At 49.0% G+C, this 425,000-nt stretch overlaps 29 protein-coding genes, 3 long non-coding RNA genes and 1 other non-coding gene across 103 annotated transcripts in view; 19 read left to right on the forward strand and 14 right to left on the reverse strand.

The window, feature by feature from the left end:
* Window positions 1-29,224, forward strand: part of nhsa (Nance-Horan syndrome a (congenital cataracts and dental anomalies)) — a 30,173-nt gene extending 949 nt beyond the window's left edge. The window contains exons 2-9 of one of the 3 annotated variants that reach the window (XM_078108731.1): window positions 17,592-17,747; window positions 18,080-18,189; window positions 18,843-18,905; window positions 19,979-20,171; window positions 21,584-21,715; window positions 22,027-24,531; window positions 24,609-24,720; window positions 24,800-29,224. In XM_078108731.1, coding sequence (XP_077964857.1) covers window positions 17,592-17,747; window positions 18,080-18,189; window positions 18,843-18,905; window positions 19,979-20,171; window positions 21,584-21,715; window positions 22,027-24,531; window positions 24,609-24,720; window positions 24,800-25,460 — 3,932 coding nt within the window. In that variant the 3' untranslated portion in view covers window positions 25,461-29,224. Of the gene's footprint in view, window positions 1-17,591; window positions 17,748-18,079; window positions 18,190-18,842; window positions 18,906-18,949; window positions 19,605-19,978; window positions 20,172-21,583; window positions 21,716-22,026; window positions 24,532-24,608; window positions 24,721-24,799 lie in introns of those variants that run through there. The other 2 variants (XM_078108732.1, XM_040184627.2) reach the window with 2 other exon arrangements.
* A 2,422-nt stretch (window positions 29,225-31,646) lies between these two features.
* rai2 (retinoic acid induced 2) lies at window positions 31,647-40,393 on the forward strand. Its single transcript, XM_040184371.2, has 2 exons — window positions 31,647-31,948; window positions 38,120-40,393. The coding sequence occupies exon 2, from the start codon at window positions 38,194-38,196 to the stop codon at window positions 39,634-39,636; it is 1,443 nt and encodes a 480-aa protein (XP_040040305.2). The 5' UTR covers window positions 31,647-31,948; window positions 38,120-38,193; the 3' UTR covers window positions 39,637-40,393.
* A 195-nt stretch (window positions 40,394-40,588) lies between these two features.
* Window positions 40,589-48,929, reverse strand: LOC120823907 (sex comb on midleg-like protein 2). 2 transcript variants are annotated; one of them, XM_078108737.1, is made up of 15 exons: window positions 48,734-48,929; window positions 47,020-47,136; window positions 46,731-46,805; window positions 46,181-46,251; window positions 45,862-46,096; window positions 45,332-45,420; window positions 45,015-45,258; window positions 44,294-44,565; window positions 44,117-44,210; window positions 43,823-44,026; window positions 43,570-43,731; window positions 43,361-43,489; window positions 42,976-43,200; window positions 42,727-42,872; window positions 40,589-42,584 (listed from the first exon to the last, which is right to left on the reverse strand). In XM_078108737.1, the coding sequence occupies exons 2-15, from the start codon at window positions 47,039-47,041 to the stop codon at window positions 42,459-42,461; spliced, it is 2,094 nt and encodes a 697-aa protein (XP_077964863.1). In that variant the 5' UTR covers window positions 47,042-47,136; window positions 48,734-48,929; the 3' UTR covers window positions 40,589-42,458. The 2 variants fall into 2 exon arrangements, with proteins under 2 accessions (XP_077964863.1, XP_040040306.2); XM_040184372.2 differs by having other exon boundaries at window positions 42,727-42,875.
* A 7,467-nt stretch (window positions 48,930-56,396) lies between these two features.
* On the forward strand, window positions 56,397-85,490 carry LOC120823838 (cyclin-dependent kinase-like 5). 2 transcript variants are annotated; one of them, XM_078108748.1, is made up of 18 exons: window positions 56,397-56,642; window positions 59,523-59,729; window positions 61,557-61,591; window positions 69,670-69,715; window positions 69,805-69,941; window positions 70,115-70,235; window positions 71,013-71,072; window positions 72,697-72,787; window positions 73,533-73,722; window positions 75,434-75,514; window positions 76,101-76,267; window positions 76,881-77,898; window positions 78,239-78,340; window positions 78,725-78,830; window positions 79,173-79,281; window positions 79,890-79,995; window positions 81,780-81,935; window positions 82,029-85,490. In XM_078108748.1, the coding sequence occupies exons 2-18, from the start codon at window positions 59,666-59,668 to the stop codon at window positions 82,389-82,391; spliced, it is 2,952 nt and encodes a 983-aa protein (XP_077964874.1). In that variant the 5' UTR covers window positions 56,397-56,642; window positions 59,523-59,665; the 3' UTR covers window positions 82,392-85,490. The 2 variants fall into 2 exon arrangements, with proteins under 2 accessions (XP_077964874.1, XP_077964875.1); XM_078108749.1 differs by lacking the exon at window positions 78,239-78,340.
* Window positions 85,491-85,604: 114 nt separating this feature from the next.
* Window positions 85,605-89,747, reverse strand: LOC120823837 (retinoschisin). Its single transcript, XM_040184249.2, has 6 exons — window positions 89,599-89,747; window positions 89,210-89,235; window positions 88,922-89,111; window positions 87,099-87,240; window positions 86,802-86,997; window positions 85,605-86,720 (listed from the first exon to the last, which is right to left on the reverse strand). The coding sequence occupies exons 1-6, from the start codon at window positions 89,651-89,653 to the stop codon at window positions 86,568-86,570; spliced, it is 762 nt and encodes a 253-aa protein (XP_040040183.2). The 5' UTR covers window positions 89,654-89,747; the 3' UTR covers window positions 85,605-86,567.
* A 1,566-nt stretch (window positions 89,748-91,313) lies between these two features.
* On the forward strand, window positions 91,314-103,946 carry LOC120823678 (AP-1 complex subunit sigma-2). 4 transcript variants are annotated; one of them, XM_040183867.2, is made up of 7 exons: window positions 91,314-91,428; window positions 92,293-92,471; window positions 94,069-94,177; window positions 94,254-94,391; window positions 95,666-95,696; window positions 98,981-99,042; window positions 99,821-101,607. In XM_040183867.2, exons 2-6 carry the CDS (start codon window positions 92,293-92,295, stop codon window positions 99,031-99,033), a joined length of 510 nt encoding a protein of 169 aa, XP_040039801.1. In that variant the 5' UTR covers window positions 91,314-91,428; the 3' UTR covers window positions 99,034-99,042; window positions 99,821-101,607. The 4 variants fall into 4 exon arrangements, 3 of the variants coding, with proteins under 3 accessions (XP_040039801.1, XP_040039799.1, XP_040039800.1); XR_005712869.2 differs by lacking the exon at window positions 95,666-95,696 and having other exon boundaries at window positions 91,328-91,428; XM_040183865.2 differs by lacking the exons at window positions 95,666-95,696; window positions 98,981-99,042; window positions 99,821-101,607 and adding an exon at window positions 103,597-103,946 and having other exon boundaries at window positions 91,328-91,428.
* A 770-nt stretch (window positions 103,947-104,716) lies between these two features.
* On the reverse strand, window positions 104,717-107,597 carry LOC120823676 (synapse-associated protein 1). 3 transcript variants are annotated; one of them, XM_040183860.2, is made up of 9 exons: window positions 107,304-107,597; window positions 106,788-106,906; window positions 106,635-106,701; window positions 106,404-106,477; window positions 106,192-106,331; window positions 105,985-106,121; window positions 105,585-105,631; window positions 105,411-105,501; window positions 104,717-105,331 (listed from the first exon to the last, which is right to left on the reverse strand). In XM_040183860.2, the coding sequence occupies exons 1-9, from the start codon at window positions 107,452-107,454 to the stop codon at window positions 105,204-105,206; spliced, it is 954 nt and encodes a 317-aa protein (XP_040039794.2). In that variant the 5' UTR covers window positions 107,455-107,597; the 3' UTR covers window positions 104,717-105,203. The 3 variants fall into 3 exon arrangements, with proteins under 3 accessions (XP_040039794.2, XP_040039793.2, XP_077964876.1); XM_040183859.2 differs by having other exon boundaries at window positions 105,585-105,643; XM_078108750.1 differs by lacking the exons at window positions 105,411-105,501; window positions 105,585-105,631.
* A 41-nt stretch (window positions 107,598-107,638) lies between these two features.
* shroom2a (shroom family member 2a) lies at window positions 107,639-130,921 on the forward strand. Of its 11 annotated transcripts, none has more exons than XM_078108738.1 (13): window positions 107,645-108,223; window positions 109,964-110,197; window positions 115,423-115,571; window positions 120,779-120,880; window positions 121,234-121,251; window positions 121,477-121,599; window positions 122,073-124,446; window positions 124,941-125,026; window positions 127,277-127,678; window positions 128,074-128,598; window positions 128,683-128,857; window positions 129,315-129,587; window positions 129,893-130,921. In XM_078108738.1, exons 2-13 carry the CDS (start codon window positions 109,991-109,993, stop codon window positions 130,163-130,165), a joined length of 4,707 nt encoding a protein of 1,568 aa, XP_077964864.1. In that variant the 5' UTR covers window positions 107,645-108,223; window positions 109,964-109,990; the 3' UTR covers window positions 130,166-130,921. The 11 variants fall into 11 exon arrangements, with proteins under 11 accessions (XP_040039802.2, XP_077964864.1, XP_077964866.1 ...); XM_078108739.1 differs by having other exon boundaries at window positions 107,658-108,223; window positions 109,984-110,197; XM_078108740.1 differs by lacking the exon at window positions 121,234-121,251.
* Window positions 130,922-131,507: 586 nt separating this feature from the next.
* Window positions 131,508-132,384, forward strand: cldn34a (claudin 34a). Its single transcript, XM_040183861.2, has one exon. It carries the CDS (start codon window positions 131,508-131,510, stop codon window positions 132,198-132,200), a length of 693 nt encoding a protein of 230 aa, XP_040039795.2. The 3' UTR covers window positions 132,201-132,384.
* A 7,593-nt stretch (window positions 132,385-139,977) lies between these two features.
* LOC120823385 (claudin-24-like) lies at window positions 139,978-141,173 on the reverse strand. The gene has a single exon (XM_078108751.1). It carries the CDS (start codon window positions 141,021-141,023, stop codon window positions 140,373-140,375), a length of 651 nt encoding a protein of 216 aa, XP_077964877.1. The 5' UTR covers window positions 141,024-141,173; the 3' UTR covers window positions 139,978-140,372.
* A 2,139-nt stretch (window positions 141,174-143,312) lies between these two features.
* Window positions 143,313-161,982, forward strand: wwc3 (WWC family member 3). The gene is made up of 23 exons (XM_078108756.1): window positions 143,313-144,246; window positions 150,171-150,280; window positions 151,083-151,283; window positions 151,456-151,532; window positions 152,692-152,771; window positions 154,973-155,102; window positions 155,322-155,462; window positions 155,924-155,991; window positions 156,525-156,773; window positions 156,872-156,961; window positions 157,041-157,582; window positions 157,665-157,785; window positions 158,409-158,489; window positions 158,573-158,659; window positions 158,919-159,114; window positions 159,198-159,365; window positions 159,488-159,603; window positions 159,696-159,843; window positions 159,923-160,090; window positions 160,167-160,259; window positions 160,353-160,568; window positions 160,661-160,788; window positions 161,326-161,982. Exons 1-23 carry the CDS (start codon window positions 144,101-144,103, stop codon window positions 161,390-161,392), a joined length of 3,423 nt encoding a protein of 1,140 aa, XP_077964882.1. The 5' UTR covers window positions 143,313-144,100; the 3' UTR covers window positions 161,393-161,982.
* Window positions 161,983-162,216: 234 nt separating this feature from the next.
* On the reverse strand, window positions 162,217-167,170 carry LOC120824106 (E3 ubiquitin ligase TRAF3IP2). 2 transcript variants are annotated; one of them, XM_078108761.1, is made up of 10 exons: window positions 166,971-167,170; window positions 166,356-166,454; window positions 165,278-165,915; window positions 164,590-164,620; window positions 164,452-164,516; window positions 164,265-164,362; window positions 164,111-164,179; window positions 163,919-164,035; window positions 163,743-163,817; window positions 162,217-163,634 (listed from the first exon to the last, which is right to left on the reverse strand). In XM_078108761.1, the coding sequence occupies exons 2-10, from the start codon at window positions 166,394-166,396 to the stop codon at window positions 163,488-163,490; spliced, it is 1,281 nt and encodes a 426-aa protein (XP_077964887.1). In that variant the 5' UTR covers window positions 166,397-166,454; window positions 166,971-167,170; the 3' UTR covers window positions 162,217-163,487. The 2 variants fall into 2 exon arrangements, with proteins under 2 accessions (XP_077964887.1, XP_077964888.1); XM_078108762.1 differs by having other exon boundaries at window positions 166,187-166,454; window positions 166,971-167,158.
* Window positions 167,171-167,457: 287 nt separating this feature from the next.
* chd1l (chromodomain helicase DNA binding protein 1-like) lies at window positions 167,458-176,127 on the reverse strand. 4 transcript variants are annotated; one of them, XM_078108760.1, is made up of 25 exons: window positions 176,017-176,127; window positions 175,612-175,724; window positions 175,231-175,337; window positions 174,691-174,802; window positions 174,559-174,590; window positions 174,019-174,100; window positions 173,759-173,921; window positions 173,278-173,433; window positions 172,968-173,060; window positions 172,794-172,890; window positions 172,567-172,640; window positions 172,154-172,264; window positions 171,854-171,968; window positions 171,299-171,452; window positions 171,009-171,195; window positions 170,608-170,756; window positions 170,169-170,332; window positions 169,876-170,081; window positions 169,467-169,565; window positions 169,285-169,355; window positions 168,978-169,092; window positions 168,530-168,638; window positions 168,063-168,261; window positions 167,859-167,945; window positions 167,458-167,770 (listed from the first exon to the last, which is right to left on the reverse strand). In XM_078108760.1, the coding sequence occupies exons 2-25, from the start codon at window positions 175,633-175,635 to the stop codon at window positions 167,648-167,650; spliced, it is 2,829 nt and encodes a 942-aa protein (XP_077964886.1). In that variant the 5' UTR covers window positions 175,636-175,724; window positions 176,017-176,127; the 3' UTR covers window positions 167,458-167,647. The 4 variants fall into 4 exon arrangements, with proteins under 4 accessions (XP_077964886.1, XP_077964884.1, XP_077964885.1 ...); XM_078108758.1 differs by having other exon boundaries at window positions 175,921-176,127; XM_078108759.1 differs by having other exon boundaries at window positions 170,608-170,828; window positions 176,017-176,126.
* A 147-nt stretch (window positions 176,128-176,274) lies between these two features.
* cc2d2a (coiled-coil and C2 domain containing 2A) lies at window positions 176,275-188,270 on the forward strand. 4 transcript variants are annotated; one of them, XM_078108752.1, is made up of 39 exons: window positions 176,444-176,602; window positions 176,769-176,850; window positions 177,034-177,087; window positions 177,281-177,361; window positions 177,444-177,591; window positions 177,812-177,900; window positions 178,011-178,112; window positions 178,182-178,262; window positions 178,345-178,545; window positions 178,624-178,783; window positions 178,889-179,025; window positions 179,110-179,241; window positions 179,764-179,973; window positions 180,057-180,163; window positions 180,278-180,418; window positions 180,558-180,714; window positions 181,103-181,386; window positions 181,477-181,654; window positions 181,926-182,079; window positions 182,187-182,334; window positions 182,754-182,892; window positions 182,966-183,169; window positions 183,253-183,345; window positions 183,460-183,551; window positions 184,079-184,246; window positions 184,345-184,399; window positions 184,483-184,592; window positions 184,730-184,826; window positions 184,910-185,008; window positions 185,085-185,261; window positions 186,209-186,223; window positions 186,320-186,523; window positions 186,617-186,706; window positions 186,792-186,905; window positions 187,037-187,171; window positions 187,264-187,386; window positions 187,457-187,515; window positions 187,590-187,767; window positions 187,892-188,270. In XM_078108752.1, exons 1-39 carry the CDS (start codon window positions 176,589-176,591, stop codon window positions 188,075-188,077), a joined length of 4,998 nt encoding a protein of 1,665 aa, XP_077964878.1. In that variant the 5' UTR covers window positions 176,444-176,588; the 3' UTR covers window positions 188,078-188,270. The 4 variants fall into 4 exon arrangements, with proteins under 4 accessions (XP_077964880.1, XP_077964881.1, XP_077964878.1 ...); XM_078108754.1 differs by lacking the exon at window positions 177,034-177,087 and having other exon boundaries at window positions 176,275-176,602; XM_078108753.1 differs by lacking the exon at window positions 186,209-186,223.
* Window positions 188,271-188,616: 346 nt separating this feature from the next.
* Window positions 188,617-195,310, forward strand: fbxl5 (F-box and leucine-rich repeat protein 5). Its single transcript, XM_040184706.2, has 11 exons — window positions 188,617-188,792; window positions 189,671-189,886; window positions 190,528-190,623; window positions 190,769-190,964; window positions 191,055-191,240; window positions 191,337-191,462; window positions 191,938-192,092; window positions 192,186-192,268; window positions 192,351-193,082; window positions 193,482-193,630; window positions 194,439-195,310. Exons 1-11 carry the CDS (start codon window positions 188,709-188,711, stop codon window positions 194,513-194,515), a joined length of 2,100 nt encoding a protein of 699 aa, XP_040040640.2. The 5' UTR covers window positions 188,617-188,708; the 3' UTR covers window positions 194,516-195,310.
* Window positions 195,311-195,993: 683 nt separating this feature from the next.
* nek1 (NIMA-related kinase 1) lies at window positions 195,994-209,583 on the forward strand. Of its 5 annotated transcripts, none has more exons than XM_078108763.1 (36): window positions 195,994-196,118; window positions 196,762-196,910; window positions 197,007-197,103; window positions 197,215-197,312; window positions 197,493-197,576; window positions 197,655-197,722; window positions 197,809-197,895; window positions 198,614-198,668; window positions 199,087-199,287; window positions 199,368-199,440; window positions 199,531-199,667; window positions 199,742-199,807; window positions 199,988-200,044; window positions 200,200-200,247; window positions 200,343-200,423; window positions 200,503-200,663; window positions 200,781-200,885; window positions 200,977-201,079; window positions 201,956-202,042; window positions 202,423-202,506; window positions 202,602-202,679; window positions 203,126-203,221; window positions 203,311-203,493; window positions 203,691-203,744; window positions 203,869-204,079; window positions 204,350-204,478; window positions 204,566-204,736; window positions 205,055-205,222; window positions 205,462-205,567; window positions 205,672-205,742; window positions 205,829-206,046; window positions 206,602-206,765; window positions 206,930-207,342; window positions 207,773-207,906; window positions 207,998-208,130; window positions 208,976-209,583. In XM_078108763.1, the coding sequence occupies exons 2-36, from the start codon at window positions 196,794-196,796 to the stop codon at window positions 208,987-208,989; spliced, it is 4,152 nt and encodes a 1,383-aa protein (XP_077964889.1). In that variant the 5' UTR covers window positions 195,994-196,118; window positions 196,762-196,793; the 3' UTR covers window positions 208,990-209,583. The 5 variants fall into 5 exon arrangements, with proteins under 5 accessions (XP_077964889.1, XP_077964890.1, XP_077964892.1 ...); XM_078108764.1 differs by having other exon boundaries at window positions 204,353-204,478; XM_078108766.1 differs by lacking the exon at window positions 201,956-202,042.
* Window positions 209,584-213,202: 3,619 nt separating this feature from the next.
* Window positions 213,203-213,862, reverse strand: LOC144411501 (uncharacterized). The gene is made up of 2 exons (XR_013468687.1): window positions 213,624-213,862; window positions 213,203-213,498 (listed from the first exon to the last, which is right to left on the reverse strand). It is a non-coding gene; the product is annotated as an uncharacterized LOC144411501 (long non-coding RNA).
* Window positions 213,393-246,132, forward strand: sh3rf1 (SH3 domain containing ring finger 1). Of its 4 annotated transcripts, none has more exons than XM_078108802.1 (12): window positions 213,393-213,658; window positions 215,779-216,288; window positions 235,768-236,043; window positions 236,335-236,430; window positions 236,806-237,111; window positions 238,948-239,058; window positions 240,245-240,372; window positions 241,876-242,064; window positions 242,219-242,487; window positions 242,761-243,050; window positions 243,176-243,513; window positions 243,671-246,132. In XM_078108802.1, exons 2-12 carry the CDS (start codon window positions 215,908-215,910, stop codon window positions 243,837-243,839), a joined length of 2,553 nt encoding a protein of 850 aa, XP_077964928.1. In that variant the 5' UTR covers window positions 213,393-213,658; window positions 215,779-215,907; the 3' UTR covers window positions 243,840-246,132. The 4 variants fall into 4 exon arrangements, with proteins under 4 accessions (XP_077964928.1, XP_077964929.1, XP_040040518.2 ...); XM_078108803.1 differs by having other exon boundaries at window positions 242,764-243,050; XM_040184584.2 differs by having other exon boundaries at window positions 241,876-242,046.
* Window positions 246,133-247,690: 1,558 nt separating this feature from the next.
* Window positions 247,691-250,006, forward strand: cbr4 (carbonyl reductase 4). Its single transcript, XM_040184313.2, has 6 exons — window positions 247,691-247,991; window positions 248,559-248,722; window positions 248,814-248,934; window positions 249,046-249,182; window positions 249,417-249,551; window positions 249,652-250,006. The coding sequence occupies exons 2-6, from the start codon at window positions 248,578-248,580 to the stop codon at window positions 249,828-249,830; spliced, it is 717 nt and encodes a 238-aa protein (XP_040040247.2). The 5' UTR covers window positions 247,691-247,991; window positions 248,559-248,577; the 3' UTR covers window positions 249,831-250,006.
* A 541-nt stretch (window positions 250,007-250,547) lies between these two features.
* On the reverse strand, window positions 250,548-289,990 carry palld (palladin, cytoskeletal associated protein). 11 transcript variants are annotated; one of them, XM_078108793.1, is made up of 22 exons: window positions 289,693-289,990; window positions 287,757-288,665; window positions 273,639-273,814; window positions 273,483-273,549; window positions 272,239-272,422; window positions 270,482-270,623; window positions 270,255-270,278; window positions 269,711-269,830; window positions 268,712-269,126; window positions 267,656-267,691; window positions 257,419-258,075; window positions 256,812-256,959; window positions 256,482-256,580; window positions 256,061-256,093; window positions 255,053-255,274; window positions 254,367-254,516; window positions 254,188-254,276; window positions 253,854-253,986; window positions 252,546-252,753; window positions 252,281-252,446; window positions 252,051-252,184; window positions 250,548-251,950 (listed from the first exon to the last, which is right to left on the reverse strand). In XM_078108793.1, exons 1-22 carry the CDS (start codon window positions 289,869-289,871, stop codon window positions 251,790-251,792), a joined length of 4,452 nt encoding a protein of 1,483 aa, XP_077964919.1. In that variant the 5' UTR covers window positions 289,872-289,990; the 3' UTR covers window positions 250,548-251,789. The 11 variants fall into 11 exon arrangements, with proteins under 11 accessions (XP_077964919.1, XP_077964917.1, XP_077964918.1 ...); XM_078108791.1 differs by having other exon boundaries at window positions 256,482-256,583; XM_078108792.1 differs by having other exon boundaries at window positions 268,712-269,129.
* A 1,481-nt stretch (window positions 289,991-291,471) lies between these two features.
* On the forward strand, window positions 291,472-299,460 carry anapc4 (anaphase promoting complex subunit 4). Of its 2 annotated transcripts, none has more exons than XM_040184365.2 (28): window positions 291,472-291,877; window positions 292,321-292,436; window positions 292,512-292,617; window positions 292,915-293,047; window positions 293,140-293,214; window positions 293,292-293,318; window positions 293,397-293,441; window positions 293,523-293,607; window positions 293,917-294,024; window positions 294,112-294,282; window positions 294,604-294,668; window positions 294,777-294,819; window positions 294,952-295,028; window positions 295,114-295,214; window positions 295,291-295,342; window positions 296,508-296,563; window positions 296,674-296,720; window positions 296,795-296,851; window positions 296,924-296,980; window positions 297,060-297,153; window positions 297,388-297,485; window positions 297,678-297,739; window positions 297,817-297,855; window positions 297,942-298,043; window positions 298,116-298,196; window positions 298,291-298,458; window positions 298,716-298,839; window positions 299,145-299,460. In XM_040184365.2, exons 2-28 carry the CDS (start codon window positions 292,329-292,331, stop codon window positions 299,373-299,375), a joined length of 2,412 nt encoding a protein of 803 aa, XP_040040299.2. In that variant the 5' UTR covers window positions 291,472-291,877; window positions 292,321-292,328; the 3' UTR covers window positions 299,376-299,460. The 2 variants fall into 2 exon arrangements, with proteins under 2 accessions (XP_040040299.2, XP_077964932.1); XM_078108806.1 differs by having other exon boundaries at window positions 291,603-291,877; window positions 292,512-292,624.
* A 732-nt stretch (window positions 299,461-300,192) lies between these two features.
* On the forward strand, window positions 300,193-312,033 carry slain2 (SLAIN motif family, member 2). 6 transcript variants are annotated; one of them, XM_078108807.1, is made up of 10 exons: window positions 300,193-300,695; window positions 302,930-303,072; window positions 306,931-307,128; window positions 307,217-307,390; window positions 307,583-307,936; window positions 308,020-308,175; window positions 309,025-309,114; window positions 309,901-309,939; window positions 310,498-310,705; window positions 310,818-312,033. In XM_078108807.1, exons 1-10 carry the CDS (start codon window positions 300,193-300,195, stop codon window positions 310,879-310,881), a joined length of 1,929 nt encoding a protein of 642 aa, XP_077964933.1. In that variant the 3' UTR covers window positions 310,882-312,033. The 6 variants fall into 6 exon arrangements, with proteins under 6 accessions (XP_077964933.1, XP_077964934.1, XP_077964935.1 ...); XM_078108808.1 differs by having other exon boundaries at window positions 309,028-309,114; XM_078108809.1 differs by lacking the exon at window positions 309,901-309,939.
* An 865-nt stretch (window positions 312,034-312,898) lies between these two features.
* slc10a4 (solute carrier family 10 member 4) lies at window positions 312,899-316,857 on the forward strand. The gene is made up of 3 exons (XM_040185232.2): window positions 312,899-313,553; window positions 313,742-313,952; window positions 315,422-316,857. The coding sequence occupies exons 1-3, from the start codon at window positions 313,036-313,038 to the stop codon at window positions 315,944-315,946; spliced, it is 1,254 nt and encodes a 417-aa protein (XP_040041166.2). The 5' UTR covers window positions 312,899-313,035; the 3' UTR covers window positions 315,947-316,857.
* On the reverse strand, window positions 314,232-317,684 carry LOC144411502 (uncharacterized). The gene is made up of 2 exons (XR_013468688.1): window positions 317,551-317,684; window positions 314,232-315,984 (listed from the first exon to the last, which is right to left on the reverse strand). It is a non-coding gene; the product is annotated as an uncharacterized LOC144411502 (long non-coding RNA).
* On the forward strand, window positions 317,272-319,347 carry zar1 (zygote arrest 1). Its single transcript, XM_040185233.2, has 4 exons — window positions 317,272-318,037; window positions 318,567-318,659; window positions 318,771-318,845; window positions 318,912-319,347. The coding sequence occupies exons 1-4, from the start codon at window positions 317,348-317,350 to the stop codon at window positions 319,053-319,055; spliced, it is 1,002 nt and encodes a 333-aa protein (XP_040041167.2). The 5' UTR covers window positions 317,272-317,347; the 3' UTR covers window positions 319,056-319,347.
* Window positions 319,348-320,030: 683 nt separating this feature from the next.
* On the reverse strand, window positions 320,031-367,497 carry fryl (furry homolog, like). Of its 19 annotated transcripts, XM_078108783.1 has the most exons (64): window positions 367,252-367,453; window positions 363,308-363,367; window positions 358,032-358,097; window positions 352,341-352,546; window positions 352,200-352,253; window positions 351,366-351,505; window positions 351,187-351,283; window positions 350,807-350,886; window positions 350,060-350,140; window positions 349,794-349,962; window positions 349,097-349,189; window positions 348,928-349,026; window positions 347,463-347,564; window positions 345,687-345,731; window positions 344,173-344,276; window positions 343,947-344,055; window positions 343,526-343,612; window positions 343,278-343,449; window positions 343,058-343,190; window positions 342,877-342,984; window positions 342,560-342,797; window positions 342,201-342,377; window positions 342,018-342,104; window positions 341,664-341,932; window positions 341,365-341,572; window positions 341,065-341,189; window positions 340,822-340,879; window positions 340,649-340,740; window positions 340,397-340,569; window positions 340,155-340,315; window positions 339,966-340,076; window positions 339,429-339,583; window positions 339,214-339,313; window positions 338,967-339,135; window positions 338,478-338,761; window positions 338,256-338,396; window positions 338,012-338,180; window positions 337,840-337,927; window positions 337,492-337,604; window positions 337,244-337,394; window positions 337,062-337,165; window positions 336,666-336,848; window positions 336,284-336,485; window positions 335,518-335,639; window positions 335,249-335,436; window positions 334,697-334,791; window positions 334,026-334,621; window positions 333,516-333,784; window positions 333,281-333,421; window positions 332,571-332,771; window positions 332,333-332,494; window positions 331,129-331,239; window positions 330,865-331,041; window positions 329,705-329,905; window positions 328,631-328,801; window positions 326,811-327,157; window positions 325,520-325,727; window positions 325,288-325,437; window positions 325,086-325,184; window positions 324,492-324,560; window positions 323,037-323,054; window positions 322,216-322,326; window positions 321,649-321,842; window positions 320,031-321,548 (listed from the first exon to the last, which is right to left on the reverse strand). In XM_078108783.1, exons 4-64 carry the CDS (start codon window positions 352,458-352,460, stop codon window positions 321,314-321,316), a joined length of 9,216 nt encoding a protein of 3,071 aa, XP_077964909.1. In that variant the 5' UTR covers window positions 352,461-352,546; window positions 358,032-358,097; window positions 363,308-363,367; window positions 367,252-367,453; the 3' UTR covers window positions 320,031-321,313. The 19 variants fall into 19 exon arrangements, with proteins under 19 accessions (XP_077964909.1, XP_077964908.1, XP_077964913.1 ...); XM_078108782.1 differs by lacking the exon at window positions 358,032-358,097 and having other exon boundaries at window positions 367,252-367,497; XM_078108787.1 differs by lacking the exon at window positions 345,687-345,731.
* Window positions 367,498-369,583: 2,086 nt separating this feature from the next.
* Window positions 369,584-374,413, forward strand: dcun1d4 (DCN1, defective in cullin neddylation 1, domain containing 4 (S. cerevisiae)). 4 transcript variants are annotated; one of them, XM_040183402.2, is made up of 11 exons: window positions 369,584-369,701; window positions 370,883-370,953; window positions 371,069-371,108; window positions 371,204-371,291; window positions 371,376-371,464; window positions 371,552-371,622; window positions 371,868-371,959; window positions 372,078-372,186; window positions 372,299-372,403; window positions 372,684-372,801; window positions 372,887-374,413. In XM_040183402.2, exons 1-11 carry the CDS (start codon window positions 369,659-369,661, stop codon window positions 372,940-372,942), a joined length of 882 nt encoding a protein of 293 aa, XP_040039336.1. In that variant the 5' UTR covers window positions 369,584-369,658; the 3' UTR covers window positions 372,943-374,413. The 4 variants fall into 4 exon arrangements, with proteins under 4 accessions (XP_040039336.1, XP_040039337.2, XP_077964940.1 ...); XM_040183403.2 differs by having other exon boundaries at window positions 369,667-369,701; window positions 372,699-372,801; XM_078108814.1 differs by lacking the exon at window positions 369,584-369,701 and adding an exon at window positions 369,708-369,920.
* A 4,366-nt stretch (window positions 374,414-378,779) lies between these two features.
* Window positions 378,780-383,670, reverse strand: LOC120823848 (uncharacterized). Its single transcript, XR_013468686.1, has 5 exons — window positions 383,568-383,670; window positions 383,099-383,494; window positions 381,598-381,767; window positions 381,066-381,399; window positions 378,780-380,657 (listed from the first exon to the last, which is right to left on the reverse strand). It is a non-coding gene; the product is annotated as an uncharacterized LOC120823848 (transcript).
* Window positions 383,671-383,908: 238 nt separating this feature from the next.
* On the reverse strand, window positions 383,909-388,238 carry sgcb (sarcoglycan, beta (dystrophin-associated glycoprotein)). The gene is made up of 7 exons (XM_040184271.2): window positions 388,098-388,238; window positions 387,453-387,577; window positions 386,374-386,583; window positions 385,846-386,031; window positions 385,561-385,752; window positions 385,291-385,422; window positions 383,909-385,210 (listed from the first exon to the last, which is right to left on the reverse strand). Exons 2-7 carry the CDS (start codon window positions 387,465-387,467, stop codon window positions 385,010-385,012), a joined length of 936 nt encoding a protein of 311 aa, XP_040040205.2. The 5' UTR covers window positions 387,468-387,577; window positions 388,098-388,238; the 3' UTR covers window positions 383,909-385,009.
* Window positions 387,983-393,610, forward strand: spata18 (spermatogenesis associated 18). Its single transcript, XM_078108813.1, is given in 12 exon segments — window positions 387,983-388,377; window positions 389,554-389,659; window positions 390,769-390,884; window positions 390,990-391,096; window positions 391,299-391,394; window positions 391,552-391,687; window positions 391,690-391,968; window positions 392,171-392,329; window positions 392,401-392,576; window positions 392,667-392,790; window positions 393,256-393,324; window positions 393,476-393,610. Coding segments are annotated over 12 exon segments (1,776 nt in total). The 5' UTR covers window positions 387,983-388,041; the 3' UTR covers window positions 393,548-393,610.
* An 8,013-nt stretch (window positions 393,611-401,623) lies between these two features.
* usp46 (ubiquitin specific peptidase 46) lies at window positions 401,624-409,390 on the reverse strand. The gene is made up of 9 exons (XM_040184704.2): window positions 409,072-409,390; window positions 407,274-407,354; window positions 406,982-407,195; window positions 406,094-406,305; window positions 405,387-405,463; window positions 405,217-405,300; window positions 404,944-405,141; window positions 404,467-404,545; window positions 401,624-404,382 (listed from the first exon to the last, which is right to left on the reverse strand). The coding sequence occupies exons 1-9, from the start codon at window positions 409,105-409,107 to the stop codon at window positions 404,281-404,283; spliced, it is 1,083 nt and encodes a 360-aa protein (XP_040040638.1). The 5' UTR covers window positions 409,108-409,390; the 3' UTR covers window positions 401,624-404,280.
* A 10,858-nt stretch (window positions 409,391-420,248) lies between these two features.
* Window positions 420,249-422,349, forward strand: rasl11b (RAS-like, family 11, member B). The gene is made up of 4 exons (XM_040185269.2): window positions 420,249-420,431; window positions 420,518-420,574; window positions 420,687-420,763; window positions 421,386-422,349. Exons 1-4 carry the CDS (start codon window positions 420,323-420,325, stop codon window positions 421,881-421,883), a joined length of 741 nt encoding a protein of 246 aa, XP_040041203.2. The 5' UTR covers window positions 420,249-420,322; the 3' UTR covers window positions 421,884-422,349.
* A 1,603-nt stretch (window positions 422,350-423,952) lies between these two features.
* Window positions 423,953-425,000, reverse strand: part of LOC144411505 (uncharacterized) — a 4,082-nt gene continuing 3,034 nt past the window's right edge. Inside the window, exon 2 of the long non-coding RNA XR_013468690.1 lies at window positions 423,953-424,546. This is a non-coding gene — a long non-coding RNA (uncharacterized LOC144411505). The remainder of the gene's footprint in view (window positions 424,547-425,000) is intronic.

Below are 425,000 nucleotides of genomic sequence, written 5' to 3' on the forward strand. Positions count from 1 at the left end.
TAGAGTTATTTCATGAAGAGAGAAGGGCTGCAGCGTAGGAGGAAAATACGCCATTAAGTTGATAAATGTCACATTAACGAGATTGCAATAAATTAACAAATGCTTTCGACATTTAAGACTAGTTTTCCAAATGCTGCAAGCTCTGTATTACACACTCTGTATTTACATGCTGCATGCTCTGCATTTACATGCTCTGCATTTACATGCTCTAAATTTACACGTTGCATGCGCTGTATTTACATGCTGCATGCTCTGCATTTACATGCTCTGTATTTACATGCTGCATGCTCTGTATTTACATGCTGCATGCTCTGTATTTACATGCTGCATGCTCTGTATTTACATGCTGTGTATTTACATGCTGTGTATTTACATGCTGCATGCTCAGTTTTAATGTTGCATGCTCTGTTTGTACATATTGTGTTGTTGGCTACCAGATGATAAACTCACCCCACCTCCCTTGACACCCCCCCCCTCCCCCCCACACATAATTTTGCCTGGAAAAGCCTAATTACTCTTAATTGTTCTTTTCATATGGATGTGTGTCAGGGCAGCCTTAAACAACAGAGCCCCCCCCCCTTATCTAAATGACAATTGGTGTAAATGGAGCATTTCGGGGGGGGGAAATTTCATTTAGTGATTCTTCTTCTCTGCTGCAGATTCATCCGCTATATTGTATTATCCATTGATATCAGATATTGATCCGATTGGTTCGGCGTCACCATTTCCGTCTGTTTAAGGCTGGTGTGTCCCCCCCCCCCACACACACACACGCACACACACACACACACACACACACACACACACACACACACACACACGCAGGCCTGGTACGTGTCCCTGGGTTTGGACAGCTCTCTCTCTGACACCCCGTCAGCGTCTTGTGTTTGACGACCATCAGAGCTCAGTGTGTCCTGTGGGTTTACAACTTCTGGGGGTGTAGTAGTTAGGCAAATGGTACGGCCGAGGGTGGGGGGTAGTGGGGGGGTAGTAGAGTGTGTGTGTTATCGGGCACACAGACTTATTCGTGACATTAATGTCAGTGTGCAACTGCCGTGGACAAATAACAATTTTTATACTTTTTGTTTTTTAAATTGCACCCTTTTTTTCAGGGGGGGGTAATTGTGGAATGGATCTTTTGTGGTGCCGTCCTCTGCCGTGTGTGTGGTGAGGGGGGGGGTCTCCTTTCTAAGAGCACATGGCTCCCACCAAACGGAGGGAAAGTCTCTGCTACTATGAGCAGCCCAACACAATTCTGTGACATCACAGATGACAATCGCCATCAGATAAAACGGGGTCGCCGCCCCGCCCCCCCCCCATCAATGGAGCCACTAAGTGGGCTGCAGCCGAGGTCAGTCGATGGCAGGAGAGAAAAATGTGCCATCGACATTTAATAGATCCATTCCGATACGGAGCGTCACAGTGGAAGCAGCGAGTTCTCTGTAAAACATTGAAGGTTCTCTGGTTCTGATTCTTCACGCCTCCTTTTAAAGCCGTAAACACTGCGAGCAGAACCACCCGCTGTGGTGACGGAGGTGACGGAGCTCGGTGACTACGTGACCTTTGAATGACCTCTTAGTATGAAGCGTATGAAGCTCTCTTTCCCACGAGAGGTCATTGAGCCGGGGGGGCAGATGTGGGAGGAGACTCTTGCAGCCAGCGGCCCCCACCACCCCGTCCCCGAAGGACAGACGAAGCCTCGGCTGCTCTTCTCTCTTTCATTATCGGAACTCAAGAGTATTTCTGCAGGTCCAGACAACCTGCCGTGGATACAGTACCCGGCTAATTATAGGGCGCATTTCAAAGGCCCTGCCCCCCCCCCCCCCCCTCCTAGACAGACAGTGAGACGGCCCAGACCGCCAATCAGGGCTCAACGGTGAGGATTGCCCCGGCTTGGGGGAGGGAGGGGGGGCAAATAACATGCCATGTCTGAGGACAGTTCAAGAGTCAGCGAATAAACTCAAGTTAGAAACCAATGAAAAGTTTCTATTGGCTGAAGGAAGACGAGCCGATGATGTCATCGTGAAGTTTGCAGGCGACGCCGCTCCAGTGAAGCACTCGTCTTGGACCCCCCCCCTTCCCCAAACACATGCTCCCTCAAATTGTGCTGCGTGGCTGGTGTGATTGGGGGGGGGGGGGGGTGTTTAAAGGGTGGGCGTGTGTTTGTTTATCAAAGGAGTCGTGTTGTTAAATTTAAGGTGTTTCATTGCTTCTGCTCGGGGGAAATGTGCGAGTGATTACGGTTCTACATTCCTGCGGCGGGACCCTCCACGTTAGGGCGCAGGGGGGGGGTAGAGGGGATAAGGGGTGGGGGGGGGGGCGTCTTTACACCTAACGTCCCTCCGCAGCACTTCTGTGTGTTTTCTTAAGTTGGGGGGCTGCAGGAAGATTTTTCCTGTTTTCGCACCGTCGGGTTCCTGCAGGAGGAAGTTAAGCTCTGTTTGTTGATGGTGAGAGTGGATTGTTTTTAGGGGGGGGGGGCACGATAAGTTATCTGCTTCGCCCCGAGTCATTACTCTTCATGGGGCGGAGAGGATTCAAGCCTGAAGAGCGAGGGGGGGGGCTCATTCCCCCCCCCCCGGGCCTCAAGAACAAACCATGAACCGCCTCCATCTTGCTCCCCATTAGAGTCGGGTTTGAGGTTTGTGGCGCCGCGGGTCAGCGCGCCGTTAAAACACGATTAAACCGCCAAAGTCAACGGCGTGGGCAGATAACCGGGGTCACTTTATACCCTTTACTTCCTCCTCCGGTGGGGGGGGGGGCGAAATCACTAAGCTGCTGAACAGTACAGTCGAGCGATTTGTTGTTGCTCCATAAATCCATGCGACCTCTGACCTCCGTCTGAGGGCTCTGATTTTATTAACCTGTGGAGTGAATTACAGAAAGGAGGAAGAGTTTAAAAGCTGAAGGTTTGTTGTGACCATATTTGGACTTCGAAGAGACAACGAGATGCCAGATATGTCTCCAGTAGAGACCTGTCAATCGCAGTAAGCCCCGCCCTAAAGCGTCCCCTGCTTTATGGTCTGTTTGACTCTAAATGGACCATCAGTCATTTGGTCTGATTCTGATTCTGGTCACTACAGAGAAGTAGAGTCATTTCCTCATAGACGTCTATGGGAGCAGAGGAGTCGCCCCCTGCTGGTCACTACAGAGAAGTAGAGTCATTTCCTCATAGACGTCTATGGGAGCAGAGGAGTCGCCCCCTGCTGGTCACTACAGAGAAGTAGAGTCATTTCCTCATAGACGTCTATGGGAGCAGAGGAGTCGCCCCCTGCTGGTCACTACAGAGAAGTAGAGTCATTTCCTCATAGACGTCTATGGGAGCAGAGGAGTCGCCCCCTGCTGGTCACTACAGAGAAGTAGAGTCATTTCCTCATAGACGTCTATAGGAGCAGAGGAGTCGCCCCCTGCTGGTCACTACAGAGAAGTAGAGTCATTTCCTCATAGACGTCTATGGGAGCAGAGGAGTCGCCCCCTGCTGGTCACTACAGAGAAGTAGAGTCATTTCCTGATAGACGTCTATGGGAGCAGAGGAGTCGCCCCCTGCTGGTCACCGCAGAGAATAAAATCCCTCAGTGCCTCTTCTGTAAAATAGTGTTCTTGACCCTGCTTGTAATTTCAGAATAAAGGTCTTTGTCACTTCTCTCTCCATCCAGCTGTTATTGACTGTAACATCTGCTCCTCCATGAAGCTCTTATTCTCAACACTGCAGCAGAGACTCCCCACTGATTAAATAAATGCAAAGTCTAGTGAAACCAACTTAACCGAAGCGTCCCGTCTACAACCTCCTCGCCGCATTCCGTCTCCGTGGCGACCTGAGCAAACATCAGAGGGCCGCTAAGCTTCTTTTTTTCTTTCCTTTTTTTTGGCCCCGCTGCTGCTGGCCAGAAGCCTTCGAGGGCCAACTCGTCTCTAAATGATATGATCTCCCACTCTGTGCTCCTCCGCACCCCCCCACTGACGGGCCTCCACCCTCACAAAGACCGACTTAAATATTACGCAATGCGGTTCTAAGGAGACTGTTCAGATGCATCTCGGGATCAGGAAGATAAAGAAAAATTTTCTTGCTGTTGGAAAGTCGTTGGAGGGCGTTAACAGGAAGTGAGCGCGTCTTTTATTGTGTAAATCCCCCCCCAGTTGTATGGAAAGATGAACCCGACTCGTTGTCCCTAACAGGAAGGAAGCGGGAATTTGCCCTCTTTGCCACGCAGGTGTTTAGACTGGGATCCGTCTGGAATGTGACCCCCCCCCCCCCCCCCCACCTCAAGCCAGTGGATCCCGCTGAAAGAGCCTTTTTCCATCAATCATCCGAGCGTCACGTCCAAGCAATGTAACAAAGAGGAGAACACCTGTGGGGGGGGATGTTCTCATCCCAGCAAACCGGAACGCTTAGAAGCAGGAAAGGTTGTGGGAAATATGCGCATTAGCTTTCCTAGGATAGAAGAACGGGGCAGTTTAAAGTCTTGAGTCACGTTAGCTTAGCATAGGCCTCCTTTTAAAGAGGACATTTACAGAGAAACCGTGTGATGTGGTCTGATGACGTCCGAGCCGTCGCCTCTCCTCAACCGAGCACGCGTCAGGTTCACCCTCGTCCTCCGGGACGCTTCCTCGCCACCGCATCCGTCTTTTATTCCTGCCAGTGATTTCTGTGCCGGCCGCTGCCTCAGGCGCTTTGTTGTACTTTGTTCTTCCCTCTCGCTCTCGTCTTTGTGTCCCACTTTCCCGCTTTGAGATTCAGCCAGTCAGCTGACCTGCTTCACTGAGCAGTTCTCACCATTACACTTGAATTCTGTCTATACAGCGTGAATGAATGAATTCAGTCTATACAGTGTGAATTAATGAATTCAGTCTATACAGTGTGAATGAATGAATTCAGTCTATACAGTGTGAATGAATGAATGAATGCATAGTCTATACAGTGTGAATGAATGCATAGTCTATACAGTGTGAATGAATGCATAGTCTATACAGTGTGAATGAATGCAGTCTATACAGTGTGAATCGATGAATGCATAGTCTATACAGTGTGAATGAATGAATGCAGTGTGAATGAATGAATGCATAGTCTATACAGTGTGAATGAATGAATACAGTGTGAATGAATGAATACAGTGTGAATGAATGAATTCATAGTCTATACAGTGTGAATGAATGAATACAGTGTGAATGAATGAATACAGTGTGAATGAATTAATTCATAGTCTATACAGTGTGAATTAATGAATGCATGGTCTATACAGTGTGAATGAATGAATGAATACAGTGTGAATGAATGAATGCATAGTTTATACAGTTTTAATGAATGAATTCAGTCTATACAGTGTGTGTGAATGAATGAATTGAACAGTGACAACAGTGAACAGGAAGTGACCTGATGTAGAGGGGCAAGCGTCTCTGGTAGAGACCTGTCAATCACAGTAAGCATCCTCTAAAGCAAGACTCCTACTGACACGCACCTCTTACCATCAGCCCGACTGGGTGGTTCTGACCCGGGGGGGCTGGGACTTCCCCTGACACCCGAGCCCTGAAAACCTGCACGGAGTGAGTGGCGCCATTGTTCCTTCTCCACAATGGAGGAGCAGAGTTGGTTAAGTTTTCCCGCTCCACCTGTCCCTCTGAAGCAGTGGTGTTAGTTCCACCACAGCGAGCATGTTCACGGGGGGGGGGGGGTCCACTCAATGAGCGCTTCACTCAGTCAAACAGTTCAATGAAGCACAATCTACTCGCACAAATGGAATCTGGATCTACGGATCATTTTCATTTGCTGGATCATTTTAAAACGGGCCTTTAAAGGGACGGTCCGCTGAATTTGAGGGGAGCACCGATACAACGTGAAAACATGTTGTTCCCATCAGATGTTACATAATTAAATATACAAAGCCTGAGAAGCTTAAAGGAGAACAACCCTGTGGAAACATGGGCGACTCCGCCTCCCTCTCTGGGGATGGAGGACTTTAGTTTATGTATTAAAAGAAAAAAAGGTTTAGGGGCTGAAAACAACATTTTTGCGTTAACAATTGATTGAGGATTAAACCAGATGAGTTTTGATTAAACCTCCTCGTGAGGAGCTCAGTGAGAAGGTTGGAGGTCACTTTCTGTTCTTGTGCTTATCGCCGGGGCCTTGAAGCTTCTCCTCCTCGGTCGAGTTGTGAGAAGGAGACGGCGAAACCAGGAGTCATAACACACGAGAAGTGAAAATGACGCACGCCGCGCTACAAGGAGGCCAAAGGTCGCCGCGGAGCTCTCTGGTGACCTCGTGGTTTCTCTTTCGAGCTGACGTTTCGACGGTTTGCGGTTAGTGGGGGGGGGGGGAATATCTCCTGGAAATACATTTTGATTCATTCATGGGAAAAACCGTTGGACAGAACTCTCTGTCCAACGCAGAGCGTCGTCCAAAAGCCCCGCCCCCTTTTCACCGTCTCTTTTGGAAAGCATGTTGCACGAGACAAATATTCCTCTGATTTACTCTCCTAAAGTGACTGTGAGGGGCAATCCGGCTCCTGACCCTCCACCGGGGGGGCGAGTCAGACGATCCCTCTGGAAGAGAAGAGGCGCATTAAAAGCCTTGTGCAAATAAAATGCACCTCCCCGCGTCTCTTTGTGCCGGCCGGCTTCCTGCCAGCTGGCCGGGCTGCTGGGAGGTTTTGTGTGTGTGTGTGTGTGTGTGTGACTCATTGCTTCTTCCATTGAGGAAGCACAAAGCTGCACTGGACCCGACAAGGCCCGTCCTGACCTCCACAGCGAGGTCAAGGTCGAGGATCGTCCGTTCGGCGGCGGGTGTCACTTTGTCCGAAGGGGAAACGCGCTGACGGTCTTTGATTAGAATCCCTTCACCGCGCGTGTCCTTTAAATCTCTTTCCGTTTCTTTTTTTTTAATTATTGCTCCTCTCGTTTGTTTGCTCTGGAACCGCCGGCCTGCGACGGACACGCCTCGTTTATCACCTCGATGGCGTCTTTCCTTCGTCCTCGTCACGAGGGCCTCGCCGTTGTAGTTTGCGGCGTGTTTTTGCTTAACTTTTTTTTTTGGAGCAGGGGTGTTTTATTTTGAAAGGGCTCGGTTAGAGGTGGATCAAAGACTCGCTCAATTCAGAATAACACGCTGAAATCAGAAACACATGCAGGTCGTAGCCGGCGAGGCGGCGTCGAAAGGTGAAAAGAAACAAACAGAAAGCAAATAAAGCGGCGCACCGGGCCGGATCACGCCGGCTTATCTGGAGCAGCAGCTTCTCGGCTGGGATTTGGGGATTCGTTGGGTCCCACGTAGACCCGGAGCGCTCGCCAGGTTATCGGGCCCTCGGCGTGAACCTAGGAACCGGGGGTGGGGAGTGCGCGGGGGGGAGGCGGCGATCTGTGACTCTGCAGATGGTGAAGTGGGCCACGGTTAGGACCCTGTGGCCCACCGAGGACGGGACAATGGAGATTACGTGTCTGATCTCCTGGTTTAAGGACTGCGGGACACAGAGGGGGGGGGGGGGGGGGCTGATCTTTGCATCTTAACCACTGGATTTTTGGATTATAATTGTAATTTATTAACGTGGGGACATTATTTAATAATCATTACTGCCCCTAAAGGTTTGCTTTGGTCATTTTAAAGAAACGCCCTTTGACCTCCTCTTCAGCTGGTTTGTCTCAGACTGCAGAGAAACCAAATGGAACCAAATAAAACCAGTCAAACCCGTCCTCCCGCGTTCAGGCGAGCGGAGTCTCCGTCCTCTTTTTACGGCAGCTGTTTTGTTGTTTTTGTTGTTGAGTCATTGAACGAACCGTTCACAGAGGAGCCTTTCTTCTTCTTCTTCTTTGGTTTCACCAGGTGTGGGAATGTGAGCTTCACGTTCCTCCTTCGTCTCCGATGGGAGAGGAACGCGGGATCGAACCGCCGGAGCCGGAGTGAGAACTAGATCTGAATGAGTTCACGGTGTTCTCCTAATAAACATCCGAATACCCTTCAAAACCCTTAAAATGTCACTAAAACAAAGTGGAATCTTTCCTGGTTTTGTTGGCGGGAGCTTGAAGACTTGAGTTTCTCTTCCCACAGATTTAGTTTCCCACAAGATTTTGTTTTCACGACCTCTGCCGCCAGGACACCTGAGAAATGTGAGACGTTGGGAAGCGATCCAGGATGAAGGTATCCGGCGGTGATTTACCTTCGTCCTCCTCATCCGTGAAACACCGTTGGATTTATGACCTCACAGGGGGGGGGGGGGGGGGGGGGCGATTGGGTTTTTTCTGGACGAGCTCTGATTTACGGTCGGATCAGATTCCTTTGAGATGTTTGGAGATGAACCGAGGCGGCGAAGCCTTTTGATCTTATCAGATTCCACCGCGAGTCCAAAGTCCAGAGTAGATTTCACGCTGTGAGGAGGCTGGTGTGGAACCGTGGAAGCGCCCGGTCAGCGGCAGGGAGACGAGGTTCTTCTCGGTTTGTTTCTGCGTCACTCCAAAAATCAGAACGTCAAAAGACAAAACAATACATGTCTCTGTTTTTATCATAAAATGTAGAATAAATGAGTCTCTGCATGAAGAACAAACCATCTGTAGAACCTCAGAGTCCAGAGAGGAACGAAGGAACGTCATGACTGACATGGAGAAACCACAGGTGAAGGCGAGTAGGTCCAACATGAAACCGTCTCTCTCTTCATGGAGGTTGAAGATGTTTCTTCACGGTGTGAAAGCAGCATGTTTGACAGAGAACTTCCCTTGTTGATTCGCTCCTCCATCTTTATCTTACAGACTAAACGCACGTAACCAGGAGGCTGATGACCAATAACGCACAGGGGTCAGAAGGTTGCATCGTTTTCAGCCTTTCATCCTCTTATCTTTGACTTCTCATTAACCGGCGTCTGATAACACTTTTATTCCACGGCGCAGTTTCTTCCTGCTGCTCTTTAGAATAAATCCTTCTCAATTCTTCAGGTTCACTGTAAAATAATGAACGAGTGAAACGGATCCATATTAGCGGTCCGATGACCTGTGACCCCCTAAGAGGTCGCAACCGTCAGAGGAGGCGGCGGCGTGTGATGATGTCACAGCGGAGGAGTTTCCCCATCAAGCTTCGGGGGGGGATGTTTAATAGTTTTTCCTCGTGTACAAATCTGCAGTGCCGTGAATAAGCGTTCCCCCCCGACCCCCCCCCCCCGGATTACGATGCTTTAATCTGTGCGCCATGACGCTGTGGGATTTATCCTGACCAGCAGTTTACTTCTGGACCTTCACGTCGTCCTCCTTCTTCTTCCTAACCTCCTCAAAGGTGCTTTTTTGTCAAATAAATACAGATTTTATATATATATGCATATTAATCAGATCTGGTCTCCTGTTGTCCCTCATGGAGGGGGGGCCGATAGTGAGAGTGACAAACCCGGGGTGTGTTTGTTTGCCTCACCTCAGACACTTTAATCTGCTCGGCCCTAATCCCTCCCGCTAGGTGACACACTTCCGTGAAGTCGGGTGTCACCGCCCGGCGAGCCGTATCGGGGCAAAGACAAAGCATCTGTCTCCTTAATTAATATTCACTCACAAGCCCCGCCCCCCAAAGACCAACGAGAGTGACATCTGGTGTTTTGTGGGTCGGCGACCCCGAGCCGGAGCTCAGACCCTTTGAAACACTCGTGGTGTTTGTTTTATCTTTGAGAATCACTCACTAGATTTCCAGTGGAGCGCTGGAACTGAACATGGTGAGTTTATTAATCCTCAACATCAACGGCTGAGGGCCACTCCTGTACTCTTCTCCCCTTTCACAATAAAAGCCCCAGACACACGACTGTCCCCCAGACGGAACCTGAATTCACGCCCAGAAACTCTGCTGCGTATTTGCTCCGAGTCAACAACATCCTGAGCGAATGTCTCCTGAGAGCGTCTCCACTCTGTGAGGGGGGGGGGGGGTTGTTTGTCTTCTCCTCGGTGTGTTCGGGGGCCCTTTTTTCTCGATCCCGGGCTGGATTGACGTGGAACGTCCCGTCACGCACACATGAGCGCGGCGTCGCGTTCCCCCTCGGGCAGAGGAGGGCGTGGAGCCGGAACGCGATCCGTCCGTCCACGCGGTTTCCCTTTCGCTCTTTTGCTTTTGATTGGACGTTTGCAGACTTTTGCACTCGGTCGGCCCAAATTACACAGCCGGCCTTCAGAGGACGGAAGAAAGGGAGGCGGGGGTGTAATTGTACCCAAAACTGGCTTCTACTTTACCTTTAGTTTAGTCTGTGCTCTCTCGCTCTCTCGCTCTCTCAGGCCGAGGAGAGAAGGAATCTCCGGTTCAGGATCCAGTGAGATGATCCGGATCGGGGGGGATGGGGGGGCGCTTGTGTCTGTGACGGCCCCCTGAGCGAGGCAGATAGTTTTAGTTGCTTATTTGAGGCGTTATTTGTTTTCTATGCAGGAGGACGGACACACCAGGGACTGAAGATGTTTGTTTAAGTTATTATCTCGTGAAATGGGCCATCGGAGCCGAGGACAATCAAATCGTCTTGCTTGGCCGCTTTCGGTATGGAGGTCATGCCCCCCCTCCCCTTCCTCCCCCCCCCCCCACCCATAAAGACACACGTTACAGAGTAACGCCATTGGCTGAGATGCCACGCACTCCCGGGCCAATAGCGCACGGCTCACTAGAAATATAATCAACCTGTTTCCTAAATGTATGAAGTAATCGGGGGGGGGTTAGAAATCAGCTGGCGGCTTGTTAACCCCCCCCCCCCTGGTGGGATCGGGGGAGGAGGTGAGTGTGGTTCTGGCGTCCGGACCGCCGTCATGTGGGCTTTGCTCTGGGTTACGTAACGTGGGGGGAGTCTGGGCGGTGACCTCATCACCTCGGAGCGAGTCCTCGTCTGAGGTTCTTTCTGGGAATGTGTGTCTGAAACGTGAGCGGGGGGGGGGACGGGGGGGGGGGCGGGACCCCTGGTTGATGAGAGAAAACCACGGAGCGTTTCTTCGGTAACCTCGTGGTGTCGAGGAATTCTCGTAATCCTTCGGCGCTTTGAAGTGGAGGGAAATAAAGTGACTGGCGCTAAGGAGGTTATTTTTAGCGTCCATCTGCAGAAAGGTGCTGAGGGGGTTAAAGCAGTCCGACCTGTCAATCCCATTAAGCCCCGCCCTAAAGCATCCGCTGCTTCATGGTCTGTTTGACTCTAAATGGACCATCATTTACTAAATGAACATCATGCTGTGTGTGAACTATGGAGTAGTCATTTCCTCATAGACGTCTATGGGAGCAGAGGAGTCGCCCCCCGGTGGACAGGAGGGGGGGATGCAGCCGTCTTTAACAGCATCTCGTACAGCGAGGCGTCTCTGGTCGACATGTGGACCGTACGCTCCTGGTTGGACGTGCGTGGCGGCGTTCCCTGAGGGGGGGGGGGGGGGGGGGTGCGGAACAAAGCTCAAGAAGTTGGAGAAAGTAATAAAGAGCCCCACACACACACACCTTTAACTGGCCCCATGGGCCTAGTGTATCCCGATGTTACGGGGCAGTGCTCCTGGGACTCATGAGCCTCGACTCCGGAGTGTTATCTATATAAGGTAAAAGAAAAGGATCACGGAGGGGGGGGCAGAGATTGGCTGATAGAAGAGAAATGAAACCTAAACTGGAGTCCGTTTGATGTGCTCGTCCACTGATCCATGAAGGATCCTCCATGAGGTGGAATAAAGCCCAGCTTCACACACACACACACACACACACACGGGTCATCTCCATGGAGACGTGTTAGTCGCCAACCTGCGGGTCTGAAAAGTGAAGTTAAACCTTCACGTGTTGAAGCTGCATTTTCTCTCCTGACCAGCAGGGGGCGACTCCTCTGCTCCCATAGACGTCTATGAGGAAATGACTGTTGATTTGTTCCAACATTGTTTACTTAGTCTCTAGTGTCACGCCTCAATACAGCATGATGTTCATTTAGTAAATGATGGTACGTATTTATGTTTATACACAATGTATTGTTGATAATAAAGTGTGTGTGTGATCAGTCCTGCTGGTAGTGCAGAAGGTTGGGTTCACACACACACACACACACACACACCTCGCTGTAGGTTTGTTTGTTCAGCTGCAGACGAGGTCGTCCTCGTCCAGTCGAGGGGAAGTTGTGTTCCGTAGTTTCCCAGAAGCCTCAGCGGGGCTCCGAGGGAGTTTCGGCGTTGTTGCTCTTCGGGGGAGGGGGGGCGGGGTCGAGGGGGGGCCGAGGCCTCGCCGAGCAGATTTAAGGGCTTGTGTGTTTTTATTACTCGGGCTGAAGCTCCCACAGGTGCTTTTTTAGGGGAAAAGATCCCAAAACGACTCGTTATTATTACGACTCAACTTGTTCTCTTTTTCTTGTTTTCCTTTTTTTGGGTAGGGGGGTTAGGGGGGGGGGGGGTACTCTGTGACAAATAACAGGAAATATCCACTAGAGTTTCCACTGAGAGAGCGATAACTTATCTTCTCCTGCGCGGCGTGATGCTGCAGACCTTTTAAAAAGAAGCCATCTTTTCTGCTGCTCGCCGGTGGTCCGACGTCTGCAACCAGCCAACTGAGCGCACACGCCCTTTCCTCCGGGGGGGGGGGGCAGTCCTGGACGAAGGTCTTCTATCATAAATAAAGATGTGAGCGTTTACTCCCGTGTCAGCTTTTCAACAGAGAAGATTCTGGGTGGTTCTTTCTCTCTATGGCCTTCATTTCTACTTCAAAATAAAAGTCCATCACTTCTTTGGAGAAGGCGAGCGTGACTGTCGTGCAAAATACCACCGTCATGGCCCAAGGAATCATTGGAAGAAAGAGACTCAAGTTGGATTTCTATGGTCATTTATACAGTATATGGACACTCACAATTTATTATTTATTGCAGAAACAACTTAGAATAAACGGCTCATTGGGGGCTTAGTTTAAAATGAGACGTGTTGAATGAAATGTTTTAGATAATCACAATTTCCAGCTTCGTTTCTGCTTCTTTTTCTGGCGGAAACGTTCGTCACGTATGACGAGTTCAAGGACTGTCAGAAATATTAAGACATATAAGGAAAATGGCTTATTATCCACAAGGCCCGGCAGCATGTCCGCGGCCCCGCTAGGGTCCAGGGACCGCCTCGGCTTCATGGGGGTCTGCAGAGTTCTCCTTTGACACTTGAAGCTTTAAATGTTGCGCTTTGCGTGCGTCTCTGGTTTAAAGTGCACGCGCGTTCATCGATGGCGTGCACGTGGTCTCGTTCGCGGAGTGATTCACCCCACGAAAGATGAATCTCTCTGCCTCCTCACTTTACTTCTTCGTGTCTTATTGTTCTGGTCGTCGTGGAAACGTAATTTCAGTCTTCCTGTTCGGGACACTTCGCTCTCAACTCTTCTTTTTCTTTAAGAAAGCAGCCGTATTCCGGTAAGCTGACTGAGCAGAAGCCGCTCACGTGATCCTCCCGGTCGGTTAACTCCTTCCGTCCCTCCCCCCAAAACCAGGAGCTCCTTCTTTCCAATTCTTTTGGACCCGCCTTCCTGCCGGCGTGCAGGTCAAAGGTCATTTTCATTTGATGGACCAGGTGTACCTGAAGGATCTACGGGAACCCGGAGAGGGACACGCCCCTTCCTGTGTGTGTGTGTCATTAAGGTGACGTGAGACTCTGCAGCCAATCAGCAGGAAGGAGCCCGATCGCCAGAAGCTTTAGAAACTGGCGGCTCTCCATTTTCTCGATGACCCTCAAACACATCATTTGGCACAAAGACTTCCCGTCTGACCCCTGACCCCTGACCCCAACCACATCAAGAAATGATTTTCAAAAGAATAAACCTTCTAGTTTGCCGTGTCTGAATAAGCGGTGAACCGAGGACCTGGACCTTTATTTTGTAGTAAAACAAAAATAAGAGCCTCAGCGTTCAGCGGGTCTGTGCGTTGGAACAAGAAGCCCGTCACTCAGCACCTTGTGCTCGGTCGTCATAGCAATGGAAAGAGTGACATCAGCGGGACTCCCCTCCTCTCCTTCCTCCTTCCTCCCTCCTCCTCCTCACAGACAGTTTGTTGGTTCCAGGTCTTTCTTGTGTGGGCTTGTGTCTCCGGTCAGAAACACGAGCACACGCACACCTGTGCCGATGTCATCTTCCTGCCGCCATGATGTCATCCGCTCGCGTACGAGCCACAGCGTGTCGACGCGAGGAATGAACATAAAACGGACGATAAATAGATGAAATGTGTTGAGGGACAAGTGTCAAAGATGTGTGAATGATATGTACATGCATAACATGTGTATATATACACATATATATACTGTGTGTGTGTGTGAACATCTCAAAATCAATGTATAGATATTTGTTAAATCTATGAAATGATTGATAAATCCTCCTCCTCGTCCTCAGCTGGAGGATTATCTGCTCGTGGTTTTATTCTCTGCCATTAGAGGGATTCCCCTCTTCGTGTTCCGTCGGCCGACAGCAGACGTCCTGTATTCATTTCCGGCCGACAGATGCAGATTATTTCACTAAACTGCTTCTTTCTTTTGAACGTAGTTGCTTCCGGCTGGTTTCAGGTCAGCAGCCTCCGTTTCCTCGTCTGTGTGTGCGTTTTATTTGAGTAGATGTTAAATGGAACTTCTGAGCAGGTTAGTGTCGCGGCTCTTTGATATTCTTTGTTTGAATCCTTCTGGGATTATTAGATTATTATTATTATTATTATTATCATTAGGGATTAATCCCAGAAATGAATGACGATCGCTTCTATGGATCAAAAAACAATTAACTGAACTACACAATAACTGTTCTGTTGATCTAAATAGTCTTTGTAAGTCTCTTTGTTTATGGTTTATTTCAAAGATTTAGAGACTCTTGTCTCTTTGTCTTCGTCCAACGATACGTCTGATAGACAAAGGTTGAGAACCTCACTGTTATAATCTGTTAATAAAGTTGTTATAGTGGTAGATGGGGGGGGTCCTGTTAACATTTCTTGTGGTTTGGATCGCGCTGCCTCCCCGACCATAAACAGATTAGTGCAGTGGCTCCGAGTGCTGGAGGCCATCTGCACCCGCTGCCGGGGGGAGGGGGGAGTTGGGGGGGCAGATGCTCCAGCGGGGCAGTAGGGCTGCAGAGCCTCCTGCTCTCCCACGGCAGCGTTCTACCACCGCCACTCGTCCCCTAGCTGCCTAGCTCACTCACTAGCTCCCTAGCTCACTCACTAGCTGCCTAGCTCACTCACTAGCTGTCTAGCTCACTAAACTAGCTCCCTAGCTCACTAACTAGCTGCCTAGATCACCCACTAGCTGCCTAGATCACTAAACTAGCTCACTAACTAGCTCCCTAGCTCACTCACTAGCTGCCTAGCTCACTAAACTAGCTCCCTAGCTCACTAACTAGCTCCCTAGCTCACTCACTAGCTCCCTAGCTCACTCACTAGCTCCCTAGCTCACTCACTAGCTGCCTATCTCACTAAACTAGCTCCCTAGCTCACTAACTAGCTGCCTAGATCACTAAACTAGCTCCCTAGATCACTAAACTAGCTCCCTAGCTCACTCACTAGCTGCCTAGATCACTAACTAGCTCCCTAGCTCACTAACTAGCTCCCTAGCTCACTAACTAGCTTCCTAGATCACTAAACTAGCTCCCTAGCTCACTCACTAGCTGCCTAGATCACTAAACTAGCTCCCTAGCTCACTAACTAGCTCCCTAGCTCACTCACTAGCTCCCTAGCTCACTCACTAGCTCCCTAGCTCACTCACTAGCTGCCTATCTCACTAAACTAGCTCCCTAGCTCACTAAACTAGCTCCCTAGCTCACTAACTAGCTCCCTAGCTCACTCACTAGCTGCCTAGATCACTAACTAGCTGCCTAGATCACTAACTAGCTTCCTAGATCACTAAACTAGCTCCCTAGATCACTAAACTAGCTCCCTAGATCACTCACTAGCTGCCTAGATCACTAACTAGCTCCCTAGCTCACTAACTAGCTTCCTAGATCACTAAACTAGCTCCCTAGCTCACTCACTAGCTGCCTAGATCACTAAACTAGCTCCCTAGATCACTAAACTAGCTCCCTAGCTCACTAACTAGCTCCCTAGCTCACTCACTAGCTGCCTAGATCACTAACTAGCTCCCTAGCTCACTAACTAGCTCCCTAGCTCACTCACTAGCTGCCTAGATCACTAACTAGCTGCCTAGCTTACTAAACTAGCTGCCTAGAAAAAAAATCCTTGTGTGATTTTTGCATTTTGTTCAAACAGTTTAATTTCTTGAATATTGGTCCTCACTCGCTTTTGTTCCTTCCATCAAGTGCAACCTAACGACGGCTAATTGTAGGTGTGTGACTGTGAGGGAGGGGGGGCGGGGTCGAGGGGGGGCGGGGTCGAGGGGGGGTTGGGCTCCTGTCTGGGACAGAACTCGGTGAAATTACAAGGCAGAGGGCTTTCCTCCTCCTCCGGCCTGCGGGCTGAGGGTGATGGAGGGGGGGGGGGGGGTGATGGGTGGTGTCAGGTAGGACGGTGCTTGGCCTCACTTTTCGGGGACAATTCACAGGGATTCTCAGCGGAGAAATAAATGAGGAGGAAGTTTGATTTTTTTGCATAACATCTTTGTTTTCTTCTCGCCTTCGGCTCGTGTGGTCTTTGGCCTTGTGGGGGGGAGGGGGGCTTTACAGCTGAGCGAGGCTCCCCCGTCACCCCCCTACATTAACGTGTACTAACCATGTTACAACCAACCAGCAGCGCTAACCTTAGCGTAGCTTAGCGCCGATCGACCCAAACCCCAAAACAAGAGTTTTAAAAGCGTTTTGCTTTTTTTCTGGAGAAGAAAATGAAAACATGAATTCAGACTTTTTACAAACTGCCGTCAGCGCGGAGCAACATGTGTGTACATGCATGCATGTGTATATATATACACACACGTGTGTTTGCGCGTGTATATTAGTGATTATTCCCGACATGTAAGTGGTTCTACTGGCGTGTGAAGCCGGGGAAAGTGAGTCGGGCTCCCAGCCGGTGGTCCCCGTTGTCTCTTTGTCTCTTTGGTGAGCTGGTGTTAATAGTTCATCTCTCAGCGGGACGGTGAGCCTACACCCCCCCCCCGCCCCCCCTCGGTGACTCAGCTGATCTCAGGTCAGCTCGTCTCACTGTGTCAAGACGGATCAAATCAATTAGTTTACAAGATATTCAACCTTTTTTTCTTGATTTTACTTTTAATACTTAAGATCTTTCTCTACAGTTATTTAACGGAGACCGTAAAGTAAAGTAGTCAATCAACACGAGCCCACAGACCCCCCCACATCCCCCACACACCCCCTCGTCGTCATTTTACAGCAATTTGCAGGTCTTGTTGACCTTTTGACTTTTCTCACTATGTTGTTTGTGTGTGTGGCAGAGTTTCTTTTGTTGGTGTTGTTGTTTTGGGGGGGGGGGCGTTTAAACAGGATAATTGACTCCTGACACGCAGATTTTATTTCACCTGATTTGTTCTCTAGAAATAAACTTGCAATAAAATGAGATTAAGAAAAACAATAAAATTAGAAGCATCAGCGATAATTTACCAGAACTTCCAAGTTTAATTCTACTCTGCAGCTTCTGAATCTTTTAGAGCTTCTCTGTGACCCGAGGAGACAAAAAGCCTGATTTTGCATATTGAAGTATAACATGCCCCCCCCCCCCCCCCTCCCCCCCCCCCCCCCCCTCCTCCAACAGCGGTGTCCGACCTGGACGTGGAGAGCAAGCTGACGTCCCACTACCGTTCCCCGTGGCTCCAGCAGAGGAACGCCTTCCGGCCCTCCAGCCGTCCACCATGTGTGGTAGACCTCCACAGGCAGGCCGGCCTCAGCCTGTGGGCCCCCCCCCACCGAGGTGAGCCCCCACCTCATCACCAACTTATCCCTCCAGTCAGGTGTTCAGGTTGTCGTCGTGGTGCCGCCCTGACCTCTAGTGGACGTTTGCAGCCGCTGCAGCACACGAGGAGCCACGAGCAGCTGCAGGCGGTTCAGCTCCCGGTTTGAAAAGTTGTTTTGTCGCTGAGATTAACGGGGATTCGTTTCGTTTCGAGTTGCGCTTAAGTGACGGATGGAAGCGCGACTTCGAAATGACTCGTTTTGTGAGTCTGGCGTCTCCCGCCGCTGCCTCGCTGTGACTTTCCGTTTCCGTGGCGATGAGACGTTCGTTCACGCGGTTCTCCCTCGCAGGTCACCAGAGGAGACGATCGGGCAGCAGGGAGCGCAGAGTCACCGTCGCCACGCCGGCGTCCGCCCCCGCCCCCGTCGCCCGGCAACAGAGCTTCACGGATCTGTCCACGGTGCGTTCTAACCGAGTGCTTTCTGGTTATGATCGCGGCAACATTTTAAACATTTTCTCATGTCTTTGTTTTCCAGAACATTTCATAGAATTTGTATTTACTATTTTCTATTATTATTCTTTGCTTCGAGGGTTTCGTATTTGTTTCCTGACCTTTTGGGTCCTTTGTTTGGGTCACATTACAGCAGCAGTTCACACTTAAACACGTGATGTTTTTCATCTGAGCTAAAAGTCTATGAACACTTTACAAGGAGTTTGTCCCACTTAAAAGTCATTTTTGTCCTCAAACATTCTCCCCAATTCTGACGTTTAGTCTGTTTTCCTCCCCGAGTCTTTTTTAATCCTATTCATAGTCGTGATTTGAAGGCGACGCCTGAGTGCAGCTGAGACTTTTATCTAAAAGTTTCCGTTCTTTTGTCTTCTGAGCCGCCGAGAAGCTCGTTAGCTCGGACACGGGTAACCGGGAGACGTGTGACCTCATGACCTCCACCTCCTGCTCCATCACCTCCAGTCGCATTGATCATGTCAAACAGGCCCCCGCACGCCTTCACCCCCCGTGTTGTTGTTGTTATTTGTATGTGTGTTTATGTTAAAAACCTCCATGTTCATTTGTATTTTTGTCCTTTTTTTTGTTGTTTTTGCCCCGTGCTTCAGTTCGAATCCACCCGCTCCTCCTCCCCCACCGAATGCTGCCGCTTTTCTCCCTGGAGCAGAAAGGTAGTGGTCCCCTCCCTCCTCCCCCCCCCCCACCCCCTCCCTCCTACCTCCCCCCTCCAGCACTTTATTCACCTCTCGTCTCTGTTCGTCTCTTTTGAAGTGCATGCTCCTCTCAGGTCGTCGGCTTCCTGCTCCGACCCGTCAGACACGTCACGTGACGTCACGTGGCGACGCCCCCGTGACCCTCCGGGTGTTTAGCATGTAGAATGTGGGGAATGTGTGTGTGTGTGTGTGTGTGTGTGTGTGTGTGAGGGCCACGGTCACAGCAGCCAAGGGCTCTTAATGATGGGGGGGGGGTCGGCTTCCTAGAGCTCAGTCCCGTCATTACCCATGATCCCTCTGGGCCTGCACCCGCCTCTCAGGGAGCCGAGAGGTTTCTGCCTGCGTGCCCTTCATTTATTCATTTTTAACGTTTGATGCCTGCTCGTTTCCTTTCCTTCATGCTTCCTCTGCCCTTGCATCACGTCCGCTGTAAATTCTCTCTCTTTTTCTTTTCTTTTCTTCCTGTTTGGGAGAAGTTTCCACGGAAACCAGTTTCTTTTGTGGCCTTTAGTCTTGTGTCAGGGTCTCATTGGTCTGCTGGGAACGGAGAGCACAAAAGGCTGCGGAGCTGGCTTTAAATGGGGGGGGGGGGTCTGGGAACCTTCAGCCTGAGAATCACTCCCAGTTTCACGTGTTCTTCTCTGTGGGAACCTCAAGGTAAGAAGTTAATAACGGACTAAATTGGTTTATTGTGGATGATGAGTAACCGGGGGTTTGAGTCTGAGTTGGGCCTGATGGGGGGGGGCCAGATTATTCCCCCTCAGATATTTCCAGAGAGTTTGAGCTGCATGTTGGGATTTGAGAGTTGGTTTTCTGTGTGCTGTTTTTTATGCTGTTCCTAAAGTTGGTGCTGGGAACTTTTTTTTTCTTCAGCAGTTGATTTCAACCTTTGTTGATTGGATTTCTTCCTCTGAATCTGCATCTTCTGTCTCTGTAACGCATGAGCTTCTCTCTGGAGCGGAGTTTCATCTCTTTTCACTCGTCCCCCCCCCCGCCTGACGCCTTCTCACAAAAACCTCCATCTGTTGCAGGCCGCGACCTCTGACCCCGACTCCGACGAGGTGGCTCTGGGCCACCGGCCCAAGTTCCCCGTCCCCAACACCCCCTCCACCCTGGACAAGCAGACCAACTGGTCCGGAGCGCTGCCGCTGCCCACCCCCGAGGAGCGGATGAAAACCAGCTCTCAGGGCGTCAGCTCGTGCCTCATCCCCATCAACGTGACGGGTACGTCCAAAGCAACGTTAGCCTCCCTTTTAGCAACGCTAGCCTACCCTTAGCTCTTCTTAAAGGTCACGGGGTCACATTTCTGGGGTCAATACGTTTGCTGTATTTTACTTTTAGTCAGATATCACTCTCACACCCGTCTGTCAAATGTGAGCCAGGAGGCGTTTGGCTTAGCTTAGCACGAAGACTGGAAGCACGGGGGCTAACACTAACCCTTCACTGGTAGAAACACTATTCGGTTCAACAGGAGGTGATAAAATCTGCATTTAAGTAAATATTTTGCAGCTAAATTAAATTGTTTACAGGATATTCAACCTTTGGTTTTTCATTCAGCATTTGATTCATATTAATTTACAGCTTGTATGAAGGAAATAAAGTTGGCATGAATATGAGTTCTGGGTTCCCCTGCAGAATAATGCAGCGCCCTTCTTCCAAAAGTCAAGCTAAGCTAAGTTCCCTCGCTACAAAGAGTCACGTATTCATCTTCTCATCTAACTGTTGGCAGGGCAAAAAATAATGTTTCTTCAGATAAAAAATGATACTAATGAGCTTTAAATGTGCTGGTCAGGGCTGTTTTCAGCATTAATTGCTAAGCTAAGCTAACCGTCATCTTGCCATTGGTTCACATTGATAAGAAAGCTAACAAGCTAACGCTTTGCCAGAAGGCTAACGCGCTTGTTTCCTAAAAGGTCGAGCTGTTGTTTTAACATTTCCTGTTGCTCTAAGAAGGATTAAAATGTGCGTCTGCACGTCAGTTGTTCCCCTCGTGTTTCCCTCTTTCTTATTTATTGACAGAGAATGAAAAAATAGAGAAAAGTGCAGATGAATTTGCAGTAAATGGAGTTCATTCTTACAGCAGAACTATTTAAATGGGTTTGAAAAGTCGTGCAGAATAATCCAAATATCCGGTTGTGTGATCTTTATTTTACAAGTCAACCACATCACAACAAGATGAGATATTTATTCTACAGATGCATAAATCTCCTCCTAATTAAAGCAGCTAATTTGATTTTTTTTGTATTTGCATTTCAACAAGAAGGCAATTCAAAGTGCTTCACATAGGAATCAAAAAGAAGATAAAAACCGTGAGGAATTGATTAAAAACAGACATTGAAACAATGACTAAAGATGTTGCTTTTACCCACAATGCACTGGTCATCAGCTCCTCTTGACTTCTCGCTCCCTCGAATGCCAATTAGTTCCCTCCGGCCGGCTGAAGAGGTGATTCACTCACCGAGTCAAAAGAAGAGTTGTAGGACTCGCATCGTAAGCAAAGTGCAGCCATCGCCATGGCGCCGAAAAGGCCTGACCCGCCGTCACATGGCCGTGAGGGAGGAGGAGGAGGGAGGAGGAGGGGGAGGAGGAAGCAGCTCATCACAGAGATCCCTTTGACGTCTCGTCCCTGTTCGCAGGCGTCGGCTTCGACAGAGACGCCAGTGTGCGCTGCTCGCTGGTCCACTCGCAGTCGGTGCTCCAGAGGAGGAGGAAGCTGCGGAGGAGGAGGACGGTCGCCGGCGTCCCCCGGCAGGTGCAGCGAGATCCGGGTACGTGACAAAGACCTTTCACAAGTTCAACTCGAAGAAAAGTCCTCCACAGGTTCGACTGTTACGCTCGTCGGTCACTGAGTCGCTCTGTTAATAATCTCCTCTAAAGTACGTCGTGGACATGAGACGCGGGGAGGCGCCTCCTCGGCGTTATTTTTGGGGCGTTTCATGCTTTTAATAGCCAAGCGACAGACGAGATGACAGGAAGCGAGGGAGGCGAAGGAATGAGAACAGATGCAAGTTCACGATAGATAAAGTTCTCATCAATGAGAGAAAAGGTCGTGCGGCTCATTTTGCGTTTCGTTCCACAGACTCCGATGACTCGCCCGGCTCCAGAGAGCGCACGGTGATCGTTCACGGTCGGGACGCCGCGGCCCACGGCGAGGAGCTGGACGCCCGCCTCGGCACGCGGGACTCCGGCTGCCAGACCGAAGACTTCCTGATCTCGGCAGCCCCGTCTCGGAGGAGGATCAGGTCCCAGAGGGGCCAGGCCGTCGCCCTCTCCCACTCGGCGGGCGACATCCTGCTGCTGTCGGACGCCGCCGACGCCATGTTCCGCGCCACCGTCGGCGCGCACCTGCGCTCCCGCAGTCTTCCCCGGGACGGCGCCCGGGTGGTGCGGGACGGGCACAGCGAGGAGGAGGAGGAGGAGGAGGAGGAGGAGGACGCGGAGGACTTCCTGCCGGGACCCAGGGAGCTGATCCTGGCGGCCCAGGGAGGCGAGGGCTCTGACCACCGGGCCGCCTCCGACCACCAGCGCCGCCCGAAGTACGAGCCGCTCCCGGGGAGCCCGGAGCGCAGCTGGATGGAGCGGAGCAGGAAGGCCGGCATGGGCAGCTGCGAGATCTCGTCCAGCTCGGACACCTTCAGCAGCCCCGTCCACTCCGGCTCCGCCGCGGGGGTCCGGCTCGACCACAAGGACGACCACCAGTCCTCCAGCGGCAACTGGAGCGGCAGCAGCTCCACCTGCCCCTCGCAGACCTCGGAGACCATCCCCCCGGCGGCCTCGCCGCCGCTGACGGGCTCCTCGCACTGCGACTCCGAGCTCTCGCTGAACGCCGGCGGCCAGGGGCTGGACGACCACGGCGGTTTCCTCCCGGACCCTTACCAGGGGCTGCGGACCCAGCGCGCGGGCTCCTTCTCCTCTGCGGCCATGGACATACTGGAGGAGGCCGGGGATGGCGCCCCCGCGGGGGGCGGCGAGTGGGGCTACGCCGACGCGGGGCGCCCGCGGGACTTCAGCCCCGAGCCGGAGAGCAGCCTGGGCTGCCCCAGCTTCACCAGCATGGCCACCTGCGAGAGCAGCTTCTCCGACAAGCCGCCGTCGGAGAAGGCGGACGCCGTCTCGCACTACTCCGTGGACACGGAGGGCTACTTCACCTCCATGCACTTTGACTGCGGCATCAAGGGGAGCCGGAGCTTCTCCTACGGCTCCGAGTCGGACTACGGCGGCCACGCCAGCTTTGGCAGGCGCTGCCTCTCTTTGAGGAAAGCGAAGGCGAAGCCGCGTCCGCCGAAGAGGAGCTCGTCCCTGAGGAAGCTCTGCGGCGGCGGCGGCGGCGGCGGGCGCGCCCCCGACCGCGCGGAACCCAGGGCGTGTTCCAGGGAGAGGAAGCTGCAGCTCGCGCTGTCCGAGCCGCCGCTCGTCAGAGGGCCTCTGGAGGTCTGGGGCGTCGGGGCCTCGGCCGACCTGCCCGACCTGGGGGTCTTCGGCGCCGCGGACGTGCGGTCGTTCAAGGACGAGGGCGTGGTGCAGTCGGACTACGCCGACCTGTGGCTCCTGAACGACTTGAAATCCAGCGACCCGTACCGGTCTCTGTCCAACTCCAGCACGGCCACGGGCACCACCGTCATCGAGTGCGCCAAGTCGCAGGGGAGCGCCGAGTCCCAGACCTCCCGTCCCACCTCCCCGTCCCCCCCGTCGGCGGAAGGAGACTTGAAGCTGGCGGGCCTCGCCAGCCCGTCCAGCGGATACTCCAGCCAGTCAGAGACCCCGACCTCCTCGTTCCCCTCCGCCTTCTTCCCCGGCCCGCTGTCGCCGGGCGGCGGCAAGAGGAAGCCAAAGGTCCCCGAGAGGAAGTCGTCCCTCTCAACGGTGTCGCCGCGGCCGCCCTCCTGCCGAGGGGACCTGGAGCTGCCCGTAATCCCCCCCTCCCACCTCGACTTGCGTGCCCTCCTCGAGGTCCATGTCAAGCCCCCGGCCTGCAGGGCCCCCGTTCAAGTCCCGCGCCAAAACGAGCACAGAGCCCCGGCGTCGCCCGGCCCCGCCCACCCCATGCTCATCACAGCCACGGCGCTGCACTCGGTCCAGCTCCGACCCGTCGGCAAGGGCCGCGGGGGGCGCCGCGAGGACGACGAGGATGCACTCAGGAGCCCCCCGCGTCTCTGCCGCCCGCCCTCCGAGGGCTCCAGCGAATCCGCGTTCACCTCCAACGAAGATCTCGCGGGCGGAGAGTGTCGCGGCGAGACGGGGGGCGGGGGGCGGGATCGGGAGACGGAGGAGGAGGCGACGTCCGGGCCACGGCTGGAGGAGGAGGAGCAGGAGGAGGCGGCGGTGGACGGATATGAACAAGAGATGGCTGAAACGCCCGAGGCTTCACAGCTGCAAAGGAGTGAAGAAGAAGAAGAAGAAGAAGAAGCAGAAGAAGAAGAAGAAGCAGCAGCTCTCTCTCACAAAGTTCCCGACACTGAGGGCCAATCAGACGCCCCGGAAAGGAGTCCAGCCGGCGATGAAGGCAGCAGAGAGGAGGAGCGTGAGTCGGCCCAAAGCCCCTCTCGGGGCGCCACAGCCGGGGCCGAGGACCACCTCAGTAAAGGTACCTTCACTATCTTCATGTGTGTATTTGTGTTTTGTGGACACACCGTGTGTTCTAATGTGGATTTGTGTGCACAGACTCCACGTCCTGTGGAAGCGCGGCGCCTCCCTCGAGCGACGGGGACGACGCCGTGTTTCTGTCCCCCGCCAAGGCTCGGACCACCGAGGACCTGTTCGCCATGATTCACAGGTAGGCGCCGTGGCTGCCGGCCTCTTCGCTTTCTCCCGGCTTTACAGGGTCTTGATTTTTGGATTCGTCTCGTCTTCAGGTCCAAAAGGAAAGTGTTGGGCAGGAAGGATTCCGCCGAGCTCATCGCCAGGAACCGCCTCGGCGCCGCATCGGGGACCACGCCGCCCGGCAGCTCCGCAAGCTCCCCGGTCCCTCCGGCGTCGCCCTCCTCCTCCTCTTCCTCGCCCTCCTCTCCCGCCGCCGCCCTGACCCTGCCGGGCCTACACAGAGTCTCCGGATCCATCTACAGGAGCGCAAAGAGGTCCAGCACCTCCAACGAGGAGTTCAAGCTGCTGCTGCTGAAGAAGGGCAGCCGCTCCGAGTCGAGCTACCGCATGTCAGCCGCGGAGATCCTCAAAAGTCCCGTCGCTCCCAAACCGGCGGCGGACTCGCCGATGGAGTCGCCGGCACCGACCGGAGACCTCGACTCGCCCCCGCGGCAGCAGCAGAACCAGTCGGGTCCGGATCGTCTCTCCAGCCCTTATCCCGGGGCCAACGCCGAGGGCTTCTCTCCAAAATCCTTCGTCTTGTCTCCCGCCTCCAGGCAGAGCCGCCCCAGAATCCCGCCGCCCGCCAGCAGCAGCCGGTACAGCGCCCGCGGGCGACTCTACCCGGCGCCCATGCAGGCGATCTCCGAGGGCGAGGCGGAGAACTCTGACGGAAGTCCTCACGACGACCACTCGTCACAAAGCTCCACGTAGAGAAAAAGCGACGTCACGAGGTATGAGAACTTGTTAGTTTACAATGAACACAAATGGACCAGAATGAGTTCTAATATATATTTAATAAGTGTTTATAAATAATCATAATTTGACTAATCATGGCTGGTTTTTGTAGATGTTTTCTTTTTTGATTATTCTTTAAAACTATTTTATACACAGTTTGTCTAAAAACTACCCTTGTGATGTGCATTAAGGTGACTTGGATTCATTTGCAGCTGCATTCTGTTGAAAAATCATGATTGATTGATTGATTGATTGATGAGTACGAATGAAACGCAAAATGTGCTTATGTCAGAGTCCTGCACGGGTCAGATTATCAAAACGAATCAGGGAAAGATCCACAGCCTCACGCGGAAAACGCTAATCCTAAATTAATAATTAAACCACTAATAGTTTGGCTAGACGGCGCGTTTGAAGGGATCATTTTGGGCTTTTTCATACATGTGAGGCTCAGATATTATATTTTACAACGTGGCTGTCTGCTTAGCTAGCTAGCTAAGCTAATTCCACCATGATGTAATGCTACAGTTACAGAACATAACAGTTAACTACTGACATTAGTCTACGTTAATGTTAACATTTAACATCTTTCTAACTAGCCGTTTAACTTTCAATTATCCTTTACTTATGCTAATTGAAAATGCTAATACACGTATAATGCATGTGGACTATTCCTGGGAACGTTCTGTTTTGATAATAAAAAAAACGTATAAATTCTCATTAACATTTGTGAATTTGGGTTCACATGTAGCAGAGCTATGTAAATGCTAACAGTGAGCATAAGTACTAGTTATATGAATGATAGTACTAACTATGTGTATGCTAACAATTAGCATTGGTACTAGCTATATGACTGCTAGTACTTAGCATAAGTAATAGTTATCTGAAAGTTAGCAATTAGCATCAGTAACAGCTATGTGTATGCTAACAATTAGCATTGGTACTAGCTAAATGACTGCTACTACTTAGCATAAGTAATAGTTATCTGAACGTTAGCAATTAGCATCAGTAACAGCTATGTGTATGCTAACAATTAGCATTGGTACTAGCTAAATGACTGCTAGTACTTATGCTAAGTAATAGTTATCTGAAAGTAATAATTGTATGAAAACTAGAACTAGCGCTGCGCATCCAGTAGAAGTTGGTTCGTATAAGTTTAGGATCTGGATTCCCAGCTGAAGAATCCAGTTACTTTAAATAGATTAAAAGTATTATTATTATCATTATTCATGATGTTATGCTATTTCAATAGCACATACACCTGCGATTAGACCCTGTCGGGTATCACGCGTTGAGCGCCCCCCCACCGGCCAAAATGTCTCTCCAACATTTCTTGGAAACTTGAGCCCTGCTTCATGGTTTTGAGTTTTCGCACAGAACCAAACCTGGAAATAAAATGAAGAGAAAATCCGACCTGTTGCAGGACTCCGCTTCCATGGTTTAAAAAACACTTTTATTGAGTTAGTTTGCGGCACATTAGCTTCTCCTTCAATCTTACTACAGCACATTAAAGTTCACTCTGCGGTCACATTCAGAGAGCTTTTATCCTGTACAACTAGAAGAAGTGTATTGTATGTGTCAGTGTATGTATTCCGTGAATACCTATGAAATTAGACACGCACAATTCCACAAATCCTTTTCATACTCCCCAAACGACGTGTGGAAAACAACACTGTGACAAACAGCAGTGGAGAAATAAATGTGAAAGCCTCGGTACATTTATTCATAGAGATGCATTTGTATATTCTACTTTTAAAAGCGTTTTGTAAATTAAATCAAAGATAGCACACTATTACAATATTTTAATGAATTCTCATGCAATAAGAGAACTTAAGGCTTAAAGGTGACACAGGAAGCACTAACTCGATAATCTTAGGAGGCGGCCGAATGTTAACAAAGGAGATGAAAAAGTGATCAAAAGGTCTGAGGTGGTGAAACAAGAGCTGCAAAAGAACAAAGAGGTCATGTGTTTGTTTCAATGGTCGTTTCTGGTTTGCTTACTCGGTGTGTTTGTGAATTGTCGAAGGAGGCGAGTGGGAAGTGTTCAGGGGGATCGAATATGCCGTATTTTACTCTCAGGCCGGAAGTGGCGAAGCAGCTCGTGTGTTTGTGTGAGATTTTTTCGGGGGCTTTATGGAGGACGTCGGGAGTTTAATATGGAGCCGGATTATCATCTGTGATGAAACCGGAGCAAGTCCTGGATTTAGAGATGTTTTTATTCCCCATCAAAACACAACATGCGCTGGTTTCTGTGTCCCAACAATCAGATATCAGAGAAGATATTTATTTTTCTAACTAACGCATAAAATCCCTCTCCCTTGTTGGATGAACTCCTTTTAATGCAATGAAATGCTGGTTTTAGTAATAAAGTATTTTATTCAGATAGTTATTTTGTTTATACTTTATGAGAGACACATTTTCAAATCGGACACGTTGCCGTGACGAACAGGAATTGTACGGAAGCTAAAAACGACTACGTCATATTTTTTATTCTTTTTAGATCACAAGTTAATTATATTGTTATCTCAAGAAAACAAACTTTGTACAAATAAAAGATGTTTGATGAGCACAATATCAGCTGACACTAAAAAGTATAATATCAAAATATATATATATATTATTTAAATGGTTAGCAACAGACGGGGTTTTTAAAACACAAAGGTTTTTACAAAGGATACAAATGAAATACATACATGTAAATTAGATTGGACGCTATTTAAAGAAGCATAAACATGTTTATTCAAAATGAATTACCAATTTCTGTAATAGATCTTTGCGTTGCTCGCTTCATATCTTCAAACACGTATTTTGTATTTACCATGTGGTCACTTACAACTATTTCACTTTTCAGATACCATCTTAAAAAGTCGGTCCAACTGTGTCAGCATATCACAGGTTAAAGTCATAAGATTTCACAGGAAGCAACATTTTCTCTGGATGACGAGTTGTTCATCTCGTTTTTTTTCTCCTGATGATAAAAAAAAGTTAACTTGTGATCTCGAAATAACGACGTAAAAGATAAAAAAAAAACTCACTGCACTTCTGCTTCCGTATGAAGCTGCTCATTGACGTTGTTGAGAGTCGACAGTCATCAGCTACACGGGAGGTTCTATTCGCTCTCTATTGGTCCCTCCCATTAGCGGTGACTTCATAAGAGCTGTCGGTACTCAACCACTATGCAGACGATGTTGGACTGTATGTGGCCACGTGGCCGTGAAGGTGCACTGTAAACACGCGCTCCGCTTCGGCCTTCATGCCGCTCCGTACCGACGACGTGGAACAGGCTGCACCAGGCGCCCGGGAGCCTTCATTCCAAACGGTTCTTTTATTGTTTTATTTTTGCACTGATAAAGTGATGTTTGTGAAGATGCATCCGTCTCTTGCTGTACCCGCAGATATTTATAGACCTTTTCTACACACAGTTGTTCTAATAATATCTCCGCACTCGTTTACTACTTTGACCGAAACAACACTCAAGAGGAATGACTTCTGACGGACTTCACATCGGTTCTCTTCCTTTTTGTACAAATTTGTAAATACAATTCTTTTTGGAAATGTCACAAAGGTTCAATTGTTTTCAAAGTTTACATTTCCAACCTTTGTATATTTTTGAGCTGTGGATCACTTGGTCTTGTATTTATTTTTTAGTAAGCATTGTGGAAATCCCAAATTAAATCCTATCGAAGCCGAGCGCTCGCAAATGTGTAAAAGAAGATGAATAAATGTGACTGCCTTGAAAATGACTCTTATTTGAATGGTGTTATTCTTCAGTTTTCATTCTGATTTACATAATACATCTTTATAATAAGCACATGAGGGAAACATGTCATGATTTACTGCAACAGAAGCTATTTGGCTGAAAGTAATTAAATACTTAAAATTGTATATAACATTTTGTGTATATAGAATTGAATGCAATGTTATTGATCAAACTACCCAGAAGTATACAAACTGCGTGTTTTTATTTTATTTTTGACTCTCTTCACATGTAGTGTCTTCAACATGTCGGTCATATGACTAAACTTCTCTTTCAAATGAGTTTGTTCTCACTCTGATCCAGAAGTCTCCTTCAGGAGCTCTTACATCACCAAACTTCACAGCTTCTTTCTTCTCAGGATGCTGAAACTGGTTTGTTCATCATTCAGAGACGAAGTAATACATGATTTATTAATACCAATATGGAGAAAATAGATTGAATTTTGTGATCTACGAGGAAATACAAAGAAATATCATAAACTTTTAATATATGAAAATGAGGCCATACAAGAGGGCCTCATTTGTATAGTTAAACATACATTTTATCCACATTCTGAGTCAGCCGTGGGTTTAAGGGGTTCACTGGAGTGTCCCTCAGATGGAACCACAGGGGGATGCTGGGTAATTTAATGCAAATTGGCTGCAAATTATACTAAGGCCTCTTTGTGTGCCAACTAGAGAAATGGCTCTGATAGGGGAGTGGGATTTTAATTTCTGCTGAAAGGGGGGTACAAGCGTTTAACTTCTCTTAACCCATATAATACCCGCACCTTGCATTTGCAGATTTCCAGATGCACAGATTTCCTTCGGTTTACTTTGGGTATTAGCGCCACAATCTATAAAAACTAGCCTGAGCCACTCAGCCAAGCGGCAACCTCCAGTTTCATGAAAAGGTAAAAGTGTTAAAGCTGCATTCACTCTAGTGACCACCAGGGGGCGACTGCTGTTCCTATGAGAAAATGACTTCTCAAACAAAAATACACATGAAGTTCACTTCCCTTTGGACTGTATCTTTCCTTTTTACTCATGTGACCATAATTTACTAAATGAACATGTGTTGAGGAAGGCTTGAAACTAGAGATTGAGACTATAAACTCGTTTAGATGTTTAGATAGGTAGAGTCATTTTCTCATAGACTCCCATGGGACCAGAGGATTCGCCCCCTGGTGGTCACCACGGAGAATGCAGCTTTATGACACTTGAGCTTTGGCTTCACTTCTCGGCTCAGGAAATTGCCACCTGGTTCAATGCAGAATGCTTTCGTGTATGTATGTGTGTGGAGAAGAATAACGTTCATCCTCAAATTCACATATTCTATTACTTTGAAAAGGGGCGTGGTGGCTTTTCATCAATAAAAATGGGCATGGTGTTGCTTTTTATTATAAAATCAAATCGGAAGTTCATCCCCCAAACCCCACCCCAGCCGTTCTCATGCTGTCTCTAAATGCAAAGAGCATGCAAAGCCCCCGCAGAAGATTCAATTATGTCAGCAGTTGGCCCGGTAATTACAGCCGCGTGCTGTGTCCGATCGTCGCGACGCTCTCGGCCTCGTTTCTACTTCTACTGGCGCATTTTAACAAACAGCGAATCCACACTGTAAACATGCTGTATTGTATTTCCTTATTCACACATAAGACCTGTTGAGATCCAGATGATTTCACACATAAATAAAATATATGAGAGATGCATGACTGATATTCCTGCCTACAGCTTTAACAATGTTCGTTAGAACACATCCAGCTCCAATCTGAGACTGATAGTGGCTGCAGACGGTGTTTGTGGAGGGGTTGTGGGGGGGGGGGGCAAACTAAAGTCCCCACCAGGCCACCAGGGTGCATTGTGAGGCTCATTACGGAGTATTAAGCTGGAAACAATGAGGGGCCCTCGGGGGCCCCGAGGCGGCGCCCCGGGCTGGCCGGGGCCGATAGGGGGACCCAAGGGGATTCTGCTCACCGAGGCCTGTCTCTTCCAGACCCTCATCCAGCTGCCCGACTCCACCCTTCCCTCCGTCACCGGGACCAGGATGGAGAAGAACTAAATGAAAGCTTCTCCAGCATATTACTGTTGTGTTATTATTATATGTGTGTTATTTTACCGACATTGTGTCATTGTTTTACTGTGGGAAACGTATATTTCAAACATATTGTTGGTTGATAACATTTCTGAGCTTGAAATTCTCAAAAGGAATGAAAAACATTTAAGGAAATTCAGAAGAAATCAGCGGGATACAAAAAAACATTAAAAGAAATAATGTTGAAAAAACGATAATAAATAAAGTTATTTGTATCGTCAGAACAAAAGAGCAGAAAAAATCATCCTAAACCGGAAATAATGGAATGACTTGTGTGTGTATTTGTACCTCTTTGTTACCACTGTTTGTGATTATTCGCTGAATATGCCTCAGTGTGCAGAGGAGGGGGAGGAGGGGGGAGAGAGGAGGGGGAGGAGGGGGCGACCCGCGGACGGAGCTGCGCGCGCAGCTTCACCGGAGTCGCTCGCTCGGTCGAGACCGCAACGAGCAGATAAATAAAAAGCCCGATCCGTTCGTTCAAAGTGTTCCGGCTCCCCGCGGCTCGTCGGGGCGGGGGGGGGGAGGCAGCTGCACCGGGGGGCTGCTGACGGTCCGGTCCGCTCGGCGAGTGAGTCAACGTGCACGTTTCTGCCCAAAACCGGGGGTTTGGTGTCAGAATTAAAGCGCAGCGGATGAGACGGTGAGCCGAGGCTTTTCTTCCTCTTCTTCCTCTTCTTCCTCTGATGTCTTCGTTAATCATTTAACGCGGAATCCTCCATTTAGAGGATTTAAAAACGAAGTGAAGCCTTTACACACATTTACTAATGATTCGCGCGGATGGTTCCGTTTTATTATTATTTTTATTTTCATTATTATTATTATTATTATTAATGTGCACCGTTTAACAGGAAGTTCAGAAAAAAACAAAAAGCATGTTTTGATTTAGCACGAGGACGACCCCCCCCCCCTCACGCGCTGCCAGATATTTTGGCGTCTTTAATGGCAGCGTCACGCGCCCCAATGCCCTTCATGTCGCAGCCGTGCGCGTTCACGACGCGCGGGGGGCGGGGGGGTAAGGCGCGGACACGTCGGCTCAGAGTACTTACTACTACTACTACTACTACTACTACTACTGCTGCTTGTATCAGTAGTACTGAATCCGTCTGGGATGTTAAACCACCTCCCGTGAAGCTGGCATGGTGGTGCGTTCAGGGCCCTTTGACACAGCCTGGGCTTATTGCTTTATTGTGACCCATCATCACATGTGCAGGGACAGAGCTGGTGAGAGAAAACACCCCCACCTCCCCCACCCCATGTGGGACTTAGTGATGATCCTACAGTAAGAGCAGGACGACGTCATTGTGTTTATTATTTAATAATGCTCAACACGTGTGTGTTATGCCGTCATATAAATAAATCTGTGTATTTTCAATGTGCTGAAACGTTGTCACCATTCAAACAGGATCCACCGATCGCGAGCCGCATAAAACAGTGACGTGTTGTTCCACAGTGATCACCATGGCAACCGCTCGATCGCTGGATACTCTATTGATCCAGAGGGACACGCAGGCGTCCGTCAGCTGACACGGCATGTAATCGATACTGAGGAGAAAACACGACATCCTCGGCTTGTGCATAAGAAGCGCACGCGGTCGTCGTGACGACACGCGTTGGTTTGAGTTCTGGCGGTTTTGACGTTGAATCTTGTTTGTTTGTTTGTGTTTCTACGTCGTCAGTAACCAGGAAGTGACCATATTTGGAAGGTGGAGGAGTAACTTAGAGACATGGGATACGTCCTTAGTAGAGACCTGTCAATCAGCGCGTGGCCCCGCCCTAAATCTAAATGAACATCATGCTGTGTTGAAGAAGACTTGAAACTAGAGACTGAGACCATAAACTTATGTTTACAATGTTTACTGAGGGAATAAATCAAGTGAGAAATCATTTCCTCATAGACGTCTATGGGAGCAGAGGAGTCGCCCCCTGCTGGTCACTACAGAGAAGTAGAGTCATTTCCTCATAGACGTCTATGGGAGCAGAGGAGTCGCCCCCTGCTGGTCACTACAGAGAAGTAGAGTCATTTCCTCATAGACGTCTATGGGAGCAGAGGAGTCGCCCCCTGCTGGTCACTGCAGAGAAGTAGAGTCATTTCCTCATAAACGTCTATGGGAGCAGAGGAGTCGCCCCCTGCTGGTCACTACAGAGAAGTAGAGTCATTTCCTCATAGACGTCTATGGGAGCAGAGGAGTCGCCCCCTGCTGGTCACTACAGAGAAGTAGAGTCATTTCCTCATAGACGTCTATGGGAGCAGAGGAGTCGCCCCCTGCTGGTCACTACAGAGAAGTAGAGTCATTTCCTCATAGACGTCTATGGGAGCAGAGGAGTCGCCCCCTGCTGGTCACTACGGAGAATGCAGCTTTAACACATGAAGCTTTAGAGCTTCACTCTTGAGAACCGGGTGTTGCCTTCAGAAGTCTGTCCCTATAATATGCGATTTAACGATAAATATGCAAACGAATGCAGAATACGTACGGCTGACGTGTTTAGATCAGTCTGTGTCTCTGTAATGAGATGTAATTATCTATTGAAGCGGCGGGTGTCTGGTTGGGGAGATTGGCGGGGGAGGGGGGGGCGACCTTTAGGTCGTCAGCCGTCCTCTACCCGTCTCTGCTGCTTTGTTCCCTCGTGGTCTGAGCTCCGAATAAACACAGAACGAGGATTCAAAGACAGACGCACTTGTTCTTTGAAGGTATTTGAACTGTTCAAGCAGCCAAAGGTGTCGTTGTTCTCTCCCAGCTGTTCCTGCGGCGTACAAACAGGCGTACCTACATTCCACCAACGAGGGGGGGGGATCATTACAGTAAAGGGGAGGGATTTCATTTGGCTCTTCGCTCAGTTAGCTGTGAATGGTGAACCCTAACCTCCCTCAGACGACGTGGAGCGTTACGTTACACCGGAGACGAGTCGCGCTCTTATCGCTCGTCCTCTCGTCTAATGGAAACGTTCACGCGCCTCAAACGCTGCGTCAGTCTTTACCTAGCGGTCCAATCGCAGTGGAGGAGGGGCGGGACAAATACCGCAGAGACCAACTGTGCGTCCGAAGGCCGCAGAGGACATTATGTAACTAAAAAATAAATAAATGTTATATTAATTTGTTACCCAAAGCAATTTATCCAATAGTTTACACATAGTCGCACCTGGAAACTATCACACATTTTCATTTTAAATTATTATTAATGGAGCTTGTAAAGCACCAAAATGAGGAGGAAATAGTGCCAGTGGACTGGTCTCTGCTGGAGGATCTGGGTCCGTCCACGGTGGACTGGTCTCTTCTGGAGGATCTGGTCTGTCCACGGTGGACTGGTCTCTGCTGGAGGATCTGGGTCCGTCTGCAGTCGACTGGTCTCTGCTGGAGGAGCTGGGTCCGTCCGCGGTGGACTGGTCTCTGCTGAAGGATCTGGGTCCGTCCTCGGTGGACTGGTCTCTGCTGAAGGATCTGGGTCCGTCCTCGGTGGACTGGTCTCTGCTGGAAGATCTGGGTCCGTCCACGGTGGACTGGTCTCTGCTGGAGGATCTGGGTCCGTCCACGGTGGACTGGTCTCTGCTGGAGGATCTGGGTCCGTCCGCGGTGGACTGGTCTCTGCTGGAGGATCTGGGTCCGTCCGCGGTGGACTGGTCTCTGCTGGAGGACCTGGGTCCGTCCACGGTGGACTGGTCTCTGCTGGAGGACCTGGGTCCGTCCACGGTGGACTGGTCTCTGCTGAAGGATCTAGGTCCGTCCGCGGTGGACTGGTCTCTGCTGGAGGATCTGGGTCCGTCCACGGTGGACTGGTCTCTGCTGAAGGATCTAGGTCCGTCCGCGGTGGACTGGTCTCTGCTGGAGGATCTGGGTCCGTCTGCGGTGGACTGGTCTCTGCTGGAGGATCTGGGTCCGTCTGCGGTGGACTGGTCTCTGCTGGAGGATCTGGGTCCGTCCACGGTGGACTGGTCTCTGCTGAAGGATCTAGGTCCGTCCGCGGTGGACTGGTCTCTGCTGGAGGATCTGGGTCCGTCTGCGGTGGACTGGTCTCTGCTGGAGGATCTGGGTCCGTCTGCGGTGGACTGGTCTCTGCTGGAGGATCTGGGTCCGTCCGCGGTGGACTGGTCTCTGCTGGAGGATCTGGGTCCATCCGCGGTGGACTGGTCTCTGCTGGAGGATCTGGGTCCATCCGCGGTGGACTGGTCTCTGCTGGAGGATCTGGGTCCGTCTGCGGTGGACTGGTCTCTGCTGGAGGATCTGGGTCCGTCCGCGGTGGACTGGTCTCTGCTGGAGGATCTGGGTCCATCCGCGGTGGACTGGTCTCTGTCAACCTGGTGGCACCAATGACATCAGTAAGAAGAACTGTGGAAATCTTCTCTCTGATGGTTTACTGATAGAGGTCTATAGCGGATCAGGACTATGCTGAGACTGGTTCACGTAGAGGATCAGGACTAAGCTGAGACTGGTCCTGAACCAGTTAAATGAGTCATGGAATGGAGTGTTTACTGATGACTTCTCTTTGACCTTCCCTCCCCACGCCGAGACAAAGCAGAGAATGTAACTGGGGAAAGAAAAACAAAGATGATGTGGGTCTCTATGTGCTTTGGCTGACTCTCTGTCACATGATTCAAAGTGAGGGGGGGGCATGCTGGGAATCACCTGACCTAAAGGCTCAGAGAGAAGTTCACCAACGCTGCTTTTATTCCATCACAAAAAACAGTTATAGTAAGTTATTTTACCCTGACCGCTGACTTTGTGTCCAATCGGGCCGAACCATCGGAGCCTAGGAGGGGGGGGGAGAAAGACTTCTTTCATACTGTTCGGCGACGCTTAATGTGATGGCCGACCTTGTGACCGCGTTGTCAAGCAGGAAGTGTCTCGTCCCAGACTTCCTGAAAGGCCAGTGAGGCTGTGGCACCAAAACTGGTTTAAAAAATGTCCGGATATGCTAATTTCCTAATCAGCTTCTTGACTCCTTTCCCAACCAATCAGAGTAGATGACATAACACCGTGACCTGCGGGTGCTTCGTTCAGGGAACCAACATAGACGTATATAAAGGCTGGATGTCTCGTCCGTGTTGGCGGCCAACGGAGTCGAACGTCCCCACGTAGGCGGCCATCTTGGTACGGTCAGCTCGCTCACCCGTAACGTTGGTAGTGATACATTTAATTAACCATAACATGCTCAATTTTTAACCAATTTTGAAACTGTTTGGTTTGTTATAAACGTCAGAGATGTAGTTATGACCTTACATACAGAATATGAATAATTACATTATGTTTTAAAAAATAGAATACAGGTACAGGATTTCCCTTTACAAATATATATCAAGAAATGCTGCATGTTGAAATCCCCACCCTGTACAGATATGTATTTATGATACTGCATACTTATAAATAATTATAACAATGGGTTTTCAAACGAAAGGTATATTAAACAGAACATTATTCATAAGTATGCAGTGTCATAATTACATCTCTGACGTTTATAACAAACCAAAACGTTTCAATTGGTTGAAAATGTAGCCAGTTATTATTATTTAAAGTACATGTACAACTAACAACACAATGTTATGGGTGAGCGAGCCCGCCCTCCCAAGATGGCCGCCACGTACGGATGTTCTATACTTCGCCGTAAGACATCTGTCATTTATATACATGTCTATGGAAGCAACACGCTCACCTTTGAGCCCTTAAAGGGCCAGCGCGTTTAATCATGATAGCGTTAGCTTAGGAGTCCTTCCTCGCCGCAGAGGGAGGCGGGGGCTCGTGAGTGTGTAGTGAATTAACTACAAAAGATAAAGTTTGTAAAGTAGTCTTCAAAGACTCCAGACTCCCTTCGCAAACACAGTAATTGGACCTCAGAACAAAGGCCTGCGGCTCCGCTGCTGCATCTGGGTGGGACTTTGGTTCCGATGTAACATTTTCAAACAAACCCATTGATGCAGCAGCTAAATCTCTGTTTTTGTGAATGGAGTCTGGTGTCTTTGTGGAGATCAAAGCCGTTACTATGGAGAAGAACCTCACACACTTCACGTCAGCAATGTCACTTTGAGTAGACAGACAAACTCGGAAGCCTGAAGCGGAAAAGGCACAGAAGCTTCTTGTCCGTGAAATCCATCAGAGCCACGTTACAATGTCCCATCTATGCTCCAGAACCATATGAAACCCGCCTGGGGGGCAGAGCCCTCTGTGGGGCGACCCGACACCACGTGGAGGGGACAAAAAAAAACCAAGTTTCCCACTTTAAATAGAAACTTGGACCGGCACGTGTGCGTCTAACGGCGTGTTTGGCTTCGAGAAGGTACGCCGCACAAAGCCTCTGCTGCTCTGTCCCTCGCCGCTCCCCATCGCCATGAATAATTGACCCCGCTGACATCGGACGCGCGGCGTCTCCCGGCGCCCCCGGGGGGGGACGCTCCGTCGCTGCAGATGGATGGGGGTCGCCAGCAAGAGGCAGGCGGGACGTGTGTTGTGAAGACAATAATTCTAAGTAAAGCAGTGATCGACTATAACGAGGTTACTTCGTTCCTCTCGTCGTCCTCAGGTGATTAAAGACGTTTCTCACCACGTCGCTGCAGGATCGTTCTTCTTCTGCAGAAGCCTTTCATGAGTTCGGTGCCTTATTGATACTTGTATCGGTTCTTTTTGATTACTCAATCAAGCAAATAATCAACTTTTCTTAATTATTCTTGTATGTAAACGAAAAGCCTTTATTGATCAGCGATACCAGAAGTTCTAAAACCTTCAGAAATACAATGTATATGTATGTATGTATTTATATATATATTTATACTGTGTATTTATATATATATTTACGAGCGCTAAACGTTGTGCTTCCTGTGTTTCCAGGGCAGCCTGGGAGAACGATGTTCGCTCGCCAGTAGCACGCGGCGAGCATTCCGACTGACTCCTCAAGCTGAGCGATGGAGGGCGGTGCCGACGCGTCCGTCCCCGCCGAGGTGGGGGGAGGAGAAACCCCACCCGGTAGAGTGGAGGTGGGAGCCGACCCACTCACTCCCGCCGCTTCCTGCGGCGGCAAAGGTCGGCTCAACGGGGAGGCGGAGCCTCCTGCGCCGACGCCGGCGAGTCCCCCTGCCGAGTCTGCGGCGGGCGTGGCGCTCAAAATGGCCGCGGCCGTTTTGCGGCCGCTGTGCCTTGGAGACGGCCCGCTGATGCTGCCCATCCACCTGCAGGTGGCCGGCGCGGCCGCCGCCGGTTCCCAGCTCGGCCCGATGGGGGCGGCGCCGTACCTGATAGCGAGCCAGAGCCCGGTGTCGCTCCCGTTGGTCTTGGACCAGCAGGTCCTCCAGCACATGAGCCCCTCCGTGGTCCCCCAGGCCCCCGGCTGCCCCCAGCTCCAGGGCGGCGTCCTGCGGCCGAACCCGTTCAGCTCGCCCCCGCCGGCCGCGGACCAGAAGTCGGCGGGACAGACGCAGGACGCCAACCTGCTCTCGCTCCTGCAGAATCCGGCTTTCGCCGCCATCCTGGAGGACCTCCTCCCCTCCCAGGCGGGCTCCGCCTACTTCCCGCTCCCTCCCCTCGCGGCCCCCTACGTCTCCCCCCTGGCCCCCTTGGTGCCCCCCGCCACGCTCCTGGTTCCCTACCCCGTCATCATCCCCCTGCCCGTCCCCCTGCCCGTCCCACTGCCCGTCCCCGTCCCGCAGGCCGAGGACTCCAAAGGGAACGTGCCCAAACCCGTTTGCACTGCGAGTAAAAGCACCCAGACGTCGCCGAGCGATTCTCCTCCGCCACCGCGCAGGTGTGTCCCGTCAAACGCCTGTCCCTCGTCCTCTGCGAGCGAGGACGAGGGACAGGCCCTGGACCTGTCTCTCAGAGCGTGCCCGGTCGAACCGAAACAGGAATACCCGAGTCCGCAGCCGGAGGACGTGCTGGACCTGTCGGTGCCGGCCGCCGCGAGGAAGAGGCGCCCGGACGCCGCCGGCCCGTCTTTGTCTCTGGGCGTCCACTGCGAGCAGAGCTTGGACTCCAAACTCCTGGGGGGCCTAGGCTCGCTGGAGTTCAGCCGGCAACACAAGTGGGTGGTGGACAGCGGCGGCACCGGGACCCTGGAGGTAGTCGGCGCCCGGCAAGCGGCCAATGTCATCGTCTCTGTGAAGGACGCCATCCCTGCCGTCTTCTGCGGGAAGATCAAGGGAATCTCGGGGGTCTCCACCAAGAACTTTTCCATCAAGCGGGACAGCGGCCAGGGGGCATCGGCGCCGGCGTCCCCCCACGAGGAACAGCACCACGCCGGCAAGAAGCCCCCCAAGAACCGGGCCGTCAAGCCGAAGAAGGTGGGCTCGCAGGAGATCCACTTCCTCCCCATCAAGAAGCAGAGACTGCCAGCGCCGCTCCCCAGGAAGTGAGGGGGTTCTGAGACACGTCCACGGCAGGACGTCTCTGCGCCCCTAGTTCTGGTTCTCTGGTTCTCTGACCCGGCTGTGGAGGAGGACCTCATCCAAACGTCATAACTGGCCCTCTGAAGACGTTGAGGGACAGTGAAGACGTCTCCTTTACTGGAGACCTCCAGGGAACCTGATGGTGGAGCTGAGTGTCCGTCAACACCGGGGCCCTCCCCTCTCCTCCGATTGGTCCAGCTGCAACGAACGCTCGGCGGCGTCCGGCGTCCATCGGCGGGACGCGCGAGGGGACTCGTGGGAGAAACACCGGGAGCCCCGGCTGCTTTTTAACGACGTCGACTTCGCTCATTAAACGTGAAGACAAAGTGTTTCTAGTCTGTTGGGTGTTTGGTGTCTTTTAGAAGGTGTTTGAGTGCACGTTGTCGTAGTGTAGTTGAGCGTTACAGGGTGATCGGACCGAACACGTCGACCTGCTTCCTTTATTTATACACGTGAGCTTAGATTCCTCACTAATTTATTCGGTGTACAACCGTTATTTATACGATGTGACGTCCGACTGGAGGCACCTGGAGCCATTTTTTACTTTTACATGGAAAAGAAATGTTTTCTTTCTGTAGTTTGTGTGCTTTTTTTATGGATCTGAAGTCCCAGACGACTGTGTGTCTCTTTCTTTGTGTTCTCCAATTGTTTGTGTTTGTGTGGATGGAACTCATTTAAAAATGAGGAGGAAAATAAATAAATGCAATAAAATCCTGCAAAAAAACGATCTGCCCGTCAGGATTTCTTTAGTTTATTTTCATTGATTGTTGATCCATTGGTTATTAGTGTTCCCCTGAGCCCAAGATGAAGTCCTAACAATTAAGAATATTCCATATATATGCAATACGAACATAATGTTGACTTGGAGAAAAAAGATTTGTCCACCTTCAAAATAATTATAAATTAATAACGAAGTATGTCGATGGTGTGAAATTTAATGTGAGGATAAAAATGTACAGACACTCTTAATACACAAAATCATATTTACTTTTGCGGTTATGCTCTCTATTGTTGTGTGTTGAATTTAATAGAAAATAGCCATAAAATCGGTTCCTCTCAGATACAATAAATGTGTGAATAATTCAGTCAGTGAAAACACTTTGTTTCTGGGAGGTTTATAAAAAAGAGGAAATACACAACGTCATTGTTTATGTGGTGCGACATAAAATGGACTCGTGACACTTTGAAGAAGATGCAGGAGATGAATCCACAGCGCTGAGGATCCTCCAGGTCAAAGTCATTTGGCACAAGTCTTAAAAACCCAAAGTGATCCAGGCGGAGGAACCGGAAAATTCTGCTGACTGTCTTTAAAAATGTATTTCTTTTTTTTCTTTCTTTTTTTTTTTTTAAACAAACAGTTTGCTACAAAAGTTTGAACTAACAAAGCCGACGCAGACCTGAGAGCAAGGCAGAGAGTAAAGCTCCTCGCGGGAGGATCCCAACTACGACCTTAATGCGGTTTAAAAAAGACATTTCTTCACATTTCTAACTCGTGTATATGATCTCCTTCTTTAAAATATTAGGTTTCTACAAAATGTACATTCTGTCGCTGATATTCATGGTTAAAACCCATAAAAACTGTACACGTCTGTTGCTAACAGTGATTGTAACGACGAGCCGAGACGCCCCAGAGGGACGTCTCCAACCGTGATGAGGCCATGAGGATGAAGATGAGGATGACCGTGAGGATGAAGATGGCGGCAGGAAACGTGAAGTTGGATCCTGTCGGAATAAAATGTCTCCGGCCGCGGTTACACTCGTCGTGGGGGCGGGGCTTCCTCAAGAGGTAAATCTTTGAGTGACAGGATAAGACGGGAAATCATAGTGTTTGTTTCTTTGTTAGCGTAGCTTCGTTAGCGTAGCGGCAGGGGAATAATTCATGAAATAGTTTAGCAATAAAAAAGCAAATCAATTAGTTGTCATCGTTTAAATTAAAGACTTAAATGTATTTCTCTGACTTCTGCCTCTTGTATGTAAATAGTTCACCACTTTTCACCATTAGAAGAACAAAAAGTTATCGATTAATGAAATTAACCAACGGATGAGTTAAAAAAAAAAGGAAAATAACCGCTGATTTAAGAATTTATGTTATTTACTCAATTGTTGTAGCATTTTTAAAGAGGTTTAATAAACAGACTTTATTGTGAAAAATATCTGAAAATATTTGTCAACTATTTAATTAAAATCTAATTATTTTAATCATTTGTTGATAAAAGAAGGCTGATTAAAGCATCTTGGGGAACATTTGGGGAAGTAACGTGCGACGATATTTTCTGATATTTATAAATATCGAGTATTTAGCTGCTCAGTTGACGATGAAACAATAGTTGTTGTGAAGAGTTTACGGGATTCTGTCCTCGTCCCTGAACTGACGCAGTCTTTTAATGTGAAGAATTAACCGGAAATGAAATGTTTAACCCTCGGAGTCGATCCTACAGGGCGCGTCGTGGCGTCCGATCGGCAGCAGTGAGGAGACGAGTGTAACCGCGCCCCCATCGGTGACATAATAGAAACGGAATGCGCCAATAAAGGAGGGGGGTGAGCGGGTGGGGCGGGGGCTGCTGATGGATCTCGCTTTTCTCAGTAAAACCGACCCGTCGTTGTTCGTCATTCGCCGAGCATGAAAAAAACATTTCAGAAGATGAAACATTCTCCGTCTTTGGGGAATCAGAAGATTTGTGCCGAGCGATGTAAACACTGTGGGGTTTCCCTCCACGCTGGGGGTCCAGGGTTCAATCCCTCGAGGAGACCACATGGAGGGGGACGCCCCCCCCCTCCCCTGGTCGCTCTCACAGTTTGCCGTGTTTCAGGCGCTCTATGTGGTGACACAGCTTGAGGGCGGGGCCCAGCTTCAGACCCATGTACTTCATGATCATGTCGCTCCGCAGCAGCATCAGAGCTTTGCCGTCGATCTCCTGCGGAAACAAACGACATCAAAAGATGACAAACTCGTGGTTCGCTGGAGAGGCAGCGAGGACCGCGGGAACGCTCGCCATCTATCATCGGCCATCACGTGACATGTTCACACCTCCAGGGACGTCGCGCGCTTCAACTCACGTGTTTCCTGAACAGCTCGGCGTGCGGCGCTAACGTCGCGGGGTCGGCGTCCCTCACGAACTGCATCACCTCCTCGATGGACCAGGAGGCGGGGCTTCTGCCGGGCGGCTCGGTGCTGGGCGGCTCGGGGCCCGTGGTGGAGCTGGCTGCTGCCGGGGGAAAGCACAACGCAACGCGCTGAGCGCCGGGCAGGGCAGCGAGGGGGAGGGGGGGGGGGGGGGACAACACGCCTGAAGACTCTCGCCGTACCTTCGACTCGTCGGAGCGGCCTCTTGGCGGCGAGCTCGGCCTTGTCGGCGGAGAGACGGCGAGCAGCCTCGCCGCTGGCGTGGCGGTAGTGGGCGCCCGGCGTGTGGGGGCGGTACTCCGAGGAGCCGCGCACCGCCGGGGGCCGAGGGGTGGCGGGGTTGGAGGCCGAGCACATGTAGCGCTGCTCCTTCGTGAGGCCGTTCTCTTTGTGGGGGAGGGTCTCCGCTGGGGAGACAAACGCTGAGCGTCAGAACACAACCCGGTAACAGGAAGTGACGCCATATGCAACCTGTCAATCAACGTGTAGCCCCGCCCTAAAGCATCATCACCACCACCACACGTTCATGAATAGAATGTTGAGAGGAAGCAGTTTGGCTGATTGTACCTTCTGAGGGATGCGCCTCAGGACGCAGGTGTTTCGGCGACAGGGGGGCGGCGTACGGCGGCGAGACCCCGAGGAGGCTCCGCTTGCCCCCCCGAGCCAGAGACGGAGCGTCCAGCGCCTCCTCTTTCACTGAAACGCACAAAGGAACGAGGGCGGTCAGCTAGGCTCTCGCCGCCCCCCAACATTTCCCCTGTGAGATGAGACGTCACCTGACTTGGTCCCGTCGTAGGCGGCGTGGTGGCTGAACGGCTGGCTGCTGAACAGGTTGTCGCACTGCAGGTGGCGACACATCGTCTCCAGGAAGCGCAGCACGAAGGAGGGGCTGGAGGCCGCCGGCAGCTTGACCACGCGGACGCCGCCGTCGGTTCTCACTGTGTGTGTGTGGAGGGGGGTCACATGTGTTTGAATGAAGCCATTATTCTAAAAAGGTAAGATGCTTCCACGAGGAGAGTAGGATTCTACCTCTGACCACCTCCCCCCCCCCTGCGTGGGTCTGCAGGGCGCCGAGCAGGACCTTGGGCTGGTACGCACAGTCTATGCAGCACTGCACCACCTGCTGCAGCACGGCGTTCACCGGGCCCGGCCCGAAGTGGTCCGGGAGATGCTGCATCTGCTTCCTGTCCAGGTGGGGGCCGCAGTTCCCCTGCTTGTTGACGTACACACACACTGGGAGAAGACAGGAAGCGCACGGCGATGAGACACTGCTCGTTGTCTTGTGTTAATTCACAGCCGATGGCGGGAGGGAGCGGCGTTTACCCGTCGACACAACGCCGCTCGGGCTGCCGGCGCTCTCCGCGGGAACATGCATGCTCGGCAGCGGCCCCGGGTTTTGGAGGATCTTGGACTTCCTCTGAAAAAAACAAAACACATGTTGGTTTGCACTGCGGGGACGAGGCGGTGGGGGACGAGGAGGTGGGGGGGGCGGGGTCTCACCTTGCTCCCGGGCTTCGGCCCCCTCTTCTTGTGCACCCGGGGAACCAGCAGCGGGCTCTCGGGCGCCGTTCCGTTCTGCGCGGCGGCGGCGGCGGCCTCCGCCACGGCTTTGAGCAGAGCGAGCGTCTCGCTCTTGGGCCGCCGACCTCTGACCCCTTTCCTGACGGGCAGAGCGGGCAGGGGGGTGGGGAGCCGGTAGGGGGACTGCATGGAGCGCCTGCTCGGCTTGGAGGGGGACGCCAGGAAGGTCGGCGCCGCTTTTGGAAGAGTCACTGTCGGCGTGGGAGGAGTCGGGGTTAAAAAAAAAAAGACGAGAAGCTCCGGTAGAAAAACTTATTCTACACCTAAAAGTAGTACTGACGGAGATCGTCCGTAAAGGTGTGAAAAGAGTCGCAGCTTTACGGGACAATAGTCAATAAATATGTCATCATGACATCATTCATGTTTATAGTCTCTGATGTCACAATGAGAACAACCAATCAGTGTTCAGATTAACAGGAGGGGAGCTAGCAACATTAGCAGCCCTGCTAACAGCGTTCAGGCTATATATATTATATTATATTATTATATGAAATGTTATTTAGATACGTTCAAACATAATCATGTAAAATATAATGTTGAATAAATGCAGTGGTTTGAAGATGTTTTTCACAATGATGCTAAATAGATTTTTGAGATCTCATTTTAAGAATTTTTTGTTTTGTTTCTTATTTCTTCTCACCGCTGTTGCCCGGCGACTGGAGGCTGTGCTTGGTGAGCGAGCACCAGCCCACGGGGAAGATGTCCCGCGAGTCGTACTTGCACCAGTAGTCGAAGGCGCCGCGCCACCCGTCGAACATGACGAAGACCTCGTCGCCCTTCACCTCCCCGATGGTGGCGGGGCAGATGAGGTACGGGTTCTTCTTGTCCACGGCCTCCAGCTTCATGCCCGACCTGAAGTTGTTCTGCGGGGGCCTCGGAGGCTCCTGAAGATGAAATCAATGCGAATTAATCAACGAACGCGGCGTTTGTGCGTTTTGTTTTTGAAGCGGCACAAACCTTTTTGAAGGCGATCGCCGGAGCCATCTCGGCGCCGTTTAAGGTCCTCAGCAGAAACATCGGCCACGAGGAGGCGTTCATGCGGAACCCTGACGGGGGGAGGAGGGGGGGGGGGGGGGGTCGGAATACAGGAAACATAAGTGAGAGCAACTCATTCAGAGTGTGAAAACCCAGACTTATAAACGGGCCGTGTGACTCCGTGTTTGTGGTCGTTATACTCAAGCCCCGCCCCCCTCCCACCCCCCATGTTCAAACAGACAGCAGGACAGCTAGTAACGTTAGCAGATCTGCTAACGCTCGGATAAACTACAACGTGTTCCGTCCCTGTTCGGACAATTAAATGATGTTATCATGATGTGTTCAATGTCATCTCGTAAAATGCAGAGTTGGTGAGAAACTTGAATAATCACAGTTGTTTGAAGGAGATTAAAGATGATGAATTATGAGCCGTTTAACTTCCTCTTTGTTGCTTATGTTTCATAACTTCAGATCTCTTGACATTATTGGCGATGTGCTGACGGGTGTCTCACCCAGCGGCGGCTGCAGCATGTCGCCGTTCTTCTCACAGCTGCCGATGGGCTGGATGTCCGAGGAGTCCACGAGCCTCCAGAAGTCGTTGCTGTTGTCGCTGCCGTCCAGGCGGAGGCGCAGGCGGACCCCCGTCAGGCCCATCACCGTGGCGATACAGACGGAGGTAGAATTGCGCGGGTCGTGGGCCTCGAGCTTCATTCCCACCTTGAAGTCGTTGGAGGGCGGGACTCGGGCCTGAGGACGGATGTGAGGGACACTGAGCGCCGATCGAACCGCACAATAAATCAATACTTATTAGATAGAAGCGATTAGAAATACCTGACGAAAGCAGCCGGCTGGAGCGGGTGAGGAAGACGTCTCTTTCAGATATTCTTCCCAGCTGAAAGCGTCTAAATAATAATCAGAAAGGCAAAATTTGAAATTACTCCTAAAATTCAAACTACTAAATTATTCTACTATTTTCTTTACTTTTCCCTTTTTATAGAAACCTAATTTTCAGAGGTGCTGAGGTCCGAACAATAAATCGTATCAGAAACTAAAATGACAGAACGAAAAGTCTCAATATGAACTTTTTTATTTTTTGGATTTAACTTGGAAATGAAATAAAATCCATCAAAGACTTGAGCAGAATGTCACAACGTCAGCACCTGTAACCTGAAAGAGGTCAATTGTGGAGAGCCTCATTCTGACCTCTGACCTCGTGGTATGAGGAGTAAACCAAAGCGCTTTAATAGAACACAGTAATATAACGTGTGTAATGACCGCTGCTAACATCACTTTACGCGGCTCGTCTTGTGCTTTCTGAGGAAAAGTAGAAACGACACATGGAGGCAAACACCATCACAAGGTATAAAATAATAAGTTTCACCTTTAGCTGTCGCAGGAGTCGCACCGGTTAGTGGAACCATTCTTCCTGGTTTCTCTTTTTTGCCGTCTTTCTGATCTACAAAGATTTAAAACACATACATATATATATATATGTATTTATACACATTTAATGCATACATGCATAAAAAAAAGTTTGCCTTCATAAATCTTAACAATGAAAGAAAAGTAGAACTTCAAATGCTTTTATTGAACTCCCCCTTCCCAATAATAATGAGCTTTTATGGTCATTAACAGCCTTTTATCGGGCAAAATGGAACGTGGTCGCTTACCTTTTAGCGGCGTTTTTCCCATGGTGACTGACGACCAATGGCGACGCTTCTGCGATGGCGACCGATGGCGGCGCCTCTATGGGGGCTGTTAAGACGCAACCGATGGCTGGTTGTTTTCTAAAAAACAAATATAAAAGGTGAAAATATGAAAAATAAAATGCAGCGCTCTCATACAGGTTAATGCGGCTTGGCCAGAAAAGACCTTTGTTCTGTAAAATAATAATAAGGTCAGGAAGCTTTCAAAGCTCCAACTGTTACATTCTGGTTCTTGTTCTTTTACTTGCACTCATTGTACAAAACTATAACATTATACAGAACCCAATACAGACAATCAGCTCCACAGCATTGACAACATAAAATACACCTCAAAGTGCTTTAAACAAGAAATAAATCAATTACATCAAATATCGGTTCATATTGGAATAAAAATAAGTTGATAACGTTAAAAACAACATTCTCTTTTACACCAACAAATGTGAAGTGGATTGAAAATGCGACACGATATTAATGTTTTAAAGAGAAACGTTGATACCACGTAGTTATACTGTGTTTTCTTCAAACCGGTGTACAGCTGTGGTCATGTCATCATCGACAGACAAACAAACAAACAAACAAACAAACAAAGCACATCTGCTCCTCGTGTATAAACATGCTGACATTTTCAAAATAAAAACTAACTAACTTAATAACTTCTAAGGACTAAATGTGGTTTTCCAGGCCTGGACTTTACCACAGAGACAGGAAGTGAGTCACAGGTTTATTCTGTTCTGGTTCAACAACACTTCATTTAAATCATTGTAGGAAAAGTACAAGGAAATACTGATATGTAACCTGCGATGAAGCGTCCGCTAACTTTAAAGAGAGTTTCATCCAGCAATTATCAATCAATAATTGAGTATTTTAACCTTTGGTTAAAGCACATTCTCAATATACTTTTGTACTGACTGAGTAAAAAGACAAAGGACTTTTCTTTACTTGTATCGCAGTATTTCTACCGTGAAACTGGGTAATAAGTATATAGAAGCAGTCGTGACGTCACATCTCTGGGTAAAAGAAATGAGGAAAAGCAGGAAATGTGTGACCTCAAAAGTCAAATGACCGACCGCAACACTGAAGGGAACCGCGGAGATGTGACGTGACGTGACGTCATTAACGTTACCGTCAAATGAGAGACTGTTATAATGACGCCAACTAACTAATTAACATACCGTCGACACGTAAGGATCGCGTTGTTACCTCGCGTTACACTATCTGACATTGTAACTTAAATAAGATGATGCCTTTTAGCTCACGTTAAACCCGGTTTGTTCACCTCACCAGCATGCAAATGGCAACTGGGCAAAACACCGAGAAAGGCACAAGAACGCTACTGTACTTTGTAATCAAACTGTACTCCGTGTAACAAAAACACAAAAGAACAGGTATTATATAAGTACAAACTGCGCATTTTCTTTCGGATGTGTACCAGCAGCGTTGTAGGGTTCCAGGTGATAGCCTGGGCCCAATGTTGACAACTGGGACTGCTCGGTTCGCTAGCTACCGGGGCCGGCTAATAACTAGGTTTGGCTAACCTTAGCGTTAACCCTCTAACAGCAGTTATCCTCCATATTACCAGGCACAATTACATGTAGTGCGATCCGCGTAGCTTCAGCTCACAAACTCTCCCCAAACTCTTCATCGTTTAGGTTCGAAGAACGAAAAAAAAACAACTTACGCGCTCCGTCTGTTTCTTTTTTGTTTTTGTTTTTTCGAGCGAAGATCCACACACTTCTTTTCTACGCGTCAGCTGCCATCTTTTTCCACCAACGTAGTGTACGCTTACGCGCATTTGGGCCAAAGATGGTATATTTGCATGACGAGCAGTGACGTAAGCGAAACTGCGACATCGCGCTCAGCGTCCGTAGCGGTAGGCCAATCACGTGTCGCGATACTCACGCTTACAGCCAACCGCGAAAAGGTTGATTCGTTTCTAACCAATCAGCGTCCGCTCCACTCGGCCCGTTGTTTACGCTTCCGGAAAATATTAGGAGTTAGTCATCTTCTGTTTTTTATTCTTTGAAATTTCTTTATGATTACTGCTGCTAAAAAGTGATACGACACACGTTAAGAACATTCCTTCTAAAAATGAATACAATTAAATTAGAAACACATTCTACAGTCAATAATAATAGTAAATAAATATGAGTATCAGTGTAGCGCTGGTCTTCAGCAGCCCGTTGAGATATGTATTTGTTATGGTGAGGTGTTTGATCAATAATTGTGCCAATGAAATTATTGACTCCTGCATGTGATGCAGGAGTCAATAATTTCCAAACTGTTTGAAGAAATCTTGCGTTTAAATTAATTTACCAACTCAGACAATGACATTTTTTTGGTGGATTTTTGCCACCCATTAGAATAGTTTTATGACTGTTTATTTATCTTATTGGGAGGATGAATATTGTTTTTCGAATTTCCAAAGGAAGAGTAAGAAAATTGGTTTACAATACAATATTGTTTATAATATATATATATATATATATATATATATATATATATATTGTTTATACATTGTTTACAATAAATATACATATTGTCAACAATGTAATATATAGTTTACTATATATATATATTGTAAACAATGTTGTATTGTAAACCAGTTTTATTACTCTTCCTTATATATATATTGTTTATACATTGTTTATAATAAATATACATATTGTAGACAATGTAATACATAGTTTACTATATATATATATATATATATATATATATATATATATATATATATATATATATATATATTGTAAACAATGTTGTATTGTAAACCAGTTTTATTACTCTTCATTATATATATATACATACACACATTACATGTATGTATTTATATAAATATTTATTATTTTATTGATCTACAAAGATAAAAGGCTGCTATTTTGAAAATGATTGTGAAGGAAAGGATATAATTTAATGATTTAACAAAGTGATTTAAACAGATGTTTATTAAATGTGATCACATATAATAACATATTTCAATTATTAAATACAATCATAGAAAATATATTATGTGAATATTAAATTCTATCAATGAAATTATACTAATTGAAAAAAATTACAAATCTAAATCAAAACAGTCAAAAGGTTTTTTCCCTCTCTTACGTCATCACATTCTTGAAATAGCACAAAGTGACTCAGAATCTCCGCTTCATAAGGTCTGAAAACTTGTGTTTCCCCCGCCTACGAATTTCCTCTAAAGTCTCGACTATTCTAACCAGAACCTCTAATGCCGTCGTCCCAAAAATATTCAATCAGCCTTCAGCGCAGGTGGAAACTCCTGAGGTAGTCATAATAATAATTACTGTAGGCTGCATGTAAAAAAGGAACTGAGGACAGCTTTTGTTTTTCTGATCCATGTAACTGCTGTACGGTTTCACTCAGACTTCCTCCACATACTTTATGACAGGTGGAATGTAACAAAATAGTCCAATTCTAAGTGAAGCTACTTTTACCTTTTTTTCCAATACAAAAGTCCAATACACTTAAAAAGGAAATGTTAAAGCTTTTATGTTCATCCGAGATGGTCTATTGATTAGAATATTTAGGCATTAGGTAATCTGACAATTACAAATACTCAGCATAAACAACTTAGTAATCAGTTTGTGTCCCTTCTGAGTTGTGCACTTTTTAGAGAAGGAGCAGACGCATATTCACATATCAATAATCTATTCCAAACCAATAGATTACCCACAAGAAATATAAAAATGGCAATACTGTTTTTTTTTTAATTAACTCTCCAATCAAATAACAATTATGTCGTTTTTCATATTGTCACTGGTGAACAGCGCAGTGTTACACGAAGCAAAACACGAGCCTGCATGTAATCAATCAAGAGAATTACAGCAAATAAACTTTCGTGCTGATTAGTGTGCATGTCGACTCAGATCCTGTAGGTGGCAGCATGGATTCATGTGATGTGTTACAACGATGGAAAAAGCTGTGTTTTTAATATCACAGCTCATATTTGGTTTGAATGACGTTGACATATTTGATAAAAACACTCAGTTTTTTTTTTATTTCTGCTCTGAAATTATATAATGCTGACTTTTCTATTCACCAAAAACTACTGAATAATCAAAGCCTTCTTGACATTTAAATGAGATACATTAGATAAAAAAACAAAGCCGAACAGAAGAGCGAACAAAGTAACAGAAAACCTTTTATACTGTTTAGTATTATATTTCATCTGAAAGAGAGAGAAAAACGTCAAATGGGATAAAGTGGCCTATGTGGTCCCCTTGAATTGGAGAAAACAAGATGAAGTGCCCCCATGTGGTCCCCTTGAATTGGAGAAAACGAGATGAAGTGGCCCCTGATGTCCCCTATAACTGAAGAAAACGAGATGAAGTGGCCCCTGATGTCCCCTATTACTGAGGAAAACGAGATGAAGTGGCCCCTGATGTCCCCTATAACTGAGGAAAACGAGATGAAGTGGCCCCTGATGTCCCCTTTAACTGAAGAAAACGAGATGAAGTGGCCCCTGATGTCCCCTTTAACTGAAGAAAACGAGATGAAGTGGCCCCTAATGTCCCCTTTAACTGAAGAAAACGAGATGAAGTGGCCCCTGATGTCCCCTATAACTGAAGAAAACGAGATGAAATGGCCCCTGATGTCCCCTATAACTGAGGAAAACGAGATGAAGTGGCCCCTGATGTCCCCTATAACTGAGGAAAACGAGATTAAGTGGCCCCTGATGTCCCCTTTAACTGAAGAAAACGAGATGAAGTGGCCCCTGATGTCCCCTTTAACTGAAGAAAACGAGATGAAGTGGCCCCTGATGTCCCCTTTAACTGAAGAAAACGAGATGAAGTGGCCCCTGATGTCCCCTATAACTGAAGAAAACGAGATGAAGTGGCCCCTGATGTCCCCTATAACTGAGATGAAGTGGCCCTGATGTCCCCTATAACTGAGGAAAACGAGATGAAGTGGCCCCTGATGTCCCCTTTAACTGAAGAAAACGAGATTGAGTGACTCCTGATGTCCCCTTTAACTGAAGGAAACGAGATGAAGTGGCCCCTGATGTCCACTTTAACTGAAGAAAACGAGATGAAGTGGCCCCTGATGTCCCCTTTAACTGAAGAAAACGAGATGGAGTGACTCCTGATGTCCATTTTAACTGAAGAAAACGAGATGAAGTGGCCCCTGATGTCCACTTTAACTGACGAAAACGAGATTGAGTGACTCCTGATGTCCCCTTTAACTGAAGAAAACGAGATGAAGTGGCCCCTGATGTCCCCTTTAACTGACGAAAACGAGATGAAGTGACTCCTGATGTCCACTTTAACTGAAGAAAACGAGATGAAGTGGCCCCTGATGTCCCCTATAACTGAGGAAAACGAGATTAAGTGGCCCCTGATGTCCCCTTTAACTGAAGAAAACGAGACGAAGTGGCCCCTGATGTCCCCTATAACTGAGGAAAACGAGATGAAGTGGCCCCTGATGTCCCCTTTAACTGAAGAAAACGAGATGAAGTGGCCCCTGATGTCCCCTATAACTGAAGAAAACGAGATGAAGTGGCCCCTGATGTCCCCTATAACTGAGATGAAGTGGCCCTGATGTCCCCTATAACTGAGGAAAACGAGATGAAGTGGCCCCTGATGTCCCCTTTAACTGAAGAAAACGAGATTGAGTGACTCCTGATGTCCCCTTTAACTGAAGGAAACGAGATGAAGTGGCCCCTGATGTCCACTTTAACTGAAGAAAACGAGATGAAGTGGCCCCTGATGTCCCCTTTAACTGAAGAAAACGAGATGGAGTGACTCCTGATGTCCATTTTAACTGAAGAAAACGAGATGAAGTGGCCCCTGATGTCCACTTTAACTGACGAAAACGAGATTGAGTGACTCCTGATGTCCCCTTTAACTGAAGAAAACGAGATGAAGTGGCCCCTGATGTCCCCTTTAACTGACGAAAACGAGATGAAGTGACTCCTGATGTCCACTTTAACTGAAGAAAACGAGATGAAGTGGCCCCTGATGTCCCCTATAACTGAGGAAAACGAGATTAAGTGGCCCCTGATGTCCCCTTTAACTGAAGAAAACGAGATGAAGTGGCCCCTGATGTCCCCTATAACTGAGGAAAACGAGATGAAGTGGCCCCTGATGTCCCCTATAACTGAGGAAAACGAGATTGAGTGACTCCTGATGTCCCCTTTAACTGAAGGAAACGAGATGAAGTGGCCCCTGATGTCCCCTTTAACTGAAGAAAACGAGATGGAGTGACTCCTGATGTCCATTTTAACTGAAGAAAACGAGATGAAGTGGCCCCTGATGTCCCCTTTAACTGACGAAAACGAGATGAAGTGACTCCTGATGTCCACTTTAACTGAAGAAAACGAGATGAAGTGGCCCCTGATGTCCCCTTTAACTGGAGAAAACGAGATAAAGTGGCCCCTGATGTTCCCTTTGACTGGAGAAAACCAAATGCAGTGGCCCCTGATGTCCCCTTTAACAGAAGAAAACGAGATGAAGTGGCCCCTGATGTCTCTTTAACTGACGAAAACGAGATGGAGTGACTCCTGATGTCCACTTTAACTGACGAAAACGAGATTGAGTGACTCCTGATGTCCACTTTAACTGACGAAAACGAGATTGAGTGACTCCTGATGTCCCCTTTAACTGAAGAAAACGAGATGAAGTGGCCCCTGATGTCCCCTATAACTGAAGAAAACGAGATGAAGTGGCCCCTGATGTCCCCTATAACTGAAGAAAACGAGATGAAATGGCCCCTGATGTCCCCTATAACTGAGGAAAACGAGATGAAGTGGCCCCAGATGTCCCCTATAACTGAGGAAAACGAGATGAAGTGGCCCCTGATGTCCCCTTTAACTGAAGAAAACGAGATGAAGTGGCCCCTGATGTCCCCTATAACTGAAGAAAACGAGATGAAGTGGCCCCTGATGTCCCCTATAACTGAGATGAAGTGGCCCTGATGTCCCCTATAACTGAGGAAAACGAGATGAAGTGGCCCCTGATGTCCACTTTAACTGAAGAAAACGAGATTGAGTGACTCCTGATGTCCCCTTTAACTGAAGGAAACGAGATGAAGTGGCCCCTGATGTCCACTTTAACTGAAGAAAACGAGATGAAGTGGCCCCTGATGTCCCCTTTAACTGAAGAAAACGAGATGGAGTGACTCCTGATGTCCATTTTAACTGAAGAAAACGAGATGAAGTGGCCCCTGATGTCCACTTTAACTGACGAAAACGAGATTGAGTGACTCCTGATGTCCCCTTTAACTGAAGAAAACGAGATGAAGTGGCCCCTGATGTCCCCTTTAACTGACGAAAACGAGATGAAGTGACTCCTGATGTCCACTTTAACTGAAGAAAACGAGATGAAGTGGCCCCTGATGTCCCCTATAACTGAGTAAAAAGAGATTAAGTGGCCCCTGATGTCCCCTTTAACTGAAGAAAACGAGATGAAGTGGCCCCTGATGTCCCCTATAACTGAGGAAAACGAGATGAAGTGGCCCCTGATGTCCCCTATAACTGAGGAAAACGAGATTGAGTGACTCCTGATGTCCCCTTTAACTGAAGGAAACGAGATGAAGTGGCCCCTGATGTCCACTTTAACTGAAGAAAACGAGATGAAGTGGCCCCTGATGTCCCCTTTAACTGAAGAAAACGAGATGGAGTGACTCCTGATGTCCATTTTAACTGAAGAAAACGAGATGAAGTGGCCCCTGATGTCCACTTTAACTGACGAAAACGAGATTGAGTGACTCCTGATGTCCCCTTTAACTGAAGAAAACGAGATGAAGTGGCCCCTGATGTCCCCTTTAACTGACGAAAACGAGATGAAGTGACTCCTGATGTCCACTTTAACTGAAGAAAACGAGATGAAGTGGCCCCTGATGTCCCCTTTAACTGGAGAAAACGAGATAAAGTGGCCCCTGATGTTCCCTTTGACTGGAGAAAACCAAATGCAGTGGCCCCTGATGTCCCCTTTAACAGAAGAAAACGAGATGAAGTGGCCCCTGATGTCTCTTTAACTGACGAAAACGAGATGGAGTGACTCCTGATGTTCACTTTAACTGACGAAAACGAGATTGAGTGACTCCTGATGTCCCCTTTAACTGAAGAAAACAAGATGAAGTGGCCCCTGATGTCCCCTTTAACTGGAGAAAACGAGATAAAGTGGCCCCTGATGTTCCCTTTGACTGGAGAAAACCAAATGCAGTGGCCCCTGATGTCCCCTTTAACAGAAGAAAACGAGATGAAGTGGCCCCTGATGTCTCTTTAACTGACGAAAACGAGATGGAGTGACTCCTGATGTCCACTTTAACTGACGAAAACGAGATTGAGTGACTCCTGATGTCCACTTTAACTGACGAAAACGAGATTGAGTGACTCCTGATGTCCCCTTTAACTGAAGAAAACGAGATGAAGTGGCCCCCGATGTCCCCTTTAACTGAAGGAAACGAGATGAAGTGGCCCCTGATGTCCACTTTAACTGAAGAAAACGAGATGAAGTGGCCCCTGATGTTCCCTTTGACTGGATAAAACCAAATGCAGTGGCCCCTGATGTCCCCTTTAACAGAAGAAAACGAGATGAAGTTGCCCCTGATGTCCACTTTAACTGACGAAAACGAGATTGAGTGACTCCTGATGTCCCCTTTAACTGTAGAAAACGAGATAAAGTGGCCCCTGATGTTCCCTTTGACTGGAGAAAACGAGATGAAGTGGCCCCTGATGTCCCCTTTAACAGAAGAAAACGAGATGAAGTGGCCCCTGATGTCCCCTTTAACTGACGAAAACGAGATGGAGTGGCCCCTGGGGTCCCCTTTAATTGGAGAAAACAAAATGAAGTGGCCCCTGATGTCCCTTTTAACCATGGGTCTGCTTTGGATAGGCCGTCCTATTTACAACGATGTGTCTCTATGGTTGAATGCACTTATTGTAAGTGGCTTTGGATAAAAGCGTCAGCTAAATGACATGTAATGTAATGTAATGTAGTCTGGGGGCTGTTACCACTACATGCAGCCTTTATAAATTGACTTCTCTCAGCCACAAGGTCAGTGAGCATGCTGCCCCTGAGCCAGGCAAATAATGTATATATATATATATCTATATATATATATCTATATATATATATATATAGATATATATAGATATAGATATAGATATATACATATCTTTTATGTATTTATGAATTGGGTGGCTTCAAAAAGTGTTCTTTTTAATAATAAAATAGTGAAGTATACTCCATAGTTCATGTTATCGTACTCAAGTCGGGTGTGATGTTGTGGATTATGTAATTGAGAAATTAGAACAATAATGTCCCACCTCACACGAGACACCGCAACACTGCCCCCGCCCCACCTCCCCCCTCTTCACCTACCCTCGTTGCTGCCGTTCCGCCCCCCGATTGGTCCACACGAAGGGGCCGTTCCAATGAGCGGGCGTTTGACGCGTTTTCATTGGCCACCGTTGCTGCCGCTCCGAACTGTTGCCTAGCAACCTGCTTGTTCGCAGCTCGTCGACCACACGATCCGGTTACCGGAGCCGCTGCTGCAATGAAAACACCTTCGTCGGTGGGTGGATGTTCGGGCCCGGTTCCATCATTTTCTCCCCGATCTGTGACCGAGTGAGTAGTGTGTCTTATCTTAAAAATAGATGTGCAAGAATTTTAATTGCGAGCTCTCAAGAAAAATGTGAATGTGTTCAGCTCGAGCGCACGAGGAAAAAACGCAGCTGAGGTTTGTTTTGAAGCTAATTTGCGTGGGTTTTGTAAAAAAAAAAAAATATATATATATATATATATATACACGCATATATTTATATATAATTTTTAACAACAACAACAACTGACATTGGCTTGATGAATTTAACCAAAAAGAGGAAGAAAGTGAGTTTATTTGTGTTAAGTTGGGCCGATGTGTGACTTGTGTGAATCTGTGTGCTGCACTCTGCATTGAAGGATGAGCTGAATTCATTCTGTGGGGACACTTGAACGCAACATCACAGCACAGAGCCACAGTGCATGTTTAAAATCATTTAAATGAAGGATGTGAGAAGCAGACGTTTACATTACCACGCATCATTATTATTACTTTAAAATCACAATGTAACACTTTACTATGGATCTAAATGTTTGCTGGCTGTTTTTAATTGTGTGTTTTTAACGTAACAGCAGTGACTTAAGCTTTTGCAACAAATTTCTTGCACCTAAGTGTAATTTGACCAATCATAAAAACCCAATTCAGGCAAAAATAATAGTCAATTTATCCCAAGAGGCGGTTTGAAAAGTCCTGCATTTTGAATTCCACGGACTCAGTCCATTACCACGCATGAGTCATTCTGTTGATAGAGACGAAGTGTATGATCCACACAGCCCGCTGCATTCCTGGTCATATTTGCCTTCGGGGGGCCCTGGAGTGTTTGGTTAAAATCGGCCGCATGCCACTGTGTGTAGGTTGTGAAAAGAGGCTTTTTCTTCCGTTTCTCTGCCGCCGTTGTCTCTTGCGTGATCATCGTCGTCATCCTCATCCTCCTCAAGTTCACCTACAGTTTGCTGTCGGTTTCCGTGGCGTTGATGGCGTTGGGACAAGGAAGATGCGGGAGATGAGGGGAGTAACAGTCCGGTGCTCCTGGACACCAGAGTTTATTTTGGTGCTGAGGTTTTTAAGCCGAGTGATGAGCAGCCGCCGTGCCCACAGTAGGTAGACTGGGAGCAGTGTGGAGATTAGCCAGTCGTCCGAGACGAAATGGAGAAAGTGATATCTGGAGTCTCGTCTGATTTGATAAGAGTGAAGAGCGCGTGGATACCGAAGGAGATGCTTTGATCGCATTAAGAGATCGGGTTGTGCTGATACGCCCTGAACAAGGGACAAAAAGGTGGGAATACAGGGAGGAATCTATTTCCCATTATTTTAACAATGTATAAGGATTTATTTTTGTATAAGCCGTGAAATCAGCTGTGTAATCATATCTTTCACACCTCCAGAGCGAGATTTACTCAATTCTGCCAAGTTAACCCTGATGACATCATTGGTGTTATGTCAAATTAAACTTGATGCTCCAACAAACTCGGTGTTACGTGCTCGGTGGAATGAAGCTCAACAGATGAGCGCAGACGTAATTAAACATTCTTTTAAATTGCATTCTGGGATCCGGTGCTTTTTATGCGTAAACCGTAATCGGTTCTGGTTGATTTTACGTTTCTGTTTGGGTTAAAGCGTGAATAGAACGGACATTGAGCGGTTTTCAATGTGGACATTTTACAAGTACAAAAGAAGCCGGCTACAACTATCACAACTACACACGTATTTTATGTACCCAGTGTAGCAGATTAAAGCGTGGTGGAATTAGCATGCTAGTAAAATCACCCTGACCCTAACAAACTTTCCCCATGAAGCAAGCTAGCTTTGTTATTTGCACCACGCTTTAGCGCTACGCTAGTGCGAGAGAATAGGCCCAACAAAGATGTCCCCCATCTACTGATGGCAATTTTCTTGAAGCATTGTGTTTTACTCACTTACGACGGCTCTCTACGCTTCATAACATCATGTCCATTACTTGAAAAACTCACTTCCACAGTTATTTTTGTTTTTACGGAAGTTAACCTGCTACAAATATCGCTATGTTAACGGTACACATAAAAATGGCCGCTCTGACCATCCTGCTACGTTGGTTTAAATGGAAAGCTCCATGCTAATTGTATTTTTGTACATTTTTTACAGGTTCATCCTTATATTGTTTCCCGGTGGATTTGACTACCGTAAAATAAAATGGCAGTTTCTGTTGGTTGTTGTGGTGACACCATACCAGGAAGAGAGCAGACGCAGCTTTGGAGACAGATGCTTGCTAGCTAGCTAGTCAGCTACTTAGCTAGTTAGCTTGTCCTCACTGAGGTCCACAGACTGGTGAACCAGCCGCTACTCAGTGTTGTGCTCATTTGTAACAGTAAAACATGGTGAAATTAGCACACTAGCTAACTGACCCACTTTCCAAGCTAGCATGTTTATTCCAACACGCTTTACTGCTTGGGCCGCTGTGATAAGAGTCTAAATATTCAATTCTATGACTATACGAACAATACGCTATGCACGTAATAAACTGGGATTTTAATTCACGTTATAATTTGAACAACTTGCTGGTGTGATTTATTTTTGTTGTAATACATAACAATTCAGTATTTTTCAGAAGAAAATATTTGGATCAAATGATATTTTCTTACACATCAAAGGTCAAAAAATTTAGTTTCTTCCACCCAGTGAGGCAGCTTTTTAGTTAAACACAAATATAAGATCCTCTATAAACAGAAGAGCAATTTTGAGTCGCTGGAGAGCCTCTTTAACTGGAGGAGATGGAGCGCTGGAGGGCTGGTTTTGTGCCACTGAAGAACAACTCGACAAAACCAGCTAGAGCTTCAGCTTCGTGTTTATATATGAATCAGTCAGGCTGCACTTTCAAAGCTAAGTGTTTAATATGTGTATTGACACAAGTTGATTTGGTTTCTCCGCAGGTGACCACTGAAGAAGGCATGCGGCGGATACAGCGGCTCACAGACGGCACGCGCCACTCCGGAGCCGACATCCGGCCGCCACGCGCCGCCCTGTAGGCCGGACACGAGCTCCATGCGCCTCACGCCGCCCGCCTTTTGACTTCATGAAGATCCCCGACATCGGTGATGTGATGAATAAATTTGAAGTCCTGGGGATCGTGGGTGAAGGTGAGCGTTCTCAGGGGCGAAACGTAACGGGGGAAAATAAGCGTCCTTCACAACAACACACTTCAGCAATCTTCAACAAACCATCCTTTGATGTTCTTCATTCAATCTGGCCTCAGAACAAAAGCTGTTAAAAGCCAGTTTGGGATTGTTCGACTTGATACGGTAAAGGACACATTTCTTTTTAAAGTGGCTCTGATTGAGTTTATACTGTTTTTGGAGAATTAAGAGGTGGGTTGTGATGTTCTGTGTGTTTGTTGTAGATATCAATGGGAAGGGCTCATATCATAGTTACATTTTCACGGCTCTTCTTATTCCTCAAGCTACTCGGCTGATATAAAATGGCAGATGCCCTGAGGTTGTCCCAGATTTGACTCCCGTATCGTTGTGTGTATGTCTGTGAGTGTGCCGCTAAACCACACTGGGAAACTTTGCGCTGGATGCTGGAGGACCGACTGCCCACAGATGAGTCCGTCAGCACTTTTGGCGCCACATTAAACTGTGAGGCTGTTTAAGTCCGGCTGTGCTCGGGGCCGCGCTCTAATGGCTGCGCGCGCGCTCCACCAGGCCCGGCGCCACCGATTCCTCCTCACCGACCTTGAGCTCGGTCAATTTCGTTCGTCGACGAGAGGGCAGCACTTTAAAATGTTGCGATGCCAATTATTGCCGCCCGGTACCACGTAGGTTGCTGATCCGAGGCCAGGCTGTCAAAACAAAAACGTGTGTGTGTGTGTGTGTGTGTGCACTGTACTCGCCCTGCACTGAATAATTGGTTTTGTTTTTTTAACCTGTATTTCAATCGGAATGGAATTTAAAAGAAAGTCTTGAAGCCTTAAACCTGACTTCCCCTCAGTGTTTGCTCGAGAAGGAACAAGGAGCAGTTCCTCATAATGCTGCTCTGTCCAAGAATTCCTATTGAGGCCTCAGGGTGTGTGTGTGTGTGTGTGTGTGTGTGTGTGTGTGTGTGTGTGTGTGTGTGTCAGGGTCGATAACATCAGAACTACTGTAGCTTGCCAGCTCTTGTGTCCTACTTTCTGAACCACCTGTTGTCTTTTTTGTAGCGGGGGATATATTCACTTAAGGATTGTTAACACGTGAGAAGCCTTTTAAAAAGGGTCGTGATCGTCAGAGTTTCATCTTTCCGATGGTCATTGAACGCCACAGACCATAGGCGACCAACAGACAGAAAACATCAGGAAAAATAAACAAACTATTTTATTACTCTTTTCACCAAAGACGTTTTATTAAACATGCATCGTTTATTTTGTGCATTAAATTCTCATCTCCTTAGCGCATTCACTGGACACTAACAGTCGTGTTACTAAAATATTACTAAAATGATTTAAATTGGTCAGCATATTTAGCCTAACCTAAAACAGCGACAATAAAAAAAAAAGATTTATTATATTATTTGCAGATTGTTCAATTGTTATACTTTTTACAATTTATGTAATTGTCAGTGTTATAAATGCCTAAAAGACATAAAGGAGTTTTATATTGTAGAGAAAATCAAGTAACAGGAAGCAAAAACTCTTCAGAGTTCCGAGGAGTTTAAAACACTGAGTAGCAATAAATTCATTCTACGTGAGATTTATTAGCACTGGTTGGCATTGTTAGCCAACTGTTAGCCTGCCGAGCTGTTTTAGTCCTTTAGACTGGATCACAAATCAACTTTTAAAAACCAAATTTACGATGTCATTTTTATGACTGTTTAACGTGGGTCGCATTTAAAAGGGAAAGTTATAGTTTGAAATACACAAATACCTTTTTTCATGCAAATATTTACTGTATCGAGTCAAATTTTAACGTACTGTTTACTCCTTTTCTAAGGTGCCTATGGTGTTGTTTTGAAGTGCAGACACAAGGTAAGATCTTATCGATGTTCATGCAATCACCTTGTTACTCATTGTCAAGTCCTCACTTGTTTATTTTACCACATTAAAATATTGTCACTCTTTAAAGTATTTGACATTCTGGTGATAGTGACCAAAATGCCACGATGAAATGTATCCTTTTTCAGAAGAACTCCATTGTTTTAATGGTTCATCGTAAAAAGCTCAAAAACGCATCATGTGACCCGTGAAGTTGCACTTGGATTTTCGTTACTTTATCCCCATAAACAAAGGCATCAATCCCACGGAAAGAGTTTCCTGCAGCGGCTGTTGACATTCCCCACAATCATTCATTTCCTTAACTTTGGTGTTTACCTTTTTTTGTTACTGGTTACAAACTTTATTAAGCTTACAACCATCTGGCGCGAGGAGGGGGATGTAGAGACGGCGTATAAAACTAGGATGGAGACCTGTCAATCAGCGTGTAGCCCCGCCCTAAAGCCTCCCCTGCTTTATGGTCTGTTTGACTCTTAATGGACCATCATTTACTAAATGAGCATCATGTTGTATTGAAGACTTTAAACTAGAGACTGAGACCATGAACTCATGTTTACAGTGTTTACTGAGGGAATAAATCAAGAGAGAAGTAGAGTCATTTCCTCATAGACGTCTATGGGAGCAGAGGAGTCGCCCCCTGCTGGTCACTACAGAGAAGTAGAGTCATTTCCTCATAGACGTCTATGGGAGCAGAGGAGTCGCCCCCTGCTGGTCACTACAGAGAAGTAGAGTCATTTCCTCATAGACGTCTATGGGAGCAGAGGAGTCGCCCCCTGCTGGTCACTGCAGAGAAGTAGAGTAATTTCCTCATAGACGTCTATGGGAGCAGAGGAGTCGCCCCCTGCTGGTCACCACAGAGAAGTAGAGTAATTTCCTCATAGACGTCTATGGGAGCAGAGGAGTCGCCCCCTGCTGGTCACTGCAGAGAAGTAGAGTCATTTCCTCATAGACGTCTATGGGAGCAGAGGAGTCGCCCCCTGCTGGTCACTACAGAGAAGTAGAGTCATTTCCTCATAGACGTCTATGGGAGCAGAGGAGTCGCCCCCTGCTGGTCACTACAGAGAAGTAGAGCCATTTCCTCATAGACGTCTATGGGAGCAGAGGAGTCGCCCCCTGCTGGTCACTGCAGAGAAGTAGAGTAATTTCCTCATAGACGTCTATGGGAGCAGAGGAGTCGCCCCCTGCTGGTCACCGCAGAGAAGTAGAGTAATTTCCTCATAGACGTCTATGGGAGCAGAGGAGTCGCCCCCTGCTGGTCACTGCAGAGAAGTAGAGTCATTTCCTCATAGACGTCTATGGGAGCAGAGGAGTCGCCCCCTGCTGGTCACTGCAGAGAAGTAGAGTAATTTCCTCATAGACGTCTATGGGAGCAGAGGAGTCGCCCCCTGCTGGTCACTACAGAGAAGTAGAGTCATTTCCTCATAGACGTCTATGGGAGCAGAGGAGTCGCCCCCTGCTGGTCACTACAGAGAAGTAGAGCCATTTCCTCATAGACGTCTATGGGAGCAGAGGAGTCGCCCCCTGCTGGTCACTGCAGAGAAGTAGAGTAATTTCCTCATAGACGTCTATGGGAGCAGAGGAGTCGCCCCCTGCTGGTCACTGCAGAGAATGCAGCTTTAAGAAACGGTTTGGCTTGTCTCGGTAGAAGCAATGATTGTGACGGCAGCTACGTCCACTTCGTCTACACATTCTGTGGTTTTAATGTATTTCCCCTCTTTTAAATGGTTTAAATGGCAAACAGTGGCAGTGAATTCAGTTTATTGAGGTGTGGGAGTGGGGAATGGAACGTCGACGAGCACTCAGCGCCCTGGGGGGGAGGAGGGGGTCTGAAAGGCGGAATCGCAGCCTGTAATTACCGGGCTTTGTCATTCAGACGGATTGATTGCGGGCCGGGCAGCTGCAAACGCCAAATGTCCCGTTCGTCCTCGGTTGCACAACAGACGGAGGCTGTTGCTTTGTCCTGCGACACATCGTCTTCACCGTGTTTATTTGTGCCAAAATACATCCCCCCGATGTCTAATACTGATGACTCTGGAAGTGTGCGTGGTCGGTATATGAACAGGTAGCTTTAAAGCCATACGGTCCCTGTTGAAGGGAACCATCATTTGCATTAGCATATTTTGAACCACAGGATTTTTGTATCCGTCTTAATAATCCAGTTTTGGCCTCAGCCTCTTGTGGCCAAAATGAATAGTACAACAACAACAACAACAGCCATTCTAGGGCTCTCAAAATTGCTCAAAAGTGCCCTTCGAATCTTCGCTTTAAAAAAACACATATATTGGAATATCTGGTTGCGCATTAGACACGTCAATAACAGAACAAATTAATGCAACGAGACATAACTCATTTTAATAACTAATTTATTTAAGTTTAGACATATTTAACAACATATTACCTCCACAAAAATATGTAAATCAACTAATGGCCAAGACCGCAGATCTCTCTCTCTCTCTCGCACCGTCGCGCTCTCTCGTTTAAATGAACGACAACAATAAATAAATTCTGAGTGCTGATCAATGATGATGAGTTGTGTGAAAGCAATTCAAGGTTGCGATTCTTGTCTCAAATATGTCCGGTTTCATTGAGTGATTGAGACAAATCACATTAACATTAATTGAAGTTTTATAGTTTTTCATTGGCTGGAAACGGCAAATAATCAAACCAGTGCATGAAGCTGTTGTAGCCGATCTGGTCTATTTTATTTATGCAATATACTGTCAGCTAAGCAGATAGTTGCACCGCTGTTTTTTTAAATTAATTTTTTTATATTTGAATATTAATTTTCACATTTGAATAGTTGTGAATATATATTTGAATATAAAATAAACCATTCACACGCTAACGAAGCGGCACGCTTGATCTCAGAGGATTTTGGCATTTAGCGGTTTGAGCGGATGTTCAACGTTAGCATGTAGCGCTAATTTGTCTCTTTAATTAGCTCGTTAGGCTTTCATTATCTCTCTAGTTCACAACAAAAGAACAGCGGCTCCCACGGGAAGTTTGACATTCTGCCGCTCTTCTTTTGGCCTCGTGTGCGTGTGTGTGTGTGTGTGTGTGTGTGTGTGTGTGTGTGTCTGTGCGTGCTTTGCTTGTCGTGTGGAAAAAAGGGAAGGATCAATATGGAACGGCGCCATCCGGAAAGTATCGTATTGTTGGTGTGAATCGACAAAAGCGCCAACTCGCAGATCTCTGCTGCATAATTAGGTGCACAGATATATGCGTGCATATGGTGCGTAATGTTGCCGTATTTCGCGCCCCACGTACTCTGACATGTGAGTTGTGACTTAGCAGTCAGCCGGGGCGAGGAGGAGGAGGTGTAATCGCATCGTGGGCGCAGCGCGGCCGACGCGCTCTAATGAGACGTGTGGGGCGACGAAATGGCCCCCATGTAGAAACAAGAGCGTGGCTGTTGCATTGTGGGTACGCGTTACTCGCTTGGTCACCAACCTACTTGTATGACCACAGTCTTTAGTTCGTTTGCATGGTTTAAAAAAAGGCACAAAGGTAACCGAGCTGAATAGTATGACAATAAATATAACACACGTCGTCTGGTCCAGAGTCAGTTTAATGAGCCAGAACACTTGTGCAAACACATGAACCAGCAGGACACACAAACACACACTCGACTTCCAATCTTACTGCGGTTCCACTATTTTAATTGTCTCTCAAGTATAAATCAGAAATCAGATCAACAGAATTCTTAAAATCAAGAAGCCGTTACTTTGATGTCCGTCCACCGGCCGCCTTTTGTTTCAGGACTGATTTTAATATTTCACATTTGAGCCCTTTGCCCGAATAAACACGTGATCTGCTCTCCCTCACCAACCAGTGCAGATATGCTTAAAGACTGCAGGGGAGCTCCAGGAAACGGGCGACATCAGGCCGACGTCACGGCCATTTTTACTGTTGGACAGAACTGAAACCTTAAGAGTTATTTTTATTTAATTTTAAATGGTTTGTCAACAGTCTGGACTGCAAGGTGCTGCCTTTTGCAAAGGGCTCACAGGGACACGGAGGAGCTTTTCTCTTCTGCCTCATCTTTTATACATTTATTTTATAGAGGGATCGTGTTCTGGTTTTCTGTAATGGGAAAACTGTGTTTCAGGTTCTTTGCCAACAGCTTTATTCTTTACAGAAGACATGTTTGAGTCCTCTCTATTTATAGCTATGATTCTTCACTCTCCATAGAGGGGAAGGACTGTTATTTTTCACTGAAAAACGGCGACGGGAGCAACTATTGAATTACCTCCGATGACCTCGTGACTTTTAGCTTCTTGGACCAAATATCTGCTGCTTTTTGGCTCATTTAAATATCTGCAAACAGCTGAGCGGAGAGCCGCTGTTCCAGATGCATCGTCACGTTCCAGCTGCTTTGAGAGTAACAACACAGCTTCTATTGCCCATAAAGTTTCCCCCCCACACACACACACCGACCGACCTTCCGCTCCGGTTTGACCTCCAGCTCGTCGCGGTTTGTTTGCTCCCGCTGAGGGGAAGGTCTCTGCGTTCTTTGGTTGTTGTTTGAGCAGAGCAAACACAAACAAAACCGATTCTTCAGACACAAACATTGTGTCCGAGCGGCAGAGATCCATCGATCCGACTCCTCCCATGAGACCCGATATCGACCCCACGGCAGCGCTTCATCAATCCGCCTCGCTGTGTGGAGGAGGCTCGGGTCATTTTTCATCTTTGCAGAACAACGTGTAACACCTCATTAGGTAGATTCAATTTATATACACATATATTATTTATTTCCTCCACTCGGGGAGCTGATCACTTTTACCAGAACTCGCTTGTGAAGTCAAACACAAAGGTCAATCAGCTGATCTAAATCCTGGATCAGTCCCTCACATGGCCGTGGGGGTCAAAGCCAAGAGTAAAACCAGATGAACATTCCTGGATAAACCCGAGAACCTCTTTGTTGTATGAACCTGATTAAATAAATAATTGCTGTTGTGTTTAATCTTGGAACCGTAGACGGCTGCGTTTAGAAACTGCAACAAACCAACTGAGTATTTCACAAAAGAAAAATGCTTTTGGTGTGAAAAGCGACATTTTGTTGCAGCAGAAAATATACGTTGAGTGAAAACGTTTTGAATGGCGCTTTCGGCTTCTCATGCACGGGAGAAAAGTGCAAACTGCGCACAAAAGACAACGTGTCCACGCAGAGGAGAGCGACACGCAAACGCAGGTGGACCTCAAGGACTCGAAGGTTTATTTTCAGAGCATTTTGTAGCACTTCGTAGCTCCTTTTTCCGTCATTTCCACAACGACGGGGTGAGGTAACACCCGTCCATGCTGCGATGAGGCCGTGCGTCATCCCGCTCTTCCTCATCCGCATTTAGAGGATATAAATAGCAACCAGAGGAAGATTCACAACCTGCAACACAGAGACAAGTGTTGAACGCACACTGAAGCGTAACCCCGTCCCCTCAAACAGGAAGCGGCACGGCGGCCGGCTCATGAACTTCCCCTCGTGAGGCCGTTTGCATTGAACCTTTCATTATTTAAACTAGTCGTGCAGGATGGAGAGCGTGAAATGTGCCGTAAAGGCTCTCTGGGATCAGAGCCGCTTTCTGCTTTTTCCTCCGCTTTTTGTTTTGTTAAAAGGCAAATTAAATATTAATTTTCACCAAACTTTTGAATTAAAAATTAAACAGGAAGGATTCTGGTTGCGTGACCATAGAAACGTGACGTTGTGATCTGAATGTTTTAATAGGACGGACAATTGATATTTTTATTGTTGCTTGGCTCTACTTCTCTGTAGTGACCAGCAGGGGGCGACTCCTCTGCTCCCATAGACGTCTATGAGGAAATGACTCTACTTCTCTGTAGTGACCAGCAGGGGGCGACTCCTCTGCTCCCATAGACGTCTATGAGGAAATGACTCTACTTCTCTGTAGTGACCAGCAGGGGGCGACTCCTCTGCTCCCATAGACGTCTATGAGGAAATGACTCTACTTCTCTGTAGTGACCAGCAGGGGGCGACTCCTCTGCTCCCATAGACGTCTATGAGGAAATGACTCTACTTCTCTGTAGTGACCAGCAGGGGGCGACTCCTCTGCTCCCATAGACGTCTATGAGGAAATGACTCTACTTCTCTGTAGTGACCAGCAGGGGGCGACTCCTCTGCTCCCATAGATGTCTATGAGGAAATGACTCTACTTCTTTGTAGTGACCAGCAGGGGGCGACTCCTCTGCTCCCATAGACGTCTATGAGGAAATGACTCTACTTCTCTCTTGATTTATTCCCTCAGTAAACGTTGTAAACAGTTTATGGTCTCAGTCTCTAGTGTCTATTTCAATACAGCATGATGTTCATGTTTAGTAAATTTAGTAAATTCATTTAGAGTCAAATGGACCATGGAGCAGGGGACGCTTTAGGACGTTGATTGATCTCCACGTCCTCATCCGTCCAAATTAGGTCACTTCCTGTTCCCTGGTTTGCACACAAACCGCCGGGTCCCTCTGTGGAACGGTCTCCTGCCGTGTGCGTGTCCCTGCTGTGACTCTGAGGTCCCTGGAGACACGGAGACGCGGAGACGCCGGTCGTAGGACGAGCAGTGAATAGTCGGTCGCGTTAACTGAGTCACCAGCGCTCCTGCAGTCCTGTTTGTCGCGTCTCCATCAGAAATGTTCCCTTTTCTTAACATCTTTTATTTTAGCACCGCCTCAGCGTCACGCTGGATGCTGGAGGTTGCATAACCGACGGCGCTTTTTCCAACACACACAATAAGAGTTGATGCCGGTCGGCTTGGATTTGATTACCCCGAAAAGAAGCGGCTGTCAGAAACATCTCGGTTTATTTAGAGGAGGTCTGTCCGCCCCCCTTTGAAGGGAACAGTTATTTTCTGCTCCCAGTGAACAGAAACTGGGACAGCGAGCGCTAAATGGGTCACCTTGAATGGAGCGCTGCGCGGTCCAATCAGGAGCCGGAGACGGATGTGGAGGGGACGTCTCCGTCCCCGTAGACCAAGGCTAATTCTGAAGGCCGAGGGTCACCTGTTGATTTGACCTCTGGGACTCGCGCCGTTTTCTCAAGGTCAATAACGATAATGTCCATGACAACGATAACAAATATATCGTGTGAGAACTGAAAAATGGACTTAAGGTACAAGATTTCATCACAACTAGATGGACAGATTGAATCCCAGTGTAATTCAGCTCAGTTTGCAGCGTTATTCTGGAACTTAATTACCTGAAGTAGACCACGCCGGACGGAGACGCCGAGCCTTCACGTTCCTGTCCGACCCAAATGGGTCGCGTGTGGAGTAAATAATGATCCACGCGGCCCGGTTTTCTCCTCACGGGACTTACAAATAAATCACTCAATGCTCAACGAGGTCGCGAGCAGCTGCTGCAGCACGGACTCACAAAGGTACACAAAGGGACTCACAGACGTACACAAAGGGACTCACAGAGGGACTTGGTGCGCAAACCAGTGCAGCTGTACTGGTTTTTACTCCCTCATAACCAAAGCAGAAATGAGCCGAAGCCACTTGGCGTTTTTCAATGGAAGCCCGTTATTGTGGTGATTCAGGGTTAAAGACCCCCGACGGACGGCCGCACACAGAAGGACCAGGAGAAGTCCCGGGGGCCCGAGGGCCCGAGGGGATCCGTGGCTCTCCATCCTTTTGGACGTTCCTCTCGATCGCGCTGATCCCCGTGTGGCGGCTCAACGCTGCCTCGGGCCTCCTAACTGGAGCGAGACCCTGAGCCGTGGGCCTAAGTAGGACATGTGGAGGAGCGAGGAACGGGGGCCGGTGCCGGGGGGGGCGTGTTCACAAGGGAGGGGGGTCTCAGTGAAACTCGGCGACGATCCGGTTCTTTGTTGGCTCCGGTTCTTTTGAGTCACTGGCGGTTATAAACAAAGTCACAAAAGATTGATTTTTCTTATATAACTTGTCAGAACGTCACTGCACAGTCCTGTCGACACTTCAGCAGCAAATCCTTAATAATCAATTTGTTTACTACTTGTTCCAGCTCCACATCAGACAATAAATTCTGAATAAACAGCATCCATTCCGTTTTGTTTTTTGTTTTTTTTGCAGGACACCAATGAAATCGTGGCTATTAAGAAGTTCAAGGACAGCGAAGGTAAGTGGACCACAAAGAAATGCATCCTCATCATCTCGTCTTCCATCACGACGACCCTGACTCCGCCCTCTGCCTCACGGGCCAATCAGAAAATGAGGAGGTCAAAGAAACGACGCTGCGGGAGCTCAAGATGCTGCGGACGCTCAAGCAAGAGAACATCGTCGAGCTGAAGGAGGCGTTCCGGAGACGAGGCAAACTGTATCTCGTCTTTGAGTATGTGGAGAAGGTGAGCCGCTTCCACCGAATCTGTAAAATACATGAAATCCTGACACTACGGAGCTGTGAGTGGTTTTGAGAACATTTGACAGTTCTCTGGACTTCGAGCTGTGATCTTTCAGAGGCGAAGGACTCCTCCAACGGCTTCAGAGTCTTTACTGTTTGTGTTTGTCTCCATGGCAGAACATGCTGGAGCTGCTGGAGGAGCTACCTAACGGCGTGGCCACCGACAAGGCGCGCAGCTACATCTACCAGCTGATCCGAGCCATCCACTGGTGCCACAAGCACGACATCGTTCACCGAGGTGGGCCCTCGCCGGCGCGCGTCTTTTACTTTGGCGGGACGCGCCAAGAGGACAGCGTAGAGTTTTTTTTTTTTTTTTTTGCGTTTCAGCGAGGCATTGACGAGGCGTTCAGGCTCAGGCACAGAGGGTGGTATTTTTACGGAATTAAATGTTCTCTTTAAAAATCCAAACTAAGAACAATCTTATTTAAATATGTGCTTGTTTAGATACATTTTCATTTGGATGAAGCCACTTTAAAAACTCTTGTTTCTTTTCATTGACGTATTAGAAGTAGAACATCCAGAGAGAAAGGACGCTGTGAGGTTATTTGATGCTCCCGAGGGAGACTTCTGGATCAGACTGAGAACTCGTTTTAAAGTTTATTCACAGAACATTTGCTAAAAAGCGCTTGAATGTTTTCCTTTCCGCTCGTCTGATAAAAGAACATTTCTAAATGTACCAGATAGCGAAGAACGATGCTCTTTGCTGATGCGTTGCAATCATCCTATTGTTCACGAGAGGACGAGCTTTCGGGCGAATCAGTAACAAACCCAGATGGCCCGTGTGAGCCCGTGGGCAGCGCAGCAGAGCAGGCGTCCAAATGGGCCGCTGTACCCCCGGCTACACACACACACACACCCTGAACGGACACACACACACACGCACGCACACACATGCGCGACACCATTACCCACCATCCCGATTATGAGTTACTTTTGTCTGCAATCCTGTGAGAAAACCCCCCGAATATCTTCGATGAGACATAAACGTGTGACCCCACCTGTTCTGTCTTCTTAGACATAAAGCCGGAGAACCTGCTCATCAGCGGCGAAGACGTCCTCAAGCTGTGCGACTTCGGTGAGCGCCTCCGTCGTAAAGCACCCCCCCCCCCCCCCCCCTGTGAGAAAAGGAATGACAAAGCCAATGAGTGTTTGTTTCCCATGCGGCGTTCGTCTGGCTCGATGCTCGGGCGCCTTTATCCGGGGAAGCGTGTGCTGCTGCGTTCGGTCGCGCGCCTTTTCCCCCCCGAACGTGTTGGGAAAACAAGTGGCTGATCGCACGTCGGCTCAATCTGGTGGAGCCACAACATTAACGCGATGGGGGGGAGAGAGGGGGGGTGGGGGGATATGGCGTATGCAATCTGGAGTGAGAGACTGGAGACCTGCTGGGTGCTCTCTGTGTCGGCCAAAGACGTTGAGAGGACAGACATGAAGGCCAAGCAGACGCCGCTTCGGAGGTTTCTATCGCATGTTATTACACTGACACGAGAGAACACTCGATCACACGTAATATGGCAGTGATGCCCCTAGTGGACACCAGGAGAATTACACGTATTAACTCCATAATACAGCAGTGAGCCCCTAGTGGACACCAGGAGAATTACACGTATTAACTCCATAATACAGCAGTGATGCCCCTAGTGGACACCAGGAGAATTACATGTATTAACTCCATAATACAGCAGTGAGCCCCTAGTGGACACCAGGAGAATTACACGTATTAACTCCATAATACAGCAGTGATGCCCCTAGTGGACACCAGGAGAATTACATGTATTAACTCCATAATACAGCAGTGAAGCCCCTAGTGGACACCAGGAGAATTACACGTATTAACTCCATAATACAGCGGTGAAGCCCCTAGTGGACACCAGGAGAATTACACGTATTAACTCCATAATACAGCAGTGATGCCCCTAGTGGACACCAGGAGAATTACATGTATTAACTCCATAATACAGCAGTGAAGCCCCTAGTGGACACCAGGAGAATTACACGTATTAACTCCATAATACAGCAGTGATGCCCCTAGTGGACACCAGGAGAATTACACGTATTAACTCCATAATACAGCAGTGAGCCCCTAGTGGACACCAGGAGAATTACACGTATTAACTCCATAATACAGCGGTGAAGCCCCTAGTGGACACCAGGAGAATTACACGTATTAACTCCATAATACAGCGGCGATGCCCTAGTGGACACCAGGAGAATTACACGTATTAACTCCATAATACAGCAGTGATGCCCCTAGTGGACACCAGGAGAATTACACGTATTAACTCCATAATACAGCAGTGAAGCCCCTAGTGGACACCAGGAGAATTACATGTATTAACTCCATAATACAGCAGTGATGCCCCTACGTTTAATACAGACCCATTATTGAAGCTGCGGATGAACTTACAAGGACTCACACGCTTGCCTCAATCTTTACCATATGCATGAACACAAACATGCCTATTGTGATGTCCAAAGGTTAACCTTCATTGATTTGACTGAATCATTTCGCCAGTGCCATGTAGCACAAGACGGCTCCTCACCTCCCCTGCTTTGGGGAGGCTTTTGTCTGACTCAACAGTTATAACCTATACCTCTGAATCCTAATGAGCGTCCAGAGCGCCGCAGTCATCTCATTATGTGCAGCATATCATAAAGCTCCTCATTATACTACTTTGCCTCCCTCTGTCTCCTCTTGCCAGGCTTCGCACGTAATCTATCCGAGGGGACGGATGCCAATTACACCGAGTACGTTGCCACGAGGTGGTACCGCTCTCCGGAGCTCCTGCTCGGGTACGTCCACAAGTGTTTTGGGCCCCGTCGGCAGTATAATTAGAAGTAAGAAATATATTTTCCTTTACGTATTGGCCTCTCGTCCACACGGAAATGGAGCATGGTTTGACGAGAGACGTTTTGAAGGATTGAGTTGGCGGAATTGTGGTCTTCGGAAGAGTTGTTTTCTCATAGACGTCTATGGGAGCAGAGGAGTCGCCCCCTGTTGGTCATTACAGAGAAGTAGAGTCATTTCCTCATAGACGTCTATGGGAGCAGAGGAGTCGCCCCCTGCTGGTCATTACAGAGAAGTAGAGTTGTTTCCTCATAGACGTCTATGGGAGCAGAGGAGTCGCCCCCTGCTGGTCACTACAGAGAAGTAGAGTCATTTCCTCATAGACGTCTATGGGAGCAGAGGAGTCGCCCCCTGCTGGTCACTGCAGAGAACGCAGCTTTTAAGACTCTTCCTCATTAGCTTCACTGTTCAGACCCAGAGGTCGTCTCTTGGTCGTAAAGAGAAGCAGCTTTAAAAAAGAGGGAGATCCTTCATATCTGTGGAATTAGCATTAGTTGTTATTTTTTAGTTTTTCTTAACACCGCCACTGAGCTTGTTCAGAATCTTCCCCTCAGGACAGAATTCCAATTTAAAACATGGAAGAAAATATCAGTATTTTCGCCTCGGAGCAAACCTCTCATCCGTTTTCGTGGCTATTCTCACGCCGGACCTCCACCGCCAAACCCCCCCCTTTTGCATGTGTGGTCCCAGGGCTCCGTACGGGAAGGCCGTGGACATGTGGTCGGTGGGCTGCATCTTGGGGGAGCTGAGCGACGGGCAGCCTCTGTTCCCGGGAGAGAGCGAGATCGACCAGCTCTTCACCATCCAGAAGGTCCTGGGACCCCTCCCGCCGGAGCAGATGAAGCTCTTCTACAACAACCCTCGCTTCCACGGGCTGCGGGTAACGCCGAGCTGACTCACTCCTCGCCCCCCCTCCGCTCTGCTCCACCTTCCCCTCCACCTCACTGTCGTTGCAACCTCCTTCCGTCTCCCTCGGCTTGCCTCGTTTGTTTTCTGTCTCTGCTCGTTTCCTCCTCTCCTCGCTGAGTCGGCTCTGCCGTGACCGATGGCATCGCAGTGACTCATGCTGTGTCATGCATCCTGTGCGCTCTGTGAGGTGGGGGGGGTGGGGGGGTACCAGCCTTCCTTCCCTTCGCCTCCCGCCCACGCCGCAGAATATATATTAGTTTTCAAACTGCCCTTCTGTGAATAGCTGACAGAGTGAAGACCCACTAATGATAATGCTGCTTTTAATGTCTTGTGGTGTGGAGCTTATATAACTATAACTACTAACTATAAAACAGGCGATGAACCAACAAAACAACCAACAGGAAACAAATTGTTAGTTTTTTTGTCATTCTGATCCAATTTTGTGTGACAGTTACTAAACAACTAATGCGACTAAACCGACAGGTTCATTCCGTCTTAGGCGCTTCCGTATTGGCTGAACTCAGCAGAACTGCACATTGATAGTTTGTATTTGTGCTGTAGGTCGAACACTGGAGTTATTTGTGTCACTTCTGATTAATGCCTTTGCTCTGATATTTGAGCTTCAATCGGTTTGTTTTCACGTTCATCTGGCCGAGGAGGAACGCTTCTCTGACTCACATTTCAGTTCGACTAGTTTGGAGTTTGAAAGGTCGGATGCAAAAGCTGAGGCTTCCCGGTCACAGAGAATTGGCTTCATGGCGAAGGAAGACACGTCTTGTCCTCAGCAGTCGAATGAACATTGTCTGAATTTTCTTTAATGAAGGAGAAGGAATTGGAGCTTCACACATCTTTTATTTTTTAATGTTTTTTAATAGAAACTTATCTTTAAATGCAGTTTCCTTCAACTTCAACTTCATTGCCTTTTACGCAATCAAACTTATTTTTGTGTCCGTACGAGTCGCCCCCTTGTGGCCGGTAGAGAGAACGAGAATGAGACCAAACGTTCCATCAACAGCGTGTGTGACACAAAAAGAAGCAAAGGGAATGTTGATCCTTCAGATCAATGGGATTAGGGATTACGCCGTTCTTTGCCGCACGCGGGTCATGCAGTGTGGGACTAGCGCCGGTCCCGCCTTTGTTCTCCACTCTCGGGCTCCACTCGGTAACTTGGTTACAGCCGGTCGTGACTACAAAACTGCAGCCGTCAGTGAAACGGTGTGAGTCAGTGGTCGGCGGTTCGCGCGGAGGAGCAGCAGCGTCTGCAGGGAAGCACTTAAGAAGAAGACGCCGACGCCGCCGTAACGCCGCTACGGCAGCATCACTGCAACATGCAAAGGAACAGAAGGATTATTAGTAAAGAGGAGAAGCACATCAAGACACTACAGCAACTAAACCCATTCATTTGACCATTCATTCATTCATTCATTTGACCATTCATTCATTCGTTAATACGCCTGGGACAAATGACACAAATGAAACAGGTAGTAAATGTAAACCAGATATTTGGGATTATTGGCGCCTTCTTTTTCTGTTAAAGATTAATAATTAAACCCATTAACTAATGTTAAACTAGCAGTTCATTACTCATTACTACGCCGACCTTCCTCTCAACACAGCAGCGATTATTTAACCATTTAACGACCCGTGAACATTTGATGTTGTTTTTCTAATCCTTCCTTTAGTTCCCTGCGGTGAATCACCCCCAAACGTTGGAGCGGAGGTACCTGGGCATCATCGGCGGAGCGCTGCTGGACCTGCTGAAGGTTCGGGACCCACCGATATTTTGTATTTTAATGCGTCCGCCTCTTATCTGAGACGCTCACCCGCGTCGACATCTGACACCCGCACCGTTACCTCGGCGCCGGTCGCTCCGCGTCGCCTCCTCGTCGCTCTGCGGCATCTTGTCGGCTCGCATGCTGCCGTTATTGCTGTAAACACGAGCTCCGTGTCAAGAATGTGGGCCGCGCGGAGAGAATGACTCACTGCAAACATAATGTCATCTCCGGGCCCGTCCCTCTCGCCTCTAATCAGGCCTCCTCGAGTGGAGCGCCGACATCGATCTGACGCGACGTGTTCTCTGCTTGCTGACAAATAGTTCTTAAAGAAACTTAAGTATTTTGTTTTCAGTGCAGTAATGCAGGCGTCCATTGTTCCTCGGAGACAGGTCATTAAACATGTTTGTCCAACTGAGGGGAAAAAAATGTCACAAACCGCATTTCACATCATCGTTTCTCGCGACTCTTGAGACCCAATTAAGCGTCGCGCGGCGGGCGTGTGACATTTCGGATAATGGCGACGGCGCGTCAGAGCTGCTCGCGAGGACTCACGGCGTTCGTCTCCGTCCGGCAGAGCCTGCTGCTGCTGAACCCCACGGAGCGCTTCCTCACCGAGCAGAGCATCAACCACCACGCCTTCCAGAGCCTGCGGCTGGTGGAGCGGCCCGGCCCGCCCACTCCCACACCTGTGCGCTCCTCCAAGAGGAAACCTCACCATGGAGACAACACCACCCCCAGCAGGTCAGCACGGAGGAGCCGGGCCTCTCCCGCTTCTGCAGAGGCAGAAGTTAATGCGATTTTCTTTTTTTTCTTCTCATGCAAATGTGAACGATTGTTTGCAGTCACCGACCCCCCCCGAGGGTTATTATCTGCTGCAGTAATGACATTTGTGCAGAATGTGTTCGTTAGGGGACTCCGATATTTCACACCTCAAAGTAGATTACACAGGTTGTCACAATGTAATGTCTGGAGCTCAATGTAACTGATATGAGACTTAAAATAAATAGAAGATTAACTAGAAGAGCAGACCTCCACCAAGGCAAACACTCTGACTCACTTTATTTAGGGAAGTGAAACATAAAGGTTGAAGTTCTTCCTTTGCCCGCGCTATTAAACAGACTCGCCGTCTGATTTGTTCTTTCATTGGAAACTCTTGCAGGTACTTTAAAGCAGGCTGTGAAAGAAGGAAAAAACACATTTTCCATCAAGAAAAGCTTTGCAATCTTGTGTATTGCATCTTCAATGTAGTTTACACTTGTAAGAGCAGTGGCCCTAAGATTGATCCCTGTGGAACACCACATGAGAATACTCATATCGCTGAATATTGAGGTCCTTTTTACCTGCTCTTGCGCAGGAGCCACGGAGGAAAGACTTCAGGAGGCCACCGCTCCAGCAGCAGAGAGTGCTCCAGCTTGCCCCGGCACGAAGACCTCCACCCCAACAACGACGGCTTCCTCAAAGGCAACATGCCCACGGCGATCAACCTCAGCCCCACCCTGCACCCCAAGAACTACCAGCCGCAGATCTTCAACCATGCCACCTCGTGCAACGTGGACCTGGCCAGCGGCAACCTGCCTCACCTGCTCAGCCCCGGCGAAGCCAAGAGCAAGGGCGACCCGGGGTCCAAGGCGGCCGACGGCCCGGGAGCCAAGTACCTCAAATCCAACTTCCGTTCACAGCAGAACCGCCATTCTTTCGTGGAGGGGAAGACCAACACGCTCCAGTCGGGGGAGAAACACGGCCGGCGCTACATGGAGTCCCACGGCTCCACGCCGCCCTGCAAGTTCTCATACCTTAACTTGTCCAAGAGCTATGGGACGCTCAGCGACGCCAAGTCGGTGGGGAACCTGAACGACGTGCACCTTTATGCCGACGAGCCCACGTCTCGCTACTTCCCCTCGAGCTGTCTGGACCTCACGGCGCCGAGCAGCCCGGCGGCCCGCCGCGCCGACAGGCTGGCACCCGGCGCCCCCGGCCGAGGCAGCACGCGCTCGGAAAGAGAGAGCAACACGCTGGACTCGTCCTACAGACGCTCCTCCGCTCGCCACAAGTCCTCGGAGGAGGCCAAGTCTCCGGACGCCCTGGACCCGGGGGAGGGCGCTGTGGACCGGAGCCACGCCCACTCCCTCTCCGCCCCTCTGCCTTACGGCCAGGGATACACCAGCCCCTTCTCCTCCCAGCAGCGGCCGCACCGCCACTCCATGTACGTGCGGCGGGACCACCAGAGGACGCACGCGGCGGAGGAGGGGCTGGCGGTGGGGCAGGGCATGCCCACCAGGGCCAGCAGCCTCCAGCTCCTGTCTCCGCAGCTGCAGCACCGCACGCTGCCGCGCCACTCGGGGGGCTCCTTCAGGGACGAAGACAAGAGCAGGGTCAGTCCTCAGAACCCCACCCGAAGGGAAGCCTTCAGCCCACACCATGCTAACCATATCAAAAGCCCACGCCGGGCCGTGTGGGATCACTCGGCCTCCATGTTTATTTGATATTGGTTTTTGCAATGATATTGAAAACATAATTCAGGCAGAATCACAGGTTTGTAGGACCAGCAGGGAGTAACAGACCCTCGTCAGGATGTGCAGCCAATCAATGTACCTGTTTATTTATATACACTGTATAATCACATATGGTGTGTGTATATATATGTAGCGTGTGCGTGCATGCATTTGTGCAGCGGCGAGCTCACGTCATGCTTCACCGTGTCTTCATTAACAGAGCGATCAGGCCGCCGCCGAGGTCGCCCACAGCAGACCCCCCATAAGGGACCCCGCCAGGGACAACGCCGCGTCTTTTCACACGCAGCGGCAGAAAAACGAGGTCCGACATTCTGCCTGCACCACCATTCCCCACCCACATCCAGTCCTTTCCCAGAGAGCGCGGATGTGGGTGGATGCTGCTGTCATGAACTGCTCTCTCTCTCTCTCTCCGTGCATCAGATGCCTCTTCATTTTCTCTGTGTGCTTTGCTTCCCCTTTTTTAATGTGACTACTTAATGACTTGAGTCAAGCTCGTCATCCAAAGAAAGACAAAACAAAACAGCTCACGTCCTCTGCAGATTTATTACAATAACAACTAGTTGTGAATCAGTAAGCCCTCTTTTTTTATCGTCTTTTCTTTAAGGTGAACAAAAACAGCCATCAGCTCAGGTAGGAGGTTTTGGGGCTTCTGATCTGACCGGCTCTTCCTCTGTTGTGACTCAAGGTCGGTATATACCATGAGCAGCAAACGGAAGACGGGGGCTCGTCCAAGGAGAACCGCAACATCTACAGCGAATCCATGCCGAGGAGGGTGGGCAGCTTCTACAGAGGTGGGTTTAGTCACGTCTCTCTTTCACATTCCGCTATCACTGCATGAACCCACTTTAGAGATGTGGTGTGAGGAACTCCTTTGGATCTGTGAGCGTTGGCCCTCGGCTACTTGGGTCCCTAACGCGTCTTTGGTAACCGTTTTCCTAATTTAAAGGGACCCATTGAATTATCTTAGAAGGGGAATCACTTGTGCAGCGGTTGAGTTCATGGTGATTGAAGAGCACGAGGAGAAGACTGAGTCTTTCTAATCACATTATTGAACATCTCCGTGTCCAAAAGGCCAGAAACGTTTGTTTATTTTACACGTGAGGGAAAGTGAATCTGTTGTGTTTGTCGAACAGTCCCGTCCCCCCGGCCCGACAACTCCTTCCACGACGGCAGAGGGCCGAGCCGGAGCTCGGGCGACGGTTTGACCAACCACTCCAAACGGCAGCCGGCATTCGATCCCTGGTAATTACCTCCTAAAATAAAAGATCTGCCCTCCACGGAGGCAGAGACAGAGAGACATGAGAGAGAAAAGACTCTGGTGGTCTATTTTTATGCCTGATATAAAATGTTTTTTTTCTCATTTGTCCATAACTTTCACTTTTTGTTCTTGTAATACTACCTTTGCCCATAAGAGGCAGTAGTGCACCACAAGCCCGTGTTCTAAAATAGGGTTAAAAGCGTTTGTTTACCCCAGCAACAGATTAGAACAGGGGTCTCAAACTCCGGCCCCCCGGCATACCGTCAGCGCTGCCCCCACCGAATCTGAAATGAGTTTGACACCCCTGGATTAGAGCAGCGTCCTCCGGTTCTGCTGACGGGAAAGTGTTGTTAAAGCTGCGTTCTCTCTAGTGACCAGCAGGGGGCGACTTCTCTGGTCCCATAGGAGTCTATGAGAAAATGCTTCTCTCTTGATTTATTCTCTGACAAATTGGTTCCCCGTGCATTGCTCACACTACAACAGCGGCCTCAGCAGAAGTCTCCGGGTGTCACTGGGAGTGGAAACGCGTGGGGGACGTCTTTAGTCCGGACATCACGCTCAGCAGACCTTTTCGTCTCTTGCCTTTTTTCAGGACTGGCCCGGACACGGTGGTGCTGAACCCCTCCGAACCGTCCAAAGAGAAGGAGAAGCAGGGTTTCTTCAGAGCAATGAAGAAGAAAAAGAAAAAATCTCAAATGGTAACTTGTGTGTTTGGAGGGAAAGCTTTCGCCAGGACGCCGTCTCTCACGCACGAGGTGTCAACACGTCGTCTGTGAGGCTGCGTATCTACTATGTTTTATAAATCTTTCACGGGACATCGGGGATGTTCTGAAGTGTGTGAGGTTCTTCTCCACGTGTCGCCACAGCAGACGGAGCAGAGGGTGCTGCTGTGAACGCAGTTTAGACGCGCAAAATGACAAGCGGAGTTGTTTGTTCACTCAAACTGATGTAGACGGTTTTAGGTTCTTAACTACGTCCACGGCAGAACTTTGCTCCACCTACTGCAGGAACACACAGACTCTGTGGAGAAGAACCTCACACACATGCTGCCATTCATCATCATGCCTTCTTGTTGCCGTCATGTTGCTTCTGCATTACAGATGCGAGGCCTCCCATCATCAAGAAATGTCTTTTCCCGCTGTTTAGCCCGAAGAACGGCAGAACGCCGCTCACCTCCTCACGCCGCCCGCCGCCGCCCGCATTAACCACGAACGACCCGCTTTGCTGATTCATTTTAAGCTTTTTCTTTTCAGGGGGTTTTGCCGTCACGGCTTTATGAGAACGGGGGACGAAATGTATCTACTCAAAACGAGTTGTCAACACCAACGAGTGAGACCAGTGTTTACGGGAAGTATCCGTCAATAAACACACATCTATTGGTTTTTAACCTGAACTGTGACATGAATGGATCCAGCTGGTTGTGTGTATTTTTGGGGGGCTTGGTTGTAATTTGGAGCCCCCCCCCTCCCCTCAAAGTGTGCAGCTTCCCCTGATTTCATTGCACAGGAGAGTCCCATTTTCAAAATTGTCAAAAACCTGACTTCAGCAGGAAAACAGGTGCTTGAGGGCCCCATCTTCCCCTCACCCGTTCTATTTATACACGCCGGTCTGTTGGGACGCCGAGAGGGGGGGTTTAACGCTGATGACACAACACAAATAAAATGCAATCTGGAGCGGGAGGAGGCAGGCAGTGAGACGCTGGGCTGGTGGGATAACTGTGTTTGCTGCATGAAGAGCAGATCATCCGTAAACCCTGCAGTCGGTGGGGAAGAGCGGAGTCCCTCGGATCGGCGAACGCTTCCGTTTTTCTTAGTTTTTTAATGACTCCACTGCACCAAACCAGGCTCATCACCAACGATGAATTCAGACTCACGTTGTTGGTAAATCAACACGTGTGAAGGAGGAATGTCCTTAAGTTTCCTTAAGGACATTCTTGCGATGCCGTATTTGGTCAATTGTAGCGAAAAGTCAGATTAAAAATGTCTCTTCAAACTTTGGTCGTTGATGATAACATGTTCTGTTCTAAAATCAAGACCATTTACTTCTGATTGCAAAGTATAATTTGATTTGGTCAAAAACTGCAGGAATAATAAACGACAAGCGTCCTGACAGGCTTTAAAAAAAGAAACAAAAGAACTGTTTTTAAAATGTTTCTTTCTAAAGTTTTGACTTTTTGTTTTTGCAAATTGTTGGATTTTTTCTCTGATGATGAAGTTACAATTTTTATCTAACATAAACCCCCCCGGCCCCAGATCACCACCTTTTGACCAAAAGTACAGTGGCCGAAATACGACGGCGGAACCCTGTCATTGTTGGGTTGTAATAGACGGGTAATACAAAGTGTAGAACAAACATGCTACATTTACAAGAGACAAATAACCTTGTTGTGGTTCTCGAGGTTCAGTAGAAACCTTGAGACGCCTCACAAGGTGACACAAGGTCCAACATAAGTACTTATGTGTAACGTGTGTGTGTGTGGAAGGTTCCCAGTGGAGGGGTGGACGGCGTCCTCCAGAAGTCCTCCAGGTCCTCGGGTCACCAAAGCAGCCGCCACAGGACCCGGGACAAGAGCAGAGACCGGGACCAGGACCGGGACAAGGACTGGCCGCCTGAGAAAATGTCCGACTCGCACATTTCTGTGAGTCGCAGCGGGGACAAAAGACAAACCGCAACCGTGTTTTCTTCCCACGTTTTTGTTCTCTGACGTCGAGCGTCTTTCTTCCCCTTCCAGAGTCAGCCGCTGAGGTCTCTGCGCAAACTCCTGCACCTCTCGTCCTCGTCCTCCAACCAGGCGTCCCAGCCCGACCCGCGCTACCAGCCGCTGCCCAACCCGGCCTCCTCCGGCCAGGGCGGCTTCCCGGAGGGCCGGGGCCACCAGGGGGTCGGCACGCCGCAGCTGAAGAGCCGACAGGCGGCCTACGCGATGCCCGGGCAGCTGGAGGCCGGCTGGCACCCGTCGGCCATGGGCCGCCCCGAGGGGAACCCCTACCCGGAGCAGATGGGCATCAAGGGGGGGCAGAACGGGCACGGCTTCGGACGCCCCTCCAGGTCTCGAGTGCCGAACCTCAACGACCTGAAAGAGACGGCTCTGTGATCCGTCTCCCCGCCTCCCTGTCTGTGGCTCCTACACGTCCACTGCTGACCCCACACGCACACACACACACACACACATACACACACACACACGCACACACACACGCACACAGATATCAAACCTTCCGTTTTAAACACTGCTTGCAAAGGGCCAAAAGCCTTTTTACGTCTTCATTTTTTTAAGCTTCCATGTTTGATAGACTTTATATTATTACCTCTCTAATTCTGGTTTTAATTTGTATTATAAGGTCAAATATATTCAAATAATATATGCATATGTACATATATATATGTATATATACATACATACAGAGATGTGTAGATTTTAAGTGCAAGTATTTTTGTTTCTATTCGTTATAGGAATATAGTACATTTTACTGCTTTGTATTTCCTAAATACATTCTAAATCATTCTAAACAAATAGAGTGTAATCAGTTGTTACCATGGAGACTGGGAATGTCCCCCAGGATTGTCCCTCTTTGTCCAAGCTGTCCTCTGGATGTCCAACCAGCCAGAGGTGTCTTCTTTTTTCTCTTTTTAACGTTAAAGGATTGTTTTTTCTTGTTGTTTGAGGGATATTTAGTTTTTAATTTATTTTTGTAATGCAGCCATTTTAGACCCTTTGTGCCATAAGCGAGACATAAATCCGGACCCGCGTCGCCCCCTGTAGGACGTGATGAAGCGCTGCATCTACTGTTCTAACTGACATGCTTCTACATTTAGGAACTCACTTCTCATGCACAGTTTGTGTCAATCGTGGTTTTCGTATATATTTTAAACAAATATTACACAGAAAAAAACTCTGGTCACTCCAAATAGAAGACGCGTACTAAATGTTCCTTGTACAGAAAATACCACCAATCCTTCTGGTAGTGAGATGACTTCCTGAGATCCTTATCGTGTAAAAGTGTTGCAGAACCCTGATGATGTACTAAGCAGGAGCGACTTCTAGATATGAGCAAACATATATATGCATATGAGGTGCAAACATCTCAAGTTGGTTTTAACGATGTGACCATCAGATGATTTTACAGGTGAAATTACAAGTGGTTCTACTTGTTCAATCACATAAATACATCTTCAAATGCATAATAAACAAATAACTGCAGTAAAACACATTTATACAACATAAGTTGCAGGTTTTTTGGTCCTAACTATTGTTAGAAAGTGAATTGTACAGCAGCTAGAGGGACACGAAGGTAATTCTGGGAGAACAAGTGCAGTGGTTCCCAACCTCATTCGGAATGCATCACATGATGCGTCAAGTAGTACTTCACCGCCCGTCATGTTCCAAATGTGCTTCTTTGATCTTATCCTGAGCTAAATGTTATTAAATGTTGATCATAAACATATAGAAATATATTTCTATAAATTATTATAGACTCTGTCACCTGGATCTTATGTTCCCTTGGTCATGTTCCCTGGGTACCATGTCGCTATGTTTTCATTGCTCTATGTTCCTTGGGTACTATGTTCTTTTGTCCTATGTCCCCTCGCTACTATGTCCACTGGGTCCTATGTTCCCTGGGTACTATGTTCACTGGGTCCTATGTTGTACTATGTTTGTCCTACGTTCCCTCTGTACTATGTTCCCTGGGTACTATGTTGTACTATGTTTGTCCTATGTTCCCTGGGTACTATGTTGTACTATGTTTGTCCTACTTTCCCTCTGTACTATGTTCACTGGGTACTATGTTGTACTATGTTTGTCCTACGTTCCCTGTGTACTATGTTCCCTGGGTACGATGTTCCCTCTGTACTATGTTCACTGGGTCCTATGTTGTACTATGTTTGTCCTACGTTCCCTGGGTACTATGTTGCCTGGGTACTATGTTGTACTATGTTTGTCCTACTTTCCCTCTGTACTATGTTCCCTGGGTACGATGTTCCCTCTGTACTATGTTCACTGGGTCCTATGTTGTACTATGTTTGTCCTACGTTCCCTGTGTACTATGTTCACTGGGTCCTATGTTGTACTATGTTTGTCCTACGTTCCCTGGGTACTATGTTGCCTGGGTACTATGTTGTACTATGTTTGTCCTACTTTCCCTCTGTACTATGTTCCCTGGGTCCTATGTTGTACTATGTTGGTCCTACTTTCCCTCTGTACTATGTTCCCTGGGTACTATGTTCCCTCTGTACTATGTTCACTGGGTCCTATGTTGTACTATGTTGGTCCTACGTTCCCTCTGTACTATGTTCACTGGGTACTATGTTCCCTCTGTACTATGTTCCCTGGGTACTATGTTCCCTCTGTACTATGTTCCGATGGTCCTATGTTTTCATTGTTCTATTTTCATGGGTACTATGTTCCCAATGTCGTGTGTTCCTTGGGATATGTTTCAAGGGTCCTATGTTACTTGGGCCCTATGGTCCCATAATCCCATGTTCCCAATGTCCAATGTTCCCACTGTGTTCCCAGAATCCTACGTTCCTAGTTCCTTGTGTTCACAAAGTCCTATGCTCCCATAGGTCGATGTTTCTGTGCATGTTCACAATCTCCTGTGTTTCCAAAAGGTTTCCTGGACGTTCTCATTGTCCTGCAGCTGCCTAAACTGGAACCGTAACATTTCAAACGGTCTGGTTTCCTTTCCGGCGCGTACCTGACGTTCAGGTTCGCTCTCCAGTCTTTCCGTACCCCTGAACGCCTGGTTGGGAACCACTGCACTCTTCTGTAATCTGAATGCAGCATTCTGAGCCAATCTGGACTCAAACTGTAAATTCCTCCCTGTGAGCGGTGTGTGCGCGGCCGTCGTGTCGTGCGTTGTGCGTCTGTGAGGACCGTGCACACTCTGTACTCCACGCCACGCATTTCTCTCTTTGGATTATCGTTATGCTGAAGGAGCACCGTGTATTATATTAATACTAATGTGTGACTACTTGTGTGGTAATATTTATAACAGAGGATCTGTTGTTAAAATTAAATCAAAGTACTGCGTTTGTGCTTTTATTACAGACACAAATTAGTAGCGTAATCAGTGTTTATCTGCAGAGCATTTACATGAGAGGATAAACCCACAGATGAATGCTTAACTTAATGTTAGAATATTCATGTTTACATATGTAACGGTACATCTCAAATAAAACATTTGATTTGAAACTTTACCTGCAGTTTATTTACTTCCCACGATGTGTGAGTCTTGTTTCCAATCTTATGTTTAACAACAATCACATCATACAGACTTTAGGACCGATAGAAAAGTGCAGAAAGACGTCCAGCTTTCCTTTCAGATTTAATTATGTTGAGGCTCATTAAAAACATGCACGTTATTTAGATGGACGTCATGAGTGTTGGAAAAAGTATTCAGACGTTTCACTGCAGTAAAATTCATAATATCACATAGTGAAAACATTCCAGTATGAGTAAAATACCTGCAAAACCTCACTGAAGTCAAAATATCAATTGATGAGTAAATGTTTCTGGATTAGTATCCCTGCTGCATGAATGTGTATCTTGCATTTTGACTCCTTTTATATCCTGTTTAATCTACACCAATACATAGAAGATTATGGTTTGTAGCGTCGCTGTCTTGGAGACAATGGGCTCCTCCACCGATGTCACCGGTGTCTCTTTGTGGTTGTTGGTGTCTCTTTGTGGTTGTTGGTGTCCCTTTGTGGTTGTTAGGTGTCTCTTTGTGGTTGTTAGTTATCTCTTGTGTAAGTTGTTGTTTTGTATCTTTGTAGATGTTTTCTGTCTGTTTTTAGCCTCTTTTTCTAGTCCTTTCATGTCTTTCTGTTGTGGATTTGAGTCTCTGAGGTAGTTATGCTCCTCATAGTCAGTGTGAGTCTCTGTGTGGTCTCTTTGCAGCGGCTTTGCGTGTCTTTGTAGTCCATGTCTGTATTTATTTTATGTCTCTCTGTGTAGTTTTGGCATTTCTCTCTGTCTCTGTTATTTAAGTCTCTCTCAGGTTCTTTAGCCTGTCTTCATCGTCATTGAAAACCTGAAAGAAACTAAAACTGTCAGAAGAATGTAGTAGTAGTAGTAGTAAAAAGTACAATATTTAGATGAAGTGGAGGGGAAGCACAGTAACAAGGAAAAAGTAAAGTACCTCCAACGTGTATACACATAAGTGCAGTACTAGAGGCACTTTCCACCACTGGTCCTATAACAAAGTAACACGAGGGGCTGCAGGTTTTTTCGGGGTGGAGGACGCACAGCGAGGAGGCCGCGTGGCCTTCAGGGACACTTGCTCATGCACATGAGCAGCTCCAGCCTCATGGCGATGCGGGTGTGCCAGCCCAGCGGCAGCAGGCGGACATACCGGGCCACGATGGGGGGGCGCAGCAGGTTCTGCACCATGGACGAGCGGTCCGAGTTCCCGTAGAAGACCTGGCGAGGTGAGAGTTTGAAAAAGGTATTCAGTGAATCACTTTGTCACCTCCTCCCCGTCGCACTTCGTAGTGCTCTCACCCGGTTGTTTCCTGTCTGGTCTTTGTAGTAGATCCAGTTGAGCGTCTCCACCGCGCGGTACTGGATGCTGTATTTAGTGATCCACTCGTCGGCGTCGCAGCGGCCCTGCGTGAGGATGCCGGACACCACGGCCACCTCCTTCAGGTCGATCTGGATCCACTGATGCAGGTCGTTGAACTTGGAGAGCCACGCGCACCTAACAACAACAACAACAACAACAACCAACACATGTGGCTTTCTTTACTGGCTCACGGCGGCGAGAAGAGTGAAAGCCCGCAGCGGGTCGTTGGGGCTCACCCGAAGCCTTGGTTGTTGAGGCGAGCCTTGGAGGGGGTCCAGGAGGAGTACCAGCCAACGTACTGGTCCTGACTGGTGCAGCTGATCTGGTCCGACTCCACCGATCCGGATTCAAAGCCCAACGCTCTGTGGTAAGGACATTCTGTGGAGGACGTCAACGGTATTCTCAGATGCAGTTTTCTGGACCAGAAAGAACACGTCACCCATAAACAACCATCTGGATATCAGTTACTTTCCCTGGTTTGCCTCCAACTCTCGAAGGAAGCTTTTCCCGAATGCTCCACGGTGTACAAAGAATTCAAAGGAAACAAAGTCAATGGGACTTGCTTTCAAAAACAAAACTACATTGAAACATCTGTTTACAAACCGTCCCACAGTTCTGATCTTGCCTGATGGCGTGATAAGGAGGAGATAAGGTGATAAGGAGGAGGAAGCCGTCTGATCTGTGCTGCTCTGTCCCGTGTATCGGGCCGATAAGTGAAGGGCACTAACTATTTTGGGCTGACTAATCTGATCATCACATTCCTGTACAGGTGATGAGATTATCTCCAACCATTCGCTGGTCCAGGCCTCGTTCTCACAGCTGTGTCTATCCTACGTCTACGGAACAAAGTTGCTCTAACTGGTCATGAAGGAGTCTCATTGGAGTCCTGATTCTCACTATGATCCAAGACCATCGGTGAGAAGATTCTGTATTTGTAGTTTTTCTTAATGCTCATTATCGGTGCCATTGGGTCCAGATGACATCATGCTGGTTCACCAGAACCTCCTTCAGCTCAGAATCCACCGGTTCTTCCAGCATGGACAGACCCAGATCCTCCACAGAGACGGGTCCACCGTGGAATGACCAGATCCTCCACAGAGACTGGTCCACCGTGGTATGACCATATCCTCCACAGAGACTAGTCCACCGTGGAATGACCAGATCCTCCACAGAGACTGGTCCACCGTGGTATGACCAGATCCTCCAATTCCTCCACAGAGACGGGTCCACCGTGGAATGACCAGATCCTCCACAGAGACGGGTCCACCGTGGAATGACCAGATCCTCCACAGAGACGGGTCCACCGTGGAATGACCAGATCCTCCACAGAGACGGGTCGACCGAGGACAGACCCAGATCCTCCACAGAGACGGGTCCACCGTGGAATGACCAGATCCTCCGCAGAGACGGGTCGACCAAGGACAGACCCAGATCCTCCACAGAGACCAGTCCACTGCGGACAGACCAGATCCTCCACCAGAGAACAGTCCACTGCGGACAGACCAGATCCTCCAGCAGAGAACAGTCCACTGTGGACAGACCCAGATCCGGCTTCACCCTAGCCTTGAATCTGCAGTTGGAAGTCCAGAAAGAAGCTCATCTCCCAGCACCACCGTCACTTCCTTTTCCTCCAGGAGCTTCTCCTCTCTAGAGACCCAGGAAGTAGTGCTGGACCCGCTGTAGGGAAGGGAGACCCGGGAGAACCAGAACCAGGACCGAGAGGGGCAGACTCTCAGACTCTACTGCAGTAGAATAAGAAGTTTTCTGAAAGAACCCTGTTGAGTAGAGACACTACCACTTTAATCCACATGGGGCGCCAGACTCAGCACCAGATGTTCATTGTTCTAACTTTAGAGTTGAAGGTTATCGAGGTCTTTGCAGAAGGTGATTCTCGGTCCACTGCAGAGATTTAGAAACTGAGCGTAGATTGAGAGCACACAAGGACAAAGTCAGCCTCCATCGCCGCAGCTGGAGCTCCGAGTGGACGTCCGACCTCCTCGTGTGTGCAACGGACTACGGGTGAAACCAGGTCACGTGACCTATCGGAGGGGGGCCTCACCTGGCATGCAGTGGAGCGGGTGGCCCTGAAGCGGCGCTGGTGGCGTCGGCGTCAGGAAGGTGGTTTGGGCGGTAGGTGGACCGGCGGACTCACAGTCACAGGTGCAAGCCTTGAAGGTTGATGTCAACGTCTCCGTCTCCTGCTGGTCCTCCTCCTGCAGTTCCTCCACCTGCACGCCCTCCTCCTCCTCCTGAAGGACGCACACACACACACACACACACACACACACACACACACACACGGGTTAATCCAGAGTTTCCCTCCGGTGGTTCATCGCGGGACTCTTACCTCTTGGGAGTGAACGGCCATCAGGGCTGTCGATGGAAGCGGAAGCGGAGAAGCAGAAAAGCAGATTTTATTACACAAGAAACTCATGAAGAAATAAACTCAAATCAACGCTCATTAACGAAATGAATTCACGCGTCGTTGGCAGGCTTTTTTAAAGCTACCACCATGTCTAATTATTCCACACATTTTCTGTAAATGTGACAAAGAGAAACTCCAATGAAGCTTTGATACAAAACATGACTTTCAAGAAATTGATTTTGTGGTCAGACGATATTCTGGCTCTCTGGCCACCATGATTACAAAAAAGCCACTGTAGACTTCAAACTGTTTTTGTTTTTTAAGGCAGTATGATTTAATAAAGTCGCTGGTGCGGGGGCAGCGTGACTTACCCTGAGATAGAAGCAGGAGGAAGAGCACAGCAGCACACCGAGCAGTGACCTCCATCTTCCTCCTCAGCAGTGCTGGAATGTGACGAGTGTGTTCGATGCCCGGCGGGGCAGTGGATGGGATTACTGTAATCCACAGGCCGTGATGGCCTTATCTGACGCTGTTTCTCAGCCCTTAGACACCTCCCCAAGGCTCCTCTGTTGTGCTGCACCTGTCCTGAGCCGGAGGACCGTGATCATTTTTTATTCTATTTCTCACCCGTCGACGCGACCGTGAGCATTTAGAGGGGACAGAATTGGAATATGATGTTTCCATGAAGGAATGTTTTTTCTTGAAGATGATTTGTAGGTTAGAGTTTAATGTGAAACAAGAAACACTGGCTCAGGAGAGAGAAGTCCCAACCTCCAATTCTGTGTTGAAGGTGCATTCTCCAGGGTGACCAGCAGGGGGCGACTCCTCTGATCCCATAGACGTCTATCAGAAAATGACTCTTTCATCTTTTTCACTCTTCTCTCTTGATTTATTCCCTCAGTAAACATGTAAACATGTGTTTATGGTCTCAGTCTCTAGTTTCAAGTCTTCTTCAACACAACATGATGTTCATTTAGTCAATTATGGTCCATTAAGAGTCAAACAGACCATATAGACTTTATTTTATTACTTGTGCACTGTTGTCTTGTCTGTCTACTGTCGCGCACTAATCGCCAAGACAAATTCCTTGTATGTTTGACATATTTTGGCTAATAAATGTTTCCTGATTCCTGATTCCTGATAGCAGGGGAGGCTTTAGGGCGGGGCTTAATGGGATTGACAGGTCTGTACTATGGCATTGTCTGTCTGTTTGTCTTTCAACTTTAAGTTATAAGCTTGTCATTGTGTTTTTGTTAGTGAAACATTATTGTGACATTTTGGTTATTCCTCCATTAATTGTCCTTTGCTCCACCCTCAAAAGTCACTTCTGTCTTTTAAAAAAACAAGTGGCAACAAAGGAAGACCAATATTATAATTTTAGACTGTTATAGTTGTGGCAAAGCCCAAATTGTCAACAGAAGAGTTTATCCATTAGCTGCGATGAAATCTATTGATCAGGTAATGAGTGCGTATGCGAGCAATGACACCCCGAATGTCACCTTCAGGACTTAAATGTTGTATGCAGGCTAAATACGTTCTATAGTTTTTTTGTTAAAATGTTTTTATGACCCTGTTATAGTTGCAACAGTCTTAACTAAAACAATGGAACTTGTTGATTCTAATAATTTACAACTGACCCTGTATCCTTTATTTATTTATTTGAATGCTTTTTAATTATTATGAAGTTTTAAATAACATTGCCCCTCCTTACATCAGATATGGTTGTGCAGTAATTTTATAAACTTTATTTAAAAGCTGCAATCAGCAATTTGACTGATGTGTATTAAGTTAAATTAATCTAATCTAAATTAAATTAATCTGTTAAGATTTTAATGTTTTACTGTGTATTTCCCTATTAACACAATATAATTATTATTGTTTATATTGCTTATTTGTGTAAATAATAATTGAAGGAATACATCTAGTTGAAGTCCCCTGTGATTTAAACCGCTGATACACTCTGGTGATGACGTATGGATCTGGTTTGATTGACGTAAATAGCAGCCAATCGCATCCACAATATCGAGTAAAAGCTGTGGAGGAGGCGGGTCTTGTTGGTGACTGCACAAGCCAATGACCGACGGCGTTGTATCTTCATCGGCCAATCACGAGCGTGGTGCCGACCGGCCGCGTCTGCTCCGGGGTGGCGGCGTGGGTCCATTCCTTCGGAGGGGGGCAGCCGGTTGGTGTTGGGATTCAAAGTAAGTCCTGTTCAGTGTGTATTATTACCCCGTTATTGTTTAAAAAAGTACGTTTCCGCTTTGGTATGTCGTATCTGCTATAGCTTGAGATGCTAATGCTAACCGCTGAATAACTGTGCTTCCGTTAGCTTGTGTTGATACGCGCGGCTGTTTAGTTGTTTATAAATTGTTCTTTATTTCTATACTCGTTAAAAAAAAAGATGTCTGAATTCAAACGCGTCGTTAACTGATGTTGATGTGAAACACGTGGAAGCATCTTAACAACTAACTGCTGTTGACATTATTTAATATCCAATAATTAGCCACCCTGGTTTTATTTTTTTCTTACTTTAATTGACTTGATTAAAGGTAACTAACCCTTGATCATTTCTTGAAATGTAGTTTATTTTAATTGCATTGTCCTACATCACAAATCAGGAATTTGCCTGAGAAGGACAAGTTTAGATTTGGAATGAAAAAGGAAGAGCCGTTATTACAATGACTGAGAAAGTAATTGTTTTAAAATATGTATTCAGGAATCAGGAATCAGGATTGCTTGAAGTATTACTTGGGGAAGATGGGCTTCAATTAAGAAAACAATGTTATCAAAAGTATTATTAATCACAAATATTATTCAGCACAATCCTCTATTCACATGTCAAGGTGAACTATTGAATTGTAATATATATATATATATATATATATATATATATATATATATATATATATATATATTTAGGTGGCTGTAGATGGAGTGAGGACTCCAGTCTCTTCGCTATATGGAGGATGTTCAGTTTGAATCGTGACCTATCGACCTCGTCAAAATGATCCCTCTGCTCGCACGTCTTGACCTCGGCGTCTCACCGTCTCGCCGTCTCGTTGCAGATGCAGTTCATGCTTCTGTTCAGTCGGCAGGGGAAGCTGCGGCTTCAGAAGTGGTACGTGCCGCTGTCCGACAAGGAGAAGAAGAAGATCACCAGGGAGTTGGTGCAGACGGTCCTCGCTCGAAAGCCCAAAATGTGCAGCTTTCTGGAGTGGAGAGACCTGAAGGTTGTGTACAAGAGGTGGGTGGATGGGCCTTTGCGTTTGTTCCCAGCCCTCTGTTGCTTACAACAGCATTGACATAAAATATTAAATTGTTTGTAAGATAAATTAAGAAACTTGTGAACGTATGTTGAAAAATCATAAGGTCAACTGTAAAAAACTATTTCCTGTTTTCATCAGCTTGAATACGCAGCACTGCGTCATTAAATACCGTAGATTTAATAAAACTACTTTGAAAGACACAAACTTGATTAGATTAATTTGATCAATTCATTCCGATTGTTTTTAGGGTGACGAGGTCATAAAAGACGAGATATTTCAAGCTTCACTTGAAAATGGAAGCTGTGTTTTCTTCATTAAAACCTAAATGTAGCTCAGAGTGTTAATAAAATAATATCTCTGCTGGCGGAGACGTCAAAGAAAGAGCTGAAATCTCCGTGAGAACACGATTCAATATTGACTGAGAGGTTGTGAGACATGAAGAGAAATATATATATATATATATATATATATATATATATATATATATATATATATATATATAATGAGGAAGAGATGATATTCCCCGCAAACAACGTGGAAGTAGTTATGATCACCGTCAGGGCTGAAACTGTATATATTGTTATTTTCATTGAGTATTCTCTCCCTGATGATTATTGATGATACATTTTGTCTGTGAAATGACGGAAAATAGTGAAACATTTATTTAATTTCTTCTTACAGTTTAAGGCAACGTTCTTAAAAATCTTGTTTCATTTAGAGTTCGGAGCCCAGAAAGTTTTTTTTATCAAATATGAAAAAAGAAAGCAGTCAAATCTTAATATTCTAAACTGTTTTTTGGGGGGCTTGAAAAATAATGAATGGGCTACATTTAAATCTGAGTTTAGGCTCTGGGGTTGTTGACAACTTGCCCCGTGTGACCTCGGACTCCCGCTTTCGTTTCCTTCAAATACCCTCTTGTGATATTTGTTCATATCTGAAACCCCGTCGATGTCTTGGTCCTTTGCGATGTTTCTCCTGTGGATGAACAGTCCGCCAGTTGGTTTGTGTTGGGTTGGTATTCACCGTGTCGTATTTGGTGTACGAGTGTGCCGTCCTGGTCCGTTGTGGCCTCCTTCCACCGCGGCAGGTAGCGAGGGATCAACTGGCCGGCTGCTCTGCGAGCCAATCGAGTTCCTCTGGGATTATCGGGGATAAGGAGCCCGCGGCGGAGCGAGGCTCAACTCAGCTCGTCTGGCTCTGTGAATATACAACAGCAGAGGAGCCGACTCGGCTTATCTCCGCTGACTCCGCTGTTCTCCAGGAGATCACGTGACTCGGATCACATGCTCCGCTGACCACAACATGCCGTTTGTGACTTTTTCTTCATGGAGAACTGGAATTGCACAGGACCCCAAAAGGCCCCGAGCTGCCTGGAGGAGGCGTAAGCTGAACTAGCCCAGTCAGGACCTACCCAGCATGCCCCTGGCTGTCTGATGCCCGGCCGCAGGCAAATAAGATGCCATGCTGGTGGCCAGCAGCGTCTGGGAGGCGCTGGGTCGCCCTCCTCCGATGGGCGCGTCCAGTCGTCTTCCCCAAGGTAATGAACAACAACAAGTTGTCTGTCCCTGTGTCCAGATACGCCAGCCTGTACTTCTGCTGCGCCATCGAGCACCAGGACAACGAGCTCATCACGCTGGAGATCATCCACCGCTACGTGGAGCTGCTGGACAAATACTTCGGCAGCGTGCGTGTTCCCGCGCCGCCATCCTCTCCCGTTGAGCCTGCACTTTAGAAAGTAATCGTAGTTGCTGTTGTTTCAGGTCTGCGAGCTGGACATCATTTTCAACTTTGAAAAGGCATACTTCATCCTGGATGAGTTCCTGCTGGGCGGAGAACCTCAGGAGACGTCCAAGAAGACGGTGCTAAAGGCCATCGAGCAGGCGGACCTGCTGCAGGAGGTGAGAAGTATTGATATTGATCTTGATTGATCACCTTCTAAATCAATAATCCGCCCTCGCTCTGCCCCGTTACCGGCAGCTTTACAGACCGGAGAGATCAAGGGATGTAAAGTGAAATGAAGTGTGCAACATTCAGGCTCTCCTGAAGTCCTTTCAGAGGGTTTAACAATGGTAACCGATGGCAACCGCATGTACAGTTCAATACTTTTTAATCCAGAGGTCTTCAACAGGGGGTCCGCGAAGGTACTACAGGGGGGTCGCGAAAATTTTGGTTGATAAGACAATTTTTTTTAAACAATTTTTTTCCCCACAAATGTAAATGTCTTCAGAATCAGAATTTTATTTATGGTCTTTAAATACACATTAACATGAATCCAACGTATTGAAGCAAACAGATGAATTGATGGAGAAGACGTCATCTGTCAACACACACTCAGCTTCCCTCAGCAGCTCTCAAGATGGACACCGGTTCACTCACAGCTCCTTTCATGCGGATACGACCGCGCAGGCGCCGGCCAATCAGATCGCGTTCATGCTCACGTCCAAAGAGCGTGCAGCTCGAAAATAAAAGATGGCGGACCAAACTCCGTAGAACAGGGGGTCCCTGCTCCACCTCGCCATCAGTTTGGGGGACCTTGGCTTGCAAAACGTTGAAGACCTCTGTTTTAATCCATTCATCAATTCTTCCGCCTGAGCCAGAAACCGCTTTGCAACTTTTTTTTTGGCCATTTCCAGTCGGTTTATTTTTTCATTCTCAGACAACATAACATTGGACGTGAGGAAAAGATGATTGCGTTAGCATAGCATAATGCGTTAGCATAGCATAATGCGTTAGCATTGCAGAGCCCCGATTCATTCAGGAAGCAAGCACTTTCCAGTTGGCTTGTCGCTGCGCGGACCGACCCGGTTATATTTTGACTGTTTGACTGTTGAGTATTTTACAATAAAATCTGCGTATGTTAGAAACGCAAAGTTTGGCTTTGCCTTTGGCGTGAACTCTGCATTAAACATTTCCTGTGACAATAAGAGCCACCTGGTGTTTCTGCAGATAAATGCTTTTATTGTGAAAAGGTGTCAGCAGGACACGTTGGCTTTGAATTGTCAGTCTTCTTACAGAGAAATTAAAGTACATGAATTCAGTTTCCCTTCAAAAGTGACTTCTGCTTCATTTCTTGTGATTTTTGTTTCCATCGGCCGTTTGGTTTCCTGTTTTGATTGCAGCTGACATTTCTTTTCTCTCTGCCTCTGTCTTCTCTTGCTGTTGTGATTTGCAGAATGTAGACTTTCAGATGCGCCTGTTTGCAGGTACAGTTTGTGAAAGCCCTAATAACCCTCGCTGTAGCGTCGAGCATTAGTCGTAGACCCAACAGGAACTGCACATCAGCAACAGCAATACCTCCAGTGTCAGCGATGTGGAAGCTGCTGGTGTGGGTTCTATTCTTCCTGCCTAAAACCCTGATGTCTCTAACTCTCACCTAATCAATAACTCTTCAACCCGTTCTCGCTCCCAACTCGTCAAACATGGCTAACCTGGTCAGCGACCCCGACCTCCGAGTCTCGTCTCCTGGCCCAGAAATGGCCGTGGTACTTAAAGACAAGAAGGTGAAGCAATAATAATGAGCTCTTCTTCATGCTCGTCATCGGTGCCGCAAGGTCAGAAACACCTTTTTCACCCCTCCGTCTCTTCCTGGACCAAACCAGCTGGCAACATAAATGTCTGGTTCAAGATTAGGAAACAGCCAGACGCTGAGCTGACTTCAAAGCAACGGGTGACGTGTCTACTTCCATTTCGCACAAGCGGCTGTGCTGTAAAAGTTGATTCCTGCTTTGGAGGGTTTTTTTGGGGTTCGACTCGTTTGTGGAGCCTCGTGTGGCCCATCGGGGAACTGCGGTTTTCTGGCACCGAAGGTTTTTCCGTTTGCTCCCGACCATAAATGTCCACATGTGACGAGTTGTGGGTGAGAACGTGTCGTCCTCTGCAGCATATCTACAGTGTGAATGTTAATAGAAGTGCAAAGTTAACATCCAGTAGTTGACAGACTAATGTCTTGGCGTTGGAAAACAACCACGTCGTTCTACCTTTGACTGGTATTTATATGATTATGTTCTCGCGGTTCCACACATTCCTCCCAGTGCTCTCAGACGCACTCGACGGCTGAAGGGGAGGAGAGGTCGGGTAGCGGCCCCCGAAAACAAAGCCCCGTTGTCTGCATTCCTGAGACCACACCAGCACTTTATGACAGTAACAAAACGCACACTGCCGTCAGGGTCCATGTGTGCGTATTCAGAGGTCTGTACCGTGTTCTGGGAGAATTAACGAGACATCTGTTATATGTTCAGAGCAGCTATTTGAGCCATTGTTTGACGATAAAAGAAACCCACTGATCTGAAGCCCTCACGTTGTTTGCTGGAATTTGTGCTGGAATTTATTTTTATTACATTACGTGTCACTTCGCTGACGTTTTTATCCAAAGCGACTTACAATAAGTGCATTTCAATCGTAAGGATACAAACTCAAGAAAGAAAGAAAAGAAACAAGAAATTGCAATTTCCTTAAATAAGCTGATTTACAACTTGCTCCAGATTAGAGCCATTAGAAGAACAACTAAGTGCTACAATTTGTTAGTGTTTTACTCAGCGTTTAGTCAACGAGCCCAAAACGTTGCTGTTAATGAGTTCTGAGAAGCAAAATTAGGTCACTGCTGACAAACTGTTATCCTCTGAGCGGTGGAGAAAGACTGTTTACGCCAAAAACTAAACGCACTCTGAATATTGTCATTTGTGAGGAGACTCACTGAGGCACAATGTGGAAATATGAAAATGTGCTGCACTACAAACCGGAATGTATTTCAAATTGTATCCTACTTTTTTTTTATTTTGCGTATATCTAGAGGTGCATTTAGATCAGCTAAGTTTGGCCAAAGGTGTCCACAGGTGAAGTCCCGCCCCTTCTTGTTGGTCACCACACCACCTTTTTTCTGTCGCACAACGCAAGTTTGTTGATTTAAAGAACGATTTTGCAATCAGCCAAGTGCTCAACCCAGTTGCATTTTGCCGTAAAACTGTTAAAGTATAAAACTAGATTAGAAAGGCAACACATAGATGAACAAGGTCCCACTCCTTTTTATTCTCGCCTGATAAAAACAAATCAGATTAAATAACTACATTAAGACCAGACGGCGTGTGTTAAAGCTGCATTCTCTGTAGTGACCAGCAGGGGGCGACTCCTCTGCTCCCATAGACGTCTATGAGAAAATGACTCTACTTCTCTGTAGTGACCAGCAGGGGGCGACTCCTCTGGTCCCATAGACGTCTATGAGAAAATGACTCTACTTCTCTGTAGTGACCAGCAGGGGGCGACTCCTCTGGTCCCATAGACGTCTATGAGGAAATGACTCTACTTCTCTGTAGTGACCAGCAGGGGGCGACTCCTCTGCTCCCATAGACATCTATGAGAAAATGATTCCACTTCTCTCTTGATTTATTCCCTCAGTAAACATTGTAAACATGAGTTTATGGTCTCAATCGCTAGTGTCAAGTCTTCTTCATTACAGCATGGTGAGGAAATTTAGGCATTTAGGAAATAATGGTCCATTTAGAGTCAGAACGAGAAACAACTGAATATTTTATCTCAACTATTCATATCGGCAGAATTAGCACTTTATTAGTTTATATTTGGCTGTTATGAAATGTAGTGCAAGTTTACCCCCCCCCCCCTCCCCGCCCTCCTGTTTGTAAAGGTCTTCTGGGTTCCAACAGGCATGGATGTTTAGAAGTAACACATCTGGTCACATCCTGTTCCTCTAATAGGCGCTAAAATCCTGCACCTAAAACTGATCAGAATCTGTCATTTTCATAGATGCGAATTTAAATTGTGAATATTATTCCGTTATTATAAGTGAAAAAGATATTCTGCCTGTTTGAAGACAAACCCAAAGAGTTTTACTAACTTTGTTGTACTAATAATACTCATTCTGCAGGTTTTTCTACGTCAGGTTTTTTAACCCCGAAATAACCATTTTAATCAATAATCTTCTAATACGAAGAGTTTTCTTCTATTCTCAACAAAGCCTGTGAAAACACTCCTAAATCCTCGTCATATTTCTGAATCCATCACTGCTCTTTACCTGTCTGAGGGGTGAGCACACCAGACTCCATTCACACAAACACTGACCGCCTCCATCGGTTAGTTATTGTTTGACTTCGGTCAATCTGAACTAACTTTAAAACAACACTGAACCGTTTAGTTTCATCAGTTTATTGTCGGCTTCTCTCCTTTTCCCAGGTCTTGTTGAGAAAAATTAAATCAACTAAAACCAAAATAAAAGAGGTGCAGCATTTGGAGGAGCAGCGTCTGGTTTCAGTAATTAATAAATAGGTGGAAAACACACCACGGGGGAGACACGCCATCCTATTATAATAAGCCTTTAATGAAACACTCCTCAGGAGCTGCCAGCAGGCAGAGCCTTTTTGGGGGTTTGCAGCTCGCCGTCTTTTATTGTGGCGGTGCGACGTTGACGTGTGTGAAGGTTCCTAAGAGCCTCTTTGTTCTGTTTGTTTGTGTCCTCATACACGTCTTTGCCTCACAGGTGTGATGGTCCCAAATATGGTCTCTGAGTCCTCTGGTCTTTTCCAGAATTAGGATGCCGAGGTGAATACTGTGTATGTGTGTGTGTGTGTGTGTGTGTGTGTGGATTCAAGCCGTCCCACTAGGTCCAGCAGGTTAAGACCTGGTCGAAGGTCTAGTTAGTCCCCCCTCAGCCAGTTTGTATGGAAAACAGTGTTTCAGTGTCGTTTGTCTCTGTTCTCTATGTTTATGTCCCACCTCGTCGACGCTGTCCTCTCACATGGTTTTCTAGTGCTGCACATCTGAGGAAACTATTTAACTAGTGTTTCCATATCTGTTAGTAACACGTTCTCACCCTCCCACTCATAATGAAATGTATTTGCTTTTGAGGGGAGTTTTTCATTTCCTTTTAAAGGGCCAGAGTCTGGGATTTAAGAGAAGAATTTAACAGGTTGCAGAAATAGAATTAGCTCTGAAACAACTGAACAATTAAAGTGATTAAAACCACCGTTTAAGTAAGACAGACTTCAGCATGCATGCAAGTGGTGTCTATCTATCTATGCTAAGCTAACCAACCATATTTGCTAGACAGGCATGAGAATGGTATCGCGCCGCTAGGTCAAGTTAATTCCTCCACACTGTCCGTTTAAGTAAGACAGACTTCAGCATGCATGCCAGTGGTGTCTATCTATCTATGCTAAGCTAACCAACCATATTTGCTAGACAGGCATGAGAATGGTATCGCGCTGCGGATCTAAAACGTGACACCGGCCTGCTGCGTGTCCCGTGGATGAGGCGCATGTGTGCGTCCGCTGTGACTCCCATGTTTTGCTCACCTGTGTGCGTTTCTCTCCCCATGCAGCCCCGTCATGAGTACTTTAACGTGCCTGTGTACTGATTGGCTGCCGCCGCCGCCGCTACCGTCTCTGCATGCTGAGCTCCACAGGCACCTTTTCCATCCGAGCACTCGCCGCTGTGATCGGTTCACGAGTAAATGTGTGACTACAATTGTCGCAGCAGTAAATTGACAATCGACAGTCATTGCTAAACATTAAGACTGGCCCAGGTAGACCAACGTCTGTCACTGAGGGTTTAAAATCCATTGAACCAGAAATTGTTGTTTAGTATGTTAATTTGATGACATGTAATAATACATATTGTGGCGACATTGTCACATGCAGGTCATTCGTACATTGGCTTTGTCGTAAAATGATTCCGGAACCATCAATCGATGGGAATAAAGTTCTGAATTTCAGGGTGCGCCAATCCGAGACCAAGTGGGACGGTTCACCTTTTCACTATTAGTAAAACAAAACATCACAGCGGTCTGATGACGTTATTCTGCAGGATAAGCGTAACAAGGCCAATTGTTTTTAGGCTGATTGGCAGCTGAAAAGCGGGCCTTTAAAATATGGTTTCAAATTCATTTTTAAATCAAGGTTTACTCACTAGATCTCATATCAAATGTTCCACCACTTGGCCTTCATTGGCGAAGAAAGGTATAACGTTAGCTGAAAACTGTTTGAGGTTTTAAGATGATTTTTTTTCAAAGGTGAAGAATACAATTTTTTTCCTCAACAAAACTATGACAATCTGTTAAATAGCTGATATACTAATTAAAGGAACACATTTAAAACTTGAGAAATCTTATAATTTTAGTTACTTAGATGTTGTGCGTCATTGTATCACCTGTTTGAAGCCACATTGGTAAGCAACATTCTTTAGTAACTGTTTTAAATTTACATTTTAATAAGGAAAAGGATTTTAGTCATCAGAGAAACAAGTTGAGCTAACGCTAGCATCAGACGTCTGGATCTCAAGTTAACTGAGAAACAAGCTGAGCTAACGTTAGCATCTGACGTCTGGACCTCAAGTTAACTGAGAAACAAGTTGAGCTAACGTTAGCATCTGACGTCTGGACCTCAAGTTAACTGAGAAACAAGTTGAGCTAACGTTAGCATCTGACGTCTGGACCTCAAGTTAACTGAGAAACAAGTTGAGCTAACGTTAGCATCAGACGTCTGGACCTCAAGTTAACTGAGGAAAGAGCTGCGCTAACGTTAGCATCAGATGTCTGGAAGTGGCCTGAGAATCAAGCTGAGCTAACGTTAGCATCAGCTCTGTTTTACATTTCATATTTCTGGTGGTTCCCTCATTGCTCTTGTTTCAGTATGTGGTTCTGTAATAGTTCTGTTTGAAGTATTTGGATTGTAGGTTTGGTCCTTGAAGTGAGTTGTTTTTTAATCTGATTAAACTCTCGTTAAGATTAATAGACCACATAGTTTTTGTATTATGTAATTATTATTGAAATCTTTTAGATAATGAATAGTCCCGGATTACTTTCCATTTATAAAATAGCACAATGTTAAGGTAATTTGTATTAGCATTATCATTAGGATTAATCTCACTAACTATGCAGTGATTACGCGAGGGCTCTTCTGGTTTAAATGCTAATAGACATTTTACCACACATGAAATCAATAGCCTGAAAAGTTCTTTATTTTGCATTTATGAACAGTGTCAAAGCTCTTTAAATGTTCTGTAATACCTGTTGATATTGATCTGTGCCCTCAGAAAACCAGACAGTCATGGTCAATTTAAGATATTTGTATGGATAGATTCTTAATAAATGTTCTGATTCTTTATCAATTAAGCCCACTGGTGTCTCTTTAATACAGCTGCTGATTGGTGGGGGGCTTCTTCTCCAAACAAACCTGATGTGTAACTCAGAGAGTGAGGCGAAAATAATCTGGGAATAAACATTATTTGCTCTGACAACATTATTTGCAAACATTATTTGCTCTGAAAACAAACGAAAAGGTTTTTTTTCTTTTCTCTTCTTCTAACAGAAGCGTTTGTTTTTTTGTTATCTGACGCAACTCCTCTCTTTACTTTGTGCTGAACGTCGTTTCAGGACAAAACCAAAGTAAGTTATTCTCTTTCTTGCCTGCCAGCATAGATTATGTCTTGATAACGTTAACGATGGCTGCATTCCATTTAGCTGACCTGGTTCCATGGTTGTGTTATTCTGCATGCTCGCGCTCTCTGACTCAATGACGGATGTAAGCATCATTGTTTTTAACATTTACCTCTGTTTTTGATAGAGATGCTTTCGTGACCGTGAACACATTTTCCATCCATTGTTTTAATTTGTTGTTTGTGCCTACATAAATATATACACGATCTTGATTAACTCAGCTTAAACAACTAATCGAACCATCAAAAGTAATTCATGATGAATTTTGGTGGTGAACTTTGTATTGGGTCCTTATAAAGCAGTGATTCTCAACTCGCGGACCCGTTTTTAATGTGTCGCGGGCCTTTGCCTGGGAAAATAAAAATTAGAATTAACAGCTCGCTGTTTTGTTTTTTCACTAAACTTGTTTTTGTGTTGGCATACGTATTCTATCTCAGGTTCAAACTGCACTATATTTTCATTAAATAAATTTGAGAAGTTGAGAATGTTCCTCGATTTGGGTCGTGGCTTGTCATTATGGGGTGATGGTGGGTCCCGGAGCCAGACCAGTTGAGAATCACTGTTATAAAGAGTAACGCCTCTCATCTATATGCTCATTATATCCATTTCTTTATTAAAGCTGCATTCTCTGTGGTGACCAGCAGGGGGCGACTCCTCTGGTCCCATAGAAGTCTACGAGAAAATGACTCTACTTCTCTCTTGATTTACTATATACTCAGTAAACATTGTAAACGTGAGTTTATGGTCTCAATCTCTAATTTCTAAGTATTCTTCAATACAGCATGATGTTCATTTAGTGACTGATGGTCCATTTAGAGTCAAACAGGCCATAAAGCAGGGGACGCTTTAGGGCGGGGCTTAATGTGAGGTTTCAACACCAGTGTTATCCTGTGTGGGTGTTGTCCGTGATTTCATTTTAAAACCTTATCCATTTCATAATGTGTTTTCATATTATGAAAGTCAATTGTAGCGTTTTGGTTAAAAAAATGTCTAATTCAGCGTCGGGTTATATTTAGCTCCGCCCTCTCAAAAAAAACAAAATCACCAAAGTTAGTGCTTCAATACATCTTCAAACCAAAGAGTGAACTCACAATGACTTCTTATTTACAGTCTACAGTTTTATATTTATGTAGACTGTGTTCATACAAAATTCACAACTTTATACAACTATCTACAGCAGCGATTCCCAAAGTGTGGGCCGCGGTCCCCTGGTGGGTCGCGAAGGTACTGCAGGTGGGCCGCGAGAGGTCATTTACAATAAATAAATAATGTTTTTCAATTTTCAATTTTTAAAAGTTTGAAATGAATATAAAATTATTTATGATGCGGCACAATAGTTATGTGAAACATTAGTTGATGAAGCACAAACAATTTAAACGGACAGATTAAACGGCTGCTCTTGTCCGCCTGTCGTTGTTCAAAGAAGGAACCATTTTTCAAACAAAATCCTGAATAATAATTCAGTGTGAACAATAGAAGATTCAGCAGTATTTTCCCTCACCTGGAGCCCAATGTGCTTGTGGTTGGATGTCTTAAATAATGTGATATAAGATCACGTAATATTTTAGTGATGCTGACTTCCTGTTTGTAACTGGTCTCTGTTGTTGTTGTTGTTGACTCTGCTGTGATCCGTGAGCTGTTCTTCTTCTCTCCCTCCTCAGGACGCCGAGTGTCCTCGCAGCATCTTGGAAGAAATCGGCCTCACGTAAACACCGTCCTCGCCTTCGCCCGCCTGCCTCTCACCTCCTTCAGCCGCTGTGTCTCACACACACACACACACACACACACAGACACACACACACACACACACACATAGCGCTGCCTTTGTTTTTGTAATTTCCTTCGCAGACCCTTAGTGTAGCTGTTTGTTTCCTCCTGAGGTGTTGATTGTTCCCGTGTGGACGGAGTGAACTGCTGCATGTGACCAAAGCCGGATTCTGTTTTTATTTATTGACTGATAGAATATTTATATATATATATATATTATAAAGTGCAGTTTTACACTACGGAACCAAAGAAGTTATGTTTCACCTGCTTTATCAGTGTTGTACGTCCTGAGGGTTTTCTCCGTCCAAAGCCCGTTGAGATCTTTTTTATGGAGGAAACTATAAATCACGGTTTCCCTTTATTAAAACAGCCAGTGTTGATGCTTTGTAACAAACCTGATTACCAAACAGACATCTGACCAGAGTGACGATTTAAAGCCGAGGCGAAGAAGAACATCACACCCCACTCTGTGACTGGCAGATATTTGCTATAAAACACAGAAAGGCTTTGGTTCTAACGGCCATTTGTGACGTATTGTACAGCGTGTAAACTACCTGTTCACACTGTTACTTTGAACCGGCATCTAATGGCAATAGTGTCCTAAACCACAGTGTTAACATTTATATTTTAAGTTTCCTGCCACCTGGTTGTAAAAAAACAAATAGATATTCAGACACATGTTAGACGCCTTTTAGATAATTTTGTACAAATATTATTAAATGTTCATATTTATTAAGCCGTTATTGTCCTGATTATTTATTAATCAGAATTTTAAAACGGTTGAAATCTTCCCATTGTCACTTTAGTAGAACTTCCATGTATTAATATAAAAAAAACAATGATGATTTACTCCAGATGTACCGTCTGTTAATTAGTTTTCCACTGATCACTCACTAACAGTGAAAAGTGACATAAATGCTTCATGTGTTAAAGCTGCATTCTCTCTACGGACCACTAGGAGGCGACTCCTCTGGTCCCATAGAAGCGGATGAGAAAAGACAAACAGACGACACGTTGAATAGTAAAGGTTTAATACAAAAGTAACACTACATGAACATGTCAAGTGACCTTAAATGTTTTACATTCTGTTCACAGCTTTTAAAAAAGTATAAAAAAAAGGCAGTCACATATTATCATTTGAAATAATCAAAAAAGAACCGTTGGCTCAGGTAAAATAAAATATATACATTAATGTTTGCATGAATTCCTCCACAAGTGAAATTAAATGTTTTTTAACATGCAAATGAAAAGTTCAATTCAATTTACAGATGAAACCATTTAAACAGAAAACTCTCTGGTTCCACACTGGGCATACAAACTGGTTCTGCTGCCTGACTCGGTCTGGTGGGACCAGTCGATTGTGGTGGACTATTTTAGAATATTTTATTTATATTATATTTATGTAATACATATATGCTTTACCAATGGGGGTCACTAGAGAGAAAGCAGCTCGCGACATGAGGCTTCGGATGCTGTCGATGGACATTATGTCAGTCGGCCTCTAGCTCTCCTCCATCAGCATCTCCTCAATCTCTCGCTCCCAGTTGTCGTCCCGGTTGTCGTTGTCGGCCAACACGTCGTACTCCCGAAGCTCCTCCTGCAGCTCTCTCTCCCAGTCCGGAGTCTCGTCTGAAAAACCCCCCCACAAAAAACATGACGCGTGACTCAACAAAACAAGACTAACCCCGGATGAATGAAACCAACGCACCCTGCTGCCTCTGGTCCAGAACCAGCTGCTCCATGTCTCGGCGCACGTCGTCCTCGTTTAACTTGCTGCTCGCAAATTCGGATTCTTTGTCCTTTTGTAACACGACAGACGCTCATTTCAGTCAGATTACTCTATTTAGTGTAGTGTTTTATTCTTAGAAAGAAGCCGGCTTACCTCACTTGACTGGCAGACACCGGGGGCAGTTTTCTGTTTGGCTGCATCTGCAGAGATATCTTTTACATTAATGAAGTTTATCAATTGAAGAAATACAGCGTCGGTCATACTTGCTTAATAAAATGAACAGTGCAGACTAATCAACATTATTTTTACAACTGCTGGTGTGATGTCACAGAACGAAAGGTAACAGGCTCAGAAATGTATGAGGTTCTCCTCCACAGCATCAGTGTGCATGTAGAGGAGATGGAGCAAAGGGATGGTCTGCTGTGAACTAAAGCTTTCAGCTTTGTTCTCTACAAACACTCGTGGTCTGAACTACGTCCGCGTCACTGCTCCACCACACTGACCCCGTGCAGAAGAACCTCACTGTCAGACTAAACTGTGCAGTAGATGAAACCTTGCAGTTGAACAGCGGCTCTCTCCTCGCGTCTCCTCTCAGCAGCTTGTCGGGCTGCGAGCGCCGTGACCTGAGCGGACCGTTCAATCAAGGACACGCGGTAGAAGTAGTTCTTCCAGAAGGCTTCTTCTTTCATCCTGGAAACAGGAGGAGGAGTCGCTCACCTCTGCAGTGGCACACGACGTCGGCGTCTTTAAAAACACTCACCGCTTGGGGACCAGCTGGAAGCGCATCTGCCGGAGGAGTTCGTCCTCCTCCAGCATCACCATGGCGACCGGACGCATCCGCTCAAAGTCGAAGTGAAACTGGACGCCAGCAGGAGGATCTCGCAAAAAATGCCTTTTGTCCTGTGGACGAGCGAAGTGAGATTCGTTCTTGGGATTTGTTGTTGGGATTCATTGTTGAGGAGAAACACTCACAGCCGACAGAGCTAAGATCTGTTGTTGGATGGCTGCTTCTTCGTTATAACCAACCCACGGAGGAACAGCGAATCCTGGAGGAACAACCAAAACTAACCGGTACTTACCGGTAAAATAGTATAATATATAGAATACTTGAAAGCAAAAACCCCCAATTCAGTATTAAATATGATATATATATATATATATACTTAATGCATAAATTGAATGAACATACTTTACGGTACTTACCAGACGCTTTAGCTTTTTTCTCCTGAACAAACTTCTCTTGTTCTTTCTGGAATTCCCCCAAAATGGTCTGAGGGAGCAAAATGCCTTGACTATAAAAAGGAAAAAGAAGCGAGTGTGAGGATTAGGACGCGAGGCGCCCCAATGAGGCCTCACCTTGTGGATGATCCCATCGATGCTCCTCTCCTCCACGCTCTTCTTCAAGCTCTGAGCCGTCTCCACGACCGACTCGCTCAGTTTCTTTGAGGCGCTGCTGGCGAAGTCATACACGTATCCTGTAAACAAACAAACATCACAGAAGTCACGCGGATCCCGCTGCTTCCCTAAAGAGAGTAAACATTACTGTTTTTATTGTTACCATCTACACAAACAGAATGAAGCTTTGACAAAGAGTATCGATGAGATGATCTGGTCTAAATCTGGGTTTGTCCTGGACCTGGTCCTATGTGGTCTACGTTTGGGGAATGAAAGATCTACCTCTTTTATTCGGCTGTCATTAGTTGAATTAAGTTAAAACAAATGGAACTGGGTTTTAAAGTGTTTAGTTTGATGACCTCGTCCCAGACTGTGGTGTTTGATCTGGTCCCACGTGGACTAGAATGTGAAGGAAAACAATCTCCGGATAGGGTCGAATAACAATGTAAAAGTTGAGTTTCGCTTCATCGAACGTACCGCCGAAGCCCTTCGCCGTGTGCAGACGAGCATCTTCCTCCCGTTGTTTGTTTACCTCCCCATCCTCGTCTTCCTCAACCTCAACAGTTGTCTCGCTTTCTTGGCCTTTTTTGTTTTCTACTCCGAGCCACGTGGCCCAGCTCTTAAACATACTTTAATTAGTGTCCGCCGAACAACAAAGTGTGTTCGGCTCCTCTAATTGTCATTAATTCGCCTTCCTGCCGCTGTTTTTCCTGACAGTTTGGAAAATTAACAGGAATGACGTAATCTGGTGACGTCGGCGGCGTTCGACCACTTCCGCGTTACGCGCTGAAGTTTGGCCCTGACACGCACCCGTACCCGGCCGGTCGCTATGGAGACGCAAGCGTTCCTCCAACACCGGCCGACGCCAGGACAACAGCAGCTAAAGTTTGAGAGCTAAAGAGTTTGTTCGTGTGGGAAAGTGGCGAACGTACTCTTAAAGCGTGTGAACTCACTCTGTGTGTGTGTGTGTGTGTGTGTGTGTGTGTGTTCTGTTACCTTTGAACTACTCGCCGCGGGACGGTAGGTGGCACGCGCGCGTCGCGTTTCGCTCCAAATTGTTATCCCTGTTGTCCGCGGACGGGAGCTAGCTTAGCTTAGCTTAGCTTAAAGGAAACTCTCCCGAGTGTGTCAGTGTGTCGTCGTCGTCGTCGGGTTTCGTACCGTGAAGTCGGATGTTTGCGGACCTGAACGTGCAGCGTTGAAAACCGGTGGAAACTCCGGACCAACTCCCACCGAACGCGTCCGGACCGCGGGGCTTTTTGAAGGAAGAGCGGTTCCGTCAGGGATAAACCCGGTTTCAGAAGATGAAGTATGTGTAACGTGAGCCGGGGGTCGAGCTGCGGGACACCCGACGGAGCGGTCGTGTTCTCCGGTTTATCCACACGTTGAATCCCCAGGTAAGCTCAGCCGCTTTAAAACAAGTTTGATGGTGTTATTTATCCGCGAAGTACCAAACCAAGTGTATTATGTGACAACATAAGTGTTGGTTTTTGTTTTAATCACGTTCGTCGCGGGCGGCTCGGCTCATTTGTTTGTGTGCGGGAGAAGATGGTTTCCATTGTGCCGTGTTTCTAATTCTCTCTCTCGCATAAGAGCATTAACTGCTCGCGCGGTGACAACAGGTGTCCACGCAGCGCGACGGATCTGCGTGACGCGCACATTTTAAAACACAAGTCCCGTGTCCACGGGGGACATCGCGAAGACACCAGCGCTGTTTGCTCAGCGACACACGGAAAAGACACGCGTCCGTTCCGTGTATTGTCTTTATTTACGAGGTTTACTGTGAAACACTCGCACCTTTTCCTCCCGTTTTTTCCAGGATTAATATCGATTAGGAATTACGTTTAAAACAAGACTGAAAACTTTCATGTTCAGCTTCGCCTTCTGCTAAATTTTACCTACATTGCACTTTTAACCTCTGCCTTTAATTAAACAATTTAAATAAGATTTTAATTTATAATTTTATTTGTATAAACCCTTTGCTATTGTATTCATTGTCTATTTGTCTGTCTGTTCAAATTGGTTTCTACAGACCAAGTATCAAATTTGGAATTGAATTTTTATTATAATCGTGGCAGTAAGGAATCCTGAGAAATGTCACATCTTTAATTTTTACATCAGAAGAAAATTCAGCTGAAATAATGCAGAATTCTTCAAATTAGTCTGAATTTGTTTTCTAAAGGGATTGGTTCTTTCTCTCAAAGAACATTAATCCTTCCTATATATTCTCTGAATACGTTAATTTAAACGTAATTTATCGCAATTGCTTTGCAAAAATTTATTAAGAAAAAACTTTTCTGGTAATGTGTATATAAAACTGAAGTGTGTGTGTGTGTGTTTTATTTCATTATCAACCAGACTCCCAGTGATGCAGAACTCGCTTCTGTCGCTTTGGATAAAAGTAGACATTAGAAAGTGCTTCTGTTAAAAGTGGTTCTCAAACCTTTTCAGATAATGTTTCTGTTTGAAAATATTTTAAGTACCCAACCGCGTATAACGTTAATTGTATAGTTATTAAAAAAATTCAAAGTTCTCTTCTCACTTGTTCCTCTGTATCGTAATATAATGTAATATATATATATATATATATATATATATATATATATATATATATATTAAACATGGGAGATACTTAAAACAAATTATTGTAAAGAATATAAACAATGTTCCTTTTTTAAAATCTCTTCCTAACATTCCTTTCTAGCTTCTCCAGCCACTTGCAAGCGCTCAGTTAGCTTTATTCACATGTAACGACAGCCCGCAGTGTTTTCAGGTCACGCTTTGGTTCCAGAGAGATTAAAAGATCAGCGGCGTGTAGCTGAGCCGTGCGCGTGAGCCCAAAAACCTCCATATCTCCTAAAGAAAAATGGACTGTCGAGGAGCGTGAAGAAGGCGACGTCATCTTCTCGCTTAGTAACCGAGAAGGTCCAGCTGGAACTGCCTGCTGTTGCAGGGAAGGCCTTTAGAGTTCAGTGGGCGTCACAGCGGGAGGTCATCAGCGTACAAGTGGAGCCCATCATTCTCTCACACTATGTGACAGCATTCTTAGTACCACATCGGACCCAAAGATGTAGACTTTTCAGATGTGGTGGCATTCGCTCCACTGGTTTTCTAATTCTTACTTTCATCTTGTTTAGTTTTTAATTTGCTGTTGCAGTTGTGCCATGGATGCGGTGGGATACAAGCATGAGTCGCACTACACCGACGCAGACGGCCTTTGGACAGTGACGCAGAAAGCAGGAGATCTGGAGCAGAGGAGCAGGGATGGCGAGAGCTGGAAGCTGGTGGATGTATGTCTGTCGGGTGGAGCGCCATGGGGATTCACCCTCAGAGGAGGACTGGAGCACCGGGAGCCTCTGCTCATAACCAAGGTAACACCGCAGAAGGCTTCATGGGCCGAAACACACCGGAGGATTGAAGTGTTTGCTGCTTGCGAAATACGTTTTTACTGATTTTACTGGTCAAATTGTTCAAATATAAGAAAGTGATGAATGACCTAAAATGAGTTTTTTTGTCCGTCCTGCTTTTTGAAACATGAGTTCTTCTGTATTGAAGAAGACTTGAAACTTGAGACCATCAACTCATGTTTTCTGAGGGAATAAATCAAGCGAGAAGTGGAGTCATTTTCTCATAGACGTCTATGGGAGCTGAGGAGTCGCCCTCTGTTGGTCATTAGTGGGAATGCAGCTTTGAACAGGAAGAACATATGTCGCTGTAGCTGCTATTCAGCTGCCATGACTTTGTATGTCGGGTCGTATAAGCCACAGGAAGTGAGGAGAGTTCCTAAACACAGTGCAGCCCAATCAGCTCTGAAATCACACCGTAGCCTCACTTCCCTCCTGGCGGTGTAATGATTAACTAGAGAAGACCTTGCGGGTGGATTTAACTCGGTGAAATACCAGCCCCCTGTTAGTCGGGAGCTGTGTCCCTGGTGCTTTTTTTTTTTTTTTTTTTGTGTATCGGCCCAAAAAAGGTCCGAAGTCCAACTCCGACAGACGAAACTCAGGATGTGAGGCACCACATGGGCTCAGAGCGATACCACCTTCTCTCCCCCCGCCACAAGCGCGTCATTCAAATGACAAGAATTCTGACCATTTTAAGGCGTTAAGCTTTAAGCTGAGCGATCACGCTGCCCAGTTGGACTCTGCTTCTTGCGGTTTTGATATTGACAGCATTTCGCTGTTAATGTTTTGTCAGTGAGCGCCACAAAACCGAGGACCAACGAAAGCCGGACCCATCGTCATCTGACGGTGAGATCTGACCTCCTCAGGAGTCTGTGAGAACTCTTTGCTTTGAGCTTTTCACCTGATTGATCACGACCCGTTAAACGTCCTGACTGGAAGCTCCATGTGATAAACCTAACTTAAAACTCGTCTGTAACTGCTTCAGGAGGTCCGTTTGCCGTCACTTAAGCCTCGTGTGTTATTAGATCCCACCTGGACGTCTACTTATTGGAAGTATATCTCTTGGCTGGGTTGGATTTCCCTTTCGGCGGGTAGCTCGTGGTACCAGGAGCGGAGGAGGAATGCAGCAGCTTTGTTTGATTTCCTACATGTAGAGAATTATCTGTGACAGCCTGAAGCCCGTTGGAATGGTATGATGGGATAAATTAAGCGAGGATTAGCGATTCCTGTTTTTTCGGAGTGGCTCTTCGGAGTAACAGCCGCTGATTTACGGAGGAAGTGGGAGTTTCTCTCTGTTGTTTAGCTCAAGTAAACCGGCCATGTCCTCTGCCTGTAGGTCTGTAGTGAGGTCTACAACGTGTCTACGGACCGATCTGCTTTCTACCAGAGCAACACCTGAGGCCTCCGCAGCGTGCCCACATGTGTGTGCGTCAAGCTGCGGACCGAGCACGCCTCTGAGGACGACCTCGTGCACTTTGTTCCTTATCCAGCCTTTTTGTTGTTCAGTAGAACATGTTATCGGCTGTGCTCCATGTGCTGTTTCTTTGTCCTCGGCCCGAACAGAAAGAACTTTGCTTACATGCACAAAATATTCAGCTATTTCTTTTTACCTTTTTTCTCCTGAAAAAGCTCATTGGTGTACGACCCATTCCGTGTTCATTTCAACAACATGAATTCAAATGAAATAGAATGTATTACTAGTGATGTTATTGCCAATATCATCACTTATGTTCTGATTTACATGCAGCCGTTCATACTTTGATTGCTTTTCTTTTTCTTGCGCTCGAGTGTAGAAAGTTTTTTTTGTCCAACACTCAGTTAACCGTCAGTAAACAGTAAAAACCCAAATGGAGACGCATAGTGTTAAAGAATGCTGCTATAATCTGATATCGTCAACATATCACCTCAACACCTCAACATATCGCACGTTTTAATCTGAAAAAGCTTCATTTGTGGGGAAGATCTAATTGAAAATATAACGTTTCCATGAATCAAAACCAATTCTGAATCCTGTCATAGCCTCAGAATAACGGTGCATGTGTGTGTATGCAAAACATCTGGGGACAATAATTATTGGATTTGATATTTTCTGAATCAGAACCCCTCTAATTTTGTATTCTACAATAAGACACTGTTTACTTGTCACTTTCGTCTTCATCCTACTGTTTATCAGACCACAGCCCTTTTTTATTAGTGACCATAAATGTTCAGTCTTCTTCTTATGTTTGTGTCTTTCTGCAGTCAGCATTGAGTCCTCTCTCTCGTTTTTTCAGACATGTGTTTTTTTTGTTTATTAACCCGAGCAGCACGCGGGGGATAAACGTGTTATTTCTGCATAATCGGCTGTTATGAGCATTCTCTCCTATTGCTAAAATGAAGAAGGTTTTTGTATTTAAAAAAAGGGCCCACAGCTTATTGAAAGGTTCAGAAAATGTGTTTATAAAAAAAAGAATCCTGGATTTAATTAAAATTCTTAACATTCCTCTCATAGCTCGGGTAATGTTCAAGGACTTTGTGGACTTAAAGTCCTGAGTCTCAATAAACGATATAATCCTGTTTTACACAACACAGCTGGGCTCGTACCTCGTACATGTCAGCCCGCGCCAGGATCACGGCTTTTATGGAGGGAAATATAGTTTGCTCTCCAATAACCGGCAAAATGTCTGTGTTCCAACACGCTGTGGTAAATCGCCTACGCTTAAACCGGTTTCACCAATTATTGCATCCTTTTGTGTGACAACTCGAGAGCCTGATTTGTTTTCATTTGGGTTTTTTTGGGGGGGGGGGATTAACCTCTGCACCTAAGCTGATGCCGAAAGAGAAGGGTTATGGCAGAAAGAGTCGTAGACACTGTATGCATTTGTATTTGTGGAAGTCACGGTTTTAGTGGGGCGGGGCTTATTTTGATGGACAGGTCTCCAGGTGTAAAACAGCGTGAGGCAGCAAAATCACTGTTTTGGGGAGGTAAACAAACAACGGGAGCAAGTTGAGTTTTAAGAATCAATCCACAAACCAAAAAGTGACGTCACAACGACCACATCTGCCACTGGCATGGAGTCGGCAGGGTTGCGGTGGCGGCCTCACTTTAACGGCCAGGCGGTGTGGGCGTGTCTCTTTGACGGCCAGGCGGTGTGGGCGTGTCTCTTTGACGGCCAGGCGGTGTGGCCGTGTCTCTTTGACGGCCGGGCGGTGTGGCCGTGTCTCTTTGACGGCCGGGCGGTGTGGCCGTGTCTCTTTGACGGCCGGGCGGTGTGGCCGTGTCTCTTTGACGGCCGGGCGGTGTTGGCGTGTCTCTTTGACGGCCGGGCGGTGTGGGCGTGTCTCTTTGACGGCCAGGCGGTGTGGCCGTGTCTCTTTGACGGCCAGGCGGTGTGGCCGTGTCTCTTTGACGGCCAGGCGGTGTGGGGCCGTGTCCGCATCAGAGAACGAATGAACTTGGACAGGACTTGCACAGGAAGTCAGTCCTGAACGTGATGTCCATGTCCAGGACATCAGCAGAAAAAAGCAACACATTCCCCTATCGCCACCACATCCTTCCCCCGGCGTCCCACGCTGCGCCCCCGGGCTGTCCCCGAGGTGTCTCCTGCAGGATGGCTGCAGGGTGGCTGATTAACGGCTGCAGGAAGATGGTAAACAAAGGAGGCGCGGCCCTCATGTTGTGTTAACGCTGACTCTCTGAGGCCCGTTTGTTGTCTTTTATGCTGCTGCTTGGCTGCGGTTGTTTTTATTTACATTCTTAAATACTATTTTCTCGTGGAGCCTTGTTTCCTGTCTGAATAAAAGCCGGGCGGCTGTTTGGCCGACAATTTGTGGAAAACCACTTGAAAACCGAACACGTTAACGTTGTTAAAAGATAAATGTAATGCAGTTTAGTTCATTTCCTCACTTCACTGTTTTGTGGAACACCGTTTTATGAATTCAAATATCTTTAACCAACCACAAATAGATTAAGGTCAGCAGCAGGTTTTCCACGCACCACCTTCTTGATCCTCCGTGTGAGCTCCACCTGCTCCAGTAGAACGCAAAAGGGCTGTTTTGTGTCCATTTCAAAGGCATCAGTCAGTGGTTCGGCGTCTCTCTCCAGAATCCACCACCATATCAGGACCAGCTCAGGAATCCAGCCAGTCGTCGTAAAAAAGCCCCCCTTCCTCCCCCCGGTCCGCGCAGACCTTCACACCGCCGTTACAGCAAAATGAAAAGGCGCTTTTGATCGGAGCTGGCTCTGGTTGCCGAGGACGGAGGCCACATCACACGTAATGCTTCTGTAATGTTCTCGTACCTCTGAGTCACACGGGCCCCTCACGTCATCGCCGCGCGGCCCTTTCCACCGCTGTGTTATCGCAGGTGTCGGCCCTTAAACGAACGCAACGCTGCAGGTCTTTTCCTTCACATCACGCCGTGTCTCTAGGAAGCAACCTTCCTGCGGTTAACTTGTGAATGTTTCTCCTGTCGGCCCTTGGTTTTGATTTATCAACAACCATAAAGACTCACAGCAGCTCCTAATGGTTTGTTAAATTAGCTCATATGACATCTATATTGATAAAGACATGTTGAAATATAAACGCTGTCTTTTCATGTTTCATAACCCAAAGATGCCTCCTTCTTCTTCTGGTCTCCTGTGTGAACACCAGGGGCTTCTGATGTAGAAGCGGTAAACGTAACGACATGAGTTCCCATTAGCAGAATGTGCGTATGGCTTTAAGAGGCTTTAAAAGCATCAGTATGAGGGCTGTTCTTGGCGCACTGAGAAGTAGCACCAAGGTCGGGTTGACTGAGGTCACTAAATCCCTTTCACAACACCGAGGTGGGAGCCTCCTGGACATAAGAAGCCTTCTGGCAGCTTTTTAATAAAACCGCACATCCTCCGCGCGGCTGCAGGCCAACGGGTAGGTCAACGCCGTGTGCGTCGAAGGCACCATCCTCCCACCTGCAAGCAGCTACTGTCACGCCCTCATTCCGACGGGTTGATGTGGAGCTTCCTCTGAATCTCACACCTTTCCCCCAGAAGCTCAATCCTCAGCTTCCTCAGAGCCGCCGCTGCGATTTGTCACCAAGGAACTGAAGCGACCGTGTTTGGACTGAGGAGGACGACGTGGAGATGCTGTGTAGCCCCGCCCTAAAGCATCACCTGCTTTACGCTGCGTGTGTGTGTGTAGAAGCCTCAGTTTTCCATCTGCTGTGTTCCCTCTCAGGTGGAGGAGGGCAGCAAGGCGTCAGCTGTGAGTCTCCAGGCGGGAGACGAGCTCGTCAACATCAACGAGATTCCCCTGAGCGGCTTCAGACAGGAGGCCATCTGCCTGGTGAAAGGCTCCCACAAGACCCTCAGTCTGGTGGTGAAAAGGTAGGTCGCCAATCCCCGTCCTCCGCCCCCGGCCCCCCTCCTTCAGCCCAACAGGTTGCTATAAGTAACGCTCGCCACCAGCCGCGGCTCGGCGCGAGTACCGCTCTTTTCGTAGCCGGACGGTCCTGTTTTGCCGGGTGTCACAGAGAGGTCGTAGTTTGTGACACGGTCTCTCCGGCTCCAGGTGAAAGGCGGAAGCCGGCGTGCAGGTGACGTCGTGGCGTTGCAGGTGTGGGAAGGACGGGGAAACATTTGCAACTCGTTTAACCGCTGAATCATGTGTCATCTGGGGCCCCCGCGGCCTTTTTACGCACGACCTCGCTGCGCGTGAGAAACACTGCTCCCATTGTTGTGTCATATCACAACGTAATCCCTGAACAAACAGCCTGTACAAGGAAGTCCACTCACCATTTAGCCCCGCCCCCCTTTGACCCCCACCAGAAGGAACGTGGCTTCGAGTGCCTCTTATTGTCTTTATTCCCCTTAGGATAGTCTATTATCAGCACCCGGAAAGAAGGTGGTGTTGCTGTCTCCAACCATTAGCTCATTCTTCTGTGGGGGGACTTCCAGGCCTGAGCACACGCCTCCCCAGTCAGCACCTCGCCAGAGTCACGCAGTGCGACATCAACGCCAGAGGGCACCTTTGGTTACTTTTATATTCTCACTGGTTTGACGTTTAACTGCGGTAACGTTTCTGAGCCGTGGCGAATGAACACAAAATGTCTCTGGTCTGATTCCATCTTTGGTGCCGGGAGAGAAACTCTGATCAACTGGAAATAGACCAGTAACACCAATCGGGTCCTTGTATCGGGTTTCATCCCCTGCTGGTGTCTCAGTTTTGGGGTGATCTGCAGTATCAACGTGTATTTAAGGGCAGGAGGCCCGGCTGAAAGATCTGGGCGGCGTCATTTCGGTTCGCTTTGGTAGTGAAATGGAGAAAGAACCTTTCCTTACGAGGACAAGTTCCTATCGTTCTTGTTACCCCCGCGGGACACTTTCTTCCCCTCCGGCTCTCGGCCTGCGCTGAAGAATTCACAAGGCCGCGATAACAAAGTCCAGCGTGGATCGAAGCGGCGCTTTTTATTGTTTCATTCCATCCGTCTGCGCGTTGTGCAGAAAGCACCTGGCCTGCTGCAGAGCCGGAGCACCGCTGTGTTGTTTTTATTCTCTATCTCTGGGATCACGTCGGCTAAACGGGCGAGCATCGGGAAGCTGTCGGAACCTGCCCCCGTCGAGAGGTGCGGCCTCTTTGCACGAGGGAGGGTGGAGGAGGGTGGAGGGGTGTGTGGGGGGGGGGGGGGGGGGGGCTTCAATGTTGGGAGTCGTTATGAGTCACCAATCTCTGACATTACAGTGGAGAATCTAAGCTATTTTTCTTTTTTTTTCTCCCACAAGCTGTTCACATTATTTTGTCTACCTCGCCGGCATTCTGCAGCAGGAGACCCCCTGCGGAGCTCGCCCCCGCACACCGGAGTGAACCATTAAACTCTCCGAGGTGAAGCGCCGGGTTCGTTTGTGGCTTTTGGTTTCCCCCTTCTGGCATCGGGACAGAAGCACCGACACGCTTCAGGGTCCAGCCCCCCGGGCCGGAGGCTCCCCTCCTCCACCTCCCCCCCCGGCTCGACCCCGTGACGCACTGATGAGAACACTGTGTCCATGTTTAAAAATTTACCAAAAAAGGCAAACTGTGTTTACGCGTTTTTAGAGACCGAAAACCTCCAAAATCTGCATTTCAGTAAATATTTCAAAGCTGCTGGGAAAAAGCCCCGGAAGTTTCCTCACGCTGGCCCTTTAAACGTGAAGCGCTGTGAGTTTACCTGTGACTGAAGGTGTTTACGTCAACGTGGCGGCTTTAGGGCGAGTTGTTCCTGCACCTTACCGGCGCGGCGCACGGTGTCAGCATTCAGCCGGGGGGGGGGGGTTACATTTACCGCTCACTGTTTCGCTAAATAAGCCCCCCTGCTATGTTCGGAATGCTGAGCAGGGAATTCTTGTCGTAAGCAGATTTCTTAAAATTGTTCGGGTTTCAGTTGAGGAAATCCTAGTTTACAGATTTGCGTGTTTTTAATCTTATTGCACCCCCCCGGTTTCGTTTTGGTTCGATCCTGAGGGGAGTCGATATCACCAGGTAAACAGGAAGACGTTGTCAATAGAACCTTTAATAAATAGTATAAAAATACACTTGCTTTGAGCATAATGGTTTGTTTTTTCCCCAAACGTGGAATGAGGAAGCGTTCATGTGACGTGTGTGATTTCATCATCAGGGAAGCGGTGGTGCTTTACCTGTTGTGCGACATGAGAAATACTTTGTCATCACATGGCAGCAGTTAGGAATGTTTGTGGTGACATCACATGAACAATGAATGCACTTTGGCGATGTCTGATCAACGTTTGATCACGCCGTTATGACACTTTGTGCAACCATTGGGCCACAGCCTCTGTGGAACGCAAGTCACATCCATCCGTGTTGTCCTTTAACCTCTGAGGACAGAAACGTTAAAGAGTTTATTCAGATTCACCTACAACACGTCGAGCTCAGGGGATCCTTAGAGCCCCCAATCGCCCCAAAAGGTGTTTGACACAGTGACCCCCAGACAAAAGGTGTCCAGGTGCTTCCCGAGTCCGGGTCGGTCTGACAGCTGGAATCCCGGCGAGCTGAGGAATGCGCTGGTCATCGCGCTTCACCCCCCCTCCCTCCCTGCTGTCCACAATAGAGTCCGTCCGTCCGCTCCACAAGTTGCTTTTTCTTCAACTTGAAAAGTGCTGAAAATGAAGAGGGGGGGGGGACCCTGTTTGGGCCCTCGGCGGATGACTGGGGGGGTTAATGCGAGCGAGTGATAGAGAGAAGAAGTGCCGGTTTAACCAGCGGTATTTTGAATGAAATATATTGAGGATCCATCATTTATTGTGCTTTGCCCGTGATGGAAGACGGGCCGTTGTCCCTTTATTGGTGATTCATTTCGCTACAACTAACCAGCCTCCTTGAAGCGAAGCTTTGAAGCCGCCGCGTGTCGCTGACGTCTCGCGTTTGGACCAGCTTACCCGAAAGCATTCAGGGCGACCGGGCGCTCTCCCACCCCCCCCCCCCCCCCAAGAGCAACCCGTTTCCATAGTAACGCTAGAAATGCACCGCCTGCCGCACAAGAGGGGAGACGGGGAAGACAAGAGTCCGGCATTTCGTCCCCTCATTAGCATACTGGCCCCGTCGCGGCCAATGGGACGAAGGCGAGGCGAGCGGATACTCCACGGGGACTGGCTGTGACAATAGCCCCCGACCCCCACCCCCCCCCCTCCTCCTCCTCGCCTCTGCTCTCTTCCACCCCCCGCCCCCCACTGCCTTTTTGGGGGTAAAACCCCCGTAATCCTGAAGGAAATCTGCCCTGCGCTCAAACTAATTCTGCCCAGAGAACTTGGTTCTTCGGTCATGGCCGACCTGTGTGGATCCGTGCCGCTCAGACCTCCTGCGTGTCTCCTTCTTCTCGCTCGTCTGTGTGGAATGTGGCTCCTGAGTCGGGTACAACTTCCAAACTGAGCTGCAGGTTAATATTGTTCTATTTGGACAACACGTTTCTTCTTTGTATGCATTTTGAATTCCTCCACCCAGATGCTCGGTGAGTCACAGAATTAACTTTTTCTCATGTTTTAGTCACTTTTAATGTGTTAATCTGTGGCTAAAGTCACTCCTGCTGCTTTTTATCTCGTAATATGTTGGTGAATGTCTAGGGGGGGGGGGGGGCATGCCGGCATCCCTTCTGCGTTTTGACCCTAATACTGTTATTGTGGTGGTTTTTGTTATGTCTCATCATTCACGTTGAGGTCACACGTCATTTGGGTTAAGCTATGATCAGCAAGACTTTCCAAACCAAATGCGAATTAATCTTTGAGGTACAGGCTTAAAGGTAAAACAAAACCCTCCTGAAGCGTTATTCTTGTCATTAAGTGACTTTGATTAACGGGTTTGTTTTGCAGGCGCATGTTAGCGGGTTATTGTTGAACATGGACCGGTTGATACCGGATACATGTGAAGTGAAATGGGGCTCTAAACCGAATCCCCCGCCCCCATCGCAGCCAACTGATTCACTCTGGAAGCATATCTGTGGCGGCCCAGCTGTAGCCCTGACGATAGGCCTAATAAAGCCAGCCTCATTTGCATACCAATGGCAGGCGAGCTCCTCGTGCCCCACAAACACGGGACGGCGTGGAGACCAGGAAGACCACGGCCCTCTTCCTTTGTCCTCCAAATGGGCCTCAGGGTTTTAATCCACTATTAATTTACGGGAAGCATCCAACTCGATCGAGCTTAAACAAATCTCCGTCTGAAAATTCGCAATTTGCAAAGAACGGCTTACGCTCCGCGTGGTGCCTTCAAGTCTCTGTCAGAAAGGAAGCAACTCTTTGGAGCTCTTGTCATCTAGTCATTGAGGGCCTTTGGGCGAGGTCACTGGGGGGGCGCGACCTCCTGACCTCATGGCTTTGTGGGCCAACAGAGTCCAACGAGAACGTCAGCTAGCAGAGCTTTGTCCAAACTTCTTGACCAGTACAACTCGGAGCAATCAACATGAACCTTCACTACGTCATCACCACATTAAGAGGAGCATTTATTGATTTAAAGAGTAGATGTCAACATGAACCTTCACTACGTCATCACCACATTAAGAGGAGCATTTATTGATTTAAAGAGTAGATGTCAACATGAACCTTCACCACGTCATCACCACATTAAGAGGAGCATTTCTACATTAGAGGAGATCTATAAGAGGAGCAGGGGGGGTCTGGTAGGCAGACGACAGCTTGGGTGGAGGGCTGATGTGGCTGATCTGTTGGTGTAAGAGATTCTCTGCGCCTTTAAGCCCCCTCGGCCCCCCGCTGGGCTTGTGGCCCCTGTGGGACCATATGGTGGAGTCTGAGCTCACCTCAGACCGTTCTCACACTCGAGCTCAAGCTCCATGACGACGGTGCCGTCCCGCGTTAGTTCGACCAGCAGAGGGCGCTATGACCTCACGCATCAGTCGACGTGATGCACGCTACTGTCCTGTGAGGCAGAGAACTTCAATCTCACTCTACTCAACATTTCGGGGGGGCGACAAACCTCAACAAACCTCTGCCAACCAGAAGCAGCGGTTTGAATGTCCGATGGTCTTTGTCCTGTCAGCTGTCTGTGAGCTCTTAGTGTGTGTGTGTGTGTGTTCCTCCCCCTTGCTGCCCAGGAATATGAAAATGGTGGATATTGTAGCTCTGAAAATGCCCTCTGAGAATGACGTGCATGTGGCAAGAAGCTTTCTTACGAAGATCTTGCGAAGTTCCATGAGGTACGGTTCCGTGGCTTCATCGTAATCAGTAGTGCCTCCTTCCCGCCTTTCTCTCTCTCTCTCCGATAATCCCGCTAGTTCCTCCTCTAGTGATAGTCCCATCCTCATCCCTCCCCAGTGCTTCGTCACCTGCCCCCTGGACTGTCCTGTGATTCACCTCCATTAGCTGACCGGCTCATCCCATTTGTGCAGCATGCCACACGCATGTCCTTTCCGCGAGATGCATGCGCATCTTCTTGTGTACTTGTGCTCTTCTGTGTTCTGACCGGAGTAACTGAACTTGTGTTTGATGTCGGGGATGCATGTTTCATACTGATGTTCTCTGTTCATGTTTTCCTGACATGCATATTCAGAAAGAGTCGCTTTAAAGGGTACGTTTCCATATGCATGGAGGTTTTGATCAGTCTCCATCTGTAAATCATGTGAATTATATTTTAAAAAGTGCTTGCTCGGCATACAGTAGGAGCAGTAACGTTGAATAGCTAACCGGCCACAATGCACACATGGGTGCATCAGCAGTAGCTGCAGCTGCACAGTGAGCACACGCTACCTCCGAGGTCCCTGATCTGGTCTGTGATGTTCTTCTCTCTCTGCAGGAGGAGTGAACCCATAAGCAGGCCTCACTCCTGGCACGCCACCAAGTTCAACGAGAGCCAATCGCAGACTGCCAAAGCGCAGTCTCCGCCCACGCAGGTCTGGCAGACCAGATATGACGCAAGGTAACTCGGGGACCTTGAGGTTTTCCTGTTGAGTCTTTGTGTTCGATATCAAGCCGTTTAGATCAAAAAGTGTCTGATTGAAATCATCGGTGGGTTGTTTGTCCTACGGACACTTTGTCTCCTATTCTGCTGAAATTAACGCGTCTCTACTGAAAAACAAACAAAAGGCTTCCAACACAAGAACAGGGTTTTCCATGGAAACGTTTCTTATACAAACAAAGGACTATTTTATTTCTGATGTCTAGAATTAGATACATAGACTTGTTTACTCTATCGTGAACTGGCAAAAAAGCAGATAATTAATTGGATGTGAGACAAATCCACCTGTACGGATTGAGAAACCTTCTCTCTGACGTCTTGTTTATACATCTAAAGGTCTTTGAGAGCCACCGTCGTAGTTCAGAACCAGATTATAAAACCGGGTATTTTTTGCATGTGGTGTTGTGTTTTCACGCCTTCCTTTGACCTCCCAGCTCTTCCTCCACGGATCTGTCTTCTGCCTGGGAGCAAACTGACCTGCGCAGAGCGTCCGACCAGTTCAGCTCACTCGGCAGCATGGACAGTCTAGAGCATGTCTCGCACCCGTACGCCGCCGGCCAGCTGTCGCCCGCCAAGTCCAACAATAGCATGGAGCACCTGGGGGGAGGCAAACGGGACTCGGCCTACAGCTCCTTCTCCACCAGCTCCGGCACGCCGGACTACACCCTGTCCAAGAGCGACGCCGCCTCCACGGAGAACATGCTCTATAAAGTCGGTCAGTGGGACGCGGGGGGAAAGCAAAGCAACGGCAGAAGCGCCCAGAGCGCCGCCGACGAGCGGGTGGCGTACATCCAGGTGCCGGGAGTCGGCGCCGGCCCGCAGGCGGACGACTCGGCCGGCTCGCGCCACTCCACGTCCAGCAGGACCACCGTGGGACCCGTGTGGCACGTCCCCGAGGCCAAAAAGAAGGCTTCCTCGTCTCCCCCGTCGCCTCCTCCTCCTCCCCCCCCTCCTCCTCCGCCCGCGCGCAGCGACAGCTTCGCTGCGACGAAGGTGCACGAGAGGGGGCTGGTCGCGGCTCACCCCGAGGGACCCGAGCCGCACCCCGAAAACCGCCGCGGCCACAACCCACCTCAGAAAAACGAGCCCGAGGCTCCGCGCGCGCCGTCCGACAGGTCGAACCCGCTGGGCTCAAGCAAGCAGCAGTCGCTGTCCAGCAGCGACGTCCGGCAAGGCCCGTCCCCCCACCAGAGACAGCACGGGGACAAGAGCTTACTTTACTCTCAGGCCCGAGCCGTGTCGGTGCCGAAACCGCAGAACGTGGGGGGGTACCACAGCAGCATGCAGGAGCTGCCCACCAACGGCGCCGCACAGCACTTTGGTCAGAACCACAGAAGGAACTTGAGCACCTCGCTCTCCACCGCCGCCGCCGCCGAGCACAACGCCGAAAGCGGCCCACACAGCCGGTACTACTGCGTCACCACGGTCCAGGCCGCGCTGTGCGAGCCCCCGCCCGCAAGAACAGAGGACCGGAACGGCGTCACCGGCTCGGACCTGGCGCCGGCCGTAGGTGAGCGCAACTCTCTCAGCCTGCAGACGGTTCCCAAGGTGACGTATCATCTGCCCCAGCAGCAGCAGCAGCACTCCTCGTTCAGCAAGGACAGCAATGGATACAACAAGCACCAAGTGACCTCTGTGATGGAAGGACCCGGACCCAGATCTGGCTCTGACGGCAGGGGAAGCCCGAGGGGGGCCGGCGCCGAGGCTCAGTTCCCGAGCCACGCCTCCGGCTGGCAGCACGAGCAGCGGAGGCCTCCGCCGCAGCATCACCAGGACGTCCAACATCACGGCCAAGCCGGCAACAAGATCTGCGCCCAGGCGACCCCCATGCTTCACTTCCTGTCCGTGGACGGTGACGACGCCGTCGCGGGCCAAGGCGAGGCAACGAGGGGCCCGACCTCCGAGGAGTCCCTCGACAGTAAGATGGCGAGACGCAGCGACCGCTTTGCCACCACGCTGAGGAACGAGATCCAGATGAGAAGAGCCAAGCTGCAGAAAAGCATTAGCGCAGCCGCCCTTCCTGGCACCGAGGGAGGGGGCGAGAATGATCAGGATGTCTGGAAGTCCCCCGAAAGCGCCCCGCCGGCCTCCTTCACCGGCTCCTACAAGGATCACGTGAAGGAAGCACAAGCCAGGGTGCTGAAGGCGACGTCCTTCAGGAGGAAAGACCTGGAGCCTGTGCTGCTGGAGCACCCGGCGGCTGAGGGCTTACCCAGCTACCCGTCCTCCCGGAAAGACGTGGCCCCTCTGCCGACCCTCTCGGAGTCTGCAATGAGCAGGGCGGGGCCCGCCGGCGGTCAGGTGACTCGCATCGGCAGCCGCAAGCGGTTTACAGCGGAAAAGAAGGTGCGGTCTTTCTCCGAACCGGGCCAGATCCACCAAGTCGGCGTGAGCTCTGCGCCGCACCAACAGCAGCCCTGTAAAGAGGGCGGGACACCAGCTGTCCCCAATCACGCCCCCCATCGGAGCAGTGCGGGGAACCCCACGGAGGCCGAAACCCGAGGTCTCGCCCCCACCAGGGAAACGGAGGACCCGTTGAAAGGCGCCAGGAGCAGAGTGTCCACTGCAGAGGTCCAGGAAGGTCCTCACTCTGCACACAGGCAGGGCGTCCAGGACCAGCAGAGACTGGGCACCTTTGCTGAGTATGAGGCCCGGTGGAGTGCACAGAACCCCCCCCCCGAAACGAGAGCCTCCGGACGGTACCGGTCGGCTGACAACATCCTGGATCCGGGGCCGGAGGAGAGAACCAAAACCACCTGCTTCCACGAGAGATCCCGATCGTCTCCTTCGGCCGACATCTATGGACGGGTGAGTGTGTACTCCCTCACAACAATTTGATAGGGTGGCTTGATTGAAGGCGTCATTGAGTTGCATTATGGGAAATGTAGTACCCAGTATTCCTTCAGGCCACAACGCATAGCCGCAGACAGAAAAGACGATATCTTCGGCCCGGATGGTTCCATATTTATGGACACGATTGCGTTGCATGAATGTTCTCTTTTTAAAGTTTCCCCCAAAAGCAACGAGTTACATATTAACCCTTGAACTTGGATTTTAGTCACTTAAACCTCGAGGCACCTTTCAGAAAAACACGCTCACTCAGTCTGAAAGGAGCCGGAAGAAACGGGCCAAGTCAAATATTAATCTGTGTTTGTTCATAAAGACACACCCTCAGCTTAAAGGAGAGAGAGAGAGAGTAATCAACGCCCGGTTGTTTTATTTTACTGGAAAAAGGTTGAGAACTCGGCTCCCTCGGATTAACTGGCATAACGGACCACGTGTTTGCTCCACTCTCTTTACAGAAGATTCAGGTTCCTGCAAGAAGGTCCGAGACCGAATATTCCCCGGCGGAGGGCACACCTGCCGAACGGCTCGTCGCTGCCACGGGGTGAGTGGACCTCCCGCTGCTACCGGCGTCCGTGGTGCCTCCTTTTACCGTCTCCGGCGTGATGCTGCTGGAGGAACAGTTGAGGTCTTTCATGATCGGCGTTTCGGAGCAGCTGTGACAACACAGTCTCTCTGGCTGCGCCTCGTGACCCCGGGCGGAGGTCTGACGGCGTAGGCGAGACATCAGGCCCGCTCGGTCACAGTGAGGAAGTGTTCTACTCGGCCCTGTCAGAATGTGACGGGGGCCTGAGTTCAGGAGGGTCCGGGTGTGTGGGGGGGGGGGCAGCCTGAAGGAAGGAAATTAGCATCAATAAGTTGCTGTTTCTTTGTGTAAATGGATTTTATGGCTCAATGGACGGCAATGTCTGTCTGTTGAATTCTGGAAACTGAAATTAAATTGACTGCTTTTCATTAAATTAGCTTTTTATTCATTTATCTAAACACTTTTTAGTCTCTAAATCTCTGGTTTATTTACCTTGAAAATGCTTGAAAAAGTTTCAGCTGTGCGAAAATGGCCGCCGAGCTAACGATGTTCCCGTCGAGCCGCAGCTGCACAGCCAGTTAGCCGATGTTAGTATGCTAAGCTAAGATGAACAGGCGAATAATGTGTGTTAGCATCCTCATTGTGAACACGCTCCTAGCATGCTAACATTTGGCTCTACCTCATGTGCAGCCTCACTGCTAGACTGTTGCATTATGGGATGTGCCGTTCTTTCATGTCGGTTAACTTTGGGGGGGGGGGAAACATTGATGTGAAGCTGTTTGTGTTGGATTGAAGTTCTCGCTTCAGAAACCGTTTGCTCAAAGGGCGAGGCAGAAGAGTTTCATGTGATGCTCTGATGTGTGAACTCGCATTGGGAGTTGTCAAACGTTGACGTGTGGCGACACCTTCCTTATCCACAAATTTAAATTATTCCGGGATTTTCTTCTGATTCTGGCCCTTGAGGTGAAGCTGCTGTTAGGAGTCAAATGTTGAATTAAAGGAGCACTACACTACTTTTTCCCGTGTGGGTGTGGGTTTTGTTTGAGAAATTGAAGGAGTGGGTTTGACCGATGTGCGCAATCAGCTCCCAGGTGCTGTTTGATAAAAGGTGCAGTTGTGTTGCATCGTGGGAAATGGAGTATCCAGTCTTGTGAAATGCTTGACGCACTTGTGGAAACAAAAACCAGGACATTTTGTCCCCCGTTTTGGCCGTTATTTCGTGATTAAACAAATCTATCTGAACCATTCCTCTTGCGTTCGGCGAGCTCCGGGTTTAAGGTCGTAGTTTGTAACCAGCTGTTGGTACGTTAGCTGAAGCAGGGCGGAGCGTCTACATGATGACACTCTCGTTTGCATCACCATAAGGACGCTGCTTCCATGTAAACACTTGTGAGCTCAGTGAGGCGGGCTCCACCCAGGGGGGGGTTACTGATGGAGGTGTAAAGACACTCTGACCCGGTGTTCTGTGGACATGGCGGACGTCGAGCGTCACAGCGGGTGAGTTTATTTACTGAGTCTTGTTAGAAAGTCCTCTGTTTGGTTGACAAACACCAGAATGTTTCTTATTGGAAACATTTGGGGTGTTTACTCAGAGTACGATGTCCCAGAGGACTCAAGTCACCCCTCTCTCTCTCTCTCTCTCTCTCTCTCTCTCTCTCTCTCTCTCTCTCTCTCTCTCTCTCTCACCCCTGCCGATGGAGGCCGACGCCCAACCTTTCTGTTTTCAACAGAACAGTTTAACTTCTGTATGATTCTACTGTGTTTCTTAGCGAGGAGACGGGCGAGTTCGCTCATTGGGTAACTTGTGTCAGCTTGTGGGATCTGGGAGGCTTGAGTTGTGGCGTCCGTCCGTCCGTCCGTCCTTGTGACTGAGTGATTTGACTGATTGAATTTGAATCGGAACACGCGTGTGGAACCAAAGTGTGGGGGGGGTGGGAGGTCTGGATCATATTTAATGACTGCTAGCAGACACATGTTGGTATATACTCCTTTCATCTCGTAGCCGACCCTCCAGTGAGTCTCTCTCTTTACTCACTCAGCGTTCCTGTGAAGGAAAAAGTGACTGGAGGATTATTTATTCCTCTGCGCTGACTTGTGGGAACTTAAACATCCGTCTGCGGGCCGCCAGCGGAGCAGGGAGGAGCCTCCTCTCTTTTTCAGAGACGAGGGCAGACGTGTGTCTTGTCTCGCTGGCGTAATCTCAGCGCCGTGTCATTTCCCTGAGCTGCAGGGCCGAGCCGTGTGACCTGACGCCGCTGTGTTCCTCAGGTTCCCCGACGCAGGGCCCCCCCGCCGCAGCGCGAGGGAGACGCACCACCCGGACCTCGGCCTCGGAGCCAAACACGGGCCCACCCCGGTCCCCGGCGGCCTCACGGGGTCCGTCACCCCTCCGCCGGAGGCCCGCAGGGGGGCCTCCCCGCCACCCCGACGCCCGGAGGTTGACTCCCATGAGCCCCCCGCCGGTTCCCAGGGAGAAACCCTCACCCGCTGCCCTCCCGACCCCGCCCACTCTGCGGAGGGAGAGCCCGAGCACGGCGACAAAGGACGTCCGACCCCCCCGACTCCGGGGCCGCTCGCCATGGAGGAGCAGCGCTCTCCCTCTCCACACTTTTCTCCTCAGAGACTCAGCGACAAGCCTCCGGCCTCTCTGCAGGACGAGGACCCCCCCAGGTAAGAAATACACTTCAGAACACATTGTCATTCAGCGGATTTACCCACATTCTGATCGCTGAGCTACCCTCAAAAAATACAATCATAACTCAGCGCCGCCCTCCGTGTCTTCACGCCGGAGCACAAAGGAGCTCGTTCATTCTCTGCTGTCATTTCACGGAATTCCCCACATTTCTACAAAAGCCACGAGGCTTAATGAACGCCGCTATCACAAAGCTGCTTCTTCGTCTTCTCAGAAATGATCGCTCTGTGGTGAACCTCGGATCATCAGAGCCAGGACGTGGGGGGAGGAGTCAGCACGGCGCCGTTGATCTATTCAGAGTGCGGGGCAAAAAAAAGGAAAGATCTGGTTTGAGTCGGAATAAAAGTCTCTCTCTCTCCCTCTGACATCTCAGGACGGAGCATGTGGTAGAAAAGCCACATTCCGCAGCGAGGAAAGTTCCCATCAGGATCGTCCACTCGGAGGTCGCGGCGGACAAGGAGGCGTGTCCCTATCTGCAGCACGGCGACGCCCCCCACGCCGTCGAAGCCGAGGGTCCCGGCGTGATCCGGCTGGTCGGTCGAGGGGCCGCGGGGCAGGACTCTGGCTTCTGTGCGTTCACTCGGCAGGGGGAGACCGCTCAGGCCGACGCCTACATGACCACCGTTGGAGATCACGGCCTCTCCGACGGGCCGCCGCCGGCCCACGCCGAGGTCACGGAGGTCACGGAGGTCACGGAGGTCACACGGCTCTCTGAGGATCAGAAGAGAGACGAGTTGGCTCGCAGCATCATGGGAAAGGATAAATCGCTCACTGAAATCCTGGACCAGAGCAAGATGAAGACCACCATGGACCTGATGGAGGGCATCTTCCCCCAGGAGGAGCAGCTGCTGGAAGGAGCTCACCAGCGCAGGAAGGTCAACCGGCCTGCTGAAGAAAGGTCAGAGCCCCCCCCAAAAACCTCTTGTGCGATTGTAAATTAAGGGCGAAAGGTGAATTAAACATGAGGAACTTTGTATTTCAGGGAAAAGGAGGACAGCGTGGCGGCGGCTGTCACCATGGTGACCAACTCTACGTACTACAGCACGTCTGCTCCCAAAGCCGAGCTCCTCATCAAGATGAAGGACATGCAGGATGAAGAGGAGGAGGAGGAAGAGGACTTCGAAGACGAACTGGACATCGACCTGGCCAACAAGAAGGTAGCGTATTAGACTCCTCGTTATTGATCAGTGCATCGGAATCTGCAGGTTCTGCGTATTGGGAACGAGCCGGAACCGTTCTACTCAATTCTTCATGTGTGTTTTTAGCCTCCTCACTTGCGTTGGTCCCCATTGCTGGCTGGTCAATCTGTGTGTGTATGATTTGTGTCCTTCCACGTCTTATTTTAACTGGATAAGGCTAAGCTAACGTTAGCATTGTTAGCTTGATTTGCAACTTGAAGCTGCTTTAGTTCAGTTAATAAGACGAGGAGACATTTGTGGTTTAAAAACCTCCTGAAGCTTAATGTCAACAACTCCCACGATCCCATTCTGCTTCACCACGTCTGTTATGGTTTTGATTGAGAGACAGAAAGGGACATGATTGAATGTGGACACTGTGACTGACACACACACACACACACAGACTTACCGCTTTGCTCCCACTGTTTTTCCACAGCAAGAGCTGATCGACAGCCTCAGCAGGAAGCTGCAGGTGCTGCGTGAGGCCCGGGAGAGTCTTCAGGAGGACATCCTGGACAACAACGCCCTGGGAGACGAGGTGGAGGTCCGGGTCCAGCAGGTCTGCAAGCCCAACGAGCTGGACAAGTTCCGCATGTTCGTCGGGGACCTGGACAAGGTGGTGAGTCTGCTGCTGTCGCTGTCGGGCCGCCTGGCCCGGGTGGAGAACGCCCTCAACAGCCTGGAGGAGGACGCCACCGCGGAGGAGAGGGTGAGAGAAGCCGCCGGACTTTGAATGACTGGTTGCGACCCGTCAGTCAGTGTGTAGCCCCGCCCTAAAGCAAGGCCTCCTCTATTTGAGCATTTCTAAATGTACCATCATTTCTGAAGTAAAAATGTTATTTACATGTCTGAGGATTTTAGATTCAGAGAATGAGCGAGTGTTAAAAATCTACATCCGAGTACCGAACAGCTTTTAGCCAAATCAAATTTACAGGATATTCAACCTTTTGTCTCTTCATATGACATTTGAATGTGCGACATGGACCCTGACCCGCCTCTCCTCGCCCCCATCAGCGCACGCTGACGCAGAAGAGGAAGTTGCTGATCCGACAGCACGAGGACGCCAAGGAGCTGAAGGAGAACCTGGACCGCCGGGAGCGCCTGGTCTACGACATCCTGGCCGGCCAGCTGCCCGAGGACGGCCTCACGGACTACGAGCACTTCGTCAAGATGAAGTCGGCGCTCATCATCGAGCAGCGGAAGCTGGAGGACAAGATCAAGCTGGGCGAGGAGCAGCTCAAGTGTCTGACGGACAGCCTGCCGATGGAGCAGAGGCTGGCCCTGTGATGGGGGGGGGGGGGGAGGAGCCTCATCCAGCAGAGGAAGACAGAGACAAAGCGGCTTCGAGGTGCGATGGACGGAAGTCAGTGTCCTCCGTCCTCCGTGGCTTCGGTCTTTCAACCCGCGTTGTTGGTTTGATTTTTTTTTTTTAGTAATTTATTGTAGCCTTTTGAATCTGCGCAGGAGGGACAGTATTTTATCTTCAACTGATTTTGAGCTTCCTGAAACTAGAAGAATTTAACATGTTTTCAAATATTTTCCCCATCTGGAACGAATATGGCCGAATATTTCAGTAAACAAGTTTTTTTTTGTTGTTTTTTTAACCTTTTTATATAAATTTAAACTAGTGGCCTTTTGGACTCGGAGGTTTGTGCCCATCGCTCACTGAAGCTTTTCTCCTGGAGGTGAAGCAGCGCTTCACGTCACACTTTTGACTTCTGAAGTGCCTCCGACGCGCTGCGCTCTTTCCTCCACTTCGTCACGTCGCTGCCCCACTTTTTGTTTCTTTTTAGTCACAGCCAGACAAAAAGAAAAGGAGAGTTTTACAGATCACGACGCTGATACTTGTGTGATACTTCACTGTGTTATTTGTTTTTCACTTTGCTGGTGGTAAAATGCATGACTTCTAGATCAATTTCACACACACACACTAGCGGAGGATGTTTGTTCTGCACATTTTGTATCGGTTTTCACTGCTGCCGCCTGAATCTTTAACACTTTACCAGCCGCGCTCTTTTATATCAAATAAAGGAGTCTGCTGAACGGCGTCTGACTGGTTGTTATTTCAGTCGTTCATTAACCGCCCCTGCTGATAACCAGCAGGCCGAGGAGACTTTGGAGCGTCTCTCCTTGGAAGAGTCTGCACAATGTCCACGCTGGATCTGTCGGACGCGTCTCCTGCCGTCGATAACGCTCGCCAGGAAGGATTCGGTTCATTGTGAGGGGCGCCAGGTCCCAGGTGAGTCACGGGGCCTTTTTTATTTAAATGTCCAACCGTCAACACAGAAAATGTGGTCACGGTTCTTCGTGGTGTTTATGAACGTATATATTTTAGGAAATACACCAGACAGTAAGTTTTTACGTAAAATAAGAATAATTGAAATGACAGACGAGCAGATTCCAGGTCTCATTAGTAAACTTTATTCATAGTCGACTTTTACTTGCATGTGTTCATATCTGCTTCATCGTGGACTTGAAGACCTTTAGTGTGTCCCGGTGATTATGCACCACATACTAATGGACGATTGCTCGGCTTCCGCCTTAATGTCACGCAGCCGCCTGCAACGCCTCGCGGACCCCGACCATGAGCCCGCGGCCCCCGCGGCGTTAGCGGCCCCCGGACCCCGCGATGATGTACCTGGCGCACACCGCTCACTGGCAGTTCCTGGGCCTGATAGCGGGGCTCCTGGCGTGGATCCTCCTCATGGCCGCCACCGGCCTGAACGAGTGGCGCCTGTGGCGCTTGGACGACGTGTCCGTGGTCACGTCGGGCGTGGCCTGGGTGGGCATCTGGAGGGCGTGTTTCTACAGCAACGCCTTCCCCGAGGCGGAGACCTGCCGCCGCATCGGCCTCTCGGAGCCGTTCGCCCCCGCAGAGGTCGCCGCGGCTCAGGTGCTGATGCCGGTGGCGGTGATCTGCGGCCTGGTGGGGAACGTGGGCGCCGCCGCGGCCATGCGGCTGGTCTACTTCTCCGTGGAGGACCGTGGGAACGTGCGGCCGGCCTTCGTGCTGGCGGGGGCGGGGTACCTGCTGGCGGGGACGGTCTGCTTGGTGCCGCTGGCGTGGAACGTGCGGTCGGTGCTGATAAACGGCAGCATCGAGTTCCCGCCCGAGTTCCACCTCCCCGCGGCGCCGGCCGGGCAGCGGGTGGGCTCGGCCGTCGGCGTGGGCGTCTTTGCCTCGGTGCTGATGCTCGTGAGCGGGCTGCTGTTCCTCTGCCACCGCTACGCCAGGACGGCGCCCAAAGGCGCCGCGGAGCTGCAGGCACAAGACCGCCAGGGCCGAGACAACCGCGCCTTTCACACGGAGGACGTCTCCTGATGGAGGACGTCTCCCGATGGAGGACGTCTCCCGATGGAGGAACACAGAGACCCTCTTGGCATTCTTTTGTTCTGTCATCCACAAAGTCGGATTCTTGAAGGTGAAACGTGTCTGATCGACTCGTTTATATCACTTTCAGAACATTCTCATAAAGTCTCCACTTAATAAATGTTCTTACAGCAGTGACTTTGATTGTATTATTTATGCAAAAGTTGTTTCCACTTTTTGTTTTAAACAACATCGGTCCTGATTATAACTGAATTATTTCTCAGAACTTAACCCTGTTTAATGGGTTGTAGTTTTAAGGCTGTTTATGCTTCTGCGTTTTCAGAGAGACGCAGGGACACGCAAGAGCCCCCCGCGTGTCCCTTGTGTGTCTTTCCGCGTGTCCCTTGCGTGTCTTTTCACATTTTTCTAGACTCGCGTCAAAAGCGACGCAGGCTGTGATTGGTCCGCTAACTACGTCCTTTACGGAGTCTCACATTTCCGGTTTCATAGCACGATACCGCCATTAGTAAAACGAGAGAACGCAATGATTACAAATCAGATTGAAGAGCTTTTGTAGAAGAAATGCGTCAATATGACCACTTCTACAAGCCGTCATTGGCGGACTATGAGGACTTCCACACACAAAGACGTGACTCTCTAGGTCGTCTTCAACAAAAACACGTTGCTCCACCTGTTGTTCTGGAGGTGAATCGCTCTGCAACACACGCACGACTTTTAGAACCAGGAAGTGAAACGAGTGCGTCGACACGTAAAGACGCAACTGTTGTTGTGCTAAGCGGATTTTAATTCTTAGGACTGACGCCCTAGTGGACACCGTGAGACTAACCTGTATTAGCCATAATAAAAAAGTATGATTTACAATGTGGATCCAACATTGAGGTTTTGGTGTTGGTCCTTCTGGGCCTGATGTCTGTATTTTTTTTAAGCACAACGGAGGAGTCGGCCGCTGAGCTCCGATGTTTTCCAGCTCGTCACTGGAGAAAAGGGTTCAGAGGTTGTGAGAGTGAACTTTAAACAGTCAACATGAAACCAAAACGGATGCTAAAACCTTCCGAGAATCTTCAGATGATTCTCTGCTCAGGGTTCAGGCTCGTACGTGATGTAATATCATAAACGTTTTATCTCGCGTTTGGATGAAGCAATCAGAGCGCCTCCGTCACGTTGGAGGCCCTGCTCATGTGACCTGGTAGGAGGCTGTCGAGAGCAGGCATGTGAGTAGTGAGAGGCAGGGGGGGGGGGGGGGGGCTCACAGCGGTGATTGTTACCAACACACACACACACACCTCCCCGAGGCGGCTCGCTGCTGAGGAACAAAAGGCCTCTTCAGCTGAGAACAGCCCTCCGTCAAAAACACCAGTTCCAGAAGTGGATGAAAGGTGGAGCGAACGCTCCGAAGAAACAGCTGCGTTCCTTCTTCATGGGTTTATGATTCAAAAGCATTACTCCAAATAAGGGACTTGGGGGGCCGGGGGGGGGCTTCATGGTATATAACTAATTCTTCGTCTCCGTCTTCCTCTCCCTCACGCTCACGTTCCCTGTGTAAACGCTAATCCCCACATAATGGTTTTTCTTATCTGGAAAATGCTCCAGTCGCTCCACGCGTGATGGAGGAGCTGATAAATAGTGACCAGTCATAATTATCAGCATGAGGACCGAAAGCCTCACGAAGATTCTCCTGACTCGAGATTCCACAGATGATCGGTGGTGGAAACTAAGATCAGATAACATGCTCAGTCATTGTAAACGAGTTTCCCATCACTACAGTCATCTAAAGAATAGAACTTATATGACAACACCGTGTTAAGGATTTATCATTTATCATGTTATCCTCTTAAAGGTGAACTCTACCGCATGTACAAGTTTTATTGCGTGTGTGAGGAATTTAAAAAGGTCAAGCGATGTTAGTGGTTTATTTTGAAAAGACAGAGTAAAAGGAAACTGACCCGCCGTCCAACTATTATAATTAAAATGAAACCCTCAAGCTGGAAGCGTGGCGCCCCGGACAAATCACACAAGTAGGTTGTGGAATTTGTTTTTGTTGTTCTTTTATCTTGGAGAAGTTTCATCAGCTTTCTGAGGCCTATTACCTCTCCCACATTCCGCGACCCGCCACGTTCATCTCGTGAACCCTCTCAAGGGTGCCGCCCCGTGCTTTGGGAACCACTGGGCTACTTTGCTTTGTTTCCAAGAATGTACTTTACTGTTCAGGTCGTCTACATTGTCTTCCTCTCCGCTAGAGGAGACGGATGAGGGGTATTGAGTTATCGCTGGTGATTGTGATGGAGGAACATCACCGTCATGTTTATCTGATAGAAGTTGTTGAGCAATAAAAGACTAATATTCTCAATCCCACTTCATCAAAGAACTGTGGACAGTGATTCATCTGTCGATGCGCGGCGAGCAGTTCTCTTATCAACCCCTTCGGGGTCAGTTTGTTTGTTTGCAGAAGGATGCATTTAAATATAATGTTCCGCGAGAGAAGACGACATGTAATTTCCTTCGCACTCGGTCTTCTGCAGTAATCACGGCGAAGATCTCTGAGGTTTGTTTTTGCTGCTGATGGGCGCCTTCAACCCGGCAGCCAGCGCGGCGTCGGACAAATGGATGCTGATCTCCGAGAAGCCGGACAGAAAGACTTCAAACAGCCCAAAGAACTACAAAGAGACAAATGGACTTCAAACAGCCCGAAGAACTACAAAGAGACAAATAGACTTCAAACAGACCAAACAACTACAAAGAGACAAATAGACTTCAAACAGACCAAGCAACTACAAAGAGACAAATAGACTTCAAACAGACCAAACAACTACAAAGAGACAAATAGACTTCAAACAGACCAAGCAACTACAAAGAGACAAATAGACTTCAAACAGACCAAACAACTACAAAGAGACAAATAGACTTCAAACAGCCCAAACAACTACAAAGAGACAAATAGACTTCAAACAGCCCAAACAACTACAAAGAGACAAATAAAGACTTGAAACAGCCCAAAGAACTACAAAGAGACAAATAGACTTCAAACAGCCCAAAGAACTACAAAGAGACAAATAGACTTCAAACAGCCCAAAGAACTACAAAGAGACAAATAGACTTCAAACAGCCCAAACAACTACAAAGAGACAAACAGACTTCAAACAGCCCAAAGAACTACAAAGAGACAAATAGACTTCAAACAGACCAAACAACTACAAAGAGACAAATAGACTTCAAACAGCCCAAACAACTACAAAGAGACAAACAGACTTCAAACAGCCCAAAGAACTACAAAGAGACAAATAGACTTCAAACAGACCAAACAACTACAAAGAGACAAATAGACTTCAAACAGCCCAAACAACTACAAAGAGACAAATAGACTTCAAACAGCCCAAAGAACTACAAAGAGACAAATAGACTTCAAACAGACCAAACAACTACAAAGAGACAAATAGACTTCAAACAGCCCAAAGAACTACAAAGAGACAAATAGACATCAAACAGACCAAACAACTACAAAGAGACAAATAGACTTCAAACAGCCCAAAGAACTACAAAGAGACAAATAGACTTCAAACAGCCCAAACAACTACAAAGAGACAAATAGACTTCAAACAGCCCAAACAACTACAAAGAGACAAATAGACTTCAAACAGCCCAAACAACTACAAAGAGACAAATAGACTTCAAACAGCCCAAAGAACTACAAAGAGACAAATAAATACTTCAAACAGACCAAACAACTACAAAGAGACAAATAAATACTTCAAACAGACCAAACAACTACAAAGAGACAAATAGACTTCAAACAGACCAAACAACTACAAAGAGACAAATAAATACTTCAAACAGACCAAACAACTACAAAGAGACAAATAGACTTCAAACAGACCAAACAACTAAAAGAGGCCAATAGACTTCAAACAGCCCAAACAACTACAAAGAGACAAATAGACTTCAAACAGCCCAAAGAACTACAAAGAGACAAATAGACTTCAAACAGACCAAACAACTACAAAGAGACAAATAGACTTCAAACAGCCCAAAGAACTACAAAGAGACAAATAGACTTCAAACAGACCAAACAACTACAAAGAGACAAATAGACTTCAAACAGCCCAAACAACTACAAAGAGACAAATAGACTTCAAACAGCCCAAACAACTACAAAGAGACAAATAGACTTCAAACAGCCCAAACAACTACAAAGAGACAAATAGACTTCAAACAGCCCGAAGAACTACAAAGAGACAAATAGACTTCAAACAGCCCAAAGAACTACAAAGAGACAAATAGACTTCAAACAGACCAAAGAACTACAAAGAGACAAATAGACTTCAAACAGACCAAACAACTACAAAGAGACAAATAAATACTTCAAACAGCCCAAACAACTACAAAGAGACAAATAAATACTTCAAACAGACCAAACAACTACAAAGAGACAAATAAATACTTCAAACAGACCAAACAACTACAAAGAGACAAATAAATACTTCAAACAGACCAAACAACTACAAAGAGACAAATAGACTTCAAACAGACCAAACAACTACAAAGAGACAAATAAATACTTCAAACAGACCAAACAACTACAAAGAGACAAATAGACTTCAAACAGACCAAACAACTACAAAGAGACAAATAAATACTTCAAACAGACCAAACAACTACAAAGAGACAAATAGACTTCAAACAGACCAAACAACTACAAAGAGACAAATAAATACTTCAAACAGACCAAACAACTACAAAGAGACAAATAGACTTCAAACAGACCAAACAACTACAAAGAGACAAATAGACTTCAAACAGACCAAACAACTTCAAAGAGACAAATAGACTTCAAACAGACCAAACAACTAAAAGAGGCCAATAGACTTCAAACAGCCCAAACAACTACAAAGAGACAAATAAATACTTCAAACAGACCAAACAACTACAAGGAGACAAATAAATACTTCAAACAGACCAAACAACTACAAAGAGACAAATAGACTTCAAACAGACCAAACAACTACAAAGAGACAAATAGACTTCAAACAGACCAAACAACTACAAAGAGACAAATAAATACTTCAAACAGACCAAACAACTACAAAGAGACAAATAAATACTTCAAACAGACCAAACAACTAAAAGAGACAAATAGAATTCAAACAGACCAAACAACTACAAAGAGACAAATAGACTTCAAACAGACCAAACAACTACAAAGAGTCAAATAAATACTTCAAACAGACCAAACAACTACAAAGAGACAAATAGACTTCAAACAGACCAAACAACTACAAAGAGACAAATAGACTTCAAACAGACCAAACAACTACAAAGAGACAAATAGACTTCAAACAGCCCAAACAACTACAAAGAGACAAATAGACTTCAAACAGCCCAAACAACTACAAAGAGACAAATAGACTTCAAACAGCCCGAAGAACTACAAAGAGACAAATAGACTTCAAACAGCCCAAAGAACTACAAAGAGACAAATAGACTTCAAACAGACCAAAGAACTACAAAGAGACAAATAGACTTCAAACAGACCAAACAACTACAAAGAGACAAATAAATACTTCAAACAACTACAAAGAGACAAATAAATACTTCAAACAGACCAAACAACTACAAAGAGACAAATAAATACTTCAAACAGACCAAACAACTACAAAGAGACAAATAAATACTTCAAACAGACCAAACAACTACAAAGAGACAAATAGACTTCAAACAGACCAAACAACTACAAAGAGACAAATAAATACTTCAAACAGACCAAACAACTACAAAGAGACAAATAGACTTCAAACAGACCAAACAACTACAAAGAGACAAATAGACTTCAAACAGACCAAACAACTTCAAAGAGACAAATAGACTTCAAACAGACCAAACAACTAAAAGAGGCCAATAGACTTCAAACAGCCCAAACAACTACAAAGAGACAAATAAATACTTCAAACAGACCAAACAACTACAAGGAGACAAATAAATACTTCAAACAGACCAAACAACTACAAAGAGACAAATAGACTTCAAACAGACCAAACAACTACAAAGAGACAAATAGACTTCAAACAGACCAAACAACTACAAAGAGACAAATAAATACTTCAAACAGACCAAACAACTACAAACAGACCAAACAACTAAAAGAGACAAATAGAATTCAAACAGACCAAACAACTACAAAGAGACAAATAGACTTCAAACAGACCAAACAACTACAAAGAGTCAAATAAATACTTCAAACAGACCAAACAACTACAAAGAGACAAATAGACTTCAAACAGACCAAACAACTACAAAGAGACAAATAGACTTCAAACAGACCAAACAACTACAAAGAGACAAATAAATACTTCAAACAGACCAAACAACTAAAAGAGACAAATAGAATTCAAACAGACCAAACAACTACAAAGAGACAAATAGACTTCAAACAGACCAAACAACTACAAAGAGTCAAATAAATACTTCAAACAGACCAAACAACTACAAAGAGACAAATAGACTTCAAACAGACCAAACAACTACAAAGAGACAAATAGACTTCAAACAGACCAAACAACTACAAAGAGACAAATAAAGACTTGAAACAGACCAAACAACTACAAAGAGACAAATAGACTTCAAACAGACCAAACAACTACAAAGAGACAAATAAAGACTTCAAACAGACCAAACAACTACAAAGAGACAAAAAAATACTTCAAACAGACCAAACAACTACAAAGAGACAAATAGACTTCAAACAGACCAAACAACTAAAAGAGGCCAATAGAATTCAAACAGACCAAACAACTACAAAGATTCTTCAAACAGACCAAACAACTACAAAGAGACACATAGACTTCAAACAACTACAAAGATTCTTCAAACAGACCAAACAACTACAAAGAGACACATAGACTTCAAACAGACCAAACAACTACAAAGATTCTTCAAACAGACCAAACAACTACAAAGAGACAAATACAGACTTCAAACAACTAGAAAGAGACAGACTACAAACAAACAAAGAAACTAGGAAGACACAAATAAATACTTTAAAACAGACTTAAATAATTACCAAGAGATAAATAAAGACTGCATAGACACATGGTTGACCACATGGAGACATATGAATACACAAAACAACTACATAAAGACATAAAACGGCAGCAAAAAGAGGCTGAATAAATGTGTATGTTGCGCCCGTGTCGGAGAGCTGATGAAGACATGTCTGTCCCCAGCAGCTTGTCGTCTCATCATCCGACATGGTGAAGTCCTCCTTGAGACACCATCCATCTAAAACTCCACGTCCTGGAGACGGTGGTCTTCAATCCCCCCCCCCCCCCCCCGCCACGAATAGAACAACGTCGTCCTTCTCCAGCAACACGTTTGCGTCCCCGTGTGGACGACCCGCAATGAGAGCGACGGCGACCTCTGACCTTTGGGTAATTACGTCAAAGCGGGAGCCGCGAGGGCGACCTGTTCTGCATTCTTCTCGGTACCCGGCGCCCATTAGAGCATTCATTAAAGACAGCTTAGCCCAGCGAGCCACCAGGAAATCTCATGGCATTAGTCGCCAGCTGCGTTTCCACCAACGCAGACACACACCTGAACCCCCCCGAAGACAGGTTCCATGTTTGTGTGACTAATAGAACACCGGATGGGGGGGGGGGGGGGGGGCAGCCGTGTTTCCATCTCTGATGTAACAGGAAAACAACAGACTTCACACAGATTCTCTCATTTTGAAATGTAAATGTCCGTATCCCGGCATGAAAGAAAGAGACAACTTTTCCATATATTTCCAATATAGTTCTTTATGGGAATCATCTGATTTCAGCCTACAAGCGAACGTGGCCGGTCACAGAACACACGTGTGCTTTAGTAACAAGAATCACAGCATTTTAAACAAAGCTAAGAAACTACAACAAAGCATTTTCTTTTTTTATAAAACATCTTTAGAAAAATATTCCTTTTTTACTGTTCACAGCAGGTTTTTCTTTACTTAAGTGATGTTGGATCTTTGCATGTGAGTCATTCGAAGTAGCTGCATGTTTTCTACATTTTCACTGTTTTTGCCAAACATTTGATCAACACAAGCGACATGTTTGAATCAGAAGCGGACGTCTACATGATCGCCCCGAAGCGGTTTGAGGCGCGGCCCCGCGGGGCGGCTGTGTCGTCTCGCCCCCCTCAAACGTACTCTGACTGCTTCCGGAAGGACACGTCCGTGCTCATCACCTGGTACCTGCGCTGCGTCCCGGGCTGAGGCTCCACCTGAGCGCGCCAGCGGGAGGAGACCAGGAGGAGCCCGGCCCCCACCAGGAGAACCCCCGCGGCCCAGCCCAGGAACAGGGCCTCGCCGAACTCCCACCGCGGCACCATGTCGGGCACTTTGTCGTCGAAGAAGTGCGCCACGGCCACGTGGGCCACGTAGGACACGGGGATCAGGCACAGCACGCCGGAGGCCACCGCCAGCACCCCTCCCGCCACCATTAGAGTCCTCTTGGCCCCGGAGCCCCCGCAGCCGTTGACCAGGTGGAGGCCCGGCACGGCCGCCAGCATTCCCAGCGCCCCCACGGCGAGGGAGGTGCACATGAGCACGCGGGCCAGCTTGAGGTAGCCGGCGAGGCCCAGCAGGCTGTCGTAGGCCCGGCACTCCGTGGCGCCGACGTCCTGGACCACGCAGGTCTCCCACAGGCCCAGCCCGTAGCTCTCCACGGGCAGCAGGGAGGTGGACATGGTCAGCCACTGGGGCAGGAGGGTGGTGGCCAGCGCGCAGAGCCACGCGCCCACGTAGACCAGCATCCCCAGCAGCTCCAGAGCGCCGTCCCGCGAGTCCATGTCTCCGCGCTTCACTTCTTCTCCTTCTCGTTCAGATGGAGCGGCTCGGTCCGAGCAGCCGATCGATGGAGGCTGAGGCTCACAAACAGTTCCCACTCGGAGGAGCACTCATCTCCTGCAGCCTGCATAGGGGGGGGTGGGGGGGCAGGAGGGTCCCTCCCCTTTACAGTCCTCCTGCTGCCGTGCCAATGAGCTGAGGACCAGCGAGCCACAGGGGACGAAATTAAGCGAGGACAGGATATTATGCATTTGTGTTACGCAACATCGTGTGTGTGCTTTCTTTTTAAAAAGCAGACAAATAAGTGAATGAAAGAAACAAGCTGCTTATTAATCCGTGAGACTCTTTATCACAGCGAAAAACTGACACTTTAACAGTTAATTTGTTTGTTGTGTGATAAGATGGCGCAGGAAAGCAGCTCAGTGGGAAGTGTGGTTAATCAGCGGCGATGATAATTGATGATAATAACATCATTGTTGTTTTGAACACTTTTTGCCGCATGTGACTGAAACAGAAACCACAGTGTGGCTCATTGTTCGCTCCCATGCGAACGCGGTGGGAAAAGTGATCGTAGGAGGCAACAGATCAAAGCTCTGATGTGACAAAACGTTTCCCAGGCGCACACAGACGCACACAGACGCACACAGACGCACACACGCTCTCAGCCTGAACGCGGCTCAGAACAGACGCGCAAAACACAAATGCAAAGATAAAATCCACGGCTCGCTAAAGTCCTCCTCCTCCTCTAGAGAACAAACTGCTCAGCTGACTGCACTGACGTCACACACACGCACACACACGCACACACACACGCGCACACACACACGCACACACACGCACACACACACAGTCAGGTGTAGCAGTCAGTCTGCAGCTGCTATAAAGCTATGTTCACAAAGTTTATTAACAAAGAACAAAAAAGGGTCTAGAAAATAAACACTAGGCTGAGAAAAGGTTAATTTTCAAAATAAAACAGGAAATCACGAGACAACCTGATTAACTCCGCTTCCTGGACATAACGCTCAACTATCAAATGTATACAGTACACATATATGTGTATATAAACATACATAGTTATACAAATTTACACAGAGATAAAGGGAATGTACTCATTCCACCTCAAAGTCTTATCGGTGTTGTTCTACTTCCTGTTGGCAAGACAACACCTGGATTACGGTGAAATGTGTGTACGTTATGGATGATGCAGTGATCTCATATATTTGATACTTTCCTTTGTCATTATTTAGTGGATATGAAGGTCTGGAGCACTGTGATCAGTGAGCAAATGAGCCGTTATCTTATGCAAAACCACATACAGAACACAACTCCAAACACTGTGGACACATGGGAGTTTATATCTCCATAAATCAGTGAACACTGTCAGATATAAAACAATCTGTCTTCCCCAGGTTTCTAATAATACAATGTAGTATAAATGAGTCTGAATGATGAACAAACCTGTAGAAACCTCCAGAATCCAGAGAGGAATGAAGTAAAGTGTGTTGATCAATGAGTGACAACATTTCAACCGTGGTGACAGCGGCAGCGAAGAAGCTGTTCCTGAACCTTCCAAACCGACACGGTGAAGACGGTGATGACTACAGGTGAAGAGGGTCAAAGAATAAAAGAGTAGATATCAACTTGAAACTTCACCAGTTCATAAGAGGAGCATTTATTGAATGTATATATATATATATATTGGTATTATTATAGTTATAGTCATAATACATATTTCTAATCAGAATATGGCTGGATCAACCAGTGAATGATGAATTCAGTGAAATCATCAGGTTCGTCATTAAATCATCAATATTTCTTATATGTCTGCCTGCCGTCTTTGTTTATAACATTAACAGGAACAGGGCCTCGCCATCAGGCCTTAAAAACCGCTTTGACATTTCCTTATTCAATGTTGTACACATAACATCTTCGTATGTATCTGGGCTTATGGAATAGATATAGGGGTCGATGTGGTGCAGGGGGTAGACAGGGGTCAAAGTGTCCCTGAGTAAGACACCTGACCCCTAATTGCTCCCCGGACAAAAATGTATAAAGCCACGAGTTAAAAACGTAATGTAAGTCACTTTGGATAAAAGTGTCAGCTAAATGACCTTTAATGTAATGTAGTATAGATGTTTACTATGCATACGGCACCGATAAACGACGGAATGACACGTTTTGTTTTCTAATCTAGAGACACCGCTATTCTCGCCGTGTTGTTTGACTCAATACCGATTGTCAATAAAGTTTTGCCACCTTTGTGATGACAGCGGCGTTGCCGCCATTTCTGCTGTGGACACAAGATGGCGCCGGTGTACCACTTTAAAAAGTTTTAGGGGGAGTTGTCCCTTGATTTAGAACCTAACTTTTTGTTTCTGTATCGGTCGTTCGTTTCCACACACCGACATTATAATTACTGAATCTATTCCAACAGGTTATTGGGAAGTTTTGTTACGTCACCCAACAGGTACGTCATCTGACAGCTGAACAGTGACGTGAGTTTACTTTCTTCTTGCTGTCACCTCGCTGCCTCTCCTGTTGTTCTTTAGCCGCCCAAATGGAATCATGGAGGTGACAACTTTAAACAGTTTTAATCATTATTTCATGGAGACGGTGCTTTAATCAAGTGTGAGCGGCGCGCTGTTCCTATTGGACCGCAGCCGCTCGTGTCCTGGACCGCAGCCGCTCGTGTCCGACGGTTTATGCAAATGAGCTCTACCGAATATGGACACGGGGAATGAAATATGGTGGAGGAGGCGAACATGGAGGATCCCAGCGCCGTGAGAGCTCCGCGGTAGAACTCTTATTTTATTTATTTATTTTCGCCCGTGGGGGGGGTTTCGAGAAGGACAAACTCGGATGTGCTCCCGGCCGAACTTTGGGGGAAAGTTTTACGCGTTGGTCTCCGTTATTCGCGCCGACGTCGAGTCCGTTGTAATGCAGTGAAGACCCGACTTCTCAAACTCGGGGGTGGTGCTGCTGCTGCTGCCGCTGCCGCTGCTGTGGTGGTGCTGGTGGTGCTGGTGGGGGGACGCGAAGCAGGGCAGAGGGCTCCGGCCGGGCGCACCATCCCGACGCGATGCCGTGGGTCAGCGGCGGGAAGCGGACGGAGAGCGCCGAGCTGCCGCTGCCGGCGGGCTGGGAGGAAGCCCGCGACTACGACGGCAGGCTGTTCTTCATCGACCACAACACCCGGCAGACGTCGTGGATTGACCCCAGAGATAGGTAACGTTACGCCGGAGGCCCGCGAGCAGCCCGCCCGCCGGTTTGTAATTGAACAATAAGTTACAGCAGGGGATCCACAGCAGGGGCGGCGACTTCAGGGCAAGGCCGATTTGTTTGTTTATTTGAGGGGTGGGGGGGTTAAAAATGTCACTCAAAGTTCCCGGTGGGTCGTGAAGGCCCCACCGGGGGATCAGGTGAGATGGGGCAGCAGGGGAAGACATCCGTCGCGAGGCCGCTAATCCCCCCCCCCATCTCCAAATGTTTGACAGGTCTTTGACATGACATCGAGGCAGCAGCCCTGCCTTTTGTGTGTGTGTGTGTGTGTGTGTGTGTGTGTGTGTGTGTGTGTGTGTGTGTGTGTGTGTGTGTGTGTGTGTGTGTGTGTGTGTGTGTGTGTGTGTGTGTGTGTGTGTGTGTGTGTGTGTGTGCGCGCGCGCGCTTCAGCTGGCTTGTTCACACACTCGTCAGCCTGCTGCTCAAATGTTTTCACTTCAAAAAATCATCGCGGCATTTATGACTTCAAGTCCCCTCAAACATCTCTGGCTCACACCTAAAAAAAAAAACAGCTGATCTATTGTCATATTTTCATACTCCAGTCTCATAATATCGTTAAATTAACCCATTAAATGTGTGTTTCAACAAACAAACAAACAAAAAGGGATTTGAACTACAATTCCCAGAAATCTTTGTGGCAAAAATAAAAAAATGCTTGGAATGCTGGTTGGGCCACTGGGAGAGCTGTGAGGATGTGCTTTTTGTCAGGGACTGATTTTCACCAGCCCAGAAACCTTCTGAGAGATTACTGGGGAATTATAGCACATTTTTGAACTCCGCTGCATTATGGGATGGCTGGAGGGGGGAGCGGGTCTCTTTTTCTGTACTGATTTGAACCAGGGGGAAGGTAGAAGCATGTCATCTAGGTTGGGAAACCTGATTTCCCTGAAGCACCCCTCCTCCCTGCACCTTGATTAACCATTGTTCTGTGACCCTGATGGCAGTTCTACAAGATCTTGCATCTTGTTACTACAAGTAGTAGTAGTGGTGGTGGTGTTTGTTTTTTTTATAATAGGTTTGCATGACTGAGGAATGTCCTCTACGTTCGTTCCGGTGCCGCTCGGTGATTTATGGCGTTATCTCGGCCAGAGGAATGTCTCCTGTCACCGGGCGATGACTGACTCGCCAATAAATCCCAGCGCCTGACTCGCTCCATTCGAACCCACTCAAACCTGGACCGGGACCAGCGTTTAGAGGCGGTAGTTGGGGTTAAAAGAGAACAAGCGTTAGAAGTAGAAGTGATGTTTTCGGTGTCTGACAGCTGTTCTGTTCGTGGTGCGTTGAAGGTTCCTTGTCTGGTCGCGTGTCATTGATTATTCATCAGTAACGTACGCGAGACACGTGGCGGCTTAAAGGCTGCAGATGATGATGTTGTAGTGGTTTCAGGTGTGTGAGGGAAGGCAGCTGACGTATTTAGAACATTCTAGAGATGCAGACCTCAATCAATAGTTGTCGGCTTTACAATCAATTGGCAACTATTTTGAAAATGCATTTTTGCCCTAGAGATGAAAGAGATAGTTAAACAACAGATATGCGATTAAGACAGAACATTTTGTACTACAACTCCTTAAATGTTATGTTTGAATACGCAAACGAGGCGTTATGTAATTCTAATTCTAACGTTTAGGGAATTTAAGAGAAAACTGTTTCTCCTCACAGAGAAAAGTTCAAATTCTTTTATTCCAGTTTCTTAAGTGTGAATATTTTCTGGTTTGTTTTCTCGTTTCCGTAAGTCAAGTGAATATATTTACGTTGGGTTTAATTTAATTTTAATTCAATTTGATTAATTCATTTTAATCTAAAAAAACAACAGAAAACGACGCGGCTTCACCATCGTTAGATTTAAGCCAATCGGTTGGACGCTTCATCAATAATCTTCACTTTATTATTATCTTACTATTCGCTGGAATGGAATATATCTTCAGACTGTGATTACTGTGACCCCCCCTCTTCCCGGTGAAGTCGGCCATGGAGGGCGGACGCCTCAGGCGGCTCCCTGCAGGTCTCCAGACCGGTTTCTTTTCCTCCCCGACTGTGGAATGAGCGTTATGTCAGGCATGCCGACACTAATGCCCGGGGGGGGGCTGTTGGGGGGGGGGCTCTGCTCTGCGGCCCCAGACAAAGCAGCAGAACAGAGGCAGTTCCCACGTGTCTGCCTCCTCCTCCGGCCCGTAGCACCTCCTTTATTAGCCGTGTTATGCAACAGAACGCCGGCCAGAGGGAGTTCTTTATGCTCGCTCACAAAGCACGCCACATTCAATCATTCTGCTTCCACCACAGAGGTTATTCACATGCGCTGAACCCCGCTGCTATTTTGCTTCCCCCAGTGTTTCCATTATGATGGCTTTTTTTTTTTTTTGTCGTGGGGGCGGGAGGGGGGGTGTTAGGAGCACGCCATCGCTTGATTCGGTGTCATTTAAGTCTGTTTAGTCTCTGTTCTCTTTCTTGAGAAGACGCTACGCGGGTCTTCAGCTTCCACCTGGTTCCGGAAGGTCAAACCTCCTTTTTCCGCCTCCCTCTCTTCCTACGTGATTTGCAGCGGTTAAAACTCACGCACTCGGCCCCAAACAGCGGCGTGGGATGTCGAGTGGCTCGCGATTCACGCGTAGATTGTGAAGAATGCTCCCTGAACAGGACGTGCCGCGCTGCGTGGGACCGGCCTCCACAACACACTCACACTTATTCAGAAAGGGGGAAAAACGTAGCCCACATTCGGAGTGTGAGAATTCTGCTTTTAAAAAAATCTCAAACTGATGCTGCACTGCAGCTGCTTTGAATAGCTTGTTGTCTTATGAATGAAGTATTAGTACACTTTTAACTTTGTGATAAGAAAGAAGATGCTCCTCACTACAAACAGCCGTTCTGACACGCCAACGACATTCCGCCCACAGTGGTGTTCTGCGAGGACGAGGAGCAGGTGGAGGTCAAAACGGTCGTTTCACACACGCTATTATTTGAATGTAGTCAAAATATATTGAAACTGGATAACTTTAATAGAATAAAGTCATATATTTCATGAATCAATTATTTTAAAAGAAAAGAAATGGACTCGCGCACACAAATATGCTGCTGACGTCATTGACGCAGAAGCATTCCGTTGGACTCACCGGGACGGCACAGATTATTCTACAATTAGAAGATGTCTTCGACAACTAAATATATTTTAGCGAGGCGGCGGCGCATTTCTTTCCTGCACAGCTGAACATGCTCGTCATTCTGTCGGGGTCTCGCGTTCGCTATTTCAGATTTCTGTCTCGGATGCAGAGGATCCCGGAGAAATGTATTAATAATCTCATTCCGACTGCTGGCCGGTCGCAGCCGACCCCACCAGGACAAGTTCACCTATTTATTGCAGTTTAACGATCAAGGTCAAAGAAGGAAATAATCATATTTATGTGGATTAAAACAAATCTCGTTAGTATTAAACAGTTCATGATTTAAGTGAAAACATCGTCACACTTCAGTTTCTCACCAAAACTACATTTAAGGAGTTCATAGTTAGCACTTCAAGCTAACGTTATAATTACCTAGTTTTCCCTGAGCAGAGCCTGAACGCATCGTGATGTGACTGAACTGGTTAGCCGTCAGCGGTGCTGCTAACGTTGTTAGCTCTCCTCCTTGTTCACATTGGGACGAGACAAAACACAAAGTGTGGGAGACACATGGTCATTGTTTTACTGAACATTGAAATGACGACGGTCAGACTTTTTTTCACACAGTGACGGTTAACGATTGACCGCGTTATTGATCGAGCTGCTACGGATCAATAAGCGCCATCTGGGTAGAAGTGATCGCGGGGATAACGGACACACAAGCTCCTTCTGTTCCCTCAGAGACCGAGACGTTCTGCCGTCACGTGACCAACAAAACCCAACACTCAGAACTGTGAGAGGACGTGTTTTGTGTCATTCTCTTTGACCTTTGACCTCCGACACACACCAGGAGCCGAAGGGGAGTGTGCTGCTGTTTGCTTTGTGCTCGTTTTATTTACCTTTTAAAGAGTAGTTTGTACCCGATGTCAAGAGGTCAACCGCAATTAAACAGACGTTACATTCTGTAGGATTATAATAATGATAAAGAATAGTCCTCAATGTTATTTGATAGTTTCACCTTTAACTTGAATCAAACCCTCTGAGGGGAAAGTTAGTCTAAAAACGATTTTAAGAATTCTGACAACCAACGTTATGTTTGTTCAAACTAAAGTCTGCGTCTTTACGCGTCGACACGCTGGTTTCACTTCCTGGTTGTAGTCCTGCGTGTGTTGCAGAGCGATTCACCTCCAGAACAACAGGTGGAGTCACGTGTTTTGTTGACCTGGAGAGTCACGTCTTTGTGTGTGGAAGTCGCTGGTTGCTTTATATATTGATCATAGACTTTATTGCCCCGTGCATCCACACTGCTGCTTTTCATCACGGACACATTTGTCCCGTATTTTCCTCCACGACTTTGTTCCCTCGTTTGTGGAGATCTCCCTCCATGAATCAGAGGCCGTACGGCGTCCTCATAGTCCGCCAATGACGGCTTGTACAAGCGCTCATATTTACTCACTTCTTCACACAAAAGCTCTTCAGTCTGATCCGTTCTCTCGTCAACATCTTAATAATGTTGGTATTGTGTTATGAACAGAAATGTGAGACTCCGTAAAGGACGTAGCTAGCGGACCAACTTGGCGCTTGGTTGTGTGTTCTTGTTGTCGCTGTGTGTGTATTGGTTGTGTGTTCTTGTTGTCGCTGTGTGTGTATTGGTTGTGTGTTGTTGTCGCTGTGTGTGTATTGGTTGTGTGTTGTTGTCGCTGTGTGTGTATTGGCTGTGTGTGTATTGGTTGTGTGTTGTTGTCGTCGTCGCTGTGTGTGTATTGGTTGTGTGTTGTTGTCGTTGTGTGTTGTTGTCGCTGTGTGTGTATTGGTTGTGTGTTGTTGTCGCTGTGTGTGTATTGGTTGTGTGTTGTTGTCGTCGTGTGTGTATTGGTTGTGTGTTGTCGTCGTGTGTGTATTGGTTGTGTGTTGTTGTCGTCGTGTGTGTGTGTTGTTGTCGTCGTGTGTGTGTGTTGTTGTCGTCGTGTGTGTGTGTTGTTGTCGTCGTGTGTGTGCGTTGTTGTCGTCGTGTGTGTGCGTTGTTGTCGTCGTGTGTGTGCGTTGTTGTCGTCGTGTGTGTGCGTTGTTGTCGTCGTGTGTGTGCGTTGTTGTCGTCGTGTGTGTGCGTTGTTGTCGTCGTGTGTGTGCGTTGTTGTCGTCGTGTGTGTGCGTTGTTGTCGTCGTGTGTGTGCGTTGTTGTCGTCGTGTGTGTGTGTATTGGGTGTGCGTTGTTGTCGTCGTGTGTGTGTGTATTGGGTGTGCGTTGTTGTCGTCGTGTGTGTGTGTATTGGGTGTGCGTTGTTGTCGTCGTGTGTGTGTGTATTGGGTGTGCGTTGTTGTCGTCGTGTGTGTGTGTATTGGGTGTGCGTTGTTGTCGTCGTGTGTGTGTGTATTGGGTGTGCGTTGTTGTCGTCGTGTGTGTGTGTATTGGGTGTGCGTTGTTGTCGTCGTGTGTGTGTGTATTGGGTGTGCGTTGTTGTCGTCGTGTGTGTGTGTATTGGGTGTGCGTTGTTGTCGTCGTGTGTGTGTGTATTGGGTGTGCGTTGTCGGCGCGGTGTGTGTGTATTCGGTGTGCGTTGTTGTCGGCACGGTGTGTATTGGTTGTGCGTTGTTGTCGTCGTGTGTGTATTGGTTGTGCGTCGTGTGTGTGTGTATTGGTTGTGCGTTGTTGTCGGCGCGGTGTGTGTGTGTGTGTGTGTTGTGCGTTGTTGTCGTCGCTGTGTGTTGTGCGTTGTTGTCGTCGCTGTGTGTTGTGCGTTGTTGTCGTCGGGCTCTGAGGCCTTTCCATCCTTTCAGGATCACCAAGCCGCTGACGTTTGCTGACTGCGTCGGGGACGAGCTTCCTCTCGGGTGGGAGGAGGTTTACGACCAGCAAGTGGGCGTTTACTACATCGACCACATCAACAGTGAGTTCTCCCCTCGTCTGCCAGCACCTACACACAGCAGCGAGGACACACACCTCCAGCTTTGGTGTCCGCTGCGTCTCCTTGTTTCCGTGTCAGACGCCTCTATGGGAATATGAGACAAATCCAGACCAACAGAACGACGTCATCCTGAAAGTTAAAATGTTGGGGTACATTTTTTGGCTTCGAGCAAAATATTTTTCACTTTCATCTATATTTTGATAGTTTTAGATCCTTTTCCTTTTTTTTAAAACAATTTTTGCTAGAACCAAACATCCAAACAACTGACCTGTGACCTGGACCCAGGTGCATGATGGGAAACGTCTGTCTGTCACCTGATTGGCTCTAACAAAGTGTTATTGTAGAATATCGTAGTTTTGTGTGCACGTAGTGGTCTCACACTGAGGACGATAACGTTTATTTAAATGTCTCTTTTTAAAGTCACGCCAGATGTAGATGATAAAAGAAAAACACATCCAGATTAGTTCAACCTACTTTATGCAAATCAGGGGCTTCAACACGACTCTCCTGCAAACTCCAGAAACCAAAAGTTGGAAAAGACAAAAAGTTTGAGTCACATTTCGGTGCGCTGCAGTGAAAGCTTCCGTCCAATCAGGGCGTCACTGAGTCTCGTTGGTCAGTTCCTCGCCAAGTCTCGTGAACGTCTTTATCTTCACGTGTTGCTTCACGCCATCCACACAAGCGTTGCCATGAGAGACAAATGTAAAAGAGACAGAAATGTCCTTGCGTTACCCAAGCGCGTGTGTGTGTGTGTGAACGCCTTCTGTGTGCCCCCCGTCTCCAGAGACCACCCAGATCGAGAACCCGCGGACTCAATGGCGCCAGGAGCAGGAGCGCATGCTGAAGGAGTACCTGGTGGTGGCCCAGGAGGCCCTCAAAGCCAAGAAGGAGATGTACCTGGTCAAGCAGCAGCGTCTGGAGCTGGCCCAGCGGGAGATGCTGCTCCTCCACGAGCTCTCCGAGGACAACCGCTCCATCACCAGCAGTAAGCTCAGCGCGCACCACCTGCCACACGGCCAATCGGGCCAATCAATGCTGACAAGAAACGTGATGCGCGTCAAAGCTTCCAGTTGTTCCTGCAGACACGCGTTGGTTGTCACGGGTAATCCAGTGTTTATGTTCTTTACCGTGTCCCCCCCCCCCCTGTGTGTCCGCAGCGCTCTCTGGCTCCTCCTCCAACTCCAAATACGACCACGACCAAATAAAAGCAGAGGTGGCTTGTAGGCGAGAGCGGGTGAGTCACCGTGGGAGCAGAACAATGGTGCCGAGGCGGATCGGGGCCCCTTTTTCTGGGTGGGGAGACAGAGGGGGGCGGGGGGGGGGGGGGGGGGGTGTGGCCCCTACAGGATACCGAGGCTTCTGGAGGATGAGATCATCATCATCATCATCATCATCATCGAAGGGTCAGGCAGAGGGGAGGTCACCCGTAGAAATCACACTTTATTGATTTTGTTCACTACGGATCTCTGCGAGCCATTTGCCCCCCGGTAGATGTGTAGTTCTTGCTCTTGGACATAAATACTGGTAGTTAGAAGTGATTTATATCTAATCTACCTAAGTTTTGTTTTTTTATCTCAGCAAATGTTGGATTTAACCTTCACAGATACAGTTAACAAAGCAGAGTTTACAGAATGATCAACGGACAAACGTTCTCTCTGAGTCCATTAAATGAACGTTTTCATTCGAATTCCCCTCGAACTTTTATCACATTTTATACTCCGACGTAGAGCTTTGCTGTATTATTAATACTATTCTAATAATCTGTACTTCCCTGTTTAATGTTGGTCATATTTTATTGTTTTATTTTTAAACTAGGTATTTTATTGTTGCGCACCGATCACCGAGCTCACACGTGTGGTAGGGCTGCGCGGTGTGGCCCCACATCCATATCACGGTCTTTACAAAGATTCTGATTCGGTATGTGACGTATTGCTTCTTCAAGTAAACTCATTCATTGACCCCAAAAAAGGACGAAAAGGGCCGCCGGCTGTCCGCTGCCCGGCATGCAGTTGGGTGGGGTATTTTTTTTAATAAATGTACAACTATTAGTCTTACAAATTGTTTGTGTGTCACAAGCTGTTGTGCCTGTTAAAGTGGTTGTTGTGGATTATTCATTGTCGCTATAAAGTTATAACCACACGTAAGACGTAAATCGCTCCGCCACGACGTGTAGAAATCAATTCTGCCGCCTGCTGAAGAGCAACGTCGGTTGTTGTGGCGTAACACGGTGTGAACGGTACGTGAGGAATTCGTACCGTACGGAGTTCTTATATCGTTTGAGCCGGTGTACCGTCCACACACACACACACACACACACACACACACACACACACACACACACACACACAGTGTGTGTAAACAGGACTGAGCTCCTTTTTGTTGTGTGTCCTCAGCTCTCCAGACTGAAGCAGGAGCTGGCCCAGGTGAAGCAGGAGCTGCAGTATAAGGAAATGGGAGTGGAGACCCTGCAGGAGTGAGTGTTGCCCCCCCCCTCCGCTCCCCCCTTTTCCTCTCGTGACCACCACCCGTCTCCGTCCTACAACTCGGCGGCTCCCTTTTTCTATTCTGTCTCACCCTCAGTGTCTCTTTCTCTGCTCCGTCTCTTGAGATATTCACATATAAAATCATATCTTTCAGTTACATTTGACGCACAAATACAGTTTGATCTGCTATTTATTTATTTATTGATTAGTGGGCTCTTTAAAGACGTGGAGCCAAAAGCCCTTTGACCCAAATAGAAATTGAAAGCATTTTCCAAATGAGGAGATCCGCGTTCTTTGCCCTCTACTTTTAGTTTGTGTCCGTATTTAAACACGTAAACGCCGTTCGTGCTCCGCGGTCCCCGTGTTTCACGTTTAGAGGAAGAAGAAAAAGGCCAAAGGGGGAAGAGTTTTTTTTTTTTTTTTACTGGAAAAGGGGGACTCCACCTCAGGAAGAGGATGCACCAGTGGAGTGCAGGGAGCCAAGAGGAAGTCGCTCCATGGAGGGGGGGGAGGGCGAGGGGGGGGGGGGGGGGCTCTGAGAACAGTAAAAAAAACACAGATATCTGGCAGCAAATTCCTCGGCACTTCCTGAGTCCTGAGAGAGAGTCGCTTATCTCTCAGATAATACGCCACTCGAGTGATTCCCAGAATAGCCGAATACACAGCTTGCAGAAAACATGGACGCATCCTCCAAGTGTGCGTCTGTGCGTGTGCGTCTGTGTGCGTGTGTGTGTGTCCCTATTGTTTGCCTCTGGAGTGGTTTTCACCCAGTGGGCTTGAGGCTTGTGGCGGTTTGTTTTGCAGATCTCAGCGGTTGTCAGCGATATAGCTAATTGTTCTCCGCCCCACGTCGCATCCGATAAAGCAAACTTGTGACGCAGGAATGCGTCGCCCCCCCCCTCACCCCCCCAAACGGCGTGAGAGTCAGGAGGATCGCATCAGGTTTTGCATGTTTTCAGACGCTGTTTTGTCTTAACTGGAGGATTTAACAACTAAATCAACCTGAAACATGTTTTCTCCTCTACGCTAAGGAGGGAGGGAGGGAGGGAGGGAGGAAGGAGGGGGGGGGGGGTAGTGCCTTTTTTTGCTCGGCATATAAACTACCAGGCCCTGGCAATGGGGTTGGGGGGGGGGGAGGGGAGGACAAAGCGCGGCTTGTTTTGGGAGGAAGAGGCAGGGTCGGGCTGATGAACAGTACCTGCTGTTAAAGGAGGGTGAAGGAAGCGGGGGCTGTGGTAAGAGGGGGGGGGGGGGGCTCCTCTGGCCGACTGAATACATAGAGATGTTAAAGTGACAGCAGTGAGGTTCTTCTCCATAGTTGTACTTCAGAGGAGGAGGACTTGCACACTAACACCTCCCGTCCTCTGAGAGATTAAACCTCTGTTTTTGTGAATGGAGTCTGGTGTATTTGTGGAGATTATATATATATATATATATATATATATAAATTCTACACGAGCGAGATTAGTTTGGGTGTCGACTCTCGTCATCATTTACACCGACCCGTCACATGCATCGTCAGTATTTCATTACTGACCACAGTCTAAAATAAACGCTCAAACGTCACCTCCCACACAAAAATATTTCAGATGTTCATCTGATGATTTAATTTTTACTTGTTAATTTCCGCTGACCTGATATCCAAAGTAAAGCAGTGAGCGATATGGCTGATTGGGCCACTGAAGGCACATTGTAGCATTAAGACGAGACTCTTTGGTTTGTTTTGGTTTCCTCCAGAATTATCATCAGTAATTCCTCTTTTTCCTGAGGAAATCAATACATAACATTCAACAAAGCCCCCATTGACACAATGTGATCATGTTTCTGTGCTCACTGCTCTTATTTCTCCTTCACATATTTACTTTTTACGTCTAACGTTAAAGGTCCGCTTATTCTTTTGATATATGAATAGAATAGTGTGAAGTTCTGTTCTGCTTATAAATTATCTGAAAAGTTTTGCTAATACCAAGTTTGTCAAAATAATTAAATCATTTCTATTTTTGACCTTTTATAGAAGCTTGAAACGATTTATTTTTAAACTCATTTAGATTATTTAACTCTCTGATACATTTTTTTTTTTTTTAATGATTTGATAAACATCTCATTCGTTGTGTTTATGGGGCCGATGCTAACGCTAACGTGGATGCTAACACAGAGGGGAAGTGTCCTGACGGGTGTCTTGGTGTCTCAGGATCGACAGGAAGATGTCCTGCAGTCAGACCAACTACAAGCTGGACGAGGCTCAGGCCATCTTCAGCGAGCTGCGCAGCATCAAGAAGTCCATCAGCACGGGCGAGAAGGAGAGGCAGGACCTCATCCAGGTACCCCCCTCCTCCCCCTCCTCCCCCGTTCTCCTCTGCACGTCTCCCAGAGGCCGAGTCAGCGGCGTATCGTTGGCGTTTCCTGGTGATGTCACCAAATAGTTATGAACACACGCACTTTTTTCGTCCAGTTAAAATGCGCTTTTTTGTGTGTGTGACGTCAGATATTTTATTGTTCTGTTTTTAACCCCCCCCTCTCCCCCCCCCCTCCCTTGGCAGAGCCTGGCGAAGCTGACGGTTAACTGCCAGAACAGCTCGTCTGTCCACGAGCCTGCCGGCGAGGCCCCCGGACCCCCCGGGGACACGTGCTACCTGCAGCAGTACTGTGACACCGGCTCTCAGACCGACATCATGGGAGAGGTGGGGGGGGGGGCGGCGGTGGGGGTCCATACAGGTCAAAATGAACAACACATTTTAAATCTAGTAATCAAAGACTGGGCCACAGAGGAACCTTTTCTACTCTGATTTGATTCTTTTTACAAAATGGGGAAGATCGTGGACGGAAAAGTACAGTTCAAAACATTAACGTTTTGCAGCGTAACAGATTCCTTTAGAAATCATCAGAATCACAATCTGCTTAAGCAGATTGTGAAGAAAAAGAGAAAGCAAGGAATCAAAAAAATAGCAAACCAGTCAGCTGCTCAATTGATGACCAGATATTCTGCAGGATGGCGCTAGACCTCCTTCCATCAATCTGAAAGAACAGACATATATATATATATATATATATATATATATATATATAAGAACAGACTTTTCCTGATGCAACTTCAGAGGCTCTTTTTAATAATGAATTAATTCCTCTTTCTTTCCTCTTTCAGTACCAAGATTCCTCGCACTTGGTGGACAAAGTCAAAGTCAACTGGCAGTACGAAGAAGCCAAGAAGAAGTAAGTGCGTCTGCGTTTGTTGTCGTAGCACCGTGATTGTCTTTTCTTCCCGCAGGTGGAGAAGGCCACCATGAGGGAAGGCCCGTTCCCGGAGGGGGGCGGGGCCTTGGGAGTAAGTGTTTGCGCCGCGAGCCGCTGAGCGATGTCTGGCCAGCGGAATGAGCTGGGTGGTCACATTCTGCTGCTGACTGTGTGCTGCCTTTGTGTGTGTGCGTGTGTGTGTGTGTGTGTGTGTGTCTGTGTGTGTGGGGGGGGCGCCTTGCTCCTCCACAAGCTGGTTTAAAACGCACAAAAACACACGCGCACACACACAACGCAGGGTTAAATATCTGAGGCTGAAATCTACAGTTTTGCTTATGAAGTTCTGAGGTTATTTTCACCCCCCAGCTGTAAGTGCCATGATGATGATGAAGACGAAGACGATTGCTCCAGTAGCCAGAGTCACTGTCATTACGCTGGTGTTTAATCTATCAAGACTTATGAGCGACTGAACGTGCCGCCCCCCCCCCCCCCCCCCCCCCCCCCCCCCACAGGGTGCAGAGCGTTCAGCACCAGCTGGCGCAACTGGACAGCGAGAGCTGGTCGGGCCGGGCCGAGGCGGACCGGGACCGGGACTTCATGCAGCTCCTGCGTGAGAAGGAGGCGCTCCTGCAGGAGCTGGTCCTGGTGGGGAAGCAGCGGCACTCCGAGGAGACGCTGCTGCAGCTGGAGGAGGAGCGCTGCCGGGTGGAGGAGGAGGTGCAGCGGGCCCACGGCTCCCAGAGCCAAGGAGCCAATCAGAGGTGAGCAGAGGGCTTTTTTTATTTTTTTCACGCGTTGATCTCGTTGGTCCGAAGGAGGCGAAGAAGACTAGATGTGCACTTTGCTTTGCACATGACAGGATCCTGCAGCAGGAGAAGAGGAACGCTCTGCTGAGGCAGCTGGAGGAGGCCACGCGCATCACCACCTACCTGCACTCGCAGCTGAAGAGGTGCGTACCGAAAGCTGAAGTTACATCTTCTCCCCTTAAATGTTGTGCTGATCCGTGAGGCCCCCCCCCCCCCCTGCAGCCTGTCGGCCAGCTCCCTGACGGTGTCGTCCAGCAGCAGCCGCGGCTCCCTCGCCTCCAGCCGCGGCTCCCTGGCCTCCAGCCGCGGCTCCCTCAGCTCCATCAGCTTCAGCGACATCTACGGCCTGCCCCAGTACGAGCGCCACGACGGGGCCGGCGAGCCGCTGGACCCCCACCTGCGCTACCTGCTGCAGCCGGAGCCCGCCTCCAGGGACGGCCTCGTGTTCGGCCCCGACCCGCCGACCCACGGCAAGAGCAAGCGCTCCCACGACACCCCGCAGTCCCTGGCCTCGCTCTCCTCCCGCTCCTCGCTCTCCTCGCTGTCGCCGCCCAGCTCTCCCATGGACACGCCCTACCACTCGGCCCCCCAGGACTGCCCCCTCACCCAGATGACGGAGGAGTACATGGAGCAGGCGGGCCGCGGCCTGCTGGAGGGGCTGCGGGGTCAGACGCAGCCGCCGCCCCACGCCGGCGAGGACGCCCTCGGCCCCGCCGGCGTGCACCAGCGGGACGCCGCCACTCAGGGCGCCTTCTCCTCCACAGGCAAGTGACGCAGAGCCAGTGCTTCTCCCAAATAACAGAATCCATCAGACGTCTCACTGGGTGTGTCCCCCCCCCCGTTTAGGAGTGACTCTCAGGGGAAACAGCGCCAACAGAAGCGGGCGGCGGGCCCGGAGAGTCTCAGTGGGCGTGTCCGAGGACGCTCTGGCCACAGACAGCGGTGTGTTCGAGGCCTGGGGCAGAAGGTGAGGAGCTCCGCCCTCACCAGACGTAAACAAGTAGCTCCCTCTGGAGCGACTGTGCCCCCCAGTGGTGGAGCAGGACACCTGCAGCCGCTCTCAGGGTTCAGCGTTTACAACACGAGGAATCTTTAAATCTGAACAATCCGAGGTAGAAACGTTACACAAACACAGAAGTGGTTTAAAAAGAGAACCTGTCAGGATGGCGAATTGTTCTGGATGATAAATTGTCCCAGAAATCTTGTGATGAACCATTGTTGACGGATTAAAGGCCTCTAAACACAACGGGGCACGAGGATGACCAACGCGAGAACACAGCCACGCAGAAAGGATGTGGCGAGGGCTTTTATTGTGAAAAGTAAGGACGTGTGTCTGCCTTTTTGTAAAGGTTTGTGGGACTAATAGTTTTCCATCTCTGTTCTTTAAATACGGGCAAAACTCACGCGCCTCTTTTCACGTAAAGTACAAATGTATTAACCATTAAATCCACTAAAAAAAGATAGCGGGCTTAAAACCATCTTTTGGTTTAGTGACATTTCTTAAGGATATTCTGACATTGTCCTGAAGACACTTCGTCCGTCCTCCAGCCGAAGTAGCGAGTTTGTCTTCACTTCATTTCTGCTCCACAGAGCCGAAGAGTCCGACGAGATGTCCTACGTCAAAGACCTGACTCCTGTGAGCGAGCCCACCCAGATCCAACTGGGCCTTCTGTGAGTCAACCAGCCCCCCATTGTTACCCCCCCACACCCCCCCACCTCGCCCGCCGTGTCTAACTGCTGCTCCGTCTCCACAGGTGGGAGTCCGCCTCTCAGTCTCTGCGGCTTCATCTGCTGCAGCTGAAGAATTTGAACCGGTCCCTCGTGAGAGACGGATATAAAGTGTGGGTTCCGTCAGCTGATGATTAGCGTAGCTTAGCATAAAACAATGAAGGATCATTTTTTTGATTTCCTAGCAACAGGAAGTCTTAAATATTTTGCATTCTGCAGGTAAAATATACAACTTTTAAAAAGAAATTCAACATGCAGGACTTTTATTCTTCTTTACAGCTTTAATAAAGTAGTTTGTGAGCGAAGAGTTTGCAGAAAGTGAATTTTTACAAATAACCTTCGTGAGGATGTGAACTCGTTCTCCGTGCGCAGGTACGTGAAGGTGCGCCTGATCCCGCTGGACGCCGGCCGGGCCTTCGCCTTCTACTGCTGCACGGCGCTGGAGCCGCAGACGCTGATGACCTTCAACGAAGGCTTCCGCATCCCCGTCACCGCGGGCGCCCTGGCGGCGTGCGGCCTGCAGCTGTCCGTCTGCTCGCTGGGACCCGAGGCCCAGGAGGAGCTACTGGTGGGTGTGAGGGCCGTGACCAATTGGTGGTGCTGGTGGTGGTGGTGATGATGACGATGGTGATGGCGCCGTGTTCCTCGCAGGGCTCGGCCCAGATGAGCCTGGCTGACTGCGAGGGGAGCGCGGAGATGGTTTACCACTGGCTGAGGACGCCGAGCGGCACGCCGGAGACCACCTGCCCCAAACAGAAGGGCGCCGGCCTGCGCAGGCGCCTGGACAGCCAGGAGGAGGAGCTAAGGGCCAGAGCCACGGTAGCGTGTGATTGGTTGACTCTCGCCAAACTCCACGAGGAGTTAGCGACGCCTCGCCACCAGAGGGCGCACACATGCTGGTTGTGTTTGATGATGCATGATACTTTTTTTTCTTTTTACAGGACTCCATGCCGTCCCGCACCACCCCGACCCCCACCGCCGCCCCCACCCATCTGGGGGAACGGGAGGCCGAGCTGGAGCTGCAGAGGTCGGAGAAGAAGGAGGCGGCGTCTGAGAGGTGGCCGGACTCTTCTAGCGTAGTTCTGCCGCCTGGTAAATGAGCAGAAGATGACAGCGGGGGGGTCCGGGGGGGCTGTGTGTGCTTTGCAGGAGCTGGCAGGCGGAGTCGATGGACAGCGGCTGCAGCAACAGCGCAGCGTTCACGGCTCCCTTCTCAGAGTGTGCGGAGGGCGTCTGCGGCCCCACCGGCGGGGGGGGGCGCTGTGACCAGCCGAGCAGCAGACTGTCCGCAGTGAAGGTAGTCGACCCCCACCACGAGACCCCCCCCCCCAGGCGGCACGGATGCCATTTTAAGTGATGTTCTTGTCTTCCCGCAGGTGGAGAAGGCCACCATGACCGAGGGCCCGTTCCCGGAGCCGGCGCGGATCCGGCCCAAGGAGAGGGGGGGGGCGCGCTGGGGTCACGCCTCCCCTTTCATGCGCGGCAGCACCATCGTTCGCTCTCAGACCTTCTCTCCGGGGGCTCGCAGTCAGTACGTCTGCAGGGTGAGTGTAATTCTTTCTGTTGGGGGGGGGGCAGGGGGGGTCCCTCAAATAACAGATTTTTATTTTTTCCTCTCAGTTATACCGCAGCGACAGTGACAGCTCAACGCTACCAAAGAAATCCCCTTTTGTCAGGAACACGTTGGAAAGGAGAACCCTGCGTTTCAAACAGGTGACGTCTCCTTCGGGGGGGTGGGGGGAGGGGGGGGGGCGCTTGTGTTGAGCGTCTGGTTTCTGAGCTGCGTGTGTGTCTGTGTGCTAGCAGCAGTCGTACCGCTCCTCCCTGGCCGAGCAGCCCACGCGCACCTCCCTGGACCTGGAGCTGGACCTCCAGGCCTGCCGGACGCGTCAGAGGCAGCTGACGGAGGAGCTGAGCGCGCTGAGGGAGCTGAAGCTCCGGCTGGAGGAGCCCGCCGAGCTCCCCCACTGGGCCCTGAGGGACGAGCGCTTCCGCTGCCTGCTCCGAGAGGCCCAGAGACAGGTGAGACCAGAGGGGGGGGGGGCGGAGCCGGGGGCGGGAAGGGGCAGGGCCGCGGCGAGAGGCTGACCCGGTTTGTTGTGCTTGTGCTGCAGGCCAATCAGAGCGAGCAGGAGCAGCGGCAGGAGGAGGCGGCCGAGCGGAGGCTGAGGAAGGCCTCCAAAGAGGTGCTGCAGATGAGGGGGCAGAGCCACAAGGAGCCCCTCCCTGTGCAGACATTCAGGTGGGGGCTCGTGAGATGGATTGATCTTTATATATTGTACTTATTTTAAATTCTGTACAAAGAAATTAGATTATATTCAACTTTATTGTCATTGCACAGAGTTCAGGTCCTGAAACAATGAAATCCAGTTTAGCATCTAACCAGAAGGGCCGAGTACATCTATGTGCTATATATATATATATAATATATAATATATATATATATATATATATATATATATATATATATATATATATATATATAATGAGAAGAATGTGTTGTCTCATATTCTAACGGCGTTCCTGTCGCAACACGTCTCTGTGGGATCGGCCCAGCGAGGCAGCGTCTCGCAGCTGGGAAACGTCTTTCTCGCTCAGCCGGATGCCTCAGGCCTCAGATGGGTGGAAGATAACGGAGGCATTAACATAAGTTGACTATTGGCAGCAGTACACCGAGAGTCCAACAGTCCTTCCTTGAATCCACTGCTGATCCACGACCAACTCTTATTCTGTAGACATGCTTTTATTTTGAAATGTGTTGTTTCGCTTCGTTCTGCAGAGAGAAGATGGCTTTTTTCACGAGACCAAGGTTCAACATACCTCCTTTGCCAGCTGACGACGTATGAGGCGTCAGGAAACATGAAGTATTTATCAGACAACGTGAGCTCATGAAGTACAAATACTTGTTTTTAGTTTTTTTCTACTCGGTGGCACAAAGATGAGGGTGAAGATTAGAAGGGTTTTTCTTACAAACACCAACACACTAAACTTTTTTTGGGTCACGCCTCTGACGAGGAAACTCATCTTCAGTCATCAGTTGCTTGTGCTTACAAAAAGCTGGAAGACGGGAACAAAAGTAGCTTTGGACAAATTCACTGTACTGTAACTTATTTTATAGTACTTTTCCTTGAAGGAAATTTAAAAAAGACTCTTCCTGCTTTTTTTAAGTGTAGCTTTGAACAAATAGCACTTCAATGTTTTTACATACAGTTAAATGGAACTATTGTCAGATTTGTTACTTAATTCTTAAGAGTTATTTACATAATGTCACTTTGTAATCACTTTTATTACAGATGCCATTACCATTTTGTTATTAATATTACTTGTACTTATACGGAGGGATATACGAGACACTGTATTCAGATTTTTTTTTTTAATGATGTCTGTATAACATCGGCAGTGTTGCCTCTTGTGAAGATAAAAAAGAACCTATAAACTGCGTCTCCGTGCTTCTTAAATCGCCGTCTCCTTTTCTGCTCACGCAGCAGTTTCTTCCTAAACTGTGTCAGTGGTCACGTGTCATTTCTTCTTTGTTCTTTTGTCGGAGACGATGACCCAGTTTGGTCGTTGAGATGCGGCCGAGTCAGCAGCTTCTCTCACGCACAAAAAAGGCCCGAAGGCGAAGAGACCGGAACAAGTCGTCTGTAGTGATTTAAAGAAAAGAATTATCTTATTGTTCCATTACTGGAAGAGAGAAACGCTTTATTTTTACTACTTTGCCTGTTGACAATCATCTGTAACTTTGAGCCAATTGTACATTTTGTTTCTGCAGTTTTACACGAGGCTTCCTCTTCCAAAATAAAAGGTTTCATGCAGTTCTACAGATTCAATTATCTTTATCAACTCTTGATGAAAAAACACATGAAAGTAATGTACAAGAACAGAAAATAGATTTTAATACAAACTTAAGATTCTGCCATCATGTTAATGTCACAAAAACAAATATAAGGCACTGTATTAATTCCAGCTGTTTGCATTTGATCGACTGTAATAAGGAGATATCTTTGTTTTTACAGGATGGACCAGTATCACATAATACAATTCTCTCATCAGAGAACCTTCATGTCCCGTCAACACTTTAAAAAGGCACTAATTATTTATGCAACCCTATTCCAGATGAAAGGTTCCCCCCAATAAGAACTACATTAACTAAATACATTGTTATTCATTTGGAATCTTCACAGCATAATGTTTTATTAGGCTATTAAACACAAGTCACAAAAGAATAACACCTCAAAGGAGATCCGGCCCAACTTGTTCCTCACAACAGACACGAGCATAATATCTCTACCCTGATGTATTATATCTGACATTTGAAAGTACTCGCAGTACAGATACTACTCAGGGAACAAGCCATGCATTTCAACAGCGTAAAAATCGGATTGAAAAAGCCAAAAGACGGAATAAAAAAACCTCGGCATTTACAGAATTTGTACGAGGCCAATTATAGTAAAAATAATTGTGTGCAACGTTCCACAGACTACCTGGAAGGAGTGTGCTCCGAGGCACACCTGGTTTCACACACTCGCACGGAATCTAAATGGAATGTGATCACATTTTTCAGAACTGAACTAACAAACAAATTCCAACTTGCTGGTGGAACACACCCAAATATTCATATACAAGTGAGATGCAAACTGGAGAGAAGTCTGACGCCCTGAGAGATATTCCAACAGGAGATGAGAACCAAACTAGACCCTGTAAACGCACCACTCACAGCAGCACTGAAGGGTCTGACTATGAGATGGAACCGCATCCCCTGCAGACGATAGATGGATCCAAAAGGTACGAGACATCGAATGGAACCGATCACGTAATCATTGAGAACCATCACGTTCATTCTTAGACGCAAAAAGCAATAAAACATCCTGCACGCGTAATTCCCCGTTCACCCTCCTGGAGAAAGCGTGGTGCGTTCGTTTCGTCCACCCTGCGGGGGCTCTATATGGGGATGGAGACGATGGTGGGCAGCTCCCCGATGGGAGGGGGGTTGTACTTCTCCACCCTCATCAGCCGCCGCACGATGTCGTCCCGGTGGAGCGGCCACTCGTACACGTGCGTGTTCTGCAGCCAGTTTGGGACGTGATGCTGAGGGTGGGGGGGGGGGGGGGGAGGTGGGTGGAGGCATACAGAGAGTCAGGGAGGAAACTGGTGTTTACCTGCACAGGTAAAGAGCATAAATCCCATCAAACTAACCTTCTTGGCCCCGGGGAACACGATGGGAATAAACCGGAAGTTCTTGCTTCCGTTCTGGATGAACTCATTCTGAAGCTGGGTGGGGGGGGGGACAAGACAACAAGACGTCAGACAAGCAGTGGCGGGGTGCGTTCGGAGACCCCCTCCCCCCCCCCCCGAGTGTTTGAGCTGGCGACCTGCTTGTGGATGTAGACGGTGTTGAAGGTGCGCTCGTCGGTCTGCGGCGCCCCGGGGGAGGCCGTCACCGTCTCGTGGTACTTGGGGCTGATGATGATGATGATCAGGTACTCTTTCTGAGGGTGGGGGGGGGGACAACAGAGCGGTGACTCTAGTGCTTCTAGAACAAGTGACCCGATTGTGGTTCTCACCTCGCTCAGGTAGCGCTCCATGAAGTCGATCTTGCTGATGCTCCTGAACTGCTGCTCGAAAATATCGATCTGAAAAACGATAGTGACATCGGTCAGCAGGTTTCAACGCCCCCCCCCCCCCCACGCTGACAGTCCATAAACCCTTTGTACGTACGTGCGTGTCGAAGCCGTTGTGTCGCAGCAGGGCGACGAAGTTGATGATCTCGTTGACGTGTTTGTCGTTGTCCGCTTCGTAGGTGACGAAAACCTTCCCTGCATTCAAGAGCGGAGAGCGAGCGAGTGAGTGAGGGAGGGGGGCGCACAGCCCTATAATCTGATTACGATGAGTTATCAAGGCTTACTCTGCTCCAGAGAGAGCGGCGTGCTGTGAGGCGGCGGCCGCTCTTTGGCCGGAGCGCTGTGTCCGCTGTGCCGAGTTAGAAGATTAAAACAAGTCGCAAACATTATGAAATATGATGATTTAAAAAAAAAAAACTCACATGTATCGAGCTCCAGGACGTGCAGAGGCGTCTAAAGAGGGAAAGATTAGAGAGAACCGCCTTTAACTGACAAGATTCATTTTGTAAGATTTAATTCACTGAAGCGGCGTCATGTCCTAAAGCTGCATTCTGTGTAGTGACCAGCAGGGGGCGACTCCTCTGCTCCCATAGACGTCTATGAGGAAATGACTCTACTTCTCTGTAGTGACCAGCAGGGGGCGACTCCTCTGCTCCCATAGACGTCTATGAGGAAATGACTCTACTTCTCTGTAGTGACCAGCAGGGGGCGACTCCTCTGCTCCCATAGACGTCTATGAGGAAATGACTCTACTTCTCTGTAGTGACCAGCAGGGGGCGACTCCTCTGCTCCCATAGACGTCTATGAGGAAATGACTCTACTTCTCTCTTTAATTATTCCCTCAGTAAACATTGTAAACATGAGTTTATGGTCTCAGTCTCTAGTTTCAAGTCTTCTTCAATACAGCATGATGTTCATTTAGCAAACGATGGTCCATTTAGAGTCAAACAGACCATAAAGTAGGGGAGTCGCCCCCTGCTGGTCACTGGAGAGAATGCACCGCAAACCACAGGGGTTGCTGCCTGCACAGACCGCTTCAGATGGCGGTCAACCTAAAAGGGGGGCGGGGCTTCGCCTCCTTAAAAGTCTGAGGCGGACACACAGACTTACAGTACGGGCTGTGAGCCGGGTGGTACGGCGCCCACGGGTGCCCGGGGAATGGCGACGCCCCACCAAAGGAGTCTACGGGACATTGCGCGCAGCAGGCCGCCCCCTGCGGCGAGCACGTGTACGGCGACAGCGCGTGGTGCCGCAAGTTGCCCGATGGCGGGTTGGAGCACAGCGAGAGCGGCTGCTCCAGGCTGCCCCAGCTGTGCCGGCTGGGGAGGGACGCGAACTTGTAGCCCGAGAGGCTGCTGTCGGCGGAGCGGCAGGACGGGTCTTTCCGGCCCGGGGAGGACGGCAGGCTGTCGGGGTAACCCGACCAGCTGCTGGCGAAGCTCGGGTGGAGCCAGGCGCCGCCGTCCCGGCTGGGGAACGGCGTGGGCTGGCTGTACCCGGGGGGCAGGCAGCAGGGGGGCTGATAACAGCAGAAGCTGGAGCCCGGGGGAGAGAGGCGGAGCTCCTCCGCGCGGCCCGGCCTCGGTCCGCCAAACGGCGAGGCGGAGGCGTGGTGGTGGCGCCGGGCGTCGGGGTGAGGGGCGGAGCTTGGCTCGTGGACGCCGCTGGCTTCCTGCTCCTGCGTGCTCATCGTCTCATCGTCCTCCTGCGGCGTGTTGAGGCGTCCGCTGAGGTATCCGCTCAGAAAGCTGCGACAGGAAACGAGACATCAGACAGTTAATGGAGATTATATCAAAGTCTGAACCCAAAACACCAGCCGATCAAACAGCGCGTTTCATTTAAACAATATCATAAAAATAATGCAGGATATCGTGAATCCTCTTCATATAGATACATATATCTTCTTATATATGTATCTATATGAAGATGATTCACGTTATACTGCATTGAAGACGTGTGTTGTTTCCACAGAGGAGGACTTTTATATCTCAGTGAAGATCAAGCAGAGAAAACCGTGACCCAGAAAAGCTGCTGTGGCGTCCGCGCGGGGTTAAAGGTGAGCAGGATGTGCAGCCGCGTCACATCCGGTTAGGCCCCTTATCGCAGGGACGCATCTTCTGCGGCTGGCAGCGACACATCCGCTCCGCGAGGAGGAACAGAAAGGGAGGCGCGGGGACGCGCTCCTCACCTGACGGGGGCCGAGGCCGAGTGGACGGTACCGGGCAGCATCACTGGGCCCCCCCCTCAGGACGACCACGGGCTCCCGCCTCCGGCTGCATCCGAAGCCCTGCGGGAGGAGACGCATGAGAACAGCTGACTCCCCCCCCCCTCGCCCCCCCCCCGGGCGGATCTCACCCACGCGGGTTTCTAGTTCTGCGGAGATGATGTTGGGGGGGGGGACTTTCTTCTGTCGCTCGTCGGGTAAAAAAAAAAGAAACATTTACAATATAAAACGTCTCTGACAAACAGCTGTGATTTAATGACTTTAACAATAACGGAGTTTGTATCTCGATGATTAAATGAATTCCGGGCGTTGTCAATAATTATTCTACATAGATAAACACCTGCTTATTTATTTTTCTTTGGGGCTTTTTCAGTGACGGTTCATGACTCAAAGAGCCAAATTAGACGCAAGAATTATTTCCAGAAACACATTAACTTTTCCACAAAACAAACAAACAAACACACACACACAGACACACACACACAGCAGCGCTGACAAAACCAGAAATGAGAGTTTGTGCGCGTGTCCAGGTGCACAAACAGGTGACGTGTTGCGTAATGAGAGAACTTCAAAACTCACCGTCGATGACTTCCGGTAAAAAAAAAAAAAGGACAACGAAAAAGAGTTTAAGAAGCAAAACGTACGTTGAGTTCAAGTATTCAAACGGTTTAAATCTGAACGCAGATTCTCAGCCGCGCGTCGCCTCCGCGAGACTGAAGAGGAATGTGACGCGCGAGCGCTCCTCGTGCCTCACATGGTGAAGCCCCGCCCACACACGCGCACGCGCAGCCCCGGGCACCTTGTAAACGCTGTTTCAGCCTATTTGTTTTTGCATGAACGCGCTAAAAAAGGTCGCGTGTCTGCAACTACGAGGTGTGTGAATAACTACTAATAAATATCAGTTCATGTTGCTGATGAAGAGTTGATGAAGATGACTAATGACACTGACGTTACGTAGCCGCCTGGTCGCACACGAAGGAAACCAGTTGTTTTAGATCCTTGAAAAAGAATAAAACACGTACGTTTTACATCAAATCAAACATTTCAATGAAAAAAGAGCAACACATTTTTATTTTTATTCTCTTTCTTTTAATAGTAGTTAATTAACTATGAAAAGTTGAAGTCATTTTAAAACGGTCACGTTAAAACATGTAATCTAATCGCAAATCTTGTTTTGTTAAACGGAAGTGATTCAGGAACATTGTAGTTATTCATCACGCAGCGTGGGGGGGGGGGGGCTCCGATGCTTCGTGTTGTTATCCGAGTGGATGCAGGAAGGCGCCGACGTCGACCCGCCGCTGTTTGGAGAAGCAGAGGTTCAGCCAGTCCTTCTGCACGGGGGCGGCCCCCGGGAACCGACCACACAGGTCCCTCAGCTCCTGGTCCAGAGAAGAACACACACACACACACACACATTAACTCATTCCCGTAAATGAAAACAGAGTCAGATGAGGCGTCAGATCCCACCTGTGATTGCATGTCGCTCTCCACCTCCGCGACGACGTGAGTGACCTCCGGACTCATGACCTCCTCCTCGTCTCCATCATACGTGACCTGCGGCTAAGGACCTTTTGACGCCACAAACTTCCTTCTGCGGCACACGATGCCTTCGAGGACCATTGGAAAGATGAAAACCTGACAATTATCACCCCCGGTGAAAGGATATGTGACGAGGTGGCGCGCCAGCGTCCTCCTCTCCGACGCCGCGAGGTTGTAGAAGAACACACGGACCCCCCTCATGAAATCAGGGAGCTCGGGGGGGCCGCCGAGAGGAGCCGAGGGGCCGGGGGGGCTTTCTGCCTGCGTCTCTTTCGGGGAGGACGTCGTCTGGGGGGCAGCGGAGTTCTTCGCCGCTCTGTTGTGGTAGTATCTGTCCGTCACGTTGAGAATCACCTGAGCAGTTCATTATCTGACATCATCCAATAAATGAGGTTCCAAGTGACAATTATCCAAAAGATAATTGATTCAACAATATTATCAGGTCTCTATCGAATAGTTTCAGTTCACAACCTGAACATTTTAATTCTTAAAATCAACATTTGATGCTGATACAAATCTACAATAATCTCATTAGCTGTTTTACTGGTAAAAATGTGGCAAAATAACATTTTCCGACACAGAAAACCCTCTGAGGATACATGAACGTGGCGACGCCTCTGGACGCCAGGTGCTTCCTGACGAGCCGCTCCGTGCCGTACCAGTTGAAGCCTCTGGTGGCGTGGCCGATGCGAGGAAGATGGACGCTCGCTTTGTGGGGCAAAAAAAACACACAGATTTATTTTTATGAATAAAAAAAAAAAGATCAGTCAAAAATATTTTACGTCAAAAAGAAATACCCAAAAATGTTGGGAATTTGATGGTAGACTGAAGAATGTTATTGAAAAAAAGTTATGTATGAAAAAAAAGTATGTTAAATATAAATTATTAAATAAAATAATTGTTAAATTTGATTAAAAAAACGTCAAAGATTAAAAGGAAATAAAGGAAAAATATATTAAATTTAATTTAATATACATTTTTAGTATATTTTCGTGTTTGTAATATTGGAAGCCTCGTCTGTCGCGAGGCGGCGCTCCGTTTACGTACCTTTGTTTCTTTTGGCCGCGGCGTAAATCTTCTTCAGACCGTCGTCCAGAGCGCTGAGGAGAATCCCGGACAAGTTGTTGTCTTTGTCCCTCCGCTGAGCGACGATCAAAGCCAGCTGAGGACGTCAAAAACAACAACGGAAAAAACTGATTTATTTGATGTTCACTTTCGTCACACTAGTGCCGCTGCATCCAGAGCGGAGGCCAGCGTGTCGAAGGAGAACGCTTTTAATCGAGTGTGGAAATGATATAAGAGTTTTGAAATATTCAGTTTCAGTTTCAACTGTTTTAGGCATTTAGGAACCTACTTGATCCCGGCCGTCTAATCTGGACTGTTTGTCATCGATGGGGAAGAGCAGCACGTTTCCAATGTCCAAATCTGAAACCGATAAACAGGGTCACTCTCAAAACGGTGCCGATTATATTCGTCTTTTAGGTCAACCAGACGTGGCTTGAGATGCAGATCCTGCGTAATCGCGGGCGATCTCACCTTTCATCTTGCCGGCCGACTCGTACTTCTTCCTGGGCTCGTCTGATCTCGCCTCCAGAGCCGTGAACAAACCCCCTCGTCCCCAGCGGCCCGAGTCGTCTGCGACACGAAACAACATCACAGCAACGAAGAAAAAAAAAAAAACCCTTCTGATGACTCGCATCCTGCTGCTCGTCACCAACCTTAAAAACAGAATCTAGAGTAGATCCTTCCCAGTTAATCATCCCCGTATTTGCACCTTTTACAACCTACTCGCTCATGTGCTACGATGCTAGTTGAGAGGGATTAGTGAGCGGTTCCCTGATGGGACACCGATGGGGGCGGCACAGCAGCTTCATTCGATCAGATTCACGAAACCAGAAGAACTCCGGCTCGCGTTCTCCTAGCGGACCGAGCGCAGCTTTCGTACCGACGCAGTGGACGATGATGGCGTCTCCCTGAGCGGCGTGAGGATGAGTGACGTCACCCAGAACGTAGCGGATGGCGGTGCTGTCGGAGTCTGTGGAGCAAACACTTCTGTCGTCCTCCTCCTCCTCCTCCTCCTCTTCTTCTTCTTCACTGTCCGCCGGAGGCAGACACCGCGACGCGTAGCCGCACGACTCCCACCACGCCAGCCTGCACGGTGAGAACACACACACGCCGCGTCACGGCGGCCAAAAGTCTCCCGCGGCGGAAGCAAAACACGTGTGAGATTTGACAAACTTTTTCTTGTGTTTCCGCTCCTGTTGCTTTTTCTTCGCGTCCTCCTGGAGTTTGGCTCTCTTGGCGGCGGCCTCCTCGCGTCTCTGGCTCCTGAGCTCAAGCTCCGCCTCCGTGAGGGGCCTCCTCTTCCTCGCCGGGGGGCCGAGGCTCAGCGGCAGCGACGCCTGGCAACACGCGGAGAAAATGAGTCCTGCTCAATGTGGATCGTCATCATTTAAATGACTTGATTACAGCTCAGCATTTTAATCTGAGCTTCAAGCCTTAAATAAAGTCTGTGGAACTATTCGAGCGCCACAATCGGCCCGTGTGTGTGAGACGAGTGGACGTCATCATCGTCGTCACCAGAGATATCGAGTAGACCTGTCAATCAGCGTGTGGCCCCGCCCTACAGCATGCCCTGCTTCCTGGTCTGTTTGACTCTAAATGGAGCATCGCTTACCCGTCCGGCGTTGTTCCGCAGAGCTCGTCCTGCTGCTGCTGCTCGCTGCAGCTCGGCCAGCTGCTCCTCCAGCAGACGCTTGAAGCGCCGCTGGTCGTCCCGGCTGCTTTCTTTACTGTAGTCTTTCCCCTCGAAGTAGTACATGTGGTCTGCAGGGAGGAGACGTGTTCGATACGGATCTGCACTGATCGGTGAAGACAGCTTCAGGTTGACGTGATCGTCTGTGATGATGTCACAATGTGAACAGCCAATCGGTGCTTAGATCAATAGGAGGAGAGCTAGCATCGCTAGCAGCATCGCTAGCAGCATTGCTAACGGCTAACCAAGGGAGGTTAAACCGTGACGTGTTCACATGTAATCTGGTAAAATGTGTTGTGCTGGATGAACTAGTTAACACATACTCTTCCCGTCAGATTCCTCCTCTTCCTCCTCCTCCTCCTTCTCCTCCTCCTCTTCTCCTCTCAGGTCTTCATCCGCCCACTGACCATCCCGGGACGGGCCGAGGATCTTCTCCAGCTTCACCTCGGTGACGGAGCTCTCCTCCGACGACAGGAGCTTATCCACCCCGAACTTCAGGATCTCGCCGAGCTGCGGGGGAGGGGGGGGGGGGGGGGGAGAGAGGAGGCGTCAGCGCTCACACAACGCAGCGAGGGAGGTTCTCTGTGTCGATGACGCCGCCAGCTCTTCGGACCTGGAGTCCCGCGGCGGCCGCCTGAGCCCGGTCCAGCAGCGAGAAGCGCCCGTCCTCCATAACGGTGTCAGTGAGGCGCAGCTTGGACGCGGCTCGGGAGTACATGATCTCCTCCACGGTGTCCCTCGCCAGCAGGCGGATGACTTTCACCGGCCTGCCAACAGGCGAACATCACAGGGTGAGAAGTTCATGCAGCGACCGGAAAGGGGCAGTCACCGCTTTTACCGTTTTCGGACGCTACTGTTCCACGACGTAACCCAGCAGTCACATTCTACACGATGCCGAGGACACACTGTAGTGTGGGTCTCCATGAGGTTTAACCAACACACTACTTCTTCTCATCCTCCTGTAGCCGCTTGTGATGATTCTCAGTCTAGATCATTTTCGTATGAGCTTACGAAGCATCCGAACACAAACTTTTCACTCATTTAATCTCAAAATGGCGCTTTCTTCGACCCGTAAAAGTCCCGATAAACATCAGAAACTTAAAGCTGCAGCTCATCAGTAAGGTTGATGTTAAACCCACTGTTTTGAATGAGTCTTCACTGCGGTCACCTGTTCTGGCCAATCCGGTGGCAGCGCGCGGCGGCCTGCAGGTCATTCTGAGGGTTGAAGTCGCTGTCCATGAAAATAACGGTGTCAGCAGCTGTGAGGTTGAGGCCCACCCCCCCTGCAGAGACCACAGCACAGGATTTAAATACTTATTTACGCATTCAGCACACGAACATTCAACCCGTGATAAAAATAAATGGCATTAAATTATAGGTGAATGTATTTTTCAATATATTATTTACAAGCGCGCTGTGTTTTATAGCCGTGATACCGTAATGTGATTCTTCTCCGTATTTCCGTTACCTGCTTTGGTGCTGAGTAGAAACACAAAGATATCGTTGCTGCTGAAGTTCTTCACCGCTAGATTTCTTTCTTCCCCTCGGACGGACCCGTCCAGACGCTCGTAGCTGTAGCCTGAACATATTTATATTAACATTTTATTATTATTCATCAACACCGAAAACCTGCCACGGTGATGTCACTCATTATCTGTGTTCACTGACTTTAAATTATTTCGGGGACGGTGGTGAATAAGAAATGAGTTTGGGATCAGCTGTTACAATGAAAATAATAAAAGGCTTCCGTGTCTGCCAATATGGATCATCAGTGATCAACTACTGGCACCAGCAGCAAAAGAAACACGATCGGGGATCTAATATACAACATTTCATTTCCCATGAAAAGAAAAGTCGAAAAAAATCTAAAATAACACCGACCTCTGAACTCCATGTAGTCCTGCAGAATGTCCAGCATCCGCGTCATCTGAGAGAACAGCAGGATGCGGTGGCCCCTACACACACACACACACACACACACACACACACACACACACACACAGAGTCGACCACCCACCTCCTTTTCACTCTGGAGCTTCTAGGCTCCGACTGCAGAACCTTCCTTACTTAACCCTGCGTCTCCTGAGCCGCGGGGCCGATGGACTCACCCTTTGTGGAGGTGCGTCAACATGCCGTCCAGGAGAGAGAGTTTCCCGCTGGCCTCCACCAGATGTTCGCCCATCTCGAACGGCTCCGGCTCCACCCCTAAACGACGAGACGTGTATCGAAACAAGATCCGCCTGGTCGGGGCTGCGATTCTGAACCGCAGGACCACATCTCACCGTTGAACAGGTACGGGTGGTCCACACACTTCCTCAGGTTCATCAGGATGTTCAGCAGCCGGTTGCCGTTGCCGTGGTCGTCTCCAAAGGCCTCTGTGAAGACAGGACGCCGAGAGGTGAGTCGATGTGGAGTACAATGATGTGGCTGTACTATCAGGGGATGTGCTGCTTTAACCATCATGTCAATTTGACCAGCAGAGAATCTGTCATTTTTAAATCAATGGGATTAATAAAAAACGCATTGCCATCACTTATTTTCTAAGCTCTCAAATACCAGACGGTGCTTTTCACCACGGGGCCCGAGCCTCACCCAGATCCTTCATCAGAATGGCCTTGTAGTATTTCTTCTGCAGGGCGGACATGCCGTGGTACATCAGCAGCTCCGTCTTCCTCGGCAGATCGACCGCCACTTCCGACTTGACCCGGCGGAGCAGGAAGGGCTCCAGGAGGCCCTGCAGCTCAGCGGCTGGAGGCAGAGGCCGGGTGAGGGACACAGGAGGTTGGATGAAGGCGAAAAGATCAGCGAGGGAGCAAAGTGCTGTTTCAGACCCTTAAAAGAATCTATACCAGCTTAAGTGAATGTTGTATTTAGAGAATTTTCACCAGGTCTCAGGAGATATTGTGTGAAACTTAACTTACTTGTGACTAAATTCCATTGTTTGCCTGTTTCATGAAATGAGTCATCAAAGAACTTCAATGTGATGTTATTTTCTTTCTATGACTCATGAGATTCTGTCAATCTGAGCTGAAGACATGTTTACGTCCTCTCACGTTATTTACATCCTTTGTACCTAAAGCAGGTCGAGTCTGAACGTCGGCGTAAGAGCGCGTGAAGTTGTCCGCCTCCTCGGCCGTGAAGATGTTGGGCTGAACGAAGCTCAGCAGCGAGTAGAGCTCCTGCAGGTTGTTCTGGATGGGGGTCCCCGTGAGCAGGACTCTGAAACCCGCTGAGAACTACGTCAGAACACAACGGGTGGGGGGGTCAGAGGGGACGGAGGGAGAGAAGAGCCGACAAAAAGCCGACGGCTGAAAGCGGCCGAGGCCTCGGTACCTGAGTCAAGGTCTTGTGCAACAACGAATTCGGATTCTTCAGCCTCTGGGCTTCATCTACAACGAGCACCTTCCAGCTCCACCTGAGGAGCAGACACGGATTACACCCAGACGAGGAAATAAAGTACTTTTCGTTTTGAATAAGTAAGTATGTAAATCCTACTAATCCCAAATGTCTCGAGCACAGACAACATATTAGACGGCTGCTGTGCGTCTTTATTGGCAAAGAAAATAAATCTGCTGTGCCAGATTTCTTAGGGGGACACCGTGTAGGAGTTGGTCTGCCATCTACTGGTGAAGCTACATATTGCATCCAGCAGGGTTTTGCTCCTTAACAAGCTTCCTTCAAGTAACTAAAAACATGAAAGTCTCTCTGTGCTTGAATTGTCTATTCTGGGCTTATGAATATTATATCACGTTGATGCTAGTGAACTTCTCTAAATGCTACAAACCGGCGCTTTAAATGGAAGGTGATTCCTACCAAACGTGTCAAAGGATCCAAACAAAGTTTCTGCCAATTTGTAATTCAGGACACACTTACCGTCTCAAGAATGAAGCATCTTTGAGACACAGCTGGAAAGGAAAGATTCATATTTTCATTTGCACAGAACATTTTGGAGAGTCGGTCACAACGGAGAAGAATCCTTTTGTTTCCCAGGAGATAAACACAGACCTCGTAGGTGGTGAGCAGGACATCAAAGTCTTGAGTTTGTGTTTCCCTGTGAAGCTCAGCCCGTCTCTCTTTGTCTCCTTTGTAGCACAACACAGTCAGAGACGGCGCGAAGCTGCAACCGAGAAAAAACAGTCCATATGCATCTGAAATACACTCTGAAGTCACAAAAAACATCGTCCACACACGTGCTGAGCTTTAGGTGTGAAACCCCACATGAAAATATTGTTAAATTATCAAATGCATAATATGTTGTGTAGAATCTCCTAAAGTAATCAAATTAAGAGCAAGCAGTCGGCTCGCAGGAATCTCTCGGACTGAAACAACGGAAACAACAAAAGAGCTGGACTGAGTCGACGCTAAACGACAAGCCGTATTTAAATAAGTGAATCATGTCGGGAGATATTTCTCACCTCAAACTAAAGAGCTGCCAAAAGTATAAGCATCTCTGCACCGTGTTCTATTATAAATATTCATATTATACAGTTCTAGCTGCGTGCTGGTGGTTGCAGTGACTTTTGTATCAGAGGAATGTGACTGCACCTTTCCAGCTCTTTCCTCCAGTTCTCCATGACGGAGAGGGGGCTCAGCACCAGGAACGGACCTTTCCTCCCAGGAGCTCCGGACACGAACACCAGCAGAGAGATCGTCTGAAGAGACACAACATTATTACACTGTGTTACAATAACGCAACGCCATGGGGCCTTATGCACACAACAGATAAGGGTGGCGCCTGAGTAAATATTATCAAATATCTTCATCACAATTATTACAATTTTGTAAGGTCAAAGGTAATTTTGCTAGTGATGTTTCATTTAAAGGATATATTGGTTATTTAAATCATCGGCAAATATTTGTATATTTTAAAAAGTATATTAATGAACATTTATTATTAGTTATAAAGAGGACGGATGGATCTCATACCTGACATGTTTTACCCAAACCCATCTCGTCTCCTAGAATGCATCCCTGCTGGTTCTTCAGACACTGGGTCAACCACTGGACCCCATCCAGCTGGTAAGGTCTCAGCTGGATCCCTGAGGGAAGGAGACAAGGAGGCATGAAACACGTGATGGACGCGCCGGTGGTTCGAGTAGCCAGTCTGACAGCACAACACGAAGCTAATTAAGCCAGCGGTGTAAATATAACCGTTGGCTAGCTAACGTTGAATGAATATGCTAACTTTCGTTAAAGACGTTACCTAAGTAAAGGATTTTTAAAAAACCTCAGTACCATTTAATCCACATTTAACCAAGTCACTCTGAGTAAGAGCCGTCTTCTGTTTCTCTGCCACGCAGCTTTTTATTTTTAACAAAATATTACTCATACTTCGAGACGCTCAACTTTTTTCAGCTGAACGTTGGATCTCTGTTGCACTTCCGGGTTGGGTCACGTGAGCCGCGGGGGAAAAAGGCGCGTCACCCCGTTTGAACTGCCGCGATAGAGTGAGAGAGAGAGAGAGAGAGAGAGAGAGAGAGAGAGAGAGAGAGAGAGAGAGAGAGAGAGAGAGAGAGAGACATTTGTATACGGACCCAGAGTTTACACGTAATAAAAACATTAGTGAACACAGAAAGGCGGACCGACCCTCCTGGTTCATTCTTCTTTTCTTTTACTTATTTTCTTCCTCGGTTCTTTGATTAATTAACTGCTGCAACATTTGTTGTATGTATTTGTGTTGGCTGCATACCAACGAGTTAGCATCCAATCACAAAGATTCACCGACGAGTCGAGTTAGCGACTATTGGCCAATCACAGCACAGTAAGGCGGGATCTAACGTCTGGCGGTTGCTGGTTGTCAAGGTAGGTCGAGGAGTAGTTTATCTGGTTACTAGGCAGCGGTTACGGCTCCGGGTGCTGATGTTAAGTTCACTTCTGAGCGGAATACAACTATCATCGCCACAATGGCGTCCTCGAGGTAACCAGTCGTGTCCTTTTTGTTCCTACAATCATCCTCTTACACGTGTAGTTTATGGTCCGCTGAAACGTTCGCGTTTTGTCTAAGAGACCTCACTCTTAGCCACCGAAGCTAACTTGGGGGCTAAGTGTCTAAAATAAAAATAAAAACTCTATTTCTGTTCCAGTGACTTTCGGGAAAAACTGCGGAAGAAAAGACGCGCTTTGCAAGAGACGTTAGTGAAAAGCCAGAAGGAGGACGACGCTCAGGTAATGGACGTTATCTCAGATGAACGCGATGAGTTGTTCCTGTGGACCGATAGTAACCGTGTGAGATCATCCAGAGCTTTAACAAGACTCAACATGAGTCTCACTTTATACACACACACACACACCCACACACACGGGTAGCAGAGCTGTTAACGCGTTGGTAAATATAATTATACTCGATAGGCTCTGGTTCCGTCCACCAAATTGAGTGACGAGGAACTGCGAGCTACAATGAAGGTTGGTCAGTGCTTGCGTGTGTCTGTGTGCGTGTGTGTGTGTGTGTGTGTGTGTGTGTGTGTGTGTTGTAGTTTAGCCGCAAGCTGTAGCTGCCTCCTCCTGTCTGTAGTGCTGCTGGCTGCTCAACACCAACATCTACTTCCTTCTCTCATTTGCTATCTGGTCTTATACTCGCATGCTTGTGTTGCACCAGGAACCTCAGAGCGGCGAGGAAGATCCAGGAGAGACACTGAAACAGACGTTGAGGGCTCAGAGACAGAGGCGGAAGAAACAGGTACATCTTCCCGTCGCAGCCTTTGCTATCCATCGGCCACCGGCTCCATCGCTGTTCACATTTGTTCTATCTCTTGCGTCAGCTGCTCGACCGATCTCCAGCCCAGGAGACCCAGGATGACGACGATGTGGAGATCTCCGCCAATCGGCACCACGGCGAAGACGGGGGATCAGCGGAGAAGGCAACCGACCCCGTGGGTTTGTCAAGACCCCCGACTGGATCTCACAGCGGTTGGTGTCCATGTTCTCCTCAACACGCCTCTGTCCGTGATGTCATTTATATACCATAAGCATACGATTGTATTCTGCAGCCTGTAAGGATGTTTTAGTACACAAGACTCAAGCAAAATTACAGGAACTTCTCAACATGAACCCAAACAACACTTTTGTCAAAGTTATAAGTACAAGTACAGCACTACGGAAGTCATCGCAGTTGTGCTTTGTCTTCTAGGTCCCTCCCCAAGAGTCCATCTCACTCCCGACTCTCATTTAGACAGCGTTGTTACACGTCGCCTGGAAGAGAGACTAAGAGCCGCCAGGGTAAGCGCAAATTATTCCATTAATGTTTTTACTAGTTTAATGAAAGATATGACATTCCAAAAAAAATGGTGTTTGCACATGGATGAACAGTGTTGATTCTTGTGTTCCAGTCTAAAGGGGAGACCCTGCAGCAGCAGGAGGCCCCTCTGGAGCCAGTCAGTCGCCTGCAGAGCCTCCGAGACAGAGACACCGTAACGAGGTTTGACCGAGAGGTGAGCGTCTCGCCTCTTAACCACGATGGTACCCAGCGCAGTGGAGATCTAACTCCCAGTGTTTCACAGGTCGATCCGGAGCGAGCTGGGAGACGCGACGCCCCCCCGGTCCTCAGCAGTAGGGTCAAGTTCAGAGAAGCACCGAGACGGGTGAGGACGGAGACAAGATCACAGTGACGTTAAGAACAAATCGTTTGCGTTCCATCCAATTGTTCCTTCTTTGTGAATGCAGAGTGAAAAGAGCCTGCCGACTGCTGAGGAGGCGTACAATTTCTTTACACTCGACTTTGAGCCGGATCCAGTAGACGGTACTGAGAAGAAGAGCAAGAAAAGAGACAAACAGAGAAGGGTCGCCGAGGAGGACGGAGATGAAGAAGATGCTGAAGAGGAGGAAGAGGGTGTAGAAGATGCTCTACAGGAAAATGAAGACCGGGTAAGACACCGACGACAGAACGGTAAGAAATGAAGTGAAGTAGATTCTCAGCACCTCGCGTTCTTCTTCCCGCCGCAGAGTGAGGAAGCTCCTCTTGTTCGAGACGAAGCGGACGATTTGTTCGCGGTCGGACAATCGTCACAGGACTTCCTGGAAGTGAGGAGAGCAGAGTATGTCGGGTACCGGAAGCGCGTTCAGCGGGAGAGCGGCCTCCTCTTCACGCCGAGCTTTCGAACAGGTATTCTCTAATGATACCTGGGCCAGAACCCCTGGATCAGAGGTCAGCGTCAACATTCTGCCGAGGATTCAATCTTTTAACTGCCGTCGTCTGTCATCGTCACAGCCCCGGCCTCCATCAAACTGCCCGAAAACACAAAGCCTCGTTATCTGGAGGACGAGGGTCTGTATGTGGGGCAGAGGCCTCCCGTGTCCCCGGCCAATGAGAACATTCTGGAGAACCGCGTCTTGAAAATGGAGGAGGTGATTTTAGCCGCGAACGCATGGCCGCATCCACGACATCGTTGAAATATACGTGTGCACCAATATCTCCATTTCTTCACGAAGGGAAAGAAATGGTTTGGTGATGACGGAAGGATCATTGCTCTACCCGACCCCATAAAGGAATCCTCCACGAGACCCCCCCTCTTCCACATGGAGGAGGACCTGGACCCCTCTCTGCAACCTGTGTACAGGAAGGTCAGACTCACGGCCGCTCTCGCCTCCATCGCCCCCTTCACCATCTATGGCAAAATATTTATTCTTTCTGTGGTGTGGCCTGGTTCCCAATGGCCCATGTGCCGGTACCGGTCCGCGGCCCAGTGGTTGGGAACCTCTGCCTTAAAGGATCTGTGTCAGTTTAAGTAAAATACATATTTAGAATATTATTACCTTGAAGTCTGAGGATCTCCGCTCTACTCAGAGACACGACACTGTTTTAAAGGGTTAGTTCGTGTTCACCAAGTCACAGTAATCCTCAATCATAAGATCCCCCACTTATATAAAGGATACAAGTCTTTCTCGTGTTCTTTCTTACAAGTCACCTATGAGACTATTCACTATCATCCCATAATGATTGAAGTGTTCTCACCCAGGTTAAAAACATGGAAACTCTGGAAAAAAAACATGCTGCTTACAGTTTTCTTCCTTTTTTTCTTCAGAGCGTCCGCTGCAGCCGAGTGTTTACCGTGCGTAGTTGTTGATGTCGTTCTATCCCTGCAGGCGCTGCAGTCCAACAATGCCAACCTGTTTATGGCTGGTGCAGCGGACCCCGAGGGGGACTATCAGCTGGACGTGGACGTCTCGGGGCTGATCTTCTCCCATCACCCGCTCTTCAGTCGGGAGCATGTCCTGGCAGCCCGGCTGGCTCAGCTGTACGACCAGTACCTCACCAGGCAGGCCAATAATCTCACCAGCCACCTGACTGACAAGGTGAGCGTCGGCAGGCTGTGTACACGCAGAAAGTGTTTTGTGTGTAACAAAGCCCCGCTTGGCGTGTTTCCCGTGCGCTTTAGTTGAACGGGCTGAGGAGTGCTCTGCGCAATATACTTCAGATCCATGGCGGGGAGAGCCTCACTCAAGCCATGCTGCAGAGGATATCTGAGTACAGTCTGGAGGTTAGGTGAGCTCCCCAGATCCTCCGAGCCCCGTTCCAGAAACACGAACCCCCCCCCCCCCCCCCCTCCGCCCCCCCTTTGAGAACCACGGCGAGCGTTATTCCCTCTCTGGTTCACAGGGAGACTCGGCAGCTCAGAGACAGTGAGCAGGAGAAAGACAGAACCCTGCTGAAGAACATGGTTAAGGTGTGGAAGGAGACCAAGGCCCTGAGGGACTTGCAGAAGTACACCAACACGCCCTATAAGCTCTTCCTCAGGAGGTAAATGTTTAAGATTAAGATTATTAAGATGTAACTCTAACAAATGCATGCTTGGAAATGTGTGTGTCGTCCCATGATGATTCGTCACAAGGTTTCTATGCTCCTCATTGACGCGTTCTGTTGTGTGTCCGCCCTCCAGAGAGAATGTGGACCAGGCGTCCGATGAGCGGGAGCACGAGGAGGAAATCCTCTCTGAGGTTATGGAACAGGAGGCAGAGATGGAGGAGACTTACCAGAGGAAGCTGGTGGAGTACGAGAAGCAGCTGGAGGAGTGGAAGCTCTGGAGGAGAAGACAGGTGCCTACGAGAAACCGACCGGTAGATCGGCCAAGAGTTTACTGCACATATATTTAACTGGATAGAAACCCTTCAAAAAGCCTTTTGGATCAGCTGGAAAAAAGTGGTGATCCAATAAAATGATGCATCCATGTGAATTATACCAGCAAGCAGTGTGTACATCTTGAAGTTCAGTTTTTTTTTTAATAAGAAACCCAAGATTTGTCTGCGTGTGCAGTTTGTTGGTTACGTGTTTCTGTTTTAACGTTGTACGTACATTTATATAGCTGGCAGCGTTTTGCCTGCTCATTTTAGTGTGCAAGCAACATTTTTTTTTTTAAATAAATGTCTCTCATGCAGAAAATGAAATGCATTGTAACACACACACACATCTTATGTCCACTGTCAGAAAGCCAAAAAGAAGAAGAGAAAGAAGAAGAAGAAGAAGAAAGCTCTGGCACCGGATGACACGGAGGATGATGATGATGATGAAGAGCAGGAGGCGAGCGAATCAGACGCGCCCGCTGAGGAAGGCCCCCCCAGGCCGGAGCCCCCGGAGAGGCCCGACGTGGCCTCTGTGGAGCAGCGGGTCAGAGCGAAGGCCTCCAGGATACGCAGGAAGCCCGGGGAGTCCATCCTGATCCCCGAGCTGTCGGCCTCTGGAAACATCACGGCCAGTGAACTCTGCCCCAGGTACGAGCAACCAGCCAGCGAGGTGACCGGTGCGCCTCAACTACACCGTGGTTTCATCACCCCCCCCCCCCCCCCCCCTCTATGTTGTAGGCCTGAAACGGCTCGTAGAGAGGACGTTTCCAAGCGCTCCCTTTTCATCAAGATCCTGTACAACAACAAAGAAGTCTCCCGGACGGACAGCCGCTCCCTGAACGCTGACTTCAGAGTCCACTTCGGACAGATTTTCAACCTCAAGATACTCAACTGTCCCCGAAGCATCAACTTGCAGGTGGAGAACGCCGACTCCTGCGTGGGCTGTATGCTCTGGGGCCGCGTCACGTGTCCCTCTAGTCTAAGGCTCTTTTGAGGTTTTCAAATGAAGCTCTCTCACATTTTATGAGCTCGAGGGGAACGCGGTAAAGTAAATGTAACTCATGGTGCTGTTAGATTGCTCACCGTCAGTCTGCCTATGTGCACATTTCAAACATGGTTTTCTTCAAAATGGAGAATCTCATTATTTTCTCGTTTGTGCGTGCGTGTGTGTGCGTGTGTGTGTGCAGCTGTTCGAGGAGCTCGGCTCGTCGTGCTCCCTCCTGGCTCAGGTGTTTCTTCCGGTTCCGGACCCCTCCGTGGTGACGGGCATCGTCCCCGTGGAGGAATACGAGTTCAGCAGCAACCAGCGAGTGATGTTCGACCACGAGGGCGTCGGCAGCGGTAAACTCCTCCCCGCCCGCCGCCCCCCCCCCCGTTTCAACCATGACGTCTTTGTCTCTACGTGGTTCACAGCGGCCCTGTTTGTCCCCCGCCCACGTCCCCTCCAGATGTGCCGCTGTCCTTCGAGGCCGACGGTAGTAACAAGCAGACCCTGCTGACCTCGGGGAAGGTGTCGTGCTCTGTCTGCTGGGGGTCCGGGGAGGACGGCGTGCCACTGGCCCCTCCGGCGTCTCAACACCCCGGCGCCGTACACGGGTTAGGCCGCTTTGCTTCAGCGTTCAGCTTTGCTTCTACATCAAAGCTTATTCAGCAAGGGACGGATCTCGAAGGCTTTACATTACGTTAATAACACAGTATTCTTCTGTTTTTGTTTAAGTAAAAGGAACACGTTTCGACTGCCTGTCTGACGTTATTATGGACATGAACATCTATGAAATAGGAAAGGTTTTGGTTTCATTAATAACATCTGGAGTAACAAGCAATAATACCGTCTTTGTACTTAAAAGTTTGCAAATCACGATGGAGATTTTCGATTCTTGAAAAGTCATTAAGATGGGTTTTTTGAGATGTGCTTTGAAATGTGCAAAGGTTGCAGAGTGCTGGAAGACTCTCCTGGGTAACGTGTTGCGTGTGCGGTCTAATCTCCTGTTTGAATCCCGTCTCTGCGTTGGCAGGGGTCCGGGACGCCTTGATGCGGTCACATTTATCGGGGCGTCTGGACTCTACGACATGAAGAAAATTGGCGAGTGGGCCACACAGTCCCGGCTGGACCCCAACGACCCCAAAAATGCCTCCATCATGCAGCTGCTGAAGGTGCGTATGACGATATAGTTGCTAGAACAAACACTTGGCTCCTGTCTCTGAACCTGTGCCGCCCCCCCCCCAGGTGGCCAGCAGTGGGGAGGTCACGGCCCCGGACTATTTCCGCCTGGAGCAGCTGCAGGAGGAGTTCAACTTCGTCCCCGACGAAGAGCTGGAGCGCTCCAAAAGATTCCGCCTGCTCCGTCTGAGGAACCAGGAAGTGGCGGAGTTTAGAAATTACAAGTTTGTTCCTGCTCTGGAGAAGGAGGTCGCTGACAAAGTGTTCCACGTGAGGCCTGGCGGGCGCTACGGTGGAGAGCACGATGGCGTGCACGTGGCTGAATGAGGCTAACTCTGGTTTCCTTCTTCCAGGATTATGAAAAGAGACTGAAAGAAGGAGAGACCGTGGACACTAAAGAACATCTGGATTCACACAGAGCTTTGGTAGCCAAATACCTGCAGAAGGTGAGAAGCTCCTTGGATGTCAATGTGTTCATTATCCCGATAGTTGGGAGATTTTTTTTCCCCTCGCTGTATTTTCGAGGTATTGGATGTGTGTTTGTTGTGGTTTTCCAACAGATCCGAGAGTCGGTCGTCAACAGGTTTGTTCTCGCCAAGCATCACTTTCTCCTGTCCGACCTGGTGATAGAAGAGGAGATCCCGAGCATCGGGTATGTACCGCCATCGACTAGTCCCTCTTCGTCCTTGCCACTGTATTTCTTTACTGAATGCATCCTTTGCTCATTCCTCTCTTTGCATCGACCTGTTGCTGCTCGGTTGTGTTCTTTTTTTATTATTGAAAGTAAATCCCAAACTTCTCTGTTCCGTTTTTCTACATTTGTGACAGTGGTGCAGGTCCGGGGTATGACTTTCTTTCTTTTTCTCCCACCGCGTGTCCCTGGTTCTCCATTTAGTTTGAACCCTGAGGAATAGTTCATTAGCGACGATAGACCTTGTAGATCTTCAATTCCGCAGCTTATTTCACCAATTGTGGGATTTTAAGGGAGGTTTACTCAAAATATTATAATGAATCTTGAGTCTAAAATGACAAGATTTGGTAAAAATTCTACAAACTTAGTACTCAGATCCTTGACTTCAGTAAAAGTATTGTTGTAAAAGTCCTGAATCAATAAAGTTACTTGAGTAGTTTAAATGAGCAAATCGCTGGTTGTTGACAAAGTGGTTTCCGCCATTTAAGGATTCTGGGAGTGAACCTTTTCAAGCTGGCTGAGCCCAAGCGTCCGCTGAGGCCTCAGAGGAAAGAGAGGAAGAAGGTGACGGCTCAGAATCTGTCCGACGGAGACATCAAGCTGCTGATCAACATCCTGAGGGCCTACGACCTCCCCGTCCGCCGGCCGCAGGGCAAGTGAGTGCTCTGCGAGGGAGTGACGCCGGGGGTGACCTTGCGATTGTGATCGGTTTTTAGAAGCGCGAATTTGTCTCGATGTTTTTTTTTTTTCCCAGTAAAGCCGGACCGTCCCTGGGCGCCTCCCAGGAAAGCGATTGGCTCATGAGTCAGGTACAGCACACCTTACCGCCGCAGCCGACCGGCAGCACGTCATCTGTCTTCAGTAAGAGTGCTTTTTTGTGATTTGTCGTTAGGTGCAAGTGAGGCCCTTCGTGGAGGTTTCTTTCCAGCGCACAGTGCTTCAAACAACCACAGCCGACGGACCAAACCCCTGCTGGAACGAGGAGCTGCAGCTGCCGTTCAGGTGACAGCTGAGTTTCTTTTGTCTTGCTGCTGTTTTTGTTGCTACCGGCTGCTAATTGTGACCAATTGCTAATCTGCTCCATCCACTTGAATACCTTTTTGAAACTCGCTGACATTTAGAACTCTTCTTCTTGTCAGTGCTCCAAATGGCGACTACGGCGCTGCCGCCTTGCAATCAGTCAGAGACGAAGTCTTCATCAACATATTTGATGAGGTGGTCTATGAAACCGGAGTGGTGAGTGAAACATTTTTCTCTCTCGTGTTTTTTTTTTTTTTTGGCGCTTTTGCTCCATGACCGAGCCCCCCTTTGCTCCTCAGAATGACAAAGACCGCGGCAAATCCATACACACCCGGGTGGAGAAGCACTGGCTGGGCTCCGTCAAGATCCCATTCAGCACCATCTACTCGCAGTCACGGGTGAGATTCCCTCAGTGGCGGACGAGCGCGCGGGCGCCCTGAGCTGCTGACCGATCGTTTCTGCTCCGTCCGATAGATCGACGGGACGTTCAAGGTCAACACACCGGCAGTGCTGCTGGGTTACAGTAAGGAGCACAGCCACGGCTACAACAACGGCTACAACAGCGTGCGCGGCGTGAGCGACGGGGCCTTCGTCACACTCTTCATCACCATCGAGCCTCAGCTGGTGCCGGGCGAGTCGATCCGGGAAAAGGTGCGTCGAGGGTCGATGCTTTGTGCTTTGTGGTGCAGCTGGTCTGTCTCAGTTCATCAGAGTCCACCTCCTCTGGTCCCCTCAGAGTCCACCTCCTCTGGTCCCCTCAGAGTCCACCTCCTCTAGTCCCATCAGATTCCACCTCCTCTAGTCCCATCAGAGTCCACCTCCTCTGGTCCCATCAGAGTCCACCTCCTCTGGTCCCATCAGAGTCCACCTCCTCTGGTCTCCTCAGAGTCCACCTCCTCTGGTCCCCTCAGAGTCCACCTCCTGTGGTCCCCTCAGAGTCCACCTCCTCTAGTCTCCTCAGAGTCCACCTCCTCTAGTCTCCTCAGAGTCCACCTCCTCTGGTCCCCTCAGAGTCCACCTCCTCTGGTCTCCTCAGAGTCCACCTCCTCTAGTCCCATCAGAGTCCAACTCCTCTGGTCTCCTCAGAGTCCACCTCCTCTAGTCCCATCAGAGTCCAACTCCTCTGGTCTCCTCAGAGTCCACCTCCTCTAGTCTCCTCAGAGTCCACCTCCTCTAGTCTCCTCAGAGTCCACCTCCTCTGGTCCCCTCAGAGTCCACCTCCTCTGGTCCCCTCAGAGTCCACCTCCTCTGGTCTCCTCAGAGTCCACCTCCTCTAGTCCCATCAGAGTCCAACTCCTCTGGTCTCCTCAGAGTCCACCTCCTCTGGTCCCCTCAGAGTCCACCTCCTCTGGTCCCCTCAGAGTCCACCTCCTCTGGTCCCCTCAGAGTCCACCTCCTCTGGTCTCCTCAGAGTCCACCTCCTCTAGTCTCCTCAGAGTCCACCTCCTCTAGTCTCCTCAGAGTCCACCTCCTGTGGTCCCCTCACATATGTAGGTGTAATCTGTAATCTGTTATCTCTTCATAACTAGTTATGCATCACTGTGTTCATTTGCTCTTCTGTTTGTGCTCCATATTTGCTTTGCTCTGCTTCACACTAGATTATGGAGCTGAAGGTAACTGTCCACTCAACACCCCGATCCGTGTTTCCAGATCATTCCTGATCCACCGTGCTTCGACCGCTGTGACCTTTTGACCCTTTCTCTGCGCAGTTTGACAGCCAGGAGGACGAGCGTCTCCTGCAGGCCTCAGAGAAGTTTGAGCGGGACGCGGCGCGGGACCATCCGGGCCGGCCCTGCGTCACCGCCGTCATCGACCTCAACGGGAAGACGGTCTTCGTCACGCGATACATTCACCCGCTCCACCCCCCCCAGCAGCTGCTGGACGCGTTCCCCGACAGCTTCCAGGACACCGCGGTCAGCCGCTCCCCCGGAGTGAACGCAGGAAGAGAACCGCCCGTATTCAGCGAGCGGATCAGATTCACTGTCGCCCCTCTCTCCCCTCCACAGAACCTGGTTGCCAGATTTGTCTCGCTCATCCCCTCTCTGCCGGACAGGGTGTCGTTCGCCGGCGCCTGCGACCTGTGGAGCACCTGTGACGTGAGTGAACCCTCTGGCAGGCGTTGTGATTTCAAGAGGAGGGAAGTGGAATCTCACAGGGATTCTTTTTTTTTTTTTTTTTCAGCAATTCCTCACCCTCCTCGCGGGAGATGAAGAAGAACACGCCGTGCTGCTGTGCAACTACCTGCTGTCGATGGGCAGGAAAGCCTGGCTTATAATTGGCACTGCTATACCAGAAGTGTGTGACCTTCACCTATTCGCAGGAATGCCCCTACATGGAGTACAGATTTATAAATGTGTTTCACAATGTGGCGCCTTTGAGAGTCCTTCTGCAGTGGCTACCTTTTGTATTGTCTTTTATTTTGAAAGGGACCCACAGCATACGTTCTGACCTTGGAGCAGAACCGCTACCTGATCTGGAATCCCAGCAGCGGTCAGTTCTACCGACAGTACGACACCTTCTGCCCGCTGACAGTAGTCGGCTGCCTGGTCAACGCCGACAATGTGAGTGAAGATCAAACCAACTAAATGGCATCAAATCGAGTATCGTTTCCTTTCAGAATGCAGCAAATTCCTTTAACTAACTTTTCTTCCAGGTGTGGTTCAACGTTCAAGAATATACGTCGCCCATGACGATGAGTTTCGACACCACAAAAGCAAATTTGTGGAAGCCGTTCTTCTCCCGATCCTTCCCCAACCCCGGGCTGCCGAGCGTACAAGTCAGTGCAGAGCATTTAATAAATCATTTTGATGTTTGCGGTCATTGTCTTACCGTTTAACTCTCTCCAGCCCGAGGAGCTGGTGTACCGGCGCGCAGACAAAGCCGCCGCCGCCGCGCTTCAGGACAGGCAAGTTACCACCGCTTTGTCGCGGCCTCGATCACACACACGAGGCAGAACATTCACCGTCCCTCTCCACGCAGGATCGAGAAGATCCTGAAGGAGAAGATCATGGAGTGGCGCCCTCGTCACCCCACCCGCTGGAACCGCTATTGCACCTCCACCCTGAAGCAGTTCTTGCCCAAGCTGGAGCAGAGCGGGGGGCGGGACGTGGCCGAGGGTCACCGCCACGAGCTGCAAAGCCTCTTGGGAGACATCACGGCAAGTCTAAAACAGGACCGGGGGGGTCTCTGGATGACGTCATCAGTCATTAGTCCAACATTCCAATGATCTCCGTTACCGTGCTCATCAATGACACATGACTATTTTTATTCCATTCTCTTAGATCTCGGGGTTCCCCCTGCATCTGCCGTTCTCCGAGATCCGGCCCATCGTCGAGGCGGTGCACAGCACCGGGGTCCACAACGTCCACGCGTCAAACGTAGAGTTTGCCCTGGCCGTGTACGTGCACCCGTACCCGAATAACGTGCTCTCCGTGTGGGTGTACCTGGCCTCGCTCATGCGCACGTGAGAGACGCTCTGGCTGTGTTTCTAGATAAATGAGCTCTACCTTTTATTCAAAATGATCACTTGACACACCATTGCCAGGCTATTGTATATTTTATATTTATGTATATAATGGATGTCTTATCTTTGTATTACACAGTTACCAGGTTTATATCTGCATATGTCCAAAAAACGTCATTAAACACCACCTTTCTAAATATTGTCTTGTTGTACTTGACTGAGAATAACTAACTTCTTTCCTTAGCTTGTGGAGCTTGTGAAGTTTTAATATATTTTTCATCATTAAAATATATTCACAACATTTCATTAATCTATGTTGGCATTTGTGGATGCACGCACTCACTTCTAAACACTCACCCGTGTTTTTACTGTTGGTACGTTGCATCACGGCCATGAGGACAATTCTCACTACTCCTCTTGGTTGGAAAACATTAGAATGAGGAGAACCCATTGGCCAGCGCACAGGATTTGACACAAATCAGGTTAGCGGCACCTCTGTGTCAAACGGATATCCAGCCAATCCCAGCGCTCGAATGTGTCACGGGGCGGGTCTTACGATGACTGGCCACGCCTCCTGGATTGGATGGTATCTGCGGCTGTGCGGCTGACGCACTGAAGATACCGTGTGTGTAAAGATGGCTCCCTTTCCGGACGAGGTGGATGTTTTTACCGGCCCACACTGGCGAATGAAGCAACTGGTGGGCCTTTACTGCGAAAAGGTACGTAATAATACAGGCCGGGCGTAGATATGGCGTTTTAAGAAAGTGAATACACGACGTTTGCTGTCCAACGGACGGGTGAACAGCAGCTAGCATGTAAGCTAGCTGGCGTCTGTAGCATTCAGCACATGAACTGTTGTGATGTCTGTTTGGCAGCTCTGTGGTTCTACTTTAGACATGTTTACTATAGTTAGCGTCAGTGTTTTGAATATATGTTCCGTTAGCCAACACTTTGCATCCGGTATTGTGTGACTTTTATTACTCTTTGAAGCACCAGTCCTCTACGTCGCTAACGCTTGCTAACTGGTTTTAGCTAACGTTAGCTATCTTACGAGACCGCTTGTCATGCAACTTGCTGTACGCGTCAAAACTCTGTTTTACCTGAAACTAACGGTGTAAAAATCCATTGGAGATGTTCCTGCGGTGTGTAGAAAGATTGAGATCAAGATAAACTGAGTTAACGAAATTGTCCAGCTTCACCAAAACATCCCCTGCTCCCGCTATGTGTTATAATTTTACAGTTTTTATTGCACTTTTCATATGTCAGTGTGGTTATATTTTATACACATCTATGTATATTGCACAACCATACAGTTCATTCAGTGTTTATTTATTTGCTTTATTTACACAACTGACACAACACGTGACTTTGTATCATATTTATTGGTCTTTACTTATTTTTACATATATTTATATGATGCGCATACACCTGTTTCTGCGTACGTTGAAATCAAGTTCCTTGAAATGTGCAAACATACATTGTCGATGTACCCTGATTATGATAATGTGCTAATGATGTGACCTTTTAATGTGGAAATTGGTAAAAACCAAAAACATGTCGCACTGTGTGAACAAATTGTTCTTTGTTTTTCCTGCAGCTGTCAAAAACCAACTTCTCCAACAACAATGATTTCCGCTCATTTCTTCAGTCCCTGTGCGCCACCTTCAAGGAGTTCAAGATGCACGAACAAATCGAGAACAAGTACATCATCGACCTGTTGCAGCAGCGCTGCTGCACCGTGTACAACGTGCACTCCGACAACAAGCTCTCTGAGATGTTGTCCCTCTTCGAAAAGGGGTTGCACAACGTCAAGGTGAATAAGTGCTGCACCTAGATTTTACTAAAAGGAGAAATCGTGGTCTGCAGAGCTCAGCTGGTAGTTGCTCAATGGTCTCTGACTCTGTCATTGGAATAACTGTTATGTTGACAGACAGAGATGCAGAATAATCAACAGCATCGGGGTTGTTATTGTTTTCAAATATACAAGTTAAATGTAAACATCTATCTTTTTAAGATGTAGTTGGCACATTTTTTCCATCGTAATAAAACCATCCACAAGAAAGGTATTGTCAAAATTGTGAGAGCTTATAAACCTTAGATTTTAAGTACGAGAAGTCCTGAAGCATAAAGCACGGGGCTGAATTGTACAATAAAAGCAGCTTTGTTTCGTGATCTGATAACAACAGAGAAGAGTTCTTGTTCTCCATCAGGCAAATCAAAAATGTGGGACTTTCCATAAGGTCATCTAAATCTTAACTCCTGCTCTGTCCCGTCCGTTTTGAAACAACAGACAAGTCCTCATTTAGACCTTTCCTCAGAGGATGTTAGAATCTGGAAAAAGTTGTCGATCATAATAACCAGTTGTAAACCTCTAGCTAGCGGATCTAGTTATGAAAATATCAAACTGGTGGATGTTGTAGACTGATGAATTGATCATTTCTATGTTTTTGTCAGAGTGAATACGAGCAGCTTAACTACGCCCGGCAGCTGAAGGAGCGACTGGAAGCTTTCACACAGGACTTTCTGCCCCACATGAAAGAAGAGGAAGAGGTATATTCCTTATGAATGATAATGTAAACATCTTTTAGTTTATTTATTTTGTTGAATGCGTTCCTAAGTAACAAAGGAAAAAACAAACTCAAGGAAACAAGTGCTAACAGTGAAGCCGTTTATGAACTGAGGAGTCTTGTTGCAGGTTTTTCAGCCGATGCTCATGCAGTACTTCACCTACGAGGAGCTGAAGGACATCAAGAAGCAGGTGATCGCGCAGCACTGCAGCCAGCACCAATGGGACTGTGCCGCCGGCGTGCTGAAGGGCTTCAGCTTGTGGAGCCAGGCGGAGGAGCTGCAGAAGGCCTTTAAATACGCCGACCACGAGAAGGCCGATTACGGTGAGCGGATGGAAATCCGCCTCAGTCCTATTTTTAAATTGGTGAATTCTGCGTTTTGAGTAAGCAAAGTGCTTTTGTCATCGTTCTCAGACCTGGACAAGAAGAGGAATTCTTCAACCCACATCTCCCAGCTTCCTCCTGAAATCATGCTGAGGCTCTTCCACTATTTGAGCCCCGAACAGCTGTGTCGCTGCAGTCAGGTGTGCAGCTCTTGGTCCAACCTGGCCAAGACCGGCTCCCTGTGGAGACACCTGTACCCCGTCCACTGGGCCAGAGGTAATGCCGGTCCTGTGCAAGTAAAGATGGTCCACTCAGCCTAATGATGCTCAACTCCGATTGAGCATGAGGTTGTTAACGCTCTTTGTTCTGTAGGTGATTATTACAGAGGCCCCCCGGGGGACCTGGACCAGGAGCCAGACGACGAGTGGGTGAAGAGTCGGCAGAACGAGGGTCGGGCCTATCAGGAGTGGGACGAGGACGCTGACGTGGACGAGTCCGGTAAGCAAAGAACCTCGCCGAACAGTTAAGCCACCAAATAAGTACTGAAATGTGTCTTTAACACACGTGTTCGCTGGGTAGTTCTTCATTCTTTATATTTGTTCATGGTAAAGCATCGTGACGGTTTGCCGGCCTCTGAAATATGAGCCTACAGATAATTCCTCTTCCGTGGTGGAATTTGCTTCATGGCCTTTTGTCGGTCACACATGTTGTCTTTTTGTACAAATGTTTTAAGCGTCTGTCGTTAAAAACACAATGCAAAAAAACTAACCAGACCGCAAATTGGATGCTAGTGTTAGCAGACACGAAGGTAGAAATAATCATTGATATAGTACCTTTAAAAAAAGACATTTACAAAGTGCTTCACAGTAAACACATAAAAGCAAACAACTTCATTATCTCAAAGAGTTTAAAACAACAACGTCAGCGTTGCCAAAGACTGAATAAATAGTCCTCGTGTTCTTTGTCTCTGCAGATGAGTCGAGCCTCACGGGGAGCTCCGTGGCTATCGACACCGCTCAGCGAGAGAAGAGGCTTCTGGACGGGATCATCCAGAACCTCCTCCCGGCCGTGGGTCCGTCTGTCAAGTCCATCGTTCTGGCCTACAGCTCTACGGTCTCCAGTAAAATGGTAAACGGCGCAGAATCTCTACTTCGGCTCTCTAATCGCCCAGATTACGGACATTACGCCTGAGCTGCGATGCTTTTTTTGTCCTCTTGTCAGGTGCGCCAGATCCTCAGCCTCTGCCCCAACATCACTCACCTGGACCTGACCCAGACCGCTGTGACCGACTGTGCATTTGACAGGTGAATATCAGAAGTCCTCCCAGTCAGCTGTATTTATCCTGCGTGTGGGCGGAACTCACTGCCGTTGCTCCCCCTCTTTCAGCTGGTCGTCTTTCGGAGCGTGTCTCTCCCTGGAGCACCTGGATCTGTCGGGGTGCGAGAAGATCACCGACCACACCATGAAGAAGCTCTCCGTCGGCCTGGGCGACCTCACGTCCTCCAGCTGCTTCGACCGGCGCTCCGACCGACGGGCCAAGCTTCTCAAGAGCCCCCCCATCCCCATCACGCTCACGGAGGAGAGGAACCTGCATTCGGCGGAGTGGCGGCGGCGGCGGCAGCAGCAGCGCCAGGCCCTCATTTTCAAGCCGGGGGGCGACCGCTGGGCCGCCGGCACCCCGACGCGAGTGTGGGTCCTGGACCCCTCGGACCTCGCCGACATCGAGGACGCCGCGGAGTGGGGCCGCCGCGGGGGGACGTCTGTCCCCGAGACGCAGCTGGAGGGGAGCTCGTGCTGCTGCCGGAGGAGCGGCAGGAGGCGTGGCGGGCACAGGACCGCCTCCTTCCTGCATCAGCAGTACGCCAGCATGTCGGGGGAAGTGTTCTGTGGTCACTCCACCTGCTGCGCTGGCGACGCGGCCCTCAGGACTATGGCTGGGCCGCGGTGCGAGTCGGGCTCCACCAGGAGCGGCGCCGCAGAGTTTCGGACTAAATGCTCCTCTTTCGGGGGCCTGCGGTGCCCGGAACAGGAAAACAGGACTGACCGGTCTGAGGCCGGGCGCTCGCTGAGGTTTCTCAGTCTCTCCGGATGTTTTCAAGTCACAGACCTGGGCCTGAGGTAAAGATCGCGCACACACGCGCTCCTGTTACACGTCTACATGGGACACTTTAACAGTTGATACGAGATGTTGGCGTCCTCAGAAACCGACGCGATGAATGACGGCGTCTTTGATCCGCTGACAAAAAGAAACTTCCGCTTTCTAAAACCACGTTTCGTGGTCGCCGTTGTTGTTCTCGGTGCCAGCTGATAACCGAAGGCGGTGCAGCGGCCAAACCCGTGTGTCTCTTATCTTTGTAAACTCTGGCAACCTTCGAGTACACAGTCAAATGAAAAGGAAGAGACTCGGGTCACTGGGTTCCGTCGGGTATTTTTGAGATATTGTGGCGTAACGTTAACGTGGATGACCAGTGAGTGTGCACGTTGCAATACCTGTAACCGGGTGTTTGTGTGTTTCAGGGCTGTGTCGCAGCGGGGAGGGCTTCCTTTCCTGGAGCATCTCAACTTGTCCGGCTGCCTCTTCATCACTGAGGTGGGGCTGCGGGAGCTGGTGTCCGCCTGTCCTTCGCTCAACGACGAGCACTTCTATTACTGCGACAACATCAACGGTAACAAGTGACACCGTAGCAGCCTGCGCAGCGTAAAGCGCAAGTTATTTTTTGCCAGTTAAAGCTGCCCAGGAGGAAGATTATCTCATCATCACGGCCGTGAATTTCTGCAATGTGAAGTTGTACGTTATAAAGACCTGGGTGACAAAGTTTACTGATTTTAAAAAACAGTTTTACTAGATTCCGGTAGACTTTTAGATATCACTGGTGGTTCGTAATGGTCTGGCCCGCGTTCGGTCGAAGTGGGCTGCATCTGGCCCACACCTGATTTGAGTTTGAGACCCCTGCTCTAAATAGTTTATTAAATGAACATCATGCTGTATTGAAGAAGACTTGAATCTAGAGATTGAGACCATAGACATGTTTACTGAGGGAAGAAATCAAGAGCAAAGTTTCTTATAGACGTCTATGGGACCCGAGGAGTCGCCCCCTGCTGGTCACTACAGAGAAGTGCAGCCTTGAACTGGCATGTTGCCTGCTGCCTTTTTATTTTGTGGTGAACTGTGCCTTTTTTTAAAAACCATTGTGATTTTAAAACCTGTTGCGAGCACGTTGATCTTAATGTGTTCCAGCTGTGACAATCTTCCTTACCCAGCTGCATAGCATGTGTCTTAGTGTAAGTAACAGGTGCATCTGAGGTGGAAGGTAAGTAGGCATTACAGTAGCTGGTATGACGCCGTCAGTATTCACTTTCATTTTATTTACGCATTTAAAAGATACCGCTCTTTGAGAACATGATTTTATTCTAGTCCGTGTGTCCCGTCGCTCGTCGTCCAGTCGGTGACCACCGCACTGTGTTTCTCTGCAGGTCCTCACGCCGACACGGCCAGCGGCTGCCAGAACCTGCAGTGTGGCTTCAGGGCCTGCTGCCGCTCCGGAGAGTGACCCGGCCACGCGGCGCCTTCCTCGATACAAATAATATCACCTCTCCCTTATTATTGCACTTTATCCTGGGAAAACCGGTTTCTGTATATCTGTCACTTCAAAAATGTTTCTGGATGAAACTAATTATTTTCTTGCTCTTGTCATTTCCATTTCCATCTAATATTAAATGGGAATAATCTTTTATAGGAAAGGAAAACACAAAGGGGTGGTGATGGATTTGAAGTGAAAATATTCTCTTTTTTTTGTTGGGTTATGAAAAAATAAAAACTAGTGAAGCGTAACCACCAAGTACCGTTTTCTGTAGTTAAACCATGTTTATTTTCTCACGAAGTTGATTTACTCTTCTTCTCCACTGCCGTCTGCTTTGTTTTACCCTCACACCAACATGCGCTCGTCATCAGTTAATAAACCCTCATTTACCGTAGAGAGGAAAAAGTTGGTCGAAATGAACTTGGACTGTGTTACCTCGACGATGGCTTCACCGTTGATGTACGGCAACCATTCCATTACGAGAAAGATGTACAAACATGAGAATCGCTACACAAGAGTAGTTTTAACCACCAACACAGATTTAATTTCTTTATACACACCAATGCTGAGGCTAATAAGTGGACCAATGTTCACATGTGAGGGATTTTTAATATACGCTCATTACCGAAAGGGGAATAATCCACTTCAGACTTGTCTTCCGCTTTCATCACTCTGCAGCAGGATGCATTTCCTGGTTCAAAAGTTGTGCATGAAGTATTCTGTTAAATTCATGAACAGACAAATAAAGTTCTCTTGGGGCTAAAAGCATGTCTTTTTTTGTTTTTGTGAACACAATTTAGCAACGTCAAGGTTGATAAAGCCGGTGAGTAAGAGAACAATCTTTTTCTGGAATATTATAACCTTTCTGTTTAGTGTTTATGACTTAAGGAAAGTTAATGTTTCTGTGAATCAAATTTTCTCGAAATCCTATTTTCCTACTTTTCACTAGTATGAAAGCTCACAATGAAAATCTGGCTCCCTTCAACATGCCTATTAAGTATATGTGAAACAAGAAAACGGTGTTGCTCAAGTGCAAAACAAATTCTCATAAAAGGGATACAATTATAACCATAGTAATATACATGAAATATTAATTTCAAAATTAATTCTGTATATTCATAATGGTAACAATCTAATATTTCCATATATACATTTTATATATCATTTTTTTAAATGATGTATACATATGTTTATAATGAAAGTATATCCAATAATCGTATTTTTCTTACCATCAAGAATAAACATTCACAATATTTGTGAGTATATATTTTTATTTTTGAGGTATAGTAATAACTATATAAAGGGTATTCAATAAAGAGATTTCTATGGTCGCTAACGATTGGCTTGTGGTTGCTATGGGAAATGTCCACAGCAACAGTTAGGGGTGGAGACTCCATCCAACGTTTCCCCCTAAAAGATGACGGACAGCTGTATAAACCAATCCACGATCGAGAACTGCGAAGGCGGCCAATGAAACCGCGGCAAAACGATGGGACCGTAGTTAGATAGAGAGCGCACGGGCAGAAGCAAGTTACCAGAACCTCGGCGAGACAGCAGCGAAAAAAGACTAATGGTGAGGCCAGTATTTACATATACGCCCATTTAAATACCGCCAACTACCGAAGCAAGCTCTCTTAAATATGTCCCGCATTCTTGGGTTAGCTGACAAAACGTATATTTTACGCGGGGCGGTCTGCCATCTTCGTGTGGTGTTAGCTGCTATGTAACGGTAACGTTAGCTATGCTGCTAACGGTCTGTTGTGTGCTGTCCAACGTCACGGCTAACACACATGAACCATAGTGTGCATTCACACACACACACAGGACTACCTAAAATAAATATATGTGTGTACTCCAAAACTAGCTAACCTACCTGGTTTCTGTTTGGGGAAAGATAATCGATTCTAAGTGGTTATTAATTGATGTTGAATCTGCAAAAGATAAGGAGAAAATAATTTGCTTCCATGTTTACACTAACAAAGGTATATAGATTCATACAGAATTGCAATATTTAAAATTGGTCTCCCGCAAGATATATTGTATTATATAATAAGAATAATATCTGATGGATGTAATAGAAAAAGCTTTACTTGCTGCTCATAATTTTATTGGTGGCAAAAAAATAATAACTTGATCTTTACTGGAAAAACTGCTCCCCTGGAAAAGTTAGACAAGGCCGGTGTGCGCAGTGGAATAAATAAAGGCTCTCTGTGCAGACCCAGCACGAGGAGCCGGCCATTCCACTAACATGGACAAGTACGAAAAGGTGAAGAAAATTGGCGAAGGTTCATTCGGAAAGGCCATCCTCGTCAAATCCAAGCAGGATGGACGCCAGTATGTCATCAAGGAGATCGGAATATCAGCGGTAAGCTCCTGCCAGAGAAGTGGCACAATCTCCACCCGTCACTGTTAACGTGAGCTCCTTCGCGCCGCCGTCTCTCTGCTCCGTATCTTTCTGCAGATGTCCAGTAAAGAGAGGCAGGAGTCACGGAAAGAGGTCGCCGTCCTCGCCAACATGAGTCATCCCAACATTGTCCAGTATAAAGAGAGTTTTGAAGGTATCCGTTCAGTTCAAAGATCTCAGCCAACAAGCTGATGGAACCACGGGCGTAACCTCCTGACGTGAGCTGTATATTTTGGGAATCTCTTCTAACCCGTTTTTTCTTCAGAGGGGGGCTGCCTGTATATCGTGATGGACTACTGTGAGGGTGGAGACCTCTTCAAGAAGATCAACACTCAGAAAGGAGTGCTATTCTCAGAAGAGCAGGTACGCCGCTCTCTGTCATGAACATGCGGACTGAATTTATCCCATTAACTCTTTAGCTTAGTACCCCTTCTTATGAAATCTATGCAGACCCTTTTAATGTTGTTCAGCCACTAGAATTAAAAATGATGTGGATAGGAAGTGGATCCTGTAAGATGTGCTTCTCCATCTTCTCCTCCTCAGATCTTGGACTGGTTTGTGCAGATTTGCCTGGCGCTGAAGCACGTGCATGATCGGAAAATCCTCCACAGGGACATCAAATCCCAGGTATTTCTTCTTCAAACCGCACGCTCTTCCTGCCGATTTGTCCTGTGTTCACACCGACTTTTCATCACGCCCCCATAGAACATATTTTTGACAAAAGATGGGACGGTGCAGCTCGGAGACTTTGGCATCGCGAGAGTGCTGAACAGGTGCGTGAAATGTCACCTGAGTGTATTGGCCGAGATTTGGGAAGAGTGCCGCGTGATACCGTCCGTTCTCTTCCCCTCCTCGACAGCACGGTGGAACTGGCGAGAACGTGCATCGGCACGCCGTACTACCTGTCGCCTGAGATCTGCGAAAACAAACCGTACAACAACAAAAGGTAGCGGGGTTCTTGGTGTTCGTCTCACTCGTGGCGTGAATTCATGTTTGATTGTAACCCGACACACTGCGAGTCGTGCAGACTTGGGTCGTTTGCTTCCGGGGGATGTAACGGTGTCTCGTCTCCTCTTTATTGAGTGAACCTGCTTGTCGGGCGCTGCATCAGGATGCTGGTATCGATTTCCTCTTGAACCGCTTTAAATGTGGGTGTCATTTAATCCACTTTAGTTAAAACCGATGAAGTAAATTTAGCAGCAACTCCATGTCCATTTAAGGAGTGACATGACGGGTGTATAAGTAAAAAACAAGGAGATGTATAGATATCCGCATGAAGCTTCAGTTCTTTACATTAGTTTTTCTTATTAAATGTGTTATTAAACATTTTAAATGAGATAATTTTCATACATTTGTGCAAATGTGAAAACGTCACCGGCTCATCCCTCCCATTAAGAGGATTATTTTTGGTATTGAAGGTATTCTGTAATATTTAAATAAACAAATGAGGCATTATCCAATGATACATTTTGGTGAATTTAGAAGGAATCTACAGACAAAGTCGATAAATATGTTTTATTTCTTCTTGTCTGAGAGAAGAGGTGTCAAGTAGTGTCTCCCCTCACCGATGAAGAACAGGGAGTCTTTGCCAGTGAATGTTGAGGCTTTATTGATTGATTGAACCCTGAACTTACCCCGGTCTGTTTGCCCTCCTCCCTCTGCAGTGATATTTGGGCCCTGGGGTGTGTCCTGTATGAAATGTGCACTCTTAAGCATGCTGTAAGTATTCAATGTGTGTGCGTGTATTCATTCATGCAGATCTCATGTATCTCTCACCTCTGAGCTCCGTTTGTACGTATCCGGCTTCTCGTAATAGAATCTTTACCGTCTCGTTGTCTCAACCACGTAGTAATTAACTCGCTGGACGCTAAGCTGCTCTCTGCTGGCTCAATCTCACTACAATAGAAAGGTCTTACACCTCTATGGAGACAGCCGTTCTGGACGAAGAGAGGACCCAAACACGTCTTTAGTAAAGAATAAAACCATCATAATGATACTAATTGTTTGTTTTTTGGAATTTCTTTTATAAAAATTGTAAAACAATGACAATCTTTTCATCCAACATTTCCCGACCAATGTTAAAAAAAAATATATAGGTTCCAAATGTTTGATATAAAACCATTGTCTTCCTCCTCAGTTCGAGGCCGGTAACATGAAGAACCTGGTCCTGAAGATCATCCGCGGCTCGTACCCCCCCGTGTCCGTCCACTACTCCCAGGAGCTGCGCTCCCTCTTGGCGGCGCTCTTCAAACGAAGCCCCCGGGAGCGGCCGTCCGTCAGCGGCGTGCTGGACAAACCCTTCCTGACCTGCAGGATACAAAGGTTCCTCACGCCTCAGGTGAGGGCCGCGCGCCGCCGGGTGCCTGACGTGACGCCACGGCGGCTTAAATAACACGCGTGTTCTCTGGACGATTGCAGGTCATTGCTCAGGAATTCCGCCATAACTTTCTTCACAAGCAGCCTAAAGTGGGTTCGGTGCAGGGACCATCAGGTCAGCAAGTGCTCTTCTTCTCTTGTTCTACTAAAGACAAATACACTTTTTGTGCTCTAGTAATCTCGTATTCTTAACTCGTGTGACCAGCCAAGCGTCCCGCCCCCGCCTCCACGCCCCTCAACCCGTCCCACAAGATCACCAAACCAGCCAGCAAATACGGAGTGCCTTTAGCCGCGAGGAAGGTGTCTGATGCAGCCCGGAGGCCGGCTGTGAAGCATAAAGCGGTCAGTGGTCCTGCCGTCTGTTACGTCGTAGTGAGTCGGCGACCTCTGAACCCCCGGTGTCATATGTTGCTTAGGCTCCTCACCCTGCAGCCCCCCAGAGAAGAGGGAGTCAAGTGGAGGAAGAGAGGAAGAAACGGGAGGTACAGCAGAGAGTTTTACTGTTAGACCCCCCTGCCCCCCCCTCCCAACCTCCTTGTTCTCTCAAATGAAGCTGTTAGTCAACCTTTGCCCCATCCCCCGGCCGGTGCTGCTGCCTCGAAGCGCGTTTCTTTAAGATGATTCGTCTTATTTTGAAATGAGCTGCTTTCGTCCTCTTTCAGGACGTCCTCAGGAAAAGGATGGAGCTGATAGAGAAGGAAAGGAAGCGGAGGGAGCAGGTGGGTGCATTGGTGTTAGTGTGTTTGAGAGACGAAACCATCTACTGGAGTATCTACAGCAAAACACAGGCTCTACAACCTCACTTCATTTAATGCAAACCATCCCTGAAGTCCCTCTGTGTCTGCTGGAAGTGTAACAACAGCTTCTCCTGCAGGTGTTCCTGCTGAAAGCGGAGCAGATGAAGAGATACGAGAAGGAAAAGGTAGCCGGTGGCTGTCACGTCTCTTTTCCTCCATGTGACGAGTCATTCCTGTAGTAGTAAATGTTAAATAATGACGAGCCTTCGATCTTCAACAGATCGATCGTATAAACCAGGCCAGAGAGCAGGGCTGGAAGCACGTCCTGAGTTCTAGTGGAGGAAGCAGCCCGGAGAGGAAGGTAGCAGACGCACATTTTGGGATTCTTTTCGTGTCGTTCAGCTTCTCCTTCAAGCCGTCCCGTTCTTCTGTTTGCTCAGTGTTTTGCAGGTGGTGGAAAGGTGTTTGTCCCGACCTCCGTCCAGGGTGCAAGCAAAACCCCGTGCGAGCACCACCACGCTGCCCTGGACCAGATGGCTAACCTGCAGGCTAAAGTCCTCCGCAGGGAGGGGCCCTCAGCCGGACCGGGGAGTCCCACCCGGTAAGCTCAGCGCTTTCCGCTAGTTTATTTTCTGTGTGTGTGTGTGTGTGTGTGTATATTAAACCCCTGTTTTAATGCCCCCCCTTCCCTCCAAACGCGCTTCTGTTTTGTGAGCAGCGTCCCGGTGCTGCCCAGCGGCCCCGCCCGGCTTCTCAACTGCGACGCCATCAAGAGGGAGCTGCAGAGGCTGCAGCACGTTTCCAAACCAGCACACCTCTGTCGGTGGGCGGAGCGGCGCGCACACACACACACACACACACACCTGGGTTTGAACTCTGCGGCCCGGTTGTTGACTGCGGTGTTCTGTTTTCAGGCCGCGGGGTCACGCGGCTGCTGGACGGGCCCATCAGGTTGAGGAGTTTTTACAGCGGAAAAGAGAAGCCATTCTCAACAAGGTCCGTGCTGAGGGACAGCTGGTACGTAGCCAGACTTTTACTGTCACTTTTTATTTACTTATTTATTTATTCGCTATTGAGCGTGTTTCTGGAACCACACTTACCCCCCCCTCGCTCACCAGATGTTTCTATATACGATTAAACTTAAAGGCGTTTGTAGGTTGTTGTCAGTTTCAGCTCTCGGGTGTCAGACTCCCTGCCGTTAGCTACCTGGTTAGCATAAGTAGCATTGAGCCAGAGAAATGAGCGAGTCGGACATACGAGAGGCCAGAAAGACTCTGAATGATCTGAATGTAGTTTTTCTGATTCTTTTTTCTGCATGATTAGATTTATAGCTTTAATAGGGGGCAGAATAAGCGGAGAAGATGCCGACAGTCGGACTCTTCTGACCACGTTCCGCCATATTAGGTCTTTGTTGGTGGCAGTGTGGCTTCGGCCGGCATCATTGCGCTATTCACGCTAGAAATTAGTAGCTCGCACTCACCTCAGTGAAGAAAAGCTTAAAGCTTGAAAAATGCTTTTGAATAGACATTTTAGTGACAATTAAGAATAACTATCCCTCAGGACCCCCTGATATTATCCTCTTGGGGCTTTTAGTGTTTTGACGTATTAATTAAGTACTCCACATTTCCCTCCCTGATTAGCTTTGACTTCCTTTAATTTATTAATGTAGATTTATTGCTGCAGGGTAGGAGGCTGATGGGACAGATGCATCCGTACGGATCAATCAATGAGCTAAAATACTGTGTAGGGCTGCAGAGGTGGGCGACGCTTATTATTATTATTATTATTAATATATTTCATTCAACGCTGCCTCCCGCTCCGAGCTCATGACTGTCGTGCCAGTTAGATGTTGAGGGGCTCCGTCCTTCATTTTGAAATGTTGAACGGTAACAGGGCACTCGGCACAGCCCGGCAGCAAGTCACGGAGGCCGGGCCGGCTCGATTCGGTGCAGGAGACCCAGAGGCAACAACGAGGAGGAGGTATGGAGCCTCGCAGTGCCCCCCCCCCCCCCCCCTCCTCACAGCACGTCTGGCTTCTGGCTCATCTTCCACCTGCCTTCTCGACACTCCCATAATGCAACCCGGCAGCTCAAACCCATGCTCGCCTTTGTTGCACGACCACCGCGTCCACCGTTTATTTTGCCTCCCCGATGTCGTTTGTTTGTCGTGCCCCGTCTCAAATATGCACCGCAGTTCAGAGTGCTTCGTCGCAGCCTTTTCTGTTGTTGCACATGGACACGTTCATCTTTATTTGTGGGCTGCAGAAATGTGTTCATGTTCAGATGTTGTCGTCACACTGTGTTGTGGGTAAAACGCTGTGAATGTGTGATGCGTTCTAACATCTCGCCGTGTGTTCTCAGGAGTACCTGTCGAGGCTGAGGCAGATCCGACTGCAGAACTTCAACGAGCGTCAGCAGATCAAAGCCCGGCTCCGAGGAGAGAAGGTACGGCCCTCCGCTCCCTCCCTCCGACAGCAAACTTTTAATTGGTATTTTTTTTTTCACTTCTTCTCTTAACATTTGGTGGGTTTTCTCTTCAGTACGACAGCGACGGTTCCGACAGCCAGGAGTCCAGCGAGGAAGCGGAGCAAAGGAGGAAGAAGATCGAGGCTTTAAAGGTGAGTCGGGTCCACGTCTCGCAAGGTGCATACACGCGACACATTGACAAAATGAGGTGTAATAAAAGGTCTGTTTACTGTCACTGTGCGTGTCGTAGTTCCTTTTATGCTACTCGAGAGAAGCAGAACAAAACAGCCCTGTGGTGCATTTTTGAATTTGCATCAGAATGGAAGTGCCGTAAATTCCGGACTGTAAGCCGCTATTTTTTTCCCCACGCTTTGAACCAGCAGCAGAAACTGGTGAATTCTTTAGGCAGATAATACGACCGGCTTCATAACGTTGCAAATGATGAAGATCGATTTATGTCCAGTGAGATCCACAAACAAGCTCTCTCTTCTTGCACTCGTCATTCATATTTGTGAAGAGATGTTTGAATAATTGCACGACACGGCGTGAATACGCTTTGAAAAGCCTCCCGTTCCCCCACGCACACGTTTAAACGCAGGCCCAAGCCAACGCCCGCGCTGCCGTACTGAAGGAACAACTGGAGAAGAAGAGGAAGGAGGCCCAGGAGAGGGAGAAGAGAGCTTGGGAGGACCATGTAAGCTCTCCTTTTCCTCTTTCCTTCCCTTGCTTGTCCTAACCGGTGCGTCGCTGTAGTCTGATCCTTGGTACTGTGTCTCGTGGAAGCTCGCAGCTCGGGGGATGAAGGTCGGCATCGCGGCAGCAGAAAACGTAGCCGCAGCGTCTTCGTCGTCTACCTCCGACGGTCCTCTGCCACAGCCGAGTCCCTCTCCGCCAGAACCGGCTGCCAAAGCGCCGGCCCGGCCTGCAGCCATATCCATGACGGCCGCCCTGAAGAACGTCGGAGCGGTCCGTATGCATTTAAGCCAGCTGGGTTTCTCTGCTCTGAGATCATAATGAAACACTGAGTGGATAATTTGAAATATGTATATTTTATTTGTCCTCGGTTGAAAATCGGTGTCGGCGCAGTGTGAGATTAGATGGAGCGTTTCTTTTGATTCACTGTACTCCTGAGCCACATCGTTTTAGTACTTTGTGTTTCACAGATTACTCCTCTGAAAGAAAAGTCACCTGAGCCGGAGAAAACCACAGTCATCCAGGTGTGTTCATGAGTATGAATAATAATTACTACATTATTACATGAACAGCGTGTGGAAAGGCAGGAATTCAGATTCCACCCTGAGTCTAAAAAGATAATTCTACTAAATTCCCTTTGTGTGACAGAGTGAGAAGAGGCAGATTCTGCGCCGACTCAACCAGAACCTGAAAGCCCAGGGCCTGGGGGAGGATGGGGAGGAGTCTCTTCAGAGCCCCGCCCCCCAACAGAACCAGCCTGCCGCAGAGACACGCCCCCCTTCGAATGGAGACCGGAAGAAGTGGGATGCGGCAGAACTTCCTGTGCTTCCTGCGGCTCAGCTCACCTTAGAGGAAACCTGTAAGTCCAGCCGAGCTCAAGCCCCAATTATTAAATATTAACTTTAATCAAAAAATTTCATGGAAAAAAAGTTTAAAATATTAGCTTGAAAATGGTCATGGAAAAATACTATAAATATATTAGTTGGAAAAATGTAATTGAAAGAAAATCGCAGCCTGTTCAGCTGAGTTAGTTTAATTTAACTTAATTAAGGAGACACTCGTTTGAGTGGAATCACATTATTGCTTCTGTTCAAACGGCTCTGTAAGAACTTTTCCCTCGTTTCCTCAGCAGCCTCTTCAGCGTCTCCAGATGATGGACCGTGTTCTGCAGGAGACCGGAGGAAGTGGGAAGCAGGAATTCCTCTCGTCCTCTCTGTGGCCCAACAAACTCTGGAGGAGACGTGCATCAGGACCATCGGTGAGTGACCTTTGACCTGAGCGAGGAGGCAGAGAATCACCTCGGCCATGAACCGCCTTTCTCTCTGTCTCTGTGTGTTTGTCTCAGAGCAAACGGCGGGGGAAGTCATACGGATGGCCGCGCTGCAGGAGGAAGCTCCTCGGAAGGTGTGGGGAGCGAATCCGGACCCTCAGGTGCTGAGAGTTCTTCAGGAGGCGGAGCTTCAGCCTCTCACGCAGCAGCTGGAGGGCGTCGCCGCGGGCGAGATCGCCAGCCCCGGTCAGTCTTCATTCAGTCTGTCTCGTTTGACTCAAAGGTGCTTTCATTTGGACTTGTGCTAGTTTAAGAGATTCACTCACTGATGATTGTAACTTTATTCATGAAGCACTTTTAAAAGAACAGTAAGAAAGTTTTCTGGCAAAGCAATAAAACAACAGACAGCTCAACAGTGAGACAAACTAAGATTCAGACACTGGTTAAATAAATAGAAGATCAACGCAATAATAAAATATTAATAAATGGCATAAATAAAAGGATGATTAGAATAAAAAAACAAGAATGAAATAGAGATTCTCTGTAAAAATGTGCTCTCCTCAGATAAGCCCGACCAGGCAGCAACACCGGCGGTCATGAAGGCGTCAAACAAAGACTTCTCCTCGGTACCGAGCCCGGAGGTCCGGACGGAGAGCGCCCCCACCTCAGAGGCAACTGTGACCGACGAGGAGAAGAGAGCAACTCCGATGACAATGCTCAGCGAGGCTCAGGGTGACGACCGACAGCTGCACAAATACACATTATTACACACACAATTCAGATCACCTCCAGAGTTCGATCATCTGGTGACTTGTTGCTTGTAATCGAACACAAAGTTCACGAGGAGCTTCACGTTGAACGGTTCTTTTTTTCCACTTTACAGCACTCTGATACACTTGTATTGTTCTTAAATATCCTCTATACTTAAAACGAAAGCATATTTCAGCCCTTTCTGGTCTGAACCCGTGCAGATCCAGCGGACGTGGAGTCGGTGGTTCTGGATGAGAAGCCCAAACCGGCCTGGCGTCCTCCAGCCGGCGTGCAGCAGGCCTGGGGGCCGGAAGCCCAACAGCCCATGTAACCTTTGCTCTTTTGTTATTGGTCATAACACAGAAAGAAATCAAATGTGTGAAAGATCCATTTGCTATGCTTGCGTTTAGAGACGTGTGTTTCCATTCCAGGCCACCAGAGGGCGTAGCGACACCAGCCGGAGAGGCCGAGGGGAGTGCAGAGAAGCCATCCGACTCTCCCGGTGAGTTCAGTGAGTAAAATCCTCTTTTCTCTTTTCCAGAATCTTAATTAAACTCCCCCCCCCCCCCCCCCCCCCCCCTCTGCCAGCCTCGGCTCACAGCGAGGCGCCCCTGTTCATCAAGCTCTGCTCGCCGGCCCACCGGCGCACCGCCGCGCTGGCTCTCCTCTCGGCCCAGTCCTCCGTGGACGAGTCCTCCTCGTCCCTGGCGTCGCGCTCGCGCTCCGTCTCCCCGCTGCGCTCCAAGCACCACGACGCCCTCCTCATCGGCCTCTCCACTGGCATGTTCGACGCCAACAACCCCAAGGTGACAACGCTACGTGGGCAAAGGCGTCACGTGATGGGATCCACGGGGGAGGGGGAGGGGGGTTGCGTTGCCGCTGCAGAGGTCGAGGAGATTGTTGTTGGTGTGATGTCGGGACTTGCAGAGTAGTTTCAGGAGGAAGTTCAGCCTTCTTTATTAATGAGGGGCTGTGGAACAGACGCAGGGCCATTAATCACAGGGCTGAAGCTGCAGTGGGTCCGATAGGACGAGGAGAGCATCCATCAACCTAAATCTGTCATAACCTACACACACACACACACACACACACACACACACAGGGAGCTGCACAGAATGAACACTGTGCTTCTTTAGGGTCTGATGCTATAAAGATATAACGGTACATTTGACATTTCTTTTAGAGCAACTATTTCAATCATTTGAAGCTGGATCAATTAATAAAATGATCCTTTATCAGTCTCACAGGGGTATTTGAGCACCACAGCAGCACATTTAATTATAAACAAGTAATCAAACAATTTGCAGATTGCAGCTCTGTCTTAAACCATTAATATTGAGTCACGACTTCCTCTCGTTCAGATGCTGCGGACCTGCTCGCTGCCCGACCTCGGCCGGCTCTTCAGCCCGCGGCAGGACTCTGCAGTGGTCGTCGGGGGCGACGCTCACGTCGTCCCCGACGACCACCTGGAGGTCGAGGACCTGGAGGACGCGGCCAAAGACGACGATCAGTCGGAGACCGAAGAGTAAGTGGGGCAGACCGCTGCGATCTAAAGATGGCCGCCCGTTTTTCATAAGTGTCTAGTTTTGAATCGGTGTCTTTTCAACATTCTGATCGTTTTCGTTTCATACTGCTGAGGAACGATTGTCGGCGTTCTGCGTTCGATAAAACTTGACCCCTGTTCCCCAGTGCATTTGAGGATGAAGACCTGCGGGACATCCGGGCCTCCATGGAGAGGCTGCTGCATGAGGAGGGGGACATGATGAGGAGGAGCTCTCAGGGGGACGCAGCAGGAGACTACAACGGGAACCCCCCGGAGGAGGAGGAGGAGGAGGAGGATGAAGAGGAAGAAGAAGAAGAACGGGTACTCTTCAACAGGATTGCTGCTGAGCTGGACGAGGACCACAATCAGATGGCCGTTGACGACGACGATGGAGAAGACGACGAGGAGGAGGAGGAGGACGAGGAGGAGGAAGACGAGGAGGACGAGGAGGAAGGCTCGAATGGCAGTCCAGGTGACGAGGAAGCAGGCGAGCTGCTGAACAACGGTGTGGGGGGGAACCACAGTAACAACAGCCGGCTCAATGAGGAGTGGCAGTCGGGTAAGAGGAATGTTTGCGAAAATAAAAACGTATTAAAGTATTTCTCATCAGGCTTATATGTTATTGTGAAGCAGCCAACGTTGTACTTGGAATATTTTCACCTCTTTACTTTCACGTCAGACAGAACTGAAGCCGTTATCTTTGAGCTCTAAAAGACACCAGACTTCATTCACAAAAACAGGCACTTTACCGCTCAAATCACAGGAGCTGTTAGTGTGTTCGTGTCATTGTGTGTTGCTCGTTGGGATAAACTCACAAAATAACTAAGATTAATTCAGTATTCAGCAACTCTGTGAGCTGAGAAGTGAAATCCTTGTTTTTGTGAATGGAGTCTGGTGTCTTTAGGGGGTAAAGAGGTGACGTGTTCTAAATGTAGCGCCCCTTTCGGCGTGAACGTCTAACCAGTGTGATAACCGGTGCCGCCCCACAGACGGCAGCGGGGAGGAGCAGGACGGAGGGGCCGCGCACCACGACAGCATCTTCAGCCGCCTGGAAGAACTCCGCTTCGATCTGGAGCAGCAGATGGGCTTTGAGAAGTTCATCGAGGCCTACAACAAGATAAAGGTACCGAAGGAGCCCCGATCCGTCTGAGCGCTTCATCACGGCAGCGCAGGACTCTTAAGGACGCATGTTTCTTTTTTTTTCTTTTTTTAAGGCTTCACATGAAGACGAAGACGAGAGCATCGACCTTGGCTCCGGTTTGGTGCTGAACATTTTGGGAACCGAGCACCAGCACCTTTACCCCAACATCCTCCACCTGGTGATGGCGGACGGCGCGTACCAAGAAGGTCGGTGACGTTTCCTTCACGACTCGTCATTCGTGTCTCTGAAAAGGTCAAAGCGAGCGTTTCTTCCGTCTTTCCTCACACTGCTACCGAGTCATGTCGATGATACCGAGGCACTTCTTCTTCTCTCTTTGTGCCGAGTCAGCTGTCAGAGTCGAGCGCGTGGGGGAGGGTTCTCTTGAGTTTGAGACAGCTCTCCCTCAGCATGACAACCGTCTTCAGATGCGTTCTCTCACTGAACTGCTCTGTTCAGCGACTCTATTTTTACCGGCTTCTGAAGGAGAAGCGGGGGATGTGTCATAAATGTCAGATCAGTCCCTGCAGGGTTCCGCTCTGAAGCCGTGAAGGTCCTGCAGGCTGCGTCATCTACAGCGAGCTGCGTTCTGGAGCCATCGAACCGGGACTCATTCCCTGTGGCGACAAACGGATACGCAATAATAATAATAATGATATTTACAAAATTAATATAATGTAAATCAATGCAAACTCTGCTAACGTTAGCTGCTAGCTACCATGGTTTAGCCAAAAAGGACTGGGCGGGCTACCGGCTGCTAACGGCTAACGTTAGCTAGCTCGCCTCCACAGGTTTGTTGTAGCGTTATCAGGGGAGAAATATGCTGAACCACGATGTGTAGTAATACTTCTCACATACAACCCTTTTCCTTGTAATGAAAAAGTAGCTTTTTAACTTTTTTGTATATTTCTCTCAATCTTTCCGCAGTCCAGAAACACAAACTTTAGCAAAATCACAAGTCAACACATCCTTTTGTTTTGTAACTAACTAACGTCTGTCTGTCCCTCTATGTCTCTCTTTCTGTCTCTATCTGTCTCTGTCCTCCCCCCCCCAGATAATGATGAGTGATTGTGACAATCCGCCGGCTATCTGACGTCTTCCCGTGAGGCAGAAGGAAATCTATGCATGAAGCATCTCAGTGTTTCAGGCACACTTGCATGACGGGTAACTAAGTGCACTCCAGGATGTGGTTTCGTATCATCGTTCTAGAAACACGCGTTCTTATTAACCAAAGCTAACTTGAAGAGTTACTGTTGAATGTCCGTGTGTATCTGTACATGAAGGAAAACATCATGTCATGAATAATGTTGTGTTTCCGTTTGTTGCCACGGTGGCATTTTATTTTGGCGGGCAAAGATCTGGTCCTCTCAGGTTCTCTCTTCTTGACCACAGCCTCTACAAAAAAACGGTTGAACCTCCTCCTTTCTTACGACTCTTTACACCGACTCAACAGTTCACATGAGATCAAACACATTTTCCACCTTTCTTAAACTGTTTTTTTTTTGTGAGACCGCTGTCTGTTGTCATGGTAACGTAGCAAGACAAGACGCTATACGGGCCGCGTCAGATCGATGTTCAGGTCAGAGTAATAATAATTATTCATATTTGATTATGGATTAAATATTGTAAATCTTTATATTGAATAAACTCTTTTTCTAAGAAGCTGAAGACTTTTTTGTTTTCTTTCTACCTGCCGACTGCGTCGGAGACGCAGTGTGACAAAGTGCATTTACTCTACCTGCACCCGACGCATGGTTTGCTTTCACCTTGTGTGTCACCACGGCAACGGGTTTCCCTGGAGACGCCGACTGTAGCAGGAAGTCAGTTCTCTTGACTATGTGGTCATTTATATTTACTTTGTGTCTCTGAGTGACGCTTTATAGGTCGGTGCTTCTTTCATTCATTTCTACACCTGCACATCTCAGGGGTAAACATTGTACTTTGATATCATTACATTTATAACGAAACAGTACTTCTTTCTGCAGCAGTAATATTAGTCCAGAAAAATCAAGTATAATAGAAAAATATATATATATATATATATATCTAATGTTTTATTCTCTATCTCTGCTAAAATGATTATTATTAAAAAGGCCCGGCGGTTCAAGTTGAGGCTGCACTAAACGGACCCTCCTCCATTATTCACGCCGCTCGGCGGCGGCGTGTTAGTTTGTTGCCCCGAGTCGCTCGTTCCGTTTTATCGCCTTGTATTATTCACGAGTCGTGATTTGCGCGCGTAGCTACGACGACGAGAGAATAAAACATCAGGAGCATAAACCGTTGACCTCTGGTTGGCTTCATCTCCCCGGAGGCTCTGCACCTCGTTCTGCTGCTCACTTTCTGGCTGTTGGCAGAACGATCTCTCCAGGTTTCCATCTCCTCTTTGTTCCTACAGCACATCCCGTAATGTCTTTAACCATCGCATTCATATTATTACATTGAGTTTGATTGTTTCATTTCAGTGTCAACTTGCTTGTTTATTGCTATTCAATTTTTCTGATTTTTGCTTTGCTGAAATTGCTGAAACTTGTTCCGCTACAGACGTAACAGACAGATATTAATAGTCGTAAGCTTAATAATAATATTTGTCCACAACCTTTCATACAAAATAATAATTAAATCATTTTATTAAAGAGAATGCATAAGATTCAAGCAAAATATAAAAAAACAATAAGATAAAGATAAATTAAAAGCATAATGTAAAAATGGAAAATAAAACCCGCTGAATAATAATAAAATAACATCAGAAGGTCTGAGCTGTGCTTCTTTTATTTTTCAGTGCAGATTTGAATTTTTATGACAAACCGTTTTGAAAATTGCTTTTGCCTCGAGCGGATTCTCGACCAATCACAGCTCATCAGTCCCAGCAGAAGGTTCCTCGTTGGTTATTTCTGTCTCATACGATAACCTTCTTACCCGTCCTCTCCGTTTGACATTATACTCCGGAATAAATTAATTAAATCCCCGGTTGGATTGTTGGTCTGATCTCCACTCCTGAGGGGGAAGAAATGTGGGACGCACCGGCGGGGGGTTGGAGGACTAAAACAACATAGAGCCCAAAGTGGGACCAACCAGGAAGAGCTTCAAAATGATCACAAAATGATTTTACAAAGAAAAAAAACAAACAAAAAAGGGCCATCAGTGTCAGCGAGGAGAAGGAGACATAGGGTGCAGGACAAGGAAGAAGAGAAGGAGACAGACGAAGTGGAGGAGCACAAAGAGGAGCAGGACATCCGACCCGAGGGCTCCTGCAGGCTCCCATGTGACAGAGGAGAGGCACCTCCTCATAAATCTCCTCCTTTATTGCTCTTCTTCCTTTTGTTCCCTCCTCTAATTCGTCTCTGCTGTTGCTCAATATGCGGCGTCCTGCACAGGAGACGCAGATAAATCACTTTTTATTGTCTGCCGGCTGCGTCTCTCCTTCTCATCTCGCTCAAGTGGGTTTGTGCTTTTTCCTCGCAGGTTAAAAGGAGTCAAAGGCCTATTTCGAATTGAGGGGGGCGATAAATACAAAACATTCAGAAAAGTGCTCTCCCTGCTGTCTGTCTTCATATCATCACCTAATCAAGGATCCATCAGTTTGCTTTCACCTCATGTAGAGATTTAAGATAATCTGCTCATGTATGAATTACTATACAACAAGGCTACTGAGAAACGTAAGACAACCAAAAAAAGGAACCTAAATACTATAAAGACAAAGTGACCACAAGGGTATGTAAAACAATTAAAAAAAGACACCAAAACATGCACGGAATTAAGATTATGAAAAACAAACTGACAAAAAAAGATCACAAAATGACCATGAAGAAACACAAAAAGCCAATAAGCAAACTAACATGAGAGCAAGAGCAACCGCAAGAGATGCACGATTATCAAAAAAGGCCACGAGACAACAGAGAAACAGAAGAACACTACGCGTGTGTGGGGTTGATGGTGGCGCATGAGTAGAGAGGATGGGACCACGAGGTCGCCGGTTCAACCCTCAGCCGCTCCATGATCCATGTCGAAGTGTCCTTGAGCAAGACACCGAACCCCCAATTCCTCCCCGGGCAAAAATGGAAAAAGCCACGGGTTAAAAAGGCTTTTATCCAAAAGCGTCAGCTAAATGACCTGTTTGTCATGAATATGCTGCACGTGTGACTTTAGACTAAGAAGTATTTAAGAAGTATAAGTACATATATAAATATGTCTGTATTTATAAACCAATAACGCCCGTTTGACAACGCTGGGCGCCGCCTTCAGGTGTGCCTCGAAAATTCTACAACCAAGAACTCCCACAGCGGAAATCAGCTAACGAATATGGCTTTAGAGTACTTTTGGGATATAATAATGATATCTTAAAGATTTATTGTATTGTTTTGTTTCCTTCAGCTTATCAACAAACATTCATACACCAAGAGATGTGTTTCATTATAAAGAAAATTATACAAATGCCTGAGTTTTGCATCAACCTGCGAGAAAACAACACAAAGTAAAATATAAACATACAAATGAATTTAAAATTACAATTCCCACAGCAAAATAATACATCTCGTTAGCTATGTTCAGTGACATAAGCTGTTTTTTTTTTTTTAATGGAAATGAGTCATGCAATTTACAATTGTTGCATTATAGTTAAAGCTGGGGTTTGTTTTTCACTATGACATAACATAAAAAAACATTAAAGTATACAGATGTTTTCTTTTGTGAATGTATGTCCCTGGTCACATTCATTCATCTATGAATATGAGACTATATTCATATATGAATGATTGGGATCAGAGGAATATGCAGTTATGTCTGAGGAAAAGGCAGAAGAGGGAGAAAATATAATGAATAGGTAAATAATTGGTGAAATAATTACATTATAGGGCATTTAATGTAATTAATCAAAGCGACTTACATTACATTTTAAACCCATGGCTTTTTTTTCACATTTTGCCCGGGGAGCAATCAGGGGTTAGGTGTCTTGCTCAGGGACACTTCGTCTTGGGACATGGGGCAGCCCGGGACTCGAACCACCAACCTTGCGGTTGGTAATATTATGGTAATATTATTTGTTTTGTTAGTGAATTCAATACCTACATCATAATACCAATATTATTAAAGTAACAAGAGAAAGAAAACTAATATATTAATAATAATGAGTAACAAGTAAGTTAAACGTGTCTTTGCTTTAATTAAATAAATGGTAATATATTTAAATATTACTTATTTGTCAGTTTAATAACCACATAATTATAATCATATTATTATGGAAGTAAAAACAAGAAAAATATTGCTCTATTAATAACAAGTGATTCAATGTGTCTTCGTATGTTTATTGAATCCGTCAAACTCAATTAAATTCAATCACTCCTTCAATCGGCTCCTTCGTGCCTCCTCACTACTCCCCTGCGTCATAGTCGTCCCGTTTCCCAACAGCACGTGAAGGCTGCACCCCACTCCTCGCCCCGCCCCCTCCGCTCCCCGCTGGTCTCCGGCCGCCCGTCCAGCAGAAGTAGCGGACTAGCAGCCTGCTAGCATGGCGCTGCTCGCTGCCGAGGGAGTTCCGTTGTCTCGCCGGGGTCCTCTCCCCGTTCAGTTGTACCCGACTATCTGACAAAGAAGTACACTAATATCAAGACGTCGTACAATATTTTAATATTTCTCCCATAAATACTCTTGACTCGTGTCGCTTGTTAGATTAAAAAAAAAGAAGGAAAAAAAGAATTGTTGGATACCGGGAAACGAGAGGAGTCGCCGCGTTCTTTGAGAGGTAAGCTGGCTTTAATCGTCCTTATTGAAGTTTCATCGTTTACTTTTTGTCTGAGGAGTTGTAGAAAACATTTGTTTCAAGGACGAACTAGAAAACTAGTTAATGCCGTAAAAAGCAGCTTCTAGTTGCACCTCGTTAAAAGCTAACGGCGTGAACGCAGCCGCCGCGCGAGCGAACTTACTTTAATCTACTACTTTTCACAATATCTCGCGATTTTATAAAACGCTGCTGTCGCCGTCTTCAAAATAGTAATAGCGCATGTTTTTTTTTTTGCTGCTGTTGCGTAATATTGACATTGTTTCCCCCGGAGTAACAAGCACAAGGGAGTTTGAGTTTTCACGATAAAAACAATGGTGTTTTTAGGATTTAATCCAGTAGCCTGGTTTTGTTTGTGGTATTTTTATATCAATACGTGACGAAGTGAGTTAACCTATTGATCAATCTTTCTCCATGTTTGTGCTCACAAAAGAGGAATCTCAGCTTCTCTCTGTTTTTTTTTTGTTAACGCGACGATGACGTGTTGACTGTGCCAGATCCAGGATCAGTTTTCTAGGTGTAATTATGCGCTGTCGGGTTAATCGGATTAACGTGACTTTAAATCTCTTAATTCTAGACTCTAATGACTGTAGTTTTCTTTGCTTTTTTTGGCATCTCATCATTAAGCTGCGATTTTGAATGTGTCAGTTTGAAACAATCCCTCTGCTCAACAAATGAAGCACAGATTCAGCGTCATGTGATGTCTGTTGTTTGCTTATAATATTATATAATGTGGTTTTTAACTAATCACACTGCACACAAACCTGTTTCTAGACCAGTACATCTCTTAACACAGAAGAATTCCACTCTAAATATTTAAAGTTGTGCGTAAACCTGTAAGTAAAAACATGCAAACATTTCTGCCTATGGCCTAAGGCCTGCTTTAAAGATTTTTACATTGATTTAAGAATAATCTGTGTCTCATTTGACAAAAGTTTGACAGAACAGGAGGAAATGCTTAAGGAGTCTCTGCAGTGACCAGCAGGGGGCGACTCCTCTGGTCCCATAGAAGTCTATGAGAAAATGACTCTACTTCTCTGTATTGACCAGCAGGGGGCGACTCCTCTGCTCCCATAGACGTCTATGAGGAAATGACTCTACTTCTCTGTAGTGACCAGCAGGGGGCGACTCCTCTGCTCCCATAGACGTCTATGAGGAAATGACTCTACTTCTCTGTAGTGACCAGCAGGGGGCGACTCCTCTGCTCCCATAGACGTCTATGAGGAAATGACTCTACTTCTCTGTAGTGACCAGCAGGGGGCGACTCCTCTGCTCCCATAGACGTCTATGAGAAAATGACTCTACTTCTCTGTAGTGACCAGCAGGGGGCGACTCCTCTGCTCCCATAGACGTCTATGAGGAAATGACTCTACTTCTCTGTAGTGACCAGCAGGGGGCGACTCCTCTGCTCCCATAGACGTCTATGAGAAAATGACTCTACTTCTCTGTAGTGACCAGCAGGGGGCGACTCCTCTGCTCCCATAGACGTCTATGAGAAAATGACTCTACTTCTCTGTAGTGACCAGCAGGGGGCGACTCCTCTGCTCCCATAGACGTCTATGAGGAAATGACTCTACTTCTCTGTAGTGACCAGCAGGGGGCGACTCCTCTGCTCCCATAGAAGTCTATGAGAAAATGACTCTACTTCTCTCTCGTTTATTCCCTCAGCAAACGTTGTAAACATGAGTTTATGGTCTCAGTCTCTAGTTTCAAGTCTTCTTCAATACAACATGATGTTCATTCAGTAAGTTATGGTCCATTTAGAGTTAAAAACAAGTTACAAAACTTGAGTTACAAAACCTCAAACTACAAAGCTGCAGTTTATAAACCAATATGTGACGTCACAGATTACGTTGCCTTCTTTGTCTGTGGTTTAATGAGGATGTTCAATATATATATATATATATATATATATATATATATATATATATAATATACACACACAGTGTAATGTATCAGAGATATGCTCATTCTTTTAAACAGGCCTTGGGCCAGAGTTTGCCCACCAAAGGCTCACTGTGACCTATTTCTTGTTCACACACACAAAGCGTTGTTTAATTAACATCTCGACCCCGTTTTTATAGCTGACAAAGACGCCATGGCCACAGCGGAGGTATGGGAGTGACGTGACGGCATACTGGTCCTGCTTCCAAACTCAAACCACGTGGGCGTCATGCCTCTTCTGCTGAAGTAGCGGTGGAGCACGCAATAGGATGGACGAGTCGGTGCTGCTGGATCTGCTCGAGTGCCCCGTTTGCCTGGAGCGCCTGGACGCCTCGGCGAAGGTCCTTTCCTGTCAGCACACCTTCTGCCGCCGGTGTCTCCAGGGCATCTTGGGCTCGCGAGGAGAGCTGCGGTGCCCGGAGTGCCGGACGTTGGTAGAGTGCGCCGTGGACGAGCTCCCCAGCAACATCCTCCTCGTGCGCCTGCTCGACGGCATCAAGCAGAGGCCTCGGAGGGCCGGCCCCGGGCCGGGAGTCTGCACCAATGGCACGTTGGGGGCCGTGGCCAGAGCGCACGGCGGCGGAGCCAGGGACCAGGGCACCCCGGGAGCGCAGCCCCAGCGAGCTCAGGCTAAGGGCGCCCTTGTGCGGGTTAGTACGCTCGCCGTGACTGCACAGGGATCAGTGAGCACGAGTCTGTGTTTTTACCGTTGTTTGGATCATAAAACGGAGAAAATCTGTGTGCATTAAAAGCAGCATGTTGCATTACGCGCTCTAATCTTTGCTGCGGATTAACTGTTATTGTGGCGATCCGATCGCCAGCCAGTTGACCAGCAGCCCGACTTTACTAACAGCAGTAATGTGAGCGGTTAACCGCTGCGCTGCCGTAGGATTCGGCATCTCTCTGCAGCCGGGCCTTGACCCCGCAGAGCTTAGTTCATTCTCGCCGCAGTAAAGGTGGCGCGTGGAGGCTTGCACGCCTCTGGATTCTGTTAAATAGCAAGTAGAAGTAGATGGAATGGATGAAAAACTTGTATGTCCGGGGATTGGAACAGGAAGTTGTAAAAAAAAAAGCTTCTTTTTGAAGAAAATCTCCAGCCAAATCAAAAATGTACAGGATTTTCAACCATTTTTCCTTTAAAATATGTCCAATAACTGACTTATTTCTTTGGAGATTGTAAAAAGGTAATTAAGTAGTCCTTTGATATGTGGTATGAGTTTATTGGTAATTACAATCCCTCGTCCTCGTTTATTTTTTTGAGCTTTTCCTCAGTGACATTTACAGTTTATGAACACACCTCCGAGCTGCACTCGGCGTCCTTTTGTATCCTCACGGTTCATTTTGTCGCTTCGCCCTCTGGTGTTTTGGAGAATCATGCAGCAAACAGAGCGCTGAGTATCCGCGGCTGTCGCACAAGCTCAAGTGTAAACGAAGCCTGAAGAAAAGGTTCTCTGTTGTTTGTCCGTCGCTGACAGTGCGGCGTGCAGAATATCGTTGTGGCGCTGGAGATCCTGCTGCGGCGTTGCTGTGAGTCTACGTGACGGTTGCAGGGTGTGACTGCAGGCCGCTCCTTTTTAATCTGCACTTCTGAGAGGAGTTGTAACGTGTAGTTATAGAAGCAGGGGCCCGGTGTGTTTCATCTTTTTTATGTTTATGTGCTTTAAATGTCATTTACTGAACCTCTTTACTTCAACAAAAAACGCTCCCTTACTTTTTTTTTTTTTTTTTTACAGTTAACGCTGTTCTGTGGGAAAGTCAATACTTGGTACATTGGAGCTGCTGTGCATCATAAAACTCTAAATCGCACTTGCGTGTCACTGCTGCTTCTCTCAGCGCCCCAGACTGTTCAGTGTGGAGTCAGAATGTTAGAATGTGACACATCGCAGGAGGAAGGTCAATATTATCCCGATTTGTCGAGATTCTGTCAGTTAAAGGGAAAAACATGATGGACGAGATGTTTATTCTGCATGGAGAATCTGTGTAGAGGTTCGTCGCTGTAGATGGATCTGTTGGTTGTTGGTGTTACTTTGTCTCTCATAAAGAAAAACAACTACATTTCCCAAGAGACCGGCAGGTTAAATGAGCTCCAAAGGACAGACTTTTTCTTTTTGTTTGTGAGCTCTGAGCCCTTCTTGGTTTTACTGTCCAATCTACTACGACAGGAGAGATTTACTCTTCAGTAAACATCCCATTTATGTTGATTGCTTTTGGCTGAATGACCATGTAAAAACCAAAGTTTTGCTTCGGGACGGGAACTTGTTTTTTATTTGCCGGGCTCACGGACAGACAGCAGAATGGTTTTGTTTGAGGGCCGAGCGGTGAAATAACGGGTGGTCATGTTTACCGGTGCAGCTGTGTCTTTATGAACCCATCGAGGTCTGGAGCACGATGCAAGAACAAACCTGTCAACACTGCGGGTGTTGCTTTGGTGCGATTAGAAATCAAAAAGCAGTCTCCATTTAAAGAACGCGGAGAAACCTCCACGGACTCCTATTCGCTCACCTCTGTTTGTCACGTAAGGGAGGATGAAAAGAAGCCGAGGCCCCGCGCAGAATCACCGGAATGTCAAAGCGCCGATTGTGTGTCTGCCGTCACTGTGCAGGTAGGAAGATCAGAGGCCTCGCTGTGAACCGCTAGCGGGGGGTAAATGTGGGGGGGGGGGGGGGTCATTTGCCACAGTATCGCTTCAGAGGATTTGTGCTCATTGTGGAATTTTCCTCGACTATGGAAAAATAAGGCTGTTTGTGGAGAGATAATGAGGTGGACACCAGCCTGTTATTTCACCTCTGTTATGCCTTTGAGATTGACAGCTGATTATAATTCCTACAGACATACGATCCTCCCCTGTCAACGCACACAGACACACACACACACACGTCTCCTCCACAAAGCTAAAGGAGAACCAGTGTTCTTGGGAGGACGTCTAATCGTCTCATTTAGACTCTTTGAGATTCACCAGCGTGGCGTTCACTGACCTGTTTATATATATATATATATATATATATATATGGGACAACTAAACGTTGGCATTTCTTCAGCTAGTTTTAACCTAAGGACGTCCCTGGTTTAACCTGCTCTGTCTGTAAGGAAGAGGACGAGCAGGAGAGGGTCATGTGTATTTGAATCATTTGTCGGGATAATTGAACGTTTTGTACTTTTACATTGTTCATTCTGTATGTCCATCGCAGTCTGTCCGTCCCGCGGAGGATCCTCCTGTGTCTCTTTAACGGTTTCTTCCCTTTTTTCCCCTCCATCAAATACTTTTTCATTGTTTGGGGACTTTTTCCTGTGCCGATGTCACATGTGTACAGCCTGTAAAGACCTCTGAGTCTTTGCAATATTGTGCGATACAAAATAAAATGAATTGAATCAAATAATCAACTGACACCGCCCCCCTGCGAGGCTACAAGCCCGACAAAGTATCACAGACAAGTTAAATGTATACGTGTTGGGAAAATTGTAGTTTATTAAGCGACAAATAAACCAACAGAACTTTACGAACGACATGCAGCGGCTTTCCAGATGTTCTCTGCATCGCAAGACTGTACAGACATGGACAGTATGAGAGACTCTGTGTGAGACCGCCCGTGGGACAGTATGAGAGACTCTGTGTGTGCGTGTGTGTGTGAGAGAGAGACAGCCCGTGGGACAGTATGAGACACGCTGTGTGAGACAGTATGAGACACGCTGTGTGAGACAGGCTGTGTGAGACCGTACGAGACACGCTGTGTGAGACAGTATGAGACACGCTGTGTGAGACAGTCCGTGGGACAGTATGAGACACGCTGTGTGAGACAGGCTGTGTGAGACAGTATGAGACACGCTGTGTGAGACAGGCTGTGTGAGACCGTACGAGACACGCTGTGTGCGACAGTATGAGACACGCTGTGTGCGACAGTATGAGACACGCTGTGTGAGACAGTCTGTGGTGTTCATCAGCGCTTCGGCTCCGGAAGGTCTTCGTGTAAATAAATGATTCCCGTCTTCAGCATCGCTAGCGCTCTCACAGGAAGTGATGTCATAACAGATCTTTGTCTCCTCGAACAGAGAACGAACTATAAAACGTGAATCTCACTGTGGAAGTGAGCTGCCCTTTGTTTCCCGGGGGACTGATGAACCAACCCAGCAGCTCGGACGAACTCGCGCCGGAGCAGGTTCAAGTTTTTCGACGTGTTGCTACGGTGATTTAGACAAACCTGCTTCGGGGAACCGGAAAGCCTGATCTACGTCATCTCCTCCTGAGAACGACTCGGTCAGCCGCGGACGAGGAACGGGGCCCAGTTCGGTACCGCCGCCGCCTTTCAAAGTACGTCTGCACAAATGCTCCGTTTTCTAGTTGGTGGAACCCCGGGTACGAACGGGGATGATCACTTAAACATAATCGCAGAGATATATATAATATATAATAAAGCAATGGTTCTTTTCTGACGGGATTTTTATCAAAATATAATTACAGAAATAACCGCTAAGCGCGTCGATGAAGTCCCTATGTTAACTACTCGCGTCAGACGACCCGAAACCCCTCTGAGATGAGGGAACGAGCGGCGCTGAGTCGTGTCCGTCGGCGGCACTTTGCTGATCGGGGGAACAAGAGAAGACGCGGCGGTGCAGGTGTAACGCTTTTTCTTTCTTTACTCTTTTTTTTCACAACATGAAAGGCCGAGATCAAAGCCCCCGCCGATTGCCCCGATCTGATCTCAGACCAGCGCTCCTCGGGGACTGAGTGCCTCACTGGCCCCCCCCTCGCCCCCCCCCGAGGGTCACACTCGGGCCCACTTCTTTTATTGTTCGTCGCCGTCTGTTCCCTGCTTCTTGGAGGGTGAATCTAAAAGCTCGAAGCAGCTACTGACCCCCCCCCTGCACACCCCCACCTCCTCTTGTTCAGACAGCGCTCCACCTCTACTTCTCATGTGGCCAGAGAGTGGCTGGCTGGGAAGGGTGGAGGGGGGGGGGTGTAGACGACTGCCTGACAGACGCACAACAGGGTTTTTTGTCCCGGGTTCCCCTCTGATCTCAGTCGGGCCGCGGCCATAAGGGACCAAAGCCAGAGTGAGGTTCTTACTGCACGTTTTATCGATATTTATTGATACCCTTTCGTTTTTTTTGGACAAGAATAATTGACATTGGCTTGTTGCTCTTCGTCGTCTTTCTTGAGCGGCGATGCAAGAAGTTCTAGAACCTCCCAAATGCCTTCTTTCATCGATCCACCTGTTATTCTGATCGGGCCCCTCGGTTTCTCGGGCCAGCGAGCAGTGAGTGAAGTCGGGTGGAGTTGACGCGTCCGGACCGAAGGGTCTCCTGGCGCTGCGGCAGTTGTTTGACGCGCCGCCCTTAGAGGCCGGTCGATGACTCACCGCCGCGGTGCTCCGCTTACGTGGATGTTTTGTCTTCCTCGCCGGCTCGTATAACGCAGTGTTTTGTCCACACAGATTGAAAACAGATCGCGCAGTGGTGTGTTTTTAGTTTTTGCCTGAGAGTGAGTAAAGGCCCCCGCAGCTGTCAGGGTGTCAAAGGTCAGGGTTCAGGAGTCACGGCAGTCAGAGGTCAGAGCCGACGAGGAAGAATAATTAGAGAAAGCTTTCTCCGGATATCTTCAGTTACCGGTTGAACCAGAAATATACGGCTTTCTCTTTTATGACCTTTTATGTCTTTGCCGTAAAAAGCTTTCCTGTTAATTTTTAATGATGTTGTTCATTACTCACAGTTTAGGCATTTATAGCTGTGATGTATTTGATAATAAAGTAAGTGGGTCTTAATGTTTGCTAATAAGCGCTTAATACCAGGAAGATTTCTTTAAAGGCCTCTTAACGTCTAATGCTCCCCTTTGCCTGCTGTTATTTTTCATTATCTATTCAATTTTAACAACAAGGAAGCATAAAAACAGCTTTTTAAAGTGTCTTTACTGCAGTTGGATTGTCTGCTGCTACTCACGGGACATCTAGTATTTTGAAGAACGCTGTGGTGCGTTTTTCTTGTCCCGCCTCTCTGTAGATGATTTATTTCCTCTTCTCGTGAAGAATGTTGTTCATGGGTTCCTCGTGTGGAGGTATCTCATTAAAATTCCTGCGTACCTCCCCTGCGTTCTGAGGTTGATGAGTCACGCTGGCCCTCTTTGATGACATCATGTTGTTGAAGCTCTTTTTTTTTTTCACCCCCCTCTTGAACGACTGACCTCTCGGCCTGCGGGACAGAACCCCGTCATTACACCCTTGCACGCTCCCCGCGCTCTGGCAGGCGCGTACTTCCCCGCTGGCCACTGTGGGGGGGGGGGGTTGTTTTCCGGTGGGACGGCCTTCTGGTCATTTGTTGCTCGTCCAACAGGCTCACACTGTTTTGTTTTTTTCCACCTTCCTCACTTTGCGTTTCCCACGGAGGTCCACAAGTACCCGTGACCGGCTTCCAGACAGCTTGTCAGGGATTGTGGAGGCATCTGTAGTTTTTCCCTCCATGAGACGCAACCTGTGCCCCCCCCACCCCCCCATATTCCTGCCATGTACCACCACCCTCCCTACTGTTTAAATCCAGCCGTGAGTCTGTGAGAGGTCTTAATGAGTTTAGAGTTCATCAGACAGAGAGTCGGCTCCCAGCAGAGGCTCATTCTGAGGATACGACAAACTTGTTATTTAGCCAAGTTTACCTGTTTACCTGTGTGTGTGTGTGTGTGTGTGTGACACACTTTGACCCGGTTTGTTTCTTGTTGATGGGGGCTGTTTTCCAGCGGCGGATTGTCAATAACACCTTTTCCGTGAATGGTTTTCAGACTGAAGCCGCGTTCACCCGCGACGGAGACGTACGGAGACGCTTATACTTTCTGTGCTTTTCGCTGCTCTGTTCTCCGAATCCACAGGGCGTGAAAACCAAATGATCTCTGAAGACAACGAGCGCAGCTCTTAGATATGCTAAAAGGCTGTAGGTGCAACCGGCAAGGAGCCATAAACTAACCTCCGCAATGACGGGATGAGAGATTGTAATTATTTATAATCTCATATTAATGGACTATTTTAGTGCCTCATTACAAAGCCAGTAAAGAAATAAGTCAGCTATTGAAAGTCTTGTAAATTAATGGAACAAAGGTCCCGTAAACTGTTTGACTTGACTGTGAACATTTTTACTTTTAATATTTGTTCCTCATAAACCTGCAAACCTCCTGCAAACAGAGCCTAGATGAGCCAACTCCGCCGTCTGAGCTTAGTCCTTCTTTCTCGTCACTGCATTATTGTCAAAAATATTTCGATGGTCGGCAATATCGATGTTTTCACTGCCCCCCCCCCCCTCCCCCCATTGGGCGAGAAGAAGGCGAATGTCTGCGTTCCTTTACTGTTGTGACCGTGTTTTGGGAAACAACTGTCCTCCTCTTGCTGGTTCACATAATACCCGAGGAGGAGTTCAAAAGACCCAATCATGTGATTAAGGTGCAGCCTTGGCCTCCTCATTGCAGGGTAACACACACACACACACACACACACACACCTCCCCCAAGGGTGTGTGCACGTCTTTTTCCAGACACATAAAGGAAAATAATTGTTTTGCCTCCTTTTGACCTCTCGTGTGTGTCCGTTTGTGTGTGTGTGTGTCCCCTGAGGAATGTAGTTGTGGGTCATTGTTTCTCTTCTAAACATCGGTCTTGTCTTGTCTCGTCCCACCTGCCGGCTCACGTTCGCCTTCTTAAGTAAACCTTTTTTCAACGTGTCAACACATATTTGTGTTTCTTTCTGCTGCTGGTTGGTGGGTTTGAGCGGATGGAAGTGTGTGTCCGTCGTGTGTGTGCGCGAGGTCCCGTTGATGGTAGATCCTGAGGGCCTGAGGGCCGACTCAGCAGCTGTATCGTGAAGAGGTCTTTCCTACTCATCTAAAGTTCCATTGACCATGTTTCAAATGCTTAAAATATTTGTTTTTTTGGTCCTTGAATAATCACCATGGCTAATAAATATTCCATTAATGCTTCCCTGACGTACAACTTGATATCCTCATTTTCCATTAGAGGTCATTTTCACAATGACCGCATTGATAAGTAGTCAATATCCCGTATTTCTGCCCTTTTATTATGTTGTTTTTAGTAATAGATATTCAATTAATATTCCTGTTTGCCAGCGCCTCCATTTATCTCTGAGAAATCTGGTAACATGGCAGCAGGAGCCGCTTGTCTCATTTGGCTTCTTTACGTGTAAGTGTTTCTTTCGGTGCAGGACATGTTGGACCGTGTGAACTCAGCCTCCCTCCTTCGTTCCTTCAAACGCCTTCTGGAGATATCTGCTCACATCCCACAACGTGCCGATACCAAAGTCCTTTTTATACGAGGTTTTTCACCTTCTTTTCATCTGGACATGCATCTCCCCTCCAACAAACGCCTCCGCTGAGACTCTCATTCTAAATCTGCTGTAGATGAGAATATTCCTCAAATCTGAATAATCTCGACGTCACAAGTTCTCCCTCTGGAATCTTAAGGATATCGCTACAGAAGGTGATTTCATTGAAGGATTTGTGTGTGTGTGAGAGAGAAACTGTGGGTGGTCCCCCAGACTCCAAAATGTGCCAACCCTCCTGCCCCCTCACCACCACCACCTTTTGCTTCTTCCGTCCACATCTCACCCTCCTGCCGAGTCTGTCAGTGTGACAAAAGCAAGGGAAGCAGCCGTGACCTTTACACCAGCGTCCTGTCACACCTGTGGGAGCCTCTTCTTTTCCCCACTCGTTCCTGCTTTCCTCCAGTTTGTTTTAGAGACCAGCTGGCCGCCATATAATAACCACATTTATATCAGTAATTACCAGTAACAACTTCAATGTCCACCAGTCTCCCCTCTGAGGTGTACGGAAGCTGCTCTCGGTCTGATTGTTTTGTCAGCTGTTTGACACCGCGTGTCCCTCCCTTTCATATTCCCAAGTCGCCCCTCATACCTGCCTGGCCTCAACAGAGCGGTTTGACCTCTCACCCCGCGCTGTGATTGGTGGGCCGGCAGTGGTCATCCACGGGCGCGTTAAGTGGTCCGCTCCCATCCCTTCGGGCCGAGTCGCGGGTTTCGCTCGGAGTTCCGTTTTGCGGTTGCGTTGCAGGTCATTTAGCTGACGCTTTCATCCGAAGCGACTTGCGTTGCGTTTTTAACCCATGGTTTTACGTTTTGGGGGGTCGGGTGTCTCCAACGGGTTCGACAGTTGTTTGACCCCTGACCCCCGAGGGCTGTTACCGACTCTTGATAAGGGTTCGGGTTCACCTGCTTGCGTAAGAGGTGTGTGGTCCTCAGACTGGGGGAGGGGGGATGATTCTATCAAATATTTAAAGTTTATTCGCAACTCTCAGGCCTTTCTTCTGTAATCCGATGGTGTAAGACGGTTTCCTGTTTTCCTTCGGGGCCCAGAGGTGCAGTTAATCTGCGTTTGCCCCCTGAGTGACGTCCCAGCTGTGAGACGGCGGTGGGAATCAGGATGAACTCGCTCATCCATCTTCTTTTCTAATGTCTAAAGGTTATATTTGTGGTTGTTTTTTTTCTTTTGTAGGCAAAATGGTCTTTAACTAACGGAAATGCAGGATTCTTTTACATTGGAAGAAAAAACAAGATCTCTGGTCCCAACATCTTAAATAAATGTGAAGTATTTTGCAATTATCTAAAGCTCCGGATGAAACATCAGATGTCAAAAAGAAGACAAAGCGAGACGGCTTTTCTTTCTTATTGGACACATTTTTTTGAAAATGAATCCTTTAGTCCATCAAAATAGTAAATTTATTTGTTTTTTTATTATTTAATTATATATTTTATATAAGTATAAATTATAAATTATAAGATTTATTTTCCAACAGCGAAGCCACAGATCTTGACTGCCTGTTATCTCTCTCTCGCTGATCTCGCTGGCGGTGCGTGATTAATTATTGAAGAGGAATTGAATAGAGCGGCTTCACAAAGACTTTGGGGGTTCTCGTCCATTTCATACGGTCTGCGCACACAAATCCCACCGCGAGCAGCGGAATCACTCTCACGCTTTGTCTCCCGCGTACCTTTTTTTTTTTTACCGAGCGGAGGTTGAATGCACTTTGAGCCCGGCCCAGCGGCGCCGGGCGGTGTTTGTTTTTAATGAGTCACAGGCTCATTTTAGACCCATTTTTAAATGTGTGCACACCCACAAAAACACAGGTGTGTGTAGTCGCTACGCAAATAGACGTGCGAGTTACAACGTCAGCCGACCCGCCTGTTGTAGAAAGGTGTGATCGTCGTGCTGATGGTGACATGGCGAGCCCCATTAGCTCCCATGTATACAGACTTTGTGATTAGCTCTTAAGAGGCCTCAGCATCTGTGTCTCCTTTCCTCCCAGTGCTTAGCGGTATGACTGTGGGCTGAGTAACCGCAGCAACCTGGGATTTTTTTGTAATGCGAGTCTGTGCCAGCAGCGCCGTCAGGCGCGTATCAGCCCGCCTCCAATGGCCGGTCAACGCCACGGCGGTTGTGGAAAGCATGGACTCCTTTCTAATACCTAGTTTACACGTAACCTTAAAGATGGTCTCCTAAAACGGAGTTTAGGAACAGAAAGTTGGAGAACGAAAGCGACGACCTCGACACTCTGCGGTCGTGACCCCATTTTCCTGAGGACCATCAACCTTGACTATTGATCGCGGGCGAGGTTGATTCAACATGGGATGGCTTATTACAGGCATCGCTGACCGTCATATTCACCTGCAGTTGTTGTGCAGTTAAATCCTGCGTTTGGCGACATTAGGAGGAAGAAAACTCTTTGTAGCCAGTAGCTTTCTTTAAACGCCGTATTCAGGCCGCCGTAGGGAACGTTTGAAGCCACGATTTGAGGCCGGCAATGGACACAAAACGGAGGTCTTATCTAATTAATGCTTACTTTGATCTCTATTCAATATTAACCCCATAAATGTTCATGAATGTTCTGTAGTACAACAGAGACAACGGAGGGAACAAGTTGACTCATAATAAAGTAAACGTTGATGCGTGATAGGCAGCACAAGTCTGGCAGTGTTTAAGCAGCTCGAAAAATAAAACTGGATAGGCGGAAACTTTGAGACAGTTTCTGGAACAAAGATGGTCTTGTTTAAAAAAAAAAAAACACGCCGCTGTGGATGTTGCCCGGGCTCAGAGTCGCTCCTCCACTGCGAAACCTCCTGCCTTAAACCGCTCATGTTAACGCTTCCCGCTCGCTGGCGCTCATGCAGCAAATGTTCCCTAACGTCTCGGCGACGGCCGACGCGTGCGTGTCAAAGGTCCTCGGCTGTCAGCGCGGACGAAGCAAAGCTCCGAGCTACGCGTTACTTCTGCGGGCGGAATGGACAAACGCGCTTTCTGAATTGGGGTGAGGGGGGGGGGAAACCCGTGATTGAGCTGCGCCGCCTCTGGAGCCGGAGAACAGGCGCAGTGTTTGGCGCCGTGGCCCTTTGCCAACACCGCGTCAATATCCCCGCTTCGTTTGTCCGCCGTACAGGCGCGGAAACACCAGCCCACTGCAAGCAAATACCTCCCCAACGCGCTCCACGCCGGGGCGGGTGTGGGATGACGCGGCCGGCGGAGTTTGTTTTTCGGGACCCGGCGCCGTAGTTGTCCGGTTCCTTGCCTTGAGTCAGTCCGGCGCGGAGCAGGTGGCTCACCCTGAATGACTCCGGAGGAACAAAAAGGCCTCGGACACTGCTCGCTTTCACCGGCACAGCGGAGCGCAATGTGAGGAAACGCTTAGTATTCAGCTCGGATTGACTGCTGCTCAATACACAGATACTGTGACATTTGTGAACTAATCCATCTGTAGCTTGGAAACGAGAGAACGTCCGATGTGCAGCTCCGACCGCGGCGAACAAATCAAGCTACCACTGTAGAAAGCAGCGGTGTATGTTGCGTTATATTAATCTTACTGGAACAATGACAACTAAAAGGTTGCATCTCTGTCATCTATTTGATTATTTGCAGGATATTCAAATGCATAATATGCTTAGATTTGAGCTACTTTAAGCTAGTGTTCGGAAGTTAAGCAGGTGGCCACTGGAAGGCATGAAAGCGTTTTCAGACGGGGGGAGTTTGTCATCTTGCATATGTGCAACAGATTTGTTTTTAAATGTTATAAAACATTTGAAGACACTAGAATCCTGAACGATTTGGTGTGTTAATTGTCCGATTGTCACGAGGGCCGCCGACCCGGCGTTAGAACCACACCGGTGCAGGGCGGCGAGGCCTTGCTTCCTCCCCTGATTCCCTGTTTACGTCTCAGGCGTTTCAGGCGTTTAGATCTCGCGCCGCTCTCTTTCTACTGCGCATCTCTCTTGAGATGTTGAGCCCAGTGTACGATGTGGCACATGTGAGTTAAAAGAGTTCTGTTCCTTCAGCTTTTAGTCAGACACGCAGGCTGGGTGATCCAAGGGCCACCCAGAACCGCCCCCCCACCCCAAACACCCCCCCCCTCCGCCCCTCCGCCCTCACCCGAGGCAGGCCAGGTAAGAAGACCCAGCCGTACGCACCAGGCTGCACAAAGAGATGTGCCAGTGGTTTCACGCAGTTGCCTTTGAACAGTAGAGCCTGCGCACACACGCTGGAACGTAGCAGAGCTTCATGGAAACCACAGTGTGCTCCATAACAACCCCCCCCCCCAACCCACCACCCCCCCACACTGAAACGCTTTATTCTCTGATGGCTGATCGTCGAGCTTATAAGTGCACTCTGCTCAGAAATGTCTTGATTGTATGTCCATGTGGTGAATGTTTTTATAGGCCCCACTACCACCGTAAGACGGGAGTCTCGTGTACTTTCTGGTTTTTGCTTTTTGCCCCCACCGACTCCCAAGAAGCATGGCGTTGATGTCTAGACAACAGATTACCCATGAGCCCGTTGAAAAAGACTAGTAGGAGTGCGACGGTACACACAATTCAGGGTCCGATACAACAAAACAAAAGAAAATACACTTCTGTGGTGAATGATTAACATTCAGTAGTTTGTTCATTTGCAATGATTCTCGCTTTAACTGCTGAGGCACTGAAATACTGTTAATAATTAATAACAAAAACATCTGTCCGTATTGGAAATGTAAAGCATTTCTCATTCTGTAATTCTCCCTCAGTTTGACACAAAGTCGTTGTTCTGAGCTCGATTTAAACCTTCCACGCTTCCCTGCAGCTCGCAGCCAAACGGAAAGGATGCCGGATGGCAGAAGAGTTTAATACCGACACGCGTATTGTTGGACGCTTATGAACTACCAATAAATCCATCTGCTCGTCGCGAAATCGGTCCAGGAAGCAACTGTTTGGGGTCTTTATTTAAGGCCTTGTATGAAAGCATCTTCCAGGTGAACGGGTCTGAAGCTCCTCGCTGTTAAAAACGGTGGCCGAAATCCCACGTTCTTAAGGCCGGCGCATGTTTCTGCGTCGTTTCACTTCATGGTTCTGCGCGTGTTGCAGAGCGATTCACCTCCAGAACAACAGGCGGAGTGACGCGTTTGTGTTGAAGACGACCCAGAGAGTCACGTCTATTTATTTATTTGTGTATTTATGTATCATAGACTTTATTGCCCCGTGCATCCACACTGCTGCTTTTCATCGCGGACACATTTGTCCCGTATTTTCCTCCACAACTTTGTGCGCCTCTCGACCGGCAAACCGGCGTTTGCGGCGATCTCCCTCCGTGAATCCAACCCGCCAATGACGGCTCGTATAAGGGCTCATATTTACGCATTTCCTCCGACAAAAGTTCTTCAATCTGATCCGTTCTCTCGTAAACAAGGACGCGAGGAGGTGCGAAAAGCGACGCAAGGGACACGCAAAGGGGGTCTTGCGTCTGCGTCGCTCTGAAAACGCAGAAGCATAAACTAAGCTTTAGTGTGCGTTTTATACCAGTCATCTGTTCTCTACAGCTCTTTAATGTAAATCTGATTTTCCACAACAAGGTCAACAAGCTGTGTGACTTTACGTGTACTTTTAGGTTTGTTTCTAATAAGTCCGTGGGGCTTAGAACTGGGTCTAAAAGGCAGTAATGTGTTCTGGAGTGTTGGTATTGGATTAATAACTCAACGAGGAGGAACAATGTGTTAAGGGGGGCAGTAGAAGCTCCCATCTGACCTCTAGACTGCGTGTGGTTTTTGTCCCTGTGGAATAATGTATTGCACCTCATCTGAACCAAACAAGCACAGGGGGGTCGTCGGGTAAATGGGGTAAAGCCCTTGGAAAGTCCTAATGGTTTATTGCCTCGTTCCATCCTGACAAGTGAAGTCAAGTAGATAAATGATTCCCGCGCAGGAGGGGATTTTATTGATTCAGATTCTGCTGCCTGTGGAATCTGTGTATTGAATTCTGGTGCTGGCGTAGTGAAATGTGGTCCAATAAACAAAGAAAAGGGACATGGAAGGTTGGTGGGCAGAAATAGTGCCTTGCTTACACAATTGGTAGTTTTTCACTTTTCTAAACCTCTCACATTGATTCACAAATCCAATAATTATTTATTTAATACAACCAGATGATTATTGAAAACATGTTTAATCAACCAAAATAAACTTTTATCAAGTAAAAAACTAAATATTTCTGGTAGAGACCTGTCAAACTAGAGATTGAGACCAAGAATAATGTTTACAATCTTTACTGAGGGATTGAATTAGGGCTGCAACTAACAATTATTTTGATAATCGATTAATCGGTCAAATTTCTTTGATTTAATCGATGAATCTGATTTTTTAAAAACAGCATTTAAAAGCTTTAATTTCCAACTCTTTATTTTAAAATAGAACTGCAAATTCACATTGCAAAAATGCTTCAAGTACAGGTTGCTCCTTGAACAAAATAATTTATAAAGAAAAATACAAACCACACCCCCATGTTTACATGAAGCTTATTCATTAAACCATTACCGTCAATGTAGTGCAAGTAAATGTTTACACCCCATCTACGTTCAGCCAAAAAAGCAACCAAGTGCTATGAGATGAATTTGAAATGGCATTAGTAAATAAATGCAGTAGAGGCTTCTTAGTTAGCCGCGCTGGTTTAGTGGATCAGTGTCTCCCTTTGCAGGCATAACATCAACTACCGTATAACCCACAGTATGTGCGCAAGCGCACTAGACTACCGTATACGACAACATTACACACACCCACAAATATATTTGTCAACAATAACAGATATAGGACAAAGTACGAAATACAAGACAACAGAAATTAATGGTCCAAAAGAGGCGAGTAAATAAAAACATGTCTTAGTCCTGCTAACTGCTTTAGGCTAATTAGCGAGCTAACGCTAGCTTGATCAGCTGGATGACGAGTAAGTGACGGCGAAGCTGCTACAAAGCTGTTACGTTCCTCACGTCAAAACGGGACGACGTGGTGCTTCCGTGCCACGTTACGTCGACTTTGCATGTGTTTCATACACTTTCAGGGCGCTCACGTGTCGCGCATCGAGCGTGACAGTCACTCATCTCGGCCTTCAGTAACGCGTCACGTGACTCGCAACAACTGCGGCGCCGCTGGCTGCTCTTTGCTCCGCGTGCTTTGAGTGACGTAATAATCGCGCGACACAACGAATCAATAATGAAATTCGTTGCCAACGCTTTTAATAATAGAATTGTATCGATGTCAGCGATTCGTTGTTGCAGCTTAGAATAAATTATGAAAGAAGTAGTCATTTTCTCACATACTTCTATGGGACCAGAGGAGTCGCCCCCTGCCTGTCACTACACAGAATGTAGTTCTTAGTCGATTTAAAATTAATTAAATTAAATTAAGCTCTTTGCTTAGTGACATAAGTGATCAATTAGAAGTGAAGAAGTTTTGTAATGTTCAACAGAATTTCTCTTATTAGAAAAAAAAAAGTCTACCACCCAAAATGTATATAAGTATTTCTGAGTTGGCGGCCCCATCATCGCACATGACACCAGCTAGATCCTCAAAACGTCCCTTTCACAACATTCACCACGCTGTCAAAAGACCCATAAATAGTAACCCAAAAAAAAGCTCCCGTGTGGAGTTTCCATAGAAACCCGAGAATGGAAGTTTTTTTTCTTTTGTCTTCGACTGAGAGAGACTGGAAGCTGTGTCATCAGGTTCCGCTGCGGACCTGCTGTGGAGGCATAACCCATTTGTTATTAGTTTACGTGATTACATTGGCCACGTTCGGCTCCAATGGGACGCTTTCAAATCCGGAGATCCAAGAGGAAAGCAGATGTTCAGTTCATTGTTTCGCAACCAAATTTCACTTGGACAATCAGTCCCCGATTTGTTAAGAGGAACGTGTCAAAGATACAACATATGTTTCAGTTTCTGCTCTCTTTTTTTTTTTTTTTGTGCGCTTCATCTTTCACCCAGTTGTGTGGTCGTTTAGCTTCTTCAGGGCCAAAAGTCTCCTTCTGGCTACTGGCGTTCATAAGCACGACTCGGCTGCTCTGTGTAGCTCATCTCCTGTCTTTACACCAGGAAACCCTCTAGGTTCTCTCAATAATGTGGCAGTGACCGAATCCGGCTCTACAGCGGCCATGAAAAAAGACCATTAGGAATCAATTTAAACCCTAATGTGGCTTTAATGGATTCAAGACATTCCCGCTCCCGTCATGTGGCAGCGCTCGTACCGCAACGCTGGTGGTGAGATACTCGGCAAATGGCCACGTGCCAATGAACAGCAAATGTCCCGTGACCGCCTGGTCAGCGCGGCGGATGCCCGTCCGACTTGTCGTGGGAATGTTTCGTGGAAGGCCAAAACCAGGTAGACAGCACATACACCCCTCTCCCTCTTTCTCCGTCCCCCCCCCCCGCGGGGTTCCGGGAGGTGTCCATAGGGGAGCGGAGTGATGTCTGGCTCTCGCACAGAGGGGGGTCGGGTTTATGTCTGCTGTGGTTACACACGGCCCTTGAACTGCTGACAGAGCTCAACGCTCCCCGTGACCTTGGCTCATTGGCAATAGCAGGTTCTTAATGTGTTGGGATTTTTTTTTTTACAGCGTTACGGCGAGCAGAGGTTCACCCAGTTACTCAAGCGAGTTTGTTTTCCGAGGGATCACACGTGTCCGTTGCGCTCGCAGGTTCAGGAAGTGAACGAAGCCGCCGCTGTACACGTACATACATACATATATATATATATATATTTGTGTGTAATCCAACGCACAAAAAGGTGGTGGAGCATTTAATGATAAAGCACCGTAACAACTCGCGGTGTGTTGAATCTGTAACAGACCTCCTGTCTCTTTTTGTCTTTTTATAACGTGTCTCACGAACGGCTCTGTGTGAAGTCGAGCGGTCGCTCATCCCCATTCGACCCGCTCTTTCCTCCGTGGACACACAGGCATGCGTTGTGTGTGTGTGTGTGTGTGTGTGTGTGTGCGCGCTGGTTGTTGACATGTGGCTGTGTGGCAGAGCAGAACACTTGGCTAATTCAGTTACAATCCAGTGCTGTGCAAGAGGACACTCTAACAGCCAAATCCCTTTAACACACTGGACTAATTGCATTATCTGCAGGACAAGAGTAAATGCACGGACCAGCTGATGCTCTCGCTCTCTGCAGGTTGTCCCTGATCGCTCTTCTGTTTATCCGACCGTCTCATTGACCCCCCTCCCCCCCCCTCCCCACAAGGAAAACCAGCGCTTCCGACTTCTTGTTGTCAGAGAAGCAAATGACATTCACTGGGACTTTTACCTCTCAAACGTGGGAGGAGGAGGAGGCGTCGCTGATCTGACTCGTGAAAGTCTGGCATTCTGGCCGAGTTCCCTCCAAATCAGGCGTTGAGGCAGTTAGTGAGGCGTTGCGAGGTTGCGACGCTTTTAACGTCTCGTTTTGTGCCGTGCCGGGTCCTCAGCGGGATTCTGTGCCCACACCACGGATACAAAAAACGTATTTTCCGTACGTATTGTTTGTACATTTTCATATATCCCAAGTTGCTTATTGTCTCATTTACTATCGATCAATGTTTTGATCCCTTCTTCCGGTCATTCCTACAGTTGAGAAAGCGGATGGATGATAATTCAATCAAGCTTTTCCATTTAATTGCATTGATCGGGAGTAAAGAGCCAGAAGCCTTTGGGTTACCTGTGGTCTGAGTTGGGTGTTGCTGCACATTTACTAGATCTTTACCAAAGTACAAAGAGTCTGACGCAGCAGGCTGGGTGCTTCCGTAGAATTACTCCCGTAAACTTCACCACAGATGTGAAGAGCTATAGGAGACGTGGCGTGAGGCAACGATCTGGCTGCTCCTCCTTGGACCAGAAATTACTGTGTGTTTTTTTTTGTGGTGTTGATACACAAACCATCATTCATGCAGTCAGTACCTTGTTTTGGGCTCTACCTTTGTCTGTGACACACACACACACACACACACACACATAGAGCGCCATCACTGTCGCCATCTGTCCTGCACACCCGCCCCACCTCTCCTGCACTCAGCGTCTTCATTTCTCACTCTTTCTCGCTCGCTGCGGTGATCTTCAGTGAAACACGGAGAAACTCTTCTGCCGGAAACTCCTCTTTTCGTGGGAACAGAACGGGGAGCAGAAACCAGCTGACACAAAGTTGCGGGACACAAACACACCAGTGAGTTGCACAGAACTCTAAATACAAAAGTCAACCGCTAACTTAATATAAATCCGTAAAGACATCTTGTCTTCCCACCAGGCTCACCTAAACATTTTAGCAAAGGGAAGTTAGATGTTGTCCTTTTTAACTGTTATTGTGGTCATTTGCATGAAAACACACACATACGAAGGGTTGAAATATTTGTAACTGAAATGAATTACAATATAATTGTAGTTGAGTGAGTGTAGCTGTTCTAAATGTTGCTGAGCTCCATCGGTTAGCAGAGCAGGACGGTGCTGCTAACAGATGGTAAGAGGTACGTGGACCTTTCATATTAAGGTCCAAGTAGCTCTCCTCTGTTGCCGTTTTAATGCCTGACCCCCGAAACATTTGTTTTTCACTTTCTACTTTGTCAACAGAGCTGCTCATGCAAGACTTTATGTTCCTCGGTTTCCATGAGTGCAATCACTTTTACCATGTGATAAGCATGTTGACTTTGGACGCTGTACTGCCACCGAAGGTTTTTATTATACATTTATACACAAACGAGTGCTTGCGAGCGTTTCGTATTTTACCGTTTAATCCGATCTCTTTTGCCTTCGAGTAGCTTGAACCTGTCGATTTGCCACAAAAATTGCAAAAAGTTCCACTTTCCCCCTGAAAGGAGGCCCAGTGCATTGCTGCAGTGCCCCCCCACGCACACAGACTGGACCTGCAGAGCCAGAGAGCGATTGGCTCTGTGCTCCAGGCTGTGTGATTCTCTGCAGCAGGGCAATGTCACCCTGGCTCACCATCACGGCTCATTCTGTACTTTTATTCTCCTCTGAGCCTCTAAACGCTTCATTAGCCTTTAACAAGACTGCAGAGCCGGCTCCGTGTGAAACACAATTCTCTCTCCCCGTCCGTCCCCCCGCCTCCCTGTGGCCGTGCGAGTTCTCTTATCAGCGTCCTTCACGTTGTTAGTTTCCAGAGTTGAGATGCATCTCTTGCAGTGATCAGAATCACAAACACTAACAGCAGAGGGAGAAATGGGGGGCGCGGTTGGACTGAAGCCTTCCTCATGGAGACCCACCCTGAATGGAGAACATTGATGCTGCTCTATCCTGCTACCGTAGCCCCCCCCCTCTCTCTCTCTCCCGTACTCGCTGTCCCTCTTTTGCCCGGATTGTCCGTCCCTGAATGGGCCTTTCAGGCCTCCGGGCCGAGCCGATACAAAACTTTCCCCTGCAGGATAAAGGGACGGAGCCCCCGGCCCTCCGAAGGCGTCAGTCAGCCAAGCTCATCGCTCTTAGAACTGTGGACACACAACATTTGATTATCAGGGCAACATACACTTGTGTTAATGTCTCCTTTTTGGTGGTTTGGTGCCACCGGGTCGGGATCCTGGTTGATTGAACTGAATTCTACTTTAAAATCTCCGCTTCAATCCTGAAGAAATGTGCTTTCCATCGGTGAGTCAGTTATGACTCCTAGAACCTTTGAATATACAGTTCATTCTTTGTCCTTTTTGACTTCTGTTTGATGCTGCATTACTTTTAGCTTTCAGCGTTCTTTGTCGTTTGATGATCCACGTTGGCGGATAGTTTGGTAATCGGGTCATTAGCAGTTGTAATGAAGTATTCTCATCTGTCCTTTATTCTCCCCGTGGCTCTTTTCCGTCCGCAGGCCGCCGCCCAGCTCCCCTGCGCCAAGGCGCTCTACAACTACGACGGCAAGGAACCCGGCGACCTCAAGTTCGTCAAGGGCGACGTCATCATCCTGCGCCGGCAGGTGGACGAGAACTGGTACCACGGGGAGATGGGCGGGGTCCACGGCTTCTTCCCCACCAACTTCGTCCAGGTCATCAAGGCGCTGCCGCAGCCGCCGCCGCAGTGCAAGGCGCTGTACGACTTTGAGCTGAAGGACAAGGAGGCCGACAAGGACTGCCTGCCCTTCTCCAAGGTGAGACGCGGCCGCTGCGGCGGCGCTCTGAAGCCGAAGCGCTGGCGGAAATGTTTCTGTGCCGTGAGCCAGACGCGTTGATGAAGCTGGACGCTCACACGGAGGAACTGGTTGTTTCTCCCCAGCTGTTGGAGGTCGTTTGTTTACCACACAAACAAAAAGAAGCTGACTAAGAAGGCTCACTTTTAACAAACTTCTAACATGCGTTCTGTTCCTCGAGGAGGACAAACGCTAAAAGTTAAGTGTCCTTAATCAGGTCCCCACAACATCGGCTTCTTTCTTCAATTTTAGGATGATATCCTGACCGTGATCCGCAGAGTGGACGAGAACTGGGCCGAGGGAATGCTGGGAGATAAAATTGGAATTTTCCCCATCTCATATGTTGAGGTAAGAAAATTACCACCAAAAAACCCTGATTATTTAATGTCACGATGTCACTCGTTAGCGGAGTGGAAGAAGTGTGGTGACATTTTACAGTCATTTTTAAGTAATGGTTTTACAGAGATGATTTGTGATCTTCATACTTCAACAATAAGGCCAAACACTGGTCATGAGGACGGTTTTATGGGCGATCACAATACAGATGGAAATGAAACAAATCATACTCCAAACTTAAGTTGAACAGTAAATTCTGTCCCTCCGCTGCTGAGAGCTTCCATGACACGTTTATTATGGAGAGTGACAGTTTCCATGATCTCTCTAATACCGCCGGCTCCGGCTTGTCCACCTCTCTGCCCCCCCCCCACTAACCCCCTCCCGCAGTTCAACTCGGCAGCTCGGCAGCTGATAGAGTTGGACAAGCCGTCGGACTCCAGCGGGGATTCCGGCGAGGGGGCTTCCTCGGGGCCCCAGAGCAACGGCGCCCAGCGCGCCGGAGAGAAGAAGAACAGCAAGAAACGACACTCCTTCACCTCGCTCACCATGTCCCACAAGCCCATGCTGGCTCCGCCCCCCCAGCGCCACTCCATGGAGATCAGCGGGCCCGTCCTCATCAGCTCCAGCAACCCCACGGCGGCCGCGCGAATCGGGGAGATCAGCGGGGGGCTTTCCTGCAGCGCGCCCTCACAGGTACGACGCCGCCGCACCGCAGGTCCCTCCTCCCCGACGGTTTCACCCGAAAGCAAAAATTAGTGAGATATATCCTCCAGTTATTTCAGCCCGGCTCCACGAGATGTTTGTTGCGGTTCCGAGGTCTCCGCTCTCCCTCTGTCAGCAATTAGCTCCGCCCCCCTCCGCCCCCACCCGCCCCCCCTTTCAAACGCGTGCACACACAGAACGGGGCGCTGCTCCACCCAAGCGTTGGAAGTCACAGATGCGTGACTCCACTCGCCTGCTAAGAAAGAAGCGCTGCGGCTCAGCCCCCCCCCCCCCCCCCCCCCCGAGGTCTCCGCACCGATCCCGACGCTACAGGAAGTCACAGCTGCTCTGCGGCCGCCGCCGGCGAGATCAGCTGTGAGTCACCGCCGAGCCGTCGGAGCGACGACAAGCGACAAGTGTCCAGCTGATTTGTCTCAGTCCCTGACCTGAATGTGGAGGGAATGTTAAGACCAGCAAGGTAGATACAGATAAAGTCTAATTAGGTCTGAATAATTAATTAATGGTAAATAAATATAGAAAGAGGAAAATGTACATGTTGATAGTTCTTCTTCACATTGTTGTGAAACTCTTTCCTCTTAAATCTCCTTTGTGTCGTCTGCATGTGGCAGACTTTCTCCTCGTTAAGCTCAGTTCATCTTTCATCTGGCGTGTTTGTGCGTCTTTGTGAGGCGAGGCGGGGAGAGCGCTCGTCTCCGTCAAAGTGGATCTTGAGGATTTTTTTTTTCTCTTTCATGTTGAACTGATTCATGAATCATCAAAGACTTCTGTATCCACGCGGAAGCTGTAATCAGGTTTTTAATGACTCCAGACTATTTTTCTCCTCATCATTATCAGGATACTTTTAGAATACAATAAATTAAATGTGTGCCTGTGATCTGATCTCCCCCGAGACAACGGGGCTAACAATACTTTTCATTAAATAGAAACGCAGCCTCTATCCTGTCCTCCTTCGCCCCTTCACCTCCTCATCTTCTCTCCTCCCAAAACCCAGACATAAAACACAACAAAGGAGAGCTCCGGTTGCCCGGGAGGCTAAACAGCCCTCTTGCAAAATGTCTGGCGCTTTGATAGACTTGAAATGTTTTTATTTAAATTAGCAAAGCACACCTGCAACAGCGTTTTTTTTTTTTTTTTGTCTTATTTGTTTCCAGGCAGACGTTTCTCTAACCGTCTCCTCCTGCGTCTCCCTTTGGCGCACAGTAGATCAGAAGGTAGAAGATTGAATCCGAGGAGGTTGGGCTGCTTCCTGAAAGGCTCACCTTAAGAGTGGAGCAGTCATGCATGGAGGGGGGAGGCGGGGGAGGGAGGGGGGGGTGGTCACAGGTCTACAGGGAGATATTGTGTCAAACTCCACAACAGTACGGCCTTGTTACCAGGACAGCGCCGCGACTCACGTGGCCGACAGGTTGGAGGAGCCGCCTCTCTTTTTGTCCAATTAAAAGTCCCGCTGGGCGGTCACCTGGTTTCCTCACATCTTCTCACATGTGGGTTCATGATTCCCTCCTGGAATCTGATGAATGTGATGAGACTGACTACGAGCATGTGGCGTTTACCTAAAGGGGCAACAGCAATGTGTGTGGTTTGTGTTTCACTACAGGAGAACAAAGTGATGAAGTCTGTTGTGGACGTAGTTTAGACAGATTCAAATACAACAACACAAACCAACACTCGCGCTCTTTTGAACCGAGCATCATAACAGCCTCACGGCAGCAATATAACCATTTATCCGCATTGTGCTGCTCGTGTGTTGGTGAAGCTCGTCCTATACTTTGGGTCTAATGGTCCACATCGCTCTCTTGTTGACAGGTACACATTTGCACAACTGGACTCATCGTGACCCCGCCCCCCAGCAGTCCTGTCACCACGGCAACGGTCTTCACGTTCCCGTCGGAAACGAGCTACACGTCCACGCCCGTGGTAGGTGGAATCCTCGCAGGTCTCATGAATCTCGTAGTAAAAGCTCCACGTGTCTTATTTCTGTCGCGCTAAACCGATTTTAAAAATACATTTATGGAGATTCATTCATATTCATAACAAGTCGTCAAGGCACGTTTGTGTTTTCAGCGGTGCGCGTGCGTCCGTTTAATGCTCTGATTTTAACTCTGAAATAAGGGTTGAATATATTCACACAAGTATAAAAACGCAGCAAAGCTTCCGCCCACACACACTCCGTTAATCTGGTTTAGATGCGCTGGCTTTAATCTCTGCAAACCGATGGCAAGATGTGGGGGAAACTTTTAAGCAGAAACAAACTTCCAACAATGTTCCTGCTGAAGGGGAAAAATAACTACAAAATGTCAAAGAAAATCCCTTCAGCCCACATAAAACCAGCACGCACACTTCCTGTCTGTCTCCGTGTTCGCGCCGGCATGTGGAGTTTCTGAATGAGCAGGAATGTGCAAACACAAAAGCTGCAGCTCTCCGCTTCACTTGGGAACCCTACATGATGTTTCTGTACAGATGATTTCTCTCGCCCGCAGCCGCCTAATTATCTCAGCCCGAGCGTCAGCAGCCAAGCGAAATGCACATCGACGCTCGCTCGCGCGTACGCGCGCGCACGCACGCGCGCCGCGGGCTGCTCCGCCGTTGTGTCATGGAAGCTCTCACTCGCCGTCCGGCTCCACTCGCTCCGGGGTAAAGCAAAAAAAAAAAGAAAAAAGGTTTCTCACTGTTACGTTTTCACTTTACGCTGTATGCCGACGCGGCAGGTTTCATTTTTAATCTTTTGTCTAGTGTGCTGCTCGATGCCTTTCTGTGCTCATTAGTCTCGTTTCCCTCTGAAGTGTTTTGTTTTTGTTCGTGGTTTCTTTCTCTATATTCTTTTTACTTTATACGCTCCCGATTGAAGCGCTGCCATCCAGCCATGTGGTCTCCTAGCAACAAACAAACAAGCCAGAACAGGATAATTCTCCACCCCGAGGGGGGAAGTCGGTGACACCACCGCCTCCCCCCCTCCCTCCCCCCTCCCTCCCTCCCAATGAGTGACACGGCCGATGACAGATGATCTCTTATTCTAGTTTTCCTCTTTGTTGTCTCGGTGTCTCGCTCTGAACTTCCCAATAAGAGTGTTGTTGTTGTTATTGTTTCTCTTCTCTTCCAACAGGATGCTCTCCCGCCGCCCCCCCCTCCTCCCCCGCAGTCCTCCGTCGACGGGGCGGCGTACTCATTGGCTGCTGGACAGAGACCCTCCCCCAGCGTCAGCGACCAAAGTGGGAGACAAAGACCCACAGTGTGAGCAATAAAAACAGTCCTGCACAACCCCCCCCCCCCCCCTCACCCCCCCTTTACCCCCCCCCCCCCCCCCTGAAAAATGCAGTCTTCAAAAATGTGCTGCTAAATGACAGAAGCGGCTCGCGTGGCGACGGCCCCAAGGCCTTAATGGGGGAGGGAGAGAGGGGGTAGACCACAGAATATGAGCACAGGAGACTGGGGGGGAGGGGGGGGGGGGTGTTCAATACCTGTGGGGGTGGCCGGGGGGGGGCAAACAGTTTCCTGGGTCTCATCGGTGAATCCCCCCCCCTGACTCATGACCCCAGCCCTCATTACTCTTCCAGGACACCGCACACCTGATAAGAATTAGATCCACCCACGCTGTGCGTGTGCGTGTGCGTGTGTGTGTGTGTGTGCGTGTGTGCGTGTGTGCGTGTGTGCGTGTGTGTGTGCGTGTGTGTGTGTGTGTGCGTGTGCGTGTGCGTGTGCGTGTGCGTGTGCGTGTGTGTGTGTGTGTGCGTGCATGCGTGCTGGTTTTGTTTTGAGCCACAGTTGATAAGACGGCCCATTTGGACGCGTCATAACATCCGATGCTCATTTTATTGCCCCATGATGGTGGAACCACCGTACGGGTCTCGTGCTCGGACGTTATGCCGCTGTTGCCATGGTTACCAACGTAAACCAGCTCTCCTCCGGCCGACGACCGCAGTCTGTCGTGCACATTAATAATAACTTTTTCCCAATGTTCACATTGGCTTTCGCGCCCAAAGTGACTTGGTGGCTCTTGCAATATGGCGTTATATTTGTGCCACAATCCTGAGCGCGTAATTGTAAGTTTTGAGCACAGAGAACTATGTTGTAGCAAAGAAAAACATCCCGTGCGCGCAGTTTACTGAGGTGCCCTCTCCACAAACTGGTTTTCTGCGCGCAGGCAGCCGTTGCTGCGCTCTCTCCACCTCTTCACTCTGCGCTCGCTCGACTTGCAGCAGCGTTACATTTGTGCCACAAAACCAACCAATCAGAGAATTAAAGAAGGTCCATTGTGATTGGCTGTTGGTCTCCAATCACAACGCTTCCTAAAGAAGACGAAAAAAAGTGATATTAGAAGTCCGGCTAGCCACCATCAGACATGAAGCAAATGATGAGAACACCAAGTGTTTTAATCATTTAATCATCATTGCAGCATTTAGCACAAATGCTGCAAACTTCAACAACTCGCTGAGCTTCCGCGATGCTGTAGGTAGTTCTACTAGCGTTGTGATTGGAGACCAACGAGCGCAGAGTGAACCGTCGAGCGAGCGCAGCGTGAAGAGGTGGAGAGAGCGCAGCAACGGCTGCCTGCTCACCTCAGTAAACTGCGCGCACGGGATGTTTTTCTTTGCTACAACATAGTTCTCTGTGCTCAAAACTTACAATTACGCGCTCAGGATTGTGGCACAAATATAACGCCATATTGCATTGGTGTCGGAAGTCGAGTCGAGGTCTTTCCCCACGACGTTTGACCAGTTCTTCTCCTGGGTGCAGCTACGTGGCCATGTTCCCCTACACGCCGCGTAAGGAGGACGAGCTGGAGCTGAGGAAGGGCGAGATGTTCCTGGTGCTGGAGCGCTGTCAGGACGGCTGGTTCAAGGGCACCTCCATGCACACGGGCAAGATCGGGGTGTTCCCCGGGAACTACATGAGCCCGGTCAGCAGGTCGGTGCTTCGTCGCAGGTCGGCGATCCCACCTGTGAAATATTCACAATAGCGTATAAATAGTAGAGATACAAGTAGTTAAACTATTGTGATTACACATCGATTGCCTTGTTTGTTTCTGAATAAAAAGCTTCCTCGCTGACAGTCTTTGTGCTTTTTTTTTTCCATCTAGGACAGCGTCGGGCAGCACGCAGCCCAAAGTGCCCATGAGCCTTTGCACCCAGTCCGGCCGAGGGGTCACTGTCATCAGCCCCTCCCCCACGGCCGTCGTCCCGGGTCCCGACATCAACAAGCCCCCCGCCGTGTGCGCCGGTGCCGCTCCGCCCAGCCTGCAGCCCGCCACCGTGGCGGCTCAGACGGCCACGGGTCAGCAGCCCAAGGTCCCTCTGCACGTCGGCTCCCAGATGACGGTGAACCAGGCTCGCAACGCGGTCAGGACGGGTACGTTTACCGAAAATGACTTTACTCCGGGAGTAAATCAAAAGTAAAGTAAACAGTTTATGGTCGATCTGTAGTCCTGTAAGTCTTCAACACGACACGATGTTCATTTAGAGTCAAATAGACCACAAAGCAGGGGATGCTTTAGGGCGGGGCTACACGCTGATTGACGGGTCTCTAACAGACCATGAACCAGGGGAAGCTTTCATCTTGGTCGCTAGATGAGCACCTGGTTTTAATTGTGTACTATTGTTCATCGTACATCTTTAAATACAGCAGCCGGTCACAATCACGACCGGCCAGCCCCCGCCGGGACCCCGGCCCAGCCGCCCGCCGCGCCTCTGGCTTACCTGCCTCACCTGGCGTCGCCTTCCTCCGGCCCCGCCCAGTGCTGCTCGCGGGCCAGCGCGGCGATGGGCTGCGCCGCCGCCTCCCTGACTCCACCCAACGTCAGTGCGGCGTCCCTGGACGGTGACGCTCTGCGGCCCGCGGTCGTCTCCGTCTCGGGGATCGATCCCACGTCCAGCAGCGCCGCTCTCGCCTGCCGACTGGACAAGGACGTCAAGGTGTGATATGTGTGAATGTTTCTCAGAAAACATCTGGATCTGATGAAACAAAATAACGAGTTTCACATCAGCGTCACATTCACACCTCGAATAACTTCCTCTAATATGACGTCTCGTTGCTGCAGAGAGAGAAGAAAAGTCTCCTGAAGCTGTTGTCCTCGAACAAGAAGAAGTCTCGTCCTTCTCCGCCCTCGTCTCCTACCTTGGAGGCGGAGCAAGCCGCGGCCTCAGAGGCGCTCTACGCCGCCGTCGCAGACGCCGGCCTTTTCTCCCCCGGCGAGCCCAAACCCGCCGCCGTGTCTTCCGCCGCGTCCTCCGCCTTCTCGTCCTCCTCGGCTCCGGACTCCTCCCACAGGAAGGTCGGCCCCCTCGACGGATGCGCCCCCATCGCTCCGCCTCCTCGCCAGCCGTGCTCCTCCCTCTCGTCTCAGCAGCACGACGTGCGGCCCATCATCTGCGAGAGGTACGCCGGCGCTTATATAAGGATGCTAACAGGCGTAACCGTAACGAGTAATAAAAACACTTTATTATAATAACGACCAAACACGCGTCACTTAAAACAAACTGAACTGGCGCTTTTTGAGCATGGCGTTGTTGACATTCCCCCCCCCCCCCCTCAGGTACAGAGTGGTGGTGTCGTACCCCCCCCAGAGCGAGGCGGAGCTGGAGCTGAAAGAGGGCGACGTCGTGTTTGTTCACAGGAAGCGGGAGGACGGCTGGTTTAAGGGAACGCTGCAGAGGAACGGCAGAACCGGCTTGTTCCCCGGCAGCTTCGTAGACAGCATCTAACACACACACACACACACACACACAGTACAAACAGGTACGCACGCACACACACACACACACACAGTACAAACAGGTACGCACGCACACACACACACACACACAGTACAAACAGGTACGCACACACACACACACACAGGAACACCGCGCTGAACCAACATGGTCGCCGGCCTCGACAAAACGGATCAGCGCTGCTGAGATTTGTCGGGACAGAATCTTGATGGTGACACTTCAGCTCCTTTTAGAGAATGAATGCTGTCTGTACGGGAGGAGGAGGAGGAAGAGGAGGAGGAGGAGGGGGAGGGGGAGGGAGAAGAAGAAGGAGGAGGAGAAGGAGGAGGAGGAGGGGGGGACCATGGTGTCATTGAAAGCATAGCGGAGTTTGGTACGGAAGCCCTGAAGGGACATTAATCAAATGTTCCTCTTGTTGTCGCTGTGTCTTCATCACGAGAAAGCAGAAGGTTGGAAGTGAAGTTAGTGGACAGACTCCCGCTTTTCAAAATAAAGTGTTAAAAAGACTACATAAAAGATACGTATGAGATTAATTATTATTGGTGTAGTTACACTTGTAGCTCTTTTAAATTATTCAATCAATTTAAACCAATCAATTGGTTATAACGGAAAACAACCTTTTTATTTTCTAGACAATAACTAAGAAAATAAAGAAAATCTTGACCTTTCAGGGCTTCCGTAGTCAAAGAGAAAAACTACACACAATCTTTTTCCTTTTCTTTTTGTTGTTGGTTATTTATATCTTTGTAACAATTCAGCTGTTTAAATGTGTGCCTTGTACTGTCGCTCACTTTATTGTACATAAAGGACGCAGAGATGATTAGTCCTAAAAACAACCAGTATGAGCTGTTGATATCGATATGTTACACATTTTAACTTATTTCATAGATCAACCTTTCTCTTTTTGGTGCCACACATTAAGAGCTCTCTCTCCTCCCGGCGACCCCCCCTTTCAGACCGGGGGAGAGTCGGCCGATCGGACGCGCCGGATGAGCCTGTTTGGAAAAGGACAAAACATGACAACGTTTCCTGGAGGCATTAACTCGAGCTGCGGATCCGCCGGATTGCACATCAGATATTTGCGTCGAATGGACGGAGACAAAGTGGTTGACCTTGTGGTGAATTCACTTTGTTTGGTTAAACACTCCGAGGTGGACGTTGCAGTCGAAATGTCAGCTTGCTTTGTTGCTCCTTTTGTATCTACGGACCAGAGTAGCTCCTCTCAGACACCTCGTGTATATTTAAGATGTTTTTTTTTTTTGTACGCTATAACTCATTCTCGATGTGACTTGTGGCCACGGAAACCCAGCTAGCTAAAGCACAGAGCGTTGGCCCGAAGTGACGCATCACCGCACGACTCCTACGGGAAGAGATGAGCTTCTGCTCCAAATCCTCTTTGTTTGTACGATGCTTCTCTGAAAAAGTTCTTAAAGTTGAGTTTTGTATCCACTTGAATTACTGTAAGATGTCTGTGTTTTGAGGGGATTTTGGGTGCTCGTTGAAACGAGAACTAAAAGAAATAAGCAGTTTTTAGAATTAATCGCAGCGTTTTTCTTTCATCGGATGAAATATCTGAACTTCAAAATAAAAGCATTAGGTGTTACCATCGACCAACTGAGTGCTGTGAGGTATTTAAACACTTCACATTGATCACTAAATCGTGCCAAATTTGTCTTTACGAATGCATTTACTGGCTGAATTGGACATTTTATTTCCTTAGTTAAATGCGGGGAACCACTGTGTAACTGACTGCTGGAATATGTTGTAGTTTGTTTGGAATTATTTTGGCGAGTGAGAAAGGATACATAGGTACGAATCACTGTCGGGGCCTTTTTTTTTTTTTTTTTAGTTTTTTTTAAATAATGTTGTCTTTCTGAATCGATCGTCACGGCGACCTCGGCCTCCGAGCTGAGCCGCTCCTCCGGGTGTCTTTTTCATTTCACTGGGAAGCCTTTTAAAATCCACACGGAGATGGAACTTAACTTACTGACTTTCTCCTCCGGGCTGCACATTTCTCAAAACATGAAGCATTTCTTAACAGTCAATAAACTATATTTCCATTTATTGGAACAGGATTCAGCTTAACGGACTCTCCTCATGCCAAGGTGACTTACTGGATCTTTTGGGGGGGGGGTTTTGTCTGTAGTTAGTATGTCGTAAGTCTGAAAATGGTGAAACTGAAATTTGGCACAAAATATATTGTGTTAAAAACATTCTAAAGTGTTTAAGGGAATAGCACATTTTTTTGTAAAAATCTAACAATAAAAGTTAATGATTTGGAGTATTTTCTTGTTTCATCTCTGACTGTTAAAAAGGAAACCGATGGAAGAAAGAAGACACATGAACTAGTTCATTACTCACATTAAGATTATTTATTGTTATTGTTTGAATGTGGCCCTGAAGCATCTTTCTGTACCTTTTGGTGCATTTAGGAGAATTATTATATTACTAGAAAGTAAGCTAATGTTTTATTTCCACTAACTTAAAAGAAGACTCATTATGGAGAATAAAAAGGCCAAAAGGAAAACAAATGTTTCTGCTGACGTCTCCGACTCGCCAGCCGAGGAGTCGCTGTGTAATTGAGTCCCGGCCCTTTTGTGGTCGATGATGACTCCGGGGATAAAGAGCAGAGAGGTGCGTGGGCTCGGCGTGGGAAACACTGACAGGAAGTGACAACCAGCCAGAGGTCAGCGTGCTGCAGCAGGACAGGTTACCATGGTAACACGTCCCCCCATGTAGGAGGACACGGACGGTGCAAAGGAATAGATTCATCCCGCGTGTAGCCGGTTTATGTCTAAATATGAATATATGGAAATGTGTGTGTATAATATTTATATACATTTAAGAAAACAGCAGTATCTGCTAAAAATACCCCAGAAATCTGGTCATGCAGGTTTGACTGAATATGTGCAATCAAACAGGCAAGAACTAGGTGCGTGTGTGTGTCACACATGCTTATGCAGAGTTAGAGATTCATCTTGTGTGCTCGAGCCTCTGACGTGTTTGTGTGGATGCATGCGTGTGCGTGCACTCAGGAAATAGATCAGCAAGGTGTAAAAGATGAGAATAAATGAATACTAATCAGGCTCCGTTTCTCTCTGACACACAGTTCATCATTGGAGAGAAACATAGAAATAGGTTTATGAAACTAATTCCGTTGAAGTGGAATAAATGAATAGATATAGTCTGGATTTGATGGAAAAGGATATTGGTTCTTAATATCTCAATAGCTTGTTTTTTTTTACACATTTAAAGGTTTTCACCTTATTGGCTAATTGACTGATGAGCGCTGAATCTACCAAAATAAAGAGAAAGGGAGAAGTTGTTTGGTCATTAAAAAGGAGGGGAAGCTGCACATATTCCCGTGCCTTCATTAATGACCTGACCTCTAAAGAATATTGAGAAAACGTCAGAGGAATAATCGTTCTGCAAGTCAGTTGTTAACCGAAACCTTTTGAGCTAAATATATTTCATAAATATGATAAAGTACAATAAGGTCATTTGAGTCTCCTGAGGGACAACGGTAAGTTATCGCATTACATTCTAATGTATTTGAATGGTATAAATCAACCCTGTAACCTAATTTATTTCTTACTACTTAAATTGGATTTAAGTAAACCCCTTAAGCTAAATGCTAACTGCTCTTGTGTATCAGCATCGATAGATATGGCAACATGTGATGTATTTGCTTTTGCTGTGTGAAGAAATCAGTGTTGTTACTTATTTTAGCTTCTTATACTAATTATAATGCCCTCGTATTGCTTTCATGGTTTGAATAATAAAACGTGTTATTTGGTTCAATTGTGAAGGGGGGGGAAAAAAGACTTTTATTTTGAAAAGTTACAACACGCAAACGTCACCGATTTGACGGAATGACCCGAAAGGCGCTTAAACCTCCGTATTTTCTCTGTTTTACGGCTGTCGAACTGGTCTGGCTCTAAAAGTTAAACGCAAACCAGCAGAATTCTCCGGTTGCGGCGTTTTTCTTCCCGCGCGGTGGATCCGCGGCGCCACCTGCCGGTCAACGCCGGGCAGCGCAGCGCGGCAAACAAAGATGGCGCCGCTCTGCTGAAACGGTACGGAAACGACTTCTACCGGAGAGGAACGCGGTCTATTCTGCGTGAAACAGCGGCCGAAAACCAGGTGAGCCGCCGCTAACGCCACACACGTCACCACCTCGTCACGGTTAGCGGGCTGAAAGCTGCTGACGTCACGAAAGGCAGAATGACCGTGAAATGTGTCGTGAGTTCGTCGCGCCTCGTTTCACTGCGCAGGATCCAGGTGTCATTAGTCCAACACGGAGGCTTCTTTAGTGTATTGTTGCAGAGACGATCAACTTAAAATAGAATAAATATAATAATCATACGCTGCAAGACAATTATGAGAAATATGTATGTAATGTAATTGTTTAGAAGAATGTGCAGGAATGTGTTTTAGGCGACATTCATAAGGTCGATCGTGTTGACAATATAAAGAATATGCAATTAAAAAGAGAATATTTTATTAATGTGGTCTTTGGAGGTCAGCAACCATTGCAAATGTCACAACGACCCTTACTCCCACGTTATTTCACATGAGGAAATACTGTGTTATTGTGGCGTTTATCTGCTGGACCGGGTCGCACACATACACACATACACACAACTGCTTTGTTCTAAGTACTAATAAACGTTGTGTTCCTTCTCTCCTCGCGCCTCCTTTCCCACCGAGGCCTCCGTGCGCCCGCGTCATGTCCAGGCTGGCGGTGGTGTGCGGCGGCTCCCGGGGCATCGGGGGGGCCGTGGCCCGCCTGCTGGCCGAGAGGGGGTGCAGGGTGGCCGTGGTCTCCAGGGGAGAGGAGGCCGCCCGGGCCGCCGTGGCGTCCCTGCGCGGAGGTACGGAGTCTTCGTCAATGCAACTTTATTCACACAAACATCTGCGGAAGATGCACGTCGATACAATCTACGTCTCCGCGGGTCTCTGCAGTCGACCACGTGGCGCTCGGCTGTGACGTCTCCAAAGAGCACGAGGTCCAGAGGAGCTTCGAGACCATCCAGAAGACGTGCGGGGACGTGTCTTACCTGGTGAACGCCGCCGGCGTCAACAGGTGAGCGCCCCCCCCCCCTCCTCCCCCCTCCTCTCCGGGATGCTCGTGGCATTAAGTTTCAGTAACGCATTATCGTGCTCACTGTTGTTGTTTGTTTGTTTGTGTTTTCAGGGACGCTCTGCTGCTGAGGACCAAAGCGGACGACATGATGTCCGTGCTGCACACCAACCTGCTTGGCAGCATGCTGACCTGCAGGGCGGCGCTGCGCAGCCTGCTGCGCTCCCCGGGGGCCGCCATCGTTAACATAGGTAGCGCCAAACGCCGCCGTCCACGCGCGATTTATTGATGAAACATCACAACTTTCCTCTTTATTTGATGGAAACAAGGACCGTTCTGAGGATAATGAGGGTTTTCACGGTTTCTAAACCTTGTGGTTGTAGACAGAAAACATGCGGCAGGTTCTAATGCTCTATTTCAGTTTAGTTTTCAAAGGTTTCGGTCATATTTCCTAACGATAACCTTTGTGTGTTTGTTGTTTACAGGCTCCGTCGTGGGCCTCCGGGGGAACGCCGGCCAGTGCGTCTACAGCGCCAGCAAAGCCGGCCTGCAGGGCTTCACGCTCTCCTTGGCGAAGGAAGTCGGCTCACGCGGCGTCAGAGTCAACCTGCTGGCTCCGGGTACCAACGCGCCTTTGACCGGCTTCTTCTTCTGTTTTTTTTTTTTTTTTTTTTTTCCAGTCTCCCTCAAAGCGCTTAAAGCCCTTTCTCGCCCTCCCAGGTTTCATCCGCACCGACATGACCTCCGGGCTGAAGGAGGCGGCGGCGGCCCGTTCCGTCCCGCTGGGAAGGTTCGGTGAGCCGGAGGAGGCGGCCCGGGCCGCTCTCTTCCTGCTGGAGTCTCCCTACGTCACGGGCCAGGTGCTGGTGGTGGACGGAGGCCTTCAGCTCGCCATGTAGGAAGGCCTCGCCCCCTTTGAGGTCTCAAGAAGAAGCAGCCCTCGCGTGCATTCGTCTGACCTTTGACCCTGCTGCTAACGCAACTGATGCACTGGAGGATTGCACCGTTTTAACCTTCTGACGCATCCAGAACGTCGGCAGATTTCCTTTTGCTATAAAAGTCAATGTTTGTCTCAGCTGAGTATCTGAGTGGTGTTTGCAGTGCGCAGCGAGACGCTAACGTTAGCCTATAAAGAAACAGCTAAAGGACGCTTAGTCTCGTGGGGCGTTCACGGACCTGTTTGAAATCAGAGGTTCAAACGCTGACATTTCTTCTCAGACAACGTCGTGAATCTGGACTGACGGTAACTTGTCGCGACGTCTCACAGGATCACCGTCTTTCTGCCGAGTCGCCCTGTGCGGCCGCAGTGGGCGTGGCCTAATGACGCCGCCGACTCCAGAGCGTCTGGCCCGGTCGCGAGGTCAGGGGAGACCCCCCCCCCCCCTCACAGCCCACCTCTGGAGGGGCTGCAGCTGCAGGACGTTAGCGGCGGGAGGCATTTTCAGCTCTGGGAATGTTTGAGTGTCTGGTGACCGGTGGTGTGGACGGACGGGGTCAGAGGTCACGGAGAAGCTCAGACACGATTAGAAAATCCTCTTCCTTAAAGTGGATTGTTTCCCCTCGTCTATGAGAACAACGCCGGCCTCCTAAAAAACATCTCACGCCGTCTGACAGGGTTTGTATTTTAGTTTTTTTTATTAACTTTTCTAACCTAAAATAACATCAGGAGAACAATCCGCATACAGGCATCGATTAAAGAAGAAGTGTCCACTTTGTGTAGTAAAAGGTGAGATGGTAGATATAAATACACCTTCTGCAGCTTAGTGTTCTGTCCCTCAGTACCGGGGGGGGTACGTCCTGGAAACTGTTGTTTGGCAATGTACAAGTGTCCAAAAGTATCATGCAGAGAGTTTGTGTTTGCATTAAGCCTAAAAGTGAATTAAAGCAGTAAATACATTAAAAAAACTTCATAGTGGACAAAAGGTTCACGTACGCACACGTTTGTCAAGAGGGTCGTTCTCTTTTTTCATACAAAAGTAAAATGGACATGAACAACCTCCAAAGTGTGACAGATACACAAAAACCTTTCACAGCCCTTTCTGTCGAGTGACCCCCCCATAATAAACCACTAAAAACCCACTAAAACGTCTTCGTGTTCCACTTGTCCCTCCAGCTAGAGGACTAAAGCCGCCTTTCTAGAAAGGAAGAAATAGTATGAATAATGATAGTGAATAAAAAATACATAAATTACTTAATAAATAAAATAAAGACAGTATACAAGCCTCAACTATTAAATAGATGTGCTGCTTAATAGAAAAATAAGTGCATTTGTAAAGAAAAATATTTTTGTAGAATTATTTGTTTTTATTTTGATTCCAAATGTTTTATTTTGAAATGAACTTAGACCTTTAAACATTGATATGGGAAGATTTCTCTTATTTTTGTAATTATTCAGACCTTTTATCAATTTATTATTATAGCAACTTCAGTCCTCACACATTACTTGTTAACTTAAAGATGAATCTCAAAAAACCTGCTTGTCTTTTTCAATCAAACGTTCCTTAAGCATCGATCTCTTTCCACCTCATTTCCTTTTCTGTGGCTGTTTTTCACAATCAAAGTCTCACAGCTGCAGAATCGTCGCCTCCTTTAAACACAACGCGCTACTTTAACATGCAAAGTAAACTCGACACTTAAATCTGTATCGCGAGAAACATCCGAGAGCGTTTTTGCGAGACAATAACAAAAACAACCGGCAGCTGGACTCCTCCCACCGAACAACCTCCAGTTCAATGTCCCGCGTGGTGCTCCGCCCCTCAAAGTATTTGTTCCTCAGGAGGGCTGAGAACCAGGGCTGCTCCTTGGGGGGGTGGGGGAGAGTTATCCCCCCCCCCTCGCCCCCATCTCCCCCGCAGCGCCTACAGGTCGTCGCTCTCCACCAGGCCGCCGGGCGGCAGCGGGCTGCAGTCGGGGAAGAACGCCGCCTTCACGTCCAGCCCTCGCTCCGTCAGCGCGGCGTAGCGGCTGGTGGACGGGCGCACCTTCTTGGGCTTGGGGAGGTTGGGCTGCTGCCACTGAGCTGTGGGTGGAGCGGGTGGGGGAGGGAGGGGAGGAGGGGGGGTGTTAGAGACGTGCAAGAGAGGAACCGCTGACATAAAGCACGCGTGCGCGCGGCGTACCGTGCACGTCGAGGCGCGCGGTGCTGGACACGATGCCGGCGTCGTTCTTGGCCGACACGGTGTACCAGCCGGCGTCTTCCTTCGTGGCCGGCTGGATGATCATACACAGGTAGCCGCAGTTGTCCTGGTGCATGCTGGGAAAAGGGAAAAGCACAGTTTAAAAAAAAAAAATTCGGATTTCGGCGCCGTCTAGTGGCGGCGTCTAGTGGCGGCCCGGCGCTCCTTCCCACCTGACTCGGTCCGTGTTGTGGGTGAAGGACTCGTTCTCCCGCTTCCAGAAGATCTGCGGGTAGGGGACGCCGGCGACGCGGCACTCCAGTCGCACCGGATGGCCGTCGGCCACGCTCGTGTTCTGCAGCTTCTCCACGAATGACGGGGCCTTGTGCATCTCTTTGGCTGCGGGGGAGGCGGGGGGAGGGGGGGAGGCGGGGGGGGGCGCGTTAGTGACACCGTTTCTTTACCCAGAATCCCTCTGCTGCCGCGCTCTCGTTCTACCTGCGACGATGAGCTCCAGGTTGAAGGAGTTCTGGCCGGCCCGGTTGCTGGCGATGCAGGTGTAGATGCCGGCGTCGCGGCTGGTCACGGGCTCGATGACCAGCGAGTGCACGCCGTTCTCCCTCACCAGCATCTTGTGGGCGGAGTCGGGGCGGATGGTCTGCCCGTTGAGCTGCCAGACGAGGTCCGGGGTGGGGAGGCCGCTCACCTGCGAGAGGGGGGGGGGGGGTCACAAAGAGGAGAGCGCGTTCGTCAGATCAGAACCACCTGGTCACGCCCTAAAAAGGAGGCTTCACAGCGGCGAGTCCGTCTGGAAGAGCCCGAAACCTTTTAGACGTTTTGACGCTCGCAAAGTTTGGAAAGCAAATAAATATTTGCTATAAATATGGCTGAGATTGAGGAGCAGCGGAGGAATGGAGGCGCTTTTTATAGACGAGTTAATCGTGTGTTCTTTATACTTTATTACATGTAGCAGCTCTCGGAGGCAGAAAGTGATGAAACATTTCTGCCAGTTCTTTCATTTATTATTCTATTCAACAAAAGAAACGCAGATAAGGAAAATGTTTGTTTGGCAGCAGACGTGGAATTAAAGGGAGCATCTGAAGTGGGTCCCTCTACTCATCACCACCATGTTCTCTTTAGTCGGAGCGTTTCTTCATGTCTCGGTTATTTCAGAGTTGAAGCAGAGTTCAGGATTAAAGTGAGACTAGAACCCCAAACTAACGCTTGTGTGCATTTTGTGATGTGATTGATTCGGGGCCTGATGATGTTGAGTCCTGCAGGGAGCCCAAAGTGTTAAAGCTGCATTCTGTCTCCTGACCAGCAGGGGGCGACTCCTCTGCTCCCATAGACGTCTATGAGGAAATGACTCTACTTCTCTGTAGTGACCAGCAGGGGGCGACTCCTCTGCTCCCATAGACGTCTATGAGGAAATGACTCTACTTCTCTGTAGTGACCAGCAGGGGGCGACTCCTCTGCTCCCATAGACGTCTATGAGGAAATGACTCTACTTCTCTGTAGTGACCAGCAGGGGGCGACTCTTCTGCTCCCATAGACGTCTATGAGGAAATGACTCTACTTCTCTCTTGATTTATTCCCTCAGTAAACGTTGTAAACATGAGTTCATGGTCTCAGTCTCTAGTTTCAGGTCTTCTTCATGCAGCATGATGTTCATTTAGTGACTGATGGTCCATTTAGGGTCAAACTGACCATAACGAGGGGACGCCTCTTCCTCGTCGTCAGTAAACACGTGACGAGGGTTCAGGTGCGGCCCCTCGGGGGCCACGTGTGGGCGGGGCTTGTGTTTACCTTGCAGTCCATCCGGCACAGCCGGCCCTCCTGTACGATGAGGTCACCGGGCGCCTGCAGGAAGTGGGGGCGGAAGTGGCGCTCTTGGATGTTGTCGTTCTCGTCGCCGCTGTCCCGGGACCGGGACCGGGGCCTGGTGGAGGCGGGGTTTAAAATCAATAAAAAAGGTATGTGATAAGTCTCCGTGACCATCCAGATGACACGTGTGTGCGTGTTCTGTTCTGGACGGATGAGCGGCTGTTCCCCCTCATTAACACGGAGCCTTCAGCCGACCGTCTCTTGTTGTTTTTAAAAGGGTTTAAACCCCGCCTCCTGTCCGTCAGAGGAGCCTCACCTGCGCGTGTGTCCGGGGGCGGAGCGGGGGCTCCGGCCTCGCTGGTTCACGGCCTGGACCATCATCCTGCCGGTGCAGCTCACCCTGCCCTGTGGGGGAGGCAAGGGGGGAGGAGGGGGGAGCGTGAGGAGCCTGAAGCACGAGGACGTAGTGATTTCCTGCGCGGCGCCACGTCTCACCTCGGGGTTTCCCGCCATGATGGTGTAGTTGCCGTCGTCGTCCAGCGAGGCGGCGGCGGTGTGCAGAGAGCAGGTCCCGTCGGCCTCGCGGCTGATCCGGTAGTGCTCGCTCCTCTTGGAGATCTGCTTGCCGTCTTTGAACCAGTAGACCTGAGAGGAGGAGCCGCGGGTTAACGGGCCCAGACGGACCTTTTGAGAGTCTATTTTTCCTCCACAGCAGATCCTCCTACAGAGGTTGAGACCTGAGCTTCCAGAGTGATTAAAAGCCTTAAACAACAACGTCTCTTCTCCAAATGGTTATTTTAAACCTCTCATGGCTCCTCGGCCTCCGTCTCTCCTTTGTTCAGCACCACCCGTATCTACACCCCCCCCCCCACCAGCAGCCCCCACAGACCTCCTCACCGCCGCTCCTCCACCACCACACCGTCATCAGGACGCGTCAAGCAAGAACACTTGTGTTTGTGTTTCTGTGTTTTTAATAGAAACGAGTCCAAATTTCATTTCATTATTTTCCTTTTCAAGAAACGCTTGTTTGGATTAAAACACGTCCTCTTTCAGACATTCATTTTGTCTGTAGATTCCTCCTGAATTTCCCCAAACTCACCGTTCGATAAACCACGTTTGCGCCATTGAATAAAACATTAAAACGCCACTAATTCTGGGCAACGAGATTCTCTCTCCCCCACCTTTGGCTTGGGGTCCCCGTGCACCTTGCAGGAGAAGGTGACCGGCATGCCCTCGAAGACCTTGTAGTGTTTGAGCTTGTGGTCAAAAGACGGCGGCGCGCCATCGCGCCCCGCGGCGTCCTCGTGCGTCACGTCGTCGTCGGACTCCTCCACCGGGGAGCGCTCCAGGCGGAACTCGATCTCGCTGATCAAACGCTGCTCGAAGCTCGACACTTTGTACTCCTGCAAAAGGGGAAGAGATTCAGCGGCGGGCCACCGGTCGGTCGCCAGATTTGGTGCCATCTAGTGGCGGAGCAGCAGATTGCCAGCGGCTAAAAAACCCAAGAATCAAGAAAAGTGCTGAAAGTCTTAAAGGTCTTAGTGGTTCAGGAGGAAAGCCATCGTTACTGTTATTATGATGGTGTGATGTAACAACGACTGGGACATAGTCCTCATCCTCCTAGCTATCCGCTGTCACCCAAACTACCGGCTTCCTCTCCTAGCCCCTCCCCCTCCCCCCGGAGCTCCTCCCCCCCATCGGCCCGTCCTTAAGGGATCATCTGCAGAGCAGCGAGCCCCCCCCTCACCCAAACAAACTACCGCCGTCCTTCAGTTTCTAGACATTTAACGTAAATCGCTGCTTGACTCTCAAGAGGCGGGACAACGTGCACAGAGCAAAACGTGCACGGCGACCAGCACAACAACAAAACGTGCTGACAAACCGTGAACATGCTGCAGCATCGGAATCAATTCAAACAACCCCCCCCCCCCCCTGCATGCTGTAAAATCCAAAAAAGGTTTCACACAATCAGCTCATTCGCTTTGTGAATGGCCGACACAGAACGCCCCCCCCCCCCCCCTTGTCGCTTCCTTTTGTGTGGCATTTGTTCCCTTATCAGCTCATTTCTCCGGCTGGACCCCGTTGTGGACCAGCAGGGGGGCTTTGAGGTGCACGTTTACACACACACACGGTGAATGGAAACCCCCCCCCCCAAGGGTGACGGAGAGAAAACAAGAGGGCTCAAACACCTTTTGAGGGACAGAATTGGACGACGTGTCTTCCTGTAAGAAGAAAAACAAGTTTGTGGTGCCGTCACTCGTTCCAGAACCTTCTATGAACCTTCAAAGGACACGGAGCTGCATTTCAGCCGCGCTGCTTTTCACTGTGTTTACAGCCGCTTAGATAATAATAAGCATTTTAAATACATCTTCATGGGGGCCAGAGGGGAGGTGTGGGGGGGGGGGGGGGGGGGCAGAGGTCATGAGATACTTGAGTGACACCAGCAAAGTCGCGTACACGCAACAGAACATCAATAGAGACGAAACCCGTCGTCGGGGTTTGAGAAGAGATGCTGAAATACTCGAAGATTGTTGGTTTGCGTTAAAATGACCCTGCGCCCCCCCCCCCCCCTCCAGGTGTGTTGTTCCTGGGGGGCGGCCCCCGCCCTACCTGAGTGAGCGGCTCCTCCTCCGGCTCCTGACTGTTTAAGACCGTGGCGGCGTTGTCGGCACCCAGCAGCCTGCGCGCCATCTTCTCCTCATAGGTTAACTTCTGGAAGCAGGGATTAAGTCAGCCGGGGGGGGGGGGGGGGGGGGGTTAGTGTGTCAGTCAAACACACACACACACACACACACACACACACACACACACACTCTGCATCTTGCGTTATTTGGGAAGAAATCATGAATTTCATTGAAGGTGATTATTCTTAAATAGTTGAATTGTTAAGCGGAGTTACTTGTTTCTTCTGCACACACACACACGCACACACGCACACACCTGTTGGCCGCCGTTACTTGTGCGCTCCTCCTTGAAGCGCAGTTTCCTCTCCAGGTCCTGGATGACGGCGTCCTTGGAGCCTTGGATGTCGGAGTCGGAGGCGGCGCGCGGCGTCCGGGTGACGGAGGACTTCCTGGGGAACGCTTTGCTGAGGGGAGAAAACATCCGTCAGCGTATCGCACAGACGCTGTTAGCATTCCACAGCGGGTCCTCTTATCTCCCACAGGAATGCCTGGGCGAGGGGGGGGGAGGAGGGGAGGCGAGGGGGGGGGCAGAGTTTAATGTGCAATGTCCCTGAGAACTAAATCCGCATGTGTCTCTCGTAGCACATGGGAGGAGGATTCTCTGCACAGCTCAAGGTTTCTATACACGGTACAATGATGTGTGGGAATAAATAAAAACGTGTTGGTGGATTAGAATCTACATTCTTTGAATGTGAGGAATCGAATGAATCATTATGCAACAGTAACTTTTGGTAAAACCACTAGTTTCTGGTCGTGTCCCCCCTCCATTTTTTGACGAATGGTCTTTCAGTGCTGCCTACGAGGGGGGGCGGGTCTATCGGACGGTGGGGGGCGGGCCCAGGTGAAGGCGCGCAGGTACTCACATGGTCCCGTTGCCTCTCGGGAGGCCCAGCGCGTTGACCGTGGGGCTGCCGGGCGAGGACGGCGTGGACGGCAACATCGAGGACAGGAAGCTGGAGGCCGGGGACGGAGGGACGGAGGAGAAGGGCGAGGACGCGTCCGAGGGGGCCGGAGACATGGGGGCGGGCGGAGGCGGGGGAAGCGGAGGCGGGAAGTCCTGGGCGGGGCCTGACGGGGAGGACAGGTTGCCGGAGCTGAAGAAGGGCGGAGGGGGAGGCGGGAAGGAAGGGGAGGTGGGAGACTCCACGCTGCCGCCCGCGGCGAAGGGGGGCACGGTGACCCTGCCGAAGGGCTTGTGGGAGGTGGAGGGGGACAGCGGGGAGGACAGGCCGGACCCGGAGGAGGCGGAGGACTGGGTGGCGTAGCCCGCCCTGCCGGGGCTCTGGGCGGCGATGAACTGCTTGGGCCGGGCGTAGTTGAAGGTGCTGGCTTGCATGGCGGCGCTGCTCTCCAGCTCCTGGAAGGAGGGGGGCGGCGGGAGAGGCGGGGACGGCGGAGCGGGTGGAGGCACTTCCTGAGCCGGCCGCTGAGGCGGGACTTCCTTGTTCCGCTGGTCCCGGCCCACTTCCTGTTGCTCCAGTAGAACCTGGTCCTGCAGCAGCTTCAGCTGGACGGCGTTCCTGGCGAGCAGAAACACGGCGGTCACAAAATCAGCCGTTTCTTCTCCGGAGGAGTTCGTGGGGAACTCTGGAGCAAAGTAACACACTTGTTAAACACAATCATCCAGCTGTTGTCGGTTTAAGCGTGAAACCGTCAGCTGGTTCGCCATCCAACCGGAGGCAGAACACAGCTGGCAGACACGTTGGACGCCAGATGTGAGGCTGAAGTGTCAGAAGAGCCGAGTCGGGAAGAAACACACCGACGCCGTGAACCTGTTAACAGAGCTCTGCAGGGGGTCTGTTTCCCCAACAGGAAGTCGGCGTCTCGCTTGTTCCCTCCACAAAAAGGCAGCGGGAATTCTTCCTTCGGATTTGGAATTACTGCACACAGATTTATGAGTTTAGTTCACCAAGATCTTCTCCACTGATGAACTCCACTTGTTGTGATGTTAGAAGCGGCCTACGAGGATCCAGCGTGGTCATGTGACTTCATGTTAAGCTGTAAAAGCGCCGAGTCATGCGGATGACACAAACAACCAGGTTCAAAGTGTAACTTTATTAACGAGGCTGCGGCATAAATGAGTGAACGATTACTGACACGATCTCGTGAACGGACCAACGATACGACCCTTTAGATAAAAGGATTGTGGGAAGGAATTGTCTCCTTTCCTTCGGTAAAGGAGTGGTTCCTATGCCAAAGGAGCCCAGTAAGGAAGCGTTGAAGCTCGTCTCCTTGGCCAGCTGCTCTTATCATGGCGCCACTTCACTCGGCGAGGAACCTTCCTAAGTCCAACCAGCGTGTCCTCGTGTCCTAGTGAGGACGGTTGGTCCACTGGTCCAGACTCTTCAGCCGTGGGGCGTTCACCGACCGGTTTTAAAATCAGAGAACCAAGCGTCAACATCTCCTCAGCTTGTGTTAAACACAGAAATTATTTGTATCCAAAAATAACACCTTTAGAAAGATAAAATAATCTGGAAGTGTAAAAAAGTGCCGACTCATGACGGGTTTTTAGGACTCGTTCCTCCAGCTGTCTATTTTGAAAAGACTGAGGACGACGTCCGCGCTCGGCTTCTTGAGTTTAACGGCCTTTCGTCTGGCCTCAAGTTGGCGGCTTGTCAGGCCTGAAGGTTTCAGGCAAAACCGCGTTGTGTGTGCGTGTGTCTGTGTGCGTGTGTCTGTGTGCGTGTGTCTGTGTGCGTGTGTCTGTGTGCGTGTGTCTGTGTGCGTGTGTCTGTGTCTGTGTGAAACCGCTGCACCAGCAGCTCGGGCTGATTATGGTTATCAGCCTCGGACCTCTCACGAAGACTTAAAGTTAAAAAAGCCGCCTGTTGACATCACGGCTGTTAAAACTCTCCCGACTGTTTTTCAGAGAAGACCCCCACCCCCCCTTTATCCTCCCCCCTTTATCCTCCCCCCGTCTGCACCAACAGATTCCCTGCAGAGTTTAGCTTCACTCAGTGATCGATCCCCCCAAACACGTTTCTTTACATTCTCCAAAGCCCCCCGCGGCCCCCCGGCCCCCCACCAGAGGAGTGCGTTTACAGGAATAGTTTGGCAGCTCTTGGGCTCCTCGGCGCTCTGCGGCCGCTTCAATTCCTTTTTTGGGCCGTGTTTAGCGCACGTCTGCGCCGCCGGAGAGGAAACACACTCCATTCCCCCGCCGACACACACACACACACACACACACACACACACACACACACACACACACAGAGCGTGAAACTCCTCGAAAGGCCTTCGCTGCATTTCTTTCTGGTCCTTTTGGCGTTTGACATTCAGTGTGGAGGGGGGGGGGGGGGGGTAGAGGGGGAGGGGGGGATAACGAGTTTCTTATGCTTGTTGACTAATGAACACATTTATTTCACTTTACTAAATGACTTTTAAAGTCCTTGTAAAACCTTTTGTTGTTGCATGGAGCAGCGATCTAATCACGGAGTCGTGTTAACGGTTCAACGTGCTCTTTGAGGACGCCAGCTTGTATAATTTGCAGCTGCATGAGCAACTTTATGGCCTACGTAAGGATTTACATCGAGCGAAGGTCACCCCCCCCCCCCCCCCCCCTTCCCTCCCTCCCCCCATCGCCCAAACCGCTCGACGAGGCCGCCAGGAGGCCCACGTAAGTGCCGCCTGCTCTTGCGAGGAATCGGACGGCCGTCTCTCGTCTCCGTGTCCCCAGCTAGAGGGGATGTTTTCCTCCGTTGCCACGACGACGGCGCCGTGTTTAGCTGCTGCGGCCGCAGAGCCTCGGTAACGCCAGTGAGCTACTTTCTTTGGGCTGGATCCCGTCCGTAAACTCTTTTCGTGTGGGGGGGGGGGGGGCGCAGTAACTGGTCTCCACCAGCAGCATCTTGCTCCAATAAACGGACACCCAAACATCTCAGGTGGCCGCGTTTACTCCAACAACAACAACAGCAACAGCAACAGGGGCCCGCGGCGAGAAACCCGGCTGGCGCTGATGACAGGAAGCGGGCCAGCGAGGGGGGGGGGGGGGGGCGGGGCCACAGGAAGTACTTGAGTGTACACGGCCAGTAATGAGGGGTTTCCTTCTGTAAACAACAACAAGGGGGGACTGAGGAGGCGCCTGTTCGCTCTGTAAACAGAAAAGGTGAGATTGCATGCTTCACCCCGGTGTGTGTGTGTGTGTGTGTGTGTGTGTGTGTGTGTGTGCGTGTGTGCGTGTCGTCGCCTAGCAACGGGTCGACCTTGCCATTTGTCAATAATATGAACTCCAGATAGTCGAACTGAGCTCCGGTATCACACCCACAACACAAACACAAAGCCAACGTGTGCATTCCTTGTTTTTGTTTTCTTTCACTGCTGCCACGCACACGCACGCACACGCACACGCACAGAGCGCAGCGTCATCGCTTTGGTGCGTCAACAGCAACCTGTGTGATGCCCCCGAGCGGGAGGAGAGCTCCGCGGGACGGATGTCTGAGGGACTCCAGCGGCAGACTCACAACCTGACTGACTGTTTTCTGACTGACGCGTCAGCGACTGACTGGAAGTGTGTCACGGTTTCATCACGTTCTACAGACTTTATCTGCGTCTGAATTAAAGTGAGCTGCTGTGAAAGTCGACTTGATTCCAAGGAAGAAAACACACACACACACAGACACAGACACACGCACAGAGACACACACAGAGACACACAACTCTCCTGACTCCCTCGACTCCCACAAGATTCTCCAACTTTCCGAGAACATTTCAACATAACGACACGACCAAATCTTTTAATCCCCCCCAGCCTTTGTTCTCCTGGTGTCTTTTACTCATTCTCAACCCCTCTCCCCCCCTCCCTCCCTCCTCCCCCCTCCTCCCCCCCGTTCTGTGGAGCTCTAATTGCACACACACCACATAAAACAGAACCAGACTGTTTTCCTTCCCCCCCCCTTTAACCGTAGAGCGTTTCTCTTATTGCAGCCACTTTCTCTCTTTCTCTCCTCTGCTATTATGTTCCTCTATAGGCTCATATTTCACATCCACAATCAGCCAGCCTTTTCTCCCCCCTCCTCACCCCTCCTCCCCCCTTCACCTCTTGCTCTTTCCATCCGAGTGCTGGGTTTTTTTCTTCTCTACAGCAGGAATGCTGCAGACGTTCTCCCCTGGATTGGAGCGGGGAAAGACATTGCCTTCAAATGGGATTAGCAGCAGGAGGAGGAGGAGGAGGAGGAGAGGGGGAGGAAGAGGAGAGGGGGAGGAAGAGGAGGAGAAGTGAAAGAGTTGGATGAGTAAGAAGCCCTCTCAGACTCTTTTGTGCTCACTAATCCGTCCGACTCCACGGAGGAGCTGTGCAAACAGGAGGAGTCATTCCTTGTCCTGAGCTGGCTGCACCTCCTCCTCCTCCTCCTCAGTGCGGGGGTGTCACGCACCCCCCCGGCACCCCCCCCCCACTCTGAGAACATGTGATTTAAACACAAAGCCAGCTGCTCGTCAATCATCTGCCTGCCCGTCTTCCTGATTCTCATTCAAAGACAAAGTGTTTGGCTTCTTCATTTGAAGTAAGTAACTTTTCGCCCTGAAAAGTGTAGAAATGACAAAAGAAAAGCCCCCCCTCCCCCCCCGTCTCCCCCCCGGCGTTCCCTCCCCAGTCCAGGCTGCCAGCGTACACAGTAAAGCGAGGTTTTACCTTCAGGCGCAGCGGCTGTGGTATTCCCCTGCAGAGAGCACGAGTAGGTCGCAGTGCAGCCGGCCAGGTGTGAGGAGCATATATAGAGACTCCTCTCTCTCCATGAGTCAGGCTCTCTGCAGCTCCTCCTCTTCACAATAAAAGCCCCACGGCCTGCCTGAGAACAGTCCCCTTTTCACAATAAAAGCCCATCGAAAACTTTAAGGACTTCCCTTTCGGGAGTCAGGAATCCAGAAGTAGCCGATAAAGGGAAGAGAGGACTTTGTCTATTTGCTTTTCACGCGTCCTTTTTGTGTGCGCGTTTATATTGTTTCCTGAGCGGCTGAACATTCGACAGCAGGATGATTGAGGAGGCAGTTTAAGGAAATTAATCATCAATTCATTCAGGTCCAGGTGACACAAATGAACTCCGTCTATTGTGAAGTAACGTTTGAAACGACGCCCTTTCTGGGACACAATGCACTCACTCACACGCGTGTTCACAGGTTAAACAATTCTCCTCGTTTTTGTGGGATGAAACTAATCAAATGAATAAGTCGTTTCCATCTGGCTCTATTTTTAGAGTTGCAGTGTGTTTTTTTGCCGACTCGCTGATGAGTCACAGTGTGTTGATGGGAGGCGGGAGGTCCGAGGGGGGAGGACGAGGGGAGGACGAGGGGCTGTGTAGTTTAGATATGAGATTTTTAACACTCACAATATGGCGACCGGGAGGAATTTTTGCACATGAGCGACTTTAGAAAAGCTTTCTGGGTCACGATCATGTGGAGAAGAGAATTTAGAGGCTGATTTGAAAGAAATACAGAAATGATCATGTAAGAGAACAAAGCAGATTTTTAGTTTTTAAATAATTCCAGTGCGACAGCAGGACTTGTTGCCATCTATATATGTTCTCTGTTAAATTGACAGCTGGTTTGGTGTGATATATGTTATTGATATTGATTTTTTTCATTCTCATGACAATATCTGCCTCTTTATTAATTCATTTTTTTCATTCTTATGGCGTTTGTTTTTACATCTGGATGTAGTGTAACCCTGGGTGCCAGTGACGTGGATTTTCCACATGGTCCCATTGGCCTCCTGTGTGTGCGTGTTGTTGTTGGGGAGAGGTCAGAGGTCGCTGGGCCCTTGTACAGGGTCCCCCCCCCCCTTGAGGTGCCAGTCCCCGATGCCCTGGTTCACCAGCGGAGGCGAGTCGGTGACAGTGTGTGTGTGTGTGTGTGTGTGTGTGTCGTTATGCCCACTAACTAGTGGCAGTGGTCCTAAAGAGGGATTCAGTCACACACACACACACACACACACACACCAGCGTCAGCCGGGGTCAGCATTTAATCGGAGGTTGATTGACCTCATCCGGAAACAATGTGATCCTGTGTGTGTGTGTAACGTGTAACGTGTAGCGTGTCTCTGTGTTTAACATACCAGGGTGTTCTTTCCTGGGAAACACACAGCGTGCTTTCTGTGAGGGGATCATTGAGGCCTGTTAGTTTCCATGCTGTCAACTCACACACACACACACACACACACACACACACACACACACACACACACGGGTCTCTCGTCTCTTTTCATCGCCCCCCCATGTTATGAAGGTCAGCTCTGACAACTCTCTTCCTTATTTGGAAGGCTTCTCCATTCCTCGCGGGTCATTGTAGCCGAACCGACCAATCCGGCGGTCGGTCGGCCCTCTCGGCCAATCGAGAAGCTCGCATGTCCTTTTAAGGACTGCCCATCACTCTCTCTCTCTCTCTGGGGGCCGATGGGAAATGATCGGCTCCCCCTGAGTCTCTCCGCTCCGACTCCACGTTCGGCTTTTTCTCCGTTTTGTTGCACAATCTCAGCCCTCCTCCCTGATGACAAACAACGTTCTGTTTGCTGCTCCTTCTCTTCCCCTCTGTTCGCTCGCGGTGTTTAACCTCCATTAGTTAACTGTTGGTGACGAACCGCACGCAAAGATCTCAGCGTGCGTCCAGCACCGTATGTGGTTTTACAACACGCGTGTTTCCTGCTCTCCATAAAAATAAAAAAATAAATAAAACACACAAGCAACACCTCGACAAGAAAGTGATTGTTAATACTTCGTTAGAGGGTTCACGACTTGCAGCTCGTAAACAAAAAACGCACACCGGGAGTCACGGCCCGGATGCGAGCCCGGCGGTACATTGACCCCGCTTTGCATCGGACACCAGGAGGAAACACCGCGGTCTGGTGAGTATGAAGGACGCGGCGTTTTGGCAGAAGGCTGCTTGTTGTCTTCGGTTTGTGTGCCGTTGCCCCTGACAACAGCCTCAGTGGGGGGGCGCGGAGGTTTGGAGCCGCTGCAGAAATAGTTTTAATCTCTGCGGTCATGAGACCTGGAACAGAGGCCACGTTAAAGTGGATTAGACCGTTCCTCGTCTTCGTCGCCGCAGGGCGCGAGAGACGTTCCACAGATTCCACAATGAGCTATGAGATTAAGAAAAATGAGGCTTTAAAAAATATCATACACATAAGGAGTGAGTCTTTAGTTTCAGCTTTTCTATTTGATTGGTTGGCGCAGCTGTCAATCAGGGAAACCTGTTGTAATTGGTTGTAGCTCAGAAAGAAGGCGGGAGAAAGACTAGTAGAAATTGGAGAGTAAAAACACCATCATGCACTTTCTCTCTATTCTTGTTTAATTTGCCTAAACGCAAGAGTTTGTTTTAGAAAACTGATTCTGTTCCAGATTCTGTGGATGATGGAAATTCTATACAAGTTAGCCGCTAAACTAGCGGGAGTAACAATGCTAACAGCAAACACAACCCTGGAGAGAGCCAGAAAACTAACGTTGGGTCGAGAAAAAATAAGGAAAATTAGGAACAGTACGTTCAAAGTGTTGTTAATCTCGCTTTATTAGCCTGAACGTTGGTGTTTGTGGGTGTTAATTAAAACTCTGTGGATGGCTAAAATCCCATGGCAGTTAACGTTAGCTGCCATGCTAGTGGGGGAAACAATGCTAACGGCTCAGCTAACATCAAAGACTGCTAGCTAAGTGAGTGCATTGCGTTGGGTATGGGTAGCATCGGCTAGACCAGTTAAGGTTTGTTTTAAGGTCATTATTTCATGTTGGAGTTGCAGAAGCGCAAACAAACCCAAAGAAATGTTGCTAAGACACGTTTTTAAAAAAGCCCTCCGTGGCATGAAGTCCGTGCAACAGAACAATTTCGACTGACAAAGTTGATTCCTGGTCTTACGAAAGAGAGATTAAGCTTTGGGATGATTGGAGGATAATTGCTGCCTCTGCTCCTTGTGCGTTTGAGACGCCCACCCAGACACCACCCCACCCTGTAATATAATGCTTTGCCCCTATTATCACGGTCGATATCGCCGGGGTCACACCTACAGTCTCCTCCTTTGTGTCGAGGTCTCAGCGAGCTGGTTTCTTTTTTTTTTTTATTGCATCATACGTACAATTTAATTACAACACGGAGCTTTAAAGCCACTTACCGACACAAGCCTCGTCTCAGAAGAAAATACCTGGACGTGTGAAGTGAACTCGCACAACCACGTGCACCGTCTTGTACTAGCAGGGACGTGTCATGACACCCAAATGGATGCGGGCAACGCAGATCCGTGTGAAATGTCGCACTTGGCAAACGTGCGCCTTTATCAATACAGGAAGGCTGACACTGGACGCCAAACGGCGCCGACACCTCATCCGTCAAACCGCACGCGCGTTTACCGGCTCCAGGTGTTACGCGTCCACTGTAGCGTCTCCGCGACCGAAACTTTGTTGAGCGATTCGACGAGTAGATCATCGGCGGGCTGAGTTCTACGATGCGTTCACGTTGCATTTGTGAGAGCAGCGGATTGAGACCTGCGGCACCGTGACCTTTGTGATGCCCAACGCTAACTGTAGTCCTGGATCCTGCCAGATCTTTTTAATAGAGACCCGGCCCGTCTTGGAGAGCGTGTCTGGCGCTCGAAAACAGGCTTCCATCCCGAGACGACTTGGCCGCCGTGAACAACGGATTGGCTTAAAGCAGTCGGTAACTTGAGCGCCGTGTGTTTTGTGTTGAATCCTCAGGTGGCGACGGAAACACGGACGTCACATGGTGTCACTTTTATCCTGCTTACTGTAGTCTGAAAATAACCCCTCCGTCGATCTCGCCAACTAAAGCGGCCAGTTTGGAGCGTTTCTGCGTTGGGATTGTTTTTTTTACGGAGGAAAAAAAATGTTTCATTCCAAAGCGACACCAGACGAGACGGTGCTGCCAAATAGCGATCCCTCCCCTCTCGACCGCGTGGCGAAGCTCTTTCTCTCCCCGAGGCCGTGCGGCTTTGGTTCGGAGCCAACTGGCCAACAGGAGCCTCTCGCCCTGAGAACTTCCCTTTGGATTCTTATCCCAACGTCTGACATCAGCGCCGGGCATCAGACCCGCGTACGCGCCCACCGACCCGGATCCCTCTCACAGCGACTTGTCGCTGTTATTGAAGTGGAAACAATCCGTCACGCAGGCCTCCGGTTTGTTTTCCCTGTGATTAGGATCCATTTATTCTACATTTGCAAACGCAACATTCTCTAAAATACGTATAATGCAGACGTCCCTTTTTATGAATAATCATGGTATAAAATAATAACTGATCGTAAGACTCGCTGTTCAAATCCCGGATCAGATCCCTACAAAAAAACGAGCAAATACAACTTTTAGGTCCATGATTCCATTTTTGTGCCAACGGTTAACTGCTTATCATTGCATCATTAATCCATATTGGCAGATAGAGATCCTCTTGGTCCTTTGATTATATATATTATTATTATATGTATATATTTGATATTGATGTAAAAACATCTAACTACTGGATTTATTGAATTACACTACATTTTACGAGATTACGTGAACACTTCACACTAACATTGAATTTACACAGAGCCTGAACGCATCATAACGTAACTGAACTGGTCTTCCATTGATTTACCGTTAGCGGTGCTGCTAACGTTACTAGCTCTCCTCGTATTGATCTAACAATGATTGGTTGTTCACATTGTAACATTAGCAAAGATTATGAATTATAACTAATGTACAGATAACATATTTTACTGAACATTGCAGTATAACGATTGTTTTACACTGTGATGGTTAACCTTAAACTAATAAGCCGATTTGCGCAGATATCCAGGAACTTTTTAAAATAAATAATAAGTATAAAAGTCTACACATTGATACCTTTGGAGAGCTGCTCCCTCAGATAATAAACATCTCCTACATACTGATCCCCACTGCCTTCACGTAGTGAAAGTGAGTCTATTTCATGGTATCGCCTTCTTCTAAAAATACACAACACAAAGGTCATAGTTCCACTTTGTCCATCAACGTTATGGCACGTCAACAAAGTGGTTGCTTCTCCCGCCGCTGCCTCTGATTCAGCGTTTTGTGAATTCATTTTAAATAAATTTCTCCTACAGCGCCACTCAAGTCACATCCAGAGCATCACCTTCACAGCCAAATAGTTACCTGTAACGGTCTGTTTCCTCCTCTACACTCTCAGCTCTGGAAGCACAGAATCAACAGGTCACGAACATTTGTCTCCACAGACGTGCAGATCTGTAACATCCACGAGCACGACGAGTCCGGTGCGCATGCAGTGGGAATAGAACCAGGCTTCACTGCAGCGTGACCAAAGCCGAGTTCGAAACTTCTCCAGAAGAATCTCCCTGCCTCAGTAGGGATTAAGAGGGCAAAATGAAACCGCGTAGGCAAGTTAGCATGCTAATATTTCTTTAGTTAGCGGGCTAATTATAAGACCAAAGCATTGGCTAAGGACCGCAGAGGGTCTGCACCAAATCTTACTGCAATCCATCCAAAAATAGTATCTGTGATGTCATTTATATTTATTCACAATGAATGTTAATGTTTGGTGCCAATCCAATATGTAGAGATGTTTCACTGAATAATGTTACATGTGACTTTTTAGTTCGACCCTCATAAATAGGAATTATATATATTATATAATATCAATTTAAGTGTCAATCGATCCAATTAAATAATTTAACCTGAACCACAATCGTCTGGGGGGGCCGTTAGGGAAAAAGGTCAGGGGGTCGTCAGTCGGTAGGTTTTATTCTCATCATGAATATTTTTTATTTTGTATATTTTGGAGGACGGCTGCAGCACGGACAACAATCAACCTTTTCACAGCAGGTTTTTTAATTGTGGTTGTGGACCGTCCGCTTTCTGTCTCTCAATTCCTATTTCTTGTGTAAAAGCAAATCCATGCACAGGACGCTCGTCCTGGACAGACAAGCGAAGAAACGCAGGAAACAGAGCCGTTGGATTGTCCTCCGCTACCTGCTGACGAGGCGAACACAAGGGCTCTCTGCATGCAAGCAACAATGGGGCCTCCAGCCGAAGCCTCGCAGGTCTGTTTACAGGCAGAGAGCCGACCGACACCCGGCGAGAAGATCCACTCGGTCTCCTCGGTACCCCCCCCAACTCTTTCACAAAGCGGAGACACAATCATTTCCAGCAAAACTCCGAACGGGCCTCCCAGGGCAAACGCCAGGTACTCACAGCTTTGGCTTCGGCCTGGTCGGCAGCGGGGGACCGTTCCCGAAGGAGGGGGAGGAGTCCAGCCCAGAGTCCGACTTTGGTGGTGGCGGCGGTGGCGGTGGGGGTGGTGGCGGCGGCGTGGTTGCTTTTGGCGGGCTCGGCGGCGGTGGCGATGCTGCATTGGGGGGTCGGCCGTTTGCCAGGGAGCCTTTCTCCTTCTCCTCCACCCCTGACCCCCTTTCCGCCGGGGGCAGGGTCGACCCGCCGGGCCACAACTCCACCTCCCGGAGGGGGAAAGCGCCGGGATGAGGCAGCATCTTGGGTGGCAGCTCCAGGAGGCTGATCTCTGTGGGTGGAGGGGAAGGAGGTGGAGGGGGGAAGGCTGCCGAATCCTCACACCCCGAACCAGACACGCCATTACTGGAGGAGCCCCCGGCTGCTGGGGGGCACGAACGGAACAGGAAAGGGGAAAATGTTGTACTTTAAATGTTAACATTTTACACACACACACACACACACAGCTGATCTGATCTGAAGTAGCAGCAGGGTCCAGTCAGGCTGATTCCTGTTTATTCAGCCTTTTCCTTTATCCGCGCTGTGAGTTCCATACACACAGACACACATACACAGTCCAGTCTGTGATAACACACACACACACACACACACACAGAAATATTTACGTCCAGCTGTCCTCACAAAGAGCAGCTCATCAGCTGACGCCGTTCATCCCGTCTCACTCACTGACCACTCGGTGATAAACACCACAGAAGAAGACCACTGTGAGTCAGGATTCATTTTCCTTCTTCACATGGATGCATTTTAAACAAAATACACTTAAAAAGGGTGGGGATCGAATTTTAGCTGCTATCAATGCTACTGTTCATAGAACATAACTGCCCCATATTGGCCTATTTTTTAACGTCGTGTCCCAACTCTGATTTCTGTATCTGGGGCTTCGTCTGACCGACGGGTTTCTCTCATGGGACGCCTTCAAGCCCCGCCCCTCTTCGCCGGACGCACCTGCAGCGACGGTGAGTCGCGCCGCGCTGTTAGCGGAGCCGTGCGCGTTGGACGCCGTGCAGCAGAACGGACCCCCGTCCTCCGGAAAGGCCTCGGCTATCACCAGGGTGCAGATCTCCTCTGAGAGAACAACAACAACAACAAGAACGCACAAACACAACCGCTCACTTATCGCGACACATGTTGACACTCGATCGGTTGAGAGGCGATGGAGAGGCCGTAGACTGGTGAGTCAGAGTGTGTGTGTGTGTGTACGTGTGTGTGTGTGTGTGTGCCAACGTGGACGTGACTGCGAAGAACAGCGGCACAGATGTTCGGGGACGTCTGAGTGACTCACAGTCTGAAAGTATAACGCCTGAAGGGAAAGGCGTCTGACGCGAACGAGCGCCCGTGTCATTGTTTGTGTGCGATGTTGCGTTTGTGTTGTCGTGCGGACGCAGTCCGTCAGACTGAGGTGTGGATTGTGAGTCAAATTGACACATTAGTCACAGCCAAGCGAAAGGCAGCGGCGGATGGCGATGGAGAGGGGCGAGGGTGGAGGTACCTGACTCGGCAGCAGATCGAGGCTCTGAGGGAAGAGGAGACAAGAGGACATGAAAAGGGGTTTCACTCATGTGACAGAAACTCGTCTGTGTCTCGATTCAGTTTAACAATGTATTCGATTCACTGTGGGCGGCGTCACTGATGTTCATCAAGTGTTTTTGGGAAAGTCAGATAATCTGGTTTAAATCAAAAGGAACATTTAAACTATATGACTATTAGTGGTCTCACTTTTCTGGAGAATCCGGAAATCGGGGGAGTCCAGGATCTCCTCGCCCTGACGGTACCATCGGACCTGCAGAGGAGGGCCTCCTCGGACCCGGCACTCCAGAACCACCACCTGGCCCTCGGAGGCCTGGGCGTCCTGTAGCAGCTGCATGGAGGGGGGAGGGTCAGGGGGGGCGGTTTAGGAGAAAAAGAAGCAAGTGAAGGAAATGAGGAGGAAATGAGCTCATCAGACATGTGGACCTCGTGTTTTATTCTCAAGCAGAAGCCCAAGTCGGCACCTCGTCGTCGTGTTACGGTCCGTTCACATGTTGCTCAGAAACCGCTAATTTAAACCCCTTCACGGTCCTCATCTGGACCCTGATGAAGGCGTCTGGCGTCCCACCTGTTTCCAGTGGAAGACGACTTTGCCCCGAGATGCTCTGTTACTTTCTGTGTCCGTTCGATCGAGAGACAGACGTCCGTCGGCGGCGCGCTCCAGCTTCTGCTGGTTGGACGCTCCAGAGCCAGAGGCACTCGCCGTCGGCCCCCTGAGAGGCCCCGAGCCTCTTCCCCGTGTGCCTCATTTAGCATCGGGCGCAGGGCGGGACGACCCCGAGGCGGGATGTCCATCACGGGTCTGACACTGCGGATGTGCGTCTGACTCCTCACTCGTCCTCTCACTGAGGCGGTTACGGCTTCAGAAAGGAAAAACAAACGTCTTGTGCAAATGAAGGGGAACCTGATTTAGGGGCCTGGAGGAGGCCGGAGCCCACGTGGGTCCTGGCAGTGCCGTTAGAAGCGCTGCAAACGGGGGGGGGGGTGTGTGGCGTTGTTGAGCCCCGGGTTTTATCTGACCCCCACTGCTGAAAGCCACAGCGCTGCACACTGTTATTAAGGGGAAGGCATTGAGAGCGAGCCAGTGCATGTGTGTGCGTGTGCGTGTTTTTCCGACCCTGGTGTGTGCAGGAATGGAAGTGGCCTGCACAGAGCCGCGACCTCACCCCCGTCAGAAGCGCTTTGGATGAACTGAAACACCAACTGGGAATCAGTGTTATCCCCCGACATCCGAACCCGACTGCAGAAACGTTTGTCGGTACGAATCTCCTCCTATCAAGTCTATCTATCAAGATTTATTCCCTCAGGAAACAAGAGTTTATAGTCTTCTTTAACACAGCATGATGTCCATTTAGTAAATTGTGTCAAACAGACCATAAAGCAGGGGGTGCTTTAGGGGGGCGGGGCTCAGTGTGATTGACAGGTCTCTTAACAGAGACGTACATGGCGTCTCTGTGAAACTCCACATTCCAAATATGGTTATTTATGTTCCTAGAATGCAAAATGTCAAGATGCCGCCAACAAAAATCGTCAAACTCGAGTCCAGTGACCCCGAGTGACGTCCTGTTGACCCCTGCTGAGGGGCGTTTCTTCGTCGCTTTGACGCGTCACTGATCTACTGTGCTTCTCCGGTTGATCTTGAATATTCTGTCTCTCCTCTTCGGCTTCGATGGGAAGCAAGTCGTCCCCGTTCATGTTGACCTGCAGCTGCAGTGTCCATCTTTGCTCGTACGTCGTTGGAGTGGTGGTCTTGTCCCGTTTCAGGGCGGGTTTACTGTGTTCAGAACCACACCAGAGTTGGTTTAAACAGACCAAATGGACCTTTGGATTATCAGCCAGAGTTAGAAGAATAAGCAGAACCTTTTGCAGCATCATATCAATTTACCCGTCCCACACACGCGTGTTTGTTTGATACTGGGACCGCATCACTGCGTAGGCGGACTTACCTTGGAGAAGACAGGCGGTCCAGACGCCTCGGCGCCACACAGTGACGACACTGGGACGAGATGTTCTGGCCGTACGGGCTGAGCGAGGCACTGGACCAGGGCGGAGCGGTGAGGGAGGCCCTCCGAGGTTCTGGGTGACGCTGAACGTATCGTCAGTGACATCGACGTCGTCTTTTTCTGAACTCTGAAATGAAGGAAGCCTGAATCATCACGCCAGAGGGAACGCGGCATTTTCTCCGGCCGAAATGTTTCTGGTCAGAATAGGATGCTTGAATCAGAGAAAATGATCCCCGGCCATTAAGATGATATCAGGGATGTTGGCTTCGGCGTGTAAACGGAAAGGAGATCAGGAAGGAGTCCAGATTTATACAACAGATAGTCGTGTCGTGTACTTTATTGGAGATGCTCTCAGAGCGGATGGAGAGCACATTCCACCGAATGGAAGTGGAATAAACAAAATGTAAAAGATGCATCTCGAACGTGGCTGGACGAGTGACCTTTGTCCACAGGTGGACGTCACTCCTCCACGTCTCTGCAAAGCAACTAGTGCTAAAGTAGCTGCTAAAGCAATACTTTGCTTTACTTTGACTCCTGCATGGAACTTTTCAAGGCGACACTTAACGTTTCTGCATCCTCATCTGGATCTGAACAAAATCTCAACCAAAAAAAACCCCTCCACTCCATACGAGGAGACGTTTGGAGATAAGTACAGGGGACAGCGCCGCGTTGCACCGCGTTAACCTTCTGCCTCCCTCATCATTTAGCTTGCGGCCTGTGTAGCGGCTCAGGGTTTACGGCTCGTTAAAGGGGCCCGGGTTGAAGGCAGCGGGGGCCGACAAACCGCCGCGGGGCTCAGTTAACCTGCTCAGGGTTGGTCGGGGTCGACGGGAGACGGTCGCCACACTCGATTCGGCGACTCCCATGAGCGATTCTTTAATCATCCTCTTCGCCAAAGTAAATGTGGGAACCACTTTTCAAAAGCCGCAGGACGTTCTGGCACTGACGTGGCGTTTTACGGGGGGCCGACTCATCCAGAGGAGATCCCTCTTTCTCCGTTCCAGCGTCGTGAGACGTCAACACTACTGTATTGTTGTACTGCTAAATATCGCTGTCAGCTGTGTAAATATGTAACATTGGCAGAGGAAAATATGAAAACACGACGCAAATATAACCAATCTGCTCTCGTCCACCCACGCGGCGCTCGGGACAGCGGGCGAACGGTGACCACGTGTCTTATCACGTACTGATGCATGGCTCCCGATGCGCACTTCGACACAGCTCCTTCTCCCTCGGAGTCCGACGACGAGGCTCCTGCGAAGGGTCAAAATAAAAGGAAACTGAAACGGGACAGCAGGGCGACGCATCTCCTGATTACGGGTGACGCCGTGAGGAGGGCTGACCTTCGACGTAAACCTCAGCGGAGGTGTTGTCCGCTCCGATGCTGTTGGAGGCCACGCAGGTGTAGCGTCCCGTGTCGTCCTCGAACGCCTCGGAGATCACGAGCGTGTGCAGGTCGCCGTCCCTCCAGATCTGTACGTCGGGGGAGTTGTGCAGCTCGCGGCCTTCGCAGAACCACCTGGTGGGACGAGGTGAAATCACAGCCGGGGTCAAGGGGCCGCGACGGGGGTTCAGTCTGGTGCTACATGCTAACACCTTAGCGCCGTGTCGGTGCAACGCTACGGTGCAGACGGTAAAGTCGGTAAAGTCATGCAAACGCAGTAAAGTCCCAGCTTCATTTTGACCTTTGGTTCTTCTTTGTTTCCAATCCATTCCTACCAGATAAAGCTCTTAAATATGAGCCGTGACATTTCACCGCGGCCTTGTGACTCAGAATGTATAAACTGTGCTTTGTGCCAAAAGAAAAAATAATAATACCACAAAGGGTTCATTTCTTCGTCACGGAGCAGGAGGAATTATTACTGAAATAAAAACACCGTAGCAAGCGAGGGCCATTACTCTTCTTGACAAGCACTTGGACTTAAATACACCTTTGCCAACCCGATGGAGGCCTGCCAATCTAACTAACATCAACAACCACACACACATACACACACACACACACACACACACACACACACACACACCCCGGCAGTGGCGAGACGCTGTTCCGCTGTTCCGGGAAGCAGACACCCTTTTCCCTTCCGATCGGAGGTGTGTGTCTGGGCAGGCGCCCGGGCCTGGGATACGTCTGTGTGTGTGTGTGTGTGTGTGTGTGTGTGTGTGTGTGTGTGTGTGTGGGGGGGGGGGTTACTTTGATGAGAGGGTCTTCATCTGTCTCATCTCTCGTCACAGGGTTGTGATTAAAGCAGAAGACATCAAACACAGAATCTAACAAAGAGGGGGGGGGGGGGGAGGGGAGGGGTCACATGACCGACACACGGTGCTGATTCGTGGTTTGTCATCGTTATGACACATCGCGTCGTAAAAAGAACGCTGATGTTTTTACGCTGTCTTAAATCCAAACCGGTGTCGTCACTCGCGATCCAGGACAGCGCGTCGTTGGTGGAGGATTCAGCCGCGGCGCCGATCTTCTGCCCCGACTTCAAACTAAAAGCAAACACATTTTGACCCCAAGACGATATTTTAATTCAGATAGAAGCAGACAGAAGGTTTAATGAAAAGTGTCAAAGGGAACCTCCAAAGAAGATGAACTAACAACACTATTATTTCTGCGCTAATGAAGCTTGGACGCTAACATACCTTGCTAACGTTGGCTCAACGACAATGCTAAGCTACGGGTAGCTACGAAGTTTGAGGATTATCTTAGCTGAAGGTTTAAAACATTTTATACCTGCTGTACCTCCTCTGAGCACCTTATGACAGTAGAGTACATGTATGACCGCCGCACTGACAGGGGGGGGGCGGGAATTCATCTCCTCGCATCAACGTCCTGCTGCACCATCACCACCTTCTACAGCAGCAACCATCGTCACACTTGGAGGGGGGGGATTGGAAAGCACAGGATTACCCGATTGGGATTGGTGTCAAACGAGAGACGTCGTCCTCGAGGCAAACGGAGGCCAAGAGTCATCTGCCACGCTTCCCCCCCCCCGATCCAGACAGCGAGCGGCCGAACAGCCACTTTGTTATGTGACTCATGTCTCCTCGGCTCTGAAACAGCTGCCGTCTCCGAGAGTGAGAAGGAAAACGTGTTGTTCGATCGGACCGTTCTGAAATCTATCCGTCCGGCTGAGAGAGAGAGAGAGGCCGGAAGCGACGGGGTCCTTTGGGTGGCGGCCCCGCGGCGGCTGGCGACTCGCCCGGGGGGGGGGGAAGTCGGGGGTTTCTTTTTTCTGTGCGGGCGGAAACTCTCGCTGCTTTTTCTTTGGTAGTCGCCGCGCGAATCACAACGTCTCGCCGTGGACTCATGAGACACCCGACACGCGGACAAAGGGGGGGGGGGGGGCGGTGCCACACGACATCGCTCGGCAGACGCCCGTTGTTTTTGTGACGGGTCGATGTCGGAAAGTGACGGTGAAGTGTGTGTTTTGTGTGTCTGTGAGTGTGAACACAAGCTTTATCGATCTGTTTCTCTCCCCCTGTTTGAGTCACACGCAGAGCGTCTTTTCTATAATCTGTAGCTTTCAAAATAAGCTTAGGGAGCTCCTGCTGCTCAAAGTACAAATATGTTAGTTATTTAAGTTAAGTTACACTGGAAGCGCAAATGTGTCACCATTGACGAGCAGCATCTTCCGTCCCGTGCTTCTCCTTCTTGAGGAATGGAGACGGTACGTTCGGAGGCCCGAAGGATGAAACCCCTCATTAATCTACATTACGTATAATTACCGAGGAGTCATTTAGAGACAGACGGTAATGTTTGATAAATCCCCCCTCTTCTCTGTGGAATGTGACATGAACAGCAGCGTGTTCTCTCTGGGGGGGGGGGGGGGCTTTGTTGAGTCACGTAGAGCATTTTTGTACCAGAATAACTTCCTCCGTTCTCACAACCCCCATTTTTGTTTTGTCCACAACACAAGAACGAGGAACGCCGTCGACCTGTCGCAAACCGCTTAAACAAGCGACAACGTTACAATAATGTAACAGGGTGTTGCTAGGCAACCCTTAAACTCTGTACTGCCTCAAGTAGCTCATTGCTTTTATAATACGGTTACCAGCTAAATTATAAATAGTAAGTAAATAGCTGCAGCTCAAAATAGTTGTGTATCTCATTTCAGTGAGAAAATAGTCCCCCCGTGCATGTAAACAGCATCGGGTCTCCTTGCAACATCTCGCAGCATCTCGTTCATTCACATCGGTCATGACGTCCACCTGAATGACCGACCATTTGTGGGATTTCTGGTTTTATTTTCGGCGATCGCCACCGAGCTACAAGCTGAAATGTCGGCTAACGGTCGCACAACGCTCGGGTCAATGTGTCAACAGCAACTGTCCATTATCAATATTATTACTGTACATTATCGCTGAATAATGCACCCGCCGTGACGCCTCTCAGCCAATCAGAACGCTGGGTTTCACCTGCCTGTATTATGATATCTGAGATCTGAGGGTCTGACGTCGCCGCACCGTGTGCTTCAAAAACACTTTGGCAGAGCAGGTCGGGCCGAACGGCGTGATGGGCCCACTGGGCGGGGGGGGGGGGGGGGGGGGGGGGGGGGCAGGGGGTCAGTTTGATCCCATAAAAGCCTTCCGTCCAGCCGGCGTAGAGGAACCCGACCATCCACAGCCTCGTTGGCGGGTTAGAGGAGCAGCACACACACGCGTTTCTTGGCAGCCGGTGGCCCGTTTCCTCTCAACGCAATGCCGATACCAAACGCAGCCACTGGGAACACGCGTGCCAAACGGGCTCCGGGGACTCAACATGCCGACCGTCCGACCAGCAATCGAGACAATCGATGCCAGATGGATAATAGTGGAAGGATGAGCTCAGTTTTCAAGAAGAAGAAGAAGAAGAGCGTTTCCACGGGACTCGCCAGACCGGCAGCGCGTTGCCACGGGCCTCCGCGGTGCGTGCCGAGGGGGGCCGCGCTCCCCTCGCCAGACCCTGTTGTTATTTGCTGCTGTTGATGGAAACTTTTATGAAGCCCGGCTTCGAGTTTCACCGCAAAACCCAAACGAGCGGAGGCCAAAGCGCAGAGCGAATGCACGGTTCAATCGCACAAAGTCCACGACGCCCCCACGAGCCAATCAGCAATCGATATGAGATGTGAAGGCGGGTGGACCGGATGCCTCCTGAGCTCAGTTAGTTTCACCACAGAAGTCAACCAGAGTGCAGCTGGACAAGGAGGGCGGCATCACGGCCTGTCTTTATCCCTAATTACAAACTGCGGCAGAGGTCAGCTGAAACGCAGCGACCTCCCGATCCACGCCAACGCCAGACGGAAAAGGCATCGGGTATGAATTGAGCCGTATATTTATTCCCACCACAGCTGGCCTCATTACGGACATGTTCCGCGGTGCCACTGGCCTCCTTTACCTGCCCTGCAGGTGTGCAGCGGCGTGATTTACCTGCCCGACGAGACGTTCCCCTTCATTAAAACCAGGAACAACTTTGCGTGCGACTAAATGTGGCCGACTCAAACACAGGATTTCTCTTTTAAAAGTGCAACATGCAAAAACGTGGCCGGATTGCGGCGACGGGGGTCGGCGCCAATCTGCAAACTGTTGATGTGATGAACAATAATAGACTCCTGTCATCCATCGTCCATCCGTTTCTGCCGCTTTGGATGAAATCCAGTGAGTAATCAAAGCGCGCACGGACCGGCGTCTGTTTAGTGTCGCTGTAAACTCGCCCGACGTAAACCACAGGCGCTGAGACAACAACGCAGCGGCGATGTTCCGACGCGGCGCTCCACTTTCAGCTGAATTCCCGGCCTGCTGTTGGTGTTTTAACTTTCCGTTCCTTTGGATTATACGGAGCGAGTACAGAGTGAATCCACAACCGTCTTAACATTATTAATCCATAATAAGTCAAACCGTTGCTTCAGTCTACTTCTACATTGACGACAGCTGCAGCAAAAAGTACCGTCCTGTAGTTAAAGGTTTAACATTTAGCATAAATCAGTTGAGTGAAACACGGTTCGAGGTGTTTGACTCCATAATAGTAAATGACACTGGATGTTCGACGCCTGCATGAAGCCACAATAGAGAACGATGAATATCTGCATCTCTGGATCTCTGTGCTCAACGTTCTCCTACTTTCCAATAAACATTCCACTTGACGCCAGAGGAGGATGATGAATCCTGTTCGGTACGGATGATGACGGCGCTCCCTCAATGGGGGCACAGGGTCAGGGGTCGGAGTTCGCTGGAATGCTCTGGACAGCGGACAGCTGTCGATAGCTTTTCTCCAAAGATATTTCAACCAAAAAGGGGGAGGGGTTTATTCATGATGCATCGACCTCAGTGTCAAAATGATAAATATATATATACTGTATATTTCAGTTTGAATTGAAAAACTGTGTGTGTGTGTGTGTGTGTGTGTGTGTGTGTGTGTGAGAGACAAAAGCGGAAATATTGACACGTGCAGCAGCTGAGCAACAAAGACACACATCATGCAACTCATAGAAATGTACACACACACACACACACACACAAATATCCCCAGTAAATAACAACTCATTCATTCATTCTTCGGCCCCATCAGATGTTGTTTTGAGAGCAGAGATAAAAAAAAAAAAATGAAAGACATAAATTATAAATGTACACGTTAATTAAACCACACGACTCACTCCAGCTCCACCACGTTAAGCTCCTCCCACATTCCCAGGTGAGTCGGATGAGACGGTTACCTGAGCGGTCAGCTGCTCCCAGTCGGTTAAACCAAAAGGCCCCCGATGACCTAGAGCTTCACACGGAGCTTCTCCTCCTGACAGAGCAGCTCACACTGAGCGGCTGACGCCCTCACACCGGGCCGGGCTCGCTGAGTCACACGGGGGGGGGGGGGGAGTGGGTGTGTGGGGGGGGGCGTCCCACGGACTGCCAAGTCCCAAATGTGACAGAGGGGGCAAGAAAAAAACTGCATTTAAGACGCAATTAAAAGAGGAACAAAGCCCACAGTGAGTTCGTTCCTATGATCCGGGGGGGTCGCCATAGTAACAGCGAGGATAAACTCAGGTAAACATCCCTCGACACACAAACTAAACATTTGTTAACAAAGTCTGGGATTTTTTTTCTTTTTTCCAGCTGGAATCTCGTCTCTCCCAAAGAACAAAACTCACTCGCTTCTTCTGCTTTTATTTGAGTCCAGGCCGCAGTCGGCTGACCATCAAAGGCCCTGCAGCGGACCGGCCAAACCGCCGCCCCTCCCACCCCCCGTTTCCATGGAGGCCTCCGGGGCCTCTGATCGGGGGCTGCAGGACGACTTATGACTATGAAACATGACAGCGCTCCACCAAGCAGCCCCAAATAGGCCGACCCCCCCTTAGCAGATCCCTGGTGGACCAAGCTGCCCCGCCGGCCGGAGCACAAACAACCCGGGATCCAAATAGACACCTTGAGTCGGGAGCACCTGGCATGTACGAGACGAATGTCTGTGGCTACTGTCACTGGTCACGCTTTGTACACGCACGCACACGCACACGCACACGCACACACACACTCACTCAAATCAAAACCGGCCTGCATACTGATCCAAAATACTAAGTAGGCATTAAAGAAATAAATAGTTAGAAGTTAATATTTGTTGAACTAACTTAGTAAATAAAAGAACATTTGGGAAATAATCAAATATGAAATTAATTTTGTTTCTGTGGCCGTTTTTGTCACGGTGTGGTTTTATTTTGTAGTTTTCTGCTTCTTGTCTCCCTGGGTAACTTCACTTCCTGCCTTGTCCTGTCGTCCCCTGTGATTGTCTGATCGTTCCCACCTGTGTCCAATCACCTGCACCTCCCTAGTGTATTTAAGCCGTGTGTGTCTCTTGTCACTTGTTGCGTCATTGTCGAATGTTTCTAGTTCCTGCCTGCCTGTTTGCTCCGGTTCCTGTGGCCTTTTTGCTTTTTGGTATTTTGACTATTAAAGTCTTTTTGTTTTGAAGGTGTGCGTTTCAGTGACAGTCCCCGACAGTTTTGTCTTTCCTAAAAGGTCAAAAATTCAAACTTTTGCTACTTTTAGAAGTCCTCAAGGGTACTGTAACTATTAAAATGCCATCATGACATTGCCCTTGGTCAGCGAATAGGAATCCAGCACTAGAGGTTTGAGGCCGGGTGTCCGATGCCGATGAGAGGGCGTGTGCTTCGCTCTCTGCAGGGGCTAAAGGGACGTAGCAACACGATGAGGAGAAAAACACACACACACACACATGACGACGTCCCGCCCCAGCGGCGCACACGCTGTAATCACGCAGCTGCTTTATTCAAATTCTCCAGTTTGCAGCGACAGCAGCACGAGACACGGCGCACTTCCCCTAAGTGGCCCGAGTGATGAGAGGGAAGGCGTCACAGCGCCGGGATGTTCCCATTAATTACTGAATGATTGACTCGTCCGCCTCTCCTCCCGGAGACACGAGAGGGAGAGTCAACTAAAATCCAAATAAATCAGCAGTGTGCAGACGGGGGCAGCGTTCCAAAATATGACTCAACGAGGATAAAGTCAGCTCTCCCTCCAAGGGACACACACACACACACACACACACACACACTGTTACGTTGTTTAAAAAAGGTCTCTACGGGGTTAGTTGACATCACAGCAAAGCTGGAAAGGGGGTCCCAATATGTCTCAAACTCAACACCCCCCCCCATCAAATACATCCAGCATGAGGAACCAACAAGAGCAACAAGAGAGCCAAGAATTATTAAATAAATGAGTCAGGAAGTGGGATCAACAGTGAGGTTACTTCTGCGTTTAGTGAACTATTTGAAATAAATCAGCTGTGGAACTGTCCCAATGTAGCTTTTAAATAATACATTTGTATTTTTCCTCAAACATCCTCACCGGTCAGTAAGTTTCTACCAAACACCAAACAAGCGCGTTTACAGTTTTTCATCGATTGACTAATTTCTGGTTTTTCTCCTCCCGCCGCTGAGTGATTCCAGCTGGAAGTAAAGGTACGTTTCCTACCGGGAACAAAGTTACACTCAACAAGAGCTGAACCCCCGCTGAGCGGATCTGTGCCAAACGTGCGGTTACGCTGTGAGTCGCCTGCTGCTGCGGGGGGTGGGGGGGCGCAACCACGGGGGCGTGACCACAACCACGGGGGCGTGGCCGCGCACCAAAATACATGATGATTAAGTAATAGAAAATGTGAGCTCATTCTACATTATATGCTTTTGATTTGACAGGAGAACAAAGGTATGGTTCAATTGCATTGTGATGCGTTCAGGCTCTGTTCGGTGAAAACGACTGTTGAAGGTCAATTATAACGTCTTGGCGAGCAACTTGAATCAATCCAGTTGTTGTTGTTTTGGGGACTAATACATGATATAAGTATAATTTACACTGTCCGATGGTTTAATGACTTTAATGAATATTTCTTTTGTGTTGAACTTTGTCGACTGGCTGCTACAATCAAACCACAAAATGGATCATTAATGGCGCTATTGTTGTGGCAGAGACAAAGTACGTCCTGTTATTCACTGCAGCCAGGTGCATTTAAGCATTTAAGCGGGGGCACAGACGGGTCGATACCTCCCAAAAAAGACCAACATGCATGATCCACCGGCCCCTCGAGACCCTCCCACAAACATGCAAGCACACGCGTGCGGGTCTGACGGTGTAACGGTCCGGCGAGAGGCTCCTGGTGACCCGGTGACGCGCTGCAGTCCTGCTGCGCTGTCGATTGGAAGACGAACCGCCGCCGAGGCCATGGGGCCAGACATGCCCCCCCCCCCCCCCCCCCACCATTCACCCCCCCCGGGGAAATCAGGGGCCTCCACACTGAGCTTGAATGTGGGGGGGGGCGAGTTTTATTCAAGTGACGAACCAGCAGGAACAAAGATGCGTGTCTGGAGTACGACGGCTTAACGTTCGCACAGCTGTTGTCCCGTCACATGCACGGAAGACTCCAGCGGCTTTTTAACGAGACGTCTCGGGCCGCTCGTAAGACAAGAACCTGAGGGGGGGGTTCGGTGTGCGGAGGAGAGGCTTCAGATACATGGAGCGTCGTCCCGTCGAACACATCTTCGATTACCGTCCGCTTGGCGTGCATGACTGCTGCCTTTGTCATATCATATCTGGTATTCCACTTCCTCAACTGTCACTGATCCATTCATAGAGCTCTCTGAGAAATCTTCCCCTCTCCTCTGACACTCTCCCTTTCTTCTTTAACTCGCCACTCTCCACCTCATTGACGGATGCAGGTGGAACAGACGCCACGCTCTCGGCTTCATTGAGACAAACCCGTCTTTTGGCACATAAAAGAAGAAGCGGTGGCCGGTGGTCTACAAGCCTCACTAAGCACTAAATGGGATTCCCACATGGTGCCTTCTGGCCGTGTGTCTGCAGGGTCCTTCCCCAAAGCTTATTCCTCATTAGACGTTTATTGTCCAGTTTAAAAGCTGCAGATATTAAGCTTTCACACTGAGGCTCCGGCACTACTTAAGGTTTAATGTCCTTGAGCTCCACCATCTCACCTCATTCTTCTACAGCGAGATCGCACAGGAGTACGTGTGTGAATGTACGGGGGCTTTACTACGAGTGATGCTGTCTGGTTTGACGAACGTCTTCGCCGGAGACGAGCGCGTGTCAAATACTTTCCTTTCACAAATCGGCTCCGTGGGTCCGTGTGAGTTTAGCTGCCGCGTGTGACGAGAGGTCGCCGGGCCGCGAGGGGTCTCACCTCGCCGGAGGGAAACTTCACACCGCTGCTGGGATGTGAGCCGTTATCTCCATGCCGTCCCGGGGCAGCGGGGGGGCAGGTTGGACGGAGACGGCGTGCTGGGGACGCGTGAAAGGGCCTTTTGTCTCGCACCGTTTTCAGCTCGGTGGGAAGAGGAGAACGCGCCAAACAACCTGCCGCCTCTGCTGCCGCCTCAGCGACGAGCTCGTGTGAACGTTTTCACGTTTCAGGAATGTTAACGTTCCGTCAACGAGTCCCCGAATACATTCATTTCTACCCCCCCCACCCTAAGCCCCCCCCCCCCCCCACCAGTCATTCCAGACTCTCTCATTACTTGGAGCTAAATATGAAATGACATCATGCTCGCAAAATTGGTTTCTAAAAAGAGCAGGTATGAACATTCCAGCGCTTTATTTTTTGCCGTCACGCGGCGGAGATGAACTGAACCCACGAGGGAGAATTTAAGATGATGGGCTTCCTGAAACGGGCCAAACAGTCGGCGTTACGGTCGGGCTGCGTCATGAGTCAGAACCGGGTCACCTGCTATGACCTCACTCTGCGTCTGCCTCACACAACGCAGGAGGAAGGGCCACTGGAACTAAAAGCCGGGGAGTAACTGGCAAACAGGCCGGCTGCGTATCCAACGCTTACATCTGGGCCTTGTTTACGTGTGAAGGGGTCAGAGGTCAACTTGTGTAAAAAAAAAAGATGGAAATAATCCTTCTCGTTTTTCATTTCTTTGTACTGTTTTTTTTACACTTCACGTGGGTTTAATTTTAATGCACTATTGCCAGTTTAAAACCACTTAAAAAGGATACAGTGACACGATAGTTCTGGTATTTGGACTAGAAAAAAAGATCAGCATGGATTATTTAACTGGTTCTTTGCAGCTCTCAATGTGCGTCTGTCTGCCAAGATGAGAAAGTATCTGTGTAAAGCAGTAAGTGGTATGAAGAGGTAAATCCTCAAAGTTGACAGAAGGTACTTCAGGGAGCGAAATCAGTGAGCAAGTGTCTTCAAGCTGCATTGTGTCCACCAGGGGGCGACTCCTCTGGATGTATGGAAGCCTATGAGAGTAGGTGGGTTTTGTGGGTTTTGTGGGTTTTGGCACCTCTGCCGATGTCCCGGATGTGAGGTAAAAGGTACCAGCGATGGTCGGGACCGTTTTAAACGCCATCAACCTCTGAACATCACTTGGAGCTTTAATGTTTCCAGTCAGGATGCTTTCTATCGCTCCTCCTGACGTGAACTCAGTTTTATGCTATGCTGCTTAGGGCGTGAACAGCGATCACAATGCTATTTTGGCAACAAATTACACCGTCAACCTCTGGAACGTCGCCTCCCACCGATCTCGCCGCCTCGGGTAGATTTCATGGGCGAAGTTCCTCGGCCTCCTCCCGTCCCCCAAAGGTTTTCCCCTGTGTTTTTTTGGTGTTTTCGTTTATGAGCCAGTGAGCCGAGGCTGCTCTCTAACGTATAACTGCACATGAAATGCCTTGTTTGCATAGCAGGCATTCAGGGTAATGACATGGAAGCACATCAGACAAAATGCCTAAAATAGCGCTCTGAGCACGCCACAATTGGAGATGGATTTTTTTCTCTGCGTGCTGTGCGACGTGCGAACAGTCATCAGCGTGTTTGGTGTTCTGCACAACCGGACCTCACACCACCAATTTTGTTTAGAAACACACACACACACACACACTCACACACACACACACACACACACACACACACACACACTCACGCGGGTCCTGCGCCGTCTGCAAACATTCCCCGGTCTCTCATGCCAGCAGCTGATCTCAACCCCAAACGAGCCCCTTGAAGATGTAAAGAAAAACGAGCTCAGACCGGGAAAATGCACCAAGCGCTTCCCAGAAGGATGAAACTCACACGCATCCAAACAGAGCGAAGCCTCAAACGTGCGTGAGGAGATGCTGAAGAACACCAGCTGCTCAGAACCCGCAGACTCTCGCCGGTCGAGACAAACTCCAGTCGACCGCGAAAGACGACGGCCGGCGACCTCCGAGCTCTGCACCACACTCGGTAGCCCCCCTTTAACGAGGGGGTGAGACGAGATGGTGAGTGAGATGGTGAGTGAGAAGGTGAGTGAGATGGTGAGTGAGAAGGTGAGTGAGATGGTGAGTGAGAAGGTGAGTGAGATGGTGAGTGAGAAGGTGAGTGAGATGGTGAGTGAGAAGGTGAGTGAGATGGTGAGTGAGAAGGTGAGGTGAAATGGTGAGTGAGATGGTGAGGAGAGATGGTGAGGTGGTGAGTGAGATGAGGAGAGATGGTGAGTGAGATGGTGAGTGAGATGGTGAGGTGAGATGGTGAGTGAGATGGTGAGTGAGAAGGTGAGGTGAGATGGTGAGTGAGATGGTATAATGGTGAGGTGAGGTGGTGAGTGAGATGAGGAGAGATGGTGAGGTGAGATGGTGAGGTGAGGTAGTGAGTGAGATGAGGAGAGATGGTGAGGTGGTGAGTGAGATGAGGAGAGATGGTGAGGTGAGATGGTGAGGTGAGATGGTGAGGAGAGATGGTGAGGTGAGATGGTGAGGTGAGATGAGGAGATGGTGAGGTGAGATGAGGAGATGGTGAGGTGAGATGAGGAGATGGTGAGGTGAGATGGTGAGGAGAGATGGTGAGTGAGATAGTGAGTGAGATGGTGAGGAGAGATGGTGAGTGAGATGGTGAGTGAGATGGTGAGGAGAGATGGTGAGTGAGATGGTGAGTGAGATGGTGAGTGAGAAGGTGAGGTGAGATGGTGAGGTGAGATGGTGAGTGAGATGGTGAGTGAGATGGTGAGGAGAGATGGTGAGGTGAGATGGTGAGGATAGATGGTGAGTGAGATGGTGAGGTGAGATGGTGAGGTGAGATGGTGAGGATAGATGGTGAGTGAGATGGTGAGGTGAGATGGTGAGGAGAGATGGTGAGGTGAGATGGTGAGTGAGATGGTGAGGTGAGATGGTGAGGTGAGATGGTGAGGTGAGATGGTGAGGATAGATGGTGAGTGAGATGGTGAGCAGAGTCTTTTCTCACTCAGCTAATTCGATCTCAGGTGCAGATGATAAACCTGTCTTCTTAAGATGGATCCATGTGGGTAACTTTTGCAGATCTACAACAAGATGATCTTTTGTTTTGAGTATTTTGCTGCCATCTTGTGTCCACAATCAAATGCCAACGCAGGCGAGACTTTGTCTCTTCAGCAGCACATACACGAGAATGAGAATGAACAATCAGAGCGTTTCAGAACCAAGAGCTGCAGGAGGATCATTTCTAAACGATTCATCATAAAACGTCTGTACGGCGTGGGAGGTGGAGGAGGTGGGGGAGGTGGGGGAGGTGGAGGAGGTGGGGGAGGTGGGGGTGGAGCCTGCCGAAGGAAGAAACGCAGAGTCATCGCATGGCCTGCATTCCTGTGCCCGGCTCCTGTTGGCCTGAAGACTATTTATACAGGAGGCCCCTGGTAGTCTGCGGGGGGAGGGGGGGGGGCACACGTCCCGGGCCACCGACGCCGCCGGCAGCTGCTCAGAACCTCCTACAAGCGACCCGCTTCTGCTGCATCGGGCCCTCTGGCGGGTTTGTTGTTGTGACTGAGGCGGCTCTGTGCCGTCCGATGGCCGAGGCCTCGAGGAGGTGGAGTGTGAAGCTATTTTAACGAGCGCGTCACGCAGGCGCCTCGGTGAGAGGGTCACTCACCCTCTGAGTTCAGACGAGATCAAAAAAAGATGTAATGACTTTTAGGCAACTAAAATGTCTGGAGATGCTCGACTGAGACAAGACAACAAAGCGTTATTTTTACTCTTAAGATCTAAAAGGCCTTCCAGAATTAACGGGTCCACCCAGTGACCAGTTGAATGGTGACTCTCTGGGGGTCTCACCGGCTCCACACTGCTGGAGACCCGGGAACCTGCAGTACTCAGGGATCAGAGGTCTTCTGAAGGGACCCTGGTGCCCTGAAACACCAGGTGCTGTTTCCATGTGGTGGCTTGAAGGGAGGGATTACGGCCTGATGCAAACCTCCTGAATGAAGACGCATCCGTGTTTACTATCTACATCAACCACATGGGTCGCCAGTCAAAGTGAAACACCGCTGACTCCTCTGGTGGCCAACCTTCATTTTAAATGTGTATGTTTGGAGACTCCGGCTATGAAACGGTCCGTAGGGTGCAGCACAGGTACGACTGTGAAGTAAACAGGACGCGTGTGGACGGAGCTCTGTGATCTGGAAACAAGAGAGGAGGGTATTTTTAGTTTGCCGATGAACCGGAGCAAATGACCCGGGGGGCCCGGCGGCGCTGTGCTCTCCGCACGGAGAAACAGATCATCCAGTGTCCCTGCTTGTGAACCGGCACAGGTGCCGAAACCAGGCGATCTGCGGCGCGAACACCCCGGCTGGACCGAGAGGACAGACTGTCAGACGCCGCTGCAGCAAAATGGGAGGTTTTCTGAAGGGACCCTGGTGTGAAGAGACTCTACCACTTTAGATCGCAGGAACCCAATCAACACACCAGGGGAATCGGTTTGAGACTGTAAGCCGCTACATGGTGACGTGTCTGCTCTTCTGCACTATTTTAAATCCATCATGTGATTCGAATGCAGTTTGTTACACATGAAAACCGACTATGCGTCGAATCAAACCGCGGCGTCGACAGGTCAAACCTTCAACACCAACATGTTCCATCACAGCGGACACTCCCCCCCCCCCGGCGGCGGCAGGACCGCGTGGTGCCGAAAGCTCGCAGACGGCGTGACGAGGTCGAGGGGGGGGGGGGTCACACCTTACCTGACGAGCGGCGGGGGGTTTCCCGTGACTTTGCACTGCAGGCGAACGGCGCTGCCCTCCGCCACCTCCTGGCTCTTCAGCTTGTGGAGGAAGCAGGGAGGAGACAGCGGCCCGAGGGAGGCCGGAGCTCCGGGGCGCTGAGGCGGCTCGTCGGCCCGCGGGCCCGCCGACCCGCCGGGCTGATGCTCCGGGCCGCGTGGCGCCATGGCGCCGGGAGCGGAGGCCGAGCCCTGGGGGGCCGGCCGCTGACCCCTCGGGGTCAGATAGCCGCTGTCGGGCGAGGAGGAGTCGCCCTCCTCTGCCTGCTGCTCCGACCGAGCAGAACCTTTGAAGATGGACGACAGCTCCTCGATGAAGGTGGCGGCTCGGCTGCAGAACTCCGTGGCGGAAGCAGCCCGGTCGTTCAGCTCCAGGCCCTCGTGAACCAGTCGCGGTTTGTCCTGCTTGTAGACCGGCTGTTTGGGTTTGGGACGAGCAACTTTCCCGACAGAGGCCACAGCCTCCGTGGTCGCATCTAGGCGTTTGTTCGGGGGAACCTCCGGGGGCGCGGAGGAGGGGGCTTTGGTCTGTGTGTGGAGGATTTCAGGAGGTGGGGAGTGGACGGGTTGGAGGACCCGCTCCTGGGATGTGGGATTAGAGGCGGGGCCCGGATCTTCGGACTCCAACGTGGCGCCAAAGGCCTCCAGGGCCAGGTCCAGGCTGCGGTGGATCTCTTCTGCACTCAGGAAGGCGGTGAGATCCGCAAAGTCCCCGTCTCCAAAGTCCAGCTCTGTCCCCGAGTCGAGGCAGAGTTCCCCGTCGGAGGACGCCTCGGAAAACGTCCCCCCGTTGCCATCCAAAGCCCCGCCTGCCGCCGGGTCCTTCGGCAGCCGAGAGATGGGGAGCGGCTGATTCCTCCCGTCCTGCATCCTGGAACACACATCCGCCGTCACTTAACCAACAGACGCCGCGCGGCTCGCCAGCAGATCACATCTGTTCACATGTGTTTGACGCCACAATAACATTGTATTGATTTCTAATGGAATCAAAGGTGGGTTTGATTTGAGTAATGAGTAATGTTACTTATTAAGACGCTAGATTAGGAGAATGTGTTAGAGTGTAAGAATAGTACTGCACAAAACCGCAATCTGCTTTTAAACAATACACATCTCAGACAGCGAAGACAAGGAATGTTTAATGTTCATGCTCTGAGATGTGAACTACAGATAAATACATGGTTTTCTACCTCCAAACTCTTTAAGTGAAATTCATTTTCCATAAAAGAGAAGAATTTAACAAAGGTAAATTGACAGCGTTGTTTTCTGCAGATATCACATGTGTGTTTTGTCAGTTCATATTTTTTTCTATAAATTAGATAAACAATTATTCAAACTAGAATTGCACCATTTCGTGTGAAGTGATGTCGAGGGTCCAAAACCAAAATGAAAAATGAATGTCGGATGAGTTGGATATAATATTCTGGTCTCACTTTCGGATGTTAAATAAGTTGTTGGAGCCCATGTATGTGTTGTATGTGTGCTGTGGAGACACATGTATGACGCAAAGAGACACTCGTCCAGGGGACCAGCTGTTCTTATTTTTGATCCTGCGTTTCAACAGCAGCAGCAGCAGCAGCGGCGGCTAACCCCGTCCATCCGGAGCTTAGAGGAGAGGTCTTTGAACCTCTCATGGTAACACAGTAAAAGCATTAAAACACCACCGAGAGCAACAACAATAATCACATTAAAGATTCATGAACACTGAAGTCTTATTAAGATTTCACAAGCCTATTAGGTCGACTTAAATGTTGATCAGATCTTATGTCTTTCATAGTATTTGTTATATTCAGTGCAAATACATTGAGAAAGAATCAACATGAGAGAGGAAAGTGTACATGTGCCCGACGGCTCCGTTGTTACGTTAAATAATTCATACTCTTCAGCAGAAGCCATCGTACCTTAATGGTGGTCCTCTCTTCCTCCGGCCTCGTGCTTCCAGGTTCGTCTCGTTTATTGAATTAGAAAAGAAGCGTCTCTCTCTCTCTCTCTTTGGAAGAGCGGTCTTGCTGTGTGTCGCTTTGGGATCTCTGCACTCTGGGGGTCCGGTTGCCTCTGCTGTGGCCTGTCCTCCTCCCATCTGTCCCGGTCCCTAACTGCTCCCTGTGACGGGCTATATTTGGCCCGCGGCTCGGGTTTCACAGCCAGAATATTGTCGAGAGGGGAGAGTGTTAAGGTTAGCCGGTGTGGGGGGAGCACTTGTGCAGAGTTAATTAAGTTAATCCAACGCAATAAAGGCACATTTGTGCAATTAGGCAACATTCGGATGCTCTCAATGTGCATTTGTCCCCCCAGTTAAACCCCCATGTTTTGGACATGATGAGATACAAAGCATCCTGCTGAATAAGTCAGTCACAGAATGACTTATAATGACCTATAATACTAAATAAGACAGTCTAAAAGTATTAATAAACATGAGTCGCTCTAAAATAAAATAAAAACTGATGTTATCGAGCATAAACTGCTCCGGAGACAATGACGTATGACAGATGTCATCGAGGACGCTCTATTTCTATTCAATGGCAGCGTGAATAAGGTCTCTGTAGTGACCAGCAGGGGGCGACTCCTCTGCTCCCATAGACGTCTATGAGGAAATGACTCTACTTCTCTGTAGTGACCAGCAGGGGGCGACTCCTCTGCTCCCATAGACGTCTATGAGGAAATGACTCTACTTCTCTGTAGTGACCAGCAGGGGGCGACTCTTCTGCTCCCATAGACGTCTATGAGGAAATGACTCTACTTCTCTGTAGTGACCAGCAGGGGGCGACTCTTCTGCTCCCATAGACGTCTATGAGGAAATGACTCTACTTCTCTGTAGTGACCAGCAGGGGGCGACTCCTCTGCTCCCATAGACGTCTATGAGGAAATGACTCTACTTCTCTGTAGTGACCAGCAGGGGGCGACTCCTCTGGTCCCATAGACGTCTATGAGAAAATGACTCTACTTCTCTCTTTATTTATTCCCTCAGTAAACATTGTAAACATGAGTTTATGGTCTCAGTCTCTAGTTTCAAGTCTTCTTCAATACAGCATGATGTTCATTTAGTGAATTATGGTGAGCCATTAAAATAAGACATTGGATGGAGATTGAAGTAAGGAACCAATCTGCTGCATTTTAAACTGTTAGAATGTTAAAGGAGTCAGGAGGACAGGAGACAGCCTCACCCGGTCTATTTCTACTCCACTTTCACACTTTGTGCTGTCAGAAAGCTATTCTGGCTCTTCATCAATCTACTGATTGCAGTTAAGTACCGGTGATAAGTTTGGATGGAATTTATCTACGACGCACACACTCACACACACACACACACACACACACACACACAATGAGCGATCCGCTAAATACTTGGCCTGTTCGTCACCATATGCCTATTATTAATAACTGATACCATATCAAGTATCATTTAAAAATAACTGCATTATTTAGTGGTGACTTTAGTAACGTACAGACTTTGTGTCAGAATAACAGTGGATAATTCCTCTCAGCACTGATTATGTCTCCAGATAGCATTCATCTACATATCAATGACCAGAAATTATTTTCATAGATGCATTTTGGAAACTTGACATGTTGACTGCACAAAAGCAATGTCACCATGTAGCCAGCAGAGCTCGCTAATATTAACTAATGCTTCCAAACAATGAAGAACAATAAACTATTGCAGCAACAATGGTATCACTGTTTAACATAATGGTTATAACCAATTCTACCATCTACTGCCTCTGTGTAAGCGCTGCAGGCCATTTACCGATCGCGTTTTGCCCTCCGAGCAGGTTTGTCCTCTCTGGCATCCCGTTGCTCTTCACTGATTGGTCACTGCAAAGAAAAATGGCGCTGTCCGCGTAGTTGAAAAAACATCCTGAGATTTAAAACGAGTGTTGAAAGTGGAGGAGATGAGTGGGATTAACAGATACAAAACAATATGTTGTCTTTATAATTCGTTCGTTTGTCCGTCCTACGCGTTGAAATAAGACTCAGCAGCTTCCCCACGGTAGCTTTGTTAGCTAGCGTTAGCTAACAAGCCTGCTAGCATTACAGCTAGCTTCATAGCTAACGTTGGTACAGAGGATCTGTCAACACTAACCGGTGAGGACACTGATGTTTTAACCGTTATAATCCATATTCACTTCTTATTATGACGCGTTCGGGATTAAATAGTCTGTTCATGACTGAAGACCAAGTGTGACGGAGCTTTGGCTGTTTTTAATATAGATTACATGATGAACTAGAAACTCACTGGCTTTTTGACATCATCCTTCAAGACTTCTCTCTTGTTCTTGTTTAGTTTTCATTTTATTTTTACTGTTTAATCGTTCTCACTTGTGAATCCCTTTGTAGCTGTACCTGTTTGAAAGGTGCTATATAAATAACGGTATTATTATAACTACGATGTAAAGACACCAACACAACCACACACACCACAACAAAGCGTCAGCTCTGTCCTCGAGTACTGATGACGAGATCTCATCTTCACATCATGAGCTTTACCTGTCACATTAAAGCCGGTTTCCTCCGTTTCATTTCTCCAGCAGTCAGCATGCCGGCCTTCCGGCAGGTGGGAGAGAAGCAGCTCCCCCACCCGGTGCTGTGTATGGCCTGGTCTCCCAAGAGGGATCTCATCGCTCTGGCCAACACAACCGGAGAGGTGGGCTTAAAAACCTGTTCCTTGTGTTGGTATCTTTTCATGGTTTCGTAGTTTATGGTTATTGTTTGTCCGTAGTTGCTGCTCCATCGCTTGGCCAGCTTCCAGCGTGTTTGGAGTTTACCACCCAGTGAGTACACTGGGAAGGAGATCACTGCACTGGCCTGGAGACCTGATGGGAAAAGTAAGGAGTGAGTGTGGACTTTTTAAGAGTGTGTGTGTGTGTGTGCTTGTTTGGGAAGCCCTCGGAAACTTTGTTCTGAGCATCGATCAATACTTTTAATCTGCTCAAACCCTCCGAAGAGGAACCAGCTGCATGTTATCACAACATGAGACCAACAAGCAACCAGTGTGCGCTAACTACACGTTTTCTACTGTTTGTAGAGGACAAATGAATCAGAATCACTGAGTGCTGCTATTGATCCTGCTCGTTGATGCAAACATGGAGACATTAAACTTTCCGTCTCTCTTTAATTTCCAGTCTTGGCCTTCAGCCTTGGGGACACGAAGCAGGTGGTCCTGTGCGGTGTGGAGAAAGCCGAGATCCTCCATGTGTTCCCCATGCAGAGCTCGGTGACGTGCATGCACTGGATGGAGGTGACGGAGGAGAGCAGGTGTGCGCGAGGCTCTGGAATCAAACCGGCGGCACTAAGGACTAGTGGTTCTCTTCAATAACATGAATGTCTGGTCGTTTTTGGTGTTTCAGTGCTCTCAGCTCCTTCTATAACTCTGAGGATGAATCCAAACTCTTTCTTCCTAAGTTGCCAACACTCCCCAAGAGGTAACACCGTCCAAAGTGCACATTATTAGAAGGTGATACTCAACGGAGTAACATCTGTGCTTTTGTCTTTCCCACAGCTATAGCACGACTTCAAAGATCTTCAGGTGGGGCTTGTTTTTAATGCATATTAGTGTGATGTTTTTCTTGTGACAGCAGCCACATGTTTTATCTTTGTGTTCCAGCGAGGAAAAGTCTGACGAGATCATGAATCTCATGGGAGAAGTTAGGTAAAGTCAAGGCCCGCCGTCTCAGCAAGAATTCGCTCTAATTCTTTTAAAATTTTAACGGGTAAATATTTCTCCACGCAGACTGAACGTCCTGGTCCTCGGAGGAGACTCTGGCTTTGTGGAGCTTTATGCCTACGGGATGTACAAGATCGCCACTCTGTCGGGGGTACGGGTAGTTTTATTAAGGATGCATGGATGCAGAACTGAGTCATCGCTGCTTCTCAACTGAAGTGTAACCGATCATGTTGACTACACAGCATTTACACGGGTCACACATGTCCTGAAAAACATGGGAAACTTTTTTTAAACTGTTGACTTTATTGTCTAGTCACGAAAACGCGTGAAAAATGAAAGAAAAATCCAAATGTCCTGGGGAATTGTGTTCTTTCTTTGCCAAAGTTTCCCAGAAAAGTCCCGGAAAAGGGTGAGAGGATTATTAGTCTAATGATTTGATGACGGCTTGTCTTTCTTCCAGGTATCGGGTACCTGTCGCAGCCTGAGTCTGTCCAGCGACCTCAAGTCTCTGTCAGTCATCACAGAGGTCCGCTCAGCTGACAGCAACCCGCAGATCTGCTTCATCCAGGTGAGGCTTCCTGCATCCTTCCTGAACCTTCTCTCTCTCCGTGGCCTCGTCATCGCTGCTCCAACCTGCGGGTACGTTCATTTCCAGCTGGACACGGGCTTGTTGTCGGACTGTCTGCCCGAGGTGACCAGGATGGCGCGCAAGTTCACTCACATCTCTACGCTGTTGCAGTACCTGCACCTCTCGCTCACGTGCATGTGTGAGGCCTGGGAGGACATCCTCATGCAGATGGATCTGCGGCTCACTAAGTTTGTGCAGGTCAGTGGTTGTGATCCGGGAGGAAAACACGTCCTCCACCGAGGCCCGGGGCTCCCTTCCTCCATGGAAGCTGTTCACAAATCAGACATTTATTTCTGCCATCAACAATGGAAGAAATAATCCGTTTTTTGTATGTATCCCGGCAAGCTAACTGGCGTCTTGTCCGGGTTCATAACGTCATCCGGAGGTCAACAGGTGGTTTTCATCCAGGTGCATTCGCTGTGTGTAGAAAGGCTGGTTTATTACTGAAATATGTCTGGATTTGTGTTCTGTCCTCTCTGCGAGTCGACGAGGAAATGTCGTATTTCCACCTGTTTTTAGGAAAAGAACACAAGCACTCAGGTACAAGATGAGTTCCTGGAGCTCCTGCTGTGGGGACAATCGAGGTGAGGAGGGACTCTATTGTCCCGCAGAATGAAATGTTGTGCTGGTTAATGTGCTGTTTGGATCGTTGGGATGATCCTAGTGTTCCTCACCTCTCTGCTTGCATGCAGCCCTGAACTTCAGGCTCTGCTCATGAACCAGCTGACCGTCAAGGTGAGGCAGCAGGAAGTGTGAATGCTCCTGTGTGTGTGTGTGTGTGTGTGTGTGTGTGTGTGTGTGTGTGTCTAAATATGAAGTCCGGCTCGGTCCAGATGTGACGGTCGGCGTGTTGTGTTTCCATCGCAGGGCCTGAAGAAGCTGGGCCAGTCCATCGAGTCGTCTTACTCCAGCATCCAGAAGCTGGTGATCAGCCACCTGCAGAGGTACGTCCTTCATGCGTTTCACGTCTCCTCGACCGCTACCTGAGATCCCCTGTTAAAGCCCCTCCCCCCTTTGGCTCTCCGGCAGCGGCTCCGAGGCGCTGCTCTACCACCTGAGCGAGGTGAAGGGCATGTCGCTGTGGAAGCAGAAGTTCGAGCCCCTCGGCCTGGACTCGGCGGCTTTAGAAGGTTTGGCGTCCCTTGATCAGTAACTGAAACTTTTCTAACCATCGAACGGCGCGTGATGCGTGTTCTTTGTTCTCAGGCGCCATCACCGCCGTGGGCTCCTTCTCTCTGAAGGCCAACGAGCTCCTGCAGTGAGTTCAAATCTGACGCCTTTGTTTGTTTTGGAGTAATCTGGTCAAATAATTCATCACTAGTGTTTGTGTTTTAGAGCTTATAGTAACTACAAATATGACTTTACTTCGTTTCTCCTACTATCCGTCCACCATTACCGTGTGTATTTCTATTGTAGTGTATATACATATTATTTATATATATATATATGATAATCATTTTATTAGTGGATGGGTTGTATTAGTGCATAATTATCGTGATATACAGCAACAAACATTAAAGTGTACACATATTAATTAGGGCTGTCAACATTACCGCATGAATCTATGCGATTAATGTGGCCGAATTAATGCAACAAAATATTTCAATGCAGTTAACGTACGTTCTACATCTCAACCTCTAACGTCACCCTGCGCGGCACACAGTCTGCAGAGGACCACCACTGCGTCCCTAAAAGACGCTGGTTTGAAGACGTTTTGACTAAATGTGGGAGATTGTTGGCTCTTCAAACACAGCCGTTAAATGATGGAGAGATGAGAGCAAAGTGCACGAGGACGACAGGAAGAGTCTCTAGTTCAACATGTTCCACCGGGTGGAATTCTGTCTCCAAGATGATCAAATGTGTGTAGTTTTGTGTTTCAAAGAACATTAACAATTAAACAATAGTGTCTAAAATACACACTTTCTAAAGTCATTACTCATTACTTTTATGATTTAGTCTTAAGTTTTAAGAGTTAGAAAAACATTAATCGTAAACAACATTCATTAATCGCCATTAATCGAGATTCAAAATGTGCGATTAATTATTTTTTTTTAATCTATTGACCGCCCTAATATTAATACATACTGTAATTTTTATATATATATATATCTGTACTGTGTGTGGTAGACAATTCATATTTACGTTCCAAAGAGTAATACTTTGCAACTGTAGATTTGTGTGTGTTAAATTCCGATCAGAGTCTAAAGGTTTATTGTTGCTTTATAAGTGAACAATAACGTCTTCATGGCTCATTTTAATACAGCGGTTGTCAGCATGTGTGTATCCGTCTTAAATGGAATATAACGAGCAGCTATAAAACAAACGAGTGGTGGTTCCACGTCCCCTGTCCCTCATTTTGTGTAGATTGTGGGTCAGCTGCGGTTTTCCCACACAGACACACGGCTTTTTATTTCATCTTTCAGAGTGATCGACAAGAGCATGAAAAACTTCAAAGCCTTTTTCCGCTGGCTGTACGTCGGTAAGAATACAAGTGACCGGGTCGCACAAGTGACCGGGTTGCGTTGGACTAGAGACTCTTCTCCTCTTGCTGAGTTTTCTTCTCTTCAAGGCCTTCGTTGTGTTTTACAGCCATGCTCAGGATGTGTGAGGAGCACGTTCCACCGGAGCTCAACAAGGTGACGCGTCAGCAGCTCTGATTGCTAAATGGCTCACAGGTTAGGGGGTGTTAACGTGTCGCTCGCCCCTCCAGATGACCCAGAAGGACATCGCCTTCGTGGCTGACTTCCTGTCGGAGCACTTCAGCGAGGTGAGATCAGCGTAGCTCCGACTGTTCCTCCGTTGTTACGTAAACGCGTTACGGCTTTCTCTGCTTCGACAGAACGAGGAGCTCTTCGACCGCAAAGGGAAGTACTTCAACGTGGAGCGCGTCGGACAGGTGAGAGGCGGGGCCAGGTGTCTTCTGGTGCCGTTGTCGCTTAGCGGAGCCGGTGACTTGGGTTCCTTCTCCTCTGCAGTACCTGAAGGACGAGGACGAGGACCTGGTGTCTCCGCCCAACACCAAAGGAAACCAGTGGCTGAAGTTCCTGCAGGAGAGCACGCACCTGAAGGGTGAAGCAGGCGGCGCACCCACAGAAATACTCCAGCCTTAACAATTTGATTTTAAAAAATGATTATTGGTGAATTTAAGTAAATGTGAGCAGTTCCAGGTTCAGATAAAAACAAAGTTATCTTTAACAAGTTGACATTGGGTTGGTAACTAAAACAGAGAGGGTCGTTCTGAGGGTAAAGTATTCATTTAATGATTAACTCATGGACTAAAATGTTTCGCTCTGGTTTATCCAGAGAGCTCTTTGCTGTTCCCTTCATTCCCCCAAAAGTCTTTGCACTTCGTGAAGAGGATGATGGAGGCCGTGATTGAGCAGTGTCTCCAGAAACCTGCAGTGAGTTGTGCTGTCCTCCTTCAACACTCATCGAAGATAAGAATAAGAACCGTCCCGAGTGGCGACGCACGGCTGTCTTTAGTGACACGTCACTGAACATGCTTTCAAAATAAAGGTCAAATGTGTTTGAGATTTGTTCCATTTTTTCTTTTACGCATTGATTATTTATTGTGTTTTATTGTTTCCATGCAGGAAGTCATTGGGAAGTCTGTCAAACAGGCCGTCTTCCTGCCCCTTTACTCCATACCGGAGAGGTACGATCGCGTGTCTCCGTCCATCATCTGCATCCTTTAAATGTGACTCCTTGTAAAAGTCTTTTTCATCTTTCCAGCTCTGAAAACACGTCTCGACTTTTTGAACTCCCGTGCTTGTACGTAGAAACGCAAACATCCAGATGTTCTCCTGCACTGAGCTGTCTTTCCTTATGAGTAATACGTCTCGGTGTGACTTCTACAGGTGGAATGACAAGAAAGCCAAGATGCACCACGTGGTGTTCTGCATGCCGGACGTCTCCCCCTCCAAGCTCTACCTGCTGCGGAAAGGGACCGACCCCAACAGGTGCCCCCGGGGATTGTGGGAGTTTCTCTGTGTGTTTAATCTGTTTTAACACCGTTTGTTTTGCCTGCACAGGCACGTCCCCAACAGTGTCGTGTCCGTGGATCTCAGCCATTACCTGGACAATGCAGAAGAAGAAGAAGATGCCGCCGCCCAGTCAGTGGCCCTCACGTCGCTCCCACCGCGTGAGAAGTGAGAAGTAATTCCTCGGCTCCTGGAGGTGATTTCTTCTTTTTTTGGTCTCTTTCAGGCGCAACTACCTTTACAGCTGCCTGGATGCCCGTTTCTATGACGACGAAATGCTGACTGTGGTCCTGCAGGGATCACAGGAGGAGAACAGAAGGCGCGTGCTGGCTCAGCTTCCTCTGGCTTCAGCGCTGAGCTGCGAGAGCGAGTTCACCTGGGAGCCCGAGCGGAGGTGAGGGAGCGTTTGATGAAACGTTGTTCCGCTGTTTACTTTCGGTCAACGCTGCATCGTGAATTGTAGCACTTAAATTGTACCTGTAACGTCACTCATCTATAGCAAATTGTAAATTGGCTTATTTGAGGAAATTGCACTTTCTTGTTTCTTGTTCTCCTGAGTTTGTACCCTGTGGTTGAATGCACTTATTGTACGTCGCTTTGGATAAAAGCGTCAGCTAAATGACATGTAATGTAATGTAATGTGTCGTTCAGGTTGGAGCAGCAGAGCGGCGCCATCCCGTGTCAGGGCCTGGTTTTGGGGAATCAGTGGCGTGAGCTGGAAAACATGAAGGCTCAGTTTGTGGCTGTCAATGGGATCCGGAAAGTGGCCTGTGTGGTGAGTCAAATTTATATTCAAAGTTGACGCATAATTTGTTAAAGCTGCGTTCTCACTACTGACCACCAGGGGGCGGCTCCTCTGGTCCTATAGAAGTTGATGAGAAAACTACTGCTTTTGTAACGTCACGATGACTACACTTATTTACAGTTGGGTTTATTACCGTAGAAAATGGTTTCTGTCAATAGGTTCTTACAAAGTATGTGTATTATAAATAGTCTGAATACAAAAGCCTCATCTGAATTTTTCATGATGGTCCTTCGGGCTGTGAGTGAATGCGGTCTCCGAACTAACTTTCCTGGCAGCTAAGTGCAAACCTCAGGCACATCCGAGTGTTCGAGATGGACGTAGAGGACGAGGACGACGAGGGCGCAGAGTCTCAGAACGCGAGCGCCGACCAGGATGGGCTGGACGCGACGATGACCAGCGAGGGCCGATCAGAGGAGGGCATGGAGGCCAAGGAGGAGGGCGGGGAGAGAGGAGGCGACGCGTTCAGGAAGACCGAGGAGCAGCTAGAGTCGGAGGAAGCCCTTTAATGCTGTTACAAAAACAAGCTACATAAACACAATACTTTTTTTTTTTTTTTTTTTACAGCAACCATAAATAAAGTTTGAAAATAAACCGGTTTGGGTTCATATTTGCTTAAGCTGTTGACTGTCCATCAGTATTCAAAACTTGAGGAACGCCATGAAGGAATTCATCAATTCAAATATGAACAGATTCCTATAGATCAAAGTTGTCCTCAATTGTTTCACCTAAAGTACTTTAAATGTAAATGAGGTGCCAGAGTGCATAAAACGGATCCAAATAGATCAATAAAGCAAGTAAAAAAAAAAAGATCCCAGAATCAAATGAGCCTTACTTATTTGTTTTATAGGTAAATAATGGAGCGTTGTTTATTAACCATATGTGACCTCATCGTAGCGTAGTAATAATACAGTGTTTGCGATGCACCGTTTATTTCAGCTCGTGTTTATATCGCTCCGTTCAGGCGAAGCTGCGGTGACTCTCTTTGCGTTGTCCGCGCGCCCGTGGTATAAGGTGTTGGTTACGTGCGCGCTCCCGACGCCGGACGCAAGTGACGCGTGTCAACCGCCGCCTGTTGGTCTTTCGCTCTCGGTTGTTGACGGTTGTTGCGAAAATGGCCTCGACTAACCGGAGAAGATGACGGTGTGGAGATTTCAGTTGACCGCCGAAGCGTCGTCTTTAAACACGTAGAATCATCTCGAAGTTACCCGAAACAAAGAGGACTTCTCCAAAGAGGCGAGAAGAAGAAAAAAGACCCACAAACCACCGCGTTTTATTACCCCCCCCCCCCCCTCCCGCGGCGCTGGCTGGCTCCGGGGAGCCGCTATGGAGGACATCAACTCGAACATCAACGCGGACCTGGAGGTGCGGAAGCTCCAGGACTTGGTGAAGAAGCTCGAGCAGCAGAACGAGCAGCTCCGGAGCCGGTCCACGATGCTGTCCTCCGCCGGGACCCACCACAGACCCCTCAGCGACGGCTACGACCCGTCGTCCCTGGCCGCGGCGGGGATGGCAGCCGGTCTGGCCGGCTTCCCCGGGGCGGGGTTCGTCGGCTACGGCGGGCAGCTGGCGAACAGCCGCTGCCGGAGCCCCCGGCTCTCCTACGACGGCGTCAGCTTCAGGAGGGCGTACGGGTACGACGACGACGGCGGCGGCGGCGGCGGCGGCGGCGGGGGAACGGCCGCCGGCGCCTCCCTGCCGGGCGGGAACTCACTTTTCTCGGAGGGCGTCGGGGTTTTCACGGACGAGGCGGAGACGTCGATCCTGGACGAGGTGGACATCTTAGATCTCGAGGACATGGACTGTCTCAACGAGGACGAGGACAGCTGGTGGGTGACACGTCTTTTCGGGGGGGGGGGGGGGGGGGGTGCGCGCGTGTGTGTGCGCGTGACAGCTGCTCTAAACATCACAAACTGCCGCTTCATCTTCCTCCATGTTCCGTCCGGCCCGCGCGCTCTCTAAAGGTGGTGTTTGCGGGTCACGTGGGTGCTGCCAAGCCCCATTCTCTGGATCATCGTAATATGCTAAGCTTGTCAATACAGCCATGACCTCATGCTACAGCCATGACCTCATGCTACAGCCATGACCTCATGCGTCTCAGCGGTCTGGACCCTGAAAGCCCTCCATCATCTGCGGGCCCCTGTTTTGTTGGGGCGTGTGATTTGAGTGTTTGTATTTGTTGTGTGTGTTAGTGTGTCTGTTTGTGTGTGTGTGTGTGTGTGTGTGTGTCTTGTGATCTGTGATCATGTCTGTGTTTGTGTGTGTGTGTACCTGAGGTCTCCATGGTTACACCATAAAGAATAACTGCTGTGTCATAAGCGGTCTTTCCTTGTGATAACGTGAAAGGAGCTTTGTGGACTCATGGTGTCGTCCCTGTTATCAGGCTCCACATGTTCCTCCTTTCATGCCCTGCTCTCCTTACTGTGTCCGCAATCAGCTGTTTTGACTTAGTCTGCTTAAAGAGACAAATCAGTCCAAAATCACACATCTGTCCTCCTGCATGTAGAGCGACATGTCAATCTGGACCGTTGTGGTTCATATGTCAGCCTTTACTCCACCATCACGCAACTTCATGTCACACTTTCTCTTTTTAGTAATGAACACGTGATCTGGGGCACTTCGCCCCCCAAAACGTCCCCGCGTCTCGCCCTTTGTGTTTCCTGTTGCCAGGGGCAACCACTTGCTGTTAGAGAGCCATTGGTCATACGGCTAATGGCAGACATGCAGACTTTATGTGTGTATGTTGAAGAAGTCTTTGAACTACAGATTGAGACCATAAAGTCATGTTTACAAAGTTTACTGAGGGAATAAATCAAGAAGTATTGATTCATCATAGACGTCTATGGGAGCAGAGGAGTCGCCCCCTGCTGGTCACTACACAGAATGCTGCTTCGAGATGTGAAGCGTTCAGAACGAGTCTTCTGCCTGGTTTTCCCAGGAGAGCCTTTGAGGTAGAAATGCAGTTTCTGTTTTTAAGGCATCATCTACTGGCTGGACATCACTGTAATGACAGGCCGTCCTTAGGAGACGATCCTTGAGGTCCGTCTCGTGGGGACGGGTGTGTTTGATTGACTTCTTCTATTATTATAAGCAACAAAAGGGCGTAGCATAAGGACGCTTACTGAAGCTATTCCAAAGGTGGGTCTCATTTGGGTGAAATCCAGCTGACTGCAGTGACGGAGCTCCGGGAGGCAGCACACAGCGCCTGAGTCCGAGCTGTAGGTGTGTTGATTTGTGTCTAAAATAATGAGAATATATCGACGAAGAAGAGCCAACACTCAGAAAGATGACGTGCTCATCAGTCGGCATGTTTCCCTAAAGTAAAAGACTTGTACCCCACTTGGTCCCCATCATTGGACCACGTCGGTACACCGCTCGCTCGTGCCCCGACCTCGTCAGGCCCACGGCTCCTTCTGCTGCCCTCTTTTTTGTTCGGATCGGATTGATATCTGGGATTAGCCGCCCGCAGCCCGACTCTCCAGCGCCTGTCATAGACTCCTGTAATCCCCGGAATAAGCATCGGATTGGCTTTGAAAGCGCCGCCTGCTCTTGGCCGTCAAGAGCCTCCTCCCCCCTCAACGTCCTCTGTCTCATCGCCAAAGCTCAGATTTCTCCTCCTCCCCCGTCGGCGCTCCTCGGTGGTGGAGGATAAACACAGACTATTTGTGTGGCCGGCGGACAGGAAGAACCGGAACGCCGCCTTATTTTTAAACCCTTTTATGCGCGTCCATCAGTATCAAGCGGGGTTGATGTCCTCGATCAATACAGCCAACTATGCACTTAACTCATTGCCCCCCCATAGTGATGCTGGCTCACTCTCAACGCCTGCCGCAGGAGCTGACTGTAAGCACCGTATCTGATAATGGCCTCACTGAAAAGTCCAAAAGAAATAAGCACCAGAAACGCCACCAATGGGCCCTGATGGGGGCCTGTCTGCGGCGTTTGGATGAGCTGGGCTCCTCTCGACCTGTCAGACGGTTTATGTTTACATGATGGTGCGTTTATGTGTATGCATTATAACGTGTTGACTGTGGGTGTGTGTGTGTGCGTGTGTGTCCTGCAGGCTATATGAGGCGAAGCTGGACAGTCCCATGCAGAAAGCCCAGAGTCCCATCGTGTGGTGCCGCCAAGCTCTCGACAACCCAAGTCCAGAGATGGAGTCCGCCAAGCGCTCGCTCATCCACAGACTGGACCTCACCATGTCAGGTGTGTGTGCGTGTGTGCGTGTGTGTGATTCAGTGTGCTCATGACGGTTTCTATCGATAGTTTAATTCCTTTGCTGTGGTAATTGAATTGTAATAACTTAAACCAGTATGTTTCTTAATCATGAACCAGTTTATTGTCTTACAGAAGCTCAGTAAAGAAGGACGCTAAATTAATTCTACAGAAACAAAGGTTGAAATCACTTGACTTTTTAAAGCCGACACACTGTTGATCTTTCTCGCATCCTTCCGTATGTCGGAGGTGCTTCTATCGGCTGTTTGGGAGTTTCATCGCGAGTACGAAGCTTCAGAAACGAAGAGACTTCTATAGAAACGTTCGCTCTCATTTGGCACAAATCTGTTGCAGATTAATGTCAACGGTCGATATGTTCACAATAGATCCTGTTTTTTGTGATCTCCATCATTCTGATCGCTGTCCGTTTGCACGTCGAGCCGTAAAAATGAGTCTGTGGAGCTCTTGAATCTGAATCCTCAAAGCAGTTCCTAGGTCACCATGACGACAATAGAAGCAGTAAATGTAGTTCTTCATGCCGATGAGCACAAAGTGAAGTCATGTGAATGTGGTGATGATTCTCCTTGTTGCTTAAAATCCTTTTGTTCATTTACGGTTTGCTCTGATGGATTTTTGTAACACAAGCTGAATGACTACAGCTCGCACACATTTATTTCTTCAAACCAACAGCACGGACGCAGGTTTCGTTCTGTAAACGCCGATAAGATGAACAACATCGAACAACATCTGTGTAAATCAGCAGTTTGATCACCTGATTGTGGGATTAAATGCCGGTTGAGGTTATATGTAGTATCTGACAGCAGAATGTGCGTGTGTGTGTTTTGTGAGTCTCTTCGTAAAGTGATGGTGAGACCTCCAAAGCTACGGACTCAGTCTTCCTCCTCTTCCTCCTTTGGCACTGGGTGAAGAACGATTGTTACTTCACACGCGGTCGAATATTTAACGTCGTACGGTTTTTATTTCTATTCACGCTAACAATCAAGGTCGCACACTGACGCTGGTACCACAAATACTAAAGCGACACCGTGCGTCTGTGAGGAGCTGCTCCATCAGCTGTTGATCCCCAGCAGTGTGTCTGTTGTCGTGTCACTTGAAAGGTTGTATTGTCTCTGCAGTGTCTCGTGCTGGTGACAGCTGGACCCTCAGTGTGTCTGAATATGTGCTTTCCTCGTTTCTCCGACAGACTCTAATTATAGTCGGGGGGCCTCAAGTGCTCGCAGCTACACTAAGGGGGGGGCGGGGGGGGTGGGGTCCACGTGACCGTCAGCCATTTGATCTGGAAAACAACCAGAACTCTGAGTAACAAACAAACAAACACTTTTACACATCCAGATGAAACTTGTTTGAACTCTTTTAATGAACCGACAAAGCTTTTAAAAGCAAGTAATTAAAATGTCTCTTTGACTTTATTATGAGCAATATAGGTGATTTATATATATAAATAAATCAATACAAAAATGCAAGTTAATTAAAAATAGATCAATATAATATATTTGAATATTAATTAAACAATGTATGTAGAAAGAAGTACATTTATTTTCATATTAACCTGCACATTTATTTGATTGTCTTACTATATTAAAGAAGGCTTAGGTTTATTATTTACCTACTGACGTGTTCACTGTGAGGCCAGTTTGAGGACGCCGTGTGATACGCAGATAAGCTCTTCGCTGGGTTGCGGTTGGGTGCTTATTTGTGGCGATGTCATCATTGATCGTATGTGAGGAGGACAACGTCCTCGTGATTGTGAGACAACGACCCGCTGGACACACTCAGAAGACACATCACCAGCAAACAAAAGGTTTTTGCAGCACCTTTGAGTCAGAGAGACGTTGTTGCCGCTCCGATAGGAGGTTTTATTTCTTTTGTTCATCCCGCTGCTCTGACAGCTGTTGGTCCGGGGGTCCGGGGGTCCGGGCGGGTTCCTGTTCAGTCACAGAGCTGCATTACTCGAGCTGTGACCTGTCGTTCACTTTGCACTGTGCTCGTTGTTCTTCTCCCTCTCGTCGATAAAGGCCTCCGTGTTCTTTCTCTTGTGGATTCCTCGGAGCTCTGAGGCGCTTTTCCTTTTCCTTCATTTAATGTCAGGCGGTTCTCTGCTGGCTCCTTTTGTACGTTTTGTATTCATTTATTTTGGGCCGGTGGAAACTACTGAGAACTTTCCACCGTTGAAGAGCAGCGGAAAATCCTCGTGGTGCGTTTGATGTCGCTGTGGATTTCCAGCCTTCTCTTCTCTCTCCTGCTGCCTTCTTGCCTGAGGATGTGAGGACGCTCTATTTTCGGCCCCTTCAGAAGGATCTGCGCCTCTTTCTAGAGACGGTAGAGATTCCTCCTGGTTTGTACTCAGGGTTGCAGCACACGCAGGAGAGCATTATTTAATCATTTTCCTTGTTGCCATCCACTTTTGTTCTTTTTTAAAATAAACCATCACACTTCACATTAACCATGTGAATTGATACCACTGCCATCCAATAATCAGTGATTGATAAAAAGAGGCCTGTTTCTGCACCGCTGGTCTCCCCCCGCTGAAGTTCATGCTGCTGCCAGAAGGTTGCAGATCCGGAGATGGTCCCTCAGGAGGGAACTCGACCCACAGGAGCCGATTCAATACGAGAACAGTGCAGACGCGTCAACGTGTCCAACGCCTGGACCGTTGATAAGAAAGACCTGTGGACACATTGACCTGTGATGCTGCCCGCCGTCATCTAACGACCTCCGTCCTGAAAGCAGGAAATGAGTCGGCATACTTTCACTTCCTGGCGCCTCCAGTGTTTTCTGAAATTAGATATTTAGTCCTCTGATTTAAAACAGGTCATTGAACGCCCCTCTGCAGAGTCTAAATGAGACGACTAAATGTCCCCTCGAGGACACGAGTCCTCCTTTTAGCTTCGAGAAGGAGGCGAGAGGTCATGTGACCGTGGGGGACTTCAAACGTCATCAAAGTGCAGATGATAAAAACGCATAAAAACAAGCTGGAAAAGTCCCAAACGTCTGTTTGCCACAGAGATTATTGTCTGCAAGAATCCGTCTTCACATCGGCTGTTTGGAGGCGTTTCAAAGTGCTCCGACGTTCCTCAGCAGAGTGGACATAAATAATGCAGCAGGACAGAGAGCACAAGAGGAGGAAGAGGAGGCAGCTTGGCCTCCATTCACCACCCAGCTGTGTGGACACGTCCAACCAGAGACACGTCCCATGACTGAGGCTGCTTGTGCGGCGCCGTTGAATGCTCGTATTGTTCAGTGATGATGTAGGAAGGGTCCATGAAGCCCCCGCTCGGCATACGGGCAAAAGGACTCCACCAGGCCCGAGCACACTGGGGGGCTTTCATGCAGCCGGGGACGAGACATCAGGCCTCATCGAGTCCTCAAAGGGGGGACAGTGTGTGGACGGAGTGTGTCAATCAGTCCGGTTACAGACGGTCTTACGTCTTTTTGTTTTTCACTGCCATCGTCATGGAGACGTAGAGGGAACTCACTGTGTTTGAGCCACTCACCTGCTCGTAGGCAGCTTCCTGCGGGCGTCGCCGTGACGACGGCCGGTAGGGAGGTGTGGCTCCTCCCCCCCGGGGAGAAAGAACGCTGATGATGTCGAGTTCTTTTCCTGGTCCGTCTCATTCTGATCAGAGTCGTTCAAAGATTCTTTGATAATGTATTTTACTACAATTTAAGTCAAACCAAATTTCATATATATTTATTAATGAATATAGAAAACATTCTTTGAGGCTCCACGTTGTTTTACTCATTGAACCTCTGTAAAAACACGGAAACAGGATCTGAACTGCGAACTGACAAATTGTGAATGGATGCTTCTGGTTTGTGACCCTGCAGCCAACAAGCGCAGGAGTCTGTATGGAAGCCCCTACGCCCAGCAGAGCTACGCCCAGCAGAGCTACGCCCAGCAGAGCTACGGAAGCCCCTACGGCACCAACGCAGCCAACAGCCCCTTCAGCAGCGGCTTCAACTCCCCCTCCTCCACCCCCAGCAGGGGGCCCGTCGTCAGGCAGCAGCTGATGGGCAGCAACGCAGGTACGTCTGTCTTTGTCTCTCCGTAGTTCACCACCAACTCAACTACACAACGACGTGTCGCTAATGGAGTCCCCCCTCCCCCCCCCAGCTCATCAGCGGAACACGGCGGCGGAGAGGAACCCCCCGGCGGTGAGCCCGCAGTCGTCGGTGGACAGCGAGCTGAGCACCTCTGAGATGGACGAGGACTCGGTGGGCTCGTCCAACACCTACAAGCTCAACGACGTCACTGATGTGCAGATCCTGGCGCGCATGCAGGAGGAGAGTACGTACTTTATTTACTATCTCCTCTGATCATGTGATCATCGCCGTGGTTTCCTCTCCTTCTTCTCATGTTCAGCTCTGAACTGCATCAATACTCCGGGTTTTACTAATTTAGAACCAGGTTCTGGGGGGGCCGGAGCTTCCTCTGTAGCAGCCGTCTTGTCTCCGGTGTCACCGTGTCCGTGTCCCTCAGGTCTGAGACAGGACTACGCGGCCACAGCGTCCCGCCGGAGCTCCGGCTCGTCCTGTCACTCCCTGCGACGCAGCACCTTCAGCGACCAGGAGCTGGACGCGCACAGCCTGGAGGACGAGGAGGAGGCGGTGCACCCGGCCTTCCACCTGCCCTCCAGTCGCTTCAGCCCCTCCCCCCGCCACTCCCCCCGCGCCTCCCCGAGGAACTCGCCGCGCTCCCGCTCCCCCGCCCGCTCCATCGAATACGGCCACGGCCGCGGCTCGCCTCAGCCCGTCATCAGCCGCCTGCAGCAGCCCCGCCACTCGCTGCAGGGCCACGCCCACGAGCACCAGGCCAACGCCGTGAAGAACGAAGGTGAGCGAGACGCGCCCCCCCCCCCACTGCGCGGGACTTCTGGTCATCCCGCTAAATCGCTGTTGTTGTTGTTGTTGTTGCAGAAAAACTGCGTCGCAGTCTTCCCAACCTCACGCGAGCCTCGGTGGCGGCGGCGGCGGCCCAGAACTCAGAACCCGTGAAGAACAGCCGCAGCTGCGAGTCCAACCTGCAGGTGCAGAACGGAGGCTCCTCCCCTCGACACCAGAGCCAGTCCGCCAGTGAGTGTTCAGACCTGCAGCCGAGGCCGTGCGTCTTTCCATCGCAGCGGCTACCGGCCCCTCGGTGATGTCACCGCGTGGTCAGCTGACTTCCTGCGTTCGGCCGTCCTTCTGGCTGCACCTGCAGAACGACGGCCCGGCGCTTCGGGCCTTTCTGAGAAGCCTCGTTGTCTTTGATCGCTTTCGGTTCTCTGATCCTTCCCTCCGCTCGCTCGCTCCGCCTCGTAGCGCCGGACCGTGACGCAGCCCCACGGACGCCGTTTAGATTCGAGGGTTCGATGTTTTATGAGAGCTCCTGTAGAGGGGGGGGGGGGGGGTAAAGTTAATGGTGCTTAATCTGGGAACGAAATCCATCTACAAGTTACGGATACGCAGAGGTCAGAGGTCGGGTTTCAGCTGCTGAGACCCAGCGTGTCTTTAACTCGTCTCCATGCGGCCGGATCTTCACTGCTGAATCTGCAAACACTCTTTTCATCTCTTGCACGCTTCTAACGTCCTGTTTCTGACTCTTTGGCTGGAACCTCAAACCTCTGCCTTCTTTTCCGCGGAGAGCCGGCGTGACAAAGCTGAGCTCTGCTGCTGCTCTGGAGCCCCCTAGTGGCCCCATGCTGCACCTGCGGGCTGCAGCATGGGAGCCCCCTAGTGGCCTCATGCTGCACCTGCGGGCTGCAGCATGGGAGCCCCCTAGTGGCCTCATGCTGCACCTGCGGGCTGCAGCATGGGAGCCCCCTAGTGGCCTCATGCTGCACCTGCGGGCTGCAGCCCTTCCTGCCTCCTCCAGTAACGCTGTTGGTCTCCGGTGGGGAGGAAGTCTGCCCCCCCAGTGATGAAATGTCCCTGTGTCCGCAGCAGCAGCAGCTCAGCCCCCGGGACACTCGACCCCCTCTCGCTCCTCCCCGACACCCAAACAGCTCCTTCAGAGGCCGACCGCCCTGCGAGGTAACGGCCCGCCCTCAACCAGCTGGAGGCCGCCAGGTCACATGCACGACTTACTGCACCCTGACGGTGCACAGAGAGGGTGGAGATCACTGGTTCCCAACCTGACGGGGGAGGGGGTCACCGTCGCCCCACGGGGGGGAGTTCCTTCTCCGTCGTTTAGAATATACTGTTAGTCTCCGTCTCAGAATTTGATCAATTTCTGTGAAGAAAACTAAGAATAACTTTAAAAGCGTTTTTTAAAGTTAAAAGTTTCATCTGGAAGAATAAAAATAACATAAAAGATAAAGATGGTAAATACAGAGAACTGTTTTCAACGTTAAAGACAATTAATGGAAAACTAATCAGCTCAAAAGTCATCAGGCTCATTTGACACAAACTTCCTGCAGTTATTTCGTCATTATTTGTGTCAATTGATCAGTTTTCTGAGGGAGCTCGGACGTGGACACGAGCAACTGTTTTGACGGTCAAAGGTCAAAGGTCGAAAGCGATGCCTCAGAAAGGCCTTTCATCCAGCTGGAATCACAAAGCCTGTTCATTTAGTCCATAACTAGTAGTTCATATGCATCTCATGCTAAAGTCCAACATGATGATTTTTCCCTTTTATTCAAATTTAAGAAACACTTTTGAATTTCTTTCATTTTCAAATCAACCATCACCTTAATTGATAATTGCGGCTCTCATTGCTCCCAGTGTTGTTTTTATTGCTTGTAATGGCCTCGGGACAGCAGGGGGGTCAGAGAGCCCCCGCCCTCTGAATTAAGGCCTCTCTCTGTTGTCTTCGTCTAGTCCCACTCTCCTGTTGCTTTGGAGAAGAAGGTGATTTCAGTGAGTATTCACTGGCGGTTTCCTCCTTTTATCCCGAGTATTGTGATTGTGAATATATGACGTATAAATATAGATATATCTATATATGTAATTAAATAAATGTAGATAAATAAATATAGATATATCTATGTAAATAAATAAATATAGATATATCTATATATGTAATTAAATAAATGTAGATAAATAAATATAGATATATCCATGTAAATAAATAAATATAGATATATCTATATATGTAATTAAATAAATGTAGATAAATAAATATAGATATATAAATGTAAATAAATAAATATAGATATATCTATATATGTAATTAAATATATATATATGTAAATAAATATATATGTAAATATAGATATATCTATATGTATATATTGCCTGCTGTCGTGTTTAAGTGCAGGATGTGTGCGTCGCCCCGTATGACGTCGTCTGTGATGTGGTTGAGAACATGTTTCCGTGTCCGATGGATGTTTAGTGTTTGTTTGTGTCGTGTTTCTAAGAGTTGAAACTAACGTGACATCTCCCCCCCTTCATCCCCCCCCCCCCTTCCCCTCCCAGTCCCGTCGCCCAGTAAGCTGCGCACTCCGGCCACGCCGTCGCCGCTGGCCCTGAGGCAGCCGCTGAAGGCCACGTCCAACCCAGGTTCCGCCCCCTCCACGCCCACCCGCTCCCTGGCCGCCCCGCGCAGCGGCCTGCCCCGTCCCAGTGCGTCTGCGGGGGGGGGGATCCCTCTGCCGCGCAGCAAGCTGGCCCAGCCGGTGCGCAGGTATGTCCCCGCAGGGTCAATGATCAACAGTCACTGTAGATCAATTCTTCACCTCCTTCTGAATGAACGCTGCTCGATGTAACCGGAATGTCCTCCTCCTCCTCCTCCTCAGGTCTCTTCCGGCTCCTCGGTCCTACGGCACTGCAGGAGAAAACTGGAGAGAAGGTTGTTACTGAGGGGGGGGGGGCAGCAGGGAGGCGAGCTCTACAACATGACGGCACTTTATCTACCCGGAGAGACTCTGTCAGATAAACACATGTATATACAGTCAGAATTAAACGCATGGTGCCCCCCCCCCCCCCTCACACACACACTGCACCCCCCCCCCCCCCCCCCCCCCCACCACCCAGGTGGCTCTGGGGGGCTCTGGCATGTGAGCAGACCGCCCAGAAAAAATGCCAAAGAAACCAGCTGGGCCAACAGAGGACACGTCTCCTGCCTCGGTTCCACATCACGTCATTACCCCCCCCCCCCCCGAATGTCCGCAGCATTTCTCTTTAAGCTCTGTGTTCAACAGATGTGGGTGAGTGATCTCTATGATGATGATCATGATCATGATGAAGGTGAAAGTGTCCCCTGGTTGGGGGGGAGGGGTTGACGGTAATTGCCCCCCCCCCCCCCCCCTCCACGTTTTAAGAATATTTTCCTCTTGTGGAATCAGCCAGAATGTATGCACAAAGATTTTGGGGTAAAAATAATTATTTATTGAAATTATTTAACGAACAAACATCATCAGTGTTTTTGAAGATTTCAATTGTGAAAAAGAGAAAAGTGTCGACTTTCACCAAAGCGTTTTACTGTTAGTGGAGACAAACTTTTTCCCCTTGAAGGACGTTTGTCGGCTTAAAAACCGCTTGATGCTCTTCACCCCCCCGTCTCCCCCCATAACCCTGAAGCTGATTCCACGCCTGGAAACAAATACCTTGACTGAGACTCTGCTGGCGCCGCTCATCAGGGGGCAGCAGCTCTGAAACTAGTGCCTATAATTTAAAGTTTCACTCGTTCTTTATCACTTTTGTGCCAATTTCTGTTTTGCCTCGATTTATTTGCTTTTTTGTTCTTGGAATGAAACAAATTGCATTTGTTATTGCTTTAAGAAATCTGCCTTCATATTTATATATCAAATGACTCATTCTGTAAATGAAAGTATTTATTAAAGAGGTGCCTGTCAAAGCTCTTATTCAGCGGGGAAGCAAACGTTGCAAAAGGACAAACCACACTTTTTGTGTGAAATTCTTTTGTTATTGAAACTTTTTTTTATATCCACAGCCATGACATTCAGTTCCTCCAGTGTAAAGTCACATTTCAAAATAAAAGCTGAAAAGTTACTTGCAGTCCATCTGTTTATTCTGTAATAATGAGTCATCATTACGTACTAAACAAATGTATAAATATGACAAATGCACATGAATGGAGAAGGTTTTTGCATTATGTAAATAGAACATGTTCTATTATATGTTAGTGTATATACAGTAAATGAATAAATTAAATAAATGAAAAGTGACCAAATACATAAAACTGCAAATAAGTGGAAGAAGGACCTTTAAGTCACTAAAAACACACAAAAGAACATTTGTTAACATTTGTTTCCGGTGTCGAACCTTCAATCTGCTTTTTTTAATTTAGTAATGGATGTCGACCACCGGGCGAGTGACGTCACGTCAATGACTTTATGCGTCATAAAGCCGCTTGAGATGAAGGTGACACACGCAGGACACATCTTTAGCTTTGCGTGGCTGGAGTCCCACATTGGTCAACGGGGGGGGGGGGGGGGGGGGGCTGAAGACGTGACGTCAGTCACCCCCCCCCCCAACGCACACAACGACTCATTGTCACAATCATTTTATTAAAACTACACGTGACCATAAAGTATGCGAGGATTTGGTGCGTAAAACGCGCGCACTGCTCCATGAATCCAACAGCAGGCAACGCAAACAACCCGGACGCAGATGTTCGGTGTGTAAATATAAAAGCTTCACCTTCCGTCTACATTCTAATTGTTTTAATTCTACAAGCAAACAGAATATTCCTCCAACGGAAGGATGAGAAAGTGAGATCATCGCATTGATGTTCTGGGGACCTTTCCTCCTCAGTACCGGGCGCCTCGTTGATTGGTCCATCCGCCCCCTCTGCGCGTGCCCGTGTGCAGACCCCTCCAGCTGTGTGCGTGTCACCGGGAGCCAATCCGTGGCCCCAGTCCGCCTCGCAGAGCGCATCCGCGGTCTGGCCCCATCCCGTCCCCCCGACCACGGAGCGCTGCTTCTCCTCAGTGCCGCTGCGCCGCTAGCGGAACCGTTTTACGCGCGAGCCTCCGCCTCTCCTGTTGCGCCATGGAGAACTCCAGCCGGCTGGGCGGCGACGCACAGCGCGCTGGCTTGGCAGACTTCACGTCGGGCACCTCGACACAGGTCGCGGATCCTCCAAAGGGCGCCGCCGTGGCGGGACTGGTGGCCGTCCTCCGGGAAGGCGGCGCGTTCCGGGCCGCCGCCGGAGCGGACTTCATGGCGGCTCCGCCGACGGAACCCCCTCACCTGGTGCCCGCCTTCTGGGATTCGCCGCTCAGCCACGGCATCAACGTGTTCGTGGGACTTGTGCTGTGCTTCACCATGCTGGGGCTGGGCTGCACGGTGGACGTCAGCCAGCTCGGGGAGCACGTGCGCAGACCCATCGGGGTGCTGCTGGCGCTGGTGTGTCAGTTCGTCATCATGCCCTTGGTGGCCTTCCTGTTGGCTCTCGCCTTCTCTCTGGACGATGTGGCGGCGATGGCCGTCCTCCTCTGCGGCTGCTGCCCGGGGGGAAACTTATCCAACATCCTGTCTCTGCTGGCGAACGGGGAGATGAACCTGAGGTAGATATACTGTACTCGTGTACGGAGAGCTATGAACCACCAGGTCGGTCAATATTCAGCCAATGAGGCACTGGAGGAACCGGGACTTTGGCACGACATCACGCACAATGAGACGCTCCTCGGGACAACGTGATGTTGGTGTCAAACATTGTGAGCAAACATCACGTCTTTGCCCTCCTTCTCCCCAGCATCGTCATGACCATCTCCTCCACCCTGCTGGCCCTCGTGCTGATGCCGCTGTGCCTGTGGATCTACAGCCGGGCCTGGATCAACACGCCCGTGGTCAACCTCATGCCCTTCGGGGCCATCATCCTGACCCTGTGCAGCACTCTCATCCCCATCGGTTTGGGGGTGATGCTGAGGTACCGCTACACGCGCGTGGCAGACATTGTTTTAAAGGTAATTCGAGATAAATCTCTTTTCATCAATGAGATGAATTATTGTGTTACGGCTCATTTGGACCTTTTAGAATTTCAGTTGAGGAGGAACATTTTCCCCAAAAGCGCAGTGCGGATTTCCCTGTGATGAGGGGGGGGGGGGGGGGGGGGGGACAGTGACATCAGAGGCTCTATGACCGGAAGAGCTCCTCCCCCCCAATGTGATAAAAGCCACCCGAGGGGGGGCGCGTCATGGTTACAACAGTGATGCTTTCATGCTCATGACGTCTGCGCTCACATGAAGATGTCAAAGTGTAGTTTAATTAAAGGGTCACAAGCGATGTCACCATATGGATTCTCATGAACATGTTTTGTTTTCATAAAAGTAAAGGAAATGCGTAAAAGGTTTCGTAAAAAAAAAAACAGCGTATTTTCAAATGGTACAAAGATTTTAAAAAAAAATCCTAAAACAGGCCGGTTTGGTTTGAAGCGAGGACGTTCACACCAGGAGGCTCACCGGCACCACGCTGCCCCTCCACGGCCAAGAAGCACAGTGACTGCAGAGCAATACGATGGCATGTCAGAAAAACATCATAAAGAAGTCGTAGTACAGAAAATGGTTACGAAATAGTAATTGTATGTACAGTAAAAAAAAAAAAGTAATATCACAGCATGTCATTTAAATTCAAGAACAAGACAAAGTCCTACATAGAAGTGCTGGGAAACGATTACCACCTTTTATCGCGATTAATCTCACGATTAAACTCTGCCGTGCCTTTGGGCGTAAACAGGTTGTGCCGGAAAGCATCTACGTTACGTATCAAATACGGGCCGATTAAAATGGAGATGTGACTTGACATTAGTGCGGCTGACGTCACCACAACAGCTACGCGTCATCGAGCTCACGGATCTGAGACGAGTTTTACAACAGTGCGATTAATCTACCGATCGGTGAGTCAGAAACTATTTCAGGCTTAATAGTGACTTGATGAATGAATGCCGACAACGAGCCACTTGCCTTCATATCAGCAGCGTGTGTTTTCATTCACGCGTTGAACATAATAACGGAATCAATAACGTTCGGTTGCGAAAGCTTCTGTTGGCACTGCTCCAAACAGACTTTATTTTTCGGCGATCGCCACGGAAACACAAGTGTGTGTGTGTGTGTGCGTGCGTGTGTGCGCCGTGCTTGTGCGTAACGTTTTGACGCGTTACCCTAAACAACAAATCCGGTAATATTTACTTTCATAACTCGGTGCCTCTTGCTGACGTCACTGGTGGAGTCGTGTATGAAAACACAAATAAGCTGCTTTTTATCAGCAGTTCAAATATAAAACCAAAGCTGTTATCGTGTTATAACATGTTATAACACGTTATAACATGATAACAGATCACCTGTTTAGCTCTATGCATCAATGATCCATGTCCAGGAGGACAGAGGTGTGTGTGTCCCTCCAGGTGACGGGTGTGTGTGTGTGTCTGTCCCGGCAGGTGTCCCTGTGGTCCCTGCTGGTCACCCTCCTGATGCTCTTCATCCTGACGGGCGCCATGCTGGGCCCCGAGCTGCTGTCCGCCATCCCGCCCTCCGTCTACGCCGTGGCCGTGCTGATGCCGCTGTGCGGCTACGCCGCGGGCTACGGCCTGGCCGCGCTCTTCGACCTGCCGCCCAGCAGCCGCCGCTCCGTCTCCCTGGAAACCGGCTGCCAGAACGTGCAGCTGTGCACCGCCATCCTGAAGCTGGCGTTCCCCCCTCAGCTGGTGGGGGGCATGTACATGTTCCCGCTGCTCTACGCGCTGTTCCAGGCGGCCGAGGCCGGCGTCTTCATCCTGGTCTACAGGACGTACCGGGAGAAGGTCCTGCACAAGGCCGACCCCCTGAGGGACGGCGGGGACGTGACCTACCAGCGCTTTCAGGACGACGACGACGACGTGGAGCCGTCTTATGGCGCCGTGACGGTGCGCGACCCGAACACCATCGTGTTGGACCCCTGCCCCCCCGACCCCACCCCCGTGTGACGGGATCCAGGAGAATAATCGTCATCACCAAGAGGAACCTGGAGGACAGGAGATGATGTCATCACGCTTCATGTGTTCAGTTTAACAATTCAACGCAATAACCTGGACGGGACGTCCCGAGCCGAACACGGTGTCCTGACCCGGCCAGTAACACTATTGACAGACGATGATGTCATGTTTTCTGGTGATTTAACAGAAATAAAGTAAGCGTTAGCTCCTTAACCTTTACAACCAAATACGGATTTAATTCTGAAAGTTAAAACTGTTGAAACGAGACTCGTAGACGGAGGCGAACGCCGGTGAATTATCCGCGCGCTGGTAGTGTCCTGACCCGGACAGGCGTCCTTCGTCACCGCAAACACGCTTTTTTTCCCCGCGGAGATTAAACATTGATTAAAGCGCCGCCAAAACGACCATCAATGATGTCACCATATGCGGGAACCCAATTCTGGCCTTTCAAAATAAGATACCCCGCTTCAACACCTGAAAATAGTGCAATAAAAGCTTTTTCCTTCATCTCGTCGAAGTTAACTTTCCTGCAGCGGTGAGACGTTTGACACACAGATTCGTCGACGTGTATGAATTAACGCTTTCAAGGCGATCAATGAAAAGAATCCCGGAAATCCCGGGTCAGGAAACCGTTAGATCTGTAGAACAGAGTTTCTCCTCGAAGAATCACACATAAATGTGATTGGTCATGAATGTGTTCTTTCATTTGTTGTAATTAAATTATTTAGCATGAAAACAAAAACGTGAAAATCAAGAAGTCGAGAAGAGAAAAGTCAGTGGACTGAAACTTCGACCTGTGAAAGTCACATTAATCCTGAAAGCCAAACGAACGAGCAGCTCAACATGTACAATATGTGGATATGAAGAACTAATGTAACCGCTAAATAAAAACGTGTAAAAGACGCTGGTTCTTCTTTTTACCGAATCACTCTCAAGTCAGTCTGAATTCATAAATTCTATTTGTCGTCCTCTGCAAAGCGTTTGTATCGTTTTCAACCTGATTTCATGGATTTGTTTAAACTGATCTCGCTGAATCCTGCTTCTGACAGACTATGAAACAGATCATTTTTATCCGTAAATCCACACGATTCACTGTCCTGCGTCCTGTGAAACTTCCTTCCTCATTTCATCTGTTTGATTTGTCCTTTAATACTTTTTATTTACTAAGTGATTTCTCACCTTTTATTTGCTGCTTTATCGTCGTCCTCGTTCTCATCAAGTCCAACAATCATTTAAAGGATTCTGACGAGTTATTTCATGAACGTTTATCCTCCCGCACGCCGGATATTCTTCTGATTGTTTCCGGTCCCACACCTGAGACTAATTAGGCCTGATGGGGGGGGGGGTCTACTTAAATGGCTCCCCCGGCAGCTCCGGTTGGATGAGCCAAAAATGGCAACGTATGGTGACGAGTCAGGAGACAGTTATTTGTATTCATCCTACGGCCCGTACGCGGGCAGATACCCGCGGGCCAAAGACGCGGGGTGGAAGTACAAGACCTACCTGTCCCCCTACGGGGACACGTCGGACGCCTTCAACAACCACCAGCGCGCGCAGCTCAAGTCCATCTTATCGCAGATCAACCCCAAACTCACCCCGCGGCTCCGGAAGGCCAACACCAAGGATGTGGCGGTGCAGGTCAACCCGAGGCGGGACGCCGCGGTGCAGTGCTCCATCGGCCCGCGGACCCTCCTGGCCTGGAAGCGGGACTCCCGGAGCCGCAGGCCGCCGGAGCCCGACAAGGCGCCCGGAGGAGGCGGCGGCGGCGGCGGCGGCGGCGTGCGGTACCCGCGCACCCTCGCGGTGTACTCGCCCGTCGCCTACAGGAGCGTCACCTCCTTCCTGGTCGATGAAAACAACAACAACAACAACGACAGCAGCGTTGCAGAGGGCTCGTGCGGTGACGCGCCGCCCGGAGAGACCCCCGCTGACCCGCCGGACACCGGGGGGAGGCGCGGCGGGAGGAAGAGCGAGGCCGCGAGGCCCCCGGAGCCCCGCGACAAGACCGAGAGCCAGCAGGGGGGCGAGGAGCCGCCGCTCACTGCGGAGGGGTCAAAGGGCAAGGCGCGCGTGCGGTTCCAGGTGAGTTCCGTCACGTGATTCACGGGTTTGATCGCGAGGAACCGGGTTTAAATCCTCAAAGGTACAATTAATACTTTATTTTCATATAAAGAATATTTAGAAAAAACGCTGTATTGTGTACTGTTCTGTATTTGAAAGGATTAAGTAAATATTTTATATATAATCCAACTCTGACATTAGGCTTTTTATTCCGCATTCTGATTTAAAATTCTAAACGTCAACCTGGAGGATTTCTTTTTGCGTCAGATTTACTTTTAAAAACTTGTTTGAATGATTTTGGGTTTTTCTTTCATGAAATGTAACTAAATTGTCGTAATGAACAATACTTGAACGCCCCCTGGGTCTGCTCTCTCCTTGTAAACTGTTATATAATTATATATAAGTTGGCAGATAGTATGAGGCCGCTTCCTTTCTACTTCGGGAGCTTTTACTGAGATTGGAAGTGAATTTAATGATCAATGATCGTCACACCGGAAGCCACCGGAGCTTTGCGTTAAACTCTTGGACTGTTTCCTTGTCGTGCGCTCAGTTCCTGGAGCAGAAGTACGGATATTATCACTGCAGAGCGTGCAACCTGCGCTGGGAGAGCGCGTACGTGTGGTGCGTTCAGGGAACCAACAAGGTGAGCGCGGCCCCGTTATTTCCATAACTGCTTTGTTCCATCTGGAGTGATGAACGGAACCTCCACTGCTGTTGGTCCGTAAAGTCCGCGTGCGCGCGCGCTGTGTTGCAGGTCTACTTCAAACAGTTCTGCAGGAAATGCCAAAAGGACTTCAACCCGTACCGCGTGGAGGACATCACGTGCCACGTAAGCGCGCTCACGATCTCTGCAGCAGGCCTCGCGTGCCAAGTCTAACCAAACTCTCCCCTCCAGACGTGCAACAAAGCGCGCTGCTGCTGCGCCATGACGCAGCGCCACGTGGACCCCAAGCGGCCGCACAGACAGGACCTGTGCGGCCGCTGCAAAGGCAAGCGGCTGTCCTGCGAAAGCACCTTCAGCTTCAAGTACATCATCTAGACGTCCGGACAATCCCACCAACCAAACACCTTTTATTATTTCATGCAACGAATCTCAACATTCGTTTCCAGACTTCATTTCATGCCTGTTTTGTGTTGATCGGATTAAACGCCACGCACATTTGCAATATAATAAATGGCTGCCTTGCATTCTGTGCTATTATTTATGCTCTGCAGATCCTTTAATTATCAAGTGGTACACCAAATAAAATGTTCCAACGACCGATGCTTTCAAATGTTGAGAATTCCGCTGAGCGGGAACACTGGTACAAATTAAAGGATTTCACTAAAAATCATGTGTTGGTAGTGGTACATGTACTTTTTAAATTATAACCTGCTCAATTTTCACCTGTCGGATGTAGTTATGAAACTGCACACAAGATTAAAAAGATGGGTGTTAAATCAATAAAGGCTACTAAAACTCTGCGTGCAGGATGGGAACATGAAGTATACTTTTATTATACAATTTGAATGGCTGGTTTAATCTTTTTAGGAAAATAGTTGTCACAACACCATCTAAGCTGAGCAGCAAAACCGTCCCGTCAGGTTTTGAGAAACTTAATGGAAAATGACAATTTCAGTACTTAAGGGTAAAGACACCTACGTTATGTTTCTGGAGTAATTGGTTCTTAAAGACCTACTCGACAATCTTTAAATACTATTGTCACAGCCCCTGTATACTTCCAAGTGGTGATTAGAGCATCTGTAGGCTGCATAAGCGTTTGGCAATTTCCTGTAATGTCAGATGTGCGGTTTGAGCAGTTCTGCCGCTCCCATTGACGTAGAAGCCTATTTGTGCTGCGCAATTAAGTATCAAAAGCTGCAATTTCACCACATTTGCTGAAATCCGTCTGGATTTCAGCAAGATGGCCTTCAGATACAGCGAGAAGGTCCTGGGGATCAGGTTGGTGTTGATTGCGTCGCGGTTTGAAGATGGATGGATGTCTTTTACGGTTCATAAGGAAACACTTCTATCCACAGCTGTATGATTAGTTTATTTATCCAGAGAGAAGGCTGGTATGTGAGTAAAGAAAAAAAAAGGTATAATGCACCTCCACATTAAAACATCTTGCAGGAAAATAATTAAATAACAGCATTCAAATGTACCAGACAAGCAGGAGGAATGAGTACAGTGACGTGTTACAATGTGCCGAGACCGGATCTCCCAGCAAAGCGCAGCTTCGACTGTTTCTCCCTCCAGGAAAAAAAAACGTAACAGGATGAGGGGGGGTTGCTTAGCAACGTGATTAAAAAAAAAAAAGTCAGAGGGTTTCGGCGGGCCGATCACAGTGGAGGAGAAGGAATGCATATGACTGGTTTGGATCAGAGCGGGAGGCGGGGGGGCGTCATCAGACCCCCCAAACAATCGCCTGAGGGGCGGATGAACACTCGTCACTTCCTGCCGGATCAACAGTGCATCACAAGGGGAGAAAAATACTGGTTTTACACTTTCTCTAAAATATATACAGAGTAAAATAAGTTATGTTTCCATAAGGTCGATATGCACGTAGAGTCTCTAAAGAAAGCTACTTATTTGGTTAAAGCGGAGACCGGTCCTCTCAGAGCAGATCAATAAACCAATATATATATATATAGATTTCTCTTTTTACACTCCCTGAAAGGCAGAACGTCTCCCACAGGGCTACAATGTTAAATATCCTAACATTTTACAACCTAGGATGTTAGCTCTAATAAAAAATACATTTCTCAAGAAAATATTCTCGCAGTGCTTTTTTTTTTTTCCTCTTTCAAGCATGCGTTTGAAAACGTTTTAAACAAGGTGTTTTATTCTCTCTCCCGTGTTCTGCGTATGAATCTTGCCGGCGTGTCATCACACACACACACACACACACACACACACACACACACACGCTCCCCATGCTCCCATGACCCCCCCGGCGCCCCCCCCCCTCTGGAGGAGGAGCCGTCAGGTTCCATCCGGCAAAGAAACCCTGAAGCTAAACAGAAGTCAGCGCTTTTCTTCCCAGAAAAAAAAAAAACACCACACGACTTTATTGCAACTGAATTCTGCAGGTCGGCTTCGTCCGGGAAAAGACGTCAGCCCGAAGCATTCATACGCGCAACACATCTATATGCACATAGATCTATAGATATGGACATCTATAGATCTATAGCATGTAGATGTATAAATAAGGAGTCAGTTATTCCCACTCATCCGTTAGCCCTTTATAGGTGGAGTCTCTCTACAGCTGAGGTGAGGTCTGTGTAGAGCGATGGGGGGGGGGGGGGGGGGGGGTGTCACAGTCCGGTGCTGACCCCGAGGGCCTGGACGGCCTGCGCCCGGCCCAGCGCCTCGCGGATCTGCAGGTTGAGCTCGGTGAGGCGGGCGCTGGCTGGGCTGAGGTCCCGGCTCGGCCCGACCACGGCGAGGCAGCCCGTCTGGCCCAGCGTCTGGTGGCGGAAGTAGATGTGCAGGAGGGTCTGCACGGCGTCGTCCGCCTCGCTGCCGAAGATGTCGCTGGGCCACAGGGACCTGCAGAGGTCGAATGAGTGGAACACTGAATTGGGGTCCGACATGCGGGCGAGGATTTCTTCGGACTTACTGAACTGCCTTTGGTCAGGTGGGCGCTCACCTGAAGACTTTGACCTGGGAGAGGGCGGAGCCAAAGTCTCTGGCTCTCAGCGTCTCGATGAGGGACTGGATGGCCGTCTCGGTGTTGGTCTGAGGCGACTCCGTCATGCACACGTCCTCCGGGCCGTCACTTCCCGTCTCCGCGTCCTTCAGACAGCTCTCGAGGACGGTGAGCTCCTCGGACATGTTGGTCACCTTAACGCGACGAGATCGATGTCAATGACCGTTACGGCGCACACCAAATATTAACCTCATCGCTCCACGTACAAAAGGTTCAACTCCATCAGGTACAAATCGGATTAAAGCCCCAGCAAGACGGAGCAGCGCGTCTTAAAGGGACAGTACGGCGGAGTCAGTGACGACTTCACTTCTCAAACAAGCTCTGAAGTTCTGGCCGAGCAGCAGAGACCTGCGTGAATGCTAGAAGCCGCGTTTTATTGTTTTACGGCGTTGATTTGACGCAATAGCAGCAGCAGCGGCCTGCTCCTGATTCTGAGAGAGACTCGAGCCGAGAGGACGAGGACTAAAGCGTCTATGGGTTCAACGTGCGTCAGGAACCAGGTCTCACCTCCGCCTCCCTCTTCATGGTGTCCACCCTGCTGATCAGCTTGCAGTAGGCCTGGAAGAGCAGCAGCAGCTGGAAGTGCAGCTTGTAGAGCCGCCGGCACAACTCCAGCTCCTGCAGGCACAAACACAAGGGGGGGGGGGGGGGTGGGGTCACGTGAGGGAAGGACTTGACGATCCAGTGAGTAGGGGGGGACGGGGGTCCTGGGTTAGAGACGTGGGACGAGATGAGCGGGTTAAAATGTGGGGGCCGTCTGGTCGAGTCTACCACTAGTAGGATTAGTCATCCCTGGGAGCGAGTGACCCGGAGGTGATTGCTGGGAGGTCAGAGGTCACACGCTGATCCAGGAGAACGTGATTCGAACAGGTGGAGATGGAACCAAACATGCAGAAGGACGGGGGTCTCGATCCTGACCGGTGACCACGTCTACAGGCACATGCAGCCTTAAGAGTCCCTGTGGCGATCTGGTGGAGGTCTAGAGGGGACCAGGACCAGACTGGTTCATATCTGGGCTTTGGCCGGTCACGTGACACCGAGTGTCTGTGTAAACGCAGTCACTGAGACAGAACCACGTCTTCATCCCTCTGCAGACCATCAGGGTCCAGAGCAACGCCGCTGCATCACTGACAGCAGCAGCAGGAGGAACGAAAGCACCACACGGGGGGGGGGGGCTTTGTTACATGACCAATCAAGGCAGAGATGCAGAGGAGGGGGAGTTGTGGGGGGGGGGGGGGGTGTTGCCAACAGTGCAGGTGTGACAGCGATGAGATGGTCAGCGTTTTGTCTAAATGTCATTATGAGTCTATAACATGAGAACCACTTACTGCTAGAGTTTCCATTTGCTAAGCAAAGAAGGACACACACACACACACATACACACACAACAAACAAAACAGAAGAAGATCAAGAATTAGTGAGCTTTAACAAGACAACAGAGACACGCAGGGGGCGGAGCTTCTATCGCCTTACCCCTCGACAGGTGAGCTTAATGCAGGGAGTGTGTGTGTGTGTGTGTGTGTGTGTGTGTGTGAGAGAAAGGATAGATGAGGCTATGACGAGGAGTAAAATAGATCTGGATGTGTTGCTTTTGGGACGAATTAGTGCGTCAGTTTATTTTTGTCTGGGACACAAAACAAGACTCTAGATGGAGGTGGACGTAGTCATGGTGACCTCACTCGGTTTGTGGACTGATGAACAGGAAGTGACCACATATGGACCGATGAGGACGTAGAGACGCTGTATACGTCTCTGCTATCTGTCAATCAACGTGTAGCCCCACCCTAAAGCGTCCCCTGCTTTATGGCCTGTTTGACTCTAAATGGACCATCAGTCACTAAATGAACATCATGCTGCATGAAGACGACTGGAAACTAGAGACTGAGACCATGAACTCATGTTTATAATGTTTACTGAGGGAATAAATCCAGAGAGAAGTAGAGTCATTTCCTCATAGACGTCTATGGGAGCAGAGGAGTCGCCCCCTGCTGGTCACTACAGAGAAGTAGAGTCATTTCCTCATAGACGTCTATGGGAGCAGAGGAGTCGCCCCCTGCTGGTCACTACAGAGAAGTAGAGTCATTTCCTCATAGACGTCTATGGGAGCAGAGGAGTCGCCCCCTGCTGGTCACTACAGAGAAGTAGAGTCATTTCCTCATAGACGTCTATGGGAGCAGAGGAGTCGCCCCCTGCTGGTCACTACAGAGAAGTAGAGTCATTTCCTCATAGACGTCTATGGGAGCAGAGGAGTCGCCCCCTGCTGGTCACTACAGAGAAGTAGAGTCATTTCCTCATAGACGTCTATGGGAGCAGAGGAGTCGCCCCCTGCTGGTCACTACAGAGAAGTAGAGTCATTTCCTCATAGACGTCTATGGGAGCAGAGGAGACATTCAAAACTACAGTGTGTAACGACAAGACAAACCTGTTGTCAGTGAAAACAAACATGACTCCACTGAATAAAATAACAGCAGCTTGAGATCCGTTGGGATCAGAAGGAGCCACGTGGTCGCTGAGAATCTCTTCACAGCGGATATCTGCTGCTCATCAACTCGCACGAATCCACATCTGTTTGCGTAAGAAGCTTCTCCACAGCGGAAGAACAACGGTCATTCTGCTTAACTTAATTACACACAAATCCTTCTACTGCTGCAGTAAAACAAACTGCTACTTGAATACAGGAAAAAAGTCTTGGACAGATCCTTTTACTCTCAAAGTCTGACAGAGTCGTGTTAGAAACAAAGGAGACAGCGGGTGGACTTAAACCAGTCGGCGTGGAGCTCTACCTGTGCGTGAGTGTTGGGTCCTTGGCCGCCATCTTTGTCCCCAAATGTTTTCCTGCAGTTCTCCAGCCACTGCGGGGTTGAAAGGTCAGGGGTCAAAAGGGACAAGAGGGAGACGTTAGGCTGCTGCTTTGTGTCTACATGTGTGATGGTAAAGAGGGGGAGGAGGAGATCTAATAAGAGTGCTGTACTTAGCGAATTAAAGGAGGCCTGTTCCACAGCACGCCATGCCATCCGGCCCCCCAGGGACCCCAGGGACCGCTGCCCGTCTCATTCGATTAGCGGCCTGCATCCCAGAACCCTCTGCAATCTCATCTCTTTAACCTCCCCCCTCCTCCCCCCTCTCACAGCTTCTCCGGCCTTCCATAAACTGATTTAAGAGCTGCGAGGGTTATTTTTATCCCTTGAGCGGGGGGACGGGGACGGGGGACGGGGGGGGGTGCTAGCGATGCACACTGGCTCCCTGTGCTCTGCTGATGAGACAGACTGCACTCGTCTCCTACAGCATCAGCCATTTGTCTCCCAAGTCCAAGGCCTCACATTCACACGCAGCCGAGGCCGTCTCAATAATTCATGGGGGGGTCAAAAGAGACTTACAGCTTCGGCTGCCTCCCTCTTGGCGTTGTAGGTGTCCAGATGTTCCTGCAGCTCCAGCACACTAAACTTCAGAGTCTCCAAGAGTCCACAAGAGACGAGCTGCAGCGAGACGCGGGACGCACGTTATCCAATCATCACGTGTGTGTGTGTGTGTGTGTGTGTGTGTGTGTGTGTGTGTGTGTGTGCGCGCGCTTGAGCTCACCGTCTCGGCGTCCAGCAGCACGGTGGGACACTGCGAGCGCGACGTCATGACCTCCAGCGAGCTGAGGAACTGGTTGCCCATTCGCTGCAGCCGCTCGCCGAGGAAGCGGACGGACGCGTGCGTGATGCAGCCGAACTTCCTCTGAATGTTCTGTTTGGATTAAAACGGGAGACGGTGGAATTAAAGGACGGCGGGCGGAGGTCGGGGCGCCGGGGGCGTAGCGGGCGCTCACCTGGAAGAGCCTGGAGAACACGTGGAAGGTGTAGACGGCCGAGGAGCCGTCCGTGTCCGACAGCATGTGGTTGACGTGGCAACGCCAGGCGTCCTCCTCGTCGTCGTAGGCGACGGGCTGGAATGCTGCCAGGATGGCGGAGAGGAACGGCGAGGGGGGGGGAGAGGCCTGGATCTCAGGGAAGCAGTCTGCGTCCCCTTCATCCTGACTGAAACACACACACACACACACACACACACACACACACACACACACACACACACACACACACGTGAGCAACTATCCAACGTCCCCTCAGTGAAGGACGAATGTAAACACACACACACACACACACACATCTTCCTCGCTGCAGTATTCTGAGAGCTCTAATCTACTGCAGTGCTCCAGCACAACAACAACATGTGAGCTATTAGCATTTAGCATCACGCAAACGTCCGTCCACACACACACACACACACACACACACGCACACACGCACACACGCACACACGCACACACACACACACACACACACACACACATACTCACAGGCCTGTGGGACCAAACAGCCTGAAGAAGCAGACAGAATAGAAGTATCTGAAGCCGGCGCTGCCGAGCGCTGCAGCAGACACAGTCTCCGTCCTCATCCTCACCCACAACTCCCGCTTCTCTCCCCCTCCCTCTCCCCCTCTCCCCCGCCTCGACTAGCAGCAATAGCGCTGCACACGCGTCCCACACGGGGAGCTCGACATCAACTCGTACGCATAGTTTTGCCCCCCCCAAAAAAGGAGAAAAACAGCAACAGGAAGCTGGCAACACAAATCATCATTACGTAGAATAAAAGATGGTTTGTGCCACGCTGCTTTCAGACAATCACGCGTGTGCCGATGACACGCGTGTGCCTGCTCGGGTGACGTTTCATTCAGCAGCCACAACCAAGAACGATTGTTTTACCGGCTGAGACGACGTCAGCTGTGATGCATTGTGGGAGCGTTGCCGTTCTTAAAAAGGTGCACTATGAAACCTTTTAAATTAAATGTAAAAAACAAAACCCACATGTGCGTTAAATGTGAGAAAAACTTAATTTTTCCCTCAACGAGACGACATGCGGCTCTGATAACTGAAAACACACGGATCAATCAATGAAGCGCTTGCTGAGCTCAATGTGATGCTTCTTGATGTTTCTCCATCGTTCCAACTGCTTCGCGCTGCTTTCATTGTGTTTCTCTGTGAGCATAAACACCTCGTGACCCACGAACTCCATCGATCCGATGGATCGGACCCTCGGTCGTGGGGGGGGGGGGGGGCTCACCTGGACATGCTGGAGAAGTCGGCCTCCTCTTCCTCGCAGCGCTCGTCCAGCTCCCTCAGGGCCTGCGTGGCGTCCTCCTCCCAGCCGGAGACGCCGGGGGGGTCCGGGTCCGGCTTAGTCTCTGGCGGCATGGGAGAGGGCGCCGTCTGGGACTCCTCCTCGCACAGGGACCCCGGTGGAGTGTCTGTGGCCGGCGGGGGAGGGGGGGCCGGGTCCAGGTCTTCCTGGGGGTCCTGTGGCTCACACAGCTCCGAGGGGTCAGAGGGCAGAGGGGGGGCGCTGCAGAACCCCGTGTCCTCGCTCACGCTGCTGCTCAGCTCGTCCGCCGCCGTCCCGCTGACGTTGTCCTGTAAAACCGGCCGGGGGGGTTAAACATTACGTGTTATGATTGTGAGCCTGGTGTCCTGCACGAGACATTACTGCCAATACATCGTTCAATAAATAAACCATATATATAAATCATTTTACATACAGGTGTTCGTTTGTCTCGAGTCATATTTACGTAGGAGGATTCTAACTAATTACCTATTTGATGACTAGATTAACAGACTTTAAAGTCGGCGCCTTTTCACGAGAGCCTCTTTAGGCCGACGCCCCTTATGAGGAATTACAGAAGAGGAAAAGGATCCATAAGCCGAAGCCCGTATCAATGAATCACTGCCGTTAAACCCTCGACCCCGCGGTGAAGATAAATGACACGCTGCAGTTCATGTGAGCATATTGATGGAGAAGCACTTCTAGTTGAGAGCGCTCGTTTTTCTTTAATCTAATTTATCTCCACGTAAAAGGCCGGAACGTCACCGCTTTATTACCGAAAGCTTTTAGGAGTCGCGGGGCGTCCTGCGGGGAGTGGGCGAGAGCCTCGATGTTCATCTGGGGCTCATTACACTAAGAGCCGGGGCCCTGATGGGGGAGATGTCCTTGGGAGGACACCAGCGCCTTATTACGATAAACGTGCATGAGCCTATTCCTCAGCTATTGGGGCTGAAACGCCGTTAGCAACCGGGGCGACATGACGAGCACAGATGAAAGGAAGTCGGGGGCTTAATGTGAAAACGTTGCGGGAAACACTAGTCGGTATAATAAATGCGTGTGTTCTTTTTAAAGTGAATCCGTTCAAAAGGAATGAAAACAATCATCATGTGTCGGTTTCTGTAGAAACGTCAGGAATCAGAGATGGAACCTGCGGTACCTCTGACCTCATCATTTAAACCCCTCCCCCAGACGCTGTTAGTACGCATGACACAGGTCAGTAGCAGTGGCGCGTTGCCACGGCGACGCGGCGGTTAATGGATGCATTGTTACACCTGGAGGACGACTCATACTCACACAAGCTTCTGCTGGAGGGAAAGGAGCCCGCGTCCGTTTCAAGAGGTTTAGTCGAACAGTTGTGGTGTTATTTAAAAAAAAAAAAGGTGAGCAGTGACAGCCAACCTGAGGTGAGCTTTGGGTTCATCCCCCCCCCACCCCCCAAATTACGTCATGCAAGCAAAGCCCCCCCACACCCCCCCAGCGCACGACTATGAAACCACGAAGACCACGAAGAAAAGAGCAGCAAGAGCGACGTCAGCCCCAATACCCAGAGCCACGCGAGCAAGCAAGCAACCGGAGTCAAAAGCACCACGCCAAGCTGCCCCCCCCCCCCCCCCCAGCTCCCGCACCGAAAGAAAACCCTCCCCAGAGGCCGCTGACCCTCAACGAGAGACGAGCCGAGAAGCGTCGCGAGAAGCAGATGAAAAGGGTTCGAGCGGAAAGGAGGAGAAGGAATAAAGAAGGCGAGCCGGAGAGCGGATTCATTGCCCCCCCCCGATTGATCGCACCTCAGGCAGCTGGCTGCCGGTGCTGTCTGAGTGGGCCGTCTCCAAAAGGGGGCTATCCAGGCGCGTGAGGGAGGGGGGGGAGGGCAGGGCGGGGGCCTCGTCGGGCAGCGCGCTGACGGAGGAGTCCACGTGGTTGGAGGCCGTGTCGTCGGTGGCCGAGTCGCTGTTGAGCTGCAGGAGGGAAGCGAGAGGGACATGAGGGGGGGGGGCGTTATTAGTACTGTACTACTAAATACTTCAATGTCTCAAATTACTTTTTAAAACAAAAATGTGGCTTGAAGAAAGAAACAAGGAGCAATCCAGCATCAGGAATAATTCACAACTAGATCTTTATGACGTCATGACGTCCAACGTGTAAAGAAAAAAGACATTGAAAAAGCCCAAATAACCTCTGGACCATATTAAGGGGGGGGGGCTACACTCTACACAGCTTTTATCATTCGATACTCGAGTCCATCAACAGTTTAGAGTGAATCGATCACGCTTTCGTCTTTTAGATTCACTTCAATCCCGAACTCGTGACGTTTTTGTTGTTTATGAATCAGAGCTCAACATTTATTCATTTTGGTCTTCAGTTGATTCTGTACTTTAAAACTGCTTCAAGCCAATAAGTGAGATCATGGCAACTTAAACAACAGTTCTGACAGATTAAACTGGGGGAACACATGAGCGCTGCATGCTGGTCGCTGGGGAGGAAGCTCATTCTCTCACAGCGCACGACCTCAGATCAGAGAGGGAACTAAAGCGCGTGTGTTACTGGCAGCTTCGACTTGCAAAGCGAAACGAAGCAAAGAAGAAGAACACAAGAGAAACATGCTGGTCTCATGTGACGCACTGAAGTACAACAGTGGAGTTTCCCCCGGCTGTACTCACCCGTCAGCAAGAGCAACTACCAGAAAGCCAACTGACGCCCGAAGCTTTGAAGGGCGTCGACCGCCACCAGCTGCCAAGCAAGCATCAAGCCGCTGTCCACAACACGCACACACGCACGCACACGCTGACCGGGACGATGCCTGCACGCGTTGTGGGGAGGGGGGATGGGGGGGGGGGGACCCTAACCGGAGTGAGACTTACGAGGCCAGAGCGGGTGAGAATCTGGCTAGCGCTCAGTACCTCCTCCTCCGACGACTCGTCCGTGTCCTCGTGGTTGGTGAGGTTGAGGCTCGGCGTGCTGCCGGCGAACTGGCACTCCTGCAGAGTCGGCGTGTCCCCTTTGTCCATGCTCTCCAGCGAGCGCCGCCGCACCCCCCAGTTGAAGTTATCCATGCTCTCGCCCTGCAGGGGGGGGGGGGGGGGGGCAACAGTGAGACGGATGCAGAGTTTGGGGGCGGCACAAGAAAACAACACTCGTTTGCAAAACGGAGATGATGTGGAACGAGCGGGATGGGAAGTGATGCAACGTTCTACGACTAAGGGTTCACCACAGGGGGCACAGCCTCAAATCAAGAGGACCAAAGCACTTCATTCATTTGGAGACAACAGAGACACTGAAGAGAAGAAGCTTTCTGGCCCACAGACTCACCTGGAACTCCTTGTGGCAAAAGAAGAGAAGGAACACGTGTGTTAGTGGACTTCAGTTACAACACAGAGGAGGACCAGTAGGACATTACAGTAGTGTGTGTGTGTGTGTGTGTGTGTGTGTGTGTGTGTGTGTGTGAGCTTCTTCTCCTCCTCGGTACCGGCATGTTCCTTTAGAACCTTAAATAATCTGTTACTTTGATGCCAGACAGAACTGAAGCCGTTATCTTTGATCTCTAGCTTCTAGACATCAGCCTACGATCACTGACTTGGTGAATGAGTCTGGTTGCATTTTTTTTTTACTGCAGCACACAAAAAGTATTTGAAATACATTGTTGACTTAAACCGACTATTCTCCCGTAGCAACACTGACGCTGTTGAGAACCTCACGCTCACTTTAAGCATCATAACAGCCTTTAAGCCATTTCTCAGGCGTTCAGATAAGCAGCAGCATACTGATGTGTAACAGTAAATGAAGATCGCACACATGAAGTTTCACGTTTAAATAAAAAGTCCTTTCGGGATGATTTCCTCTGGATTGATGTCGTCATAACATTAGTGATGAAAAGTTGATACGAGACAATCCTGCTTTCACCACGTTCTACCATTTGGGAGGAGTTAGTCTTTAGGAGGACATATAGTGTCCACTTCATATGTCCTTCAATTTATTACCTTTTCACAATTACTGCAAGTGTCCCCTTCCCCCCCCTCCTCACCTCAGCGTCCTCCAGCTCCACGTCTAAGAAGTCAAAGTCCTTGAAGACACCGAACTGCTGCTCGCTGCCCGTGTCTTCTCCCTGCAGCTCCTCCTCTCTGACCACCTCCTCCACCGTGGGGATGAGACTGGTCTGCTGGTCCGCCGAGTCCAGGTCCTCGTTGGAGGAGAACACCACCTGCCCGGACGGGGAGCGCAGAGGCCGCGTTGTCAAAAGGTAACCCGGGACGGTAACGGCGGTGTCCTGCAGCGACTTCACAGAGACCTTGTCAGAGGCTTTAGAGTAGGAGAGGAGTCTTACAGATGGGTTTTTGGGAACGCCGGACTCCGGCCCGCACAGAGAAAGGACGTTCATCAGCCTCTCTCTGGTTCTCCTCTGCAACAAAAGCACAGAGTCACACAAGCAGCCTGAGCTGATCTCCACGTCCTCCTCAGGCCCCACGTGGTCACTTCCTCTTCATGGACGTCCAGGCTTCTTAACATCAATGACTACGTTCACTACGTCTCAGTCAAGGCTCCACCCGACCGTGTGTGTGTTGCTCATCTCCACCAACCGACCTCTAACATTTGCTCAACACCAGTACGCACAAAAGAAGGCGTACACCGCTCTACGCAATGATGGGTATTTATAAAAAGCTAACTTGACGGAAAAATGTACGGCCCTTCACGCAAGCTCGGACCCATCCTCAAAACACAGCTGTTGCTTGTCAGATGCAATCAGATGGACGGTAATAAAACGCCATGATGCCGTCACGATGCGTAATGACGCTGATGGCTGATCTCGCGCTCTTAGGAGACGTGGCACATGGAAGGATTCACGCTGTAGTGCAGCGCACCGTCGGCCTGTTTAAGGGCAGATGCCTCGACTGCACTGGAGGAGGTTGTTGTTTACTCCTGAAAAGGTGTGAAACATCGTTTCTAAACGCTTTTTTGCATCCACTCTGATGTCAGACTATTTTTTCTTTATTTGGGTCCGAGGTCGTGAGGCTGCAGCGTTGCTCTGCAGCCTTTTGCCCCTCAGGTGCCTCGTTGGCATCAGTGATCCACACTGTGTCCTCCAAAGAGCATCTTACGTCTCCTTCCCACCTCCCGATGATCATTTCCACTTCACACTGAGTGAAGTTACGTTTCTCCGTTTTCCTCTCAGTGTTTGTCATGATTTCGCCATCGATGAATATTAATTTGTGGGCGTTCCACAGACTATATTTGGGCAACTGTGGGCGTGACATGAAGCCGCAAAAGCTGCGCTGCATTTAGAAGTGATTGTGATTTGTTAAGGGAAAACTGCGTGGGACGTTTTATAAGTCTGAATATTTCTGTGCGTACGCACGTCCTACGTTTCATCCGTACGCCACTTCTGGCGCAAATCCTACGCAAGGTTTTATAAATGAGGCCCCAGGTGGTTACATGGAGACCTAAAGCGCTCTGCCGGTTGGACCCGGTCAGCGCCGGTGGTTCGGAGTCGGTACCTGGGAGAGCTGAGGCCTCTTCCAGCTCACTGGCACCAGACCGTTGGAGTTGGAGCCGGAGGAGGTGGAGGAGGTGCTCCTGGTGACGGCTATGACCTGCGGCTTTCCGTTCCGCCCGGCCGCGGCGCGCTGGTCGCCGTACTTGTGCCCTATGATCGGCGTCTGTGGAGTCAAACTTGGGCGAGTTAGCGTCAGCGGGACACCGAGCGCATCGCCAGTGGAGCCGCGGGACACCGACCTCCGAGATGTCGAAGTGGAAGTCCAGCGTTTTGCCGGGCAGCTCCTTGGAAGAGTTGTTGAAGATGCGCGTGAAGGCGATTTCCGGGGATCCGCAGGACTCGGTGCTGTAGGAGCGCTGCGCGTCGTCGGGGACGACGAGGCTGGCTGAGCGGGACACCACCAGCTTCAGGATGTTCTGAGCCTCCTTCCAGTGGGGGCTCTGCGAGAGACAAACACAATGAGAGCGCTGTGACGCGTCGGGCTGCGTAGGCGTCCGCGGAGGATTCCTGAATGTGAGCGGGACATTTTTTCCCCTCGGGAGGCTGAAACTGCAGCCGAGCCGCCGCCCCATCGGAGGCCGCCGGTATCCCGTAACATTTCAGCGGCTCTGAAGGGGAGGCTCGCTGTGCTCGACCATCAATCCAAACGGTGATTGTGTAAAGACACGTCACGCTTTTATCTAATACTCATAGATCGGATCCTCCACATGCAGCAGACTGTGTGTGAAAATAGAATAGAATTCTGTCTCTGCTGCAATCGGCTTCAACAAGTAATCGATTAGTTGTCATAAACATTTTTTAGCAAAGAATACAATACAAACTTGTCCCAGACTGAGATGAGTAGAAGAAGAGGCGCGTTCCTGTGAATGAACGCTGCCACCTGCTGGAGAAGAGGCCTCCGGACGGAAGGACAACCACACCCAGATATACGTGACGAGAACTAACTCACCTGGACATATTTGCCGATGATCTTCATGATCTCCAGGTTGAACTGTTTGACGGGGGCCGCCGACAGGTCGACGTGACTCAGCAGGCTGTGGATGATCTGCAGCAAGGACTGCTGCATGCTGGGAAGGCCCTTCTCAAGCAGCTGAGAGAGAGAGAGAGGGACAGAGAGACGACTTCAGGGGACGGGCTCAGGGTCTCACAAGACGCCACGGCGTCCGGTCTCCGCGGCGACGTACCTCGGCCAGGTACGTGACCAGGTTCAGGGTGATCTCGGCGAAGGCGTCGTGGAGGTAGCGGCACACCACGTTGATCCAGTTGGTGCAGTCGCGGGAGTAGCTGTGCGTGCTGTACAGGCTCATCATGTGCGCCAGGTTGGAGAGCGTGGCCGACTTCTCCTCGGCGCACAGCTTGGCGATCTTGTCGGCCGTCTCCTTGCAGAACGCCGTCGGGCTGTCGAAGTGCTGGATGAGGTGCGGCAGGAGGCACAGGATGTTCAGGGGGAACCCTGAGGAGGCACCGAGAGAGACGTGATCATCGACAGTCGGCACGATGGACAAAACTGAGCAGAGGTCAAAGGTTATTGTTAATATTAATGTCACCAGCACTGGAAAGCTTTATGTTATGGAGCCACATTCACAAAGATCAATAAGTGTTTTAGAGCCATTGTAGGTGATGCAAATCAATAAATACATTACAGAGCTTCACATTTATGACTAACAACACTATTCCTGATTTCTGACACCCACCTGCCACCTTTGACGGGTCCACCAGCGTCTGCCTGGAGACGCTGATGAGCTTGCTCAGCAGGTGGATGGTGAGCTCCTGGGTGGAGGCGGAGGTGAAGCCCTTCAGGAAGAGCTGCAGCAGCCCGGGGAAGCTGTACCACTTCAGCTTGGCCTGGACGTTCTCCAGCCGCTCCCGGCTGTCGGCGCGCTCCAGCGGCAGCTGACCCAGCAGCTTGTTGAGCAGCCGCAGCGCCAGCAGGTACTCGAACTCGTAGTCCGACTCCAGCAGCGACGCGGCGATCCAGAACACGGTGGCCATCAGGTTGGACGGGTCCACGGGGGGGATGGCTTCCCCGCCTGGACCCCCGGCGCCGCCGAGCGACGATAAGCTCCGGGTGCGCGCCAGGTTGCCGTGGCTGCCGCCCAGCCGGTCGGCCACGTCCAGCGTGTTGCTGCGGCGCCGGTCGGCCTTCCGCTCGCCCACCAGGCTGGCGCGGAGGGAGTTGCTGCGGGCGTGAGCGTAGTGGGAGAGGCCGGCGCCGCTCACGTTCAGCTGGCCGGTGCTTTTCCTGTTGGCTGCGAACTTCGGCCCCAACAGGTGATCCCGGGGGGGGGTCCTGAGGGCACAGAGACTCGTCGGTGACTCACGCCAGACGCAGTGCAGGCGAGCGGCTGCGGGAGCGAGGACTTACTGTGCCATGGCGGTCAGCAGGTCGTAGCTCTTCACCGTGTCAGCCAGCGTGTCGATGCCCGACTCCAGAGTCAAGAGAAGTTCAATCACGAAACCCTGAGCAAACGAACCCGAGTTAAATGCACACCTGGGGGCAATTGCACTTCCTGCTATTTCCACCTGATATTCAAGAACCAGGACCACAAATATATTGTTTTACATCAGAAATTCATTTCTAAGGACAATAAATTATCAATTGACAGCAGATTCTTATTTTTTTAGCTACATTATGATGTCCAATATTTAATGAAAACAATTTAATTATGACGTTATTGTGTTCACAAGAGATGAATTGAGCTGTTGAACTTTAAGTTTAGCTCTGAAAAGATTCTAAAAAAAATTCCGACAAGATTCAATAAAATTGATTGAATCGTTTTTTAATGAACAAAAACATACATAATAGAAAAAGTAAATCATATAGAATTTCTGCAGGTTTATCGACTCGAGCAGTTTAAATCATTTCTGGAACGGTGGATCTGCATCTATCTGCATGAGATGGATCGTGTCTCCCTACCTGCGCCTCCTCCCCCGGGTCCCCCACGGTCTCCACCAGCCGCGAGAGGACGTCCGACAGCGTGGCCAGGCTCAGCGGCTGCTTCAGCGCCCGGAAGATCTGGAAGGAGCGGCCGGCGTAGTGGCGAGAGGAGCAGGACAGCGCCGTCTGCAGGGCCGCTTCGCTCAGCAGCGACTCAAGCTGGAAACCTGCGGCGGGGGGTTAAAGCGCACATGAACACGACGCCCGAGCCGCGCCTGAACCCGCGGGACGCTGCGAGCCGCACGGACCTGAGGGCGAGTGCTTGAAGACGGTCACCACGTGGCGGACGAAGACGCTCAGCTGCTCGGCGCTCTTGATGTTCGGGTTCTTGGGCGACACGTCCTCGTGGTTCCACAGCGGGCCTCGCTTCCTACGGGAGCAGAGCGCACGCGTTGAAGGGATGTCGACCGTCTTTACACGTCATTAGATCCTTTATATTAAACCAGGCAGCATTACACACACTGAATAACCTTATGGACTCATGCGTTTATAAGGGGACAAAGAGAAAACATGGACACTCCTCATGTCAACACACTCAAAGCAGAAGACCTCACAAACGTTTCCAATCTTTATTCTGAAGGCTGAAAATATAACCTGCATAACAACGTGATATGAATCGTCTTTGTAGTATTAGCAGCGTTTGTTGCCTCAAATATGAAAATCTTTGACGTTTCAGCTCACTGTAGAGGTGAAAACATTAGATACTTAAACCAATACAGATCATTTTGTAATACGTCCAATCTTCTGTAGTAACACTGATACTGTGGAACAAACACTTCAGAAGCTCCGACCTTTAAAGTCATGAAATTAGACCTCAAACATCAGCTGATGTTCTCAACAGGAGAACAGTAAGACACCAAGCGGAAAAATGAAAACCATGCAAATTAAAAGCAAAGAATACCCGGTTCCTTCTCACACACACTGCTGGAGGCATGAAAGCAAATGATTGGACATGAATGAGCAGCGAGACAGTGTGGACACATTAAACACTTCAACACCGACGGCTCCTCTCACCTCGAGGTGATGAACTCGATGAGACACCTGACCTTCTCGTCCTGCTCGGGGGGCGCATCCACCTCGCTGAGGAGCGTGGGCGAGAGGTGGGGGAGGGCGGCTCCGCCCGCACCCAGACTCATGCTGGAGGAGGTGGAGCAGGAGCTGAGGCCGGAGTCGGTCATCGGGGACGGCTGACAGTCCGACAGCAGCTGCTGCACTCCTGTGGGGACGACGCACGCGAGGCTCAAATATTAAATGAAGGTTGGGTTTAATCCTGAGATAATCATTAGGTCTAAATATTATATGCATCATCATGGGAAACCATTCAAACAGTCGCGTGTCGGCCACAGACATTCAAAAGATTTATTTTCGTCGTCTTGTATCTTCTTGGTACTCTGACCTGTGAGGTTGATCTCCGGAGCGACCGGCTTCACAGTCAGGACCCTCGGCTCGTTGTAGTCCCGGTTGCGTAGCAGCACCATGGCCACCGACTGAACGCTGCTGTTGGCTCCCTGCACCACCAGCAGGTGGAGCAGCAGACGCTTGCAGTGCTCGTACACCTCCGGGTGCTGGTGGTCGAACCCTGGAGGGAGACCAGACATTGGATCATGTGACCTTAGCAGGTAGAGGCGTAAAGGATGGCGAGGTCGGTTAGGAGATTTTCTAAATACTAGAACAGGATTCTCCTTTAAGGTTGTTTGTGAAGATTATTTCTGGATTAACGAATACAAATTTACAAACCAGTGGACTTAAACTCTGTTTGCATGTGGACCTGAGGTGAGTGCGTGGCGGTTACCGATGAAGATGGCGTGCAGCAGGAGGTGCAGGTAGGCACTCCACTCCACTTTGACCCCGTGGTCCACGATCAGGTCGGTGAGGAGGATCACCGCGATGTTACATCTGGAACACAGAAAGGGGAAGAAGCTCAAAAACCCGCGGGAGTAAACAGAGGGCCGGCGTTGGCGTCGGGAGGCGTACCGGTGGAGCGGCACGCCGGGGGAGTTGGTCTCCGGCAGGAAGTCCACGAGGGGGGACCAGCAGCCCCCCGTGGGGGGGAAGGGCAGCGGCTCCGGCCGGTTGTGATCCATCACTTTCAGACGCCAGTTGGCGTAAAGCGGCATGGAGTCACCTGGAGGAGGGGAAAGAAGCAGGCGTGTCGATGGTGGGAGGGGCTTCTGGTGTGATGGCGCCCAAAAGGAAGGAAGGGGGTGGGAGGGGGTTCTTACTCTTCTCCTCCTCGTAGGAGCCTCCGGAGCTGCTGCTGTACCGGGACTCGAGGCGGTGGTGCTGGCGGTTGAGGTTGCTGTTCAGGCCGCTGTAGATGTCCAGGTGGGTGTAGCTGCAGAGCAGACATGCATGAACTCCGGCATCATCATTTCTGTGAGTCCCGATAAGTTCTACTTGATCTTACTGTAGACTTATTAGGAGCTGAGATTAAAACTCACAGCCTTAATATACAATAAATGTGTTGCCAGGCAAATTGAGAAAGGTCCCAATACTTGAATTCCTTCAACTCAAAACCCATTCTTGTGTTTTCGGGTGGTTCTTACTGGGGCCCGTTGACCCGCTCGTACCTGTCCTCCATGTTGGAGTCCTTGACCTTGCCGTCGTGGTGGTGACCATCGTTTCCTGCCACCATGGTGTTGGTGCTGGAGGTTGTTCCTGAGGGAGAAGAAAAACGTTACACCACCTGGCATCGAAGACGCGAGGCGGCACGGACGCGAGGCGGAGCGGCGTCTTGCGTACCGGAGGTGACGGAGGGGATCTTGTGGCTGGAGGTGATGCGGTAGTAAGGGGGGTTGTCCATGTGAGTGACGGCAGAGCAGACCGGGTCCGTCAACTCGAGCTCGCACATCAGCTCCTCCAGCAGCTGCATGGTCTTATCTCTGCCCAGGTAGACCACCACTCGTTTCACCTGGACACACACACACACACACGGTCAGAGGCGCGAGGAGCAGCGGCGGCGTGATGGCGACCTCCCGGGACTCACGTAGGGCAGGAGGCTGGGCTCGCTGCTGACCCCCGACATGCCGATGAGGAAGTGCAGGATGATTCTGAGGTTCTTGGGCCAGCTGTCCGCCAACGTAGTCCAAACGTTCTCCATCTCCGACCAGGCGAACTCGTCTCCGTACTGACGGATCAACAGAGCAACGGATGAAGCAACGCGGCGCCCGGATCAACGAACCGCGAGCCCGGCGCGCGCGCGCCTCACCTTGGCGGTCATGAACATGAGGTTGTTGAGCACCATGGTTGTGGCGCGGGGGGAGCCCCACCCCTCCCCGCGGAGCCAGCGCCGGCTGTTGACCATCGCGGCTTCACGCTCGCGCACCGCCGCCTCTTCCTCCTCCTCCACGTCCTCCTCGCCGCCGCCGTCATCTGGTCGCCGCGTGGCCGGTTTCAAATCGACCAGCTCCACGTTGTTCATCCACGGCAGGAGGTAGTGCAGCATGACCTGCCGCCCGCCGGGGTGCGCCGTCTGGATCCGCTGGCTCACCTCTGGAGGGGGCGGGGCAGTGAGGGGGGGGGGCGGGGTCACAACAGTCACAACTTTCCCCGTTAATGCTGCAGTCGAGTAAAATGAGTAGTAACAAACAACAACGACTAGACGTGTTCTTATTTCTCATACGAGCATCCGGTTTCTGCAATATCAGGCAGTCGTGGCCTTCAGAAAAGACCTTCAAGCTACCACGGGGCTACAGACCTGAGAAGATGGGCAGAGTGAGCTCCGGGTAGGTCCTGGCCAGCTCCTCGGACAGCTGGTAGTAAGACACGGAGTAGAGGTGAGGCAGCGCCGAAGGAGGAGTCAAGATGCCGTCCGTCCGCTGGATCTCCAGCTTGTGGGCGTAACGAAACAGCTTTGGCTCCAGGATCTACGAGTTACACACAAAACCAGACTTTAATGAAACGGCCCTCAGCCGGCTTGGCGGTGAACGGAGAGCTGCCCGGACCTGTAGCAGCTGCATGGCCACCTCGTAGATCTCCCTGGAAGAATCCGCCGCCTTGAACAGAATCAGGTTCAGCAGCACCACAGTGTCAAACTGGTAATCCCTGAGAGGAAAACGTGACGTTTGAGTCGCAGTCCTCCGGCTTCAATCGGGCCAACGAACAAAGAATTTAACAAACACACAAACAGACAAACAAACAACGGGGAAACATGAGGCACCTGTTGTGGAAGACGTTGGCGATGGCCCTGAAGCAGCCGGCCGCCACGCGGCGAGAGCCCGTGTAGCAGCGGTCCACGGCCCAGAACATGAGGTTGCTCTGGTCCGGGTTCAGCTCCAGAAGCAGCATCACGGCCTCGCAGCCCAGCTGGTGGACCTGGATGAAGAAGAGGAAGAGGAGGAGGACCCCGCAGATGCTGTGAGACAGCAGGTATTCACTTCCTCTAAACCCACTGGTTTTTAACGAGTCGATATCTCAGGAGAGCGTTTTCATATTCAGTATCAGCGTTAGCAAGAAACGATGCTGCCAAGATGTCTGCAATAAGGAGCATTAGTATGAACTTTTAAACACTGCTGAACACCACTGGGGCGGCACCACGTGAACCCGTGTTACGTGTCGGGGAGTCGTACAGAAAAGCGTCACTACAGACACATACATAAAAAACTCTCCCTCTGGGGTTGCATTCATCAAGATTATTCCCTCACATCTGTAACATCCTCGGTTCCCGCCGGGTCCAGAGGCCCCGGGAGCTTCTCACCTTCTTGTCCTGGGAGTCCAGGATGTTGTCCAGCCACTTGTAGAGGTATCCGTCGGAGGAGAGGCCCACGTTGTCGGCCACGGGGCCGCAGCACAACACCGCCGACATGGCCTGCGGGGTGAAAGGAGGCGTTAGTTGTCAGCGGGTGTCGAGTGCGTCGCCGAGTCCTCCGCGTCCCTGCGCGCGTACCTTCAGAGCGCAGTACTGGTGGCGGTTGATCTGCATGTTCCGGTCGCTGTAGCGGTCCAGGGGGGTGAACATGATGCTGAAGGGGCCGGCCCAGTGACTGAACAGCATGAAGAGGCTGTGTCTCAGCGACTGCTGGGGGAAGATGGTCCTCCTCTGGTGCACTGGACACAATCGTCAAGGAATAGTAAGCGCACGGGTCGCGTCAGAGCGCCGGCGTGACAACGCGCGATGTGATCCGGTACCTGGAACGTTCTGGATGATGTTGGCCACCAGCGCGCTGAAGTGGCAGCGGATGTCCTTCAGCGTGTCCGAGTCCTTGTCGTTCTCGGCCTCCAGCAGCTGCCTGGTGAGATCCACGTACTCCAGCAGCGTGCTGTTCAGAGAGTGGCTCTCCCCGTCCAGCCCTCCGCTGGTCCTGCACATCAGGAACGCGAGAGGAGAGGTCACCACGCGGCCGGATGTAAAAGCGCGAACTGAAGCGGTGGGCTACGTACATCTGACTGATGACGCCGGCGTCGGCCAGCAGCTCAAATATCCGGACCAGCTGGACCCTGAGGATGTCCCGGCGCCTGCGCCGCTTCATGTTCTAAGGAGGAAACACGGCGGAAAATTGGAATAGTTGCAGAACAGAGAAGCGCGGCAGAGCGCATCGGTGCGCTGCACTTACCTCAGGTCTCCTCTCCAGAGCTTCTTTTATAATGGGGTTGAGCTCCTCTATCAGCTCTCTGAAGGACGGGCATTAACAGTTATACGTTAGTATTTCAAGGTGGAGCATACGAAGCATCCGACGTGTGCACGACAACACTAAAAGCACATTTAAAAGGTCGGTTCAATTCCTGAATCTAATGTTAACTCCATTCAGTCCATCGTTCCCCAGATCCACTCTGATTTCACTGTGTGCGCCGTGTACCTGAAGGCCACAGGGTTGGTCCTGCCAAGCCCCAACACCAGAGACTCCGTGATGTCCATGCTCTCCGAGCGCATCATGGGAACGATGTGTTTGAAGAGGGAGGAGGGGGACGGAGTACCAACAATCTACAGGAGACACACGATGGTTTTAGGATTGTTAAATTCAGGTTTTAAATGAGACGAGTAGAATAAAATGTATGTGATGAAACATTCAAATGTTTTGCGTTTGTCACATGATGTGTTCAGTGACCGTCGGGGAGAAGGAACTCTTGACAATGGCGCGTCTGGCTACGCCGCTGACCTTTGAGTCGTAAGAGTAGCCGCTGTCCGGCGTGGACGCCAGCGTCTCAGGCGGGGAGCAGCGGACGGAGCCGGAGGTGGAGGACGACGAGGACATGGAGGGGGAGGAGGAGGCGGAGCTGCAGCACAGAATCAGGTAGTTCCTCCAGAGGCCCACGTAGGAGTCGCTGCTGTTCAGACTGTTCAGTTTCTTGGCGTTGATGGGGCTGCTGAAGAGGGACGGGGGTAGCGAGAGACGTCAGAGAGGACACATGCTACACGTGGGACAAACGACACAGCGGCCTCCTGGGGAACACCTACTTGACGTCGACTTGCGGAGACAGAAGCTGCAGGCGCGTGTAGGCGAACATCCAGGCGTAGTTGAGGGCGGTGGGGCAATGTTTGGGCAGGTTCTCCAGCCGCAGGTAGCTGGAGAAGCTGATGACCCAGGGGTCCTGTCCCTGGGTGACGTGGGCAAACACCCAGATGTGCGAGGGGCTCACCACGTCAAACTGGTGGCTGATGGGAGACGAGCTCCACTCCGCCAGCGTCTGCAGATCGATGCCGCTGGGACAGTACAGCAGGTTGGTCTGCAGAGAAGAGACCAATTCAGCCCCGGAGGAAAAACCTTGGTCCGGGGTTTACGACGCCGCGAGTAGGAGAAGAGATGAATACCTGGTCTGCTCCCGTGAGATGAATAAAACTCTCCAGCACAGACGCACTTAATCTGTCCATTACGTCGATGGCCAATTCCTCATCCCCCTAAAAAAGGTTGAGGCAGAGGGAACAAATGTGAGAAAAGAAAGCAGCAGTACCCGAGCGAAGTCTCTGGCTGCGACTACTGGGTGGAGTAATCACCTTGCAGATGCCCAGTGCTGTGTGCAGCGCACGGACCTCCTTCAGGACGTTGACGGCCAGCCGGCGTGTGGCGGGGCGGCAGCTGCAGAGCACCACCAGAGCCAGACCCTCCACCACGTGCAGCACCCCCAGCAGAGGGGTGCGCTCCAGGGACAGAGAGCGGCCGCCGCCGGAGCACTAAGGAGGGAACATCAGAACGTTCTACTGAGGGTTCCTGAGTCAAGAACAGGTTTTACATTTGATTGCCCAGTCATAATCCTTTTAAATCAAGTGTTGGTTCTTGTAATACTGATACTGTGCACCACTTCCTTGTGGTCCAACGTGTTTAATTGCGTTTCAGTTGTGTTTCCGTCACCAACCTTGGCCTCGTGGCCCTTGTTGCTGCTCTGCACCGCCTGCCTCCATTGGCTGAGCAGCTGCAGCAGCATCTTGACGGCGTTGTCCAACAACGTGGGGTGGACGTCCGTCACCTCCCGAACGATGAAGTACGCAAACCCCGAGAGGACGTCCTCGCGCCACTCCGGGAAATCCACCATCAGGGCCTGGAGCGTCGTGAAGGCGAGGCCACGCAGCTCCTCGTCCATGTGGATGGTGAGCCTGCAGAGGGGGGCCGGGGGCGTTAGAGAGCCGTGGTGGACAGCAGACTGATGTTGAAGGAGGAAGGTGGGGAGGTTACTTGGCCAGAAGCTCTATCAGGTCTAGTCTGCTCATGCCGTCTGGGATGAGCCTCGGGATGGCGGCCACACACGTGCGGAACAGATCGATCTTGGGCTTCCGCTCCCCCCTGTGGAACGAAACGAGGCTCGTGAGAACTTCTGGTCGGCGGCAACACAAAAACAAGTCAGCGCACGACGCACGTTATCATGTCCTCGGGCTCCTTGTTGGACATCTGCACGTTGGTCATGCTCATGGAGCGTCCCACCTCCTTGTCCAGGTGGCGCAGGATGTTATCCAAGGCCTTTCTCACTTGAGGGTAGTACAGCGACATGCCTGGAAAACACCCGCAACGATCACCCAATTATCTCGACTGACAAAGGCCTTTTCTACCCCTGGAAAGGCGTGAAGAAGCCAGCCCACCGATGCCCTTGGCCTCTTCGTCGGTGAGCGTGGTGTTGAGGAAGATCTTCTTGACGCGCAGGGTGTTGCCGGAGGGCATGATGATCCCGGTCGTGGGCATCGGAGGCTCCCCGTCTTTCTGCTGGAGGCTGTCGGCGATCACTAGGAAGGCTCGCAGGCCGATGTTCATCCTCTGTTGAGAGGACGAGAGGTGGTGACGGGAGGAAGCCACGAAACGACCAGCTCAGAGCCTCGAGTCGCTACTTTACCTCCGGATTGATGGCGAAGGTCTTGTGAGACTTGCCCACACACAGGAGGTCGTAGATGATCTCCTTCATTGCAAAGTCCAGTCTTTCCTGTAGGGACCAACGGAGCAGCACTCACTAACGGCGTTTACACCGGCTTGTAAAATCAAGCACCGGCTCACAGGCGCGCGGCTGAAAACACGAGTGTAAACGCGGGATTTATCCTGGAGGGGCAAAGTCACATGATCTGCCCTCTGCAGGGGTCCAGAGAGAAACAAAGGTCACACAATTCAGCTCGCGACCTTCTCAGCGTCCAAGTACGACTGAGGCTCAACAATAGATGGGTTCTATTTTATTCCGTATCAAACTCTCAGACCAGAGTTGTTGATTGTCGGACCGTGGAGGACGGTTTGCCTCATTGTGTCTGTAGACCGCCGGAACTTACCTGAGCTATGAACTGGATGATCTTGACGAAGATGTTGAGCGGCGTGTCCCTGGGGACCACGCTGCGAGAGCCTTTGGGGAAAAGTGCTGAAACGATGCCGAGTAGTCGACTGGAGGGGAGGAGAAAAGGGAAGAGGGGTTTAAGCTCATCTTGCTGCTCAACAATAAGGGAAAATGTTTGGCTACTGGTACTCGGCATCGGATCCAAAGCGGGACGGGGGACTGACCTCTGGGTGACAGTGTTGCTCTCGCACTTGATCCGGATGATGTAGACCCACAGCAGCCTGTACAGAGACTCCAGAGCCACGCGAGACATCTTGGGGTCCTTGTTCTGCAGATAGAAGAGACGCGTGAACGTGTCTGAACAGTTAAAAGTCCACGCGCTGCCACGAGGAGCGTCTCTTCAGTAACCATGACGACCACTTTTCAGACTGATCGCCACGTTAGCGTTACAAAGAACATGAGCACAAGCTGTCAGAGTCCAAGTGAATGCAAACCGGATTCACCTTCTGATAAAACGTGAGAAGGAGCCTGACGTCTTTACGCTTATTGATCCAACTCTTATTGCTACAAGCAATTAAGTGAAGTTACAAGTGAGCATTATAATAATAGTAATGTTTGTTTGACGAGTGACGGTCTGAGTGCAGCATCTGCTATTAATAATATTAATACATTTATATATTATTCTGTGCATCAATATTTAACAAGTGCAATAATTTGGGCTATAGCATGTTTTATATTTGAACTGGTCTCCGGATGTTTCTCTGTCCTCGCTGTGGGACTAACAAAAGGTTTTCTCCAAATTGGGGAGAAATATATTTCTGCGACAGTCTGCGAATATAAAAAAGGAGGCACTAATCTGAAATGTTTTTAGTGATGTCGCTACTATTAGCTATTTAGTAGTTAATAGTACTCATGATGCAGAATAATACATGTTAGTTATATCATCACTGATGCATTAACATGTAACCAATGTTGCAGCTGGCAAAGGGACGGTTTCATCCATTTCAAATATCTCAGTAACTTCATTAACCCATAACTGATGTATTGTACTTCATGTATTTTTCTGGTTATTTGGATTTAATAATCCAAACCTAAGCAAGCGATTACTACGCAATAAAAAGTCAAATGCAAGTCAAACAAAGCAAAGTATGCAACTAAATATCAGACAACAGTCATCACCACCGGCCCAAAACACAATCCGGCTCAAAAACAGAGCCTGAGAGGTCACATGACACCACAGGAGAACAACTCGCTGCCCACAGCAGCCAATCAGGAGAGCCGCTGCCGATCTACTTTCTGGTCGCGGCATCGCAAATCCTGCTGACGCAAAAAAAAAGCGCCCGAGGAAATCTGCACCATGAAGTGGATGAAATGAGTCAAGCGAACGTCTCCACATCAAAGGATTTAACAAACAAACTGACCATACGTTTAAAGTTCTATTTAAATGCACCACACAAACCGTTGGCATCATGTAGACGTACATGTCTGAACATGAGTGGGAACATCTTCCAAAGGCACCATTAGATATACCATCGTAACCACGGCAACGGAGGAAGAGCTTAAAATAATAACAGGAGTTTGGGCTTCGGACGGAGACCTTCACTCCTCACTCAGAGGCGGAGTCGAGGCCGTTCGCCATAGTGGGATTCATAATCTAGCTCCCTGTTCTGGGGGGCCGGAGGGGGGGGGGGGGCCGTGGGGCACAGGGTGCAGCTCGCCGCCAACCAGAGAAACTCACCTGCAGCGTCTCAATCTGCTTGCGGATGCTGTTGTTAGACGGCATCTGGAGTGAGTCGACGTGAGAAAGAAAGATCACATGACAAGGGACAAAGAATGAAGGGTTTGAGGGAGGGGGGGGGGGGTGGGCACATGCAAGTTGAAGGCAAAAACTAAACAAATATGGAAAAAAAACAGTGCAAAGTATCTCGGATGGTATAAACTGATACTATTGTCCAGTGATAAAACACAAGCTGGTGGATTTATTAGTGCATGCCAGTAATAAAGGGTAACAGTTTACATCTACTATGATGGAGAAATAAAATCTTTAAAGTGATAAAGCAAAGATGTGCTGTGGACTGTAAAAAGACAGTTTGACAAGCAGACAAACGAAGGGAGGAGTGGATGAAAGGGGAAAACAGAAGCATGAGGAAAAGAACATTTAAGGAGGTGTGAATGGGAAGTGGGAGGAGCCAAATCAGCAGTCGGCCCAGTCATCACGCCGACGAGGCGGTGCCTTAATCCGCTCTAAAGCAGCGCAGCCCAAATATGCTGTCATTAGATCGTAAAATACACAATTAAGAGCTGAATGGATCACATGCATTCCATTCTGCATCAGGTGCATAGAAGGCGGAGTTTGGATGTGTTGAAGGATCAAAGCTCTGAGCAGCTGTCAGTGTGTTACTTCAGTATGAGGCGCCATCAAGAAGAACCTTTCTGAATGGGCCTGAAGCTGTAATATTGATCCCTACAAAGACACCAGACTCCATTCTCAAAAACTGACATTTAACCTCACAGGAGCCGTTGATCCACCGCTGAATCCATCTGTTAGTTTGTTATTGTGTGACAGGTGAATCTGAAATAACCCTTTAAACAGGTGAACTCAGAGGTTCAATCCCTGTTTGTGAAATGGAGTCTGTAGAGAACAAAATACATAATATATATATATATATATATATATATATATATATGGAATGTATATGGACAGATATAGATTCTAAAGTAGTCCAGAGCAGAACATCGCTTTGCTCCATCTACTGTAGTGACACACTGACACTGAAGAAGAGAACTGCATACAAACACCACGAACATCGCTCCTCCTTTGCAAGAGTAAATTATTGCCGCCACACAATCGGAAAAGGGATCTGGATCAAAGAATCAGCACAACGCAGAGCGACTGACGCCTCTAATGATTACGACAGCGTAGAAAAGAAGACCATCGGAAACCACCATCACAAAGACAGAAGTGTATCCACCACAAGATCACACAATCACAACCACTGCAGCGGCTGGCGGGGGTCAGGGACACGAGGAAAGTGGGTTTGATCGGTTGGTAATTGGTTTGCAGGGAGTCATTAACGGGCCGGAGATAAAACGCACTTGAGGTGATTGAACATGTAAAGTTTGAGAGTTTATTGATGCTACGCTTTCATTTTATGTGAAAATCTTTCATGTTTGGATTTGGTCGTCTGAGCATAAATTAAAGCTTTTTTTTTTTTAACTAAACAACACTATTACGTTATAAAATCAAGTGCTATTCATATCCGGATTCGGCTGTTGTAAATTAGGGTGAAGTACATTATTATGAGACAGAACCACAGAGGTGACGTTTTCACATTGCAATCAGAAAACAAATAAATGTTATTATCCTAACGTTGCACAACACGAGTCATAAGACCTCTGAGGTCGTCAAGGCCGAGCAATGTGCCCTAAAACAAATACTCAAATCTGAACAACGCTGCCGCTGTGCTCCAGACTTCATGGGATGGATTGAGGGTGACAGGGGGGGAGGGGGTACCTTCAGGTGCGAGAGGCAGTTCTGGAGGAAGATGTGCCAGTTGTTGAGGAAGAACTGCTTCTGACTGACACACAGCAGGCAGGTCACCAGAGGATACAGAGCCTGGGGGGACAGAGCGGGTGAGAGCGGGAAGGACCACCGAGTCGCTGAGGAATTTAACATCTGAACACAAAAGCTCCGAAGCTGAGAGCGCACATCTGGACTCGGGAGGACATAGAGACCTGTCAAGCGTGTAGCCCCGCCCTAAAGCGTCCCCTGCTTTATGGTCAGTTTGACCCTAAATGGACCATCAGTCACTAAATGAACATCATGTTGAAGAAGACTTGAAACTAGAGACTGAGACAATAAACTCATGTTTACAATGTTTACTGAGGGAATAAATAAAGAAGTAGAGTCATTTCCTCATAGACGTCTATGGGAGCAGAGGAGTCGCCCCCTGCTGGTCACTACAGAGAAGTAGAGTCATTTCCTCATAGACGTCTATGGGAGCAGAGGAGTCGCCCCCTGCTGGTCACTACAGAGAAGTAGAGTCATTTCCTCATAGACGTCTATGGGAGCAGAGGAGTCGCCCCCTGCTGGTCACAACAGAGAAGTAGAGTCATTTCCTCATAGACGTCTATGGGAGCAGAGGAGTCGCCCCCTGCTGGTCACTACAGAGAAGTAGAGTCATTTCCTCATAGACGTCTATGGGAGCAGAGGAGTCGCCCCCTGCTGGTCACTACAGAGAAGTAGAGTCATTTCCTCATAGACGTCTATGGGAGCAGAGGAGTCGCCCCCTGCTGGTCACTACAGAGAAGTGGAGTCATTTCCTCATAGACGTCTATGGGAGCAGAGGAGTCGCCCCCTGCTGGTCACTACAGAGAAGTAGAGTCATTTCCTCATAGACGTCTATGGGAGCAGAGGAGTCGCCCCCTGCTGGTCACTACAGAGAAGTAGAGTAATTTCCTCATAGACGTCTATGGGAGCAGAGGAGTCGCCCCCTGCTGGTCACTACAGAGAAGTAGAGTCATTTCCTCATAGACGTCTATGGGAGCAGAGGAGTCGCCCCCTGCTGGTCACTACAGAGAAGTAGAGTCATTTCCTCATAGACGTCTATGGGAGCAGAGGAGTCGCCCCCTGCTGGTCACTAGAGGGAATTTGTCCAGTAACTTTTATTCCAAGATTTGTGGAAATCCTGTATCTTAGTCCAGTTTGGGTGGAAATGGGAGTAATTTAAAAGTGAATGTTTTATTATTAACACTCCATTGAATTAAAATACGTTCCATGACTTGAACGTCGAGGATATCACAATCAGAATTGATCCTCCAAAACCAAAACCTGCCATCGGTGCATCTTTGCTGACTATATCAGATCTACATGGATTAATTTACTTACTCTCTGATACAACGGAGAAGTTGACAGAAGCCGTAGAGATGCGGCGAGGTAAACACAGAATGGAAGTAAAAATAAAATGGGATGTTCCTACCAAGGAGTGCTTCTTTCTGGAGCTCAGTTCAAACGTTGTCTGGTACAACATCTCCACAAAGTTCTTCAGGCACGGCACGTTGACTTCGTTCTTCACCGCCTGGGGACAGAAGGACTCGTCAGAGACGTCCACGCAGGGAGAAGCGCGCGAAGACGGAGCGTTTACTCACGGCGGCGACGGGGATGAGGATCTCCACAAAGAGGCCGGCCAGCGCGTGCTTTATGTCCTTGTCCTTGACCTCCAGGAAGTACTGGGCGCACTCCTAGAGGAGGGCATCAAAGCCACACGAGTGGAGAGTACATGAGGAGAATGAGACAAACTGGGAGAAGAGGGCAGATCAATAAGACGGCTTTAACACATGCGTGTCTCAACCACTGCAGCTTCTTCTTGTGGGGTTGAAAGAAGGTGGAAACATGTAAACGTGAAAATGTGGATTCGGTTGATTTTGGCATGCAGAATATTGGAAAAAACGCACTTTCATTAATTAAATCTTAATGCCACAAAGCAAACCCGCTCAGGGGAACAAGAAATACATTTTAACAACGGATACGATATATATATTGGGTCTAAACAATTCCCAGAGGTGACACGAGTTCTGCGCATCGTGAATACGAATTCATCTGTGATGGAAAGTGTTCCGACACGCTCAGATGATGAGAAACATGCATGCATACATGTAAAACTACCGGCGAGAGGAAACGCATGTATTCTTTGGTGAACTGAAAAGAATGAATATGAGTCAATATGTGTGAATGAAAAATACACCACCTACACCCCCACCTTTGAACATTACATAAACAATGTCAGGAGTACTTTAACAATCATACCAGCCACGGTAACCGTAGCAACATAAAAGACTATTTTACCTGCATGAACTGAAAAGAAGCCTCAAAATCCTCCACCGGGTACATTTTGACGCGGAAGAACTTCATGCCCATGATGAGGCTGATGACGCTCTGCACCACGTAGGGACTCTGCTCCTTCAGCCGCAGCTCCTTCAGCTCCGTGATGAACTTCTTCCTCACCGCCTGAAACCTGAGCGCACAAATATAAATACGCAGACACACATCTACACTGTGGAAAACCTAAGGCGTGTGTGTGTGTGTGTGTGAGAGAGAGAGAGTCGGCTCACTTTGAGTGTGTGAGGACCCCGATAACCTCGGCGTACAGGTCTGCGATGATGTGCACGTTGCCAGTGTTTGGGCCACAGTACCTGTCAATCAAGGCACTAGTCATTAAGTCTGAAAAAAATGCAGCTTTATTTTGAAGACGTGAAACAGAAACCCGAGAAGGCCAGAGGAAGGATTCTGCCGGGATGACCAAAGATACATTTTTTCTAATTTGTTAAACATGTGGGAAGATTTTTTGCAATATACATTTTAAGCCTTTTTTTCATCTGTGAAGACAGAAGAAATAAATGAGTTTTGACGTTGAATAGCTGTGTAAATTAAACTGATTTAAATGATTTTAGTCCCATTTAGAAGAGGAGGAAGTGGTGCACTCGGGCCTCTAGTGGCCAAAATGAGCAATACAACAACAAACAGGAGATCACATGATCCGGACCAAAAAACAACATTCAAACATGTTTTCACAGAAAGAAAAGTTAACTTGGTCTTGAAAAGTGATCTTTGAAAATATTTTTCTCTTCCGTTTAGGACCTTACAGGTAAGAAAAAATACGTTTACCAAGATAACTAGTTCCCCCATTTTAATAACTTTTGTTCATTGAAAAACATTTGCCGACTGTCCCAGCTGCAAATAATTCAGGACCTTAAAAGCGAAACAGAAGGACCTGCATGAAAAGCCAAATAACCTTCCTGGAGGTGTCGCTAATGACGGCTTATAGGGACACAGTGACCATATAGAAATAGAGTACTTACCCCTCTTTGTGTTTAAAGTGCTTGAAGGCCAGGTTGAGGACTTCGTGTACTAGAACATCTGGCACTGGATGAAGAGGAATCTGTGACGCAAAACACGCAACCATCAGTGACTCTTTGCTGCCATTCTTTAGCCGACGCACCGGAGCGAAGCCACGGGCCACTTAACCGGGACAAATGTCCGCCTTAGAAACAGCCCCCCCCCCCGCAAGGAAAGACAAGACTAACCCTGAGACAGTCGTTCCAAAAACTACTAAAAGCAGACTCCGATCAGCGGGGAAACTACATCCGTCCCAGTCGAATCAAATTCAATTATAGTGAGAAAGCCGAACGTTTAACCTGAAGTGGGTCACACAGGTGCACGTCAGCATCGGGTCGCTCACCTGCTTCAGAACCTCCACCGAAACCAAACAAAAAATGAAATCTATGGACAAGTCCCTCCGCTCTAGGAGGTAATCTTTATCCCGGTGCTGCTCGTCCCTGCAGAGCGGAGAGAAAACAAACCACTCACTAGTGATCCGCTGGGAGGACGGGGGGGGGGGGGGGGTAGAGGGGGACTCACCCTTTGGACTTGGTGCTGGAGCGAGGCCGGTACTCGTACGACTCGTCTTCGGTGCCGCTCTGCCGCCGGTACCAGTCGAACAGCGTGCGCAGCAGGGAGGGCAAACAGTGTTCTGCTATGGAGCTCATAGAGCTTATTAACTGGGGGGGAAACAAACACTACAATCAGTCATGGTCACATTTTAAAGCCGTCGACCTTCGACCTCGGTCGTGTTAACAGAAGATGACCGCGACTGACAGACGACTCGGTTTCTGTCTTCAGGAAGCGGAGGCAGCAACACAGACCCTTTGTGTCGGTTGTTGCCGCTTCGTCAGTTTACTAAAGAGGTCAAAGGGCAGCCGGTCGCCGCTCTCTGAGGGGCGACATCATCAGGACGCGCGTTGCCTCTCGAGGTGGCCGTAAGGATCTGTGCGTCGGCTCCGCGTGCCTTCGTATTTAAGGGCCAGTGCCGCGTGAGGAAGGAGAGGGTGGAGCAGGAGATGGATGGATGCCGGGGCAGGAGGAGTTATGCAACCCCTGCCCCCCCCTTCTCACGGCGCCCGGCCTGATGCACTCCAGCACCTGATGCGGATTTACTGATGACGCAGCGATTCCTCGCTCCCCCCTCACCCACCATCAGGGCAGCTGGATCCACAGCGCTGGCGCTGGCGACCTTTGTGGTGTTTGTGTCGCAAAGCAAAAAAGCGTTTGGGGGGGGGGGGGGGGGGGGTAAATGAGGTACAGACAGACGAGTGGGGGGGGGGGGGGGGGGGGGGGGTCTAGGAGTGGGAGTCGAATATCACGCGCACACGCAGAAATCGGGATGGTGCCCCGGGACGAGTGAGGGAAACTGACCTGGTCGAATTGTCCATCTTCTCCTCTCTGCAGGGATCGGGACAGAGGTTTTTCCTGTGGAGGGACGGACGATAGAAGGGTCAGTCGATGGGTCACATGGTTGGAGACGTGTCACATGACGCGCGGTGCGTCTGGACTCACCAGCGGTTCGGCCATCACCATCTCGATCTTCTTCTCCGCCAGCACGGCGAACTCGGCGAACAGACTCTTGATGACGAACTCCCCGGGCTTGAGCTCCGGGTCGATGGTGATGCTCGACATGGCGGCTACGCTGGGTTTCTCCCACGAGGGGGGGGTCGCCGAGGAGGTGGCGCGGCGTCTACTCACGCTGCTGACCGGCGCAGGAGCTGCGAAGGGAGAGAGAGAAATTACAAACTCAGCGTCTGAACCTCACTGCATCATAAGAGGCTGAAACACACCGACAGTCCGTGTTATCGCTGCCGGTGGCGTCACGCTTCCTGGGTGTTTGTTGTCACCGTGTGGGGGAGAAGATTACGTGAAACCGGAAAAAAAGCCAGGAACTGACAGAAATGAGTTGAGCTAAAGAAGGCCGAGGCTTCAGAGTTTTATGAAACGCACAAATGAACTCTGCAGGTTTGCATGCGACGCGGATCATTTGGTTGTCTTATTCAAATCGCAAAAGGCAAATCGACGAGGAGTAAAATATCAGGCCAGCGTTTAGGATTTATATCTCGGATCTCTCTCATCATTTGAGTTTTAGAGTAGTAGAGTAATAAGTAAATACTGAATGAAGTTATTACGTATTTATCAACAGCAATTACTACTTTTAATACAGGCGGGAAAAATAGTCAGTAGTTAATATTCTAGTTAACACAAACTAAACTAACCCTAAATGACCGTATCAAGCACTTAAGGACCAATAAAACGACAACTGCATCATAATAATCATCAGACCGGTTTGGTCTACAATGGACGAACATTCGCAGAGCGACCCTTGACCTCCTTCCCCCCCAGGAAAGGAGGCCTTGTTCCGTTTCTTCCTGGTTGTCATAGAAACCCTCACACATTCCTAACAGTGCAACAACCTCCGAGGAGCAGAGTGCAGGAAAGACTCCGTCGGGTTCCTTCAAGCGAAGGAAAAGCTTTTAGACCTCGCAAAATATACACAGAGTACACTCAAATTAACTCATGAAACTCATTCTGTAAAGTTCTTTTTGCAGAATCAGCTGTTAGGATTGACCTTTAAAGAAAAAAACATTATAAACTACTATTATATTCATAATCAATTATTTTTTCAATACATCTATAACATGGAAAGAACTGCCGCACAATTGCTTTGCACACGATGAAGCCCACTAACATCACTAAGTGATTTTACTGAATAAGATTTAAATCTAATTTAAATTAAAGCAGTTATATAATTCCCTTTAATATTATGGTCCATTAGAGATGACTTGTGTGGAGAGCGTTGGCCGTGTTGTGGTCAAGTTGTCCAGCAGCACAGAGCTCTTTGTTTACTGTGCTGCACCAACAGCCCCCCGATGATGTCACATAGCCAGCTCCTCTCAGCCAATCAGAGCCTCCGTGGGACCAGTCTCCTCAAAGCCCTCATGACGACTTCCTTTAGTCCGTATTTGACTCCTCCACCAGATTTGGGAATTCAAAGTTTACGCAAATGATCATTACAGCGACTTTAAAACTATCTCAAACTTCACCTTTCGATGGCAAATGATTGTTTGATCTTCTTGTGTACGTGGTCTTTTCTATTTTAAAAATATGATACATATACACTGCACAAACTCTACAGGGACATGAAGGTGCTGCTAACAAGGACCTGGAGAAACTTAGAAGCTTTCGCTGGTTTCTGATCCAGCAGCGGTTCGATATCTACTGCGAGACTGGAACCACAGCTCTAATGGGGAGGACTGACTGGTGGGAGAGAACCAGTGAGAAACTGAAGAAGAAGCCAGTATTATTTTACACGTACAGGAAATTGTTCTCTGCATTTACCCCCCCACACAGCGTGGAGCAAGTAGGGGTTGGGCGTCTTGCTCAGGGACACACACACACACACACAGCCGGGGCTCGAACCGCCAACCCTGCGGCTCCCGGCGAACCCCCTCTACTCCATGCGTCCTCGCCCGCGTCAAACTACGGCGATGTAGTTCCATGTTGATTCGGATTCACGCGAGTGCAGATTGGATAGAACCGTGGTCGGCCGGCTCACGCCGGCGTTGGACGGAGTTGAAGCCTCGTGCTAACAGCACGACTAATTTGTAAAAAGTATTTTTTGCACAGGAAACAATGTCCAAGTGTAAAAAAAACGTAATTGGACAATTCTAACCGCCGTCCGTCGATGCTCTTCAGAGACGGAAGCGCCTTTATTTCTGATGTAATACGATTGGGAAGCTAATAATAGGAGGGAACCAGAAGACGGATCAATAGGAGGGAAACATTAGCGGCCCCAGAGGGAACCGGCGAGAGAGGGTTTTAAAAGGAGGAGGCAAGTAAGATGGGGGGGGGGGGGGGAGGCTGCTAATGGAGAGTGAAGAGAGCGACGGTGATGAAGGTACAGAGAGTGTTCTGCAGATGCTCCTCAAGAGAAGCTTTATCTACAAGCAGGAGCAGGAGGAGCAGGATAAGGGAGGGGGGGGGGCGCGGGGGGGCTATTCACTGCCACCTGCATACACATCAGACGAGCCCGGCTAAAACCGGGACTAAACATAATCCTTCATCCTGACAGCTCCCTTAATAACCACTGTGTCAGAGGGAGGGGGGGTAAGAACTCTCACAGACCGGGACGCACACCAGCGAGTACAACACTTCTGCCGGGGGGGGGGGGGGGGGGGGGGGGGGGGTAAAGATGTGTGCAAGCTGGTCTCGGTACTCACAGCTGCTGCTCCACGACTTGAGCAGAGATTTGATGCTGATCTCAAAGAAGACCGAGTCCTGCAGGCTCAGCATGGTGCCTCTATCCCTCCCGCTCTCCAAAAACAAAAAGTTGGGCTCCCCAGCAGAAAGTCTACGCGGCTCCCGTCACTTTCATTCCACAGAGAAATCACCTGCCCCCCCCGAAAGGATGGAGCTGAACGCTAGCCTCCACAGGTGCTGTTTAGAGGCAGCATCGTGACAAGACTCCCCAGGGAAGAGATGCTTCCTCCAACTGGAGAGAGAGGGCGAGAGAGAGCGGAGACCCCCCTCCCTGGTCAGTTAGACAAGTATTCCAGCCCGGCGACCGCGGCCCCCCATCCCAGATCTCAGAGCGGCAAAACAATCCAGGGAGGCGAGAACTTTCCTCCAGAAAAGCAGCACGGAACAAGTCCCAACAATGCACAGCAATATTCCCTCTGCTCCTCTTCCTGTGGTGTGTGTGTGTGTATGTGTGTGTGTGTGTGTGTGCGTCAGCCACCCCCACCCCCCCAAAACACTCCCTGCCTCCCCATTCGCTCACAAGCAGCCCCTCCTCTTCTTCCTTTTTTTCTGATGCCTGCTCCTTTCTCTGGAGAGACAGCGAGCTTGTTTCAACAGCCAACTGGGGGGGGCGGGGGCAGGGGGGCGGGGGCAGGGGGGTTGATGATGTCATCAAAAGGCTGCGAGTGCCGCCTGGCTGTGGATCAGCAATGCGTGCGCATGTCTGAGCTGCTACCGTGCCGCCCCCCCCCCCCCCCGGGCCGGCCTGTCGAAAACGACACTTCCTGTAAGCTGCACGGCAAAAGTGATGCGTCATCCCCGACTGCAGCAGGAGGCGAAGGAGCGGCGAGGGAGGGTGGGAGAAAAGGGGAGGAGAACAACTGGGAGGCTACAAGCAGTATTACCCCCCCCCCCTCCGGCCCTATAGAAGACTATGAGAGTGACTCCACTTCTCTCTCGTTTATTCCCTCAGTGAACGTTGTAAACATGAGTTCATGGTCTCAGTCTCTAGTTTCACGTCTTCTTCAACACAGCATGATGTTCATTTGGTGACTGATGGTCCATTTAGAGTCAAACAGACCATAAAACAGGGGATGCTTTAGGGCGGGGCTACACGCTGATTGACAGCTCGCTTGTAAAGTTGTTGGTAGCGACCCGATTTGGCCGTGAACCAAGACTACAAACCACTAGGGGGGGGGGGGGGTCACAGGAATATGGAATAACGTTGTGGTATTGAAAAAAAACAAAAAATGGGGGGGGGGGGGCTGGCGCCGTGGGTAACTGTTTTGTGGACATCACGCGATATTTTAATCTTGATTATCCTAAAAACTGATCCACACGACATCAAGCACTTTGCAGTCCGGCGCGGGATGAAGCCTGTTTACCAAACACTGGGGGGGGGCGGGGGGGGACGCAGCGGACAAACGCGCTTTGTTTTCTCTCCATGTCCTCCGCTACGCCAGTTAAGCTGAAACGAGGCCGAGCTGCCTGCAAACACACACACAAGCGTCCCACCGCAGCGATAACGCTTAAATCCGTCCGGTGACATCGCCAATGTTTTAGAAACGTTCAAAACTCTGAAAAGTGACATTTCATCCAAATCACTTTATGTTTAAACCTCCTGCTTTAATACTAATACTAATACTCGTGTCTCAAGTAGACCTTCGATCAGGCTCCTCGGAGCAGTGGGGGGAATTCGCAGCGACAATGTGTACACATGGCGTTTAAAAACAGAATTAGAGTTCTTATTGTCGCCCTTATCAGTCAACGCGTCCAGAGATAAACACGCACAGACCTCCGCTCGGTTCCACGCTGTTTTCTGTAAACCGCCTTTATTGTTTGAGGAATGCAGTAGAATAACAGACAACATCATCTCGGTGGGAACAGTCGGCCCGCCGGCCGACCCCCGACTTCCGACCGACGCCTTCCTGCAGAGGAGCGCTCGCTCGGCGAAGGATCTCGACTGGGTGCACGGCCGCGGCGAGTTACGGGAGCGTCGCTGGTCCAGCTCGCCATCCCCACTGGTACGGGAGCTGCTCCTCCCAGGAGCCGGCGGGCCGCAGGATGCACTTCCTGCTGCCCCGCTCGCTCAGTAATCGATAGGAGCTGTAATTCGATCCCTGACCTCGGCGGTGGAGCCGGGGCCTGCAGAGGACACGCCGCTCGGGAGGCAAACCACTCAGTCAGGCCGAGGCTGGCGAAGATGATAACCGGTTGTGGCGTAGCTGCGGTTTTGTAAATCCCGGAATGAGCAGCAGGTCAGCTGGTACCGTTGGCCGCGTGGGATAACCTGGTATGGTGACTTTAGTCATTTAAGTGCTGTGATAATAGGGTACGCTCGCACCTTTTTACTGGGCGGATTTCACTCGGCCAGCTGCCGAGGTATTACGCCCTTTAGCAGTATGCTGTGACTAATCAAACCTCGTTATAAATAGCGCCGTGCGCTAACCACAGACACCTTTCTTCTCGCTCACGCCGAGCCGAAGCAAACTCATTTCTCAGACTTGCCGAGCAGAAATGAAGAGCGGCGGCGTTTGTGATGGGAGTCATCCTCGGGTCAGAAGCACCCCGTCGCTCTGTGGAGGGGTGTGAATTAAGCGTCTTAATGCAGGTACAGAAAGGTCGGCTCATTGCTTGTAGCCTGGTCTCGCCACCACGGAGGAGCGCTCAGTGAGTCCAGCCTCCATGAACGAGCCGTCCGGCCGTCTCGCGTTTGGTCACATGCTCCGAACACTCCCAAATCACAAACAGGAAAGCCCTGCTGCACCCATTAACCAAATACCCTCCCAATCGGATCCCATCCCGACAACTCGGCGGAACTCGGGTGATGTCACTGCGTGCAAAGAGTCAGTTCTGCAACCAGGGAGCGGCGCTGACATTTAGACACGGTGCAAAACATCCCCGAGGTAACAGCGGCCCGGAATGCAAACTATCAAATCACTTTTGACACACACAACTCACCATCGTGCCCCCCGCCACCACCAGCATGATGGAAAAAGGAGAAGTTTCTAATATGACGGATGTTTCCTAGTTGGAAAGAAAGAAAGGAAAGGTTTGAAAAGAGATTTCCCAAATGGCAGTAGGTAGAAACGCTACCACGATAAATCAAATAACCATTAGCATTCCTGAGCGCCGACCCGGCGTGTGCACAGACACCAGCCGGCCTCCTCGCCGTTAGCGTAGCTAGCCCCCCTCTCAGAGGACGGGAGAGCCTAGCAGACGGGGAGCGAGCGTGCTCCGACAGGCACAGCCGCAAAGAAACAAGAACAGCAGCCGCGCAAGTCATCGCCCGGCCTGCACGCACGCATCATTCCTGTAAACCCTTAACCACTGTATCCAGACACACAATGCTGCACCTCCTCCACGGGATTAACATCGTCAGCACAACTCGTACGCTCCAGAGCGGGCCGGTCCCGCTGCCAGCAGGACCTGCAGGGACCAGAGTGATCCAATATTCAGTCCACCGTCTCCTGCTCCTGACCCGAAAAGCTCCGACGGACAACTCGGCCCGTGGTACCGAGCGCTCTTCACTAGTGATGAGAGAGATGTTTATTAGAAGCACATGAATCACGGAACTCTCCTGGAGGCCACGGGACAGCAAAGCAAGTTAACATGTCAAAGACGTGTTGGTAAACGATTGCGTCTTCACGGTGAACAGCCAGCAAAGCGCAACCTCAGCATTCATGTTGCGTTTGGTTCGTGACCTGAACTCTGTAAACCTGAAGAGGATCTGCCAATTTAGCCGCTTGGCGCCAAGCGAGACGCGCTAAGTGAGCTGAACTCGTTCAGGGGAACGTCTGCAGAGCGTCCTGACAATCCATTTGGTGTTTAATATTAAAGCGCTTTAATTCAGCCTGAGCTGGAAGGCAACGAGGTTTGTTTTGCTCACACTGTTTGTTGTTGAATCAGATTCTGCATCATTTGAATCCAGCTGATTATAGTGTGCGTGTGTGTGTGTGTGTGTGTGTAGAAATGTGCTTTATACAGTCGATCATATTATGGCTGCACAATTAATCCAATATTTATCGCGATTAAGACTTTGGCTTCAAAACTAACTCAACATGATCGACAACAAACGTGAAAAGTTTAATATCCTTAAACCTCCATGAATAATTGTGATTTCATTTTGGCCGTTTGATTAAAACCAAAATGATAATTGCGATTAGTATTTATCAGTAGAATGTATTAATGTGCATGTCAGCATGAATGTTAAGCTCAACCAACTGAACAGAAAGCATTCACTGTTTTAAAAGTCTCCTGAATGAAGACGATCCAAAGTCAGCGCGGCGCCGCCGTACCTTTGACGCCGGTTCGGTTCCATCGGACCGGCTCTGCCGGGACCTCCTCGATGGCCTGTCCCATGGCCAGCAGGCTGAGGCGCCTCATGCGGAGGAGCCGTGGACCCGTCTCCCGGGGTAAGCCCCCCCTGTGCTCAACGGGCCCCTCTGCCGACATGGCACCCGGGACCAGGCTCTTCAGAAACTCCATGATCCGTCACTCGGGTGCGTAGCGCCCCGGCCGTGGCATTCTCCAAAAAAACAAAACAACCTGCCCTGTCACAGACCCCCCCCCCCTTTAACCGGTCTCCTGCTGCACCATCATGAGCCCCGAGACCAGACGCCACCTCCAGTAGATCAACAAACAGCTTCCTTCCTCTACTAGTAACTTTTACCTGTCTGCTCACCCTGGAAGCAAAACTAAAAAAACAGACGTGCCTCTTTGGGCTGTGATGTCATCGCGGAGGCGGGGCTTTGCTTTTTTTTTTTTACTTGGTGCCAAGCGCTATCTTGGGGTGGAGCTAGAAACATGTTCCACAGGAGATAAAGCAAGTCTGGGATGGCGGCCAATCACAACAGAGACGACGTGGGGCCACACCCTGGCGGGCGGGGGGGGGGCGAGGTAGAAGACTGACAGTAGAAGGGAAGTGTGAGGCGTGGGGGCGGGTCTGGCTGCTTTTACCGATAGTCCTTATCGTCGTCAGTGTCGTTACACAGCATTCATACAATACAAATATACCCCCCTCCTGCAGAATCAGCAGAGTGGGGCAGGGGGGGGTGATGACGGACTGCTGCGCTCTGCTTCTTCTACCTGCAGCAAACCCAAACCCTTCCAAGTGTCCCGGGCCTGGACTGTGCTTTGCTGACGCGTGAAAAACAATGAAATAAATAGAAAGTAGACGCTTGGCGCCCGAAGGAGTCCCTGGGGGTGTCGGGGAGACACCTGGACACCACCCGCAAAGAGGCACCGCTACCTACGCGACTCATTCATTATGATCACGCGACTCGGCACAACGGGGAAGTCAACACATCATCCAAAGAGCTCCTCTTCAAAAAGGCCGGTCCAGTTTGTTGATAACTATTGTTGATTATATTACCCACCAATAAACAATGCACTTCTGACGTCTTTCATACAGCAGCACTACATACACACACGGGCAACAACGCACATCATGAAACACGGGCAGCACGCCAGATGACGGCTCCCCTTTCATACGCCACTTCTCAAAATACATTAGCTCCTCATTTCCACTGTGGGAGTCTCTTCTATATGGACTTCTCTTATCCAGCACCAGACCTGCCTGCAGGGGAAGTCTGCTAGAAGTCTGCCCCCTGGAGGCCAGCAGGCACAGCGCACACGCTCAGCAAGACGTGACGCTAAAGGCCAGAAAAGCTCGTTAGAGCGTCATTAAATCTGATTAATTTACCGTTAAATTCAGTTCAACGCCTTTACAATGCACAAAGTAGCTACTAAACAGAGCAGCTTTTAGGGTCCTGCTTCAACAGCATCACTATTGAGTACAGTCAGTTGTACAGTTGCATTGGCTTTATTAATACAATAATATAGTAGTAAAACTAGGAAAATGATCTGGACTCTGAAAGCATCTATCGTCACACGTAACAAGGTATGCTTTAATCAAAGATTATAAGAATAATACATTGTCATTCTTATAAAACAGTAAATGTGTGACTATAACGCTCCACCGGTCACTCCCCTTCACACTGCACACGTCACTTTAAATGTAAATTATCACTTTGTCGTCACTCGTCACTTTGTTACTTGTTTGCTAGTGCACTTTATGCTTAATATTACTAACCCATTGCATTAGCATTTCATTATACTTTATTTTATTACTTGTGCACTGCTGTCTTGTTGTCTATTGTTACACTGTGTCACGCACCAACCGCCAAGACAAATTCCTTGTACGTTTGACATATTTTGGCAATAAATGTTTCCTGATATTTATAAATATTTTGTAAAGATCCAGGGTCATTAAAGGTACATTACGCAAAAATACATGTTAGCTTGCAGCATTTTGTGTAAACCGTGAGATAAAACAGTCAACGCAAAAGAAAGCAAAAAAAACACTGAAACAAGTGTTGCAGCGCGCGTGAGTAGTGCTCATAGCTTCAGTGTCATTGTTCACGAAGCGTTAGCTTAACAAATTCCAGTTTTCTAAATGCTGACACCGTCAACGTGGACGCACGTCTACCCTCAAAGGTCAGAGGTCGCGCCCACATTCGGAGCAGACGAGAGCAGACCTTGCTAAGATTGGATTTGGGCTTCTTTGACGTCAGAAATTGAGTTGTGTGTGTGGATAAAATGCAGAGTTATATTGAAAATGAAGCATTTTAATTGAATTTAATAAAATTATGCATATTGTATGTACAAAAAAGGAGGAAGAAGGCTGGTTGGGAGAAAGTGCACGACTGAGACGGAGACACAGAGAGACGGAGACAGAGCGACAGAACTGATGAAGATAGCATCAGCCGGCTCAAGCTCCATAATGGCCAGTGGAGGCAGCTGTGGTTTAGTTGGGGACCAGGTCCCACTGAAACAATACCGCTGCTCAGAACCGCCCCCCCCCCACCGATGGAATGTGGAAGAGGAAGCTCTGGGAACAATGTGCAGCACTGCCGCCGCCCCCACCCCCCCTCGCGCTCATGCAGCAGAAAACAGGAAAACTGGTGAGCCCAGAAGTCACAGTAGGTTCTGCACTCAGCTGATGGAGGGGGGGGCAACTCCACCACCTGATGTCAGTAAACACTTTCAGGTCGTGAGCTGAATATCAAAACAAAGTTGCACTGCCCTCTACTGGTGCAAAAAGGCAACTGCACCCTCAAATGATGAAGCCATAGAACTACATTAATGCATGCGACAAGAGCTTTCTATCCTAAACAACAACCATTACGGAGACCTAATGAAACAGTTTATACACACACACAGCTCAGTGGGGCCATGTCAGAAATGCGTTTCCCTGCACACTTTGTGTTTTTTCTCTCCGGGTTTTAGAGGTTGACAAACCCGACCGCATCGCTTCTCTCGGTTCCTGCACTCGACATACATTCTGCCTTTTTCCCAGCCCCCGTTTGCCTCCCTCTACTGGGTTCATCTGCACGAGGGGAACGTCCACGTGCCGCCTGCAGCCAATCGACCAGCAGAAGAGAGCCGCCTCGACCGCTGCGAGGCGACCCGGCAGAAGACTGTCGCCGCCGCCGAAGAATGTGACCCAACAAGAACCTAAATGAAATCCGTCTGTGTGGGGTTCTTCCTGTCCTGACCGGTTACCCTCGGCAACCAGACGCCACGGAAACGAGCAGAAACTCCACATCGCAACCGCTTTGCTCAAGCGACATGACGCAACCACAGTTCTCACGTTCAGCCTTCTTTCTTTTCAAAAATATATTATTAAATGGTAAACTTCTAAAAAGGGTTCTGCCAAAAACTGACTCACAAAAACAGGTTGAGAGTTTGATTTAGACAAAGTCAAAACTTGAAGCCTGTGTACTTTATACTGGAGGTCTTATAAATATACATTAACACACAAACAAGTGGTAACTACAATGACTTTAAACACTATGGTAGATCTGCACAGCCTCTTTTATTCCACGTGTATTTATTCAGAGCACACACAGCAAATAAAGAAAATAATTTAATATGATAATAATAATATTTAAATAGTCAATGAAACTGATTGGGGGGCCTGCGAGGCTTCAAACGAGACATGAGACATGAGACAGCATAACTGCAGAAATGCAACGGTCAACAAATGACGACATTCACCGAGAACGAAAGCGGTCTGAGGAAGGACGGAGCACAAAAGAGACTGAATGTTTCTATTTCCAGCAGGCAGCAAAAGAAAAACAAAGAGATTAATGCAGCGCCCTGTTCATTCCCACACTGCTTAACTCGCAGTCTCAGGACAGCCCAACGCCACAGCTCCCCCCCCCGTGACGTACCTTAAGGCCATGGAGCTCAGGCTGCAACTGGGAAGAGACGCGAGTTCACTGCACCAGGACCTGAAACGGAGCACAGAGGAACTTCTTTAACTAACAGCGTCCACATTTATCACAGGCTGTATGGCATTTGACCTTTGACTGGACACGGAGCACGCACGGCAATGTACCGAGCGGCTGAGAGAATTCATCCCTTCACTCACTCATACGGTCAGTTAGATGAAAGGCGGCGACCTGATAGGTCGACTGTTGGCCTCTGCGCTGCGATCGGATTAAAAGCACATCCCGAGCACAGTAATAATCTGAAGATTACCCGCTACGTCCAAGTGGCACTTACATAAGAGTGTGTACTTTCGCTCTAGTTAATCATCACAGAATGGAAAGAGGCTTCTTCAGTCGGGTAATCTGGTATGCGGCCTTCTCTTTTGATTCAAGACGTTAACTGAGGAGGGTTTAATCCAATGCCGCCTAAAATGCACAATCAGGCATGCACGTATGGGGGTCCGTGCATCAATCAGGCATCAGGTTTATCACTCACCAGCAAGTTTATACTCCACACAAACAGCAGCAAGCTGCATCGCTTGACAGTGAGCGGCAGGCGGAGAGCTAAATGATAAGAGCTACGGTAACTCGGTAAGTGATGGCGCCTTTAAGAAGCGCCGTTAGCTCGGTGGCAGCAGGAAGGACAAGCGGGTATCAGAGACATTGGACTGTCATAAAAAAAAACGGCGAAGCGTAATCAAACTGCAGTCAAACAAAGGAAGGGAGAAGGGGCTGGAGTCCCAGCAGCCAACCAAGTGCAGAGAGCGCCGAGGACAGGATGGTGAGAAAAGGTCAAAACAGCCAAACAGAGTCACGTCATGCGCCTCAGTCCACCACAAACACTCGATTCTCACGCCGACAGACGTGACAACAACACATCTGGCTTCCTGCTACAAAAAACATTTTTAAAAACCTGTGACCACAGCAGAAGGCCCAACCCTGTGCACATCCTGACTGCTGCAGCGAATACAGCCACATCATAAGCTGGCGCTCTATATTTAGGCTCTGAAACACCGCTCTCAAATTTACCGGAAAATGATTTATTTCAGGTTGAGTCTAAATATTGTGCACTTTTTGTTGCGAGCGCCACAGGAGAAGAGGGCAAAAGGTTGTGGGATCAGAGCTGATCTCGTCAATGGTTAACTCCACTTTATCAAAAGGCAAAAGTTGTGGCTGAGGTGCTGTAGAGCCGAGTCCAAATATTGTCCGGTTTTGGTGCCAGAGAGAGGGGCCAAAGGTCGCTGGGGCAGAACCGATCGCATCAATGGTTAACTCGACTCTAACATCACACGGCGAGGATGCTGCAAAGAAGAGACAAGGTCTCGGCTCATATCGGGACCTTCTGCTTTCCTGTTGAGCTCAGAACCAGGTGGCAGGTACAGTGAACCAAGTCCTGTATGTGCCGCCCCCCCCCCCCCCCCTCGACACAAAACGACAGGCCCGGACCTGCTCTAATCACTACATCTTGAGGGGAAACATTAGCGGCTTCTCCCGACTGGGAAGCGCATGAACAAAGACCCTTTTGCCCGCCTTGCTCTGAGCGACACGGTGCAGACGAAGCTGATCCAGCACGGGGCAGAAACGGAGCTCAGCTGAGGCCACTTTGAGGGCAAAGACGGGGTGGTTTCTTTGGCGAAGGCGGACCCAAACTCAATTATGCTCCAAAACCTCTCTCCCAGAGCCAAGGATAATCTTCCTCAGCAGGGCTCAATTACAAGTTATTTTGGGTTTGACTCGGCCCGTATCGTGAGCTACATTACGCCCGAGTCGCTCAACTGAATCAATAAGAAGCAAAGCTTCACCCGCGTAGCTCAGAGGAGGTTCTGCTGTGCCTCCATGTACACTGCACCAGGAGGAGGGGGACAAAGTCAGCTCCATCAAGGTCACACAGATGGTGATCAAGCATCCTTCTGATCTGGAAACATTTTGGAACAACTTCACTGCCTTTAATCATTTACCAACTCGTGAATTTCCTTATCTTCATGAGGACTTTTCCCCCAAAAACTGAATGGAGGGGCACAGCAATACTGCTCAATCTTACTCCTCCAGTGTGTGTGTGTGTGTGTCCAATGCTGGACAACGTGGCCATTCACATTGGTGCTGATGATTTTCAGCCAAATTCATGTTCAATTGCTCCAAGTGTTGTTTGTTCAGTTGTCCCGTTAATAATTCAGTTGTTTGCAAATACAAACACACGCCCGGATACAACCGCTCGGTGCAGATAAGAGGTCACCTACGGAAATCTGGCACAAATAAGGGAAAAGCTCACATCATGTGACACGGAGGCCTCAACGTTTTGGGGAAGGCCAACAAGAATTTGCTATCGGCGCTTTTCTAAATGGAACTAAGTTGACTGCCGCGGGGTCAAAGGGCGTCAGAAGGTTTCAAGCCCCTATAGAGGAGGACACTTCGCTTAGGGAAGAAATGAATTATGAGTTGATAACTGCTTATGCAAACTTATGAATAAGACCTGAAAACAATAAAGGTTGGTGTTGGAGGAGAAACACAAATCAGACAGAGTTGTTTTTGTTTTACATCAGATTTTTGCAGTCACCATTGAAATGCTGAGTTAGCGGTTAATCCTTGCATGGGTGGGGGGGGGCTAGCTTAGTGTGGGGCCACTGTGGGGCCGTTATACCTCCCCCATGCTCCTCTGTGCCATTGATGTCTTACTAGATTAAACCAAACACACCAATTCACTGGAATTATGCCCCAGTTAATCTCAAATAGATAGCAATCTGGGTGTGTGGGGGGGGAGAGATTCCCCTAGTTGGTGCACAAGTCAGATAATACACATCTGTACTGCCATCAGAGGCTTATCCCGGGGAAAACGAAGGAGGATCCGATCTATACACCGATGATCTCGCAGCACAATGTGCAAACTGGGTTTGTCGCAGTCCAGCCGCCACGTGTGGGCCCACGGTCACAGAAAAAAAGTCCCTGTCACTGTGGCTTCGTCTGAAATAGCTCTGGTCATCTCCACCTCCGGCCGCCAAACATGCAGACTGACCAGATTCCTTCCCATCCGTCTGTCTCCAAGGGCCACTGCAATGTGCCTCCACAGAAAACGAACAAACGCTCCATTGTGGGCGAGATGCACTCTAAACAAGGAGAATGAAGTCCTCAGATGGAATGTTAGCTGGAAGCAAGGCTTGACACTTCTCTCACTGTTGTTGTAATGCATTGAGAGAGAAAAACACATGAAAGGGTCATGGCAACAAACTATTACATAAAACCAAAAAGTCCCTGCTCATAAATGACCCAGGTGAATAAGTTAAAAAAAAAAGCGTCACAAAGTTCCGTGTGTGTGTGTGTGTGTGTGTGTATGTGTGTGTGTGTGGCAACACAACGTCACATCGGTTGTTTAACGGGACTCTTTATTAACAAGCCACACACAGAAAATAAAAAGAGAACTACTAAAGTAAAAGTGGCTAACATATGAAGATAACGTCCATCATGGTAGCTTTCAGCTAGCAGCTAGCCCGGTATTGATAATATAGGCGGATTTCTAGCTAGCTAGCTAGCAGCAACTTGATTTAACAACTTGATTTAGCCGAGCAGCCAGTTGTCAAGCAACCGTTACACAGTTGCTAACAGCGCGGCTAGCTCTCCGCCAGCCTCCGAGTAACTGACAACAGCCTGCGGGCTAGCTTGCCCGGTGGCTAGGCGATTAGCTCCCGTTAAGCACAGGGAGACCCAACTCCCTTCACTTAGCATCGCCGCTTAGCCATCGCTACTTAGCATCGCTGCTTAGCCATCACTACTTAGCATCGCTGCGGTTGCCAACTGTGTTGGAAGAGCTAACGTAACCTCAACGGCAAAGTTAATCACGGAACTTGACAAGAGCCAACGTCAACCGCCGTGTGCGTAATCGCTGCGATATTCGTAAAGCCGACGTTACTCACAACTTTTCTTGTTTCCTCTCCTTTCCTTTTTTTTAAAATTTGAGCTAGGTGGCTAGCTTGCAGACGTTCTTCTCATTTGGCCGAACAAGCTCGAACGTCCTGGCCCTCGTCCATTGGAAAGATTTTGCGTAGTGGTGAGATTTTCTTTTTTTTCTCTCTCACAGTGCTTCGGTGTCGGGGGAGCTCCACACGGAGCGGACGAGCTGCCCAGTGCTCCCGCCTTCTTTTTCGTGGTTGGCTCAAGAGGTGTACGCCCAGGTAAAGCGCAGCTCTCTATTGGACCAAATCCGTGGCGATCAGGAGGAAACCGACCTGTTGATTGGATGACGTCTTCGAGGGTGACGTATGCTAGGAGTTCGCCTTTTTATATTGACCAGCGTAGACCGAAACTTGTGCTAGGCGGGCGGCTACTCGGAGGAGCTACAGTGACAGGGTCGGAGCTAAAGACACCTTAAAAGAATTCCATGGTTGAGATGAGGAGTTCTGTTAAAATAAACTTTATTAAAGCGTCACTTCTAAGATATGGAGGAATAAGACGGACATTATGATGAATAAATAACTCAATAAATAAAATGACAACATAAAAAGGTCAAATTAAAAGCCTCAATTATCAAATACATGTACAAGAAATAAATTGCATAGTAAAATATCGAATGTATTTATTTATTTGAAATAATAAAGGAATGGATGGATAGGGCAATCAATAAAAAATGGAGGCATGATTGTAAACAGAAAATAATACATTGGAGGATAATATTGTATCAAAATAAATCATGAAAACAAATAATTTTTTGTATCAAAACATCGTTAAAACATTAGATCTGCCTAATATTGTTAACGGAACCAAGAATATTCAAAGGAATACCTAGTTGTGTCATATTTTAGGGCCACAAAAGTTGCCTAATATTTGTTATTTGGGAGATTTAGACCTAAATGAGAATTATGAAGAAATACGGTAATAAACGTTTTGAAAAAAGTAAAAATATGTTATTTCAAATAATGTAATGGGAGAAAAAAGTTTTAAAAAATATATTGGGGGGAAAAATATTTTGGAAAAAAAAATCCAAATATGTTAGGTCATAAAATGTCATGGAATAATACGTAAAAAATGTTAGGTCGAAAAGTGCTACAATTTGTTAGTGTTTTTAGTGGAGATAGAGTCTGAAGAGGTGTGTCTTTAGTCTGAAGATGTGAAGGCTCTCTGTGGTCCTGATGTCATCAGAGAGCTCGTTCCACCATTTAGGGGCAGGACAGCAAAGAGTGGTGATTTAGTTGAGCAACAACAAATAGTAGAGGTATTTATGTAGGATACTTTTAATGTGAAATGGACTAGAAGTACAAGTGTAGCTTAGTTGAAATATTCCAGTGCCATTTCACCATTACATAAGCAAAGAGCGGCTGTGATCAACTATTGGAGCGATATTCCCTGAAGGCGGTTAGTCCGGAACTACATTGAAGGTAACACCAGTTGGTTTAAATTTGTGTTCAAAGAGTCAAAGATTCATCATATCAGCTAACAAGTGATCCAGTTATTCAACTGGATCACTTGTTAGCTGATATTAAAATAACATAGCTGCAGCTGAAACGAAGCTCTGGACAACACGTTCTTCTTACGCTTGTATCATTAACAAGGGAACAGGCTCCACAACAACACATGAACTCCCTCATCCACCAACATCACCACCAGTCATCTCCATAGTGCCACTGTGCTTCACATACACAACCTGAGCCCTTCACTGACCTTCTGACCCCAGGACATGTGAGACCTCACTCACAGAACATGTCAGTCCGTAACCGTACGTTCGATCTGCTCATATGTTGGAATTGCGGTCACCTGACAAGGAAGTGTTGCCGGGGGAAACACGTTAAAGCTTTATTTGGGACCGGGCCGACGGAACACAGCCCAGGAGCTTCACTGACGTTGGGTGGGGTTACGTCACTCACACAACGGTCGAGAATTGAGACGTAACTCACATTAAAACGAACGCACCGCCGCTAACCTCCGCCCGGCTGGGCCGAACCTGAAGAACCCAAACAGGGTTCACGGGGGGCGGGTCAGCGCTTCACTAAAGCGGCCAATCAGATCCCGTCGTGGGCTGGGTTTCGAGGATGCACGAGGAATCTCTGGCGTGTGACGTGCCCATAAATATAAAAAAGGAACTCTCTACACCAATCGGTAGCCGGGCTATCGCAGCCTGTTTGGGGAGCACCTACCAATCAGATGCGCGCATGGGAGGGGCTTATCTCCCCGTTTCCCGCCTTCCCGTGACGCGGCAGCTCGAGTGGCCAATACACGGAGACAATAGGCGGAGACCGAGCGACCTCGCGTCCAACCGACGTCCGTGGGCGTGGCTTAGGTGGACATGGCCCGCCTATTGGCCGGTCTCTGGACTTCCCACAGTACTGTATGTTCACTGTATGTTCCATAAAAATGCACTCTGATGCGGCAAGTGAGTAGAAACCAAACCGGGGCTTCTTCAGCACCGAACCGCGAGCCCTCGCGGATGTCGTGGAGTTTGCCGAGGGGGCGCAAAACAGCCGCGTTGTGTCGCTGCGCCTACTTATGTGTGTGTGCGGATGGATTCCGTGCAGTTCGGTGCCCCCCTTTGTATCTGCCAGTGTTTCTCCTGGGCGACAACAAAGGGAGGAGAGCCGCCGGAACCGCAGAGGTTTCGGACCCGCGGGGGCCGGTGGGGGTGGGGGGGGGTTTGGTTTGACACCAGGGGCTCGTTGTGTGCGCGTGGCGTCCGCGGAGCTGCGCAGCGACTTGTGAACCCACAAGGGTTTTTCTTTTTGTTGTGTGTAATCGGCGCGTAATTTGCGTTTCTAGTCCTCCTTCCCCCGAGGACGCACCGGGCCGTTTCCTCTCGTGACACCGCGAGCAGCGTCCGTTTTCCGGTCATCTGCGGACCTTTGCAGGGAACCAAAATTGTGACGCAGTTGTGTTTAAGATCGTCGGTTGCCTGCCTGCTGCTGCAGTGCTGTCGGGCTTTGCGGCACCTTTAAACCAGCTGCTGCGAGAAAAGCGTCTGCGCAACGTGTTGTGCGCAAGCATGCATACGACGTGTTTAAGTGAAATGCATTAAATCAGCTGAGGCGCAAAAGAGGGGAGCACAGGGCTCTGAGAGGAATAGTTGCCCTGTGAACGCCTGGGAGTTGTAGTTCTGCCCCCCCCTCCCGCGGCAGAGGCGCCAGGGCTGTTTACAGGAAATGGACTACAGCACCCAGAAGCCCGTCCCTGCACATACTTTGTAAACTCCTTGCAAGTTCAGCGTCTGCACGGCTATTTTAGGTCTGCAGCTCAGGCTATACGTGTGTGATTTTCCCAGAAAGCATCGGGATTTGATGACAGGGTTGAGTTCCGCGGGCGGGGGCGCATTTGGAGACAACGGCAGCACGCGCGATTACGTACAGTTTGCATGCGTTTTTCTCTCCGTGTGAGAGACATCTTTGTTTTTTCGGAACCTCCTTTAAAGTATAAACGAAACCCGAAATAAGTTGGAGAGTTGGTTGTTGACTAGCGGCGACATCGGAGAAATAAAATACCCGACTTCGTGTTAGTGATGCGATGACGTCACGAGCCGCTGGAGTTGTGCGCTAGTTTGATTTGTCTCTTTGTTGTTGGAAATAGATTTACAGCTGAATTCCCATTTGACTACACTGGCCGGCATCCATAAGATCCACCACACCTTGCACAGGCTGGTAAATACACGCTGGCAGCTTGTGTATTTCATAAATATATATCTATATATATTTAGACCTGTGCTGTGAGCGGCGTGCCCTGCTCACCGGCATGTGGTTTCTCTGCGTTTCATAGAACCTGACAGAAGACGTTGGACAGGACAGCCATCCCTCAGGTAACCGGGGGACACGTCTAACCCTTGTCTCTTGTGCCGCGCGCACGCGTGTTCGTCTACACATACATGTGCGTGTTTCCACTTCCTCCCCCCAGCGTGCTGCTCCAGAGCCATGCCTCCCAGGAAAAAGAGGAGGCCGTCTGCAGTGGAGGACATGTCGGCCAAGAAAAGTCGCCAGGACAGGTGTGACATCCGCCCCCTTTTCTCCCCGTGAACGGCAACGAGGCGGCTCCTTAACACCAGTGAACCTTCTTGCTTCCTCTGCAGCGTTTTCAGGAAACACGAAACGCCGCAAATCCGCGAGGAGGAGACGTTTTCCAGCAAAAGATGCCTGGAGTGGTTCTACGAATACGCAGGTGCAGCTTCATTCGGGGGCCTGTCACTCACGTGGTCGCGTTGCCGCTTTATCGGCGCTGACGGGTAGTTTTCTCTGGCGTGAACAGGCTGCGATGACGTCGTGGGTCCAGAGGGGATGGAGAAGTTCTGCGAGGACATCGGGGTGGAGCCGGAGAACGTGAGGAGCTTCTCTTTAATGTTTCTCTACTTCTTAGCGGTGGCTTTTCATCTCTCCGCTCAACTTAGTTGCTCGAGCTGACGGAGGAGATTTACACGGGTAATAACCGGCTAATAACTAGTGATGTTGACGGTAAGCCAGTCTGTGATGACTCCTAGTGAAGGACATCCCTCTGGGGGTGTGAATCAGTTCACCCAGAAGCTAAATAAAGGCCCGTTGTTCCCCCCACTGACCCGTGTGCCCAGGTGGTGATGCTGGTTCTGGCCTGGAAGCTGGATGCGCAGAGCATGGGCTACTTCACGCTGCAGGAGTGGCTGAGGGGGATGGGCTCGCTGCAGTATGACACACACACACACACACGCACACAGCGCTCAGTCGCGTGCCTCTGTGGCGTGGTGGTGATGGCGGCGGAAGCGCGGCGTCCTTCTGAAGCTCTGTTCTGACCCCCCCACCAGGTGCGACTCCACGGAGCGGCTGAGGAACTCGCTGGATTACCTGAGGTCCGTGCTCAACGACGGCACCAGTTTCAAGCTCATCTACAGATACGCCTTCGATTTCGCTCGGGTGAGTCCCGTTTGTCCTGATGCACGCAAACACACACACAAACACACATGATGATGTCACTGTACGCTCCACGTACGCTGGGGGTCTTAATGTCGCCGTTTTCACCGGACAGGAAAAGGATCAGAGGAGTTTGGACTTGAACACGGCCAAGTGCATGCTGGGTCTTCTTCTGGGGAAGACGTGGCCTTTGTTTCCGGTGTTTAATCAGTTTCTAGAGGTAAGGGTCAGAGGTCCTCTGCAACATTAGATTAAATTAGATTTTAGTTCACAACTTGTTAGCATGTGACGAGTGACGACCAATCAGAGCTGGTAGATAATTGTTCGTCACGGGGAATATTTGACTTGCTAAACTAAATCCAAAATACTGTGGAGCAGAACCGACTAATGGCGGATGCTAAGCTATAGTTGGCTAGTCGGCGTTCAAGGGGCGGGACTCAATTAATTAATTAATTAACAACAAGTATTGAAAAATTCATTTTTATTTGTCTAATTTATAGTTTACCGTTCCTCAGCAATCAAAGTACAAAGTCATCAACAAGGACCAATGGTGCAACGTTTTGGAGTTCAGCAGGACAATCAACCTGGACCTCAGCAACTACGACGAGGACGGCGCCTGTGAGCCCACACACACACACACAAACATACGCACACACACACACACGCGCACACACACACTAATCCCGTCTCGTTGTGCCGACAGGGCCGGTTTTGTTGGACGAGTTTGTCGAGTGGTACAAAGAGAGACAGATGTCATAAAGAGAAGAAGAAACCACTGTGACAACAAACGACTGAGGATCAACAACCAACAAGTACACAATACGATGGTAAAGCAGTGATTGTTGGGGCTTCCTGGTTAAGTGGGGGGGGGGGGGGGAGTGGACGGGGGGGGGGGTCGTCCTTGGTTTGTAGCCTGGTTGGACGCCGCACAGAGCGCCCCGTCCCCCCCCCCCTGCCCACGCCCTGAGTGGCATTTCTCTCTCTCACTGTGACTCGTCATATTGCTGTGTGTGCGTTTTGATAACATGACATCACACGTGGGGGGCGGGGCTTATTTTGAAGCACACTGTGTCAAGCGGTCGATCCTCAGCTGTTTTCTTCTTTTCATTCGTGCCAGTGATTCATTTTCACTTCTCCATCTCCATTTTTGGGGGGGTGAGGGGGGGTTGGTACCTTTTACGCCGTATCTACTCTAAGAGTTTGCTAACCCCGCCCCCCCCCCCCAACACCAAACCAACCAGCATTGCTGCTTACTCACTCTTTCACGGTTCAGCGGTGATTTTGCGCGTCCTCGTTGTGTCGGTAAGAGTGTTACTGTGCCTCAAAAAACATGCCCCCCCCCCTCACCCACCCCCACATAGCAACAACCCCAAATGTGTATGTGCACACACGCACTGCGGTGGTCTGGGATGATTTCAGGATGATTCGGGTTGTGTAATGAGTCAATTCTTATAGTCCAATAGTTTCTTACCAGTAGCAACCCCCCCTCCGCCCCCCACAGTGGAAGACCGGTGACCCTCCTCAGGACGAGGTCCGTGAGGGTTGGAGCGGGTCGTGGGGATCAGACTCTCTGCCCTTCTCTTAATACGTGTATAAAGGTTTTGTCTTTTTGGCCGTGGTGTGATCGTGGAGATTTAATATTTGCATGCCTGCTCCGACGGAGCCTTTTTTGTGAATGGATGAGTTTCTTTTATTTTTTTTTTATTTTTTATTTGTTTCTTTTGTTTTGTACAGGAATTTTTGTGTGTTTTGTGCTTAATTATTTCGATATTCACGACCATGTTATGTTAATTCTGATGAAATTACATTTCTCTTGAGAGCCGTGACCTCACAGGGGGAGCACGAGTTCCCCTCCTGCATTCGGCCCATCTTGACGCATCCTCGCCCCCCCCCCTGCAAAGCTTTGGGCGGCCGGGATCTCATTTTATTTATTTTATATTTACATAAAAATACACGTGGAAATGTGCTGTGAAGAAGAAACGCGTTGAAATCCACTGCAGCTGAAACTGTGTTTCTCTGGTTGTGGCTGAATGCTCAGCATCACATCTGGAGGTCGATTGCTTACCAAATACTGTGCCGAGAGCAATGTTTTAGTATTTCTCCCATGAGGATGCAGGAGGACGAACACCCTTGTCCCAAATGTAAATATGTATGTACACTATGTAAGTGTCTGTCAGTTTTCACTATAACCTAATGTCTATATACATAAATAAAAGGGTTTATTAACTAACTGGCTTTCATTGGCTTCTTAAGTTAAGACTTTTACCAAAGTTCCTTGTTCTTTTTTAGATGCACTCCATAGATGAAAGTTGTATTGTTCAGAGATTTTTTTTTAAGGCGTTTTAATAATACATGACTATTAAGTTGATATGGATTTGTTTTACACAATCGATCACAGGGTAGACATTGTTCTAATCAATAATTCATTCACAGAAGTGAGGTAAATCAGAACGGTTAAACCGAGCCTTCAGAAGCTAAAAACAAATGGATTTTTCGTTTCATCAGAAGATGGTACTTAACAATAGAATGTAATCAGCATTTGGGCTATTCAATCGTGTACAACATCAATGCCAGTCATTTGCTTGTTTTATAGGTGTTTTGGAAGCCAATGACTTTAAAAATCAGAACTCACTCATCTCCTTTTGGGGAATAGTCTTATTAGGTTTTATGGTAGCGATGAAAAATGGGCCATTTCCCCTCCTACTTCCTACTTCCTGCTCTCTGTAGACCTCCACGTAAGCCTTACGGCGGGGACTGTGTCGTGGGGATAAGAGGCGGGGCTTCCCGTGGCGGTCCAGTACCTCCGAGGTCGTGCCTCCTGTATCGGGGAATGCCGTACAGCAAATCTGTTTCTCTTGAAGTTGACGACTCGACCTCCCCCGCAGACCTGTGATTCTCAAACCTGGTATCATCCGACCGAGGAGCTGCAACCGAAGCCCAATTTCCCTCTGTGGCGTCCCACTTGCGTCTGTCCGAAGACATGGCCTTCAGGGCACCGAGGCCTCTCCTTTCGTTCCTGGCCTTGGGTGCGTCAAGCTTCTCAAAACCTCCGCCGGGTGAAAGAGAAACATCACGGGCAACGGGAGAAGAGCGTCCCGTTGGACTCGGGACGGAGAGGTCGGGCATCTGGCGGCCGATGCTGGTCCATCGTATCTCTGTTGGTATGTCCGCACCACCTATAGGCCGCCCGGTTCTTCCGTCCACCACGTTGTCAAAGCCCACGCGGGGAACTCTCTTTGGGGCAAAGGATGGACTTTCTTGTTCAACACGTTCAGTTTCACGCTGGCCACTCTGGGAGGAAGACCAACCTGGCAGCGGCGATGTTTTCATGATTACGCGCTTGTAAGCAATTAGAGAGTCGTTGTCTGTCATTCCCGACATGTTTGATGCAGATCTGCTTTGGTTGGTGTCACTTCCGCTCTCGCTGGAAGAAGATTGCAGCGGCCCCTTGACATTCAGACGTCTCTTCACTTGTGGGATACCGAGACTCAGATTGGGAACACTGAGGCTCGTTGTCTCGTTCTCGCTGGAGCGGGATTCCCTCTGTGCTCTGATATCCAAAGCCCTCCTGACACGGGGTATGTTGGCGAGACTCAACTCAGGCCGCACCGAGTCCAATTTTCTGTCGAGCTCTGCCTCGTCCTTCGTCCGCCCCAACTCTGTTTGGCTCGGTTTGACAGTGACGGCTTGGGTCGAATACAAAGAGGTAGGATGCTGGGACGCTTCCTTCCTCCACCCTTCACCTACAGGTTTTGTTGATGCATCCTCATTCTCACTGCTGCTGGGAAAGGAATCAGGAAGCTGCTCTAATGGTGGAACCTTTTCATTTACTTTGATATCCAGGTACCTTTTAACATGTGGGATACTAAAACCAGTCAACAAAGTATCTGGTTTTCTCTCAGTTCTTGGTCGGTTATAGTCTTTCGTTGATTTTTCTGTGCCCTGAACTGCGTCGCCAGAGTGGTCTCCTCGACCTTTCAAACCAAGAGAAACCTTCCCTGGTTTGTCTTCAGGGATTATAGTTGATTCTTTGTATATGATTCCTTGCACTCCAGCACCCTTTCCATTACCTTGTGTTCTGTTGCTTGTACTCTCAGTCCCACTGCTGGAAGATGAGGGGGAGTCAGGTGGAGCTAACGAGGACGGACTTGGTGGTTCACGTGTATTCGCTGTGATATCAAGGCGCTTTCTAAACCGGGAGACACCCAGGTTCATGGTTGCCCAACGTGACTGAAGTTCTGGGTTTATCTCCGGTGTTGCGCTGATATTCAGACTTGTTTTGTCCCCCACTTCTTCTGTAATAACTGTATACTTTTCTAATTGGATACTGTTGTCTGTCTTTGGACTGCGAGACGTGCTTATCACTTGGGTATTTGGCGATTCAGTGAACTCCTTTTTGGTGGCCTTTAATACGGACGATAGTTCCAATCCTTTAGCGTTCTCGTCCTCCCCGGAGGAGATTGATTCAGAATCCATCGGTTGAGATGGTCCTTTGATATTCAAACGCTTTTTCGTGCCAGACAATCGATCTGATTGATAACCTGTAATCCCTACGTAAATTCTCTGCTTCTCCACATTTGTAGATCGTGCTTCACTCTCATGATCACTGCTAGAAGAGGACTCAGGTGGTGGTGGAGAACGTGCTTTAATATTCAGGCGCTTTTTAACGTGGGAGACACTGCGGAGTTCCGGGTCGGGCCATCTTCCATCTGGATCTACTGTTGTTTGACGGTATCTTACATTCTTTACATTCCCCTCTTGCTCATCTGAGCTGCTCGATGAGCGTCGAGAACTGATTTTGTTCATACCCCCACCACTGGACAATGAATCCGGAGTTGGTGATCGGGGTTTGATGTCTAGACGTCTCTTGATGCGCAGAGAAGCCTCAAGATCAAGAACAGGCCACCTTGTGTCTGGATCATGACGTCCTTGGTAAGATGTCGGTCCTGCAATCTCCATCTTTCCAGGCCTCTCTGTGTAGCGAGTTGTTTCATCCTCACTGTCACTACTGGAAGTTGAGTCAGGTGATGGTCCTTTGATGTCTAGACGCCTCTTGATGCGTGTAGTGGCCCCAAGATCAAGGACAGGCCACTTGGTTTGTTGGTCATAGCTTACAGTTTGAGATACTTCACTGGGAAGCTTTGCCATAGACAGGTTTCCCTGCGCCGGTTTCTTTAGTTGGTCACTGTGACTACTAGAAGATGAGTCAGGTGATGGTCCTTTGATGTCTAAACGCCTCTTGATGTGAGGAATCTGCTCAAGATCTAGAACAGGCCACCTTGAGTCTGCATTATGACTTCCTGTTTGGGATACTAGAACTGAAGGTCCTACAATCTCCACATTCCCAGGCCTCTCTGTGTAGCGAGTTGGTTCATCCTCACTGTCACTACTAGAAGATGAGTCAGGTGATGGTCCTTTGATGTCTAGACGCCTCTTGATGCGTGTAGTGGCCCCAAGATCAAGGACAGGCCACTTGGTTTGTTGGTCATAGCTTACAGTTTGAGATACTTCACTGGGAAGCTTTGCCATGGACAGGTTTCCCTGCGCCGGTTTCTTTAGTTGGTCACTGTGACTACTAGAAGATGAGTCAGGTGATGGTCCTTTGATGTCTAAACGCCTCTTGATGTGAGGAATCTGCTCAAGATCTAGAACAGGCCACCTTGAGTCTGCATTATGACTTCCTGTTTGGGATACTAGAACTGAAGGTCCTACAATCTCCACATTCCCAGGCCTCTCTGTGTAGCGAGTTGGTTCCTCCTCACTGTCACTACTAGAAGATGAGTCAGGTGATGGTCCTTTGATGTCCAAACGCCTCTTGATGTGGGGAATATGCCCAAGATCTAGAACAGGCCACCTTGAGTCTGGATTATGACTTCCTGTTTGGGATACTAGAACTGAAGGTCCTACAATCTCCACATTCCCAGGCCTCTCTGTGTAGCGAGTTGGTTCATCCTCACTGTCACTACTAGAAGATGAGTCAGGTGATGGTCCTTTGATGTCTAGACGCCTCTTGATGCGTGTAATTGCCCCAAGATCAAGGACAGGGCACTTGGTTTGTTGGTCATAGCTTACAGTTTGAGATACTTCACTGGGAAGCTTTGCCATGGACAGGTTTCCCTGCGCCGGTTTCTTTATTTGGTCACTGTCACTACTAGAAGATGAGTCAGGTGATGGTCCTTTGATGTCTAAACGTCTCTTGATGTGAGGAATATGCTCAAGATCTAGAACAGGCCACCTTGAGTCTGCATTATGACTTCCTGTTTGGGATACTAGAACTGAAGGTCCTACAATCTCCACATTCCCAGGCCTCTCTGTGTAGCGAGTTGGTTCATCCTCACTGTCACTACTAGAAGATGAGTCAGGTGATGGTCCTTTGATGTCTAGACGCCTCTTGATGCGTGTAGTGGCCCCAAGATCAAGGACAGGCCACTTGGTTTGTTGATCATAGCTTACAGTTTGAGATACTTCACTGGGAAGCTTTGCCATGGACAGGTTTCCCTGCGCCGGTTTCTTTATTTGGTCACTGTCACTACTAGAAGATGAGTCAGGTGATGGTCCTTTGATGTCCAAACGCCTCTTGATGTGAGGAATATGCCCAAGATCTAGAACAGGCCACCTTGAGTCTGGATTATGACTTCCTGTTTGAGATACTAGAACTGGAGGTCCTGCAGTCTTCATTTTTACAGGCCTCTTTGTGTAGCGAGTGGTTTCATCCCGAGTCTTAATAGAAGATGAGTCATGTGATGGTCCTTTGATATCTAGACGCCTCTTGATGTGAGGAATATGCTCAAGATCCAGCACAGGCCACCTTGTGTCTGGATCATGACGCCCTGTTTGAGATACTCCAATTTGAAGCCCCTTCGCGCTCGTTGCGCCTTGCTTCTGCATGTGGTTCATTGTCTTATTTTCCCCCTCAACTCTAGAGTCAGAATGAGTTGGTGGCTGCGGTGCACGTCTCTTGATGGGCTTTGTCAGGTCATGTTTGTGTTCAGCATCACTTTCACTGCTTGAAGAGGATCTGTGAGCTGCAGGTGATGAAGACTCTGCGCTGGTGTTAAGACTCTCACCGTGACTGGTAGCGACCAAACTGGGCACGCGCCCTTTTTTTACCGTGAACCCTTTGCCGTCACTGGACAAAGAGGAAAAGGACTCCCCTGGTCTAACTGCAGGTCTGTAATCCCCCTGATTAAATTGAACTGAAGGCCCGATGGCATCGTCATCCAGGATCCGCTGTTCAAAGTTACCATCCTTTCTGAGGTTTCTTTCTAAATCCTCGGCCACTTTGTTCACGGTGTTTTGTGTACGCTCATCCTCTGAAACATTTGAGCTAGAGTTTGACGAATCAACCCACTTCTGTTTATTCAAGGTTGACACCAGCCTTGAATCATTGAAAGAGCCGCGCACAGTGCTGGACCTCGCGGATGTGCTTTGAGCGGAATCGCTGAATTCAAATTGTTCCTCGTTCTCCTGCCACAGACCTGGATCTGATAGATTGGTGTCCTTTGCATGCGGGGACCAATCGGCAAAAGGCTCTGTAGGAAAGCCAAGTCCACTTGGGCCCTCTAATGAAATGTGTACCACATCTTCTTCAGCAGCTGTTGAGTAATCGGCTCTTTGCTGAACAGAGTCTTCTTCTCGCTTACGAGACGTCTGTGTTGAGTTGACTACTTTGTCGGACCGTGAAGAATCTGAGCGTGAGGACACGCTTCCCCTCCGCTCAACAGAATCTGGGATGTGTTCAAACTCTTTCTCATGTGTGCGGCCTGAGAGGTCCATCTGGCTTTCCTCCGCACCACTCTCTCGCACACTGATTTTGCTTCCTGAACCTCCAGCTGCGTTGGTATCCCTCTCAGCTTCGGCCGGTTCACATTCAATCACTGCGTCATCATTGACACGTTCCTGGTTGCCAGCGTTTACGGTGTCATAATATTTGACATGGCCTTCTTCTGTGAGGTCTATGGTGCTGAATGTAACCCTCCTCTCTCTGTGAGGTCCTGTGAAAACTGGCTCCTCGCTGTGGCAGAAGGCCTCATTGTCATATTGCCTTTGCTCCACAGCTGAGACAGACGTGGTTGCAGAGCTTTTCTCCCTGGTGAACCTTCTCAGGAGAACGTCAACACAAGGTCTCGCTAGGACTCCCAGGACAAAGGATACCACAAACGTGATGAAAACAGACAAACACACAGCCAGATCCAACTCGGACTGCGTAGCTCTGATTAACTGATTCCTTCCTCGGTCTGAACTGTCCGGAGTTTCTCGTGGGATCATTTGTCGGCTGATTCCGGGTAAACTTCGTGCTTTTCTTCTCGATTCTCCTACTTCACTGATTTGGAGGTCAAACACGGACACAACTTCTAGTTTTTCAGACACACACACATACAGTCCTGTGTCTGTTTCCTGGAAGTCGCTGATGAGCAGACCGGCCTGAGGTTGACTCACAGAAGCTTCTCCGCTGGGCGTCCACCAAGACAAATCTACAACAGAGGCAATATTTACAGTTTTATTGAAAAAGACCTTTGTCAAATATAAGCCTCGTGGTACATGCTCACGTGGTGGATGTTTTCAAACTGCCTGTGTAGAATAATGATGTAACTACTTCCTAAATTAAACAATGTAACAAAAAGGAACGAAATAATTGTTACAAAGCGTAACAAAATAACAACTAAGGACCAAGGAGCACCCTTGGTGGACTTATTTAAGTAAGTCCTGTGTTTGTACCTTTCTCGCCATCAACACTCTTCATTTGACCTCCGATAGCGGACGTGACGATACACCACGTCACTTACTCTGACCAAATGTTGGAAACATACCAACATTTCTTTCCTGGGAACGTGGCCCGTTTGCGATGCTTTAAGTGGTTTTACACTTTGTGAGGCCGTTACCTTGTCGAGCACAAGTCAGCAGTATCTCAGAGCCCCTGCGCACCGTCACGTCCCGGTGGAGCTCCGCTCCGCCGTCGGCGCCCGAACAGTCGAGGTCGTGGTCCTCCAGCCGCAGCAGGTCTCTGCCCGCGAGGGCGGCGGGGGAGGCGCAGACCAGGCTCCAGGCCCGCAGGCCTCTGCTGCCGTCGTAGGACATCCGCCTTCTCAGGCCGCGCGCGCCGCAGTCGCACCGCCACCTGTTCCCGCCCAGCGCCACCTCCGCCCCCACGTGACGCAGGGAAAGGTAGGTGGAGGGATGGAGGCTGGTCAACATGTTGAAGCTCAGATCAAGGACCTTTTGAGTTGGGAGGGGGAACAAAATATGGAGACACATTTAATGTGATCGCTTCAACAATCACGTTACAAACGTTTTAATTAAACATGAACTTTTATCTGAGGCAGGTGAACAAATGGTGGCATATTGAATTGATTGTTAGCATATTGAATGCTTTGTGCGGGTTTTTTGTAGTTAGTGAGGGTAGAAGAGTGTTACCCGAAGCCGGGTCAAACCCTGGAAGGTCTGTGGATGGAGACTCCGGATGAGGTTGTGGTGAAGGTGGAGCTCTTCCAGCTGTTGGAGGTGACGAAGGTCTCCGGGTCGTAGGGCTGAGATCCTGTTGTAGGAAAGCTGCAGAACCTGCAGGGACCTGCTGCTCTCCAGCCCTGGATGACGGGAGACAAGAAAATGAATTCACAAGATATTTGGTAACATGAAGGTGAAGCGACGGTCAGCAGGCTGTTAGAGGGCACGTGGTACACAATCATTGGAGTATAGGGAAATAAATGAAAAAAAGGTGAATATACACACAACAATACATTTAAATACGAAAATAAATTCATTCAAAATTGTCATCAATAAAAGCATTTTTGAATTGATTTTCTAATTGTACTGATATATTTATTTTAATGGTCCTGCCTATTTGTTTGACAGGGGAGGCATTTACTGTTGGAACGACGACTTAATAAACTTAAGGCCCCTCCCCTCGGACCTCCAGCTAGTCAAAGTACGAAAGGTCAGACTAAACAAACACTACCCCCCCCCCCCCCCCCCCCACTGAAATATGACTGTTGAGATACTTGAGATCATTTCCACAGTGAACACTCGTGTCTCCGCTTGTGTTCCTCACTTCAGCAGCACGACACAAGCCCCCCCCACGACCCCCCCACGACCTCCGGACCGACTCCGTGGGGTCCGTGCTTTGTTAGAGGCCCCGTCGACTCGTAGTAAAAGTACCGCCCGCCCGAGTGTTTTCTGAGCCAGTGGAGCGTCGGCGACGGCTGTGAGTACAGCGTCATTATCTCGGGAGGCCGGGGCCAAGCGGAGTAAAGTGCTGAAGGTCACGCGTGTGGATGGAGCGTGTGTGAGAACCAGAAGAGAGGAGAGCCACGTGGCTCGTGGACGTGTTCTACCCCCTGGGCGGATTAGGACACCTCGGAGCACCTTTCTGACTCATCGAGCGTTCCTCCCCGACGCCTCGGAGTCAGAGCGCCGCCCGTGTGGATCCTCAGACGGACACCTGACCGCCGACACGCCAGTGAAGACACGAGTCTCCGTCTCAGTCCATCGTGGCTGAGAATGATCTGCCACCAGAGGCCCCCTGAATCCTGAAAACTGCCCCTTTAAGGGTTTATCTCCCGTTTACACACCTACGTGGTGCAACAGCGCGTTTATTGGGCACACGCCCCGGCGATACGCATTCCAACCGCCCCCCCCCCCCCCCCCCCCACGCGGGGCGTGATCTGCAGGTTGTCATGGAGACCGGATGTGTTTGAGACTCCATCTCAAAGTGAAGAAGTGAGAGATTGTTGTACATCTGGTGAGGGAAACGCCTTCTATCTGCTCCACGCAGACACGTGATGAGCATTCATGTAGTAGAAAGGGGCGGCGCCGTACAGGTGTTTACATCTGTTTGTATTTTTACAGGTGACTAGAAGTTCTGAATGAATCTGAATGTAAAATCATTTAAATAACGGCGATGAACGACAGGACTCACCCTGGGGGAGCGCCTGGAGGCGGTTCCTCTCCACAGACAGCAGCTGCAGGGCGGGGGCCCAGGACTCGCACGCCCGGCCCCTCCGGGTCCGTCCGGTCTCGCCCCCCACGCAGAGGGACAAGCGCTCGACGCCGTTGTCCCCGAGCCACACGTCCCGGAGGTTAGGACGCGGCCCGTCGAAGGCCACCGCCCGGAGGAGGTTGTGGGACAGGTCCAGCTGGGCGACGGAGGCCCGGATGGGTCGGGGGGCCGAGGTCAGGCCGGCGGAGGAGCAGTTCAACAGGGAGGGGGCGCGGCAGGCGCAGGAGTCCGGACAGCCGCAGGAGACGTGGAGTCCGGAGGAGACGAGGAGGAGCAGCAGCAGGAAGGTCGCCGGCGTCCTCGCCATCACGACGACTGAAAAACATCCGCGCATCACTCTTTGTGTCATCACAGGACGACAACGCACACGGACGCACAAAGAACTCACCTGCACTCGCGTCAGGTGGGCCGAGGAAAGGTGTTGTCTCCGGTCCGTCAGATCAAAGTCTGAGGAGCGTTCGCTGAGTGGGGCTGAAGGACTGTGGCTCCTTCAATCATTCACTGCGGCGGTTAATGCCTCACTGGGCGGCGCTACGATGAGCGCCGGACCCGACTGCTTACGACACCACATTCTTACAGGCGATAAAACCGACTTTATGGTTTTAAACGACCATGTAAACATCCCACGGTATTTTACTGAAGGCGATAAGAATCCCAGCGAGCGCTTTTCCGTTTAAAAGACGTTTTAAATTTGTTCAAGTACTGAAAATAAATCTGACAACTTCAGACTTCATTTAAAGCAGATTTTAATGTTGGAATCACGTCTGCTCACGTTCCAAGTAGCAACAAGTCATGGAAACAAAAGTGTCCCCTAAATATAAAGTACTTTGTGCTTAACCGAGTAGCACTCAATGGTTTTCAAGACTTTAAAAACCATCGAGTTTCTTTATTGAAATCAACAAAGCAACGAGATGTTGGACGACATTCCAATACAACAAATCGGATTCATGAATTATGTTAGAAAGGAAACGAGTTTTCTTCTTCGACTGCGTTTGTTCTGAAGAATCACTGATGAGTTTCTAAAGAGTCTTTGAGGAGGAGGCGGAGCTTAACACAACCATGTGATAACTTTTATAACCTAAACGTTTCACGATGTTATTTTGAAGGAGTCGAGTCATCAGCACAGTTATAAAAACACACGAGCAAACAGAAGCAAAATGAAACTCAAATCTTTTTTACTATATTGCACAAAATTCAAACCATCAATAAAAGCTTCAAACCTTCCTGACTTTCATTGACATTTAAAGAGAATTATTCCGTAATGCGACCTTCCTGTTATTCTACCGTAAAAATGTGAATATTACACACACACATATTTTATATATATATATATATATATATAGTATATATATATATATATATATATAGTATATAAATATATATAATATAATATTATATATATATATAATATTATATATAATATATAAATATATATAATATAATATATATATATATTACATCCTTTTATCACCCTTGTAGATCCATTGGCACGTAATAGACGCTCTGACAAAGACACTCTCGCCCTGGAGGACTTACAATACATGTTGTTGTATTTAAAGGGTAGCGTCTTTAATGACAAAGCTGCCGGTTACCATGAACAAATGATTGAAAGAGATCGCCTCTTGGGGTACTGGTTGTACTACTAGTAGTAATACTGGACGGTGAATACTGCAGAGCTTTGGATGAACAATAAAAACACAAACACTGCGGCGCTGACGCGCGTGTTCACATCTCACGGCCGTAACACAGAAGGAGCGACGCACGCAAACGACTCGCGGTTCCGGCAGACCGGACGTGGGGAAATGGGAAGAGGGACGGAGGCGTGGACCTCTAGCCGGCTCTCCCGCACGGGTTGTCCGACGTCTGGCAGCCCATGTTGAGGTGCTTGACCTGCACGCGGAACAGCGTCCCGTCGGCACACATGCACAGCTTGTAGCGCTCCGTGCCGGCGTCGAAGTACACGTCGCTCGCCGAGCTGGGGATGCGCGTCGCGTTGAACATGACAGATCCGTTCAGGACGATGCTGTTCTCCTGCAGGGAGCAAAGAACCCGTCAGCCGGGGGGTGGTGGGGAGAGACTTTTATTTTGAAAAAAAAAAAAGCACGACTTACGGCCCGCAGCTCGATGCCCCCCCCCATCTTGAACTCCACGGTGCGGCCCATGATGTTGACGCCCTCGTTCCCTCGGATGATGGCCTTGCCGTCCCCTTTGATGTGCAGGTCGGACGAGGCGCTGCTGGTGATCTGGAATCAGAGGGAGGTGTTAGAAGGAGGAGACACTTGGGGGGGTGAACAGGAAGCTGTTACCAGGAGACTGAAGGTAGACTAAAAATGTTTATGGCCACTTTGAGTAACCACACACACACACACACACACACACACCCTCTCCGTGGAAGCCTTCTTCACACTGAGGACCTTCACTCCTTTGGGCAGATGGAACTCGTGGTTTTCAAAGTCGGTGCTGAAGAAGGTGGTCTGCGTGCGGGGGTCCGTGAAGGTGATGCCCACGTCGCTGACCACCGAGGTCTTGTCCTTCTCCACGCTCAGCTTGGTGGTGCCCTGCTGGAACACGACCTGCCCGAAGGAGACACGCGGGTTGTCAGAGCGAGCGCACAGCGGCGGAAGCTCTTCCCCCCCCCGCCGCCGCCGTCAAGAAGTGCCTCTTACCGGATTGTTGTTGCCCACCAGGACCAGGTCCTGGTCCTTGCGGCCCCCCACGGTGCTCTTGTGCAGCGGGTGGACGATCCCCATGTCCGCCTTCTGTTTGAAGCGCAGCAGGCCGGACTCGTGGAACTCCATGCTGTCGCAGCCGTTGGGACCGATTCGGATCACCGTCCAAATCACCAGAGTGATCTGAGGCCCATTTAAAGAGGGGGAGTGATACGGAGCCTCGCTACAGCACACGGAGCCGACCAAAGTTCCGCTTTGGCCTGTTTGGCAAGCGGTGACTATGCAGTTTAGGTGAACAGGATATTTAGATTTACATCCTACAACGAAAAAATTTCCATACTTTTCTTGAAGAAATATACGACTACTATGACCAAGAAGATTTCCATGTCAAACGCTGTTGTTATACAGCTTCTATTCTGAACGAACGTGTTAAGAAGAAGCAGAAGTCACACTGTGTAACACAAACTGACAGCAGGATTCCCCTCCTGTGATTTCTAAGCCCAGAGGACGATCGGCAGAACTCACGATGAGGTTGATGAGGGCGAGGATGAAGAGGAGGATGACGATGCACACGGCCATGTTTCCCTTGCGTCCTCTCAGCCCCGTCTTATGGAGGCGTTCTTCTTCGATGGGCACGTAGCCCGCTTTGAAGTTACTGTTGTGCTCCTTGTTGATGCCGCGGCGCTCCACGGCCTTCTCTCGCATGGACTTCTTCACGGGCCCGTTGGAGCTCTCCTGCAGGGGGGGAAAAAAAACATCCCTGAGGCGCCGTGACGGTAAAAGACTCTCAGACCGCAGTCTCTGGTAAACCTTGTGGTTCATCACCAAACCCCTGAAGAGGTTGAACAAGTCATGCCATTGAAATAATAAGTCTGTGAGCAGCAGAAACGGTTCCGCCAGCGTAATTACATAGAAAATGACTGCACGCCTCCGTTGATTTGTTCCCTGGGTAAACAAGCATCTGCATGTCTGGTTGGTGGTTTTAGCCGATCACCTGGGGTGAATATTCCCATCGACTCGTCGTCAATGCAGCTCAAGTAGCCGCCAGAAGCGGCAGCGACACCTAGCGGTCACACTAAGAAGCGCAGTGCGCGCACAGGAAAATAATAACGCCAGTTCCATGTTTGAGTTTATTGCTTTGAGACGCTCACAATGGGTGCTTGAAAAACACAGTTTCGGTGCATTGTCCACAACGACAAGCATAACTCTGAATGTCATACTCCAGTCTGCTGAGATCCACGTGAACGCTCCAGATGAAGTGAAACATGCGTTTAGCCGTAAAACGTGGATGAAACGACAAACAGAAGCACATGTACAGTCCGGGGCCTCGCTAGCCGTCGGGTCTGCGCTCTGCGCTGGAATCTCACTTCTGACCGACGACTGCCACTAAAAATAAACCGCACTCATTGCAGCAGCAACATGGAAACCAGCATCGCAGCATTTCAGCCTCCATGCGACGGTGTTTATGGCCGATAACGAAGCACAATACGATCATATTTATTCTCCAGGTGACTCGGTGATATTATGCATTACAATACCAGAAAATACCTGAAAGATTAACGAGGTAAGAAGCATAAAAACAACAAATAGTGAAGATAACGGACCTGCTCAGACGCCATGTTGACCCTCCCTCTGCTGCTGCCACAGCGACCCGGGACGTACCACTTGTCACCGTGCCGGGGGGGAGGACGTACCACTTGTCACCGTGCCGGGGGGGCAAACACGTATGCTTGTGTTGTGCGATATGGACGATAAGACACTCAATTATGAATAAACACATGACGGTAAGACGAAAAGCAAACGTCGTGTATTTGTCACGAACGAAACGCCGGGACGTTCCCAGGAGAACAAAAGATGGTACATTCCAAGTTCAACAAGCCGATGACTGAAGGAGCCTAAATAACGTGTTCATTCATTCATTGTTTCCATAGTGGACTGCCAAGCTGTCTTTAATAATGGACAATTATTACTATTAGTGACACATCTAACACAAACACATACATTACATTCTCAATGATAACATGTTAACAACAAAAAATGTAATGTAAAAAAAGTATTAATATTGAGTGTGTGTGAATAAATGTGTTAAAAACAGTTAAACTTTTTTTATGGTTTTGGTTTATATATATATATACATATACACACACACACACACACACACACACATGCGACGGTGTGTACTGTCAGTTACTGATGGGCAGGTGGCTCTGTGTGTGGTCAAAAGCGCGATGCAAGAACGGCCCGTTTACCATTGCGACCTTTACGACGCACGGACAACGTGCTCGCGGGATCCTCGCTCGCGCAACTGAAGCGGTGACGTCATCCGCGTCCTATCCTGACGTTGTTTTCCCTCTACCGCACACGCGTTCAGAGATCGTAGCCGGCGGCTGTCCTCTTCCTCCTCCTGCTCCTGCTCCTCCTCCTCCTCCTGCTCCTCGGATCATGGCCGACACGTTGAGGAGACTCACCAGCACCTCCTCCTTCGGCGCCCTGCAGGAGAAGCTGGAGAGCTGGCACAGAGAGTACCACGTAAGTTCATCAGTAAACAGCTGGCCGCTTAATAATAATTATGCATTTAATTTGTAATGCACTTTATACTTAAGCAAATCCCAAAGTGCTGCATGATAAAAGAGGTAAGTTGTATCCCTGCAGAGACCGTTAATTGTCGTTTCCATTCCCTTACATGTTTCACCATTTTAGTTTTATTTAGGATTTTACCGCTTGTAATTTGAAAAATGGATAGTTCAATGGAGACAAATTGTTTGTATTATGATGCATGAACCAATTCAAAACATAACCGTGAAGGAATGCACTCGTTTGGATGACATTGATTTTCGTTGGGTTTGGTTGTCATGGACACCGTTCGCCATGGCGACTCTCCATAACAAAGGTACTTGTAACCGTTGAGATGGTTCATGTCCCGTACAGCGAACCCAAGTGACTCGTTTAAACCTCAACAATGGTGGACTTTTTTGCATGTTAAAATGCACAGAAGGCTCAAAGTAAAACATATCTATAACGTTATACATATGTTTTCTTGATGTCTACAAAACACAAGTACTGTTCTCTAAATTCATCCATGATTAGTGTATACAATTTGCATCATGATAATTATATAAAAGTCAGTCACATTTATTTACTGAAAATATTTTTTTAAACTGGAAAAGTGTACAATATCTAACGTTACACCAGGTGTGTGTTTGCATTGCAGGTTTGTTCACTTTTTGCAGGTAACTTAACTTAGATAAACTTATTTTTATCCATATAGCTACACTGCTGTTCACTGTGTTCATGTTGTTAACAGATTTATATTTATATTGTTCTGTATACCTTGTGTGTTGAAAAGATGTCTTTTTCTAGAGTTACGATAAAGCCACATTGAACAGACAACAGTCAGTGGGTGTAGCTCTGTTAGAGCTTTCTGCTCTGTTAGCTGCATTAGCCCTGTTAGCCGTTAGCTCTATCAGCTATAGTAGCCCTGTTAGCATACACTCTGTTGGCTCTTAGCTGCATTAGCTATGTAAGGTGTTAGCGCTGTCACCTATACTAGCCCTGTTAGCAATACAGCTTGTTAGCTGTTAACCGCATTAGCCCTGTTAGCCGTTAGCCCTGTCAGTTGTAATACCCCTGTTAGCTAAATTAGCCTCGTTAGCTGTTAGCCCTACTCTGTTTGTTGACCTTCTGTTTATCATATTCACCCTTCAGATTATCTCCTGTGACCAGAATCTGGACCGATGCTGCGAGCTGATTGAGATGACCTCAAAAATCCAGGGTCAGCTGTTCACCATCCTCAACCTCACTGCTGCTGAAGGTGAGCTAATCGTTTGGGTTTTACAAACCAGGCGACAACTTCTCGCTCCAGATTCATGTGTTAAAGCTGCATTCTCTGTAGTGACCAGCAGGGGGCGACTCCTCTGCTCCCATAGACGTCTATGAGGAAATGACTCTACTTCTCTGTAGTGACCAGCAGGGGGCGACTCCTCTGCTCCCATAGACGTCTATGAGGAAATGACTCTACTTCTCTGTAGTGACCAGCAGGGGGCGACTCCTCTGCTCCCATAGACGTCTATGAGGAAATGACTCTACTTCTCTGTAGTGACCAGCAGGGGGCGACTCCTCTGCTCCCATAGACGTCTATGAGGAAATGACTCTACTTCTCTGTAGTGACCAGCAGGGGGCGACTCCTCTGCTCCCATAGACGTCTATGAGGAAATGACTCTACTTCTCTGTAGTGACCAGCAGGGGGCGACTCCTCTGCTCCCATAGACGTCTATGAGGAAATGACTCTACTTCTCTGTAGTGACCAGCAGGGGGCGACTCCTCTGCTCCCATAGACGTCTATGAGGAAATGACTCTACTTCTCTGTAGTGACCAGCAGGGGGCGACTCCTCTGCTCCCATAGACGTCTATGAGGAAATGACTCTACTTCTCTGTAGTGACCAGCAGGGGGCGACTCCTCTGCTCCCATAGACGTCTATGAGGAAATGACTCTACTTCTCTGTAGTGACCAGCAGGGGGCGACTCCTCTGCTCCCATAGACGTCTATGAGGAAATGACTCTACTTCTCTGTAGTGACCAGCAGGGGGCGACTCCTCTGCTCCCATAGACGTCTATGAGGAAATGACTCTACTTCTCTCTTGATTTATTCCCTCAGTAAACATTGTAAACATGAGTTTATGGTCTCAGTCTCTAGTTTCACGTCTTCAACACAGCATGATGTTCATTTAGTGACTGATGGTCCATTTAGAGTCAAACAGACCATAAAGCAGGGGATGCTGTAGGGCGGGGCTACACGCTGATTGACAGGTCTCTACCAGAGACGTATGCGGTGTCTCTGCGTTATTCATCCTCAGACGCTCCTAATCCCTCCCTATTCCTCTTCACCTCCTCACTCTGCTGCCTTCACTCCCCCATGCTCAGACAGACACTATGCCGCAGAGGACACGCTAAGAACACGCCTGCTGCCGTGGCTCAGCACCTGTTCCCTAATGGCGAGGTCCTCGGGCTCCAACGACACCAGTCTGCAGCTCATGCAGGTGACATCATCCCTTACGAGATAATAAACATATAAACATACAGAAAATAACAGCTACGTCGAGGGTGTTGGCATCAAATGATCAATTATCGTCTCCATTGATCAGGAGTCGATGGAAAAGGACCGGAGGATCAGGGAGCTCTCGGCCTCCCGGGACAACGACATGCAGCAGCTGTGCTCCACCCGCCTGCAGTTGGAGTCGACGAGGGCAGAGTGAGTCGAAAGTCAACTAAAAATGGCATTTAGTGCCGTGAGTGGGAGTATGACATTTGCTCAAATCCCCCCATGAAAAACCTGACTGTGGAATATGGAAGTTGTGGCGAGAATTCAATATGACAATTAAAAGTTACTGTAATGTCATGACATCGTACGTGACCGCTGCTTCCATTGATGCCCCCTCGCCTTGTTCTCACAGACTGGATGATACTCAGGAGGAACTGGATGAGACAAAGCGCAAATCAGCCCGCACGCTGCTCGCCACCGAAGACGAGATGGTGCAAATGAAAGCAGAGTGAGTGATTGATAAATGCTGCTAATAGAGTTAGAGGTATTATTCCTCTAATATAGTATATATATATATATATATATATATATATATATGTGTCTATATGTATATATGAGATGTATAAATGCGTCGCGGTGAAGCCTGTGGTCCTCTGGCGCTCCAGGCTGGTTGCGGCTCTGGAGCAGGTGGAGGTGAGTAAGAGGAAGCTGGAGGCCTTCGACGAGTCCCAGGAGCAGATCCGCCTGCTGAGGAACGAGGTGTCCTCCCTGAGCGCGGAGAATACCGTGCTGCAGGACAGGTACGCCTGTGCACCTGTACACCTGCACGCTGTACGCACCCCACACACACACACACACACACACACACTACGCAGGCACACACACCAACGACCCGTCTCCCTCTCCGCTCCTCCAGCCCCCCGAGGACCAGTGCCCAGCTCACCGCCCCGTCCCGCCGCGCCCGCCTGGTGTCGCGCTTCTGCGAGCTGTACGGGGCGGAGCGCCTTGAGGCACAGAAAGTGCTCCGACGCCACATCGCCGACCTGGAGATGGTCCAGAAGATCATCTTCATCGCCGTGGTGGTAAGGACTCACCTAGAGCAGATCACAAGTGCATGCAGGGAAAACGAGTCACCTCTGTCATCTTGTTTAATTCTCCGAATGGGTTTGAAGTGCAGCCGGTAACAGGATTTATTTTATTCACCAGATCACGATTGTATATATATATATATATATATATAACTTTGTATGAATAGAAATACTTCAAGATGTTCTCCCGTATCAGGAGTCCTTTAACCGAGCGAAGCGGGCGTACCGACAGCTCAAGGCGCGCTGGAGGAAGACCTTGTCGCCGTCCCACTCCGGGCCAGAGAGTTTGGAGGACGCCACCAGGGACTTCCTGGTCCACAACATGCACCTCTACGACGTCCAGTCCAGCATGAAGGTGGGAATCAAACGCGCGTCTCCCCGCAGCGCGTCCCGGGCGCGGTTGGATTCTTCTTCTCTTCTGCGCAGGACGTGCTCGACGCCATGAGCGTGGACCCGTGGGTCACCTTCCTGCCGGAGGTGGACTTCTTCTTCATCAACAGCCTGATCAGGGAGGCGTGCAAGGCGGCCTTCGCCATGCAGATGCTGGAACCGCCGCTCGACTTGGCGCCCGCCACCGACAGAGAGCTTTACGACGACAGGAAGTCAGTCCTCAGTGTGTGTGTGTGTGTGTGTGTGTGTGTTATTCCTCGGCGATACTTTTGATTGTCAATAACATTTCACCTGCTCTCCAGGTACCGTCGCAGCTACGACTCTGAGCGGGCGGCTCCCCGGGTGATGTACCACGTGTGGCCGGCCCTGGTGGAAGGAGACGCCGTGGTGGTGAAGGGCGAGGCGGTGACCAGACAGGGCGCCGCGGTAACGACCCTGGGACCTTCGTAGCCACCAAGTTCACACGCAGGCGCTTTCCGGCCTTCAGTCAGACGGAGGAGATCTCCCAGTAAAGCCGATCAACGATAAACCTCGCCGCCGCGCCGCCGTCCTTCGTGTCAGGAAATGAGAGTTGGAACATCAGGAGCAGCTTCTGATATTTGGCGTCTTTGTTTGAAAATGTGCTTTTTCATCAAAGTGTTCCACTTTGTGTTTGTCGGTTTGTGTTCAGCGCTCAGTGCTGCTAACGCAGGAAAGGAGCCGTAAACAAAGAACGCCCCTAAATCCACATTAATATTCACATGAGCCCTGTCAGAGAGCGTCGTCCTGCTCAGGGGAGCACGAGTGGAACACGAGTGCGCGTGTGAACGTGGCCGTTGATGAATCGGTTTTGGAGAATACGTCTCACGCAGAGCATAAAACGACGTGTTGTTGTTGTTGTTTCTTGTGCAGTGGAGCCGGAGCCCGAGCAGGAGCTCCAGCCCGACGCGCTCTCGCTCCCTCAGCCCCACTCGGACCCTCGTAAGTCCATCGAGAACACTCGCCACGCTCTGACGGTCCACTTGACAGCGCGCACGCGGCGTCCCTGTGGCCTTCAGGGCGCGTACGACAAAAGCTTGGCTGGACTTCTATGGATTTGTTGTCTTTTAACTTCTTTTTAAAAATCTTTCAGGCATTTAACAGCAGAAGAAGTCTGTCCCCTGAACGGCTCACGTCGAGCCTCCTCACAGCGAGCTACCTGTGAACGGCGGAAAAGTCTCATGTGGTGAACGCCAGCGTTTGAGCAAATAAAGCATTTCAAAACGTAGAGTTTACACCGTTTACCGGGACGTCCGCGTCATACTGGGAGGAGCTGGAAGGACATGGAGCCAAATCCAGGTCAAAACCTTGAACCTGGAGGTTTTGGTATCTTGAACAATGTATTCAAGATAAAAAATAAGTGACCGAAAAGTATTTTCGGGTTGAATATAGTTTTGACTCAGTTTTATTTATTTTTTGAATAAAATATTTGTTTTCATTCTTGTATTTATTTTTTGATAGTCACTATATTATAAATTTTGGTTGCTGATTTGATATTTTCAGATTCAAATCTTTAGATCTTTTTTTTTTTCACATTCAGACTTTTGACCCTGATGTGGCGTAGGGGGCGGGGCATCAACGGCGAGGAGCGCAACCGAAAAATACACCGAATATCAATATATATATATATATATATATATAAGTATATATATAAGTGAAGATTGAAAAAATGTATTTTATTAAAAAATATACATATATTACTGAGTCAAAACTATATTCAACCCAAAAATAGTTTTCATCCAAAAAAGACGTTGTCTGCAACTTCACTTGCAACAGCCTGATAGCCTGATAGCTTCTCAGCTACGCTAACACTGCTGAGCTACCGTGGCTAATGTTAGCGGGCTCGTCACAGCGGGTTTAAGATGCCAATAATCCGATTAGCATCCAGGTTCTTTTACTCTGAGATGGATAAAAAAAATTGTAGTAATCAGCCTTCAGTCATTTTGAACTAAAACAACATAATACGGTTTAGGAACATTTAACATAACGGGATGTTTACGGCATCAATAACTGGAGATTATTTGCTTTTTAAGAATATCTATTTTTTTAATCCTATTTTTCCTATTAGTGTTTTTTTTTGTATACAAGAACTGAACTACTAGATAAGTACTTTGCAGAAATGACTTTATGCATTTGATTAAATTGTTTGTATTAATTAAAAGTTTTGAAGCTAATCAGTTCTTCAATGGCTTTAATTATATAAAAGTATTAATTCAGGATGAATTCACCATGATATGATTTGGGTGATGAATATTTACTCCAAATGTGCCTATTAAATAAATAACATTTAAAAATTAAACCTTTATCTTTCTGAAGCTCCAAGTTTATTTTTTTATTTGTTCATTCACATAAGAAATGTAAATGACGATATTATCGACCACATACAGAACGTTTTTACAGAAAACCTTTGTTTTGAACAATCCATGCTGTTCTCTTGTATTTATTATTATTCTCAATGGGTAACTTACATTTTATGAAGCGACCTCATTACTGCGACCGCGTTTGGACAACAGATGGTGCTGCTCCTCCGTCACCAAGTCACCACGACAACACTGCAGAGTCTCAGTTCTACTTCACCAAGAGTTAGTTTTTAAACATTTGGCATGTATATATATATATATATATAAAAATGAAGGAATTGAATTAATAAACAAAAAATAAATGGAAAATATATCTAAATGAAAATACATTACAAATAAATAGACATTTAATGAATATATATATATATTAAACATAAAGTATAAACATCTGATTGTAGACTGATAAAAGAAATGATCCTTACGTTGACTTGAAAGAGGTCTCGGTCATTGAGCGTCGTCCGTGTGCATCAGCACGTGTGCGTTTGGATGAACTCTTTGAGGGAGGCCCGGCGGTGATCAGCTCTCCGGGCGCCGCCTGCCTGAGCCGGGCCCCCCCCACACACACACACACACACACACACACACACACACACACACACACACACCCCGTATTATCTAAGGGCAGACGTTTGCTCCGCGGAGCAGAAAGGAGCTCCAGCGTTGCCTCTGCGGCCTCAGAACTCACTCGGCTCAGTGACGCGACCATAACGGATGCTGTTTTGTTGTTGGGCGCCAGAATCCCAAAAGGCTCCAACAGGAAATGTTGAGCAAACCTTGGAGACGGTGAAGCCGCTATAACGATAAACTATTTTGCTGACTGGCAGAGGCTCACCTACTATCTGTTTTGTCTTTGGGTTGCTTTGCCGTTGCTGTGGCTTCTATTCACAGGGGTCACGTGGTCCCTCAGTCAGCGCGGCGGGGGGCCGCCCATCTGCACCCGCCCATCTGCACCCACCGTCCACTGTTACCTTTCTCTCAGACAATAACTGCACATTCTGAGAAACTCATTTGATCTTCAGACATTTTGGAAAAAACAAACCAACCCAACTTGCTATCCAGCAGGAGGCGGCGTGTTGGCGGGCTCCGCCCACAGAACCCCCCACATGCTGAGCAGGAAAGGGGTCTGGGGGCCGATACATTTTACGTTGCACTTTACATCCAGGATAATTGAGTATAAAATACTTTTGTTGAGTGGGTCTGAACAGCCAGAGAAGAAGAAGAGTTTGATTAGCATCCCTCGCCGCATGAAGCCCACTCTGACTGATGCCAGTTTCCCCAAATCCATGTAGAAAAACACAAGAGAAGCCCTCGTTGACCCTTAAATCGCCGCTGGGAGACTTGCAGAATGTGCAGAAGCCGTGTTGTGGAAACCTCCGTCATGCCTCCTCACATCTCCACACAATGGGCTTCTTGTCCGATGCACGCCGCTTCACTGAGGTCTCGGGCTCTCGGGACGCGGACCAGGAACCTGCTGCTGTGATACAAGTGTGGGGGAAGGGGGGCTGATGGGGGTATTTACTCAGGTGTGCTGCTAGTCAGCTGTGGTCCTGGAGAGAGCCACGGTTGACCACCAGGTTGGCGGTTGGAGGATAACACGTTAAAATGAAGTCACAGCCTTCCACACAGAGGGTTTTTATTTGATAAAAGACTTTTTTTCTCGTTTGATTGACAGATGGTTCATCCAATCGCCTGCTGCATATCTTGCAGGTCAGGATGAGCAAAAACGATTAGGCCGCCATTCCCTCAGTGACCACAGCGTTAAGGTGGAACTCTGACTGTACGGATGAAGTGCAGCTGGAGTCCAGCTGAACAGAATCAACACCTTCAAATCCGCCCAATGTTTCCAGTTTGGGGGCAGAAGCTGGACCTGCCCGATCCCACAGCCCTCTTAATGGGGGTGTACATCACGGCACGATGACACGGGTAAGGGCGACACAGCTGCAGAGCATAAATCAAAAGGCAATATTAAAAAAGAGGGAAGAAAGGAAGGAAAAAGGACACGGAGCAGCTCGGAGTCCAGCTCGGTGATCTTTCTCCTGATGGAGTCACTTCTCCACCGAGGAGTCAACTGAAGGCCAAGAGGAGGGGGGGCACCGCCCGAGGCCCAGAGAGGCCGTTAGACCACATCTGGAGCGGAGCAGGATGCAGTCGGGGCTCAGGAGGACCTCGCGATTTACGACGGGAGGGACGCAGCAGAGGTGGACGCTAGAGGCCTCCTCCATCCGCACCGCGTGGACACCACCCCCTCATCACCCCCTCGTCACCCCCCCGTCACCCCCCCAGGGCGATTCCCTCGCCATGACCTCGGGCCAACGGGTCCTCTTGGTCCCCGAGAGATGAGACCCGGAGCGACCGGATCCTTCCTTCCCTTCGTCTCCATGACGACCGCCGTATCGAATCGCACTTTTCCCCCAACGCAGCGATTAGTCCGGACCGAATCCTCTTCCTGCTCCGCACATCTGGACTCCAACAAGAAGGATTGTGGGCAGATTGATTCAGGTTGATGTGTTATGAACTCTCCTGACATCAGCTGACATTTGTGTGTGTGTGTGTGTGTGTGTGTGTGTGTGTGTCTCATATAAAAAGAAGCCAAAAGTCACAGACAAGACCAAAGGATATTTGCACATGACTCACTAAAATCATAAGATTTTAGACCGGTCTCTCTTCTTCCCTTCTTGTCCAAAACCCTTGAACGTGCTATCTTTAATCAACTCTCCTCTTATCTCCACTGTAACAACCTCCTTGACCCCCACCAGTCAGGTTTCAAGGCAGGCCACTCTACAGAGACTGCTCTCCTTGCTGTCTCTGAGCAACTCCACACTGCTAGAGCCGCCTCTCTCTCCTCTGTCCTCATCCTTCTGGACCTCTCTGCTGCATTTGACACGGTCAACCACCAGATCCTTATTTCCTCCCTTCAAGAACTTGGTGTCACAGGCTCTGCTCTCTCCCTTCTCTCGTCCTACCTCGATGGCCGCACCTACCGGGTAACCTGGCGAGGATCTGTGTCGGAACCGTGTCCTCTTACTACTGGAGTTCCTCAGGGTTCCGTGCTGGGTCCCCTCCTGTTTTCGCTTTACACCAACTCTCTTGGCGCTGTCATTCGCTCGCATGGCTTCTCTTACCACAGCTATGCCGATGACACCCAACTAATTCTCTCCTTCCCTCGCTCGGACACCCAGGTGGCGGCTCGGATCTCTGCCTGTCTAACTGACATCTCTCAGTGGATGTCCGCCCACCATCTGAAAATCAACCCCGACAAGACTGAACTACTTCTCTTTCCCGGAAAAGATTCGCTTACCCAGGACCTGACAGTCAACTTTGGAAACTCTGTGCTAACGCCCACTTCGACTGCTAAGAACCTCGGCGTCACACTCGACAACCAACTCTCCCTGACTCCCAACATCACTGCGACAACGCGATCCTGTAGATACACGCTCTACAACATCAGGAGAATACGTCCCCTTCTCACTCAGAAGGCAGCGCAGGTACTGATTCAGGCTCTTGTCATCTCCCGCCTGGACTACTGCAACTCCCTCCTGGCAGGTCTCCCTGCCACCGCCATTCGACCTCTGCAGCTCATTCAGAATGCAGCAGCTCGACTGGTCTTCAACCTTCCGAAATTCTCCCACACTACTCCACTCCTCCGCTCTCTTCACTGGCTACCGGTGGCTGCCCGCATCCAGTTCAAAACACTGGTGCTCACGTACCGTGCTGTGAATGGATCGGGTCCAGCTTACATCCAGGACATGGTCCAACCCTACATCCAAACCCGCACTCTCCGCTCTGCATCTGCAAAACTACTCGTCCCTCCCTCACTGAGAGCAAAACACTCGACTAGGTCTCGACTCTTCGCTGTCCTTGCGCCGAAATGGTGGAACGCGCTCTCTGAAGACATCAGGACCGCAGAGAGCCTTCACATCTTCCGCCGCAAACTAAAGACACACCTCTTCAGACTCTACCTCGACTAAAGACTAACAAATTGCAGCACTTAAATTGTACTTGTGACGTCACTCATCTATAGCAAATTGTAAATTCGCTTATTTGAGGAAATTGCACTTTCTTGTTTCTTGTTCTCCTGAGTTTGTACCCTATGGTTGAATGCACTTATTGTACGTCGCTTTGGATAAAAGCGTCAGCTAAATGACATGTAATGTAATGTGATGTAATAAGACACTGACGTGATCGCCGACACAAAAGTCTATAAAACACTTAAAAGAGAAATATTCTATTCGTCGTCAGTGGAAACAGTCGCCCACATTCTCTTTAAAGCTCGTCTTTGTGGGACAAAGCTGACTGATGTCATACGGTCACATGGGGCGAGGGATTCGGTAACCACGGCGACGCGAATGCAGAACTCCAAGAGAGGTGATCTCGGTTCATCGTTTTCCTCAGGGTTCTTTCTTACATTTCATTAAAAAATCATGGTGACCTTTTCTTTTCTCTTTCTTATTTCGTCGAGGGGGATTTGAAGGCGTCTCTCTGCTCGCGAAGAATACAAATCTTTTCAGGTGGAAAAGAGCCCACAGCTGCTCAGTGGAGGTGTCCGTCTGTGGCCCCCAGATGCACGTACTCACACATCTGGGTGAGAGGAAGAGGCCTCCTCACATCTCAGCTTCTGAGCAGGTCGCTCCGCTGAGACACGGAAATAAGAAATCAAATATTGGGCAGATGTTGCGTGCGACCGGCCTCAGGCTCACGTTACTGCCGAGGTTTGACCTCCGTCATGTCCTGTGTCCGTTTCTGTCTAATTCACATATGTGTGGACATAAAAACGATTATTGGGGGAAGGCTGTCCTTATTACTTAAACGAGTAATTAATTCATTACTAAAAGTATTTGATAAGATGGAACTGTGCCATCCGGGAGACAAATACATACATACATGAACGGCATATTTTAATTTCCTTGCGTCTCATGGTGGACGATGAACTGTGAGAAGTGGCCACCAGGTGGAGACTCGACACCCTCGTTCACTCCGTCCGGCTCGTCTGCAGGACAGAAGTTACATCACATGTCATTCAGCTGATTCATTTCAGATTATCCAGCTCATCCTTCTCACGACGTAAAAGGTGATTTATTAACAGTTGCACGTGACCACGGTATAAAAGAGTCCAATATAAAAACACTGTACCTCCAGGTTCATGAAAATGAAAATAAAACAGAACATTTGGAGCCATGTTGCACATGAAAGTGTCAGCGATGAAAGGCTTTGCACTGATTTGAAAGAGTCGCTGGTTACTTTGTTTCCCAGAAATGACCTTGTACAAAAAGAAGACAAAAGCCCCACGTTGTCTCCAGGTTGTTTGCAGTAGCTTCTGTTGCTTCACGTCATTGGCGAGCATCGTAGCGGTGGATTCTGGGAAGAAGAAGCAGAAGAAGCAGGATGTGCACTGAGTCAAAGTGACTTGGAAGTCTCCCTTAAGATGACGAGTCTCCTTCAGACGGACTTTCCGCCCCGATGAAGAGGAGTAAACACAAGGTGGTGATGGTACGAGGGTCCCTCTCAGCCCCCACGCGGCCGGGGGGCGTTTTTGGACTTGAGTGTGTCCACTTGTTGGGTTTCTCTGCTTCAAAGGGACCCGTCTGTTTCCCTGAAGCTGTGACTCAGAAAGAAGGACGAAGGTTCTTGTTTGCAGCAACACTACAAGTTCTCTGCAAAACATCAAAGGGTCACTGACCCTTTGGAGTGTGTGTGTGTGTGTGTGTTTGGGGGGCCGGGGGGGGGGGGGATTCCTTCGAATTCAACAGTAAACAGAGAATCCAGTTTAGGTTGGAAGTCTGCAAAGGAGTTTAAATCTAACATCTATTTCTGGACCCGCGGTCCGTTTCTCACACATCTGATGGGGTCAAATGGACCCGATCCAAGGACCAAAGACAGCGTTGTTTGGTTTTATAGGGCGACACAACGAGATAAGATTCATCATTCCGGTCTATTTAAAGTCAGTCTGCAGCCTCCAAACGAGATTCATGAAACAATCAAGGTTCTTCTCTCCAAAGATGAGACAACATATAAATAAAAATGAAAACTAATTGTTATCTAATGATACGTTCTACAAGGATAAACACATTGTGTGTGTGTGTGTGTGTGTGTGTGTGTGCTTCTCAACAGATCTCTGCGGGAGTGATTCTGAGAAGAGTCTTGGATGATTCTGAAGAAGCGGAATGAGAAGTCAAATGAACCACGGGGGGCGCAGACACGACCCCCGTGGCTCATTTCAGAAATCTTACAAGAAATTACCAGGAAAAATAAAACACCCTCGTCACCTCTCGGCTTGTGGAGCCACAGACACCAACTAAACAACAGTATATATATATATATATATATATATATATATATATATATATATATATATAAATTCATAACCTCTAAATCAATACATGCGCTTTTGGATTTGGATGCAGTTTGATGCCAACGGTCTGCGTGACGTTGAGTCCACACATGAACCTCAGACGGCCTCCAGGGTTCCACACATGCAGACAGAGAGATAAAGCAGGGAGGAAGAGGAGGAAGCAGTGAAGCAGTAAAGGCTTCTGGGGGCTGTGAGGCCCGTAATGTGCTGGAGGTGCACGCTATTCTTTCTTTGACCCTCTTCAACATGTCGGTCACGTGACTCTTTAAAATGGGTTTGTTCTCGCTGTGATGCCGACGTTTCCTTCAGCTCCTCCATCACAAAGCTCGGGTTCCTTCACATAGGAATACTTGTTCTGAATCCAATGTTCAGATGTATTTGCCGGATGCTAATTAGCACGTTCCATTTGCATTTTTAAGCGTACGATTTCAGAAAATATATTTACCGTATTCACCTGTGTGGAGTCCGCAAATAATATGAAAAATACAAATAATATATATTTAGCTGCAGGGAATTAACAACAAACACTCAGTTAGCTGAACAGTCGTTTTATTGAGCAGAAGAAAACGAGTCAAAAGAAGTGCGTTAAACTGTGGTTCTTCGTATCAAAGCGTTGAAACTCTTCACTTTCTAAAGTGCACTTTTCAGTTTACAACAAAGATGGCGGCTGGTCTCCCGACAGGAGCAGCGTCACAGTGAGACTCGTCGGGCCGAGTGCATAAGTGTTAATGGAATAATAATCCTGCTACCGTTTCCTCTCAGAGAAAAAGAACAAAACCAAATGAAAGATGGCGGCGGATCCGGCACAGTGTTCCTTCAAGAGGTCGGCGTGCAGCTACAGCCGCGAGATCTTCACTTAAAAAAATATGTTCCTGTTTCCAGAAGTGTTTTTTGCGTTTTGATGTCTTACACAACATTTATGTACAGTTGCATCTTTGCACAGTAAATAACGCGGCGCTAAGGTCGGCGTCGACGGCCGCGTTTGGCACGTTTTTCTTCACCCGGCGCCGGAGTAAAAGTAAGTCGCTTTGAACTCTGCCCCTGCTGGGCGGACGGCGAGCTACAGCAAAGGAGAGGCTAAGCCCCGCCCCTTTTAAGTGGACCCCACGGGGAACGAACACGGCTGGTAGTCAACGCGACGTACAAACAAGACCAGCGACACACTGAGGTTATATCATTAAAAAGATGATTTTCAAGGAAACGTGTGACTTCGTCTGCGTGATCAGTAACGGGACGTTCTCAAACCAACGAGTCCCACGCGTTCCCGCTCTCCTCCAGCTAAGCTAACGGTTTCCCGTAGAACCCGATGACTCTTCAGCAGATGCAGGACGTTACTTGGTTGTGCATTCACGACATAAATGTGACTTCCTTGATGAGCAGAATTCACTCTTAGATTGCAAACGTGTGTAATTCAAACAATTACACAATTCAAACATGCGCCGTTGACTGACGGTCGTTTCTTCCCATTGGGGACGCCGTAGGGGCGGGACTTCCCTCTATTCCCGCTCAGTTCTGATGAGATGAAAATGAACATTTGATGTGACACTATTCTTCCCCGAAGATGAGAAACAAAAACACGATATCGAACGAATCAACAATGAAGCTTGAATTTAGGATCCCAGTGTGCTACATAAGACTCTCACACACACACACACACACACACACACAGAAGAATAAAAGGCTGTGGTTCAACATGGGAATGAAAAAGGACGACGCCACCAAAAAATAAAAGAGGGGAAAGGTCTGACGTCCCCGTGTGCGTTACACCTGGTGGGGGAAAAAGTGCCACAAACCCCTTTAGTGCCAACATTTAAACGTACTTTATCTCCTCCTCTTATTGCACCGTTATTCCGTCTGAACGTCTCCAAAGGGCTGAAGGGTTGTGGGGAATTATCAATAATATTCACGTCCACGCTGTCACTGGTGCGTAACCACCTGAAGCGACTATCGTGATGCCCTGTGAGGGAGGGCCAACCGTTACCATGGTTACCGTGGTCCTGATGAGGGAGGCGTGAGCAGCAAATCACTGCCCCCTTTAAATATTTGACATGCAAAGTACATATTTAAATTGATGAAATGTTGTTGTTGTTTTTTTTCAAGTTGTGTATTACATCACGTCCCTCGGTTTAGAGGGTTTTAACGAAGGCTGTGTGTCGGGACTTGATGACTTTAAAAAGTGTCAAACTAAATAACTCCTTCCAGAGGATTCCTGCATTCCTTCATGTTGTTGCTTGTAATTGTTAAAACGAGGCCCTACTATAAAGAAATGAGCCATGTTACAAACAAACCCCTTCGTTATCTATCTGAAACACAACTAACAGTAATAAATACGTTACGGAATAAATATGGGCAAAAACAACAACGATTCAGATGGTTCAGATCCGTCTGCCAGAGAAAACAGCAGCACTTCCTGTCATGTGACGCTAAGAGCATTTGACTCAGGTGGATTAAGAGTTGATTGACCCAGAGAGACAGACAGACAGACAGACGGCGTGTACGAGAGGAATCGATTGATTGGATTCCACCACGTGCGAGACGTTCTAAACAATCCTCTGCATTAGTTTGCTTTAGTTCAAGCGTTTTTTTTGTATTCATTATTGTCTGTGAATTATATTTCCTTTTTATTTTTTAATTTCTGACGCCCTTAAAAAACATCTGTCTGGTGACAAACGATGGAAACGAGCCTCTCCGGCTCACGGTACCACTGTTGATGAGTGCGCATTGTCCCTGCAAAATAAATGAATAAATAAATAAAATATAGAAAATTCTGGATCATTGTTTGTTTTCATGAAGGAAACCCCCACGATAAACAACTAGAACTTAACGTTAAACTCAGTTTATTTGATGGTTTAGTGAATCTGTCTGTATCCCTTTGGGCCGGCTGCTATAATCGAACAGCAAAGGGATCCATACAAGTTATATTTATGGTCCATTTTCTTTTTTACTGCCCTAAGACCAAACTCTGATGAGGATCCCCACCGGTCCTTTAACGAGGGCGAGCTCATCTACAACAGAACCTTCCCCCCATCTCACGGCGGTGGGGGTCGACCCCTCTACCTTCGCTCGTTACTTTTTAAAGTGCAGTCCAGATGCAGGTGACGAGCAGCGAATAACAGAGAGAGGGGGAGGATTGGCACAAACATCACAGGTCGGACTTGGTGGAGACGGGAGGTCCTCTTTAGCTTCTCCTCACTCCCTGGACTGGTAGAAGAGGATGTACCCTGACTCGGAGTTCTTGGAGATGTCTGAGGTAAGCCCGTAAAACTCCTCGATGGCCTGGGCGTCAATTTTCTGTACAAACACGAGGAGAGGTGATGTTTACCGGGAAAAAACAACGATATCAAACGTAAAAAATGAGATGAGTGAAGGACGCACCTCCACGATGTCGTCATCAAACAGCAGCCAGAAGCCGTGACTCTTCACGATGGTGATGTAATGACCCCTATTGGGGCCACTGAGGGGACAAACAGTGACGGTCTATTGCACACAACTCCCACAATGCATTGCATCCCTTGTAACCGCCTGCATGAAGTCATCTGTTCATTAATAAACACTCATCATTAAAAATCACAGTTTGCAACAAAAATGTTAATTTTTTCTATCTAATTTTATTAGATAGAGTATTATTTCTGTCTTTCTTTGCTCATGGTTCCTGGTTCTGGCCTTAATACCTGATAATGGAAACTTTAAGGGAATTATTCCACTTACAGCCCTTTGAAATAATAACTAAAGGCCATACATTTGTATTTTAACGGTTCGCCCTCCATTTCCCTGGAAAGCCTGATGCTAATACCGTTAGCATCCCATCAAGCTCTTATGCAACAGCTCAAGCAATTAGGAAATGCGCTTTACCTGCCACAGTGAACCACCACGGCCACGAGGTCGTACATGCGATCCAAGTTGACCGCGTCCCCGGACGTGTTGAACAGACGGAGCTCCAGGGGGAACACCACCCGATAGGACAGCTTGGTGTAGCGGTGCAGTTGCTCCATGTACTTGAACCTCTTGAGGTGGAGGGCGAGGATCATGGGAAGCTTCTTCACGCGCATCCTGCGGAGGAGCAAGCGCACGTGCTTAAGGAGGCGCATGGCGAGCGCGGTTCGTTAAGCTCGGTGCTTAACTGACCTCTTCTGAGCCTCCTGCTTGCTGCAGCACGCCTCACAGTAGTACTTGTACTCACTGCACAAAGTCTCCGTGTTGCTGAAGTCCCTGCAGGGGCCACGGGAGGTATTAGTTATTCAATGTCATTTTGACCTAAAGGGAATAAGCCCCATTATATGATACACCAATCCTACCTGAGGCAGTGTGTTATGGATGTGTTCTGTTCCACATCCACAGAAAGATCCAGAAAATCCTCATCTTTGCTGCTCACCTGTCATCGAAATATAATAATAGCTGTAGAAATCAAACCTGACAGGATGATGCTGTCATTCAGGAGCAGGACGAGCTCGCCGGCTAGCTAACCAGCAGGCTAACCAACCGGCTAACCAGAAGGCTAACCAGCCGGCTATCCAACCGGCTAACCAGCAGGCTAACCAACCGGCTATCCAACCAGCTATCCAACCAGCTAACCGACTGGTCCAACCAGCTAACCAGCCGGCTAACCAGCAGGCTAACCAACCGGCTATCCAGCAGGCTAACCAACCGGATAACCAGCAGGCTAACCAGCAGGCTAACCAGCAGGCTAACCAACCAGCTATCCAACCAGCTAACCAGCAGGCTAACAGCAGGCTAACCAACCGGCTAACCAGCAGGCTAACCAACCAGCTATCCAACAAGCTAACCAACCAGCTATCCAACCAGCTAACCAGCAGGCTAACAGCAGGCTAACCAACCGGCTAACCAACCAGCTAACCAGCAGGCTAACCAGCCGGCTATCCAACCAGCTAACCAGCAGGCTAACCAACCGACTATCCAACCAGCTAACCAATAGGCTAACCAGCAGGCTAACTGGCTAACGACAATAGATACACAAAGAAGATCTTTTTAAAGGCGAGCGCACCGTCTCGCAGTTGAGGCAGCGCGTCTCGTTGGTCAGCGTCCCCTGGAAGATGTCGTGGACCCACGTGGGCTCCGTCTTGTTCTCGGCGTTGTTCTTGAGGCGGCCGTTCTGCTTCTCCTGCTTCTTCTCCTCCTGCAGGATGTCGGCCACCGTGTTCAGCAGGTAGTTGAGGAACTCGTGGGCGTCCTGTTGCATGTAGTTGTCAAAGAGGTCTGTGGGGGCGAGAGGCAGAAACAAAGGGAAAGGTCATTTACAATAAATAATGCAGATTCCAAACTTTTAGTTTTTTTTCACTGGTTCCAAAAGAAATGAAAATGACGACGGTCAGAACTTAAAGCTTCAGTCTGCAAACCGAGGAGTAACTTAAACTTAAACTCCTCACACACAGTCTGTGCTTCACACGCAGCGGTTCTCCCTTTCCACTCACTTCCCAGTCTTTGGGCTAAGCTAAGCTAGGCTAACTGGCTTCTTTAGTGATCGGCCTTCTGTAGATCAGGTAAAATAAAAAGACAGGCCACGCAAAGAACGCCGCCGTCTTCACACGCGGCTGTTTTGACGGACCAGCGACGAGAAAGGTGAAAACCGAGTAGAGAGAGAGGGACAGAGACACAGAGGGACAGAGGGACAGAGCGGCCATTGTTCCACACTAAGAGCTTCCTCGCTGAGGCCTTCAGAGAACAGAGGCCTCTCTGTGGGTCGACCTCCAGCATGCAGCTGCCCTTCACCTCCGGTATCCGTGACTCCACCAACACACGACGCGCGTGGAAAGTTGTTGTATCCAAACAAGACGATCCTGCTTTAAATAAATGTTTTATGTCAACTTGTCACCTGCACATGCTGCACGCGGCGCTTTGCATGTCAACCTCTGGCTTCATCCGGGCCGCTCACCGTTCTCTTTCCGGAGGCGGGAGATGAACTTCTTGGGCGGGATGACGCCCACTTTCTTCTTCTGCGTGGCGATGGAGTGGAAGAGGTCGGCCAGGCAGGTGAGCAGGTTCTCCTTCTTCTTCTGCTGGGCTTTGTACGACAGCACGTTCTCCCGGAAAGGCCGGCAGAAGTAGAGCGCCTGGAGCACCGAGTTACAGTAACACGTGTTCCCGAACTGAGGGGACAGAGGACACAAGGACGTAAAGGCTCCCGTCGGCCTAATGTTGCTGACTGTTCATCTAGCGATACTCACGTTGACCAATCCAAAGTAGTGTTCGTTGATGGGGAACTGCTCCGGGCCGATGTCTTTCTCCAGGGCCGAGGCATTGGTGCCCTGAAGGACCAGAACATGAAAGCATGAAGAGCAGCATCATCTCACGCGACACGACGCCCTCTGACCCCCCCGGGGAGAAACCAGGCCTGCTTTGTTTACTGAGTACACGCAGTCAAAGCCATATGGAAATGTATAGTGAACGAGGCAAATCATTGACCAAATGCTTCTTCTCTCAATGTCTCAATATCTCTTTCTTGCTGGTTTTTCCCACCAGAAGCCCCCCCACAACCCCCCCCCCCAGACCCCTCCTGTCAGGGCAGAGAGCAGCAGCAGTTTAAATAGGCGCTCATGTCAGGAGTCGGGTATTTTGTGCCTGATTGCAGAGTCCACTTATCTCTTTGTTGAGTAAAAACAGGAAGCGACTCAGCTTTGAGTCTCAATGTCGTTTCTTCCCGTCAGAAGCCGACAGGCGGACGCGTGTCTTTGTCTCTTTGTCTCACTGTACTGGGGTCACTAAAATGTCCTCAGGTGACTCGTTTTGTCCACAACGGTCCACGGTCACAGTGAGGGACGGAAACCCAGGAAACGTTCAGTCAACAAGCTGGAATCAGAGACTTTCTACTTTTTCAAAATAGCACCGCGGCCAATGAATGTACAGTCAGAGCAGTTGGAGAGATGCAGGGGGCGACTCCTCTGCTCCCATAGACGTCTATGAGGAAATGACTCTACTTCTCTGTAGTGACCAGCAGGGGGCGACTCCTCTGCTCCCATAGACGTCTATGAGGAAATGACTCTACTTCTCTGTAGTGACCAGCAGGGGGCGACTCCTCTGCTCCCATAGACGTCTATGAGGAAATGACTCTACTTCTCTGTAGTGACCAGCAGGGGGCGACTCCTCTGCTCCCATAGACGTCTATGAGGAAATGACTCTACTTCTCTGTAGTGACCAGCAGGGGGCGACTCCTCTGCTCCCATAGACGTCTATGAGGAAATGACTCTACTTCTCTGTAGTGACCAGCAGGGGGCGACTCCTCTGCTCCCATAGACGTCTATGAGGAAACGAACCCGCTCTTGATTTATTCCCTTAGTTCATATTGAGAGATTGAGACCATGTTTACAATGTTTCCTGAGGGAATACATCAAGAGAGAAGTAGTCATTTCCTCATAGACGTCTATGGGAGCAGAGGAGTCGCCCCCTGCTGGTCACCACACAGAATGCAGCTTTAACACGCTGGCATCGCATCCGTACTTCCTAAACATGACCTCATAAAGAGACACTACCATCCGAGTCCATTCATATTTGAACTCATCCTCAGAACCGAACACTTCAGCACGTCCGTCTTCACCAACAAAAAGCACACAAACGTCGTCGTCCCGCGTGGCATGCTGGGTAACGTCTCTCGGGCCATTTGGAAAGCGACTGATGCGAAACCTTCAGGCTTTGCTGTTTGACACGCTGACTCTCTGCAGCGGGTTATGCAATCGCAACACAGCGCCACCTGTCAATCATCGGGACGGCCACACACAGATGTGCACACTGGGAGTGTGAGGGAGGTTTGTGTGATGCACAGATGTGCGGTGAACACGTACTGCCTCCCCCCGACACTCCCCCCTGCACAAGTCAAAGAGGGAGGGGACTCACCCCCTGCACACAGCGGCTGGAGGCAAATCAACAGCAACACACACACACACACACACACACACACACACACACACACACACACACACACACACACACACACACACACACCAAACACACACAGCAGGATTTACTCACCATATTACAAATGGAGGCGATGTTTCTGACAGTCATTTAGTTCACAGTGTGCCCCTCGCCGCCATCTTTATGAAATAAAACATGATTTAAGGGGGGGGGGGGGGGGGCTGCAGGCCAGACCGCTAAACCTGGAACCGTCCAGCAGGGAGCCCGAGGTGGGGTGGGGGGGCTCAGAGTCGCCCCCTCGGCTTCATCCTCACACTCATCCTCGGAGCACCTCGGCGGAGCGGAAATGACGGCCGGAGTCGCGGGGCAGCGGGTTGTCAGCAGCAACGATCCAGGAAAAACAAGCCGAGAGGAGCGCTCCGTAGCCCCGCCCATCGGGAGATGTACGCCGCCGCTGATTGGTTCGGGATCTCACCGCAGTTGAGTGGCAGGATTGAGGAGCCACTCACAGAAACGGGGGATGAAGTCTGTGCAAAGGGCAACCAATCACCGCCGAGAGTTTAGCGCAATGGCGTGTGGGAGTTGTGGTTTAAAGTTGCGACAGGTTTAAAGAGATTTTGTACGCTTTATTGAAACTATTGTTTTTATGAAAGATAGCAAAGTAACGTTTTATTTTACTATTGTATTTCAGTGACCTCTTGTTTTGGGTTTATTGAAGTTACAGACACCCCTTATACGTTACAAAAGATATGTTTAGTTTATTCCTTTGTTAAATAGATCACTTTTGATAATTTATGCTGCCTCGTTCCCTCTTTTGTCATGGACCTCTAGCCCGTTATGATCTACAGATACAAAATAAAATGTGTTTGTCTAGGTTTTAGTACTACATGTTGTATAAATGAGTCTCTGAATGAGAATCAGTAGAACCTCCAGAATCCAGAGAGGAACGAAGCTCCTGAAGGAGACTTCTGGATCAGAGTGATAACAAACGACATGTCGAAGACGCGACAGGTGAAGAGGGTCAAACGATTAAATCAATATCAGTTCCTCATCACAACAAATATCTCACAACATTAAATGAGTCGCCATTATATTATGTGCAGGAATTCCAAAGGTATAAAGGGAATCGTAAACCGACCCCTTAAAACACAAAGGTCACACAATAACACAAAACAGGTCGATTGAGCAGTAGATCGGCTCCTGTGATCCCATCGGTAGAATCTCTGATTATGTGAATGGAGTCTGGTGTCTGTAGAAAACAAAGTTCTGTCTAAAGGGGTGAAAACATTCTAAATTCATCGCTCCCTTTACCGGAAACAGGTACTTTGAGGTTCTTAAATGCGTCCACAGAGGACATCCCTTTGTCTCCTGCAGTAAAACACTGATGTCATGAAGAAGAGCCTCAAACAAACTCTCCTAAACATCACTGCTGCCCCCCGAGCGCTCGTCCTCATTCTTGACATTTTGTAGACTACAGAACTAATCATTTAATTTGCAGGTATTCCGCAAACCCCCAATTAGCTGAGCATAACGGAAAGGTAAGTGTCCCCTCCGTGGAGCTCAGCAGGGGGCCCCGGGGCCCCGAGGACGCTCGCATTCATCGCCGGCCCTTTGTTCGTGCTTTCACAACAATCTCCCGCCAATTATCTCCTTAGCATTTCCATGCGGACAAAAAGACAGGAAAACAACAAATAATTATGATTAACACGCTTCAAAAGGAACGGGGAAGGAGAGGAATTTAGAAAAGCATTGAAGGAAAAACAAGTAACAGTATAAGAGGGGGGGGGGGTCATTGTCGACGGGACGTTTGAAATGCGGCGAGCGGGTCGCGTCGAGAGATGTGTTGATTGACGCGTCCTCACGGGTTTATTCATGAGGGCTTTTGATTGGCAGCTCGTGAACAAAACACACGTTGATTCCAACCAGACTTTGTGTGTTTCATCCCAGCCGCCATTTTCCGTCCTGACTAATTCTGCCTCTATTGTCATTCCGGCTGTGAGCGATGCGCAGCGTTCGTGCACGTTCGTGGTCGGCGAGAAGCTAAAGTGGGCCGTGTTGATGAGATCTAAATCTTTTCTCTTTTCTCTGCAGGTCGGCCGGTGTGTTGACGCGAGGCTCCAGATGCACGGAGCAGGTGGTTTATTGTTTTGAAGATTTAATCTCTTTCATGCAGCATTCGGCTGCCGTGTTTGGACGGAGCTGACGGGACGTCTGCACCCGCAGCGCCGTTTTCGTGTCACCCGGCAACTGAACCTCGGAGGGCGCGGCTGGCTTGGATCCGAGCACGCGGGCCTGCGAGGCGTTTCCTGTGGACGGGGGCGGGACTTCCTGCCTGAGAGGCCGATGAATAACGCGTCGCTCAGGAAGTAGCCCTCCAGTTTAAAACGTGACTCGCTGCCGACGGGGACATTTGGCACGAGCTTCGGCAACATGAAGGTCGGGAACATTTCGTCTCGTCTTCACCGCATCAGAGGCTGGTTTGGCTTCCAGGGACAAGGTCATCGCTCCAAGCACGAGTCACAGCTCGGATCTTAGTCGCAACGTTCAAATGCACCGGAAGACGACGAGAAGCGTAACTTTGTGGACTGTACAACACCAAAAACCTGGGAAGAGCAGAGAATTTATAAAAGAACTGCACAATTGTACATGATTTTAAGCTACTAAGTAGTTTTACTGTACACGTCAATGCTGGTGTTCACATATTGACCAGGAAACAACCCCCTCTTCTTAAAAAAGTGTCTGCAAGCTGCATTCTACCCAGTGACCACCAGGGGCGACTCCTCTGGTCCTGTAGAAGTCTGTGAGAAAATATTATTTTAAATCAGGTGCAAAACCACCGTTTGTGCTTCTTCTACATCGTGAAAGATTGTGAAGAATGTTGATATCAGAACAGACAAAACCTGAAAAAAGGGTTTAAATCTGGTATCAATGGCAGAAAGAAGCTCTTGTCTCCACGTGTTATTTAATGAGGTTTCTTGCAACAGTTGGAAAAGACTGGTGGTAGAAACATGATCTCACTGGGGGGGGAAACCATACCTGTGGTCACCAGATCTGTTTAACGTCCCTCTCAGTAGCAACATTCCTTCGGCACATCGAAGCTGCATGAATAAACTGGATTATATCTGGACTCCTGATTGCGATCAACTGGTCCTGGCGTTAGCGTTTCATCCCGCGGTCACAGTCTCCCCCCCAACACTAAATCCTCAGGAGAGAAATCGTGTTTTCCCTCCGAAAAGGGAGATGATCAACAATAAGAAGAGGAGGAAGAAGAGGGGGAGGGAATTCTTCGTCGCACACACACAGGCTTGGGCACGCTGCTGGGCTTTTGGTGCACGCCGCGCCGCGCCGACGCCGGTGTTCCCGCTTCATGAAGGTCAATCGATGAAAAACGGCTTATTGCGCATTTGGTTTGTTCCAACGGGTAACAAAATAGTGACGACGTCCACTTCTTTTATACTTCTTCTTCTTCTGTCATCCTGAAGAGGTTATTAGCGACCCAAACGGGGGATACGTAACTGTTACTGTTATGCAACTCTGGGCGAACGCTGTGGTTTTGGCGAACGTGTGAACGCCCCCGACTGCGCCGGGCAAGTTATTTCTTGCATTACCTAAAAGCTCGACAACGGATTGCTTATGATAGGAGGGGATTTTAATATCAAACCACACTGCACTATTTGGCTTAATACCAGAGGACGTCCGTGTCCCGCTTATCGAACAAAGCCAATGTGGTCGTAGCTAGCGACACTCTTTGCTCGCCGTTTGATCCTTCTGACCCCCCCATTGTTTTCCCACTGGGTCAAAGAGGTCATGTGTCTCCTGACACGCGTTAAATATACCCTCAGAGTGTCCTTATTGTTGTGTGTCCTGAAACCCGTCCTGGTGTCCGAATACAGTCAGGACGATTCTGAGTTCAAGCTCAGAACTTAAAAATGACACATTCCCCTCAAACTACACCAGAACCCCCCGCGGTCCGTCCTCACCTTTTCCCAAGATGCACCTGTTTGGCATCCCAGCGAGACAACAGCTGCATTGTTGTAATGCCACAAAGCGGGGAGCGCGCAGGTAAACTGTTAACGCATGCGGCGCCGTTTGTTAAGGATTCCTCATTAGTCGTCGGGAGGCGCAGCAGCTGTAACGGGGTCACACGTGCTGTTTACGTGACGATGACTCGTTATGCATGATGGTGTCAGTCGGGATATTTAAAGCAGCGGCCTGGTTGTTTTCACACCATTCAATCCGGGAGTGTTGTTACAGTTAAGAGGGAGCTGTAACCAGTGACCCTTTGGCCTAAAATCAGAAACCTGGATGGATGTAGGAGTATAACCAGCTCCCCCCCACACACACACACACACACACACACACACACCCGAGCTCATGTACCACATCGCCTGCATATTTCCCTCCCCAGCGGCTTCATGTTCCTGACGCGCTGCCCTTCGCTTGCATCAATAACAATAGATCTGTTTGTTTGACTGGAAGTCTACGGTGAGCTGAAGCACTGGAGCTCAATCCACTTTCCAGTCCCGTGAACCGCATTAATCCCCCCCCACCACCCCCCCGGCGCCCCCGCCAGGTGCTGGTGAGGCTGCAGAAGCCCCCATCCAACGTTACCCGGGTCGAGAGCTTGAGGTGTCAATCGAGAGGTTTTTATTTCACTGCAGAAAACTGCAAAGACAAAGAGTTTCTACAGAAAAATGTAGGGATTTTTGGGGGCGCTTCAGCAAAATCCGTGAGTGCACATTGATGCACATTGATACACATTGATGCACATTGATGCACATTGATGCACATAGATGCACATAGATGCACATAGATGCACATTGATGCACATAGATGCACATTGATGCACATTGATGCACATAGATGCACATAGATGCACATAGATCCACATTGATGCACATTGATGCACATTGATGCACATTGATGCACATAGATGCACATAGATGCACATAGATGCACATTGATGCACATAGATGCACATAGATGCACATAGATGCACATTGATGCACATAGATGCACATTGATGCACATAGATGCACATAGATGCACATTGATGCACATTGATGCACATTGATGCACATAGATGCACATAGATGCACATAGATGCACATAGATACACATTGATGCACATTGATGCACATTGATGCACATTGATACACATTGATACACATAGATGCACATAGATGCACATAGATACACATTGATACACATTGATGCACATTGATACACATCGATACACATTGATACACATAGATGCACATCGATGCACATAGATGCACATAGATGCACATAGATGCACATAGATGCACATAGATGCACATTGATGCACATTGATACACATCGATACACATCGATACACATTGATACACATTGATACACATCGATACACATCGATACACATTGATACACATTGATACACATCGATACACATCGATACACAGTGCTTCTGTTCTCACTGCAGGAGCCATGAACACACCTCCACTGCATCTCTTTCTGTACACAGACATCCTCTGTCCCGCGAGCTGTTGAGCTCCTCTCTGACGCAGCTGATCCTTCATCTGCTGGAAGTAGAAACATCAAATGACCTTGACTTGCTCTTGTGAGTCACACCAGCGAAATCTGCCTCAAAGGAGGAAAGTAGCTGCACTGAACAAGCCGCCGTCTCTCACATCAGCCGAGTGAGGCTCAGTGAGGAAATACTTCCAACGGAGATGATATTTGATTCACCCGATCAAATGCACCAATGCGACTAAACAACAGTGAGCAGCTGTTGAACGGACCCCGTCGAAACCTCGCCGTCGTTTTACTCCTCTCCTCGGTTTGCTTTGACCCAACTGAGGGGCTTTGTTGGCTCAAGTTTGAAACGTACTTTCGTTGTGAGAGAAGCAACCAGTGTCCCCAGTAGATGTCGGGCTGTGTTGTTCAGATCGGGGGGGTTTGGCACATTGATGGCACGGCTCCTCGATCATGTCTGACGCACATCATTCATTCATCGTACTTGGTGCCAATTATCAAAGCGAGTACAGCGCGTCCTCTGCGAGAACATCGCCGCGTATCTTCCTTCTTTACCCCCCTCCCTCCCTCCCCCACCTCCCCCCCCGAGGCCCGTCTGACTTTGCCTCTCCTCTCTCGGCGGCGAGCTAATGGGTGAGGTGCCCTCCCCCACAGCCTGCCTGCTGCAGACGCATGAGTGTTAGGAGCCTTCTGTGGACATACAGTGCGTCTTATTCCCCGTATGAACCAGAAGAAGAAGAAGAGACGGAGCGACACTCTTTGTATTTGTTTATTCTGACTTCAGGGCATCGAGCCGTCAGACACAGACCAGGTGGTCATCCGGCTCGGGTTAACTGATGACGAGCAGCAGCATTTACGGTGACAAACAGCACACGGCCGTCTGTTTGCGGCTCCTGGCGAACACGCGTTTGCTCCGTGAGAAGAGAGACGAGGGACCTTGAGGCTCCTCTGCCTCTGAATCAGTGGGCGTACCTCGTACATCGTGGAAAACCTTTTGATTATTATGAGGATGACGCGGGTGGCCGAGTGGAACGGGCGCACGCCTGGGGGGGTTCGATCAGGTTGGTGTGTCCGGGTCATGACCTTGGTGGAGGATCTCTCTCTCTCTCTGAGGTATTTCTTCATATTCATGGACACGAGGAGACAGCGGCCCCTCGTCATTGTGCCGCTCGGAGCAGCGCTAGAAGTCTTTTAGGTTCTTCACGGTTCTGTTTCAGCTCCGTTTACTTGTTTCACCTTAGAGGTCAACCTGGAAACCGTGTTTTAGACGCTTCATGGGTTTGTCTCGTTCACCCGACGAGAGCAGATGTCTTTGAGGGATCATTGAGCAGGTAGATGTTATTCTTCTACAACAGAAGGGGCTTTGTGTCCACGGGGGTCTCGTCCGGTCCCAGGTCGAAGGAGTCCGTCAGGCTGCCCACCAAACCTCATGTGGTCCTGAAGAGGCTGGCAGGCTGAACTGGGGGGCCGATTGAGCTCATCAATACGGGACAATGAGAATGATGGATGATGGCGATGACGATGCATCCGTGTGACAAACAGATCCAAACAGAGCCTGTTGTCCTTGTGCACGTGCTGTTCCTCTCTGTTTACCTTCACACTGTTACACCTGAACACTTCTTCGTCCCTCTTCGTCGTCACTTGTGAGCCGACGAGCTGACATGTCACTGCGATCCTCTGAGGACTGGGAGTTATGGGCGACATCATATCTGAAGCACGCATTGTGTTCCCCCCATTGTAGTTGCACACAAAGACCAATCATTACTTTGCACACCTGACACAGTACACACAGTACACACAGTACCTTAGAGGTCATGGGGGCACTTTAGTCAAAGCAAGTTATGAGGTATCATGAAAGGACTTTCACCATCATAAGTCGTTTGGTCACCGCGCTGCTTTACGGGTGTGTAATATTGTTAAGCTACATTCTTATGCTACATTGTCATGCTACATTGTCACGCTACATTGTCGCGCTACATTCTTATGCTACATTGTCACGCTACATTGTCACGCTACATTGTTGCGCTACATTCTTATGCTACATTGTCACGCTACATTGTCACGCTACATTGTCACGCTACATTGTTGCGCTACATTCTTATGCTACATTGTCACGCTACATTGTCACGCTACATTGTCACGCTACATTGTCGCGCTACATTCTTATGCTACATTGTCACGCTACATTGTCACGCTACATTGTCACGCTACATTGTCGCGCTACATTCTTATGCTACATTGTCACGCTACATTGTCGCGCTACATTCTTATGCTACATTGTCACGCTACATTGTCACGCTACATTGTTGCGCTACATTCTTATGCTACATTGTCACGCTACATTGTCACGCTACATTGTCACGCTACATTGTCGCGCTACATTCTTATGCTACATTGTCACGCTACATTGTCACGCTACATTATTATGCTACATTGATGATGCTACATTGATGATGCATTAAGCTACATTATTAAGCTACATTGTTAATTTACATCGTTTACGTTATTATTATTATTATTATTATTATTTACGTTTCTTTCTTTTCCGGGCAGCTTCCGTAGGAACGAGCGAGACGTTGCCTCTGTGCGTCTCTTTGTCCTCCAGTGAGACTCACATGCACTAAATCTGATGTAAAAACTACTTTAATCTGTGAATTGCATCAAATGTCTCCCAAAGGTTTGCAGGAACTTAAAGTGCCATCGCATTGCGACTGGGGGGCTGCAGACCAACTGTTTGTGTAATTGAAGGTCGACGGATCAGACCTCTGATCCAGGATCAGCCCTCGAGGACGCTGTCCGTCTGCGTTAAAGCACCACGGGCCGACTCTGAACCTCGCTCGGCCTCCAGCAGGAGCTCCAGCTCCGCTCAGTCTGGGCAGTAAAGCAGACTAGACGGACAGACGGGGCCCGGGGGTGGGGGGGGGGGGGGGGGTATTACAGACGTCATAAATCTCAACCACTGGACCCCCGTCCTCACACAACCGGTCCGTTGCTTGATAATTTAATCTCGTTACAAACCTCTTTCGCTTTTTTTTCAACATAGAAATTACGTTAGGAACAGCAATGTGTGTGTGTGTGTGTGTGTGTGTTAATGTGTGTGTGTGTTAATGTGTGTGTGTGTTAATGTGTGTTTGTGTGCAAACAAGGTTACACAGAAAACGGGGCTGAAGCTGAGAGTCTCAAAGAGATCTTGAGATCCCAAATTATTATTGATGATATTGATTATCATCAATAATGTTTCCTTAAAGCGTCTAATCTTCTTATGTGAATAATCATTTGTTGCATTTACATTAAGAGAAGCCGTGTTACAGAAGCAGAACACGTTCAATTTAAATATTCGTTTTTTTTGGTTTTGTTATAAAGTATTTGACATTTTAAAGAATAAAATATATATTTTACAGTCAAAGGCAACAATATATTTTGCTGAATGTTTCACCTTTCTGATTGAAACGTGTAAAATAGTTGAACTTATAGACAAATTGTTGAGAACAACAGAACAACAATCGTCTGCTGGACGCGTAGAAACACTAAACTCACACGCAGATAAAGTGCAGATGTACTGTTTTCCCTCACAGGTTGAGCACAACAACAACAACGACAGCAGCACGATAATCCTCACATTGATCACATCGATCAGAGGTCACATGACCTGTTTGCCTGCTCGTCCTCTGCGTGCAGCCGCTGAGCAATGTGACCACATCACACACTCTATGTGTTCTAGATCTTGTTTCTCAACAGGCTTCAATGTAACCTCATGGAGTGTGTGTGTGTGTGTGTGACTATTGTCATGCAGAGCAGTAGCACACACACACACACACACACACACACACACACGGCCGTTTGCTGTTGACATTCAGAGGGATGCAAAACAAGTTTTTTACATTTCAATTAGAAAAAACAACCTCTGTTCCTTCGTGCCGGCGGGTTGGTACGATCTCCATCGACCGATGGGAACGCTAACGCGCTAACGTGCTAACGCGCTCGCAGGCACAAACAAACAAGACGTGCGAGTAGATGTGAGTTGATGTGAGGATGAAACCCTGAATCCGTGAATGAATTTTCTTTCTCTGGGTAAAATAATCCCGCTGAGGGATGAAAGGCGGAGAGGAGGATAAACATCTGTCAGGATACAGATAAAACAGGACCGCCGGGCGGCTCCATGATGACCCCCCCAGGGAACGGGCCTCTTCCACTGTAAGAAGGCGAGGCCTCCTGGGGAAATCATGCTCACCTCTTTGTCAAAAGGACATCCTTCTGAAAGCATCACCCCGCCCCCCCCCCCCCCGACCCCCCAACCCCAATTACCCCCACATTCCTCCAGTTTGCTGTGAATATCCCAAATTCCGCCTGGTAATTGGCCGAAGGATCACCCCCCCCCCCCCCCCCATTGTCACCTCCATGACACTCGGTTGTGTATCTGTTGTAGCTTTTAATTGTCCACCTCCTCTCAAAGGGATTGTAATTTACCTCCAGGCCCCCCCTCCCCCCCCGGGGAAAGTGAAGGCCTCAAGGCCCGAACCCCCCCAGATGTGTCCGCAGCAGAAACCAGCAATGCAGCAGTTTCCAGTGGACGCTTTGTGTCTCTGGGAGCCGAGGGGCACAAAAAGACCACCAAGAGGAACAGTACCCCCCCTCTCTGCCCCCCCATAGAGACTAGGGGCAGAAGGACGTCCTCTATGCCCCCCCCCCCCCCCCCCCTCCAGCAGCAGCTCTTCTCACATCGTTCCTCTGGGGGGGAAAACGCTGCAGCTTAACGTGCAGTCGGATGCAAGTATGTGCAGCGTTTGCCCGTTACCCATAATGCCCCTGGGCGGAGCTCGCTGTGATGCGGCTGGAGGAAAACCACGTGGGCCCACGAATCCCTAATTTCACATTTCAGCGCGGCCACCTGTCATCAGCACTCTTATCAAAAATACATACCAGACGGTAATCAGCAGCAGGACGGGATGCCAAATACCTGAGCGCCCACGGGGGGGTCGGAGGGGGGGGGGGGGGGGGGGGGGGCATGATGCAGCTCAACAGAGACCAGCTGCTCAGCTGATGTGCAGAAAATGTTTTGTTGTGTTGCAGGACTCGATGAATAGATTCATGTTGCTCTTCTAGATGTCTTAAGTGATTCATATGAACCTCCTGCTGTGAAGCCCCCCCCCCCCCCATCCACAGCAGGGGGTCCTGGGAGGTATGTGTGTGTGTGTCATTAACATCAGCAGCCATTGACCCCCCAGTGAAGTGGGGGCGCATGTCTGAACAGGTCTGAGGCTTCGTCCGCATCCTGTAAACAACAAACAACAACGAGTCGATGAAACAAGTTACAAGAATCTGTGAATCGTCCACAAATGAAGATAAAACACACAAAACAGCAAAGATTCTGATCTTTAGTCCCTTTCTGTGACTGAAGAGAAGAAAACTTATTTTACTTTCCTGTTTACGTCTCTATTTCTGTCAACACCTCATTTGCATATTGAAGCACGAGGCTTTATGAAGTGGTGAAGGTTCACGTTGGTTTCTGCTCTAACTCATCATCATGTCGCCCACGTGACTCAACGTCTGAATCGAATACGTCACCAACATGAAGGGCGAACGTTCGTGTTTCAAAAGGACTCGGATCCATTCTGTGAAACATCATCACGGCAGAGAAACCGTTAATCCGGTGACCTCTCCGGTGAGTCTCACGTTACGCACGTGTGGGAGGCGGCGCACGAGGAGGGGAGGTGCGAGGGGGAGGGAGGAGGGAGGGGGGGGAGGAGGTGTGAGGGGGGGGGCTTGTTCTATAAAAGCCGGCGCTCCTCCGCCCCGCAGCATTCACCCTCTTTCCTCTCCAGCCAACGGATTAGCGGCACGTTCAGCGGAGATGCGCCTCATCCAGAACATGACGAGCATCGCGGAGTCCGCGCCCCCCCCGGCGCCCCCCCGCGCCATCCGCATGGCGGTGATCGGCGGCAGCGGAGTCGGTAAAACCGGTAAGCAGAGCAGAGGCACGCAGAGAGGCGTTCACGTCACGTCGGATCCGCTCGTCTAACGGTGCGTTTGCTTGTTTGAATCGCAGCGCTGGTGGTCCGGTTCCTCACGAGGCGCTTCATCGGAGACTACGAGCGGAACGCCGGTGAGTCCCCGCGAGCAGCAGCAGCAGCAGGACACGTGGAACCGGGTTTTATTGTTGCTTGGTGAAGGTCCTGAAACCCGGTGCTCAATGTTCTCGTTCCTCTTTCCCTCAGGTAACCTCTACTCCAGAGAGGTCCAGGTGGACGGAGAGCAGGTGACCATCCAGGTCCAGGACACTCCTGGTGTGGAGGTGAGATCCGCTTCCCAATAACATTATTATTATTATTATTAAGTTAATCCAACCTAAAGATGTTGTCTGATCTGAGCCTCCACAAACCGAATATGTGAGCAGCCGAGTGGGTGGTCACATCTCCATTTCGCCCAATCAGAGGAAATGATCCAGAGACATTAGTTCTGTCTGCAAGTGTTTTAATCAGGAGGCAACTTTGCGTTATTAAGAATTGTGTCAAAGCTTCGCATTTTAAAGCTGCATTCTGTGTAGTGACCAGCAGGGGGCGACTCCTCTGCTCCCATAGACGTCTATGAGGAAATGACTCTACTTCTCTCTGGATTTATTCCCTCAGTAAACATTGTAAACATGAGTTTATGTCTCAGTCTCTAGTTTCAAGTCTTCTTCATCACAACATGATGCTCATTTAGTGACTGATGGTCCATTTAGAGTCAAACAGACCATAAAGCAGGGGATGCTTTAGGGCGGGGCTACACGCTGATTGACAGGTCTCTACGCCCTCCTCAGTCCAGATCATGTCACCTTCTATTGTTAACTCTAACCAACGACTGGCGTTACCATGACTACGCCCACTTTCTATACACGGGCTGTGATTTTAATCGGCCTCCTTCTTCTCTCCCAGATGACCGATAACGCCATCAACCTCCCGGACCATGTGACCTGCTCCATCCAGTGGGCGGACGCGGTGGTGCTGGTGTACTCGACCACCGACCGCCGCAGCTTCGACCTGATCGAGCAGCTCCACCGGCAGGTGGCGCGCTCCGGCGGCGCCAACATGCCCCCGGTCATCCTGCTGGCCAACAAGTCTGACCTGCTGCACTTGCGGCGCGTGGACCCCCAGCAGGGCCAACTGCTGGCGTCCGCGCTGGGCTGCTCCTTCTACGAGGTGTCGGCCAGCGAGGACTACAGCCAGGTGCACCAGGCCTTCCACCGGCTGTGCCGCCAGCTCGCCCAGCAGCAGCCGCCAGCCACGCCGCCGCCGCCGCCGCCGGCCACCAGCTCCACCGAGAAGAGGCGCTCGCCGCTCATCCCCCGGCCCAAGTCGCCCAACATGCAGGACCTGAAACGGCGCTTCAGGCAGGCGCTGTCGGCCAAAGTGCGGACTGTCACCTCGGTGTGAGGAGGCGGATCCAAGGAAAGAAAACGCCTTTCTGAAGAATCTGAAGCTTCAAAGTCCCTCGGATCCGTCCGGCTGACGGAGGAAGACCGCAACCCGATTTTGTCGTCTTTGAGCAGCGGGCGCGTGTCCCGCCGGGACGCCGTGGGCGAGGGAGGCTCGTCACGTGTCGAGAAACGGCGGCCACGAGGACGCGGGAGAGGCCGCAGGAGAAGATCTGAACTCTGTGATCCAGATGTCCTGTGTGATCCAGATGTCCTGTGTGATCCAGATCCCTCGGCAGCAGCGCTGGGAGCGCCGCTAAATGTCGTTACAACAAGCTGTGACTTTGTGTGCACGCGTGTGTCTTTGCAGCAGTATGTAGCTGTTGGACTTTAATTCCCACTGATGCACTTTAACGATGCAAAGGGCCTTTTTCTGTAATTTATTTGTTACAAATTCACCGTGTTCACAATAAAATGATGAATTCAACTTTCTTTGTCATACTGTTTGTGCAGCAGCTCACGTGCTGAAATACAAAACACAAAATAACCAGTTGTCACAGCAAGAAAAAAGAGTCTGGGATGAGAAATAATGAGGAGGAATTATGTTTTCCTTTGTGGCGCAGCATATTTACTTCCTGTAAGCTATAATTCTGTTCGAATCAAACGTCTGTAATCATCTTTAACCAATCGGCACCCAGTCCTAAATATTATGTACATATCCAATCCTGTTAAAGACCTCATACTGTGCATTGATACATTATCAGCTTGTACAAAAGAGAAAGTAGTTTGAGATGAGTTGATAGATAATTATGATCAGTTCCTGTTTAAACTTAGTTTTATGGGACGAAGTAGATTATTTCACCAAAATCCAGAATTTTTTTCCACAATTCAAAGAGGATTTGGCCAAGTCTAATATATATATATTTGAAAATAGTAAGGTTGGAAACTTTCCACTGGAATTAATGCGAATAAACTGGAAATTTGGGGTAATTTAACTGTATTTACCTTGTCATAAGCAGACAAATATTTCTAATACAACTTTAAAAAATGACTTTTTTGACATTGTGAGAAATCGATAACGCCATTATTGTAACCAGCAATAAAGGTGATATGCGAGGCGTCCGTTAGCCTACGTTACCAACTATCTGAAAAGACAGAAAACGTTTTTTTTGTGATACCTTCACCTGTAAAAATATCTGGAGACATCCAGGTAGTAAGCGAGCGAACACAGCCAGTAGCTCCACGTCAACTCAACATTGAGCTCCAGCGACGAGCCGTCAGTTTGGTAACAACTAGCAGCTTGTTTGTCTTATCAAAAATATATTCAGCCCAGTAATATCATCAAAACTCAGCCGATCTAGTCCTTGTGCTCAAATGCAGTAGTGTGACAAGTTGCGCTTTTTGATGAACCCTGAAAGCCGTGAATAATGGAGGTGATTGTGTACCTTTGTGTGTCATACATACATCCTACTCTCACTGCTGTAAAGTTAGTCTACTGTAAACAAATTAAGTTATGAAAATGGCTTCAGTTTACCAAGTAATCAATATGGTGGCCGTGGCGGTCCCTGAGCAAGGCACCTAACCCCCAATCGCTCCCCGGGGCAAAATGTAAAAAGCCATGGGTTAAAAATGTAAGTCGCTTTGAAAAAAAAGCATCTGCTAAATGACCTGTAATATAATATAATAATATAATATAATGTAATATAATATAATGTAATATAATATAATGCTCGGTAATGATGTTTGTTTCTGGCAGACGATGTTCCCAACCAGCTGAGCTGCTCGTGCACGTCTTCTTCTCAACTACTTTAAGTTCATATGCTTTTGAAAAGAAAATTTCCAAAATTCCAGTGGAAACTTTCTGGAAACTTACCGGAAACGTTCTGTCACTTTGCAACCATACATAATAGTAATACAAATGACGAGCCGCAAATGATTATTTTACGATTTTAGATGTTTTAATTCATAAGGCTTTCAGATGGTTTGAAGTGTCTTTCATATGACGGTTCATTTAAAATACATTTTTCACAATGAAGAGCGAGGACTGAAACTCGACCCCTGCAATAAAACCACAGAAGAAGACCTGGAGGATGTCAGATGGGTTTTTATTCTCTCGAGACTGAGGATCAGGGAGAAACATCCTGATGGGGCTTGTTTATTCCCACTCCAGAAGCTAATTAGTGAAAATCATCCACCCTCCTGATGACGTGTGTGTGTGTGAGGTGAAGAATAAAGGGAGAAAAGAGCTGCAGGTGTTGAGCAGACGGTGTGAGAGGACTTGTTAATCATTTTGCTCCTTAGAGGAGGTGTGAATGGACACACACACACACACACACACACACACACACACACACTCACACACACACACACACACACTCTCAGAGGGATAGGGGACAGGTTTCTGTCAGAAATGTTCAATTTCTCTTTATGTTCCTTCAACAAAAATAAATATCTTCTCTTGGATAAAGAACGTGTGGAATGATATACAGGAACGTTCCCCCCTCCCTCCCCAACAGTGGTTCTCATTAACGAGGCCTCGACTCCTGACCCGGCGAGGTGTTGTGAGGTGTTCGCGGCGCACGTGTCCTAGATGCTGGCGGGGGGTGGCGTCCTCCCGCGTGGGGGGAAGAGCAGCTCGGGGACATCGGTGGGCCGCAGTAACCTGGTGGACAGAACCAGCACCTGGAACAAGAAGAGGAGACTCGTCAGGGAGAAGATGGGTCACGGGGGTTTGAATGAAGAGGAGTGAGTCATTCAGCGAGTGACTGAATCAGTCGCTTCTTTGTATTCATCCGAGGAGCGGCGAGGGCGCCTCCCCACGGCGATGTGGAGTGAACCGCTACCTGAACCTCTACGTGAACCGCTACCTGAACCGCTACCTGAACCTCTACGTGAACCGCTACCTGAACCTCTACGTGAACCTCTACCTGAACCGCTACCTGAACCTCCACGTGAACCTCCACCTGAACCTCCACGTGAACCTCCACCTGAACCTCCACGTGAACCTCCACCTGAACCTCCACGTGAACCTCCACCTGAACCTCCACGTGAACCTCCACCTGAACCTCCACCTGAACCTCCACGTGAACCTCCACCTGAACCTCCACCTGAACCTCCACCTGAACCTCCACCTGAA

This window comes from Gasterosteus aculeatus, chromosome 8 (genome assembly GCF_964276395.1).
Source record: "Gasterosteus aculeatus chromosome 8, fGasAcu3.hap1.1, whole genome shotgun sequence".
NCBI classification, from domain to species: Eukaryota; Metazoa; Chordata; class Actinopteri; order Perciformes; family Gasterosteidae; genus Gasterosteus; species Gasterosteus aculeatus.

Bases quoted from the DNA above. Each gene is read 5' to 3' on its own strand.
- sgcb (XM_040184271.2), bottom strand. The intron at 386,032-386,373 runs GTGAGTTCTGCC...AATGGGCCTCAG, and splicing joins TCGCCCTCATCAACCTCATC to ATCACTCTGGTGATTTGGAC. The intron at 385,753-385,845 runs GTAAGAGGCACT...TCCTTCGGGCAG, and splicing joins TGGTGGGCAACAACAATCCG to GTCGTGTTCCAGCAGGGCAC.
- dcun1d4 (XM_078108814.1), top strand. From the start codon at position 369,815: ATGTGTGTGTGCGGATGGATTCCGTGCAGTTCGGTGCCCCCCTTTGTA. The intron at 370,954-371,068 runs GTAAATACACGC...TGCGTTTCATAG, and splicing joins ACCACACCTTGCACAGGCTG to AACCTGACAGAAGACGTTGG. The intron at 372,404-372,683 runs GTAAGGGTCAGA...TCTAATTTATAG, and splicing joins TGTTTAATCAGTTTCTAGAG to TTTACCGTTCCTCAGCAATC.
- rai2 (XM_040184371.2), top strand. From the start codon at position 38,194: ATGGAGGGCGGTGCCGACGCGTCCGTCCCCGCCGAGGTGGGGGGAGGA.
- slain2 (XM_078108807.1), top strand. From the start codon at position 300,193: ATGGAGGACATCAACTCGAACATCAACGCGGACCTGGAGGTGCGGAAG. The intron at 307,937-308,019 runs GTGAGCGAGACG...TTGTTGTTGCAG, and splicing joins CAACGCCGTGAAGAACGAAG to AAAAACTGCGTCGCAGTCTT. The intron at 309,940-310,497 runs GTGAGTATTCAC...TTCCCCTCCCAG, and splicing joins TGGAGAAGAAGGTGATTTCA to TCCCGTCGCCCAGTAAGCTG.
- cldn34a (XM_040183861.2), top strand. From the start codon at position 131,508: ATGATGTACCTGGCGCACACCGCTCACTGGCAGTTCCTGGGCCTGATA.
- LOC120824106 (XM_078108761.1), bottom strand. From the start codon at position 166,396: ATGCTGCCCGGTACCGTCCACTCGGCCTCGGCCCCCGTCAG. The intron at 164,363-164,451 runs GTAAGCCTTGAT...TCTTGAATGCAG, and splicing joins GCCGCTCTCTCTGGAGCAGA to GGAAGGTTTTCGTCACCTAC. The intron at 164,180-164,264 runs GTACGTACAAAG...ATCGTTTTTCAG, and splicing joins ACAACGGCTTCGACACGCAC to ATCGATATTTTCGAGCAGCA.
- palld (XM_078108790.1), bottom strand. From the start codon at position 289,871: ATGGGAGGAGGACAGGCCACAGCAGAGGCAACCGGACCCCCAGAGTGC. The intron at 258,076-267,655 runs GTAACTATTTGG...TCTGCTCGCCAG, and splicing joins GAGGAAACAGACCGTTACAG to GAACGCCGTCCAGCTGAAGC. The intron at 256,094-256,481 runs GTAGGGCGGGGG...TTCTTCTTACAG, and splicing joins AGGAGGAGCCGCTCACTCAG to GAAGACACGTCGTCCAATTC.
- cbr4 (XM_040184313.2), top strand. From the start codon at position 248,578: ATGTCCAGGCTGGCGGTGGTGTGCGGCGGCTCCCGGGGCATCGGGGGG. The intron at 248,935-249,045 runs GTGAGCGCCCCC...TTGTGTTTTCAG, and splicing joins AACGCCGCCGGCGTCAACAG to GGACGCTCTGCTGCTGAGGA. The intron at 249,183-249,416 runs GTAGCGCCAAAC...TGTTGTTTACAG, and splicing joins GGCCGCCATCGTTAACATAG to GCTCCGTCGTGGGCCTCCGG.
- nek1 (XM_078108763.1), top strand. From the start codon at position 196,794: ATGGACAAGTACGAAAAGGTGAAGAAAATTGGCGAAGGTTCATTCGGA. The intron at 198,669-199,086 runs GTAAGTATTCAA...CTTCCTCCTCAG, and splicing joins TGTGCACTCTTAAGCATGCT to TTCGAGGCCGGTAACATGAA. The intron at 205,568-205,671 runs GTAACCTTTGCT...TTTCCATTCCAG, and splicing joins CCGGAAGCCCAACAGCCCAT to GCCACCAGAGGGCGTAGCGA.
- sh3rf1 (XM_078108802.1), top strand. From the start codon at position 215,908: ATGGACGAGTCGGTGCTGCTGGATCTGCTCGAGTGCCCCGTTTGCCTG. The intron at 239,059-240,244 runs GTAGGTGGAATC...CTCTTCCAACAG, and splicing joins GCTACACGTCCACGCCCGTG to GATGCTCTCCCGCCGCCCCC. The intron at 243,051-243,175 runs GTGTGATATGTG...TCGTTGCTGCAG, and splicing joins GACTGGACAAGGACGTCAAG to AGAGAGAAGAAAAGTCTCCT.
- zar1 (XM_040185233.2), top strand. From the start codon at position 317,348: ATGGCAACGTATGGTGACGAGTCAGGAGACAGTTATTTGTATTCATCC. The intron at 318,038-318,566 runs GTGAGTTCCGTC...TCGTGCGCTCAG, and splicing joins AGGCGCGCGTGCGGTTCCAG to TTCCTGGAGCAGAAGTACGG. The intron at 318,846-318,911 runs GTAAGCGCGCTC...TCTCCCCTCCAG, and splicing joins TGGAGGACATCACGTGCCAC to ACGTGCAACAAAGCGCGCTG.
- LOC120823676 (XM_040183859.2), bottom strand. From the start codon at position 107,454: ATGTTTAAGAGCTGGGCCACGTGGCTCGGAGTAGAAAACAAAAAAGGC. The intron at 106,702-106,787 runs GTGAGGCCTCAT...TTGCTCCCTCAG, and splicing joins TCGATGGGATCATCCACAAG to ACCATTTTGGGGGAATTCCA. The intron at 106,332-106,403 runs GTGAGTGTTTCT...GCTCGTCCACAG, and splicing joins AGATCTTAGCTCTGTCGGCT to GACAAAAGGCATTTTTTGCG.
- LOC120823838 (XM_078108748.1), top strand. From the start codon at position 59,666: ATGAAGATCCCCGACATCGGTGATGTGATGAATAAATTTGAAGTCCTG. The intron at 59,730-61,556 runs GTGAGCGTTCTC...TCCTTTTCTAAG, and splicing joins CCTGGGGATCGTGGGTGAAG to GTGCCTATGGTGTTGTTTTG. The intron at 70,236-71,012 runs GTGGGCCCTCGC...CTGTCTTCTTAG, and splicing joins GCACGACATCGTTCACCGAG to ACATAAAGCCGGAGAACCTG.
- LOC120823837 (XM_040184249.2), bottom strand. From the start codon at position 89,653: ATGGAGGTCACTGCTCGGTGTGCTGCTGTGCTCTTCCTCCTGCTTCTA. The intron at 89,236-89,598 runs GTAAGTCACGCT...TTCCATCGACAG, and splicing joins CCTCCTGCTTCTATCTCAGG to CCCTGATGGCCGTTCACTCC. The intron at 89,112-89,209 runs GTAAGAGTCCCG...TGCGTCCTTCAG, and splicing joins TGGCCGTTCACTCCCAAGAG to GAGGAGGAGGAGGGCGTGCA.
- anapc4 (XM_040184365.2), top strand. From the start codon at position 292,329: ATGCCGGCCTTCCGGCAGGTGGGAGAGAAGCAGCTCCCCCACCCGGTG. The intron at 296,852-296,923 runs GTGAGATCAGCG...CTGCTTCGACAG, and splicing joins TGTCGGAGCACTTCAGCGAG to AACGAGGAGCTCTTCGACCG. The intron at 297,740-297,816 runs GTACGATCGCGT...TCATCTTTCCAG, and splicing joins CTTTACTCCATACCGGAGAG to CTCTGAAAACACGTCTCGAC.
- usp46 (XM_040184704.2), bottom strand. From the start codon at position 409,107: ATGACTGTCAGAAACATCGCCTCCATTTGTAATATG. The intron at 405,301-405,386 runs GTAGGATTGGTG...TGGCCCCTGCAG, and splicing joins TCCATAACACACTGCCTCAG to GGACTTCAGCAACACGGAGA. The intron at 404,383-404,466 runs GTGCGTCCTTCA...GTGTTTGTACAG, and splicing joins TTGATGACGACATCGTGGAG to AAAATTGACGCCCAGGCCAT.
- LOC120823678 (XM_040183867.2), top strand. From the start codon at position 92,293: ATGCAGTTCATGCTTCTGTTCAGTCGGCAGGGGAAGCTGCGGCTTCAG. The intron at 92,472-94,068 runs GTGGGTGGATGG...CCCTGTGTCCAG, and splicing joins CTGAAGGTTGTGTACAAGAG to ATACGCCAGCCTGTACTTCT. The intron at 94,178-94,253 runs GTGCGTGTTCCC...CTGTTGTTTCAG, and splicing joins TGGACAAATACTTCGGCAGC to GTCTGCGAGCTGGACATCAT.
- fbxl5 (XM_040184706.2), top strand. From the start codon at position 188,709: ATGGCTCCCTTTCCGGACGAGGTGGATGTTTTTACCGGCCCACACTGG. The intron at 188,793-189,670 runs GTACGTAATAAT...TTTTTCCTGCAG, and splicing joins TGGGCCTTTACTGCGAAAAG to CTGTCAAAAACCAACTTCTC. The intron at 190,624-190,768 runs GTATATTCCTTA...GTCTTGTTGCAG, and splicing joins ACATGAAAGAAGAGGAAGAG to GTTTTTCAGCCGATGCTCAT.
- LOC120823385 (XM_078108751.1), bottom strand. From the start codon at position 141,023: ATGGACTCGCGGGACGGCGCTCTGGAGCTGCTGGGGATGCTGGTCTAC.
- cc2d2a (XM_078108752.1), top strand. The intron at 178,113-178,181 runs GTGAGCGTCTCG...AGTGTTTCACAG, and splicing joins TAACGAGGTTTGACCGAGAG to GTCGATCCGGAGCGAGCTGG. The intron at 183,170-183,252 runs GTGAGGCCTGGC...TCCTTCTTCCAG, and splicing joins TCGCTGACAAAGTGTTCCAC to GATTATGAAAAGAGACTGAA.
- chd1l (XM_078108757.1), bottom strand. From the start codon at position 176,014: ATGAGTAATATTTTGTTAAAAATAAAAAGCTGCGTGGCAGAGAAACAG. The intron at 173,922-174,018 runs GTACCGAGGCCT...GTTCTGACGTAG, and splicing joins TGCACAAGACCTTGACTCAG to TTCTCAGCGGGTTTCAGAGT. The intron at 170,829-171,008 runs GTATGTGTTAAC...ACATCATCACAG, and splicing joins GGAGGAATCTGACGGGAAGA to ACGATCACGTCAACCTGAAG.
- fryl (XM_078108769.1), bottom strand. From the start codon at position 359,558: ATGGAGTTTCTGAAGAGCCTGGTCCCGGGTGCCATGTCGGCAGAGGGG. The intron at 351,284-351,365 runs GTGAGTCCCCCT...TCCGCTCTGCAG, and splicing joins TCCAGCACCAAGTCCAAAGG to GGACGAGCAGCACCGGGATA. The intron at 344,277-345,686 runs GTGAGTTTCTCT...TTCTATCTGCAG, and splicing joins AGCAGATTGAGACGCTGCAG to AACAAGGACCCCAAGATGTC.
- rasl11b (XM_040185269.2), top strand. From the start codon at position 420,323: ATGCGCCTCATCCAGAACATGACGAGCATCGCGGAGTCCGCGCCCCCC. The intron at 420,575-420,686 runs GTGAGTCCCCGC...TCTTTCCCTCAG, and splicing joins AGACTACGAGCGGAACGCCG to GTAACCTCTACTCCAGAGAG. The intron at 420,764-421,385 runs GTGAGATCCGCT...CTTCTCTCCCAG, and splicing joins AGGACACTCCTGGTGTGGAG to ATGACCGATAACGCCATCAA.
- LOC120823907 (XM_040184372.2), bottom strand. From the start codon at position 47,041: ATGGGAAAAACGCCGCTAAAAG. The intron at 43,732-43,822 runs GTAGAATCCTAC...ACACACACACAG, and splicing joins GGGGGGGGAGGTGGTCAGAG to TGAGAACCGACGGCGGCGTC. The intron at 42,585-42,726 runs GTGAGTTGAAGC...TTGTTTCCGCAG, and splicing joins CCGAGCTGTTCAGGAAACAC to GAGATCGACGGCAAAGCTCT.
- wwc3 (XM_078108756.1), top strand. From the start codon at position 144,101: ATGCCGTGGGTCAGCGGCGGGAAGCGGACGGAGAGCGCCGAGCTGCCG. The intron at 151,284-151,455 runs GTAAGCTCAGCG...GTGTGTCCGCAG, and splicing joins CAACCGCTCCATCACCAGCA to CGCTCTCTGGCTCCTCCTCC. The intron at 156,774-156,871 runs GTGAGCAGAGGG...TGCACATGACAG, and splicing joins AGCCAAGGAGCCAATCAGAG to GATCCTGCAGCAGGAGAAGA.
- shroom2a (XM_078108738.1), top strand. From the start codon at position 109,991: ATGGATGCGGTGGGATACAAGCATGAGTCGCACTACACCGACGCAGAC. The intron at 115,572-120,778 runs GTAGGTCGCCAA...CTTGCTGCCCAG, and splicing joins CTCAGTCTGGTGGTGAAAAG to GAATATGAAAATGGTGGATA. The intron at 128,858-129,314 runs GTAGCGTATTAG...GTTTTTCCACAG, and splicing joins TCGACCTGGCCAACAAGAAG to CAAGAGCTGATCGACAGCCT.
- slc10a4 (XM_040185232.2), top strand. From the start codon at position 313,036: ATGGAGAACTCCAGCCGGCTGGGCGGCGACGCACAGCGCGCTGGCTTG. The intron at 313,554-313,741 runs GTAGATATACTG...CCTTCTCCCCAG, and splicing joins AACGGGGAGATGAACCTGAG to CATCGTCATGACCATCTCCT. The intron at 313,953-315,421 runs GTAATTCGAGAT...CTGTCCCGGCAG, and splicing joins TGGCAGACATTGTTTTAAAG to GTGTCCCTGTGGTCCCTGCT.